Genomic DNA, 576,716 nt, shown 5'->3' with positions numbered 1-576,716 from the left:
AGACGGCTATGCACAGAAAATGGCTGGAATTTTTACGATGTATTCCGAGGATCCCGATGTTGAATAACCTTGAAAATTTTCTCTATATCTTCATCCGTTTCCGAGAAACATCGATTCAATGTTAACCTGCCAGTACCCGAAAAATGCAAACGTGAAAACCTGTGTGACGTGAAAACGTAGTTTATAAAGTGAAGTAGCGCTTGGAAATATGCTATAAGTGTCTTCATTATCATCTGGGAACCCCATGCTGCAGTACTGAAGAAAATACAATTTATTTTTTTTTTGCGTGTAAAATCCGGTCTGAGGTGTAAACTTAGTTTTGCGTTTTTTCAGTTTCACGTAAGTAAACTATCGAAATTTACCGACCAATGCACTTCTTTTCATATGAGTTAAATGCATTTTTGCAGTAGGGAAAAGTAGGGAACCAGCCGCAGAATTCTCCCATCAGAGCATTAAAAATGCGAATAGGTTCCTGTTTATTTAAAAGACTCTGATGAAAAGAGAGGTACCAGATGCCGTATACTGCCTTCCAAAATTTTGCCGTATGAACATATTAACGCTTTTTTATGCTGAAGGAGAAGGAGACAATGCCAGTGGGAAAGAGACGGAGAAGTAATAAATACTGGAAGATAGTACAGTGGTTGAGTTACAGTAAAAGCTAACGACATAATGGGCAGTGGACAGTGACAGAACAGTGCTAGGAAAAAGATGATGGGGACACGAGAAAGTGCCTGGGGCGGTGGGGTGGGGGGGTGGGGTGGGGGGAGGGTGGGGGAGAGAGAAGGTGTGAGAGTGTGAAAGCCAATGATAATGAGAGACATAGTATATGTCAATGTCAATGAGACAGTAACATCGATATAATTACAATGAGATGGGCTGAATGAATGAGCGAGAAACGGTACCTGGAAGCGGATGGGTGTGACCAACTAGTGGGTGTGAGTGAGTTACAGTTATGGGCGCTTGTGGGAATCTTAGTTGAGTAGAATTTTAAAAGAAGCGCGAATTCGCAAGACAAAACTTTGGGCAAATTTTTAAAGTTGCTGAGGCAGGTATAATGACGCAGATGGTACACCCTTTTCAATCGGAGACTCAAATAAACAGAAACAAATTCTGTTTTTTTGTGCTCCGATAGGAGCATTCTTCCGCTAGTAATTCATCGATCGTGTTAGTCACGGAAAAAAGCAACAATTTAGATATAGGACAGAAATACATCCAATCTCTTCACCAGGGAGAGAGAAATTATGTTTGAAGAATTATTAGTGTTCGCTCTTTTATTCTCCCTCCACCCACCAATGTAATTGTTACTGTAAGCAAATCACGGTGGTAAAAAATAAAAAAAATGCACAAGAAACAAGTAAAGAGGTTTCTACATAGTAGCTTGGTTCCATTTTAATATTTTTTGCACAATTACTGATTGTAAGTTCCACATCTTCAACGTCAAAAGGGAAGATAGAGATTGAAGAACGGTGATGGTTATGATGCTAATATGTATTCAGACACGAAGCTGCTCGCGTGTGTGATACGTAACCCAAATGGAAGCGAAGCCGATAGAGTCCGCCGAACAACTCGAGATAATCTCATGAAGGAGGGAGGTACGGTTGATATGAACAGCCCGTAGCTCCAGAATGTATCGTTGACTCTTATAAGCTCCTGTGATGTCTCTTCATTTAGAAGAACTTACTTTTTCCTACAGCTACACTGCACAACAGAATTAAAGGACCATTTTCTCATTCAAATTTCTTCGAATGGTTTTGAATAGTCCCCAGTGGTACCAACCTGCACACGAGACTAAAAATTGCAGTCGTGCTGCCTTCAAAGGAATCAGATCACGGCCGGCCGGTGTGGCCGTGCGATTCTAGGCGCTTAAGTTTGGAACCGCGTGACCGCTACGGTCCCAGGTTCGAATCCTGCCTCGGGCATGGATGTGTGTGATGTCCTTAGGTTAGTTAGGTTTAAGTAGTTCTAAGTTCTAGGGGACTGATGACCTCAGATGTTGAGTCTCATAGTGCTCAGAGCCATTTGAACCATTTGATCAGATCACGTTTAATGGGGATGGTCGGCTGCCCTCCAAAGACATCAGATAGCCCTTCATGGGATGCAGCCCCACAATGTCCTCAGAGAAGGGTGAAAATTCCGAGAGAGTCAGCAGTGTCAAAAGGTGTCGTCTTCCTGTTGCTTGTCTAACTGCGCACTGTCGTTTTCCGTCGCGAAATGTGTGGGAGTCAACGTACCAGGGAAACTGGTAGCTTCGTTAACCGTTTATGTCACTTCCAGCTCCAGTTTCGTGTCGATTCTGAGCCACGGTGTGTCTGGAATGTTTTCTCGGCAGTCCATAATGTAACTGTGTGATTTCATTGTCGGGCGTAGCGGAACTGACCTGCACCGCAGAGACCTCAAAACAAAGGGTAAAATGTGGGGAAAGGGGGATGTGAAGATCTTCCCCTACTGTGTTACGTCCAAGGTGATGCTTGGCACAATTGTAGTGAAGTGTGGTGCCAATGTGGTATCATTAATCCACCTACTCGCCACATGAACTCTTGAGTAGTGGGTTTTTCTTTCGCGTGTGTCAACACCTTGCTGTTTTCATCGTCGTTGAGGCCGAGAGTGACGTCACTGGCCATCCCGCTTTTGCACCGTTAGAGAGGACCGTCGAAGGCACATTTTAGTCAAATTTCAAACGTATATGTCACAATGGCTGGGAATTACGGAGTTTAAAAATAATGATCCTTTAATTCTGTTACGTAGTGTAGTTTTATGTCATCGTACCAAATCAGGTTGCTTCGGTCACATACTGACATATATTTTACAGTTTGTACTGTTTTCAGCGGTAGGACGCCTGTCGTGTGGACGGATAATAACGGGTGTATCCAAATTTATGCACAGTTCCTTACATTAATTTATGTTGAAAGTCAGCTGCCTGAACTGGCAACAAACTTAGGTTATCAGCAAGTCTTTCCAAATTTCACGACAATTTTTTTTTCCACAAACAACAGCAATATCATCGAACTCATGGAGCATCTGGCGTTTTCCACCGCGTCGTGTATTTTGTGAACAGTGACGGCCTTGTAACAACCCTCACCCATCTTTTCTAAAATCTCTTCATTTCGCTTCATCAATACAATTAATACTTAAGATCTTTCGGCAGCGCCACATATCACAGAATTCAGGTTTGCGTTCTAGATTTAGAGTGTCCATGTTTCATTTCTGTACACTTGTTTTGCTTGCCTCATGAGGATTCGAAGTATTCTTCACTTCACCAGTGCTCAGTTTCAGATGTAGTCCGTGTAGACGATCTTTGACGAACTCTAAGTAACACCCAAGAATGAAGGGAAGGTTGATAGGACATGGGTTAAGAGATAAAGGGAGTAACTTCCCTGGTTGTAGAGGGATCTGTAGAGGGTAGAAACAGTAGCGAACACAGAGAATAGAATACATCGAATAAACAGTTGAGACCTAGATGTGTAAGTGTTATTCTGAGATGTTGGCACAAGAGAGGAATTCGTGGCGGGCCGCATCTAAACTGTCAGAGGAGTGCTCGGGGTGACAGCACCAAGATACTACATCTGAAGATGGGCGTATAGGAGCCGGGAACCAGTCGTATTCTAAATAAAAGAACCTCACAACTGTAGCGGCATTTTAAACCCCTGGTATAATGCTCAGCTGCGGATATTTCTCCAACAGGATTGTTTCTAGTAAAAAGAATCATTAAGATACATGACACCACAAAAACTGTAGATCTGTGCAGTTTAATTAAAGAGATGCTAAGTCGGAAAGAAAGTGCACTGAACTCTCGCTAATGTAGCCCCCAGTAGTCCGGTCCCTCAATACTCCTGCCGACATCTAGCCTCTTGGCGCTCAAGCACAAATGACACCCAGGGCAATGAAATATCCTGCACAACAACGTTAAACAACGCTATACATATTTGAAATTGTGGCTTTCTTTGCAGTTTAGTAACATGGTTTCTAAAAGAAAACACGTTACGTTAGGTCTTATGCAGAAACTCGAAATTGTAAATGAGTCGAAAGGAGGTTCTTCGCAGGTAGCTATCGCTGCTGAGTACAGTGTTGCACGAGCAACTATTTATGACACAAAGGAAGAAGATGTTATTCAACAGTGTTGTTGTTGTTGTTGTGGTCTTCAATCCTGAGACTGGTTTGATGCAGCTCTCCATGCTACTCTATCCTGTGCAAGCTTCTTCATCTCCCAATACCTACTGCAGCCTACATCCTTCTGAATCTATTTAGTGTATTCATCTCTTGGTCTCCCTCTACGATTTTTACCCGCCACACTGCCCTCCAGTACTAAATTGGTGATCCCTTGATGCCTCAGAACATGTCCTACCAACCGATCCCTTCTTCTAGTCAAGTTGTGCCGCAAACTCCTCTTCTCCCCTATCCTATTCAATACCTCCTCATTAGTTATGTGATCTACCCATCTAATCTTCAGCATTCTTCTGTAGCACCACATTTCGAAAGCTTCTTTTCTCATTCAACATTTCTCTGGAGTACATTATACAACAACTACGAAAGTGCAGTACCTATACTACTGCTTGTAAAGCAGTTTGCGTGATAAAGCATGCTGATCTCGCGTATCTTCACTGTGACAAGTAAAAATTCGGGATGTGTTTCATAGTGCGTTATACTACAGCATACGACGGAACGACTAAGTTTTCTATGAATACGAATATTTATTGGTGTTTAATAAAGTACAATCCCTATGAGTAAAATAAATTTCAGACACTCTCAATAATCCGGCAGTTCCGCTAATCCGGAGGCTATATGTGCAAGGAATGGTCGGACTAGCTATAGTCTAGTGTATACATTACTTTGAGACATCCTGTATTCGTGCTTGACTCTCGGCTTTCTTGTCTAATCTTTGAACGTGATGATGGCGCTATTGCTTTTCTGCAATGTGTGTGTGTGTGTGTGTGTGTGTGTGTGTGTGTGTGTGTGTGTGTGAAGGTGAAGGTTTGGGAGCCAGAGTAGGCGTCCGGCCGGCAGCGGCTGCACAGAAATCGATGCTGGCGTCTGCGGCTGCGGCTGCGGCTGCGGCTGCGGCGTCTGTGGCAGCACCGCTGGCCATTGAATCTCCGCGCCAAAGTAACGGCCACCGTACTAGCACGACATTCTGTCAGAACAGCTTACGTTCTTTCGCTGACATGAAGACCGCTCAACGTTGCGCTAAATACTCATTTGTTAGCGGCCCAAGTGAGAGATCTAATCACCTCCTTTAGCTCTAGCAAAGAAGGTGTGAAATATCGTTAGAAATATAAATGGTTCAAATGGCTCTGAGTACTATGGGACTTAACATCTGAGGTCATCAGTCCCCTAGAACTTGGAACTACTTAAAACTAACCAACCTAAGGACATCACACACATGGATGCCTGAGGCAGGACCGTAGCGGTCGAGCGGTTCCAGACTGAAGCGCCTAGAACCGGTCGGCCACAACGGCCGGCTTAGAAATATAATTCAATAGGCGTGTCACTTCTGGAACTATCCGATTCTATTTCTGTCAATTCCACGATGATTATGGTTCATCTGCCACTAACCACTCAGTTCTAATACATCACAAACTTATGGTCTGACAAATGGAACGCATGGCAAAATCATAACATGCCTTGCATCACACAAAAACCACCTGGTTTTGACCTACCACGAAAAACGTGGTCCACTCTAAATAGGATTAGAACTCGTCATGGCAGATGTGCTTATTCCCTGTATAAATGGGGTAAAATACTATGCCCTCAGTGTGACTGCGGAGAAAGTCAGACCATCAGCCACATTGTTGAAGAGTGTTCCAGAAGAGCCTATAATGGGAGCCCCGACGACTTCCTGGTCGCAACTCCAGAGTCGATAGATTATATTAATCGACTTGACGTTTGTTTGTAATCCTTAAACTTTGTTATATTAGTAATGTTTGTTTGCAATTATTAACGTTTGTTATATTAGTGATTTATCTGTTTCTTTCTTATGTGTCTGTGTTGCCATATGACAAATAAATAAATCAAAGAAAGCGAAGTGAATCACACAATGTCGGAAAACCGACAAATAAATTCGAAGCATTTGAGGATTGGTCAGACAGAATGATGCTCAACATTACAATTGGATTCATAAAAGATGAAGAGGGGCTCCACAGAATTTGTGAGGAAAGGAATATACGGAAGACTTTAACTACAAAAATGAACAGGGTGATTAAACACGTATTAGCCCTTTTGGTAATAACTTCCATGATACTACAGGGGACAATGTTGGAGTGTGACACACAAACACACGCTCATTGTTAATGTTTGTCGATTCAAGGTAGAAGCTAATTTACGACATTGTAGTCAACGTTCGTAAATTGGACGAAATCATTATGTAAATATGTCTTGTCTACGACTGTATGAAAAAATCCTTCTGGCAGAACGCGATTTCCGCCAGTTCTCTATGCTGGTTTGCAGCTCGTTGTCTGTGCCATAACGCTGTCCTCGTAGCTAGTGCTTCATGTGAGCAAACAGATGTAAGTCAGAGGGAGTCAAATTCGGGGTGTATGGTGGGTAATCATGCTGCTGGATAGTCTTTGTTGCAGGTGCAAGCAGGTTGTCATGAAGAAGGACAATGCCAAACAATAATATTTCACCTCACTTGTTCTGAATTGTCCTTAGCAGGTGATTTTCTCCAATCGCCTGGTCCACTCGCTGAACAAAAACAGTAGCTGACATTCCCTTCCTTCCTTTACCACATGCCTCATGAAAGCCTGTACGTGGTACTTCATAGTCCTGTACCACTGCCGCACGGCCGGCCAGTGTGGCTGAGCGCTTCTAGGCGCTTGAGTCTGGAACCGCGCGACCGCAGGTTCGAATTCTGCCTCGGGCATGGATGTGTCTGATGTCCTTATGTTAGGTGGGTTTAAGTAGTTCTAAGTTCTAGGGGACTGATGACCTCAGATGTTAAGTCCCATAGTGCTCAGAGCCATTTTGAACCATTGCCGCACTTTGCTGTCACGCGTGACAGATATGTTGTGTGGGCTGCATGAAATCAGGTGGAACCCTTCAACGTGAAGAAATGAAATAACAGCACACAAGTCGCTCTTGGTGGGAAGCACCTTTAAGTGCTTACTGTGTGCTCAGGACGGAAAAAAAGTGGTGTGAGGCAATTGGCAGAGGCACTGTGGAACACATGTGCACAAAACTTCATCGGATTTTCACTCTAGTTTTAATTTCGTGACCTATCAGACCTTGAAAAAATTGTCGCCGTAATTATATGTACATTTTGACTTGAACATAAGGATATTCATTAATCTCACGACTGGAAGCGGTTAAGGAAGATGTTAAGACATAATCAAAAGTAATCCAATTGTATTATGTATGCACTACATTATCGTATTTCTTTAATGCCAGCAGGTGCGTCTGAAGATGAAGCTAGAAGCATCGAAACCGATTCAGCAAAGTTGCAGTGTGAGCCAAGTTCACTCATATTCTCACATATTATTCAGTGGTTAACATCAGAACCTCTTTTAGGGCGTTTGTGGGACGATGATATTGCGCGTAGAGTGGTTGCAACGCCAGAAGATTGTAGGGTGCTGCAGGTTGACCTGTAGATGAGGCATTGGTGTAGAGACTGGCAGTTTATTCTGAACAGCCGAAAAATGAATGCGACATCCTCAAGGATTCTGTTCAGTGGGACCAGGGTATAATATGCGCGGGGTTGTAGAGGTAGTAATTCATTTAACACGGCCATCGGTGATCAGATGGTGCTCAGGGTGCATTTATGTGCACCGCTTTCTTTTTGTCTCTGCGGGCAGTAACTGTACAAAGTTTTATGAGTTGAACAGTGTTTGCGACATTCATTCTAGGTTGCAATTGTTGCCTACTGAGGAGTACATATTGCTATTGAACAGCTTCAGCCCTTCGAACGGTTACATTGTGGGCCTCGGGGAAACTGGGTGGATGTACGGACGGGCTGTGGTTTACTTTGGGCACAATATACCTGTGTGGGGTCGCTGCTTTCAAGATAAATCTGTGGAACATTCTCACACCTGCAGATCAGGTTCTCGACGTCCCGTAGTACAAATACGTGTCGAGATCGATGCACTGTGTAAGCAGCAGTGGCCGGCCGTACGTCATCCAGGGACATAATCCGGAAACGTTGCAGCTTCTGTGTCGTCAGGGTAATTGAGAAACGTCTGTTTGTAGCAGGATGAAGATCACGTGTGCCTCTGGCCGGGATACCACTAATATCCTGACGCCGCCATGCACGGCTGCTCTGGTATCGTGAGTGTCGACTGGAAAGTGGAATGGCGCTCTGTTGCCAAAAGTGATGAGAGTAGGCTCTGTCTGTACGCGAGTGACGCCCGTTTACTTGTATGGCGTAGACCTGGTACCCCGCCTATTCCAAAGTGTATATGCCAACGACACATGGGTACCATCTCAAGCTTCAGCGAGTATGGGGGCCATCAGTTTCTGTACGGTAAAGTAATCAGTGGTCGCTGCATTGTACAAGTGGTTATCCCCGCCCTATTGTCATTTCTTACACAGGAAGGTGGTGTGCTTTTTCAGCAAGACAATGCGTGTCCACATACGACTTCTGCGATGCGATATGCTCTTCGTGGTGTACAACAACCGCCCTGAGATCACAAGACGTGTCGCCAATTAAACACTTATGGGACACGATTAAGCGTGAATTTACTCGTTCTTCTGAGCCTGCAAGAAATATTGTCGAATTGCAACAAAAGGCGCAAGATACTTGACAGAACGTATCGTAGGATGCCATTCGGCAACTTTATGATCGCCTGCAAGCAAGAATACAAGCTTGCGCTGCCATCAGAGAGGACACGTTGTCTATTGATTCATTAGGTACCATTTACTGTTATATGTGTATTTCATGTTGTCTACATTTTTTATCATATAGTCCTGCAATAATGAACTACCTGTCACCTCGTTGTCAAAGAAACGACATTGTCCTTGAGAGTGCTGCATTCTTTTTCCGGTAGGGTAGATGTAACGTGTTGCACATAAGTAGGCTAACAGATGCCAACGGCTTTGTCGCAGTGGCAATACCGGTTCCCGTCAGATCACCGAAGTTAAGCGCTGTCGGGCTGGGCTAGCACTTGGATGAGTGATCATCCGGTCTGCCGAGCGCTGCCAGCGGAGTGTACTCAGCCCTTGTGAGGTAAAACTGAGTAGCTACTTGACTGAGAAGTAGCGGCTCCGGTCTCGGCAACTGGCATACAGCCGGGAGAGCGGTGTGCTGACCACAAGCCCATCCATATCCGCATCCAGTGACGCCTGTGGGCTGAGGATGGTTCAAATGGCTCTGAGCACTATGGGACTCAACTGCTGTGGTCATAAGTCCCCTAGAACTTAGAACTACTTAAACCTAACTAACCTAAGGACAGCACACAACACCCAGCCATCACGAGGCAGAGAAAATCCCTGACCCCGCCGGGAATCGAACCCGGGAACCCGGGCGTGGGAAGGCTGAGGATGACACGGCGGCCGGTCGGTAGCGTTGGGCCTTCATGGTCTGTTCGAGAGGAGGTTAAGAGACACATAAAAGTTCCATTACGTTAATGGTGATAAACCACTGGAAACAGGAGCAAACTGCGGCCCGTGCGACGCGCGCATCCCGAATCTAGTATTCGTGCGGGCCGCGGTTCTCGGTCGTATTTTATAACAGGCTAATATACATCTAGCAAGTAACAGCTAAATATGGGAACGTCAGCTAACGTTAAGGACGAAAACTGAAAACGTTGCATGACGGAGATACAGCGATCTGTATTCCTTGTTAAATTTTTTAATAACACTGTATGTTTTAAAGATTATTGAGCTCTCACATCAAGGCAGTATCCCATTTATTTCTGTAGATTTTGAGTTGCACTTAGCAACAATGTTGTTATGTCTAACAGTGTACTTACGCATAGTTTCGGAAGTAATCTTGCTAACGTGCACTGTTTTACGCTTTGATGTTTTTAAAACAGTACGTTTTATAAAGATTGTTAAATTCACATAAACTGAAGGCAGTTTTCTGTTTATTTTCATAAATCTGAAGATGTCAGTCACCCGAAAGTGGTCATCAGCATACTGCAATTTTATGTAATATATAAGAAACTGTCAGCCTCGAGTGCGGTAATGAAACCAACCTTTACCTAGGTTTCAGTCCAAATAATTGAGCCCTCTTCAGAAGATATACTTGAATCTATAATTTGTCTAAGAGGGCATGGTCTAGAAATAAAACTAAAAAAGCCTGAATAGGCGTAGTCACATTTTAAAAATGAGGTACAGAAGTACTAAGTCAGCACCAAGACTTAACTTAGTACTTGTGTACCAATTTTTTAAAATGTGACTACGTCTATTCAGGCTGTTTTAGTTTTATTTCTAGACCATGCCCTCTTAGACAAATTATAGATTCAGGTTTATCTTCTGAAGAGGGCTCAATTATTTGGACTGAAACCTAGGTAAAGGTTGGTTTCATTCACGCAATCGAGGCTGACAGTTTCTTATACCTGTATATTAGATTATCACGATTGGTGACTGGGCTGCAATGTAGAAATAATTTCATGTTTTATTGCGATCAAGGCTACTAACAATTTTGAGCCAAAACCTTCTTAAGACTGTAATTTTCCTGTCATGTAAGAAACAAAAATACTTACAGAGACCCTAATGTTTTAAGATATACTTAATTTTAATTTGACGTTGGTGAATTTGGCCGTGTACTGATCAGCAGCAATGGTATAAATGTTGAGACGGAAGTAAAATGGTTCCGTGAATGTGCACTACACAGACGGTTGTCTTCAGATTAGATGCATTTTTGTAACAGGGAGTAGGAAATTAAATCAAGGCTGTTGTAATACAACGCAATGAGCAGAAGAAAAATTGTATTCCCAGCTTGCAGTAGACATTAGTAATCGTGTCTCGTATTACATGATATGTGTAAATCTAAGTACAGCTACTGTTATTAATCAATTAAACATCCGCTAACATAGACGAAACATTTGGTCAAGCAATTACAGTGTCACGAAATTGGGGTTACTGAGGATGACAGCATCTTTAACAGAACAGTCGAATGGCGCTGATTTTTAACGACCACTACTTGAGGGGTCGGCGGGCAACTTACCAAGCCCTTACTGTAGATTCTTGCAGACTCATAAAATACTAATTTATGTAGATTATCAATTAATAATAAGATCGGTACACATACGGCCCGAAGTGCCGAAGTGAATGTTTGCTCTCGAGCAAAAACGTTTAACGACCACTGGTCCAGAGTCACCTGAAGTGGAATCACCACCTAAAACTAGTTGTGGGCACAGCACATGGTGCAATGAGATTCAGCGGTAGACGCTTCAGGAAATGGAGTTAATGTGCGAAACAAGTAGCTTACAAATACAGTCTCATCCGAATGGATCGTGAATATTGCTTTTCATTTAGAGCCTAATGAGGTTGGATTAACAACAGGTGCAGAGAAGACACATTGAAGAGGGGCGCGTTTTGTCACAAGATCGTTAAGTAAGCTACTGGGCGATATGGAAACACTCAACAACCGAGTTCCAGGCAATAAGAGAGGAGTTGAACATAGCGTACGTTCCAGTGAGCGTCAGAAACATGTTACTTTCCACTAAATACAACCTACGAAACCACCGCCATGAGAAAATCGAGAAGTTAGAGCTCGTACTGGGGTTTACGAACAGTCGGTCTTTCCAAGCACCTTTCACGAATGGAACAAGAGAGAGGGGAGATGACAGAGAGTAACAGAAATACACCCCTCCATATCGTTAGGCTTGCCGAGCATAGCTGTAGGCGTAGAGTCACATGATTGAGGATAGATTATTTAACATGGTGACCGCAGGGCGAAATCTGATCCAACTGAACTCATTGTACTGTTGGATGGCGGCAGACGCAGCTGTGAGCGGTCCGTCAGAAATACATCTAGGAGCGTATCAAAGACAGCAGGCGCCTCGGAACTCGGAAGTGGGTCAGAAATGCCGCCTGGCTCAGCAATGGCGCCAGCATAGAGCACGTAGGAAGGTCACTGGCGCGGGGGCCGGCGCTGACTGCTGCGCCATCTCTTCGCCGGACGCTCAACTCCATTCACCGACGTAAAGCCAGAGGACTCTGGTGGCGGCGAATAGGGAGCCTACAATTGGTATTTCCAACACTGTTACGTCATACTATTCGTCTTCCATCGCAACGGTGTACAACGGTGCTGCCGATTTAGCAACTTCTAATAAGAGACTGTCTACTGACGTGTCTAAATTGCTTAGGTAAGTCTTTCAATATAGATGTGTGCGGCGTGGTGAACTGCAATGGGGAGGTAACTATGAGAATGGGTAACATTCTACGAGACGGAGTGTGGTACGTCAGAAAATTAAATGTGGTAGACAAACTACAAAAAATGAAAAGGGAGATGCAAGGGCTTAATCCGGATATTGTGAGAGGCAGTGGAATATAAATGGAAATCAGATAAGGATTTTTAGTCAGAGAAATACAGGAAAAAATGAACAGCAGCAGAAAATAGTGTAACGGAAGTTTTACTGACGGAACGATTTTAACAACCGTAGGCTTTTAATGCACCATACTTATAAATTGCATTACTAGCCAGTATCAGCCTTATGCAATTTTCAAACGAGTTATACTGCTAATGTTTTTCTTTCTCCTTTCTTTCTTTAGTCGTCAGTCTTCTGACTGATATTATGTGGTCTTATCTTTTCTTAAGTCATAAGTCTTCTGACTGGTTCGATGTGGCTCACTATGATTTCCTCTTCTGCGCCAAACTTTTCATCTCAGAGTAGATCTTGCAGACCACGCACTCAATTATTTGCTAGATGTAAATTATTTGCTAGATGTACTCCAATCTCTGTCACTCTGTCATCCTCTCCAGTTTTTACTCTCTATAGCTCCCTCTAGTACGATGGAAATTATTCCCTGATATCTTAACACATTTCCTATCATCCTGTCACTTCTTCTTGTAGGTGTGTTCCATATTTTTTTCTTAACAATCCTGTGCAGTGTCTCTTTATTCCTTAACTTATCAGTATACTTAATTTTCGATGTTCTTCTATAGCACTGCATCTTAAACACTTCGATTTTCTTTCGCCCCTGTTTTCCCACAGACAGTGTTTCACTGTTATACAATGCTGAGCTCCAAATATGCATTCTAGAAAATTTATTCGCCTAACTAAGGCGTGTGATGATTTGCACAACGAAACTCTGTCTCGAAATCTGGCAGAAAACCCAAAAAGATTGTGGTCGTATGTAGCGTACACCAGTGGCAAGACGCAGTCAATACTTTCGCTGAGCGATCACAATGGTGATGTCATTGATGACAGTGCCATTAGAGCTGAGTTACTAAATACATTTTTCCGAAATTTCTTCACAAAAGAAGACGAAGTCAATATATTCCAGAATTCGAGTCAAGAACAACTGCCAACATGAGTAACTTGCAAGTTGACTTCCTCGATGTAGCGCAGTAGCTTAAAACACTTCAGGGAAGGCCACCGCTTCAGGTTGTAAACCAGTCATGTTCCTTTCAGAGTATGTTTATAAATAGCTTCATACTTAGCAATCATATACAATAGCACACTCGTAGAAAGATCTGTCCCGAAAGACTGGCAAGTTCCACAAGTCACAGAAATACACAAGAAAGGAAATGGGGCTAACTCATATCACTAATGTCGATATGCAGTGGGATTTTGGAACATATACTGTGCTCGAACATTATTAATCACCTCTAAGAAAATGATTTATTGACAAATAGACAAGTATCATTCTTGTGAAACAAAACTGGCTCCTTATTCTCACGAAGTAATGAGTGCTATCAATAGGGGATGTCAAATTAATTTCATATTTTTAGTTTTCCAGAATTATTTTGACACCTTTCTTCACAAGAGATTTCTAATCGAATTGCATGCCTACGGAGTATAGCCTCCGTTGTGGACTGGATTCGTGGTTTCCTGTCAGACAGGTCACAGTTCGTAAGCAATTGACGGACAGCCATCGAGTAAAACAGAGGTAATATCTGGCGTTTCCCACGCAAGTGCTACAGGCCCTCCATTTTTCCTGATCTATACTGACGAGCCAACGAAACTGGTATAGGCATGTGTATTCAGATACAGAGATACATAAACAGGCAGAATACGGCGCTGCGGTCGGCAACGTCTACATAAGACAACGAGTGTCTGGCGTAGATGTTAGATGGGTTACTGCTGCTACAATGGCGGGCTATCAACATTTGAGTGAGTTGGATCATGATGTTATACTCGGCGCACGAGCGATGGGACACAGCATCCTCGAGGTGGCGATGAAGTGGGGATTTTCCCGTACGACCATTTCACGAGTGTATCGTGAATATCAGGAATGCAGTAAAACATTAAATCTCGGACGTCGCCGCGGACAGAAAAAGATCCTGCAAGAACGGGACCAACGGCGACTGAAGAGACGCGTTCAGGGTGACAGAAGTGCAACCCTTCCGCAAATTGCTGCAGATTTCAAAGCTGGGCCATCAACAAATGTCAGCGTGGGAACCATTCAAAGAAACATCATCGATATGGGCTTTTGGAGCCGAGGGCCCACTCGTGTACCCTTGATGACTGCACGACACAAAGATTTACGCCTCGGCTGGGCGCGTCAACACCGACATTGGAGTGCTGATGACTAGAAACATGTTGCCTGGTCGTTCGAGGCTCATTTCAACTTGTATTATCGAGCGGATGGACGTGTACGTGTATGGAGACAACCTCATGATTCAATGGACCCTACATGTCAGCAGGGGACCGTTCAAGCTGGTGGAGGCTCTGTAACGGTGTGGGGCGTGTGCAATTGGAGTAATGTGGGACCCTTGGTACGGCTAGATATGATTCTGATAGGTGACACCTACGTAAGCATCCTGTCTAATCGCCTGCATCCATTCATGTCCATTGTGCATTCCGACGGTCGTGGGCAATTTCAGCAGGACAATGAACCCCACACAGGGTGGCTCCCGGAACACTCTTCTGAGTTTGAACACTTTCGTTGTCTACCAGACTCTCCAGACATGAACATTATTCAGCATATCCTGGATTCCTTCCAACGTCCTTTTCAGAAGAGATCTCCACCATCTCGTACTCATACGGATTTATGGACAGCCCTGCAGGATTCATGGTGTCAATTCCCTTCAGGATTACTTCAGACGTTATTCGAGACCTTGCCACGTCGTTTTGCAGTACTTCTGTGTGCCCGCTGAGGTCCTACATGATGTTAGGCAGGTGTATCAGTTTGTTTGGTTCTTGACAGTATATAAACGATTTATGAGACAATCTGAGCAGCTTCCTTAGACTGTTTGCAGATGATGCTACCGTTTACCGTCTTTCAAAGTGATCAGATGATCAAAACGAATTGCAAAGTGATTTAGACAAGATATCCGTATGGCGTAAGAACTGGAAGTTGACTGTAAGTAATGAATAGTATGATGTCATCGACATGAGTACTAAAAGGAATCCGCAAAATTTCGGTTACACGAAAAATCACACAGATCTAAAGGCTGTTTACTCAACGAAATACTTAGGTATTACAGTAATAAATATCTTAAATTAGAACGACCACATAGACAATGTTGTGAGGAAAGCAATATAATGACTGCGATTTATTGGTAGAATAGTTACGGAATGTAATAAGTCTACAAAAGTGACAGTTTACTTTTCGCTTGTCTGTCCTCTTCTGGGGCAGTGCTGTGTGGTGTGGATTCCGTATGAGATAGAATTGACGGAGGACATCGGGAAAGTTCAAAGAAGAGCAGCTCGCTTTGTATTATCGAAGTAAGGGAGTGAGTGCCACGGATATGATACACGAAATGTGATGGCAGTCATTTAAACAAAGGCGTTTTTCGTTGCGACAGGACCTTCTCATGAAACTTCAATCACCAGCTTTCTCCTCAGAGCATGAAAATATTTTGTTAGCACCCACCTGCATAGGAAGAAACGATTATCATAATAAAATAAGAGAAATCAGAGCTAACACGGAAAGATTTACGTATTCGTTTCCCCCGCGCGCTGTTCGAGTGTTGAACGATAGAGAAGTAACCTAAAGGTTCTTCGATGAACCCTGCGCCAGGTACTTGTGAATTGCAGAGGATCCATGTAGATGTAAATGTAGATTTAAATACTGGTAGACTTACCTTGGCCAGGAATTCCCTTTTTGTCAATGCTAGTCTGGTTTTTGTAACCTCAATGCTCCGTTCATCATGGGTTATTTTGCTGCCTAGGTAGCAGAATTCCTCAGCTTCATCTACTTCGTGATCACCATTTCTGATATTAAGTTTCTCGGTATTATCATTTCTTCTACGTCTCATTTCTTTCTTCTTTCTTTGATTTACTCCCATTCCACGTTCTGTTCTCACTAGACTGTCCGTACTATTCAACAGATCCTGCAATACTTCTTCAGTTTCACTGACGACAGCATTGTCATGAGCGAGTCTTATCATTGATATCCTTTGAGCTTGAATTTTAATCCCACGGGACGTGTTGCGGCCAGGCGATTTGGGGAGGTTGGCAGCAGCTGATGCCATGAGCTGCCGCAGTCGATCTATTAGCTCGTAGGGGTCGTCATAATATATATACTTCAGGATTCTATTGTTCACTGCTTTATGCTCAATGTCAATACCGTTACCGTTGCTGCTGCTGCTGCTGTGGTTTTCTCTATCAAGTAATGGTTTTATAATGGTTTTATATTCCTTGTTGCTCAAGCTTTTTGCGATCTTATGTAGATCAGTCAAGTGTAGTATCTCATGGTACGTTTCCATATCATTAACTGAATAATTTATAGGATTTTTCGTATTTTTTACGAAAATAAGATTCGTTAAGTCAAGTGTTCTCTCAAACCGCCAATCACCAATTTGTATTGCGTCATCAGTTAAGTTGTAGGATGCATGGCCAAGATGTACGGTCTTCCCTCGCTAACGCCAAATGTTCTATCTATCTGACCAGGGGTGTGTCGGGTAATGAATTCGTCAATATATTAAAAAACTAAAAACCTGCCTCGATTGCGAAAAAGCACCTAGTGTTTAGTGTTAATCCAGGTTTCGACGTAGATAACTAAACCTTCTTCAGAACAACAATAAAACCCACAAGTGCCTAAAAGACCTTTGTCAATGACTAAAAGAACACCATAGCTATACATTTATAAACGAAAAGGAAAAGGAAAACACAAACAGTACGTATGTACAAAGTCAAAGCACTACTTAACTTAATGGTGTACGCTCCACCTCACACCGGCCTATGTTCAATCGGCCAGTTTATGTCGGGTCATGGCCCATCGAACATAGGCCGGTGTGAGGTGGAGCGGCCTATGTTCGATGGGCCATGACCCGACATAAACTGGCCGATCGAACATAGGCCGGTGTGAGGTGGAGCGTACACCATTAAGTTAAGTATTGGTTCAAATGGCTTTGAGCACTATGGGACTTAACATCTGTGGTCATCAGTCCCCTAGAACTTAGAACTACTTAAACCTAACTAACCTAAGGACACCACACACATCCATGCCCGAGGCAGGATTCGAACCTGCGACCGTAGCAGTCGCGCGGCTCTGGACTGAGCGCCTAGAACCGCTAGACCACCGCGGCCGGCTAAGTTAAGTATTGCTTTGACTTTGTACATATGTACTGTTTGTGTTTTCGTTTTTCTTTTCAATTATAAATGTATAGCTATGGTGTTCTTTTATTCATTGACAAAGGTCTTTTTAGGCACTTGTGGGTTTTATTGTTGTTCTGAAGAAGGTGCAGTTATCTACGCCGAAACCTGGGTTAACACTTAACACTAGGTGCTTTTTTCGCAATCGAGGCGGGTTTTTAGTTTTTTAATATATTAACCAACGATTGCTGACGCGCTGCGATGTTGAAGGTTCTTGAATTCGTCGATGGCAACACCATCGTTATCGTGTGTTTTTGTATTTTGCTGAGAGCTGCCTGAGAGATCCAGTAACCGGCTTAAAGTATCTCTTAGTGTTTGCTGTCGATCCATATACCCTAACCTTAGCAACTGTAATTTCTCTCGAACCGCTTTCCGCGCTTGAATCACTTTCTACTTCGTTGGCATCGTGGTGTATACTGATCGGACATCTCCGAAGCAAGAGGCTTTATATATCCGCTCTTCTTCTTCCTCTTACTATGTGCCTGGTCCCCCTTCTCAACAACAAGGAATTCTACGTCTATTTTCCCCTTCATAGCTTTACCCTTTTGAGTTACGTTGGTTACTTTCTTACCGACTTCATTAATTAACTCATTTAACACATTCACCATTCTCAGAAGAGTCCGTTAATAAGACTCTAGTTCCCTGCGCATACCTCCAACTTCATGCACAATAGCCTGAATTTTCACATCCATCTACAGGCGAATGTTCTGTCTGTGTACACCCTTTCTCTCGGGTTGATAACTGGACATGCGCGCGAATTTGTCCACAGTGCAGCGTATACTGATGTACTAACTTCTCTTACCAGGTTATATATATATATATATATATATATATACAGAAGATCTTGAAAGTTTCGCCTGTACCTACCATCATGAAGGCTTTTTGTTTTATCAGTAAAGAAAAACTCATACTGCGAATGATTCCAGTAATGAGTACACATCTTTGCAAAACCATTGAACGACATGTCAGTTCCTACATGTGCCTCGTAAAAGTGTTTTAAATTCAGATTGTCTTGTTTAAAGGCTATAATGAAGTTTGCGTTATCCCTAACAACCTATCGGCCGTGGTGGCCGTGCGGTTCTAGGCGCTGCAGTCCGGAACCGCAGGACTGCTACGGTCGCAGGTTCGGATCCTGCCTCGGGCATGGATGTGTGGGACGTCCTTAGGTTAGTTATGTTTAAGTAGTTCTAAGCTCTAGGGGACTGATGACGTAAGATGTTAAGTCCCATAGAGCTCAGAGCCATTTGAACCATTTTGAACCCAACATACTGTTTCGGGATGATGGAATATGTTTGGCTTAGATAAAATACACCAGCACCCATATGACGACCGAAACAGAAATATTTTCGAATTTGGTCATGATTTTCCACAGCAACATCGTCAAATATGAAGACGGTGTTCGGTTTTGCTTTTCAGATGGAGGGATATCACCGCTTTCACTGAATGTTGTGTATGTAACACCCTTTACACCGAACAATATCTCCTGGAATAGCTGATACGTGGGCTGAAACAGTGTTTTTGAGTATACACAAACTTGTTCAAATCGGACTCCACTACATGTGTTAGCAGTGCCATGAGGACATTAGTCTTGCCACAATTGGATGGACCTACAATAATTGCTCATATATTATTGGGAAGGAGAATTCCGTTCTTCTTCAGGTCTTCTTATGCATCTTCACAGAGCCAGTCACCGGTAGCAAAGTCCTTGTGATGAGGATGTTCCACCCACCCTACCAAGATACTAACTACGCCAGGTATCGACAAGTAGTTGGCACATATAGAGAAATACACTTACAGGGACGGTAATAGTATGTGTAGCCACTATATCTCCATCACTTAACTGACTGAGCTATATTGGCTACACAGAGTAATCAGCTATATATATATTTTACCCATGAAGAGCAATTTGATCATTCATTTCGTCAGTGACTGTTGAGGAGATGTTTGGGGTAACTGTCTCCTGCTGCTACTGCTGCATCATTATAGGTGTAGCACTGAAAATAATGATATTAATGAGTGTAATACTTGGACTATAATGAGAACGGTTTAAATGAAACACAAACACAGTTTGAGATTATATATATGTACATTATTTATTTAGATATCATACATTTGATGTAATATTTCAAAAAAATTATCAGACTTTTTCTTAATATTCTTCTTTCCACTTGTACAGTATTTCCCAAACAAAGCTATTTGTTATGAACGCTTCACAGTACTCGGGTTTTCCACACACACACATTTAATCTGTTTCTCTTTTGGTTCAGCATTCATGTGCAAACAAAGGTACTGCTCCAAATCATCTGTATGTACACTACACACATGTAGGAAGTTTACAACATCATTGTATGCAGAGTCTATGCTTGGCAACCAACGATTCAATCTTTCCAATGCAAGACATAGTGCAACATCAAGACCATATAAGTTCATAACTAAGGCGTGTCGTAGGTAAACACACTTGTTACCCTATTTCACACATAGTGCACAGTCATTGTACACTGTTCTAATAGGTAGTGTCATACCAGTAAGGTGAATGTCGGGGTGGGGGGGGGGGGGGAGATGAGTTGGATAATACTCTGATTGATGTTTCGCTCTGCATGACATATTATGTCCCAGTGGAACTTAGAAACTGGCACTTTAACACCATTTGATGCATTTTCAATTTCAATTCTAACTTTCAAACCCCAGTCATGATGTGCTTCTATACCTATGTTTTCACATTTTGTCCCACTGGGAGTTAAATTGTGTGTAGAAATGAAAAGCATGGTTACACACAATGCCTTCTTGTCCACTGCATCTGCACTCTGTGCCTGCACCAGCACAGGTATGTTCTGCTGGGACGGGTCGTATGTTGATGACCAGTGCTGTCCTCCATCTTGTTGTTGTTTAGGACCACCAGCAGTGTTCGACGTGTTAGGAGGAGAGCGTGTGTCCTTAGTACACAAATCAATGAGTGGGACAAACGATAACACCACCTTGTCCTGCTCCAGCAATTGGGCTATATGTACTACAGGATCCCATGTAGTCGCTACAGGTTCAGACATACTTCACGTTGATGCTGCCACAGATCCAGAGGTCGGTGTAGGTCTCAACAAGATGGCTGCTGAGGTTGCTGCAGGTACAGGGGCAGCAGAGGTCGACACGTCGGCGCTCGACCCTGCAGGCTTGCACGTGTCGTGGGCTACTGCTGAACAATGAGGAGGAAGTATTACATATGGTCCAAGATGCAAAAACAACTAATAACGATGATAATGCTAACCACAGAGAAAGATGTGATATGGATACTTACTTTTCAACTTTTTCCTGTTCTGCAGGGCTGTGCTGGATTGCAACTGCTGTTGACGCTTCATGGTTCTTCTGCTGCTGTTGCTGCTGCTGCTGCTGGCTGAATGAGTGAGACTGAGGACCCAGAGCTGCTGAGCCTGCCCTATACACCTCCAATGATGTTACCAGATACCACCATCCTACTCTCTGAAGTCTAACACATGACTGGATTAAGGGTTGCTATTGGTTCCCGTCATTTTTTCCCACGGACCGCCATCTTGGATTATGTCACAGAAGGGATGACAGCGCCCTCTGATGGTGGTACTGTGTACTAGGTCAGTTGGACTCTAGACCTCATGGTGAACACACTGGATGGAGTTACTGCCTCAAATTGTTTAAATAAACACTGCATGCAAAATAAAGACTTATGTCCATCCTATCCAGCAGCCCAGCACAGGCTGAGTCCTTTCCCCACCAATCCCTAGGAAGAGGTAGTGGTTGGATGACTTAGATTAGTGGAGGTAGCCCAAGTGACCTTTTTTGCCGCCATTTTCTTAGGTTAGTGCACGTAGCCCAAGCGACCACCAGGGGAGGGGAGGGGGGAGGGTAGGAGTTTAGGTTAGTGGAAGCAGCCCAAATGATATATTTTCCCTCGAAAATTTGAACCTCCCCCATGACATCATTGCGACATCTCCATATCTACCACTTCCATCTTACATCCGCCATCTTATATAAATTTGGCAACAACGCAGAGTGGGGCCGCACTGCCCTTGTCCTACTACTACCACCAAAACCTCCGAATTCTTCTACCCATATCTTTAAAGTGGCACAGTGAGCATAATTTCAGGTAGCATTTTCTGGCTCCAAAATGTATATAGCTAAGGTGAGTGTGCCAGATGATCTCGTTCACAAGTTCATATGGAATGCCAACACACCACGGCGCTCCTTCCCCTTCACTGCAAAAGACCAAGATTCCCATCTCCAGTAGATAGTATTGCCTGAACTTAGTTTCCGTCCAGTCCTTTAACTTCTGCTTGGGGGCAAGTAAAGCTGGGTCCTTGTCTTGTTCTCTGCTGATGTCCTTAGGTTAGTGGTGACAGAATTCTCAAATGCCACCTTTTTAATGTAATACAGGCTGTAGCCTTCTTCTTCTAGTGGCTTTGCGCTACTTCTTTAAAAGTCACACAGGTGAACGTGACAGCGTATCCACTAATATTTTCCACCTGTGGTAAGTGCATAATTGTAACATCGTACTGCTGTACCACGAATGCCCATCTTTTAAGTCCCTTATTGCAGAGCTTCGCCGTGAGTAACAACTCCAAGGCTTTGTGATCGGTGAAGACTCTGTGATACATGGTGCCATTGGCGCCAGTCGCTTCTCTGTATTCATCCAAGATCTCTGCGATCGAATCTGTATCACGTGGCCGTGGTTTTTGTGTTTGGTCGCTTTCGGCTATTTAAGCGCACGGCGCTGTGGGGAGAGGGCTGGTTTTGGTTAGTTGGTTTTCTATCACATGGGCAGTACAGCTGCGCTCGTTAGTGCAGTTGGCGAGTGTGTACTGCGTCTAATAAGAGGGCGATGGTGTCGTCTGTGCTGCTAAACGATGTGAACATGTGAAAGTGGCTTTGGAATGTGTCAGCCTGCAACCGGATACACTACAGAATCAAATGGTGGGAATTATTCAGGTTCTTGAAGTGCTGCTGTATATATGTATATCGAATTTCGTGCTGCTTGCTGTTAACGGCTCTTCCAGTATTTGGACGCCCTTTTTATCTGTTTCGTATTGAGCGCCGGCGCACAACTTACTGAACAGGTGTTGCCTGTGTGCATGAGGTTTACCGGTTTACCTGTTTGGACGCACTTGAGATACGGGCAAGGAGTGTATATCTAAGTGCGTGTCTGTGCACTCCGAAATAACCAAAGGTTCGATTTTCTGGCTGTCTGCTGGTATTTAGGTAATGTGTTCAGAGGTAAACAAGGAGCGGTTTAATAATGAAAAATTTATTGTGTGCTAGAGTCCTGTCGTACTGTAATTATTGAGCGTGTGTCTACAGAATATATTTATTATAATTAATCGGCTCTGGGGTTTGTTATGAGTTAAGTTACGAGGGCGTGATTTAACACTGTGACCAGCTTCTTATATATTTGAAGATATTATCACTTCCTGCTCTGACAGTAATAACCTGTCTGCACATATTATTAATGACAAAGTAGTGCAGATATTTAAATGACTTGTGAGTCCCTTGTGACCGTATTACTGTTTTGAAATGTTTCTAGTGTTTTAGGGATTGTGTTATTCTGGATACTGCCCAGTTGCTGCGTGGTTTTATGTTGTTGTTTCAGTGGTACAATCAGCAGTGCGCGTCGTCCGTTGTAGCTGGTCGTTTAACTCTGATGTGCCATTACTTGTCATTGAAATTTTGTAATGCCTGAAAGATACCTTTCATTCTACTGGATTTTTAATATCTCATTAATTATGAATTGTTTCTGCTGTTATATCTTAAAAGGTGTCCTGCTTCTGCGGAAGTATTTCTCAGTAAACCATTTATTGTTTGTATGGTTCTTAAGATTTGTGTATGGGAGTTTTAAAGTTATTTATTGTTTGTTATGGGCTTTGACGGCCGTACACATTTTGTCTGTTTAGTAATGTTACGAATTCTAGGGCAATTATGTATATTATTCTGAGGAAGCAGCAGTTTGCTGTTGTCATGCAACTGTTGAATAAAACCTGTTGGAAACTACAAGCCAGAGTTTGTGTCTGATTGGTAATTATTGCCTTGTCTTTATTGAGCTGAAGTATGGTTGAGCGTGTATCCCACATCTCACTCTTGTTGTTTTTCCATACAAGAAAAATCGAAGTTTTTCGAGGCCAAAGACGATCCCCAAAAGCTCCCAACTCGGTTACTGAGTTGTTTCCCTCACATTTATCGAGTAAACGGCTTCCAAAAGCGATGGTCTCATGCACTATGTTTTTCCCCTTGATGATGCCTCTGGAAGATCACTACACCAAGCCCAGAGAATGAGATTTCCATAGCCATGCAGAATTCCTGCACCTTATCAGGGTGCGACAGAATCGGTGCATTAACCAGCGTGGTTTTGAGGGTCTGGAATTCATCTTCCGCCACATCTTCTTTGTCCTGCAGCGCCTTCTTGCCAGGGGGCTGGAGTAATCGTTGTGTAGCTAGTTTCTTCACGTGAATGAATCACTTATAGAAATTTATGGAATTAAGAAAGCCAACGAGTTGCTTCTAAGTTGTTGGCGTTGCAAATTTCGCTATTGCCTCGATCTTGTCTGTCTGGTGAGATGCCTTCTGCGATGATGATGAGGCCGAGGAATTTTACTCGTGAGGTCCCAATGCATGATTTCGTGATGGTGGGAGTTACGCCGCGTTCCTTGAAGGTATGCAGTATTTCCCTTATGATGAGTTTGTGTCCTCTCCACGTCGGTTCCACAACCAAGAGATCGTTTGAATGGTAACATCTACGAAAGCGACGAACGCAGCGTAATTCCTGAAGTCTGGATGAAGTGTAATGTACCAGAAACTAGACCACAACTCGAGGGACGAATATACTGTTACGCCATGGAAGTTTTGTAGGAGTTCCTTCATCTCCTCGGGGCGATCTGTCTCTGGTTCTATGATCGTATTAATTTGGCGTGAATCCACCATCAAATGGGTACAGCCGTTGAACTTTTCTACTCCTGCGAGGAGCTTGTTGTATGTGGAAGTTGCAGGTTCAGTGATGTCATCTAGCATGCTCTTCATCTCTAAGAAAACTTGGTCACGGCAGGCCAGTGAAATCTCGTAAAGTGACACGAAGAATTTTGTGTGCTCGCACATTCGGGATGCGTATTCGAAATTACGGATTTATGCTGTTTTAGGCAGAAATGTATCTGCGTTTTCAAGTAATATTTCTTCCAGATCCTCCTTGTCATTCGCTGGAATGTCTCCTAAATTCTCTAAAATATTATCAGTAGCATAGCGCACCTCCCATCGAATTTCTTCATCTTCTTGAGCGGTGCGACTGCGCTCATGACGACAAGATTGGTTTTCCATCTTCCTCCCGTTTTGTGGTGTAATTTAGGTTGAGGCATTCGGCGAGAATTTGCGCGCGTATCGCGTGATGAGCAAATGTAATTTTCCCGACATCTTTTGGCAGTGTAAGCTCTCCTCGTCTCATGTACAATTCGGCCTGATGTTAGTCCAACAAATCCACGCCGAACATTATTTCAATTTCCAGTGGAGGGGGACCATAAAGTTCTCTTCCAAGGTGTGCCCTTGGCAGATGAACGTTAACCGGGTTTGTGTCGGCACCTCCGTTTGCTTTTTTCTCAGTGTACCAGTGATTTTCGTATTCTTAAGCGTGAGTGCTGTCCATGACTGATTCGCATCTCTTGTACGCAGATTCCGATACTGGCGTAACGTGGCTTCCACTGTCCACAATCTCGGCCAGATTGATGTCTGTGGTGACGTGAAGAATAGGCTGTAGATGCAGTCGTGTCATGACTTATTTTTCCTCACGCAAAAGCTCTTTTGTGTCTCCATATTCTGTCATGTTATGTGCTCGTTCTGATAGTTCCTCCGGCCTCGTTTAGAGCTGTGGCCACAGCGGCCGAGCGTCATTTTCTACTTACATTTCTGTTACGTTTCGGGTTGTGTGGTCTAATCTGGATATTAAGATATTGTTGATTGTTTTGCTGACACTGACTATTGTCCTCCCAGTCGTTTCTTTGCTGCTGTGGTTCTCCAATATCCCGCTGGTACTGGTTTGGATTTCGGGATTTCGTTGTTCTCTCCAGTTTCCGTTTTGCCGTTCGTTGTTATATTGATGTAATTGCCTCGTCTACCTCTGTTCCCCCACGGTGACTGGTTATTCCCTTTATAGCTCGAGTTGTTGTTTCCCTGTGACCGATAATTCCCCCCATTTCGTCTGCATCATTCCTTTCTGACGAGTCTTGCTAACTGCTGTCATTCTTTCTGTCCCTGTCTTGCGTTTTGTATTTCTTTGACATAGTATAATTCATGTCGCGATCCCTCGAATGATTCAGTAGAATCGTTGCACCGACCGATAAGGAGTTGTTGGTAGTGCAGAGATAATTCGACGTAACAGTGCTTCATAATTTCCTTGGGACTACACGGCTGGTCCAAAAACCGACTCAAAGAACTTCACCGGACAACGGAATCCTATGGCTTCTAGGTCTTTGCCCAGCATAATATCCTCTTTGAATCTTTCTCGCGTATCCTGCAACCAACATGAGTTAAGGAACGCGTCCTTCAACTCTTTATAAGGGCGACAGCACCAAGCAACACTGCGCATAAGTTACGCGATCGACTCCTCTAAAAATTCACAGATAAATTCCAGCTTGTATTTCAGTGACCATGATTCCGGTAGCACTTTATGGTATTGAGCTATCCAACTTTTTGAATGTAATGTGTTCTTATTCTCTTTGTGCACAATGACATTTTGAACCGATATGAAATGTTTGTGGTCGAATGGATCGACATTTACTGCGAACGAAGTTTCCCTCTTTTCTGCAGCATGCGTCTCCACAAATCGGTGTCCAAACTATCGCACTGCGCTGTTAGGGGTTCCTCTTGTGCCGTCGGATTGACGGAGTAACGTTCCCGTCCACCAAAGCCGTACACAATTGTGTCCAGGTTCTGTTTCTGCCGTACATGGCATCACAGACGGCGTGTGCTCTGTCGTGCGCCGTGTGGCGGCTGGCGTGCTCTCCTGCGGCATTCGCCTTTGTGCGGGTGATGTAGCCGCATATTGTGTATCGAAACGTCATAATACATGCTCTTCTCTCCTACCGTGGTCACGAAGGAGTGCAGCCGTAGCAAACTGTGGCTCTAATTGCACAACTCGCTCGTGTGCTTGCTGGACGTCTTTTGCTAGCTTTTTTTGCTGTGAGGTTATCTGGGTCTCCGCATCCCGTTAATTTTCTCTTCCGTTTCCTGGTCGATCCTTTTTCCCCGTTTTTGGAACATGCCAAGAACCTTTCTGGTTCTGCACATTTTGGTGTTGGCCTGTTTTACGTGTTCTTTAGCTAACAACGTGTCCTTGCGTGCATCTTGGGCTAGTAATGTTGCCGCCCTGACATCGCTTTTTGCCTCGTTCGCGACCTATCGCGCCTCTACCAATATTTTCTTGACGCTTTCTACCTCTTCTTTAACATCCGCGACTTCATTCTTAATCTGTTCTACACTTCCAACAACCTGTTCAGCTACTATCCGTATCTTGTTTGTCTCCTTAGTGATAAATTCCCTCATCTCCTTCGTAGCTATCTTCTCATCATGCTGCCTCTTTCTCTCTGTTTCTTGCATCTTCTTCTCCGCTTCATGTCTCTTCCGCTCCGCTTCTTGCACGAATCGCATAAGGGCCTCAAACTTAGAGCCTCCGCTAATACCTCCAGGACAAGACGAAGACGGTTCCATCGCTCCGCCTCGCCGTGCCTGCAGATACTACATGGCGCTCTGCTGCGGTTTCGCCTTCTCTCTGGTTGTCTTACTGAATTACCACGTCATAATCAGAAATTTCTGTGTTCGATATATCCGCAAGGTCAGCTACTACATTCGACCGAAAATTCTCCGCAACTTTATCTTGATCAATGCTACCGGTCTGACATTGATCCATTTGTGGGAAGATACGAATATTCTCACCACTTGGAGCAAGCGTGCCTTGCTTCTAGTGAGTTTCCTACTCCCGAAAGGTTCCAATTGCTCCTCATCGCAATGACACACAATTCTACCCGATAATTTTCTCTAGTGGGCCACTAATTCTAAATTCCTGACAACGCATATCAAATGAAATCAGTCCTAATTTACGATGATATACATGAGCCTCAAATAAGCTACCATCCCACACGTTACACAACGCCATTCAGAAACAATCAACAAGTGACACACAAATCACAACAACAAATGAACAAATGTACAAAAAAACGACTCACACAAATTTACAAATCATCAATCTGTTTAAAGCCAGCTATTCTTATGGTTTCGCGAAACTAATTTACTTTGTGCACCAATACATTTTAACAGAGGAAAACAGAAGCCATCTAGCGGCAATTGCATCTGACAGTCACAGAAGGCGCCACCAGTTCAGGACCCTAGGTAACAGTCGCCAAATTGACACACTGCACGAGTTTGCGGTTTGATTTGAAACGCTACAAGCAACTGTAAGGATAAACCTGACAGCAATCACTTTAACTTGCAGCGCTTCCACGTGTCTACCTGACCATGTGTCTACTAAATTGATTCTGCTCTCTGGCGGTTGCTAGCCTGCGTTGGAGGTTATCACTTTTATCATAATCTTAAATAAAGTTCGAATGCTGAAATAATTTAATTATATGGTGGCCCTGTCGTTACTGTAGACAATTACTGATGGATGCTTAACATATCAACATATAAAAAAATTGCAAAAGTTTATTGATCATAAAATAAGACAAACAACACAAGTTAAGCGAGTTGACAAATAAGTCATGAACTGTTGGCAACAAAATTTGAAACAACAAATAATTAGCACTCCATTGGGTGGCTTTTTCATGGCAAAGACTTAGGTTTATTTGTTTAATCTCTTTACTCTGGCTCAAAACGTGGATAACACTATCTGAAATTATTTAACGCTGAATGATTTTGATGAGTTTATTCTACACAGAAGTTATACTAAGTTGGTGCAGCTGAGAATAAGTGGCGAGACTATGATTCTGTTTGCCCTAACAAGCCGGAGCAGCAATACTACACCCTTTTCTTGATGCATAGCACTGTTGCAGGTGATGGTCATGGTGCAAGCGTCTGCAGAGTAACGATGTGTGGCGCCTTTAATTAGTTATCACAAGCATGAAATATGTGTTATAAGTCGTGGGATGGCGATCTGTTAGATAACTGTCTGATGGAGCCCTGAAATCTTGGCAGATTCCAGCGTGTGACACTGCAGTTCACTGGGAATTTGACTCATTCGTATGGTAGTGTGCACAAGGAGATCAAACGTCAAGGTGGCCGACCTGATACAAATAATATTGTCCTTAGCACAGCGAGTTGTCGGAGGGGACTGAGGTTTAAACTGTTACTACAGCTAAGACTTCACCACATGCTCCCAGTCAAGACAAGGTTCAGGATGAATGCCACAAGAGCAACCCACTCATAACAAAAGTCTGCGCCAGTATCTCCTCTCTAGAATGGAGTCTGAATCAGAAGGCCCCATTTCTCTACTCCTCCCTTTCCATAAAATCTCAGTTAACTAGAAAAATAGCACCTGTGCAACCATCCCCACAAGGGTTTTGTGCCAATCACAAGACTCGACGAGCGCCATGGCTTCCCCCTCGGTCGTCTGCCCTACCCTCCGGCCTATCTTAACCAAGGTTAATAACATTCTTTTCCCTTCTGGAGAAGCAGCTGATCACTGATTCGTAAATTCCCCACAGGAGGAGTGGACGTTACGCTCCTGAATTGATTGTCCTGTAGCCACTATAGGCTGTGGATTTTGAGTTTCTGTTCAGACCTAAAGTGAACAACATGTTTACCAAAGATATTGTAATCTGGACAGGTGAACGTTACAGCATTCCAAGCAGGCGCCTCAGCTAAACTAAGAGTTTTTGTGTCCCAAAATAGACCATGTCAGAGCTGCCATAAATTTTGCATTCCGTCCTAAAATTCTTCGGAAGACCTGAGGCTTCCAAAAAATTCGGCAGACAGAGAGACCACACTACCTGACAGCTCCACCGATAGTGTCCGTTTCAAGATAAACGTGGAAACTCGAAGATTTTGTGGCCATCGTGTCTTACACAATGGGGATTTAAGACACTTTCGAAATGTCTTGCCCGGGCCACCCACTTCTCTCCTGCATCCCCGTGACTGCCGCAGTCAGAACAGGTAGATCCAGGTAGGCAGTTTTTCGCCTCTTTGGTCGAAAACACTGCCCCCACACTGGTGTGTGAAGTTCTTGGGAAATGCGTTCTGTCCTCAGTAAGCACTCTGAGATGTTCCTTTCGCTAATGGCTACACATGGCTTCCAAGCCCCAAATGTCGTCTGCAAGATTTACTGTAAAATAAACAAACAGCTTGCTTGTTCTCAGCTCCAGGAAATACTATTCAAAGGGGAGCTACCATAAAGGTCCTACATGCATTAGCAATGTACATGCTCCTATCAGTGCCTGCTCACATTGATAACTCCTGGGGTCTCACAAAAATGATTCCTAAGGCGTGATAATGACATTAAAGTGTAGCCTTGGATATGAAAATAATTGAGAGAGTGACGTGTCCTCTCTCAATATCCTTAGTGTTACCTTGGAAGCATTTGAGATAAAAGTTTGTAATCCTTATCACCATGCTTTGGCCAATAAAGTTGTAAATGTTCTCAGCTGTTTCTAAATACAAGGCAGCTTCTTGATTAGCCTCTTATCCTCTACAGCGCCTTTAAGGATAAAATTTAATTTGTGACTCGTTTGTTTTTTGCACACCATTTTCTGTGCCACTCATGACTGATGGTCAGTCATAGCCTTGCCCAAAACATTTGCTCACATTTAGTCTCTTTCATTCCGTACTTTCAGTTAACTGATTTTCGTACTCAATGCTGACAGATCTTTGACCTGGGTAAAGATGGTAATAGATTCATATATCTTTAGGACAGAATGATTTCAAAAACAATATTTCATTATTTTAAAATAGTGAAAGGCTTCTTTTGTCCGATTTTATTACTTTTCCACTTTTCCCTTACATTTTAATTTTTTTTCTTTTTCTTCCCACACACACCTTTTCTCTTTGGCATTGTTCCTGTCATCATAGTATAGCTATGCCCCTGCTGCTATCACTGTATAGTTGCCTCAATTGTGAGGTGATTATTTTTTACATTTCGTCTTACAGTGTAACAACACCAACTGAAGTCAAAATTTAAAGGGAAAAAAGCACCCCTACAAGATATCAGCACCAGAAATAGATTCCACGCGAAAATTTGGGACACAGTTCTGGCAGTTACGAACTTTTAATCATGCTTGAGCAAAAGTTGTCACTCACTCCACCCCTCAGCAGCTGTCTGATGCCTGAGACTGAAATGACGTTCCATGTCAACGTTTTTATATTTAAATTTAATGTCTAACATTGGTTTGTTTACCATATAACTTTCGTTTGTTTGACGTCTTACATTTCTTTAATGTTCGTTTTCTTGTTGTTCAATTTTTTATTGCCACATTCTTTTAATGTTTGTCTAATGTTGTTTTAACATTTAGTAGGTTATTTTTTCGTTTTATCTTCATTTCGAATTTAATAAATATAATTTTCATATATATAATTTTAATTAGATTAACTATTTGGTATACACAATTTGAATTAGATTAAATAGAAAAATTAATTATTCCTAAAACTGTAGTTCCCTGGCAAAAAGATGTAGAAGTTATTATAACAAAAGAAATTATAGGAAAAGAATGATGTTATTATTTAATTATTTAGGATATAATATTTACCATATTTATTGTGCAGAAGATGGAAATTTAATTTGTCCTTGGCATACATTCGGAAATTATTCTATTAAAACGTTTTAGAATGTTTGGTTGAAACAAATTAAAGTTATCCATGACTAATATTTTAATATTTGAAAGAAAGTAATGTAATTATTGCAGAAAAATTTAAAACAAGGTAGAAAAATAAATACAAAAATTTTACAAATTTATAATAATATAAAAATTAAACACCATAAACCATTCTTTCTTGATGTTTATTTGGAGTTTTTAATTTTATCTAATTTAACTTTTATCATTTAGATTAGTTTTCTTATCTTCCATTTCTATTTCCAACCAATAATTACAACAATAACAACTTATTAAATTATCGGATTTAAAAATATATCTCTCCTCCCCAAAATAAGTTACAACAAAAATATTGGAAATGATTAAATATAATCCTTCTTCTAAAGTTTTTAATTTTTACAATTTTAATTTGTACTTTCTCAGGTATTTCTCCCACTTTTATGTTTTCTAATGTTTCTTTGTTCTTGTCTTTGTTCAACAAATTCAAAATAATTTAGTGTATTGATGTAAGCTGTTCTTGGAAAAAAAATTCCCTCAAATGTAATACCATCTGGATTTATTTCCATAAATGTTGTCTGCCTGCTTAGCTGGGTGGTAACATGCTTGCCTCCCATGGAAGCAGGCCCATGTTCACTTCCCAGCTGAGTTGGAGCTTTTCTCAAGTCATCGACTGGGTGTTGTGTTGCCCTCATCATCATTTCATCTTCATCACTGGCCCAATATGGCATCTAATGAAATAAGACTTGCACTTGGTGGCTGAACTTCCCTGTTTGGGGCCTCACAGCCAACAATGCCATATGCTACTTTCCATTTCCATAAATAGTTCTTCTTTAAAACCATAAAAAATTATATTTCTTGTCTAAGAGTTGTATATTGAATACAAATAAATCTTTCTTTTCTTGATCTGTATAAATTTATTTTTATTTGGACCTTTAACAATATAAATAGATTTTATTCCGTTTTGTCTCCTAAATCGCAAATATATGCAAACTTATTTTTGTCATTTACAACTAAAGCGTAAATTTTATAAATTTCATTTGCTGGCAAATCCGTCCACTTCCATTTAAAATAATTTTTTATTTTCCTTCTGTTTATTTTATTAATTGTTCTTTATCTAAAATATTTTTGTACTATCTTTCAATGCCAAAGTTTGTTTCAAATATTCTACTTTTGTTTGTTGTATGTTTATATTTTCTAATTCTTGCTTCCTTTTATTCATAGATTGTAAATATGTCGTAAAAATTGGTTTAATTTCTTTAATAGGGTATGGGTTAAGTTTACTAGTAATATTTATTCTTTTTTGAGACACAAATTTGAAAATATTTAAGTTTTTTTAAGACTAATTCTTCTATATTTATATTTTTGGGTATGGAAGAAAATAAGGAGCCGGATATAGAAAAATATGTTTCTGTAGATTTTATAAAATATGTTTGGATTACAGAAATTATATCCTCTGTTTCTTCTAAAATTTCTACATAATTAATAGGTAATAAATTAAAACTAAAGGAATATAAAACACACATAATTAATTTTCCCTTTGTTATTTATTTTCTGTTAATTTTATTTGTATTCTTGTTAATTTTTTAGTATGTTTACTGGTCCAATAAACATATTGTAAAAACAAGACAACAAGTATTTTCTAGACAGTTTGTTAATTTTGCCCATATTTTAGAAATAGAAATGGAATAGAAATGACCTTCTTCCAAATATTTTCTCCTGTTTTTTATCAATTCTAAACAATATTTTAATGGTTCAAAAACTTGGTATACTTTGAAAACTTTGTAAGCATAATTATAAATTATTGTTTCTAATCTTGTAATTCAATGATTTTTAGCTAAAACAGAAGAAAACGTTCCTCTTGATGTTTTATCTGGGCAGTTTAAAAAATATGTAATATGGTTATCTAAATTTTATTTAGACATGGACTTGTTATTTGGCAAATAAATTTATTTTAAATTTTTATTCTACAATTTGAATTTATCCAAGTTAAGCGACCTTTTCCAACAGAATACTTGTTACTAACTGTTGTGATATATTTTTCTCTATATTTCCTCCTTGCAAATTAAAATTAAAATTATTTGTTAATCATTTAATCATTTCTCCTTTCTTAAAATTTCCTCCAAAATCTTGTGTTATTTCTGAATCTAAGAGATATTTATCTTCTTCTTTAAGTTCTGTTAAACTTTCTGGTAATCCCTTCAATAATGTATCTAATTTATCACCTGCTAATTCTGTTTCATAAGGAAAGGCAATAGGATTTTTGTGTTTTTCTTCAATTATGTTTAGATCTTTATTAATAATTCATTTCACCCCATAAATTGTTTTCTCATTAGAATATGATGAACAAAGAATTTTTGCTTTATCTCCATCTCTGGTTAAATCAAATTTAGATAACCTAGTTCTTAAAAAACTATTAATACTTACATATGCTGATTGTTTTTACAAGAAATTTTTCATTCTTCATTTCTCCTTTGCAGTCTTTAAAATGTTAGTTTAACAACCATTCTATTATCCCAAAAAGGTTCTGTTATTGTATTAAATTCTTTTAAGTGTTTTTCTCCATTTGTATAGATAATATCTCCAATATCTGTAATGAGATTATTATTATTTAAATTTTCTGTAAGTAACCTTAATCCTAATCTTTGTTGGTCAGTTTTACTTCATTTCTCAAAAGTCCTGTTATGAAATATTTTTCGTTTGTAGCACACATTTTAATTTCAGCTCCCATTTATAGAGGAAAATTGGTATCCAGAATTAGAAAAGGTAAAAAAATAGAAAAATTAAAAAGTAGCTAACACTTGGTATCTAAAAGTTAAGTGAAGAGATTGTCTTACCTATCTGGTTTTATTGTTATTTTTGTTGGGGTTCGACAAAAGATCTAGAAGATTCAGTTCTTCGTTGAACTACAGAAATATTTCCACAGTTCCTAAAGAAGGAAAAATTGTTGTAAAAGGTATGGAACTTCATTTCCTTTTGTTAAATATGAACCAGAATATTCACTTGACTTAGAACAACAAAGATTGAAAAATCCAAACATTCCAATTTCCTTCTTTGAACTTCAAAAAATTGAATTTGCCGGATTAGAAGGAAAAAGAAATTTTGACTTTGATGTATTATTATTATTACTATAATTCTACAAAATTTGATTTGTGTTACTTAATTTTCGATGTTTTTCAAACTAATCAATAAAATAATCAGTTAATTGATTCTTCTTCATCTGACAATTTTAAATTCCAAAGTATCTATGCTAAAAATCGAAGAAATGAATTTTCCCACAGGAGTTGATTCACCAAAGAACTTCTTAAAAGCTTACAATTCTTTTAGAGACTTTTAAAAGAATAACCCATTTAGATAATGATATAAATGTAAGTCCATTTAATTTTATTCGAAATTATCTATTCTATATAATAAATATATCCAGAAGAATGAATGTTTGAACTATAACAACAATGCTGTTATATGTATTCCTTGATGAAAATATTCCAAATGATACAATTGCTTATGATATTATGTATGGTAAAAAGAAGTTCACTTATTATTCACAACACAGAAATGAAAATTTATGATTATATAAATGAATGAAAATTACAAAAAACTAAAGAAATTTTAATTTAATGTTTTCTTTTCCTTTTGAAATATTTTTGGAAAACTAGAGAGGATAAAAACTGAAAACCTATGTTCGACAAAGATTAAAAAGGTTTTAATTTTTTATTCCTTAATTTTTTTCTATATAAATAAATATCTCTGTGAATGGCAGCATTGAAAATCTATTAACTGAACTGAACAATTATAGTAATGGTTGCTCAAAAGTGTTCCGTAATTTATCAGAACTTAAAAAACATAATTCTTATAATAATTCAGGGAGTGTAAATGTTACCAGCTAAATTTGGTAAAAAAAATTTACTACTTTTAGATGACATATATAAAATTACTATTCCATTCCAACATACTAAAATCTTTACAAATAATGGCAATAAACTAAATAAAATTATTCGATTGCAATTTATTTATCATAGTAAAAGGACAAATAAAGGTTATCCAATTCGTGTTATTAATTTGAATAAATTTTAAAATGTTTGTATTTTCCTTTACTATAATTTTCTAAGTTCTTAAATAGTTCAAATTTATTTGCATTTTACTTTTTGTAGTTTTTATGTGGGATCTGTTTGGGGAATACTACAAAATTAGGTTCTTGGGTTGCAACTCAGGAATTTTATCTCGAAAATGCTCTTTGGTCCAGAACTCTGATCAATATACTACTCTCGCTGATGGAGACAATGTAGTGTCAGATTCATCTGAACAGCAACAGCAGCAGAATGAAGTCAGCACACAGACGCACTCCATGATGTTGAAGCAGAAATAAAGTGAGCATGTAAAATTGCTTCCAGACATCGAATGTCCACTACATCCATCCTGGGAACCACTAATCAGCATGTAGACGAGCTCTCTGAGTCAGTGCCCAACATATCAGCGCAGGACATGGAACTGTTTTCAGACTTTCAGTTCCACTATACCCAATGCCTGCACCACTCATCTAGCCTCAACTAAGTCGATTCAGAAAGCTGTTTTTCAGAACTGCTTACCTGCTGCCCATCTGTGGATCGAAGTGTATTAATGTTGTTTTAGCACCTGACGTTGACTTCGAAGTTATTGTAGAAATAGAGACTATCCAGTGAGCTAAACAGATGCAGTTCAGTGAAACGAAGTCAGATAAACTTTGCAGCAAATTGAAACATCCAAGTGTTACGAATCTGTACTGTGCAATATAGACCCACACGGAGGGACTCATTTTGTGGTGAAAGTATGTTAAACCGCTCTTCAATGATATTGTCAAGTATGTATAGGAATACAGAGTTCATGAAATGGAGGAGAAATTAGATGTGCTTGTATGTGTGCCGTACTTACTCCTATAAATAGAAATTCCATTAGCCTGTGATGCACAAAGTTATGCAAAATAATGCACTGTTCCAATATCTACTGAAAAATCAGGTCTAAGCTGAACGATTCTGAAAAATTTTCCTTTTGTTGCATAATATTAAATATAAATAGACGAAAAAATTGCTTTGGAAATTTTGAATAACATATTTCTCTCTTCCCCCATTCCCGCTGTAATTAGTACCCATTGCTTCACGATATGCTGAGTAGAAATTATCAAGGGCCTGCCATGTACTGAAATAGTATTTTTTATTTTATTTCATTTATCTGAGGGTTACACCCAGGATTGGTATAAGCTGAATAGATTCTTTGAAGAAGGTACTCTTGCATTGTAGTAAATGCTTCAGTAATCAATGTAGTTCATTGAATGTTGATACAATCATTTTAACGTATAACTTCTCACTATCCCTACTCAGCTCTTGATATAGGAGTGAAATACCTCGATCCTTCCTTTTCAAATTAATTGGATGAATGCAGTTTCTCCCTCTCTTTGCGCAATGGTAAACTGAAACACATTCTAGCATTTGCTCACTTGCATTTCCCTTTGAGGGGGGCTGGGAAAGAAGAAAATGAAGGGAACTGCCGTGCTGTGAAGCGCACAACAGGAATCGAATAAATGGGAAACCGCCACGACGGCGTGCCTTGTATACGGTGACGTTTAGATCGCTACTAGACATGTGTATAGGGACTGAGGTGCGTCTTCTCTGAGCCGCAGCTAAAGTAGGAATATGCCGTCTAATCACATAACTACCCTTATGATTTTGTTTCGTCGGTCGATGATTCAAGCGTAACTATTTTCGGGCATAACTGATAACTGAAACGCTATTTATTATTGCTTTCTAAAAAGCGAATACGATCAATGTTTTCAACTCCTTTTTCGATACCTCTCCTTCATAGGAATTTAGTTATTGAAACTGAACCTTACGTTGATGAAAACAGAACTTCGTATTTTTACTGTTAGAACTGGAATGGGAGAGCAATGTGATCTTAAGGAATCGCAAAAAAGCAGGTCACATATTCAGTGGTGGGGAACTCTTACTATGCAGTTGCCTAATATATTTCACTTACCTGCACGTGTTCATATGGAAAGTTTAATTTTCAAGAAATTTTTTATCATGTAGATTGAAGCAGGAATGTCATTTCGCATTCATTCCTGTATAAGGGGCATCGACCAGCTGTGTTCATAGAATTTTAAGAATAATATGCAACGCTGTATCGCATAGATAAGATATATGAATTGCACATGAACAAGGAAGCTCCCATCAGTTAGTAGAATAAGCATATTATCAGTGCCTATTGATGATACATTTATTCCTATGACAATTTCATCCTCTCCAAGTAGCTGTATAATATACTTCAACTTGATGAGTGCGTTTCATTTGGACACAGTATAGTCTATAAACATTTTTTTTCTTTTTTGCTACTTGAGCGGAAGACAGCTGGAGGGTGTCTTGTTATGCGTTGGAGGTCAAATGTTTTCAAACAAGAAGTAAATTACATGGAAGGTTTCAGGAATTTTATGTTTCATTTAAAAACCAAAGTTTGGAAACACACTTAACCACTTCGGGTCTGAAAGTCTCAAAAAACATTTCATCCTACAGTCCCTGCTTCTAGAAAGACCGCCAAACACAGTTAGAGGTAATGTCAAGTCGCCGAACGTGTGACACCCCATCTAGAATGGCAAAGAGAGTGTTATGGGCCGTGCCATGCTGTGATACGAATCTGTATAAATTTAGGTGGAATAGCTCTGCGGAACAACTTTAGCCTACAACTTCAGTAATCTATCGGTTCTTCTGTTGGACTTTGATGGAATATCTGAAACAGATTAGTTCTAACTGGTTTAAATATCTATGTTCCCAGTCAGTGGGAAATATTAGAGCCAACCAACAGGCCACAGCAGGGACACCGACGAGCTCGCCCACAGACGCACGAACAATCTGCCAACACTCCCTCACACTGTGCCTCCGGTATATGACCTATCGGACACAAGACCGATAACAAACCTAACTGTTGCAGGTTGCAGGACGCTGAACGAGGACTCTGTACCAGCACCCAGCGCCAGCCGCCGAGCAGCACAAACGCACAACGTCAAGGTATCGACATGCATGATACCCACTACTAACAAAGCCTATCCTTACACAACCTATCGCAGGCAGCAAGACAACCGCTACTGCTCTTGCCGCCCGACCTAACTTTCGCAGAGGTTTTTTTCCCTTGGCTCTTGCTTTGGCACTTTTTTTCCTCTGCCCTTCAAACCGCTACCCTTCGTCAGATTTCGACCAATCTATCTCCAGATGAGCGCGTATTAATGGTTAATCCTAACCAGACGTACGCAGACATCGCAGTACCCACATCCTGCGACACCTCACTTTAGTGAATACTAACCCTTATGCAGAGATGGCAGTAGACCTTTTGTGTTGGCCATCATGCCGGTGTGGGCGTGGAGGGGCTCCACCTCTATTAAAAAAAAAAAAAAAAATCAGTGCGAAAACTGATGTAAATGTTGCTGGTAGTCAAGAAACGTTCAGCTTATGACGTTATTGTCACATCTCACTATGCGATATTAATTTATTTTCTCCCGGTATTTCCTGAGTATTTTAGTGAGAAAAAATGGAGCTTCGCAGGGTAGCATTGCGCCTTCCACGCCGAGGTTTTGTGTCACCGGAAATCTCTCTACTCTCCCTTTTGTGAACAGAAGGCAATCTGTGATTCTCATTAGGTGAAAAGAGCCTCACTGGAGAATACGGGCAATTTTTGCAGAAGTCGGGTAGCGACCCACTCCACAGCTCTTGAGTGATGGACTGGAACCTGCACCTCAATGTGGTCAGTAAATGCCGCGGCCACCCTACATTCTCCAGAGAATAGTTGAGCGTGACATATTTGCAGTTCTGCGTGAATATCAAAGAGCAAGATATCGGAGAACCATCCGACCAGCTTGGGAGAGCCAACTTCGTTTTGGGTTCAGCCAGTAGAATTGGCCCAAACGGCTGACCAATCGTAAAGACATGACTTCGGCCCAGTACCAACTTTGTGTTTAAAAAATGGGTGCCGTGTACACAAAAGGAGGAAAGTTACGTGTGCTTTCCTTTGCTTTTTTCATGAATTTAGCAACAATTATAGCCTGTCAATTGGTAGGAGCACACAGTCGTTGCAAGTAAGAGCGGGAATCAACGGCTGGCCGGCCGCGGTGGTCTCGCGGTTCTAGGCGCGCAGTCCGGAACCGCGCGACTGCTACGGTCGCAGGTTCGAATCCTGCCTCGGGCATGGATGTGTGTGATGTCCTTCGGTTAGTTAGGTTTAAGTAGTTCTAAGTTCTAGGGGACTGATGACCACAGCCGTTGAGTCCCATAGTGCTCAGAGCCATTTTTTGAATCAACGGCTGGCGACTTTCTGGAGATGTACGTTTGAAAGCATTGCATCTTAACGGGCGTCTGGTGCTGTTCGTCACACTTCGCTGTTCTTGAGGAAATTTAAATTCGCAGTCTGGGGTAGAGAGCTCGATATTCTGAGAAGCTCTTACTTGTTTGTTTGGACTAAGCATCTTATGTTGCCGATCTGTTTTATTGTCAACTGTAATTTTGGATTGTTTAACTTTGAATTCACGAGCTGCACAAATAAGGATGTTGGTGCATGCGATCTTCTAGGTAACTTTAGCACCTCCCACAGTGTTAGCGAAATTTAAATCAACTCTGCATGTACCAGGAGTTTATTTGCTCTGTATGCTTCAAGAAATTAACAAATAATTGACAGAGAGCACAGTTATGTGAATATTTAATTAAATTGACCAATTTTAATTAAATATTCACATAACTGTGCTCTCTGTCAATTTTTTGTTAATTTCTTGAAGAATACAGAGCAAATAAACTCTTGGTATATGCAGAGTTGATTTAAATTTCGAGACCTTTTAAATTGTCCTACAACTTTTCCTGTTTAGTCGACCCATTAACAATTAATACAACCTGTTGTGTACCCTGCAGGTTATCTTCAGTGTGTCGTCATTGTCGTTGTGCACAGTGTCCAAGTATAAGAATGGTTTCCTTATTATTTTGTGAAAGGAACGAACATTGCACTCGCTCGTCCGGTATCCGTAAGATTTAGTTTTACTCGTTAGTCTGTGACAACAAGGGACGTTGTACTCGCTCGTATTGTATCACTACGAATTGGTTTTGTTAACTGGGGAGAGTTGAGGAAACTCCACTAGATGTATAAGGTGATCGAGGGCTAGCATTAGTTCACAATTCAACTAACGGACATTCAAGCTATATTCTCTCTCGTAAAATAAACAAGAATTATTTTGCATACCACAACTGTGTACCAGAATTGTGACGAACATATCCTAGCAGAAACGCTCTGTCCACATATTGGATGGGGAAACGAACGCTGCTACGCTTCAAGCGGCAAACAGCGCAGAGTGGCGGGGCGAACGTGACGAGCTGCGTTATCTGGCAGCGAGCGGTGCGGCTGATTAGATTGAAAAGCGATTATCCGGCCAGCCGGAGCCGCTGATAATTTCCCCCTCTGATTAAAAGCGAGGACGTAATATCCGCTTCGCGAGAGTGCTTCACACCGAGGCTCCAGTTGATTCGCAGCTGCGAGAAGAAATAGCGCACATCGCAGGCGCGGTGATTAAAAAAAAATTGGTCCAGCAGTCCCTTCCGACATCCAGTTTCTACAGTCATTGGGACTGTAACGTATCAATGCTCTTTCATTTCAGTTCAGAAACACGTAATGTAAATCGCGTCATGCTTCTAAGGGGAAACAAATAGCAATATGTGTGCTCTTGCCAGTTTGTGGTAGCGGGACAAGCAAGCGGTGCAGTCAACCGAGCGGCCTCAAATGAAGTACGATGGGTGTCCAGTGACTAATTCAACTCTTTCTTTTTCTCGGCCAATTTTGGCTTTAAAAAAGCCAATTTGTTGTGGGACATCGTTTTTCGTTGCGACGGGATCTTATCATGAAATTTCAATCTCCAGTTTTCTCCTCCGATTGCGAAAACATTCTGTTGGCACTCACCTACTTAGGGAAAAATGCTCATCATGATAAAATAAGAGAAATCAGGGCTCGCACAGAAAAAATTAAGTGCTCGTTTTTCCCGCGTGCCGTTCGAGAGTGGAACGGTGGAGAGACAGCTTGAAGGTGGTTCATTGAACCCTCTGCCAGGCACTTTAATGTGAATAGCAGAGTTATCACGTACATGTAGATGTAGATCTTGGGATATTGCCACTTCTGTCCCTATAGTTTCATGAAGTGGCGTCACTATACGTAGCCTTCAAAATACCGTCTGTGACGGAGGTGCGTTCCAAACAGAACGCTGTGATTGTCTTTTGACCGAAGATAAGAGCATTGTAGATATTCATAGACTCTGGCAGAATATCTACGGAGACCCGGCAATGAACAATAGCACGGCGAGTCGGTGGGCGAGGCGTCTGCTATCATCGCTACAAGCTTGCAAAAACGTGTCCCGCGTGGAGACTGGTCGAGCACGGTAGTGACTCCTGCACGGTTGGAACTTGGGGACACTCTCATTCGAGATGATCGACGGATCACTATCAAACACTGCGCTGCACAACTGGACTCTGTTGGTAATTTGACGCACTCACCCACCAGTTGGGGCACTCAGAGGTTTGTGCCCTGTGCATTTCACGCAACGAAGGGCCATCTGTGAGGGAATTGCATGCTCGCTACGATGCTGATGGTGACAATTTTTTGTCGAACATCGTCACAAGCCATGAAACATGGGTTCATCACTTCGAACCAGAAATAACACAGCAATCCATGGAGAGGCGCCACCCACCTCTCCTCTGAAGGAAAAGTTCAGGGCCGCACCTTCCGGCTGTAAACTCGTGGCGACGGGGTTAATCTGTTTAATGCTCCCTCATGATGCAAGGATCAACTGTGAAGTATATTATGCTGCCCTCAGGAAAGTGAAGAAACGATTTCAGCATGTTCGTCGCTACAAAAATACTAATGAACTTGTGCCTCTCCATGACAATGCAAGACTCACACAAGTCTGCCCTCCCGAGAGGCGCTCAAGAAACTTCAGTGGACTGTTGCCCTTCAACCACCTTACGGCCCGGATCTCGCACCATCTCTCTGGCTCAATGAAGGAGGCACTCATCGGGAAACAATACGTGGATGAAGGAGAGGAAGACGTTGTCTCCGCCGGCCGCGGTGGTCTAGCGGTTCTAGGCTCTCAGTCCGCAACCGCAGGTTCGAATCCTGCCTCGGGCATGGATGTGTGTGATGTCCTTAGGTTAGTTAGGTTTAAGTAGTTCTAAGTTCTAGGGGACTGATGACCACAGATGTTAAGTCCCATAGTGCTCAGAGCCATTTGAACCATTCTGACGTTGTCTCCGACGTCGACCAGTAGAGTGCTACCACGTGGGCGTAAAGGCCCTCTCAGTAAGGTGGCTTAAGGCCGTCTCATTGCACGTGAATTACGCTGAAAAATAAGGTTTTGCAAAAACGATGGGGAATAATATGGTGTATTTAAATCCTCAATGAAAGCAACCTACTTTACTACGTTACTTACTGAAAGCACCTCGTACATTTGGAGCTAGCCATACGTAAAATCAATATGGCTGGGCGAGAATACGTTTGTCACACTATTTTAAATATGTGATCTTATTAAGGATTTTATTAATGTGTGTCAAAGAAATATTATGCTTTGTATTTTAAAGTTGTAAGTCTTCTTTGTGCTCAAATCTATGTATAGTTTTTGGAGTTGTGAGACTGTAATAATCTCGGGAACACACTGTATTAGAATAATTTAAAAAATGCTGCGAAGGGTTTCGCGGACGGGAAAGCTCCGTTTCTAGGCGCGGAGTTCTAGTGTGGGAACGGTTCATGAAAAAACGTTCCGAAGACTCGGCTGGTGCTCCCTGAAACTTAATCCGAATTCGACATATGAACTATCAGAACAAAAGCGATTTGAGTGAGGTAAGTATGTAAGTAGGTTGTCTGGGACTGAAAATCACTGACTGTGCTGTGTGCAATCTGTGGCTGGTTTGCATTGTTGGAATATTTGCTACTGTAGTGTTGGGCAGTTGGATGTGAACAGCACATAGCGTTGTGCAGTTGGAGGTGAGCCGCCAGCGGTGGTGGATGTGGGGAGAGAGATGGCAGAGTTTTGAGAGCGGACGATCTGGACGTGTGTCCGTCAGAAAAAGGAAATTTGTAATACTGGATGTTATGAACTGATATATATATATATATATATATATATATATATATATATATATATATATATATATATATATATATATTACGACTTTTGAACACTATTAAGGTAAATACATTGTTTTTCCTCCATCAAACTCTTTCATTTGCTAACTATGCCTATCAGTAGTTAGTGGCTTCAGTAGTTAGAATCTTTTATTTAGTTGGCAGTATTGGCGCTCGCTGTATTGCAGTAGTTCGAGTAACGAAGATTTTTGTGAGGTAAGTGATTCATGAAAGGTATAAGTTATTGTTAGTCATGGCCATTCTTTTGTAGGGATTATTGAAAGTCAGATTGCGTTGCGCTAAAAATATTGTGTATCAGTTTAGTGATGATCAGAATAAGTAAAGAGAGAAATGTCTGAGTACGTTCAGTTTTGCTCAGCTGTTTGGAAATCAAATAACGTAGAGGTTTACCAGCACTCTAATTTATAATTTCCAAAGGGGACGTTTCAAGCATTTGGAACACTGCAGCGGGAAAGCACGAGCACTTATAGAAAGTCATTTCTACAAAAGCCTTGTATTGCCAGCATTTAGAAGCGAACGCAAACGGTTATGCCACACTAAGGAAAGTGTTTAACGTGAACACATTGTGTTTCACACCAGGAGCTAAAGAAAGAGTAGGCGAGTTAAACAATGTGCACTACTGGCCATTAAAATTGCTGCACCACGAAGATGACGTGCTACAGAAGCGAAATTTAACCGACAGGAAGAAAATGCTGTGATATGCAAATGATCAGCTTTTCAGAGCATTCACACAAGATTGGCGCCGGTGACGACACCTACAACGTGCTGACATGAGGAAAGTTTCCAACCGATTTCTCATACACAAACAGCACTTGACCGGCGTTGCCTGGTGACACGTTGTTGTGATGCCTCGTGTAAGGAGGAGAAATGCGTACCATCACGTTCCCGACTTTGATAATGGTCGGATTGTTACCTATCGCGATTACGGTTTATCGTATCGCGACATTGCTGCTCGGGTTAGTCGAGATCCAATGACGGTACTTTGAACAGTGGATGTTACATTTCAGATGTGTTACGACCCGTGGCTCTACCCTTCATTCGATCTCTGCGAAACCCTACATTTCAGCAGGATAACGCACGACCGCAAGTTGCAGGTCCTGTACGGGCCTTTCTGGATACAGAAAATGTTCGACTGCTGCCCTAGCCAGCACAATCTCCAGATCTCTCACCAATTGAAAACGTCTGGTCAATGGTGGCCGAGCAACTGGCTCGTTACAATACGGCAGTCACTACTCTTAATGAACTGCGGTATCGTGTTGAAGCTGAATGGACAACTGTACCTTTACACGCCATTCAAGCTCTGTTTGACTCAATGCCCAGACGTATCAAGGCCGTTATTACGGCCAGAGGTGGTTGTTCTGGATAGTGATTTTTCAGGATCTATGCATCCAAATTGCGTGAAAATGTAATCACATGTTAGTTCTAATATAATATTTGTGTCCATTGAATACCCGTTTATCATCTGCATTTCTTCTTGGTGTATCAATTTTAATGGCCAGTAATGTACTTTATGTTAGTATGCTGAACTTCCTGCTCTCAATAACGTTAGTGACGGGATGTAAATATGCTTCTCAGCTGCCGTACATCGCAAATAATCATTTTCCTTTTCTTAGGTTTCGGCGGTCATGTCAGAAGATATCACCCTTGTAGCACGTTTGTAGCGCTTATATTATGAAGAGATGAAAAGGATTGAAATTAATTTGTTGTCTTGCCTGATACTATTTCCCCTTTAGGAGACAAAATAAATATCTGCAAACCTTTTGTCCGTTGATGAGGAAACATCTGACTCTTGTCTTGCTGAAGTTATTTCTGTTGTCAGAATAAGCCATATAATAAGAAAGGGGAAAGCTACAAACAAGTGCCAGCAAAGCAGTTTTTTCAAGGAATAAATTGATCATCAAGAACAGATAAAAAGCGAGGTAACTTTGGTTACAGCATGGGACGACATCAATTCACAATTCCGGATTGCTCGTCGGTAAACCGGTCTTCCGTAGGAAATATAAATAATACAATAAAAATAATAAATCAATAAATAAGCGGCGGTGCAGTCCCTAGAGAACCCAATTTAGTGAAACGAGTTGAGCTGTCAGAAGTAACTATCAAGAGAGGCCGTGTTTGGCCGTGAGAAATATATGATAGGACACAAAGGGCGCCAAGCACCCGAGTTCTCGTGTGGAAGCAGTTCGCATTGAAAGCTGCGTGCTGATGACGGCGGGCGAAGGTGGTGCATGTACGCTCTCGTGGCGCGATCAACTACTGACGTGAATGTTCGGCACACAGTAAAAGTGCTTATGAGTTTAGCTGTTTGTGTAGCAAAATAATCGATGATGTCCGATGTAGAGAGAATAGGAAATGCTGACTGACGATAGTAAGTAAAGCACTTCCGGAATTGAGGAGTTTCGTAACATTAATTATAAATTTAAATATAGGAATGTCTTTTATTAAGGTATTTGTCTGGAGTGTTGCCTTATATGGAAGTGAATCGTCCACGTTGAGCAGTGGAGACGAGAAGAGAATAGAACAACTTGAAATGAGGTGCTGTAGAGAAATGCTAAAGATTAGGTAGGTAGATCGAATAACAAATGGAGAGGTACTGAACAGAATTGGGCTGAGAAGAAACTTGAGGCAAAACTTGACTAAAAGAAGGGATAGACCGATGGGACACATCCTGAGCCATGAAGAAGTAGTCAATTTGGTAATGGAAAGAGGTGTAGAAAGAGCATGGGGGTACAACATGTAGAGAGAGAGCTAGGCAAGAATACAATAAGCAGGTTCAGGTGAATGTAATTTGCAGTAGTTATCCAGAGATGAAGAGGATTGCACAGGATAGAACAGCACGGAGATATACATCAAGCCGGTCTTAGGACTGAAGACTACAACAGCAAACAAAATGCTGTTATCTAAGGAGCATGCGGATCGATAGTATACTGCAAATTTTACTCAGTACGGGTTTGTGGTCCAAGAACTGTTTCAGAATTTTACAATGAAATACTTACATTTTATTATTATTATTATTAACTGAAAAGCGCACAATGTGCAAACAAAAATTGCAAATTACAAATGAGTAGTTATTCCAGAGCCAGTTTTATAATTGAGGTTTTCCTCATTTTGCAGTTTTGACCGTGGTATCTCTCACAATGTTTCTTACGCAAATCATAAATACAGTGTTCGTTCGGCTGGTGAAATCTCTTGTATTGGCAGAGTTTATGGTGAAATCCATATGTGGTGTAACGCGTTACTACGTATCGTAGCTTGTAGTTTGCTTGTTTCCATCAGTCCACCATTATGGCGTCTGTGGAGTAGAAATCGGGCCAGATGGCTCTGCACTTCTCAGTGGGGATTTGACGTGCTTTCTCGTAGGGCATGGTATTTGGCAGCCAAAACTGCATTTTGATGTCGTCGATGAAATGAAGTAGCTTTCCTTCGTTAATACATATGTTAGCCTTGACGGTACTGACTTCCCAATGCCTAGAATCCTTTTAACGTAGCGAGCTTTGAATTTTTCTAATGTTACCAGGTCGCTTAGGGTGGGTTTTACCCATATGATGCTGACGTCATAGGTAGCAATTGGGAAAAAGGCTCTCTTGAATAGTAACATTGCTGTATCCAGTGATATTTGCTGAGGCTGTTGGATGTGGTAGATGTCTTTTATTGCTGCGGCCGCTCTTACTTGGACATGGTTACTGAAGGATGACAAGGTGGTTTTGCAGGGTGACTCCAAGATACTTTTGTGCGCCCTAAAACACTAATCATCATCATCATCCAAGATACTTGAATTTTGGTACTACCTCTAAAGGTTTATTGCACAGTGTCATTGTATTTCTGGGAGCGTGTTTCCCTCCTTTCCTAAAAGTCATTTGTTTGGTTTTGCTGTGGTTTATTTGCAATCAATTTCTTTCCGCCCACGATGTAAGCCTGATGAGGACCTCTTGGAACTCTGCTAGATTTTCTGAGCCTTTGCCATGGCGTCCGCATAGAGAAAAAGTGATGCTGAGGTGTCTCCGATAATGTCTGTGATGTCTGTGGTCATGATGTTGAATAATGCTGGGCTAATTGGATCTCCTTGTAGAACTCCTTTTGTCTGGATTATGTTCGTGGATATTGCTATGCTGTCTGACATTCGGATATTGTTGTATCTGAGCATATTTCAGACTGTGATTGCCATCGAGTGTCTGGCTCCTATCAGATGACTGAGTTTTTGGACTAGCGTCGCTCTGTCGATGAGTTCAAAGGCTTTGCGGTAGTCCACGATGACTACAAAGAATTTCTTTCTTGGATGTTTGAGTGTATCTTGTGCTTGCTCCATTAGGTAGCTTACGGCATGCAGGGTGCTTCTTCCTTTTCGGAAGCCGAATTAATTCTCCGTTTTTTGTGAGTCTATCATTTTTATGAGTCTGTTTGTTAAGAGTTTCATGAATATCTTGAAGAGTGTATTTTCGAGTGCTATACCTCGATATGAGTCAGGATCGCAGGGGTCTCCTTTCTCTTTGAACATCAGTTTTATTACTGATGATCTCCATTGCTCTGGTATTTTCCCGGAGTGGATGCATTCGTTGAATAGTTCTACCTAGTAGTTTTGCATGACGTGAAATGATTCCTTTAGGTGTTCGATATAGATGCTGTCTGAGTCTGGGGCCTTTCCGTTTTTTGCAGTTGTTATTGTCTCTAGTATTTCCTGTTTCGTTATGGGGGTGTGATTTGCCGTCGTTGTATCTGGAGTTAGTCCAGAAGCTGTTGACCTAATTTGATGGTTGAGGATGTTTTTGAAGTGGCTTTCCCACGATTCCATTAAGACAATATTTGTTAGTGGGACTTTTAGTTTCCTGAGCGCTATGAATGGGTCAATTTGGGCGCTTGTTACGCGTCTCTTGGCGTCTTCTTCAATATATTCTGTTCTCGTCTTCTTCATTAGTGTCTTATATTTCCTTCTTTGCTGGGCGTATTGGAATAGATCATTTGGGTGATTTGCATCCTTCGCTCGATGTAGTGCTAGCAAGGTTTTTTCCGTTGGTTATAGCAGTCCTTATTGAACCATGTTTGAGATTTTCTTTCTTTCTTTTGAGTTTGGCAGGCTTATAAGTTCTCGTGCATATTTCTACTGCTTTAGTTAATTCGTGTTGTTGTTTTAACACTCTTGCTTTGTCTATTTCTTCGTTGTTGTGTCCAAATTTCTCCATATCAGTTTCCTAGATATTTTCTTCTTTGGCTGTATGGGCGCTTGTTCTCGGCGAGCCGGACGAAGTCGCCGAGCGGGTCTAGGCGCTTCAGACCGGAACCGCGCGACCGTTACGGTCGCAGGTTCAAATCCTGCCTCGGGCATGGATGTGTGTGATGTCCCTAGGTTAGTTAGGTTTATAGTTCTAAGTTCTAGGGGACTGATGACCTCAGATGTTAAGTGCCATAGTGCTCAGAGCCATTTGAACCATTTTTTGTTCTTGGTGAGTGATATCAAAGTTCGTTGAGATTGGTAGACGCTTTGTAATCGGAGCCATGGCCGAGTTCCATAGTGGGATTTGGTTAAAAGACATGATGTCTGTTCCTCTTTAGAAGACTAGGTCTATGATGCTGGTTCCATTCGGGGCAATGTAAGTTTTCAGGCTGGGATGGTTAATCAGAGAGTATCCAGCTTCTAGTGTCTCCGTAATCAGTTCCGTTTTTATGGTTGGTTTATCTATCCTAGCGTTGACGTCCCCTGCGAGAATTGCTCTGTCACCTGTTTCGTTTGTGATAGCGCTTCTGTAATTCTTTCAGTTATGTCTTCTGTTGAAATGAGTGGTTGTGCGTACATGCCGATGATTGATAGTTGGTTAGTCTTTACGATGATTGCGTTTTCTTCTTTTATTATTTGTTTTATTGATCCTATGCTCGGTTTGAAAAAAATTGAGGCCCTCCTGCTGGTCTTCCTGCAGTCTGACGGCCGAATGAGTGGATTCCGTAATATCCTTGTATGTTGTGTTCCTCTGTTAGGAAAGTTTCTGTCAGTACGATGGCGTCATAGCTTCTTAGCGTTTCTATTGGGAAGAAAGGCAGGACGTTCTTCAAACCTTCGATGTTCAATACCTGAATACTTGTGAGTTTATTGTAATTCTCCCCCTTCGGCGTAGCGCGTCCTCCGAAAACAGAAACGTCTTACGACTATTCCAGAACTCTAGTCGCTGTGTATGTTTGAGGAATTCGAATGGGAATCCAATTTTGAAGGCCTTTTTCTCCCTAGTGTGTGTTGTTCTCCACATTGGACATTGTCTTTAACTCCATTTCCCTCTAAATACTGTTTAACCTTTTCTGCTGTGGCGTTTCCCCTCAAGTTGCCTAGATGAAGCCAGGCTACTTTGCTTGCAGCCTGCAGGTCGTCTTCTACTACCCTCTTCCCCTGATGGATTGATTATTTCTCTTTTTAGTTACCAGTTTCCATTCTCGTTCTCTTTGGTAATTACAGTATCATATTCCTCCTCGTCTTATCTGTGTGTAGGCCTCTTCAGGATCCAGCTTATTTTATCCTCTATAATTGTACTTAGCTTGTTAGTTATGAAGTCCATTATCAATCCCATGTTTCCTTGCATATATGACAGCTCCTTGTTTTTACTGTTCACGTTTTCGTTTTGTTGTGTGCGCGATTTTCTTATTATGTCAACCATAAACCAATTTCCGTGGAACATCCGACTGATTTGCTGTCTCCTGATAGTGAAACTACGAGTATTTTTTAAGACATTATGACATATCGAATCTAGATTACGTAAATTTAACTATAGTCAAAATCAACTTTTTAAACATGCATTGCATCAGAATCATCTGGTATATCTGTTACATCCAAGCTTTCAACCATTTCTGAATATAACATAGCAAAATGAAAGTATGGCAGGTGTGCATCATTGCCCAGCTGTCGAGGCTATTAAAATCGCTTTACGTATTGTAAGATGTATTAGTGTTTTATCATGATCAGATATGGACCTTTTGTTCAGACTAGATTATTATTATGAACGACACCACCTTCAGTGTTTCATTTAACAAACTGAATTCACTCATTGTCTGTAATGAGCTGTAATTCTGCTTTATTGGTTTTCAGTAGAGCGTAAAAATACAGCATACTTACTGTTTACCTTGCACCGTAAGTATCTTTTTTTATCTTTAGACTATTTCTACGTCACATCTATAAATTGTGTGGCTAAATCACTTCATTATTAACAGTGCAAGCTGCAGCCTATTCTTTCGGACACCACATATGCTGCTGCGGAAAACCTCCAATGATCGCTTCTCAAAACAGCTATGTAAAACGAGTAGCGTAAGAAGCAAAGGCTTTGTGACTGACGCAGAATTATTTGTTTCTTCATTTTAATTAACAGCCGCAATCCTCACAACATACTCCATAGCGGATGAAATTTATATTGGAACATTACTGTAAAACTTTTATTTCTCCCCATTTGTTTATTGCTATCGAAGAAACATGCTCCAGGTTTGTTTTATCTTCTTCATTCCTGTTTGCCTCCGTTCGTTCACATATGTTTGTGAGTAGATATTAGGCACCATAGATGCTCGGGCGGCGAACACTATCGTATTGTAAAACTAGGATTACATTTTACAGTGTAGCCGACAATGTGCATCTCTGTGATGCCTAGGACTGAGACTTGACTTCTTAACTTAATTCCTTTGGCCCCTATGGGGGCATATGGCATCCAGGAGAACTCGCCATCCGTCTGTCTTTGGCCATTTGCCTCAATTCTGCCCAGGTCTTGCCAACTCTTTTTGCTTCCGCTTACATTGTCCTCTTCCATGTGCCCCTAGGTCTTCCTCTCTTCCTTGTTCCCTGGCGATTCCATTGCAATGCTTTTTTCTCCATCTCCATCTGGTTTTCTCAATGTGTCCCAATCACTCCCATTTTCTCTGTCGTATGTAGTCTACTGTAGGCATCTGGTTCATTATTCACCAGAGCTCCTTATTACATATATTTTATTGGCACCGGGTATTCATGATGCGTCGGAGACACCTATTTATGAAACTTCGTAAATGGGATATTATCTTTTTATCCATTTTTCAGCTTTCACTGGCATACAGAATGACAGTCTTCAAATTTGTATTAAAATGAGGATTTTGATTTTGTACCTGATATTTCTATTTTTCCAAATTGTATACAATTCTATGGAGGCAGCATTTGCCTTTTTAATGTGATTTTTCACGTCATCTCAAGCTCCACCATCTTCCATCACTATACTACCCAGATATAGGAATGAGTTGACAGTCTCCACCCTCAGCTCCCCTATTAACAGTGGCACTTCCATATTCCCTGAATTTACTCTTATTTCCTTTGTTTTGCCTATATTTATCTCGAGGCCAGCAGTCTCTGCTTCTTCTTTCAGCAATAATTTAGCTTGCATATCAGTCAGCCTTTGAGCTAATAAACTATACCGTCTGCAAAGTCCAAATTTTCCAGACGTTCATGGATGCCCCATTGGATTCCTGGTCTCCTGCCTGCTGTGACTCATAACTGAGTCTAGAACAAGCAGAAAAAGTGTTGGTGACAGGTACTGGGACGACAGTGATTATTATGTTTCATGTCAAAATGGTTCAAATGGCTCTGAGCACTATGGGACTTAACAACAGAGGTCATCAGTCGTCCCCTAGAACTTAGAACTACTTAAAGCTAACTGACCTAAGGACATCACACACATCCATGCCCGAGGCAGGATTCGAACCTGAGACCGTAGCGGTCGCGCGGTTCCAGACTGTAGCGCCTAGAACCGCTCGACCACTTCGGCTGGCTGTTTCATGTCACCTTGCTTAAATAATTAATTATAATGTGACAAATTTACGATGCCTCCTCAAGACTAATTCAGATCCTTTTATGTTGCAATAACTATTCTTACGCAACAGCAGCAGATAGCTACAGCGTCCAAAGGAAATGTCGTTTCATATGACATGTGGTGGCGTTTGCAAGATGGGCGAGTGTAGGATGTGGGTTGAATGAAAGAGATGCTGTTATCTCGGGCGACTGAAAGTCGTACATTGATAGAAAAGACTGAGTTTATTGTAGTTTGGGGTTTACAAAGGGATCCTCCAAGAAGGATGCAGTTATACAGTATGTCAGTCATAGTGGTAACAGGGATGGATGGCCAACAGTCAAAACATGTTAAAAAGAAAGAGTGAAGTTTCAGGGGCGAAGCTGAATAACAAACAGAGGAACAGACTCTTGTTACAAGAAAGCAGTGACCGGAGCGCTGGTCCGTCTGCCATGGTTGAGAGCTACAGCACAAGAGACGCGCCACCAGAAAGCAGGAAGCGGTCTGCCCCGTAGGAGGCGCCAGACACAAGAGCGCAGCTAACGAGTCTCTCCCAGCAGGCAGGAACGGGAGGCAGTCACGTGGTCTCCCTCCTACGCTTCCTGGTTGGTTATTCAGAAAATGCTGGACTACGCTGCTTCTTAGTACGGCCTCTATACTGCCCTTGGACTTCGGTCCTTCAATTCAGCATACATCTGGCACACCTGCAGATAGGACTCGGCAGTGATTGTAATATGTTAACGAGATAGAAAGACAGCAATAGTATTAATTTGTAGGTATCCACGATGCGACTGACAATTGGGGCTGTGCAAGTGATGCAGTCTATTCTTTTGGTTACACAACTAAACACCCTTTTATCAGCTTGATATGACGCTGGGAAAGTGGTTAACGGAGAATTAGAACCACCAAAGCATCAGCTCAGTGGGCGTGCATTTGGAGACAGTACAGAATGGGTCACGAGTAGTTATACCCACACACACCCACACACTGGTCTGTCTTCATGGTGTGAAATAGACCTGAAAGTTGGGGCCCGCACGGTGAAGAAAAAGGCTCTTCAAGGACTGAGAATGATGGTGGGAGACGTAGCCCCCTCCAATAAGCAGTTCCATTACATCTCGTCTTCAAGGCGCTCAGCGGTTGTACATGCACGTATCCAAAAATACACCACAGCCAGTCATCACGGCTAAATAGTGAGTTATTGTTAGTAAAATACACTACTGGCCCTTAAAATTGGTACACCAAGAACAAATGCAGATGATAAACGGGTATTCATTGGACAAATATATTATACTAGAACTGACATGTGATTACATTTTCAAGTAATTTGGGTGCATAGATCCTGAGAAATCAGTACCCAGAACAACCACCTCTGGCCGTAATAACGGCCTTGATACGCCTGGGGGGCAGGTACAACTGCCCATGCAGCTTCAACACGATACCACAGTTAATCAAGAGTTCAGGAGTAGTGACTGGCGTATTGTGACGAGCCAGTTGCTCGGCCACCATTGATCAGTCGTTATCAGTTGGTGAGAGATCTGGAGAATGTGCTGGCCAGGGCAGCAGTCGAAAATTTTCTGTATCCAGAAAGGCTCGTACACGACCTGCAACATGCAGTCGTGCATTATACTGCTGAAATGTAGGGTTTCGCAGGGATCGAATGAAGGGTAGAGCCACGGGTCGTAACACATCTGAAATGTAGCGTCCATTGCTCAAAGTGCCGTCAGTGCGAGCAAGAGGTGACCGAGACGTGTGTAACGCCGGAAATGCATATCCTCCTATTTCCATCTATTGTACTATTATTTTTTTTCCTTGTTTTGTTACCTCAAGATATGACATTTCTGTCTCTTTATATATTGTAATTGTTTTACTGTTTGTATGTATATATATATTTATGCACTCATGTCGATGTATAATTGGTTTGTTTCGTAAATATTATTTGTATTTTTACGCTGCGTCTTGCCTAGGGAAAACTGCTATCGAACGATTACATCGATGGGTCGTGTGAAGAATCAAAGTGTGTAGGATCTTTGGTAGTGTTAACTCTGCCGCGTGGAGCGCGGGCAGAGAGAGTCTGGCGGGAGTAGCGAGTGGAGCAGGTGTGTTGTGTGACGCTCCCGCGAGTTGCCGCGCTTTCGGGGTTTGGCAGCATGTAATTGCGCTCGACTCGCGATGATAGTTTCTGACATGGTGTCGCGGACGGGAAGCATTAGCTGGCGCACACCAAGAGCCCGTTTCGCCTGGTGACCGTGTCGAGAAGAAGGCGCGCCAACATCCAGCTTCTGCAACAGCGACGGCCGACAATGAGTGACTGTCGCCACCTCCTCGATCGACGGCTTCAAACCTTCAATCAACCAACAAGGAAGACTAAAAGCACGTAAAGTTTCAGAACTGTATGGCAGACCTCAGCTTTTCAAATTGTTCCATTTGCCTCGCAAAATTACAGCAACTTAGCATGAACCTTTGTTGCTCATTGTCCCAATTGCATTGCCAAGCAGGGTCCCTTCCTTTTCCGAAATGAGCCCGAGGGTCGTTGAAATTCAAACGCCAGCATCATTCGATTTCACTGCTTTAATTTCAAAGTTCAGCTGGCTACAATATTTAGATTGCACAAGCACAAATTAAGAGTGCGAGTTTTGTTACCGTATTTTAGTTACCTGTGACTGCAGCTCAGCTTGGTACGTACTAAATTTTACTATTGTTAATTGTTCAGAATCATTTAATTCAAGTTCAAAGTTAATTCTCTTATTTCTAAATTGTGTAGATTCAAGTAGCTTTTGAAATGATTGTTGAGGTAGTCCAAGACTAACCTTATTTTACTGAATGTCGATGTGCTTCAGAAAGAAAGCTCACTATTAACTTCAGTCACTAAATTAACTTTCGATTTTCCAGTTTTATTAATTCTTTTGCTAAATTAAGTCAGAGTGTGGCGAGATTTATTACTTCTGACAAACTTTCAGTTTTCACACTACACGTGTCAACCTTCAGTTGCCACGCTTCTAGTGCTAATTATATGTGTAGTTACCTTTCTTTTTCAGTTACTATAGTAATTGTCCTTAGGACTGGCGACCGTAATTTCCCCCAAATCTCAAATATCTAATTACCGCTAGTTGATTGTTAACGTAACGGCCGCACATTTACTTTCTTCATTAACTTTACCCCTTTTCAAAATTAATTTCCACCAGTTTCATTTGCATTTTTCCTTTCATTTAGATGTAACCCTTTCCTCCCTCTTTACCGACAGATTAACTTCGGTGACGATTGCTTTTTTCCCAAATTTCCATTAGGTACACGCGGTTTAATTTTTCACTGTCATTAAGGTCGATAAGTGAGGGGGAGGTTACACGTGGCGACCTGGTGACAGGACAATCTTCGGATTGAGGTTGTTCTGGACGCGAATTTTGTATGTTGCAAATCTCGTAACGAAGTACTGGTTACGTACAGGCCGTTACGTCAGCGAGAATAAGTAGTGGGAGTAATCCTAATTATATTTGAGATTTGGCATTTATATTGAAAATTATTAAAATGAGTGAAGGCAACAATTACCAAAATTTGGTAGACTTGGATACGGAACAATCGGTCGAACAGTGGGAAACGCGCACCGCGGTACCCATTGTTCAGGGGCAGGCGGCGAACATGAAAGACGCGACCGCCGAAACGCAACTAAGAGCAGAAATGGAATTCCAGACTTTAGAAAATGTTTCGGAATCGGAAGTGAAAATCAAATCTGAATCCCTTGATGACGAATACGGGGGGAAAATTAAAGAGGAAGCCGCTGCGGAAGTAAAACCGGTAGTTTCCGGGAATTTAACTGATTTATTGAATGATTTGATTAACGAAATCAAGAGTCAATCGGCCAAGCAAGAAGATCACGCTGCCAAGCAAGAAGCTCAGTCTGAAAAATTTGAACGGATGCTAGACAATCAGAACAAAGCTATTAACGTTGTTATCAACAATGTTGGAGTTGTTAACACAAAAGTTGATAAAATCAAAGAAGATATTGTTGTAATTAATACCGAAATCGGTAATCTTAAACAGGAAATGATAGGCGTTCAGGCGGAAATTGCGAGCATAAATACTCGTTTTAATTCCGAAATTAGCAGAATCGAGAAAAGTGTAGGAGAATCAGTTGCTCCGATCATCGAGAATAAGGTGACGGAACAAATTCAATTAGTGAAAAAGGAGGATCAAAAGAAGGTGGAAACTTTAAAGGCTTTAGTATCCGAAGTAGATACCAAAGTGACGAAGCAGGCTAATACCTGCGAAGAGAAAAGAAGGGAAGTAGAAACGCTTGCGACAACCACTTGCTAAGTAATTACGAGAGTGTCGGAATTAGAAAAGAAACTTGACGAAAAACAGAACTATGTGCCAATCTATGCACATAGTTCGGAATTGTTGACGAAAGAGGAGCGGTTCGACCCCTTGAAAAAAGGCGGTATACACGCGACGGATTTCATTAAGAATTGTGAAAGAGTTTTACCCAGATCATGGACTGATGAGAGAAAAATTAATGCGATTATTGATGTGTTGGCTGGTGATGCCAAGCGTTGGGGCTTAAACCTCAACATTACGGACCTGACTTTTGACGAATTTAAAAATTTGTTTCTGGCTGAATACTGGTCAGAGCAAAAACAGCAAAGTGTCTGGCGCGAATTTGTCGTATCGAGGCCTTTCGATGCGAATTCGCGCGGTTCGATGAAGGAGTTTTGTGAGGGCTGGATCCGCAAGTTGGAATATTTGCGTGACCGCCGCTCGGAATCCGAAATAGTCTGGGAACTCTACAAGAAGCTTCCAGATGATACAAAACGATACGTAGGAAGCAATTACAGGACAATCAATGATTTCCTGGAAAGAGTGGAGGACGAGGACAATTGGCGCAATAATCGCGACAGTGGCAGAGGCCGTGGTAACAACAACGGGTACCACAGCAACCACAACAACGATAACCACGGGAATAATGCATACCGCAACCATGGCAGCAATAACAATAATGGTTCGGACCGTAATAACAATCGGTACAATGCAAATAATAACAGGAATGACGGAAACCAGTATCATACTAACGTGATACGGGCTTCACAGAATAGTAATAACGCCAGAGGGTGTGATCAGCCGCCTCAGCAGCATCCGGGGAGCGTATCTGCTGGGACGAGACAGGGAAACCATTAGCCGCGCCGGTGAGGGGCCGACCAGGCGTGGAGAAATTTTGGCGGCCCAGTAACAGGAGAAAACCCAGGTGTCGTCGTTATGAAAATTCCGTGTGGAATAATCAACGGCGGGAGAGTGTGCTAGTGTTAGGAGAAAGGAGTGCGCCCACAAGTAGTAGATCAACTGTATACACGGCAGTAGAAAATACATTCACTGTCAGTGAGAACAATTTAAGTAGTGTTCCGGAAATCGATTATAAAGGGGCAGCTGTAATACCCACAGCGGAACTGGAGATTGAGTTTAAGAATGATTCGCAATTGTTGAGAGAAGATCAGATGTCGGATAACACGTCCGTCATTGAGCGAGGGGATGCAGAGAGGGATGAGGTCTGGTTAAGGCAGTTCGGTCGCTTATACGACGAACTAAGAGATTATAGGGGCCTTGTACGGGAGAAGCATTTATGGAGAGCGCGGGCAGAATTTGCCGCGTCTCGTCCCACAGGAAGATAGTATTTGTGAAGTGATGGAAAGTTCTGGCCCTAACCGGCAGACTTTACCAGAAATAGTTGGTGTTAATGGGGAGCACGAGCAAGATTCGTCGTGTTTCGTCCCGCAGGAGTTAGATGTTGAAGTAGTAACGGAAAGTTCTGGCCCTAACCGGCAGACTTTACCGAAAGTTATAGTGATAGAAGTAGCCGACCCATCCGACGCAAACCTCCAGTTTAAACGTTGCGAGAGTATTAAGGAGAAAGATTGCGAAAATTTTAGTGATAGCCGGACACGATTGGTAGAAAACCACGTAGATTACAGTGTGTATGAGGCTAGAGCTGACATTATACAGTCAGATGATAGCAGTGTGGGTTGCGCAGATCGAGAGGAAGTAATTTCAGATGCTACTGTGCACATTACTCCAGGTAGATTGGCAGATGAGATCAATCTGACCAAAGTGGAATCAACGAAGGTGACAATTAGTGAATTGATAGCAAAGCAACACTCACTAGTTGACGAGTTACAGGAAAAGGTTTCGGTATTGGAGGCGAAGCTAGAGACTAAGCCTCAGGACAAACGTGTTGAAATTAAAACTGTAAGTGAACAGAGGCTGAAAAAGCCGCCAGATAAACCGGATTTAGGATCAAAGCCGGATGGTTTTTTCTGGAATGACCTGGATATAGACGAGGATTTACTGTGGGAAAATAAAGAAACAGTCGAGGACAATTGTAGACAGATAGTAGTGTCTGTTAATATGCACGACCTACAACTAAACGTGTTGATTGACACCGGTGCAGAATTGAGTGCTGTGTCTGGGAAAATATTTCAGTTACTGAAAGACAAACCTGGTATCGTAGCTATGCCAGTAACAGGAGTGAAAATTATCGGTGCTACTGGGAAGGCCAGTAAACCGGTCACAAAACAGATTTTTGTCAACTTCGAGATATGTGGGGCACGATTTGAACAAGAGTTTGTCGTCGTGCCAGACTTAACTACGGAAGTAATTATTGGGTTAGATTGGCTATTAAAGTACTGTGCAGTGATTAATTGCGAAAGCAAAACTTTGACATGTACGTCACAAGATAAAACAATAGTAGTTAGTTTTGACGAGGCAGGAGACGGTGTGCATAGGCAATACCAGCCTATACACATTGTTAACTGGCCGGATGACATTGACGTAGGAATGGGTTTGAACTGCCGTAACATGAGGGATTTCGGCATTGACAATAATGTAGAAAGTGAATTGGAAAGTATTGTAGACGGTGTGTCAAACGTAACACACGAACAAAGACGAGGCCGACTTTCCCGTACCTATTGCCATCTCAACCATAGGGCATGGGGCAAATATGAAGCAGAATTTAAGAGAATTATGAACACCTTGAGACATGAATCGACGGGATTTTCTCCAGAGGAAATCCTGTTGGATGACAGAAGTAAAAGTTTAGTGGAAGAGATAATCAAATTCCCTCCACGGATTAACATTAGTATTGGTGTGAAAAAAGATCGTTTGCGAGAAGTAATGAAGCTAAAAGCCGATGCTCGCATGCGTCGTCATGACGCTAAAGTGCGTTTTGCTAAGTTTGCAATCGGAGACTTAGTACTTGTAAAAGCTCATGAGAAATCGAGCGAGATAGACAATGAAATCTCTAAATTTAAGTTTGTTTATAATGGACCATATAAAGTCATTGGTATACCTCACACAAATGCTTATTGCTTAGAGTATCCAAGCTCTGGAAAGCTATTAGGTATACGAAACATTGTAGACCTGAAATTGTACCAACCAAGGATTGATTAGTACCACAGATAGGGTAATTTGTACAGTATGTAGATATAGAGTGTAAGATTTAAGGATTTGCCATGTGGCGATGCTTTTGCCTGACCTAGAGGTCATTAAAGAAGTTGTAATTAATAAGTAATTTATGTTGATTAAATGATTTAAGAGTTACTGAATATTAATCAATTTAAAAATCCAAGCTGCTAGTTTAAGTTTTCAGCTGAGTCACAGTAGATTAAGCAATGTAAATATGATTTTGTCAATAGCTGTAAGATTTCATAAATATGTGATTTATTAGTCATTGCCGATGTACTTAGACGCTGTTTTAAGTTTCAGGCTAGTACATGCGTGTGATGATGGACAGTGCTGAGTTATCCACTGTGATAGTGTTTATGGACTCCTTGAGATTACTCGGGAGTGAGTTTTTCCGAAAGAATTCAGTGAAACGTACGTTCTGGAAATGCCGTTACACAGGCGAGTGAGATCAAGCGTGCCGCACAGGCGGGAGCAACAATACTGGCGAGGCGGTGCCGCTGTCGGCTCTTGTGCCGCTGTCGGCATTCTTTGTACTTGCGAGTACGGAAGGCGGAATTGTTTTTCTTCCCGATGATGTGAAAGAATTCTGCTGTCAATATTTATGTTTTTTGTCGATCTGCTGTATATTATTTTCTTGTTTAGCGTTAAGTGGACTCTCATGGCAAGCGTATTAATTACGAAAAGGTTATATAAAATGTGTATTCTATGTAATTAATAATTAATTAGCGTATTTTGATCTACCTGTTTTTATGACCATGTACTCTGATTAATTTTGTAAATAGTATTCCATTTCATGATAGTGTTACGGATTTTGACGATTTTGGAATAGCTAAACCATTTTCTATATCTTCTATGAATTTCAATATGTTGTCAACCTGTTTTATTTTGTGCAAGATGACAGAGTGGAATAAGATTAGGAGTGTCTCCACTCAATTATTATGGTCTAAAAATTGATTTATGATTAATTAGACGAATGCTAAATTTTGTTGATGTTTTGAGCATATGCATTTCCGCTGTTTCTTTTTTGGGACATTTTCTGAGTCTGTTTACGTTACACGAACATCCTCAGACAATGTGGGGCACGTGTAACGCCGGAAATGCATATCCTCCTATTTCCATCTATTGTACTATTATTTTTTTTCCTTGTTTTGTTACCTCAAGATATGACATTTCTGTCTCTTTATATATTGTAATTGTTTTACTGTTTGTATGTATATATATATTTATGCACTCATGTCGATGTATAATTGGTTTGTTTCGTAAATATTATTTGTATTTTTACGCTGCGTCTTGCCTAGGGAAAACTGCTATCGAACGATTACATCGATGGGTCGTGTGAAGAATCAAAGTGTGTAGGATCTTTGGTAGTGTTAACTCTGCCGCGTGGAGCGCGGGCAGAGAGAGTCTGGCGGGAGTAGCGAGTGGAGCAGGTGTGTTGTGTGACGCTCCCGCGAGTTGCCGCGCTTTCGGGGTTTGGCAGCATGTAATTGCGCTCGACTCGCGATGATAGTTTCTGACATGGTGTCGCGGACGGGAAGCATTAGCTGGCGCACACCAAGAGCCCGTTTCGCCTGGTGACCGTGTCGAGAAGAAGGCGCGCCAACATCCAGCTTCTGCAACAGCGACGGCCGACAATGAGTGACTGTCGCCACCTCCTCGATCGACGGCTTCAAACCTTCAATCAACCAACAAGGAAGACTAAAAGCACGTAAAGTTTCAGAACTGTATGGCAGACCTCAGCTTTTCAAATTGTTCCATTTGCCTCGCAAAATTACAGCAACTTAGCATGAACCTTTGTTGCTCATTGTCCCAATTGCATTGCCAAGCAGGGTCCCTTCCTTTTCCGAAATGAGCCCGAGGGTCGTTGAAATTCAAACGCCAGCATCATTCGATTTCACTGCTTTAATTTCAAAGTTCAGCTGGTTACAATATTTAGATTGCACAAGCACAAATTAAGAGTGCGAGTTTTGTTACCGTATTTTAGTTACCTGTGACTGCAGCTCAGCTTGGTACATACTAAATTTTACTATTGTTAATTGTTCAGAATCATTTAATTCAAGTTCAAAGTTAATTCTCTTATTTCTAAATTGTGTAGATTCAAGTAGCTTTTGAAATGATTGTTGAGGTAGTCCAAGACTAACCTTATTTTACTGAATGTCGATGTGCTTCAGAAAGAAAGCTAACTATTAACTTCAGTCACTAAATTAACTTTCGATTTTCCAGTTTTATTAATTCTTTTGCTAAATTAAGTCAGCAAATTAGCAAAAGAATTAATAAAACTGGAAAATCGAAAGTTAATTTAGTGACTGAAGTTACACAGTTGCTAAATTAAGTCAGCCACCCCATGAACCATGGACCTTGCCGTTGGTGGGGAGGCTTGCGTGCCTCAGCGATACAGATAGCCGTACCGTAGGTGCAACCACAACGGAGGGGTATCTGTTGAGAGGCCAGACAAACGTGTGGTTCCTGAAGAGGGGCAGCAGCCTTTTCGGTAGTTGCAAGGGCAACAGTCTGGATGATTGACTGAGCTGGCCTTGTAACAATAACCAAAACGGCATTGCTGTGCCGGTACTGCGAACTGCTGAAAGCAAGGGGAAACTATAGCCGTAATTTTTCCCGAGGGCATGCAGCTTTACTGTATGATTACATGATGATGGCGTCCTCTTGGGTAAAATATTCCGGAGGTAAAATAGTCCCCCATTCGGATCTCCGGGCGGGGACTACTCAAGAGGATGTCGTTATCAGGAGAAAGAAAACTGGCGTTCTACGGATCGGAGCGTGGAATGTCAGATCCCTTAATCGGGCAGGTAGGTTAGAAAATTTAAAAAGGGAAATGGATAGGTTGAAGTTAGATATAGTGGGAATTAGTGAAGTTCGGTGGCAGGAGGAACAAGACTTCTGGTCAGGTGACTACAGGGTTATAAACACAAAATCAAATAGGGGTAATGCAGGAGTAGGTTTAATAATGAATAGGGAAATAGGAATGCGGGTAAGCTACTACAAACAGCATAGTGAACGCATTATTGTGGCCAAGATAGATACGAAGCCCACACCTACTACAGTAGTACAAGTTTATATGCCAACTAGCTCTGCAGATGACGAAGAAATTGAAGAAATGTATGATGAAATAAAAGAAATTATTCAGACTGTGAAGGGAGACGAAAATTTAATAGTCATGGGTGACTGGAATTCGAGTGTAGGAAAAGGGAGAGAAGGAAACATAGTAGGTGAATATGGATTGGGGGACAGAAATGAAAGAGGAAGCCGCCTGGTAGAATTTTGCACAGAGCACAACATAATCATAACTAACACTTGGTTTAAGAATCATGAAAGAAGGTTGTATACATGGAAGAACCCTGGAGATACTAAAAGGTATCAGATAGATTATATAATGGGAAGACAGAGATTTAGGAACCAGGTTTTAAATTGTAAGACATTTCCAGGGGCAGATGTGGACTCTGACCAAAATCTATTGGTTATGACCTGTAGACTAAAACTGAAGAAACTGCAAAAAGGTGGGAATTTAAGGAGATGGGACCTGGATAAACTAAAAGAACCAGAGGTTGTACAGAGATTCAGGGAGAGCATAAGGGAGCAATTGACAGGAATGGGGGAAATAAATACAGTATAAGAAGAATGGGTAGCTTTGAGGGATGAAGTAGTGAAGGCAGCAGAGGATCAAGTAGGTAAAAAGACGAGGGCTAGTAGAAATCCTTGGGTAACAGAAGAAATATTGAATTTAATTGATGAAAGGAGAAAATATAAAAATGCAGTAAGTGAAACAGGCAAAAAGGAATACAAACGTCTCAAAAATGAGATCGACAGGAAGTGCAAAATGGCTAAGCAGGGATGGCTAGAGGACAAATGTAAGGATGTAGAGGCCTATCTCACTAGGGGTAAGATAGATACCGCCTACAGGAAAATTAAAGAGACCTTTGGAGATAAGAGAACGACTTGTATGAATATCAAGAGCTCAGATGGAAACCCAGTTCTAAGCAAAGAAGGGAAAGCAGAAAGGTGGAAGGAGTATATAGAGGGCCTATACAAGGGCGATGTACTTGAGGACAATATTATGGAAATGGAAGAGGATGTAGATGAAGATGAAATGGGAGATATGATACTGCGTGAAGAGTTTGACAGAGCACTGAAAGACCTGAGTCGAAACAAAGCCCCCGGAGTAGACAATATTCCATTGGAACTACTGACGGCCGTGGGAGAGCCAGTCCTGACAAAACTCTACCATCTGGTGAGGAAGATGTATGAGACAGGCGAAATACCCTCAGACTTCAAGAAGAATATAATAATTCCAATCCCAAAGAAAGCAGGTGTTGACAGATGTGAAAATTACCGAACTATCAGCTTAATAAGTCACAGCTGCAAAATACTAACACAAATTCTTTACAGACGAATGGAAAAACTAGTAGAAGCCAACCTCGGGGAAGATCAGTTTGGATTCCGTAGAAACACTGGAACACGTGAGGCAATACTGACCTTACGACTTATCTTAGAAGAAAGATTAAGGAAAGGCAAACCTACGTTTCTAGCATTTGTAGACTTAGAGAAAGCTTTTGACAATGTTGACTGGAATACTCTCTTTCAAATTCTAAAGGTGGCAGGGGTAAAATACAGGGAGCGAAAAGCTATTTACAATTTGTACAGAAACCAGATGGCAGTTATAAGAGTCGAGGGACATGAAAGGGAAGCAGTGGTTGGGAAGGGAGTAAGACAGGGTTGTAGCCTCTCCCCGATGTTGTTCAATCTGTATATTGAGCAAGCAGTAAAGGAAACAAAAGGAAAATTCGGAGTAGGTTTTAAAATTCATGGAGAAGAAATAAAAACTTTGAGGTTCGCCGATGACATTGTAATTCTGTCAGAGACAGCAAAGGACTTGGAAGAGCAGTTGAATGGAATGGACAGTGTCTTGAAAGGAAGATATAAGATGAACATCAACAAAAGCAAAACAAGGATAATGGAATGTAGTCGAATTAAGTCGGGTGATGCTGAGGGAATTAGATTAGGAAATGAGATACTTAAAGTAGTAAAGGAGTTTTGCTATTTGGGGAGCAAAATAACTGATGATGGTCGAAGTAGAGAGGATATAAAATGTAGGCTGGCAATGGCAAGGAAAGCGTTTCTGAAGAAGAGAAATTTGTTAACATCCAGTATTGATTTAAGTGTCAGGAAGTCATTTCTGAAAGTATTTGTATGGAGTGTAGCCATGTATGGAAGTGAAACATGGACGATAAATAGTTTGGACAAGAAGAGAATAGAAGCTTTCGAAATGTGGTGCTACAGAAGAATGCTGAAGATTAGATGGGTAGATCACATAACTAATGAGGAAGTATTGAATAGGATTGGGGAGAAGAGACGTTTGTGGCGCAACTTGACCAGAAGAAGGGATCGGTTGGTAGGACATGTTCTGAGGCATCAAGGGATCACCAATTTAGTATTGGAGGGCAGCGTGGAGGGTAAAAATCGTAGAGGGAGACCAAGAGATGAATACACTAAGCAGATTCAGAAGGATGTAGGTTGCAGTAGGTACTGGGAGATGAAAAAGCTTGCACAGGATAGAGTAGCATGGAGAGCTGCATCAAACCAGTCTCAGGACTGAAGACCACAACAACAACAACAAATTAAGTCAGAGTGTAGCGAGATTTATTACTTCTGACAAACTTTCAGTTTTCACGCTACACGTGTCAACCTTCAGTTGCCACGCTTCTAGTGCTAATTATATGTGTAGTTACCTTTCTTTTTCAGTTACTATAGTAATTGTCCTTAGGACTGGCGACCGTAATTTCCCCCAAATCTCAAATATCTAATTACCGCTAGTTGATTGTTAACGTAACGGCCGCACATTTACTTTCTTCATTAACTTTACCCCTTTTCAAAATTAATTTCCACCAGTTTCATTTGCATTTTTCCTTTCATTTAGATGTAACCCTTTCCTCCCTCTTTACCGACAGATTAACTTCGGTGATGATTGCTTTTTTCCCAAATTTCCATTAGGTACACGCGGTTTAATTTTTCACTGTCATTAAGGTCGATAAGTGAGGGGGAGGTTACACGTGTAACTAATGGTACCCCATACCATCACGGCGGGTGAATACACGCTTCCAATTTACGTTCACCGCGATGTCGCCAAACACGGATGCGACCATCTCCTTACACGAGGCATCACAGCAACGTTTCACCAGGCAACGCCGGTCAACTGCTGTTTGTGTATGAGAAATCGGTTGGAAACTTTCCTCATGTCAGCACGTTGTAGGTGTCGCCACCGGCGCCAACCTTGTGTGAATACTCTGAAAAGCTAATCATTTGCATATCACAGCATCTTCTTCCTGTCGGTTAAATTGCGCGTCTCTAGCACGTCATCTTCGTGGTGTAACAATTTTAATGGCCAGTAGTGTAAGTAAAATACATATGATCTAAGAGGGATGAACAGTTTAAGTTAGAATAAAATTAATTATTAAGATTTCGCTAGATTGTATCACACAGGTGTACTGTACACCCTCTGAAACCGAGAGCAGACATTATTCCCCATTTACCTCGCCGTCTGCCAATGTATTTATATATTATTTATATATTAATCTCAGTCAGCCGTTACGAAAACAGCTTTGTGTGGCTTTTTCTCGCTAGTGTGGAGACGTTTGTGTTCTCAGGAGATGACGGGAGGCAGAGAAATCTTTGGGTGGCAAAACTTTCACTCTTCCGGTTGAAAATTATGCTACGCGCTATCCTCAGTTACGCTGGTCAAGAAAAATAGACCCTGTCCTCGGTAGTCTGCTGTTTTCTTAGAATAACGAGGATACAAAAGAGAGAGGCAATGTCTTCCTCTCCTTATGTTAGACGATCGTCTCATGCTGTTAGCATCGTCGTACACTCACTACGTGAACACACACAGAATATCTACGTGACAGCCATGTTGCACCTCGCATGTCACCTTACTTACAGTCGAAGGCGCATCAGCGAACGCTTGATATCTTTTGATAAAGTTTTGTTATAAACGCCACATTGGTTCGCGCAGTCTACCTTGATTTCTAGAGGAAAGACGACTTTTGGGTTCCACAGATGTAAAAGCAACACGTGGGAACGGCCAGATAACGTGGAGCACGGACTCTTACCTCTTTATCGCAATCAGCACTCTCTTCTCTGGCCTTTAGCCAGTCCCAAGGCAGAATGACTAATTGGAATATGGTTACACGTCATTTAAAATTGTGTTTCTTTAATAGGTTTGTGTTTCGGCTTTATCTATTTGTAGTTAGTTTAGTGAATATATCAGTACCGCGTAATGCTGATACTGTGTGGTAATCTTTGGATATTATGAAATATACCGTCCTTTTGTTTTGATATAATTTGACTGTTGTGCTGCGGCCACCGTTGTTTATCTATGTTCCTTATCCAATGGAGCGGTTTGTGATTTGCAGAGATGTTACGTGCTACATGTATGAAATGACGTCTGCAGCTAAGAGCAGAAGTTGTGTCCATTTCAGCTAGACAGACTAGCATGATGCCGGATTGGTCAGCTCGTCTGAAGTGGAGCAAAACTGTGCTCATGCCTCATTCTGTAACACCTGACGTGGACGGAATCCCGTAGCAAAAGACAAAATAATGGACCCTATTGCCAATTGTTAGATAGAATAGTATTATTAACAGTCTTCGTTTACGTACACTGCTCAAAATAAACATTTTGATGTTGTGATCTTCAGCCTGAAGACAGTTTGATGCACCATTCCATCTAGTCAATCCTGCAGAAGTCTTTCCATCTCCTTATAACTACTGCAACTTGCACCATTCCGAATCTGCTTACTGTATTCATCTCTTGGTCTCTGAGATTTTTATTCTTAACACTTCCTTTCACTACTAAAATGATGCTTCCTAGATGTCTCAGAATGAGTCCTAGCAACCGTTTCCTTCTTCCAAACAGGCTGCAACAGGAATTTATTTTCTCTCCGGTACTATTCAGTACCTCCTCATTAGTTATGTGATCTATCGGTCTTACCTTCAGCAGTCTTCTGTAGCACAACATTTCAAAAGCTTCTATTCTCTTCTTGTCTAAACGGTTTATCGTCCATGTTTCACTTCCATACATGGCTACTCTTCATACAAATAGTTTCAGAACAGACTTCCTAACACTTAAATCTATATCCGAGGTTAAGAAATATTTCTTCTTCAGAGACGTTTCTCTTGCCATTGCCACTCTACATTTTTATCCTATCTATTTCGGCCATCATCAGTTATTTCGCTGCCCAAACAGCGAAACTTATCTACTTCTTCAAGTGTCTCGTTGCTTAATCTAATTTCCTCTCACTCACCTGATTTAATTCGACTAAATTTCCTGCCCTTCTCTATCTCATGAACCATGGACCTCGCCGTTGGCGGAGAGCCTTGCGTGCCTCGGCGATACAGATAGCCGTATCATATATGCAACAACAATGTAGAGGTATCTGTTGATAGGCCCGATAAACGTGTGGTTCCTGAAGAGGGGCAGCAGCTTTTCAGTAGTTGCAGGGACAACAGTCTGAATGATTGACTGATCTGGGCTTGTAACATTAATCTAAACGGCCTTGCTGTCCTGGTACTGTGAACGGCTGAGAGCAACGGGAAACTACAGCCGTAATTTTTCCCGAGAGCATGCAGCTCTACTGTGTAGTTACATGATGATGACGTTCTTCTGGGTGAAATATTCTAGAGGTAAAAGTCCCCCATTCGGATAACCGAGCGGGGACTTCTCAGGAGGACGTTGTTATTAGGAGAAACAAAACTGGCTTTCTACAGATCGGAGCATGAACTGTCAGATTCCTTAATCAGGCAGGTAGTTTAGCAAATTTAGAAAGGAAAATGGATAGGTTAAAGTTAGATATAGTGGGAATTAGTGAAGTTCCGTGGCAGGAAGATCAGGATATATGGCCAAGTTAACACAGGGTGTCGCGCAAGGCTCCCAGGACCGACAGTAGACCCGAGTTAGCGTTCGAGTGTGGATTCGTCGAGCGTTATATCCGGAGCGATATTGGGATGCGGATCCACAATATGCCATGCACGGGGTAGGGTTTGAAGATGGATCCGCCACGCACTATGTACGAAGCGGTGTTGGGATGCAGATCCACAATATACCATATCCGAGTTAGCGTTCGAGTGTGGATCAGCCGCGGACTATATATCCGGACCGATGTTCGGAGGCGGATCCACAACACGTCACATCTGGGGTAGGGTTCGCAGGTAGCCCAACAACTCGTTACTTCCGAACACGTATTCTACGTTCAAAGTTTGGTCCACCAGCGGGGAGAGGGGGGAGGGGACGACTGGGTCCTGGGAGCCTTCCACGACACATGTATATACACAGACATACAGAAAACAGAGTAAACGCTCTCCAAATGTGGAGGTTACTACTAGAGACAATCGAGCGCAGTTGGACGCTGCTGCTATGTGTTTATCTGTTTCCTCGTAAGAGGTAACCCCCCACCCCTCCCCGTTACTGCCGATCATTTTATATAGGGCTGATGCAGGCATAGTATAATTTTCGAACCGTGATCGGATGTGAACAGTGAACTTTATACATCTCCAGAAAGCTATATTGTGCTCGTATCACGCAGAACAAATGTTTTAAGGAAGTAGTTTTTTACGTTTTACGGTTCGATAACATAGTTTATCACAGAGAAACCGGGAAGAAGGATGTATGTCATGCGCTTGAAATATATTTCTTACATTGGAATATTAACAGCGCTACATTCCATATGACTGATAGGTTGGAAACGCAAGCGATCTAACATTATAGTCCCTTTTAAGTGCAGAACGTTGTAGCCTTTGGAGTGCATGTGTTTATGTTCTCTCTTACCAGTACCTTCCAGGTACTGATCCTGGACTCTGGAATATTCCATTAAAATTGATAGCTTGGTTGATTTACATAAAAATGCTTCAAACTCCATCCGTCTGGAGCTACATCGCGCATAAAAATCATCCGTTTCTTGTTCTTCTTAACTGTCTGCTATCACATCACGACACTTTCAAATCTGCTACTATACATCGATGAGAGTGTTAACCTCCTCGACATGGGCACACCTCGAGAAATCTTGTGCATTGGATGGGTGAGGACTTGGCAAGCTCCATTCATTCACAAGTCGTGGAATGTAGCGGTCCACTTCTTTTCGGTTGCAGATTAAATCGGTAACGGTGCTACAGGTTGGGTTGGTCAATGACAGTATGACGGGGGACTTTCACTCTCTAATTTTACACTCAGACACATCGCAAGTTAAGCACTATGTTCGAGGTGTTAGAAACAAGTAGAGCGCTGTCTGATATACTTTGATGGTGTATGTGTTCGAGAATTAACAATGAATGCACGTACTGCACAGTCATCTATCCGCATTCGCAATGATACTCGCAAAGTGGAGAAGGGGTGGTTTAGCTATGATACTGAAATTGGGAAACATGCTATCCCATCATTGGTCGGTGTTGAAATTACTGTAAAATTGCTAAAATTGTTCGCACTATCAACTTTGATGCTTATTATTAGAGTACATCTATGGTGTCTTTTCCATCCCATCCGTCCACTGGCACGCTATTCGTTACCAAATAATGATTGAATGACATCGCTTGGTTGAGCTGGAGAAAGAATTTTGGTGAAGGGACAGCAGCTTCTGGGGTGGATAGCACCGAAACAGTGATCACGTACATGACTGAAATGTGATGATTCAGTCGTTATGGAACGTAGAGTCATCAGCTATTCGGTCACTATGACAGATGAGTTTAAATGTAGAGCTCATGGATCACCTTCGGACTGTAGTTTGGAAACTCTCCACAACATGACCAAACTCTTCCAGTTTCCTTGTGTTGTAACTGTCTTTTATTTAAAATTATTCAGTGCGTGTGGCGTGTTATCGTAGCTGCAGTAACAATATGGTTTACGCTGTGCAACATCTAGTTTTCTGTGAGAGGGTGGGTCAGAACGTCTTAATGTCAGTTTAGAACCAGACACAGACCTCGAAGTCATGGTAGAAAAACAAAATGCATGGCAGTGTACAAAGTGTGCTACAGCAAAATGGCTCTGAGCACTGTGGGACTTAACATCTGTGGTCATCAGTCCCTCAGAACTTGGAACTACTTAAACCTAACTAACCTAAGGACATCACACACATCCATGTCCGAGGCAGGATTCGAACCTGCAACCATAGCGGTCACGTGGTTCCAGACTGAAGCGCCTAGAACCGCATGGCCACACTGGCCGGCTTATGCTACAGCTCAAAAAAATAGTGTTTCGAACAATGAGACAGAGCCACAGGGGTGTCTCTTGCGATTTACAGTATAGTCCATGGGGTACTATCATCTTACTACAGTACAGGTGATGAAACTTTAAACTGGCCTCTGCAGTGGATCACTACCTGTATATTTAATAGGATTGTGTCTCATACCGGCAGCAGCAGCAGCAGCAGCAGTTTGGCGGGTGAATTCAGTGACGGACGAGCCATGTTAGGATTGCTAGGAGGAATGCACCCTGTGCTATTCTGGGAAGTATTGCGAGATCGCTCTCTCTGCGCTGGACTCCTGCCGCAGCTATCTGAGTTCTATATCAGATGAAGTTCGTGGAGCTTTTATAGTTCGTAATTTTTCTCTGTTGGATGGTACAGAATAATGAGAATAATGATGATATCATTTTGGGCTGTTAGATGTGAATGGACGCAGATCTGCTTCAGACTGTAGTATCTGTATCTGGTTTGGAGACGCACCACAATGCACGCATTTCAGTTGAATGGTCAAAACACGGTCCTGTTGCACTAGCTCAGGTCATTCTGTTTCTACACGGGTTGTAGATGGTGGTGGATATAGCTTTCTTGGACTTCTACTCAGTTCCGATTTACATTGGAGCAATCACATGTGCAAAACTACAGGGACAGTAGCATAGAGTCTGAGGGGTAGTTGCAAGGTGCATAGGGGCTACCTAAAACCATGTTGGAATTTTACTGTAGCAAATAGGTTCCAGAAAGGTGGCTTGTTTCGAGATATGAGAGTGCCAGAAATGTGACTCACTAGTGACTGTAATCATTAGAGGACTTCTCCATAGGATCTAACACAGGTTTGTGGTTGAATGGAAAGACTTGATTCCAAATCATAGACATTTCTAGCAGATAGCATAACACTAGAGATTTGAAAAGCTAGTGTACATTTCTTATGACCTCAATCAGCACACCATCTACTAATGTTTGTGATCTTTCTCAATCAGTCATCGCCTATAACTCAGTGGATATAGCGCAGAACCTCTGACATAGTATTGAGACAGAATACGATACAAATACTGGAGAAATATCTAGTGGCGGCGGCGTGAGGGGGTTGCAAATTGCAGTTTCATACCACGCTCCTTAGCCGAATCACTTTCAAAATTCGGTAACTTCATTACGAGGGTGCACCGCTGGCTACATGTAACTGCACTGCTGGTCTGATAATATATACTCTGGCGATCACTGTCTATATTCAGCGTCACGATATTTGTCTGGAAAAAATACGTCATTTGTAGGTAATGCCATACATGGATTTATAAAGCCAGTATAGCTTTAAACATGGATACTTGTGTGCACATGTAGAACCAAGACCGCTTCTGACAGTAACAAACAGTAGTTGTTGGGATTGGGTTTTTTAACATCTGGCAGTTTGTAAGACAATTAAACCTCTTTTTCTAAGACAGTTGCACTTGAAAGAAAAACTTATGAGACATGCACATCCATTGCTGATTTTCGGTATGTATTAATTCGTATCGCCAGCAATCAGTTATTGACCAAGTATTATACTTAGTAGTAGGGGATGTGTGATAGGTTTGCCTTGAGCATCAGGCCAATGAAGTATGTTTTTGTGTTCACACATGTGCAAAGGAAATGACTATGTCCATTCGTAAGGAAGTACTGTGATAGCAAAGGGCAGAGTATGTCAAGTCATAAGACTGGTACTGATATTTCTGTTTCCAGAGTCACAGCCGTCAACAGGGTATATTCCTGATACTTCGCTCATTGTCAAATTTCATTCAACTGAGACCATTATTGTAACATTTATTGTATGTACAGGGATAAATATATATGTCACTGGTTTCTTAGGATGATGATTTTAGCTGTGCGCGCCTGGCGTGCGGTGCTGGTGACCTATACAGGGATGATTCACGTTTCTCTTTATCGGTAGGAGCTGTCTGAATGGAGAAGCCTGTTGGAGTGTAGGAATGTAGACAACTTAACCAGGTTGTCCACTAGACGACCGAATAGCGAACTAATACTTAGTATGTATGTGTTGGATAGATTTCGTGACCGTGTGGAAATTTGAGAAGATTCAATATGGAAGTGTGTTTTCCCTGGTCCATTATTCCGAACCATGTAAATTGTCCAGTTGACTGCTTCTTCACATTTTGCATCTTTATTTAGTTGAGAGAACATTGAAGGTGGTGTATGCATCTAGCAAGTGGAAGACACTTTAGATGGTTCTCTAGACATGAGAAACACATTATTTGACTTTGTAAATTATAGGGATGATTTGTAATCTGTTACATCACCGACACTGGCATTAGCAAATGGATATCAGTTTACTCTGATTTTCTTTTGTCGTTTTTTTTCATGTAAAGGTCTTCACAGATGGGTTATGTTTCTAGTTACTCTATGCTTTACAGCACTCTCCACTAAGCTAAAGTTTTGGGTTTCTAGAGAAATATTTCCTAGTCTATATCTTCGGAATTATGTTGCATGAGCGATCGGTAAGATACTGCTGTGTGCTTGATATTGAGAAGTACCATGAAAATTGTGTGATATTCTAGCAAACAATGCGAAAATACGTGTGTTCTTGTAATCTCAGAGTCTGGAGATGGGTGTAGAAAAGCGAGCAAGCAAGGAAGCAGGTTCAGATCAAAAACAGTAATGCATTTGTGTCAAGGGGAAACGAGCCCGAATTTGTAGAACAGTTCTGAGAGTGACTTCGGTCCACTGAGGATGTTGTGGTCACATGTGGATGACTTGTGACCATCAGCTGTGGAAAAGTATCTGGTGCTGTGAGGAGTATGTACGGTGCTGTCTGTCTTCGTGGTATATGTGTGAATGATGTAAGATGGGTGGTTTTGTTTGGCGCAGGATACGAACTGTATGTTTACTACACTGACATGGTACACGATGATATAGTGCTGGGTTGGAGATCGGTTTCATACTCTAATATTGAAGCTCCTGTCCTCAGTGGGAGAGCAGTCTAATTGAGTAAGAGTCTTTCCGTATTTGACGATATGTAGGGGCACTTCCCAGGGTTTAATTGTCAGTGCAATATGGCGATCTGTGTAAAACAGTTTTTTTACCACTGAAAGCCTCATCTGCAGAAAGAAAGAAAAGGTGGACAGTGCTTCCACACTGGCTGCATCAGTAATTTGGAGGGTAAATTCGATAAGAGCTAATCATAATGCTCAATTCATTCACATCACATCCTTTGTGCTCGGATATAGGAGTCTCTACATAGCAGTGAGAATGTTTGCGTATGTTGAAAGCAGGAAGGGTAACATATGATGGATGTGGTGGCACATTAGGATCACGAGGAAGAACGCATTCGGCAATATTCTGAGTTACACTCCTGGAAATGGAAAAAAGAACACATTGACACCGGTGTGTCAGACCCACCATACTTGCTCTGGACACTGCGAGAGGGCTGTACAAGCAATGATCACACGCACGGCACAGCGGACACACCAGGAACCGCGGTGTTGGCCGTCGAATGGCGCTAGCTGCGCAGCATTTGTGCACCGCCGCCGTCAGTGTCAGCCAGTTTGCCGTGGCATACGGAGCTCCATCGCAGTCTTTAACACTGGTAGCATGCCGCGATAGCATGGATATGAACCGTACGTGCAGTTGACGGACTTTGAGCGAGGGCGTATAGTGGGCATGTGGGAGGCCGGGTGGACTTACTGTCGAATTGCTCAACACGTGGGGAGTGAGGTCTACACAGTACATCGATGTTGTCGCCAGTGGTCGGCGGAAGGTGCACGTGCCCGTCGACCTGGGACCGGACCGCAGCGACGCACGGATGCACGCCAAGACCGTAGGATCCTACGCAGTGCCGTAGGGGACCACACCGCTACTTCCCAGCAAATTAGGGACACTGTTGCTCCTGGGGTATCGGCGAGGACCATTCGCAACCGTCTCCATGAAGCTGGGCTACAGTCCTGCACACCGTTAGGCCATCTTCCGCTCACGCCCCAACATCGTGCAGCCCGCCTCCAGTGGTGTCACGACAGGCGTGAATGGAGGGACGAATGGAGACGTGTCGTCTTCAGCGATGAGAGTCGCATCTGCCTTGGTGCCAATGATGGTCGTATGCGTGTTTGGCGCCGTGCAGGTGAGCGCCACAATCAGGACTGCATACGACCGAGGCACACAGGGCCAACACCCGGCATCATGGTGTGGGGAGCGATCTCCTACACTGGCCGTACACCACTGGTGATCGTCGAGGGGACACTGAATAGTGCACGGTACATCCAAACCGTCATCGAACCCATCGTTCTACCATTCCTAGACCGGCAAGGGAACATGCTGTTTCAACAGGACAATGCACGTCCGCATGTATCCCGTGCCACCCAACGTGCTCTAGAAGGTGTAAGTCAACTACCCTGGCCAGCAAGATCTCCGGATCTGTCCCCCATTGAGCATGTTTGGGACTGGATGAAGTGTCGTCTCACGCAGTCTGCACGTCCAGCACGAACGCTGGTCCAACTGAGGCGCCAGGTGGAAATGGCATGGCAAGCCGTTCCACAGGACTACATCCAGCATCTCTACGATCGTCTCCATGGGAGAATAGCAGCCTGCATTGCTGCGAAAGGTGGATATACACTGTACTAGTGCCGACATTGTGCATGCTCTATTGCCTGTGTGTATGTGCCTGTGGTTCTGCAGTGTGATCATGTGATGTATCTGACCCCAGGAATGTGTCAATAAAGTTTCCCCTTCCTGGGACAATGAATTCACGGTGTTCTTATTTCAATTTCCAGGAGTGTATTTTTGTAAACAGGTTATATTAGGGCAAGAATTTACATGCATACAAGCTGAGACATCAAGAAAGTGAACATTAATTATTTCTGGGACACTATACAACATCCGAGAGGTCGACTTGGCTCTTATTTTACACAGCCATGTGATGTCAGAACACTGAGAACCTTTTAGATGGTTTCGGGGCGAGGTGTCAGTCATGCTGGAGCAGGTAAGCATGGCTAGACACAACTCATGTGTTCTGTTAGGATTGCTAGGAAGAAAGCAGCCTGTGCTATTCTGGAACAGATTTCTATAGTGTGATCTGTGACATCAGTATCCATAGGTACAGCGTCATCAATGGCAAACACCTATGCTCCCCGGAGGCGTTTCGCATTTGGGATCAGTGTGAGCCCTGGAGTTCTGTGGTGAGAAGCGCAGGGGTGTGTGCTGTACCTCACATATTCGGTGAGGACGTGATGGCGGAGGAGGAGAAACTGTGGAATCGGGCTGCTGCGAGCAGCCTGGTTGCTGCAGCCCTAACCCGCTAACCTGAGGGAGGGCAGCCCATGGATGCCAGAGCGATGCTGTGGCAGCTGTGGCTGGGGTGGGCTCGGGGCCGGGGGCAGCAGCGGTGGCGACGGTGGCGGCTGCGTCGGCGTCGGGCGTCTAGTAGTAGGATGAGTGTTTTTATTGGTGATCTTTTGTTTAAACTGTATTCCATAAATTTCACTGACCAATAGGATGCTTCGAATTAAAAACAACTACCCCATACATGTGAAAAATATGGATTTAATTAATTTACTTAATTTTTTTATACCTTTGTGGTGTTAGCAGTACAATAGTTAAGGGGAGGGTGTGTGTGAGTGGGTGACATTGAGCAGAACAGCAGGTTAAGTGCACAACACTAGGTTAATTTGCATAATTTCTATGTAAAACGCAGTACAAAAGTTTAAGAGGGTGGGTGACAAAGACGAATGCGCCAGAAATGGCGTTCAAAAGCATGTGAAATTCAAAAAGCGTACCAGAAAATGGTGGGAGCTCATAACTAATTACTTAATTTGGTACCAATGGTGATAGAATAGTTTAAGGAAATGGGTGTGATATGGAAAATGACTTAACAGAACAATAGGTTAAGTGCCAACAATGGGCCAAACATTAGGTTAAGACACCTGGAGTACATTGCCAAACATTCAAGTATGGAGCGGAGCGTGGGAAGAATTATTGTTTAAATGCCTCTGTGTGTGCTGTAATTAATGTACTCTGATCCTTAAGATCCTATGGGAGCGATATGTAGTGTATTCCTAGTGTCATCATTTAAAACTTTATTAGTATATTTTCCCGGGATAGTGTACGTCAGGCTTCAAGAGTCCGTCAGCTCAGTTCTTTCAACATATCAGCGACACCCTCCCACAGGTCAAACAAACCTGTGTCCATTCGTGCTGCCCTTCTCTGTGTACGTTCAAAATCACCTGCTAGTCCTATCTGGTATGGGTCCCACACACTTGCCCAGTATTCCAGGATGGGTAGGACGAGTAATTTATAAGCAATGTCCTTTGTAGATTGATTGCATTTCCCCAGTATTCTATCAAGAAACCGCGACTGAGCCTATGTGATCGTTCCACTTCATGTTCCTACTAAGTGCTACGTCGAAGTGTTAGTATTAGTTTACAGATTCCAGCTGTGGCTCACTAATATTATTTTATTTGGTACTTTGGTTTTCGATGGAGTGCACAATTTTAATATTTGAACATTTAAAGCAAGCTGCCAGTCATACACCATTTTGAAATCTTATCAAGGTCTGACTGACCATTTCTACAGTTCCGTTCAGACTGTATTTCATGTAGACAAGTTCATCTGCTCCATGTAATTACTTCTTACAAGACCTACATGTTTCCAAACAGCAGAGAATGATGAGCAAGAGAAATCCAACCCCCACAAACAGATTTTTTTTTATAAATACTATATACTAGGTGAGTTTGACTCCAGATCCCATGGCGACCACACTGTTTCCTGCCATTTCCCCCCACCCTAGATCGCCATCTTGGATTATGTCATGGAACAGTTGACAGCGCCCTCTGGTGCCAGTAATGTGTACTAGGCATTTGGACTCAGGACCTCATGACGACAATCTGGATGGCGGTAGTGCCTTAAATTTTTTAAATAAAGACTGGTGCATGCATAATAAAGACTTATGTCCAGGACAGGTTGGGTCCTCTCCCAGCCATTTCCTAGGAAGAGATGGAGTTGGCGGTTAGGTGACTTAGATTAGTGGAGGTGGCCCAATTGCCCTTTCTTTCTTGTGTTATCCAAGGATTTCTACTAGGCTTTGTCTTTCTACCTATTATATCCTCTCCTTGCCTTTATATTTCATCTCTCAAAGCTATGCACTCACCTTCTACCATATTCCTTTCCCCTGTTCTAGTGAATAGTTGCCTAATACTCCCTCTGAAACTCTCAACAACATCTGGTTCTTTCAACTTGTACAGTTCTCATCTTAATTTCCTACCTTTCTGCAGTTTTTTCAGTTTTAGTCTACAACTCATAACCAATAAACTGTTGTCAGAGTCCACATCCACATCCCCTGGAAATGTCTTACAATAAGATCCGATACTGAAGTCTCCGACTTACCATTATACAATCAATCTGAAGCCTTCTGGTGGTTCCAGGTCTCTTTCATGATCCTTAAACCAAGTGTTAACGATGATTAAATTATGCTCTCTGAAAAATTCTACCAGTGGCTTCCTCTTTGATTCCTTTTCCCAATTCCGTATTCACATACAATGTTTCTTTCCCTTCCTTCTTGTATTATCGAATTCCAGACCCCTTTCACAATTAAATTTTCGTCTCTGTTAACTAAATGAATAATTTCATTTATCTCAACATATATTTCTTCATTCTCTTCATCATCTACAGAGCTAGTTGGCATATAAACTTGTAGTACTGTTTTACTATTTTCTTACTCATTATTAAAACTACTCCTACGCTAACCCTACTTGGTTTTATATTTGTAACCCTGATCATATGGCATGTTCCTGGTGCCGCCGAACTTCCCTCTGTATCCAACTTCAAACTATTGAAAGGTCTCTGTTGGATTCCTTTCATGTTTAATTTCTTAAATCTGTTGTCATTTATGGAGTAAATTCCTCTCCTAAATTTACTGTGGCGTTTCTGACTATCTGGGAGGAGACTGAGTAGTGGAACGTGTTACTTTTACACATAAACAAGAACGATCTGTCACACTACTACACTTTAAAACACAGTTTATATGTAATTCATGTCACACAGTCTCATAGGGAACCTACATCCGCTTTCTTTTATATACTGTATATGATAAGATACTGTCATCCCCCTTCCCTTCTGTGTGAGAGTATGAATGAGCAAATGTATTTGTAGTTGCATGCTTGAGGGTACAGACAAGCCTGTCTGCTAGAGAACAGTAGGACCAACGTCGGAACAGGTAGCTACGCTTCCTAAAAGCAAAGAGGTTTCTATCCTTAGTATGGTTCTGTCCGTCCGTTGTCATGTTGGTATAGGAAGCCGCCCCTCTGGCCACTTCCGTTTGTCTTTGTGAGCCACCCTCAGGAAGCACGCTCGGCAGTAGCGCAGTTGCTGTGGGACCGTGGCGAGCGTCTGAAGTGGTAAGATCTCCGGCTAAGCGCGTGTCTGTTAAGTCCGTAGGACAATGGATTTCTTAAGTTCAGCCTAACTGAAAACTTAATACCTTGATTTCAGATTTAGCTCTAAAATATCTAATGCTATCTTAAATTGCAGCGGAGTGTAATTCTCGTGTGAAGTTCAGATTATTTTGCGGTAGTTGCTTTGTCATTACTTTGTGAGTAAAGTGGAACCACGTGTTGATCAGTAACTCTAACTAAGTTCATCAGTCTTAAATGTGAATGCTTGTGTGATTATATCGTCTCGTCTTGACAATATTTTACAATATAGCAACTTTTCTTTATGCTTTTCTTTATGTTCAACCCACGTGGAGTGTACTTTGCGAGACCAGTACCACGTGCTTATATAACTGTTTGACCCATCAGGTTAATAGTAAGACGTTAGTAACCAGTTCAAGGTTTTTCTTTTGTTAATTGCTTTTCGATCGAATTTATTTTAATTATCAAAATTACTGTGGAGTTATACACTTTCTGTAAACCAAGTTGACCACGTGGAGCATGTGATGTAATCATCAAAGTAGCCTTCAACTATTCTTTTTGGGAAGATTTCACAAAGAGTTAATATGAATTTAGTATACCAGTGTGTGGTAATTACATGACGGACAGGATTGTGTTACGAACGTAATTTCTTTGGGTGAAAACTGAATCTGTTGGTTGTGGTTAATTTCTTCTTGCTTATGTTTCAACGTTCTTTGGGTGTTGTTTTGTGAATGCAGGGTTGTATGCAGTCTCCCAATCTTGGCTCCATATTTGATGTGTTCCGTAAGATTAAAATCTCACATTTTTACAATCCTTAAACAAGGCACCAGCTCAGTTATAACTCACGTATAATATGCTGAAATTTCAATGAACAATCTTAAAATAAATTTCCAAATATAAACTGATTTTTTTCTTTTTATTTAAATTCTCCTTTATATATATATATATATATATATATATATATATATATATATATATATATATATATATTACCGGTTGTTGTATGACTGTAAAAGATTATAATCAATGTTAGTCTGATTGGTAATGTGGTAAACCTAGACTAGTTACCTGGTGAAACAGTTGCGCAGTAATGCACGGTTAACTTCTCCCCAGACAGCTCACAGCTTTTAACCCGCTTTTATTCTACTATTAGCACCCGATTTCAGCATAGCAAATTCATGTAGCAATATTACACTATTCATTTCCATTTTTAAATTTTATAACCTATCCATCCGATGAAGGGATGTAACAATGCCCGCTCCGTTCCGTAGAACACCAGTTTTGTTTCTTCTGATGACGATATGACGACATCCTCCTGAGTAGTAACCTCCCGGAGATCCGCATGGGGCACGATTTTACCGCTGGAATTTTTCACCCAATCAAGTACTATCATAATTCAACCATACAGTAGAGCTACCTGTCCTCCGGAAAAATTTTGGCTGTAGTTCCCTTTACTTTCATACATTCGCAGTACCAGCACAGCAAGGCCGTTTTGATTTACGTTACGAGACCAGATCAGTCAGTCATCCAGACTGTTGCCCCTGCAACTAATGTAAAGGTTGCTGCCCTTTTCAGGAACAACACGTTTGTCTGGCCTCTCAACAGACACAGCTCCGTTGTGGTTGCACCTATTTGTATCGCTGAGGCACGCAAGTTACCCCACCAACTGCATGGTCCATGTTTCATGTCAGGCACATTTTGATATAACTGCTGATACAGTGTTATGAATGCAACGCACTGCTTACAGGGCGTACCGTAGGTGTGAAGTTATTGCAGAAGGATTCAATATATTCATCAAGCAAATTTAATCGACATAACTCTAAAATCCAGATACATTTCTGGGTATAAACATTTAGTAATGGTCACTTACGTTTTCTCTAAATAAGCAGGGTTACTGCTCTAAGCCACGCATAAAATTGAGCATAGCAATATGGAACCCATACGTGTGTGTGTGTGTGTTGTAAGGTTGCCAATTTAAGGTGCTGTTATGCTCCCATCTCCTGCATCTCTCTCCTCTACTGAACTATATTTCTCTGTTGGGTGTAGTCACATGTGTTTGTTATATGTGAAGGAATTTAAATGTAACACATTATTTCCACAATCAGATTAATGGTTCGTGTTGAGCTGCCATTCTGTGCGTGAAATCTCTGTCGTATCACGAGATGGATGTACGAAAGGAGTTCAAAGAGTAAGTTACACATGATTATGGCAGGTCAAGTAACTCTTATTGAACGCTGTACCACATGTTAAAGTGACACAGATACAAGAAGCTATTTTTCAGCAATGTAACCAGTCTTTGGAAACGGAGGTCAACCGTGTATCAACTGTTGAATTCCTCCAAGACAGAAACCTGCTCCTTGGTGACGGAGCAAGTTGAGAAACACTGTGACCGGCCGCTGGGGTCGAGTGGTTCTAGGCGCTTCAGTCCGGCACCGCGCGGCTGCTAAGATCGCAGGGTCGAATCCTGTCTCGGGCATGGATGAGTGTGATGTCCTTGGGTTAAGTTAGGTTTAGGTAGTTCTAAGTCTAGGGGACTGATGACCTCAGATGTTGTCCCATAGTGCTTATAGCCATTTGAACCAGAAACGCTGTGTGAACGACAACATTGTTGAAAAATCTTTCATTCCGGATGTTCTTTAAACTTACCGAAAAGATGGAAATCGCGTTGTGCAAGACCTGATCTTCCTGTTCAACATCTGTATGTGTGGCCTGGGTCCAATCATTATTGGTACTATTTTGCCACGGCTGGACGGGATATTGCATTTGGTCCATATACCGACAGAACGTCACTGTGAATCTGTGTGCAATTTAGATGTTTTGCACACAATAATCGTAATGTTCCGCGTACTTCAACTTTAGAGTATTTTTTCAACTGCCGGGCCATTTCAATCGGACACTATTATACATCTGTTATCCACATCGCAGCAGAATTACTGTACGTGTAGGAACATGTCGTCTCTCTTCTGGCAACGCACTACGTTTGTTGTCGATTGTTGTGGAAAGGTCTTAACGTGGAATGACATCTGTAACCCACTTTCTGAAGTCTCCATGTATGTTGTTGAAGGTGTTGCTCACTGATAAACTGCTTCTAATTGCTGAATAGTTAATAGTAATAGTGAATAGTAGTTAAGCAAACTTGGTTAGTATCAAATCGAAATTGTTCATATGCCTGTTGATCTCTAACCTGTGATGCTGGGTAGCCATACAAATATGCACTCGCAGTCTGTATGGTACTGACTCGAAAAAGTTAAACACAAAATGCAGCTGCTTACTTTGAGGCGTTGCTTTGAGAATGCACTTTGGATTTCATATGATAGATGATTATTAATACAACGAAGGTTAGGTCCTTCACATCGTATTGTCGTCAAAGACCGAGTTAGAACAATGTCTTTTATGGAAAAGGGAGAGGAAAAATGCAGCTCTCAGAACTGTGTAGACTTCCCATTGTTCTACTGAGGTGTTTAAAAGGTAAAATTTCCTTGCGTTGGCTGTCTTTTTTTTTATTTTAAAAATACGCGGTCTATTTCATTGTTAAGGGTTACGTAATTTCGCTCCCTTGGGTAGTATCAGTCTACAGCACAAACCAGATTAAGGTTTATTTACAGCATGGTTTAATCCGCACAGCAGTAAGCAAAAATGCAAGCGATGGAGTAACTCATGGTTTTTCAGCACAACTATTGTAGATTATGGGACAATTGTCGCAGATGTGACATTTAACTGATCCTTGCGATATCGCTGTGTTGGTCTTCAGTGGGCGTAGCTTGCTTCCGCACCTTCCCGCACCATGAAGAGAACTTTTAACAAATGGTAGAATTGTTGCCAGGCTATGTTGTGACACAAAATATTTGATAAGGCGAAAGCATCCACGTCTGACAATCGTATTGACAGAATAAAAAACCACTTGAGTTGCGAATAACTGTTAGTTATTGAACGACCGTTATCGAAGCCTAGAAACTTCATTTTCAGCTGCCACAAAATAATTATGGGAACATAAATCTGTGGGGGTCGGGCCAGTCAGCCGCGGGATGTCATACCCACGTCGAACAAAGGCACGGGAGCGTAGTGCCAACAACCGCGGCGCCGGCCTCGACAGGACAAGGTTCAAATGGTTCAAATGGCTCTCAGCACTATGGGACTTAACATCAGAGGTCATCAGTCCCCTAGAACTTAGAACTACTTAAACCTAACTAACCTAAGGACATCACACACATCCATGCCCGAGGCAGGATTCGAACCTGCGACTGTAGCGGTCGCGTGGTTCCAGACTGAAGCGCCTAGCACCGCTCGGCCGCTCCGGCCGGCAGCACTACAGCGAAGTGAATATATTGTAAGACTGAAAACACGAAAGAAGACGATCAGTGCAACTCTTTTATTAGATCAGAAGCAGTTCGAGGTACGGAGTTCAATGGAGGCGGTGGTAAGGAATTCGGGGCAAGAGGCTAGGCATGGGACGGATGCGGCGCTGGTGCTGACGCAGGCGAGCCTGCGGCGGGTTGCGGTCGGTCACCTCGCCGTCCACCAGGAAGCACGTCACCACCGCCTCCGTCTCGTCCACCAGCGACAGCTGCACCGTCAGGTTCACCTGCAACACAGCCGCGCACGCCGGGATAACCACAACAAGCAAGCTACAGCCGTGCAGTCACATCTTCGTTGTAATTAGATGGCGGGCGATGTGTGGTGAGTGGTGGGTGTACATTTGATGTGCGGTGGGTGCACAATAGGCAACGCAAGTGTTCACCTCATGATTTCTATCATTTTGTCATATACATCGTTGTGGTACAGACAGAAAGTAAGTATAATATGCACAGAACATCACTACTGTTGTTCTTTTCTGTACCAGTATTTGAGGAGGACATCCCTGCTTCCTTCTGACAAACATGCCCTGGCGTTACGAGATGCTACTACTACTACTGTGGCCGTATGGGTGGAATGCATGAGGGTGTCAGCAAATTTTCGGAGCAGTCTAGGGTCGTATTGGTAAGGACTACTACTACTAGTAGTAGTATCTAATTTTGGGATGAAGACAGCAAGAATGAGAAGAGAGGGAAGTAATAAACTGAGGTCAATTCTATGGCGCTCAGGAAAAAGTGTGTACATCTTAGGAACTGTCAAAATGGTGTTAAACGGACCACGAAGCAAACAAACTAGTCATTTTCATTTGAGTAATGAAAGAAACGTGTATCGTACGTAGTAGGCTTCCAGAGGCATTTAGCAACAGATATCCATGCATACGTCACGCTATTTCCATACATTACGGGCCGGTGTTTGTCAGTGCAGAGGATTTCGTCATCAAGTGCAGACTAGCTGCATTTGGTGACCAACCCGATGCGAGTCCACTCTCAAGCTCCTCAGACCATGGGAACACGATTGTCGGTTTACGAGTTACCTGCTAGAAGATACCATCGCTGCTACCGCACTAGTGCTTTTCTAAAGGGCGAGGTCGGTGGGGCATGTGGGTGGAGTGGGGGGGGGGGGGGAGAGGGGGGCACTTGAGCCACAGCTAGTGGCACTCGGAGGTGGGAGTGGCTCGAGACGGAGGAGAGTGAGTCATCTCCTCCGCTGTCACAGAGGAGACATCTCCAGGAAGTGAGTGCCGTGACTGGAAAACTGCGGCGTCACTGGCAGTCAGCGCGGGGCAGACTGATCTGCGGTGGCGGTTGAGGTTGCTGACGCGGGCTACACTTGGACGTGTTGACAGCTGAGTGAGTGATGCGGAAGCAACAACGCTGGCCACGACGCTTGCGGCTGACGACCAGTAGCGAGTCGGCGTACCAGTATTAGGATATTGGCCCAACTCGTCTCAAATTTGCGTAGCAGGCCAAAGTTGTCGCACTGACCGCCGTTGCAGCTGCGGGGTTAACACGTCGACAAGGTCAGTTCGCGTGCAGTCGTGACTAGAAGCCTTCTTCTTGATGGTACACCTAGGAGCTGTCTACGGAGTATTACTAACAGTAAGTGTTGAGTGTTGGCTCTGTTGGACACAAACAAACCGGTGGAGCAACTGCCGTCTTTCCTCAGAGGAAGACCATTCCAATGGAGATGGAGTAAGGCGTTTCCGCATTTCAAGAGGAGCGCTACCTATGTGCTTTAGTACATGATGGCTGCATCTCGGTACTTAAGTGATCCAGTAGAGTGTACAGTGCAGAGTACAAACTCTGCTTTCAGTGTTTTGGTTAACAAGCGACATTATGCATCGAAGTACATAGTTATGGTGCGACGTGTTATGATTCCTTTGTGATGGCATGTTGGGAGTGTGATCTGTTCCCCATTAACATTTTGTTAATTACACAGCAGATACGCGACTGATGTGTACATCTTATTCTAAAGCAAGTGATCTTATCTTATGACGCCATGGGTGTGAATGACTTCGTTCATGCCATTTGTCACAAAGAAAGATACCTAGCTAGCTTGCTGTTTGAGAATGATCCATTTACACGCTTTATTGTGTAGGCGATTGTATTGAGGTATACGCGTAGGTAGTCCTGTAGATACCAGGTAGTATCTTGTTGTGGTGAGTGGATGGTGATGGTAGTAGCTGTAGACAATATTTAACTGGGTGCTATGTGTATGATCTTAAGTCTGAGAATTGTCTCAGTGTCCTGTAGTTAGCTGCAGAAGAATTATTTATTGTCTGTTCCTGTCTTTGGCCAAGGACCATTTACAGTACTTATTATTGGTGTTGGCCGACTTTCTCTGCTGCGTCCTGTTCCATTATATTACGTTTCATTGTGTTGTAAGTATTTTAATTGATATGCTCCCGTTTGAGCCATGCTTTCAAGAGATATAGCCTATTGAAATGCACATTATGTTCTGTTTAATTGTTGTTCTGTTGCCAATAAAATTTTATGTTTAATAAATTACTTGTTAAAATGAGCCCACGGGGCAAAAGCCCCAGCTCGAACCCCACTCCATCCAAATTCCACGCTACAAGAGCTTCTTATAACTTTGACCCTCTACATCTACATCTACGTGACTACACTACCATTCACAATTAAGTTTCTAGCATAAAGTTCATCGAGTCATCTTCAAGTTACTTCTCTATCGTTCCAAAGATTTCTGGAAATCTAAAAATATGGAACCAATTTGACATCCCCTATCGGTAGCACTCGTTACTTTGTGTGCATAAACAGCTAATTATGTTTCACAAGAACGATACTTTCTGAACCCCTGTTGGCTCTTTGCCAATAAATCATTTTCTTCTAAGTAATTCATAATGTTCGAACATAGTATACGTTCGAAAATCCTCCGGCAGATCGACGCTAGTGACACGAGTCTGTAATTCAGAGGATTACTTCTAATTCCATTCCTGAGAACTGGTGAGACCTGCGCAACTTTTCGGTATTTAGATATATATCTTTTGACGTTCGAACTGTTGTATATTTGTGCTAAGTGTAGAGCTATTGTACCGGCATACTCTGAAAGGAACATAACTGGCATACAATCTGGACTGGCGGCCTTGCCTTTATAAAGTGATTTAAGCTGCTTCGCAATATCGAGGACATCTACATCTTCTCATCTTAACAGTCGTTCTTCATTCGAATTGTGGAATGTATACTTCGTCCCTTTGGTGAAGAAATTTTGGAAAACCGTATTTGATAACTTCGCTTTAGTGGCATTGTCATCTGTAACATTACCATTGCTGTTGTGCCGTGAAGGTTTTCATTGTGTCTTGTTGCTGGTGTAATTTACATACGACTAGAATCTCATTAGACTTTCTGTCAGATTTCGAGACAGTTCTTTTGTGGAAACTACTAAAAGCATTTCGCATTGAAGCCTGCGCTAAATTCCTAGCTTCAATAAAGAATGGCCAGTCTTGGATATTTTGAGCGCTTTTGAATTTAGCGTGCTTCTTTCATTGCTTCTCTTTTAATATGTACTTTATTATATCTGTACATTTCGAAAATGATATGTAAAATTATTTATATCAGCCATAGGTCCACATCCACAGATTTGTTCTAGGGACCATGTCATAAGCTTTTGCCAAGTCTACATGGACAATGTGTCTCTCTAACTGCACTGCTATGGATTGCTCCAACAGCTGTTTATAATAAAGAGTTTGCCTGTGCAGGACTTGTTCTGTATAAACGAACTCCGGTCTTCCCCATCATGGTGACCAACATTCTGCCTTATTTTGTTGTACATAATTTTGCCAAATAAGCGGGTCGTTGTGCCTCTCTAATAATTATTCTCTCTTCCAATCTCCCTCTTGCGTAACGAAACCATATACGATTTTAAATTATGATGGTATTTCAATCTGCCGACAACAGTTGTTCAAAAAGAGTATTATTCTCTTCCTCAAAGAGTGTTCTCCAGTTGTCAATAACTTCACCGGCATATTTACGGGACCAGATGATAGGTCGTTTTTCATTTTAGCCACTGTGATGTTCACCTAATTTATCGTGCTGGTCATATTACGAACTGGTTCTTTAGTCCCACCTTCTTCCTCTTCTGTGAACTGACGTCTGTCTTCAATTAGAAAATCAATATAATGCTCTTTACATTCCTTTAAAAGAACTAAATTGTCCACTGCTACGTTTACTAGTATTTTCTTCATACCTGAATTGTCCTTTACACTCCTGTAGTTAATGATCCACCGAGAGAACGCTAAATCTGACTGAATTTCCGTTCTTTTGTGATTTAATTGTGTTCCTAAACTTATGAATCACTGTCTGATAATATTGGCTGTGTTGAGGTCATTTAGTTGATAACCATTTTTATATGAGTGTATTCTTCATTTCGCAAACCAGCTTCTCATGATTTACCATACCTGTTCATTCTGACATCGAAGTAAAAATTTTCTTAACCTAGTAAAAATGAAATAGTTACCAGAGAGAAGGAAATGTACAAAGATAAACCTTATTATCTGGGACATATTACAAGTACTTAACAATTGTCCATTTAAGTAGATTTTCTAAAACACAGCCAGTTTATTATTCATTTCTTCTTCAGGCGTATATGGACGACGGCGTTTCACTTCTGGTCAAACACAACACAGTGTGCATACAAGCATGTGGGTGTGCAGTTCATAAACAACTGGACACAATATTTTAATAAATACACTTCCCAGATTATGTGCATATTGACGTTCATGTTCCACCTGCCTCTCTTTAAGACGACATGAATGATGTACAGAATTAAATCTTGCCCTGAGTCGCATTTGGCCCATATATCTTACTTTTTACATCACCGGTTCCAAGGATATAAGGCCACAGATACACGTGCTGTGTATATTGTTAGCTAGCAGTAAACTGCGTCGTGGGTTCAATAAAATCTGGATAACGGTAGATAAGAGATGGTCGTGAAAGCTCGACCAAGAATTAATTGGCTTTCGAGTTGTGAAGCCACAACTAATTTTCTTGGCACAGTTGAATAAAATAAAGACGCCATCACGGTTCATGCAAGAGCCTCACGGAAGCAGCCCAGAGTGATGCCGGCCAAGTGAAGCTACATCAGGAGCGGCCTTCTGATGCAACAAGCACTGTCGCCACTGCGGCGAGCACTCACCACATAGCGTGGCTCAGCAGAGGGACCAGATCCGTAGTATCATCGAGGCAGCAGAATCGCGGAGCCACTGTGGTGTGGATGAAGTAACTGCTCCACGCCTGAGACATGACTCTGCTGTGGCTTACACGATGGGAAACGATGCCTTGGCAAAAAAGGAGACCTGAAAACCATATGAATGCTCCTCATTTATAGACAGAAGTATACAGTCCAGCAGGTACCAGCTTCGAGAGCAGGTCGAGAACGATCTTCCAGTCGACGTAAGTCGGCAAACTGCCTCCACCATACTGTGCCGTTACTAGCTGCGCCTCTGCTGTTTGCACTGAGTCTAATGCTGCCGACTTCGAGCCCTCCAACTGGTGAGCCACCTGTAAGCTTACTTCAGCCGCTGCTGACCTCGTACTCTGATGGTCTACATTTCAAGCTCGGGCCACACAGCCGATCAGTTGTCATCGCCTGTGCGGGCAAGCTCCTGGCTGTCCGCCTCCGCTTGTGTGGGCAGGCACTGTACCTGAGACCCTCCACCTCACGTAGGGCCCATGGCGCGATTCTGCGCGCCCCGGGGCGCCCTGTACCGAACCGTGGGGCTGCCTCTAGTCTGTGTGGCTGCCGTCATGGGTTGCCGGATTCAGCATCCTCGTCTTGTTGCCGCCGCCATCATTTCACCAGTCGAGAGACGCCTTAGGCTGCCAGTGACAACAAGCCGCTCGGTAACCACAGCACCTTCTCGGTGACTATCTGCAGCTTACGACGTAGGGCGTTGGATTCTCTGAGCATCGTCAAGACATTTGTACATTGCTGAGTGATAAATGATTGTTCTGACAATGCTGTTTTCATGACGAAACGTCGGCAACGGCCAGGCATCCATTCGCCATTCCACTATGCCCACGGTGGTTAGCTTCTGGCTTCGTGACTTCTGACAACCCAGTTCATCGAGAGAGGTGGCACAGTGGTTAGCACACTGGACTGGCATTCGGGAGGACGCCGGTTCAAACCCGTGTCCGGCCATCTTGATTTAGTTTTTTCGTGATTTCCCTAAATCGCCTGAGGCAAGTGTCTGCATGGTTCCTTTGAAAGGGCACGACCGACTTCCTTCCCCACCCTTCTCTTATTCGATGGGATCGACGACCTCGCTGTTTGGTCCCTTCATCCCAAATCAACCAAACAACAACCCAGTTTCACCACCCACCGTAGAAGCCAATCACCCCCGGCCTTTGCAGAGTTTCTGCACAACAAAATGGTGTTTGCGTTTGGATGGAGAAACATTGTACACCTCGGATTTAACTGAAAATCTAATGCGACAATGCACTAGAGCTGGATATCTTCCTACTTGTATGGCTAAACACTTAGTGTATTAAACTGCGAGACCGGGAGGTGCAGCAGATTGTGGGCAAATTGACAAAATGAGTGAAAGACTATTGGAATCGCACACCAGGCTGTACACGGCTATTGGGCAAGTGTCACACCAACTGTGGTATATCCTTAACTGATTCCTTTTCTCCGTCTCAAAGGTTCAATACACAAACATACACTGCAAACAGAAACCCTATGCGAAGTTGTTAGGTTAAAAGACGATATAGTGACAGGAATGTCTCCAGAGCAAAGAAATATAGTAATGACCAGAAATCCCAGACGGGTGAGCCGTCGTCTCTTTGAGCCAGCTACGACAGCTGGAACTAGTGTAACACAACAATGTTGGTGTGGAAACGGTACGCACCTTGGGGTACATCTCGAGGATGTTGATGACGAGCGAGTAGACGGCGGTCTGCCCGGCCTGCAGCGGGCAGCTGCCGCTCACCAGCGACTGGCAGGCGTCCTGCTGCGGCAGCTGGTAGTTGACCTCGACGCCGCCGATGTTGGCCAGCACGTCCGGCCGTAGCGAGGTGGCCGGCCGCTCTGCAACAGCCAGGCGACGCTAGGCGCTTCCTGCCTCCACTACGTTAACTGTGGTCAGGGTGAGAGGAGGCTCTGCCTGAACATCTCTGTTCTGCTCCGATACCTCATATCTTTAACTACATATCCCACGCCCTTCTTTACGGTATAGTGTACACAGTCTCTTTGCGTCAGTAATCCAGTCACGATACAATCCCAACTTGCCAACATATTTATTAGAAATACGCACGAAAGATTTCACGCCCTGTTTGCCTCATGGACTAGAAGGGGAACTCGCAAATCTTATATCCACTGTTGTGCAAAACCTAATGACGTTAGCAACTTCCATATGATGTGTCACTGCCGAGTAATATTGCTCAATGAAACTTGGATCACACATAGAAAGAAACACTACAGCATAGTACCGAAGGTAACTAAAAGAAATACGCAGTAAGACGAACAGAAGTGACACTTTCATTCAAACACAACAATTACACGTAAGTCACCGAGATTTACAATGGTTGCGTGGTCATCACGGATGGTAATCATGCTCTGTAACATGCTCTCGTGGAGGCCACAGTGTTGATATGAAGTTATTGTGGTGGGGCGTTTCATTCCTCCACCAGCGTGATTGACAGCTACTGGATAGTCCTCGGAACATCACGACGTGCCACAATTTGTCTCCCCAACGCATCCCACAAGTACTCGGTGTAATTTTAACCAGGGGAATGGGCAGGCAAGTCCATTTACCAAATATCCTCCCACTCAGAGAGCTCCTGTACCTGCGTTTTTCCACGCGGTAGCTCAAACTCATCCAGGGCCTAATAACTGTTGAAAAGATGCTCATGGGGAAGGAGTACAGTGTCACAGTAACACTGAGTGTCCCATGTTCAAAGATGTTGACATCCCTCAAATATTATGCCTATCCACACCAGAACACCAACCATCAAAACGATCATGATCGATAATGTCTAAGGGCGCATTACGTGTTCCTACCTCTTGCCGTATGAGGCTACGTCCAACATTCTCGAAAATGATCGTTTCGTGTAGAGTACTTCTAAGGTGTGGTTTGGTTTTGCTTATTCTAGAATTGAGAACAACTGTGTAAGGTGAAATGACAAGTTTAATATCGCAATTTTTCTCACAAAATTACAGCTTTCACACAGTTTTCAACTCGACAACATAAAAAAAGCAATGGATAATGCATCTTGCCAACATCAAAAAGTGAAATAATTTTATACATAACAATGTAAAATATTAACTCTCTGAAAGAACATTAATCCCAACCACAATATTATGCAAGTTTAATTGGAAGTTTCTTTACATTAACCCTAAGCTCAATAATATTGAATTTAATTGGATGTTTCTTTACAAAACTGCTCCTACACATATGTTATGATGTTGGTCAGCACTACGAAAATCGTCCAATTCCGGTTCAAAGTTCGGTACTATTTAGGATGACAATCAAGTCTATGGTGGATGGTTAGTTATGTGACAAATTTGAGCGCAAGATTACCCAAGGCCACTCGAGTTTACAGTGGACGCAAACTGGTGAACCAACAAAGTTTACCCCTCTGCATGTGGTATATACCTTAAGCTGCGACGTGCTGCTGACTGCAGTGCCGTTCTCTCCCACTTAAATTCCTATAAAATTAATCTCGCCTTCATTGAACTTTCCAGCAGAAACTTTCCCTATGTTTCTCGATATGCGAGAAAACATGCACACAGCCCTAGTCTTATTATGTGGCATTATACACGCGCATGGTTGGAGCAGCGTGCATATTGTAGTGCCCTCTCAGTTCTCGCAAGAGCAATTAACTAATTTGACTGGTTCGTTTCTCCACAGTTGGAGCTAAACGTTGCTACAGCTAATTTCTATCTGACGTGCAGCCGCTGTCAATGCAGTGCCCACACAAATTTCTTCTCTGCATCATAAGGAGCGTTAAGCGCTCCATTTTTCACTTGACGCCAGTTTAGAGAAGAGTCCCCTAAAAATTTCTCTCTTGTCCTACTCATGACAGAACTGCCTCACTCCACTTGAGTTCCTTTTTCACGTCACATCTTTTTGACCACAAGGAGCATACCTCTTATTTTGTAAAAACTCTCTCTACCAATCGCAATGTCCCTTCTATCTATCTGCGTCGAAACTTCAGTATTTTTCTCGTTCCTAGTGCGTTTTGGTGCCAATCAGATGTTTTGTGGCCATTCTAGATGCCTAACATACATTGACCTTTCCATGTGTCACACCCGCTGGCCAAAATGCGTCACTGGATTTTGTTTGTACCCCGTTGGAATTCCGAAACGCAGCTTTCTAAAGCTGACCTTCCTCTTGCCACCCCTTTAAGTGGTTTCCGTCGTAACTCCCGCAGTGTAGCTTCGCTACCCCATTGTGGGGCTGGCTTTTCAAAACTAAAAGCGACTCGTGTTCCCTGTTCCACCTTCCGCTCAAAGACATGCATTGTGTAGGAACGGTGTGTTAATTATCGTCGATTGGCTGTAATCCCTTTTTTCATTACACACCGATAGACAAATGTTCTCATAACCACGAATTATGTTAGGTGTCATCTTCACCTTCTCGTTGCGATGCGTGAAGGCCTCATGTAAGGTGCAAATCTGAGCATTTATTCTGCCACCTTAATACTGATTCACTGGTCAATGTTATTGTCACATAGTGTTCCTTCTGTAACTGCATCACCTCAGGGGTGCATTAGCCCCTGACTTTGAATGCGGGACCGCATCGAACAGCGCAGGCAGAAGAGCTCTTGGTACGAGAGGATAATGGCAAATGGACTTGCCTGCCTGTTCCCTCGGCTTAAATACTGTGTCACATGTAGGATGCATTGTGGAGACGTACCACAGCACGTCTACAAGCACCAACGACCACCAACTCGTCGTCAGCCACACTGAGGGAGGAATGGACTACCCTACTACAGGAACTCCTTGTCAACCTTGCAACCAGCATGGGAGCACGTTGCAGAGCAGGCATTACCATCTGTGGACGTCACACACCTCATTAAGAACAATCTCTTGCCTTTTCTACTCGTAATGTCCAGGAAACAGTCGTAAACCGCAGAGAGTTCAGTGCAATTACTGTCTTTAAATACAAGTGTTATTTCTGTTCGTCTCATTGCGTATTTATTTCAGTTATCTTCCTTAGTATACTGTAGCACATTTTTGTATGTATGGTCCAAGTTTCATCGAGATTTGTTACTTGGCACTGACGTATCATTAAGGTCAGAGGCGATGTTACATGGTACTGGCGTGCTGTCTCCTGGGAGGATGCCGAAGGATGACTAATCTTTTGATCGTTGTGTTTCTTTATGCAATTCCCAGGGGAAGAAAGAAAAATTACAGATTTTTAACATGGCAGTATTAATTTCGGATATGAGGGTTTTGAGGACTGTGACGTTTAGAGAACAATACATGAAGTAGATATATGAAGGATGAGCCTGTATTTGCTGTCCAATGATATGGCGACAGATTCAGAGAGGGGGATGATATCATCTACGCAGAAGATACCATGTCAAACAGGTCTCCTGGGGGTGGCCGTTGGCCGCTATACCAAATAAATACACAATCCTGCAACTGGATCGGCATCATGATCGAAGCACCCGAACGGCGATCCTCGAGTATGGGAGTTTCCTTACTTTCTCGTCCTGCACTTTAATTCGAATTCTGATTGTGTATGTTGTGTTTAAGACGACTTTGACATTGCTCGTTGGTCCTCATTTGAGCGCACTTCACTTGTAGCCGTAACATTCCTGCTGCATTCCCAGTTGTTGGATTATCGTCTATATAATTTTCACAGGAATATCCATCACTACCTTTCAATGTAAATACTGTATAGCTACGTTTTCCTCATCAAACTACCCGCTGACTATCAAAAGCTACTGGTGCAAATATTATATCGCTGATGCGAGTCCTTCGTCAAGTGTTTGTCTTTAGCGGAGCGAAAGTTTTTAGCAATGAGTATTCATCCTTCAGGTTTTAGTCTTCGTACGAACAATATGCAAAATTCGATTGTTCCCATCGTCGCACATCGTAAGTTACAAATAGAAATATCTGTTGTGTTGAGGTATTGTCTCAAGAACGACATGTTATGTAGTGAATAAAACTTTAATTAGTCTTTGAAAGTGGAATTGTTGCTTTGGAACACGTTGGACTTGTTTAAGTAATAAAAATATTATGACTGTAGATGGTGTGCTCAAAAATGTTCAGATATGTGTGAAATCTTATGGGACTTAACTGCTAAGGTCATCAGTCCATAAGCTTGAGAGGTGGCATGAGCCCCCTCTCATATTTCTATCTTACTCTGAGTAATTCGATTTTCCTCTCTAATTGCATGCGGTGAAAAGTTGCTATTCCTTTACACGCGGACTTCCCACGCAGCGTCTCTCATCACCTGGGTGGTCCGGTGACAGGCGGGTTCTGCTGATCTTGAAAGGGTTAAGCCGACGGGTGTGAGGGAGTCGAGTGGATGCTTTCCAGATGCCGACATTATCATAAGAGGGGCTAGAGATTCCGTTACTTTGCAGAAACTTAGTGAAAACACTTTCTGGCGGGTTACCAGCGAGGTGTGGGAATGACTTGTGTTCCCAGGCAGTCTTGGCAGGCAAATTCCCGCGTTTTCTGCAAAACAGTAACCGAGATTGGCTTGCTCAGGGCATAGCTCAGTGACGTAGCAAAATCGACGCAGAAATTGGCGCCAAGAATCTCCATTGGTGGAATGGTAGTGCTTCGGCAATAGAGTGGAATTTTCCGCCGGTTTTCGAGTTGCTGATTGGAACGTTTAACCACAGCCACTGTCGTGGGGGCGGGAATGTTCTGTGTTCGGCTTGTACGGGTGCTCTTGAGGGGTCGGCTCTCGCCTTTCGGTCAGAGTAGGTTACAAGACTGAGCTCTCGCTGCTCTGGACAGCCTGCCTTCCGTTGGCTGTCTAATATACTTTCATTTATTTGTAACTGTTTGATGAAGTTGCTGAAGTTCCGACTTCAACGTAACTTTCCGAGTACAGTTGGCAATTGAGAGTTCTGCGTACAAGCGGCCTATGTTGTCCGTCTTGAGCAGTTTTGGGTAAAGTCGACTGTATCGCAGTTACTGTGTGACTTCACTTGTTAAAATCAATCACTGTACCGTCAGTGATTGTGTGGCGAGCCATCTTCGTCTCCCCCAGAGGTGCTATTGATAGGAAGTCTTTAGTCTGGAACAACCTGACCAGGATAATTCGTTTCTGGCTATACTCGTGACATTATCATCACCACGACGGGACGTCGAAGCAACCAGCCATTGCTTCTGGTACGCCAGATCGTGTCCTTCCAGTTAAGAAGACAGCTTGGTAATGTATGTCTGCAGCACCGGTAGATTTGGTAATTTTGCTCTGTTATAACCAGAGCTCATCAGAGCGCACCTGTTCCCATCTTTTCTTACGTGGTTCTGTCTTGGGTGTTCATTATCTGAGTTCTCACTACCGTAACAGCAATTAATGTTGGGTTGGCTGGGTGTTTCTCTTAAGACTGGAGTTGAAAGGAATTGGCTCCACATACCACTTGGTCATAAACGTCACAAGCTAGTTTGCGGACAACTTCACCTTCACAGCATTTATTTGAGCGTCCAATTTGACGTATTGTAAATGTTTTATGTGTTGTGTTTATTATTTTGAGTTTAGTCATAATAAATAAAATTGTTATTTTGGACAGAACTTTCATTCTGTAGATCGGTAGAGCAACCCTTTCATTTGTCACTACGTTAATGGAACTTATTTATCAAATTAAATTATTCCAGGTGCCAAACTCTTTCCTACCCCACTTGCAGGGTCGATTAGAGTCAGTTCGCGTCTCTTCTCAATCCATGTGCAACAGCAAAAGTTGGAGTTAGAAAAGGGGGGGCTTAGAGCATCATTTCCATATGAAGATTCTAGAAGAATTTAGTGTTAAATACACTGCTATCCCCGGCTCCTCGCAACCTTACACACTACTTAACCTAAATTATCCTAAGGACAAACACACATCCATGCCCGAGGGAGGACTCGAACCTCCGGCGGGACCAGCCGCACAGTCCATGACTGCAGCGCCTGAGACCGCTGGGCTAATCCCGCGCGGCGAGACGGTGTGCTGCATAACCCAATAATAACTTAGCTTGAGAATGTGAGTCACTTGTCCATATCCTATATATGCATACACACTTTACAAACCATTCTACGCTGCATCACAGAGTATATTACTCTCCTATGTTAGTCACTCTGTGCCCAATGAACGTTGCGTTTACTTGTACAATGTTCGTTGAAGATTACTACAAATACAAAATATCTTCCCTCGTAAAACGCTACCTATCAGGAGACTGTGATTGCACAGTACTGTTGCGTTCTTTGTTGACATAATGGCTGCTGCATCTTTCATATACTGTACCTGTGACAAAGGTGATGTTCCCCGACATGCTCTCGCCCCTGTAGAACACGCAGGGCGGCACGTCACAGTCCAGGATATCTACCGACACTGGCGGCGTTCCCGTCTCACCTGCAACAGGAATGGAAAGTGTCAGTATAGCTTCCTCCAAAATGCTAAGCATCCTTCAGTACCAGAGAAAAAAACGAGATTAACTGGTGAATGTTTTAGTTTGTTTTTTCAAGTGGTTCCGACAACAGCGATTAAGCGATGTACTTTTGAATTATTCGTTTAGTCATAATGAACCGTTTCGAGTCACACTCGGGCATTGGCTATGCCAGTATACGAATGAAACTAGAGCACCGTCTCGAATGTGACAATAGGATTTTTGATCACCACAGATGTCAAAGCATGTTTTGGAGTGTACTCCCATGCTGACCAGAAGACCTGATAAGGAATCCTTCCGGTAGACGGTTCCATTGCTCCACCAGTGCAGTTGAGAATCGATAGATGGTCGTTGGTTCATGAGCATATGCTGCAATACCTGTCCACAATGCATTCCACGCGTGCTCAGTGTGATTTAAGTCTTTGGAACGGACAGGCCAGTCCATTCGCTGCATATCCTCTCGTTCCAAGAGCCCCTCCATCTGTGCTGTCCGATGCGGTCGCGCATCCATAACACTGAAGTCAAAGGTGAATGGACCCGGAAAAGACGCGAATGGGGTAGGAGTGCAGTGTCACAGTAACGTTGACCGGTAAATGTACTTTGTCAAAACATACTGTGTACGACATTATTGCCATACAACCTTATGTCTCCCGATAACTTAGTACCGGGACTCCAAACCGATCGTGTTCGACAATGCTGGATGTAGCCTCATACGGAGAGAGGTTGGAGCACATAATGCACTCAGGAACAGACCCTTGTAGTTGAAACTAAGTAGCTGAAAGTTAGTAAACATCGTTTTCGCGTATATGAAGTATAAAACAAACACGTCTATACATAAAATGAAACGTCCCGACTGACTGACTATATGACTCCTCGTCGCCCAGCCCAAACCACTAAGCACAGAAACTTGAAATTGCAAACTCTCTATTGAGGCAGTTCTGAAGCTAAAACTACGCAAATTGGTATTTGGTTCCTCAGTCAGAAATAAAATAAATACCTGTCTCATCATTTTCGGAAATTCAACCACAAAGGGAGTAAAATAGTGGGTGAATTTGCTAGATTAACTTTTGTCGTGAATCTGGATGAGGAATTGCATGCCGACCTCCAAGTGAGGGCTTTTCTCTTCACACTATTGGGGAAACCAGTTTGACGAGTGCAAGCTGCTGGTGCTGCAGCTCGTGTGTATGCTGCACGGTACCCTCAAAGTCGCAATTCCGATAAGAATTTTTTTCGTCGCCTTCAGGAAATCGATAATCTTCGTCCCCAGGTAATGGACAGAGGTCGTCCAGGGACTAGTCGTACTCCACAAACAGAGAACACGATTTTTAAACCGTTCACCAATCACCTCGGTGAAGTATCCGTGATATTGCAAAGCAGTTACGGGTGTCTCAAAGACTTATTGTTGAAGTGTTGTAGACGAAGACCACCTTCGATGAGTACAGTTTCGTGAATGGTTTTTGTGCCAACTGGAAGACAACGGACATGTTATCAATAACTTGACATAGACTGACGAATCTAGCTTCACTCGTGACGGTATTTTCATCCTCCGCAACAGCCATTTTTGGCCGTTGGGAACACAACCCACCACTCAGCCATGAACGTGGCACGCTTTGGCACAAACCTGTGGGCTAGAATCGTGGGTGGAGTGCTTTTGGGTCCTTACCTACTGCCAGACAAGTTGAATGCGCATCATTATCATACGCTTTGTTGCAATACGTTGCCTGACGCATCAGAAAACGTTCAGCTTGGTGTTCGAAGCTATGGTTTCAGCATGATGGTGCTTTAGAATGAATGTGCGTAAGTATACAGGGTGAGTCACCTAACATTACCGCTGGATATATTTCGTAAACCACATCAAATACTGACGAATGGATTCCACAGACCGAACGTGAGGAGAGGGGCTAGTGTAATTGCTTAATACAAACCATAAAAAAATGCACGGAAGTATGTTTTTTAACACAAACCTACGTTTTTTTAAATGGAACCCCGTTAGTTTTGTTAGCACATGTGAACATATAAACAAATACGTAATCAGTGCCGTTTGTTGCTTTGTAAAATATTAATTACATCCGGAGATATTGTAACCTAAAGTTGACGCTTGAGTACCACTCCTCCGCTGTTCTATCGTGTGTATCGGAGAGCACCGAATTACGTAGGTATCCAAAGGGAACGGTGATGGACCTTAGGTACAGAAGAGACTGGAACAGCACATTACGTCCACATGCTAACACCTTTTTATTGGTCTTTTTCACTGACGCACATGTACATTACCATGAGGGGTGAGGTACACGTTCGACGGGCGTTTCATAGGACGTAGAGGACGCATAAATTGGCCAGCCCATTCTCCTGATCTTACACCTCTGGACTTCTTTCTGTGGGGTACGTTAAAGAAGAATGTGTACCGTGATGTGCCTACAACTCCAGAGGATATGAAACAACGTATTGCGGCAGCCTGCGGCGACATTACACCAGATGTACTGCGGCGTGTACGACATTCATTACGCCAGAGATTGCAATTGTGTGCAGCAAATGATGGCCACCACATTGAACATCTATTGGCCTGGCATGTCGGGACACACTCTATTCCACTCCGTAATTGAAAACGGAAACCACGTGTGTACGTGTACCTCACCCCTCATGGTAATGTACATGTGCGTCAGTGAAAAAGACCAATAAAAAGGTGTTAGCATGTGGACGTAATGTGCTGTTCCAGTCTCTTCTGTACCTAAGGTCCATCACCGTTCCCTTTGGATACCTACGTAATTCGGTGCTCTCCGATACACACGACCGAACAGCGGAGGAGTGGTACTCAAGCGTCAACTTTAGGTTACAATATCTCCGGATGTAATTAACATTTTACAAAGCAACAAACGGCACTGATTACGTATTTGTTTATATGTTCACATGTGCTAACAAAACTAACGGGGTTCCATTTAAAAAAACGTAGGTTTGTGTTAAAAAACATACTTCCGTGCATTTTTTTGTGGTTTGTATTAAGCAATTACACTAGCCCCTCTCCTCACGTTCGGTCTGTGGAATCGATTCGTCAGTATTTGATGTGGTTTACGAAATATATCCAGCGGTAACGTTAGGTGACTCACCCTGTATAAATGAAGCGTTTCCAGGGAAGTGGATTGGTCTTTGAGGTCCAATGTTCTGTTGTCCATGTTCCCTGGATCTTAATCAACTAGATTTTTATTCGTGCAGAGACTTAAAGGAAAAAAAAATTATAGTACTCCACCCACAGATGTACACAACCTAACAGCTCGTGGGATGTAGTTGTGCCGCGTAGGGTCCAGCAAGGTATAATCCAGCGAGTAGCGAAGTGTTTGCGGATGCGAGGTGACTCTGAACATCTTCCCTAAAGTGAACGCTGCTCGTAGTCGTAAGTACCGGCTCTCTGAAGACAAGCCTGGATGTCAAACGTACAGGATGGAATTACCGTGCGTAGTGTGATGTGCAATCTAGTGCAGCTTACGATTCTGCTGTATCCAACATTATTTTATGGTGGCTTTGTTTGTTTCATGGACGAAACAAAATGGTCGTTTCCGTCTGTAAGAAATTCGTGTTATGTCTTAATGTTTAAATAAAGATAACAAACACAAAGAAATATACAAGATAGCGTATTACGAAGGTGTAGATTGGATATAGTTTTTATGTTTTAACTGAATATAAAAAGGTTGGCGCGAACGCGATTCGAACATCGGCGTTCTCCACGGCATTTTCACCTCACGGAGCTAACTGGACAGCTCCAGCATAGTGCAGAGCTCATGCAGCACACAGTTACAGCGTTGCCAGAGCTTCGTTTTTTAAATCACATTTCTATTAAAACTGTTGGCGGGACTAGGTTTTGCTGGATACACTTTTGTCTTGAATTTGGATAAAAACTGCTTGCCGACCGTAGATTGGGGCACTTCTTCTTCATACAGTATATGACACTCCTTTTTGGGAAGTGAGTTTCACGATTGCACGCCAGGGAAATACTGGTATTTAGTTCAAAAATTGGTAACCAGTAGGAAAGTGTGACTACAGCTTCAAGCAAATAATTTTTTCTTGCCCTCCCCCTACATATGATTTCTTGCTCAAGCGCTGATAGCTGGTATAGGTACAAACACAGGTAATGAACACTTGTATTACTACGCTAAGGACACAAGGTGAACTCTGCCTAAGTATTTCAGTCGAGGCGTATGATTCACCAGCAAATCCCTCCTGCGACCAATGGGTTTCTTCCTAATTCTTCTCTTGTCCCCTTACCCAATACGTATTTTACAGTCATTAAGAGTGAAGCTACAGTCGAAGTATTCATCATCAGGAGTATCTTTGCACGCTAAACAATATTACATTGGATGCAATGCTTTTTTTCCGAAGACTACGCCTAATGGTAACAGTATACTGAATATGCTGCCTTATCATTCATTAAAATTAAGTGGCTGTATTGAACGGGAGATGGTACGGGAGTTTGTGGATTTGCCACTGTCTGAAGACTCCACACGAACGAAGGGTGACTCCTGTTCTGCTCTGTGTGTGTGACTCTCTAGGACCACAACTCTGCACAGATCAGTATTTAACTGCTCTTCTCTTCTCCTGATGGGAGGGGTCTTTGGTGCTCAGACAGATTAAATCATAGAAATAATTAATGCAATAATACTGAGTGGCACAAATGATGAAGGTTTTTTTAATATAAGAAAATTTGATAATATCAAATATTCACGTAATGTTCTTGAAGATATAATTCTGGAACAAAGAATTTTATCAGAGACCATCGGAAACAAGCGAAAAAGAAAAATTTAAATAACTCTACTAAATATATATATATATATATATATATATATATATATATATATATATATATATGTGTATGTATATATATAGACGTAAACTAAGAAATGAAGAGTTACCTATGTCTCGTTGTGAGAAGTACTGTGGAGAGAGAACTGCCGAAAGCAGCAAAAGTGGCACCACGTCTTTTAAACATTTCGTGAAATTGAAAGTTCGGCAGGCAAAGTTCGCACCACACTGCAGGCCGAACAGCAGTGACTGGACAGACGTAGGAAGAAGTAAGAAATACACACAGGACAACTTCTGTCGGAATGAAAATTAAAACTCCACCCAGTAGTATGCTAAAGTGTTCTGATGTTCCTTCAGGGAACTTGTTGGTGTGAACTGAAAGAAGAAAGCTCAGAAGACGGCCAACTACCGTTTCGACTACTGAAACTACCCTTATTATTGCTGATCACCCCTCCGACTACAGCCAACTAATTCTCTGACTGTTGACGACTCCATCTCAGATTAACACCAGCTACTTCTATGACACTTATACGCAAAATTTTCAGTCTGTATCGCACTTTCTTTCTTCTAATTACCTGTTTCGACCGTTTGACATCATCACTCCAATAAGTTAATCAATCAATACAACGTATTACGTCAAATACACCCAGTATAAGTACATATAGCCGGTACGACTAAGTACAATTTGACGTAATACGTTGTACTGATCTTTTAAAATTTTCGATATGGTGATGACAGTCTGCCGAAATGCGTAAGTAGATGAAACAGAGTAAGATCTAGCCCGAGAGTTTTGTGTAAAAATGCACCACGGTCGCCGACCTCTACAAAGCCGTCTTGTGTTACATTATTCACTTCTCTGACAAATGGCGACTTATCTGACTACTGTTGACCACTTCTCTTACTGCGGCTTACTACTCGTTTGACTACATCTGACTATTATTCAACTACAGGTGACTACTTCCGTGCATGATGCTGCCTGCTTCTCTGACCGCTGATAACTACATCTCCGCTTCCTAATGACTGCATCTCTGACTACTGCCCACTACTACCACTGACTACTTCTCGGACTACTTTCAGTCTACTAAAAGCTACTTCGACTTCTGGTAGTTACAGTGACTACAACCGATTACTTCTTTGACAACACTCGACTGCTTCTCTAATTCCGAGTACTTCTATGACTAATATCGACTACAGCTACTACTGTTGGTACAACAACAGACATTTCCCGTCATTAGAGGGAACTGCTTCGGCCTCCTACTCCGCAGAATGCACAGAGATCCAAGGTCCTTCCATAATGGGGGTCTGTGGATACTGTTAAGATGTAGTCAGAAGCTGATAATCGCAACATCTGCGCTTTTTGCATCCACTCACCTCATCTCGGTGGCTTCGTCACGGCACTGCCAATAAGAAGACCACAACCACAACAGAGGGTTCATCTCATCAATATGCTTCGCTCTACGCTTTGCTGCTAAGATTCTCCCTGAAGCCACATGTTACACTATGCGTAACTACAAAGAACTCGCAGCAGGATGTCATCATACAGCCAAACAAAAATCTCTTAGATTATTAATCTCACTAGTGAGTATAATTGTTTCTATGTATTGCGAACACATAGAAAGAAGGATCCTTTATTGTATGATTATATGATAGCGGAACAAACACTGGTACAGTTACTTCTGTAAAATACCTGGGAGTATGCGTACGGAACGATTTGAAGTGGAATGATCATATAAAATTAATTGTTGCTAAGGCGGGTGCCAGTTTGAGATTCATTGGCAGAGTCCTTAGAAAATGTAGTCCATCAACAAAGGAGATGGCTTACAAAACACTCGTTCGACCTATACTTGAGTATTGCTCATCAGTGTGGGATCCGTACCAGGTCAGGTTGACAGAGGAGATAGAGAAGATTCAAAGAATAGCGGCGCGTTTCGTCACAGGGTTATTTGGTAAGCGTGATAGCGTTACGGAGATTTTTAGCAAACTCAAGTGGCAGACTCTGCAAGAGAGGCGCTCTGCATCGCGGTGAAGCTTGCTGTCCAGGTTTCGAGAGGGTGCGTTTCTGGATGAGGTATCGAATGTATTGCTTCCCCCTACTTATACCTCCCGAGGAGATCACGTATGTAAAATCAGAGAGATTCGAGCGTGCACGGAGGCTTTCCGGTAGTCGTCCTTCCCGCGAACCATATGCGACTGGAACAGGAAAGGGAGGTAATGACAGTGGTATGTAAAGTGCCCTCCGCCACACACCATTGGGTGGCTTGTGGAGTATAAATGTAGATGTAGATGTAGATGTTCAAGTTATAATAATCAATTCCAAGTAAATTTACATCTAATTAAAGGGGAACGTCGTCGTTTACATGCTTTTAGCCTAAATCAAGCTTCCTCGTGTCTGACAAGTAATTTCTTTTCCGGTACCTAAATTAAATAGTTACTGCTTACTTAGGAGTAACTACGTTTCGATTGGAATCCTATTTACTGATTAACTACACACTCCTCAGAACTGGACTGTGATATCATAAATACTGTAAATGCGGGAGCACTTTAACGTAAGACGAGTCATTTTCTTACAATCACCATTTTAATAGCGACATCCGTCATGATACAGCTAACCGTGGAAAACGGAACTAGATAATCGTGTAGTCCCTTGTACATTCCCTTAAACAACGTGATCGACGTCGAAAATACGTGCGTTCATCCCACAGAAGATTAAAGTATGCCCCGAATGAACAAGCAAAGAACTTGTACGACTAAAAATGTGGCTCCGTTTGTGACTCGTTGCTTTGCAGAGGAAGCTGAGTCTGTTTCACATATTGCAGCGTGTATCTGAGATGCAGGCCCTCTTCTTCAGTATCTGATACTTGATACAACTACCGGAAACTACTAATACCGTGTCAGTAGAAACAGTAAAATTAGCAACACTGCACTTGAGGTGGCTTGGTGCGCGCAGCTGTGTACACAAAGGAGGGATGCACGTGTCCCGACGTCAGACATACTCACATGTTTGCACTGTGGTGGCCGATGCGGTGCTCACCAGCAGAAGCAGGCGGAAGACAGTCCAGGCAGCAGCGGCACGCATCTTGCTCTATTGCTCAACTTCGCTTGTGTCCACCCGTTTAAAGCTGAGATAAGTGGACCCTGTTATCAAGAAACGCACTGATAGAGCCGTCCTTTTCTGTCTTGCGCAATATTTGTCGTCAAATCAACGTGCTCTTCACCTGCAAATCTTCCTGAGGGGTCAGGTGACACCTGGCCCGGTTGAAAGAACACTGTGAGAGGTCCTCGCTAGGGTGACAGCGGAAATCTCCACGATAATGAAGGCGGAGAGATTGGATTTCGATATGGTGGCAAGTGTGACCGAAAATTTAATTTCTGAAATTAACTCGTCCAGTCTCAACCACTTGTTTCCTGTTTATACACACGACCCTGTAATTCCAATTACACGGTTCAGTCACATTAATGTGACCACATGTCAAAAGCTCGAATAACTACCTTTTGCGTCCGTCCCTGGTAGTTGAGTGGTCACCTAACGGCTCGGGTTCGATTCCCGGCTGGGTCGGACATTTTCTCCGCTCAGCAACTGGGCCGTAGAGTCTACCAATTTTTTCCAAATATCAGGGAACGTCTGAAGATGAATCATCTAAACCCAAGTAGGGGCATGGTTCACTTTCTCTCGGGTCATGGCCCGTACCCCATGTACCTCCACCGCATGGGATAACTGCACATGTGGCGTAAATGGATCACCAGAACACATGGTTTTTCACTGCCCATTACACATCGAAGACATAACACCTGCACAACTACAAATACAAACGGAGGACGACATAAATACAGCCATCAGGAATAAAGACATATGGGAGGAGATTAACCGGATGACAAACGAAGTATCCCAGATACTGCTCAAATCCTTTAAGCAATCAAGGCTGTACCACAGATTGCGACCAGAGACACAAAACACACGGGAAACGGAACCGTGGGAGACTACCAGCTCTGATTAAGAGAATGATACAGATGTTGGGGAAAACACAGATTCGAAAAACAGCAACAATATGACACTCACTCAAACTCAATGACGACTCTCAACACCAAGAATCCTGCCTAGCTAAGCACCAACCCAACACAGTCAATTACGAATAACGCTTTAAACGTGCGATGCGGACAGGGAATGGATGGCTTGAAGTACATTCCGAGCCCTCCATCCCCAGTTGGCTAGACGGGGAGAGTCAGACCCCTTTTCCCGGACACCTCCAAAACCTCTCCACTACCCTCACAAATCCACAAATCAAACTCACATTTCAAAGTCTCATTAGGTTAAGTATAGCAGATAATTTAGATTAAGAATTCCCTGCATGATTTTCTTTAATTTGTTCCCTTTCTTTATTTTAAACTATTTTTCGTAAAACATACCGAGATTAAATTCCAAATTGTGTCTAAACTGTTAAAGCTTGTACATAAAAATGTGATATCACTCAACAATAAAAGATAAAGGTGAACAAAGCGGAAACTGGTCCGCCTCCACGCGGCAGGGACGGGCAACATCGAGGGTGGCCGGAAGCTAACAAACTTGCGGCCACTCACGATGGCTAAGAGACCAGAAAACCTTGTTGGGTATATCACAAAAGTATTTTTTGTGGTAAAAAAAAGGACCAGCCATATACCCACAGGCGGATGGTCACCCACCTGGTTTAATCTAAAAAAAAGGTTCTTATCATCATCATTTCATCCCCATCGACACGCAAGTCGCCCAAGTACCGTCAACTCGAAAGACTTTCACCAGGCGAACGGTCTGCCCGACGGGAGGCCCTAGCCACACGACATTATACCACCTTTTGCAGCAAGGACGTGTAGGAAGAAAGTCAGTGAGGTTCTGGAAGACACGGACATGGATGTAGAGTCATGTTGACTCCAGTACAGTGGACAGTCCTGCTAGGTTTCTACGTTGAGGATCCATAGCGAGACCAGCCCGATGGAAGTGATCCCACAGATTCTCGATTGTTTTAAATCCGGGGAGTTTGGGGCCTAGGGAGTACGGTAAACTCACTTTCCTGCTCTTAGAACCACGCACGTACACTGCGAGCTGTGTGACGTTGCATTGTCTTGGCCGTAGGTGCCATTGTGCTGAGTAAAAAACAAACTGCTTGTAGCGGAGAATGCTTGTGACCCATTGTGCCTCCCAGAATGATGAAATCACCCAGACAGTGCAGAGAAAACAAACCCCAGTCGATAGCGCTCCCTCTTATAGTGCTTATTAATATACGCTACTGGCCATTAAAATTGCTACACCACGACGATGACGTGTTACAGACGTGAAATTTAACTGACAGGAAGAAGATGCTGCGATATGCAAATGATTAGCTTTTCACAGCATTCACACAAGGTTAGCGCCGGTGGCGGCATCTAAAACATACTGACATGAGGAAAGTTTCCAACCGATTTCTCATACACAGGCAGCAGTTGACCGGCGTTGCCTGGTGAAACGTTGTTGTGGTGCGTCGTATAAGGAGGAGAAATACGTACCATCACGTTTCCGACTTTGATAAGGGTCGCATTGTAGCCTATCCGATTGCCGTTTATCGTATCGCGACATTGCTGCTCGCGTTGGTCGAGATCCAATGACTGTTAGCAGAATATGGAATCGGTGGGTTCAGGAGGGTAATACGGAACGCTGTGCTGGACTCCAACGGCCTCGTATCAATAGCAGTCGAGATGACAGGCATCTTATCCTCATGGCTGTAACGGATCGTACAACCACGTCTCGATCCCTGAGTCAGCAGATGGGGACGTCTGCAAGACAACAACCATCTGCACTAACAGTTCGACGACGTTTGCAGCAGTATGGACTATCAGCTCGGAGACCATGACTGCGGTTACCCTTGACGCTGCATCACACAGGAGCGCCTGCGATGGTGTACTCAACGACGAACCTGGGTGCACGAATGGGAAAACGTAATTTTCTCGGATGAATCCAGGTTCTGTTTACAGCATCATGATGGTCGCATCCGTGTTTGGCGACATTGCGGTGAACGCACATTGGAAGCGTATATTCGTCATCGCTATACTGGCGTATGACCCGGCGTGATAGTATGGGGTGCCATTGGTTACATGTCTCGGTCACCTCTTGTTCGCATTGACGGCACTTTGAACAGTGGACGTTACATTTCAGATGTATTACGGGCAGAACAGACGTGTAACTGTTGAGGAACTGACCACCCAGATGAACCAATACCAATAGTGTCTCTTCAAAGACTGTTCAGCGAATGTTCCTCCGTATGTGCTTCCACAGCAGACGCCTGGTTCATGCATCCGTACTGATTGCTGTTCATCGGCTGCACAGGTTGGAATTTACACCCCAGTATTGCAACTGGACATACACTGCGTGGTGACAGCTGGGCTTTTCAGATGAGTCACGTTTCATGCTTCACTGGACAGATGGCCGGTAGTGCGTATGGCCCTGCAACAACCGTTATAAGGGGTTAGTATAGAGGAGGGAGAGGTATGATACGAGAAATGTTTTCGTGGCATCCTTTGAGTGATTCCATCATTCGGAAAGGCAGAATGGGAACCATTTCCACCCATACATGCAGTTTGTTTCACCCTCGGCACGATGGAATCTACCAGCAGGACAATGCAAAGTGTCACACAGCTCACAGTGTACGTACGTTTTTTGAACAGCATGATCATGAGTTAACCGTACTCCTCTGGCTCCAAAATCCCCGGATTTAAACCCATTGGAGAATATGTGGGACCAGCTCGATTGGGGTGTTCACGACGTGGATACACAGCTGAGAAACCTGGTGCAGCTGGAGTCCGCATAGCTCCATACTCCTCTCGGTACCTTCCAGAACCTTATTAACTCTCTTCCTGCACGTACGCACAGTAAAACGTGGCTTTTCAGGATTCTGGGAGCTGATCACATTAATGTGACTGGACCATATATTAAAGAGGACCAGCCTGCAATAGTGAAAGCGGCTGGGAATAGTCTTGGTAAGGTCTGAGCTTATGGTATAGTTGGTGACTTGGACAGGCTTACTACACAAACTCACACCACTGATGTTCACTTTGTACAACTGTTTCGGGGTTACCATCAACCACATCTCGATATTGCTGTGACAGGAGTTAATATAGGACTTGAGAGGGCGCAGATGGCCACTGGCAAGGCAGATGAGTGGGCGTATAGGACAGATCATACTAGACACAGCAAAGTCATGCAGGAGATAACCCTGCTCCAGGAAGCTTCCTCTAACCTGGAAGATAGTTTGATACATGAGGAACGCAGATCAGGAGGTGGAGCAAGCTTATTTCATTAAAAGTTTAGAGAAATCATAGGTAAAGTAGATGCATTGCTAACAGACCTTGACTCTGACATTATTTGTATCTCACAGCATCATTTACGTAGCGAAGAAACACTAAGACATCGGTTGTATGGGAAAATCCTACCTTATTTCTGTGCAAGAGTTTTCTTGCGGAAGGGAGGAGTGGCCATTTATGCAAAATCTACTGTCTTGTTCAAAAGAGTTGATATGTCAAAACATTGTTAAGACCAAATATATGTGAGGTTGAATTTTCAAGGAAAAAATTTTTATTATAAGCCTCTATACCGTTTTATCTCAAAAATCGGCTCTGTGCTAGGCTTGGTTCGTAAGAAAGACATGGGGGTGATTTTTTGTGAGGATCTGAATATAAACTTTCTAAGGTGGAGATTATAGTATTCAATAAGAGTTCAGGGGAACAGCAGCCGATCGTAGACAACAAGTTCATAAATTATTCTCTAATTGATGGGCACAGTGTGAGTAAAATTAGTAAGGGAATGTGAGTTAATTATGCAAAGATACTAATTCCGAAAAGAAAAAGGCAGAGTCATATCCAAAAGCAGTAGAAATATGAGACCGCTTGGAATGCAGATATTTAAAGATCATCTTAAAGGGATAACTTGGTAAGAACAAACGACTTGTACGACAATTATGAGAAGTCCTCGATCAATACCAAAGTCTCCTTCGGCACTACTAGCACGATCACGGCAGCCTGCGACCTCTCCCATCGCGCGGTTTCTCTCCACCGCAGGCTCCGTCCGACCACTTCTCAACAACTGTTCGCTCGCTACTACTCGCAATAATACGAGGGTAATCTCAAAAGTAAGGTCTCCTATTTTTTTATAAGTACATAGACCTGTTTATTTCTACAACTGTTTACATCAGTTTACAGCTTGAACACTTTTCGACATAATCACCATTTCCGTCGGTGCATTTTTGTAGACGCTGTGGCAGTTTCTGTATGCCCACGTCGTACCAGGTGGCCGTCATGCTGTTCAGAAAGTTATGAACCTTTTCTTTCACCTCGTCGTCGGAGCTGAATCGTTTACCGGCCAAATGTTCTTTTAACCTAGGGAACAGGTGATAGTCACTGGGCGCCAAGTCTGCACTATAGGGTGAGTGGGTGATTATGTTCCACTAAAACTGTTGCAGGAGAGCAACGGTTTGACGAGCGATGTGTGGGCGAGCGTTGTCATGGAGAATGTGTACGCCCTTGCTCAACATTCGTCTTCTCCGTTTCTGAATTGCCCGTTTGAGTTTTTCAGTCTCACAGTACCTGTCAGCGTTAATTAATGCTTTGCTCAACCTTCAACACTGTCTCCTCAGAAGTTGGTCTCCCGCTCCTTTGTGCGTCGTGAATTTCGGTCCGACCAGCTGAAAACTCTCTACACCACTTACGAACATTTTTGACGTCAATGTACGACTCACCATACACTTCCGTCAATTAGCGATGGATTTCAATTGGGGCAGTGCCCTTTGCGTTGAAAAACCGAATAACTGCGAGCAATTCGCACTTGACGGTAATATCCAACGGGAGCTCCATTCTCAAAGGGTGCCAAGCCAAGACTGAGCGCCTCAGCTCGGCGTGCGCATGTTGACACACAACGCGTGAAGCACTCTTCATAACAGTGTGACCAACTGCCACACAAACAGAGTTCTGTACTTATAAAAAAAGAAGGGACCTTAATTTGGGAATTACCTTCGTAATATATCAGACTCAGAGTTTGTGTGTGCACACGACAGCAGAATCATTGGTGAACTCTGCAAAACAATTTTAACGTCCAATTTTCAAGCCGAATCAAAATTCTGTTGCTACAGAAGGCTGTGTAGAGCTTTGAGCGCTGGTGTTCCGATACAGCAACATCACATGCAGCTTCAGGATATAAGCACTGGTGAAATGGAATCAGTTATTGCTTCATTAAAGAGTAAAGACTCTTGGGCATGACGGAATTTCAAGTAATGTTATGAAGATCACTGCGTCACACAATAATTCTCTGCTCTGTCACCTGTGTAGCGTATCTGTTAGGTGTGGTCAGTCTCCTGAAAGACTAAGGTACTGGTTCGTGACAACACTTTATAAAAAGAGTGAAGGATATAAAGTTGACAATCACTGACTATTTCCTTTGCTGCCAGCGTCTTCAACGTTTTTGAGAAAACAATGTGCAGGAGAACAGTGGCGCATCTCAGGACACATAATTCGCTATCAGATTCTCTCAGTTTTCCCTCAGAAAGGAAATATCCACGGAATATGCTCTTTATTCTTTTAAATGTGAAAATCTAGCAGGGTTAGGCGATAGCATGAGGACGGTAGGTATTATCTTTGATTTAAGAAAAGCGTTTAACTGTGTGTCGATACTATAGTTTTGCATAAGTATAACGTTATGAGATAAAGGAAAAAATCCAACAATGGTTCATTTAATATCTGGAAAGTACGAAGCAGGATGTTGTGCTTCAGTGTAAACGAACCGGGAAGAAATCTGAATCTTACTGCAGTTATGTTAAGTGGAGGAGGAAGGGGGGGCACTGTCAGAGGGTTATTTTCTCAGATCGTCGATTTTCTTGATATACAGGGTTATTACAAATGATTGAAGCGATTTCACAGCTCTACAATAACTTTATTATTTGAGATATTTTCACAATGCTTTGCACACACATACAAAAACTCAAAAAGTTTTTTTTAGGTATTCACAAATGTTCGATATGTGCCCCTTTAGTGATTCGGCAGACATCAAGCCAATAATCAAGTTCCTCCCACACTCGGCGCAGCATTTTGGTGAATTGCGAATTTGCTGCACGAATGCGTGAGGATTCTCTACCGCCCAGATTCGCACATTGTGTCTGTTCACTTCACCATTAAGAAAAAATGTTGCTTCATCACTGAAAACAAGTTTCGCACTGAACGCATCCTCTTCCATGAGCTGTTGCAACCGCGCCGAAAATTCAAAGCGTTTGACTTTGTCATCGGGTGTCAGGGCTTGTAGCAATTGTAAACGGTAAGGCTTCTGCTTTAACCTTTTCCGTAAGATTTTCCAAACCGTCGGGTGTGGTAAGTGTAGCTACCTGCTTGCTTTATTCGTCGACTTCCGCGGGTTACGCGTGAAACTTGCCCGCACGCGTTCAACCGTTTCTTCGCTCACTGCAGGCCGACCCGTTGATTTCCCCTTACAGAGGCATCCAGAAGCTTTAAACTGCGCATACCATCGCCGAATGGAGTTAGCAGTTGGTGGATCTTTGTTGAACTTCGTCCTGAAGTGACGTTGCACTGTTATGACTGACTGATGTGAGTGCATTTCAAGCACGACATACGCTTTCTCGGCTCCTGTCGCCATTTTGTCTCACTGCGCTCTCGAGCGCTCTGGCGGCAGAAACCTGAAGTGCGGCTTCAGCCGAACAAAACTTTATGAGTTTTTCTACGTATCTGTAGTGTGTCGTGACCATATGTCAATGAATGGAGCTACAGTGAATTTATGAAATCGCTTCAATCATTTGTAATAGCCCTGTGTATCAATGATCAGATGACACCAGTGTCATAGTGAAATATAAATGATGTTGTAATGTGTTTGTATAAAAATAAGAAGGTTTGATACTGAGAACTAAAACTGAACTGAAATGAGCTAGTTCCCTGTTCTTCGTGTGTGTCTTTATTATGATCTTGAACAATGAATGTGTGTAATTACGTAAATAATATCTCATAAAAAGTCTCCAAATGTGTGAAACTGTATAACTGGGTAGCAATTAACTTTCACCAAAAATAATTAGAAAATGGAAAACTGTATCCTAAAAATGTTATTGTGTGAGATTCTGTATTGTGCAAAGCAGTGAGCAATACTACAATAGGTGACGTCACAGTGCGTGACCTGCTGTTCCAACAAGCAAAGCTAACAGAATTAAAGTTCTACATAAAATTATAAATCGAGTTTTGAAAGCATGACTGCCCAAGATGCTTCTGTGAAAAATGCCTTACGACTTTAAGTACGCAAACTGACTAAACAGAATTCAAACCATTAAACGAGACACACTTGAATGTAGCCTGCTCTGTAAGAATGAAAATGTTTGTATAAGAACTGAAACCTGAACTGCACTTTACCTAAGTTGAACCTAATAGCAATTTTGAAATTCAAGTGTTACAAATACAAATGGCACGGGTTCTACTTATTTTAATGTTCATGTCCTCTTTTTCCTTCTTTTACGATGCGTATCTGCATCCATATCTACAAACCATTCAGAAATTCACACTGAAGTACCTGGCAGAGAGTTCTTCGAACACTTCTGTATCGTTCCAGTCTCGGACAGCGCTTGAGGAGGAAGAACACCTAAACCTTTAGGTGCGAGCACTAATTTCTCTTATTTTTTCTACGATGATTGTTTACACAGTTTTGCAATATTCATGTACCTTCGACGGTGGAGTAACGACAATGATATACATATTTATCAAGGAATATTGCCCGCACACAATTCTCTCGCCACTGCAGAGAGAAGAGATGTAGGTATTAGTGTCAGTGGTGTTGAGAAACAGCTGCAATTGCTAATATCACCAAAACTTCAGCACCCGATGAAATCTCTATTGGAGTCTTTACCATATTTCCGTCGGAGTTAGTTCAATTTTAACCGTAATCTATCATATATCCCTCGAGCAAAAAATGTGCGCAGAGATTCGAAGAAAGCGCAAGTCACACCCAGCTATAAGAAGCGTATAAGATGTGAGCAACAAAACTAACTTCCAATTTCCTTGAGATTCATTCGTTGTAGGATCTTGGAACATATTCTGAGCTGAAATCTAATGAATTAGCTCCTCCATGCCAAACAACATGGATTCCGAAAACATAGACCAAGTGGAACTCAACTCGCGGTTTCTTCAAATGACGTCCTGAAAGCCCTGAATCACAGCAGTCGAGTAGATGTAAAACATTTGACTCAGTAGCACATCTACGCTTAAAATCAAAATTACGATCGTATTGGATACCACGAGGATTGAGGATGTTTTGTAAGGTATGACACAGTAAGTTATCTTCGGTGGAGTTGGGAATGTATAAGAATTAACTTCGAATATGACCCAGGTAGGTATGTTGGGACCATTATTGCTAATGTTCTTTAGTAATGACACTGCAGCCAACATTTTAGTGACCTTAGACTTTTCACAGACGACGTAGTAATCCATAATTTGGTTCTATCTGAAAAAAGCTGTACAAATATTCAGTTAGACCTTAATTAGATTTCAAAGTGGTGAAAATATTGACAAACTGCTTAAGATGTTAGAAACGTAAAATTGTGCACTACACAAAACGAAAACGTGCTATCCCATGACTAAAATACCAACGAGAGACAATTGGTATCGGTCAACTAATACAAATACCTGTGCGTTACAGTTTTTAGGGATATGAAATGGAATGATTACATAGGCTCGGTGGTCGGTACAGCAGGTGGCAGACTTCGGTTCCTGCATGCAAAACACTGGTGTGACGAATCTTAGAATATTTCTCATGTGTGTGGGATCCGTACCAGATAGCACTAAGAGGGGATACTCAAGGAAAAACAGAAGGACAACACTAATGATTTCAGATTTTTTGACTAGTGGGGGAGTGTCACGAATATGCTGAAGGAACTGAACTGACAGACTCTTGAAGATGAAAACAAATTATCAGGAGAAAGCCTAGTTATTAAGTTTCAAGAACTAGCTTTGAATGATGAGCCTAGGAATATACTGGAAACCCCTACGTATCGGTCGCGTAGGGATCGCGAGGACAAGTTCAGACTGATTACAACATCCACTGAGCCGTTTAAGCGCTCCGTACGAGCATGGCACGTTACGAAACCTTAATAACTGGTACAATAGGAAATATCCTCTACTATGCACGTCACAGTGGTTTGAACAGTGTAGATGTAGATGTAGAATGATTGCAACAAACATAATTGTTTTCATATTTTAAGTCACAGCTGGAGATCGACAAAACGTAGCGTTAGGACTGGACAAGAAGCTACGGACAGCTCAAGTCAATTGTACAGGATGAAGCAGAACTCCAAGGACAAAATTTTGAAGTTTTTTGTGAAATATCGTCTGAGTATTTTGGTACAGGGACCCGTGGTCTCCGGTGGCGCGGTAAGCAGTAGTAACGTAATTATGAGTTAATCGGCTTTGTTACCAGAATTATTTTTGTTTCTATGAAAATACTTTCACAACAGTGACTAAGGCCTTAATATGCAATCGCCAAAACATAACAACACGAAAGGATCCGGTTATTTTTGGGCGCCTATGTAAGAGATGCAAAAATGCAGTTATCTGACTGTCGTCGCTGCGGGAACAGCTGAGCATATCGTCGTCGTGCCGCTTTTCCATGGCATTCATTGAGCCCATAGACGAGGGGCGATTTTTCGTGGGTAAACCTGTTCATACTGCCGTGCATTACTGTTAATGTGCAACTAACACTGCTGAAAAAGCAACTCGACACTGGACCGAGTAGAACTGAACGTAAACTTGTGGAAAAAGAGTAAAGTGGGCCCGACTGTTGTTTAACAGTAAGTACCATGTGTGAATGAAACAAGTTTGTTACAACAGATGTCACCGCATACCGCCGGCCGCAGTGCCCGAGCGATTCTAGGCGCTTCAGTCTGGAACCGCGCGACCGCTACCGTCGCAGATTCGAATCCTGCCTCGCGCATGGATGTATGTGATGTCCTTAGATTAGTTAGGTTTAAGTAGTTCTAAGTTCTAGGGGACTGATGACCTCAGATGTTAAGTCCTATAGTGCTCAGAGCCATATGAACCATCACCGCATAGCCTTGACATTTTCACTGTTGTGCAGGTATTTTCGATGCAATACCGATACAAGGGCTAAGGTATCAAACGAATTGTAACTAATCTGCAAAGAACCACAGGAGGCCACAGGCCCCTCATGTCAAAATACGCCGGAAATGTCCCTGGGGCTAACTCAGAAATTTTGTAGACACACAAAATAGCGTGTTGTGTATATTACACGTACCATTGCTGATCCACAGGTATATACTACAATTCATTTTGAAATATGGTTTGTTGGTTATAAAAGATACAATTTTCGAAATCCGTGTTTTTAATTAAGTTTTAATGTATTTTCTGAAGATATGGTGGTAAATATTTTTTCTGGGTGCAAATTTCACTGGGTGCAGGTTTTATTGGGTGCTGCTTACAAGCCACCTGACAACGGAAACTCGACACTGCTCAAAAAGTGGTGAACATTAAAATACAGGACAGCAGCAAATCAGCTAAAGAAAGAAGTCTCGTGCAGTGCAATGCAAGGATGTGCATATAGGCTGAGCAGTTTATTCGCACTTATCGAGTGATGTAGAAGAGACGAACATTCAAAAACTGCACTGAAACTCTGATTCGTTAATAGCTGCAGTAATATTGTAGTGGCACCACCATTTAGGATAGGGAAAGTTAGTTTTGTGCAACATTCTGAGCACACAAGTTACAGCCAGGCGCGAGCCGTTTGACAGTAAGTTATGCTGACCAGCAGTTGCGTAGTACGTAGAATGGAGGCCATAGGGCCATCGAAATGCTGAAAAGAGTAAATGCAGCGGTTCAAACGGTTCAAATGGCTCTGAGCACTATGGGACTCAACATCTTAGGTCATAAGTCCCCCAAAACTTAGAACTACTTAAACCTAACTAACCTAAGGACATCACACACACCCATGCCCGAGGCAGGATTCGAACCTGCGACCGTAGCAGTCCCGCGGTTCCGGACTGCAGCGCCAGAACCGCTAGACCACCACGGCCGCCAAAATGCAGCGGTTTGCATGGCACAGGTTACAGGCAGAAGGGGCCCATTGGTGCAATTTAGATGTTATGAGTATGTGACTCGGAGTGGCGCGTTAGGAAAACAGAGGTGCACAGCCACATATAAATAGGTGCGGGGTTCTAACGAACTTCATTCAAGTGTGGCAGCTCTCCTGGACAGCGGGGCACGTCACAGCACCAGCTACACGCAGCAGCAGATGGGGCACAAGCAGTCCAGTCCACGGCGGGTCGCTGGTTCGACCCCATGCCAGCCATCAGCGGGCCACTCCATGGCAGTCATCTTGGTTCCCACACCCACTGGAGATATGCAGGCCGAGGGCTGCAGATTCGGACACATGATCGCAGGCGCTCATAGTCACCACATTCTCAGCCATGCCGGTGAGAAAGATGCAGCTAGCTGCCTGTCACTCACACTGAGCGGTGCTGAGTGGGCAGGGACGCAGACCGCTGAGTTGACTGTCGGCACCCTGACGCCGCAACTCCGCTGGTGTGCAAGGCTCGACACGTCATTGCATTGCACGGGCCATTAGGGTACTTCCTCAGCATTACGAGGCCCTGTGATGCAGACCGAGGTGTACGAGGGCACTGTGGTTGGAAACAATAAATCATTTGAAAAGCTTGGACGAGTCTTAATACGGTGCCTTCTACCTCTTCCCGCTACATTTGGTCATCCTGATACATTCGGTGGCAGAAGCTGCCACTACATTTGGTGTCAGAATAGTGGATGTCATCTGTCCAGTACGATATTCGAGCTCTCTGCCCGCATTTTGATCAGTTTTCTTTTGAGTATTGGACGTTTTCTTTCTTGTTTGTGTTTTGAGTATGGCCTGCCACGAGCCACATAGTAGATGTTTTGCGTAGGCATATTATTTTTTTGTCAGAATAAGTGTTAGTGTATTTGGGGCAGTAAGATTTATTATTTTTGTGGCATTTAATTACTTTTTTATTGGTTTGATTATGATGTTACTGAGTATGATGATACTGAGGTGTAGGGAATCATATTATTCTAGTACTTAAATGTTTTGTTTCGGGACTAACTGGGAACGAAAATGACACAATGGCAGAGTCAGGGACGCGAGGTGTGTTGGAACCAAAAGTGGTACGGATTTTGATGGAAAAGGTAGCACAATTGATAGCAGACAATACGCAGTTGAGGAGTGAATTAACATCTAGAAGTGAGCGGGAAACTGCATCGGAGCAGACGTTGTTGTCTAGGATGCCACAGCAGGAGACTAATCCAGCTGCCGCGAATTTGATTATTCCGTTCTCTGGCACATCTGGGGATGTGTGTTCATTTGTGGAGGACTTGGAAATTTCATCTATGATGAATGGTTGGTCTGATGAGCAGTTGTTACATGCAGCCAAGAATAGATTAAGGGGTGAAGCAAAATCATATATAAGGTGTTCTGAGGCCTCAAGGAAGGCAGGACCGTTTAAGCAGTTAAAGGAAGGCCTTTAGAAAGGTACAAAAAACAGAATAGCGCTCGGTACTTTAGAGAAAAGTTAAGTACAATGTCAAAGAGACAGGGGGAGACGGTAGAGAAATTTGCGGACAGAATAAGAGAAATTAACGAGTATATTTACAAGTTGGGTCAGAGCGATGAGGCGAATGGTGTTCTGTTCCAGGAGGCCGAGCAAAGGGCACTTGGTGTATTTTTGAGGGGGTTACCAGCGCATATATCAGGGAACGTGCGTGAAGGGACTCCGAAAGATTTGTATTCGGCCATTTAGCTGGAAATTCAATGTGAGGAAACAGACGTGGCAAAAGGGGCATGCGAGAGGCAAACAGTCTTTGCAGTGGGTGTGAAATGTTATAAGTGTGGTCGTACGGGACATGTGCAGAGGCAGTGTACCCAGTCACCGAGGTATAAAGGAAGGGGTGGATATCGGCAGTGGGGATGATGGAGAAGTGGAGATAGGAGAGGTGGACAATCGTTAAACGGTAGAGGGGGCCCAAGACTCACCTAGGGGAGCTCCCATTTAATTTTAATGCCACGAATACGTACGCAGAGGTGGAACGTTTAGTGGTATGATCCATAGAAACTAAAAAGTTTAAGATTTTGTTGGACACAGGGGCGCAAGTGTCAGTGGCTACTAGGAATATAATGGGACGACGGAACCTAGACCCACCACGTTATAGGTTGCGTGGAGTGGAGGATAAGGAAGTCACACCTTTGGGGTCGGTGACAGTTGACTTTCGAATAGAGAAAGTCCGATTTAATGCATGCTTGGAGGTGTACCATGAGTAAGCGACGGCTACAGATTTCTTGCAACAACATCATGCCAAAATTGACCTTGGAAAACGAACTGTAGAACTTGGTGGAATGTTATTTCAGATAGGGAAAACTGTTGTCGATGCAGAGCTGTTGCGAGGGGCGTTCAACGCAATGAACAAACCAACTGAACCGCGTACATTAGCATTAAGGCTTAATTAGCATGAGTGTGTGTCTTGTGGCACCGGGAAGTCGCTTTGGGTAAGTGTGGAGTCAAGTCTACCTGTGAGTACAGTATGTGTTATTGAACCATTGCAGGATAATGAAGTTTTGGGTCCATTGGGTTGTTTTGTGAAACGTAGTAGTAACCAAGATACATACATGTGTCTGAAACTATCTGTGACGTTAGGACTAATGTTTCTTCTTGCTTGTGCTTTTTTGTATTTCAAATTTTTTTTCATTTCTATCGTCGACGAGATGGCGCGGAAATGGTTGCAGCGATATCGTGTTTGTTTTCAAACAATATTTCAGACGTTGTTGAATCAACTGAAAGGATGGCTCCAAAACGTTCTGCATTTTCCTACGGCAGTACTTACAAAATAAAATCGTTTGATTACAACTAACAGGTATTATAACAAACCATAAATCTTCTACATCAGTCTTTAAGTCCATTTCGCATTTCAGGAAGAGGAGGAGGTTAGTGTGACAACGAGGCCGAGACGGAACAGAAGATCGGAGTAGGAAGAGATGGTAAAGGAAATCGGCCGCGCCCTTTAAAATGAACCATCCAAGCATTTATATGAAGCGATTTAGGGACGTCAAGGACAATAAAAGTCGAGTGACTGAACCGTCGTCCTCCCAAATGCGAGCTCAGTGTGCTAGCCATTGCGTCACCTTGCTCGGTCATTTCGCATTTCAATACGAACGCTATCGTTAGCTGGATTCAATTCTATTTTACATCGTGGCACATCCATGTGACGTGTTTCTCACACCCAGCGATGCAATGTGAAGGCTGGGTGTCACTATGCACTATTAGTGAAATAATAATTTCCATTTCAGCATTGGAATGCGTGTTAAATATTAATTCATTTATGTACAAAAGGTACTTACAGTAGAACAGAAGGAGGGAGAGATTCACAGTACTCAGATGGATACTGACTCTGCTCATATGGGGCAAAAAATCTAAATTGTTTTCGTGATATCTGCGGAGAATTTGATGCACAGAAGTGTTCAGCATTTTATGACGTATGGTCCCACATTAAATCGTATTCGGCATGACAAAGCGATCAAATCCTTCCTCAGTTTTCGAGCGCAGCTACTGATCACTGGAACGTAGGTATCCTGCCCTAAATGACGTCTGATCTGTAGTGATTTCGACAGTATCATTATCAGATTATAGGCGTTTGTTATTTCAGTTGTTGCACGCTTCCAGGTGTGCACGATTGCTAGCACACCTGACAGATATTTTTTTACGAATTATCTGAGTCACACATTCACACCTGCCGCGGTCGCTGTGACACAGAGCGATTGTGAGTCGCCTTATCAGTTAAACCTGCGAACATTCGGAAGGCATCCGGAGTATCGTTTCGTAATCGGGACACCTGCAGCTGACTTTATCTGCGCCGCCAGAGGCGCGCCCGTGGCAGAGCCCTGAGGAACATGCCGGCGGCCGTCGCTCTTGTGCTATGCTGCCTCGTGGCCGCAGCTGCTGCTACGCCCTACAGTAACTGTGAGTAGAAATACCTGCAGTTTTCACAGTCATGATTTGCACCACATTGATAGGTTACTCCTACTGTATATCACTCGTAAGTGTACAATATAGCAAATTTTTGAAGAATTTACTTCCTGGGGTCATGTCTATAGGGATGGTCATTGGAGTTGCAACGTTACAGAGGATAGCAAATAATGCCCTTATAGTCCAACACAGTAAAGTGGAAAGAATGCATGAGTAAACTTGTAGATGAGAATGGAGTAACCGGAATGGAAATTTATTCCACAAAGCTGCCTTCTTCCACAGCAATAATGACTCTAAACTGGCTAGACACCACATCAAACTGAGTTTGGATATCAGACAATGCAAGTAAACCATTACATTCTGCTTCAACTCTGGGCTAGAGTTCATCATTCGTAGCAGCTGGCGACCGGCAACCCCTGACCATAAAGGGTGTTAGGGGCATAAGGTGCAGATACTTCTACTGATGTTCGAGGCCAGTCTACTGAACAACATTACATCAGTATTTACTTCATTTACAGACTAATATTTATAGTTATTAGGAGTGGTATGTTTTTAGGTTGGTCGGTACCTCCAAGTATATGTGGCACATGCAAGCCCTTAACATTTATTTTATCCTGGCAGCAGGTCAGGTATTGAAGTGTGAGCACGAGGAAGCAAAACGGGTAGCCTATACTGTCAGACATAGATGACTTCACCACACAATTAAGACTGTCGAGAAAACATCAAGTGGTAAATTATGTGATACGTTTGCGCGAAGACTGGTCGCCATGCTGATCGTGGTGCTGTTGACATCGTCACACTATCCATATGGATACTTTTCTTGTAGAAAATAGCCCATTTCCTGACCCGTGGTAGGTGACACTGACTGACAAGCCCACACAGCTGATCTACTAAATTAATCTATGCTCTCAGTCGCTAGTCGCTTTGGGGGAGGGGCGTTGAGGTCCTACACGTATGTCGAATATTCCCCTCCTGAACGCATCGATACCATATTTTCATGACAGACATGTAATCCTGACCAATGCAATCACTAATATCGCACAACTATAAACAGCAGTCTCGACAGGTCATGATAGTGACGCTGTCAAATTCCGACAAGCAATGGTGGAAGCGCCTCCTCATTACACGAGACATGACACGATCTTCTCACAAACAACCAACACTCAAATGCTGTTTCTGAATCAGCAACTTTTAGCGTAATAGTACATACAAAATGTGGGTGGCGTTACCACCGCCTGTTTCATGAAGTTCTGAAGAGATGCTAATAGTCTGCGTATCCAAGGATGTAGTACGTTTCGTGCCAGTTTGACTTTCGTTGCTTGGCACCTTCACGGTGTTGCAACTGTTACAAAAAAAAAAAATGGTTCAAATTGCTCTGAGCACTATGGGACTCAACTTCTGAGGTCATCAGTCCTCTAGAACTAAGAACTACTTAAACCTAACTAACCTAAGGACATCAAACACATCAATGCCCGAGGCAGGATTCGAACCTTCGACCGTAGCGGTCGCGCGGTTCCAGACCGTAGCGCCTAGAACCGTTCGGCCACCCTGGCCGGCGCAACTGTTACAGCCGGGAGTGAAACAGAGAATGTTACTCCTCCACTGGAGAGCAGCCAGCGCCGTCCTGTACCTATGTGCGAACCTTTTTACTGTCTTCAGATTCTGCTCCTAAGATAAGTGTTTTCTGTAGTGTGATTTCGTATTTAAGACATTTTTGTATGACCCTCCATGTTTTGGTCCCATTTCTTGGAGCACGGTGGTTTCTTTCTGAGTGCACCATCCGTTGAAGTAACTGGGAGACTTCAGACAATAGACGATTTTATTCAGAGATGTAGTTCAGCTGCTTCAGAATATTTCAACAAAGATAAAAGTATACCAATGACCTGAGCCTATGTCACTTCTGACGATGACAGTTTAAACTGTTGATACTCGTAAAGTTAATCTAATAAAGGTTTTCTTGTGCAGCTCATGACTGACTTTTTATCTTTGTTGACTTCAGTCAATAGTTAATCACATTACACAACCTTCGATCGTCTGTTGCTGTTGTGGAAATAGCTCTATATAGAAGTCGAATTTTTTGATAAAGTCTCAACAATCAGAGTTTAAGTTTTTTTATGAGACACGTAAATATCAATATCTGTCTCATAGAATAAGCCATTTACATCTTCCATAGTATTCCCTACGATTACGACCTTTAAAATTAAAGAAAAAGGAAAAGACATGTGATCTTTACGTTCAGTAGGAGTAATAGATCATCGCACCTAAAAATGAAGATGCCAGTAGCTATAAAAATATAGGTCTGCATATCACATCACATTAGCCATGACATAAATTTACATGTATAACGTAAATTATTGTCAAAATGCAGGCTTGTGGCGGAATATAATAATATTCAAAGCTTGAGACTGTGTAATCCAGCTAATTTAATTTAAGAGCAAATCTTGGGGGCTTATTGTGATAAAAATAGGTTTTCTAAGTAATCCAATTTTTGAGAAAATAACTTCAAGTATATTGTATTCTGCGAAACGTCCAGTAGAAAATAAAGGATAACGACGAGCTTCCAAATGCCACCTGTAGCCCTAAAAAAACTGTCCCATAAAAAATGCCAAGAGTGATTCAAGCACCGACACATTCATTCCAAAACCAATACAACCTTGTGCTGCTTGCTGACAAAAAATAACCATAATATGACGTTAACAGATGTAACTCAATAAACAACTGAATTGTATCTAATACTACAACAAACAGGACTGGAAAAGAAAAAAGTAATCCTGCTAACACACAGATAATAGATACAGGTAGTGTAACTAAAAATTCCAAGCAATTAGTACTTGCCTATATCGCTATTTTTCCAATTTTATAATTACGTTACAAGTATTCTTCCCGAAGAAGAGGCATAACACCAGCCACAAGTTTTACTATCATTATAGCGTCATAAAAGTAGAATACAATTGTCGTTCATGACACATGAGAATGCATTGCCTATATGGCTATTTTTCTAATATTACAATTAAATTACAAATTTTCTTCCCGAAGAAGAGAGGAAACACTTGCCACAAATTTCACTGTCACTACAGCATCATAAAAGTAAAATACAATTGTCTTTCATGGCACGTGAGCGTCATAAAAATAAAATAGAGTTGTCGTTCGTGGCCTGTGAGAATATATAGCCGACATTATTAACATTCGTTTGCGGTTTGGCATAATTCCAGTCACCTTATAGAGGCGATAGTTGTTGCCTCATTCGATAGAGTTAATGTTGAAGATATTGTTTTCGTGCTATCACAATTCTCAGAAATAATTGAAAGGAAAATAGGCTAATAAATTCCTGAAACTTCCAAAGAAATCAAATTTAATTACAGATGCGGTAGAGTATAATACCACAACAGCAGCGATTGCCATTGTTAGGGCATTCAATAATAACTACTTTGTGACAGATATCCTCCTCCGCCTGTCCCAAAAATTAACCTAAAATACTATCAGCTAAGCTAAACTAGAGGTGTCACCTGACTTACACTGTCTGTATCTGAGTAATGATGGGAAAACAACATACAAGGACACGCACGGTTACACAAGCTGTGTAAGGTAGACTGTACCAAAATTAACCATGAGCATAAGAACTCAAAATCTGAAGTATATATGTCTTCTAACTCCCTGGAAATGTCACAGTTCCGGTTCAGCAAACTGCATAAACGTTTGTAAACATTCATCAAAAATATGCTGTTGGTTATTAATCTTTTTAAGTTTTAATTTCTTCAGGCATGTGTCTCTGAGGCCCAGTAATGCAATATGTTATGATACTTAATGAATAATAGATGAATGTATGTCATTTATCGTTGCTATAGATGATTTACAGGACATATCAGTTCTAATCATAAAATTTGTCAGTTTGATTCAAATAGATTTGTGTCTCCTCAGCCTCGTAGGAATAAATTCGGTCTTGAAGATAAAAATTCGGAAGGCTCTAGATATATAAGACTAAATACTATTAACAGATCTTCGTTGAACCATGTCAGTGTATTGTCACGTAGAAGAAGATGAATGTCGAACACTAACTTCACTTAACGAACGTTTATTCAGCACTTGCACATACAAGAGAGCGGAGCGAACTGCCTCCGGCCAGAACACATAAGGTAAATATACAGTTACAGAATATTCCAGTACAATGAGTCTTGCTATTTGTGGATACTACTAGAATGTCCTCCAATCGAATACAGAAATTAAAGTTTTTCAGTTCAGGTGAGTGTTGAACTCACAACCTTCCATGCAACAGTCTAGCATCATAACCGCTACACCACAGTTACGGTGCTACCCAGCTTCTTCTGTGACATTGCTCCCTCGTTAAGAGAACAGCGTCTCGGTGTTACGTTCTCCTAGTCCGGGAACGAGTCATCGCTCCTGCATACTCCGACTTCCGGTGATTGATGTTCGGCCTGGCGGTGATCTTAGAACTTCCTTTGCCGCTACGCTCTTCGTCACCTTTCCGCTTGTTGCCTGTCGCTGGAGCTTCGAATTTACCCTTGGTTGCAGGATCCTTATAGGGCTTCATTCGAAGGACCGTATCTCTCATCTTTCGTTGTCTTGTGTCGGGGTCGAAATCTTCAGCTTCATAAGTAACATCAGACAACTGTCTGACAACCTTATAAGGTCCAACGTAGCGCCTGAGGAGCTTCTGAGAGAGACAAACTTCCCGAACAGGAGTGAAGATCCAGGCGAGGTCAGCAGGCTGGTCGACAACAGGGTGGCGATCGTTTTCTTGAGCCTGCAGCGTGCGGAGTCGAGCGAACTGCCGAGTTTCCCCAGCTCGGGTTAACACCTGGCCGATGTAGTCGTCATCCACATCATTAGGATGTAACGGAAACACGGTGTCCATCGTCGTAGTCGCTTCACGCCCATGCACCAGGAAAAATGGCGTAAATCCTGTGTTGCCTTGTTTGGCGGCGTTGTAGGCAAATGTCACGAAAGGTAGCATCTCATCACAGTTGCTCTGCTCAACACCGACGAACATTGATAGCATGTCGGCCAACGTCTTATTAAGGCGTTCAGTAAGCCCGTTAGTTTGCTGGTGTTAGCCGACGGTTAGGGGGCGGGGGCACCGTGTTTTAATACAATGTCTTCCATGACGAATTTGGCTACCTCGAACGCTTCGGCTGTTTTCACTGCTTTTGTAATGGCATAGCGTGTCAGATAATCAGTGCAAACAATAATCCTTCTATTGCCAGTAGCAGACGTTGAAAATCGTCCGAGGAGGTCAATGTTAACGCGCTGGAAAAGCGTGTCGTCTGGTGGAATTGGTATGAGTCGGCCAGGTAGTTTCTGAGGAGCTGCATTTCTCCTCTGTCGCTCTCGACAATGCGAATCATAGTGACGAACACTCCTAAATAAACCCGGCCACAAATATCTCTTTCGGATCCTGTCCTGTTGTTGTTGTTGTGGTCTTCAGTCCTGAGACTGGTTTGATGCAGCTCTCCATGCTACTCTATCCTGTGCAAGCTTTTTCATCTCCCAGTACCTACTGCAACCTACATCCTTCTGAATCTGCTTAGTGTATTCATCTCTTGGTCGCCCTCTACGATTTTTACCCTCCACGCTGCCCTCCAATACTAAATTGGTGATCCCTTGATGCCTCAGAACATGTCCTACCAACCGATCCCTTCTTCTGGTCAAGTTGCGCCACAAACTTCTCTTCTCCCCAATCCTATTCAATACTTCCTCATTAGTTATGTGATCTACCCATCTAATCTTCAGCATTCTTCTGTAGCACCACATTTCGAAAGCTTCTATTCTCTTCTTGTCCAAACTATTTATCGTCCATGTTTCACTTCCATACATGGCTACACTCCATACAAATACTTTCAGAAATGATTTCCTGACACTTAAATCAATACTGGATGTTAACAAATTTCTCTTCTTCAGAAACGCTTTCCTTGCCATTGCCAGCCTACATTTTATATCCTCTCTACTTCGACCATCATCAGTTATTTTGCTCCCCAAATAGCAAAACTCCTTTACTACTTTAAGTGCCTCATTTCCTAATCTAATTCCCTCAGCATCACCCGACTTAATTAGACTACATTCCATTATCCTTGTTTTGCTTTTGTTGATGTTCATCTTATATCTTCCTTTCAAGACACTGTCCATTCCATTCAACTGCTCTTCCAAGTCCTTTGCTGTCTCTGACAGAATTACAATGTCATCGGCGAACCTCAAAGTTTTTATTTCTTCTCCATGAATTTTAATACCTACTCCGAATTTTTCTTTTGTTTCCTTTACTGCTTGCTCAATATACAGATTGAACAACATCGGGGAGAGGCTACAACCCTGTCTTACTCCCTTCCCAACCACTGCTTCCCTTTCATGTCCCTCGACTCTTATAACTGCCATCTGGTTTCTGTACAAATTGTAAATAGCTTTTCGCTCCCTGTATTTTACCCCTGCCACCTTTAGAATTTGAAAGAGAGTATTCCAGTCAACATTGTCAAAAGCTTTCTCTAAGTCTACAAATGCTAGAAACGTAGGTTTGCCTTTCCTTAATCTTTCTTCCAAGATAAGTCGTAAGGTCAGTATTGCCTCACGTGTTCCAGTGTTTCTACGGAATCCAAACTGATCTTCCCCGAGGTTGGCTTCTACTAGTTTTTCCATTCGTCTGTAAAGAATTCGTGTTAGTATTTTGCAGCTGTGACTTATTAAGCTGATAGTTCGGTAATTTTCACATCTGTCAACACCTGCTTTCTTTGGGATTGGAATTATTATATTCTTCTTGAAGTCTGAGGGTATTTCGCCTGTCTCATACATCTTCCTCACCAGATGGTAGAGTTTTGTCAGGACTGGCTCTCCCACGGCCGTCAGTAGTTCCAATGGAATATTGTCTACTCCGGGGGCTTTGTTTCGACTCAGGTCTTTCAGTGCTCTGTCAAACTCTTCACGCAGTATCATATCTCCCATTTCATCTTCATCTACATCCTCTTCCATTTCCATAATATTGTCCTCAAGTACATCGCCCTTGTATAGACCCTCTATATACTCCTTCCACCTTTCTGCTTTCCCTTCTTTGCTTAGAACTGGGTTTCCATCTGAGCTCTTGATATTCATACAAGTCGTTCTCTTATCTCCAAAGGTCTCTTTAATTTTCCTGTAGGCGGTATCTATCTTACCCTTAGTGAGATAGGCCTCTACATCCTTACATTTGTCCTCTAGCCATCCCTGCTTAGCCATTTTGCACTTCCTGTCGATCTCATTTTTGAGACGTTTGTATTCCTTTTTGCCTGTTTCACTTACTGCATTTTTATATTTTCTCCTTTCATCAATTAAATTCAATATTTCTTCTGTTACCCAAGGATTTCTACTAGCCCTCGTCTTTTTACCTACTTGATCCTCTGCTGCCTTCACTACTTCATCCCTCAAAGCTACCCATTCTTCTTCTACTGTATTTATTTACCCCATTCCTGTCAATTGCTCCCTTATGCTCTCCCTGAATCTCTGTACAACCTCTGGTTCTTTTAGTTTATCCAGGTCCCATCTCCTTAAATTCCCACCTTTTTGCAGTTTCTTCAGTTTTAGTCTACAGGTCATAACCAATAGACTGTGGTCAGAGTCCACATCTGCCCCTGTAAATGTCTTACAATTTAAAACCTGGTTCCTAAATCTCTGTCTTACCATTATATAATCTATCTGATACCTTTTAGTATCTCCAGGGTTCTTCCATGTATACAACCTTCTTTCATGATTCTTAAACCAAGTGTTATGTTTTAATAATTCCTAAATGTCCGACCTCAGGTGTGTCATGGAATTTCTGTTGAACATCCAAGCGCATGTGTTCAGGAATCACTGATAACCACCTCTTTCCAAACTAATCCATTAACTACCTTAAATTGTCCTTTCACATCCTCGGAACGATTTAAGGCAAGATGTCTTGGCGTCCTTCCCCTGCTCAGCAGAGAGATCCTGGAGTACAGCGAGACATTCACTATCTTCATCATAGTCTTGATGGTCTTTCACAGGGTTTCTTGAGAGACAGTCGGCGTCTTGGTGTTTTCTTCCACTTTTGTACACAACGGTAATGCCGTATTCTTGAAGTCGTCCTGCTGGATGCTTAAGACACGTAGACCAACAAAGTGAATGATGGTCTGTAACAACTTTGAATGGCCTTCCATAGAGATACTGTCGAAATTTGCACCTGGCCGCCGGCCGGAGTGGCAGGTTCGAATTCTGCCTCGCGCATGGATGTGTGTGATGTCCTTAGGTTAGTTAGGTTTAAGTGGTTCTAAGTTCTAGGGGACTGATGACCTCAGCTGTTAAGTCCCATAGTGCTCAGAGCCATTTGAACCATTTTTTTTTTTTTTTGCACATGGCCCAAATCAAGGCAAGACATTCTCTTTCTATAGTTGAGTAGTTTCTATCGGCTTTTGTAAGCGTCCTAGAAGCATAGGCTATAACCTTCTCTTTTCCATCCCAAATTTGCACCAGAACACCACCGATCCCATACCCTCTGGCATCCGTGTGTAGTTCTGTAGGTGCTCTCTCATCATACAGACCAAGTAAAGGGTCAGAAGTCAGAGCTTTCCGCAGCACATCGACAGAATCTTGTTGACCACCACCGGAGATAAATTTATCATCAGCTTTTAACAACTCTTGGAGTGGCCTGGCTTTGATACAAAAGTCTTTCATAAAGCGGCGGTAATAATAATATAATCCGAGGAAGCTTCTCACACCTCTAATACTTTTAGGAATAGGAAATTCCGTTAAAGATCTCACCTTTTCGGTGTCTGCCCGCACACCTTCGTTTGATACAAGGTGTCCAAGTATTTTGATTTCTTTTGCTCCAAAGAAACACTTTCTCGGGTTAAGTTTGAGTCTATCTTGTTGGAGACACTTAAGAACGGCCCTCAGTCTTTTTATGTGTTCATAAAATGTCTCAGAGAACACTTTAATGTCATCTAAATAACAAAGACACATCGTCTGCTTCAGGTGACTTAGAAGATTATTCATCATCCGTTCAAAAGTTGCTGCTGCATTACACAAAGCAAACGGCATTACCTTAAACTCATACAGTTTCTCAGCGATGATGAATGCAGTTTTCTCACGATCAGTCTCATCTACTTCGATTTGCCAGTATTCCGAACACATGTCCATGGTTGAGAAAAACGTTGTCCCCTTCAATCTAGTGGAAGAAGGTAAACGTCCTTTTCAGTTATCTTACTAAGCTTCCTGTAATCAACACAAAAGCGCCAAATGCCATTCTTCATCCTGACGAGAACCACTGGTGGCGACCATGGGCTCTGTGGAGGCTGAATGATGTCATTCTTCATCATTTTCTCTATCTCGTCGGGAAGTATTCGACGTTACGTTGCTGACACGCGGTATGCTCTCTGGCTTATTGGTTGATGGTCTCCAGTGATAATCCGGTGCTTCACTGTCGATTTGTCTAATGTGCTCTTCACCTGTGGTTTGAAGCATTCAGCGAACTCTTGAAGAATGGAAAGTAGCTTCTTCTAAAAAATGGTTCAAATGACTCTGAGCACTATGGGACCTAACTTCTGAGGTCATCAGCCCCCTCGACCTTGAACTACTTAAACCTAACTTAGCTAAGGACATCACACACATCCATGCGTTAGGCAGGATTCGAACCCGCGACCGTAGCGGTCGCGCGGTTCCAGACTGTAGCGCCAGAACCACTCGGCCACCAGCGGCCGGCAATTTCGCCAACAGACTGGCATGGGAGGTTTCTATGACGCTCAGCTGTTCTGTAATTAACTGCCCAGCGTTTTCTACTCACATGCGCCTTGGAAGGATCTGCGGTTCTCGGAGACAGTTAACCATCCACAGTTCACCGAATCCGTTCTTAAACGAGACGACAGAGGCTGGGATGACTAAGTTATACTTCAGTGGTTTGCTTCTCTTACATTCCACTACAAGATCCATGGGTTGATGCGTGGCATGACACATGACAGTTACTTTTCAAGCGCTGACTGCAGGAATAATCACTTCTTCCAGCACACGTAGTCTCCACGCACTCGGACGCGCATCTTCCTGTCCACAGTATCTCGTCTCGTCTAGCATAATCTTCGAGCGACCACAATTTACAATTGCCTGAGAAGGTTTCAAAAAGTCCCATCCGAGAATGACGTCATGACTACACTCTTGTAAGACGATGAATTCTAAAGTTAGACCAACAACAATGACCTGTACGTTCAGTAAACGAATGCACGGCTCCATCAAGCGCTAACTGTAGCAGTCTGGATGGAAAAATACTACACGAGCAAGACAGAACCCCTCACCTACGTGCACATCAGCCGAGTCCTATCAGATACATGAGGACGGGGTAAAGTCATGGCACAGCGATATGCACATACACAGATGGTGGTAGTATCGCTTACAAAACGTATAAAAGGGCAGTTCATTGGCGGAGCTGTCAGTTGTACTCAGGTGATTCACGTGAAAAGGCTTCCGAGGTGATCATTGTCGCACGACGGGAATTAACAGACTTTGAACGTGGAATGTTAATTGGAGAAATCGTTGTGGAATTCAATACTCCGAGATCTACAGTGTCAAAAATTCAAGGCTTTACTTCTCACCGCGAAGAGTATAGTGGCGGGCGGTTTTCGCTTCACGGCTGAAAGTAGGGGCGTTTGCGTGGAATTGTCAGTGCTAATAGACAAGAAACACTGCGTGAAATAATCGCAGAAATCATGTGGGACGTACGACGAACGTATCCGTTTGGATGGTGCAGGAAATTTGACTTCAATGGGCCCTGGCAGCAACGACCGACGCGAGTGCCATTGCTAATAGCGCCTCTCCTGGGGTCGTGGCCATATCGGTTGCACCCTAGAAGACTGTAAAACCGTGGCCTGGTCAGATGAGTCCCAATTTAGTTGGTAAGACCTGATGGTAGGGTTCGTGTGTGGCGCAGACCTCACGATGTCATGGACCCAAGTTGTGAACAGGGCACTGTGCTAACTTGTGGTGGCTTCATAATGGTGTGGGCTGTGTTTACATAGAATGGACTGGGAGCCCTGGTACAACTGAACGTATCATTGATTGGAAATGGTTATGTTCGGTTACTTGGAGGCCATTTGCAACCATTGATGCATTTTAAGTTCCCAAATAACGACGGTATTTTTATAGATGACAGTGCGCATTGTCACCGGTCCACATCTCCACGCGATTGGCTTGAAGAACATACTGGACAATTCGAGAGAATGATTTAGCCACCGCCGGCCGGTGTGGCCGTGCCGTTCTAGGCGCTTCAGTCTGGAACCGCGAGACCGCTACGGTCGCAGGTTCGAATCCTGCCTCGGGCATGGATGTGTGTGCTGTCCTTAGGTTAGTTAGGTTTAAGTAGTTCTAAGTTCTAGGGGACTGATGACCTCAGATGTTAAGTCCCATAGTGCTCAGAGCCATTTGAACCATTTTGATTTAGCCACCAATCGAACGATTATAGGAGATAATACAGAGATCAGTTCGTGCACAAAATTCTGCACAGGCAACAATTTCGTAATTATGGACGACTATAGAGGCAACATGGTTCAGTATTTCTGGAGGAAACTTCTAACGACTTGTGGAGCCCATGCCATGTCGAGTTGCTGCAGGACGCCAGGCAAAAGAAGGTCCCACACGACATTACAAGGTATCGTACGTCACCTGCTGTATTCAGTCGCATTATGCAGGACTTTAAGGGTGTAAGATATGTACAGAAGGGAACGGTTTGAACAACGTACGAAGAACAAGATTAAATCAAACTTAAGGAATCAGAAACTACCGAAGATAATTAAAAACTACAAAACCAACGTATATGACACACTGAGCAGTCTCTGTTTTGTTTATTAATATCGCACGAGCCATTTCAAAATCTCATCTTCACGTGCATTTCGAGTACCGCATCTGAGTTGATAGGCGTTGGGTCGGTTTTCTTTACAATGCTGGGCTTAATTCCGAAACTTGAGTGAACCATCAAACTGAAGCAGCTGACTTCCTGAACCTGTTCGTACTTGTGGCTACATAACCGACTCATGCGTGATACTGTGCCTGTCTTACTTTTGGCAGGCACGGACGGCGAGCCGGCTATTCTCTCGTTGGACGTCCAGGGATGCGATGAGTCCCCCTGCCCAGTCGTCGCCGGCACCGAGATCATCGCCGACGTCCTGTTTGCAGTAGGTGAGTCAGAGTGGGTAGCCACAGCATCCTTCAGGCTGCAAAACACGTGTCTCTTGCATTTCACGCCTATATTAGTATTTGTAGGACTGTGTCCCGTTGTATCGAGAGTATTAGAAGTGCCATATGCTACGTTAAACTATGAGCTACGTGCAAATATATTCACTTACATCATTCTAACGTTTTTCGAATGGAATCATCACATAAGCGGCTGTTAAAATGTTTATTGCGAATGCAGCATCGTCATTTTAGTACATTCAAGCATACTGAAAGCAAACACTGTCGGCAAATAAAATACACTGGATGCAAAAAGTAAAGAAAGAGAAATTTAAAACCGAAAACATAAGGCTACTTACGAGATAGGCTGAAACCTGCTTTACAGTGTTAAGTAGTGACACGATGAAACATACTTCCCAACTAAGTCCAAATACGTACAGTGGTAGAGGTACACCAGCGCTTCCACGTAACAGGTGAGCATGAACTGTGTGGTGAGGACCGTAAGAGCACTCAGCCTGCATACAAACAGAAACTGAATCCATAACATACACCGCAATGAACCGCTCGTGTAGCCAATGTGGAGTCTCGGTTACAAGAACGGTAAAATGACAAGGATGTACACATACAGAAAGTGAGCTTGAGAGTACAATATCTTATGGTCTGTAGATGTGTCCCCATGAAGAACGAATGTGGTCGGTGTACATATGTTAATGTAAAAGGAATAAAACAAGTTAAACCGTGGACGCAAATCAAAAGTAGGTAACACCTACATACACCGCAACTGATACGTCATATGATAAAAAAGAAGTGAGTTACCTACTCATCGGTAACGACAACTTTAAAAATGAGGCGGTTCAAGAACCCAAAATTAAAAGTAAAGATGCACTCCAGATACTAATGTCTTTGTACTCTGAAACTCACACGGTGTATGTCTTTAAAGCTTTTGCGGCTGTTATTATCCAGCCACCTCGTTGGTTACACGAGTAAATTAATTTCTGTTTGTATTGCTGTAGCAGTGTTTGTTTTTGTACAAACTGATTGCTGTTAATGTGCTTGCCACGTGCCCCGTGCTCGCATGGTTTACGGAAGCGCTGGTTCACCTATTCAACATACGTATTTGGATTCAAACTGTTGGGAACTGTGTTCTAGCATTTCTTAACGTTGTAGGGTGGGTTATAAAATGCCAACTTCTCTTATGTTTTCAGTTTTAAAGTTTGTTACTTTATTTTTATATGTGATAAACTTAATTTGGTCACAATCAGGACTGTAGTCCATTTCAACATATTTACAAGTAAAGTTTGTTGAATTTTTTTATGTTCAACTTCATGGTTTTCGTTATGATTCTTCTAAACTTTTTATCTTTCCCTATACCTGACTAGGTACTGCATTATGAATTTTTGGAACATTGTCCTTAGGAACACAGCGTTTGCTTTCAGTATGCATGAAAATGAAAAACGTCGAAATTTCAATCGCAATAAACATTTTTAACAGCCATATGAGGAGTGACCACAGTCAATAATCATTTTATGGTTTCGGGCCCAGTTCTCATCAAAATTCTCGATTAACGCGTTTGTTTAGTTGGCTGGAATCCGTCACTAAATGTCATAATCGTTTAATCACATTTTAGAACCTACATAATTTATAAAACGTTACTTGCAGGAGCATACACTACTATTAAGACATAGCTATCAAAAAAAATGAATATCTAAGCTTTATGTAATCCATACATATTATAAAAATACACTCCTGGAAATGGAAAAAAGAACACATTGACACCGGTGTGTCAGACCCACCATACTTGCTCCGGACACTGCGAGAGGGCTGTACAAGCAATGATCACACGCACGGCACAGCGGACACGCCAGGAACCGCGGTGTTGGCCGTCGAATGGCGCTAGCTGCGCAGCATTTGTGCACCGCCGCCGTCAGTGTCAGCCAGTTTGCCGTGGCATACGGAGCTCCATCGCAGTCTTTAACACTGGTAGCATGCCGCGACAGCGTGGACGTGAACCGTATGTGCAGTTGACGGACTTTGAGCGAGGGCGTATAGTGGGCATGCGGGAGGCCGGGTGGACGTACCGCCGAATTGCTCAACACGTGGGGCGTGAGGTCTCCACAGTACATCGATGTTGTCGCCAGTGGTCGGCGGAAGGTGCACGTGCCCGTCGACCTGGGACCGGACCGCAGCGACGCACGGATGCACGCCAAGACCGTAGGGTCCTACGCAGTGCCGTAGGGGACCGCACCGCCACTTCCCAGCAAATTAGGGACACTGTTGCTCCTGGGGTATCGGCGAGGACCATTCGCAACCGTCTCCATGAAGCTGGGCTACGGTCCCGCACACCGTTAGGCCGTCTTCCGCTCACGCCCCAACGTCGTGCAGCCCGCCTCCAGTGGTGCCGCGACAGGCGTGAATGGAGGGACGAATGGAGACGTGTCGTCTTCAGCGATGAGAGTCGCTTCTGCCTTGGTGCCAATGATGGTCGTATGCGTGTTTGGCGCCGTGCAGGTGAGCGCCACAATCAGGACTGCATACGACCGAGGCACACAGGGCCAACACCCGGCATCATGGTGTGGGGAGCGATCTCCTACACTGGCCGTACACCACTGGTGATCGTCGAGGGGACACTGAATAGTGCACGGTACATCCAAACCGTCATCGAACCCATCGTTCTACCATTCCTAGACCGGCAAGGGAACTTGCTGTTCCAACAGGACAATGCACGTCCGCATGTATCCCGTGCCACCCAACGTGCTCTAGAAGGTGTAAGTCAACTACCCTGGCCAGCAAGATCTCCGGATCTGTCCCCCATTGAGCATGTTTGGGACTGGATGAAGCGTCGTCTCACGCGGTCTGCACGTCCAGCACGAACGCTGGTCCAGCTGAGGCGCCAGGTGGAAATGGCATGGCAAGCCGTTCCACAGGACTACATCCAGCATCTCTACGATCGTCTCCATGGGAGAATAGCAGCCTGCATTGCTGCGAAAGGTGGATATACACTGTACTAGTGCCGACATTGTGCATGCTCTGTTGCCTGTGTCTATGTGCCTGTGGTTCTGTCAGTGTGATCATGTGATGTATCTGACCCCAGGAATGTGTCAATAAAGTTTCCCCTTCCTGGGACAATGAATTCACGGTGTTCTTATTTCAATTTCCAGGAGTGTATATGTATGTATGTATGTTCCACATATCCTCACAAGTCAATGATCCGATTTCAACGAAACTTGGTACACATATCCCTTAATATCAGGTAATAATCGCTGTTCAGCAAACATGCGGTCATAAACAACGAGCCCCGTGAAAAACTGCCACATCATGCATGACGTTTAAATTTATTACTTCTGGGCTATTAAATGTATTTTAAATCAATTTCGCAGATAGTATTAACGTATTCCGTTAAATTCACATACAAAATTATATCATGCTACCGGACATATTTCAGGAGATATGATTTCGCAAACATTGAGATGCGTGAAAGAGTGCCGCAGTGTAAATGACTTTAAAATTTATTACTTCTTTGCTACTAACTTTGTTCGCGACGCATTCGGACACAGTGTCCACATATGCAGCTGAAAGTACCTAGAAAATAATGTCATTGTACGACACATAGTACAAGTGAAGCTGAAACGGCTGAAGGCGCAAAAATGTTCGTCGATAGAGCTACGAAGAAGCGTTGTCAAAAAAACGTTTACAAAATGATGCTGTAGACACGCGAAGAAGCTGGGCCAGCTATAGAAACTGTTTCATAATTTCAGAAATGTTTTCACGAATATATGGAAATGAAAGTTTTTCGAGATTACATTACGAACACAGTTCAGATTTTGTTTTCGTTTCTAGTTTAAAATAAAAATAAGATCACACTAAGTAATTTGAGAACCAGAAGTGCTAGCTCAATTGTGCGTCTATAATTGGAAAGCGATGAATTTTACCCATCTCGAAGACCGTCTACTTGTTGTAGCAACATAAAATTAAGATATTTCAACTGTTCAAAGATTCGTACTTTATGCAAATGCTACAAATCTCGATAATTCGTAGAATATTTGATTTAAACATACTGTATTTAGCGTCAATTTGTTCAGAAATTAATGGTGTATTTTTGGTACAATTACTGTGTGTATTTACTGTGATAGATAAAACAAAAAGTTAGGTAGGTAGTAGAAGACAGATTGATTTTAGACAGAAGAAAAAGAAATAAATACTTGGACAGACGAAGTGTGTGCATATCTTAAACACTCGAATTAATGACATGTCACCACCTCTCGCTTTAGATATGCACCGGGGCCACTGCAGAATTTAAGATTTCTAAACGTGATCCGATGCGGCCCATTATCTCGTCGTGCCAACAGTTTCATATTTCTTATTCATACAAACAAAATGTTTCATCGATTAAAATTTTCGTGGTGAACAGTTTTTTTATTTGCTTTGTCTAAAAGGCAGTACGATTCTGTTAGCCTGTCGCGTAGTTAATGTTTATATGAAAAGTTTTCACTGGGACATTACTGCAACCGGAAACACAGTGAAACATTCGGCCTTTCCGTCGGGGAAGAGCAAGTCAGTACACTAAAATACATTTCAACTCACACACGCCAGAAAATACTGATGTACGCCGTTGATAGGAAGTATTCAGACATTTCGATGCTTTGATTTGTGGAAAGAATCCAATGAGAAAGGTGGAAATTGCAAACTGTGAAAACTAATTTGCTACTGTGACCAAACATGACAGACCAACGATAGTAAACAACGTTTAATAACTATACCTCCTTCATCAAAAATTCTGCTGAGAATGATCTGTAGACTACTACTGTCAAAAGCTGAGAAGTAATGTACTACAAATGCAGCAGAGGTGTAAGAGATGCAAGTGGACTGTTAAACGAATAATTGCGGAAGGATACCTAGAAAACCGTAGGCAAGTTTGTGCAGCTTTTGTATACTTGGTTAAATCCTTCCATAGAGTTAGGTCGACTAAACCTTCAGGTATCCAGAAGCAGGCTAGAGTTAACAGTAAAGAAATGAGACTAATAAGTAATTCACATATGACACAATAAATAAAAGTCAGAAGATGATATGACATGACAGAATGAATTAAAACTAATGGAGGCATTAAAGACGACTGTGGCCTTTGACCCACTCTGTTTAATATACAATGTGTCCCATTTGTCTTGATCACCCTAAATAATGTTTTGTCCGGAAGCAAAATTAAAAATGTATTAAGCAAATGGAAAAGAATTTAGCATAAAATGACAGTCTGGAGAGCGGTCATGATGTGCACAGTTTTTATTTGGTTGTTTTGATCGCAGAGTTTTTTTAATAAAATTTTCGTTTTTGGCTGTCTTTAGAATGAACTATAAATGTCAAAGAAAGTCAGTTACTGCCTACTACATTAAGAAATTAAAAACATGTTACAGTAGTTATAACAAAAACACGGTACATCACTCATTCTGTTGCATTGCAACAAGTCAAAAGATGTAAAAACAATAGGAGTCAAAAGTGCCATGCAAGCCTCAACCAGCCATATATAGGGTGCAAAGTGATCCTAGAAGTCTTTGATGCATGAATGACGCACAAACACTCATACAATGGAACTCAAAGGAAGTTCATTAAGATATTTTAGCTGTTTGTAAAAAAGTGGGATTTTAAAAAACTGATTAATCGTATGAAAATGTGTTCATCTTCTGACAGTTTAAAGCTGCTCTTAATTTAACACAATGTTCAGAGAATAAAAGCCGATTATAGAAGTCAGGCTAAAGTTGTACGCATTGTGATGGCTCCAAAATTAGTCTTATAGAGGAAGAAAACTGAATAAAACGCGAGAATCTACATATTGTCCTGTTTCTCGTATTCCATTTTATGTTTTGAGTCTAAAAGTAAGCAATAATAATGAAAACGTATCAGGGACTGGAGTAAAGTTTGTCATAACTACGATTATTTGTTTGTGATTTCTTAATGGAGTACGTAGTTAATAACTTTCGTTTATTTTAGATTGTGAAGACGGATATCATGTAGCCGAAACCAGTAATAGTATTAAAAAAGCTTTGCGATCAACGCAATGAAACAAAAATTATATCGAGAGACAAATGTTGATTGTGTTGAGACAGCAACCAACCACAAATTTATTTTTAGTTCCTGTATTCAAAATGTACCGTTACCGGTTTCGAATCATTACGATTCAACTTCAGACGGTTTTCATGCTTTCATTAGAACATGTGGTGCGTTTTTTACAGATTAATTGTCAAAAAATATAAATAATACATAATTATAAGCAGGCCACACAGATGGTTGCGATATAGATTTGCACTGGATGTGACTTACGTGAACTGTCGGTTTGGAGTGTTTGTTTTCATAGTTTTCGTCCAACAGATGTGAATACATTCCCACTGCATTCTTATTGATGCACATGTAAATTTTTCTCCCTGAATACTTTATATTTGTCACAGAATAGATTTCTAACGTGCACCACATGTTTTGATACGTACAAAGTGCTTACAAACATATGAGTGTTAAAGATGCTATGATATATCGTAACATTATAAAGATGTACCATGTTTGGAAAAAGATCATATATTCACTTATGCAACTGACATGCCTTTTACACTAGTATAGAGAGACAATGATTTTGTGAGTTTTAGAGCGAATTCTGTTACATTAATTATAAAGATGTTCCATGTACTGTATATGTAAGACAGTACATTCTTTATTTACATTTAGCATCATGAGAATTGTAGTAACATATAAATTTCCTACTTGATCTTCAGATAGGTGTAGGAATATTATTTGCTTTGGAGGATGCAAAATAATTTTTGGAAGTTTTTCAGGAAAGGGGTGTTACCTAACTCGGTTTGTTCATTAACGATGTAGTCTGGGTGCTGTTTTTGTATGTGTGTATTTCTATTTCTTCTAATATATTCATAGTTTCTCCTTTTTCTGTTAGATGTAAAATTTTTAAGTTGTTCTCAATGTTTCTCACTGAATGGTTTTCTTCAGCAGTATTGGCTGCAAATTCAGATTTGTTCAAGTTGCCAAGCTTTAAAGCATCAATGTGTTCTTTGTATCTAACTTCAAAACTTCTGTCTGTCTGTTCAATCTAGAATTTTGGGCATGTATCGCATTTGAGTTTGCATATTCCTGATTTACCGTTGGGACTCTTCGAGGTATTTACATCATGGATTACTTTCTGTAGTAATTTACTGTTTGTGGAAAAGCTGATTGTGATATTTTTCTTTTTAAATAAGTTTGCTATTTATTGTTACTGCTATTATCATTATTAGTAGCTGCAGTAGTACAAGTAATGCCAGTGTTAAGTTTGTTGGTTCATAGTCCCTATAATTTATTTCACCGTCACTGCAGACACTCAGATCATCTTAATACTAGTTGTTATGCTAAAGCTGTTATTTTCTTTAGTAACTGTGGTGTAATATATACTGTTATTGTGAAACCCTGGTCCTATGTAAGAGAGGGTCTGATGACCCTAATCAGATCAAGTAAAAACGTTATTGTAAATACTGTTCTGGAAAGGGACATTGTGCATAAATAATTTAGCTACACTATTGGCCGTTAAAATTGCAGCACCTTGAAGGTGGCATGTAACAAATGTTAAATTGGCATGAAATGTACTACATGCTTGGATATGAAAATGATTAGCATTTCTACGCAACCGCTTGAAGTAGTAGGAGTAACGTCATCTGCATCTTGTATGAGAGGAAAGACTTCGGAGCGGGTTGGTCAATCAGACACCCCACTTGAATGCTGGTCGTTTTTGAGATGATCGTGCTATTACTCTTGTATGGAGGACGTCTATCAGCACGTGCCCGAATTTGGCAGCGGCAGGATCGTGGCCTACCGAGACTGCGGTTAATCGTCTCGCGATGTTGGTCGGGAGCCCACCACTGACATGCAAATACGAAATAGATAGGTTCAGAAAGAACATACTAAACGCCATACAGGATCTCAACGGCTCCAGGTGAGTAGCGGCCAATGGAACAGGGCACAAATATTCGTATAACCACGTCACGTGTCTTTAGGTTGGAAGGGGGCTTGTCTGCTGCAAGGACAGTGCGACGGCGTCTGTAGCACCGTAGACTGTCTGCACCGTCGAGGGTCTCGCTTGGGGTGGCAGTAGAGGGAAGCACGACAACACTGGACGGAGGAGTAGCACCACGCCGTGTTTTCAGACGCGTCCTGGTTCTGCGTACAGCATTCCAGTGGACGTATTCGCATGTGGAGGCTCCAAGGGAAACGTACGTTGTGAGACAGCTTCCGTAGTCGCCCTACAGGACCATCACGTGGTATTATGGTATGAGGCACCATTGGGTTCTGAACATACTCACCTCTAGTTCGCGTAGTCCGTATTTTGGGCAGCTGGTGGCTGAGTTCTATCTTCGAGGTCACTGTAACGTGTTCTTCAACAACATAGCAAAGCACTAGACAATGCTCGTGCTGTGTAGACCTACCTCGATGTAGGGGGCGTTCGGCTGCTGTCCTCGCCACATCTTTCACTCACTGATAACATTCGGTCACAGGATTCCGAGAGACTGACACATCAGAATTCAGTCACTAAGATTATCCAACTCTGGTTTAGAGTTGAAACAGCGTGCAATTACCTACCAGTGTCTGCCATCCAAGCTTAGTTTGACTCGATGCCTGAGCGGATTAGAACAATTTTGCACTATGTATAACATTCTACAAATTAAATCAAGCCGACTTGCTACTACACTGTACAAATACAATAAGTAAAATTTTATTTATTGCTTTCTATTTTGGTACAGCAACTTTAATGTAGGAAAAGAACAAACTCATTCTAAACTGTTAATAGTTGTGATTGAATAACAGTCTATGTAATTCTCATTACAAGTAACTAGCATGTAATAATAACTGAAGCAACAGAATATGTTTGGAGAATAGTACGAGCTGAAGTAGCCTAATAAAAACAGAGATTCTATCATTTTAGGACAATCTATACTGGTATGGAGAATATATGTTACCAGAGTTTGAATGTTTTATAAGAAAGTAACTTCGTATCTACACTACTGGCAGTTAAAATTGCTACACCAAGAAGAAATGCAGATGATAAACGGGTATTCATTGGACAAATATATTATACTAGAACTGACATGTGGTTGTATTTTCACGCAATTTTGGTGCATAGATCCCGAGAAATCAGTACCCAAAACAACCACCTCTAGCCGTAATAACAGCCTTGATGCGTCTGGGCGTTGAGTCAAACAGAGCTTGGATGGCGTGTACAGGTACAGCTGCCCATGCAGCTTCAACACGATACCACAGTTCATCAAGAGTAGTGACTGGCGTATTGTGACGAGCCAGTTGCTCGACCACCACTGACCAGACGTTTTCAATTGGTGAGATTTCTGGAGAATGTGCTGGCCAGGGCAGCAGTCGAACATTTTCTGTATCCACAAAGGCCCGTACAGGACCTGCAACATGCGGTGGTGCATTATCCCGCTAAAATGTAGGGTTTCGTAGGGATCGAATGAAGGGTAGAGCCACAAGTCGTAACCCATCTCAAATGTAACGTCCACTGTTCAAAGTGCCGTCAATGCGAACAAGAGGTGACCGAGACATGTAACCAATGGCACCCCATACTATCACGCCGGGTGATACGCCAGTATAGCTATGACGAATACACGCTTCCAATGAGCGTTCACCGCGATGTCGCCAAACACGGATGCGACCATCATGATGCTGTAAACAGAACCTGGATTCATCCGAGAAAATTACGTTTTCCCATTCGTGCACCCAGGTTCGTCGTTGAGTACACCATCGCAGACGCTCCTGTGTGTGATGCAGCGTCAAGGGTAACCGCAGCCATGGTCTCCGAGCTGATAGTCCATACTGCTGCAAACGTCGTCGAACTGTACGTGCAGATGGTTGTTGTCTTGCAGACGTCCCCATCTGCTGACTCAGGGATCGAGACGTGGTTGTACGATCCGTTACAGCCATGAGGATAAGATGCTTGTCATCTCGACTGCTATTGATACGAGGCCGTTGGAGTCCAGCACAGCGTTCCGTATTACCCTCCTGATCCCACCGATTCCATATTCTGCGAACAGTCATTGGATCGCGACCAACGCGAGCAGCAATGTCGCGATACGATAAACCGCAATCGCGATAGCCTACAATACGACCTTTACCAAAGTCGGAAACGCGATAGTACGCATTTCTCCTCCTTACACGAGTCATCACAACAACCTCTCACCAGGCAACGCCGGTTAACTGCTGTTTGTCTATGAGGAATCGATTGGAAACTTTCCTCATGTCAGCACGTTGTAGATGTCGCCACCGGCGCCAACGTTGTGTGAATGCTCTGAAAACCTAATCATTTGCTTATCACAGCATCTTCTTCCTGTCGGTTAACGATTGCGTCTGTAGAGCGTCATCTTCGTGATGTAGTAATTTTAGTGGTCAGTAGTGTAGTGTGCAGACTTCCGTTGACGTAAGTGAGCCCCTGAGGTTAGGTAGCCCAGACTTTTATCGTGTCTGTGTGTGCAGAGAAGGCCACGGAGTCGGTGTCGCCGCTGGTGGAGGCGGTGGTGTTCGGCGCCACGATAAGGTACGAAGTGCCGGAGACGGACGGCTGCAAGTCGCTGGTGCAGGCCGAGTGTCCGCTGGAGCACGGCGAGCACGTGACCTACCGCCTGCAGATGACGCTGCCCAAAGGATTGCCTGGGGTACGAACGCAGCTCGCCGTGTAAAGGGCCCCCTCCGATAACCGCTAAGTGATGTATTTGTGCTTGGTCGTCTTGCGTACTTGCGCCTTCACAATGCCTTCTGCCCATATATCAATGATATCATATTTCTGCTAACTTCAAACCCAATACATCATTACTACGAACCGTAGTAATACTTCACCCAGTGTTTAATAGCAAAGATGTCATCAGCACGCATTGTAGACTGCTAAGGTATTTGGATTAGCCTTGTGGTCGACAAACCTCTGGCGATTAATAACTGACACAGTTCACACAGCAGTTAATTGTCTGTCCATCTCTCACTGAACCTGACACTGCTCTAAACCCGTCTACGATTATCCACCACAGTACGCCTGGTAAACAATAATCTACAGTATGTGAATAACTGTTTTCTCTCACTCTCACAAGTTATTGTTCTTTAACTTGCAGTTGCCTAATGTGACGAGATTATGTAAGTTGTTTGCAATATCATTCGTTTTAGCGATAGTCTTATGACGGGGTACTGAGGGACAATGTTCTCTATCAATTGCCTTGCGTTTTACGGAGTTATTCTTAGTATCGAAGGTTTCGCTAATTTAAGAACGAAACTGTATGCAAAGATTGAGGTCTGCTCAAGAAGACCGAGTACATGTACGTACTTGGCAGCTTTATTATTCCTGTGAGTCGGTTGCCACATCATGTTATCCTTAGATAAAAGGAAAAGTCAACCATCTTGGTGTGGGTCCTGTTAATTTTCCTTTGTGTGTTTTTAAATTTAACTGTCTCTGTGTAGAGGAGGTGCGCTAAAAGACGTCTGTTTGCACCAACGAGTGAGTATAACATCTTTGTACCTGTTTTAAGGGTTTAGTATATTCTTCAGTGACTTTTTCGTAGAGGTAGGTCACACATGCTCCGCTGTGGGTAGCAATCAGAATTTGGCGTTTTTCGTGAACGTTTGCCTTAACCACTTTCCCTGCTATCCATGCATGCTCCGCAGACTGACCGGAACTTCGACATCTCACGCTGTCAATATCCGTATTTCGTAGTCCACTAAATCTATCACCTAATGCACGCGACATTACTTGGCTTCTCGCAACAGTGAGAATGACACGACGAAGACCCGAGACCAAAGTGTTATCGTTGTGCGCCCGCCTAGAATTTAATATTTACGTGCATGCCTGCAAGAACAAGCACTTCTGACGATTCACAACCGTATGAAATACTTTGAAATCAATGTGCTATCTGCGGATTTCTTGACTTCAGCTTTGTTAAGTATAGGGCTACTACGCAATAGTGACATGCAAATTTCCACCATACGGGACTCGAACACAGGTTTCCCACTTACTGCGAGCGATCGCCTCAACCACATTGGCTATCCGTGCACGCTACTCGAATGCCCGAAATTTCCAAGTAACGTTACGAGGCTCAGATGATGAATTTAGTGGACTACGAAATGAGGATGTTGACAGCGTGTCGTATTGAATTTTGGGTCCGTCTGCGCAGTGTGCATGGATAGCGCTTGCTCGCGATATGTGGGAAATCTGGGTTCGAGTCCCTGTCTGGGACAAGTTTTCATATGTCACTACTGACTGCTAGATCTATACCTAATATATCTGAAGTCAAGAAATTCGCATGCAGCGGATTAATTTCGAAATATTTTTAAGTTTTCCGTTATATTTAATTTTTAAATTTCCCACAGTAAACTTTATTTAATTTTTATTCTTCTGCCATTTGTCAACTTGGATTTTTAAGTTTTCCATCTGCCCCATCTTAATGGCATCACAGCGCTGCAGCACCGAGTAGTATCGGAAATTTGAACTGTAGGTAGAATCGCCATAGATAGACTACTAAAATTGTTTAGTATTCATAACGAGATAAGAATTAACTAACTTTCAGATGCGTAGAACGTTGTGTCCTAAAGTTCGTGGTAAATCCCGAAAAGAGGAAGTATCCTTTCATATTAGTGAAATCTTTAACTTTAATGAGATCAACCTACCTATTAGTCTTTGGTTCAGTTTAGTGTTTTGTTGTTATTTTTTTATGTATCTCTACAGCCAGAAGAAAATTTTATAAAAATTATCGTCTTGAATTTTCACGACACAGTTAACAAACATAACTATGAACGTTTCTCACTCTACAATCATGTGTGACCCACGTTTTTCCAAGATATTTGGCGTAAACACTTGAATGGTCGGCACACCCCGAATTCGTCCAATGGGATTGTTATTAGCACTAATTACTGGGCAGATATGTGTAGCAGCTTTTGAAATGTGGTGCTATAGAAGAATGCTTAAGATTAGATGGATAGATCATGTAACTAATGAGAAGGCACTGAAAAGAACCGCGGAGAAAAAAATTTGTGGCATAATTGACTAGAAGAAGGGATCGAGTAACAGGACACATTCTGAGACATCAAGAGATCACCAACTGAATTCTGGAGGGAAATATGGTAGGTGAAAGTTATGAAGGAAGACCAATAAATGAATACAGTAAGAAGGTTCAAAAGGATTTATGTTGCAGTAGTTATTCGGAGATGAACAGGTTTGCACCGGATAGAGTAGCGTCGAGAGATGCATCAAACAACACTTCGGACTGATGGCCACAACAATAACCTGTGAAAAATTCGCAACTACTGAGCAGCTGGAGATCAGCTGTTATCCACGAACCTAGTTACGAGTCTGAAACAAATAACAGCAAAACAAGTGGATGTTTGTTATAACAATACTAATATCTAAAACTGTAGCTCATAGTCGCGTATTTCGTTATAAGTCCATAATGGACAAAAGTAATATTATATTATTGTCCTGATAGAACAGTGATGGACTCGGAGCATTTTTTTTTTTTTTTTCATTTTACAGTCTCACATCTTCCTCTGCATTAATCGTAGAATTAGACTGATTTCCTTCTTTATGTACAACTTACGTACTAGGAAATAAGGATTCCTAAAAGAACACAATCGCTGTTCTGACCTAGCACTTAAAAGTACCTGACATTTTCATAATTTAGCTGTAGCTATGAGCAGAGTGTGTGCTGTTCCTAGCAGTATAGAAATCATAATAGTCGAACCCTTATTATTCTTACTCCGAAGAAATTAGAGAAAGATAATTAGATGCTAATTATTTAGTAATTTTTGAGACATTATTGAGTCGTTACAGATATGCACACGGGTGGTCCAGATGCTTGTTCGCTGCTCACAATAATCAACAAAGGAGTTCGAATCCTGATCCGACACACAAGTACAGTTTGTTGCAACGATTATGTGAAATTTTACGTTGCTTTGTAGTGAGAATAATACAATAGTTTCCTGAAAACGGTTTAGTTTCGCACTAAGAGAACGCTCATAGCAAGGAGATAATACCCAGGTTACCATTATTTTTCTGAGAAAACATGAAAGTATGAAAGTAGAAGGCAACATATACGACGTTTGTTCGTGACTCCGTCGAAAAATCTTTGTTTTCTTTTTTTTCCAGTTGACTCTCCCCGTCCGTTTAACACTGAAAGATGATAATGCAGAGCCGATGGCATGTTTCCAGATTAGTGTCAAGGTTGTTACGAGCAGCGCTTAATGGTATGATGTGTGTTCTGTTTTTATTTTATTTTTATTCTGCATCTTTTGATACTACTGATTCAGCAGTGATGCGTACAAAATATTTATACAATAAATTATCTGTTGTGGTTTAGTCGTTAAAACTTGTTGCGAACATAAACGAGCAACAAAACCAGTATTTGTAATCATTCACATTGTTACAGGTATGGCCGTACAGTCAACATAACGAAGAAGATAAGCGATCTCAACATTAGAAAACGTTCTGTCACAGCTTCGTTGCTGCCAATTCTATGACATCGGAAGCATGTAGATAGTGTATTTGTATTATTCATTGTATTTATACCTAACTGTACTACTGAAATAGTTTTTAACTTAATAGTCCCACAAAAAAGCTCACTTTTTCGTAAATAAAATATTCTAAATATTCTGAAAATTTAAGTAATTAATCAAAGAAGTCCCCTTTTATGACTAAAGGAGATAGTCTAAATGTATCTAATAAGTTCATTGTACTTCAAATAAATTTGTATTTCCCTTACGTCTACTGAATGTAGTCATAACACTCAATTATAATAGTACTGAAGTAATATACAGTGATCGCAAAGACAGAGTAATTGTACAGATCAGCATGAAAGTCATAGAATGAGATGCTGAGTTTTGTATTCAGGGCAGCTGAAGACAACTGGATGGACAGCGAAATAAGGAAACGTGAAAGTAAACATGAACAAGGGTACTTTTGAGAACCTAAAGAGTTTCCGAAGCCAAGCATACGATGTGTATGTAACTGAACAGAGTGTGCTAACAAGTTGTATTTGATGTTGTCGCTGCGTATCTAACCCATTCACAATCTTATGATCCCAAAAATAACTAAGCTACTGTCGTACAGGTGAGACGAAGAGTGGCCTACAAAATTAGTTGCCTCTACTGTACACGTGGAGTTGACTACAAACTGCCACAAAGTGCTCCAATGAAATTCTTCAGTCAGCGATATCACTGAAACGTTCATACAATAGGTTCCTGAACTATTCACACCAAGTAATGTTCCTTTAACACGAATTTTCAGTTTTAACAAATAGTACGCATATTCTCAAACTGAATACGCTCAAATTATCTCTTCATACAGGACCAAGTATGGAGTTGATTGCTTCAGATATTCGCAGATTAGGCGTGGCAAATCAAAGTCTCATTTAAACACGTAATAATGTTCTGTTAAGTCGCAAGTAAAGTGGAAACGTGCCAAGCTCGATCCACAGTTCATCACTCGATGCACCTGCATGAACTCTCCAATATAGTTCAAACATTCCTTATTACACATCGTAATATCGAACAAGTCGAATGCCTTATCTTCACATATTTTGTTATGTCTGCACGCTCCCGACGTGAACTCTGCAGAAATTAACAAATGCAAAACGGTCGAGGAAATCTTTCGAAAAATCGATTGTGCGGACTCGAAATTTTTCTACGTGTTGTTAACTGATTACCGCAAGATATATGCAAGGGATTCGACTCAGCTCCAGAACTGCACGTCCAAAACTCGTCCAAACATTGCCTAAAGAACTGCCTCCTCATAAATAAGCGCTGGTCCTGCAACACGCCCTCATGCACATCCTCTGTACACAGGATATTTAACTGTCTTCTAGCAGCTTCCAGTCATTTCACAAAATTAATGCTAATTCAGCTACGCATAAACTAAAAACACTGTTGTAAACATTCTTGCATACTGATGTAAACGGTAACTCACAGTAACTTTACTATAACGGAGCTCCAAATATTAATTACGAGAGTAAGTCAATTATTATCAGCAAAGAAATTATAAAATTTTATTGTAATCAAACAGGAAACTTACAAGAACATCATTTGTCGACATAGTCTCCTTGCGTTTCTACGCACTTGGCCCACCATTGTACAAGCTTCCTGATGCTCTCATAAAAGAAGGTTCTCGGTTAAGCTGCAAGCCAGGAATGCAGCGCTTCATTCAATGCTTCGTCCGAAGCAAATCGACGGCCTCTTTGCCTATTTGAGTGAACCAAACAAGTGATAGTCAGAAGGGGCAAGATCAGGACTACATAGAGGATGATCCAGTACTTCAAATTTGAGTTTCTGGAACGTTCCAGCAGTGTGGGCAGCAGTATGCGGACGGGCATTGTCGTGCAACAACACAACACCTTTTGACAGCAATCCTCGGCGTTTGCTTCAAACTGCAGGCTTTAGCCTGACAGTAAGCATCTCACTGTAACATACACTGTTTATTGTTGTGCCCCTTTCCCCATAATGTTCCGGTACTGGAACTTGTGCGTCCCAAGATACCGTAAGCATCAGTTTTCCTGCGGACCGTTGGGCCTTGAACTTTTTCTTGCATGACGAATTTTGATGTTTCCATTCCGTACTCTGCCGTTTACTCTCCGGCTCGTAATGATGAATCCATGTTTCGTCACCATTAATGATCCTGTCTAAGAAGTTGTCCCCTTCATTACCATAGTGATCTAAATGTTTTTTGCAGATGTCCAAGCGCGTTTGTTTATGCAACTGTGTGAGTTGTTTTGGGACCCATCTTGCACAAACTTTATGAAACCCAAGTCTGTTGTGGCTGATTTCGTAGGCAGAATCGTGACTAATTTGCAGACGATATGCCACTTCGTGAATAGTTAATCGTCTGTATAAGAGAATCGTTTCACGTGAACCCTCGATGGTTTCTTCATTTGTGGTGGTAAACGGTCGTCTGGCTCCTTCATCGTGCATAACATTTGTGCGAAAATTTCGGAATTTTTCAATCCATTAGTAGACACTCCGTTGTGGAAAAGCACTTATCCTGTACTGTACCGAAAGTCTTAGATGAATTACGGCCCCTGATACGCAATCCGACCACAAAAAACGGATCTTCTTTGGTGCAAATAGTCAGCGGAGCAGCCATGATTAACAGCACGGCAGCGATATCGATAACAACAAATATACAAAGCATGCGTCACAAACGTAAAACGACAGTACTACCAAAATAAACAAAAATACAACTAAATTGCGGATAATAATTGACTTAGCCTCGTAATTTATGCTGCTCTGGTCCATTAACATTAACAGGGAAAGCAGCTAAAATTTTTGTCAGGATGACGACTATAATACGATATCTCTATGTGTTTCTGGTTTTATCTCGTTTGCTGCTGTTTTTAATTCATCCATTAGCTAAATTAGGAAAATAATCATATGATCAAAAAACAGACCACAGAGGAATCATAACAAGCACTAACTCTCAGTGATATATCTTGATCACTGCTACCATCTGCATTGTGTAGCAATGTTAATTATGGAAATAGTTACTAACTTGAATATTTATTTGTATGTTTAATTGCTAAATTGTTGTAATTAAGATGCTTGTCTAACTGACATTTGACAGAGCTTCTTAACAGCTATATTTGAGTGTATTTATAACTGTAATTTTCATGTTTTTGAGTATATATTTTTCTCTTATTCTTTCGAACCTGTACATCTTCTAGAATACTTTTTGTAGAAAGAGGGCTTTATTTACACAAAAACTATCGAAAGTTATCTTTGAAATGGCTCTAGTGGTATTTTACCGTGAATTATTCTCTGACCCTTCCATTTCGTCAATCATTGAATTTCCATCAGTTTGTCTTCCGCGCTGCGATTTTCTCCTTTGACATGCGGTACACCCCAGCTGAAGGTCGCGCTGCCCGTCGAGTTTCGATGTTTTGCGGTACGCCAGCGACGGAAAGGCGACAGTTTTGACCAGTCAGTATTGGTTTTCTGCGGTTCTTGGAGGAACTTAGATTGACCTAGTTTCTTCAAACCTCTTGCATATTTTCCTCATACCCTACTTCGTAGCGCCTCCACCCAAACTTTTTGCTGTTTATGCGTAAGTATAACCTTCTTCACATTGTGATATTGCCTCGCTCCTCTTACTTGGTGACTAATTAACATGTTTCGATACAGGAGACATTGTCTTCAATAGTGTGTTACGTCTCAACTCTGATCACGTCACAACACCACTGTAATGCTCGCTACTGCTCTTACAAGCCTAAATCCCATCGCACCCCTCTGAGATTTAGTGGTAAAATGGCCCAATGGACAGCCCGTCATAAACTGACCACAAATAAAACATGAAAATAGGAAGAAGGTGTACTGAACTGCAAAAAAAAAAAAAGAAGCAAAATAGAAACAGTGAACGGTACAAGCTCAAGATGTGCAAGATCTAGCGAATGTCTGCCGCCGTGGTGTCGTGGTTGTGCGGAACTGTGTTGGACTGCGAAGCGCCAGACCCGTGTTCAAATCTCCTTCGTATCCAATTTCTTTTTTTTCTTTTTTTCACAAAATTATGAACTTTCCGTCCGGTCATTGACGTGTCTGTTCTCCTTCTGTAGTCTCGGCAACTGTCGCACCATACATCTGTTACAGAATATGAGTCGTGTGATAAGAACACACTATTGTCGCAAGTAAATGTGACGAATAATGTGAGCAGGTGAGATACCGCATAGACCTCTTATAGAAATGGGAGCAACAAATAAAAGGGTGTGAAATATATTACAACATAGAAATTCAAAGGTCTAAACGTCCTAAACGGATCACAAGAGTCATAACACATAACATGTGGCAAATAGGACGTCGTGCTTCTGGAAGTCAATTCCTTACATTCTGCTGTTCCAAACGAACAAACGGATGTTTGGACGTTTCGCCACGGCATAGACGCAGATCTGAATGCAGCGAGCAGACATGCCAATCACCGGACAGACTGCTCATAATTTTCTGAATATACATATATATATATATATATATATATATATATATATATATATATATATATATATATATATACTACTGGCCATTAGAATTGCTACACCAAGAAGAAATGCAGAGGATAAACGGGTATTCATTGGACAGATATATTATACTAGAACTGACATGTGATTACATTTTCACGCAATTTGGGTGCACAGATCTTGAGAAATCGGTACCCACAACAACCACCTTTGGCCGTAATAACGGCCTTGATACGCCTGGGCATTGAGTCAAACAGATCAAACTGAGCTTGAATGGCGTGTACAGGTACAGCTGCCCATGCAGCTTCAACGCGATACCACAGTTCATCAAGAGTAGTGACTGGCGTATTGTGAAGAGGCAGCTGCTCGGCCACCACTCACCAGACGTTTTCAATTGGTGACAGATCTAGAGACTGTGCTGGCAAGGGCAGCAGTCGAACATTTTCTGTGTCCAGAAAGGCCCGTACAGGACCTGTAACATGCGGTGGTGTATTATCCCGCTAAAATGTAGGGTTTCGTAGGGATCGAATAAAGGGTAGAGCCACAAGTCGTAACCCATCTGAAATGTAACGTCCACTGTTCAAAGTGCCGTCAGTGCGAACAAGAGGTGACCGAGACATGTAACCAATGGCACCCCATATCATCACGTCGGGTGATACGCCAGTATGGCCATGACGAATACACGCTTCCAATGTGCGTTCACCGCGATGTCGCCAAACACGGATGCGACCATCATGACTCATCCTAAAAAATGACGTTTTGCCGTTCGTGCACCCTGGTTTGTCGTTGAGTACACCATCGCAGGCGCTCCTGTCTGTGATGCAAGCGACAAGGGTAACCGTAGCCATGGTCTCCGAGCTGATAGTCCATGCTGCTGCAAAAGTCGTCGAACTGTTCACGCAGATGGTTGTTGTCTTGCAAACGACCCCATCTGTTGACTCAGGGATCGAGACGTGGCTGCTCGATCCGTTACAGCCATGCGGATAAGATGTCTGTCATCTCGACTGCTACTGATACAAGGCCGTTGGGATCTAGCATGGAGTTCCGTATTACCCTCCTGAATCCATCGATTCCATATTCTGCTAACAGTCATTGGATCTCGACCAACGCGAGCAGCAATGTCGCGATACGATAAACCGCAATCGCGATAGGCTACAATGCGACCTTTATTAAAGTCGGAAACGTGATGATGGTACGCATTTCTCCTCCTTACACGAGGCATCACAACAACGTTTCACCAGGCAACGCCGGTCAACTGCTGTTTGTGTATGAGAAATCGGTTGGAAACTTTCTTCAAGTCAGCACGTTGTAGGTGTCGCCAGCGGCGCCAACCTTGTGTGAATGGTCTGAAAAGCTAAACGTTTGCATATCACAGCATCTTCTTCCTGTCGATTAAATTTCGCGTCTGTAGCACGTCATCTTCGTGGTGTAGCAATTTTAATGATGGAGCACGAGGGAGATTTGATCACGGATCTCCCCTTTCGGAGTCCAACAACGCTAACAAATCACTGCAACGCCGTGGCTGTTTATAATCACTCGATGTTGCATATCTTGAGTGTGGACCGTTCACTGATTTTATTTTCCTTCTTTTTTCACAGTGCAGTACACTCCCTTCCTGTTTTCATGCTTGATTTGTGTTCAGTTTTTGACGGGCTGTCCACTGGGGCATCTCCCCTCTAAACTACTTCCACATTGTAGAGTCAGCCAGGGGGTGTGCTTATCAGTCCTTAAAAAAAGGAAGGGGAAAACCAAAAGATTACTGACGAAGTAAGTAGTCTATATCAAATCGTAGGAATGACCTCCCCAGTCAGAATTAAGATCCAGTTGGTAGTTGAAACATTCGTTGTAAATTTCAGTAGGGTAAAACCATATCATGGTATAGACCGTGCCTTACCACAAATTTGGGTACCAGTGCCACAGCAGAGAAGGAATCCAAGGAAGGTTAAGAGGAATGCGCCACCCAACACTTTTGCTGTGCACAAGCATCATATACACTGAGGTTATGAAACTATTAGATCATAATTACGTATTGTTAAGTATATTTTCCTTATTGTTTTCATTTTTTGTACTTTTACATTCATACTATACTATGTGTTAGGGGTAAACATGCAAGTCATTCACTCGTGTGGGCACTCTTTTTGAAAATGGGATGGAATTGATGGAGGTTCCTTTCCCGCAGCTTATATGCTATCTTAGACAGCTCAAAGAATAATTGTAGACTTGACGCAGGACAATGTCACAGGGAATTGCAAGAATGTATGCCACATTTTCAAAAATCCAGTGCCTTTACTTAGTCTTTGCACCGTAGGCCGTAATCATCAACTGTTATGAAGATGGAAAACCTAGGGGTATAGAAAGAATGGAACTTCAGAACAGCGGTGTATTGATAAATGGCACAACTTGTGATGTAGCCGAGGCTAACTATCGGTTACGCTCAATCATTACCGGTATGGCCATGATATAGTTATCAATGCCGGTGTTGTACTAGCCAGAAAAGCGTTTGAATATGCTAGCTACCCAAAATCTAACCGTTCTTAACGCCACTCTGAATCTGGAACTCCTACTCTCCAGAGATAACGTAATTGCATCAGAAAAGCAGCGTATTCGTATGGAACAGATGTCCGAACACATCCTACATTTCCAGGAAAAACGACGTCAGACGATCATAATTATAAGTGTATCTCCCACTAGCATTGCCATGTTTCTTGTGGTAACTTGTGTACGCTACTTACACTTGATATGTAAAGCTGCCAATCCTTTATACCTACGTTTGCACCAGATCCCCACAGAATGGCTTTACACCGTAATAAAGGAACTGAAGCCGATTGTACCAATAACTGTTATTAAATTATAGCAAGTAGAAAGAGACAGATCTCGACAATTCTGGAGAGTAAAACGTAGATTTAAACGGGAACAAGTAACGTAACTGATTTTCGTGAGTTGTTAACTGGGATTCCTCGGTATAAACTAGTGTCAATGTAATCTAAGTAAACTGCAATCGTTATTGGTACAAAGAAAGTCTGAAGTGGGACACACTTGCAGATAGGCGGCGCGCTAAACAGAAGGGGCTGCTCACTAAATACCGAAATCCGATCTTCAACGAGGATGTAGAGCATATATGTGTAGGTTAGAGTCATAACTCACATTCTCCAAAATAATGAAAATTGAGATGCTGACATATTCTCATAAAGCTTTACACATAGAACATAATTCACGAAGCAGTTATTCACATTTGGCACAAGATCGTTGCTAAACTTCATGGTTAGTTTCAAAAGTCTCATGATCCGCGGGACCTTGTGAGTTTTGTCCCGTACCTCATCTTGACCAATCAGCGATTAGCTCACTCTTCGCCATTTTCTTGTGTAGTAGTAAGTATTGATGCCAGTGTAGTGTGTTTTCTGTTCTGTTCAGCTATTTTGGGGAATATAACTCAATATAATGGTTGGAATAAAACTTATTTGAGACAAAAGTCATGGAAGAAAACGTTTTAGAAAGAGGAAGGCCAAGGAAACGTTCACAGCATCCAGAAATGTGGAAAAGTCAGGAAGCCAAACGAATGAGGTCAGAATATCCTGTTTTCCTCATTGTTTTCAAATTAAATTGATTCTTGTTATTGGCTTGATTTGTTCCTCCGCGTAGAATGTATAGGACTCTTTCTTTGGAACTTAACAGTGAAGAATCGCAAACTCAATATTTTAAGTCCATTTTTGAAAAATAAAAAGAACCTCACAGTGGAGTTTGTTCTATCATTATAGGGACAAACGTTCAGTGCTGCTCCAGTATCCGACATGGTAGCAACACCGTGGAGGAGCATTTAATTGCTGTTCACTTTCTATGAACGATATTAAAAACTTTCATGATTTGTTTTATAAAACATCGGAAAGAGATTATCAGAATCAGTTCATATTGAAGTATGTGGAAATTCGCAACGTCATCAGACATCGACCTAGTTGATTATTAAACTGAAGAATTGTGGACAGAAGACATTTATTTTATGAAATTGCAAACAGTATTCCAAACTAGAGAATATGTTTTGTAAACTAACACAAGCAAAGTCCATAAAAGATGATTAATTGGTATATATCACGAATAACATCGGAATGTAATATTAAATATACACCGTAGAAGAGAAAGTGGCTTGCAGTCGGAACCAAAAAGTGTTGCATATCGAGTCGCAACACAATAGTTCCCGCGAAACCAACATCGTCCAAACAGCTTAGTACCAAAACTCACAAGACCCAAAATGGGGATTGTCAAAAGTTATATGTTCCATAGCTCATTAACGAAACTCACATGATCCTTAATATAAACTTAAATAATTGTAATTTCTCAATAAGCAAACATAATCTGAAATATACATAATGATTTATAGCCATTGTTCCTGCACATACTGATGTCAACATATGGAACATGCGCACGACGCATGTAAAACATATTTTTAGTCATTTGTGAAAATTTATGTTTTTGGAGCATGTGAGTTATGCTTCTAACCTACTCAATTATATTATTACCACCAACTTTCAAATCGCTCAATGATCACCATTCGAAGACAATGAAAATAAGAGCTCGTACTGAGGCGTTCAGACAGTCGTTTTTCCCTCGCGCGATCCGCCAGTGGAACAGAGGGGTGGGGGGAATATGAATTTGGCGCGAATTGTGCCCTCCGCCACACAGCGCTTGGTAGCTAGCGGAGTATATATGTAGAAGTAATATTCGGGACGAATTTCTTGAATAAGGGAGAATTGTTGCACAGCAAATTCAATTTCCCAGTAATTTTTAAAGTTATTACTTGGCGTAGGTGGCAGAGAATCAGATCCGTCTCACAGCGTGTCTGGGGCACGCAGAACCTGCGTTACTGCAGACGAGAGGCGGCGCTCGTATAACGAGTATATTGTCACATGGATCCGAGCCGTAGTCAACAAGTGCAAGTAGCGCAGCATGACGGCACCGAATGCGTCATTCTGCGAGCCTTGCCCTACAGAGACATAACATGCAACATCCGAGCTGCCTGCTACACAGCTTACTAGCACGACCGGAAATTGCGAAGGCAAGGAAAAATGACAATAACTGAGACACCACAGCGGGGAAAAGTCCGCTCACATCTCCGGATAATAACGTTAAGGCTAGCTTAAATACGACCATTTCTGAAGCTCAGTCCTAGTGTTTGATCACTCAGTCTACAACGCTGATTCTGACGGATTGACAGTCTCGCTATGTACGGGATAACCCGACTGGCGAATCATGATGTGCTCCATGCTGCCGAGAGAAGACTTTGCCTCCGAGACCACAACCAGCCGACTGTAATGACACCTACCCACAACAAGCTGCCACTGCTGTCTGGTCACCACTGTGATTGAAGAAGATGTGGGCAAACCCGGGCCTTCCCTTGCAGAAAGGCTGTACCGAGTGACTGCGCCGGCCGTGGGGGCCGAGTGGTTCTAGGCGCTTCAGTCCGGAACCGCGCTGCTGCTACGGTCGCAGGTTCGAATCCTGCCTCGGGCATGAATGTGTGTGATGTCCTTAGGTTAGTTAGGTTTAAGTAATTCTAAGTTCTAGGGGACTCATGACCTCAGATGTTAAGTCCCATAGTGCTCAGAGCCATTTGAACCATTTTCGAGTGACTGCAAAACTACCGCCTACAGCCTGCTGGGCGTGACCCCAGAGCACCTCACTGCACGTAAAACTACCTCTCTGACTGTATGTTGTGTTGCTGACACGGTCCTGGGCTTCCACTTCCGCTGTCTGTGATTTTTTATCGACATTCGCTTAAGCGCACATTCCTGTTCAAGATTGTTAGGGAAGGCAACACTAGCTGCTAGTGACTCTTGTACTGGCCACTGCATCGCATCGCTGCTGGATCCTGACATGCACCACAGGTGCAGCATGCAGGACTCCTATGTCTGCTTTCCTTGTCGCAGTCGAGCGGACGAATAAGCACACCTACTGCGGCGCTGAAGAAGACAAACTGTACCGTGAAACCACTGATAACAGAGATGTTTCACTGGCGCCTTAGAGCATATGACAGCCATCCACACCAGCTCAAGATTTCAGTCTCCTACACTAGTAGCATCACCATCTCACCTACTCAACTTCCACATCCACTAAAATTCCTGACCCAAAGGGTGACTGCTACAATATATATATATATATATATATATATATATATATATATATATATATAGGGAATCAAAAAATTCGTAATTTGGATTTTACATGAATTTTTGTAACATATTCTTCCTTTGATAATGGCCACAGAGGCCTTGATAGGCTTATAAATACAGTCCATTTGAATAAAAGTAGCTTTACTTAATATCTTAAGTTAAATTTTCTAGAGCTGTACTTGAGTCCCCTGCCATTTCATTAATCTAAAATTCCTTTATACATTTACCAACAAAAGTTGGGAGGACCAGCAGCAATGTTAGTGATAGCTTTTTTGTAGATACATTGAGATCATTAAATTGTTGTGAAAATTCTGTGGGCGCTGTCTTTCACTTGGTGATATTGAACTGTTTACGTGCATGATACAAATAAAAAGAACATGAAAACTATAAGGACAATAAACGAAAAATTAAATGAGGAATTAATCATGTATTTGCAAATAATGGACTGGTAAGATGTACACAACATATTTAGTGCTCAAAAAACATATAACGTGACATGTAATAACTGTACCTAGCATCAAGAAACACGAATGGTGACAAGATCACAAATTGTGTTGTAAAATTACCCGCAAAATCGTCAAAGCATCAAGATAACGCATTCTGAAGAAATAATAAATTCCTCCAGCAACACAGCATGTACTATTTGAAGTATAGGAAGCATTAAGACAAGAAAAAACAAATCAGGAGAATTGAAGAAATTTCTTTACAGGTAAACAGTGAGTGCTCTAACTCAAAATTACAGACTTTTTTACGTGATCTCTTAGATTTTGTCGACGTGACCTACTAATGGTGTTCTTTCACGTACACTGTAAGTTTCTGTTTTCATTATATTCGCAATACAGCGAATGATTTATAATTGAACTCTGTCATAGTAGATAGTGGATGATTTTCAAGAAAAGTATTCCAAGACTACATTATTAATATTAAACTAAACACCAAAAACCTCCAAAACAAGTTTTCAATGTAATCTCTTAAAAATTGTTCTAATTGTTATGATAAAAAAGTGGTAGTTGCATAATGGTAAGAGTTAAGTTGCTTGTTTTGAAAAAAAATGCGCTGTCAAGTATCAACAAAATTTCATAAATAAGATATGTCAAGTACATGCAATACGATTTTTTTATTTACATAAGTTATTGTTATAAATACATTTATACTAACAATATATATTTAAAATGGTAAATTCTACCAAAAATTTTATGCTTAAAATTTGTCAATAGATATTTAACATTGGTTACCAGTAAACTGCGTGCAATTAAAATGAGTTCGCACTGACTTACCGATGTTTACTCGCCGGGCGAATCATGGTGCTGTACCACAAAACTTCTCAAAAATACAAATTTAAAAGGTCCAAATTGTTTCAGTTTTTGATACTAAGATTTGAATTTATAATTATATCAATAATAAAGTTTGACAGTCCCAAAAATTAATCTGTGATTCAGCAGAAAACGAAATTATTCTTACAAGATACCCTACTACTCCATATAAACAATGTTAACCAAGGCCCTTAGCATCTCGGTCATCACCTTGTCACGTAAATTGACATAAACAGTGTTAAGGGACACAGCTTAACATTCTTTATTTCCTTAAAGACTCACCTGTATTTCCTTTGTTAGTAACAATTTTTTAGTCTCATTTCCTTACAGGAACATGTTCAAGATTTTCATCTTAGTTACTCACATCATACTCGGATTTATACAAATCGTCCTTCAAAAGAATTTTCCTGGCATGAACGCATTACTGCTACTAGCAGACGTGTTTTTGGCATTTACCACTGTTTACGTGCACACTTTTTGACAAAGTTACAATTAGAAAAATCTGACATTCGAGAGAAAGCTGTCATTTTACAGCTTATCGTGGTATTACAGCTAATATGAATAAAGCACATGACTTACCATGTTTTGCATGCGATAACTATGTTTATCATCGACTGTTCCTTTTCATTGTTTACAGCTTAGGTCTTCATTTGTATGTTAATTAGGTTATTTTGAGATATATTATGTTATTTGTCTTTTTATAAATGTTATTTTGTAGACTGAATTAGACATACTGTTCACAAAGAGAGAGATGAAATACTAGTAAAAATTTACTGAGACGTTTCACTATCGCTAATAGTTCCAAAAATTTTCGTCAACATCGCGTACCGTAGAATTTATACAGACTTAGTACAGGAAAACATTCAAACAGGGCAGACAGGAGAACTGGCATCATAGATGATATCACTGAACCATAAATTATTACAATTGGAACTGCATTTTTATAGAGCTGAAGTTTATGTATGGTTCTATGAAACATGACTTCATTATATCATAACTAAACTTTTCCGGAACAGTAAGTAAAGCAGGTCCACGGTTTTCAACATATCTATACTATGTCAACCTTAGTGTATCATTTCTGTTACAGTTATGTACATAACAAAAGATAGAATGCGAACCAAACACAGTAGTTTACTAAAATCGTCCAGTTTGAGCTATCTGTTGCTTATTATGTACATACATGAGCAGTCAGTTGAACTGTCAGAGAATGCAAAATTTGTCCTTTTCTCAGATTATACTTCTGCAACCACCATGAAGGATGGACTTTTCCAAGGAGGAGTGGCACGCATGCCTCGACGATACTGGTAGCTGTACCTTAGGTGCAACCACAAAGGAGGCATATCTGTGGAGGGACCAGAACTCATATGTAATTTCTGAAGAGGGTAGTAGTCTTTTCAGAGGTTGCAGTAACAACAGACTGGATTACTGACTGATGTGGCCTTGGAAAATAAACGAAGAGGGCCTCATTGATCTGGTACTGTGAACAGCTGAAAGCGAGGGGATACTACAGTCGTGATTTTCTTCCCGATGGCGTGTGTCACTGCTGTATGATTTTGTGGTGATGGTATCCTCGTCGGTAAAATATTCCGGAACTAAAATAATAGCTTATTCGGATCCTCCAGCGGGTCTACTCGGGAAGCGGAAATCATCAGGAAAAACAATACTGCCAGTCTACGGGCCAGAGCATTTAATGTTAGACCCCTTAATGTGGTAGGTGGGTTAGAGAATTTAAAAGAGGGAATTGATAGCATGAAGTTAGATATAGTGGAAAGTAGTGAAGTGGATGGATGGAATGATAGATTAAAAATTGTTGGGTGCTTAATAGCATAGTGATGAGAGCCCTTTCTCGAGGTTATTGTACTAGCGCAGGAGTAGTTAACTTGTTAAAACGAGAAGAAAAGCCCATAAATTAGACTGTATTGGGAAAGTAAAGTTTCAAAGCATTTTAAAAAAGAGTTTTTACATCTCCGAAGTTAGTCGTTCGTCTAGCTAACGACATAAGAAATATGAAACCATCTTGCATTCTGACTCTCAGGTTTAATCAAGATTAACTATGGTTGTGTTTTCAGAGTTAGTGGTCTTGGCATATTCCACAACAGGTCCAAGACATTCTTAGTAAAAGAACAGGATGTCCTCATAACTCCGGAAGTGGGCCACTTTCGATTCTGGTGGAGGTATAGTTGCTGAGAAAAGAAGTGTGAAACCTGTCTCATATCTCATCCGCAATTTAAGAAAGGGAAAACACAGTGGTCTACGTAAAACGCTTTATCCTTCCTAACAAACATCGAACCTGTCCTGATACTCTGACAAAATTGCTGCATGTCTCTACTAACACTATATTATTTCAGTTTGTACTTTTGGAAGATATTATGAGGCAAAGAGTTTCAACTTCATTGTTACTAGTTGTTTCCTGTGATCCTCATTTTATTTTCTATTATTAATGCGACTGAAACGGAAATAGAGCCATTTTTCCAGAAAAGTCTAAGCGTAACATCCTGCGTTTTATAAACCATGTTGCTCCAGTGAGTGACAACACAATATTATACTTTCTCTTAGTTTTTCACCGGAAATTATTTACAACATTCCTTCGCTCAAAGAATCACATATTGCTCAGACAGTTATTATGGAAGCTAAATACTCACTTATAACTGTCGCCCGCATCTCGTGGTCGTGCGGTAGCGTTCTCGCTTCCCACGCCCGGGTTCCCGGGTTCGATTCCGGGCGGGGTCAGGGATTTTCTCTGCCTCTTGATGGCTGGGTGTTGTGTGCTGTCCTTAGGTTAGTTAGGTTTAAGTAGTTCTAAGTTCTAGGTGACTGATGCCCATAGATGTTAAGTCCCATAGTGCTCAGAGCCACTTATAACTGTCCATATTGCTTGTTTTCTGTAATACTGTTTGGCTACATGAAATCATTTGGAGATTGCGCAAAAATAAACATTACGATGTATGTAGCTAACATGAGAAGCAAAATTACGAGACTATTCCGAACAGCTCTTCCAAGACCTTGCTGTCTCTGACACATTTAAAATGAAATCAGCAAATCTAAGTTTTTATCCTTTCTCCCTAAATTTAAATTCGCATTCTAAATGTTCCTTAGTTTCCTTTATTGCTTGCTCAATGTACAGATTAGTTAACATCGGAGATAAGCTACAAGCCTGCCTCACTTTCTTCTCAACCACTTATTCCATTCTGTATCTTCCCACTCTTACGACAGCAGTCTGGTTCCTGTACAATATTTGAATAGCCTTTTGCTTCCTGTGTTCTACCCCTGTTACTTTCAGAATTTTAAAGAATATATTCCAGTGAACACAGTCAAAAGCTTTCTCTAAGTTTCCCCATGCTATTAACGAAGTTTGCCTTAATTTAATCTATCTTCAAAGATAAATCTTATGGTCAGTACTGCTCGTGTGTTCCTACATTTTTCCGGAACCAAAACTGATCTCCTCTCATGGCCGGTCTCTGTCAGTTCCTCCATTCTTCTGTAATTAGTTCTTGTCATTATTTTGCAACCTTAACTTATCAATTGATGAAACTGGGATTGGAATTTCTGCACTATTCTTGAAGTCTGAGGTTATTCCCGCTATCTGACACCAGGTGGAACAATTGTGTCATGGCTGGGTCAACCAAGTATCTCAGCAATTCTGAGGGAACGTCGTCTGCTCTGGCGGACTTAGTTCATTTTAGGTCATTAAGTGCTCTGTTAAATTGTTCTCAGAGTATGAAATTTCCCACAACATCTTCATTTACTTCCTCCTCTCTTTCTGCGATATTGAGTTTATTTCAGTTATATATTCCTCTACGTACCGATTCGTTTCTTAGACTTTCCTTCTTTCATATTTATTTTAAGATTCAAACAGGCTCTCCTTTCTTATCCAAATGTCATTTGGCTTTCTTCGCCTGCTTTTGGATAATAATTTCTACTAAGCCTTGGTTTTTACCCCTTTGAACCTCAACTGCCTTCACACCTCATTTCTCATAGCTACCCAATTCTTTCCTCTCCTTCAGTTAAATGCTTAACGCTCCTTCTGAACCCTGAGCACCCTCCGATTCCTTCAATTTATCTAGGATTAGTCTACTTAATTTCCCACGATTTTGCAACAAGTCGTTGTTAGTATAGTCGTCAGTCTAGAGACTGGTTTTATATAGCTCTCCATGCTAGTAAGTCCTGTACAGGTCTCTGCATCTCTGCAACTACAACACACATGCGCTTGTATCTGACCAGTCTTTTCAGTCGTTTGTCTCCCTCTACAGATTTTACTCCCCACACTTCCTTTCATTAGTATTTTGACAATTACTTGCTGTCTTATCAACAGATTCCTTCTTTTAATCAAGTTGTGCCATAAATTCCACTTTTCCCAATTCGATTCAGCACTTCCTTGTTTCTTTTTAGATCTATCCCATCTAATCTTCAGCATTATTCTATGATACCACATTTCATGAGCTGCTTTTGTCTTGTCAGAACTGCTTATCGTCCGTGTTTCACTTCTGTACAAGGTTACCGCCATACAAACAGCTTCACAAAAAAATTCCCAACGTATAAATTTGCAAAAGATGGTAAGAAATTCCTCGTTTTAAGAAATGCTGTTATTACGAGTACTATTCCCAATCTGCATTTTATGTCTTACAAAATATCAGTTATTTTGTTCCCTAAACAGCAAAATTCATCATCTACTTTCAGTGTCATATTTTATAATCACATTCCCTCATCATCGCCTGTCTTTAATTGGAGTACATTCCATTACCTTTTTTCTACGTTCGTTGTTGTTCATCTTATAATCCCTTTTTAAGACAGCATCCATCCTTTCAACTGTTCGTCCAGGTCCTTAGCTGTCTCTGATAGAACTGCAATATCATACCAAAATATCAAAGTTTTTATTTCTTCTCTCTGAACTTGAATTCCCTTTCCAAATCATTTCCTGGTTTCCTTCACAGATTGCTCAACTTACAGACTGAATAACCTCTGATGTAGCCTACAACCCTGCCTCTTTTCTTTCTCAGTTGCGGTTTCTCTTTCATGTTCTTCGATTTCTATAGCTACATTGTGGTCTCTGTACAAGTTGTAAATAGCATTCTGCTCCCTGTATTTAATCGCTGCAACTTTCAAAATTTCAAAGAGTGTCCTCCGATCAATGTTGTTTCTAAAGACTTCTCTAAATCTCCAAATGCTGCAAACGGAAGTTTGTCTATCTTCAATCCAGTCGTAGGGTCTGTACTGCCCTTCATGCATCCACATTTCTGCGGAACCGAAATTAGTCTTCCTCTACGGTCACTCAATTTTCCATTGTTCTAAAACTAATTCGTGCCAGTATTTTGCAGCTTTTATTTATTAAGGTGATGGTTCGGTGGTATGCACACCTGTCAGCACCTGCTTTCTTTGGAGTTGGAATTATTACATCCCTCTAGAAAAATGAAGGTATTTCACCTGTTTCACATACGTATCTTGTAGGCCAGGTTGAGTGGTTTTACCATGGTAGCTCTCGTAAGGATCCCAATAATACTCAGGGAAATTCGTGTGGTCCAGGAACCTTCTTTACCTAGATCGTTGTGTGCTCTGTCAAATTCTTCTTGCAGTTTCTTATCTCCCATGTCATTTTCATCTACTTCCTCTACCATTTAAACAATTTTGTTTCAAGTCAGTCTTTCTTGTAGTGCCTCTTCGCATATTTCTTCCAGATTCGAGCTTTCCCTTCTTTGCTTATTACTGGCTTATCATCTGAGCTCTTGAGACTCATGCAGTTGCTTATCTTGTCGCCAAAGGTCTCTGTAATATTCGTATAAACAACATCCATTTTTCCCCTAGTTATGTATGCTTCTGCAGCCTTTAATCTATCCTCTAGCCAGTCCTGCTTAACCATTTTGCACTTCCTGACAATGCTTTCTTAGGCGTCTGTATTCCGTCGGTTTCATTTTTTGCATATTTTTTATTTGCCCATACATTTGAGCGTAGTGAAAACAGGACTAGATAGAATTTATGCAATGGATTCTTGTCCTAATTTTCATAGGCAAAGAAGAGCGACAAATGGACAAGTGGGGTGTAAAAGTGAAGAACGTATGGTCTAGTTTTGCAAGTAAGAAGTGTTTTAAATGCCCGAAAATATTCAGAGTAATTAAGAAAAATGTAGTTACTGATCTCAGGTAATTTTGTCGAATTTTCACCGCCAAACGGATAGTAGGAAATGGACAAATGGGGTATGAACTGACCAACATGAAGTATAATTTAGCAAAAAGAGATTTAATTTGTTAATTAGTAATTTGAGGGGATATTGAAATATTTCACGAACAGCTGCTGCTGCTTATGTAAATTTGTAAACTGCCAAGAAGTTCATCTCTTGGAGGCCTAGGTGTTTTGCGCATAGGAAGTTACATTAGTACGATATTTAACTGTTGACAAAGATTTGAGCGGAGCGAAAACAAGATTCCCTAGAAATTACACAAGGGATCTTGCAAAAACTGAAATTTCTCTGCTTTTTCTTGATCTACACTCCTGGAAATGGAAAAAAGAACACATTGACACCGGTGTGTCAGACCCACCATACTTGCTCCGGACACTGCGAGAGGGCTGTACAAGCAATGATCACACGCACGGCACAGCGGACACACCAGGAACCGAGGTGTTGGCCGTCGAATGACTCTAGCTGCGCAGCATTTGTGCACCGCCGCCGTCAGTGTCAGCCAGTTTGCCGTGGCATACGGAGCTCCATCGCAGTCTTTAACACTGGTAGCATGCCGCGACAGCGTGGACGTGAACTGTATGTGCAGTTGACGGACTTTGAGCGAGGGCGTATAGTGGGCATGCGGGAGGCCGGGTGGACGTACCGCCGAATTGCTCAACACGTGGGGCGTGAGGTCTCCACAGTACATCGATGTTGTCGCCAGTGGTCGGCGGAAGGTGCACGTGCCCGTCGACCTGGGACCGGACCGCAGCGACGCAAGGATGCACGCCAAGACCGTAGGATCCTACGCAGTGCCGTACGGGACCGCACCGCCACTTCCCAGCAAATTAGGGACACTGTTGCTCCTGGGGTATCGGCAAGGACCATTCGCAACCGTCTCTATGAAGCTGGGCTACGGTCCCGCACACCGTTAGGCCGTCTTCCGCTCACGCCCCAACATCGTGCAGCCCGCCTCCAGTGGTGTCGCGACAGGCGTGAATGGAGGGACGAATGGAGACGTGTCGTCTTCAGCGATGAGAGTCGCTTCTGCCTTGGTGCCAATGATGGTCGTATGCGTGTTTGGCGCCGTGCAGGTGAGCGCCACAATCAGGACTGCATACGACCGAGGCACACAGGGCCAACACCCGGCATCATGGTGTGGGGAGCGATCTCCTACACTGGCCGTACACCTCTGGTGATCGTCGAGGGGACACTGAATAGTGCACGGTACATCCAAACCGTCATCGAACCCATCGTTCTACCATTCCTAGACCGGCAAGGGAACTTGCTGTTCCAACAGGAGAATGCACGTCCGCATGTATCCCGTGCCACCAAACGTGCTCTAGAAGGTGTAAGTCAACTACCCTGGCCAGCAAGATCTCCGGAACTGTCCCCCATTGAGCATGTTTGGGACTGGATGAAGCGTCGTCTCACGCGGTCTGCACGTCCAGCACGAACGCTGGTCCAACTGAGGCGCCAGGTGGAAATGGCATGGCAAGCCGTTCCACAGGACTACATCCAGCATCTCTACGATCGTCTCCATGGGAGAATAGCAGCCTGCATTGCTGCGAAAGGTGGATATACACTGTACTAGTGCCGACATTGTGCATGCTCTGTTGCCTGTGTCTATGTGCCTGTGGTTCTGTCAGTATGATCATGTGATGTGTCTGACCCCAGGAATGTGTCAATAAAGTTTCCCCTTCCTGGGACAATGAATTCACGGTGTTCTTATTTCAATTTCCAGGAGTGTATATACTCTTTATAATAATAGAACTTAGATCGACATTTAAACACATTATATTTCATACTTTCTGAACAAAACACGAAAATACAAGAAATTGAAAAATACTACCCCTCGTTTGGTAGATGGTTTCTTGGCAATTCCAGCAACCAGTGGGAAACAGAATACTGATACTATTCTGGCGCCATTAGCCTGGATCGAAAAATATGTTTTTTTCCTGTTAGCACAAGCTGCTTCCACTCTCAAATTTTTTGCTCCCAAATCACAAACCACAGCTACAATACGTAGTGCAATTCCTTCTGTTACTTTTATTATTCTTTTTAAGAACTCGCTATCGTTGTAACGTAGTATATGTTATATACTGGTTGCCAGATGTAGTCAACTGATCTATCGCAGTAGAAAATATAATTTGTTTGACTATCAACCTTTAATAGAAAGTGAGCACTTCATAGGTCTTCAACAGTTCTCCTTTACCTATAATTATGCTCTGTCTTCCATGTTTGAAGCTCCGAACGGCAGTGGAAAGATACTTCTGACTCCTCAAATACGAGTAATTGTATGCTTTCGAAGAATCCAACACATATTGTGCGCTAAACTTGACGCCAATTTTATCGGTAATTAATGTCATGCAAAATATTGTCATGCCAAATACTGTTTAACATGTTCCAGAGAAGACGTGGCACTCGGTACCTATTAGGGTACATGGTCTTCCAATGAACGATCACTGGCAGTTCGTTGGCAGATACAACGAAACGTTGTCAGCCTGCTACAAAAGAAATCGCCGATTATGAATGGATATCTGCGAAATCTTACATCTCCATAAAACAAAATATCGCTTAAAGTAACATCATCGTTGTTTTTCAACTAGTGAAACGTATCTGTTGTGAAGCAGTACTCACTCCTGAGAGTTGGACGAACTGTTGTAGAACAAACAGGGAAGATGAGAGTGTGTAATCTACCTGCACTTTTCCATATGTTAACAATCGACCGTGATTCAAACGTATGTAATTATCGGATAAAGTACGAAAACCGAAAAATATGAACCGACATAATACAGACTAGTGTACTACTGACTGCTGACCGTTATAACGATAAAGGAATATAATGTGTTGATAACGAACAGAAACAAAACTGTACAATTATGGTGATTAACTTTGATTAGTTTTCTGAAGTTTTTGTGAATTATGAAACTGAAATACAGTGAAACTGTAGTTATTAAATGAAATACTACGGTCACCAGTCCGTTTAGAGGCAATAGTCATGAAACTGTCTGTGTTAATTGAAAGTGAACGTACGTAACCATTAATGAAAGTACGTCGGTGACAATAGTCATTAAGTATACGGGAGCTTAGCTAAATCAGCAAGTGATTAGAAGATTTTTCATAATTAATCATCATTACATTGAACACTTTAAAAATCATCAAAAACCAAAACCGACTTACTAAATGCAGAAGATGATGCGATAATGATTACGAAACTTATCTCAGAATAATGTTCACTGGTACCGTGTTTTCCTAAACATCTCTTCCTAATGATTAAAGTTCGTTATCAGGAAGTATAAAAGTTAAACACAATAAAGGTCGCAGTCAGCAGCAGTTAGATGAGGCAACAGCGGAAGTACAAATGCAGAGAGCAAACAGAAGAGCAATAAATACATACAACTGAATAAAACAGTTGATTCAGAGTATAAACTTTTGTTACAGTTTGCCATAATTATTTAGTTACTTAACGAACTTTGCTCTCAAAAAGACAATGAATATAGTTAAAATATAAAAGTGACGTAATATTTTTCACTCAACTAGTAAAGTTAATCTTCTCATTGGAAGAGCAAAATTTCAGTTTTACTTTTTATCACATTGTATGGAGAAGTCTATTTCTCTTTTAATAACATGACGCTCGGTTATTATAGTGGTAGAAAAAGGATCCTACTGTTGGTAGGCTATTAATAATGTAGGAAAACCATTAACACAGGCTAAGTATTGAATTTTCTCTCTCTCTCTCTCTCTCTCTCTCTCACACACACACACACACACACACACACACACTACGTTATTTAATAAAATGATTCTACGACACTGGAAAATCTTATACATTTCTAAGGTCTGAAATGGTACAGCCGTAGGTAATTTCTAAGATCACTTGCAAGCGATATATATCGAATGCGTGATTGTCACGGCGTCACATATCGATTCTGTTTACAGCATTGACAATAACAACGACAAAAGATGAACGATATCAACTTTGTTTACAGCGCTCACAACAACAACGACAAAAGATGAACATCCCCCAGCGATGGAATTAAATTCAATTTAACTTATCTTATTCGTTACCCAGAATTTCATCCTGGACAGTTTCACCTGTCTAGTTTTTAATGTATCAAAATATGTGTGAAATCGGCAGTGTATTTTCTTTAACCCAGTCAGACACTAAAATAACAGTTTGCTGCAACGTTATTTTACATGTATCGAATAACATGTTTTTTCCAATAGTAGATTTTTTGCAAGATTTGGTACAATATGACTGCAATGGGAAGTCAGCATTGCTCATTGTTGTGCCCAGTTTCACACATTTCTTTCTCTGAAAATCCATGCAGTTCCTACATTTGTGATTCGGCAATACGTAACTGTAAACAACTTAACACAGCGCGCAGTCTCGGCATTAACTCCCTCAGTGTGAGAGTAGTACACGTCGACACTGCACCGGCTTCACTCATCTCCTAGCAGACTCCTGACATTAGGTGTTCAGTTGTCAACGACACCCAATCAGAAACAGTCGCGAAATTCTCGCATTTTTTTTGTAACCGCCACTGCAGCGCTGCCAAGCGTCTTTCATGTATAAACACACTTAAAAACGCTTTTTTATCGCATATGTCGAATGTAGAAGCATGTTCAAACCGCGAATGAGGATTTCGCATTTAATTGTGTCTCTTTGAATTGTAGAAGCAGTATTAAATATCTATAAGATTGTAAAAAAACGTGTCTAGTTTTTAACGTATCAAGATGTGTTTGAAATCGGCAAAAAACTTTTGAAACGAATTACAATCTACGCAAAGCATCATAATTCAGAAACTTCGTCCAAGCCCACGGTATACTCGTTATCAATTCCTGTGAACTCTAACAGATCAGGTCACTTTTCACTTCCCATATCAAACGATTTCGACTCTGCTACTGTGAATCATGTGTACTGATATTACATTGTACTATTTTATTTTACATGTTGACATTAACAGGATACTGGCTATTACTTTAATTACATTTTCCTTCTCGTATTGGAAAATTTACCGACGCGTTCAGTATCTTCCGCTTGGTAAAGCGATGCTAACGCTCCAAGCGTGACTGTTTGTTGTAATCGATCAAGGGTATACACAAAATCCGCCGCATTGACAGTCGCGCGTTCTAAATAGACTCACTGAAAAAACTCACAACACCGAAAAATAATTAATGTAGACTAATGAAATTTCGGGAATACACTTGTCTAGGTAACATGCTTAAAGTTATTAACATTACTAGATCACAGGTTAATGCAAGCGCGAGAAAAGCCATTGCAGATGTGAAATTCTGGCACATTAATAACCGCCAGAATATTGTATTCAAGCATGTAAATGTGCATACATTGTGTTATACAGGTGACGGAGGATGAAGTTCCATTCCAGTTGCACTTGGTCGGTCAGTACAGGGACGGTTAAACTGTTTATGGATGACACTACAGTTGTCGTCCGATGATGTTCCACATGTGTTCGATTTGACACAGATCTGGTGATCGCGCAGACCGCTCTGTACAGCGCGTTGGTTGCAACCCCGATATGTGGGCGAGCGTTACCCTGTTGAAAAACACTTCCTAGGATCTAAGAATTTTTAGCATATTGCAGCCCCGTCAGCAAATGAGATAGTCTAATACTTTGAAGAATCAGCCTCAGTTGCGCAAATTTTCTGGTCTTTACCAGGTTCCGGCTAAATTAATCTAGCCTTCTTCAGAAGCGTAAAACTACTACAACATGACAGAGTAAGGCGTAGTCAACATTATAGTAATTTTATGCTTCTGAAGAAGGCTAGATTACTTTAGCCGAAACCTGGTAAAGTCTAAAAATTTGTCCAACTGAGGCTGATTCTTCAAAATGTTACTTCCGAGAATGCTGTTCATGAAAGGCAGGACAACAGCTTGAATCACCAGAATGAATTACAATTTTGCAGTCAGAGTGCGTGTGATAACCACGACAGTGCTCCTGCTGCCATACGAAATCTGACCCCAGACCGTAACTCCAGATGTAGGTCCAGCGTGTTTAGCACGCAGATAAGTTGAACGCAGGCCCTCAATCGGCCCCCCTTCTAATTAACACACCACCATCAACGGCACCAAGACAGAAACAGCTGTCATCAGGAAACACAACAGACATCCACCCTGCTCTCCACTTTCTTTTAAGTCATTCGTCCTCTCATTGGTTTGATGCAGCCCGCCACGAATTCCTCTCCTCTGACAACATGTTCATCTCGTAGTAGCGCTTGCAGTCTACATCCTCAGTTATTTGCTTGAGGTATTCCACTCTCTGTCTTCCTTTACAGTTGTCATTCTCTACAGCTTCCTCTAGTACCATGGAAGTTATTCCCTGATGTCTTAACAAGTGTCCTACCATTCTGTCCGTTTTTCTTATCAGTGTTTTCCATATATTCCTTTCCTCTCCGATACTGCGGAGAACCTTCTCATTCCTTACTGTATCAGTCCACTTAATTATCAACATTCGTATGTAGCACCACACCTCAAATGCTTCGATTCTCTTCTGTTCCACAGTTCGTGTTTCACTACCATACAATGCTGTGCTCCAAATATACGAGTACATTCTCAGAAATTTCTTCCTCAGATTAGGAGCTACGTTTAATTCTAGGAGATTTCTGTTGGCGAGGTGCGCCATTTTTGCCGGTGCGAGTCGGCTTTTTAAGTTTTCCTTGCTCCATCTATCATGGGTTATTTTGCTACCTAGGTAGCAAAGTTCCTTAACTTCATCTGCTTCGTGATAATTAATCCATATTTTTCCAGAATGAGATTTTCACCTTGCAGCGGAGTGTGCGCTGACATGAAACTTCCTGGCAGATTAAAACTGTGTGGCGGACCGAGACTCGAAATCGGGACCTTGGTCTTTCGCGGGCAAGTGCTCGCACAGTTTTAATCTACCAGAAAGCTTCATATCAGCGCACACTCCGTTGCAGAGTGAAAATCTCATTCTGGAAACATCCCCCAGGCTGTGGCTAAACCATGTCTCTGCAATATCCTTTCTTCCAGGAGTGCTAGTTCTGCAAGGTTCGCAGGAGAGCTTCTGTGAAGTTCTGAGGTAGGAGACGAGATACTGGCGGAAGTGAAGCTGTGAGGACGGGGTGTGAGTCGTGCTTGGGTAGCTCAGATTTTAGAGCACATGCTCGCATAAGGCAAAGGTCCCGAGTTCGAGTCTCGGCCCGGCACACAGTTTTAATCTGCCAGGAAGTTTCATTAACCCAGATGTCAGGTTTGTCGCTGTTCTCATTTCTGCTAGTTTTTATGACTTGTGGCTTTCTTCGATTTGCTCTCGATCCATATTTCATTAGCATGTTCGTTCCATTCAGCAGATCTTATAATTCTTCACTTTCACTGGGGATAGCAATGTGGTTAGCAATCTTATCACTGATATTCTTTTACCTTGGACTCTGATTCCACTGTTGAATTTTTATTTAAATTTCCGACGTTGCTTCCTCGAAGTATAGGTTCAACAGAGGGAGTGAAAGGCTACATCCATGTCTTATATCCCTTTTAATCCTGGCACTTGACTCTTCATGGACCACTCTCGTTGTTCCCTCTAGGTTCTTGTACATATTGTATATTACCCGTCTTTCCATATAGCTTATCCTACTGCCGCGCTCTTTGTCAAAGAAACCACCCCGGCATTTGCCGGAAACGATTTAGGAAAATCAAGAACAACCTAAATCAGGATGGCTGGACGCAGTTTGGAACAGCCGTCTCCCCGTTTACTAGTGCCGTGTGTCATCCACTGCGCCACCTCGTTCGATCGTGGCGCTGCTGGCGGTACTCTTAAGCGACTGGTGCGAAATTTAAACAAACATCATCTTTAAGATGTAGAAACACGCCCACCGACTTTCGTTTATGTGGCACAATTCCTTCTTGGTACTGCAATTTCTTTTTTCCGTCAACGTATATCGCTTTTAAGTTGTCTTGTAAATTACTCCGTCTTACACTGAGCTGGTGCTGTTGGCGCGACGAAATTATTTTACGACAACATATATTTAGGACAGACTCTTCTTCCAGTTATGGGCAAATTTTAATATACTTCGCCACGCGGCACTTGCTTGTCAGAGATGCTAGTACCATTCAAACTATATCTTTTGTTACTACACAATGCAAAGTCAGTGACGTGGCCAGTGTTTCTACTTACATCTTTTACAACATTGTTTTCAATATGCTAATTTAGACTTTCTCGGCAAATCTTGATGATGAGGTTCTCTCAGGTTATCAGCCGAGCAAAGCCGTCGTTCTGCGTCAATGTTTCAACATATTTCGTACTTGTCATCTTCAGGCGAAGTGTCGGATTTTCTGACGCTGACGCTGCATTGGCGAGCTTTCCTTGCTCGGCAAGTTGAGCAATTTAAGCATAAAAATTCTGTTCCCGCTGTTCCTTTGGGAAAGAAAAGGAAACAACCTTACCTATTCGAATTTTCCTTGGGTGATGTGGTGATGATATCCTTTGTCTGCTGCGAGAAAATCATTGTTGCAGCAGGTCAGGCCAACGTGTTGTTGGCCCGTGGTGTGGTTGGTGGCCCAGGCCGGTTACGGGATAGCCCCGCCTTCTCATAACAAGATCTCGCTATGATGCTCCATCTGTCCCGCAGGGGTGGAATGTCTGTGCCCTCGTGCAGCTGGTGAGTGTATTCCTTCGGGATACGTAGAACGGGCTTCAGAGCTCGATTCTGGGTCCTTTGCAGCGTTGCGTTGAGCGAATCTGCAGCCTTCCCCCACACCACAGGTGCGTATTCCAACACTGGTCGGACCAGTGTTAGGTACAGCGTGACGCCGTGTTGCGCCGGCAGTGTCGACTGCGTGTTCAGCGGCGGGTAGAGAACACGAAGGCGCCCTGTGGTTCTGCTTCTGACGTCTCGGATATGAGGCGCCCAGGAATGTCTTTATCTAGGGTGACAGCTAGGTACTTCACCGTCTTGCTCCATGGGCTAGGATTTCGACGGGAGGGAGATCTGGCAGCAGCATTCTCAGGGTGAAGATCACTACCTGGCTCTTCGCTGCGTTGAATTTCAGCCGCCATTTCGTTGACCACGAACCAAGGTTGCACCGCGCGAGTTGGCGTTGTATCGTGTGCGCGTTCGTGCTACAGGTGTGTAGAGCTGTGTCATCGGCGTAGAGTACCAATTCGATGCGCGCCATCCGCGGTATGTCGGCAGTGCATAGTGAGTATACCAATGGGCCGAGGACCTACCCCTCCGTCACCCAAGCACGTATCTGTTAGTCCGTGAACTTACCGTGGTAGGCCTTGACGTGGAACGTTTGCTCCGCTAGGTAGGATCGGAGGAGGACTGTGTGCGACGTTGGTATCCCGGGTATAAAGAGTTTGTACATGAAGCCGCCGTGCCAGGCGGTATCGAAGGCTCTGAACATATTCAGGAACACTGTGCTCTCATCTCCGGCTCTACCGTTCTCAGAAGGCAGTAAGACCTCTACGAAAACCGAACTCCTCGTCTGGAATAACAACCTCTTGGGTGACGTGTTCTGTCAGTCTTTTCGCGTGCAGCATCTCGAAAATTTTCGAGAGGGGCGGTAGTAGACTGATGGGTCGGCAGCTGGTTACCTGGTGTGGATTTTTGCCAGCCTTCGGGATGGCCACAACTTCCACTTTTTTCCATGCTGCCGGGTAGCAGCCTGTGCTAAGTAGGTCGTTGAACAAGTCAGATAAATGCTGGTGTGCTTCTCGTGGGACTATCTTCAGCAGCTGGATGTTTATTCCGTTGCTGCCTCGTGCTTTCCTGGTTTTCAGGGAACGAAGTTGCACCGCGACTTCTCCTCTGCAATCTGCTCGAATATGTCTTCTTCATTCCTAGCTGCTAGGAAGATCGCGAGTTCCTCGTCGATCTGATGGCTGCATGCCTCGTCCACGACGTCGACCACGTTTGCACCAAATGCTTCGACCAGCACGCTGTCTTTTGCCTCTGGCTCACAGAAGTATTCGTTGTCGACGTGTAGCGGTGGTACACGCTCTCGGCACCGCAGGAGGTTCTGCACGATTTCCCAGCCGCTGCCGTCGTCTGGGTTGAGCGTGGATACTAAGTCAGCCATTCTCTGTTCCTGTGTTCTTCCACTGCTGCCCTTATCTCCCGTTGCAAGCGGTTGGCGAGTGGATTGCCAGTCACGGGACGGTAGGTTCTTCTCGGTGACAGCTGCCAGGATGTGTGGTGGTAACTGCTGCGAGAAGTCTCGTGGTCGCTACGGTCGTCTCGGGATCGCTGCGTTTGCTGCTGGCAGTATCCTTCGGTTGAGGAAAGTTAAGGCTGGGTCGGCCCCGATTACTTCGGGATTAGCCGCGCCTCCTAGAGGCTGTAATATTTCCGCTTGGAAACACTCACAGTCCAAGTTTCTGTAACTTGGGAGCTGGTCTGGAAGGGAGCAGCCGATCTACATCTACATCTACATCCATACTCCGCAAGCCACCTGACGGTGTGTGGCGGAGGGTACCTTTAGTACCTCTATCGGTTCTCCCTTCTATTCCAGTCTCGTATTGTTCGTGGAAAGAAGGATTGTCGGTATGCCTCTGTGTGGGCTCTAATCTCTCTGATTTTATCCTCATGGTCTCTTCGCGAGATATACGTAGGAGGGAGCAATATACTGCTTGACTCCTCGTTGAAGGTATGTTCTCGAAACTTCAACAAAAGCCCGTACCGAGCTACTGAGCGTCTCTCCTGCAGAGTCTTCCACTGGAGTTTATCTATCATCTCCGTAACGCTTTCGCGATTACTAAATGATGCTGTAACGAAGCGCGCTGCTCTTCATTGGATCCTCTCCATCTCGCCTATCAACCCTATCTGGTACGGATGCCACACTGCTGAGCAGTATTCAAGCAGTGGGCGAACAAGCGTACTGTAACCTACTTCCTTTGTTTTCGGATTGCATTTCCTTAGGATCCATCTCATAAATCAGTGGGACATGGTCGGATGATAGGACGTTCCGCCTTTCGGCGTACGTGAATTGTCCGATACCCTTCAGTAATGCAAAGTCAATCACATCAGGTTGCCCCGGGCGGGGAAGTACGTGTGGTCAAACGTCCCCAGGCAGACTGCGCCGTTTCGATGAGCAACGCGGGAGAGTCGGCGTCCTGTGTCGTTGGTGAGGTGAGAGTTCCATTCAGGTTTTTTTTTTTTTTTTTTTTTTTTTTGCATTGAAATCCCCCGCAATCAAAAGTCGTCCCTCCAGTGAAGCAGAAAATTGAAATCTGCCTCGTACATCGGTCTATCGGGCTGCAGATATACCGACACGAAGAGAATATTCCCGGCGGTGGTGTTGACGGCCACATCCATGGCCTCCAACAAGGCAAGCTCCTGTAGGTGGATTCGATGATGTCACAGCAACCTCTGTTGCAGTACCGTGCTTGTGGGTGGCTCTGTCGGCAGCAGAAGTAGTTCGCTGCTCGAACGTTCGTCCCGTGTATGAATAATGTTTCCTGCACTAGACAGACGTCAACTTCCTCGTCCCATAGGAATTGGCGAAATTCGCCCTGCTGGAGAGACGGTCCGTTCGCACTGAACGTGCATATGGTCAAACCGTGGATACGGGCATTATCCATGTCTTTTGACTTTGACGGCGTTGGCCTGGAGGGCCGCCGTTGATGCTTCGTCGAATGCTGGAATTCGGCGCATGAGCTGGCTGAGACCCTGTAGGAGCATACTGAGGTTGCTGGCGTCCGTTCCGGCGGCAACGACGTTCTTCATCGCTGGAGTGCTGTCCGTTGGCTGCTGCGTGTGCTCTGCACGCTGCGAGTTGGCGCGGTGCTCCGTCTGCCCTCCTCCTGCAGCCTATTTCGCGGATGGCGCTTTCCCCCTGGCAGCGTCTGCAAAGCTCCGTCCCGGCTGGACACGTCTGGTGGCTGTCTTGCGGTGGAAACCATTGCGGCCCCTGTAGCTTGCCACGTGTGCCTCGCCACAGGTGCAGCAAGTCGGCGGGTCTTCCTTCTTCTTGTTGCACTCTCTGGTCTAGTAGGTCCGGCGCACTTCGCGCAGCGGGCTGGCATGAGACAGTATCGCCCCACAAGGTCTATGCCTTGGCAGCAGTAGCACTGGACTCTCCTACTTTTTGTACGAAGGGGCTCAAGCTTCACCGAAAAGTCCGCGACCTTACCCACCTTGAAAATTTTTCTAGTTTCGATATTGTCGACTAGGACAACCAGTAACAGAGCTCTGTTCTTGTGTGTCGTAGGTGACTTCATCAGGCCGGCGTAGTGGCCTAGACTTGCGAGCTGCTGCTGCAGGAACTCCGATTCCAGCTTGATTGGAAGGTGGTGGAAGACCACCCTTCAGTTGCTTTTACGGTCCGGCATTATGGCTGAAGCAATACTATTTTGCCTCTTCCACTAGCTTCATGAGCTTTCGGTAATCACCGGCACTCTCCGGCTGGACCTTGCACAGGTCGGAGCCTTCTTTGGGAACACCGTGGGGCTTGGCGACGTAGTGTCTCTTCTCGCGGAAAGGCGCGTAGCCTTCTGATCACCGGAGCGCTGGTGGGCGAGGCGGTTTCCTAAGCTGTGACAGCGTCGTCCCGTCCCCTTCCGCTCTTCACCTGGAGTCTACAGAAACAGCTGAGAGTATGGCAAACAGTGCATCGGCCAGACGCCGCGATATATACCGGAGCGCTGCTCAGAACACGTAAGGCGTTCGCCTAGGCCAAACTGAGAAATCCGCAGTGATAGAACACAGTCTCAAGGAAGACCATATGTTTGATTTCGAACGAACAAAGCTGCTGTGCAGGGTAAACGGGTTCTGGGATTCAGACTTCCAAGAGGTTGTGGAGATACGATTCCACGATAACCTTGACAACTGAGATAGCCATTTCCAACTTTGCACCACATGGGATGCAGCGACCATTAAAAATAAAAAAATGAAAAAAAAACGACAAGAACGCTCGATTGCGAAACCGGCGAAGACAGCGGGTGGAATGGACAGGTCTCACCAGGACTCGACGCCCGCACCCGCCAGTACGCAGGGAGTCCCCATCTCTACCAGCCGCGATTCCTCCCCACCATGCGCCGCGACGCTTCTTCCGAAGGCGCACTCTTGGCGCTGCCGACGCAGACGAGGCAGAGGAGCCTGCGGTACAGTGACTATAAAGAACGAGACAGGACACGAACCTGACACTTCACTTGAAGAGGACAAGTAGGAAACTTCAAATGTTGCCGCAGAACGACGGCTTGACTTGGCTGATAACCCGAAAAGACTTCATCATGTTTTCAATAATTTGCAGGAAAGTTCTTTCACAATATTACCATTAATTAGCATTAACAAGAAAACAATGAAAATATATACAATTATGATGTAAGAATAACAGTGGAAAATACAAAAATAAATACAGGACCAAGTGTGAATTACTGTCTTGCAGCGTTCCAAGTGGGGCAGAAGTGCTCCCAATTGGGAAATGGGGAATATTTGGGACGGGATTTATAGTTCAGGCACTCTCCAGCGACTCAGAAAAGCTTCCCAATACACTTGATCTAAAATGGAGACGTCTAGATCATTGTTGCCCATCGTCCCAGACAGTCTTGAGAGCATAGCGGGCTGGTCGTTAGATAGTTACTTCTTCCAGAGATCATATTCACGACTTTCTGATGGCAACTCAATGAACACAGAAGACACACACACACACACACACACACACACACACACACATATATATATATATATATATATATATATATATATATATATATATATATATATATATATATATATACGCATACACACACAAATGGCCCTCTCGAGTATCGTCAATCACATTTTCTTCTCTTTCAACTGCTCTACTGTCCAAAATAAAATCAACAAACGAAAATTTTGCAAGGTTGCTTTTATTTTTCCACAAAACAGTATAAACAGGCGATAGTACAGTACAATGTAAAGAATACTGCACATAAACAATTCCAACATGCATAACGATGGACAAAAATATTCTTCGTTTTTTCGAACTTAGCGGATTTGCACATCCATCCCGGCAACTGGTTAATATGCCTAGTATTGATGGTGACGATCTCTGGCAGCAGTACAGGCCTAACAATGACGAAGCATGCTGTGAATGATGTCATCAATCTCGTGTTGAGGCAGTAACACCCATTCTTCCTGTAGAGCTGCTGGCAACTCTTGGAGAATGGTTGGTGGGTTCTGACGTGATTCAACCCGTATCCCCAGTGCATCCCAGACATGCTCTACGGGGCTCAAGTCGAGAGAACGAGCAGGTCACGCCATGAGTACAATATCTTCCGTTCCCAAGAAAAATCAACCGCCTGTTCTCTATGAGGTCGAGCATTGTTGTCCATCAACACTCGAAGTCTGGGTCCATAGCACTTCGCAACAACCGCACATGAGGTTCCAAGATCTCGTCACGATACCTGACAGAAGTTAAACCTTGTCGATTCACACATACAATTCCATGAAGAGGTGTTCGAGTGGTCAACATAAAATGGCTCTCAGCACTATGGGACTTAACTTCTAAGGTCATCAGTCCCCTAGAACTTAGAACTACTTAAACCTAACTAACGTAAGGACATCACACACATCCATGCCCGAGGCAGGATTCGAACCTGCGACCGTAGAGTGGTCAACATAATCCCTTACCACCCCATTAGGAACTTTCCTCGTTATCAGTCTCTCTCTACAACATTTGGGTCTCGAAATCATGTTCCACGTTCCCTCTAGATGCGAATTCGTCAAGAATCACTCTCCAGACAGAATCGGGACTCCTCTGTGAAAAGAACGTTCGTCCACTGTTCAGCCGTCCAGGTGGCATGTTTACGACTCCACTCCAGACTTTCCCTTCTGTAAAGACGGGTCAGAGGTATACATACAGCAGGTCTCCGACAGTAAAGGTCATTCTACCGAAGCCTTCTGTGCACCGTTTGCCTCTATGTAACACATCCAGTGGATGCTGCGAGGCCAGATACCAGTTACCATGCAGTACTAAGGCGGTGATGTCATGGCCTTACTGCGAAATAGCGGTCCTCTCTTTCTGATTTCACACGTGGTCGGCCCTGCTCTTCTGCTCTTCTGGATACAGTTTCCGTGTCTATAAACTATCGGCACATCCGAGAAATAACATAACGATTCACGTTAATCCATCGGACCACATCGACTGTCCTGCTTCCATCCTTCCTATTGCGCTCCAATGCAGAGAGTCTGATAGGCATCTTCTCTGTGCCATAATACACCGTCTATGACTGTGTACACAGCGGTTGTGGATGTGGGACTATCCGGCAAACACTACCCTGTTTGACAGGTGCCATGACGTCATTGCTGGCCTGATTGTCCGATGACTGGAATGGTATCTTACGTGCAGAACAAGATCGTACGTATATCTTTTGACAATCCGTATGATTATATCGTGAATTAGACACAGGACGGGAAAATAGCAGTTTGTTACTTTAATTTTGAACACCAGTATAATTGCACTTTGGAGTCTTCACGTGCCCATTTGATAGAGCGCTCCCATGTTAACATAATTTGATATTCGTTGTATCGATATATGTTAACAAGGACACTGAAACAGAAATAATAAACAATAGGCCGGCCGGAGTGGCCGAGCGGTTCTAGGCGCTACACTCTGGAACCGCGCGACTGCTACGGTCGCAGGTTCGAATCCTGCCCCGGGCATGGATGTGTGTGATGTCCTTAGTTTAGTTAGGTTTAAGTAGTTCTAAGTTCTAGGGGACTTATGACCTCAGGTGTTAAGTCCCATAGTGCTCAGAGCCATTTTGTTAGGTCTGGTTATCAGGAATTTTGTCCCAACATCTCCCTGCTTCCCTCCCGTAAAATTCTGACCAAAATACATAGACGGAAAAAAATCGCAGCACCAAGAAAGAGCTATGCGACATAAAATAAAATTGTTAGGGTGTTTCTACATCCGAAAGATGATGTCTATTCAAATTTCGCACTAGTCTCTTAAGAGTGGCTTTAGTAGCTCCACTATGAAGATGCAAATCGGATTTGCTGCAAAAGAACGTTGTAACTGTCGTGAACGTTAGTTAGATTGAGATTGGTCGTGGTAAGTTTATGTAGTCAAGAATGCCTTTAGGGCGACCAAGACGTCATTATCAGTACTTCACTGAGTTTGAACGAGGTCGTGTAACAGGTGGATGTACCTTGTGTGATATTGTAGAAAGACTTGGCCAGTACCCAGAGGGAAGACCATTTTGTTCAGCTACCGCCCTAAGGCATCGTACTGCATCTGCAGCGGGAATTTGAGCTGCAGTTGGCACCACAGCGGCACAATTAACCTTCTCAAATCGGTTACATCAAAGACAGCTCCAAACCAGACGCCCTGTATTGTGCATTCCACAGACCTCAAATCACCGCCATTTGCGACATCGTCGGCGGTGTCAAGCGAGAGCCCATTGGAGGGCAGGTTGGAGGCCTGTTGTGTTTTCTGATGAAAGCTGTTTCTGCCCCGGTACCAGTGATGGTGGTGTGTTCTGCAGATGGAGGCTAGTTGAGCGCGTGCAACTAACGTATCAGTGTGCTAGACATACTGGAACTAAACCCGGAGTTAGGGTCTGTGGTGCGATTTCGTATGACAGCAGGAGCATCTCATGGTTATCCCACGCTCCCTGACTGCAAATCTGTACGTCAGTCTAGTGATTCGAGCTATTGTGTTGCCATTCATGAACAGCAGTCCAGGGGTTGTTTTCCAACAGGGTAAGACTTGCCCACATACTGCTGTTGTAACCCGACAAGCTCTAAAGAGTGTCGACACATTGCCTCGGCTTGCTCGATCACCAGACCTGTCTCCAATCGAGCACATATGGGACGCCATCGGACGATAGCTCCTGCGTCATCCACAATCAGTATTAACCGTCCCTGTATTGTCAGATCGATTCAACAGGCGTGGAACTCCATCCGACAAAGTGACATCCGGCGCATGTGCAACTCAATGTATGCACGTTTACATGCTTGTATTCAACATTCTGGCGGTTACACGGGTTATTAATGTACCAGTATTTCACGTTTGCAGTGGCCTATCTTGTGCTTACATTAACCTCCGACCTTACAATGTTTATCACTTAAATATGTCACATAGGCAAATGTATTCCTTAAATTTCTTTTTGAATGTTCCGATTTTTTCGGGCAGTTTCATTATTTGGCCATTTAAATTCGAATAGCCCGCACTTCGGTCGACCCTCAGCCGTACGTTAGCGACTTAAGTTATTTTTGCGGGCATACCAAAAATACAATGAACTAAATGGACTGTCCGGCTGATCCCGGCGGAGGTTCGAGTCCTCCCTTGAACATGGGTGTGTGTGTTTGTCCTTAGGATAATTTAGGTTAAATAGTGTGTAAGCTTAGTGGTTCAAAATGGTTCAAATGGCTCTGAGCACTATGGGACTTAACATCTAAGGTCATCAGTCCCCTAGAACTTAGAACTACTTAAACCTAACCAACCTAAGGACATCACACACATCCATGCCCGAGGCAGGATTCGAACCTGCGACCGTAGCGGTCGCGCGGTTCCAGACTGAAGCGCCTAGAACCACTCGGCCACACCGGCCGGTTAAGCTTAGTGACTGATGACCTTAGCAGTTAAGTCCCATAAGATTTCACACACATTTGAACAAAATGAAAATGAGACCCCGTAGTGGAGAGTGAGGCAGGAGACAAATCGACCAGGCACTTCGACTGGTTACCGGAGAGGCAAAGGTTTGTTTTTCTTATATATATATATATATATATATATATATATATATATATATATATATATATATACTGGTAGCAGTTACTTCTGTAAAATATCTGGGAGTATGCGATTTGAAGTGGAATGATCATATAAGATTAATTGTTGGTAAGGCGGGTGCCAGGTTGAGATTCATTTGAACGTAATCGGTAACGTGCGCAAGTATTCGGAACCGAATTGGCCACATTTTTGTTTCTACCAGCGGCAGCGTTATTGGAACGTGGGGTCAACAGGCGGGGCAAGTGTCGTGTGTGCGGCTTATTTGCGTGGGAGGCGATTGGCTGAGTGGCGGCAGTGGAGGCGCGCGAGCCGCGGCAGGTGAGGCGCCGCGCCGGCTTCCTGCGTGGCGGCTGAGGCGACCAGACGACACACAGCACACGACACGCGGCGCACGGCAGCAGCCACGAGCTGCGACGCCCCGACCACACCACACGCAGCTGAGGGCGCCGGCGCGCTGCTACCTGCTGCCACACCCCGCCTGCCGCTGCCTGGCTGCCCGCGACCGCGCGCTGGAGGTAATCGCTAATTACTTTCATCTGTGGGACACAATGTCTTAACCTGAGCAAATGGAAGCGAACACAGACGAATCAACATTCACTGAAGATTTCGCTAGGGTTGCTTATCATTCACTTGTATCGGTAAATGTGCGTTTTCAGTGGAGGGAATAAAAGGGAACATCGGAGGATAAGAATCTATATGTGCAAATTCTGTGAAGGCCACGTTTTTTTTTCTTTTCTTTTCTTTTCTTTTCTTTTTTTTTTTAAATAAGGTAGCTGTTAACAGCTGTGAAATATTTGAAGAAATGCATCTCTCAGCCATCAGTTGTACAAATAACCCTTCATTCTCTACGGCAGTGGTTCCCAACAGGTGGTACGCGGACCCCCATGGGGTCCAAGAAGCTTTTAGAATAAAAAATATATTAAATATATTTCGTATGATAACAGATTTTTTGTTATGGCCGTTCAATATTTTTTCAATAATGAATATGTCAATGTTTTTTCTAAGTACCAAAAATAGAAAACGTATAAAAAGACTCTAAATTTGGCTTTTTTAGTGATATGACAAGGTACCAATCATGCTCGATGAGGGGGTCCTCGAGAAAATTTGGTTGGGAACCCCTGCTCTACGGGTTTCGGTTCAATAACCATCTTTACAGGAGGAAAAGCTCTGCAATAATGAGTCACGAATACATTGTCTTCAAATCAACTCCAATCATGTGGTCCATTTTTCTGAACAGCGTCCTTACATTTCTGTAATTTTTCTTTTCTTTATCAAATTTTAGTTTTGTGTGCATGTTTTGAAGATAACCTGAAATAGGCGTCCGCGAGGGAGAACAACCTGAGGCACTTCTCCCTCCCAAGAATCTGGGTACGGGCTTTCCTACGTTACAGAATTCTTAGGAATGTGCAGCAATGATTCCTGCTACTCTTTCAAACTGCAGATTTAAGAGTGTTATGTGTGGCAGAAAATAGCCACTGTCCACGGTAAATTGTGACGACTCTGCGATGTGGGCCGGCCGTTGTGGCCGAGCGGTTCTAGGCGCTTCAGTCTGGAACCGCGCGATCGCTCCGGTCGCAGGTTCGAATCCTGCCTCGGGCGTGGATGTGTGTGATGTCCTCAGGTTAGTCAGCTTTAAGTAGTTCTAAGTTATAGGGGACTTATGACTTCAGATGTTAAGTCCCATAGTGCTCAGAGCCACTTTAACCATTTGAACCTTGATGTGGCGTCGGATTCAACAGATGCAGTTGCTGTGGTTAAATCTTTCATTCGTTATTACATCTTTGGATGACCCGTTCCAGTCCAGATGTATCACTTCTCTTCCCCACCGCTTAAACGGTACATACGAAAACGGCCATAAAAGAAAACTAGAAGAAATGTTTTTTTCTGAAAACCGAAAAACGGTTCCGCACGTTTCTTCTCTTCAGTTGAAATTTTCATCACATATACTCCGCATATGTTTTGCTTTTGTTGGTTTACGTTTGACACCAATTCCTACTCACGTTGCAAATAATAGATTTTAAGCTATATTTCTTGATGTTCATGGTTGATTTGTAAAATTTCCTTAAGAATCAAATATACAGAAAATATTCCCAAACCACTAGAATTAACTTGGGAGTACAAGTGCTGTATATTATTATCGGGTAGTTTCAATTTTTCCAACAAATAATGTATGAGATGTAAATGCTATTGCTTCCACTAATGCAATAAATCCATGAGAAATGTGGCTCCATGTTAGTAAGGTCGTAGAAAAATTTCACTTTGTTTAAAACCAGAAAACGATTTTAAAATTTACGTGAAAAATAGTCAACCTGCACATTTTATGCAGTTTTGTGTTGTAAAATTACGCGGAACTGTTAAATTTATTGTTCCAAGACTCCAACTTCTGTTTTCCTTCCTTTGGTTTACCGCTTTATGGCTCTTGTCGTTCACTTCTCCTTTTAAATACCCGTATGATTAAAAATTACAAGAAGACAGTTCTGGTAAACGAGGCGGCCACAAATCTTTGCTTACTGTCAGTTTTTCCGTGAAGGGCTTCACAAATACTGGACAGCGATTGACGACACGTGTGACACGTAGCTCCAACTGCCGAGAAAAAACAGTAATGTCTGTACGGTTCCTTTACAGAGGACAGTATTTCTCGAAAATTTGGAGATAACAGTCTGCATCGACTACGATATCAAATACCATCGTGCCATTAATCTCCTACCACAAACCGCGCGCCCAGTTCCATTTTTCATTTTTCTTTATTTTTTTCAAAGAGGAATTCATTACATAATCTGAAGGTTGTCGGTGGACCAGTAGCAGTTAGTCTGCCTATCCCCATGACCACGACGGTGAGAAGCCAAGCTTCAGCACTCGTAAAATATGGCGTCGAGACAAGTTCGCTATCCACAATATTTTTAAGTAACCACTAGTAGTATTGAAACCGTTTTCACCTACCTCTGGAAGTATGGCTTCAGGTTTAAGGACTTAATTACAGAATGACGGGATGTAAGTACTTCGCCTGTCCTCTGTAGCGGAGTTATTTCAAGGGTCTTCTTACATGAACCAGTTTTAGTTTAACCGTCAACTATACGCACCCCTTCATTCACGGAATACAAGGTAAGAACTCAGAGGAGGACGAAAATACATTCATATCATTTTCAAAGCAACATCTGAAACTACTAAAAATTAAGCAAGCTCATCACGTATCAATCAAGCGGGAAATCGCAACTTGCTTGGGGAGTGGGCCCACTTTCGTCTTGCATACACTGTATTTCTTCATTTTTTATTAACCTTTTAACAATTCTTGCCATGTTCATTTATCATCCCGACCTCCGGTAAATGTTGGCCGCTTTTTGTGGCAAGACTGCTAATCCCTGCAGACCACCAGTATACGTAACCCACACCGTATGTCACTCTGCAAGCGGACAGATTGGGAGAGAACTGTTTGTCCACGTACACACCATAGCTTGTCGTGCATTATTCTCAGCTATCTCTAAGCGAGATGTGTACACGAAGGAGGCCGGGCAAATGGTTTCTTGATAACGACGTCTCCTACATATAAGAACTATTAACTAACTAAATCGCAAATTTCTTGTATTTCTATTGGTGATGATCGGTCTCTGTTATCATAACCATCATCTGTCCACAGTTAATTTACCACACGAGGAACCGGTTACCGGAGCCACGCCATGTCACCAAAAGATAGCTGTCACTAACTGCTGTTGATGTTTATGATAATCGAAACCACTCATCATATCAAAATCAGATTAAGTTCCAATATATTACCAAAATTTCTTAACGTCTCCTTTCTACCAACGATTCCAATTTACGTCTGTTAAGCATTTCCGTCATAATTTAGTATGGACTGCACTGACGTGTTACAAGCCTAACTGTGCCTCACTGAATTTTTTCGGCGTTGGTTATCAGAACCATTTTATCCCGGAGTGTGACTATTCCCTTTCTATTGCAGTTGTGGTATGAGGTCGTCATCACAGGGTGGTAATGATTTTCTTTTATCAGATGTTCTGCAAAAATGGAGTGGGTACTTCACTCTTCAGCGACCTTATACGTTCTTAGCACCTGACATTAAAATTTCTTGCCGTCAGCTCAATAAATTTGAATTGTTGCTACTACATTTTAATTCATATATTCACAAACTATTCTATTTTTCTTCCTGTTCTATCAAACTTATTAATTTCTTTCGTATTGTGCTATTTGTCCTGAAGGATACGTTTGTTTCGTGTTTTTGACGATGTTACTAATTTTTTATGTGCATTGCTTGTGATATGTATGGCGTGCCATTTTCTGTCTGTGCTGGCAGACGAGCTTCCTGCTGTGAGTGTGCATTATCTGTTGCTTATATGTATTGGTGTACCTGAATAATTTTTATTTTTAGTGTCTGCTGTTTGTATCCTCATTGTAGTGCTGTTGTGTAGGCGGTATATGGTCTTGCTGTTGTAACCATTTTTTTGTCCTGTTTCCATGATCATGTTAAGCTTTTCTTATTTGCTTAGTGCTCTGCATAGTCTATATACCACGTACACCACATATCTGATGGCTCCATTTGTTAAGATTGTTAGTGGATTTATGTCTGTGCAGTAACTCCCCACCCCAACCGGATAATGTGGAATTATAGATATGTTTCTCTTACATATCGGCACACAATATCGTAATACTATGGGTAGAAAACAAGCATTACCAACACCTCTGCTTCAGTATGTAAAGAAGAGGGTTGTATGTTGCTACAATATGGCAACGACAGACTGTTAACGAACGAATCTCCGTACAAAATAGAATTGCCGATAACTGATGTGTTTTTACGTTGTGATTGGTTAACAGAAAATAAAGTTGTTTTTAGGGCAATAAAGCTTATTTATCTGAACAACGTTTTCCAGTACATAGTGACATTAAATGTTTTCAGTTTACTTTTAGCAACACATATCAGTTCAACATCAGTGGTGAGTTACGTACAAAGTTTACGAGCTCAGCCTCAGCATAGTAGAGTACCCGTCAATGAACGTTAATGAATACAAAAAATAGTGCGCGTTATACAAGTGGTGGACACACTATCGGAGGATGCGCTGACCAAGAAATGTAGTTTGTTTCGTACACGATTCTCTGCATTACCGGTTGTTAAGTTGTCGATACGATAATGTTGGGAAAATCAGTGTTATTGAAGATAGTATAGTAAAATCCTGATTTTAAGAGATAAGAATGCATCGCAAAACAAACGTGGAAACATTTTGTACCGCTTCTCCAAAACACCGCGACTAGAAAAACTCTATCCTTTCAGGCCGGGAAAACGGATGATCCACCACTGTCGGCGCCGCTACTGTTTTCAAACAATAGAAGCATTACTGCTAATTAAAATCACCTTTGTCGGGTCCTGAACTAAAATCAACTTCTTTATTGACACATGATAAGAGACAGTTTGCTATCAAGTAACGAAAAAGTTGATGAAGCTACAAAATTTCAACTTTCTTTAATTTTTTATTTATTTATTTTTTTTTTACGCGATGCAGCTCCAAAATTTCTCCTAATTGTGGAAAGTGAACTAAATCGTTAATCGAACCTACGTTCGATGAAGAAATGTTTTTGCTTATTATACTACACCAAAGCGGACTGTGTCTTCTCTAAGTGGTGTGCATTTTTCGCTAAGACAAGTTCGAGTAAAGGTTCTCATCTAAATGTTGGAGCCCTGGTAACCTCCTAGTTTTCGAAGTGGAAGCATGCCTTTCAATATTTAAACTTCCATGCGAGCAACACTTATCATAAGGCTGCAGTAATCGATGGTGACCGTTTTACTCACACGATGATGAGCAAAACAAAAGGTGTAAAACATTGTCTGGACCAAGGCTGGGTGGCGCAGGAGGAAAAAAATAGAAAACTTATCGTCCCTAGCATCGAGGCGGTGATTCGCCATGGACGTCAGGAAATTAAATCAAGGGGTCACGAGGACATCGGGCCTGTTGAAGTCAATATACAAGAGAACAAGAACATAAGTAACTTACGATCCATTCTAAAATATAGCGCGAGAGGTGACGGAAACCTGCGAGCAAGTTTGGCAGAAACTGGTAAGCGTGACAAGTACATTAGTGCACCAATCCAAAATCAGATCATCAGTTGCAGCAATAAACAACTCCTGCGAAATATTGTTCAGTGCATTAATGATGCCAAAGGTTTCACGGGTCTTCTGCATTAACCTGATGATATTGCTGGAATAGAGCTACTCTTCCTTTGTGCCAGTTACATTTCCCCGGATCCCAAGATTCGTGGAATTTTTTCCGGTGTACGATGTGACTGGCAAAGAATTAGATGTAAGGTAAAACTGGATGTTTCGTTTTTACGGGGAAACGGCTATAACGATGCTACATCCATGTTGGGAAAAACCCGTAGAGCTCAGGCATTCATATACAGCAGGAGTACCCTTTAGCTGTATATTCTCACTGTGCAGCTCATTATTTCAATTTGGAAGTCGCCGACACATGCAACATTACACTTACGAGGAATTCATGAGGAATAATGGAAATGACGCGTAATTTCTTTGAGTCACCTAAGAGAAGGCAAATATTAAATTATGCCCTTGAATCATTAACCGATGTTCGAGTAAGGACTTTGAAACATACCACATTTAGTAAATGGATTGAGCGTCTTCGCAGTGCACAAGACTTGTGTTGTTTCGGCTATAGTAAAGATTCAAGAATTTGACAACAAGACCACATCTCACGATGCTATGATTCTATTAGTCATCACCAAGGGAGATTTTGTCGTCTGCTCGGTTATACGTTCTGTACAGTTTGCGCTGGGTGAGTCCATCTGCCGTCAGCTTCAACGCCAAGATATGGATTTTGCAGAGTCAATCAACATAGCCTGGAATCTCAAAAGGGAATTGCTGGCAATGGCAGAAAACGTTGCTTTCAGCTGGGTTTTCTTAGAAGCCAAGGAACTGGCTTTGGTCAGTGGAGCTGAAATGATGCAACCACGCATTTCCACAAAGCAAGCACATCGTGCAAATCAGGCTAAAGTGCCTGTGCTCATACCCTTCCTGGATGCCTTCATTAGTTCATTACAGGATCGATTCTTGACACACTGCGAACTTTTTAACAGTTTTCTCTTCTACCACAAAAAATTGAAGACATAAGTATCATTGATGGAGTCACGAAAGTCAGTTCATTTTGTCTGTCTACGACTGTCAGATCTATCCTAATATGTTTCGGTCTCTACAGCTCCCGGCAGCACTACCAGTGACAGCGACCACGAATTAGCCCAGTTTCTCCACCCTGAAGAGAATCAAGACGTGCCTAAGGAACAGAACCAGAGAGGCACATCTGATTGGGCTCTCCATTATGAAACTCAGCCAGAAGAAAGGCTGACGACCAAACTGTGATAAGTGCTATGGCAAAACAAAGAGACCTCCGTTTTCCTTTTCTGTTTTAAAGTCCTAGTAAATGGTTCAATCATCTGTTCTACTGTGTATTTAAGTACCAGAAATAGGCAGACTATATACTCTTCAAAGTAAATTAACAAGAGATTATAAAAGCAGGCATAAAATTCTCTTAGCAGCTGGATCCTGTTTTATTAACATTATTGAAACCTCGTAACCTTATAAAATTGATCTCATGATGTAATTCCTGACCTCAATAAACCGTTTTCGTAATGTTATTAGTGTTTCAACTAAACAAATTTAAAGCAATGACGCACCTTATTTTTATAGTTTTGCACATTAAAGTAGTATGAATTAATAAAATTAATTTTCAGTTTCAGCTATTGTAAAATGAAAGGTATAGCCCCCCACCAAAACAAAATTGTAAAGACGTCACTGGTCTTGTGTATTTTCATGCCTGTAGCTACTTCTATTCTGAAAATACTGAAGCTGTGTTTTTGGATTTTGTGATTTTGACGTTGTAAAAGATGAGATTTTTCTTATTCACACGACAAACATAATTAATGTGTTAGAAATGTTGGAAATTATAAACAAAACACACAAAATGAACTCCCATAAACTGAAACAAATTCAGTTTATTTGCCAGTACTGGACAGTAACAGAACTAATCGCGCGAAATGAGCACCCAAAATTATTTCAGTGGGGCCCATAGTTTAATGTCAGACAACAAATCCAGAGATGTGCGAGCGACCTTCATATTTCATATTCCATACAAATTATTTCAGTGGGGCCCTTAGTTTAATGTCAGACAAGAAATCCAAAGATATGCGTGCGATCTTCGTATCTCATATTTCATATGAAGATCGCTTGCTCATCTTTGGTTTTTTAGGCTGACATTAAACTCAATGAAATAATTTTGGGTGTAGATTCTGCGGAGTCTTGGAAACATTATACTTTTCATTGTTTTCGTCTATAGGGGACAAAGAGTATGAGAACTTTTAAGTACTCAACAATAAACTGTTTTAAGGAACGTTCTTGAAGCTATATAGTCACATACATGTTAAGTCATATCAGGAGATTGAAAGTTTTGTAAACCAGCTGGAAGCTGAACACTGGGTATGGCCATACCCAATGTAAAAGAATTTGTTTTTGAGTGCTAAAAATTTGCTTTTACAATTTTAATTTTGGATTCATTATCATGACCAAGGATTCAGTTCCGTACACAGTTGTATGTGGTGCAAGTGCCATAACCATCAACACAATGACCATTGCAGGACGGGAACGTGAATCCTCACAATAGTGCTGTGCGAGTGCATAAAGTTCTGCCGGGTCTGCTTGAAATTCTCTCTCTTTTCCCACATTTAAAGCTACTTGTTAACCCACCACAAGCAGGTTTGTGGGAGCCTAGCCTTCAATACTGAGTATGACTGATACGACGTAGAAAGTCCAAAGTGGAAAAATATGTGTGTAAAGCTAAAAATAGTGGGAACATTTTTTACAACAAATGCATAGTTTTAACAATTTACACAATTACCCCTAATTTATGGGCATATATGAAGTAGGATCCACAATTTCTTTCCACGCGCTGTATGAGACTGTAATAATAGAGAATTGTGAAGACGGTTCAATGAACCCTCTGCCAGGAAATTAAATGTGATTTGCAGAGTATCCATGTAGATGGAGATGTAGATGTAGATGAAATAACGATTTCTATTCATATGTGGGAGGATGTTGCTTCTAATCACTATCCGGTCACCCAGAATTAGTTCTTGCATGATTTCCCAAAATCGATAAATGCTGGGATGGGTCCTTTAAAAGGGCACTGACGATTTCCTACCCAACTTTTCAAATTCGAACTATTCCTTGTCACAGACGGGTCGTTAACCCATGATTCTGCTAGTTGATTAGTTCCAAGTTCCGTAGATCATATGCACAATGACCACTTCTATTGGAAGATTATCAACGAGTCTTATAACTATATATTTCACTGTTTCCTGTATCAAAGTCAGTTTTAGTTAGAAGGGAAGATCATTTTTCCTGTAGCATAACACTTATGAATATTTGTGTCAATATCAGATACCAATATATTGATGACAATAAATGTTGTCTCTGAATAAATCTACTGTGAAACTGTGGCTAATATTTCCTATTGTTTAAACACGTGTCTCTAAGAGGCACGAGTGTGACGCTGAAAAATAATTCTAAATCATTTCTTTTATGCTATGAACATGTTTTGCTTATGTGTGGAGTTCCCCAGAAAATTATGCCATAGGACGTAAATCAAAATAGGCTAAATATTTTAGCTTTCCGATTTCTTTGCCTCCAAAGTTCGTAATTACTCTTGTGGCAAAAGCAGCTGAAGCTAAAAGTTTTTGCCGATCACCTATATGGTTTTTCCCCTTTGTGTTTTCATCAGTATGCATACCCAAGAATTGGCTGGTACACTAGATTAGCAAGAGGAGTGGTACTTTTGATAGTACAAAACAAAGTTTTAAGTAGCACATTTGTGCAAAAATAGTCCATAACTTTAACAAAACCATCATTTATTTGTTTTTAGTATGGATATTTCTTTACTCGATTTGATAATAACACTTGTATCGCCTACCAAAACGACTGATTCTGTTTCCTGGGTAAAAGAAAAACGATAGGAACTGTAGAAATCCCATGAAATAGCCCTGGGATGATGTGGTGTCCGCGTTTGTACTATTCGAACATCATGTTTTTGCATCCTCTTCCGTAAACAGGAAGTGAATGAGGCACATACATAATAGAATGTTGTGACTGACGCAATCAGATCGCTTCGAGAAGTGGCAGGAAACCCCAACTGGTGCTATTTTATCATATGAAAATTTTACTTGCATTCTGTGAGTGAACAAATAGTTGCCTCAGTACACAAGCTCTCATGAAATCGAAACAGTGATTTACTATGTGTTCCGTTAGCATACAAGAAGGTTACAGCCCTGCAGCATATTACCTTCACGAAAGGTTTCGAAAAAAGATGTGAGGAGTGAGGCAGGCCGGTAGATATTGATCTCAGTGGAGCCACTTTTCCTATAAAGAGGGATAACAAAATGGCTCTGAGCACTATGCGACTTAGCTTCTGAGATCATCAGTCGCCTAGAACTTAGAACTAATTAAACCTAACTAACCTAAGGACATCACACACATCCACGCCCGAGGCAGGATTCGAACCTGCGACCGTAGCGGTCGCTCGGCTCCAGACTGCAGCGCCTAGAACCGCACGGCCACTCCGGCCGGCGAGGCATAACAGTGGCACGTTTTAACTTGTATCGGTAATACGTACTACACACGCGACTGAGTGGCAGACTTGTTGTATCTTACTGCAGCTGTCATCACCGCCATTTAAACTTGTAAAGTTGAGGGCCATTATGATTGTCCGTATTTCGGATGGAGATGGGTGAGAAACTTTCATTTGACTATATTTTCCCTGCATTGCTTCTTCTTTTTTCCTAGTTTCCTCTTCATTTTCTTTCAGAACATCTATATCTATCTGTAATTTTCCGGATCCCGGTCCAGCTACTACCGGGTCTAGGTGCTGACGAGTCCTCTCCATTTGGCTCCGTCCTCCCACCACTTTCCTTCCTCCACTTTTTGCCAGGTCACACCTCTCCTTTCCACAGATATTCTCACTTCCATTTTCCACCGTGTTCTTGGGCGTGCTCTAGATCTTTTTCCATCCATCTTCAGTTTTATTGTTTGGTGGAAATTGCCTCCCTTCTGTAACCTCCTATTAATTTCATTGGTTATTCTTCCATTCCTAAATATTTCACTCCCTAAATAAGTGATACTTTCTACCACTTCAAGGGGTTCTCCATTCAAGGTAATATTTCCGTTCATCCCTTTCTCTCTTCTAAATACCATTACTTCACTCTTATCTTTATTTATTTTTAATCCATACCTTTTCATTATTTCCTTCCACGCATCAAGTTGTAACTGTACATCTACCTCTTTATCACTCCATATTACCTTTCAGAACGTAATTATTAAAAATATATCCCCACTTGAAATGCATTTTATCATGCTCCCATCAACTGTAATATAAGTAGTGCCGTTTCTTCCGACGTCTATCTTTTAACAATGTTCCGTATTGATTTCATTTTATTAATTTATCTATATTAATTTCCAAAGAAACAGAGAGTACTGCGCGATAGTTGGAAAACATTATGTAGAGAAATGCTCAATGAAACACGTTTGGTTGCTAAAAGGGCAATGCTTGAAGCCTTCAACGACTACGTTACCAGACTCTTATCCAAAGACTTCTCAAAAACGCAAAGAAATTCTGGTCATGAGTAGAGGCTGCCAGAGGCACCAAAGTTAGTGCCCAGCCACTGCGGTATGACACAGGGACTCCAATAAAGAAGATCAGATCAAAGTGGAAGTGATGAACTCTGTTTTCAAACTTCCTTTGCAAAGGAATATCCAGGAGTACTGCCCCTGTATAAGTATCGTTTCACTACTCAAATGAATGATATGCATACGAGTGTCAGTGGCATTGGCAGATAGCTAGAACTGAACAAAGCCCTAGAGCCCAATAGACTGTCTACCAGATAGTGTATCCTATACAGAATTTGCGTTTGAGTTATCTACTATTTTCTCAATAAGTCTCAAACGAAAAATTATACCAAAAATTAGGAGTATGTGAGGTATAAAAACTTCTACAATAACGATAGCAGAGGAGATCACAAAACTCCTGGTCGCTTCTTTGACCTCCATCTGTGGTATAATATTAGAAAATAATATCTCGGGCAGAACGACCCCATCCACCCCAGTCAACATGAATTCCAAAAACATCCGCAATTCGAAACCAAACTCGCGCTTTTTTAACATTACAATCTGGAAACTGTGGACGTACATTTCTTCACTTCCGAAAAGTATTTGACCCAGTTTCAGTCCAATGCATACTAACGAAAGTATATCACATAGCGTATCAAAAGATTGAAGCGAGGACGTCTTAGAAGATAGGACGCAGCATGTTTTCTTGGATGAAGAGTCATCAGTGGATGTAAAAATAACATCACTCGTGCCCCAGGGAACTGAGTTGCGACTTTTGCTGTTCATGTTGTACGTTAGTTACCTGATATACAATATTAATAGTAAGCTAAAACTTTTCACAGATGATTCTGTTATCTACAGTGATGAACAGTCCGAAAGAAATTGCACAGATATTCAGATATTGATAATATTTCTAAGTGTTGCAAATTTCGTGCAGCTGGCTTTAAATGTTCAGAAATGTAAAATTGGGCACTACGCAATACCTCAAATCGTGGTATCCAAAACTACAATATAAAAGAGACACAGCTGGACACATTCAACTAATACAAATACTTGAATGTAACAGTTCGCGGCAATATGAAGTTGTAAGTAAACTAGAATATGGACATCGGTGGTAGGTAGGATACTTGGAAAATACCCCAAATATGCCGCGAAATCTACTTACAGTGCGTCAAAAACCAGGTTTAAGTGAGGAATCTAGGAACATTCTTCAGCCCCCTACCTATCACTGTCTGGACAAAGTTACCCAAATTCCAGCTCGCATACAGGTATACAAGCAATCATTCTTCGAACTTTCCAGGAGTGGGAAGAATCCGTAATAAGCTGTACAGTGGAATGTCCCCTCTTCCATGCACGTTGCAGTGCTTTGTAGAGAATATATGTAGATGTAGAAGTACGTAAAGGTAGATGAAGATCTCTCAGTCTCTTACCACACTGCACCGTTCTCACAACATTTTAAAAATGTTATAGTACAATTTGTAATAAGAAAATACTTTGTGAGCCTAACTTGTTCTGGCTATTTTGTGTATTTCCATTTTCCGTCCTGAAGATAGTCTAATGACACATAGACCATGGTCCACGTTTTCAAAAAAGATTACAAACTTATTAAGAAAACTATGTTGAATTTATGGTTGGCAATAGGCTCATTGTAAACTTAACTTCAGCCAATATTTTTCTTAACCTTTCCTTGAAACCCTCATTACTTTGCTATTACTCACAGTCATTATTTTCTTTCTGTTTCTGGGCTGAACATGGAGCTAAGTTCTGTAAGGTGCGTGAATACATTACCCAAAAGTGTGCTACTGTCTTGAGCTATTCTTGTGTGGAAGTTTTTCTCTGAAACTAAATTGTAAGCGCCTAGTAGCATATTTAAATAACTTTTCCTGTCAGATTCTTTCAAAAGCTTTTCACTGAAGTCACTGAAAATTGACAATCCCTTCTTTATGTCTGGGAGATAGCACAGTAAGACATCAACATTTTTCGTTGAAATTGCCCACTTACCCAGTGGTGACCGGTAACAATAACAACAACTTTAACAAGTGTTGCATTAATTCACAAGCAGATACTTCTATATCATGATCTACACAAAAATTAATTGTTCACATATTTTTTCAGTTCGCAGTCACTTTTTCTATGACAGTGACAACTCTTACATTACCTGTTATAGACCTACACTAGGGTGACGTCGTGTCGGACCTCCTTGTGCCCGATGTGGTGCAGCAATTCGACGTGGCCTGGACTCAACATGCCGTTGGAAGTCCCCTGCATAAATACGGAGCCGTGCTGCCCGTTACTGTCAATAATTGCAAAAGTGTTGCCGATGCAAGATTTTGTGCATGAATTGATCTCTCGATTATGTCCCATACATGTTCTATGGGATTCATGTCGGGCGATCTGGGTCGCCTAATCACTCACTAGAACTGTCCAGAACATTCTTCAAACCAATCGCGAACATCTGTGGCCCCACGACATGGTGCGTTGTCATCCACAAAAATTCCATTGTTGTTTGCGAACATGAAGTCCATAAAATGTTCAAATGTGTGTGAAATCTTATGGGACTTAACTGCTAAGGTCATCAGTCCCTAAGCTTACGCACTACTTAACCTAAATTATCCTAAGGACGAACACACACACACCCATGCCCGAGGGAGGACTCGAACCTCCACCGGGACCAGCCGCACAGTCCATGACTGCAGCGCCTTAGACCGCTCGTCTAATCACGCGCGGCATGAAGTCCATAAAAGGCTGCAAATGGTCTACGGCTAGCCGGAAACACGTTTCCAACAAATGATCGTTTCAGCTGGACAAGAGGACCGAGTCCATTCCATGTAAACACAGCCCACAACATTATGGAGCCACCACCAGCTTTCACAGTGCCTTATTGATAACTCAGGTTCATGGCTTCGTGGGGTCTGCGCTACACCCACATCCTACCACCAGTTCTTACCAACTGAAATCGGAGCTCCCACTGTTTTACAGTCGTCTAGCGTCCAAGCCATATGGTCACGAGCCTAAGAGAGGCACTGCAGGCGATGTCGTTCTCTCAGAAGTGGTTCGTCTGATGCCATAGTCCATTAACGTCAAATTTCGCCACACTGTCTTAAAAGATACGATATTCGTACGCCCCACGTTGATTTCTGCGGTTATTTCACGCAGCTTTGCTTGTCTGTTGGCATTGACAACTCTACACAAACGCCGCTGGTCTCGGTCGTTAAGTGAAGACCGTCGGCTACCGTGGTGAGAGGTAATCCCTGAAATCTGGTATTCTCGGCACACTCTTGACTCTGTGAATCGCTGAATATTGAATTCCCTAATGATTTCGGAAATGGAATGTCCCAAGTGTCTATCTCAAACAACCATTCCGCTTTCAAAGTCCTTTAGTTGCCGTCGTGCGGCCACAAACACATCGGAAAAGTTTTCACATAAATTACTTGAGTACAAATGACAGTGCCCTTTTATACCCTGTGTACGTGATACTACCGCCATCTGCATGTACGCATACCGCTATCCCATGACTTTTGTCGCCTTATTTTATGTTAGTGTACATCTAATTTGCAACCACTTGCTTCACAGTTTGCTAGCTTTTGGTTATATGCTGCCCAAACAAACTAGGTGTAGCACTTTCCTTCGCACACCTGAGATCTTCCAAACAAACTAACAACTCGTTTACTCTCTTTTTAGTCTCCTTTATACTGAGACTAAGCATGTTAATTTCCCGTATCCCTCTACTCTTATGTGATAAAGTGAAAGTTTCAACCAATTTAATTTTCGTTAATATCTTCTGACTGAGTTTTGCAGTTGACGGAAAATGTCTTCCTTCTCTCTTCTGCCAGTGATGAGACTTAATGCGAGCACTTTTGCTTATGTTATTCGAAACGGATAAAGATAATAATTAAAAAGCGGGTATTCGATAAATGTTAGTGAACGTGGAATAATCCTTAAGGTGCATCGTAATAAGTAGGGTGTGTTTCGATAGCCTAGTGGTTATCTGGCAAAGCCTGCGGTTTGTCACCAACGACATACAGTAGTTTTTCCGTCAGTTAAGGCTCTTTCCAAGCCTGTCAATGATTTCTTAATGTAGAAAAACGATAGATCAGTTCAAAAGTCGGAGGAATGCAATAGCATATCTTTTCCAATAGGACCATGTCTACCGAAAATCTACTATGTTCAAATCAACCTGCGGATTGTAACCAGTTTTACTTTAATACTTCGTGTAACACAAAGAGTTAGGTAGAAGCTTCCACTCGTTGCTTAGAAGAAACGGAAATGAGTGGGTTTTCAGCGTTCAGAGGACAAGAAACAGATCAAATGGTCGTGTTGATTAAGCAGGACCAATTAAGTAGTATATACAAAGGAAACTACACAAGTCTTGGCGAACAAATAAATTTCCCCGCAATGAGGAAAACAACGAAGACAAACATTTCATTTAAAGGACAGAAGTATACAAATGTGACCAGACCTTCAAAGATTATAAGGTACTTTGAAACCATTGCTTTGTAGAAGAACAAGATTAAGCTCACTTCCCGGACAGGAAGTTGAGTAAAATGAAGCGTTAATTTCAAGTATCAGTCAAGCAACGCCGCGATCTCCTTGAAATATTTAACTGGTCCGTACTGTGCTAATATCCACTATTTTTTATTTGAAATTTGTCTAGAAATTACAGAGTACTTCAGTCCGTAATAGATTTTTTACAAGAAATTACTTTAGTTGCCTCGGTACAAAGAAGAATTGTACCCGATAAGAAAGCACAGTCAACTGCGAATGACATATTCTTTAGGGGGATAAATTCTATGTCGTTGAATGTGAACGTGTACGCATAATACACATGAAAAAAAGTTGTCGTTCTATAAAGGATTTTGCTCACCAAGTATCAACTTGCAGAAAATCCGCAACTGTAGTGTTCACTCGTCTACTGTACTATTGTACACGCCACGCCAAGGAGTAAGACGCTTTATCGGAAGTTGCTGTAATCAAGAGCTGTCGTGGTGTTTAGTATGTAGGATGTCTTTCACGACCACCTTAAATAGCTATCCACAACAAAGTTTGATAGAACTAAATAGTATTTATCTTCAATTTATACCGGCGGAAAACTAACAGAAAACGTGAGTACAAATTTTAAAAATCTCGCAGGTAAAATCTATGTGTGATTATCGCTACCAGTTCGTAGTTTCATAGTTCTGGTGACTCTTTTAACATCAGCAATGTAAAACAACCAGTGAAAACCTGAGAGACGGCATATAACGATCGTTCCAGTATATAGGACACTCCATTTACATAAAAAACTTTGGCCAGTTACCTTCTGTCTCGATGTGGAACAGTGTAAAGTACAGTGTGATGTGTACAGAAATACCATATCTTCAGAGATCTAGTATTCTTGAAAAATGACAGTTTTTTATCTCCCGCCTAGATAATCATCCGAAAATCAGGGCCCCCTGAATTAAGTCTGGTGAAAGCATTCTACCACGAAAATAAGAAAATGAGCTTCTCACATCAATATAGGAAATCGAAAAATCTAAAACCTTGCAATGGGTTACAGAATATCTGAAGTCACAGAAATTAAACAGATACACCTTGAACGATACAAGTTAATATCACATTATTGTAGGCATAATATGAGGAAAGAGGGAATGGCTATATACACAAAAAATCTCAGGCCACACACATCGGTGAATACTGCACTGAACAGTTATTTGAGTGCTGTACTGCAATAACAGACCTCGAAGCACACACAATTGCAGTTCTGTCGCTCTATTGGCCTCAGACACGGAGGGTTTGAAACTTCACTAATCAAGTGGAAGGTACAACTAAGACTTAATAGAAATGACTGGGAAGTGATCGTATGGTGAGATTTCAAAATGGATTTCATCTCGGATTGTTCCGATCGAGGGCGCCTAGAGTTGATGTCTAGCTGAAACAACCTCCACAGTAACATTTCCAACAAGAATAGAAGGATATAGTGGGACAGCGATGGATAATTTATTTTTAAATCCAATCGTCTTTAATTAAATAGATGTGAATCCCATAATAAATGGTTCATCTGATCATGATCGTGAAATGAAGCAATAAAACATCCCCAGCAATCAAGTTTAAGTATGAAAGCAAAAGTCAAATTTCATAGAATTGTGAATGTTGACTCAGTTACACAACTCAGAAAGAATTAACAGGATAAGGAATGCAAAGACTTTTACCAAGGACACACACTAAGGGAGAAATTTCATTCTCTCCTAAAAATATTGTTGTACCATTATTAATACAGTTGTTCTTTACAATAGGTCAGGAACATATACAGTGGAAGTCTGGAAGAGGATGGCTAACACCTGTGATCAATGTGTCTTTACTACGAACAGAGTATTTCATTTAATACAAAGAACTAGCTCAAATCAAGAATTAAAAATGGAGTACAAGCACTATTTCAAAATTCTTCTGAATGTCAACAAAAAGACAACTACCATATACTATGCACACACAAAAAATCGAAGAACAAGGCAAGGAATATTTAGAGCATTATTAGGCTTGGAACGAATGAACTCAGCAAGGTAAACGATACTGAATTCTCAGATAATACCAGTGGTATGAAATTCAAATCACTGCCGACTTAACTCGACGAATTCTTCCTAACAGTAAATAGGCAATAAATACATCATCATCATTATCAGACATCAGTTGCGCCAACTCATCTGTTAGAGAGATCACAAAAATCATTAGGTCGCTAAAAGGTAATAACTACTCTGGCCACTATCGTATCTCATCCAAAGTACTAAAATCTTGTTTTGTGTTGTTAGTACCACATGAAAAACAAGTAGGCCCCAGAAATAACTACATACAGAAAGGGAGACAGGCAGATGGCCTCTAACATTAGGCCGATCTACGTGCCTCCCGCTTTTTCAAAATTTTTTGTAAAAGTAGCTTACAACAAAACAGCGAACTGAATTTCTGAGAAAAACTTCTTAATATCAGCTTAGTTTGAGTTCCAAAAGTCTATTCTTCCGAGAAGACAAGGTATGAAGTAAGTTCTAGTGGAGCTGAACAATAAAAATAACACTGTTGGTATTTTCTGTGATCATGCCAAGACCTTTTGATTGTATGGATATACAACCTTGTTAGGAAAACGAAATGGTATCGCACTTAATGCCTACCCCTTAGATGCGTAGAAAAGAAAACTGTGAGTCACACTGGCAAATAATACGACAGGAATAAGATTAAAGTACATAAATGATTTACCGCGGATATTGGAAAGCTCTTCAAAATTACGATTTCCGCTGATGATGCAGTCTATTTTTAAGAGGTCCAAACACATCCACACAAACACAGCCAGGAGAATAGTGGAGTACGCGTGCGTCTGGGTCACAGACAACAGCTCAACACTTGATCTTACAAAAACTCATCTTACGTAGCTCCAAAGAAATGAAGCTCATTTTTCAAGTTCTAGAAGTAGAGGCCAAAGGTAGTGCAGTGGATGAGGCTCCTTGTGTAAAGTTAATGGGTATGAACTGAGTTGGCACCTGCGTGTGTTAAGTTAACCAAAAAGCTCAGTTCTGCCTGCCCCCGACTCGGGAATCTCCCATGCTGGGTTAACCTGCGAAAACGATTGCTGCCATACGCTGCATACGTTCACTCATTTCTGTCCCATGGCATAATCTTCTGAAGGATTTTAGTTAAAGTGAAAAATGTATTAATTATACAGAAGAGTAGAATAAGAAAATTGTGTAAAGATGATAACCAAAAATCTTGCTGTATCCTCTACAGAGTCCAGGAAAATTCTTCCACCTACATGCCAATTAATATATCCCATAACGGTATTTGTGACTAATAACAAAAGCAAATTCAGGATGAATTCAATAATTCACAACCATAAACGAGGTACAGAAGTGTACATAGATAGCTAATAACACTCTGTGTAAATACAGATAAATATTTTCAAGTGTTAGGTGAAAACAGCTACTGATTAATGTAAGAGGAGAAGCAGTGGCATTTTTCAGAGGTGGGATATTTCTCCTGAAATGCTTATACAGGGCGTATGAAACATACGTACACACAATTTTAGAGCGATAAACAAAATATCACAGGTGCACTCTTCACCCTCTAGTGGTCAATAAAAGTTTTGACGCTAGTAATGCACAGAAACGGTGTTCGTATTACTCCGTGATGAATATTGTTTTAGAGATGTTGATGAAAATGTCGTCTGTTTACATTAATGCACAACTAGCACGTGCGCTAAAGATTGTTTAACGTGCTCCGAACAACCAAGTGATAGAAGAATAATGGGTGCAGCTACAGCCAAACGGGAAACCATCTCTTCTGGGGCATCTGTCTGTATCTCGTACATCAAACGCTCCATCCCCTCACAAAAAGAAACTGATAGATGCGAGTTCGGGAGAAAGTGGTGACCACGGTACTGAACATCTCTCCCACCAGTTGCTCGTGTGGCAGAGGTCGTACACACGTGGACAGGGAAATGATCATGCAGCTATATGGGAGAAAACTAAAAACAAGGATCGAGGTTCTCACTGATGAAACTGAATTAGAGGCTATAAAGTGAATAAAAATTCAATACGCCGCTCTTCCCTTTACTTGGGTGCAGGCTAACCTATGTAAAAGATTAGGGGTTTACAAAATCTAATGCGGCACGTGAAGTAAATGTAATACTGAGCTAATTTGGCTGGTATCTTGTGAGAGACAACCTCAGGCAGACAGAGCAATACCTCGACGTTCAGCAAAAATTTACATGATAACGAACATAAAATCAACACAACAACTTCACCCTAAACAATTCTTCATAAACTACCTAAAATTATAACTATGTATTTACTGGAAGAATCTGAAGTACACAAACACCTAAAAATCATCCAAATGGCTTATTAAACTAACATACAGACTTGAGAAATAACTTAACAGTCATTATTGTTGCTAGTAATAAAAGGTAACAGACGAGGCGTTGCCCTCAAGTTAACCGTTCTGCCCCCTCTAACCCATTAGCATATCAGCCTTCATATTAGGTCTCTATCTCAGTACACTGATGCTGCTATTAATTACGTGGTTCCGAACATCATTACACGGCGCAGAACGAATCAACTATTAGTTTAATCATAAGCCGGTGCTCGTTATACGTAGTATCTTGGAACATACTTTTATTAATCGAGTAGAAATATGAACTTATATAAACAGTCAATTTTATACCGACTTATATTGCATCAAGAATGATGTTGCGTGTACTGTTACACAAAGGTATTTACGCAAACGACCAAAATATGTTGCACATTGTACTGCGTTGATATAGCTTTCATTTATGGAAACACATGCAAAGCGTGGTACCATTTATTGCAACAATAAGTCAGCTGTAGTGAACTGATTTGTTAATTGACTTAGGAATACAACCACTCATGAAATGTAACTGTGGATACTGAAGCAGGTGTATTCCGATTTTGTGGTTAGGCCATGATCATTATGTTTTATTATTCCCATCTTCTACGTGACAACGAAGGAATCTCACGCGCACCCGAATGTGTGTTTTCATTCACAATGTTTCTGTGTCAAATATAAGTAATGTATTTTAGTAAATTACCGGAAATAATGTGATTTACATTATTTTTACCGATGCAACACACATAGCCGTTTCTTACCATTCATTTTGAGAATCCTGACGTTACTTCTATACGTGTCATATATTTCCTGAAGTTGTGGCATGTGCTGAAGCACAATGTGAGTAATGTGTAATTTTGCTATGTTACTGTCTTGGGTATGGCAATGTCTAACCGCAGTTCCGCATGTATATTCTGAGTTTGCAGTTTCACGGTACTCCGCTTGAGAATGGCCATATGACCGAAATTACAATAGCGGATTTTATGACTAAATAATTTTATAATCAATGGGGACCATAATGTTCTTTAAAAAATATCTGTTACCTCTACTGGTGGCTAACTTAGGCAAAAGAGTACTTAGTCGGCATGTTGGACGAAAAGTTAGCCTGGAAGCTAACAATATGTAAGAAAACTACGCCTTAGATTTTCTGGGAAAATCACCAATAATTCGTGCCGTACGGAGAAGGGACAATCGAAGGCTCGCTAAGGAAATACCTACCGGTATGTACTTTGAATTTTTCTCGTTAATGGTTGACTTGTTGACTTCACATGGCAGCAAGGTCTCAGTCTGGATGTCAGCCTACGAAGCACGGTGTCTGAAAATGTTCACCAGAACAGGATTTCCAGGAGCAAAAGATTAAGAACGACAGTTTATAATCTCCCAACAGAAGTGAGTTAAAATTTTAATTTCTTTACAGGATCTCCAGCAACAAAAGCATGAGACACCGTTGATTATTAATCTGCAACCTAGGTGCTGTGATGTTAATTGTGAGTAATACGCTATTGCGTCGGTCTTATTCTGTTTCTCAGTTTTACAGTTATCATCCATAACAAAAGACGACACTGCACTAGGTAAGTACTCATCATAGACTGACAGAGAGTACAAACAAGTCACACAACTCGCCGAGGAAACAAGAGGGAGACCTTTTAAATAGTGGTTGCTGGTAATTTCAATATGGATTTATTAAAAAGCTCCGTCAGTGAACAATTATTGCAGTCAGTAACACAATCATTCAATTTGGTTCCTACTGTGAACTTTGCAACTAGGATATGTAAATGCCCTGAGACTGCTATTGATAACGTTTGTAAACAAATCTAGAGCGCAAAGTCATATCACAAAACCAATTGCAAATGGGCTATCTGATCACGATATGCAGCATCTTGTATTAAATGTTAAAACTTATCAGAATAAAAAATCTATTAAGTCTGAGTATAGGAGGGTAATAAATAAGTCAAAAATGGAAAAATTCAGGAAATTGCTCTAAAACATGAACTGGATAGATGGAAAATACATGGCATTCATTAATATAGTTAACTTCAGAAAATTGTTTTCCCCCAAAGGTAGCTGAAATCACATAGAAGTCAAAAAAAACATGGATTACCCAAGGAATAAAGATATCATATGGGACAAAAAGGACACTCCATCTACCAGCTAGGAAGATATCTGATGTTAGCATTTTAATGGATTACAAAGAATACTGCAAAATGTTGAAGCAAGTAATGGATAAATCGAAGCAGTTTTAGCTCTAAAAATAAATGAGACTTTGGTAACAAATGCACGTAGTGCTGGAAACCTCTTAAACAAGTATTTCATTTCTGTTACTGACAGCTTGGGGTTGTTAGGTTCGGTGAACATTGCAATGAAGTATCTGAGACCAGTCTTTAAAAATAACTTTAGTAAAATGGAAATGACACTCACGTCACCCAAAGAAGTAGCATCCATCGGTATGATAATCAGCATTGGCGGCCGAAGACTTCCGGCATAAGAAGTCAGCCTCATTCTGCCAACGGCCTTGTCAAAGAGGGCGGAGGAGCGGATAGAGGTTCAGGTCACTCTCTTGTCCTAGGGGTGGGAAATTGCCCCTAAAGGAGGAAGATTCAGCAATGATCAACGACATGGGGATGCAGAAGGCAATGGAAACCACTGCATTAAAGACACGTAACGTGTATCCACAGGACATGTGGCCTGTATTTGAAGAAGTGTCATGATAATCTCTCCATTGGCAAAAGATTCCGGAATAGTCCCCCATTCGGATCTCCGGGAGGGGACTGCCAAGGGGGAGGTTACCATGAGAAAAAGACTGAATAATCTACGAAAGGATAACGTTCTACGAGTCGGGGCGTGGAATGTCAGAAGCTTGAACGTGGTAGGGAAACTAGAAAATCTGAAAAGGGAAATGCAAAGGCTCAATCTAGATATAGTAGGGGTCAGTGAAGTGAAGTGGAAGGAAGACAAGGATTTCTGGTCAGATGAGTATCGGGTAATATCAACAGCAGCAGAAAATGGTATAACAGGTGTAGGATTCGTTATGAATAGGAAGGTAGGGCAGAGGGTGTGTTACTGTGAACAGTTCAGTGACCGGGTTGTTCTAATCAGAATCGACAGCAGACCAACACCGACAACGATAGTTCAGGTATACATGCCGACGTCGCAAGCTGAAGATGAACAGATAGAGAAAGTGTATGAGGATATTGAAAGGGTAATGCAGTATGTAAAGGGGGACGAAAATCTAATAGTCATGGGCGACTGGAATGCAGTTGTAGGGGAAGGAGTAGAAGAAAAGGTTACAGGAGAATATGGGCTTGGGACAAGGAATGAAAGAGGAGAAAGACTAATTGAGTTCTGTAACAAGTTTCAGCTAGTAATAGCAAATACCCTGTTCAAGAATCACAAGAGGAGGAGGTATACTTGGAAAAGGCCGGGAGATACGGGAAGATTTCAATTAGATTACATCATGGTCAGACAGAGATTCCGAAATCAGCTACTGGATTGAAAGGCGTACCCAGGAGCAGATATAGACTCATATCACAATATAGTAGTGATGGAGAGTAGGCTGAAGTTCAAGACATTAGTCAGGAAGAATCAATACGCAAAGAAGTGGGATACGGAAGTACTAAGGAATGACGAGATACGTTTGAAGTTCTCTAACGCTATAGATACAGCAATAAGGAATAGCGCAGTAGGCAGTACAGTTGAAGAGGAATGGACATCTCCAAAAAGGGCCATCACGGAAGTTGGGAAGGAAAACATAGGTACAAAGAAGGTAGCTGCGAAGAAACCATGGGTAACAGAAGAAATACTTCAGTTGATTGATGAAAGGAGGAAGTACAAACATGTTCCGGGAAAATCAGGAATACAGAAGTACAAGTCGCTGAGGAATGAAATAAATAGGAAGTGCAGGGAAGCTAAGACGAAATGGCTGCAGGAAAAATGTGAAGACATCGAAAAAGATATGATTGTCGGAGGCAGACTCAGCATACAGGAAAGTCAAAACAACCTTTGGTGACATTAAAAGCAACGGTGGTAACATTAAGAGTGCAACGGGAATTCCACTGTTAAATGCAGAGGAGAGAGCAGATAGGTGGAAAGAATACATTGAAAGCCTCTTTGAGGGGGAAGATTTGTCTGATGTGACAGAAGAAGAAACAGGAGTCGATTTAGAAGAGATAGGGGATCCAGTATTAGAATCGGAATTTAAAAGAGCTTTGGAGGACTTACGGTCAAATACGGCAGAAGGGATAGATAACATTCCATCAGAATTTTTAAAATCATTGGGGGAAGTGGCAAGAAAACGACTATTCACGTTGGTGTGTAGAATATATGAGTCTGGCGATATACCAACTGACTTTCGGAAAAGCATCATCCACATAATTCCGAAGACGACAAAAGCTGACAAGTGCTAGAATTATCACACAATCATATTAACAGCACATGCATCGAAGCTGCTTACAAGAATAATATACAGAAGAATGGAAAAGAAAATTGAGAATGCGCTAGGTGACGATCAGTTTGGCTTTAGGAAAAGTAAAGGGACGAAAGAGGCAATTCTGACGTTACGACTAATAATGGAGGCAAGGCTAAAGAAAAATCAAGACACTTTCATAGGATTTGTCGACCTGGAAAAAGCGTTCGACAATATAAAATGGTGCAAGCTGTTCGAGATTCTGAAAAAAGTAGGGGTAAGCTATAGGGAGAGACGCGTCATATAAAATATGTACAACAACCAAGAGGGAATAATAAGAGTGGATGATCAAGAACGAAGTGCTCGTATTAAGAAGGGTGTAAGACAAGGCTGTAGCCTTTCGCCCCTACTCTTCAATCTGTACATCGAGGAAGCAATGATGGAAATAAAAGAAAGGTTCAGGAGTGGAATTAAAATACAAGGTGAAAGGATATCAATGATACGATTCGCTGATGACATTGCTATCCTGAGTGAAAGTGAAGAAGAATTAAATGATCTGCTGAACGGAATGAACAGTCTAATGAGTTCACAGTATGGTTTGAGAGTAAATCGAAAAAAGACGAAGGTAATGAGAAGTAGTAGAATGAAAACAGCGAGAAACTTAACATCCTGATTGATGGTCACGGAGTCAATGAAGTTAAGGAATTCTGATACCTAGGCAGTAAAATAACCAATGACGGGCGGAGCAAGGAGGACATCAAAAGCAGACTCGGTATGGCAAAAAAGGCATTTCTGGCCAATAGAAGTCTACTAATATCAAATACCGGCCTTAATTTCAGGAAGAAATTTCTGAGGATGTACGTCTGGAGTACAGCATTGTATGGTAGTGAAACATGGACTGCGGGAAAACCGGAACAGAAGAGAATCGAAGCATTTGAGATGTGGTGCTATAGACGAATGTTGAAAATTAGGTGGATTGATAAGGTAAGGAATGAGGAGGTTCTACGCAGAATCGGAGAGGAAAGGAATATGTGGAAAACACTGATAAGGAGAAGGGACAGGATGATGGGACATCTGCTAAGACATGAGGGAATGACTTCCATGGTACTAGAGGGAGCTGTAGAGGGCAAAAACTGTAGAGGAAGACAGAGATTGGAATACGTCAAGCAAATAATTGAAGACGTAGGTTGCAAGTGCTACTCTGAGATGAAGAGGTTAGCACAGGAAAGGAATTCGTGGCGGGCCGCATCAAACCAGTCAGTAGACTGATGACCAATAAGAAAGAAAAAAAAAACATATCAACGAAGTTAATCAAAGAGTGCTCATACAAGTTGATTTCTATCTTAAGTTATTTGTGTAATCAACCTTTTATCAGCGGAACATTTCCAGACTAGCTAAAATATGCTGAAGTTAAGCTTCTTTACAGGAAGGGGGATAAAGAGATACCATCAAACTATCGACCAATTTCACTTTTTCTGGCCTTCTCAAAAATATTTGAAAAGGCTGTGTTCAAACGGCTCCTTAAGCATCTCATTGCAAATAACATATTGTCCAAGTCACAGTTTGGTATAGAGAAAGCTATTTACACTTACAGTGAGAATGTACTCAATTCTTTAGATAATAAATTAGAGGCTACTGGTATTTCTGTGACCTGTCAAAAGCCTTTGACTGTGTGAACCACACCATTGTCTTAAATAAATTAGAATATTTTCGCGTCATCGGCAGTGGTGCGACATGGTTTGAGTCCTATCTTTCTAACAGGAAACAAAGGGTGTCGTTGCGAATACCTGTCAGTAAGCCGACAGTCTTCATCTGATTGGGAATTAATTGCATGTGGTGTTCCTCATCTTGAGTCCATTGCTTTTTCTTGTGTGCATTAATGACCTCTCCTCTGTTACATTCGAAGATGCTAAGCTTTTCTTTTTTTTTTCAGATGATGCAAACATTGCAATAAGTAGCAAGTCAGGTTCAGATTAAGAAATAGCTCCTAATCAAACTTCTCTGACATTAATAAGTAGTTTAAAGCTAATTCACTGTCATTAAACTTTGAAAAGACCCACTATACGCAGTTCAGAACTTATAAGACATTTCCTTCCAGCATGTGTATAACATATGAAGACATGCAGATCCAAGAGCTTGACAGTGTTAAATGTTTCTCATTACAACTCGATAATAAATTCAGTTGAGAAGGGCACACCACACAATTGCTTAAGTGGTCCGCAGCTCGTGGTCGTGCGGTAGCGTTCTCGCTTCCCGCGCCCGGGTTCCGGGGTACGATTCCCGGCGGGGTTTGGGATTTTCTCTGCCTCGTGATAACTGGGTGTTGTGTGATGTCCTTATGTTAATTGGGTTTAAGTAGTTCTAAGTTCTAGGGGACTGATGACCATAGATGTTAAGTCCCATAGTGCTCAGAGCCATTTGAACCAATTGCTTAAGTGCCTAAGCAAGTCTGTATTTGCAATTAGAATGATGACAGATGTAGGAGACATACATATAAAAAAAATTTGCAGACTTTGCTTACTTTCATTGTATTATATCACACGGGATCATATTCTGAGGTAACTCATCAAACCGAGCAAAAGTTTTTATCGTGCAAAAGCGTATGATAGAACCATCTGTGGTGTAAATTCAAGAACATCATGTACAAACCTGTTCGAGAAACTTTGTATTCTAACCACTGCTTCTCAGTATATTTATTCCTTAATGAAATTTGTTGCAAGTAATATATCTCTACTTTCAACCAATAGCTCAATACATAGTATCAGTACTAGGAATAAGAACAATCTACATAAAAACCTAAAATCGCTTACCTTGGTCCAAAAAGGGGTCCAATATTCAGGAAAACACATTTTCAATAAACTGCCAGCAATCATAAAAGACTTGGTTTCAGATAAAGCACAGTTTAAACAGAGTTTGAAAGACTTTGTGATAGGCAACTCCTTAACAGAGACTGTTAGGCCAGCTCAAGTAAATACGTCTGTTAGATTTCAGTTTTGACTGTACATGGTCACAGCAGTCAAGATAAGGTATTTTGTGTTTGATAAATTTATTAACAGTGCATAACAATGTTTCTTTCTGACAGAATATTAAATCTGTAAATATTAGCTGTTCAAGTTTAGTGTATTGTACTCACCTATTTTGAAAATCTCCTAACAAACGATCAGGGTAGCTGGTATTATATTGAAATGTTTTATCGGTTTTATGTTATACTTTCTGACGTGTTCCACATCCACGTGGATCGCCTCAGATTCTCGGTCTATGGTACGAAAACTGAATTTAATTTAATCTTTCCTCAGTATTACAGCATGTGCGACGAATAGCCACGAAAGTGGGTTACAACGTTCGGCTTCACATTAGTGACAAACTGCGGACTCTGGAATCAAATGTTCAAATGTGTGTGAAACCTTATGGGACTTAACGGCTAAGGTCATCAGTCCCTAAGCTTACACACAACTTAACCTAAATTATCCTAAGGACAAACACACACACCCATGCCCGAGGGAGGACTCGAACCTTCGCTGGGACCAGCCGCACAGTCCATGACTGTAGCGCCTATGACCGCTCGGCTAATCCCGCGCGGTGATTCTGCAATCCCTGGCACCGTTATGTGCATTGTGGGACAATCAGAACATGATCGGCCTTTTCTAAAATTATTTTGTACCTATAACATAAGTGCTCCTACTATTGGTATTAATATATTGTTGATAATTTCAGCACAAAGTTTGTAGCAGGAATTTAACAGACTTATTCCCCTATGATTTGAACATTATGATCTAACGCCTTTCTTGAAAACAGGACACACCAAAACTTCATTCCATTCATCTGGGATATATCCGCTGAGCCAGAAAGCATTCATAAAATTCGAAAGTATATGCATTACTTGATCGGATGGATGTTTCATCAGCTCCATGTTTATACTGTTAGTGCTGGGCGAATTTTTGTTTTTTGTTTCTTGGATCACATTTTGCAGTTCTTCCATTGCTGTCAAATCTACAGAGTCACTGGTATTGGTGTCTATTTCTGGTACTTCTTTATCAGTCCACAAACATTTAAAGTATCTTAACCATTCCTTTTCAAATATTTTATTTACTTGTATCTCGTCCTTGTTTATTCAAGCGTTCCATAAAAAATGGTTCAAATGACTCTGAGTACTATGGGACTTAACTTCTGAGGTCATCAGTCCCCTAGAACTTAGAACTACTTAAACCTAACTAACCTAAGGACATCACACACATCCATGCCCGAGGCAGGATTCGAACCAGCGACCGTAGCGGTCACGCGGTTCCAAACTGAAGCGCTTAGAACCGCACGGCCACACCGGCCGGCAAAGCGTTCCATAATTTTGTATTCTTTGAATTGTCCTCCATGAATATCATGTTCTATATCACTTACGTATCGATTCCAACTTCCAAGATTAATTTTTCGTACTTCGTTTTTGCTAAAGCAGATTCAGTTCTATAATTCTCTCTCTAATTCATATTACTAGGCAATGACAAGTAATTTTTAGAATACTTCTTATTCGTCATTCTTAACGCTTCAGCGGCTGCTTGCGTTACAGCTGCGCTAGTAGTATTCCATTCTCCATTTGTGTTGTTACTTAACTGCTTACACTTGTCGTCATTTCTCGTTTAGTCTCTTTTGACATAATAGTTTGATGTTATATTCCTGGAGCAGGTGCACGCAATAAGTTCTTACATCCGATTGGATGTTTATGCGAGGTCTCTTACATCTTTTTATAAAAGTTAGGCCTATGCCATATCTTAGTAAAAAGTGGTCTGATGATACATCCAAGGTTCTGAAAAGTCTTGTACCATTTATTCTTGCACATGCCTTTCTACTCGCGAGAATATACCTATTACTGAAACTGTTCCTTTAGGTACATATGTAAGTATATAGATGTCACGATGTTCAGAAAAGCTGTTTGTTGTTGCTAATTGATTTTGTGTAGCAAACTCTGTTACCTTCATGTTCAGCGTATTTTGACCCCTTGTACGTATTATATCCTTAACAGGTCTCTTACCCACTTGGACGTTTACTTTTCCCATGATAAGTACATATATAATCATTCTTATTTATTTTTTACATAGCCCGTACTGTGACAGCCCTTAAAATTCATTAGTATTTTCAGCTGTTCCTTCCTCCGGTGCATACAAAGACTATATGGAGACGTATGCGCTCTCAGCTTTAAGACGTATTACTTCATTTATAAAAATGGTTCAAATGGCTCTAAGTACTATGGGACTTAACATCTGAGGTCATCAGTCCCCTAGACTTAGAACTACTTAAACCTAAGTAACCTAAGGACATCACACACATCCATGCCCGAGGCAGGATTCGAACCTGCGACCGCAGCAGCAGCGCGGTTTCGGAGTGAAGCGCCTAGAACCGCTCTGCCGCAGCGGCCGGCACTTCAGTTATAGAAGTGTACGAATATGTTCTGTTCTTTAACGCTTTCTGCAACCAGATGGAAACTTCAGCAGCAGCTCTTTGTCCTTGTAATACTGTGAAATAGATCATCATATAATTCTGAAATTCGATCGTTCCCTGCAATTTCTGTTTCTTTTTAGTAATGCCAGCATACTGATTTTTGCCTTGCCTCGTTCTTGTTCCAATTCTGTTTCTCTATTTTTAGTCTTTTTAATGTGTCAGACGTCCTACATTCTATGTTGCTATTTTAAACGTTTCTGATGTATGTGATGTATCCTTACTGTTTACCGTAATTCTTTCATGCCTCAGCATATCATATAATTATATCCGGAGAGAAATTTTGCTCGGATTTTTAGTAGTTCAAGAGTCACCCGGCCGCCTGCCAAAAGCTGTGCAGGGTAATGACAGTGGCGGGACCACTACCTTTAAGCTTACGTCCCAGCTGATTTTATGTCAGACTTGCTGTGTCCTATACGGGTTGCCTCGTCTACGGCTTGGAAATCTCTCCTCCTGTCGTGCTAGTTTTGGTCGGCCCGGATATTTTGTTTCTCCAGTGTCCGTCATATCTGGTGACGATCCCCTATCTGCTACCTGGGGAGGCGCCCGATGGGAGACTAACCACCCCACAGCGGCCCAGAACAGTTGACGGCATCTGGAGCGTGTGTGGGCTCCGGAAGCGTGCTAGGCCTGTCAGAGAGCTGTGGTAGGACGCCGTGGTCGTGTTGCGCGTGTGGGCAGGAAGCGGCCGCCAGCTAAGCCGCAGGTGGCGTCTGCTGCAGCCGCGCCGGCAAACAGACACAGCTGCGGACGGGTGCCGCTCTCAAAGGCTGCTAATTGTCTCGCGGAAGTCGACCAGCGCCAAACACGGCACACCTTGACACGCGCCCCAGGGCACGCCGCCACGCTATTCTAAGAGCAGTCACACTCACCCCGTGCTGTATTCACTACAGAAAACTGTACTGTGAAATCAGGTTGGTTTTATTAGGATTCCAATACGACATATTATTTCCCACTCTTTTGGCTGCAGAACCCTATTTCTCAACAAAATCTCCGTTCAGTGCGACGGATTTACGCCACCTTACTGGGAGTGCCTGTGTGCCCGCACGGTACCACTCCACTGGTCGACGCCGGAGTCAACGTCTCACTGCATCAATAACATCCCCATTATCCACGTATACTGCTTCCCGCGGATTGCGTCCTTCATTGAGCCAAACACATGGATGTCGGAAAGTGCGAGATCTGTGATGTAGGGTGTTCGATTAAGAATAGTCCGTTGAAGTTTTGTGAACTCTCTAGGAGCGACAGACTTGTGTGAAACCTTGCGTTATCAAGGAGAAGGAGAAGTTCGCTCGCATTTTTATGGCAACAAACACGCTGAAGCCTTTTCTTCACTTGCCTGGGGGTAGCACAACACATTCAGAGCTGATTTTTGCACCATGAGGAAGAACATCAAACAGAACAATCCCTTCAGAGTCCTAGAAGACCGTCGCTATCACTGAGGGTGCGGCTTTGAACTTTTTCTTCGGAAGGGAGGTGGTGTGGTGCCACTCCGTGGATTGCCGTTTAGTTGCCGGTTCGAAATGATGAAGTCATGTTTCATCGCCTGTGACGATGTTCGACAAAAAAGGGTTACGATCAGCTTCGTAACGAGCAAGCAGTTCCGCGCAGATAGTCCTCCGTTGTTCATTATAGTCGTCTGAATGGCGGCGAGGAATCCAGCGGGTATATACCTCTGAGTACCCCAACTGGTGAACGAATTTATCAGCACCACCAGCAAACTTCCAGTTGTGCAGCGAAGTGTTTGTGATCCGTTCATCAGCTCGAATGAGAGTGCGCGCACTTGTCAACATTGCAGCAGCCACAGCTGTGTGAGGCCGGCCGGCGCTCGGGAGATCGGACAGGCTTGCGCGCCTTTGTTGCGTTGACGACAGCGTCTCGCCCAAAGACTCACCGTGCTTTTGTTCACTGCCAGGTCGCTGTAGTGATTCTGCAAGCGCTTGGTTTCCCGCAACAGAAACTGAATGACATCTCTCTACTTGGAACGCACCTCCGTTACAGACGCCATTTTGAAGGCTAGTGTAGCACCGCCACCTGTCAGAGCGTCAAGAAACTATAGCGACTGAAGCGGGAATATTCCACGATGTCCCATGACAAATTCCGCATTTTTTTAACCTCAGTTGGCCGAGGATAAAATGTGTTGCATATTTTATTCAATGCCCCTCGCAATTCGACGTATCACATAAGCTCACGCTGGCTGTACCCTCATATGGCGCGAGGTGGGGACGGAACGTTTCCAACAAGATTCGGTTGTCGAGCTGTTATGGTGTGAGGAGGCATAACGATTTTGGCCGTATCGAGCTCCATATCTTTGAACACTTACCGTTAGGCTTTATTGTGATACAGTGTTCCTTCCACTTGTACATCTCTCCAGGGGTGCATTCGGCACTGACTTCATTTTTATCGATGACAACACGCGACCGCATCCGACAGCGCACATCGAGGAGCTCTTGGAACGACAGCTTATTCGGCGAATGGACTGGACTGCCCGTTCCTCCGAATTAAATCCCATCGAACACGTTTGGGATGCATTGGGCACACTTATTGTAGCACATACACATGAACCAACGACCATCCAGCTGTTATGAACCGCAGTACTGGAGGAATGGAACGCCCTAGCACAAGAACTCCTTGCCAACCTAGTGGCCAACATAGGAACACATTGCCGAGTGTGCACTGCCACCCGTGGTCATCACACACCCTATTAATAACCAAGTCCTCTGCCTTTTACAATGTCCAGCTGACCATCATGAATCATGTTTGCTTCAGTGTGGTTATTGTCTTTGAATAAACGAGTCATTTCAGTTCATCTCATTACGTTTTCTTTTTTCATTTATCTTCTGTACCATACTGTGGCAGTTCTTTCTATGTAAAGCCAAGTTTCGTCGAGGTGGTTTACATGACCGTGACGCATCATGTGAAAGTCACTATTGTCCTTAAGCTTTATACACGAGTGTACACTGAGGTAACGTCATGGGTTAGTAATATGCACATATCCACATGACGGTAGCATCGCATACACAGATATAAAATGGCAGTGCATTGGCGGAGATGTTATTTGAACTCAGGTAATACATGTGAAAAGGTTTACGTTTTGGAAATCGTTAGGGAATTCAATATTCCGAGACCCGCTGTGTCAAGAGTGTGCCGAGAATACCACCATGGACAAACTTTTGGCGTACGGCTTTCACTTAATGACCGAGACCAGCGGCGTTTGCGTAGAGTTGTCGGGGCTAACAAACAAACAACGCTACGTGAACTAGCTGCAGAAGTCAGCGAGTGGCGTACAACTAACGTATGAGTCAGGACAGTGCAACGAAATTTGGCATTCATCGGCTATGGCAGCAGACGACTGACGCGAGTGCCTTTACAAACAGCACGACATCGCCTGCAGCGCCTCTGCTGGGCTCGTGACCATATGGGTTCGACCCTAGACGACTGGAAAACTGAGGCCTGGTCACAAGAGCTCCGATTGCAGCCGGTAGGAGCTGATGATAAAGTTCGACTGTGGTGCAGATTCCACGAAGTCATGGACCAAAGTTATCAACTAGGCACTGTGCAAGCTGGTAGCGCCTCCATAATGGCGTGGGCTGTGTTTACATGGGATGGACTGGGTCCTGTGGTCCAACTGAACCGGTAATTGACTGGAAATGGTTGTTCATGGACTTCATGCAGCGAAAGTACGGTGGAAATTATATGGATGACAGTGCGTCATGTCAAAACATTTCAGACAATTCGAGAGAATGATATGGCCACCGAGATCGCCCGACATGAATCCTGTCGAACACTTGTAGGACATAATCGAGAGGTCAGTTCGTGCACAAAATGCTGCAGCGGCAACAATTTGCCAGTTATTGACGGCTATAGGACAGTACGGCTCAATATTTCTGCAGGGGACCTCCAATGACTTGTTGAATCCACGCTCTGTCGAGCTGCTGCACTACACCAGGCAAAAAGAGGTCCGACGCGACATTAGGAGATGCTATCCCACGTCTTCTGTCACTTCAGAGTAGATTAGTAGCACATCGGGAGTGTAGATTTGTAGACAAAATTTTACATTGTTTGTGGCACTAATAAAGTGCCAGATAATCAGTGGCAGTTCCAGTGGCAACGCTCGGGATGCTCGAGGTACCACGTTAACCTCTTTCGAGCTTTATGTCGATGTCGGATCTCAGACCTGCAGATTTTCATCTGTGGTGGAACATAAAAGCATTGTGTGCTGTTCCTGCTGCTCATCTTCTCGAGAAGACTTAAGTGAAGCGCCCACCGCAGTCATGCATGTTGTATAGGTGGTGTGTGACGCACGCGGCTTCACTGCAGTGTGCAGTCACGCCATAGATGGTAAAGGGAAATGTTATCGGCAGAGAAGAATACAATGTTCTGACAAGTGTCGCTAGCACTTCTTTGGGCCACAGAACAAGATTAAGTAGACGACCGAGACATTATAGCTAAACTGTATAAAAAAAGCATTTTGCAGTTCCATAGGACGTGTGTAGTCTTAAACTGAGGGGAAGAAGGGAAGGACAAAATAAGCTTTACAAAACTAATCTAATTTCATTCTGAAATTAAAAAAAAATCAGTAACCAAAATATAGGCAATCCGCTCGAAAGTCCACTACTTTGCGCACCTATGAAATCAAAATCTGCTGCTGGTTAATAATTGTCATGTCACTCTATCCTGCACATTCTAGCATGCTTGGATACTCCTCGGCGTACTGTAGACAAGGTGGTGCACAGCCCTTAAATTACCCTCCATAGGAATAGGACATGTTCAACAACTGTGCGTGGCACTTTCACAAAACATGGCGGCTCACCTTCCTGCTGAGAAAATACATGCCTGAGAAATTCTTTGGCACCTGACCGCATTCACGTTCTTCTACGATGATAATCATGGGTTAGTTATTTCCAGAAGTTGTCGGTGTAGAGAACCAGACATCATAGATCGAAGTTCCATTCCAAGTGTTTCCTTGTGATGCAAATCCCTTCCACGAGCATCTTCGATTGACTCCTCAGTATTGCGAGACCAAGGTAACTCCTGGAAATTGTTGATCTTCTAACGAACGAGAGGCATGATTGTAGATGTCTTGCTTTTGCGCCACAAATGGCTATTCCCATCGGTTCTGTCCGCTCTTCCACTTATTTCCCTTCTCAGCATCGTGCTTCCTCCTGGCAGTATCTCCAGTTGCTCTTGTTTACATCACTGCCTCCTGAAACGTTCTACTCAAGTGACAGAAAACATATGTGTTATGCTACAGAAAAAGCATTCAACTTGTACTGCAAAGTTTTTTGCAGAAACATCTAGCAGAATACCTCGGTGTTTTTCGACAAAAGGAGGGCACACCTTGTAAGGTGGCTATAATTCGCATCTTACACGCACTCATCCACATACTTTGCCGTGAACTACAACCACAATTAGATATCATTTGATAGGTTGTACATCGTATATACGAATATTTAAAGGAGACTGACATTGTCACGTACGCCTTGTAAATAATAGTTAACGCTTATTGCTTGCATGAAAAGTGACAAGAGTGTCTTTACTATAAAAACGGCGTAATGAATCATTTCCTATACTAGTAGAGGTTGGAACGCCAGTGGGGGTGAAACGGCAGACAGAACTCAATCTCTGCGTGGAAGGCCCGCACAGGTGTTGGTCCACCTGAAACACAGGAAGTAGCTTGACGGACGTCGTGGCACCTGAGTTCTGGAGCACAATGGGGTGACGGCCGGCCGCTATTGTAGTAGGGCTGGAAGGATAATACTTCCGAACTTTGCAAATCTTGGACGCAGGCACAGACAAAGTACTCTGTGACGCAGGTGAGAGGAACTAAGAAGCGGCACCTCGGAAACCACGCAGGCTGGGTTATCTCCAAGGATTTTTACTCAGAAGCGCACCATTGTGCGAGTACAGGTTTTTCCTCTCAAACTTTCCGCGCTGGACGACAAAAGACTAAAATATGGTTGGTCGGGGTTCGGAAGAATCTGTAGAGAGGGAGAATATTCCGTGGTTTCTGGAATATGATTCGTTTTCGGAATTACGATGGTGGGGAGATGAGTCTTGCTGGGAAGCCAGCGCTGGGAGACGTGGTCTTCCGTTGTGAGCGCGCGTGTGTGCCGGTTGCTCGATATCAGCTTTTGTTGGTACAGACGGACTTGCTGTCTTTGCTCTCAGTAGAGTTTATAATTAGAACAGTTAGGAACTGTGCTGTTGCGAACCTATACGGTTCTGGACTTCACCTCCGGGTTGGAAGTCGTCGTTGAGTACGCAGTGTTCAGTAATTGAGAGCACTTCCTCTGCCTATACTTACGTTGAGACGTTATCTGAACTCCGTCCTTGTGGTTCGGAGTTCGCGTTTCTCGTGTGTAGAACACAGAGAGGTGAAGACAGATTAGAGTATATTGGTCAGAGGACCGCCTTCTGCCGTCTTAGTGTCTGAAAGAGTTTATTTGTGGCTGGAGTTCTTCCATCGTAGCAGGCGAGTACGAGAAGTATCACTTCGACGCACAGTACGCAGTACATACTGTGACATCGCAGATTACTTCGACTTAATAGGGCTATAAAAGCTAAACAGCTGTGATCACGTTAGTTTATTTCCACTGAGGATCCACACCACCGTAGATCATGTTTCAAAGTAGTGTCTTCTAGTGTTTGGTACGTTGGGCAATTGATCAGTAATTTTACTTAGGAAATGTAAACTTTGTAATACGAAGTTTTTTTTAAATCTACAATAAATATGTAAGCAGGAACAACGTTTATTATTTAGTAGTATTTGTTGCCATCATCATTCATTTATGTTTATATTGTAAGATATAGAATTAAGAGATCCTAAGATCTGCTTCAGCGGATAGTCAGACAGGGCCAAATCATCATTTTAGCGTTTATTATTCTCCGTTGCGCACATTCATTTTACACCCGCCTGGAACAGCATCTTGGAACCTAACATAATGCAGACAGATAGTGCCCTGTATGAATGTTCATCCGACGTCGGCGAACAAGTTGGAAATCCTAATTACGCCGCAGTGGTCTCTCGTACAGCGTTTCACGCACACAAAATTATTCTCCGAATTAAGAGCCTATTCGTACGGTGTTGAAAATTATTTCAGTTAAAATCAATAAAATAAAAAAAAAATAGCGAGCATATTCGAGAGAAACAGACCAAATTACATTTGTCATTGTGATACATTTATTTCGGTCTGAATCAATCAGTCTGATGTATTACTCTGAGTTATACGTTGCGCGTTTTCTTGTTGACATGAGGAGCACTAGTTTCTTTGATTAAACGTGCGTGTCCCGTTTTAAGTGCTGAATCTGTCCTTATTTGCGATTTTAAGAAAATGAGTGGTTTCGGTAGCCACATTACGCCGTGTTTCCAGTTATACCATGAAGTAGCCAGGCACTCCCCATCTTCGGTTTGCACTGTGTAGTTGCATACTTTGACTTCTCCAGCCCGAGTATCGTTTTAGTATATCAGTTTCAAGAAACCTAGTACGCACTACAACCATGTTTTGGATGTTCTAGTTCTTCTTACTGCATTTTCCGAACTTGCTAAGAAAAACGGAAGAGTGTATCCACCATAACCATTCACACTGTTTTATAGTTTTGTTATCACTCAAACATGTTTCAGCACTTTATCTTGTAACCTCAGTGGTATTTTTTGATTATTTGTTTTCTGAAAAATTATTATTACATGTGTTTGTAGTATCTCGAACTGGCTTGTTTGTGTGTTACAAGATGAAAAATTTGTCTTTCAATTTTTGCGAAAGGTATTTTTGTTATATTGATGTTGTGATATGTTAGCGTTTGTGTGAATTAGCATTTTGGTCATTTTCTTTGCTGAGTTTTCTGTTTGATTTCTATTACTGTATGTTCTCACCCTATGCAATAATTAATGAAAAATGGCAGACATTTTATAGGCTTTACTAGTTCTATATCCTGTTTTATAATTCAATATTCAATGCTTTTATTAAGCAGAATACAGCGACTAGATTTTTCCACTTTACACACCTGATTTGAGTTTCATATTTTGTCTGTTATAATGTAGATGACATGTTACGTACAGTTAAAGCTACATGGCTAGGAATTATTTTATAGTACAAACATACTTCGTTCAATTATTTAGATGATCAGTTTTACGCCACGTCATGCAGTTTCTTCGAAGTTATTTAACATGGTTGTAGTGCGTACTAGGTTTCTTGAAACTGATATACTAAAACGATACTCGGGCTGGAGAAGTCAAAGTATTTATTTGGACCACTTTTTTCACTTTGTGATAGATGGCGTTGTCATACTCACAAACGTATAAGTACGTGGTATCACGTAACATTCCGCCAGTGCGGACGGTGTTTGCTTCGTGATACATTACCCGTGTTAAAATGGGCCGTTTGCCAATTGCGGAAAAGGTCGATATTATGTTGATGTATGTCTATTGTGATCAAAATGGCCAAAGGGCGTGTGCTATGTATGCTGCTCGGTGTCCTGGTCGACGTCAACCACGACCTGCAACAAGTTATGATGCCCAGCACATCAGTAGCAGACAAACTGCGCGAGAATCGGGAATCTCAAAAACGTCGGCGTTGAGAATGCTACATCAACATCGATTGCACCCGTACCATATCTCTATACAACAGGAATTGCATGGAGACGACTTTGAACGTCGTGTACAGTTCTGCCACTGGGCACAAGAGAAATTACGGGAGGATGACAGATTTTTTGCACGCGTTCTATTTAGCGATGAAGCGTCATTCACCAACAGCGGTAACGTAAACCAGCATAATGTGCACTACTGTTCAACGGAACATCCACTGTGGCTGCGACAAGTGGAGCATCAGCGACCTTGGCGGGCTAATGTGTGGTGTGGCATTATGAGAGGAAGGATAATTGGCCCCCATTTTATCGATGGCAATCTAAATGGTGCAATGTATGCTAATTTCCTACGTAATGTTCTACCGCTATTACTACAAGATGTTTCACTGCATGACAGAATGCGATGTACTTCCAACATGATGGATGACCGGCGCATAGCTCGCGTGAGGTTGAAGCGGTATTGAATAGTAATTTCATGACAGGTGGATTGTTCGTCGAAGCATGGCCCGCACGTTCACCGGATCTGACGTCCCTGGATTTCTTTCTGTGGGGGAAGTTGAAGGATATTTACTATCGTGATCCACCGACAACACCCGACAACATGCGTCAGCGCATTGTCAATGCATGTGTGAACATCGCGGAAGGCGAACTACTCGCTGTTGAGAGGAATGTCGTTACACGTATTGCCAAATGCATTGAGGTTGACGGACATCATTTTGAGCATTTATTGCAAGCCCCAGAAAGCATGGTGCCGACAACACACATGAATGCATATGCAGGGCCTCCAAGGCCCTGCCTTAATTTAAAATTTTTGCCTCTTTTCATATAATCATTTTTTGGAGTTAAATTTATTTCTGTCAAATTTATTTTCATATTGAAAGATTCCTAAGATACAGTAACAGGATCTGGTGGGCTTGATTGACATTTTATTAATTTTTTTAAAAAAACTCTAAGAGTGAATTTTATTAGTTACATCCATTTACATACAACATATACAAATAATTTTATTAATTCACTTAAAAGTTGCAGTTTACATTTTATAACATTTATTACAACCAATTTCTTCAGTTAAAACATGCTCATTATTCACAATATTATGTAATATTTTGACAAAAAGTTATTATTCATTGTTCATATAAAATTGCATTTTTCTTAGTTTTCAACACGTGACAAACAAGAAACAAAAAGAACGCCACTATGTTCCTTACAAATATTGGTTTCACACTTAATGCATGTCATAGGACTTTTCCTGTGTTTATTATATGGACAATAATTGCATCTTCTTCTTTTTCCTGAAACAGGTATTTGGTTCGGCAATATGACATCTTTTTGAACACCACATCTTTGCATGGCATCAGCGATTTTCTTTGGAAGATTAGGGATCTGAATACGAAGTTCCATTAGTGGTCTTACCATTTCCTCTGCTAAATCTCTTAGGAACAAACGCCTTTTATCACTTCTTCCACTATGGTATGTCAGATATTGGACGGAAAATAAAATTTCATTGTTCATTGCTGCGACGTCCATCATATTAATCCATAATGCAAATAGCCATCTTCTTGTTTGTCTCTTGCATGTGTAATAACGAATTTTCTGGTCCATTTGATCTACTCCACCCTTCGTGGAGTTATAGAACTTTATTATATCTGGTTTCTTTTTTGCATGAGTTTCATCAATGTTTCTGTCGTGATGTATAGTGCTAATGAGAACTACAGACTTTTTAGTTTTGGGAACATAACTCACCATTGTAATGTCACCTCTAAATGCAAACAAAGAGGAATCAATCGCTCTTGAGGCAGATGGTTTCATCTCATTAGGAATTTCTGGTTTATTTTGTTTGATTGTTTACACCACTGTAATTTGCTTCTGAAGCATCTCTTCTGCCAGCTGCATACTAGTAAAGAAGTTGTCAACAGTAATATTTTTTGATGATCCTTCAACGCTTTTAGCAACATCTTTCACCACATTCAATCCAAGATTTTTCTGAATAGGTTCATCGGGCTTTCTTCCCATGCAAACAGTTCCGTCTAAAGCATACGCAGATGTAGCATAACATAACCAAAATAGTTTTATTCCATACTTGGCTGGTTTAGAGGGCATATACTGGGTGAAGCTGCATCTTCCACGGAATGGGACTAGCTGTTCGTCAACTGTGAGTGAATCATTGGGAATCATTCTATTTCTACACTTGTCAAGAAATAGTTCTCATACATAGCGAACAGCTGCAAGTTTGTCATCTGCAAATCGAGCTTCACTGGTAAGCCTGTCATCAAATCTAATCATTTGCAGATCGAGCTTCACGGGTACGCCTGTCATCAAATCTAATCATTCTCCTTATATCCTCGAATCTATTTACTGACATGGTGGCCTTATATATAGGATTTGCCTTTTGATCCAAGACTAATTCTCTAATAAGGACATCCCAACTCTTCTCAACACCAGAAGGCAGTAAAAGGCTAAGAAAACCTTTCCATTTCAGCAAGTGAAACGTTTTTCCACGTTTTACCACGCAAAGCAGCCACTCTTCTGCCTTCAATAATTGTGCAGTTGATGATTTCCTCTAGTATTTCCTTGGAGATGAAATAGTCCCAGGCATCTTAGGTTTACAGGTTTTCAAACCACAGGCTGGTCTAGGTGCCTTCTTTACGACATTATGGACAGGCGTACGAGAAGTTGCAGGAGGATCTAATTTCCAAATCGTTCCACTCCGACTAATGTATGTGTGGTCTTCTATACCTTTTTGTGGTGGTTCTTTATTATCAGACTCTGATGAAGTAATATTATCGGAAGGACTGTCATCTGCCTCAATATTCACATCTGCAGGTTCATTGGCTGATTCTTCACTACTTGCATCTTCAAAAATATTTGCTTCCTCGCAAGAATCATCTTCTTCAAACCACTGAGCCACAACACTTTCAAAATTAGCTGCATTTGCAAGTACAGACTCTCTTGCTTTGCGTGTCGAAGCCATAGCAAAAGGCGTGTCTCGTGAACAGCAGCTTGTGCAGTATTAAACGAGTCATACTCGTAACAATATGGGTCTTGCAACAACAAACAAACTACAGTAACAATGAGGCTGACAAGAGCAGCATAGGATAACAATACTATGCAATAATAAAACATTTGATAGCAAAAACATCAATAATAAACCGACATCGCCAATATGTGAAAGTAGTGTGTATTATTTTTAGTTATACTATTACTATTACAGCTACTGCTGCTGTTGGCACTCCTGTTGCTGGAAATACCACTACAGTTATTGTTGAATTAATAACTGCTCCCAAACAAATGTTGAAGACGATGTAGACTAAAGAACATTTATAAATGTGTGAGGGCCTCTGAAGCCCTGCTTATGCATTCACAGTGTATGGGTAAACGTATTAAATTATCCAAAAATTTAAAAAGGTATCTAGTTCAGACTTGATAGGAGGAATGTCACAGTGGTAGTGAAAGAGTACTGGAAGGCAGTTTGAAATCAAACAAAAAGTTTCAGAATTTTTTTAAAAATGAAGACATGCAAGGGCCTCGGAGGCCCCGTATATGCATCCTAGGGTTAATGTGGTATTTACAGGTAATCACGCTGTAACAGCATGAATTCTCAGAAATGGTAAGTTCACAAAGGTATATGTATCACATTGGAACAACCGAAATAAAATGTTCAAACGTACCTACGATCTGTATTTTTATTTAAAAAACCTACCTGTTACCAACTGTTGGTCTAAAATTGTGAGCCATATGTTTGTGTCTATTACAGCGCCATCTACCACAAAGCGAAAAAAGTGGTCCAAATAAAACATTCATATTTCTTTGCGTACTACGCGAATATGTAATAAAAATGGGGGTTCCTATTTAAAAACAACGCAGTTGATATCCGTTTGACCTATGGCAGCGCCACCTAGCGGGCCAACCATAGCGCCATCTGGTTTCCCCCTTCAAGCTAGACAAATTTCGTTCTTGGTCGTTTCTTCGTTTGACGCTTATTTCGTGAGATATTTGGCCCGGTCACAATCAATCGACCAATATATATATATATATATATATATATATATATATATATATATATATATATATATTCATGGTTGTGTTTTGAAATTTGTTGAAGAACTTCGAAGAAACTACATGTCCTGGCGTAAAACTAATAATCTTTTCCATATTTTACTTCTTCTTCTTTACTGTACTTGCTAATGCCAACTGAGCAGGCACTTCAGCTTATCCTGGACTATATTTTACTGTTTTTTTACTACCTAAACATGTTTCAGAATTTCATGTGCCACTATCAGCGATATATTTTGTTTTTATTTACTCTTTAGATAAATTATCACATCTTAATGTCTTGTGTTCATTAAATGAATGTTTGGATAAAATGTTTTTAAACGTACAAAGGTGCGATTATTAAGTGTTAAATATTTTACGTTAATTTACATACAGTATACAGTGAAGACTATGTCACTGAGTTGAGGTGTTATACATAGTTAGAGTATTCTTAAACATTTAAAGCTATGGTACTGAATTTAGATTGCTTCACATGACGCTATTAAATGTGTATGCTGGTTGCTTTATATCTACCATGCAACATGTCATGCACAAACAGAAATATGTTTTCTATTTTTCCGTTATGTGTTCATTTCAGACTGAAAATCGATACACATCGCGTTACTTAGCATGTCACTTAGGGATTTCAAAGTGTTACTGCTGTTTGAAACCAGCTTGACAACGTTTGCTTGTTTATTTGTTTGTTTGTGTGTGTGTGTGTGTGTGTGTGTGTGTGTGTGTGTGTGTGTGAGAGAGAGAGAGAGAGAGAGAGAGAGAGAGAGAGAGTATGCATGTCTGAGTGACAGATGTATATATAGAGAGAATAGAGATGGAGGAAGAGGCAGTTAGAGTGAGTGGTATGGAAGATGAGGTGGAGAATTTAATATAGAAGGTAACCATATGCTGTACAGTTCGTCTTTTGTGGCAAATAGCGTTTTATTGCGCCATGATATGCGTCCTTTAGAACTTACCTCTCTTATTTTACTTTTCTTTGGAAGGGATAATTCCCTTCTTTTGATAATTTCGGATACAAGCCGTTCCCTGTTTTAAGAAGTCTAACCGATCACAAAGTAAATACACCTTTCACAAAACCAGTGATTAATTTAACAGACATAAACTTCTCTGAACAAGGAAGGAGCCTGTTTGAAAAGATACTAAACTTAACATAGACTCAGCGGTGCACCACTAAACAACGAAGAAGTCCATAACAGGAACTGAATACATCATAAGCAACACGAAAGACTGAACACACCTCAATTCAGTCCAAACCGAACCACAGAAATAGTCGCTGAAGAAAGAAAAATATAATCACAGAGAACAAAACCATCATAAGAACAAAACACAGAGACAACTAAACAAAAAAACCTACAAAAGACCGCACAAAAACTAAAGCAGGGTACACCATTATCACAAATTCTGACAAAGCCTACATAGTTGCAATCATGAAAGAGGAGTACATTGACAAAACAATAAAATTCATCCAGAAGAACAATACAGAACTAGCAAATGATCCTACAAACAGATACCAAAGAAACTTACAGAAAACTCTGAAAATCACAGAGATGATTTTCACGGACACACAGATAGAAAGAATTGCAGACACACAGATAGAAAGAATTGCATGGCAAAATTCCAAGCTCCCCAATCTGAAATAATTACTTAAAATTCAAAAACAAAAAATTCACAGGAGACCTACGATCAACTTTACCAGTGCATTTACCTACTATTTAGCCAAGCTAAGACGCACATTGCTACAGAAAATATATAAATACGGGAAACGCATCTGTGACAAACATACAAGAAATATCAGATATTCTCAAGCTCATCACAGTACAAAACAGTCAATAAGAAGGAGTGTTTTTGGAATCCACAGTCAGTAACCTCCTAGTTGACGTATTCATGAATCATATGGAAAATCAAATCTTTGACAAAACTGGAAAACCGAAGCAGTACAACATAAAGTATTAGTACAGATACACAGATGATACAATCTGTCTGTTAGTTGAAGTATATACTCTTACAAAAGAACTTCATGATGATATAATCGCTATCCTTCCACAAACAGTTCATCGTTCAGCCACTGACGAATCACTTAATTTCTTAGACCTCACCAGTCACAAGAGGAAAAACATACGTGAATTGACAATATACTAGAAGCCCATAACTACTAGCAAAAGTATCCAAAACCAGTCGACTCACTCTGTAACACATATAGAAGCCACTTTTACGTATTTTCTACACAGACTGAATAGAACACATATGAACAAACATGCCTACACAATAGAATCAAATCACAGCAAAACAGACTACATAGAATGCTGGCTATAATGGATAGACAGTAGATGCAATAAACAATAAACACAGAAATAGAAGCTTCATAAATAGGAAACACTTACACAGACAGATAAAATACAACACACAACAACAAATCAGCAGACTGTAAGCAACACATGGTACATAATGATAAACATGTCACATACGAGGTGTGCAAAGTACTGAAGAGACAAGGACTCAGAATATTATACTGAACTAACACCACAATGCAGAACAGATATGGAAGACAAACCACCGAAACTGATACACTAATGAATAAACCAACATGGTATCTACCATTTAATTTGTAATTGCTGTCACTCTGTATATGTGGGCCAGACATGTAGCGATTTTAGAACCAGATGTACAGAAAGTCTCAGAGCATTAAAAAGTACTAGCTCCCACACAATATTTGCTGAGCATTGTACAGAGAACAAAGAGACTGTAAGAGTTCGTCAAACTATCAAAAACGAAAAATTTGCAGTAGAAGAGGATTATCACATCCAAAGAGCAGTAGCCCAAGAGAAGAAAGTAATAAATGAACATATATCACGGTGCAGTGAAAGACTATTTGCCACATTGGAAGAACTACAAATAACTTCAATTCAAAAAAGTGTATGGCTACACTCTAAATTAAATTCTCAAACCCATCCACCATACCACTCACTCCACCAGCTTCTGAATCTCTCTCTCTCTCTCTCTCTCTCTCTCTCTCTCTCTCTCTCTCTCTCTCGCTATTCCTCCCTCCTTCTTACTGTCTCACGCGCACTCACACACGCATGCACAGGAGCTGAACATATTAAATGTTAACAACACTTTGGAATCGTGCACAAGTCACCAGACAAATAGTAAACGGAATAAATGAACATTAAATAGGTATAATAACACATGAAATGGCGGCAGAAACTCTTGTACTTCACTGATTAATTACATCAAAAGCTTGTATAACAGCAATAAACGACAGTAAAAGTAGTAAGTGGTTTAATCTGTCTCTAGAGAGCAGGGTGTCCAGTGTGTATGTTGGAAGGTGGAGATGGGCGTGATACATCAGGAGGTATGGTATTTCGTCTACCAGGGCACGGCTGCAGTGGAGTGGTGGGTATTATCGATTGACAGACTGACGAGGAAACAATTTTGATTGAACAAGTTTTTATTCCACAAAATATACAGCAGTGGACACAGAGCTGGAAATATGGTCAATGGCTTACATGATGTCAGTGGCCACAGCTATCAAAGGGTGCCAGTGTCAATAGTAGCCTGACAGAAGGACAGTGTGCTGTGTGTTCCTTCAGCCAATTATGGCCGTTGGTAAGGTGTTGCTATCAGCACAGTGGCACAGCTACTGATTCACGAGAGGTGCCATGTGAAGCATCGCAGATGGATAGCACATAGACTGAGATAGCTGCTCAGCATGATATGTACTGGTTAGACAGGATCACACTGTAACCCCCAGCATGGATGATGTTGACCATGTGTGCTCACAGTGGATCCACCATGAAGATAGCCATCACAGATGCTAGACACCCAAGGGGTGGACTGATGGCGTGAAGGCACCAAGTCAGCAGCGTCCAGACTCAGCACAGGCAGTGGCCTGCAGCTACTGACAACAGGATTTGATGGCTGCCGCAAGCTAATTCCTCTCAGATGGCAGATGGGTACATAACTCTGTTTGTGACTAGCGGTTGGCGATGGCTGCGTAACTGATAACACCTGTCTGAATTTGCCAATTTTAAGGGTGATTCAGGGGGAATATCACATAGTTTGTAAGGTGATTCCCCATATGAAAATAAAACGAAAAAATCCTATGCACATGTGCCTGATTTTAGTTCATTACAGAACTAGAGTGAGTACACATATCCCTGAATGATTATGAAGACAAGTGTGAATATTGCTTACCGAAATGCTGTGTATTCGTTATGGTGGGGCAGAATAACCGTGATGCAGGTAACAGTGCCAGTGATGCGAGCGACAAGTTCTTCACGTGTGTCCACCTTCGTAGCATACACATCCTCCTTCAAAGAGACCGATAAACAGAAGTCTAATGGGATTATAACGGGTGGCAGGGACAAAGAATCCAGTGAAATTTTTTTAAGTGCATTATCTGAAAACTACCTTGAGCAGTTAAACAGAGAACCGACTCGTGGCGATAACATATTAAACCTTCTGGTGACAAACAGACCCGAACTATTTGAAACAGTTAACGCAGAACAGGGAATCTGCGATCATAAAGCGGTTACTGCATTGATGATTTCAGCCGTAAATAGAATATCAAAAAAGATAGGAAGATTTTTCTGTTTAGCGAAAGTGACAAAAAACAGATTTCATAGTACTTGACGGCTCAACACAAAAATTTTGTCTCAAGTACAGATAGTGTTGAGGGTCAGTGGACAAAGTTCAAAACCATCGTGCAATATGCATTAGATGAGTATGTGCCAAGCAAGATCGTAAGAAATGGAAGACAGCAACCGTGGTACAACAACCTAGTTAGAAAACTGCTGCGGAAGCAAAGGGAACTTCACAGAAACCATAAACATAGCCAAAGCCTTGCAGACAAAAAAAAAAAAAAATGCGAAGCGAAATGTAGTGTTAGGAGGGCTATGCGACAGGCGCTCAATGAATTCGAAAGTAAAGTTCTATGTACTGACTTCGCAGAAAATCCGAAGAAATTTTGGTCATATGTCAAAGCGGTAGGTGGACCAAAACAAAATATCCAGACACTCTGTGACCAAAATGGTACTGAAACAGAGGATGACAGACTAAAGGCCGAAATACTAAATGTCTTTTTCCAAAGATGTTTCACAGACGAAGACTGCACAGTAGTTCCTTCTTTAGATTGTCGCACAGATGACAAAATGGCAGACATCGAAATAGACGACAGAGGTATAGAGAAACAATTAAAATCGCTCAAAAGAGGAAAGGCCGCTGGACCTCATGGGATACCACTTCGATTTTACACAGAGTGCGTGAAGGAACTTGCCCCCGTTCTTGCAGCGGTGTACCGTAGGTCTCTAGAAGAGCGTAGCGTTTCAAACGATTGGAAAAGGGCACAGGTCATCCCCGTTTTCAAGAAGGGACGTCGAACAGATCTGCAGAATTAATGACCTATATCTCTAACGTCGATCAGTTGTAGAAATTTGGAACACGTATTATGTTCGAGTATAATGACTTTTCTGGAGACTAGAAATCTACTCTGTAGGGATCAGCATGGGCTTCGAAAAAGATGATAGTGTGACACCCAGCTCGCGCTATTCGTCCACGAGACTCAGAGGGCCATAGACACGGGTTCACAGGTAGATGCCGTGTTTCTTGACTTCCGCAAGGCGTTCGATACAGTTCCCCACAGTCGTTTAATGAACAAAATAAGAGCATATGGACTATCAGACCAATTGTGTGATTGGATTGAAGAGTTCCTAGATAACAGAACGCAACATGTCATTCTCAATGGAGAGAAGTCTTCCGAAGTAAGAGTGATTTCAGGTGTGCCGCAGGGGAGTGTCGTAGGACCGTTGCTATTCACAATATACATAAATGACCTTGTGGATAACATCGGAAGTTCACTGAGGCTTTTTGCGGATGATGCTGTGGTATATTGAGAGGTTGTAACAATGGAAAATTGTACGGAAATGCAGAAGGATCTGCAACGAGTTGAGGCATGCTGCAGGGAATGGCAATTGAATCTCAATGTAGACAAGTGTAAAGTGCTGCGAATACATAGAAAGAAAGATTCTTTGTCATTTAGGTACAATATAGCAGGTCGGCAACTGGAAGCAGTTAATTCAGTGAATTATCTGGGAGTGCGTATTAGGAGTGATTTAAAATGGATTGATCATATAAAGTTGATCGTCGGTAAAGCGGATGCCAGGCTGAGATTCATCGGAAGAATCCTAAGGAAATGCAATCCGAAAACAAAGGAAGTAGGTTACAGTACACTTGTTCGCCCACTGCTTGAATATTGCTCACCAGTGTGGGATCCGTACCAGATAGTGCTGATAGAAGAGATAGAGAAGATCCAACGGAGAGCAGTGCGCTTCATTACAGGATCATTTAGTAATCGCGAAAGCATTACGGAGATGATGGATAAACTCCAGTGGAAGACTCTGCAGGAGAGGCGCTCAGTAGCTCGGTACGGGCTTTTGTTGAAGTTTCGAGAACATACCTTCACCGAGGAGTCGAGCAGTATATTGCTCCCTCCTATGTATATCTCGCGAAGAGACCATGAGGATAAAATCAGAGAAATTAGAGCCCACACAGAGGCATACCGACAGTCTTTCTTTCCACGAACAATACGAGACTGGAATAGAAGGGAGAACCGATAGAGGTACTCATAGTAGCCTCCGCCACACACCGTCAGGTGGCTTGCGGAGTATGGATGTAGATGTAGATTAGGTCAGGAGATCTGACAGGACAGTTAATGGGTCAGTCATGACTAATAGGCCACTGAGGAAATGTGTTATTTGTCTCGTAAAGTGAACTGGTGATCCATCATGTTGTGGTATGTATGCCGTCATTACTCTATTATCACATCTTCCTAAAGTGCAGGTAGGTGTTATATCAGGAAATGTGCATACGCTGTGGCTGTTATGCGATTTAGCAGGAACACAGGTCCTGTTAGGTGGTCATCAATCATACCACACCAGATGTTCACTGAGAATCTAACTTGGAATCTTGTTTCTCTAGTGGCGTGTGGGTTCTCGACCGCTGACGTATGAGAATTGAATGTGTTCATGATATCAATGCATGTAAATGTAGCCTCATCTGTAAATGAAGTGTATTTAACAATGCCACTATGTACAGCCACAAAATTGTTACCTGCTTACTGAGTCACCTGGATGCAGACGTTGCACACACTGCACATGGCATGGGTGCAAGCCCTCGAACTGTAACATAAGTGACACTAGCGTTTGTGGAATATCAAGCAGACATCTAATGTGCCGTGTACTGGTGGTGGGACTTCATTGTATCGTTGTAATGATGTCTTCCCCTTCCACAACTGACTGGATGGCCACATATTCTGATATTATGTGTACACTGGGCGCTGTTCCAGATTCATGTAATGTTTGGAAAACCCTGGTACAGAGGATTCTCTCGTCAGGAAAACTCTTTGGTAATCTGTCACAGCCGCACAAGCACTGCCATTACAGTACACGAACAACGTGTCTGCAAATTCTGCATGGTTGAACATATTGTATGTGGCATGTTGGTATTCATGGACACAATGTAATTGCTCAATTATACAACACTCACACACAACACACACGACTTCACGATTGCTCACCGCCTTGTTACTTATGCGTGGTACCTTCCACATAATGTAGTATCCCTGGTTCAGTCGCTAGAACCATTCATTAGACCAGCCAAATTGTAGCGTAACACTCCTTTCCTCTTTCGGAAATCTAGTCCTCTGGATTTTCATCCATTTACGTTTCTGGGAACATCAGGCAACGCGTATCACGGTTTGACATAAATTTACAACATTCTATTATTCTGATTAGTATAGTTCAGCATGAACCACATTTGTCAGTGGCTGCTTATTAATTAATTACTATTTTCTAATATTTACCCAGTCTGCTGGCAATTGATGCACTGGGTGCTCAAGTGGTTGGGCTGTTTTCCACCAAAAGTAGACACATATCGCACAAAGTAGAGTCAGAACCACGAGGTATCAGAAATTGAGACACTCGTTACCAGGACTTTACTTCATTTGTTCATCAAAGTATTGCTGCACGTGCTGGAGCGTCTACCCCATGGTAATGCGCCCTTTTTGCATTGGTATCAGCCCGCCCAGTGAATTGAGGTCAGTTTTCAATGTGTTGTTTAGGTAGGTTAGGTTCTGGGCAGAAAGTATGTTCAGTGTTTTATCTACCTGGCACAACAATGGCTGTGTCACATTCGTGGAAGTGTTCCCTGTAATAGTAGCTGTGAGACGAAAAACTGCTCCACACATGTCATAAGTTGTGTCATTAACAAACAACCCCCCACCTTGTAGCTCTAGTTGTGCCATTAATCAGTAATCTATCACTTTTTAGTTCTGGTCTCATCTTTTCTTAGGTCACCCTCAGTCTTAGTGTGATAACCATTTTGGATCTAAATATGTAATAGATCTAATGCATGCAAGACCTTTGCAAGTAAGGGTGCAGTGCTTGGATATCCCGTGGGCATCCTCATACTCATGCTTTCCCTAAAACCTGTTGTACCCCACTTACCTCTGTCTCGACCGCTTGGGTCAGTCTTATCGTACTTCAGAATGACAAAGTTTGTCTGCCAACATTAAAACATAACTTCCCCTTCCGTTAGAGATCAACGGCTTCTCTTGCGTCTTGTGTTCTTATCTGTCTCTACTTCTCTAGAGTTCCACGTTTTATTGGACAGGCTATAAAGCATTCGTAACATGCATTGATACCTCAGTCTGGAAATTGAACTAGTGCATGGAGTTGGCCTTTTTCGCTACTAATCCCTACTGTTGCCATGTGACATTATAAAGACAAACTCTGTTCATTTGGTTTAACTATGTGTTTAATTTCTGCTATTGATTTGTCCTGGACCTGTCGTAGGTCAGCAAGGAATTATTCAGGGCAACAATTTAAGACTCAAATGGTTCAAATGGCTCTGAGCACTTTGAGACTCAACTGCTGAGGTCATTAGTCCCCTAGAACTTAGAACTAGTTAAACCTAACTAACCTAAGGACGTCACAAACATCCATGCCCGAGGCAGGATTCGAACCTGCGACCGTAGCGGTCTTGCGGTTCCAGACTGCAGCGCCGTTAACCGCACGGCCACTTCGGCCGGCAACTTAAGACTCAATTTGCTATGTACTTCATGGTGTTTGGCCTCCTGCAATGCTGTTACCTCTACTATAGAATCCCCTATGCTATCAGCTAGCGACTGTAGGTGTCTTGCGAAAGCTACTCTAATATCTTAGCAGATCTACCTGCGCCTGTATCACATTCAGATCGTGATTCACCTTGCCTGTGGTTACTTTCAAATACCCCATCGACTCTATTGTTAGTTCTCACAACGTCTGAGTGTTATTCAGCGTGCACTGTTCCAAGTTTGTTAGATGTGTGATACTCTACTCCAGCATAACTTTTTTCATGCTGACCAATTGTCTCATTTGTCCCAACATATTATTTAGTTCTTCGATATCGTCAGTATCAACATCCTTGACATAATGCTCCCATAGTCGCTCTCATGAGAGGCGTCATCCTTAGTACTTTTCTCACAATTCGCCAAACACTCCTTTTCTTTTGGCCACAAGATGTGCTTTGGCAGCATCTCTTTCAGTCTCCATACTTTGTTCCTCATTTCCTACATCGGTCAACTTCAGCATCCAGTCCTGGCTGTTTAGGATGACTTCCTTTAGCCTAGAGAACAGTCCCCTCCTTCTAGTTGCTTATTCTCCAATGCATCTACTACTTCTCTACTGAAGAGATGCAGAAATGCCAGAATTAAGACATGCAGCATGGTTGTCCTTAGTGACAGCGACCCCAGGAGGAAGGAAATCACAATCACTCCCCAGCCATTCCTGAAAAAACCTGTTGCCCGTGACTCATTTCTACAAACCAGAAATGATAAAAATCTTACTTTTACGCAAGCACACTCTGCCTTACCCCATTCCTTACACAACTGCTACAATACCTAATGGAGCGCCATTAAAAGGATGCATTTGACTCATGTGAACAATTGTTACCATATTGCCAACTGCAATTCAGTGTTTACCCATGATGACACTTCCACAGCTCCTTATGGCCCCTGTTGTCATGCAACAAATTTCTTTGTCCTACTCTTCAGTTCATACAGGCTAGTTAACATCACCCAATGGTCAACCCTGTACTCTGGCAGTTTACCACTAAGCCATCCCATTTTCTCCCGACGTTCCAGTGCCTTAGTATTCGCTTTCTGCGCTCGCCTCCACACAGCCTTTAATGTTCTAGTAAAGTCCCATACGAGTTCTTCATTTTTTCCTAACTTCAGTCTAATAACCTCAGATAGTGACGGAATTTTCCTTTTATCTACTATCTCATATTATGAGAAACCAACACTATCGTGCATCTTTGAACTATATGCAGCCATGAAATTCTACAGGTAATCATCCCAGTCTCTACACTTCCTATTCACACAATAGCTTAGAATCTTCCTAATTGTTCACTGAATGCATTCAGTCCTCCAATTATCAATGGAATAGTTCTTAGTTTTCGGATACATAGAGGATGTCAAAGCTGTTTCATTAAGTCTGACACGAAGCTGGTGCCCTAATCAGTAGTTATCGTTTCAGGGAAGCCAAACTACAAAAGTCAGTTGTTTTCCAACTGTACTTGATTGCTGAGTAGGAATGGTGAGCTTTGGAACATATGGCAAAGAATGACCTACAACGGTCAGGCCATAGTTGTTAGCTATTGGCATCTGACTAAACAGACCTAAGATTTCCATCCCAAACATTTAGTATCGTGTGGTAGCATTTGGTAATAACTGACGTTTTTTCATGGTAAATGATAACAGCCAAACAGTTACAGTACAAAGATTTATTGAAATCCTTGACCATGTTTTCGGCATATCTAAATATACCTTCATCAGAAGGTATAGAAAAAGAAATATCTTTAGTAAAATCAATAGCTATTAACAATGGATACGACCCTATGTTAACTGACCAAATCGTTAGGGGAAAAAAAGCTGTAAAATGTACAACCTTAGGAGATAACAGGGTGATAAAGAGTGAGGGTAATGACTTTATTTCTATTCCATTTTTGAGGAACGGATCAAACAAGATAAGGAGACTTCTACGGAATCAATACGGTTACACAGTTGCCTTTTCCGTAAATAGTAGCTTAAAACAAAGAGTGATTCATACTATTGGGGCACGGGAAGAACTTGGCATTAAATCTGGAGTTTAAAAAATTACTTGTAACGACTGCCCCAGCTATTACGTTGGATAGACAGGTAGACCCATTAAAGTAAGATATAAAGAACACATGCTAGATAAAAATGGAGAAAACGTGTGCAATTCCACGTTTGCTGAACATCTATTGCTCTTACAGCATACGCCACGTAAACTGGATGACGTAGAATTGCTACACGAAGTGAGTAAGGGTTAAAAACTGGACCTGTTCAAGGTATTAGAAATTTTCAAATATCTATCTCAAAAAGATGGATTTATTCTTAACGAACAGGTGCAGCTTAGAAACAAAATTTTTTTGGATAGTTTCAAACCCTTCTTGCTGTAACGTAATATAGTCTGGCTGACTAGAAGCTAGTTTTCTTATCTGTTGATGCTGGTGAGATGCTCCTTTCCTGTCTTGTTGGGATTTTACGTATTTTTGATGATTGTTGCTTGCGGTTTTCGGCGTTTAGATGCGGTTTAAAAGATTATGTTATGTTTTTTATTCATGACGACAGATGGGTTGGATTTACAACAACATTTTGTTCGTTTTCTTTAGTATGTATTCTAGTCTTTCATTTGCGCTAGATTCTCGCGCATAACACTAGTGCCCTCTCTCGTTAGATGTGTTCCTTAGCGCAAGCTTTACCTGCTTGACACTAGGACACATGTAAATAGGTGTTCATATTTTCTATTGTATGTAAGCGTTTTAAATAGTTCTGATGTGCTTTATTTATTAAGACAGAGGGTTTGAATTAGCACAACGTATAAAATTTTGACGCGCATGAGTCTGTATCCCTGGGTTTTAATGTGCGCGAGTGTCTCGCGCATACCACAAGTGCCCTCCCTCGGAGAAACTGTCTGCCCTAGTGCTTCCACACCCTCTCCACGCTAGTTCACAGGCTAAGTACTGATAATAAGCCGCGTTCGCATCGACCATCTCTTCATAATTATGCTGTACAGATGGAGGTGATATTTTAATTTTAACTACTGACGACGCGCTTTGGCACTGTTATTTTATGTATCTCCAGTACAGATTTTAGTAAGTGACTAAAAGTTTTTTGTACTTGTAATTACTTTGGTAATTTTCATGGTTACTTAAATCTATAAGTGTTTTTTTTTCTTCTATCACAGTTATGTAGCTAAGTTTTTTGATAATGAAGGTGTCTTCCTCATCAGGTGTATTTTTGCTTCAGATGAAGGTATATTTAGATATACCTAAACCGTGCTCAAGGATTTCAATAAATCTTAATCCTGCAACTGTTTGGCTGTTAGCATTCACCGTGAAGATTTTCGCCCGCATCTCGTGGTCGTGCGGTAGCGTTCTCGCTTCCCACGCCCGGGTTCCCGGGTTCGATTCCCGGCGGGGTCAGGGATTTTCTCTGCCTCGTGATGGCTGGGTGTTGTGTGCTGTCCTTAGGTTAGTTAGGTTTAAGTAGTTCTAAGTTCTAGGGGACTTATGACCACAGCAGTTGAGTCCCATAGTGCTCAGAGCCATTTTTTTTTTTTGAAGATTTTCAACAGTTGCTGCTTCAGCCATGTTTAAAATTTTGAAATATCTGAAGTGGTAGTTGTTGATGATTCAAGTCTGCATTTTGTGCACATGGCTCACAATTCCTCACATACTGGTCCATATGCTGTTACATGCCTTCCGCCAATAACGCTTGGCTACCCTATGATTCATTGTCCTGTGTCATCCATGCCCAGGTACTACCTGGTCATGCGCTTCTTTCAACACTTCGTCTTAAACAGCTGCAGGCACTATAACCCGTGGTCCAAGGCTTGTTAGTCTACATAACAAATCAGTGTGAACAGTGAACTGTAGTTGTATCTTGAATATCTCCTAGTCTGCATCATCACATTGTGCCTTGTGCCACAGAGTTTCTTAGTTATGCAGTCATCATTAGCCGTTCCTAACAAGGAGAGGTCTGCGTCCTTCTGCTGTTGACGAGCAACCAGCAAGCTACCACTGACAGAATCTGTCATCAATAGTTGCAGGCTGTTGTCTGTGCTGACTGTGGAAGGTGCTCACTTTGCGCCTTCAAAATGTTTCAAATGGCTCTGAGCACTATGGGACTTAACATCTATGGTCATCAGTCCCCTAGAACTTAGAACTACTTAAACCTAACTAACCTAAGGACATCACACAACACCCAGTCATCACGAGGCAGAGAAAATCCCTGACCCCGCCGGGAATCGAACCCGGAAACCCGGGCGTGGGAAGCTTTGCGCCTTCACACCCTTGGGACACCCACTGGGTGACTACCGTCTGCTGACAGCCACTTTCGTGGAGACAATAGTCTTCTGTCTGGGCCATCTAGTCGGCCAGCTGTCAGCCCCTAAGCAAGCAAGCACTGTCGCTGTACATCATTCCGTGTGGGGATAGGTTGACGCTATCCGCCATCTGGCACATACCACAGACGTCATCCGTGCTGAGTGCCACAGTCTGATCCTATCGGGTCCAACACACTTACAATGAGCAATGGGGGGCTGGCCAGCTACCCCAAGACACGCAGTGTCCATCTGCTGTGCACCACGCAGCAGCGCTTCTGAGTTAGCGCTGTGCCTTTCTGGTAGGCTAATGCTGGCACAGGCAGACTGCTTTCCCAGCTCTGTCTCCACTGCTAAAACTGTTATGGAGCGAAAGAGTAATTCAACCAACATTGTTTGTATGGCGGTCTGCCACCACATCACTGCAGCCGTGCCCTGGAAGGTGAACTGCCAAACATCCTGGCGTCTCACACCCAGCTTCACCTGCAATGGTAGAGGCTCCACACCCGATAATCTGCACGGCATAAATAAGGAAGCAAAATCACAACACCACAAAAATACTTCACACGTAAATAACGTGATATACAAGGTGAGTCATTTAAGACCTAAAACCCCTTATTTCGTGAACGGTTACACATATCGAAACGCGGCTTCTGGTAAATCTTAGAGCGTCGAGAGCCACGTATGTTTTTGTTTGATTCATGTTTTTAGCGCTTGTATCAATGGAGATATTGAAGCAAGTTCGTTTTCTTGAATGGAACCGTACACTTTTTATAACTGCATTCGATGTCTAGTGACAAAATAATTACAGTGATATAGCGTTATTTTTGATACTGAAACTTTTCCCAAAAAGTGCGAGAAATGTCTTAGAATGTGAGCTCACCGTGGCCGGAAACGGCATTTGGGTGCAAACACTACCGTAAGGAAGGTCTGCACTTCGAGAAAAAAGCCTTAATCCTCCTTGACCCAACTTACGACCTAGATGCGGGTTCATCTACGAATTTTTTATATGGAAACACAATCTAACGTGTCACAAAGTGCTTAGTAAAAGTGTGTCACATTTGTGTATCCTCACAGATTTGCGTGAGCTGAAACAGAGAGATCTACTGTATTAAATATTTAAATGTTTGAAGGAAGATTTTACCTACTTTTTCATATATGTGGCTTTTGTGCTCTAAATTATATCATATGGACTAGATTCGTTGAACTAAACATTTTACTAAAAATGCTTTAGTGACCACCTCAGTGCTCTAACATTCGCCGAAAACCGCGTTTCCATATGTGTAACTGTTCACAAAATAAAAGGGGTGTTACATCTTACGTGACTCATCCTGTATAGCGATTATGTCTAAAATCAATCAAAAACAAAAAAATTGAATCGGTTCTTTTTTGCTGATGACAAGCTGTGGAATTTATGGCGGATTTGAAGTTACTAACACTAAATTAATAGTGTTATGTTTGATATGTCAACAAATCTATTATTACATTATTTCCAAATTTAGTATACTGGACTCTTGCTTAAACCTGATAACTGCTCCTTTGCACATATAAAAATACCTTTGTGCCGATATCTCATATAAACCACGTGAGAGATTAACATGGAATAACGAGAAATAAAGAAACAACACCCCTAAGGAATAGTACATAAAGTGCTGAAATATTTTTGGGTGATAACAAAGCTTTGTGCAACGGTTTCTATAAGATGGCATTTCTCTGTAGCCTACACACAACATGCATTAATTGCAGGTGTAGTCAGAACTGTTGAACATGTTCGTTGACTTTCAGTAAATCTATTACAAACGTCAGTTACTAAAGTTTTTACGAGAAAAATTAAACTTTAGTACCAAACAGTGTAAGTACTCCTCTTGATCCGCCAGGTTAGCCAAGAGCGCTAATGCGCTGCTTCCTGGACTCGGGTAGGCGCGCCGGCCCCGGGATCGAATCCTCCCGGCGGCTTAACGACGGAGGCCGGTGTGCCGGCCAACCTGGATGGGGTTTTTAGGTGGTTTTCCACATCCCACTAGATAAATACTGGGCTGGTCTCCACGTCCCGCCTCAGTTGCATGGCTCGCAGACATCTGAACACATTCGCACTATTCCATAGATTACACTAGACACAGACATTTGGGGTACACTAATTCCGTCCTGGGGGGGGGGGGGGGGGGGGTTACGGTGTGGCGACAGGACGGGCATCTGGCCACCCCTTAAATTAACCTTGCCAAATCCGATTAACCATGCCGACCCGACGTCATTGCGGGAAAAGGCACAAGCAAAAGAAAAAGAAAGAAAGAAACTGTAAGTACTCCTGTTGCTAATGGTTGGCTGGTTGGTTTGGGGGAGGAGACCAAACAGCGAGGTCATCGGTCTCGTGCTGATACTTGCTCGTCTTACTCGATCGTCTCTCGGCAGGAAGCCGCCTGACTGACGGATGTTTTGCTGCAGCAGTGCCGGCGAGCCCGCCATGTCCGCCGACTCGGACAGCGGCGGCTACGAGAGGTGCTCGGCGGACGGCGGCGGCCGCGTGCTGGCCATCCGCGCTCCGGCCGCGGTCCGCGCGTGCGCGCTGTCGCCCCCCGGCGCGGACCCCGTGCGCATCACGGCCGTCCCCAACGTCGCCTGGCGGCCGCAAGTCGCCTCGCAGATGGAGAGAGGTCAGTCAGGCAGCATACCGGCTGTGCTGTGGGCTGCTGGGTGCGCTCCTGTCTTCCTTCACTCTCAGTCATCACCGCCGAATCACCGGAGTATTTTAGCGCAGCTCAATGTACGAGGGTTATTCGGAAAGTAAGGAACGATCGGTCGCGAAATCGAAAATAAGGTGAAAACCTCATGAAGCTTTTCACAGATGTGTTGGGCACTGTGTCTCGTACGTCCGTCGATCGCATCATGTCGCTCTTTTCAGTTCTGAGTTCACAGTGAGAACGTAAAGATGGCTAGAAATTAGCGTCTCCCGCCAAGTAAACTACTGGCCATTTAAATTCCTAGACCACGCAGGTGATGTGCTACAGACGCGAAATTTAACCAACTGGAAGAAGATACTGTGATATGCAAATGACTAGCTTTTCAGAGCATTCACACTAGGTTCGCGCCGGTGGCGACACCTACAACGTGCTGGCATGAGGAAAGTTTCCAACCGATTTCTAATACACAAACAGCAGTTGACCAGAGTTGCCTGGTGAAACGTTGTTGTGATGCCTCGTGTAAGGAGGAGAAATGCGTACCATCACGTTTCCGACTTTGATAAAGGTAGGATTGTAGCCTATCGCGAATGCAGTTTATCGTATCGTGACATTGCTGCTGGCGTTGGTCGAGATCCAATGACTGTTAGCAGAATATGGAATCGGTGGGTTCAGGAGGGTAATACGGAACGCCCTGCTGGATCCCAACGGCCTCGTATCACTAGCAGTCGAGATGACAGGCATATTATCCGCATGGTTGTAACGGATCGTGCAGCCACGTCTCGATCCCTGAGTCAACAGATGGGGACGTTTGCTAGACAACCACCATCTGCACGAACAGTTCGACGACGTTTGCAGCAGCATGGACTATTAGCTCGGAGACCATGGCTGTGGTTACCCTTGTCGCTGCGTCACAGAAAGGAGCACCTGCGATGGTGTGCTCAACGACGAACCTAGGTGCACGAATGCCAAAACATAATTTTTTCGGATGAATCCAGGTTCTGTTCACAGCATCATGATGGTCGCATCCTTGTTTGGCGACATCGCAGTGAACGCACATTAGAAGCGTGTATTCGTCATCACCATACTGGCGTATCACCCGGCGGAATGGCGTGGGGTGCCATTGGTTACACGTCTCGGTCACTTCTTGTTCGCATTGACGGCACTTTGAACAGTGGACGTTACATTTCAGATGTGTTACGACCCGTGGCTCTATCCTTCATTCGATTCCTGCGAAACCCTACATTTCAGCAGGATAATGCACGACCGCATGTTGCAGGTCCTGTATGGGCTTTTCTGGATACAGGAAATGTTCGACTGCTGCCCTGGCCAGCACATTCTCCAGAGCCGGCAGGTGTGGTCGTGCGGTTCTAGGCGCTTCCGTCTGGAACCGCCTGACCGCTATGGTTGCAGGTTCGAAACCTGCCTCGGGCATGGATGTATGTGATGTCCTTAGGTTAGTTAGGTTTAAGTAGTTCTAAGTTCTAGGGGACTGATGACTACAGATGTTAAGTCCCATAGTGCTCAGAGCCATTTGAACCATTTTTGAACAATCTCCAGATCTTTCACCAATTGAAAACGTCTGGTGAGTGGTGGTCGAGCAGCTGGCTCGTCACAATACGCCAGTCACTACTCTTGATGAACTGTGGTATCGTGTTGAAGCTGCATGGGCAGCTGTACCTGTACATGCCATCCAAGCTCTGTTTGACTCAATGCCCAGGCGTATCAAGGCCATTATTACGGCCAGAGATAGTTGTTCTGGGTACTGATTCCTCAGGATCTATGCATCCAAATTGTGTGAGAATGTAATCACATGTCAGTTCTAGTATAATATATTTGTCCAATGAATACCCGTTTATCATCTGAATTTCTTCTTGGCGTAGCAATTTTATTGGCCAGTAGTGTATGAGGGCCTGGCAAAAGATTTCGCCTGAAGCTATGTAATCCTCATAACATAACTGTCATGCAGTTTGTTCTACACGACAGTTCTCGGCCGCACTCGGCAGGGGCAATGAAGATGCCCCTGCAGCGTTTTCGATGGGAAGTGTTTGATCACCCACAATACAGCCAGCAATTGGCCACCCCTGAGGTTCAGCTCAGCTAAAATGAAATTCTTGCTATGAAGACAATATTTTGACACAGACAACGAACTGTAGTCCAGAGTAGAAAGTTGTCGAACAACACTGGCGGCTGTCTTATATTATGAGGGAATTGAAAAGCTGGTACGACGCTACGACAGATGCATAAGTCTGTGCAGTGACTGCGTTGAGAAGTATCTGGAAGCTGTAGCTATCCATTGCAAAATAAAACGGTTTTGATTTTCACTGTGGTTTCCATTTCGCGACCTATCGTTCCTTACTTTCTGAACAGCCCTCATAGATACATTGATCAACCGAAACATTATGACCACCGACCTACTATCGATCTAAACCCGTTTAGGCGATAGCAGCGTTATCTGGCTAGGAATGACTGCCAGTCAGACACACGCACGGTGCATATAGTCCCAGTCAGCGTGCTGTCCGCGTGTAGAACTGGGAAGGCGCACGACATATCTGAGTTTGACGGGTGGCATATTGTGATGGCCTGGAGGATCGGTGCGAATATTACGGAAACTGCACGATGTTTCGGGTGCTCGAGGAGTGCTATGGTGAGTATCTTCAACAGGTGATGAAGCCAACGTTAAAACACGTACAGAAGTCGTGGGATTTGGCGGCCACCGCTCATTATAGATGTCGGACGTCGTAGGCTGGGGAGACTACTAAAGCCCTGACAGACGGCGAACTGTGACGGAACTACCACCAGACTCCAATGCTGGACAGGGTACAAGTGTGTCCCGACACACGGTGCACCCAACACTCCTAACGACGGATCTCTGCAGCCGACGACCCATGCATGTGCCAATGTTAACACCACGACATCGGCAACTACAACTGAAAATGGCATGTGACCATCCGCACTGGACGTTGCCGCATTAGAAGAGCGTTTCATGATCTGATGCATCCCGACATCTTCTTCATGATGGGAGAGCACGAATCCGTCATCTTCCAGGGGAACAGCTCCTTGGTACCTGCACTGCAGGGTGGAGACAAGCTGGCGGCGGCTCCATTATACTCTGGGGAACATTCAAGTCGCCATCTGTGGATCCCGTGGAGGTCGTGAAAGGCACTGTGATGGCCAAGGATTATCATACACTGGTTTCAGTCCACATACACCCCTTCATGACGAACCTGTTTCCCGACAGCAGTGGAATTTTTCAGTAAGATAACACTCCATGTCACAAGGCCAGGAGTATGGTGGAGTGGTTCGAGGAACACAGTGGCGAATTTCAGTTGTTCTGCTCCCCCCGCCCCCCCCCCCCCCCAATTTGCCAGATCTGAACCCAGTCGAACAAATCTGGGAGGTGACTGCACGTGTCGTCAGAGCTCATCGCTACTCTCCCCTGAATTTATGAGAATTAGGTGATTTCCGTGCTCAGATATGGTGTCTACTCAGTCCAGCGACCTACCAAGGCCTCACAGTCTCCACGCCACGACCTGTCGCCGCTTTTGATCGTGCCAAAGGTGGACATACCGGCTGTTAGGTAAGTAGTGATAATGTTCTGACTGATCAATGTATGAGTCAGCAGAGCACGGGTAGAGGGGAGATGTTATGAATAATGTTTGTATTTACGTTGGATGGAACTTACGGAGAGTGATTTAACATTATTAGATGTTTAATATTATTTTACAAAATAAACTGATTCCATAAAAAACTGCACAGCCACAAACAGCCCTATGTACTATCATCTTATGTAGCAAGTACATCAGCCAGATATGATGAAAGACTCGTCCCTGTAGACATCCGTAACGCACTGAAGATACACTAGTGGAAATGTTACAGATATATCGACGCTGGCATCAAAAACGCATCAAGAATCTTGAAAGGCCTTTCATGGAAACTAGAAATTCTATTTACCGTTTTCTGCACAGTTTACAAATGTTTTGGGCACCAGAATTAATGTCTCACCCATCTGGAACACCCGTGAACAAACTACAAATGTAAATTGTGATCATAATGTATTTCTGGAAGTATAAAGGTTTAAATATATTTTTTTGGCATCAACAATTTAAATCTAGGGACAATCACAATCCACTGGCAGTAAAACCGCGTGATTTTCTTGTCAGTCGGACCATGGCGATTAACAGTTTGAATGTTGCCACTACGCGTAAGGTAGATATAGCTACTAATCAGTGCAGCAGCTGCTTTCTATTTAGACTCCCACGAGTACCTTCTGTTACAAACAGTTTGTCTTCTGCCCAGCGATGAGCTGCAGGAGGTCTTCCTGGAAATCCTTGTTAGCTGTTTGTAGACTCATAGACTGGCATACCTAATTCCTACCTCATCAGCGTGGACACAGAAAACATCTGTTCCTGGATAAATACTGTGGAAGAGCTTAACTGCAACAAAGACTTAAGTTGGTTGGAACCTAGCTGTTTGTTGGCAGAATATTTCTGTGGGAGCTAATCATTGAAGCAGTATAGCTCTTGGGTTCCAGCGCATTTTACTTTCATTTGTGACGCCATTTGAGCAGGTCTGGCAACGGCCTTGCCGTAGCGGATACACTGGTTCCCGTGAGATCACCGAAGTTAAGCACTGTCGGGCATGGTCGGCACTTGGATGGTTGACCATCCAGGCCGCCATGCGCTGTTGCCGTTTCTCGGGGTGCACTCGGCCTCATGATGCCAATTGAGGAGCTACTCGACCGAATAGTAGCGGCTTTAGTCAAGAATACCATAATAACGACCGGGAGAGCAGTGTACTGACCCCACACCCCTCTTATCCGCATCTTCCACTGAGGATGAAACGGCGGTCGGATGGTCCCGGTAGGTGACTCGTGGCCTGAAGACGGGGCGCTTTTGTTATGTGAGCAGGTCACTGCCCTACCCATGACGTCACAAGCCAAGCCCCTTATTTATGATGTCATCATCACACGTCAGAAGCCACGCATCCTTTCAGTGACGTCACGTTGGTGGGAAATTTAAAAAAAAGTTGCAAGATGGCGCTCTCAGGAAAGTATTTTTTAATTTTTTAACACCCTTTGAAGACGAAACATGAGTCACAGTGCTTAAAAACAGAAGGTGGTGGTTGTTGTAAATCATTTTTAAATCTTTTAAGATCCTTGAAAAGTGAAACAGCCGATCAAAGTGCTTAAAAATGCAACATGGCAGTGGAGGGAACTTCTTAAAAATCATTAGCATCGATTAAGAACTAAACAATCAATCACAGTGCTGTATTTTTTACCTAAAATGAAAGAGACAATTAGTATGTAGCCCACTATATTCAATAGTATCCAATTATACACCAGTATTTCAACATCAAATATTACGTAAGATTCACCTGAAAGGGCACCATGTTCAAAAAAGTACCTGATTGGTCTGACCTCTTTTATTAAAACTTCATTAGCGCGCGCACACACACACACACACACACACACACACACACCTGAATTTTGCTATATGTTCATGTGTATTCTCTCTAACAGTATTTCCAACGTGAAAATTACGTAAGCACCTAAGACTCTGTCTCGTCAGTAAATTAACCTGTGTATTATACTTTGTGTCACTCTGTAATGGTAACTTGCATAACGCATCTAAATTATAATACTTTACAGAAGGGGATGGAAAGGAAAATTTAACTAAGAAAAAATACTCTTAATGCAGATGTTATTACAACCAATTACTAAATGCAGCTGTAGTAGTAGTAGCAGTAGTGAATATTGGACCTACATTTTTGTTACTCAATGATGCCTGCACAGAGGACACCAGCAACAGCAGCGGCAGCGTCAGTGACTTACTGTCTGACAGCAGCTATTTCGTTTTTATAGCTATTTCTTCTGCTCAGTGATCAAGTCAATACTTTTGCAACCTCCAGAGATGCCATATATCACCAAACTGACAAGGCAATACAGGTTGCTTCTCGCCCAAGGAGCAAAACATTTAGTCGGCGGTTCAGGCTTGCCGACGTCTGCCAAAGAATCATGCATGTTATATTTCACTGAGCTGAGAGTCAAATGTATTGGCGAGCCGCCCAATAAACTAAAATGCTTTATAGAAACAAGAACCATAATTTTGTCACTCATCAGTTATGATAGCCTGCAGCCATAACGTTAGTACTATGATAGTTGATTATGTCAAATAATGTAGCGTTATTAACAGCTTGCCGACTCGTCCGGGGCGGTAACCTCTGCATGTACATCTCACTTTCTTCTTAAGACAGACTGGGGATAAAAATTGAGCCCAGTTCCATGGGAACTTGATCCAAAAGCTTACATTTCAAATACTCTTCTACTAACTAGGGCAGTACTTCATACTGACGTCCGTGACGATTCCTAAACTAGCATTTACAGTCATCTTGCAAACGGCTCGTTTACAGACACGCCTTACTGGAAATTGTTTTACTTTTACTTTCGTATACTTTCATTCGTGTCAGTTTGCACTATTAATTACGATACACGCTGTGTATAGATAACATGTAATCACCGTTTACAAAGCGTAACCATTATACAGCAAACTGCCACCTATAACTTGCTATGAAGAAGTCATACCTCAGCTGAGTGGGTCGTTTATGGGGAATATCTTTTGATTGCGCCTGCAAGTAACGAAAATTGAAAACACTTGCTTGATGTTCTGCAACTATTATCTAGTTCACAACTTCGGAAGCTCCGTGAGGCTTTTGGTGGAAAAAGCTGTTACCCTTAGAAAGGCAGTAACGGCAGGAGACTGCAAAGAAATACAAAAAAACCTACAATGGATCGACGATTAGTGCAGATACTGAGAGACGACCGTGCACGTGAATAAATAAGTGTTGCACATCAATCGGTGGGATGGTCTACACAACATTACTTCATACACGCAGCTGTCATATTGCCATCTGTCTAAAACTGCCGTAAACAAAGCTATTAATCCCTGTTGCATAACCAAGTTAAGAATTTGCTTTCGATATATGTGATGAACATGGCATAGAACCTGAACAAATAATTCAAGTGTATTTCGCTTGACAAGTGACAAGTGTCACAGCTCAAATGGCGTATTTTTTTATGTTACAGGATAAGAAAATAGTGTCACTTTTATTTTATGGGTATTATACTGTAATTTATCGTATTACTAAATCTCTGTATCATTAAATTTTGTTGTGGCGACACTGAAAAATGGCTTCCTAATATGTGACAGTGTATGCACTCTCGAAAATGAATTTGGAGTTATGACATGCAGCAAATTTGCGATTTATCACACTCTGAAATATTTTTCCGGGATGAAATCCTTCCGTTTTTATTTTCTGATGCGACGTTCTTCATCCTCGTTCACATGCAAAATGAAATATTGTTCATACACAATCATTCTCCACGTCATAGGTACTACTGGTACAGCTTCCTATTGTAAGTAGTTTTGAATAAGATTTGTGAGTTAGAGATCTGTGTAATCACAAGAAATCACTTGTATTATCATATATAAATCTCACATGTAGTTGAAAACTGCTTGAAATATATGTAAAGTAACGGATTGACTGGCAGCACACTCCAAAAGCTATCTAGACAGCACTTGTTTTGCAAGTTTATAGCCAGGCAGTCACATACGTTGGCCATATGGTTTTAACGATTTGCAACAATTTTCCTAGATGTTTAACAACACATATAGCTTCTTGTATTTGTTTGATAACAATAATTAGAGCTTGGTGGTACTTATGCATGGAAACTATTTTTTCTCTTTTGACACATTTCGATTCTCATCGTTGCTGTTACCAATAAACAAATGTGAAAAATAAAGACATGAAATTTTATAGTTTATCTCCTACAACAAAAAGTAAACAAACAGCGTTTACAAAGGTCATGTAACAATCCTAGTTCGATGTCGGCGGCATGCCCAGGACACTAAGATCGCTCTATAGATATTGCTAGTGCGTGATCACAGTGGACACTACTAATTTGCTATATCAGCACTGCAGCATCACTACCCAGCCTTCAGTGAAAGTCGTAAGAATTTGTAAGAAACCCCCACGGTGCACTGTGTTAGCTACCGCTGTCCAGTGAGCACAGTGACTGACTTGAAGATTACAGCAGCTGATACACAAAAGCATTGCGAGGCAGGTTAGCTGCGCTCTGTAAAACGTACACCACGCAGTGATAACAGCCGGAGAGGGTAGGACAGTGTAAGCACACCAGGGCTAGAACCATGTTATGAGCTACGTGAATGGGTGCTGGGAAATAGTGCAATATATGCACCACAGAGCAGGTATGATTAATTGTGAATTTAGGGACAGATTCATTCGAATTCCAGCAGTACTAAAACGACTCCAGGGACACCCCAGACAACAAAATGGGTATCACCAGCTGCAGCGACGTGTTCGAGACCAGGTTTCAGCAGCCGCCCCTCGCACTAAGCCCACCCTGTGCCGAAGTGCAGCAGACCTGCGTCTGCGCCAGCCGACACCGGCTTTCTGCAGGGAGACAGTGGGCCTTGTCCCTTACATGGTAGGCTTCCCTGTCATTGCAGAAGAAGTGAGCCACAGCAGAGGTGGCTGTGAATGGGCGTTCAACCAGATGGTAGATGGCAGTGCGCCACTGACGTCAGGGCCTTGATGTGCTCATAGGCAGCCAATTTGTTGCCCAGCCTCATTCCAGCATTGCAGGCTGCACATACTGTCCCACTGGGCAGAGGCCAGCCATCTGCTGACCATTGCCAGTCCATTGCGCCTGAGTCCTTCACATTCTCGGTATAGAAATGTCCCACCACTCCGCCCCCCCCCCAGCCCCCCCACCATGGGCCACAACAGAGTGGTGACAGAGGTCGTACCCTCCCTCAACAGAGAGGGAGTCAGTAGCTCAGACGTCGCCTCCAGTGGACAGCAGAGGGTGTGCCACGTCTGCTGTGAAACATACGAGATCCGACTACAGTATCTTCAATGTCGGTAGAGTGAAACTGTTATTTCTGTTCTCTGGCAGATATGAGGTCAATATTAAGAGTTCTCGTAACAGCAACGTTACCTCTGTGAAGTCAGATGAACTGGCGGATGAATCCCAATTAAGTGTCAACTGTAAGGATTAATGATCAGAACCTGTATGACGTCCAAAGTGTCACTGACTTGAGCAGAGTTATCGTAACCGCAAAGTTATTTCTGTGAGGCCAGAACAACTGGCGGATGACTCCCAATTTAGTGTCAACTGTAAGGATTAATGATCAGAACCTGTATGACGTCCAAAGTGTCACTGACTTGAGCAGAGTTATCGTAACAGCAAAGTTATTTCTGTGAGAACAGAAGAACTGGCGGAGGACTCCCAATTTACTGTCAACTGTAAGAATTAATGATTAGAACCTGTATGACGTCCATAGTGTCAGTGACTTGAGCAGAGTTATCGTAACAGCAAAGTTACTTCTGTGAGGCCAGAAGAACTGGTGGAGGACTCCCAATTTAGTGTCAACTGTAAGGATTAATGATCAGAACCTGTATGACGTCCATAGTGTCACTGACTTGAGCAGACTTATCGTAACAGCAAAGTTACTTCTGTGAGGCCAGAAGAACTGGTGGATGACTCCCAATTTAGTGTCAACTGTAAGGATTAATGATCAGAACCTGTATGACGTCCAAAGTGTCACTGACTTGAGCAGAGTTATCGTAACAGGAAAGTTACTTCTGTGACGCCAGAAGAACTGGCGGATGACTCCCAATTTAGTGTCAACTGTAAGGATTTATGATCAGAACCTGTATAACGTCCATAGTGTCACTGACTTGAGCAGAGTTATCGTAACAGCAAAGTTACTTCTGTGAGGCCAGAAGAACTGGCGGATGACTACCAATTTAGTGTCAAATGTAAGGTTTAATGATCAGAACCTGTATGACGTCCATAGTGTCACTGACTTGAGCAGAGTTATCGTAACAGCAAAGTTACTTCTGTGAGCCCAGAAGAACTGGCGGATGACTCCCAATTTAGTGTCAACTGTAAGGATTAATGATCAGAACCTGTATGACGTCCATGGTGTCACTGACTTGAGCAGAGTTATCGTAACAGCAAAGTTACTGCTGTGAGGCCAGAAGAACTGGCGGATGACTCCCAATTTAGTGTCAACTGTAAGGATTAATGATCAGAACCTGTATGACGTCCATGGTGTCACTGACTTGAGCAGAGTTATCGTAACAGCAAAGTTACTTCTGTGAGGCCAGAGGAACTGGCGGATGACTCCCAATTTAGTGTCAACTGTAAGGATTAATGATCAGAACCTGTATGACGTCCATAGTGTCAGTGACTTGAGCAGAGTTATCGTAACAGCAAAATTACTTCTGTGAGGCCAGAAGAACTGGCGGATGACTCCCAATTTAGTGTCAACTGTAAGGATTTATGATCAGAACCTGTATAACGTCCATAGTGTCACTGACTTGAGCAGAGTTATCGTAACAGCAAAGTTACTTCTGTGAGGCCAGAAGAACTGGCGCATGACTCCCGATTTAGTGTCAACTGTAAGTATTAATGATCTGAACCTGTATGACGTCCATAGTGTCACGGACTTGAGCAAAGTTATCGTAACAGCAAAGTTACTTCTGTGAGGCCAGAAGAACTGGCGGATGACTACCAATTTAGTGTCAAATGTAAGGTTTAATGATCAGAACCTGTTTGACGTCCATAGTGTCACTGACTTGAGCAGAGTTATCGTAACAGCAAAGTTACTTCTGTGAGGCCAGAAGAACTGGCGGATGACTCCCAATTTAGTGTCAACTGTAAGGATTAATGATCAGAACCTGTATGACGTCCATGGTGTCACTAACTTGAGCAGAGTTATCGTAACAGCAAAGTTACTTCTGTGAGGCCAGAAGAACTGGCGGATGACTCCCAATTTAGTGTCAACTGTAAGGATTAATGATCAGAACCTGTATGACGTCCATAGTGTCACTGACTTGAGCAGAGTTATCGTAACAGCAAAGTTACTTCTGTGAGGCCAGAAGAACTGGCGGATGACTCCCAATTTAGTGTCAACTGTAAGGATTAATGATCAGAACCTGTATGACGTCCATAGTGTCACTGACTTGAGCAGAGTTATCGTAACAGCAAAGTTACTTCTGTGAGGCCAGAGGAACTGATGGATGACTCCCAATTTAGTGTCAACTGTAAGGATTAATGATCAGAACCTGTATGACGTCCATAGTGTCACTGACTTGAGCAGAGTTATCGTAACAGCAAATATACTTCTGTGAGGCCAGAGGAACTGATGGGTGACTCCCAATTTAGTGTCAACTGTAAGGATTAATGATCAGAACCTGAATGACGTCCATGGTGTCACTAACTTGAGCAGAGTTATCGTAACAGCAAAGTTACTTCTGTGAGGCCAGAAGAACTGGTGGAGGACTCCCAATTTAGTGTCAACTGTAAGGATTAATGATCAGAACCTGTATGACGTCCATAGTGTCACTGACTTGAGCAGAGTTATCGTAACAGCAAAGTTACTTCTGTGAGGCCAGAAGAACCGGCGGATGACTCCCAATTTAGTGTCAACTGTAAGGATTAATGATCAGAACCTGTACGACGTCCATGGTGTCACTAACTTGAGCAGAGTTACTTCTGTGTGGCCAGAAGAACTGGCGGATGACTCCCAATTTAGTGTCAACTGTAAGGATTAATGATCAGAACCTGTACGACGTCCATAGTGTCACTGACTTGGGCAGAGTTATCGTAACAGCAAAGTTACTTCTGTGAGGCCAGAAGAACTGGTGGATGACTCCCAATTTAGTATTAACTGTAAGGATTAATGATCAGGACCTGTATGACGTCCATAGTGTCACGGACTTGGGCAGTCTGTTCCTTGTGCTGAGTCTGTGGTAGTTACGTGCTTTATGGGACATGTTTGTCCCCTTATCGCAGGACGATGCAGGGAGTCCAGAGGCCACATGATTAGACATAAGGAATAAATACGGTGGTGTTGTCGATTAAGGATTGTTCTGTTCTTGCTATTGTTGGATTTGTAAAATATGAGTATGGGTTGGGGAAGGGCAACACCAGGAATACAAAGTGTCGCAGGTCCAAAAGCTGTGCAATCGTTATTGAATGAAGTAGCACGGTTAAGAGCAGAAAATACATTTGCGAATAATGAACTGACAACGAGAAATGTGAAGGCAGGACCGTTAAGATCACAAAGTCTAGGAGTAGAGCCAGCTCCTGCGAACCTTTTACTCATTTTTCTGACAGCTCATCTGAGAATGTGTTCTCGTTTGTGGAGGATCTCCTGTGATTTGCTGAGATATGGTGTTGATCGCAGAAGCAATTGTTGCAAATAGCGAGATTACACTTTTCAGGAGAAGAAAAGTTCTTTACATACTGCACTGTGGCACTAAACGAGAGAGAGACTTTCAGGGAGTTGAAATAAGGATTATTGCAAAGGTATAAAAACATTATAGTACACAGTTCTTCCATGGACAGTTAAGAGGTCTATACAGCCTTACAGGGGTTTTCAGTCCGGATTAGAAAAACTAATGCGTGTGCATATGAATTGATGCAGCATGATGAGGTGAACAAGATGTTGTTACAGGAAGCCTAGCAAAGGGCACTCGGTGCTTTCCTGAGGGGTTTAGCCCCAGAGATATCTAGGGTGGTGCAGACTAGGGCGCCTAGAGTTCTCTATTCAGCAGTCAGGCTAGCGATGGAATATGAAGAAACTGACTTGGCATCAGGAGTAAGAGATACAGGAAATACATTTGCAGCGAATGTAAAATATTTCAATTGTAAGTGTATGGGACGTGTGCAGAGTCAGTGCTGTCGGCTACTGAAGAACGGGGGTGGTATGAACCATCAGCAGTATAATGAGAATAATAATAGGGGTTGTCTAGGTGGAAATAAGCACTCGTTAAACTCTAAAGGAAACCCAAGAACCGCCGAAAGGTGTTCTCAGTAAAAACGACCGCAGGAAATACGAATGCAGAGGGAGACTGTGCTGTCGTTGGTATAGTAGGGAAGGAAAGGTGAAAGTTTGTGTTGGATACAGTGGCACATGTATCAGTGAATTTGACAGATTTAGTTGGTAGGAAGCAATGGGGCACATCACATTATAATTTGTTTGGGACAGGGAATAACGATGTATGGCTATTGAGATCGATAATGATGAATTTTCAATTGGAGGCAAACAAGTTTCGGCAGTGTGTACAAATGATTAGACTTTCTGTATCAGGATCATGCCATAAACGGCCTTCGACGACATGTAGAATTTAGTCGGAAGACATTCCGGCTAGAGGAAGCTTTTGGCAATGTTGATCAGTCACATGGACTGTGTGTCGTAGCAGGCCATCCACTTGAACTGCAAGCTTTACATTAAAGCTTAATTCGCTTGATAGTGTTTTTATTGGCACAAGGAAGTCGTTCTGGGTGAGCGTCGTGCCTGTCTTACAAGTTAGTATGTTATGTAACGCGGAACCGCTGGAGGGCAGTGATGTACTGGATGCAGCATGCTGTCAAATGAGACAAAGTGTTGTACTTGTACAAGAAAAGGACTATTACGATGTGGCCCTGCAGTCACGTTGCAACCAGGAAGGCGAGCGAAGGCTGAGGGTGAGTTGCCCAGTACACACACAGAGACGTCAGTGAGGCAGCGTTACCTGCAAATACATTGCTATCAAATAGACTTCACAAAGTTTTTAGCTTCTTCAGAACTACAGAGCGGCCGGGTGTGGGACACACATGCCGCAAAGGAAAGCTGATGTCTCATCAGCGTGTCGTGACGTTCCTACTGCAAATCACTGACAACGATGAGCGTGGAGTGGGCATTGGCAGCAGGCAAAGCAGCTGTGGCCCACCTGAGGCAGTCTGGTGACCCCTCTCCGCTCCTACCACAGCATTCTCGATGATCACCATGTGCTGGGCTCAGGTGGAGTCTGCTGACAGTGGGCCAGGATTCTGGTTGTCATGCAAAGAGATCTCCCTCAAACACTGTGTACTGACAAAGACTCGGTCGCAGGTTCGAATCCTGCCTCGGGCATGGATGTGTGTGAGGTCCTTAGGTTAGTTAGGTTTAAGTAGTTCTAAGTTCTAGGGGACTAATGACCTCAGATGTCAAGTCCCATACTGCTCAGAGCCATTTGAACAATTTGACAAAGACTCCAGCAGATGTTCATGAGTCAGTAAGGAGGCCGCACAAATGCACTTCAGCTGGTTGATTTGAAGAAGACAACTTGCAGATAATCTGCAATGACCCAGTGAAGTAGGAGGGCTGGGCGTCTGTCGGTCTTATCATCTGTGATGATCCTCTAGGCAGTTGTGGCAGTCCACAGCTTTGGCATGCGTCAGGTCTGGCTGTGCTGCTGTTGAAGTCAGCTAGCAGGTAGCAGGTTGAGCAGCCAATGTGTGGACTGCCGATGAGTTCTTGGTAGTGCGCTATCTCGTAAAAACAATAGAATACTATTATGCATTGTTTGCGTTCACTTTGTGTTACAGTCACAGGCGCTGTGTAGTGAAAACGATTATCTGTAATTATGTGTTACTTTATCCCACCGTTCTTCCTCAGTTCCTGTTTCAGTGCTGTTTAGGTTCTAGATGACTGAATTCTTAAATTTGTCTTTAACCAAATACAATAAACCTCATTATTTGAGGTATTTCAGTTAACTTAAAACTTCTGATGTGGAAGACCACGCAACTCACAACAAAATAATCATATGTCAATAAACGGTTATTTCTTTGTTGACCACTGAAAATGCCTGAAACGATTAGGGGAACATACTTGGTTAAAAACAATAATAATAATTCAGTTGAAAAGACGCGCAAGAGCTATCATTATCCATAATACGAACAGACCATCTAAAGCTTTCTTATGTTGTGTACTGCATCTTGTTATTTTATTGTGGCGCTTGTGTGATGTGTGTTTAGGAAAAAATGTTGTAGACGTCGTTAGCCACCATCAGACTCTTGTAATTGTAAGAACGACAGTTACTGATAGTCTTAAAATTTGAGTTAGCTAAGCATGTAGAGTAAGCTTCTGAACTAACTAACAAATACGTCAAAAATTAGCTCACTTCTGTATTATTTTTCGAAATTAATCTAGTATTCAGACCACGCAAAGTAGACAGTACTCGGATCTCTTCAGCTACGTATTCTTGAATATCATATACATTACCTCTTCCATTTGTACCTATGCTTAGCTGTCGCCAAAACGGACTACCATTTACGTGCTGCTTCACATAGCAGTTATAAGTTACAGTTATTTGCGAGCATACAAGAAAGAAAATACTCATTGTTTCATTACAACGCGACTTCTTCTTACTTCACCATATCAGACCTGAATTTTTTCTGCAGGAAGGAAAATTTTTCTTTATGCTCTAATGCTCATAGGTGATTTTTTAATGATTTTAAAAGCATGTATTTACAAATATACGTATCCGTTTTCAATACATACTTTGACTATTTGGCTTCTTTTTATGTAGTAATATAAATAATTTTGAAATATTTGCTGCTGTAATAAGTAAACTGATAATTCAATAATTACCATGCAAAATAACAATAATAATATTCAGTTATACAGTGGAGTATAACTAACCCACATCTTTCGTGACTTCTGGCGGTCACAAGCCGCTGCGCACTGTTACATTCACTTGCTGACATTTTTATTGTGATGCTCAACAGGTAGGAGAACTTGTGCATGATGAAAGGGTTGAAGATTCACAGATGCGCACGTGAGGTTTCCATTGAGGAGAAGTGTTTCTGTTACAGCTAATATACACAATTGTAGCCAGACGGTTTAAAACGAATAATGAATTGCGTTCCACTCTTTCTGCACTAGCACTTCCCTTTTGGTTTGTAAGTACAGATCTCACTGAACGTTGTGTAAAGAGGTCTAAACCATTCAGAGACGTTAGAATTGTATCTCGTCAGTACAACCGTGTCTAGCTTTACTAAAGGGGAAACTTAGACAAGTAGTATTTGATACACTCCTGGAAATGGAAAAAAGAACACATTGACACCGGTGTGTCAGACCCACCATACTTGCTCCGGACACTGAGAGAGGGCTGTACAAGCAATGATCACACGCACGGCACAGCGGACACACCAGGAACCGCGGTGTTGGCCGTCGAATGGCGCTAGCTGCGCAGCATTTGTGCACCGCCGCCGTCAGTGTCAGCCAGTTTGCCGTGGCATACGGAGCTCCATCGCAGTCTTTAACACTGGTAGCATGCCGCGACAGCGTGGACGTGAACCGTATGTGCAGTTGACGGACTTTGAGCGAGGCCGTATAGTGGGCATGCGGGAGGCCGGGTGGACGTACCGCCGAATTGCTCAACACGTGGGGCGTGAGGTCTCCACAGTACATCGATGTTGTCGCCAGTGGTCGGCGGAAGGTGCACGTGCCCGTCGACCTGGGACCGGACCGCAGCGACGCACGGATGCACGCCAAGACCGTAGGATCCTACGCAGTACCGTAGGGGACCGCACCGCCAATTCCCAGCAAATTAGGGACACTGTTGCTCCTGGGGTAACGGCGAGGACCATTCGCAACCGTCTCCATGAAGCTGGGCTACGGTCCCGCACACCGTTAGGCCGTCTTCCGCTCACGCCCCAACATCGTGCAGCCCGCCTCCAGTGGTGTCGCGACAGGCGTGAATGGAGGGACGAATGGAGACGTGTCGTCTTCAGCGATGAGAGTCGCTTCTGCCTTGGTGCCAATGATGGTCGTATGCGTGTTTGGCGCCGTGCAGGTGAGCGCCACAATCAGGACTGCATACGACCGAGGCACACAGGGCCAACAACCGGCATCATGGTGTGGGGAGCGATCTCCTACACTGGCCGTACACCACTGGTGATCGTCGAGGGGACACTGAATAGTGCACGGTACATCCAAACCGTCATCGAACCAATCGTTCTACCATTCCTAGACCGGCAAGGGAACTTGCTGTTCCAACAGGACAATGCACGTCCGCATGTATCCCGTGCCACCCAACGTTCTCTAGAAGGTGTAAGTCAACTACCCTGGCCAGCAAGATCTCCGGATCTGTCCCCCATTGAGCATGTTTGGGACTGGATGAAGCGTCGTCTCACGCGGTCTGCACGTCCAGCACGAACGCTGGTCCAACTGAGGCGCCAGGTGGAAATGGCATGGCAAGCCGTTCCACAGGACTACATCCAGCATCCCTACGATCGTCTCCATGGGAGAATAGCAGCCTGCATTGCTGTGAAAGGTGGATATACACTGTACTAGTGCCGACATTGTGCATGCTCTGTTGCCTGTGTCTATGTGCCTGTGGTTCTGTCAGTGTGATCATGTGATGTATCTGACCCCAGGAATGTGTCAATAAAGTTTCCCCTTCCTGGGACAATGAATTCACGGTGTTCTTATTTCAATTTCCAGGAGTGTAGCTTTTGACACTGCCGTCTTCGAAATCACCAATAATATTCAAAGAAAAGTTTCTGAAGTTAAATTTTCACGTAATTTGTAACAGGTAGAGTCCAATAAAAAATCCTATAAATATGCTCTCTAAAAATGTTGCCATAATTTTTACTGTCTTTCATTTGTTTCATTATTGAAGTTAAATAATGTCTTGAGCATGCTGTTTGAATTGTGTTTTTTATATCTAATAATTCAGTTACAGAAGAACAATCATTTTCTCTGTTTAATTTCATGTACTGTTCCTAATGTCGGTGCATTTCTAGTAGACTTCGTTATGATGGTTGTGACATTATCAAAAGGAGTTCTTTTTGATTTATCAGCATCAGACTGGAGTTCACAACAAGAATACGAGTGAATCTAATATCGGGTCCTGTGGTGTGCCGTTAGTGATTTGTACCTGTTCGGCAGTTGAATCCTTACCTAAAGTGATGGAGCTGCCTAACATGATTTTCTACTTCCTATTACTTAATTATGGAGTAAAGAAACCATGAAATAATTCTTCAGTATCGGAAATTTCACTCTCACCATATAAATGATGTTTTATCCAGCCAGATACCTTAGACAATAGAGAACTTCCAATTGGTGACATTTCATCTTTTGAATATTTGGTTTTGTGTTCGTTGAATTGCTAGAATGCACGTACAGGAGAAATGCCCTTCTGAAATAAAAGTTACCTGTTACTCAGAATCTAATTGTTAAAGCTGTACTTAATTGTTATTGAGTACATTACTTTTTCAAAAATTTCAAAGAAAATAATCAATGATCTGTAGGAGCTGCCTTACCTCCAGTATACAGAGATCTAACAGTGTCATACTTTAAATTTTCTGGAAACATAGCCTCTGACAATGATACGTAATGTGTACTACTGAGTATAACAGATACGCCAGATTAATCTGTTTTAATATTTTATTTGAAAAATTACGAATCTTTGCTTTTAAGAAAGCACTTTAGAAGTTGGGCAGACATAAAAACGAATACATCAGTTTTTTACGTTGCAAGTGTTCCAAAATATTGGAAATATTCACTACATTCGTGCTGTCGTGAATTAGTCTGCCACTGCCTACAATAGCTGAGTCATTCTGTTCCTTTGAAAGCATAATCATTCCCTACCTTTTGCGTAGGCACGTAGTATGGCAGTATGTGTCGCGATTTTGTTTGTACACGTTGCACATAAACGTAATTCAACTGTTACTCTGGTTTGTGACATAGTTTTCCTTACGCTGTTATTCAGAGTAACCATGTAGTGTGTCTTTAGTTCAAATGAATCTACTAAAACGCAGTGTAGAAACAAAAATATATTTTTAACATTTTATTGACAGCAGAAATAAATCTAAACGTGATGTTTTTTGACGACGATCTTCTTTAAGGGGGTCTGTAAACTCTTACCACTGAGAGAAACATTGAGCGCAGTATGATACTCCTATTGGAAGATCAGTAAATATAATGTACATACAGCTCACGAGATGGGTACATCAGACGCACGAATACGACACATATTAAACCAAAATTCGCTATGAGGGAGTTTTATGGTAAATATGTGACAAATTTGTTGACTGTTGAGCAAAATCAATTGCGAAAATTAATTTCGCAGAAAAGAAAAACTCAGATGATATGTTACTGCGAATAAGACAGGGTCACCACCTGACGCCGGAGATGCAACAACAGTCAGAGCCTTGGGTATAAATGAGGTCGGTTATACCTGCTGGATAGGTTTTGGCCAGTGTTTACCGGGGTACTTTTTATTGATTATCGTGCATAATAATTTACGAATAATATGCAAATGTCCTGGACTAAGTTTTGGCGAAGGCGAAAGATTTATAGTACACAAGAAAAAAGCCGTATTTCACGCCCACAAGAAATCTTCCCACAAAAGTGAGAATAATGAGGGATTTGAACAATACATCGTTAGAAGAACCAACGTATTCACCATATTTGGCACCCTTTCATTTCTGTCTGTACCCACATATGACTGAATAAATCTTGGACGAAGTACATTACCCAGAATATTGTACTTAACTAACGGGTTCCTAGGCCCACAACTTCTCATTCTGCCTTTTCACATTGTTGTAGATTACAAGAAGTCTGCATGTGATAGAGAGAGAACGCGCATGCGCGACATGAACCGAGCCTTCGACCTGCTACGGGAGCGACTGCCAACGTGCAAGCCGCAGGGCAAGAAACTCTCCAAGATAGAATCCCTCAGGTACGTGGCAGCAAGCACACAATGCAGCGTCAACACGTGAGTTTGTTGGATAAAATATTTTTAGGTATTAGATCCCGCCCGGATAGCCGCACGCGTTAGCATCCACTTCCGGGATTCAGGGAGTCACGCCGGCCCCGGATCGAATCCGAACGGCCCATTAACGACGAGAGGCGGCGTGCCGGTCAGCCTGGACGTGGGTCTTAGGTGGTTTCCCACATTCGTCTAGGTGAATATCTGGCTGGTACCCACGTCCCGCCTCAGTTACATTTTAAAAGCATCCGCACAGTTTCACATCAGATAACACTAGACGCAGAGTTGGAGTAAACAAACTCCGTCCCAGAGGAGGAGGTGGCGGGTGGAGGGGTGGTGGGGAGGGGGTGGGAGGAGAAGGAGTGGTGAGAGTTAGTTAGTTAGTTAGTTACGTGTTCCAATGATCAATAGCACGGAAAACCGTTATGATGTGGAACATGTCAAATGTACAAGAAACGCGCACAGGAAACAAATTTTTTTTCTTTTTCTTTTTTTTTACATTATAGTGTTATACCTAAATATTTCTATTATCTATCCCATTCCCTTAAATGGCACAAAATGCATATATTATATCTCCAGATTTATTTACTCATATTCAAGAATTCATCTATGGCATAGAAGGAACTGTCAAGGAGGTATGATTTCAATTTTTTTTTGAAACTATTACTGCTGTCTGTCAGACGTTTTATATCATCTGGTAATTTACCAAAAAGTTTTATAGCAGCATATTTTACCCCCTTCTGTGCCAAAGATAGGTTAAGTAAAGGATAGTGTACCTCTTTCTTTTTTCTAGTATTGTAATCATGAATGTCGCTGTTGATTTTAAACTGGTCCATATTGTTGAAAAAAAATTTCATTACTGAGTAAATGTACTATGAATCAGTTGTAAGAATTCCTAACCTTTTGAAGACATGCCTACAAGATGTGCGACTGTGAACCCCACACATTATTCTAACTACTTTCTTTTGAGCAGTGAATACCTTTTGCCTAAGTGTTGAGTTGCCCCAGAATATTATTCCGTATGACATCAGAGAGTGGAAGTATGCAAAGTATGTTAACTTACTAATTTCTACATCCTCAAAATTGGCAATTATTCTGATTGCAATAGTTGCTGAACCTAGTCGCTTTAGGAGATCCAAAATATGACTTTTCCTATTAAGATTCTCATCTATATGTACACCCAAAAACTTAGTATGCTCTACTGTGGCTACTGACTTCTTTTGATGTGTTATGTTTATTGAAGGAATTATACTGTTTGCAGCAGAAAATTGGATGTACTGTGTTTTTTTTTTTTTCAAAGTTCATAGCAAGCTCATTCGCAGAAAACCAATTAATAATTTTTCCAAAGACCTTATTTGTATCATTTTCTATTGGACTGTCTTTTACTGGATTAATAATTATGCTTGTATCATCAGCAAACAGTGTCAGTTCAGCATCTTGTTTCACGTAAGAAGGGAGGTCATTCACATATATCAAGAAGAGGAGGGGGACCCATTATCGAACCTTGTGGAACACCTAATGTAATTTCACCCCTGTTAGATGAAGTGGCAAACTCATTTGAATCAGTTGAAGCTTATAAAGAGACTTTTTGCTTCCTGTTCTGTAGATATGACTTAAACCACTCATATGCTGTTCCATTTATACCATAGAATTGTAATTTCTCTAACATAATGTCATGGTTCACACAATCAAATCCTTTGGATAAGTCACAGAATATTCCTACTGGTGACATTTTACTATTTAAAGACTCTATTATGTGGACAGTGAAATTTTATATTGCTGTCTCAGTGGAACAGCATTTCTGAAAATCGAACTGTGATTTACTAAGTATCCCATTACTGTTGAGATGGCTAACCACTCTTGAGTACATTACTTTCTCAAAGATTTTAGAAAATTCTGTAAGCATGGATACTGTCCGGTAATTATTGACATCTGTGGTCCCCCTTTTTGTAGCGAGGCCTGACAATGGCATTTTTAACCTGTCTGGAAAAATACCCTGAGTCAGTGATGCATTACATATGTGACTCAAAACATCAGCTGTAACTGCTCCACATCTTTTAATAACTTTTTAGAGATGTTATCTACTCCAACAGAACATTTATTTTTCAAAGATTTAATAATTTTCCTTAGTTCACAAGATGTTGTTAGATGAAACTTAATCTGACTAAAATTTTTCAAAACTGACTCTTCTATTTACTGCCTGGCTTTTTCTTTTGAACTATTCTCACCAATTTTTTCTCCTACACTTAAAAAATGATTGTTAAATACATTGGCTACCTGTGTATTGTTGGTTAAGATGGTCTCATTCTCTTTAACAGTAATACTACCTACCCCAGTGGTTACTTTTCCTGTTTCTCTTCTAACAACATTCCATACTGATTTGATTTTATTGCTGGAGATGTTAATTTCTTCTCTTACATACATATTTCTTGATTTCCTTAAACTTTTCTCAGTATGTTACATTAATTTTTATAGTGTGAAACTACTTCTGGATTTTTACTAGTTCTTGCTGTCTCATACACTTTTCTTTTTATTTTTGAAGACACTTTAGTACCTGTAATAATCCAAAGTTTATTTGAAGAGTTTGTGGTGTAACATTTAGTAATTTTCTTTGGAAATCAGCGTTCAAAAAGGGATATAAATTTATCAAGAAATATGCTACATTTATCATTAGCATTTGACTCGTTATATACATCTACCCAGTTTACATTTCCTAAACTTTCTCTGAAGTGATCTATAGATACCGGGTTGAGCACCCTCACAGTTTTACTTAATGGTTTCTGAAGTGTACGCCCTGTTAGGTTTTGTAAGTTAATCAGTTGTGCCTCATGGTCAGATAATCCATTTACCACAGGGAAAGCATGTGCCTGTTCTACATCCTCTTGCTGTACAAATACATTATCTATTAGAGTACTACTGTCCTAAGCTATACGTGTAGGGAAATTGATCACTGACTCTAAGTTATATGTTGTTAACAAAACTTCTAGTTCACTTTTCCTATCAGAATTGCTTAGAAAGTTAATACTGAAATCACCACAGATTCATAACTTCTTCTTTTTGCCTGACAGACAGCATAATAGAGAGTCAAACTTTTTAATGAATAGCTCCCAATCTCCTAGTGGAGACCTGTACACTGTTGCTAATATCAACACAACATTATCTAGCTGAAGTTCACATGCACAAACCTCAAAGTGCTGATCAACATAAAATTTGCTTACTTCGACAGTTCTGTATTTATACCCTTGTTTTATGAAAATGGCAACTCCTCGATTATCCATACTAGATCTACAAGTGAAGATGCTAAATTACACCCATTTATACTGACATTTTCCATCCCCACAGTTACATGGGCTCAGACAGACAAAGTATATCAATCTCATTCTTATATTTGATATCATCTAAACACATTATCAGCTCATCTACTTTATATTTTATTCCCCAAATATTTTGGTGAAGTAAGTTGATACTACCCTTAGCTTTATCCCTATTTGCTGTGCATGAAGTTTCTTTTCTTCTATTGTCCTTGGTTGTTGTCTGTCTGGAATTTGGCTTTAACCTAAAAAACCTGTCTGCCTGGTCCCAATGACCACAGGAATCACCCCTTGTGTGACTGTGGCCCACCTTACAGTAATTGCTAATAGAGAAGCTAATTTACCTTTCCCCTTCCTATTAAGGTGCAGGTCATGTGTAGTGTAACCCCACCTACCAATAGCATCAATTGGAACAACACTCATGTGAGACATTGCCGGTGTCTGGAGCATCCCGCTCAGCTCAGTGTTAACACGCCTTACAGCAGTGTTTACCCAGAGCTGATCATGGCGCTGAAAGACCTCCACAAACCCCACATTCGTGCACCCAGTTTCTGCTCCTATTTTATCCAGGTCACTCCTAATACAGCCAGGCTGTTTCCTGCTCCCCCACCTATAATTACCTGATCTTCCTTCTCAAAGTCCCTGCATAGCTGACCTAAGTATTCTGTCATCTGACTAAGGCTAGCACTTGATTTCACAAAACTTGTGACCTGGTCTCTGTCCCTAATTTCTCCTGAAGCTGTTGGCCCACACCCCTCCCATGACTGCTACCTATAAGCCAAATTCTTCTTTTCCTATTCTGGTTTGAACCCGACATGTCATTTTTCTTTAAGCTAGTATTCTGCTTCAACCTACATTCAACTACATCTGAGGTAGAGGTCTTTCCAGCAGCTTTCACAGAATCCAGTTCAGTCGCCCTGAAGAGCACCGTTGCAAAGAGGGCCAAAGCGTTGGTTCTATAATTGTTTTTAATTTTTCAAAAAGACACGGTTCAGCACACAAAAGGAATTTACTCAGACAGAGCCCAGCCAAGGAAGCCTGTGGACTTGTAGTAGGAACTGATGATCTACAGGTAGGTGTCATAAGTGGGATGTGATGGCCAGATATTAACGGTTTAACATTCCGTGGAAGACGAGATGATTAGAGGCTGTGTACTTGTTCGGATTTGGAATGCTGTTTAAACGATTCAGAGAAAGATACAGAAAATCGATATCTGGATGCTTGGATAGTGATTTAAATGTGACTGCAGAACCTATCTCAGTATATGTGAGATGTTGCTAGCGACAGTCAGGTGCGAATTACAGAGCAGAAAAATTTCCAAATTAACTACGTTCAATGAATCAAAATATCCACGGGTATGCTGCCGGTCTATAGTGTCCAACGGGCACAATATTTCGGCGATCATACATGTCGCCATCATCAGGTGAACTGACGGACTGAGCTCCTGCGAACGTGCCGGCACGGAGATCCGTACGCTATGCCCGCTCAGAGGGAACTGGGTTCGGTCGCGGCGGCGGTCGATTTAAATACCCTCCGCCCGCGGCGCGCTCCCTCCGCCGTCCGCTCCCCGCGCCACGGTCGCGCGGTGGAACAGATTGCGACGGCGTCTGAGATGACGTCGGTGTGATGGCTCTGTCCGCCGTGGCCGTCACAACTATACGTTTGCTCGATTTACTCTTGATTAACCCGATCGCTGGTTCCCAAGCCTTGCTAAGACTATAGCCACAGTCACGGTTTATGAAGTCGTCATTGGTGCGAATTTCGATGGCCTCTCTAACAACGCTGTCCCAGTATCTCGACGTCTGTACCAGAATCCTCGTGCGGTCGTACATTGACACGGAATCTGGTACACGCCGGCCTTCCTCAAACCCAGGTCATCTTTGGCGCTCCCCACCAGTGCACGAGTTTTATTTGGAGGACAAAACACAGTTCCGACCCGGTGTTTCTTCAGAATGCGGGCGATTTTCCCCGAGAGTGCGCCTGTGTATGGAATAAATGCAGTGCCTACCTCTTCCCTTGTGACTTCATCCATCTCAACAGGTTGTGCTGCAGTGGTTGGGCGGAGAGCACGTTGAATCTGCCACTCTGAGTACCCATTTTTTCGAAATACAGTTCTCAGATGTTCCAATTCCTGGGGTAGACTCTCTGCGTCAGAGATAGTGCGCGCCCTATGTACTAGAGTTTTAAGTACCCCATTCCTCTGTGAAGGGTGGTGGCAGCTGTCTGCGTGAAAATACAGATCAGTGTGCGTAGTCTTCCGATACACCCCATGACCTAGGGTGCCGTCAGCCCTTCTCTTGACCAAGACGTCAAGGAAAGGTAATTTACCCTCCGTTACAGTCTCCATAGTGAATTCGATGTTGGGGTGTATGGAGTTTAGATGTGTAAGGAAGTCAAGGAGTTTATCCATACCATGTGGCCAGATGACGAACGTGTCGTCCACGTAACGGAAAAAGCAAGTAGGTTTCCATACGGATGACGACAGGGCTTCCTCCTCGAAGTTCTCCATGTACAAATTCGCTACCACCGGTGAGAGTGGGCTACCCATGGCGACTCCCTCCGTTTGTTCGTAGTATTCTCCATTAAAAAGAAAATACGTGGAAGTCAAGACATGGCTAAAAAGTTCAGTGGTCTTCTCGCCGGCGTGTACCAGATTCCGCGTCAATGTGGCAAGTCATATATTGGTCAGACGATGCGTACCGTCGAGGATCGATGCCGTGAACACCATAGGCACACTCGACTGATGTATCCGAGCAAGTAGGCGGTCGCTGAACATTGTTTGTCGGAAAATCACGCCATGGAGTATGACCGCACGAGGATTCTGGTACGGACGTCGAGATACTGGGACAGTGTTGTTAGAGAGGCCATCGAAATTCGCACCAATGACGACCTCATAAACCGTGACTGTGGCTATAATCTTAGCAAGGCTTGGGAACCAGCGATCGGGTTAATCAAGAGTAAATCGAGCAAACGTATAGTTGTGACGGCCACGGCGGACAGAGCCATCACACCGACGTCATCTCAGACGCCGTCGCAATCTGTTCCACCGCGCGACCGTGGCGCGGGGAGCGGACGGCGGAGGGAGCGCGCCGCGGGCGGAGGGTATTTAAATCGACCGCCGCCGCGACCGAACCCAGTTCCCTCTGAGCAGGTATAGCGTACGGATCTCCGTGCCGGCACGTTCACAGGAGCTCAGTCCGTCAGTTCACCTGATGATGGCGACATGTATGATCGCCGAAATATTGTGCCCGTTGGACACTACAGACCGGCAGCATACCCGTGGATATTTTGATTATCAAATACGCCGGGAGAAACTCAAGAATCACATGTTCAATGAAGTTCTTTCCAAATTGCAGTTCCACTCACTATGGCCAGTGTTGAAAGTACGCATGGAGAATACTTCCTCTTTTAATATGTTTAGTGTCTGTAATATAGTAGAATAGCCTTTAGGCTCTGTCTTGCTCCATGCGAACCTAGTAAGATTTCCGGTTAGTCTCCTGTTCGAAGTGCCATAGTGGTAAAAGAAAAGCACTTGAATTACATCCACGAGGAACGGTGTTCACATTATTACTCAGTAAAAGAATTAGTGTGGGATCCCCAAATTAGAGACAGTATTTGTTCTCGCTCGAGATTTCTCGAGCAGACGTCTGTAGTCCTGCCCCCTCTAAAAGTTCATGTGAAACAACTGTACCGTGAAGCATCTTACGAGACGAATTGGACCTCACTCAAGATACTTTTATACGGCTTGTTTTCAATTCACGGTTCCTTCCAAGGACTTTAAAGGCAGCACATACGCTGTTCATTCGATATTAATGTGCATTGGGAGCTGAGAATAAAATGTGACAGATTTCCCTAGTCAATTTATTTCATAGTGATATGCAAACCCGCCGCGAGCAGATTTCTAGGACAAAAATGTAGGGAAGCACCGAGAAAATGGGATATGAAGTACTTCTTTAGGGAGATAGATGATTTGATACATGCTGACTAGAAACGTTTTATTGAACGGTAAATTGAAATCCATTTGCGATAAAGTAATAAAAGCACGCGTACAAATAAACGTTTACAAGGCAGGGTACGCTCAACATGACGTCAGAGTACTGAATGCCCACCACGTATTAAACATAGATTCGCAGCATTATACTACTCGTATTCACAACTTTGTAACCTGTACTTGAAGCAAGCTTACATTACAGTTGGGAAGCACCAAGCAGAAGGCATTTAAATGGATATTTCAGAGTAAGAATTAATCCCCAGTCTACATGAATACAGCATGTACTCGAAATGTGAGCCACCTATCAGAAACGTGGATCCATTGCATTGCACGTCCGTTCACCATAAGTGAGATGTATGAGTTTTCAGATTCTCGTTGTCGCACCCTAAGGCACCCTTAGAGCAGAAAACTACACTGGGGTGACAAAATTTATGGGATAGCGATATGCACATATGCAGATGGCGGAAGGATCGCGTACACAAGGTGTAACAGGGCAGTGCATTGGCGGAGCTATCATTGTGCTTAGATGATTCATGTGGAAAGGTGTCCGACGTGATTACGGCCGCACGACAGTAATTAAGAGACTTTGAACGCGCGATGGTAGTCGGGGCTAGACGCATGGGGCATTCTACTTCGGAAAAATCGTTTGGAAATTCAGTATTCCGAGATCTGCAGTGTCAAGAGTGTGCGGAGAATACCAAATTTCAGGCATTACCTCTCACCACGTAGAATGCAGAGGTCGACACCCTTCACTTAACGACCGAAAGCAGTGGCGTTTGCATGGAGTTCTCAGTGTTAACAGACAGGCAACACTGCGTGAAATAACTGCAGAAGTCAATGTGGGACGCGGACTAACGTAACCTTTAGGACAGTGCAGTGAAATCTGGCGTGAACGGGCTATGCCGGCAGACGGCCGACGCGAGTGCCTTTGCTAAAAGCACGACATCACATGAGGAGCCTCTCCCTGGCTCGTGACCGTATCGGCTCGACGCTGGACAACTGGAAAACCGTGGCCTGGTTAGATGAGTCCATATTTCAGTTTGTAAGAGCTGATGATGGGTTCGATTGTCCGCAGACCCCACTAAAAATGGGTCTGAGCACCATGTGACTCAACATCTGAGGTCATCAGTCCCCTAGAACTTAGAACTACTTAAACCTAACTAACCTAAGAACATGACACACATCCGTGCCCGAGGCAAGATTCGAACCTGCGACCGTAGCAGTCGCGCGGTTCCACACCCCCACGAAAACATGGACCCAAGTTGCCAAAAAGGCACTGTACAAGCTGGTGGTGTGTCCGTAATGGTGTGGACAGTGAACCGAACACTGAGTGGAAATGGTTATGTTCGGCTATTTGGAGACTTCTACTGCCATTCATTCACTTAATGTTCCCAAACAACGATGGAGCTTTTGTGGATGGCAATGCACCATGTCAACAGGTCACAACTGTGATCGGTTCGAAGAACATTCTGGACAATTCAAGCGAATGATTTTCCCACCCTGCTCGTCCGACATGGGACATAATCGAGAGGTCAGTTCGTGCACAAAATCCTACACTGCCAACACTTCCGTAGTTACGGGACGTCCATAGAGGCAGCACATCTCAACATTTTTGCGTGGGGATTTCGGCGACTTGTTGAGTCCATGCCACGTCGATTTGCTGCACTACCCCGCGCACAATCAGGTCCGACACGATATTGGGAGGTATCCCACGACTTTTGTCTCCTCAGTGTCTGATGTCGAAATTCAGTCCATGCCAACGAACAGTATTCTTCCCATCGCTTGATACCATAGAAAGAAATATTAAATGAGAATTTTGTTCGCAGATAAATTCTCAGGACTCAGGATAGGGGCACCAACCGGACCATCAACAGAAAATACGAAAGGTACGTTAAAATATTCAAGACAGCATTCAGTTCGCATTCCATCTAAAAATTAATGTAAAATCTGCTTTTACATACAAGTTCAACACGTTCATAGGATGATTTTATTCCTGGTTTACAAGCGCCGTCAGCGCAGAAACTACTGTGGGATCTTGAACTAAGAACTGTAAACAACATGTCTGCATTAGAGCAGCCAGTTGCGAGCAGACAGTGTTAATTAATGGGCGTGCGGCCGTAATGTCAACGTTGTGCGTCACGAATCGCAGTGGAGCAACATCTCTGTTCCAGTGTCCAAGAGTCTCCAGAATGTTTTCAAGACGGAAAAAGTGTAAGCAAAATTTCTCCCGTACACTTTGACTCCAGAACAAAAACAATGACGCATGGACAGCTGCCGCAACTAGAGTGAAATACAAAACGCAGACATTACAGTTGCGTAAAAATATCATCACGGGTGACGAGCCTTGTTATCAATGCAACCTAACACAATACGACAAAGTGCAGAAATTCATACAAAGGGTCAACGCTTTGACGACATAACCGATATTCAAGCCAATGTGACACGCGTGTCGAACACATTCCGAAGAAGCACTTTTCTAACAGTTCCGCACAGCTGTGTGAACATTTTGTGCCTTACACTCCAGTGAGGCGTGAGTACGTGTAACACATGAAGCATTAAAACCATCATTCCAGGTTTTCTACAGTTTTTATTATTCCAACTTTAAAAGCTTTTTTGGACAGACGGGGTATATGAGATCTCTTACTGCAGTTTTGCTCGCTGCCTCCTAATATAAAGCGTATGCTATCTGCAACACCAGGCTGGATTATCAAGCCCTTTTGCTGTTTCACGGTACAGAATCGTGGTTAACAAATGAAGAGACTTAGTGTCTACGGTGCCGTGTTGTTCAGTAAAAGGATTCATCAATATTTGTCTGTATGCTTTCCGTTGCTTTATCAGAAGTGGTTTCATACCTATCTTTCAATGAAACCGTTCTTTTCAAGTGATTTTTTCATGCACTGAAATATTTACAAGTTTTACTTATTTCTCTCCTTTCAATTATAATAAATACAGTGCTGCCCAGAGGTTGCAAAAATTGGCTAGATATACTTTAGAGCTATATAACAGCCTAACTGTATAGGAAGACTTTTACAACTTTTGTGAAAAATAGCATAGGAATTTTACTTTGATTCGAGGATAGAAAGTGTTTTGTTGCGGACACCAAGCCTGTCTGCTGGAGATGTGTGCGCTGCTGTATAAGGCTGAGCGGCGATGACGAACAAACATAGCGTGTTTGGAGTAGGCACGACATGACGCGGACGGTCAACTCTTATTTCGGCCTGACAGATGTCATCGGGTTCTCCTAAAATACTGCGAAGAAGATAGACATACCTTCAATTACAAAACCAATTCCAAATGAGGCTGCCCTCTGCCCAGTACCAACAGCGCCTGCAATTTTTTCTCCTACACTTAAAAAATGATTGTTAAATACATTGGCTACCTGTGTATTGTTGGTTAAGATGGTCTCATTCTCTTTAACAGTAATACTACCTACCCCAGTGGTTACTTTTCCTGTTTCTCTTCTAACAACATTCCATACTGATTTGATTTTATTGCTGGAGATGTTAATTTCTTCTCTTACATACATATTTCTTGATTTCCTTAAACTTTTCTCAGTATGTTACATTAATTTTTATAGTGTGAAACTACTTCTGGATTTTTACTAGTTCTTGCTGTCTCATACACTTTTCTTTTTATTTTTGAAGACACTTTAGTACCTGTAATAATCCAAAGTTTATTTGAAGAGTTTGTGGTGTAACATTTAGTACATTGACACGGAATCTGGTACACGCCGGCCTTCCTCAAACCCAGGTCATCTTTGGCGCTCCCCACCAGTGCACGAGTTTTATTTGGAGGACAAAACACAGTTCCGACCCGGTGTTTCTTCAGAATGCGGGCGATTTTCCCCGAGAGTGCGCCTGTGTATGGAATAAATGCAGTGCCTACCTCTTCCCTTGTGACTTCATCCATCTCAACAGGTTGTGCTGCAGTGGTTGGGCGGAGAGCACGTTGAATCTGCCACTCTGAGTACCCATTTTTTCGAAATACAGTTCTCAGATGTTCCAATTCCTGGGGTAGACTCTCTGCGTCAGAGATAGTGCGCGCCCTATGTACTAGAGTTTTAAGTACCCCATTCCTCTGTGAAGGGTGGTGGCAGCTGTCTGCGTGAAAATACAGATCAGTGTGCGTAGTCTTCCGATACACCCCATGACCTAGGGTGCCGTCAGCCCTTCTCTTGACCAAGACGTCAAGGAAAGGTAATTTACCCTCCGTTACAGTCTCCATAGTGAATTCGATGTTGGGGTGTATGGAGTTTAGATGTGTAAGGAAGTCAAGGAGTTTATCCATACCATGTGGCCAGATGACGAACGTGTCGTCCACGTAACGGAAAAAGCAAGTAGGTTTCCATACGGATGACGACAGGGCTTCCTCCTCGAAGTTCTCCATGTACAAATTCGCTACCACCGGTGAGAGTGGGCTACCCATGGCGACTCCCTCCGTTTGTTCGTAGTATTCTCCATTAAAAAGAAAATACGTGGAAGTCAAGACATGGCTAAAAAGTTCAGTGGTCTTCTCGCCGGCGTGTACCAGATTCCGCGTCAATGTGGCAAGTCATATATTGGTCAGACGATGCGTACCGTCGAGGATCGATGCCGTGAACACCATAGGCACACTCGACTGATGTATCCGAGCAAGTAGGCGGTCGCTGAACATTGTTTGTCGGAAAATCACGCCATGGAGTATGACCGCACGAGGATTCTGGTACGGACGTCGAGATACTGGGACAGCGTTGTTAGAGAGGCCATCGAAATTCGCACCAATGACGACTTCATAAACCGTGACTGTGGCTATAGTCTTAGCAAGGCTTGGGAACCAGCGATCGGGTTAATCAAGAGTAAATCGAGCAAACGTATAGTTGTGACGGCCACGGCGGACAGAGCCATCACACCGACGTCATCTCAGACGCCGTCGCAATCTGTTCCACCGCGCGACCGTGGCGCGGGGAGCGGACGGCGGAGGGAGCGCGCCGCGGGCGGAGGGTATTTAAATCGACCGCCGCCGCGACCGAACCCAGTTCCCTCTGAGCAGGTATAGCGTACGGATCTCCGTGCCGGCACGTTCACAGGAGCTCAGTCCGTCAGTTCACCTGATGATGGCGACATGTATGATCGCCGAAATATTGTGCCCGTTGGACACTACAGACCGGCAGCATACCCGTGGATATTTTGATTATCAAATACGCCGGGAGAAACTCAAGAATCACATGTTCAATGAAGTTCTTTCCAAATTGCAGTTCCACTCACTATGGCCAGTGTTGAAAGTACGCATGGAGAATACTTCCTCTTTTAATATGTTTAGTGTCTGTAATATAGTAGAATAGCCTTTAGGCTCTGTCTTGCTCCATGCGAACCTAGTAAGATTTCCGGTTAGTCTCCTGTTCGAAGTGCCATAGTGGTAAAAGAAAAGCACTTGAATTACATCCACGAGGAACGGTGTTCACATTATTACTCAGTAAAAGAATTAGTGTGGGATCCCCAAATTAGAGACAGTATTTGTTCTCGCTCGAGATTTCTCGAGCAGACGTCTGTAGTCCTGCCCCCTCTAAAAGTTCATGTGAAACAACTGTACCGTGAAGCATCTTACGAGACGAATTGGACCTCACTCAAGATACTTTTATACGGCTTGTTTTCAATTCACGGTTCCTTCCAAGGACTTTAAAGGCAGCACATACGCTGTTCATTCGATATTAATGTGCATTGGGAGCTGAGAATAAAATGTGACAGATTTCCCTAGTCAATTTATTTCATAGTGATATGCAAACCCGCCGCGAGCAGATTTCTAGGACAAAAATGTAGGGAAGCACCGAGAAAATGGGATATGAAGTACTTCTTTAGGGAGATAGATGATTTGATACATGCTGACTAGAAACGTTTTATTGAACGGTAAATTGAAATCCATTTGCGATAAAGTAATAAAAGCACGCGTACAAATAAACGTTTACAAGGCAGGGTACGCTCAACATGACGTCAGAGTACTGAATGCCCACCACGTATTAAACATAGATTCGCAGCATTATACTACTCGTATTCACAACTTTGTAACCTGTACTTGAAGCAAGCTTACATTACAGTTGGGAAGCACCAAGCAGAAGGCATTTAAATGGATATTTCAGAGTAAGAATTAATCCCCAGTCTACATGAATACAGCATGTACTCGAAATGTGAGCCACCTATCAGAAACGTGGATCCATTGCATTGCACGTCCGTTCACCATAAGTGAGATGTATGAGTTTTCAGATTCTCGTTGTCGCACCCTAAGGCACCCTTAGAGCAGAAAACTACACTGGGGTGACAAAATTTATGGGATAGCGATATGCACATATGCAGATGGCGGAAGGATCGCGTACACAAGGTGTAACAGGGCAGTGCATTGGCGGAGCTATCATTGTGCTTAGATGATTCATGTGGAAAGGTGTCCGACGTGATTACGGCCGCACGACAGTAATTAAGAGACTTTGAACGCGCGATGGTAGTCGGGGCTAGACGCATGGGGCATTCTACTTCGGAAAAATCGTTTGGAAATTCAGTATTCCGAGATCTGCAGTGTCAAGAGTGTGCGGAGAATACCAAATTTCAGGCATTACCTCTCACCACGTAGAATGCAGAGGTCGACACCCTTCACTTAACGACCGAAAGCAGTGGCGTTTGCATGGAGTTCTCAGTGTTAACAGACAGGCAACACTGCGTGAAATAACTGCAGAAGTCAATGTGGGACGCGGACTAACGTAACCTTTAGGACAGTGCAGTGAAATCTGGCGTGAACGGGCTATGCCGGCAGACGGCCGACGCGAGTGCCTTTGCTAAAAGCACGACATCACATGAGGAGCCTCTCCCTGGCTCGTGACTGTATCGGCTCGACGCTGGACAACTGGAAAACCGTGGCCTGGTTAGATGAGTCCATATTTCAGTTTGTAAGAGCTGATGATGGGTTCGATTGTCCGCAGACCCCACTAAAAATGGGTCTGAGCACCATGTGACTCAACATCTGAGGTCATCAGTCCCCTAGAACTTAGAACTACTTAAACCTAACTAACCTAAGAACATGACACACATCCGTGCCCGAGGCAAGATTCGAACCTGCGACCGTAGCAGTCGCGCGGTTCCACACCCCCACGAAAACATGGACCCAAGTTGCCAAAAAGGCACTGTACAAGCTGGTGGTGTGTCCGTAATGGTGTGGACAGTGAACCGAACACTGAGTGGAAATGGTTATGTTCGGCTATTTGGAGACTTCTACTGCCATTCATTCACTTAATGTTCCCAAACAACGATGGAGCTTTTGTGGATGGCAATGCACCATGTCAACAGGTCACAACTGTGATCGGTTCGAAGAACATTCTGGACAATTCAAGCGAATGATTTTCCCACCCTGCTCGTCCGACATGGGACATAATCGAGAGGTCAGTTCGTGCACAAAATCCTACACTGCCAACACTTCCGTAGTTACGGGACGTCCATAGAGGCAGCACATCTCAACATTTTTGCGTGGGGATTTCGGCGACTTGTTGAGTCCATGCCACGTCGATTTGCTGCACTACCCCGCGCACAATCAGGTCCGACACGATATTGGGAGGTATCCCACGACTTTTGTCTCCTCAGTGTCTGATGTCGAAATTCAGTCCATGCCAACGAACAGTATTCTTCCCATCGCTTGATACCATAGAAAGAAATATTAAATGAGAATTTTGTTCGCAGATAAATTCTCAGGACTCAGGATAGGGGCACCAACCGGACCATCAACAGAAAATACGAAAGGTACGTTAAAATATTCAAGACAGCATTCAGTTCGCATTCCATCTAAAAATTAATGTAAAATCTGCTTTTACATACAAGTTCAACACGTTCATAGGATGATTTTATTCCTGGTTTACAAGCGCCGTCAGCGCAGAAACTACTGTGGGATCTTGAACTAAGAACTGTAAACAACATGTCTGCATTAGAGCAGCCAGTTGCGAGCAGACAGTGTTAATTAATGGGCGTGCGGCCGTAATGTCAACGTTGTGCGTCACGAATCGCAGTGGAGCAACATCTCTGTTCCAGTGTCCAAGAGTCTCCAGAATGTTTTCAAGACGGAAAAAGTGTAAGCAAAATTTCTCCCGTACACTTTGACTCCAGAACAAAAACAATGACGCATGGACAGCTGCCGCAACTAGAGTGAAATACAAAACGCAGACATTACAGTTGCGTAAAAATATCATCACGGGTGACGAGCCTTGTTATCAATGCAACCTAACACAATACGACAAAGTGCAGAAATTCATACAAAGGGTCAACGCTTTGACGACATAACCGATATTCAAGCCAATGTGACACGCGTGTCGAACACATTCCGAAGAAGCACTTTTCTAACAGTTCCGCACAGCTGTGTGAACATTTTGTGCCTTACACTCCAGTGAGGCGTGAGTACGTGTAACACATGAAGCATTAAAACCATCATTCCAGGTTTTCTACAGTTTTTATTATTCCAACTTTAAAAGCTTTTTTGGACAGACGGGGTATATGAGATCTCTTACTGCAGTTTTGCTCGCTGCCTCCTAATATAAAGCGTATGCTATCTGCAACACCAGGCTGGATTATCAAGCCCTTTTGCTGTTTCACGGTACAGAATCGTGGTTAACAAATGAAGAGACTTAGTGTCTACGGTGCCGTGTTGTTCAGTAAAAGGATTCATCAATATTTGTCTGTATGCTTTCCGTTGCTTTATCAGAAGTGGTTTCATACCTATCTTTCAATGAAACCGTTCTTTTCAAGTGATTTTTTCATGCACTGAAATATTTACAAGTTTTACTTATTTCTCTCCTTTCAATTATAATAAATACAGTGCTGCCCAGAGGTTGCAAAAATTGGCTAGATATACTTTAGAGCTATATAACAGCCTAACTGTATAGGAAGACTTTTACAACTTTTGTGAAAAATAGCATAGGAATTTTACTTTGATTCGAGGATAGAAAGTGTTTTGTTGCGGACACCAAGCCTGTCTGCTGGAGATGTGTGCGCTGCTGTATAAGGCTGAGCGGCGATGACGAACAAACATAGCGTGTTTGGAGTAGGCACGACATGACGCGGACGGTCAACTCTTATTTCGGCCTGACAGATGTCATCGGGTTCTCCTAAAATACTGCGAAGAAGATAGACATACCTTCAATTACAAAACCAATTCCAAATGAGGCTGCCCTCTGCCCAGTACCAACAGCGCCTGCAAAGTACACTGTTCCTTGAGAATTGCAACAAGAAAGTGCTAACGATTCAGACTTTGATTACAAGAAATACGCCATTTTCTGAAAAATAACGAAAAACCGTGAGAACCTAGATTAAAAAGAGTAAACACCATGTCAGGTATCTACAACTTGTTTGGCTGTGTAATGTGTTAGTAAACGTTTCGTACTCTTTCCCTTCGATGAAGAAACTTGCATCTTTCTATTCTCTGGTGTATACTTAGAACCAAATATACACGACTAAGATTGGTATGTAACGAAATGCCGTTAATCTCAAAAAGAAGAAAGCACGCGCTGTGATAAAATTCCAGCTGAGACTGTTATGGCATTATGAAATAGGGCAATAGCTACAATAAACAGCTTCGCCAATAGAATATATTGACGAGGGCATTTGGCGTGAACATCTAGTTAAAACATTTCTAGTTCCCTTAATAAAGAAATATAACACCAAAAAATGCAAAGATTAACGAATGTTTACCATAAGTAGTTTTTTTCTCGGAAAGTTGAAAAGAAAAACTGAAGATAATGTGGTAGTGGGTCGCTTTGGCTTGATGAGAGAAACAGGAACACGAGATGGTATTAAATGTTTGATGCTAGGACAAAAAACCCTAGATGGTTACAGGAATACGGACATAAATTATGTTAATTGGGAAAAAGCGTTTGACAGAGCGGACTGGGGCATCTTTTTGAAGAACTTAAAGGATGATGGTGTGGACTGGAAGGACAATAACCATATAAACTAGCTCTATGCAAGACAGATAGTGATAGCAGGCATTAGCACCAAGTAAGCAGGGCGACAAGTACTGGAAGTTGTTTGCCACCAACGCTTTTCATTATTTATGCTGAACAACTAATAAAAAAAGCATTAGGAAAAGCAAGAGGCATAGTAGTATATGGAGAAATGATAAAGACAATTAAGTATGCATGAAGTCAGAAAGTGTGGGTTGAATCAGAGGAAGAACTACAATTATAAAGCAAAGGGTGGTAAAAACCAGAAAAACCAATGATTATAAGTATGGGAAAGAACAAAGTGGTGAGAATCAACCAATACTATGTCCACCCACATTAATTTGACCACACTTCAGAAGTCTGAATAACCGTTGTTGCAGTGGGGACCACTGCGAGATATGCAGGAATGGAGTCAATGAGGTTCTAAAAGCTACCAACAGAGATTTCTAGCCATACCGACTCCAGTGCTGTGGCCAGCTGCCGTAGGTTTCTCAGTTGAGGATCCATGGAGCGAGCAGCCTGATCGAGGTGGTCCACAGGCTTCCTGTCGCCATCCCAGTAGCAAGATGACGTGCAAATTTTAGTCTTCGTCGTTAATGAATAGCAGTCAGCGTGGCTGCGTGAACAGGGCGCCTGCTGCAGAGGCCCACATGAAAAAAAGTTTACCGAATGCTCGTTGAGGAGACACTTTTGGTAGCTCCTCGGTTCATCTGGCAGTCAGCTTCTCAACAGTTGCATACCTGTTCGGCAGTACACAACTCTTCAACCACCATTCACTTCTGTCGTCTAAGGTCTATGGTGAACCACATTTGTCTTGGCGCCAGTTTTGGATAGCACCATTTCGCTGTGCTCGGTATACTTTAACCCTAGCGGCAGCCGAATAGTTTACAAACTTACCAGTTTCGGAAATGCTTCACCTTTGCCCTGAAAGGCAATGTTCGTGTACCTTTGGATGTCAGATAAATTGCTCTGTTTCTACATTGCAACAGTGACTGCACAGAAACTTCCTGGCAGGTTAAAACTGTGTGCCGGACCGAGACTCAAACTCGGGACCTTTGACTTTCGCGCGCAAGTGCTCTACCAACTGAGCTACCCAAGCACGACTCACACCCCGTCCTCACAGCTTCACTTCTGCCACTACCTCGTCTCCTACCTTCCAAACTTTACAGAAGCTCTCCTGCGAACCTTGCAGAACTAGCACTCCTGAAAGAAAGGATATTGCGGAGACATGGCAAAGGTCTCGAGTTCGAGTGTCGGTCTGGCACACAGTTTTAATCTGCCAGGAAGTTTCATATCAGCGCACACTCCGCTGCAGAGTGAAAATCTAATTCTGAATGGCTGCACTTTTTCCGCGTCCTTCCAACATGCTTTATATGGCCTCCACAGCTAGTGCTGCAACCTACCGTCTGTGAATGGTTGTTTCACCTTGATTTCGACCATAGGTATTGGTCACATCAATGTGACTGGGCCGTGTATGAAGGTTCCATCAAAATATCATTGGAAGGGAAGACCTCGGAACAATCAAATTTTTTGAAGTGTTTAGGAAATTTGGTCATTGAAGCAAAGATTGCAAGGAAAAGAGGGAGAGGAGGAGAAGACTAGGTGTGCTGGGTGACACTGAACAGCAGATTAAGAAAGGAGCAGAGAGTGTGCAGATACATAGAACTGAACAGCTATCTTAGATGTGGTTTGACAAGTCACTGGATCAGAAGAATAATTTGTTCTGCCGGCAGGAGTGGCCGAGCGGTTCTAGGCGCTACAGTCTGGAACCGCGCGACCGCTACGGTCACAGGTTCGAATCCTGCCTCGTTGATGGATGTGTGTGATGTCCATAGGTTAGTTAGGTTTAAGTAGTTCTAAGTTCTAGGGGACTGATGACCTCAGAAGTTAAGTGCCATAGTGCTCAGAGCCATTTGAACCATTTAATTTATTCTATAAAAGGGAGTGGCGTTGTGAGTGTGTTCTCTGGTGTGTGTCAGGCTGGCGATCCGCTACATCCGGCACCTGCAGGCGCTGCTGGAGGAACCGCTGCCGCCGCCAGAGCCCGCGGGCCTCAGCTTGGGGGTGGGCCTGGGCCTGTCGCCACAGCCCGCCCCCGCCACCGCCCCCGCTCCCATCGGCTGCTACTGTCCGGACCCCTCGTGCCAGCCGCCCCCGCACGCCTTCGGCTACGGCTACTACCTGCCCTCGGAGATGGCTGCCCTCCACCAGCCCACCGTCGACTACTCGTTCCTGCAGCACTACTGATCGCCGCCACCTGACCGAGCGGACAAAGACAGGACCTAATGCCAGTAGAGCTCGGATTCCATCCCCCCTCCCCGTCACCTTATCTCTCTCGTTGCTACTACTAGTCGTCAGCGTTTCATAAAACCCATATATTCCACACGCAAAGGTTATGGAAGATTTTGTGACAATTTCATCCATAGTTAAATATGGAACAGATTCGTATCTAAATGTTTTGTGACTAGTGAGTGTTTAGTATTTTTAAGATATACGACGCATCAGTGACCGCAACTGGCTCTATCTACCATATGAACAGTCTTCACTAACTATCAATTCCTTTGTTGCTTTGCCTTACGATACACTGTCATTTCTAGAGTTTATTATCACAGGATACGAGTTATAATTTATCGTTTAAAGTTGTGAGTCTGTTCTCATAACTCTAATGCTTTCAGAGTCCGTCCTCAGACGCATTCCACAACTTTTCTTTTTTATTTCAGTCGTACAAGGAAGACTATAGCTGGCAGACCTAAGAAAAGACTTACAACGATGAGATTACGCGGCCTAAGGCCCAACTGATCATGAATTACGACAAGCCCAACGAAGGTTACAGCAGCGGAATAGAGTATGATCCAGCAGAACTACCTAGGAAACTTCAACTTGCGATGAGTGGTTTCATCTGTTAAAATATATAAGAAAACCATACCGCTCGGACAAAAATTAGTTTCCTCTTATGTCAAAACAGATAACAGGTACTTACGTTGCACCATTTTGTTTGACCCCCGTACAGTATTTAATGCGTTTGTTTTACGACATAGTAGGAAATATTTTCCACAGCCCCACAGTAATTTCAGAGAAAATGTTAATTCATCAGCTAGACACACTTCTCATTTATGTTTCCACCGGATAACAAGCCTTATTGGTTTACGCTTTACTTAGGAGTTGCAAATAAAAATCTAATCATTCGTATTTACGGTAACGCCGATTCGGGAACAGAAACCATATGGGATGTAATAGCTGCCATAAAATAGAAATCTATTTGTAATTCTTATTTCCTTTTATAATTTGTTTTCCTTTTATATTCCACACGTAACTAGTCAGACAGTTGATATATACCTTATAGGTGCCAACCAACCATTACATATAGATTACCATTGCACATATACATTGCCCTTATGTTGCGATAATGGTGTTTACATGAAGCATCTGAAATAGATGGACCACTGATATACGGTAGTATAACTCTAGTCAGAGGGCAAACGCATACGTACAGCATAACCGGGATCGCTAGCGTATAATTTTATCGACTGACAACGACGTTGTTATAATAAGGGGAAGCTGCGGTTCTCATTCAGCACTGGAACTTCAGTGTTGCATCTAACGACTGAGAACGCCCCAGATCGAACCCATAAGCTGCTAGTAAACTTTGCATAGAGTTATTTTCTACAGAATTACCTCTTCACAGCAACGGATATATTTCTTTTCCATTTCACATTAGATTCGTGGGTGGCACAATGCTTAGATATTCCTACAAGTGGCTATCCAAAAATGCATGAAACTAGTCACTTTACAGGTGTGTGCAGTCGAAAGAGGAATTTGTTTGCGTAGTAATAATTTGTCCATAAGTATTTATACCTTGCAGTGATTCTTGTTCTTGTAGAATATAATCACTAGTCTTAACTACCAATGTGGTTCTGAAAATGCAGAAGCACTTACAATAAACATGCAATACATGTACTTCAGTTTACTTACGTAAGTTATCAACTCAAAATAAAATATATTGCAACATAAAATTGTTTTCTACTGTGCTTACATATCGCTTCATACATAATTAGGAGAGTAAGAGGCATCCGTCGAAGAGTAAGTATAATGTTCAATTTTTTCAGCACTTCATCTGAACTCTCTGGTTGCACCGAAGTGAGGGAAAAAAAATATAACCCAGTAAATTTTCTAAATAGTTTACGCACACATCTCAATGAGGAATCGCTCTACAGGCTTTGATTGCGTCACCGCTGATCTCCCGTTCATATTTTTACATTTTATACCCAATCTATATCTTGACACACAGTTTATTTGAATACTTAGGTGTATACGGTAGTTCCGAGTGAAAAGCCAAACGCTTGCAACAAAATTTTACTTTTACTGGGTTTCGATAACGCCTATGGGTGTCTTCACTAGAAAATCCACAAGTACATGTTGATTTTCTGGAGAAGACACTCATAGTCGGTGTCGAAAGACAGTGAAAGTAAAATATTGTTGCAGCAATTGACTGTTTTATATTTATGATATTCTTGTACTTTAGCCGCCTCACAGCCATGTTTGAAGTCGCTGTACATACACTGAAATAATCACTATTACTGTACACAGGACTGTGATTACACGTTCTCTTGGATATTTTCAGTATAAAACAGATGTTACAAAACATTTTTTTATTGTGCACTTAATAGATATTTCACCGAAAATTCTTTAGTAGCAATGTATGAACATGTCGTTTGTTATATGAAAGAGTTAAAACCGTGTAGCGTATAGCTGACTTCCTGTTCGAGCAGTGGGAACGTAGATATCTGTGTGTTCTGCATTTATATACACTGACTTCGGCTATCCGGAAACCACGTATATGGTTCACAAATAAATAAAAAAGTTTATATCTCTCGATCAGTGCCCTCAGACAGTCACGGAGTACTGCAGGTAGCCTACCTCGGAGCCTTACCATAGCCACTGGAACAGTTGTCTCCAGACACACAGTCTACAGACGACTGAACAGACATAGTTTATTCGCCCGGAGACCTGCAAGGTGCATTCCACTGACCCCTGGTCACAGGAGAGCCCGTAAAGCCTGGTGTCAAGAACACAATACATGGTCATTGGAACAGTGGTCCCAGGTTATGTTCACGGACTAGTCCAGGTATAGTCTGAACAGTGATTCTCGCCGGGTTTTCATCTGACGTGAAGCAGGAACAAGATATCAACCCCTTAATGTCAATGAAAGGGACCTATGTGGAGGTCGTGATTTGATGGTGTGGGGTGGGATTATGATTGGTGCACGTACGCCTCCGCATGTCATTGACAGATTTGCACCAGTATGTCCTCCTTTTCAGAGGTGCAGTGGGTCCCACCTTCCTCCTGATGGATAATAACGCACGACCCCATCGAGCTGCCATCATGGAGGAGTACCTTGAAACAGAAGATATCAGGCGAATGGAGTGGCCCGCCTGTTCTCCAGACCTAAACCCCATCGAGCACGTCTGGGATGCTCTCGGTCGAGGTATCGCTGCACGTCTTCAAACCCCTACGACACTTCAGGAGCTCCGACAGGCACTGGTGCAAGAATGGCAGGCTATAACCCAGCAGATGCTCGACCACCTGATCCAGAATATGCCAACGCGTTGTGCGGCCTGTGCAGGTATACATATCCCATATTGATGTCGGGGTACATCCGCAGGAAACAGTGGCGTTTTGTAGCACATGTGTTTCGGGACGGTTTTCTCAACTTATCACCAATATCGTGGACTTACAGATCTGTGTCGTGTGTGTTCCCTATGTGCCTATGCTATTAGCGCCAGTTTTGTGTAGCGCCACGTTGTGTGGCACCACATTCTGCAATAATTTATGAGCATGAGTGTAGTTCCAAATATCTTTGGTATTTCTACGATCAGGAATGGAGTATAACGTATTGCTTCAACTTCCCAGATGTTCTGGAAGCACTTCACAGAACTGTTCAAAATTGTTTCGAGTGTTCAAAGAAAGGGAAAATGGTAACATGATAGTGAAAATAATGTCATATCTACGAGAAAGGAGACAGACGGAATCGGAAACTGCTGTTGACTCTTCGGCTCCTATTGAAAGCTCCTCTGACGAAAGCCAGACAACACGGAGGAACTACACAAAGACTCCAAAGTGATGAAGTTGAGACAGATGCTGGCAGAGACGACGTGGCCTGTTTCTCACGGCGCGCCTTGTGGAAGTGGAAGAGACAGCCGCGGCGAGTGTGCCCGCGGTAACTCGCGGCTGGCGGCTGTTACCCAGTTCCACGCTTCGGCTGTAGGAAAACGTCTCGCGTTTTGTGTCTTGGAAAGGTTTGCCGTTGAGGGAACTGAGGAACCACGGCTATCACATGCAGGCTGCTGGTCTGACGTGGAGAGGAGAGGCCTGCCTCAGGTCGTGAGCAGCAGTGGAACTGCAGACAGACGATGGCGCCTACGTGGCGACCCTTCATGTTTAAGAAAAAATTATAAGAATAAACGCTCGCGGAAGCAATTTCCAAATAAATAAACATCTATTTCGCTCCGCAAATGAAAGTAAGAGGTTGCAACAAAGCATTTCAGGGTCCAGCTGTTTCTGAAATGACGGTAGTTACGCTGTGTTTATTTTATACATATGTTTCTCTAGTTGTGCTGCTCAGGAACACAGAAGTGTTTGTCATAAAATCCCGTAAGACGCAAGAAGCCGTTTTAACATATTCTTCCACTTTTGGTAACACAGCTGACGCGAATGTCGATGCTTGTCACAGGGTCATGCGTCAGTCATGGTTGTAAACATTGATCCGTGTCCAAGTCTGCCGCTGTGTAATGTGGAAAGAAACGATACTGTGACATAAAACAGTATTTTTTTAAGAATTATGATTATAAGCTTGCAGGAATAAAATGTAACTAGTCCTAAGTCGTGGAAATCACGTACAATCTGCAAAAGCCGGGAAATATGCTCTGTACGCCTCTTAACGATAACAAAGGCTAATACGACTTCACTGACACAGCCAGTGCCGCTGCGAATCCAAATTCCTAAGAATGCTCGAATCAACAAGATGAAAGATATTAGCAGACGTAGACAAAGAGAAAATAAGGCATAAAATAATGATCGTATGGTAACGAAAAGGTGCAGCGGGTTAAGAGGCGCAGACGGAAAAGACCCATTTCAGTAGTTAGTAAGACTCGGTAACATTGTGTAACCAGAAAGCGTATGGAAAAGAAATTTCGTACAGGAGGTTATGAGTAAAGAACAAGAATGATGATGAGCGATAACGGGATGTTACTGAATAGGAAATGTGATGATGGTGGTAATACGGTTGGGGTAGTCGGACAACAAGGTCCCAGCACCCCGAAGAGTAAATACACGGCGCACCCGAATACAGGGACACGATACATGCTAAGTGCCACCAAGCGAAATGTGTGCCTGGCGTAATAATGGGTGGTCTTCGAACTAAATCCTGCCATGAATCGGGTACGTTCAAAAGTGTTGAACGATAAGAACTTCGGACAGCAACAAGAATAAAGCAGTTGATTGGATATCAATGTACACATGCATACCGTCATCCTTTTTCAATAATTCATTTTGCATTCACTAATATCAAGCTGTCAATGCCCCTTGCAAACTTGTTTCCCATCTTTCTGAAGGGGAATGCTTTGAAACATTTCGCAAAACTTTCCGGTAAATATGCCAAAGTCGAAAGGTAAGGGTGTTCGGAATCGGCTGTTGCAGTATACAATCCGTATGGCTCCCATGCTCCATGCCCCTTGTTACCAAGAAGCCTAAAACAGAACACATACCTATCTTATGAAATGACATATAGTAAATCAATTTGACGATGGAGGCTGAAACCTCCGAGAAGCGTAGTGAAAATAAAAACATCGTGACTAACGGAACTACGTGCCAAATTCCAGCACAACAGAAGGAACTTGGAAAAACTATTTCAAATGTGCCTACATACTGTTGTTTAGAATACTAGTTTTTGTGACAGCAAATAGACAGTCAGAAGGCGTGGTAGAACCGACAGAGCCCGGCGCGAGAGCTCGAGTTGGCGGAGTTCGCACCACAGTAGTTGATTCTGGTAGCCTTGCCTATCAATTTTCGCACATTTCTCCCACATTTTTATGAAAAGTTCGATCGCAAATGTTAACGTTTTATCACTCATTTTCAAGAGCTTCCGAACGCTGTTAAAAAGTGCGTCATCCCAATTTTAATTTTTTTTTCTGTTTGTCGGTGGATATAAGAGTTACGAGTGGTCTGAAAAACTGAGTAGTGGAAATAAGAAAGATATAGTAGTTGATAAGGAATAACTAAAAGTGATTGTTAACGGCAGTGATGTAAACCTCTCGGTGCCCAAAGAATCAAAATAAATGTTGATATAGAATTGGATCCCCCGGTCGCAAGTGTCAGTAGTACAGTTAAGAAGCTTATTTGACATTTGAACCACAGTGTAACGGAAGTAATGCAAGAAAACTTCGTAAACACTACATTCGTTGCAGAATTGCTGTTTTGATGCAAAGAAGAGACTTCGTTGGTGCTAGGAGCACAAGAAATAGCCTCCCGACGAATGTAAACGTACAGATTTTTAAAAACGTACTCCATCAATCTTCGAGGTATTCTAGAGACAGTCTCGAGAGACAGACTGAGGACAGAAATCCGAGTCCGGAAACGTCAGCCAAAGACTTACATAGCGTCGACGTTAGAGAGGAAAATCTACCGCTAGGCCATGCCTTCGGCAGAAAATATGAGTTGTAACGCTGACGACTTCATGTCGAATTCATTGCAGTGGACCCGACAATGTTAATTACGTCACATTGCGTCTGACGCATCGACAGCCATCCCGACAATACTTCAGAGACTGCTACGAGTAGTGATGGCAGAGACGTCAGCGTTAAAACTCACATTCACTGCCGAAGGGGTGGCCTATTTAGGTACACTTTTCCACCCTAATTACGTGCATCTCTGCGTGGTATTATTTGACGAAAACATCTCTTTTATTTCCTCAACAGGGGTGAAAGTCTTACGTCAGTCAACCTGTATCTGATAGTTTAGTGAGCCACACTCACCAACCGAGATTACCAAACACTGGATGAATCGAAGGAAAGTCACAGTAGCAGAAGGACGTGAACAATATTGATCTCGAAGAAAGTTATTTACATGACGCATAGTACACCAGAATCGGAAAGGAATGCACGACCAGTGATTTTGTCGACGATAGAGAGTCTGTGTGGCGTTGCAGTTTCGGGCGCTGCAGAGCTGTGAGCGCGTAGTCAGAAGGGCGGGGGCGGCAGCGGGCTGTGGAGCGGCCGGGCGCCCGGGGCCGGCGGCTGCAGCACGTTGGGCGGCGGCGGCAGCGGCTGCAGCGGCGGCAGCCCCCGGCCGCGCACCTTCAGCGTGTGCTGCGGCAGCTGCGCCAGCGCCTCGGCCCGCGGGTGCTTCCGCGGCCGCTGCTGCTGCCGCCCCTCGCAGCCCAGAGTCAGCGTGGCCGACGAGCGCGAGTCGATCTCCACCACGTCCTGCCCGCCCTCGGGGCACAGCTCGCTGTCCACCTCCCTGCAGGCAAAGGAACGACGACGCCTTAGCGGTGATTTGACTGGAGTGCAGTACCTCATCGTTCGACATTGTATCGTCAACATGCAAGAGCTGGAATAAGGGCTGAAACAAAACCCATCACCGTACAGGATCATCCATTATTGCATAAGTAACCAAAATACAGTACTGGCCATTAAAATTGCTACACCAAGAAGAAATGCAAATGATAAACGAGGATTCATTGGACAAATATATTATACTAGAACTAACACATGATTACATTTTCACGCAATTTGGGTGCATAGATCCTGAGATATCAGTACCCAGAACAACCACCTCTGGCCGTAATAACGGCCTTGATACGCCTGGGCATTGAGTCAAACAGAGCTTGGATGGCGTGTACAGGTACAGCTGCCCATGCAGCTTCAACACGATACCACAGCTCATCAAGATTAGTGACTGGCGTATTGTGACGAGCCAGATGCTCGACCACCATTGACCAGACGTTTTCAATTGGTGAGAGATATGGAGAATGTGCTGGCCAGGGAAGCAATCGAACACTTTCTGTATCCAGAATGGCCCGTACAGGACCTGTAACATGCGGTTCGTGCATTATCCTGCTGAAATGTAGGCTTTCACAGGGATCGAATGGAGGGTAGAGCCACGAGTCGTAACACGTCTGAAATGTAACGTCCACTGTTCAAAGTGCCGTCAATGCGAGCAAGAGGTGACAGAGACGTGGAACCAATGGCACCCCATACCATCACGCCGAGTGATACGCCAGTATGGCGATGACGAATTCACGCTTCAAATGTGCGTTCACCGCGATGTCGCCAAACACGCATGCGACCATCGTGATGCTGTAAACAGAACCTGGGTTCATCCGAAAAAATGACGTTTTGCCATTCGTGCACCCAGGTTCGTCGTTGAGTACACCATCGCAGGCGCTCCTGTCTGTGATTCAGCGTCAAAGGTAACCGCAGCCATGGTCTCCGAGCTGATAGTCGATGCTACTGCAAACGTCGTAGAACTGTTCGTGCAGATGTTTGTTGTCTTACAAACGTCCCCATCTGTTGATTCAGGGATCGAGACGTGGCTGCACGATCCGTTACAGCTATGCCGATAAGATGCCTGTCATCTCGACTGCTAGTGATACGAGGCCGTTGGGATCCAGCACGGCGTTCCGTATTACCCTCCTGAACCCACCGATTCCATATTCTGCTAACAGTCATTGGATCTCGACCAACGCGAGCAGCAATGTCGCAATACGATATACCGCAATCGTGATGGGCTACAATCCGACCTTTATCAAAGTCGGAAACGCGATGTTACGCGTTTCGCCTCCTTACACGAGGCATCACAACAACGTTTCACCAGGCAACGCCGGTCAACTGCTGTTTGTGTACGAGAAATCGGTTGGAAACTTTCCTCATGTCAGCACGTTTTAGGTGTCGCCACCGGCGCAAACCTTGTGTGAATGCTCTGAAAAGCTAATCATTTGCGTATCACAGCATCTTCTTCCTGTCGGTTAAATTTCGCGTCTGTAGCACGTCATCTTCGTGGTGTAGCAATTTTAATGGCCAGTAGTGTATCAGTATTGGACAGATACTTGGAACACGCGTTACCGTGTTCTACACATTTGAACCTGTAGTAAATGCAAATATCTGCACATTTAGAATCAATATGGGCTAGATGTTCGTGATTAATCCAAAATCCATATGTTGCCAAGGTTTTTATCCCTCCCCCTAATTATCTCCACCAAAACACCGCCCCCTCCCCTGTACCTCTTCCACATGTCCACCTTCCTTTTCATCATCCAATCATAGCGCAGTATTAAAATGAAAAAAGTCGAAGATGATACAAACAGACGATTTGTGTTTTATACCCTATTCATCACCTCTTACCAATCAATCAGAGCATAGAATTAGAAAATAGTCCATTTGTGCTAGTGGGAATTGAAAGCCCACTCCCTCTCCCCTCCCGTTCCCTCACCCTATCAGCAACCAGTCATTAGCGTTAAAAAAATCGAAGATGACGAAAATAGACCGTTATTGTACTTTACACGCTTCTTCCTTCTAGTCAGTCAGAGAGTAGTATGCAGGAAAAAATTATGTAACCTCAACTACTAATGCCAAGACATGTGCCATTTCTTTGAAATGTATTCATGATTCCTGAAAGATATTTACATACCTATGTATTTGATCAAAGTAATATTATTATTATAGTGAATCATAAAGATGGTGTCAACTTATAATATTTTCTTTGAACACAAACACACACACACATACACACACACACACACACACACACACACACACACACACACACATACACTGTGTACTGTTCCACCTCCATTACCTCTCTTCCAATAAGAGTCTAATATTAAAATGAAAGAGCCAATTACAATGTACCTCCATTTGTGCTCAAAAATATCTGAAAGACCACAATTAATCATCAAAATAAAGTATGTTAAACGCTTCTCTCTCTTTCCCCCCAGTCAGAGCCATTTACAGTGCAGCCCCATCTGGCTGTGTTCAAATATCCATCTCCTCACTTCCAGTCAGAGCCTATTAATGAAATGAAAAAGCCAGTTGCAATGTGTCCCTGTCTTGCCTGTGCTTCGACGTGTACAAGATGTTTATCAATAAATACGTCAAACTATATGAATTATTTAAAAAAGTAACTGACTATGTTTTCATTAGTGACTTCCAAAAAATCGTTTATGGACTCGCTCATCAGTTGCACTGGTAAATTTCATTCAAAGTTATGGAGTATTGGTATGAGTATATAACATACATTCTATAAATAATTAAAAACCGAAGTTTGCTTATAAAATGTATCTAATGAAGTAGTTAAATGTAGCTGTCGAATATGAGTTTTATTTTAAAACCTATTCTGCAGGCCCTCAAAAATTCGAAATAGAATCAGATCCTGTTTTATGTCCTAGTGATTTACTGTCACCAACAGAAGGCTGCACTTTTAAAAGCCCAATGTCCATTATTTGTATCACGAGTTTCTTATAGTCACCAACAGATGTATGCAGCAATAAAAACCTTAAAAGTTCGGACTATGTACAACACTTGATGTAAGACACAACAAAGAGTTAAATTAATTATTTTCCATATATATGATGTTTGTAAAATGTCAAAATATTCTTTCCAAATTTAAAATGGATGCAAAAATATGTCTGTAACACAAAAAAAGGACGGTGTCAAAGTCAAGTACCATAATGTTAATTTCCATATATACATATAGTCGTCAAATTAGTTGCTAAAACATCATTATCAACTCTAAATCAAGGTCTCTGATGCTACTTCCATGCCTAAATAGTTATAAATAGCAGTTGACATTAGAAGTTAGACCTAAGGAATCGATGTCATAAGACTAACCTGACCAATACTATAACTGCAGAAAATGCGTTAAATTGGAACGTATTTTTAGGAGGGGTAATGATAATGCATAACTGCAAAAGTATAGTCAATAATACACAGTCACAGTCGATGATACTGATTGACAATAATTGATTTTATTATAAGTTACTCAGGCCTACTGGACATTATGCGCAATAACAACATTCGATTATGTTTGCAATCATAACTACGTTGCCAAAGCTTTCTAAATGGTTTATACACAGAATCAACTAATTAATAACACCATCCTCTAAGAAAAATACGTGGTACACACATAACAATCTAAAGATAAACAAATGCTATTTTAGGAAGAAAGGAAGGAGGTATGCAGGTTTACGATTTCAGAAGGAAAGAATATGTCTGATTGTAGGAAGGACTAATGGGTTTTATTGTAATATATAACTTAGGCTGCTGGACGACATGCTTTCTTTATACACGCTGAGGAGACGAGCAAATGCAGTAACGAAAGTTGTGACATCTCCAAAGAGGACAGAGTCGACATCTTGAGAAAAAAAATCATAAGTAATTTATTATTTATCATTAGCGTAAGGTACCACACTTGCAAGCTCTACAGAACTTCAAACTAAATATTTCCCCTTACAAGTTGTCAGCATAACTTATTAAAACACAAGCAGCTTGCATGCTTACCATAATATGCAAGATCTCAACGAAGATTTGAACAAAATAAAGTTTTATCATATGTAAAATTTCTCACACCGTGAAAGCACGAAGGAGCTTCATATAAAATATTTCACACCCAATATTGTCTGTATTACTTATTAAATTACACAAAACACTAAATTTATCTAGAGCACTGCTGCAGATCTAACTTACAGTTTCTAGTGACACAATAGTAATTTCAGATCCAGTGACTGACTTGCATCTGATGTTAGAGCACTATTTATGACCCGATAAAACATAAAGCACAACAGTTATTTTACAAAGTGTCCACCATTCCCCCTGGTGTCACCATTCCCCTCCTATGTGTCCACCCTTCCCCTCTTAAGAGTACAACATATCTCCTAGGTTTCTATCAGCCATTAACACCTAACATGTAATGCCTAATGCATAATGCCTTAAATATTTCTGCAGCTAAAATCGTTTGTATTACTTATTAAAATACATACAATGTTAAATTCGTCAAGATGAATATTGCAGATATAACTTACAGCTTCTAGTGACACAGCACTATTAAAGATCCAGTAGCTGACAACGACCTTGTGTTAGAATACTGTTTAAGATACCTAAGTGTCCACCATTCCCCCTAAGTTTCCACCCAGCAACAGCTGACGCCTAACACCCGATGCCTAACACAGTTACTTGACAGGGTGTCCGCCATTGCCCCAGGTGTCCAATATTCCCCTCATAGGTGTCTACGATATACCTCCAAGATGTCACCTAGGTATCCACCAAGTAACATCTCATGGCTAACACTTACAAGATAATGCCTGATGGCTAAAACCTAATGGCTAATGCGTAACACCTGACAGCTACTGCCTAATGGCGGTCTAACACCTATCAGCTAATGCTCAATGGCTAATGCCTTATGGTTAACACCTAATACGAAATGGCAAACGCTTAGTGCTTAGTACTGCAAACTTCTCTTTAGAATGAAAGTAGCACAAAAATCACTCACATATGCTGATGAGGATTAATAGTACCACAAACCAGTCGCTAAAGTAACAGTATGTACAGTGGATGTCAACTATAGGTGGAGGCAAATAAGAATATTTTTCAGACATTTTAGAATATTCTGACACTTGACAAGCATCATAGATGTTACTTGTTATTTGCAACAATTTAAGCATGGAAATAGCATTGGTGTACTTACTTTAGGAGTTGTCAGTCGTGTTAAAGACACTTAATTGACGGCTGTGTGTGAAAGCAGAAAGTAATATTACGATACTGAACAGAAACATTTCACTTTCTTTTGATTGCAGAAATTTTTGTAACCATTTTCGATTTGGAAGGACTGTTGTGACATTTGACAAGCATCACTGATGTGGAAAATAATTAATTTTAGCCACTGCTGTGTCATAAACGAAAAACTGCACAGAGGTGGAACTTTTAACATTTCTCACCAGACATCTGTTGGTACAAGTAAATAACTCGTGGCACAAAGATCAAACATATAACTTCACTAAAATTCAGACATCTGTTAGTGACAGTGAGAAACTTGGACACAAAATAGCAGATGACTTTATTTGGCATTTTCCTGGGTTTGCAGAATAGTATTTAGAGTAAAGCTCTTGTTCAACAACTATGTGTTACTAATTTGTTAATTATATTCTACAAACAAATGTTGGTTTTTGTTTATTTATAGAGAATAGCTATGAATGAAATTTACCAAAGTCATTGGTGAGCCAATTCATAAACAACTCTTTGGGAGTCGGCAATGACATAGTTCGTCATTTTTTCGTAATTCAGATATTTTGACGTATTTTTTGATAAATATCTCAAAAACTTTTGAGTATAGTGCTACACACTAGTTGCCTTTTCATTTCAGAACTAGACTGTGAATGGAGATGGGTGGGGGTGGTGGAACACAACACGTGTGTGTATGTGTGTGTGTATGTGTGTGTGTGTGTGTGTGTGTGAGTCATTTAAGTAAATAATGCATATTTTGACCTTTGAATCATTTTAATATTACACGAGAGGTATATTTATCTGCACAGCCTTCTTTCAGTTCCACACAAAATATTGTCAACTGACGATATTTGTGTGATTGATAATAATAATATTTACACTGATTAAATGCAGATCTATGTAAATATTTTTTTGGAAAAAAAGGAATATCTTTCGAGCATGTAATGCATAACTTCGGTTTTGTAGTTAGACTAATTAATTTTTTCTTCTACATCTGGTATGTTATTTTAATACCAGTCTCCGATTGATTGGAAGGAGGATGGGGTTGAGGATGAAGCAGAATATTGGACTATTTCCATAATCTACAATTTTTAATACTGCATTTTTATTAGTTGGCGATAAGGGAAGGGGGAGGGGGTTTCTAATTCTCCACTAGTATAACTAGGCTATTTTCTAATACTATGCTCCAGTTGTCCTGTTGGCTGAAAAGAGGAGATGGAGGAGGTATATAGCACAAATTATCTGTTTCCTTCATCCTCAATTATTTTTCATTTTTATACTAGGCTATGATTGGCTGGACATAAGGACAAAAAATGGAGAGGTTAAAAGGAGGAGAGGGATTTAATTTTCCAGTAAGACAAATGAGATATTTCCATCATCTTGGACTTTTTTTGGTTGTTCTATATTTAACACTGTGTTTTGATTTGGCAATGATAAGTTGGGGTAGGGGGAAAGGGGGCATGGCTTCCCACAGATAATAATGATGATGTCACTGATATGGATGATGGCGCCGCTAGGTCTTTTACTTCATTATACCTGGGTTGCCCATGTAAAAAATTGTGTGTCATTGAGTTTGTACCCTTAATATTCCTGTGATTTCTCTAAATTACTTCAACCACATGCTGCGATGGTTCCTACAATAAGACCACAGCTGACTACCAGTCCCATCCTTGTCAAAGTAAACCGTGAGCCATTAATTAAACATCACTGACAAGCCAGTACCATCAGGCGTTCATGTTTTGTCTACGAACCCACATGCCTGTGCAAGGAAAAAAGTATTTTAGTAAGCTATTTCAGCATGTGAGGATCCAATATTTACCTATGTCGATAAATTTATCATACTTCCTGACTGTGGTCATAAATGTATCCATATGCTTCATAACAGAGTGCATATTACGTCACTGGTTAACCGAGTCCAGTATTCCAGAGTAATCGCTGCCCAATGACAATCCTTTCAGTTGTAGTGATTGTTGTTGTTTGCCAAAAGAGTGTAGTGTGGTAGTCAGTGCAAGATAGACAGTGGAATTCAGACAGTCAGCGGTCTGGCATTGCTTGGAAGTATGTATTTGCTAATCTACTTCTGGTATTATTCTTTGCACTCCGTTCTGATTGCTTTTAAGCTTTCGTGTGAAACGATCGATGTCGTATAGTGGCATGCGGAATATTGCTAAAACCAAGTGTATTTAAAAGTGTTCGAAATGTGTTATGATTTCGGTAATAAACCATACAGTCTGTGCTCCCCTAAAATTACTGTTCTTAATCGAACCCATCGTCATGTGCCTCTTCAAACTATCAGTAAATGAAATAAGTAAATAGTTAACATCTTGGACTGAAGAGAGGCAGCGTCGTTTGTAATATTCCACATCAAGCAGTCGTGTTACAAGACTTCGTAAATATACTTTATAAATTTATATTGAAATGATTTGTATTAAAGCCCAATAAACCATAATTGCAAATCTTTTTGTTTTTTTTATTTTTTTCTTCGTGGCTTATTTGAGTATGAACCAACAAGTGTTTCTTATCACCGATTAATATTTTCAATATTTAAACGAGTGGTTTTACCCTTTATACCATACTTTTACTATTTCCTATAAAAACTATGTAAATAGGATAAAACTAACTATCCAAGCATGCTCACAAATTAGGTATTTGGGATTGGTACGATTTAATAACGTGTTTGATGACAATGTTATCTTGTATATTTAAATTCTTTGCCTCAGTATGAATGTGGCCCAGTTTCCACCTTTGTACATCGATATGGCTCATATTTTCCCAATGAGATGTGGAAACTTTCCCAGTTCCGCTCTGGACCTCACAGATGGCCCTTGAACTTACGGCAAATACTGTAAATCCAATTCTCAGAACTCTTACTAAAATTGGTGAAAGCTCTGAGTGGTCCTTCAACTTGAAACATGTTGCCACTGGGGCAGTGAGTGTAAGTCACTATACTGTAAGTCGAGTTTTAGTGGTTACCTGATTCTGTTATATACTGTAATATCCAAAGATCTGGAAATGCCCACACCTGTCAAGGAATCAGTCAAAATACTCATAAATCAAATAATGCACAGTCTGTGAGTGTATGTTAATTATATTAATTTTTATCATACACACATACATGCCAACTACAGGGTCATATGCCAATGAAACTGATGAAACGAATGATCATATAAATGAACTCTTGAAATAAATCAAAGCAGGTGAAAATTTAATTACAATTGGAGACCGTAATGTGGTCGTACGCGAAATGAAGGAACAAAGAATAATAGGTAATTTTATTTATGACAAGTGAAAGGAGAGGTGTGAAAGCTTAAGAATTTTGCATGGTGGGCTCGAGTTAGTCATTTCGAATACTCTTTTAGAGAACCACTTGAAAAAATATTGTAAATGGAAGATTCCAGGGGTTCGTACAAAATAACATATTGGGTACATTTTAGTAGAATAAGGTCTTAGAATTCAAGGTAAGAGATACAAGAGTTATCCAGATGCTGAAGTTGACAGTGACCATTAGTACTAATGAAATGTCGATTTTAATTTAAGAAATTAAGCAGAAAGCAACTGAGAAGTTGGAGCTCAGAGAAAGTTGAAGGAACTGCATATTCAGTGCCATAACAGCAAATGACAGAGTAAATAACATATAAAGTAGTTACTGGTGTAAAACACCGATGGAAGATAGTTAAAATTGGTGCAAATGCAGCAAAAAGAATAGTAATAGCAACGAAAAAGAGAAAAGAAAGATCATCTTAGACAATACTTGAGATGCTGAAGTTAATTCTAGTACAAAAGACAAAAATGTAAAATTATAGGAAATGAACAGCAAAAATAAAAGTCACTCAGAAATTACAATATCTGGAAATCAATAAAAGGTAAAAAAAATGGAGGAACGATATCATTAGACAGATACAAAACTAAAACAGGATAGATGCTGCACACTGATTAACAATCTCTTTAAGGAACACAGAGTAAGGAGAACAATTATTACATCTGAACAGGTTAATCTGATAATTGAAACAGAAACTAAGGCGATAAGATGGACTTGGAGGAACATTAAAGGAAAAATTAAGACAACTGAAAGGAGGACACAGTGCAAGAAGGTGACACAGGAAAAACAACACATCTTTCTGAAATTGAAAAAGCTTCCCACGAACTCTAGTGGAACTAATGCCTAGGTCTGGATGGAAAACTAGCGAAGCCCTTGTGCACATCAGACTGAAGGGCGAAGCAGGAACTGTACAAATTCGTGATCGAAACTTCTGTAGCTGGGGAAGTTCCATTATATTCTGAAAAGAGTAAGATTGTTGCATTTCCGAAGAAAGCAAGTGCAGATGTGAAAATTACCGCCCACACAGCCTAGTGTTACATTCACCAAAAGTACCCACAAAAGTACTCCATCGAATAGGAAAACTGAAAGTAGATTAAGAAAGGAACAATTTGATTTTAGGAGAGGTGATGCATTAGAGAGACTGTGCTTGGTAATTAGTAACCGAGGGTAGACTTAAGAAAAACAGGAGGAGATTCTAGGAGGCTTTTGATGATGTGAACTGGGATAAAACGTTTTCATTTTTCAGGGAGAGTGGTATCAACTACAGAACTAGAAGGGGAGACCACCCTCTCTCTTTGAAGCACACTGCAGTAGCTATCATGATAGAATGATACAAGAGGCAAAAATCAGAAAAAAGTTGCCCATCGTCAACACTGATGTTTATTTTGTGTATAGAAGAGGAAATGAGGAAGATCGAGGGCTGTCTCAATGTAGGAGTTATTTTGACATGAACATGAATAACATACGATGTGTTGAACGACGTGTCAGTAATCATTAAAAGTGGACAGGAATGAAATTGAGTACTTAATGAAATGGAACACGTGCTGATAGCTGCAAATGCACACAAATAAAAATAAATAGAAAAAAATCAAACAGTGCAACATATTTAACATGCTGGATTGCTAAATGTTAAATTTTTGCGAGAGTTTCTTGAGGAGAATTTTTCCACATTTGGAGTAGAATGGATTAAGTAGGACGATGTAAGAAAGACATACTATACTAGTAATAATTCAAAAAGACAAAGGACCTTTCTTAAAAAGAAACAGCGACTAAGAAATAGCTACTAGCATCCAAAATATAAACCTTGTGAAGAAAAAAATTCGTGAAGAGGTATGTTTGGAGAATAGCTGTGTTTGATTCAAAAGGTAGAAAAATGGGGAAAAATACAGCACAAATGTGATTAAGCTTTTTGAAAAAGTGATTGGTTGATCACCTAGGGAACGAAGATTTGCTTGAAGTAGTAAACAAGAAAAAAAGTCTAACAAAATGCGTAATGAACTGAAGAAGTGCTGCCGGCCGGTGTGGACGTGCGGTTCTAAGCGCTTCAGTCTGGAACCGCGTGACCGCTACGGTCGCAGGTTCGAATCCTGCCTCGGGCTTGGATGTGTGTGATGTCCTTAGGTTAGTTAGGTTTAAGTAGTTCTAAGTTCTAGGGGACTGATGACCACAGATGTTAAGTCCCATGGTGCTTAGAGCCATTTTGAAGAAGTGCTAAAAGTATAGATACAAGTATACAAGGCGGATCGTTGGTGATATAGACTCAAACCGTTCTGATGAAACGAAGAGGATATTGTGGCTGCACCACGAGTTGTCCACAGTCAGTATTATTACAGGAAAGTGACCTGTAAACTTCGGTAATACATAGCGAAATCCTGGGGACAACCATTAGCTGTCTCATTGTCAGTGTGGTAAGTGAACCAAAGTTTGTAGTTCAGGCTATAGATCGACACCTGTTGTAAGGCCCACAAGCAACTGCAACTACTGCAGTGCATTAAGTGTAACTGGTGGACCACACCATCCGCATGTTAGCAACATGCACTACATCTGTGCATTCTGTGATTTTGCAACTCTGCGCGAGAGGCAGCTGGTGCGTGAGAGCCGTGTGACCATATGCTCAAAGTATACTGCTGTGTCTTTTGGCAAGGTAGCATCGGTCATCTTCGCAACTTCTAGCAGGCTATGCAAAGTCTATTTTCCCTCTCTCGCATGAAGCCCACATAAATCGCCGCTTGCCTGCAATGCTCTGAGAGGGGAATGGGAGACTGTATCAAACAAGCTTTAGGTCGATATACAAAGCACCTCATTAGCAGTACTGATGGCCAAAATTTTATACAACCTTTCTGCTGTGTCATTGTATCTATTACTCTTATTTACAGAATGTAAGAAACCTATGTCAAAAAAATGAGAGTGTATGGGGAGATAAAAAGAAACGCTTGTCTTATTTGACAAAAATGTCACAGCAACACCGTTTCTCCACTAGGGTTTCTGGAAATTTTGACACTAGAGATGGGGCTGAAATTGCCACGAGATGAATACTGTTAGCTGTTCCTGAAAATGTCACCATTTACATTAATGCACAGCCAGCATCATTATGCTCAAATCAGCTAGGTGTTTGATGGACGATGGAGGCATCTTCATTTGTGAAACATCATTAGCATATACATGCCAGATGTGCGTTAATTTAAAATAATATCACCTTACAGTTTCATTACCAAATGGCGTCATTTGTAATACACTGTTACCTTCTATGTTTGTACATAAGGCTCTTTACACATTATGTTAGCTGGTGTGACAGTGCCTGCACCTCGATGTTGTTAGGGTTGTTATGCTTCAACAGTGGTACTGTCCTTCTGAATTTTACTTTTACAGTCTCAGAAAGGTAATGAATATTAGAGACTGTGTAAAAGAAAGAGTCACAGAGGGACTCCCACAAGATTCAATTGTGGATCTAAATATATTCCTTATACGTATATGTGAATGACCTACCACTTACCATACAACAAGCAAAACTGGTACTTCTTCTACTTTATACAAGTGTTATAATAAATCGTATTAAAGAGAAAGCAGCAGAAGAGTTAGTAAATTATATATTCGAAAGAATTATTGAGTGTCTGTCTGAAAATTGACCCTCCCTAAATTTTTTTTACAAAACAGGACGTTCAGTTGTGTACAATAAATAGGACACATTAACAATTAATGTAGCACGTGAGCAGGAGTCTGTAAGTAGAGTAGAATGCTCCACATTTTTTGGTGTACATATTGATGACAACTTGATCTGGAGAAGCATATTATTGAGCTTCTCAAACGATTAAGTTTGGCTACTTTTGCTCTACATATAATTGCTAATCTCGTAAAGGAACATATCAACTTTCTGATATATTTTGCATACTTCACAAAAATGTCCTAAGAATAATTTTCTGGGGTAACTCGTCACTTAGAAAGAGAGTGTTGATTACACAAAAGTGAGCAGTAAGAATAACATGTGGTGATCTGCCAGGGACGTCATGCAGGTACTTCTTCAAGAAGCTAGGCATTTTAACTGCGTCGTCACAATTCATATTTCCGCCAATGAAATTCGTCACAAATAATCCATCACAATTTGAGAAGATCAATGACGTACATCCTACGACACTAGAGAGAAAAATTATCTATATTACCCATTTTTAAAGCTGTCATTGTCTCAGAGAGGAGTTCAATAAGCAGTAACAAAAATTTTTAACCATTTGCCCAGAAACATAAAATGTCTGCCAGATAGCTAAGCAAGTTTTAAAATCTAATTTAAAATCATTTCTTAATTTGTGAATGAATTTTCTCATTTTGAGAAGAGCGAAGAGGCGATCTTTTTTATTTTCTAAAAATATTCAACACCCTAGATAGCATAAATATTTCCCTATTTGAGACAACCAGTATCGACAGTCTTTGCTGTCATCTTCAGGTTCTTATCAAATTCCATATACATTGAATACGTCTCATAACATGAGTTAAGACCTAATAATTGAGATAAAAGTTTTAGTTTGGCATTACAAAAAAACGTAAGTGAAACTGTACATCACATAACTTAAAAACCTTTTTCTTACGAAACGTCTTCAATTTATGTTGGACCTCACGTCAAGTTATCTTGCGAATAAAAATCAGCACATTATAAAATGTATATCATAGCTAAAATATTTTAAAACATAAAGCACCTTGTGAAAATGGTCTTATCCATATATAAACAGCTCAAAGATGCTTGTTACATCACAAATACACAGTACGCAGTAGCACATCTGTTTACACACGCTGGACATATTTTAAACAACGAAAATCTACTTCAAAAGGCGTATAAGGTACAATTGACACATAGTATTGCAAAGAAAACATTTGCATAGCGTATTACAACCACTAGATGGCTCTTTACATCGCTACCATGTAGCAGACCGTAAATAAATCTATTTTTACATTTAAAATGAACTACGTTTGTGAGTGACGTTGAAGAATACTGACGATTACAAAGCTGTATTTGTGAGATTTAAAAATATGTTTCAATTGTATGTAAACTATAGTTTTGTAATCGTTACTATTTTTAAAGACCACTCACTAGCCTTGTTAATTTTAAGTGTGAAAAGAGAATTATTTATTGTCTATTACATGATCCCGACGTAAGAGCCATCTAGTGGCTGTAACATGCTATACAGCCGGCCGGAGTGGTCGAGCGGTTCTAGGCGCTGCAGTCTGTAACCGCACGACCACTACGGTCGCAGGTTCGAATCCTGCCTCGGGCATGGATGTTCGTGATGTCCTTAGGTTAGTTAGGTTTAAGTAGTTCTAAGTTCTAGGGGACTGATGACCTCAGAAGTTAAGTCCCATAGTGCTCAGAGCCAGCCATGCTACACAAATGTTATCTTTTCGATACTATCTGTCAGTTCTACCTTATACGCCGTTTAAAGTGGATTTTCAGTGTTTAAGATATATCCAGCTTATGTAAACAGATGTGCTCCTATGTACTTTTTCTTTTTATCTATCAAGGATCTGTGAGTGGCCATTTACACCAGGTATCACAAACCTTTTATGATGTGCTGATTTTTATCCACATGACAACTTGACGTGAGGTCCAACGTAAAATAAACACGTTTCATAACAAAAAAAATTTTTAAGGTACGTAAATGTGCAATTCCACTTCCGTTTTTGTAACGCCATACTAAAACTTTTATCTCAAATATCAGGTCTTAACTCATGTTGTGAGACATATTCCATGCATATACACACTGTTACAGGCAATAAGACATCCCTGGGGATGTGAAGCAGCTGAATGGGTAGAAAATAAATAAATCGCCAGGTCTTGATGGGATTCCAATTCGGTTTTACAGAGAGTACTCTACTGCATTGGCTCCTTACTTAGCTTGCATTTATCGCGAATCTCTTGCCCAACGTAAAGTCCCGAGCGACTGGAAAAAAGCCCAGGTGGCGCCTGTATATATAAGGGTAGAAGGACGGATCCTCAAAACTACAGACCAATATCCTTAACATCGGTTTGTTGCAGGATTCTTGAACATATTCTCAATTCGAATATAATGACTTTCCTTGAGACAGAGAAGTTGCTGTCCATGCATCAGCACGGCTTTAGAAAGCATCGCTCCTGCGAAACGCAACTCGCCCTTTCTTCACATGATATCTTGCGAACCATGGATGAAGGGTTTCAGACGGATGCCGTGTTCCTTGACTTCCGGAAGGCGTTTGACTCCTAACTAAGGTACGAGCATATGGGATTGGTTCCCAAGTATGTGAGTGGCTCGAAGACTTCTTAAGTAATAGAACCCAGTACGTTGTCCTCGATGGTGAGTGTTCATCGGAGATGAGGGTATCATCTGGAGTGCCCCAGGGAAGTGTGGTGGGTCCGCTGTTGTTTTCTATCTACATAAATGATCTTTTGGATAGGGTGGATAGCAATGTGTGGCTGTTTGCTGATGATGCTGTGGTGTACGGGAAGGTGTCGTCGTTGAATGACTGTAGGAGGATACAAGATGACTTGGACAGGATTTGTGATTGGTGTAAAGAATGGCAGCTAACTCTAAATATAGATAAATGTAAATTAATGCAGATTAATAGGAAAAAGAATCCCGTAATGTTTGAATACTCCATTAGTAGTGTAGCGCTTGACACGGCCACGTCGATCAAATATTTGGGCGTAGCATTGCAGAGCGACATGAAGTGGGACAAGCGCGTAATGGCAGTTGTGGGGAAGGCGGATAGTCGTCTTCGGTTCATGGGTAGAATTATGGGAAGATGTGGTTCATCTGTAAAGGAGACCGCTTATAAAACACTAATACGACCTATTCTTGAGTACTGCTCGAGCGTTTGGGATCCCTATGAGGTCGGATTGAGGGAGAACATAGATACAATTCAGAGGCGGGCTGCTAGATTTGTCACTGGTAGGTTTGATCACGCGAGAGTTACGGAAATGCTTCGGGAAATCGGGTGGGAGTCTTTAGAGGAAAGGAGGCGTTCCTTTCGTGAATCGCTACTGCGGAAATCTAGAGAACCAGCATTTGAGGCTGACTGCAGTACAATTTTACTGCCGCCAACTTATATTTCGCGGAAAGACCACAAAGATAAGATAAGAGAGATTAGGGCTCGTACAGAGGCACATAGGCAGTCATTTTTCCCTCGCTCTGTTTGGGAGTGGAACAGGGAGAGAAGATGCTAGTTGTGGTACAAGGTACCCTCCGCCACGCACCATATGGCGGATTGCGGAGTATGTATGTAGATGTAGATGTAGATGAAAAGCAAAATCTGTCGAAACCGGTTGTCTTAAAGAAACATTTATGCGATCTAGACTGTTGAAAGTAATTTGTTTGTACATTTGTTGAAGGTAACGCGTCACAGACGAAAACAGCATTGTAAAGTAAAGCTAACGATTGTGCTTCGGTTATTATGAAGAGAGAACCACGTGTGGAACGAACGGGCGGCTAGGGCGCCGGACTGCGGCTGTTACTCACCGCAGGGGGTGCGGGAAGGTGCGCACGACGATGCGCGCCACGGACAGCGGGTCGGCGCAGCGAAAGAAGCAGGGGATGAGGCGGCGCAGCGGCGACCGGTCGACGCTCTCCCAGCGCAGCGCCGCCGACAGCACGCGCTGCCCCGTGAAGTTGCGCGCCCAGCCGACCAGCAGCAGCGGCTGCCGCGGCGGCACCTCGCGCGGGCCCGTCGTCGCCGCCGCCGTCGCCACGCGCCGCAGCGGGTTCGGCAGGCGGATGCCCACCAAGGGCAGCGGGCCCGTCAGGCTGCGGCACCACACAGCCACAGCTGCTGCATATCCGTCTTCACTGCAGTCGCGATTACACTGTAGTTATTCTACGAGTAATCTTCACTCCGGGCACTGATATATCTGGTGATGCTCTCCACAATATACTGTGCAAGTATCTTCTTCTACTGCAACCTATAGCCACTTTAAACCACGAGAGACGATCAATGAGTAATGCAACGCACACACATACACATACACACACACACACACACACACACACACACACACACACACATATACCGGGTGATCAAAAAGTCAGTATAAATTTGAAAACTGAATAAATCACTGAATAATGTAGACAGAGAGGTACAAATCGACACACATGCTTGCAATGACATGGGGTTTTATTAGAACCAAAACAAAGTTCACAAAATATCCGACAGATGGCGCTTCATCTGATTCATCTGATCAGAATAGCAATAATTAGCATAACAAAGTAAGACAAAGCAAAGATGATGTTCTTTACAGGAAATGCTCAATATGTCCACCATCATTCCTCAACAATAGCTGCAGTCAAGGGATAATGTTGTGAACAGCACTGTAAAGCATGTCCGGTGTTATGGTGAGGCATTGGCGTCGGATGTTGTCTTTCAGCATCCCTAGAGATGTCGGTCGATCACGATACTCTTCAGGTAACCCCAAAGCCAATAATCGCTCGGACTGAGGTCTGGGGACCTGGAAGGCCAAGCATGACGAAAGTGGCGGCTGAGCACACGATCATCACCAAACGACACGCACAAGAGATCTTTCACGCGTCTAGCAATATTAGCAATATGGGGTGGAGCGCCATCCTGCGCAAACATCGTACGTTCCAGCAGGTGTTTATCAGCCAGGCTGGGGATGATGCGATTCTGTAACATAGCGGCATACCTCTCACCCGTCACGGTAGCAGTTACAAAACCGGAATCACGCATTTTCTCGAAGAAAAAAGGCCCGATAACGGTAGATGTGGTAAACCCAACCCATACCATGACTTTCTCGTCGTGCAATGGAGTTTCCACGACAGTTCTAGGATTTTCGGTAGCCCAAATTCTGCAGTTGTGGGCGTTGGCAGACGCTCGGAGCGTAAAATGAGCTTCGTCGGTCCACAAAACGTTACTCAGCCAATCGTTATCTTCCGCCAACTTCTGAAACGCCCACACCGCAAATACCCTCCGCTTCAGTAAATCGCCAGGTAACGGTTCATGATGCCGATGGATTTTGTACGGATAGCATCGAAGGGTACGCCTAAGTGCCATCCAAACAGTCTCCATTTCTTCCTGAACTGTCTCAGCAGCATTACGCCTTGTGCTCCGTCGGCCACTACGGGGTCTATCGTCTAAACAACCCGTGGCTTCGAACTTCGAAATCATTCTCGCTGCAACTGCATTTGTCAACGGACCTTTACCGGTTCGAATCCCCTTCACATGGCGATAGGACCGTAACGCTGAATTAGCACATTCCCCATTCTGATAATACAGCTCACTAAAAGCGCCTTTTCAGGTAACGTCAACATGTTGCGACTGCTAGCGCATCTGATTCTCTCTCTCATTACAGCTCCTTTTATACACCATTGTCATGCTCAGTCACTAACGTTTTGCTGTCCAGCGCCATCTGTCGGACATTTTCTGAACTTTGTTCTTTTTTGGTTCTAATAAAACCTCATGTCATTCCAAGCATGTGTGTCAATTTTTACCTCTCTGTCTACATTATTCCGTGGTTTATTAAGTTTTCAAATTTATACTGACTCTTTTGATCACCCGGTATATACCTATATAGATGGTCTGTGTAAAGGAAACAGACACGAGGACAATATTATGGATAAAAGAGGAAGTAAAAAGAGATTAGATGGGAGATTTAATACGATGAGAAGAATTTGAGAGAACACTGAAAGATTCAAATGAAAACAAAGCCCCCTGGAGCACATGACATTCTCTCAGAAATATTGAGATCCGTGGGACAGCCAGTCGAGAAGAAACTTTTTCACATGGTGTGCAAGATATGTGAGACAAGGGAAATACCCTCGGACTTCAAAAAGAACTGAATAATTCTATTTGCAAAGCAGACAGGTGCTGACAAGTATGAATACTACTGTATCATACGTTTTGAATAAACGGACACAAATTATCTGCAGAAGAATTTAAAACAGTTAGGAGACTGAGTTATGGAGAATTGTAGGAGCACGTGAGGATATATCAGCCCGATACCTTATCTTAGAAGAAATGTTTTGCAGATTTACAGAAACTTTTTACAATGTTGATTGGACTACACACTTTAAAATTTTGATTGCAGTAGTGATGAAATGTGGGAGTGGAAGTTAGTAACAACTTCTGTATAAACCATACTGCAGCTTTTAGAGTTGAAGGGCATGGAATGGAAGCAATATTTAAGAATGGAGTGTGACAGGATGTCTCCAATGTTATCAAATCTGAACACTGAGAAGGAAGTAAAGAAAACTAAGGAAAAGTTTGGAAAGCGGTTTGAAGATATGGAGAAGAAATTAAAAAAAATTGAAGGACTGTTGTTGACATTCTGAATATGTCAGGGATGGCAGTTTTAATTTTAAATAACATGCATGTTATGTTGACATTCTGAATATGTCAGGGATGGCAGTTTTAATTTTTAGATAACATGCATGTTATGTAGAGCAAAATTTGTAGAATGCATGCGGAGGTGAAAGAGAGGGCCTCATGGCTTTTATCTCGCCAGGTTAAAAAATCAAGAAACAAATAAGTGACCCAAGGAAGTTATCAAACCAAATGGATAGTATCATGAAAAGAGATTGTAAGAGGAACATCAACAAAAGTACAAGAAGGGTAGTGGAATCTAGTCGAGTTAAACCACACAATGCTGAGGAACTAGATTAGGAAATTAAATATTAAATGTAGATTAGTTTAGCTGTTTGAGCAGAAAGATAATTAAAAATTGCCAGTGTAGAAAGGATATAAAATACAAACAGGAAATAGCAAGAAAAGCGTTTCCGAAAAAAAGTGGGATCTGTTAACACGTAATACATATTTAAGTATTAGGAAGTCTTTTCTGAAAGTATTTATCTATAGTGTTGCCTTGTAATGAAGTGAAATGTTAATGATGAGCTGTTCAGTCTTGGTTTTCCCGCAAGTTTTTACCTTCTACATTTTCCTCTAGGGCCATGGAAGTTATTACCTGGCATTTTAACTCAAGTCCTATCAGCCTGTCCCTTCTTTTTCCCTACTTCAACAATTATGCAGGAAAACCTCATTTTTCTTTATCTAATCATTCAACCTAACTTTCAACAATCTTCTCTAACACCACATCTTAGACACTTCGATTCTCTTCTATCCTCTTTTTCTCATGGCTCATGATTCACTACCATATAATTCTGTGCTCCCAAGGTATGTTCCCAGAAATTTCTGCTTCAAATTAAGGTAGATGTTCCATATTAGCAGAATCCTTTTGGTCATAAATGCTCTCCTTGCCCATGTTAATCTACTTTTTATGTCATATTTGCATGTTTTATTTTGATGTGCGATTTAAAACTTCCCTCGTACATATTGTACCACAAAATTTCGGGAGAGCTGTCGGATGTTTGTAACTTCTTGCCACAATATTTAGGCGCAGTCTTCTGGCCATCTTCAGGCGATACTGGCGAAAACGCACTGAGCTCAGGTATTTAGAATCGGTAGCGAGACTGTCTACGTTGTCTTGGAACTCGGTGGATGGTGTGACATGGTCCAAAGCAAACTGGAGCTACGAGGAGGCCAATAGATGCTGGAGGAAGTTCCTACTCGAAGATCCGTTATTAATTTGACGGGGAAACCTATAAATGACACGACTGCGTCTGTGTTGGCAAGAGCCCTCAATTTTGCTCCCACACCTGTTTCACCACCATTACTGGACTTCGTCAGTACCATCGAAGAAGCTGTGCGTCGTCTTGCTACATATGAAGCTGAGGAAGTGCGCCGGGAGTCTTGTCGTGTGTTGACAAGAGCTACACCGCCGAAGAACAACATCTCGCCTATGGAAAAGGCAGCCCTCTGGAACTTGCAAGCAGACCCGGATACAGTGGTACTTAAATCGAACAAAGGTAATGCTACTGTTTTAATGCTACAGGAGGACTATATTAATAAGATTAATACTTTCTTAAGCGACTCAACGTATCACAAAATCGATAAGGATCATAATATCCGAGTGTTGAGGAAAACAGCAGAACGTCTGACTAACAGTTTCCTTACCTAAGGAGGTAATTAAGAAACTGAAATCAAATAGTTCAGTTGCACCTAGGCTATATGGATTGCCGAAGATCCACAAGGATAACGTGCCATTACGTCCAATACTGGAGCAGCCGCCTACGAGTTAGCAAAGTATTTGCCGTCTTCGTTCAAACCAGTGGTAGGAAAGTGTTCACATCACATAAAAAATTCTAGTGATTTCATCAGCAGACTTAAGTTATTGCAGCTGCAAAGTTACGACTTGTTGGTCAATTTTGATGCAATTTCACTTTTTACAAATGTACCTCTTGTGGACTCACTACATCTCATTGGCAGTAGGTTTGGAGCTGACATTACAGCGCTGTTTGAGCGCACCCTCTTCTCTACACATTTTTTATTTAAGAACGAGCTTTATAAGCAATCAGACGGTGTTGTCATGGGTAGTCCTTTGTCTCCCCTGGTGGCCAATCTTTTTATGGAAGATTTTGATGTGCCAGCACACGCCTCTGCCACTTTTAAATCAACAGTATTTTGGCAATATGTTGATGATACTTTTATAGTTTGGCCTCATGGTTGGGATCGTCTGCGAGAGTTCCTACAACATCTGAACTCCACACACGAAAACATAAAATTTACTATGGAGTTGGAGAAGGAGGGTAGCCTGCCGTTTTTGGACGTTTTGGTTGGACGTCAGAGCCATGGTATACTCGGTCGTTCAGTAATACAAAGCCCACTCACACAGACCTTTACTTGCAAGCCGCTAGTTGCCACCATCCGGCACAAACGATGGGTGTTTTGAAGACATTGATTCACCGAGCCCACGTCATCTCTGACACCGATAGTTTGCAAACGGAACTGGAGCACCTGCAGACTGTATTTCTGAAGAATGAGTATTCATTCCAGCGAGTGGGGAGAGCAAACCTGTAAACGACGGAGCAAATAAGAGGCCTTTAAAACGACTGCCTATTTACCATATATTGGTTTCAGCACAGATAGGCAGAATACTAAGAAAATATAAAGTAAAGCAATCTTTCGCCTTCCTGCAAAAATTTCGTCGCCGTTGGGATCTATTAAAGACGACCTAGAGCTGCAGCAGGCAGATGTTTACAGGATTCCGTGTAGATGCGGCAAATCTTACATAGCGAAAACGACGTGTACTGTGCAGGATCGCATTGTAGAACACTAGCGGCATATTCGCCTTCTTCAGCCTTGTATGTCTGCCATCGCTGAACATTGTATTTCCACTGGTCATGTCATGAATTACAGTGAGACAAAAATTGTGGCCCATACGTCTAATGTTTCGAGTTCTATTGTTAATGAATCCATGGAAATACGACTGTCTGACAATGAGTCACTTATTAATCGAGACGCCGGTTTTCAGTTGAGTTTGGCATGCAATCAAGTCGTTGAAAAACTTCGTGTCCTCCGTAGCCGACGTAGTTCTGTGATGGAACCGCGGGAAGACAGTCAAATTGATATCGATGCGGCGAGTTTTCACCACGGAGGGCGCGCGGCGCAGCACAATCGAACGCGCACAAGTAGCGCATGCGCAGTGCCAAGTGAACTCACCACGCATGTGCCGTCGGGGCCTTAAATACCAGAGCTCAGTGCGTTTTTGCCAGTACAGCCCGAAAATGGCCAGAAGACTCTGCGCCGAAATATTGTGGCAGGAATTTACAAACATCCGGCAGTTCTAACAATATTTTATTTTGCTTACATGGCGGCAAAATTCTTAATTTCATGTGCTTTTTGGACACAATTACAGTTTATAGCTAATCTCATTTCTGCTGCTTCTCTCTAGTTTCATCTTCCTTTGGTTTACTCTCAATCCACATTTTGCACTCACTAGGACTGTTCATTCCGTTCAACAGGTCTTCCAATACTTCTTCACAGGCCGGCGATACTTGCTCAAAATCTGATCAGTTTTGTGTGTCAAGGCATTATAATTGAAGTGTTCTATTATTGTGTGCTTCCATGATATATCATCAATGTTGCAGTGTCTGTTAAATTCTGTACCCAATTTTTTGAGGTTAGTGATGTGTGTTTCAGTCTGGAATTAATTACTATCCTTTGGATAAGCAGCATGTGCATCGAGCAACCTGTTTGTCTTGCATACAGCTGAAGAGTCACCCTTGACACTGTGTCACATTGGTGCTGTGAGAGAGTGGGCTGAGCACACACGTGAACACATGTGCGTTACTGGGGCAGAGTTCGAGAAGTGACAGACAAAGGGAAGTAAATTGCTCTGCAACCAAGAATGGGAAGCTTTTTCCAAGCTGGTACACACAGGAGCTGTGTGCAGGAACTTTCACCGTGAGTGTGGGTTGTGGGTGCTGTGTCTAAGAGTGGTCTTAGTGTCCTATGGTTAGTTAAAGAAGTTATAATTATTGTTTTTGCTGTCCATTGCCAAGGACCATATACTGTAATTATTATTGTTGTTGCCCAATTCTGTGTACTGTGGCAAAAATTATCTTAATTTTGATCCACTGATTTTTTTCATTTTTTTGAAGAAATTTTAATTGTTTCTTTCTCGGTTGAGTTCTGCTTTCAAGAACGGTACTGGGCTACAAATTAAGTTCTATTGTAAAGAAGATTTTCTGTTCAATAAAATAAGCTTTTAATTTATCTGACATCTGCACGACACCCAGCCTGAGCCCCACTTCATCCAAATCCTGTGCTACAGTTAGTGACAGAACATGGTTGCTTAATTGTGCAGTAGGTCGAATTAACTATACTGTGTCAGTGAGGAAGTGAGGAGATTGGCATATTATCTGTTGCCACCATGCATGAACGAATTGAAGTGTCTAATATAAGGAAGATGTTGCAACAAGGAGTTATTTGCCATTCTGAACCACCTTATTTATCTCCCGTATTTATTGTTCCTAAACTGCCTGGAAAATCGAAACCCATAGTTCATTAGGGAGAACTTAATAACTAGGTAGTCCACTGCATCATTCTGTTGTCGGCCTTGCGTACCGGTTTTGAATGGTTAGCAGATGCCTTTTTTTATCTCATTGGTTCAACTAGACATACTACCAATTCCACTGGATGAAGAATCGAAACGTGCCACAACATTTGCCTCCAAGTAGAGTTTGTTACAGTTTAATAGCATGTCTTTGGAGTCGCCATTGGCACAATGTTGTTACTGCTGCTCTTTGATATGTTGCTTCTGAAATCAAGTTCAAATTCATGTTCTACCATTATGCGCACGATGAGGTGATTTTTAGAAAAAATTGGCAGGAGCATATGGAATACTTGAGGAAAGTGTTCACAACCTTTAGAAAGATAAAATGTACAGGCAAACCTAAAATGATGAGGGTGGGCTCCCTCACATGTCGTTTCTATGGTACGTTGTGTCACTGAGGGGAAATCAGAACAGATCTTGAATGTACGAAAGCCATGAGAGAATACCCACTGATGAGAAATTCTAAGGAAATAGTAATATTTGTAATATTTGTTGGGATGGTTATTGTTTTTAGGAAGTTCCTACCGAATTTCGCGTAATTGAACAGGCAATCGAATGAGTTATGGAAAAAGGCTGCAAATACAGCGTTCAAGGGCTTGAAGGAGGCCTTGGTATGTGTCCCTGTGTTATCAGTGCCAGGCTTTGATGAAAAATTTGCCATGGAAACTGATTCTCAGTGGCTGTTGTGACTCGTGTACTACTTCAAATGTACCCAGGAAGAAATGGGATCGAGCACGTCCTTGCAGACGGCTTGAGCCACATGCTTCACCGGCAAACAGGTCAGGGTAGTAAAATACAGAGAGTGAATCATATTTTGTGGGAATTACTGCATTATTTAATAAAGCTGCCAAGGATTAGGAAGAGGATGAGTCTTTGAGAGCAATTAAACAGAAAGAGGAGAAGTGATTAAGCTACATTCTGTAAGGAATGGTATCCTGATTGAAATACCTGGTGTAGTACTCAGCCCAGGACAGTGGTACCTACGCGAGTTGTGCCTATGTTACTTGCCTATTTTTATCAATTTCCAGTGGCATGGCGCTTTTCAAAACATGTACCATAATACACAAAGAGATCACATGGAAGAGTATGGATGGAAATATTAGGACTGTGTCCTGAAAGTGCAAAACCTGTTCTATTAGCAAGTTGACACGCGATATTAAACATTAGACATTGGCTTCTTAACCTGTAGAACGTCAGATGGATAAGTTTTATATCGATTTTGTGGATCAGTTTCCCAGATCACAGGAGGAACAAGTCGCTCTGGTTTGTGTGGATGCCTTTTCGAGGTTTTCTTGGTTGTTTCCTACTAGATCGTCGGCCACACAATTTCAAATGTACTGGTTGAAGAGAGTTTTTGATACCTTTGCTCCTTTCCGAGTCTTACTTTCTGATCATGCCATGGTATTTGCCTGCAAAACTTTCAAGGAGTTGGTCTGTGATTGGGAATCAGGCATTCTGTTACGGTACTGTCACCCAAACCCTCTTTCGCGGAGAGAGTAAGCCATAACTTAAAGACAGCCTTGACTGCTTATCACCGCTCCAGCCACTCTAAGAGGAACACTACTTATGTGTTGTACTGAGCGACGTCCACAACTTGGTGGTTAAATGATCCAGTGGACTGTACAGTGCAGAATACAAGTGATGCAATGGGTGTATTGATTAACAAGTAATTTTACGTACAGAAAATGAATGGTTATAGTGCCACATATTACGGTTCTTGAGTGATGGCACACTGAGCATGTGAATGTGTTCTCTAAAGGTGACAGTCATTTTAATTTTGTTAATTACCGATCATGAATGTGATTCGTTTCTATGTTTTATTGTAAAGAAGGTGATGTTGTTTCTATTACATTGTGAAGGTCATTGATTTGGTTTATGCCATTTCCACGAAGGAGGTTATCTTGTTACTTCGCTCTGTGATATGTTTTATGATGCAGGAGATTGAACTGAGAAATGAGTATTCTTATGTAGTCCTATTGGTAGGTGATAGAAGTGTGTCATACTGACTAGTCGGTGATGGAAGTAGCTGTAGAACAATATTTAGCTGTATGTAATGTGGGCGATCTATATTACGTCTGAGAGTTGTCTTCATTTTCTTGCTTAATTTCAGAAGCTATAATTCTTTTCTTTCCTCACTGTGGACAGGGACCATGTATTGTAATAATTATTGTTGTTTCATTATAATGTGCTGGAGCAAAGTTGTTTTTAATTCTGTTTAGTTACATTGAAGTCTTTGTAATAATTATTCTCGTATTTGAGCCCTGCTTTCAAGAAATATACTACACTGAAAATTAGGTTCTTTTTAATTGTTAGTGTTTGATTGTCAAGGAGATCTTACATGTAATAAATTAGTTGTTAAACTGAGCCTACGCCTGCAGAACCAGTAATCGAGTCATGTGATATTAGAAGCAACATTACACATGTACATATTGTTTACTGACGGTGAGATTGGATCTGAATCATTTTCTGGCCGATGCAACGAGATGGCTGAAATAAACAAAGTGGAGCTCGGTAGCGGAAAGTGACGAGAGCCGGGGTAGCAGCAGTCAGCAGTCTCCAGTTCCCAGCTCGTTAAGAGCCCGCAGTGTGTTTAAGCAAGCGAGCAAAACGGCGAGAGAATATCAGCACCGATATGTGAATAATTAAAATGTTCACAAAAACAGTAAAAATATTTACTGTCTAGCTACAGAAATTCTGATTACACTGTTGAACTTGCAGTAAAAGGATGAGTCCAATAAAGTGTTCACTACTCACGCAATACCAATATCAGGGATGTTATAAATGCATGTACAGGGTGCATCACCTAAAACTTGCACCGCAAATATTGCGCAAGTGGAAAGTGCTATTGAAGTGTGGTTTTCCCAGAATGGATTGGTAGTCAGGGGCTCGTATTGTTAGCCAATCAACAGACTGTAATAGTAGTTAGAAAGTGCATTTTTTGTGCAAACATACAGTTTTTTAAGTGGAGCAATACCTATAGACATTAACAAACGAAAAATATATCAAACTATAATGCCGGCGGTGTTTTTTGCAGGATTCTAGTGCGAGTCGTTTACGAGATATCGTATTTTGAGAAGTTCTCATACTGACACTTGTACAATGCCTGTGGTAGCATACACTAAAGAGCAACACAGGAGCATAGACTAGTTATGTGAATTCTGACCAGTAGCGAGACAATTGACAAACAGAGTTTTTGTTCAAAAAGAACAGCAGAAATACACTCTTCATGCCTGATATGGAATGAGCACTGCACACCTGCTAGGATTTCAGCAAAGATATCTGAGAAGGCTGCAGTAACACGTATTTGCATATCATTGCATGTAGCTGGTAAGTACTTGCAGATAGCGTCTTTCAGCTTTCCCCACAGAGAAAAGTCTACGGCGCCAAACCTGTGTGCGCCAAATCTGGGAAATGGGATAGCCAACGTACACATCCTCCGAATCCAGTCCAACAATTTGGAAACAATTCGTGAAGACATGCTGTAGCACTCTGTGCACTATAAGGTGGACAGCCATCATGTTGCTACCACAGGTTCCTCCTAGTTTGCACTTGACTGCCTTCCAGCATCTGCGGAATATGGTCTGTTAGAAAGTTGCAATACTTGTGCGCGTTTAGGGCCTATGAGCTGATGGTTCACTATCCCACACAACACATTTACACTCCATGGACGCTGATGTTCGTCCTGTTGAAGACAACGTGGATTATTAACAGGATAATAGTGCATGTTTCGGTAGTCTACTTGGCCATGATTGGTAAATGTGGCTTCTTCACTAAACAAGATTCATGATACATCTGGAGCATCCTGTCTTAATGCCCATTCTCATTAATCGTTCCCATGCAGCTCTTGATGAAGAGAAACGTCACAGGAATGGAACCTATTTCGATGGAGAATGCCGACTTATGCCACGTTATCATGCAATTGCGTGGAAGTTAACGTGTGGATCAACTGCAATAGTAGCAAGAACATTAATTTCCCTCTCTCCTGTCACCTCTTGTCTCCTTCTGTTACGTTGTCTAGGTGTTACACTACCACTTTCACATAACTGGTTGAAGAGGTTGATAACTGTCGAGATGGTTGATGTATATTGGAATATCTTGCCATGTAAATTATACAAGAAAAAAATACATTCTTCCTGCTCTCTCCATACATCATCATGAGCACGTCGGCTTTTTCTGCATTGGTAAATCCTATTGGCCACTCATGACATACTGTTTGGACTGTCACACACTAACTGATTAGCAAGTCACACCGCACTCAAGGAACACACAAGCACACTGCAAGCAAACGTAACAACATTGTACCTAGCATCTATGTAGGTAGAATGGCACAAACAGGTGTCAGTGTGGAAACTTTTCAAAATACGATAACTAGTAAATGACTCACGCAATAAACACAACTGATATTCTGATTTACCCTACATTTCGTCTGTTAACACCAGTAGGCACTGCTCCATTTAAAAAAGTGTATTTTTCCATAAAAATACACCTTTTAAGAATTATTAAAATCTGTTGACTGGTTAACAATATGAGCCTCTTACGACCAATCCAGTTTATGAAAAGCACTCATCAATAGCACTTTCTGTCTCTGCAGTATTTGTGGTGCAAGTTTTAGGTGATCCATCTTGTATACATAAATTGTTTGGAGTAAAATTATTCACAATTACACACATTTTCATAAGCAAACTACATGCCTTCTAAAAGAGAATGACGACAGATACAGAATGACCCAAAGTGAGATATTTTTCAAGAAAAGGGGAATTGGTTATAAATAAAATATCATATAAGTGTTAAGGAGTACCGAAAAAGGAAGTTCTCGACAGCTACACGAAAGGATAGCGTCTACTTACATTATTGACGCTATTAGCTTTTATTGTTTGCCTTCTAATAAGTAAATTTGGTAACATGATGAAGTAAGAATGTTAGTTGAACAGTGATGTACTGCAGGGGGATGACGTAGTAAGTTGCGAGCATCACTAGGTTTCGATTTGTAGTATCAAAAAATTATCTAAAATGTATTTTCAGCTATGTATAAATTTAGTATGTATATTAAAGGAATGCAAAAGAATTATATAATATATCTTATTTGTCTAATGTGACATATGTTTAAATATCTTAAATAATTTCAGTGGAGCTTTAGAAGTTAAGAGCTGACATTCGTACAGTGATAGTGTTGGGACAACGTTGAGGGTGGAGCGAACAGAGCATGTTAGAGGTTTCTCCGTGGCTCTCTTTGGTCTGGGTAACAGCTCATGTAGCCTAAAAGCTGCTTACGATAACGCCATGTGCTCATAGGTGGACTTAGTCATCTCATTGTAACAGTTTGTAATTGTATATGTGTCGGTGAACACATCTTAACATTTCTGTCTCATATTTCTTCAACATATATCTATAACGGCAAACTACAATAGGCATGACAGAAATACCTTAAATAGTCATTCCAACAGCTGTAGGTTTGTTGTAATCTATCTCACTCAACAGCAATTGCATTTTCCATAAATACGACACTGCTTTGGAAACTGATTTTTCAGATTTAAAGCACGAACGCCACATCAACCCTCCCATTTTGTTAGTAGCTTCACATGTCTAATTTTTCAAAACTTTTGCATACTTTTACCAAAACATCATTATTCACTAATTTCAGATCATTGTTTTCAGTTCCTTGTAGACCTTGCAGAATCTCCACAGAGGGAAAATCGGCAACAATTCAGATCTAAGTAGATTCCTACTCATCCAAAATTAAAACATTTTATTCTTTAGCCGCAGAAACAAATGTTCTTTATTTGTTTTAATTAACCTAATCTGAGCCTATATAGTCCCTCGAACTTTTGGTAGATATCAACTCTTAGTCCTGATAATGGGCTAATTGTGATTAATTTTCCCAAAGCTGTAACACTCCCCTATAAAAACTGGAAAGAACCGCTCAGTACTACTTGCTCGTGCGTGGATATGGACTTAAACATTCTTGCAACATTTCTGTAAATTCTGTAAAGTTGTCGATCAATGTTAATCACTAACTCCCGACTATAGTAATGTGAAACGTTAACTGTGCCACAAGAGCCTATGACTCATCTGATATACCTCAAATGCACCATCTGACACTTAAATTTCACAAGGTCCAAACAACTACAGGTATTCTTTATTTACAAAGGCCTGAGATGTAGACAGACAGACAGACACTTGACTCAAGAGTAAGCTTTCTCACCTTTTACTACTCCTCTCCAAACCCCCTTTCTCCTTTTAACAGTGTTACTCTGAATAACGCTGCCTCCTCTGAGGACTCTACAGTTATTTCTAATTTAATAGTATGGACAAATAACAAGTCATCTTTTAGGAGTTTTCCACACACGAACCACTACATTCAGCGACTACTGGCTGTGTTAGGGAAAATTAATTCATTAGAAACAGTCTGGCATATAAAGTAGAATGGCGCTCACAGAAACACCTCCCGACGCTGGCTGGCTCTTGTGTACCTGTATTTATCAGACGAAATCATGAGTGCACTTCCCTGCCTTCAGTTTGGGTATGAAATGAAATGAAATCCCATGCTTCTTTACAGAGCATAGGGGAACGATGCGGGAGACCCGCACCGCTTTACTAGGCAAGGTCCTAGTGGAGGTGGGTTGCCATTGCCTTCCTCCGACCGTGATGGGGATGAATGATGATGATGAAGACAACACAACAACACCCAGTCATCTCGAGGCAGGAAAAATTCCTGACCCCGCCGGGAATCGAGAACGCTACCGCGAGACCACGAGCAGCGGACATTGTTTGGGTATATTGAAAATATTTCAAATACCTACCTAAAATACTATCCGAATCGGTTGATTACTCGTCCTAGCCCTCCTTTCAACAGATTTGGAAATGATAAACTGATCTTCACCTTCGTGAGGCGACAGTTTGAGGGATGTCCTTTATAATCTCCCGTCTCCCATATACTCTGTTTCTATGTAGCGTTCTCTCGAGCACTTTCTTTGCAATTATACGTGTGACACACTGATTGACTTCTGCATATCAACAGCTGATCGGTTGCACAAATGTATCTGTCTGAGGTCTTTGACGCGAGAGTAACTTTAACTTGTCTCTAGTGAGGTCATGGTCCTCACATGTGGCTCGCTTGTCTTGAAGGAAAATGAGATGTTTTGCTTCAGTCTGTTCTGCTAGGGTTACTCTGTAGTGAAGGTGTGGTTTGCTCGTATGTGATGAGCGTGGTTTCATTAACATCTGCTGAGACAAAGGGAGGAAGCCATGGATAAAACCGCAGTGGGTTTGTATTGGCTAAGTAATAATAACAAGCACATACGGCTGTCCTATAAGCAACTTCTCCGCAACACCTACCGAGTTGTATTGGAATAGTGTGCTGCTCATCCAAGGTTATCGCATGAGCAGCAGAATGACACTTGCGGTTACGATCAATGTGAGGCAATTCCGTCATGTATACGCATTGTTTCTGATTCGTGATCTGGTTTACCAAGCTGGTATTTCATTCACCAAAAGCGTTTGTATCTTACATGATTTTTCACATCTACTTTATGGAGTAAGTCTTTGCATTACGATGCTGAGGGCACTAGATAAATCGTGCAACATTAGTCTCTTTACTTTCTGTAAAATTCTTGTGCTTTTTGGGATCATCAGACTTTATAATATCGGTATCCGCAGCTGAAGGTATGCATCCTTAAAAAATAAACGGCAAACAGCTGTAATATGATCCTTTAATAGTATTACCGGTTTCACATCGTTACAGTTGTATCTATAGGTAAATCTAAGTAAAGAATAATAGGACATGACGGAATGAAGAATTATAAAATATTATAAAATTATTTTGAAAATTTAGAATGACAGTAATCCAGGGAGAAAAGTATACCACATACAAAGGACATAAATGACAGAAGAAAATCTAAATATAGTAGTAGATTGAGTTATTTTCAGTCTTTACAGACCAAAGTAGAGCCAATTGGACGTCCCATCATTCATAGTCAAGTTGCAATAATTCGTCACAATAGTGACGACAGTCAAAACAGGGGAAAACCAGGAAAAAGGGGAGCTTATGGCTGGGGGCGATGGACTGTTCTCACCAACATACATCAGACCCATACCGTCAAGACCTTAAAATAACAGGTCTTATTCTGCATCTTTTTATTGTTACTTTCTTCATTCTGCTTTTATTCTACTGCCCCCTATTGGTGTTCTCCAAAATGTCCTGTCTTTTATCACGATTTGTGTTTAACTTCGGTTTCAACCATAAGTCCCATCTTTTTTCTGGTTTTACAATTTTATAGTGCCTTTTACAGCTGATTTAGTTCTATGGCCATCTTCTTCATTCCGCCTGTTTTAACTTTTGACTTTCGTCACTGGTGTGATGTATTATTGCAGGCAGACTGGGAATGATGGAACTTTCAATGCACTCAACTTTTGCCTGTAATCTTCTGAAAATAAGTCGGCTACATTATTCAAATTTGCTTCTGTCAGGTACTTTCTTTGTGCATGATGCTGTATTCTTCGTCGCAGATTAATGCTATTCCAAAACATTTTTATAAAATTTATTTTTATTTTCATTCTTAATTTCCTCATATGCTAATCTTTTTCATTTAGATGTACCTGAAGATGTAACTCTAACCTTGTGAAAGCCATAGTGCTATTAAAGGATCATAAAACAGCTGCTTGTAGTTTATTTATGTCAATTTTCAAATCAACCGTATCGTGTCACAATACAGTGAAAGCCTACGTACAAAAATTGCTCCTGCTGTAACGATCAAAGTGGCAATATGGCCGATTTAACAACAGTAAATAGACCACACAGGATAGACATCGGAGAACTTCACCTGCAGCATGCTGTAGGTTTGTAAATTTACACTGAAGTTAAAAGAAAATATCATTTTCTTATTGCTGCTCCGTTCCTTTCTAGTAAATGTGAATGAAGTGTGCCTCTTCAAGATGGCAGTAACGAAAAACAACGAGACTTGGGGCAGAGGTAATTACAGAAATATTCTCGTGCTTTGATTCCATCTATAGTTCAATTAGAACCACTTATGCTTCAAGCAATGAATTCAGATATCAAGAATTTCATTCAGCATCAGCATCAGTGTTCTGCCTAAAGGCAGGTTTTCAAATGGTAGTTGTCCAGGCTGTCCGGTCTTCTACCGTCCTCTTCATGTCTGCATAATTTCCTCTTCCCTTTATGTAGTCTATCATCTTGTATCTCCTTCTTCCTCTCAGTCTTCTCCCACAAACCAATCCTTCCAAAGCATCTACTAGCAATCACTCCCTTCTCGATGAATGTCCCAACCAGTTCTTTTTCCTTTCTCTTGCAACCTTCAGCAGACATCTTCTCTCACCAACCCTTTCCAATACTCTTTCATTACTCACTCTTTCCATCCAGCTTATTCTCTCCATTCTCCGCCACATCCACATCTCAAATGCTTCTAACCTTTTTTCATCCTCTCGTCTCAGTTTCCATGTTTCTGCCCCATATAGTGCCACACTCCAGACAAAACATTTTCCAAGCCTTTTCCTTAGTCCTTTATCTAATTTGTCACATAAGAGTCTCCTCTTTCTGTTGAATGCCTCCTTCGCTATGGCAATTCGAGTTTTCACCTCCTGGCGACGTCTCAAGTCTGCAGTTATTGTGCTTCCGAGATATTTAAATTCACTTACTTGGCTAATAGTAGATTGTCCTATTTTAATATTGGACAGTCTGCGTCTTGTACTGATGACCATACTCTTTGCTTTTGCTGTGTTTATTTGCATCCCATATTCCACACAAGCTTCATTCAGATCTTTGAGCATGTTATTAACTGTCCGCTCACTTTCTGCCACTAATACCATGTCATCAGCAAATCTTATACATTCTATTCTCTTTCCACCAATACGTATTCCCCTCTTCCCATCTAAGCTTTTCGCAATAATCTCTTCAAGGTATACGTTAAACAACAGTGGGGAAAGGCAACAACCTTGTCTAATACCTCGTCCGATGCTGCTTCCTTCTGATATTTCATTTCCAATCCTTATCCTTACTTTCTGGTGTAAATATAGATAATGTATCAGTCGTCTCTCTTTCCAACCTACTCCTTTCCTCTTCAAGATATCCATCAGCTTGTTCCACTGAACTCTGTCAGAAGCCTTTTCTAAATCCATAAAAACAGCAAAGATTTCTCTACCCTTTTCCACATATCTTTCCCCTATAGTTCTTAGCAGGCCAATAGCATCTCTTTTTCCTTTTCTAAATCCGAACTGCTCCTGTGCAATCCCTCTATCCAGCTTGCCATATAACCTTCTATTCAACACTCTCAGCAAGACTTTAGCTGCATGAGAAATTAGAATGATGGTCCGATGTACTTCACATTTTTTAGTGTTTATCTTTTTCTCTATTGGTATCATAACTGTTGCAGCGAAGTCATCAGGCCATTCCCCTTTGTCATATCTCGTTACAGAGGTAGACTATTTACTTTCTTGCCTTGTTTCCCAGAATTTCATTAGCATCAGTGAATTACTTTCCGATTTCGATAGTTTCTGGGAAGCAGATGTCCGTCGTCCCTTTATTATGTTCAGTAACTATGTCGCATTACTATGTCACAATCAAAAGATCATTTCAGATGCCAAAAGAATTTCTGTTGCATTACATATGCAAGTCTGTGACGAATCACTCTTGAGGACAGTAAGGGCGCTTAATAATATTATTTCCTTTGGGCTTTATTGACTTTGTGTAGAGAACATCGTTAATCATGGCAACTGAACTTTGGAGCTTCAATGTGTACTAGCGAAGTCACATCAAATTTAACAGACACCACACAACGAGCACATACGCCTGCAGTGCAACGTGAGAACAGCGCAGGGTTGAGGAGCACGTCGTTGACCGCATGGCCGATCTACAGTCGAGTAGTACGTCTGGAATGACTCTCACAAGTAACCAAACCACCAAACTGTATCGAGTGGTATTTACAACAGAATCATGGAGCAACAATGCGAGGATTAGGATAAAACTTTACTCTTCTAGCATATGCGATTGACATTTCTTTGTTAAGAGTTCTTGTTACATGTTGAAAACCAAATATCCAACCTTAAGGTTCGTTGCACACCACTTCTATAGCACTCCGTCTTCAGGCCACAAGTGGCGCACCGGGACCATCCGACCGCCGTATCATCCTCAGTTGAGGATGTGGATAGGAGGGGCGTCTGGTTAGCACACCGCTCTCCCGATCGTTTTGATGGTTTTCTTTGACCGGAGCCGCTACTATTCGGTCGAGTAGCTCCTCAGTTAGCATCACGAGGCTGTTTGCACCCCGAAAAATGGCAACGGCGCATGGCGGCTGGATGGTCACCCATCCAAGTGCCGGCCACGCCCGACAGCGCTTAACTTCGGTGATCTCATGGAAACCGGTGTATCCACTGCGGCAAGGCCGTTGCCACACCACTTCTATAGCAGCTCTGAAAACGAACGGCTAGTTGCGGCTGAGGGTGCGGCTGGCCTTGGCAGGACTGTTGCTTGCAGGAGACGCAGTGGCCTCCGCAAATGTTGTCCCATTCACTGCCTGGAATCAGTCTGTCCTCTGGAACAGCATTCTAAAAAAGTGTTTCCACTGTGTCGAAACATTAAGAGGCAACGAAATAAACCATGATATACGTATACCCGTAAACTTGATAATATTCACACGAACAGAAACGGAATTAGGAAATGAAACCACTTAACTCACCGAGCAGCAGCGTTTAACACCTTGAGATAGTTACCAACTGTAGTGAGTGACAGATTGCTCTGCACTCTAGAACATTTTTACATGTACAGCAACGTAAATTCCTCTGCACATGTCACTGTAACACCGGGTTGTTGTTGTTGTGTTCAGTCTTGAGGCTGGTTTGATGCAGCTCTCCATGCTACTCTATCCTCTGCAAGCTTCTTCATCTCCCAGAACCTACTGCAACCTACATCCTTCTGAATCTGTTTAGTGTATTCATCTCTTGGTCTCCCTCTACGATTTTTACCCTCCACGCTGCCCTCCAGTGCTAAATATGAGATCCCTTGATGCCTCAGAACATGTCCTACCAACCCGTCCCTTCTTCTTGTCAAGTTGTGCCACAAACTCCTCTTCTACCCAGTTTTATTCAATACCTCCTCATTAGTTACGTGATCTACCCATCTAATCTTTAACATTCTTCTGTAGCACCACATTTCGAAAGCTTCTATTCTATTCATGTCCAAACTATTTATCGTCAATGTTTCACTTCCATACATGGCTACACTCCATACAAATAATTTCAGGAACGACTTCCTTTCACTTAAATTTATACTCGATGTTAACAAATTTCTCTTCTTCAGAAACGCTTTCCTTGCCATTGCCAGTCTACATTTTATATCCTCTCTACTCCGACCATCATCAGTTATTTTGCTCCCCAAATAGCAAAACTTCTTTACTACTTTAAGTGTCTCATTTCCTAATCTAATTCCCTCAGCATCACCCGACTTAATTCGACTACATTCCATCATCCTCGTTTTGCTTTTGTTGATGTTCATCTTACATCCTCCTTTCAAGACACTGTCCATTCCGTTCAACTGCTCTTCCAAGTCCATTTCTGTCTCTGACAGAATTACAATGTCATCGGCGAACCTCAAAGTTTTTATTTCTTCTCCATGGATTTTAATACCTACTCCGAATTTTTCTTTTGTTTCCTTTACTGCTTGCTCAATATACAGATTGAATAACATCGGGGAGAGGCTACAACCCTGTCTCACTCCCTTCCCAACCACTGCTTCCCTTTCATGCTCCTCGACTCTTATAACTGCCATCTGGTTTCTGTACAAATTATAAATAGCCTTTCGCTCCTTGTATTTTACCCCTGCCACTTTTAGAATTTGAAAGAGAGTATTCGAATCAACGTTATCGAAAGCTTTCTCTAAGTCTACAAATGCTAGAAACATAGGTTTGCCTTTCTTTAATCTTTCTTCTAAGATAGTTATAATTAGTAATTATAATTAAACTTTAACTATTTAACACATTATAACACGGAAACTAATTACTGTACGAGTACCAAACTTGGCAGCATTAATGTCCAGAGTATGGGTACATGATATCCATGCGTCACAGTGCCATCGTCCACTTGCAACTATGGCCTCCAGGTGCCGTGATCAGTCATCGTGATGCACAGTCTCACAGGCCTAAGCAGTCGCAGTGCGCTTGTTGACGTGTCGACATGAGCTTGGACAGAAGGTGGCTGGCTCTGAGCACTATGGGACTCAACTGCTGAGGTCATTAGTCCCCTAGAACTTAGAACTAGTTAAACCTAACTAACCTAAGGACATCACAAACATCCATGCCCGAGGCAGGATTCGAACCTGCGACCGGAGCGGTCTTGCGGTTCCAGACTGCAGCGCCTTTAACCGCACGGCCACTTCGGCCGGCTTGGACAGAAGGAGCAGCGCACTATTGGTGAAGCTCTGTTATCAAAACAACAGTAATGCTGCAGCTGCACTTCGAGAATATCGCCACCTGAAAGGATTACGGAAAGGTCCTCTTTCTCCACCTGCTGTGCGGAGCATGATGAAGTTCAAATCAACTGGAGAACTGGGCGTCGCTCCGGGAAGAGGCCGACGACCGGTTACACCACAGGTGGTTGATGAAATCACTATTGCTATGGCAGACAATACTGCGCGCAATTCCCGATCGTCAGACAGTGCGCGTGTTCTATCACGACGAGCATCCCGTTGTCCAATGTACGGAAGATGCTTCGAACCATTCTCAAATGGTACCCATACAAGATCCACATCGTACAGCAGCTTACACCACATTACGCACAACGACATGTTGACTTCTCTCTCCACTTTCTCGCAAGGACTGAACCATCCTAAGGACAGACGAAGCACATTTTCTGTGACGGCTGAGGTGAACATAGAAAATTGCCGAGTGTTGGGATCTTCACCTTATTTTCATCATTGGCCCATCCTTTTTTGAACAGGGTGGAACTCAAGGACCAAAGACGTGAAGTGTGACTGGCCGGTATTACTGCCGTATGCTTCACCAGTATGTAATATCCGTCCTACAGAGGAAAGACCCATTAAACTCAAACAATTTTCACGCAAGATGGGGCCCCGCTGCACGTTTCTATTGAAGTTCACCTGCTTGTCCGATACACGTTTGGAAACTATGGAATTATCAGCCGATCGTTTTAAAATGCTTGGTCCACACGATCACCTGATCTCACTCCCTGTGACAGTTGCTGGTTGTTGGGCTAACTGAAGAACCGAGTTTACCAGGGGAACATTCACACGTGTGCTGATCTGAAGCGCAGCGTATCAAGAGACGTAGCCAGCATACCAACGGATATGCTTCGTTCTGCTGAAACGACTCTTTCAGACTCTTCTTGAAACTGATGAGCGCCATATTGAGCCCATTTTGAAGCAGTAATGGAACTGGTATATAATGGTATGATGTACCGTAGCAGCACATTAAAAGTGTTTCAACTGAATCGATTCTGCATTATTTCTCTTCCCATGTACTTGACATTAATGCCACCAAGGCTGTTACTCGTCTGGTAATTAGTTTCCGTGTTGTAACGTGTTAAATAGGGAAAGTTTAATTATAACCACCCGGTATTTAAGGAAAAGATATTTAAGGAAATTCAAACAGGCGTAACACTGTTTTCGACAAAGCCATAGCTGTAGGAAAGGCTGTTTTAGATATTTCCAAGGCACTTGTTGGAGATTTGCATTATGGGCATCTATTGTAGAAATTTGAGACAATAAACGTTAAAACATGTTACACCGACACAGAAAACATTATATGTCATGTAATTACCTCATAAATTAATGATGTCATTAAAGTGATGTGCATAGGATTTTTGACACTGTGTCGATCCTGAAAATAATATTTCATACGTCTATAGTAACAGAACGGATATACTGAAAGATTAATGTTTGGGTGACATTACAGAATTCATTGTTCAGCAAACAAAAATCATCCACCCCAAAGAAACAAAGTGAGTAATGCACAAAGCAAAAGACGTTGCATTTACTGATTGTTATGTCGGTTCTTGGTTGAATATTTTATACATTATGAATAAAACATAATATGGCGTAATATTCTACAATATTTATTATTTGTTACAAGAACCGGTTTTCCGCAGTTACATCATCAGGTACAAAGATAAGAATGTGGTGCAGAGAAATTTTGTTGGATCAAAGATTTTGAACTAGTACATGTACAGAGTATCTTTCTTTCCAGAGATAAAAAATGTAATGTTAGAATTAGGAATAAAATAAGAGGGATTATTTAAGTGTAAATGTTATTTAAGATTATTTAACTGAAATAAAACATGTGACAAAGTAACTAATTAACTATAGACAAATTACAACAGTTGTACAGAGAAGAAAATAATTCAACAGAAGCTTTGGTGACATGTTATGAAGATGTGTCTGACAAAATAATCTTGTCTAAATAGGTCCTAAGCTACAAACAGATTAGACATAACAGTCATATTAAGCATGTGAGTGAAGCAGCTGTGATTATATGAAGTAAAATTTTTTAACACAAGAGAAAAATTATAGTACCTGAAATAAAGAAAACTGAGCTTTTGAGTAAGATGAGCAATTTACAACAGGGCCTGGATGGGATTATGAGTAGTATCAGCTGTTAGAATTGCCAAGTACTGTTTGGTCATTCAGTGCTAAGCCTGGGTCGATAGAGACATGTTTATTAATTTCCATTATTTCTAGACAGCTCTTCCTTCCTTTATGTATGTGATATAATACTACATGCTTCACCTTGTAAATATGGCCCTCTTTAAATAGATGGTCTGCAAAAGTAGTCTCCTTTTCTAAGATTCCAACTTCTTGTTCCTTCCAGCGGATACATACTGCCCTGCCACACTGGCCAATATAGAATTCGGCACAATTGCAAGTAATTTTATATATTGCACTCTTTAAGAAAGCTGGTGCGCTGTCTTTACCATTAGGAAAAAAGTGTCCAACAGTGTTGGGCACATAAAATGATATTTTTACATTCCTGGATTAAAGCATTCTGTCTGCACCCAGTGAGACTTTTCCTAGGTATGGAATTGAGCACCATTTATTGTATTCTTGAGGTACTGGATCAAGGACACGGTATAGAAGAGAGTACACCTGTTGTTTCTGCTTTTTGTGCACTATGTAATCCACTAAGGTAGGAGGATAGCCACTGTTTAATGCTGTTGGTCTGATTGTATTTAATTCCATTTGGAAGTTGTCTTCATTTATGGGGATAGTTATTAGGCGATGTATAATAGAATGAAAGGCAGCATGTTTAAGGGTGACTGGGTGTTGAGAATTGGCCAGTATTACTATATCTGTGGTGGTAGGTTTCCTGGTGATCTTGAAAGTATGAATATGGTCATTGATGCCTATGGTTGGATTTAGATAATTTATGTAGTTACCCCCAAACTCTATTGTGAATTTTGTACTGTTGTCTTCAGAATTTAGTTGCTTGAGGAAGTTTTTTTTTAAATTGTCTGGTGCTTCATGTCCATGAGCACAACTCATCATCTACACATCGAAAACAGTATCAAACCTTGGAAGAAAGTGTATTATTTTCCAAAAACTGTGTTTCATGATTTCAACAAGGACTGGACTGAGGACGGGATCCCATAGTTAGGCCATCCAACTATTTGTATATCTTGTCACTGAAACGGAAATAATTATATATTAGACAATTTTCTGTATCTAACTTTATGTCATCTGTGATACCTGTGTTACCTCCTGATTTATCTAGTAAGTGTGTGAGAATGTTAGGCACTCCTGAACAGGTATATTAGTGAATAAGTTGCTAACATCAAAAGAACCAGCTTGGTACTAGCGGTATTTGCATATCTTTTAACTTGTTCACTGAGACAACTGAATTAAGGATACAATGACTAGGTTTGAACTTGGTTTTGGTCTTGATAAGGTCATTTAACACTCTAGCTAATTTGTAACGTGGTGCTGAGACTTAAGATACCAAAGGACGCATTAGGGAGTTAGAGGGCCATAAAGTCTGGGTGCTAGAGGATTTATAATTGTGGGGAAGTAGGTGTCGGAGTCTGATATTATATTTTTCACAGTTTGATAACACTATTAACTTTATCGTTATAGGGTTGTTTGGGGTCTTACTGTATCTGATGGAAGTTTGTTAAAAAAAATGGTTCAAATGGCTCTGAGCACTATGGGATTTAACTGCTGAGGTCATCAGTCCCATAAAACTTAGAACTACTTGAACCTAACTAACCTAAGGACATCTCACACATCCATGTCCGAGGCGGGATTCGAACCTGCGACCGTAGCGGTCGCGTGGTTCCAGACTGTAGCGCCTAGAACCGCTCGGCCACTACAGCCGGCTGGAAGTTTGTGGCATTTAGGAAATCTTCCACTTTGTTGCCATAGTCACGTTTGTTCACTAAGACAACAGCATTTCCTTTGTCTGATCGGACTGCTAAAACATCACTGTCAATCATTTTCTTCTTGAAAATGTTTACTACTTGTTGCTCTTTAGGTAGTGGGGCATTAGAAACGAGGTTGCGAGTAGATACTTCCAGTTCATGGCTACGAGATGATTAGTGGAGATGTCCTCACCTAATGCACATTCTAAGTATATTTTTATTATTTCCAGTTGTTTTTCGCAGACTTTTTGTGGCGGAGCATATTTGGAGCCTGTACTCAGTATACTGAGTTCTTCGTCCGAAAGATTATTTACACGATCTAAAAACTTTAACTTCTGAATTGTTTTTGAAAATTGTTTAACACTGAATGGTTTACTAATGGCCGAAACACGTATGTGCGTTAATTTCAGGTGTGTACATATGTGATCACGAATGTTGTACCACGATTTCATTTCTTCTTTGGCCCATGTTTTTTGTGCGTCGTCTACTGTCTTTTTAGAAGCAGTAGTCTTCCATTTTAGTCTTACATACGCACATCTACTGCTTTTTCTGTTGAAATTAGACTGAAACGGACGGGGAGTAAGATTTTCTTTCTTACGGAGGGAAGTTTCTTATTGTCGCGACGGGACACTGTCGTGCGGAACTACAGCAGGACAAAGATTTTGTCAGCCGTAATTCAGAAATACCTGAAGCTGAGAGTTGGTGAACTGAACTACTAGTGTTTGCTGACTAGGGAAGTCCTGTTTTTACTATTAATTCTGTCAAGTTTAGTGTTCTTTGCAGTTCCCTTAATTCTTGAACACACACTTTCTCTACATCCATTATGCAATATTATATTCATATTTGTTGTGATGTGACAGTAACTGTACAATAAATAAGTCAATCCATTTACATATTTTCTGATCAAACCAACGTGAAGTGCATGGCAAAGGATACTTCCCATTGTGCCACTTATTAGGGCCTCTGTCTATTTCATTCGAGTACGGGGCTGCGACAAAACAGACTTATTAGATGCATCTGGTTCCGCTGAAATTAGTTTGCTCTTATCCTTCCAGCCCCTATGGGAGTGACAGGGGTGTTGTAGTATATTCTTTAATACCTTACTTAGAGTTTGTTCTTGAAAGTTTTTAAGTAGGCTTCCCCGAAAAAGCTGGCGGATATCTTTTGGTGTCTTCCCCTTCAGGTTTTTCAGCATTCCGATGACACTGCGCCATGGGTCGAACAAACCTGTGACCAACCGTGCTGCCATTCTTTGTATAAGTGCAGTATCCCTTGTTAGCGCTGTCTGATACGGTTTACCCACGTTTGAGAAGTATTCTAGGATGGTTCACCCAAGTGTTTTCTAAGCAATCTGCTTTGTACAATAACTGCAGTTTGCCAGTATCCTACTAATGAACTGCCGCATCCATCAGCTTTAGATAAGGTTGAGCCGATGTGATCTTTCCATTTTATATACCCACAAGTTGTTACTCGCAGGTATTTATATGAACTGACTGATTCCACTTGTGACTCATCCATTTGTTCTCTGTATGGACTTAACATAACACAGCCAGCAGTAATATTTGATGGAGTTATAGAGGAACGGTAACTAACATAAAGTGGCACACCAAAGTGGTTACGAAATGTCCTATGTGCCGTAACGATTCATTCTACGATACTGACCATTAAAATTACTACACCAAGAAGAAATGCAGATGATAAACGGGTATTCATTGGACAAATATATTATACTAGAACTGACATGTCATTACATTTTCACGCGATTTGGGTGCACAGATTCTGAGAAATCAGTACCCAGAACAACCACCTCCGCCCGTAATAACGGCCTTGATACGCCTGGGCATTGAGTCAAACTGAGCTTGCATGGCGTGTACAGGTACATCTGACCATGCAGCTTCAACACGATAACACAGTTCATCAGGAGTAGTGACTGGGGTATTGTGACGAGCCAGTTGCTCGGCCACCATTGACCAGACGTTGGGGAGAGATCTGGAGAATGTGCTGGCCAGGGCAGCAGTCGAACATTTTCTGTATCCAGAAAGTGCAACATGCGGTCGTGAATTATCCTGCTGAAATGTAGGGTCTCGCAGCGATCGAATGAAGGGTAGAGCCACGTGTCGTAACACATCTGAAATGTAACGTACACTGTTAAAAGTGTCGTCAATGTGAACAAGCGGTGCCCGAGACTTGGAACCAATGGCACCCCATACCATCACGTCGGTTGATACGCCAGTATGGCGATGACGAATACACGCTTCCAATATCCGTTCACCGCGATGTTGCCAAACACAGAACCTGTAAACAGAACCTGGATTCATCCGAAAAAATGACGTTTTGCCATTCGTGCACCCAGGTTCGTCGTTGAGTACACCATCGCGGGCGCTCCAGTCTGTGAAGCAGCGTCATGGGTAACCGCAGCCATGGTCTCCGGGCTGACAGTCCACGCTGCTGCAAACGTCGTCGAACTGTTCGTGCAGATGGTTGTTGTCTTGCAAACGTCCTCATCTGTTGACTCAGAGATCGAGACGTGGCTGCACGAACCGTTACAGCCATGCGGGTAAGATGCCTGTCATCTCGACTGCTAGTGATACGAGGCCGTTGGGATCCAGCACGGCTTTCCGTATTACCCTCCTGAGCCCATCGATTCCATATTCTGCTAACAGTCATTGGATCTCGACCAACGCGAGCAGCAATGTCGCGATACGATAAACCGCAACTGCGATAGGCTACAATCCTACCTTTATCAAAGTCGGAAACGTGATGGTACGCATTTCTCCTCCTCACACGAGGCATCACAACAACGTTTCACCAGGCAACGCGGGTCAACTGCTGTTTGTGTATGAGAAATCGGTTGGAAACTTTCCTCATGCCAGCACGTCGTAGGTATGACTATCGGCGCCAACCTTGTGTGAATGCTTTGAAAAGCTAACCATTTGCGTATCACAGCATCTTCTTCCTGTCGGTTAAATTTCGCGTCTGTAGCGCGTCATCTTCGTGGTGTAGCAATTTTAATGGCCAGCAGTGTATTATCTAATTTATCGGTTCTCAATAATGAGTGCTGAAACTATAGTTTCACTGTGATAGCTGTAGTAGCCAATATTTATATGCTTCAACAATATTTACACTCTCAGTCTTACTGTTATAGCTTTAGCAAAAACATGATCACCACTTGAATAGAAAAGAAGAAGGGGTGGTAAGCTTCGGGACCTTCGCTGCCACCTCCTCCCCTTACCGTAGCATCTTAATGACTACTGATGACCATGCTGTAGTGTATCACGATCTAAGGAGGAATACCCACATTACACTGCAAAAGCACTTACCGCATTCACACGAATCATACACACATGTAACTTAGCACGCTGAGGAGAGAAACCAGTCAACCAGAGTGTCTCACGAACATGCACAAAACGATCACAATGAGTCGGCAAGCAAGATACTGACTCATCATTCTCAGTGAGAGGGAGTTCCTTGACGAGGCCGCTAGTACCACGGAGCTCCACGGAGAGGTGGCCCCAGTGCGACGTGTTGTGCATGTCCTCCGGGAAGATCCTCACGGCGTACGGGTGTTCTGCACAACAAGAAGACGCTTGGATGAGCGAATGCGTATTTCGCCACTGGTAGCAGTTACTTCTGTAAAATATCTGGGAGTATGCGTACGGAACGATTTGAAGTGGAACGATCACATACAATTAATTGTTGGTAAGACGGGTGCCAGGTTGAGATTCATTGGAAGAGTCCTTCGAAAATGTAGTCCATCAACAAAGAGGGTGGCTTACAAAACACTCGTTCGACCTATACTTGAGTATTGCTCATCATTGTAGGATCCGTACCAGGTCGGGTTGACAGAGAAGATCCAAAGAAGAGCGGCGCGTTTCGTCACAGGGTTATTTGGTAAGCGTGATAGCGTTACGGAGATGTTTAGCATACTCAAGTGGTAGACTCTGCAAGAGAGGCGCTCTGCATCGTGGTGTAGCTTGCTGTCCGGGTTTCGTGAGGGTGCGTTTCTGGATGAAGTACCGAATATATTGCTTCCCCCTACTTATACCTCCCGAGGAGATCACGAATGTAAAATTAGAGAGATTCGAGCGCGCACGAAGGCTTTCCGCCAGTCTTTCTTCCCGCGAACAATACGCGACTGGAACAGGAAAGGGAGGTAATGATAGTGGCACGTAAAGTGCCCTCCGCCACACACCGTTGGGTGGCTTGCGAAGTATAAATGTAGATGTAGACGACATCAAAGTAACACCAACGAGAAGAACGAAACCGTAGCCCGATTTCCGAGGAAGTTTGCTCAGCGGAAGAGACTTCATAATATCCCTAGATACGCGATACTGAGGAAAACTTTGTGATCCGTGTTCGAAACCCTATTATTAATTATACTTCTGTTTTTCATTTAGCTACCGGTGTATATAGACGATTACTCCTCGAATATTTCCTTTTGTATATTAAAATAACGGTGTCCTTGTATGCCTGGTGCATGAATTTTGAAAAGAAGAAAAGAAACAATAAATCCTTGAGACAATTACTTGAAAGTGTTTTCGGGGAAATTCCTGTAGTAAATTTTGATATATAGTCAATCCCAAGCGCCAATTTTCACTGAAGTTATCCGCCGTGCGTGGATTACCGCGAAATCATTGCCAACGCGTGAGATCTTCACCAGTGTTGATGTCATTTGTTTCACGAGTAAGATTCATACGAAGAAATGTCACTGGGGCAAACCTGCCTTCACGTGATACTCAGGGGGTGTTCGGAATTTCTGTGTTTCGATGTTTTTCCGATCGGTATCAAATGGTTCAAATGATTCAAATGGCTCTGAGCACTATGGGACTTAACATCTGTGGTCTTCAGTCCCCTAGAACTTAGAACTACTTAAACCTAACTAACCTATGGACATCACACACATCCATGCCCGAGGCAGGATTCTAACCTGCGACCGTAGCGGTCACGCGGTTCCAGACTAAAGCGCCTAGAACCGCACGGCCACACCAGCCGGCCGATCGGTATCATTCAAGGGAATGGACTAAATCTTCCTATGGAATAAATGAAGGAATAAAATATAAGAACTAATATAAGAATTGAGATAATAAGGAAATATAAGAACAAGAGAGTTTAAAAAAATTATAACCCTAGAAAATATTATACACACATATCTTACATATTAAATGCGTGACACTTATTGTGAAGCCCAGTCGTAATTTTACAGTTTAAATAACGCCCTTCTATCCCCTAACTTGATGAGAAACTTTCGTGTAATAAACTTCTATGGCCATGAGAAAATAAATGAAACAAAAATAATCTGTTTTCGAACACGGGTTGCAAAACTGAGCTGGCCACTGCGGTGCCATTGGGCCTGAGATTACTGCAAGCTAAGCCGTATCTGAATTACGTCGAAAACTATGGGGTTCGTTTTTTCACAAACGGTTGAGTATCTGCGGATAAGTCGAAACATGTGTTCACTTATTTTAACTTTTCTTGCACTGAGCGAAGTTTGTGGGGAGTCGGATTGTGGCACTTGCGCGTTCTTCTCGTAAGTGTTTCTCTCTGACTTCATGTGAGATTCTTAAGTAACTGATTAGGGAAGTAGCGTGTTACAGTGAACATGAAACAAAACAACTGAGTGGTATCTTGTGCGAGCAGAGTTTAAGAGCCTATTGCAATATGCTGATACCGTCACAACGGATCTATACGTGGAAGGAAGGAAGACTGGATTTAACGTCCCGTCGACATCTATGGAGACGGAGCACAAGCTCGGATTGCGTCAACGATAGGGAAGGAAATCGGCAGTGCCCTTTCAAAAGAACCCTCTCGGCGTTTGCCTGGAGCGATTGACGATAATCACGGAAAACTTAAATCTGGATGGCCAAACGCGGGTTTGAACCTTCATCCTCTGGAATGCGAGTCCAATGTGCTATCACTGCACTACCTCGATAAGTATCTGTACATCGCGTTTCATGAATAGCGAAGTCTCCCAAGTAAGAAAACAAGCTTGACGGACTTCAACATATTGTACAATATTTTCTAATAATCTTTGGTTTTTCCCTACAACTCGTTAAGTCACCCAATTCAGTTGCCGGAAGAAGACGACAGCGTATCGCCTCCAATAGGACCATGTCCACTAAAGCTGATGACAGCTTTACCTAACGTCAAGGTATAAAAATTTTGTTTTCATGTTCACAATGTTTAGAGAGCTATATTTAGCAAATGTGAGATCACTCCACTCAAAAGTTTTTCTGTAATTAGTCGAACAACTTAACATAAAATTTTTACACTGTCTTGTCTTCAGATAGAAAGTTAAAAATAGGTCCAAACACGTAATTTTAAAGGCTGAAGAAGATCCTAATATTAAAGCTGCCTTTGTACACAGATACATAGAGTTATTGTAAATTTTGTCAAAAAGTCATTGAAACTCTCAGATTATGAAGCGTTTCAAGAAAGCCACGATCATTTGAAATAGCAGAGTGGATACAAATGTTTAGTTAGGAATAAGTAAAAAATTGAAAGACCATGTCTAAAAATCAGTAGGTATAGGAATTTTCCATGCAAGCAAAGTAGTGGCTTATTTAAAAATTGAGTCTGAAAATTCCAATGGAACGGGAACCGGCAGACGTGGTGTACCTGTACATACAAACAAATAATTACAGTTTCAGAAAAACTGGATAATTCGTCTCAGAGAAAGAGCTTCACAAATCAAGAAAGTCAGTAACGTGTTGGTCCATCTCTGGCCCTTATCGACAGCGTTGTTGGATATACTTATATGGATATGGTGTCTGTTCTTTCGGACATGTCCGAAAGAACAGACACCATTGTTGACCTGCAGCCGTCTAGAACGAAATTAGAATTATATTAATACCTTCAGCTGTTGACAGCCGTTGATATATATATCAACGAGGACAGGTGAAAATATGTGCCCTGACCGGGACTCGCCAATAACAATAACATTAAAATCGGCTGAACGCAACCAATCACCATGTTTAATGTTTTGAAATAGAAATTCCGGTGCAAATTTCGTGTACAGTACTCAGCAGTTCGGAGGGCATTCTCAAACACAGAAAGTATACACTGTCTATACGAGTGGCAGGAGCTCCTGCTTATACGGCAGACGCTCTATCCATCTGAGCCACCGAGGGCACAGTGGATAATGCGACTGCAGGGACTATCTCGCGCACGCCTCCCGCGAGACCCACATTCTCACCTTGTATCTCCACACACTACATTCGTAGTGCCCCAGATCCGGTCCAATTGGCGGGTTAGAGCGTCAAAACTCCGAGTCTGTTGGAGGGTCCTGCCTATAATACTACAAACGTCCTAAATTTGGGAGAGATCGGCAGCCCTGATGTTCAAGGAAGGATTTTAAATGCCAAGCCGAATAACTGCTTGCCTAAGGGTCGCAGATGGACCGACACATTACTGATTTGCTTAGTTTGTGAAGCTTTAGAATGAATCATCACATTTTTCTAAAACTGTGATGATTTGTTTCTCTGTACATATACATCACATCTTCCGATTTCTGTCCCACACGGATGATTCCTTTGTGGTGGTTCGTTTATTTATTTTTTTCTCGTAGAGTGTTCACTGTCCGATAGACCTCGTTCGATCCAGAGAGAAGAAGCTACGATTGAACAGCTTAACTAGCCAATCGTTATCGCTAAACAGGAGTGAGAAGCGCGTTCTCATCCCTGGCCAATTTTGGTGTAGCTTTCTTGATGTCAGAAATCATTGACACACCTAAAAACAACAGTAAATGAAACTTGAAACTTCCTGGCAATAAGTTTATTTTCAGAGTCTTTATATTTTTCTGTCATTTTTCCGTAATTTGCGGAAATCACTTTTATTTTTGTTGTCTATCTAGCTGTGCCATGCAGTTGTAAGCGCAGTAATTATGTCGTCCAGCACTTATAGAGGACTTATAGACGTCATGATTGTTTCTCCAGCTGACTCATCTTTTTGTCTTTTGTCCTCGCACTCGGGACAACTTGCATCATCACAGACGGTTATGAAATACTCAGAAAGATCCAGGCGAGGACTTTTAATAAAGATTTGGGCATCTTTCATGATAGTGAACAGTTCTTGTTAGATGCAGATCTATTCGCGAAGGGTAGAAGCGCAATTTTGCAACATTGGTTACACATTGCATCGCTAATTTCCATCAGTAATAATGAGGCAGGAAATCGCCAACGATATTCTTGCACCCAAAACCATCTCACATGTCTACAATAGCATGCTCTTTTTTTGACAAGGCTGTTGTTGTTGTTGTTGTTGTAGTCTTCAGTCCTGAGACTGGTTTGATGCAGCTCTCCATGCTACTCTATCCTGTGCAAGCTTCTTCATCTCCCAGTACCTACTGACAAGGCTATGTGTGACAATGTGTTTAAGTCTGTCTGCATGTGCATACTCCTCGAGCAACATCTCGGAGAGAACACTCTAGTCGTGGGAGACCGTTTGTTCTGCGAATCAACGTCTGTACATTAAAATACCGTTCATCACCGAGAATTTCATAATAATTTTCTCAAAGTTTCTTCGCCAATAACAATAACATTAAAATCGACTGAACGAAACCAATCACCATGTTTAATGAAGTAGAAATTTCGGTGCAAATTTCGTGTACAGTACTCAACAGTTCGGAGGGCATTCTCAAACACAGAAAGTATACACTGTCTATACGAGTGGCGTTAGTACTTTCGCACACGTCCGAGAGAACTCACCAGTCATATAGACACACACTGACGAGAAAAGAATTGCAACACCAAAAGGAAATTCAAATGGTTCAAATGGCTCTGAGCACTAAGGGACTTAACATCTGAGGTCATCAATCCCCTAGAACTTGGAACTACTTAAACCTAACTAACCTAAGGACATCATACACATCCATGCGCGAGGCAGGATTCGAACCTGCGACCGTAGCGGTCGCGCGGTTCCAGACTGAAGCGCCCAGCCGGCGCAAAAGGTATTAATGTAGAATAATGAAATTTCAGGAATATATTTGTCTAGGTAAAATATGTAAGAGATTGACACTGCAAGGGTCTCGGCGGAGGTTCGAGTCCTCCCTCGGGCATGGGTGTGTGTGTTTGTCCTTAGGATAATTTGGGTTAAGTAATGTGTAAGCTTAGGGACTGATGACCTTAGCAGTTAAGTCCCATAAGATTTCACACACTTTCCTTTTTTTTCTGTCATTGCAAGCTTACAGGTTAATGTAAGCGCGGGATAAGCCATTGCAAGTGTAAAATGCTGGTACATTAACCGGTGTAACTGCCAGAATATTGAATGCAAGCATGAAAACGTGCATGCATTGTCCGCCCCGATAGCTGAGTGGTCAGTGCAACGAACTGTTACGCTAAGGGGCTCGTGTTCGATTACCGGCTAGCTCAGTGATTTTTCTCCGATCAGGGATTGGGTGTTGTGTTGTCTTCATCATCCCCATCATCTCATCCTCATCGACTCGCAAGTCGCCGAAGTGGCGTCGACTCAAAAGACTTGCACCAGGCGACCGGTCTACCCAACGGGAGGCTTTACCCACGCGACATTTCCATTTCCGCGCATGCATTGTGTTGTACATGTGCCGGATATCAGTTTATGTTATGGACTTCCATGCCTCGCACTTGCTCGGTCAGTGCACGGACGTTTAATACTGTTTGTGGGTGACGCTGAAGTTGTCGTCCGGTGATGTCCCATATGTTCTCTACTGAAGATAAGTCTGGTAATCGAGCAGGCCAAGGCAACATGTCGACACTCTTAGAGCATGTTGGGTTACAATAGCGGTATATGGACGAGCGTAATCCTGTTGGAGAACAAACCCTGGAATGCTGTTTATGGATGGCAGCACAGAAGGTCGAATCACCAGACTGACGAACAGATTTGCAGGCAGGGTGCATGGGATAACGATGAGAATAGTCTTGCTGTCATACGAAATCGCACGTCAGACCATAACTCCAGGTGTAGGTCCCGTGTGTCTAGCACGCAGACAAATTGGTTGCAGGCCCTCAACTTAATCCCCTTCTAACCAACACACGGCCACCACCGTCACCGAGGCACAACCAGCTTTCATCAGAAAACACAACAGACCTTCTTCCTCCCCTCTAACGAACTGTCACTTGACACCACTGTAGTCGAAAATGACAGTGATTCAGGATCAGTGAAATGCACGCTACAGGGCAGTCCTCGAAGTAACCGATTTGAAACAGTTCGTTGTATCACTGTGGTGCCACCTGCTACTCAAAGTGCTGCTGCAGATGCAGTATGCAGCGCCAGAGCCATAGGCTGCACACAATGGTCTTCCCTCTCAGTAGTTCGGAGCACAGTCTTCTTGTGACCGTACATTCTCGAAACCACCGCTGCCAGCAATCATGTACATCGGCTACATTCCTGCCAAGTCCTTCTGAAGTATTGCAGAAGGAACGTCCAGTTTTTCGCAGCTATATTACGCGAACTCGATCAAACTCAGTGAGGTGTTGATAATTGCTTCTTTGTCGCCTAAACACCGGAATGGCGGAGATGTCAAAACGGGTCCTGTAATACTTTTTTCTTCGATGTCGTATCCAATTTTTGTACATCGTTCATGAAATCATTTGACTTTTCCTCATTTTTTTCTTCTCATTGTAATGGTTTATTACTATGCACAAAATATCTATATTTTCTTGGTTGTTTCGTTCGATAAGACTAGACCGGTGGAAGAGATCACTTTGATACCGCGGTAATTTGTCTCCTGAATATCCGTAAATAGTCCAACAATGAAGCAGCAACAATCAACAATAATACAGAGGTGTTGCTGCTCACTTTTGTGCCTTGATACGAGCACATTCCAATCTTCCACAGTTTATTGTGTCATTCAGGTAATATTCTTTGTCCATGAAAATCTTTTAGAACACGTCAGCATGGACTTTCTGATGAAGAAACGTTACGTCTCTTAGAGAATTCCGACGCTGAATCGTAATTTGACTTTATTGATGAAAATGGGGATCTTATACGAGACATGTGAAGACGAAGACATTATGAACGAGAAGGGATTGGCGAAGGAGGATTCAGATGCTGATCTACTTATCTAGGTCAATCATCATCTCGTCCATTACAGCAGGTCCAGCTGAATGCCTTTCCAATGATGGTCAATGGGAATGGAACCAAGTGGGAGAACGCCAATTTTTCATCTTCTAGAAGGAAAACAACTGTGCAAATTCTAAAGGAAAGAGGAGGTCCCACTACTTGCGCTTTCCAACGAGTTGGTGACTCTGTCATCAGTGCTTTCCATCTTATTTTTGACGAAGCAGTGTTATTCTCATGAAAATACACTCCTGGAAATTGAAATAAGAACACCGTGAATTCATTGTCCCAGGAAGGGGAAACTTTATTGACACATTCCTGGGGTCAGATACATCACATGATCACACTGATAGAACCACAGGCACATAGACACAGGCAACAGAGCATGCACAATGTCGGCACTAGTACAGTGTATATCCACCTTTCGCAGCAATGCAGGCTGCTATTCTCCCATGGAGACGATCGTAGAGATGCTGGATGTAGTCCTGTGGAACGGCTTGCCATGCCATTTCCACCTGGCGCCTCAGTGGGACCAGCATTCTTGCTGGACGTGCAGACCGCGTGAGACGACGCTTCATCCAGTCCCAAACATGCTCAATGGGGGACAGATCAGGAGATCTTGCTGGCCAGGGTAGTTGACTTACACCTTCTAGAGCACGTTGGGTGGCACGGGATACATGCGGACGTGCATTGTCCTGTTGGAACAGCAAGTTCCCTTGCCGGTCTAGGAATGGTAGAACGATGGGTTCGATGACGGTTTGGATGTACCGTGCACTATTCAGTGTCCCCTCGACGATCACCAGTGGTGTACGGCCAGTGTAGGAGATCGCTCCCCACACCATGATGCCGGGTGTTGGCCCTGTGTGCCTCGGTCGTATGCAGTCCTGATTGTGGCGCTCACCTGCACGGCGCCAAACACGCATACGACCATCATTGGCACCAAGGCAGAAGCGACTCTCATCGCTGAAGACGACACGTCTCCATTCGTCCCTCCATTCACGCCTGTCGCGACACCACTGGAGGCAGGCTGCACGATGTTGGGGCGTGAGCGGAAGACGGCCTAACGGTGTGCGGGACCGTAGCCCAGCTTCATGAAGACGGTTGCGAATGGTCCTCGCCGATACCCCAGGAGCAACAGTGTCCCTAATTTTCTGGGAAGTGGCGGTGCGGTCCCCTACGGCACTGCGTAGGATCCTACGGTCTTGGCGTGCATCCGTGCGTCGCTGCGGTCCGGTCCCAGGTCGACGGGCACGTGCACCTTCCGCCGACCACTGGCGACAACATCGATGTACTGTGGAGACCTCACGCCCCACGTGTTGAGCAATTCGGCGGTACGTCCACCCGGCCTCCCGCATGCCCACTATACGCCCTCGCTCAAAGTCCGTCAACTTCACATACGGTTCACGTCCACGCTGTCGCGGCATGCTACCAGTGTTAAAGACTGCGATGGAGCTCCGTATGCCACGGCAAACTGGCCGACACTGACGGCGGCGGTGCACAAATGCTGCGCAGCTAGCGCCATTCGACTGCCAACACCGCGGTTCCTGGTGTGTCCGCTGTGCCGTGCGTGTGATCATTGCTTGTACAGCCCTCTCGCAGTGTCCGGAGCAAGTATGGTGGGTCTGACACACCGGTGTCAATGTGTTCTTTTTTCCATTTCCAGGAGTGTATACACAAAATGAGATGCTCCATAAGTACCAAAATCAATGATTGGACTGTGTCACTTGAGGAATTGGAAAAACTGATAGCCATTATACGTGCTCAGGATCTCATTTGTCCAAAACGTACATCTGCAAATGAACTTTGTTCGCATTCCTTGGCGCCTGCTATATTTGAGGACGATATGCCAAGGGTCAGACTTCAGAAGCTTCTCAAATTTCTCCGTTTCGATGAAAAATCAACTAAAGCTGAACACCTACCAGCCAATAAATTCACTTCTGTACCTAAAAAGTCTCCGGGCGGGGACTACTCAAGAGGATGTCGTCATCAGGAGAAAGAAAACTGGCGTTCTACGGATCGGAGCGTGGAATGTCAGGTCCCTTAATAGGGCAGGTAGGTTAGAAAATTTGAAAAGGGAAATGGATAGGTTAAAGTTAGATATAGTGGGAATTAGTGAAGTTCGGTGGCAGGAGGAACAAGACTTCTGGTCAGGTGACTACAGGGTTATAAACACAAAGTCAAATAGGGATAATGCAGGAGTAGGTTTAATAATGAATAGGAAAATAGGAACGCGGGTAAGCTACTACAAACAGCTTAGTGAATAAATTATTGTGGCCAAGATAGATACGAAGCCCACACCTACTACAGTAGTACAAGTTTATATGCCAATTAGTTCTGCAGATGACGAAGAAATTGAAGAAATGCATGATGAAATAAAATAATTTATTCAGATAGTGAAGGGAGACGAAAATTTAATAGTCATGGATGACTGGAATTCGAGTGTAGGAAAAGGGAGAGAAGGAAACGTAGTAGGTGAATATGGATTGGGGCTAAGAAATGAAAGAGGAAGCCGCCTAGTAGAATTTTGCACAGAGCACAACTTAATCATAGCTAACACTTGGTTTAAGAATCATGATAGAAGGTTGTATACATGGAAGAACCCTGGAGATACTAAAAGGTATCAGATAGATTATATAATGGTAAGACAGAGATTTAGGAACCAGGTTTTAAATTGTAAGACATTTCCAGGGGCAGATGCGGACTCTGACCACAATCTATTGGTTATGACCTGTAGATTAAAACTGAAGAAACTGCAAAAAGGTGGGAATTTAAGGAGATGGGACATGAACTGAAAGAACCAGAGGTTCTACAGAGTTTCAGGGAGAGCATAAGGTAACAATTGACAGGAATGGGGGAAAGAAATACAGTAGAAGAAGAATGGGTAGCTTTGAGGGATGAAGTAGTGAAGGCAGCAGAGGATCAAGTAGGTAAAAAGACGAGGGCTAGTAGAAATCCTTGGGTAACAGAAGAAATATTGAATTTAATTGATGAAAGGAGAAAATATAAAAATGCAGTAAATGAAGCAGGCAAAAAGGAATACAAACGTCTCAAAAATGAGATCGACAGGAAGTGCAAAATGGCTAAGCAGGGATGGCTAGAGGTCAAATGTAAGGATGTAGAGACTTATCTCACCAGGGGTAAGATAGATACTGCCTACAGGAAAATTAAAGAGACCTTTGGAGAAAAGAGAGTCACTTGTATGAATATCAAGAGCTCAGATGGAAACCCAGTTCTAAGCAAAGAAGGGAAAGCAGAAAGGTGGAAGGAGTATATAGAGGGTTTATACAAGGGCGATGTACTTGAGGACAATATTATGGAAATGGAAGAGGATGTAGATGAAGATGAAATGGGAGATACGATACTGCGTGAAGAGTTTGACAGAGCACTGAAAGACCTGAGTCGAAACAAGGCCCCCGGAGTAGACAACAATCCATTGGAACTACTGACGGCCTTGGGAGAGCCAGTCCTGACAAAACTCTACCATCTGGTGAGCAAGATGTATGAAACAGGCGAAATACCCTCAGACTTCAAGAAGAATATAATAATTCCAATCCCAAAGAAAGCAGGTGTTGACAGATGTGAGAATTACCGAACAATCAGTTTAATAAGCCACAGCTGCAAAATACTAACACGAATTCTTTACAGACGAATGGAAAAACTAGTAGAAGCCAACCTCGGGGAAGATCAGTTTGGATTCCGTAGAAATACTGGAACACGTGAGGCAATACTGACCTTACGACTTATCTTAGAAGAAAGATTAAGAAAAGGCAAACCTACGTTTCTAGCATTTGTAGACTTAGAGAAAGCTTTTGACAATGTTGACTGGAATACTCTCTTTCAAATTCTAAAGGCGGCAGGGGTAAAATACAGGGAGCGAAAGGCTATTTACAATTTGTACAGAAACCAGATGGCAGTTATAAGAGTCGAGAGACATGAAAGGGAAGCAGTGGTTGGGAAGGGAATAAGACAGGGTTGTAGCCTCTCCCCGATGTTATTCAATCTGTGTATTGAGCAAACAGTAAGGGAAACAAAAGAAAAATTCGGAGTAGGTATTAAAATCCATGGAGAAGAAATAAAAAATTTGAGGTTCGCCGATGACATTGTAAGTCTGTCAGAGACAGCAAAGGACTTGGAAGAGCAGTTGAACGGAATGGATGGTGTCTTGAAGGGAGGATATAAGATGAACATCAACAAAAGCAAAACGAGGATAATAGAATGTAGTCGAATTAAGTCGGGTGATGTTGAGGGTATTAGATTAGGAAATGAGACACTTAAAGTAGTAAAGGAGTTTTGCTATTTGGGGAGCAAAATAACTGATGATCGTCGAAGTAGAGAGGATATAAAATGTAGACTGGCAATGGCAAGGAAAGCGTTTCTGAAGAAGAGAAATTTGTTAACATCGAGTATAGATTTCAGTGTCAGGAAGTCATTTCTGAAAGTATTTGTATGGAGTGTAGCCATGTATGGAAGTGAAACATGGACGGTAAATAGTTTGGACAAGAAGAGAATAGAAGCTTTCGAAATGTGGTGCTACAGAAGAATGCTGAAGATTAGATGGTTAGATCACATAACTAATGAGGAGGTACTGAACAGGATTGGGGAGAAGAGGAGTTTGTGGCACAACTTGACCAGAAGAAGGGATCGGTTGGTAGGACATGTTCTGAGGCATCAAGGGATCACCAATTTAGTATTGGAGGGCAGCGTGGAGGGTAAAAATCGTAGGGGGAGACCAAGAGATGAATACACTAAGCAGATTCAGAAGGATGTAGGTTGCAGTAGGTTCTGGGAGATGACGAAGCTTGCACAGGATAGAGTAGTATGGAGAGCTGCATCAAAACAGTCTCAGCACTGAAGACCACAACAACAACCTAAAAGATCGGGAAAGTTCACGGGAAGCATTATTTGCTATTACCAAACCGGAGAAAATATGGTCATAGACTAGCAACTATTACCTAGAAAACAAGATACAGGTTCATTCAAAACTTGGCCAATGTATCTTATCTCAAATTTTGGATTTCTGTTTATGTGGCGACAAAGTACATTACTGGCCATTAAAATTGCTACAACAAGAAGAAATGCGGATGATAAATGGCTATTCATTGGACAAATATATTATACTAGAACTGACATGTGATTACATTTTCACGCGATTTGGGTGCATAGATCCCGAGAAATCAGTGCTCACAACACCCACCTTTGGCCGCAATAACGGCCTCGATACGCCTGGGCATTGACTCAAACAGAACTTGGATGGCGTGTACAGGTACAGCTGGCCATGCAGCTTCAACGCGATACCAAAGTTCATCAAGAGTAGTCACAGGCGTATTGAGACGAGCCAGTTGCTCGGCCACCATTGATCAGACGTTTACAATTGGTGAGAGATCTGGAGAATGTGCTGGCAGGGCAGCAGTCGAACATTTTCTATATCCAGAAAGGCCCGTACAGGACCTGCAACATGCGGTCGTGCATTATCCTGAGGAAATGTAGGGTCTCGCAGCGATCGAATGAAGGGTAGAGCCACGTGTCGTAACACATCTGAAATGTAACGTCCACTATTCAAAGTGCCGTCAATGCCAACAAGAGGTGACTGAGACGTGTAACCAATGGCACTCCATACCATCACGCCGGGTGATACGCCAGTATGGCGATGACGAATACACGCTTCCAATGTGCGTTCACCGCGATGTCGCCAAACACGGTTGTGACCATCATGATGCTGTAAACAGAACCTGCATTCATCCGAAAAAATTACGTTTTGCCATTCGTGCACTTAGGTTCGTCGTTGAGTACACCATCGTAGGCTCTCCTGTCTGTGATGCAGCGTCAAGGGTAACCGCAGCCATGGTCTCCGAACTGATAGTCCATGCTGCTGCAAACGTCGTCGAACTGTTCGTGCAGATGGTTGTTGTCTTGCAAACGTCCTCATCTGTTGACTGAGGGATCGAGACGTGTGTGCACGATCCGTTACAGCCATGCGGATAAGACGCCTGTCACCTCAATTACTAGTGATACGAGGCCGTTGGGATCCAGCACGGCTTTCCGTATTACCCTCCTGAACCCACCGATTCCATATTCTGCTAACAGTCATTGGATCTCGACCAACGCGAGGAGCAAAGTCGCTATACGATAAACCGCAATTGCGATAGGCTACAATCCGACATTTATCAAGTCGGAAGCGTGATTGTACGCGTTTCTCCTCCTTACACGAGGCGTCACAACAACGTTTCACCAGGCAACGCCGGTCAATTGCTGTTTGTGTAGGAGAAATCGGTTGGAAACTTCCCTCATGTCAGCACGTTTTAGGTGTCGCCACCGACACCAACCTCGTGTGAATGCTCTGAAACGCTAATCATTTGCATATCACAGCATCTTCTTCCTGTCGGTTAAATTTTGCGTCTGTAGCACGTCATCTTCGTGGTGCAGCAATTTTAATGGCCAGTAGTGTATATATCTAATGCTTTCCCGTACCTCAGGAGAGAGGACACGCACAGAGAGAAGTAACTAATCAAACGTTACGTGTCCCTCTTCTAAATGGACGAAACGTGATGACAGACATCTTCTTCACCTGTCTTCAACTTGCTAAGAAACTTAAAGAAAAGAAAACTTCATTAGCTGGTACGATGAACAAGATCCGTCATGAAATCCTTGATGAGGTAAAAAGCCACTAGCTGAAATACACTCCACCACTGTCTTGCCCCAGGCTAGCAACATAGATCGCACGATGACTGTTTACCAAAGAAACAAGAATAAAAATGTCATTCTTCTCAATACACCGTATGTTTAAGTAGCAATTAGGACACAAAAAAGACGAAACTGAAAAAATAACAAAATGCTTCAAATGGCTCTTAGAACTATGGGACTTAACTTCTGAGGCCATCAGTCCCCTATAACTTAGAACTACTTAAACCTAACTAACCTAAGGACATTACACACATCCATGCCCAAGGCAGGATTCGAACCTGCGACCGTAGCGGTCCCGCGGTTCCAAATTGTAGCGCCTAGAACCGCTTGGCAACTCTGGCCGGCATAAAAAAAAAAATTGTATAAGGATTTATAAAAAAGCTTCCGTTCGAAGACTACACCAATTCGTTGCCTAAATGTCTGTGCTTATATACCCGCATCGTTGTCGCGCCGGGTTGTGTAGAATGTGTAGCGATACCCTCAAACGGTAACCTTTTCATCGTCCCTTATATAATGCAACAATGTACGGACTGGGCGTCGTTGATCAAATGAACCTTAAATATACATCACAAGGGTGCAATGTAGGAAATGGCCGATGCATATTTTCTACAACATCTTGAACATGGCAATATACACGTTGTTCATCTACCAAATATTAACTAACAATAAAATGGAAAGGAAGAAGTTTATACTTCAGGTGGTGAATGAACTAAAAGGAACAAAAGAGCAGTAAGAAAAACAGACTAAAGAAGGAAAAATGGGACTAAAATCGTCTAGAAACTGGAAGTAGTGGCCAGTCAACCGCTGCAAAGACAACAATACCAGCGAAAATTTTGAAAAGTGTCATAAAGCCCTGAGCGGATAATGAGTGCATAAAGCCCATATCACCTGTGCTGTTAGGCTGCAGCAGATTTTAATGTGTAAAAAGTACAAAAAGCCCTGAATAGAACACACTCGAGTATAACATCGACCACATATATTATATATGCTACGTTGTCAACGTCTGTCATTCATGGGGCTTGGGAGGACATACATACCGTTACTTATGTGAAAGTCTACATTTTAGGTTATCTGTTTCCTAGACCAAGAAAACTCTACAGGACATTTTTTATTGAAATAAGCAATGTATTAATTACTGTGTTAAATAATTGTTGTTGTAACTCACAAAAAGATAGGAATTAATATACATTAAAATAAATTGTGTTAAAGGGAGTGAGACAGGGTTGTAGCCTCTCCCCGATGTTATTCAATATGTATACTGAGCAAGCAGTAAAGGAAACAAAAGAAAAATTCGGAGTAGGTATTAAAATCCATGGAGAAGAAATAAAAACTTTGAGGTTCGCCGATAACGTTGTAATTCTGTCAGAGACAGCAAAGGGCTCGGAAGAGCAGTTGAACGGAATGTACAGTGCCTTGAAAGGAGGATATAAGATTAACATCAACAAAAACAAAACGAGGATAATGGAATGTAGTCGAATTAAGTCGAGTGATGCTGAGGGAATTAGATTAGGAAGTGAGACACTTAAAGTAGTAAAGGAGTTTTGCTATTTGGGGAGCAAAATAACTGATGGTGGTCGAAGTAGAGAGGATATAAATGTAGACTGGCAATGGCAAGGAAAGCGTTTCTGAAGAAGAGAAATTTGTAAACATCAAGTATAGATTTAGGTGGCAGGAAGTCGTTTCTAAAAGTATTTGTGTGGAGTGTAGCCATGTATGGTAGTGAAACATGGACGATATATAGTTTGGACAAGAATAGAATAGAAGCTTTCGAAAAGTGGTGCTACAGAAGAATGCTGAAGATTAGATGGGTAGATCACATAACTAATGAGGAGGTATTGAATAGAATTGGGGAGAAGAGGAGTTTGTGGCACAACTTGACTAGAAGAACGGATCGGTTGGTAGGTCACGTTCCGAGGCATCAAGGAATCACGAATTTAGTATTGGAGGGCAGCGTGGAGGGTGGAAATCGATAGGGAGACCAAGAGATGAATACACTGGGCACATTCAGAAGGATGTGGGTTGCAGTAGGTACTGGGAGATGAAGAAGCTTGCGCAGGATAGAGTAGCATGGAGAGCTGCATCAAAAACCAGTCTCAGGACTGAAGACCACAACAACAACAACAAAGCAAAACTGATTTGCACATGCCACTGGTGCTAAATTGGAACAGACGTCATCTTTCAAATGTAGAAGCACGCCTACCAACTTTCGTTTATGTCGTAGACTTCCATCTTGGTGCTGCAATTTTTTCCGTCAGTGTATAAGCTCTGTGTAGGGTAATATGATCATTCAGTGCAGACATCGTGCGGGACTCTGCGTGATGCAATGAGCAAATAGAGGAACAAGGGCCAAGGGACGCTACTTTGATAGCGTGCTGCAGATGGGAATGTGGGTGGAGTGGGGAGATATGCTTTGGTAGTCCGTGCAATTTGGTATAACCACTGTGCCGAGGGGGCCTAGATGGTTAACCCATCTGCTTACTTGGAAGGAAACCCTGGTTCGCATCAAAGATGTGGCAAAAATTTTTGTCTATCACCAATGAATTCTTTCATGGTTCGAATGCGGCAGACATCGAAATTTCTGTTTTCTGAACATACAGAAAGTATATATTACGGATTACGGTCACCAGCTACAGTCATCCATGTTGCTTCTGTATGTTTTCTATTGGCGATAACACAACTAGCGTTAGGTCATCATCTCGGTCTTTTCTTATCTCTTGGAGTACACGTCTCTACATGTGTTCTCCACATCCAGTTATTTTTATTACTATGACAGCTACCTGTCTCTTCTACTTCAGTTGAATACGTCATCCGCTTGGTTCTCCCATGTCTCCCAACATTCATCTCATCATTGCTGACTAGCTAACCCTTAGTTTTTAATAGCTTTCAGCATAATTTTCCATGCCAGGTTGCCAAATGCAAACATGACTACACAGAGCGATTGTAAACTTTCGTTTCAAATACTTTAGAAACTTGGTTTTGAAAACTGTATGTAGTTTACTAAAAAGCACTACGGTTCATTATAACCATTCTATTTTTTTCTCTACTGTCCTGAATACTCCCACTGGTTCTGCAACTTCATTGTTAATTTGAACAATTTTGGTTTTGATATATTGATTAAGCATCATTTTCAGACTTCTTCTAACTGATTTTGGGCCTTCCTTCTGATTTACTATACTAAGGTTTTTTCAAATGTTATAAGTTTATCGGGGCGGGAAACAAACAGGAAAATACCGACAGAAAAAGAAGTTAGTTTAGATTTTCATGGATGTAAGCTTCGTCTTTGCAACTAAATGAATGGCACTTTGTTTTTAGTCCTATACGTTTCGCTTCTTTTATGAAACTACTGGTGCTCTGATCTTCGTTGAATCTGACAGACGCCATCTCTCTGACATTAGCATCACTACTATCACTTGTTGATGCTGGATCAGCCAAACTGATGAGCGGTAGTGATAACTTCTTGAGCCGCCAGTTACCCTCTTTCCTTTGTTATAAGCTATACAACTCTCAAATTGTAGAAGAAATCGTTTAAACTTGCTATTAGAGGGAAGTTTGGTTCCAATTATTGGAATGGAGATGTAGGCAACAATAAATGTAAAAATATTTCCTTCGTTTGTTTTAATAACTGCGATATTCACCAAGAACATCATCTTTGGTTGGAAAGATTTTTTATTGTTCGCTAAATTTATTTTGTAACTTCTGCGTTCTTTAATATTGTGTGCTCTGTTTAATTATTTTCCAAATAGTGGAGAAGTGAGGTGTAACCAACCAAATCGTGATACAACATTAAACAATACAGGTTGACTAAATGGTGCCTTTAGATATCTAGACAATTGTTCAGTTGCGACCTGTTGTACATCCCTTGCCGTCGTCACATTTAGAGAAACGTGGTCAAAGAAGTTTATACACATTCCATCACAAAAAAAATCACCACGAATGGGACGAAAATCGGTAGATGTGGTGTACATGTACACAAAAGCAAATGCTTATAATTTCAGAAGGAATTTGATGATTTATTCAAGAACACTAACTTCACAAATTGAACAAGTCAATATCACGTTGGTTCACCTCTGGCGCTTATGCAAGTAGTTATTCGGCTTGGCATTTATTGACAGGGTACTCGAATGTCTTCCTGAGAGATGTCGTGCCAAATTCTGTCTAACTGACGCATTAGGCCGTCAAAATCACGAGCTGGTTTGAAGGACCTGCCCATAATGTTCCAAACGTTCTCAATTGGAGAGAAATCTGGCTACCTAGTTGGCAAACGTAGAATTCGGCAAGCACAAAAACAAGCAGTAGAAGCTCTCGTCGTGTGCTGAAATTTAAGCTCAGGATGGCTTGACGTAAAAGGCAACGAAACGGCTCGTTCAATATCGTCGACGTATCGCTGTGCTGTAAGGGTGCTGCGGGTGGCAGTCAAAGGGCACCGCTCTGAAATGAAATGACACGCTGAACGATCACTCCTGGCTTTTGGGTAGTAGGGCGGGCGACAATCGTGTTGGAATCATACCGCTGTCTGGGTCTTCTCCAGACACGTCTTCGCTAGTGACAGGGGCTCAGTTCGAAACGAGAATCGTCACTGAAGACAATTCCCCTCCAGTCACTGAGATTCCAGGCCGAATGTTCCCGACACCACTGCAGACGGGCTTGTTAGTGTAGAGAGGAGAATACTAATCGGTGTGAGGGCACCGTGGGCTGAGCCCCATTTCTGTGAGCCGCCTATTAATGGTGCTTGTGGTCTCTGAAGCACCAGGTGCACTTCAGATCGATTGCTCGGTCCTCACGTTATGTCGTCTCTCCAGGTCGATAGCTTCCTTCTCGACTCTGTGTTCGTCCACAGTTTACCCATTCTTGCCAACATCGTCGAATAGTGGCATTGTTCCTATTCAAACGTCGAGTGATAGGCCAATTACTACAGCCGGCTTATTTGTGCCAAACTACACGTCCCCTCTCAAATGCTGACATCTGCGTACATTGAAATTACAATGGAATGAATACCCTTAGCTGCATACAGGCGTGATATAAGTCAAAGGGGACAGCTGAAAATGTGTGCCCCGACCGGGACTCGAACCCGGAATCTCCTACTTACATAGCAGACGCTCTATCCATCTGAGCCACCGAGGACACAGAGGACAGTGCGACTGCAGGGACTTATCTCTGGCACGCCTCCCGTGAGACCCACATTCGCAACTTATTGTCCGGCATTATATTCATAGTTCCCCTGCCCATTATACTCACTACTTGCTGCTTTACTGCCGATTCCCGTAAGAGTTCGGGCACTATTTGTGCATCCGCACAGAAGAAAATGGTCAAACGGCCGGTGAATATATATATGAAGATGGTATCTGCGTACATTGCTTACGCGCCTGTCTACGACTCATATTTACTGTCCAGCTGAGTACACGGAACGCTATTCATAGAAACTTAATGCACAAGAATCGAAATATCCCCTGTTTAGCATCCTTGCCAGCTGTGCGGTGAAACTGCGTTGGAGCATCAGACATTCAACCACACACTTGCGAGTGTATTTGGTAGCAATGCAGTGTCTTAAAATCTGTATCTATATTCATATATACCCTGCAAACCACTGTGAAGTGAATGGCAGAGGATGCTTCCCATTGTACCAGTTGTTAGAGTTTCTGTGCAGCTTGAGGAACGATTGCTTACAACTTCTGTTCTATGCGTGCTCTAATTAGTCCAGTCTCGTCAGTTTTGTCTTCACGAGCTTTACTGTAGCAGTGGCTAGGAGGATACTGTACATTTCTCACTTAAAGATGTTTATTGGGACTTCTTTGTATACGTTCAGTATCCCCTGTTATGTCCATTTGGTACGGGTCACACACACCTGAATAATATTCTACGGCGGGCCAAACAAGTAGACTCTAAGCAGTCTTCTTCGTAGACTGATCGTATTTTCCTTGTATCCTACAAATGAACCGAAGACTGTCACCTAGTTACGACTGAGTTTAGGTGATCATTCCATTTCACATCCCTACAAACTGTTACACACAGGTATTTGTATGAGTTGAACGATTCTAAATGTGATTCACTGATGCTGTAGTCATACAACGCTACATTTTTACATTTGGAGAAATTACACAATTCCACATTTGTAACTCCTTGTAGAAAATTTTCTACAGAGCATTTTCTGTCAACACCAACTAACTTAATGAAGATCCTTCAACATGGAAAGATGATCCTGATTACGAAAGCGGGACTTAAAAATAACAGAAGATACTTATTGTAAACGATGTTGAGGAGAATAAGCATTAACAATATTCTCACAAAAGGTAAAACCAAGGTACAATTTGTTTTACATATCCAAGTGCTTCTAAATTCCCTTTTAGAAGAAACTCATGTTTAATATCTTTTGGCGCAACTTATGTTTCGATTCCGCAGGAGTTGCAAATAAAAACCACGAACATTATTTTAAAAAAATTTTTCATGTTTCTTGGAAATTTCTGAAAAATACTTTTTGGAATTTTTTGTTCAAGGTTTTGGGACTTTTATTCAGATTTTTTGTCGCCTTCATGCAACACCATAAATCTGTCTTTAGAAAACAAAAAAGAAAGTGGCAAAGAGTATGCCACCTTTTGAAAGTAACTAACGCCAAGGAATATGGCTTAGGAGCTGTCCGATTGAGCAGAAGTTGTGCTCAGCTTGTTTTTTCTTACTTGGAACAAGATAGGGGGAAGGATGTAACAAAATCTTATCCTTCGAAGAAGTTCTCATGGCGACTTAAACAATCTGAAAATATGTATTGAGCTAATTAGGAAAGGTCTTCTTTCTTTTTTCCAACAGAAATGATCAACGTCTTCCAGATTTTTGTTCCACTCTGAACGCCTGGCATTTATGGACAATTTGGGTGAATTCGTCTGTGTTATTATTTATGTTTTTCTGCATTATTTGTTTGTTGCAGATCCTTCGTACATTCTTGATTCAGTATCGCTTTTTTGTGCGGAGGGCAAGAATTTTGGAGAGTTACATATCGTCTTATTCAACTGTCATTGTCCTTCTTGTTTATGTACCCAAAGAACAGCAGTCTTCTTTTCCTAATTATCGGCTGTATCCTTCTGCTCCGTTTCGAAAACGGACTCAGTACCGCGTGCACACCGACCCACCTGCAATGTTTCCCAAAGCATAATTGAAAAGAATTGAACAAGTATTTAATCTCTCCTGAAACGAGTTTTGTTCTGGAATTGTTCGGATATTTCAGTCGACAGTACTACTTTCTAGGTGTGCTTCTCAGAATCTCTTGTACCAGGTTGTTGGATCAGTGGCCCACTCTTAACTCTTCCCGAATATTAAAGAATAGTGCCCATCAAGTGAGTCATATAGTTCTTTAAAATTAAAATAAAAAATATTATCATATAGCCCTACACTCTGGACTGCCTTGTATGCTTCGATGTATTCAAATTAAAAATCTGTTCTAGACAGAAACAATGTTTTCTTGAACCACCCCCCTATTGGCAAAAATCGGTTTACGAGGTGATTCTAAATAGGAAAGCAAAAATGGCTTAGGCACATAACACGACCTGGACTATCTAAAGTGTCGCAGTTCCCAGTTCTGGAGAGGGCAACATCCACAGAATTTCGTCATATCTGGTTATAACATAAGATGTAAATAGATGATGATGTTATTCATTCGCTTTCGCTTAATATGACGACAAATTTTGGCGGGAAACCAGGAAGTTTGAATATATAGCGCCATTCTATAGCCGCTGCTGAGACAACGTTCGATTTATCATCAAAACAGGAATTTCAGGATATCGTCTTTCGTCTCAGAGTTGTACTACAGATTGGATAACAAAATTTCTGTCTGGACGAGTATTATTACAGGGCTGCAAACTAAAAGATAAAAATGAAAAAAAGATTGGTGGCACGCGCACGTTTTTCGAATTGATTTAATAATCACTTCTAAGCTCTACACAGGTATATTAATGCTAAATTTTATGGATGCGCGTAAGACTACTAATACTATCAATATTATGAAAAGGATAGCTGCTTTTCATCATATAGAGGAGATGCTTAGTAGCAGATAGGCACAACAAAAAGACTATTAGAAAATAAGCTTTCGGCCAACAAGACCTTCATTGGAAATAAGCAACAAACACACACACACTCACGCAAATGCATCACACACACACACTCACGCAAACGCATCACACACTCTCTCTCTCTCTCTCTCTCTCTCTCTCTCACACACACACACACACACACACACACACACACACACTTGACCAGTCTGTGGCTACTGGTCTGGCGTCAGCAACCAGGGACTGCTGTCATGTGTGTATGAGTTTGCTTTGCCTGTGTGTGTGTGTGTGTGTGTGTGTGTGTGTGTGTGTGTGTGTGCGTGTGTGTTTAGTCTATTTCCGACGAAGGCCTTGTTGGCCGAAAGCATAATAGTATTCACATTATTCAACATTGAATTTTCCATTATTTTACTATACTATGTAAGCCTACTACTAGATACTCTGAAATAATAGAACGTCAACGTAAATGGAAAAATATCACAGCTCTTCGTCCGCCAAGCGACAATGTCCTGGGACGCACTGAAAACCTCTCAGCAGTGTGTTGCACGGTGCAGGTATGCGACATTGTAGATAACACACTGTCACATTTCTGGATTTGATTGTTCAGCAATGACTCTTCCTTGTTACTGTTTGAGAAGAGTAGAGACTATCTCACTACATGGTTTATACCGTTTCTTTCTATTTATTCTCCCAATTATCCGTAACAATATAAACGCAGCAGCAGCCTTCGCTGATCAATGCAGTACAGGATACATTGAGAAATGAAGAAAGATTCGACCTCAGAATTTAAACGTGTCCCCAAAAACAGTTTACAATAAATCAGTGGCAAAGATCACGTTTTTAAAGATACATCAGATACATTGAACGCGAGAAGTGCTGCGAGTGAAGCCAGTGCAGCATCAATGTCACTGAGGCCCCAATACATGGATTTGGTATACATACGGCAGAAGGGCGGCTCGTTTGCGGTCGTCAGGAAGAAGCTTGAGTTCCGGGAGAAGCCCTCAGCTGGCATGAACTTGTCCGCATCCATTCCCATGACAGCACATCGCTCCATGTTGTTGCCACATGAAATACACTGGCCCTGCAACAGGAGAATCGCGTCTTCCGGTAGGTTTACTTCCTCTGTCATTCATACATGCCTACACTGACGGGGAAAAAATCGCAACACCAAAAATAACTAATACAGAGTAATGAAATTTCTGGAATGCATTTGTACAAGTAACGTATTTAAGTGATTAACATTGCAAGGCCACAGGTTAATGTAAGTGTGAGATAAGACATTGCATATGTGAACTTCTGGTACAATAATAACCAGTGTAATCGCCACAGTGTTGTATGCACGCATGCCAACATGTATATATTGAAACTTCCTCGCAGATTAAAATTGTGTGTCAGACCGAGACTCGATCTCGGGTAGGAGACGAGGTACTGGCGGAAGTAAAATTGTGAGGAGGGGTCGTGAGTCACGCTTGGGTAGCTCAGCTGATAGAGCATTTCCCGCGAAAGGCAAAGGTCCCGAATTCGTGTCTCAGTTCGGCACACAATTTTAATCTGCCAGAAAGCTTCAAAATCAGTGCACACTCCGCTGCAGAGTGAAAATTTCATTCTGATGTATGCATTGAGTTGTACTGATGCCGTATGTCAGTTTGTGGGATGGAGTTTCATGACTGTTGCACTTGGCTGGTCGATATATGGACGGCTAATACTGTTTGTGGATGCTGCTGGAATTGTCGTCCTATGATGTCCCGTATGTACTCGATTGGAGACAGATTTGGTGATCGAGCAGACCAAAGCAACATGTCGATACTCTGTAGAGCATGCTGAGTTACAACAGCGGTATGCGGGCGAGGGCTATCCTGTTGGAAATCACCGCCTGAAATACTGTTCATGAATGGCAGGACAACAGCTCGAATCATCAGACTGACGTACGGATTTGCACTTAAGGTGCGTGGGATAACCACGAGAGTGCTCCTGCTGTCATATGAGTTTACACCCCAGATAATAACTCCACGTGTAGGTCCAATGTTGGTTATAGGCCCTCAACTGGCCTCCTTCTGACAAACACACAGCCGTCACTGGCACGGAGGTAGAAGCAGCTTTCATCAGAAAAAACAATAGACTTCCACCCTCTCACTTGACACACTGAAGACGAAAATGGTGGTGGTTTGCGGTCAGTGGAATGCAAGCTACAGGGCGTGTGGCTCGGAGCTTTGGGACAGTTCGTTGTGTCACTGTGGTGCCAATGTCTGTTCACATTACTGCTGCAAATACAGTACAATCCACCAGGACCATACGCCGAACAAGATGGGCTCCCCTCACGACGGTGCCACGTGGCCGTCCGGACCCCGGTCTTCTTGCGATAGTACTTTCTCCTGATCACCGCTGCCAGCAGCCACTTATAGTGATTATATTCCTGCCAAGTTTTCCTGCAATAACGAAGAAAGAATATCCAGTTTCTCGTAGCCCTATTACACAACCTCGTTCAAACTCAGTGAGGTGTTGATAATGGTATCTCTGTCATTTTGAAGGCATTCTTGACTACTGTCAGCTCGTCACGTCCAGTCTCAAATGGAACTAATGCTCACGACCGTTACAGCGTGTATTTGAAGCAAACCTGATGCGCATCCTCATCGTGGCACTACTAGCTAGGTTAATCGAGTTATGAAACAAAGTATCTGCTCAAGCACAAATGCAACACTTTTATTGTAGTTATTTACTGTGCAAGTAAAATTTTGTAAATAAAAGTTCAATGGCTTACCAGTAAGGATCTCTGTGTCCGAGCAAACCTGTCCTATGATTAAACCTCTATCAGCGAATCGCAAATGTATCCGCAAACGGGCTGTTTGCGAGATAATTTCGGCAGTGTGGCTACGAACCGCCAACGACTTCAGTATGAAAGATTGCTCTAACTAGAGGGTGTCTGGGAAGTAGGGATGAATATTAAAATGCTATAAAGCATGCAAAACTTATTGAAAATGTAATTTTTTTTACAATCACATTAAGTAACTTCTCCCGTTTATATATGAAAAAGTATATCTTCCATATGACCACACAAGGCCGCGCGGCAACGAGAAATGCTTTCATTGAAGTTCTCGATGATGATTTCATAAACATCCGGTGGGACGCCAGTTATAACACTCTCAATTTCATCCTTCATTTGGTGATATGTGGTTTGTTCACGTACACTTTTGATTTCACAAATCCCCACAAAAAAAGGTCGCAAGGCGTAAGATCGCATGATCTGACAGACTATTCCTGGTTGCCAGGTAAAGACATAATTTTTTAAGGAATCTTTTCATTGAGCAGAGCAATCAATTCATGGGATATGTGACTGTTAGTCCCCATTGTTTATAAGCATCCATTATATATATATATATATATATATATATATATATATATATATACAACTATTTAAGGCCCTGGATAAGGATGACCCCATGTATCAAGTGAAAAAATTAATGGATGCTTGTAAACAATGGGAAATAAGAGTCATCGCAGATAAAACAGGATTGTCCTTGGAAATAGGCAAGGTGAGAACTTGGACTTTGAAGGTCTGGTCGGGGAAGAAATATGTAAGTATTCAAGTACCTGGGTTCACTAATTGACAAGACTAGCCAGTGTGACGTGGACGTATCCCAGAGGATAAGTCAAGAGTGGGTAGCTATTTGATTATTAAATGGTGTCTTTCAGAGTCGTCACATATGCAGACGAACAAACATAGTAGCGCTACTTGCTGCGGTTGAAACCATTGTAAAATAGGCTCAGTGTTTGACACTGAATGCGAGGCAAAGGGGGGAATTGTCCAAATGGACGGGTTATGGTGGAGCACGAGAGCGAACCACTTGGATCGACTGAGGAGTGGATATTTAAGAATGATGATGGATGCGGTGGAGCCAGTCAGAGATAGGAGCAGTGAGATAGTTTGGAGAGGATATGTCCGATGGGTGAAGGGACGATGGCCACGGTGTTTGTTCAACTGGTCTCCCGCAGGGAGAATGAGCCATGGGAGACAGCGATCAATGTTGAGGGAAACTATAGTTAAAGTCGTGAAAAGGAGAAGTCTATTTGAGAAAGACTGGCAAGGTAAAAGTTTGTGGCATCTGAGAACAGGCTGGTGCTGATAGGTGGAAACGGCCGATAAGGTGAAAGTAAGTAAGTATCTGAGATGTAAATTTTTCTATTAGTTGTCATCTAATAGGACTCACGTTTCACACGATCACCTCTGGTTCTCATGACCGATTAAAATTATGTGGTGCAAGGGCCAGAGGCTGTACTCTATCTTCAAGGTTTCAGTGACGTTATCTTTCAACAAGATAACGCAAGATCACATGTTACCCGAGCTCTCTTGATCTTACTTGACCGAGGATGTTCTCCTGATAGCATGACCAGTATGTTTCCCAGATCTCTCACCCACTGAATACATCTGTTCACCTTTTATCGAGAGACTGGTAAGCCATCACCCACCAGCCACTGAAATTGATTAACTCTGGCAATGTATGACGTGCTGGTACTCGTCATCCAGTCTGAGTTGTAGTCGATGAGCAGTCACGATAGAGCCGTTGTTGCTGCCATAAGAGACAGCTCCGTGTTCTAAATTTCGCTTTCTGGACACTACCAAATTACCTATAAATTTAATTATCTATTCTTCCTACTATACTGAATATGCACTATAGTAAAATTTCGTTCCTTTCTATCCTTCGCGGTGTTGCAGTTTTTACGGATAGCAGTCTGTGAGTTTCATACAGGGGCCTGGAAACAAATCAGTCGACAGCTATAAACAACGAGTAACTTCAGATTTGCAGTTGGTCTGCCCAGAAGTGAAACGTACAACACTCCCGTGTTGATACGGCTGAAAAACCGGAACAACGAACTACACAGTCTGTTCATGACCTACTAGATGATTTGAGTGTGTTTGAGAGGGCTCTTAACTCACTGCAGGAGAGAGCGGAGTATCGCATTCAAATGCCAAGACGACACGTCGAAAATCTTTAACAGGAATTAGTGTACAATAAAGTGCTGGAGCAGTGCGTATTTCCTGTTAAGGTCGACCGTGGGTGAGCCCAATTAGAATGGTGACGTAATCGAAAAGTTCAAATTTCAAACACATTTCTACTAACTAGTGTATTATTCCACAAAGAATTCAGTGGCAGATCGTAACCACACATTCAGAGTTATATCTCAAACGGATCGTTCACGCATCTGTATTTATCGAGAATTTTTTGTTTCTATTTTCGCAAATTTTCTCTCCTGTCTGTTTTTGCAATGAAATACGACACATCTTGTGTATTGGCTGCCTGAGATAACATGGCCATTCCTGCCACAGTCATATCTCCGAGACCAACGAAAATGACACAACGTCGAGGCCACGATTTGCAGACTGAAGGGTGGTAGGCCAACACAGAAACACGGCACACGAGAACGGGAACCATAGCGCCCGTAACAGTCCTTGTGGACAAATGTCTTGAATACTATGCTTCTGAATGGGTGTCGTGTGCATCTGGCACAGCAGTGATGTCTTAGGATAGCAATACGGCACAGTGAATATATGTAGATAATGCTAACACCAGGCTGGTTCATTGGCAGATCACAGGCTGGCCACAGTAAGCGCAACCTGTATCTAACTCTGTACCCTACAAACCAATGTGGAGTTTATGGCAAGCCATGCTTCCCATTTTACAGTCGTAATCACGGACACTAGAATACACGGTAGGGGTCACGTGCAGGCGGGCTGCGAGTTGTGACGTCACCATAAATTCTCTCGCCACGCCGCATTGCGCTGAAGTTTGTAGGCACACAGGGCTCACATAATCCAAAAATGGCTCTGAGCACTACGGGACTTAACATCTGAGGTCATCAGTGCCGTACAACTTAGAACTACTTAAACCTAACTCACCTAAGGACTTCACACACATCCATGCCCGAGGCAGGATTCGAACCTGCGACAGTAGTGGTCGCGCGGTTCCAGACTGAATCGCCTAGAACCGCCCGGCCACAACGGCCGGCTCGCACATATTTAACTCATACGTACATATGAATGTTTTCGACATTTCCCATGTTTTACTGTACTATTATTATTGTTATTATTATTAAGTTTTGCATCAGTTAGACTATATTCTTCTGTGATCGGTGAAATGCTAGTGTAAAGTTTCCGAACGACGTCAATGTCTTTCACCATCTCGGAGGGCACTGCATTATTTCTGGGGGAAGAGACTCACACAGTTTTATACTACATACAACTATAGTAAGGAGAAACGTCCTACAATACACTCTAACTGTATTAATAGGTTTCCTTTTCCTATTGTGGGAAGTTATGCGCTATTACTGTTTTCTTTCTTTTTTTTTTAGTTCTTCCTTTCGTTCACTTTCAGTTCGCTTACTACCTTTGCATTTTTTTTCTTGTTGATAACTTTCATACTGATGAAATTTCGTGTCCTTTCGAAACACATTACAGCAAAGTCCTGCATTCCTGGATAATTCTCATTTATTATGTCCTTTAACATTGAAAAGAAACTTTTGGGTTAGGTCAATGTATTACCATGGGATTGTTGAAATTCCCTTTCCACTTTCAAAGCAAATTCCATAAATCTTTCAGTTTGTTTCATTAAAGATCCGCTTTAAATTGTTTGAAACCAGTTCTTTCCTGAAAAATTTACGCGATCAATCGGTTTACCGTACAAATATGCTACTTCGGGATGTTTGCAATTAACCCTATTAGCAACATAACCTGCAGTCATTTTTGACTGCTCAACATTTTCCTTGAAATATGGAACATTTTCCCCTTCGTATTTGGCGCAGTTCTCAAAATTTTCTCGGACCTCTCAAATGGACTCTTAAACTTCCTTGTTGTCTCATCTACTTTCCTGTAGACAATAAGTGTCTTGATGCTCAGAAGATAATGGTTCTATACTCGTAGTTCGAGTTTGCGCCAATATATTAGTAGTTAAGGCATCATACTCTTTCCCATTCTTTGATGTACTACCTGACTGGATTTCGCTCGCATTACGGCTCAAAATCAAAGCTTAATTCTTTTGGTGGCACGCAAAGAGTGGTCACAGATAGGCAACGTAAAGATGCAGCCTTTCCAGTGTCTTCACGTGACGGTTAGTACACATTGCTTTCACAAGCACTTTTGTTGATGTCATTAAAAAGGCCCTGAATAACTTTCTGAACACGTTTTAATTTCAGTAACTCAGCGCTACATCGAAAGACGGTGCGTTAAATCTGCATTTTTATACCTAAGGTCTTTTATTTCTGTTTCCATAATTTCTAATTATTGACGTGAGCACGCAATGTCGCCTCACAGCAGTGTTTGTTTTCACCGTTAAAGTCTCATCTAGTACCAATTCCTTCATTAGTTGATAGTATATTTACCTGTCAAATATCTTCACCTTTACAGTAGCTTCGTTTTTGTCCCTATTTCCTTCTCTCATTATTACGCTCATTACTGCGCTAGAGGATTGTAGGTTTAGAGCTGCAGCAGCGTCAGTCTTCAACTTCGACAGTTCACTTTTCAAATCAGTTTCATAATCGGAATCAGTAAAATGCATTGAGCAGACATGAACATTTTCAACTGAAAACGAATCTGCACGTTTACATTTATCCATTTTCGTTTCGATTCATTGTTATTAGGAAATATATGAAACTTAATTCCTGACTTACTTAGTTGTCTGCTCTGTTTAGCACAACTGGTGACCGCGCACCCAGCCATTGTTTTTCACTTAAAAACTTACTCTAAAAAATCCATGAGTAAATTGATAATTACAGCGTAAATCTGTATTCAATCACCAGTTACTAACAAAAATTCACACTGCCGTAAACAACCTTGCTGTCGCTAGTGAACCAATTATAACACAAAATGTTGTGGCAATTGCGGGCTATAGAGCTCTGGTTGGGTTCACTCTGAAGTAAGCGTGTATTCCAGTATCTATGGTCGTAATAAACAAAGAGAAATCAAAGCTCACATGCACATATTTACTTATTCGTTCTTTCCACGTGCTATTCGAGAGTGGAAAGGTCGAGAAATGGCATGAAAGTGGTTCTGTGAATCTTCTGCCAAGACCTGCATGTAAACTGCATAATAGTAATTTAAATGTTGTCGATGTAGGTGCTTTTATTTACCATATTCCACTTTCTTGAGGACATAAACGGACCATTACGTATAGAATAACATTTACGTGAAACCTGATGATAATCTATTTCTTTTTCTTCTATTCTGAACATTTCCTTATCTTTATTTCTTTTTGCTATTATCGCTCTAACATTCAGATGGCTATCTACACGCTACTCTACAGGAAATTTTCCTTTGACATTCTTTCCGCTCTCAGTTGCGTGTTCCTTTACTTTGACAGAAAATGAGACATCGATTTTCGTTATTTCAAACTGTTTCGACTGACTTTACTGTTCTCTTTACACCTATGACACTAGTCTAAAATAAACACATACACAGCCATTTCACTGCTGTCGGAATACATCTCGTTTTTCTGTACGCTTCGTACCAGATCGGCTACGCTGCCAATTCCAGCAAAATCCTGCTGCCTCCAAATAGCACAGCAAAAGACCAGAGCGCATGACACATCTTTCAATTATTCTTCTAATTCCTCTTACGTACGCTTCTGGGCATCTCCCCACTCTTCCCCTATTGGTTCAAGTTATCGTATAGATATCAGGCTTCCTTTTGTTTACGGACCTCACAAGTCTCTGCTGTGGTGTCTGTTGGCTACAGTTAAGCCTAGCTTTTCCTGAGATAGGATCATATAGAAATTTAGTGTATCAAAGTGGTCTTTTACTGTACGTCGTAAACAGTTTTACCTCTTACAGCCTGCTTAGCACTCCATGCAATATCACCAAGTAATGGACATTACCATTGCACATGAACTGCAATGACAATTTCACCACAGTCACACCTGATCGTTGCCCTTTTATCAATTGTTTTCAAATATATAATGTGTGTCCCATGCCCGGAAACGTAGTGAACCGGTCCCATACTTGGCTCAAAATGTGTTATCTGAAGTCTCTCGTGTACATAAGGAAGAAACAGAAGCATTTTGCATCCTGTGCCTGAGGAACTCCATCTCTGCTGCCATTCCTCAAATACTAAATTCTTTGTTACTCACGGATTTGATGCTGGTTCCCCAGAGCTTCGCGCGTTCTTCCGTATTATTTTTTGTTCAGTCAACAAATGGAAACATTTTTCTGATTTGTATTTCCTAGGAGCACTTGTTGTTGTTGTTGTGGTCTTCAGTCCTGAGACTGGTTTGATGCAGCTCTCCATGCTACTCTATCCTGTGCAAGCTTTTTCATCTCCCAGTACCTACTGCAACCTACATCCTTCTGAATCTGCTTAGTGTATTCATCTCTTGGTCTCCCTCTACGATTTTTACCCTCCACGCTGCCCTCCAATACTAAATTGGTGATCCCTTGATGCCTCAGAACATGTCCTACCAACCGATCCCTTCTTCTGGTCAAGTTGTGCCACAAACTTCTCTTCTCCCCAATCCTATTCAATACTTCCTCATTAGTTATGTGATCTACCCATCTAATCTTCAGCATTCTTCTGTATCACCACATTTCGAAAGCTTCTATTCTCTTCTTGTCCAAACTATTTATCGTCCATGTTTCACTTCCATACATGGCTACACTCCATACAAATACTTTCAGAAATGACTTCCTGACACTTAAATCAATACTGGATGTTAACAAATTTCTCTTCTTCAGAAACGCTTTCCTTGCCATTGCCAGCCTACATTTTATATCCTCTCTACTTCGACCATCATCAGTTATTTTGCTCCCCAAATAGCAAAACTCCTTTACTACTTCAAGTGCCTCATTTCCTAATCTAATTCCCTCAGCATCACCCGACTTAATTAGACTACATTCCATTATCCTTGTTTTGCTTTTGTTGATGTTCATCTTATATCCTCCTTTCAAGACACTGTCCATTCCATTCAACTGCTCTTCCAAGTCCTTTGCTGTCTCTGACAGAATTACAATGTCATCGGCGAACCTCAAAGTTTTTATTTCTTCTCCATGAATTTTAATACCTACCCCGAATTTTTCTTTTGTTTCCTTTACTGCTTGCTCAATATACAGATTGAACAACATCGGGGAGAGGCTACAACCCTGTCTTACTCCCTTCCCAACCACTGCTTCCCTTTCATGTCCCTCGACTCTTATAACTGCCATCTGGTTTCTGTACAAATTGTAAACAGCCTTTCGCTCCCTGTATTTTACCCCTGCCACCTTCAGAATTTGAAAGAGAGTATTCCAGTCAACATTGTCAAAAGCTTTCTCTAAGTCTACAAATGCTAGAAACGTAGGTTTGCCTTTCCTTAATCTTTCTTCTAAGATAAGTCGTAAGGTCAGTATTGCCTCACGTGTTCCAGTGTTTCTACGGAATCCAAACTGATCTTCCCCGAGGTTGGCTTCTGCTAGTTTTTCCATTCGTCTGTAAAGAATTCGTGTTAGTATTTTGCAGCTGTGACTTATTAAGCTGATAGTTCGGTAATTTTCACATCTGTCAACACCTGCTTTCTTTGGGATTGGAATTATTATATTCTTCTTGAAGTCTGAGGGTATTTCGCCTGTTTCATACATCTTGCTCACCAGATGGTAGAGTTTTGTCAGGACTGGCTCTCCCACGGCCGTCAGTAGTTCCAATGGAATGTTGTCTACTCCGGGGGCCGTGTTTCGACTCAGGTCTTTCAGTGCCCTGTCAAACTCTTCACGCAGTATCGTATCTCCCATTTCATCTTCATCTACATCCTCTTCCATTTCCATAATATTGTCCTCAAGTACATCGCCCTTGTATAGACCCTCTATATACTCCTTCCACCTTTCTGCTTTCCCTTCTTTGCTTAGAACTGGGTTTCCATCTGAGCTCTTGATATTCATACAAGTCGTTCTCTTATCTCCAAAGGTCTCTTTAATTTTCCTGTAGACGGTATCTATCTTACCCCTAGTGAGATAGGCCTCTACATCTTTACATTTGTCCTCTAGCCATCCCTGCTTAGCCATTTTGCACTTCCTGTCGATCTCATTTTTGAGACGTTTGTATTCCTTTTTGCCTGTTTCACTTACTGCATTTTTATATTTTCTCCTCTCATCAATTAAATTCAATATTTCTTCTGTTACCCATGGATTTCTGCTAGCCCTCGTCTTTTTACCTACTTGATCCTCTGCTGCCCTCACTACTTCATCCCTCAAAGCTACCCATTCTTCTTCTACTGTATTTATTTCCCCCATTCCTGTCAATTACTCCCTTATGCTCTCCCTGAATCTCTGAACAACCTCTGGTTCTTTTAGTTTATCCAGGTCCCGTCTCCTTAAATTCCCACCTTTTTGCAGTTTCTTCAGTTTTAATCTACAGGTCATAACCAATAGATTGTGGTCAGAGTCCACATCTGCCCCTGGAAATGTCTTACAATTTAAAACCTGGTTCCTAAATCTCTGTCTTACCATTATATAATCTATCTGATACCTTTTAGTACCTCCAGGGTTCTTCCATGTATACAACCTTCTTTTATGATTCTTAAACCAAGTGTTAGTTATGATTATGTTGTGCTCTGTGCAAAATTCTACCAGGCGGCTTCCTCTTTCATTTCTGTCCCCCAATCCATATTCACCTACTATGTTTCCTTCTCTCCCTTTTCCTACACTCGAATTCCAGTCACCCATGACTATTAAATTTTCGTCTCCCTTCACAATCTGAATAATTCCTTTTATTTCATCATACATTTCTTCAATTTCTTCGTCATCTGCAGAGCTAGTTGGCATATAAACTTGTACTACTGTAGTAGGTGTGGGCTTCGTATCTATCTTGGCCACAATAATGCGTTCACTATGCTGTTTGTAGTAGCTTACCCGCATTCCTATTTTCCTATTCATTATTAAACCTACTCCTGCATTACCCTTTTTTGATTTAGTGTTTATAACCCTGTAGTCACCTGACCAGAAGTCTTGTTCCTCCTGCCACCGAACTTCACTAATTCCCACTATATCTAACTTCAACCTATCCATTTTCCTTTTTAAATTTTCTAACCTACCTGCCCGATTAAGGGATCTGACATTCCACGCTCCGATCCGTAGAACGCCAGTTTTCTTTCTCCTGATAACGACATCCTCTTGAGTAGTCCCCGCCCGGAGATCCGAATGGGGGACTATTTTACCTCCGGAATATTTTACCCAAGATTACGCCATCATCATGTAATCATACAGTAAAGCTGCATGCCCTCGGGAAAAATTACGGCTGTAGTTTCCCCTTGCTTTCAGCCGTTCGCAGTACCAGCACAGCAAGGCCGTTTTGGTTATTGTTACAAGGCCAGATCAGTCAATCATCCAGACTATTGCCCTTGCAACTACTGAAAAGGCTGCTGCCCCTCTTCAGGAACCACACGTTTGTCTGGCCTCTCAACAGATACCCCTCCGTTGTGGTTGCACCTACGGTACGGCTATCTGTATCGCTGAGGCACGCAAGCCTCCCCACCAACGGCAAGGTCCATGGTTCATGGGGGGGGGGGGGGGGGAGGAGCACTAGCCTATTAATATAGTTGGTACGTCTGTAGATGTACTACTGAAGGCTCTATTGCTTCTTGGCAGAATTCCCTGATATACTTCTCTCAAAAGAAGATTGACAATGTGTTAAACGACGATCAGTTCGGCTTGAGGAAAGGTAAAGGCACCAGAGGAGCAGTTATGACACTGCGGTTGATAACGGAAGCAAGACTAAAGAAAATTCAAGACACGTTCATAGGATTTGTCAACCTCGAAAAAGCGTTCGGCAATTTCAAATAGTGCAAGATGTTCGAAATTCTGAGAAAAATAGGGATAGCTATAGATAAGTCGGGTAATACATAATATATACACGAACTAATAGGAAATAATATGCACAAGAATCAATAGGGCACAATAAGAGTGGATGACCAAGCACGATGTACTCGGATTAAAAAGGGTATAATCTAAAGATCGAATAACCATTGACGGAAATAAAACGAAAATTCGAGAGTGAGATTAAATTTCAAAGTCAAAGGATATCAATGACAAGATTCTCTGACAACATTGCTGTACTGAGTGAAACAGAAGAAGAATTATAGGATCTGCCGAATAAAATGGACTGTCTAATGAGTACAAAATATCAACTGAGGACAAAACGAAGAAAGACGAAAGTAATGAGAAGTAGCAGATATGAACAGCGAGAAACTTAACATCTCGTTTAGTGATCACAAAGAAGACGAAGTTAAGGGATTCTGCTACCTGTTGTCGTGGTCTTCAATCCAGAGACTGGTTTGATGCAGCTCTCTATACTACTCTATTCTCTATCCTCTTCATCTTCCAATAACTACTGCAATCTACATCCCTCTGAATCTGCTTACTGTATTCCTCTCCTGGTCTCCCTCTACGATTTTTACCCTCCACGCTGCCGTTCAATACTAAATTGGTGATCCCTTGATGCCTCAGAACGTGTCCAACCAACTGATCCCCTCTTCTAGTCAACTTGTGCCACAAATTCCTCTTCTTCTCAATTCTATTCAGTACCTCCTCATTACTTACGTGATCTACCCGTCTAACCTTCTGAATTCTTCTGTAACACCACATTTCAAAATCTTCTATTCTCTTTTTGTCTAAACTAGTTATCGTCCATGTTTCACTTCCGTACATGGCTACAGTCCATACAAATACTTTCAGAAAAGACTTCCTGACACTTAAATCTATAGTCGATGTTAACAAATTTCTCTTCTTCAGAAAAGCTTTCCTCGCCGTAGTCAGTCTACATTTTATATCCTCCCTACTTCGACAGTCATCAGTTATTTTCCTTCCCAAATAGCAAAACTCGTTTACTACTTTAAGTGTCTCATTTCCTAATCTAATTCCCTCAGCATCGCCTGATTTAATTCGACTACATTCCATTATCCTGGTTTTGCTTTTGTTGATGTTCATCTTATATCCTCCTTTCAAGACACTGTCCATTCCGTTCAACTGCTCTTCCACGTCCTTTGCTGTCTCTGACAGAATTGCAATGTCGTCGGCAAATCTCAAAGTTTTGATATCTTCTCCATGGATTTTAATTCCTACTCCGAATTTTTCTATTGTTTCATTTACTACTTGCTCAATATGCAGATTGAATAACTTCGGCGATAGGCTACAACACTGTCTCACTCCCATATCAACCACTGTTTCCCTTTCATGCCCCTCGACTCTTTTTAATTGCCATCTGGCATCTGTGTAAATTGTACATAGCCTTTAGCTCCCTGTATTTTACCCCTGCCACTTCCAGAATTTGAAGGAGAGTATTCCAGTCAATATGGGCAAAAGCTTTTCTAAATCTACAAATGCTGGAATCGTAGGTTTGCCTTTCCTTAACCTATCTTCTAAGATAAGTCGCAGGATCAGTATTGCCTCACGTGTTCCCACATTTTTACGGAATTCTATCTAATCTTCCCCGAGGTCGGCTTCTACCAATTTTTACCCTTCGCCTGCAACGAATTCGTGTTAGTATTTGGCAGCTGTTACTTATTACCCTGATAGTTGGGTAATTTTCACATCTGTCAGTACCTACATTCTTTGGGATTGGAATTCTTATATTCTTCTTGAAGTCTGAGGGTATTTTTTGTCTACTCCAGGGGCCTTGTTTCGACTTAGGTCTTTCAATGCTCTGTCAAATTCTTCACGCAGTATCATATCACCTATTTCATCTTCATCTATGTCCTCTTCCATTTACATAATATTGCCCTCAAGTATATCTCCCATGTATATATCTTCTACTTACTCCTTCCACCTTTCTGCTTTCACTCCTTTGCTTGGGACAGGGTTTCCATCTGAGCTCTTGATATTCATACAGGTGGCTCTCTTTCCTCCAAAGGTCTCTTTAATTTTCCTGCAGGCAGTATCTAATCTTACCCCTAGTGATACAAGCTTCTACATCCTTACATTTCTTCTCTAGGCATCCCTGCTCAGCCATTTTGTACTTCCTGTCGATCTCATTTTGGAGACATTTGTATTCCTTTTCGCCTGCTCCATTTACTACTTTTTTATATTTTCTCCTTTCGTCAATTAAATTCAATATCTCTTCTGCTACCCATGGATTTCTACTAGCCCTTGTCTTTTTACCTACTTGATCCTCTGCTGCCTTCACTATTTCATCTCTCAAAGCCACCCATTATTCTTCTACTATATCTCTTGCCACTTTTCTTTTCAATCGTTACCTAATGCTCTTCCTGAAACTCTCTACAGCCTCTGGTTCTTTCAGTTTATCCAGGTCCCATCTCCTTGAATTCCTATCTTTTGCAGTTCCCAGTTTTGCAGTAACCCATGATTGACGGAGCAAGGAGGACATTTAAAAGCAGACTAGCGCTAGCAGAAGGGCATACCTATCCAAGAAAAATCTACTAGTACTGATCTAGACCTCAACTGTAGAAAGAAATTTTTGAGAATGTGAGTTTGACACACAGCTGTGTATGGTAGCGAAACATGGGCTGTGGGAAAACCGGAACAGAAGAGAATCGAAGACTGTGAGATGTGGTGCTACAGAAGAATGTTGAAAATTAGGTGGACTGATAAGGTAAGGAACGAGGAGGTTCTCCGCAGAATCTGAGAGTAAAGGTATACATGGAAAACATAGACAAGAAGAAGGGACAGGGTGAACGACATCTGTTAAGACATCACGGAATAACTTCCGTGGTATTAAAGGGAGCTGTTGAGGGTAAAAACTGTGGAGGAAGACATAGGTTGGAATATATCCAGAAAATAATTGAGGACGTAGATTGCAAGTGATACTCTGAGATGAAGAGGTTGACACAAGAGAGGCATTCGTGGCGGGACCACATCAGACCAGTCAGAAGACTGATGACTCAAAAAGAACTTTCTTCTCACTTCCTAGTCAGTATGCCTAACACTGACACCGCAGCGCACGCCTGCGTTTAGTACAGACTCGTGGAGAAGTGAAATTTCTCTTCGGAACAGACAATATCTCATTTGCCCCATATTAATAATTTTATACATTACCCGACTACCTCTCCTTGCTACTTATTCCGTGTTGACACTGAGTGTCTAACAAGTCTCAGTAAGTATTGATCGTTTTCTAATTTATCCAGAAGTGAGTCTAAGTCAACATCCTAGAATTCAGGGCCGCGAACAGATCACCGAGTGCATCTTTTCGTAATATGTTTGCTAACTGTTGATGTGAAACTTCACAGTGTCACGCATCGGTCTCTGCAGTAACTCAGTAGACAATAGTATAACATTATAGTGTAACCCGTTCTCCTAAGAATGAAGGATGCTGTAAGTTATCAAATGCCCTAAACATCAAGATAAGTCTATGAGCTATTTAATTTTTGTCTCTACCGTTTATACCAATTTTCTCACCTCATTAATTGCGTGCTCCATATTTTCAGCTGCCCTGGAACCATACTGAGCATTATCTAATCCCGTCAGAATACTGAGACATTTTAATCTACAGATTACCAATTTTTACAAAATATTACGAATAACATTTCTTACAGACAGGCTGGTATGATTAGGGGAGTATGGAATCTTCAACTCCTCAATTTTTTTTATAATGCCTGCTTCTGCTGTCTTCCAGCATTCTGAAAAACGCCCCTGTATTATGCATCCAATGAATACTCTGCTCATATAAGGAACTACTTAATGACTTACAGAGTGTACCACCACCTCTGATTTGCAACTGAAACGATGAGCTATTTTTTTTTTTTTTTTCCTTTCAATATGATTTCAACCACCTCTATACTCGTACGCGGTATATGGCGGCTGTATTGTCATAAGGCTCTTGGAGCTCCTCTCTGTTTTTCATAATATTCTTTGTCGTCCTTTTCGTCACCATCTTGAGGAAGAACCTGAACGAGAACTTCCGCAAACATCTTCCAGTTTTTTGTCATCTGACCTTCAGTCTGGGTTATGGATAGCAGAGTCACATATCTCATTTTCTCAGGTATAAATTTATAGGGCGTGCCCAGGTCTCCACGAATAAATCACTCCCTGTTTCTTGGAGAAATGCGTGGTACACAACGTTCTGTCTGAAAAAATATTTCTTCAGAACCGGTTTAGATCATTGATCATCTTCACAGTTGAAAAATATTGTGTCAACTTCACATATCATACATGATATTTCACCAGAAAATATACCATAGCTGACTTGCAAACGTCAGAGAATGGTGCTTCAGACCATAACACCGACTTGAGCCAGCAGAAAAAATTGAAAGCATGAAACCATGTTACAGCAATAAGTGCAGAGTACCATTGCTCAGGCAAGTTGTGTACCATGCATTTCTTCAAGTATATCGATGATCTTGACAATCGCATAATTTTTTTTTCACTCCCGGTTGGTTTGTATCACATATCTCAGATATATACCTTTCTTTTAGTTGCCTCTATTGCATGTCATGTCTAAACTCTCGGCCATTTCGTTGGTATATTTTTCTTGCCTTCCGAACCCGTCTTCTAAGCTTAGAAAGTTGCTAGAATCTGTGACGAACAAAAGGAAACATTATGACCTTTAGTTAAAAAGGGAATGGTGACGTTTCTACAAAAGTCTGCAACCAATTGCTGACATCCAGCTCCAAACTGTGACAGATGTTTGGCCACACCTGTATCTCTGCTATGCATATTTACGGTCTAATCTCGCTCCATTTTGATGATATACATGGGCAGAGCTATTTGGGCAAGGGAAAATGCCTTCTCATTCGTCGTCCATATCTTACTTCCTGGTAGAGCCGACGACGTATGGTAAACCTGCTAACGCTTAGCTGAAAGATGTTCCTGATCTATGCGCTGATCCTGAAAGGCGATCATCACTGCAACTGAGTATTCTCCTGTGTTCATCCTCCGTGGTTGTCCGGAGACCTCTATCAGGTTCACACAGCTGTGACATATCGCCTTGACAGAAAGAAGAACCTACGGACAAGACAACAAGAAACGAAGTGTAACAGAGCCTAGAGAGCATTCGTATGCCACAGAAGTCAAATTCACTCTCGACTAAGTGATCTGAAAACAGTAAACAAAGATTTTAATCGCGATTTGACTGAAATATTAAGTGCAATCTCAATAGTTAATATTGCTTAGGGCCATTCAGTTACAACTAGGATCAGTTTTTAAATATTTCAGCGAAATTCATAGGTCTAGTGAAGACAACTGTGGATTTTACTATACTCATATTAAACATCGAGTGTTTCCGAGATGGGATCAATTTTTATCATTCAATTAATTGTTTCAGCTGTCAGTTTAGAACTGTATAATACACTTCAGTATGAGCAGAAATATTTCATAAATAATTTACATTTAAGCATTATTTCGAATATCGTCGCTATGTACTTTGTCTTGCAATATCGTATTTATTAATAATGATACACTTCTCACAGATTAAAAATAAAGGTCGTGTTCCTGCGACTATTATAGGTTTTTAAGAAAATAAGTTGCCTGGCGTGCCACAACGTCAGCGTACCAAAAGTGCCAGGACTGCACAATGGTTAAAGTGGTAGTTTTGTAACGCTGTAGGTAGCGGTTTAGAATCCTCCACATTTCAAGATTTTAATTCATTGGAAAGAATTAATTTAGGGGGACAACGTCTATTGAAGCGTCCAAAGTATTCGTAATAACGTGTATTGTCGTTGTTGTGTCTTCAGTCGAAAGACTGGTTTGATACAGATATCCATGCTGCTGGATACTGTGCATGCCCCTTCATCTCACAGTAATTACTGCAAGTCACATCCTTCTGAAGCTGCTTACCGTATTCATCTCTTGGTCTCCCTCTATAATTTTTACGCTCCACATCTCTCTCCAATATAAAAATGGCGACCTCTTGATGTCTCAGAAAGTGTCCTATCAACAAATTCCTTCTTTTATTTACGTTGTACCACAAACTTTTTTCACCCTAATTCTTTTCAGAACCTCATTTTTAGTTACAAGATCTACCTACTTAATTTTCGGCATCCTTCTGTAGCACCACATTTCAAAACTCTTTATTCTCTTCTAGTCTGAATTGTTTATCGTCCAACTTTCACTTCCATTCTTGGATACATTCCATATAAATACCGTCAATAAAACCTTCATAAAACTTACACCTATATTCGATGTTAACGTATTTCTCTTCTTCAGAAACACATTTTACATCCTCCCTACTTGGCCATCATCAGTAATAATACTATCCAAATAGCAAACTCATCTACTACTTTTAGTGTTTCATTTTATAATCTTATTCCCTCAGAATCGTCTAATTTAATTCGACTACTTTCCATTATCCTTGTTTTGCTTCTTTTGAAGTTCGTTTTATTTCCTCCTTTCAAGACACTGTGTATTCCATTCAGTTGTTATTTCTAGTCCTTTATTGTCTGTGACACAATGATACTGTCATCGGCAAACCTCAAATTCTTTATTTCTTCTATCTGAACTTTAATTTCTTCTCCAAGTTTTCTTTGCTTTCCTTTACTGCTTGCTCTGTGTGCAGACTGAATAACATCTTAGATGGACTATAACCCCACCTCACTCCCTTCTCAACAACTGCATCCTTTTCATGTCCCTGGACACTTACAACTGCCTTCTGGTTTTTGCATAAGCTATAAACAGCCTTTCGGTCCCCGTATTTTACCCCTCCATTTTCAAAAATGTCAATCCAGTCAACACTGTCAGAAGCTTTCCCTAAGTCTCCAAATGCTATCTTCTAAGATAAATCGTATGGTCAGTATTGCCTCGCATGCTCATACATTTCTCTGGAATCCAAACTGATCTTCCAAGAGGTCGGCTTCTACCAGTTTTTCCATTCGTGTTAGTACTTTGCCACCATGACTTACGAGTATTATACTGATAGTTCGGTAACATTCACACCTGTCAGCACGTGCTTTCTATGGTACTGGAATTATTATATTCTTCTGAAAATCTGAAGGTATTTCACCTGTCTCTTATTATTTGCACACCTAGTGGAATAACTTTGTCAGGGCTGGCCGTCCCAAGACTATCAGTGGTTGTGACGGAATGTCGACTACTCCAGGGGCCTTGTATCGACTTAGGCCTTTCACTGCTCTGTGCAATTCATCTCGTAGTATCATAATTTATGTCCCATCTCATCTCTTACCTTTCTATAATATTGGCTTCAAGTTCATTTCCCTTGTTTAATCACTCTGTATATTCCGTCACCCTTTCGCCTTTCCCCCCTTTGTGTAGTACAGGGCCGGCCGCGGTGGTCTAGCGGTTCTAGGCGCTCAGTCCGGAACCGCGCGACTGCTACGGTTGCAGGTTCGAATCCTGCCTCGGGCATGGATGTGTGTGATGTCCTTAGGTTAGTTAGGTTTAAGTAGTTCTAAGTTCTAGGGGACTGATGACCACAGATGTTAAGTCCCATAGTGCTCAGAGCCATTTCAACCATTTTTGTAGTACAGGTTTTCCATCTGAGTTCTTGATACTCATACAACTGTTTCCCTATTCTCTACCTGTTTAATTTTCCTGTAGGTGGTATCTATCTTTCGCCTAGTGAGATATACTTCTAAATCCTTACATTTGTCCACTGGCCATTCCTGCTTAGTCATTTTGCACTTCCTGTCATCACATTTTATAAACGATTGTGTTCTCTTTCATCCGCTTCATTTGTTGCATTTTTATATTTTCTTCTCTCATCTATTAAACTGATTATCTCCTTTGATATCCAAGAATTTTTCTTAGGCTTTGTCGGTCTCCCCAAGTGATCCTCCGCTTCGTTCACGATTTCACCTGTCAAAGTAACCCATTCCTCTTCCACTGTATTCCCACTTGAAACTTTGAAAATCTTGGTGCAGGACTGGAATTAGAGTTCACATTACTCCTTTCACAGAATTTTATCCTCTCGAGACTATACAGTTCCTTAATTTTGTTGCTTTCAAAAAAATGGTTCAAAATGGTTCAAATGGCTGTAAGCACTATGGGACTTAACATCTGAGGTCATCAGTCCCCTAGACTTAGAACTACTTAAATCTAACTAACCTAAGGACATCACACACATCCATGCCCGAGGCAGAATTTGAACCTGCGACCGTAACAGCAGCGCAGTTCCAGACTGAAGCCCCTAGAACCGCTAGGCCACAGCGGCCAGATTGGTGCTTTCGCCAAGACGGCACAGTCCTCTACGTCTCCAAGAAAGGCATGTATCTGGGGTTGAAAACTTGGTGGTTCTACTCAAAAATATTCATAGTTTCATTTCAAGCTCTAGCATGTGCGCACTGAACTACTGGTGAAAAATGTGTTGTCAACAATAACGATAGATTCCAGTTTCAACTCTCAGCCAGACAATAAACTGTGCATCACATCATTTCATGTTCGAATTTTTAATCCGATCATTTGAAGCTCAAATAAGCTACTCCCAGCTACCGTTGAAAAAGAATTCGAAAGTTACCGTCTTTTGGTGTGCAGCCAACAAAGGCGACATGTATGTGTATGTGTTTGTGTGTGTGGGCGGGGAACTCGATTGCCAGTCAGCACAGAACTTTCCATCACAGCATGCCTCTAGTGATGAACAGGGATTCGATAGTTAACGTCTCTTCGTGACGATATGTATGAGACTGGACTCGCAGTCAGCGCATCAACTTCCTGTCGCATTATTTTTTGTCAGACATGCCTACATCTCTCTAATGATGAAAGAAAATCGGTGTTTGTCTATGCCTCCTTAGAAAACAACGGCTATAGGTGCCGGATTTGAATCCTTGCCAAGAAAAATAAATTTTGTCGTCTTTTTAACATAAAGATTCTCGCCACTGGTGAAAAATTCAAGTTATAACATTTGGCTGTGCTTAGTTAACAATCCAATTAGGTGTACGGATTGAATCCCCAACGTCACGCTATTTCAAGTTTATACACGCTCATACTTCGTTTCTTGTGAATGAAAAGAAATTCAACATTTTCCCTGGTTACTTGGCGACTTGACACGGGCAGTAGTAGCCGGATAAAAGTCCTAATCCACCAGAAAAAAGACAGACTTACCAGAAATTAGCATGTTGAGTCTCGGTCAGGCACAAAAGCTGCACTTAGCAATTGTTATAGGCGTTGAGTAAGAATTCATTTCAGAACAAAATGACATCTCATTTAAAGTCCTAAGATTTGCGCAAGAAGCTCCTCATGAAAACCTCAGATATTTAGTGTCACTTTGTGCTAGATAACAAGCACAATAGGTTACTTGAACTCCGCATAGATCTAGGTGTCATCCTGAGTGAAATCCCTTATTCATAAAATAGTATTTACTTTTTACTAAGGAATATTGAAGGATCCATGTGGCAGAATTACAGATATTAATTTTCTTAGAAAATAATAAGTGTGGTAATACTTTTGAAATGGTACCTGTTGTAATAGCGTAGATTTTGCAAGCGTTAAGGAGTGTCCCGTCCAAAATAATGTATTTCCTAATATCGGAAATATTGTGGTATTAATTTATACATGAGTTGATTGTCATAAAGAGCAGTGTTCTGTATTGTTTCTTGTGTATAACCATTTTGTATGGGCGAACGCAAAGAGATTAGATGATCTGCAAGCAAGCTAAGTTACGTGGGCTTCATGCAAGTCAGGCGGAACGCAAATTCAGGTCGTTGGGATAATTTGTGTGTGTGTGTGTGTGTGTGTGTGTGTGTGTGTGTGTGTGTGTGCGTGTGTGCGTGCGTGCGTGTGTGCGTGTGTGAGACTGTTATTGTGTGTAGATCTGGCGACGTTCGGTTTGCTAGAAGCCTCCAGATGCGCACACGTCCATCGTGATGCTGCAAGCAGAACGACGTCTCGTCTGAGAACACCACGTATTGCCCCTCGTTTGAGCGTGTCGTCACTGGCCCACGAAATTCGGTTCCCCCCTGTCTACGCCCGCGTCAAGAGTAGCCGCACTGAACGTGCTTATACGAGTCTTACTGCAAACAAACCCATTTTATGACTCAAGGCACGTCGTGAGATGATCCAAAACATTTAAAGGCCGTGTGTAAAATTTTAAAACGTGTCCTACGGAATGTTTACATGAAATGCATTCGCAATGCGAATATGGAAAACCATCAGCTGTACAATGGAATGACAATGAAAATTTTATGATTGACCGGGACTCGAACCTGAATTTTCCACGAGCTGTCGTCTTACCATTTGGCTATCCGAGCAAGCTCCACAGCCTGCTCGCGATAAGCGGGAGATTCGGCTTCGAGTCCCAGTCTGGCACAAATTTTCATTGCTGTCATTCCAATATACAGACGATGGTCGTCCATAGTCGCATTGTGAATGCATTTAATTTATTTCATAACGGCTGTCGCCGCCGCAGTGTCTGTTCGTTCGAACATGTTTCGATGTCAAAGGAGCATTGCAAAATGTTATATAGACTGATCAGCCAGAACATAATGACCACCGACCTACTATCGATATAAACTCGTCCAGACGACAGCAGCGTCGCCTGGCGAGGAATGACTGCTAGTCAGACACGCGCACGGTGCATGTAGTATCAGCGAGCGCGCGGTCCGTGTGTAGGATGGGCAAGGCGCGCGGCGCGATCTGTCTGAGTTTGATCGAGGACAGATTATGAGAGTATGATGACCCGGAGACTCGGCACGAGCATTCCGCAAACTGCACAAATTGTCGGCTGTTCGGCGAGTGCTGTGGTGAGAGTCTTTAACAGGCGGCGAAATCAAGGTGAAACCGCGTCCAGGCGTCGTGGAGTTTGGCAACCACCCCTCACTACAGATGTCGGACGCCATAGGCTGGGTAGACTGGTAAAACTAGATAGGCGGCAGAGTACGAGTGTGTCAGAACACACAGTGCACCGAACACTCCTAACGATGGACCTCCGCAGGTGACGATCCATGTAGGTGCCATGTCAACACCACAACATTGCAACTACGACTGAAATGAGCACGTGACCATCGTCACTGATCGTTGTCACAGTGGCAGAGCGTTGTTGCACGATCTGATAAATCCCGATACCTTCTTCATCTTGCCGATGGTAGGGCGCGATCTGTCGTCTTCCAGGGGAACAGCTCTTTGATACCTCTGCTGCAGGACGGGGACGAGCTGGCGGCAGCTTCATTATGCTCTGGGGACCATTCATGTGGGCGTCCATGAGTCCTGTTGCGACCGTACGGTTTGTATGGGAATGTGCGTATGGTGTGGATGACGAAATAAAATACAATCTCTCTCCTCAACTCACCGAAAATCAAAGTTCTAAACGGTTCACAAGTTCTACATCAACTCGGAGACCCCAAGTGCTACCGCACGAAAATACTTACCCACACATGACAGTGTTTTGGGCTAACACTTCAGTAAATGTGGCTGAACTTACAAGTTTGTCTACGCTTCCTCTACTGGGCGCCAACTCACACACGCAACTCGAAAACTAACAAGTCCATGAGATGCCGAAAAATTTTCTATGTCCGGAAGTAGGAACTCTGAATAAGCCATATACGGGAACCAGCGACTATTTCACCGCTCATCAGAGAAAACGTTCTCCTAAGACAGACTAAGACAGCCTGACCGTCTCTAATAGCGTCCAAACGCAGACACCCTCCAAATCTTCGCTGCTCACCAGGGAACTTCAGTGGGACACCACTGAAGTCAGTTAAACTACTGAATGTGAAAATTGCTTCTTATTTTTAACTTTTTATACATATGTGATGCATCAAATAACTAGGAAATTTTCCGAGAAATATTGTGCTGTTATCGGTTTTCTTTTATCAACCATAATTCATTCATAAACGATAATTTCTATGGTTTTCCTCTGTTTTTGAATTTATATTTGTAAATATTGACAAATAATTTACACTATACGTTAGATAATTCCCTATGTATCTACTGTTTACAGTACAGCCGCTGCTTTTAATGTTTCTCTATTTATTTGGTAAGAAAAGCTGTTTTTACTTGCGTGAAATCCACTTTTCGGCCTCTCATTAAAATCTGTGATACTGTCGGTACGTCGACTATTACAGTCGCCTAATGCGTTGATGAGCTATTCACCTCATGAATTATTTATAACATTTAGCTTACAATAACTTATAAACTAATGCGGATATCGATGGCGCGTCTTCACAAGCGTAATCGTCCATCTCTTCCGCTTCAGATGAGCCTAGTGGCTCTTCAGTGACACATATGTCTCAATATTTTTTTTTAAATTTTGGGGCAAGTTTTAATTTTGCACCGCGCGCGGAAAGCGGCCATGAGAAACAAGCAGCCATTCTGCTGCCCAACGGACGGGTTTTCCCGGCCTGGGGGTCACTTTAGCGTTCTGTGGAAGTCCAGAGACAACGCCATCTGTGGAGCATAATGTGAGACTGACCTCCCACGTGCTGCTGTCAAGCTGATTTCAGGTGTCAACACGAATATGACCCGATGTTAGCCGTCGTTTTTCCGTCCGCGGTCGCGTGTTTGTGATTGAAGTCTGTGATTGAATTAGTGTCTCCTCTCTTTACAATAGGCTGTCGTGTTACACAATGGAGCTCGTGCAAGGCAGCATGACGGCCAAGAAGTATCGTACACTGGTTGCAGACCACTTATACCCCCTTCACGACGATCATGTTTCCAAACGGCAGCGGCATTTTTCAACAAGATAATGCGTCATGTCACAAGGCAAGGAGCATGAAGGAGTGATTAGAGAAACACAGTGGCAAGTTCCAAATGATGTGCTACCCCCCCCCCCCCCCTGCAACTCGCCATATCTGAACACGATCAAACAAACACATCTGGGATGTGACTGAACGTGACGTCATGACTCATTGCCCCCTCCCTGGAATTTGTGATAATTAGGTGACTTGTGTGTGCAGATGTGGTGCCAACTTCCTCCTGCTACCACGACGCATCGCCGCTGTTATCCGCGCCAAAGATGGACATACCAGTTGCTAGGTAGGTGGTCATAATGTTCTGGTTGATCAATGTATACCGAGAGTTAAGTTTCAGTCAGATGTCCTCCACATTGTGTGTGTTGTGTATTGAAGCAGGGGTGTGGTAGAGTAGTCACGGTGAACGCGTACGTGGAGACAGTGTTGCGCAACAATCGCCGACATAGTGTAACTGAGGCGGAATAAGGGGAACCAGCCCGGATTCGTGAGGTTGATGGAAACCTCCTTAGAAACTGTCCACAGGCTGGCCGGCACACCGGACCTCGACACAAATCCGCCGGGCGGTTTCGTGCCGGGGACTGGCATGCTTTCCAGCTCGGGAAGCAGCGCGTTAGACCGCGCAGCTAGCCTGGTCGCCGTCCTCCACATGCTGGTTTATTATTTCGTAGTGAATTGGGTTCCTCAAAGAGGATTTCAAAACATTTACAGACTGAGCTACACACCGTTTAGAAAAGCAGATGCCTTTATTATTATGTAATTGAATTTAAGGTTATTGATCGCCTTCACGTCGATGTCAGTACGCCTATGGAAATAATGAAAAGTGCGAGTGTTCGTTTATATTTTAAGTTACCGCTTTGTGATCTTCATTTCGGAGTAGTCTGCGAACCCCCGCTTATTATGACTCTTTTTATCTGTAGATTGTTTTACTAAAAACCAGGATTTGGCAGCTCCGATCTCGTAAGGCTTTTAATGTGCCTTTAAATACAACACAGATAAGTATCTTTTTACATTAGGCCTTCTGGATAACGAATAACAAGCCTTTTTTCAATTCATACATATATACATTGTTGATACCAACTTCTGGTCAGGGATATTCCTTGCCAGCGTGACTGGCGCAGAAGACTCTTTGCCGCCTTTGACTACTTTGCCCGTCAAGAATCCAAGTTTGCCTTCAACTCTCTTGGAACGGCACGGACACCAGGTGGAATACCTGACGCAAATAATAAAATACACAAAACAGGACTTGTCTCCTAATAAATCTTCCTACATAATAATTAACACTCCATATTCTGAACGATTGTTCTGGGTAATAAAACTACATATAATTCTACTATTCTTCGGACATGTCCGACAGAACAGACACCATCTTCATATATATATAAAGCTCACCGGTCATTTGACCATCTTCTTCTGTGCGAATGCACGAATAGTGCCCGAACTCTTACGGGAATCGGCAAAAAGCCGCGAGTAATGAGTATGATAGGCAGGGGCACTATGAATATAGTGCAGGACAGTAAGTTGGGAATGTGGGTCTCACGGGAGGCGTACCAGAGATAGGTCCCTGCAGTCGCACTATCCTCTGTGTCCTTGGTGGGCACGGTAACTCGGAGTGTTCGGTGAGAGGGTTACCTGCCCTCCGTAATAAAAAAAAAAAAAAAAGAAAAACTGAGTTAATGGATCAACGACGAACTGAATCGGATGTCCTGCGACGTCCGCCACGAGCAGATGTAACGAACGAAAACGAACAAAATGAGATAAAAAAAATGGATAGAGCGTCTGCCATGTAAGCAGGTAATCCCGGGTCGGGGCACACATTTTCAACTGTCCTCGTTGACTTATATCAACAGCGGTATGCAGCTATGTGTATTCATTTCATTGTAATTTCTTCTTACTGTATTTATCTCTTGGTCTCCCTCAACAATTAATACCTCCGACACTTCCCTCCAATTCTTTGTTGTTTCCTCATGTCAGAGAATGTGTTCTATCAATCGATCCCTTCTTTTAGTCAAGGTTTGCCACAAATTTCTTGTCACCCCAGTTCTATTCAATACCTCCTCATTAGTTACGTGACCTACCCAAGTAATCTTCAGCATTCTTCTGTTGCACCATATTTCGAAAGCTTCTATTCTCTTCTTGTCTAAACTGTTTATCGTCCACGTTTCACTTCAATACAAGGCTACACTCCGAACAAATACCTTAATCAAAGACTTCCGAACATCTAAGTCAATATTCGATGTTAACAAATTTCTCTTCTTCAGAAACGCTTTTCTTGCCATTGCCAGTCTATATTTCATATGCTACTTCGGTCATCGTTAGATATTTTGGTGCCCAAATAGCAAAACCTAGCTACTACCTAAAGTGTCTAGTTTGCTAATCTAATTCCCTCAGCATCACCCAGTTTAATTCCACTATATTCTATTATCCATGTCTTGCTTTTGTTGATATTCACCATATATCTTCCATTCAAGGCACTGTCCATTCCGTTAAACTGCTCTTCCAAGTCGTTTGCAGTCTCTGACAGAATTACGATGTCATCGGCAAATCTCAAGGTTTTTATTTATTTTCCTTGGACTTTAATTCCCACTCCAAATTTTTGTTTGGTTTTCTTTACTGCTTGCTCAGCGTACAGATTGAATAACATCAGTGATAGGCTACAACCCTGTCTCACTACTTTCTCAACCACTGCTCCCTCTCATGACCGTCAACTCTTACAACTTCCATCTCGTTTCTGTACAAGTTGCCTTTCGCTCCCTGTATTTTACCCCTGCTACCTCCAGAATCTGAAAGAGTGAATTCCAGTCATCATTCACAAAAGCTTTCTGTAGGCCTACAAATACATAAAAGTAGATATGTCTGTCCTTAACCTATCTTCTAAGATAAGTCGTAGGGTCAGTATTGCCTCACATGTTCCTACATTTCACCGGAACCCACGTTCATGTTCCCCGAGATCGGCTTCTACCAGTTTGTCCACTCTTCTGCAAGGAACTCGTGTCAATATTTTGCAATCATGACTTATTAAACTGATAGTTCAGTAATTTTGACACTTGTCAGTAACTGCTTTTTGTCGAGTCGAATTATAACATTCTTATTAAGCCATCGCTGAATCTGCAAGGCTATCAGTAATATGTCTACTCCTAGGATCTTGTTTTGACACACATCTTTCAGGGCTCTGTCAAATTCTTCTCGCAGGACCAGATCTCTCATTTCATCTGCATCTACATCCACTTCCCTTTCTATAACATAGCCTTCAGATTTATCTCCCTTGTATAGACCCACTATATACTTCTTCCACCTTCTAGCTTTCCCTTCTTTGCTTAGGACTAATTTTCCATCTCAGCTCTTGGTATTCGTATAGCTGCCGCTCTTTTCTCTCAAATGTCTCTTTCATTTTCCTGTACTCGGTATCTATCTCTCCCCTAGACAAATATAGTTCTAAATCCTTGCATTTGTTCTCTAGCCATTCCTGCTTAGCCATTTTCTACCTCCTGTCAATCACATTTTTTAAACGTTTCTATTCCCTTTCACTTGCTTCATTGGCTGAATTTTTATATTTTCTCCCTTCATCAGTTGAATTTAATATATCTTGTATGATCCAAGGATTTCTACTGCCTTTATCTTTTTACCTATTTGATCCTCTGTTACCTTCACCATTTTATCTCCTAAAACTGCCCATTCGCCTTCTGCTGTATTCCTTTCTTGAGTTCTAGTCAAATGTTGCATAATGCTGTCTCTGGAACCCTCAATAACCACTCGTTCTTTCAACTTATCCAGATCCCAGCTCCTTAATTTCCTACTTTTTGCAATTTCTTCAGTTTTAATCTGCAGTTCATAACCAATAAATTGTGGTCAGAGCCCACATTTGCTCCTGGAAATGTCTTACAGTTTAAAATCTGTTTCCTAAAGCTCTGTCTTACCACTATATAATCAATCTGAAACCTTCCAGTGTCTCCAGGTCTCATCCATGTATGCAACCTTCTTTTACGATTCATAGACCAAGTGTTAGCGATGATTAAATTATGCACTGTGCAAAATTCTATTAGGCGGCTTCCTCTTTCATTTGAGTCTATATTCACCTACTATATTTCCTTCTCTTCCTTTTCCTACTATCGAATTCCAGTCCCCAGTCACAATTAAATTTTCGTCTCCTTAAGTATCAGAATAATTTCTTTTATCCCATCATTGTTGTTGTTGTTGTTGTGGTCTTCAGTCCTGAGACTGGTTTGATGCAGCTCTCCTTGCTACTCTATCCTGTGCAAGCTTCTTCATCTCCCAGTGCCTACTGCAACCTACATCCTTCTGAATCTGTTTAGTGTATTCATCTATCGGTCTCCCTCTACGATTTTTACCCTCCACGCTGCCCTCCAATACTAAATTGGTGATCCCTTGATGCCTCAGAACATGTCCTACCAACCGATCCCTTCTTCTAGTTAAGTTGTGCCACAAACTTCTCTTCTCCCCAATCCTATTCAATACCTCCTCATTAGTTACGTGATCTACCCACCTTATCTTCAGCATTCTTCTGTAGCACCACATTTCGAAAGCTTCTATTCTCCTCTTGTCCAAACTAGTTATCGTCCATGTTTCACTTCCATACATGGCTACACTCCATACAAATACTTTCAGAAACGACTTCCTGACACTTAAATCAATACTGGATGTTAACAAATTTCTCTTCTTCAGAAACGATTTCCTTGCCATTGTCAGTCTACATTTTATATCCTCTCTACTTCGACCATCATCAGTTATTTTACTCCCTAAATAGCAAAACTCCTTTACTACTTTAAGTGTCTCATTTCCTAATCTAATTCCCTCAGCATCATCCGATTTAATTTGACTACATTCCATTATCCTCCTTTTGCTTTTGTTGATGTTCATCTTATATCCTCCTTTCAAGACACTGTCCATTCCGTTCAACTGCTCTTCCAAGTCCTTTGCTGTCTCTGACAGAATTACAATGTCATCGGCGAACCTCAAAGTTTTTACTTCTTCTCCATGAATTTTAATACCTACTCCGAATTTTTCTTTTGTTTCCTTTACTGCTTGCTCAATATACAGATTGAATAACATCGGGGAGAGGCTACAACCTTGTCTCACTCCTTTCCCGACCACTGCTTCTCTTTCATGCCCCTCGACTCTTATAACTGCCATCTGCTTTCTGTACAAATTGTAAATAGCCTTTCGCTCCCTGTATTTTATACCTGCCACCTTCAGAATTTGAAAGAGAGTATTCCAGTTAACATTGTCAAAAGCTTTCTCTAAGTCTACAAATGCTAGAAACGTAGGTTTGCCTTTTCTTAATCTTTCTTCTAAGATAAGTCGTAAGGTTAGTATTTCCTCACATTTCTTAAATATCTAGCTCTACCTGTATGAGTACGAATAATAACAGACATATAGAGCCCTTTATAGGACGATTATTATGGACTGTATTTATAAACGACCTAGTGGAAGAAGCTTCATGAGGTTGTTCGTGTATGATGCTCTTACATAAAAGAAAGACGCCAGAGAAGTGTAATGAAATGCAGGAACACCTGCAGATCGATGCTGGGAGAAGGGGTCTACAGTTGATCCTCTGCACAAATAAATGTAACATTTTGCACATAAATTGTTGGAAATACCTAAAGGAGGGCGCTTACAAAGCTCTCACAGATCGATGTTCGAATATTGCTCGTCAGCATAACACACATACCAATCAGGATTGATAGAAGAAGCAGAGAAAAGCCAAAGGAGAGCAACACGCTACGTGACAGGTTCGTTTAGTAAGCTCGAAAACTTCACGAAAATCCTCATCGAACTCCACTGATAGACGCTAGAAGAGAGGTGTTGTGCTTTACGTTGTGCTCTACTGTTAAAATTCCGTGACCGTGTTTTCCTTGAGGAGTCAACAAAAACATTGCTTCCCTCAATGTATATTTCGCAAAAGGCCCTAGAGGTAAAATTACAAAGTTTCGTGCTGAAGCGAAGGGTTATCAACAATCTTTAATCATGTATACTATTTGTGACTAGACCAGGAAACACGGAAAGTGACAGTGATGCACAAGATACCCCCCGCCGCACTGTATAAGGTGGTTTTCTGAGTGTAGACGTAGAAGTAGTAGACTTTTAGGTTTGTCTTTTGTTTGCTGGTTCGTACCTTTTCTTCAAGGAAAGCAGTAGCCAAACGCCGCGTAGCGTGCATTCCAATGGCCCTAAACCGCCGTCATTTGCCACTTTAGGGGTGTCAAGCGAACCTCGTTGGAGGGCAGAATGGAGGTCTGTTGTGTTTTCTAATGAAAGCTGGTTCTGCCTCTGTGGCAGTGATGGCCGTGTGTTGTTTAGAAGAGGGCAAGCTGTGTGCTACACACACTGAACCTACACCTGGAGTTCCGATCTGAGATGCCATTTCGTGTAACAGCAGGAGCACTCTCTTGGTTATCCCACGCACCCTGGCTGAAAATTTGTACGTCAGTCTAGTGATTCGACCTGTTCTGCCAGTAATGGACAGCATTCCATCCGGTATTTTTCAACAGGATAACGATCGCCCACACACCGCTGTTGTAACACAACATGCTTCACAGTGGTGACATGTTGCCTCGGACTGCTTGACCACCAGATCTGTCTCCAGTCGAGCACATATGGGGCATCATCGGACGGCAACTCCAGAAACATGCACAACCATCATTAACCGTCCCTGTATTGAACGATCAAGTGCAACAGGCATGAAACTCCATCCCACAAACTGAAATACAGCACCTGCACAACACAATGAATACACGTTTTCCCAATGAAAATCTGAGGTACATATTTTTTATGCTCAAACTTTTCATTTCATCATGCGCAAATACTGACAAGCGTTTGGCATCACTATGAAAATATCAGAAAGTGAATGTAACAGTGCGCGGCACCTCGTGACCACCAGAACACATAGCTGTTGTTGGTTCGCTGTATTGCATTGTGTAACTGAATATTTTTATTTTGCGTGTTAATTGTTGAATAATCATTTTACTATTTATTACAATGGAGAATATTACATAATTAGTTATTTTAGTCCATAAAATGAAGCAAGTGTACAAAGTACGTTTTGAAAAGGGGATCACATTTTTATAAATCTTGCGTCTAGAATCATTAAAAAAACCACCTAAGAACATTACCAAATAAATAAGTTTTTCGTTTTCAATAAAATATTCTGGCCTGAAATGGTTAACCTGTAGTCTTGCAATGTTAATCTCTTAAATACACTACTGGCCATTAAAATTGATACACCAAGAAGAAATGCAGATGATAAACGGGTATTCATTGGACAAATATATTACACTAGAACTGTCATGTGATTACATTTTCACGCAATTTCGGTGCATAGATCCTGAGAAATCAGTACCCAGGACAACCACCTCTGGCCTTGATACGACTAAGCATTGAGTCAAACAGAGCTTGGATGGCGTGTACAGGTACAGCTGCCCATGCAGCTTCAACAAGATACCACAGTTCATCAAGAGTAGTGACTGACGTATTGTGACGAGCCAGTTGCTCGGACATCATTGACCAGACGTTTTCAGTTGGTGAGAAATCTGGAGAATGTGTTGGCCAGGGCAGCAGTCTAACATTTTCTGTATCCAGAAAGGCCCTTACAGGACCAGTAACATGCGGTCGTGCATTATCCTGCTGAAATGTAGGGTTTCGCAGGGATCGAATGAAGGGTTCAAATGGTTCAAATGGCTCTGAGCACTATGGGACTTAACATCTGTGGTCATCAGTCCCCTAGAACTTAGAACTACTTAAACCTAACTAACCTAAGGAGATCACACGCATCCATGCCCGAGGCAGGATTCGAACCTGCGATCGTAGCAGTCGCGCGGCTCCGGACTGAGCGCCTAGAACCGGTAGACCACCGTGGCGGGCGAATGAAGGGTAGACCCAAGGGTCGTAACACATCTGAAATGTAACGTCCACTGTTCAAAGTGCCGTCAATGCGAACAAGAAATGAGCGAGACGTGTAACCAATGGCACCCCATACCATCACGCCGGGTGATACGCCAGTATGGCGATGACGAATACACGCTACCAATGTGCGTTCACAGCGATGTTGCCAAACACGGATGTGACCATCATGATGCTGTAAACAGAACCTGGATGCATCGGAAAAAATGATGTTTTGCCATTCGTGCACCCAGGTTCGTCGTCGTGTACACCACCGCAGGCGCTCCTGTCTGTGATGCAGCGCCAAGGGCAACCGCAGCCATGGTCTCCGAGCTGATAGTCCGTGCTGCTGCAAACGTGGTCGAACTGTTCGTGCAGATGGTGGTTGTCTTGCAAACGTCCCTATCTGTTGACTCAGGGATCGAGACGTGGCTGCACGATCCGTTACAGGTATGCGGATAAGATGCCTTTCATCTCGACTGCTTATGATACGAGGCCGTTGGGATCCAGCACGGCGTTCCGTATTACCCCCCTGAACCCACCGATTCCAAATTCTGCTAACAGTCATTGGATCTCGACCAACGCGAGCAGCAATCTCGCGATACGAAAAACCGCAATCGCTATCAAAGTCGGAAACGTGATGGTACGCATTTCTCCTCCTGACACGAGACATCACAACAACGTTTTACCAGGCCACGCCGGTCAACTGCTGTTTGTGTAAGAGAAATCGGTTGGAAAGTTTCCTCATGTCAACACGTTGTAGGTGTCGCCACCGGCGCGAACCTTGTGCGAATGCTCTGAAAAGCTAATCATTTGCATATCACAGCAAATTCTTCCTGTCGGTTAAATTTCGCGTCTGTTGCACGTTATCTTCGTGGTGTAGCAATTTTAATGGTCAGTAGTGTATGTTACCTTGACAAATGGATTCCCGAAATTTCATTGCTGTACATTATCTTTTTTAAGTGTCGTGATTTTTTTTTTCTGTCAGCGTATTCGGGTGTAGGAAGAGCAGCTCACCAAGTGCAAAGCCATGTAGGAGGCGCAGCGGAAGGCGAGGAAGCGGCAGTGCGAGTTGATGGACTCGGTGAAGAGGCTGGGCGCGCGCGAGTGCGAGCACACGGTGAAGTCGGCGGCGGCCGACACGACACCCCGGACGCCTTTCCTGAGCGCCGCCTCCGGCACCTTCCACAGCTCGCAGCCCGGCTGGTAGCGGCCCGCGTTCGGGAAGAAGTCCAGGTGGCCCACCGGCTGCCGCATGCCCAGACCTGTGGCAGGCAGCACGCAGTCGCAGCGGATTAATGACGAGGCTGCCACGTGCATCACCGGGCAACTGTTAACAAATGGCTCTGAGCACTATGGGACTTAACTGCTGAGGTCATCAGTCTCCTAGAACTTAGAACTACTTAAACCTAACTAACCTAAGGACATCAGACACATCCATGCCAGAAAGGATTTGAAACTGCGACCGTAGCGTTCCCTCGGTTCCAGACTGTAGCGCCTAGAACCGCTCGGCCACTGTTATCACTTTCACCACTTAATCGCTCCTATTGTAATATTCAGTGTTAGTCTGTCCTGCGCAAGCCTCTTCATCCTTGCATGGCAGCTGCCACCAACATCCATTCATACTTGCTTACTGTATTCAAACCTTTGTCTCCACGATAACTCCCGCCCCCCCCCCCCCCTCTCCCACTTGTTTCCACTATCAAACTGACAGTTCCTTGGTAGAGTACGTGCAGAATATAGTGGCCAATGCACCAAAGTGCTGAGCGAATTCATTCGTTTGTTCAGAAGAGGAGGCCGACATTGTTTGCTGGCTTTCGATGGTCGGCGACGACTGCGTCGGGACGAACGTCCTGCAGTATTTCTCAAACGATTTTACAGAAAGTATTAGATACAGGAAATTCATTTTTGCGTTGCTTAAAGATTCATATATCAGCTTCATAACGACGTGGCCTTCATTTCGTTAGTGGGGTGTGGTATTTGCATTTAGGTAAGACATTTAGCGAAATTCCAAAAAGTTTGCAATGAAAAATTAAGGTTGCTATGATATTGCATTTGGTGTACATTACATGATATGAAATTTAGTTTTCCTTTCGACTTCAGTGGATGTTTCTGTCACTAATCTCGAGAAAATTGAACTGATGTAGCATACTCATTTGCGATAGCACGCGCCAGCGAAACGGTTCAAATGGCTCTGAGCACTATGGGACTTAACTTCTGAACTCATCATTCCCCTATAACTTCGAACTACTTAAACCTAACTAATCTAAGGACATCACACACATCCATACCCGAGGCAGGATTCGAACCTGCGACCGTAGCGGTAGCGCGGTTGCAGACTGTAGCGCCTAGAAGCACTCGGCCATCCCGCCGGCCGCGCCACCAATACGGCCAGAATGAGATATCAACAGCATTCCTTATATTTCATAAACGGTTTGAGATACCGAAATGTGATATTGACAAATGACAGGACGCTAAGAGGAGAGTATTTTTCCAGGTGGTTGTTATGTAAAACTTCATTACCTGCCGCATTATTCCACTAACGTCAGATTTTTTTTTTTTTTTTTCAATGAAATAATGTAATTTTTACGGGCCATCGATAGCTGTTGAAACGAGAAACGCTGTCGGTTTTGAAACAACATAAATGGAAATATTGGCACGTTTATTTTTGTATAGAGAATGTGTTTTCTCATAAGCTATTGACCTTACATTTGCTCAGTTCCTCACTTAATTAACTTAATAAACCACTATTTCAGAATTTTCTCGCAGTTGCGTCTCCAAAAAATGTTCGTGACGTGATATTCTGTAAACTCCGCTGCGTTTTGACAAAGGAAGCGTATTTTAACATGACAACAAAAGAAATATAGATTTTAGTCAAAATTTGCCACCCATGACGCTTCTCTGAAAAATATAAACAGTTAACAAGCAACATGAAAACAAATTTCTGGTTTTTAGATACTAACGAAAGCAGAGATAACAGTAGATCTTGCTGAATGGTCACCATGCAGGTGTCTGCGTGGAGGGACTGCACTTAACATTTACAAGAAGTGTGATCATAGGTTTTAGTTTAGACCGGCACTTCCACTTCGGCGCTCGGCATTTCCCTGACAGAGCCGCTCTTGCCACACGTGCCGTGCTGATTGCGCATCTACCGGTCACGTTATTCTCCGTGCACGTCACCTCCCGACCTGTTCTATCAACCAATTCTTTCCCCTAGTGAGTATGCGTCGCAAATTTCTTCTCTCTCACAATTTCATTCAGTACCTCATTATTACCTATATGATACACTCATCTAATCTCCAGTGTTCTTCTGTAACACCACATTTCAAAAGCTTACATTCTCTTCTTCTCTGAACTGTTTGCCTCCCACTTTCCATTTCTGCATAAGGCTACACTTCAGACAAATATTTTAGTAAAAGGTTTCCTGACATATAAGTTTGTATTCAATGTCAACAAATTCGTCTCTTTCGGAAACGTTTTTCTTACTACTGCCGATGTGAATTCTACGTGCTCTCTATTTCTGTCACCGTTACCTTTATTTTACTGACCGAACAGCGAGACCTGTCTCATTGCTTAACGTTATTCCCTCAAAATCGCCTCATTTAATGCGGCAACATGCCATTATCGTTGTTTAACTCTCGTTGATGTTCATCTTAAAAACTCTTTCAAGACACTATCCCCCCCATTCATCTGATTTTCGAATTTCTTTGCCATCCTTGTGTAATGACATAGTAAATTCGACCTTATTGTACATAATTTCTTTTCTCTTGCTCAGTTTATTGCACAGTTCACCTTAAAACATCTAATTACTGGATGATCAAAAAGTCAGTATAAATTTGAAACCTTAATAAATCACGGAATAATGTAGATAGAGAGTTAAAAATTGACACACATGCTTGTAATGACATGGGGTTTTATTACAACCAAAAAAATTGCTAGCCGCGTGAAAGATCTCTTGCGCGCGTCGTTTGGTGATGATCGTGTGCTCAGCCGCCACTTTCGTCATGCTTGGCCTCCCAGGTCCTCAGACCTCAGTCCGTGCGATTATTGGCTTTGGGGTCACCTGAAACCACAAGTGTATCGTGATCGACCGACATCTCTTGGGATGCTGAAAGTCAACATCCGACGCCAATGCCTCACCATAACTCCGGACATGCTTTACAGTGCTGTTCACAAAATTATTCCTCGACTACAGCTATTGTTGAGGAATGATGGTGGACATGTTGAGCATTTCCTGTAAAGAACATCATGTTTGCTTTGTCTTATTTTGTTATGCTAATTATTGCTATTCTGATCGGATGAAGCACCATCTGTCGAACATTTTGTGAACTTTTGTATTTTTATGGTTGTAATAAAACCCCATGTCATTCCAAGCATGTGTCAATTTGTACCTCTCTATCTACATTATTCCGTGATTTATTCAGTTTTCAAATTTATACCGACTTTTTGATCACCCAGTACATGCCAAATGCCAAATGTATAAAAGTAACCTCCAGTTCCAGCTGTCTTGTGCAGTTTTTGTATTGCCTGTGCATAATTTTTATTTTATTTTTACTTTTCAGTGATATGTTTTCACTTGTTATGTTAAAGACTTAAAATGCTAAGGAAATATTGGGAAGTATAATATGACAGACAATACTTTTTGTTTCTAAGTATTTTGTTAATGTTTGAGAGAGAACTACACTATGTATCGAAAATACTACATTATTTGTTATGAGCAACAGGACGACCAGGCAATGAGTAGCTGAGAGGACTGTGAACAACAGTGATGTGTAAGATTCAGTGTCTGATCACAAGTATACGGACACCAGTTAGCAGATGATACTATGGTGTCTATCCACCTTCGCCTTTATGATGATTTGTTGTCTGCTGGGGACACTGTAATGAGGTGTCAGTCTCTGGAGGAATAACAGCACATTCGTCCTCAAGAGCCGAAATTGGGAAAGGTATTGAGCTCAGCCCATAGGCGTTCCACTGGTTTCAAGTCAGAACTGTTGGCAGGTCAGTCCATTTCAGCAGTGTTATTGCCCACAAACCGTTACCTCACAGATGCTGCTTTATGACAAGGTGCTCTCTCATGCTGATGCACTCTGTCACATATCCTAACTTTCCCTCTAGTGTATGTAATACACAATGCTATAAAATGTCTTGATATCGTTCTGCATTTAGCCTTTTCGTAAGTGCAATAATGGGACAACACACCAACCACGCAAAACACCCCTTGACTGTAACATATCATCCTCCATGTTTCACAGTTAGGAGTACACATGATGGCTAGTAACGTTCTCCAGGTTCATTCGTGAGTTCATGCATGGCGCACACGGGGCCCCGAGCTATTGCAGCCCAGTCTTCCTCCCTCGGCTGCATTTCCTTCACTGTACCCCTCCCTCCTCATCCTCATTACTTCCCCGCTGCTCCCTCCTTCCTCTCTCTCGGTTTTCTTATTTACGTCGACCTGGCTATCCATCTCGTTCCCTGTATTTCTGACGGTTTTTTCTTTCATCCTTTCTGGCGTTTTTGGTCCTCCTTTGGGTCTGACCTCCACTTCTAAATTTTCTACGTTCATCGAAAACTATTTCGTGAAAAACTTCTTTCCTAGCGTCTACAGCGTCGATTTCTCTCCCCTTCTTCCTTCCGCTCTTTCTTCCTCGCCGGAGACCCCCTCTACCCCGCTAGGTTACCAGTACGTGTAGCCAGTCCTTGTGGTGGGGTTGTTATGAAACCATCCCCCTGACAACACAGGGAGTGCACTACTGGTACCTGAGCTGTTGTCTCCTCAAGTATGCCAAGGAGTGGTTGCCTGTCGTTCTGGAGCTTGGAAACTCTCGGAAATGGCTGCTGTGCCAGAGAGCCCTTGCTGTGGCTGGGTGGCGCTCATGGGGGGAGCCACTGATAAGAGAGGATGGTATCAGGGCGGATGCTTGGAGCATGAGGCGTATCAAGCTGCAAAAATCTGGCCTTAGAGTAGTAGCAGGTCATTGAATGATGCTTCTCATGACTCTGCAGCCTTCCTTTTCCTGGTTAAACCCTAGGAGGAGAGCCAGGCTCGCCGTCTTGGGATGAAACACTTTTCCCAATACCTGATCCGTACTAGGACAAATGGGGACACATTTTCCAATAAAAACCTGTTGTTTTTTGTGGAGAATATCGAGGACAAGTTTGTTGAAGTAGTCTGTCATTAGGATGTGGTCAGGCTCCCTGTTGATCAAAGCCTCTTCTGCTGCCCAGTCTGCATCTCTTTGTGCTTGTGATCGTCGTAGCGATGCCACAGTTTCTATTACTCCTCACAAGTCTCGTAATGCCGTCCAGGGAGTGATTTTTCATAGGGACCTCATCCTGCAAACTGATTAGGAACTCTTGGCTAATCTAGAGCGATGCAGCGTGCATTTTGTTCGAGGGGGCAGAAGGGTCATAAAGACAACCATACTCATACTAGTGCCTTTTTCTGACTTTCGAGGGGACACCCTCCCAGAGAAGGCCAAGGTTACACTGAGGCTCGTCAAAAATATGACCGATTCCACCCTGTGTCGATATTTTGCCTCTGTTGTATCCTTTCCCCTCCTACCTCTTCCATACCCCTGCCCCATTCCCTTCTCCTCTCCCCCCCCCCCCCTGCGGTTCCAATGCCCTCTCCTCTGGGTGCCGCTCCCCCTCCATGGCCGAAACAGTGCCCCCTTCTTTGGCATCTCCACTGATAGGGCACCCCCCAGGACCCTTCCAACTCCCCAGTAGCCCTCAGGCCAGAGGCCTGCTACTACAATTCGGCCACTGGACACACTGTCTGTGTGCCCCAAGCTCACCTGCTCTCTTTCAGTTCCGGATCTTGCAGAAGCCTGCTCTCCCAGTGTGCTCTGCCCTCCTCAACCTGGAAAAGAGTAGGTCCCAGGACAAGGCCTTGCCAGTGCCCCCAGAGGAGCCATCTCCCCCTTGCAACTTGAGTCTGACGTCTTATTTATGAGCATCACCCCATCCTCATCGGTGATGACCACTTACACAGTGATATGACCTCCCCTCAGCTTCCTTACGTCTAAGAGGAACATTCGCCACATGATAATCCACTCTGTTTTCTGTATTGCTCATCATCAAATCACTCCCTTGATGACATCTCCAACGTTTCGCAACTATCGAGCATTCTGTCACAACCATTCCGGCCCCAAAATAGCAACTGTAGGGGTCTGCACTTTGGTTCGCACCAATGTCATTAGTGACTGGAACCCCCTCCGTACCAACCTTGAAGCAACAGCGGTACGAGCGTGTACGACCCCTGCGATCACCATCTGCAGTGTCTATGTCCGTCCAGGTAGGCCATTTTCTGATGTTGACCTGCCTACCTTACTACAGCAACACCCGCCCCCGTACCTCTTCCTTGGGACTTCAATGCACACCACCTCGTGTGGAGAATGCCACTGTCAAAGTGGTAGAGGTCTTCTAATTGACCGACTTATTACATACTTTGATTTGTGACTCCTCAACGATGGTTCGCCTACCCACTTCAGTGCCGATCATGCCATATTTTCTGCTATCGTCTTACGATATCCACCCTGCTCTTGTGGCTTCCCTATGTTGGTCAACCCATGATCATAATTGTGTCAGTGATCACTTTATGCTGATTCTATCGTTCCTCCGCCGTCGCGAAGCAGATGGACCCCCACATTAGGCAATTCTCCAGAGCCAGTTCGCCTTATACATGTCTGCTGTGTACTTCAGCACGTCTCTCTCAGATTGCGTTGATGCCGTTGTACAAGACGACTCTTGACACTATTCTCCATGCTGATGGCACTGCTATCCCCCTATCTACAGGTTCCCCTCGTTGTCGATTGGCACTGTGGTGGACGAAGGACACAGCAGACACTATCCAGGAACAGCCGACAGCTGCTGCAACGATTCAAACGACACCCTTCACAGACCAACCTTACACTTTTAAGCATTACTGTGCTAAGACATGCAACGTTATTAACCAGAGAAAAAGGAATGCTGGGAGCGCTCTGTTTCCTCCCTGAGGACGTAAGCCTCTTCATCGCAGGATTGGTCCAAGCTGCATAGCCTTCTGCGCTGCCAGCGACAATCAACTGCCCAGGGTCTTATCCTACAGAGTGCTCTGTATAGTGATCCATCGGTCCTTGCAGAACACCTCAAAACACACTTTGTGGCAGCATCGGAGTACTCTTCATATCCTGTTATCCCCCCATCTGTTTCAACTGGCACCAAGCTGGAGCCTGTAATGAACCCTTCACCGAATGGGAGTTCTTGCAGGCTCTTACCTCTTCACGTGACACTGCCCAGGCTGGATTCTATCCACAACAAGATAATTGAACACTTCGACGTTACCCAGAGGCAACATCTACTCATAGTCTTCAATCACATTTGGCTCATAGGTACTTCCCCTCGCATTACCGAGACAGCATCGTTATTCTCATCCTTAAGCCCAGGAAAACCCAAGGTCTTTGGACAGCTACTCATAGATTGGCCTGACCATACTTTGTAGACTGCTCGAGAGGATAGTTAGAGTCAGATTATAGTGGGTACTCGAATCTCAGGGCCTTTAGTCCCCTTATTGGAGGGAAGGACGATTTACAACTGACCATTTACTCAGACTGGAAAGAGCAATCCAACAGGCTTTTGCTAAGCGCCGACACCATATCGCGGTCTTCTTTGACCTACATAAGGCATACGACATGGCTTAGCACTGTCACATTTCAGTTACCCTCCATGACTGGGACTTTCACGGCACCCTTTCAATTTTTGTCTGCGAGTTCTTATCTCACCGGCTCTTCCAGGTTTGAGTTTTCACTTCACTCAGCATCTCTCAGATCCAAAAGAACGGCAATCCACAGGGTTCCGTGTTAACTGTTACACTCTTATCATCGCCATCAACAGGATTGTAACCTCTGTTGGGCCTCTGGTTAACCCAGCGTCCTATGTCGACGATGTTTGCACCTGTTGCAGATGCCACTCGGTAGCTTCTGCCAAGGCACCATCCAAACGGCCTCTGCATGGGCCCTTTGCCATGGCTTCCAGTTTTTTCCCTCCAAAACGAAGGTTACGCATTTTTGTCGTTGACCCACAGTACACTCGAATCCAGAACCTTGTTTATGCAACCAGCTCCTAGACGTCACAGCGTAGTTTCTATTCGTGGGCCTTATTTTTGATAAAAATATGATGTGGGTGCCCCATATTCGCCACATGAAGACTACCTGCATGCAGAATCTCTCCTCTCTACCTCCTTGCCCACGTATCTTGGGGTGCAGACCACGTTTCTCTTCTCCATCTTTACCGCACTCTGGTTTTGTCCAGACTACATTATGGTTGTCAGGTTTATGGCATGGCAGCTTCTTCCACTCTGAAACTACCTGGCTCTGTTCATCATTGTGGGGAGCATCTGGCTATCAGTCCTGCTGACAGTCTCCTCGCAGAAGAGAGGATTTCTGTTCTACAAATAGGATGGACCAATTTCTGGTTTTTTAAGCAATCGCCATTCGATGGTTACCTGACTGTCCCATGTATTCCACCCTCTTTGCAAACGAGGGATATCTTCCTCCTGACACCCACCCTCAGGTGGGATTGTGGTTGGAAATGCATCTCGCTTCCCTCTGTTGGTATTTCCGACTCCACTTATTGGGAAGTGCCCCATGTATTTCTACCTGTTCCCATCTTGGATGGTGTCTTGACCTCGGATTAGGACCGACCTATTCCAGCGTCCTAAAATCTCTGCTGCCCTATGATATTCCAGAATCTTGTACGTTGCAACCTTCAAGAGTTGCAGGGGCCTACCACCTTCTATGCTGATGGTTGTAAAACAAGAGATAGGATGGGATACACTTTTACGTCTCCTGCTGGTATGGAACACCATTTACTGCTGGGATCATGTAGTGTGTTCACAGCAGAGCTGCTAGCCATTAAGAGGGCCGCCCTCCATTTTGTTACTCAGGCCTCCCTCCATGGTGTTTTAATATGTATTGACTCAATGAGCAGGCTGCAGGCTATAGACTGATCCTATTCTCGTCACCTTTTGGTCTCTGCTATCCATGATCTTCTCTGTGCCCATGTCTGTGTAGCCCGCTCATTTGTCTTTGTTTGGGTCCTAAGTCATGAGGCCATCTCAGGGAATGAACTGGCTAACGGTTTGCCTAGAGAGGTAGTTACTTACCCCCGCCCTCCTCCCCCCCCCCCCCCAATTCTCTTTCGTGATTCCAGGTGCAGATATGGAGCAACACATCAGATCTCTCTTTGCCCAAAAGTGGAATGATGTCTGATGCAGGACTGCTCTCAGTAATTAACTCCTCACAATCAAGGAGATTACCACAGTTTCGCACTCTGCCTTCTCCTCCTCTTAGGTGGACTCCACTATCTTATGCTGTCTACACATTGGTCATGCTAGGCTCAGCCATTGTTTTCTCTTGCGTAACGATCCACCCCACAGTGTTGTTGTTGAGCCAGACTGATGGTACATTATATATTTGTGGAATGTCCCTTCTTTTGGCCCTTTGAACTAAGTATAGCTTTCCAGATACCTTGTTTTAATATCAGTAGATTATTCATGGATGACTGAACTGGTCTTCAGTTTCCTTTATCATAGTGGTTTTTATTTTCAGTTACGAGGTTTTGCTTTCCTCCTGGAGCAGGGGGAACATAATTTTGGGGGGAATGACGAAATTTGGCGGGAATTTAAAAAGTTATTGGAATTTCTTTGTCCCAGGGCTGTGCTGTCGTCCCACCACACTCCCTCCAACATAAATGGGAGGTAAATGTAAAATGGCGGTTCCATTCCCGGGAATCTAAACCTGTCCCTTCTGGACAGAAAGCCCAAGGGCACCTCACAACACATGCAAACTGCCCAGATGCATGAGAGGAAGGTTAGGTTAGTGTACGTTATTTATTTTGATTGGGAAACTGAAGGAACGATCGGTCATAATTACATAATTAATCACAAAGGTCAATTCTAATTACAACTCTCTGCATAGTGCTACACAAGGAGTGCCTAAAATCGCAATACAGCTGAAAAATTGACTATGTTATAGAACTGGTGTGTGGTTGGTCCCAGTGGAGGTTCGAGTCCTCCCTCGGGCATGGGTGTTTGTGTTTGTCCTTTGGATAATTTAGATTAACTAGTGTGTAAGCTCAGGGACTGATGACCTTAGCAGTTAAGTCCCATAAAATTTCACATTTGAACACTTTTTTTTTAACAGAACTGGTGTTATCCTGCTGGGAAAAATTTCGCAGTACTACTTGAAACTAGTTGTAGATGTACTCAAACTCTACCCTTCACCAACTAGCTTGCTGTACAAAGGCTACAGTGGAAGGTACTACTGTATCTTCATTTTTTGGGGGGGGGAGGGCGGGGGGGGGGAATAAGTTCAACTGACAAGATGCTGGTGTTGGAGTGAGAAGAGTTTAATAAGAGTATTCCTTAAGTATTAAGGACAATAATCAATGCATTTATCAGACTTAAACCATTCTCTACAGTGTTCTGTAAGATAATGCAGGGGGGGGGGGATAGTCGAGAGATGCGGTGCTTGGACGAAATTACAATATTATCCTACATATAGGCAAAAGTACCTAACATCAGACCAGGACTTCTTTGTGCGATGGGAAAGCTACCAGAGCTGTAGTGATGCTGCTACATCTGCCGTGGCTACTGATCGTAGTGCTTACTCCCTCGTAAGAAGTTGCTGCTTCTTTGTGTGCATTTTTGTGCAGCAGGTGGTGCAGCATTGGTACCTCAATGTATCAGCTATCGAAAATATTCATGTCGGTTTTCCTCGCTCTATTTCCTAGTGAAACATAGCTACATCCATCAAAACCAATACTACTAACAATAATAGGCACGACTGACGTAGGAAGTGTGATTGGGGGTACGTACATTTGTGACTTAAAAATATGTATAAAATCCATTAATTTTCTAAGATACAGAACAGCAGTCTCCTGACTTCGTTATGATTGGTTTCTAAGCAGCTCAAGCGGCAGACAGACACTGACGATGACTCCTTGGACACCAGAATAATATAGAAGGAAGTAGTTTTACCACTTTAAAGTTTATCACTGTAGTGATTGAGAATGGAAACTTACAGGATGGTTGTATGCCTGATGTTGGACAAATATATCCTGCGTTAGAGTATTAAGAGCGTTGCATTCTGCATGACTAATATTTCGGAAACCATGTTGCTTTAACAATATAGCATTTTTAGGTGCAGAACTGCGTAGCCATAGGCACGTGTTTTTATGCTCTATGATCATTTCACTCATCCTGGTACCATCCTGGTACTGACTTCAGACATTGGAATAATAATTCAGATTTGATAGCTTAGTTGATTTACATGAAATGTTTCAAGCTCAATCCGCCTGGAGCTCCATTATGTATAGACCACACTTTTCTTCTTAAACATCACCGCAACACTCTCACGTCTAATATACACCTATAAGAGGTGCTACTCTCCTTGAAATGCACACATCTGAAGAGGTATTGTGCATTTGGATGGGTGCTGTAGGTAAGATTGGTACAGAATCGTCTTCACTGAACAGCAGTTATGGACACAGCTCGCCCTGTTGCTTCACGAGATGTGGAATGTAGTGGGTGTAAGATGTTCATATTTCTGGTCAGTAGCAGATTAAATTGGAGACCGTGTTTCACAGACGATTGGTCAAGGACAATGTGTGAGGCATCTGTCAATCTCCAACTTAATCCTATGAATACAAGAACACTCTGTGACACCCATCCACATGGGGGAAGATGGCCAGTCGTAATCGTAAATTTTGCACTATGACCGATGTGCTGGAAATATGTAGATAATCTAATTGCATCAGTATAGGGCGATGTTTGGAATACTTTGTCATATATAGCCTAATGGTCGCACTGCACGGTCATCTATCTGCATTTTCAATCTAGTATGTGGTGTATGCATGACCAAATGGATGTCCTGCACAGTCATCTATCTGCATTCATAATCTAGTAAATGGTACTTGCAAAATAGTGGAGGTGTGATTTAGCGATGAGAAATTGGGAAGGAATCTGCTGTGTCATTGTCTAACCTTGAAATTATGGAACAACCCGTAAATTTGCTAGAATTGATCGCATTATCAACAGCTGTGCACATTACAGTACAATGTCCCATATCAATGGTGTCTTTCCCACTCCATCTGTCCACTGGTATGATGTTGATTACAACATAACGATTGACTGACACTACTTAGTTGAGATGGAGAGAGCCTTGGCAGAACACCAGATATCTGCTACTTGTCACTGTGGAGCAAAGGATTAAATATAGAAGTCACACCTTCAGATAGGTGTTTGGAAGCATTCCTAAAATCTGCAGGTTCGTCCTACTTGTATATGGTGTGATGCTCTTCACATGTTTATTTTCCACCAATGCAATAACAGTACCTCATTTTATTTCTACTTCACGCATGTTGCGAACAGCACCTCCCGACGATGAACAACACAGGAACAGTAATCATGTACGTGACTGCAAAATGAAGATACAATGCTCTTTGAAACAGAACACCAAGCCATCCCCTACCCTTCATTGTGGAAGAAGAGATTAACTGTATAGGACAGGTCATCATCTTCAGATAGCTATTGGAAACGCTCAGCAATGCCGCAAACTCTTCTAATTTCCATATGTTGCTATGTCTTCCATATTTTTTTCAATGAGAAACATCGCCTCTGTGCTTTATTTCCACCGACCTGTGTGTTGTGCGAGCTCCATAGTTAACACCATGCAATGTTCAGCTTTCTGTGAGAGCCAAAGGATCGAAATTTGTTAATGCCAGAGTAGCACCTGACACAGATCTCTTAGACATGGTTGAAAAACAAATTGTATGGTGGTGTGCAAAGCTGTAGTCATACACTGCTTGGATGTATTGCAGCCAAAAGACAATGTATTGAGCTGCTTATGAAGGAATAATACAGGAACCTTCTCTTATGATTGATAGTCTGTTGGATATGGTCACACTCCAGTAGAGTCGACACAGGTCTGTACAAGTGACTTGGACCACTGGCCACCTGCTTCAATGGAGTGATAAGTGTATATGTAACATGCTCGATGTCAACATGCAGACGGTATTTGGTTTTCGATACATCGTAAGTGAGAGACACGGTGAAATCTTACAGAAGGTTCAATTACAAGGATGCATATAGTCCTCTCAAAACTACACTGATTTTGCTCACATACCTAATAGAAATTGCCTCTATCTATCCTCATGCAGCCATAACTGTTTTTATTATTATCGTCATGATTGCATGTTTTAAAAAATGGTGTTACTGCAAGCCTTCTGTTATTTCATACTTCATAACCTCTAATTATAAAGAAAACACCACTTGAATTATAGCTCATTGTGGAACCTCGGAATGATAGTGTTTTTCCCAACATGTGAGTAGATTTCGTGAAACAGGTTGTGATGGTCAAATTTCTTACAAAACTAGAATACAAGAATCTGCTGCTATTGCAATGGATTGTCTGATGTATGATATAAACTTTAGATACATGTCTGTAGAGGGATTTATGGAGACAAAACATCAAATGTAGACATGTAGCCAGTATTTGCTTTCGATGTACCAGAAGAGGGAGATGTGGTAAAATCTTATAGGAGATTCTATTACAAGACAGGCTCTCACGATTTGTTTCATAAACGCCAGTGGGACCTGTCATAGTGTACAAAACAGGAACGTAATCTTGAGTTACAGCTTGTCGTTTCCGAATGCAAAATGATTTTGTTTTTCCCGACATGTGAGCAAATGGCGTGAAAGGCTGTATTCAGATATGTTATTTCATGTGTCTTAAATGTCTTTAATACACATGTGGATGACAGGTCATTTACCGACATTGATTTGAACGCGAGAGATGCTCTGAGGCCATACAATTTGTCTATCAGGCTGGAAGACATTGCTTAACATAGATGTTTTTTTCTTTAAAGTTTAAATTTTCGCTTTTTCTTTACTCCAATGAAAGGTTTGAAATAATGAGGACATTCTGCTGTGAACGGTAGTTTTCACAGAAAAATAGTGGAAGTTTTTCCCGGTGTTATGCAGGGTGGATATGTATAGGCCTCTGCAATCTGGTCATCTGTAATCGCTGGCAGTGTTTTCACATTCAGAACAGTTGGTACTTGCGGAGGGCAGTGTGGAGGACAGCCCAGTATATGCTTGTGAGTGTGTATGTCTGTGTGTTTGTGTGTATGCGTGTGTGTGAGGCGGGTGTGCTTGTAGTCACTGGAGGCAACAGTGCTTCGGTCAGGGGGTGGCATGTGGGGTGGTGTTGCTACATTTTTGACGAACAAACAAGTTGAACGTGGGGTGACCCTCATTTATCTCATACCGTTTTGTTGGATTTACATCCTTTTGTGTTGGCAAAGGGCTGACGCTTGGACTGATACTTCAAGACAGGTTGGATGTCACTCGTCTAACAGCAGGAAGGGCGGTTGGCCGCAGCTGACTGAAGACTACTTCCAGATTTGCTAGCTTGTGGGCTGTGGCCAGCAGAGATGGTGGAGGCAGCTGCCTATTCACCAGGCAGCGGACGTTCGAAAAAAGCCATCTGGGAGTTCTCTGCAATATCGTTGTTGTTTCAGGGGGTCCAGTCTTTCCGAGAAACGCATTTAATAGGTTGCATGAAGCAACATGTTCTTGTCTTTTGCCTACATGTGGCCGATTTCTGTAGACTGGAGACAGTATATCAATGCCACCAGAAGAATCCCTTTGTGGACCATCAGCGGCAAGAGAAAACAGGCCTCTATCCGTACCTACGGTGAGGAGAGGGAAGGATGAGGGGTGGTAATAGGGAGTGTAAGATTGCCTTTGCGATGGTTAGTTCATGACCATCATCAAGGAGGACACAGGTGCAACTATCACTCCTCTGCTATCTTCTGGGGTCGGTTTTTGCGGTCGTTTTGTTATTACGATGATTTTTCCCAATCCCCAGCACATGTGTTGCATTATGACTTGTTGACTGCGAGTGCTGGTTTCTCTTTTCAAGACAATTTCGATGTGCAATAAGAACAGTGAAGCATTTTCCATCAGCTGTGGTAGCATGTATTGGCCTCGATTACCTGGGCTGAAGGGTGACTGTCGAGCAGGCGTCTGTAGCGAACTCGAATGTCAAACAGCGATAGATACAGTCCTCGGCTGTATGCTTACAGGTAATACACTTATTAAACTCCTCTCTGTCCAACACCAGCCTCTCATCAGTTAAACACGTTTCCCACAAAAATATTAAGGATACTACCTTCCACTTCAGCCATTTTCCAGCGAGTTTGTAGATGAAAGGTAGAGTCTGAGATAATCTTCCAGTAGTTTCGAGTGGTCTTGTGAAATTTTTTCCCAGCAGGATAACGCCAGTTGTATGACATCATCGTTTTTCAGCTGTATTGCGATTTTAGGCACTCTTTGTGTAGCACTATGCATACAGTTGTGTAATCAGGCACGATCTTTAAGATTAATTACATAATTACAACCAATCTTTACTTCAGTTTCCCAACCAAAATAGATAAAGTGCACTAACTTAACCTTTCTCTCGTGGATTTGGACATTTTCCTTGTGTTGAGGGATGTACTTAGGCTTTTCATCTAGAATTACCAGGGTTCGAGTCCCAGAAACGGCATCGCCATTTTTAGTTTCCCATCAGTTTTTGTGGGAGGGGTGGGGTGGGACATCAGTACAGCCCTCGGGCAAAGAAATTCCAAACATTTTTGAAATTCCCACAATTTTTAGAAATTGCAATCAAAATGTATCATTCCACCAAAATTCGAAATTCCCAACAATAGGGTAGGTGTTGGAAGGGGAGGGTGTGGGATGGGAATGGGGGAGGGAGTGGGGACCCAAGTGCTAACTGGGGAAAACACATGACGACATCTGGTGGTGGACGTGGAAGTAGGTCAGGGAGATGGGGGTGGGGGTAATTAATTGATCGATTTAATTAATTTGAATATGACTCTGATATTAAAAGTGTTCTACACCACCATATCCCTACAACTGCCATTTAGTCTCATAACCCTCTTAATCATTCAATCAATCAGTCTTTCACCAAACGCAAACCCCTGCCACGGGGTGTAGCATGATTTTTCACTCCAAGTCCCTCATTTCTAGTTATCCACTATCCAGTGGCGTCGCTCTTTACACCACCTTTAGCATCACTAAATATTTACTACAGAAATGTATGCTCGACCGCAGTACCCATTCTTTTTAACTCCCTACGCATAGTCTTTATGGTAGCTGGACCACTGGTAACAGCTTGGAACTCACGAGAAATTCCTCCCGCTGATTCCATGTGACATACAGTAACCATCCTCTGCAGTGCTTCACAGTCCCTGTCTGTCAGCACAAGATGTCTTCTACATCTTGGTTTAGCTGTGGCTGTTCCTTCGTATTTCCACTTAGCAATCGCATCACTGAAATGTCCCGATGAGCTTGTTAATCTGGTGGTGATAACAACTAGTCCACGTTCGAGATCACTGAGCACTACTCACCGACCCATTCTGATGTTACTGTTCCTCCTCTGACAACATAATAATCCCTGCCTTCTATTTTACTGGCTGGTTCACCTCTACATCTAGTGGTCAATTCCGCATCTCGTAGGAGGATTTACAGATACTTTTGACCAGATAGTGTACATGGATCGTCATTAATAAAGCGGCAACATGTTGAGAGGAAGAGGAAGCTGTTTAATGCCGTGAAGCTATAGCCGAAAAATTTTATCAGACCCGTTGGGATAGATACAGAGAGAGGAAAAAGCCAGTCCGTCGCTAAAATTACGTCATCTATTTTGACAATGCTTATGTCCAGCTACACAGATAAGTGCAACGAACATTAAGTGCAGAGTGAAATTTTCACTCTGCAGCGGAGTGTGCGCTGATATGAAACTTCCTGGCAGATTAAAACTGGGTGTCGGGCAGAAGCTCGAACTCTGGACCTTTGCCTTTTGCGGCAAGTGCTCTACCAACTGAGCTATCCAAGCACGACTCACGCCCCCTCTTCACAGTTTTAATTCCTCCAGTACCTCGTCTCCTACCTTCCAAACTTCGCAGAAGCACTCCTGCATATCTCGCAGAACTAGCACTCCTGGAAGAAAGGATATTGCGGAGACATGGCTTAGCCACAGCCTAGGGGATGTTTCCAGAATGAAATTTTCACTCTGCAGCGGAATGTGCGCTGATACTCCTTTCTTCCAGGAGTGCTAGTTCTGCAAGGTATGCAGGAGAGCTTCTGCGAAGTTTGGAAGGTAGGAGACAAGGTACTGGCGGAATTAAAGCCGTGAGGAGGGGGCGTGAGTCGTGCTTGGGTAGCTCAGTTGGTAGAGCACTTGCCCGCAAAAGGCGAAGGTCGTGAGTTCGAGTTTCGGACCGGCACACAGTTTTAATCTGCCAGGAAGTTTCAGTAAGTGCAGATCTTGAGATTTCTTGAACTATTTGAATTTTCAATGTAAACTGCTGCAAGTGATGAAAGCATGATTCAAAGTTTTGCAGTGAACACATAGTGCATAGTGGGGCGATCCAAAAGCCAAGATCGCTTAAATACTGTTTACTGTTTATGATGCGGCCATGGTGTACAGTTTGTATACAAAAATTTAAAAAAGCAAGGATAAGAAGGAAACGCCATCTAACAATAGTAGGGGTAAAAAGTATGTTTCAATGACATAGTAAGGGCTGGTTTCTGACAAAATAGACCGACAGTTTCGTAAGTCCGGCGAGGTCCTGGCATTTAGCACGAAAAATAGTTTGCGCTCGAAACTTATGCATACGATTGAAGACAGCACTGATGCATTTAGAAACACAGAGCTATACACATTACAATGTGGCGGGTGTGAAGGCTTTTATGTGGGGCAAACAGGGAGATCGTTTTTTAAGCATTTAAGCAGTTAAAAAAGGAAATATTTTTGAACCAAGAATCGAACATCCTTTTATTTCTTCTTCAAACCTTATTCATGTAACTTCTTCCCTTTCAAATGAATCAATATGAAAGAACATATACTTAACAATGGAAATATTTAAAGTAAACAAACTGAAGTTCTTTATCCATTAGAATTATTTGGTGGATTTTTGAAAGACTCTAAAGAAATTATGTTCGAAGGTGATTTAACTATTATTTTTACTTGTAGTTCAAGAAAAGATCAGGAAGATTCTATTCTTCATTGGACTACAGAAAATGATAAGTCTACTCTTCCAAAGGAAGGTAAAATACTTGAAAAAAGTATGCAAATTCGTGTTCCTGTTGTTAAATATGAACCAGAGTAGTCACTTAAATTAGAACAAGAAAGACTCAACAATCCAAAAATTCCAATTTCCTTATTCAAACTTCAAACAATTGAATTTAATCGTTAACTGGAGAAAAGAAATTTAGAACTAATATGACAAATTATTATAATTCTACATAATTTGATATATCTTATTTTATCTTGTTCTCCAAACTAATAGAAAAAAATAACACAGACCAACAAAAAATATTTTTTAAAAACTTTTTTTTACTTTGATAGCTGATCTTTATAGACTTTTATGATCTGAATCCAAATCTAGCATTAGTTTTTTTGTATCACCCACAGTTTTTGAGCAATATGCTTATTATTATTATTATTATTAAATAGTATAAAAATCATATGCTATATGGTAAATGAGGAAATTAATGAAATGCTTTGTTACAACATAAGCATGTTTGTATTTACAGTAAGCTACTTAAAAGAGTGATATGTGTGAATAGAGGTTTCACTTATCAGCTGGAATAGGTTTGTATTTTCTTTCTCTTTTTCTTTGAAGCTTCCTGTGTAGCTTTTTGTGTGATGAGTCACTTGCTGAACTTCTCGGTGAAGTGACCAACAGTAGTCCCCCATCATGTTGGTGTTCCAACGGCCTTGGTTGCGTTTGTCCTTCACCTTAATATCCTGGTGAAAACGCTCTCCATGCTCCTTGCTAGCAACTCCAATATTGCCCGGGAAGTAATCAAGGTGACTGTTCGGAAAGTGAACTTTCAGGCTCATTAAACATTCTAAAGTTTTGAACTTCTTTAACATTGTAGCTATAATAGAAACATATTCTGGGTCTTTCTCATGTCCTAAGACCTTTGTTACGACTTGCTTGAATGATACCCGTGCTTCTTTCTCATTTAAGGTCATTGTGGATTCAAAGTTAAAATCAAACATAAATTTTCTGAAAGGTCTGGAAACTTTTGGCAGAGATACTTAAAACATGGTCCATCTTTAGGCAAAGCCTTTACAAACTGTTTCAGTAGGCCCAACTTTATATGTAGAGGTGGTAGGAATACGTTTTTTGGATCTGCGAGGTTTTTGCATAGAATTTTCTTCTCACCAGGTTTTAAAGACTCCCTCACAGGCCAGTTCGTTCTACACCAGTGTTGATCCCTAGCCCTACTGTCCCATTCACACAAGAAACATGGAAATTTGGTAAATCCACCTTGCTGACCAAGGAGCATGCATGATACTTTTAGATTGCTGCCATATATCATCCCACTATGAGCAGAATACCCTATTTTATTTAATACTATTTCGAGGTTTTCATAGTTTTTTTCACATGTACAGAATGTCTAACAGGTATAGATGCATACATGTTACCACTGTGTAATAAAACAGCCTTTAAACTAGTTTTCGATGAATCAATAAACTGTCTCCAGTCTTCCTTTTTGCCTTTTTGTATTCAATACCAAACTCATTCATCAGACCAGGAATGTCTGAGCACTACACTAAATCACCTTCTTGTTGAAAAAACTTGGAAAAAAGCTGTTCTCTCTTTCTATACAACTGCCAATAATTTCTTTTCTTCTGATCTAGAGCCAAGCAATTCAGCTTTTTCTTTTGTTATGCCTAGATCCCTAACCAAATCGTTAAGCTCAGACTGAGTAAACAATTTGGGCTCTAGACTTTTTGTATTACAATGGAATTCATTATCATCTGGTTCATCTAAATCAGATTGTACATCAGAAAACACGTCAGTTGGAATAAAATTTAAATCATCTCGAGATTCAGGAACTGGGAAATCTACACCATGTGCTTCTAGGCAGATGGCAGATGAAAGGTTTGGGTAGCTTATTACCTTCTTGTTTTTCGAATTATGACCTGTAATATCAACACTGCAAAAGTAGCAATCATCAGAATTATTTCTTGGTTCCCTATGTATCATAGGAACAGCAAATCTAAAGGCTTTTTTCTCCTTTTTAGAGCATTTTCTCAGATCTTCAACACACAAATAACATACGTCGTGTACCATCCAAGATTTACCTCGATCACCAAGGTTAGATCCAAAGTATGATAGATAAACCTTTTTCACAAAGTCTGTAATGTTTGTTTGGTGATTTTTAATCACAAATACAACAAAAATTGTCAGCAGAGGTTTTACAACTACGATCAGACATTGTACTGAGCACATGTTCAGGAAACGTGAAAGTGAGGTTAGGTTGACACCATCTGTTAACATAAAAATAGAATCGTCCTTTTCTTTTCCAGCAAATATTTTCCAGCAGTGCTACCAATGGCATCTATATTCATTACATCTCCCTTTAAAATTATTTGAACTGTATAAAAGCTGTTAAACTCTTTAAAAAAATCGCTAAATTTAATAAATTTAACTGTAAAATGTGAAGAAATGTTGGGTGATACAGTTTTCAAGTATCACATTTGGATTTCCCACCCTAAAAGCATAAGATTTAGGCATTTTCCAAAAAACGTTTTTCCACTGTTGGCCTGTGAAATCAATTATTTGATTCCTCTTTATTGGATCATGTTAAATTACAAAATATCTATGTTAAAAATGGAAGAAATGAAGTTTCTCCACAAGAATTATGGAGTTTTGATCCACCAAACAATATTTCAAAGCTTATGAATCCCCTAGAGATTTTAAAAGAATAACTCCATTAAATAATAATGTAAATGTAAGGCCATTCAATTTAATCAAAATTAAAAATTCTATGTAATTAATTTCACTAGAAGAATGAATGTTTTAACTACTCAAAAAGCAGCAATTAAATTATGTGCACTGTTTAACAAGAATATTCCAAATGATACTATTGCATTTTTTTATTATGTATATGTAAAGATAATTTAACTTATGATTCACAGCATAGAATGCTTACTGAAAATTTTGATTAATTAAAAAAATTAAAGAACTTTTAACTTCTTGTTTTCATTTCCTTATAAAATATTTTCGAAAAACTAGAGAAGATAAAAACTAAAAACTTAAACTCTCAAAAATTAAAATGTTCCACTCTTTGTATGTTTTAATTTTTTTCATTCTTAAATTTTTTTTTACAAGTAAAAATTTTCCGTGAATGGTAGCACTGAAAATCTGTTAAATGTACATATATATTATATTAATGGTTGTTCAGAAGTGTTCACTAAGTTATCAAAACTTAAAACAATATAAATGTTATCTAATTTCAAAAGTTGAACTTTTACCTACTAGATTTGGGGATAAAATTTTATTACTTTGTGATGAAAAATATAAAATTACTCTTCCAGATCATTATACTATCATCATCATCATCATCATCATTGAAGACCGATTATGCCTTTCAGCGTTCTGTCTGGAGCATAGCCCCCCTTATAAAATTCCTCCATGATCCCCTATTCAGTGCTAACATTGGTGCCTCTTCTGATGTTAAACCTATTACTTCAAAATCATTCTTAACTGAATCTCCAAAGGTCTGAGGCACCTTGCTCTGATTGTTGCCAGCATCATATTTAAGGTACCAGGGAAGCAGGTTGCTAGCCTTACTTGCCCCGAGTCCCATTGGGTTTTACCCCTAACGGCTGAGGGACTAACCGGTGGATTTGGTAGTCTTTGCCGTATGAGCACAAAGGTGACCACGACTCAGAATATGTCCGAGATGCCTAGCCTTATTCTAAAGTAACTGGTATCCCGACTTTCGGGACCACTTACTTGGCCACTCATACGTTGCCCGTGGTTCATGGATTAGGACATGACTACAGGAGCCCACACCATGAACCACAATTACACTATACTAAAATCTTTAAAATGATGTTGATAAATTAGATAAACTTGTAAATTTACATTTTGTGTATTGAGGTAAAGAAGTAAATAAAGCTCGACCTACTCATCTTATCGAATTTGAATAAATTTAAAAAACTTTGATGTTTTCTTTTCATTAAACTAAGATTTCCTCTACTATAATTTCCAAAGTTTTTTAATTAGCTGTGCTTTGTTTGCCATTTTTGTTTCAATTGTATTTATGTGAAATTTAGTTTATTAATACAAGCAAATCCGATTTTTTGTTTGGGGAAACTCCAAAATTAAATTCTTGGTTAGAATCCTGCTAATTTAGATTTTTTGGTACGGGCAAATGAGATTTTTTGGGACTCGCTTCTCAAGTGGGTTAGACTTGAAAATTTTAACTGTGAAATTAGATTCGTGGTCGGCATTCTGGAAATTTGACTCATAAATACTCTTTGTTCCAAAACTCTCTTAGACACACTACTCCAGTGTGGCCTGTCTACAATATTAATATATGTTAAACAATGTAATGCTACCAAAGTTTGTGGATGTAGACTCATCAGAAAATATCTGTTAGAAGGTAGAGACTTTGTTATTTATACTGATCATGCCCCTCTAACATAGAATGAGACAGCAATGTCAATCCAATTATGTTATCTACAATATATTTCATAGTTTACAACAGATTTGCGACATATTTCTCCTAAAGCAAATGTTGTGGCCGATAGCTGTTCAAGGCTTCAAGGAATGGTTCCAATTAACTATGAACAGATAGCCCAAGCACAAGAAAATGATGAAGAGCTTCATCAACTGCAATCTGGCAACAATACTTCGCTTGAATTAAAATACTATTTGACTCAGACAGGAATGCAATTGTGGTGTGATGTCTCGACTTAGAGTATTCGACCTTATATTCATGAAAAATTCCGTTATGCTATTTTTCATCCTTATCATAATTTGGTTCATCCAGGTATGTGGACAACTGTAAAAATGATTACATCAAGATGTGTCTGGGTGAATATGAAAAAGAACATTGCAAAATGGTCATGAGCATGTAATGCTTGTCAAAAAACAAGATATCACGACATGTGCATTCACCAATTGGACACTTTCCCGACACGGATGAACGTTTTAAAATAATTCATCTGGATTTGATAGGGCCAATGCCTCCTTCTGATGAATATACGTATTGCTTAATATGCACCGATAGAGTTACAAATTGGGCAGAGGTAATACCACTTCGGGATATACAAGCAGAAGCTGTAGCTCAAGCTTTCTTCAATTGCTGGATTACTAGATTGGCACACCTTATCAAATAGTAGCCGATCGTGGAAGACAATTTAATTCAGACCTGTTCCAAGCACCATCAAAATATGTGGTTCTAATCAAACTCAGACCATTGCATATCACTCTCAATCCAAACGAAAAATAGGAAGATATCATTGCACACTTAAAGCAGCAATCCGTTCACATTCAACTACAAAATGGACTCAAACAATACCTGTAATCCTTCTTGGTCTTCGTTGCTCAATCAGAGAAAACACAAATGCTACGATAGCAGAAATGGTTTATGGTTCACCCATCAGGATACCTGGTGATTTTTTTCAAGAAGTCGTAACAAAAAGTGATACACACTTACCCCAATTTGTTTCACAGCTAAAACAATATATGAACTAGCTGAAACCTGTGCAAATAACTCACAAAGTAAAACGGACACCATTTGTACACAAGGACCTCAGCACGTCAACATACGTATTTGTAAGGGTTGATAGAGTTAAAAAGTCGTTAGAACCTCCATATGAAGGCCCATACGAAGTTGTGGAAAGAACACCAAAATTCTCAAAATTAAAGACCAAGTAAAAAACATTTCCACCGATTGAAACCTGCATATTTGCTGAACGAAGACGTTAGATTGCCGGAAGATACCCCAGTTTCACCACCACCCCAACCTGAAGATAAAAAACCACAAACATCAAGAACGGGTCGCGTAATTAGACTTCCCGCAAGACTAGTGGACGTGGTACAGTGAATTGTGACCGTCTTACTGAGAAGGGGGTGATGTGGGAGCAGGTTACTCTTCCATATAGTGTTTTGGTGTGTTAGTGAGTGTTTTGACATCAATAAGGTTGGCTTCAGAACTATATGTTCTGTCATATCACAAGAGACAAAAGAAGATTGTTTTTGAGAGTTGTAAAATTTATCGTTGCCTAAGCAACACGCCGATTCACGTCTTATAAAATGTTATAGCACAGAAGTTTTAAGTTCTTATTTGTGTGTTTACCTATGTTAGACACCACCGACACTCTCATATGTCTTCCTGTCTTATGTCCGCTTCTTTCCTGTTTTCTTCTCGTTGGGCGTTTGCCGAAATTTCTGTTTTCTGATTTTTTTGCCGTGCCCATGTCTTATGAGGAGATGTTCAGTCTCTTGGGGTCTTCCATAGTTTCCTTTACCCATTTCGTTTTCACTGTATTAGTTCTCACTATTTAAAAATTTTCTTGGTAAATCTATTTTCGTCCAGCTTATGTACGTGTCTGTAGAACTTTGCCGTTGTTTTCCTGATGTTGAAGAAACATGCACCATCTTGTGAAACGACCTCTGTAGCTCCAAAGATTTGGTGGAAGGACAATTATTATTATCTTAACGCTTTAGTGATGGTTCAGAATTGCGTTCACGTAAGCTACCATGTTTGCTAGGCATACATCATTCGTAAAGGATATTTTTACCAGTGGTTTATGACCGCCGCAAAACTTTGTAACCTACTGACTCTGTCCCCATTGCAAATTTTCTTACAGAAAATTAACGGGGAACGATGCCAGAGCAGGTAGGAACATGTGTGATAATTTCTCGCCAAAATGAGTGCTATGGTGACATTGCAAATAAGTCAACGTTCAGATTATGTAGAACTGTGACCAGCATAATTTCAAACAACGGAGCCGACTAACTCAGTTACCTTCTCCTTGATTAGCTTTTAAGATGTACCTTCTTGCTCGAATGTTAATTACTGTTTTCTTTCATTACTTGTTGTCTTCTTTGTCTAACGGCCTCCTTTTCCGCAGATACAGTTGTACAAGTTGTATGGGTCAACAACGTCTTTTGTGACTCTAATAAAAGTATTTCGTTCTCTTTTAAACCACCTTCAGAGGTTACTGTACCCAAACGTGTTTGATTATACTTTTAAAGCATTTTCAATGGTCAGTATAACAATAATACAGCGACCACTGAGAATGCTTTAAAACAAAGCGAAACACTTTCAGTGTTAACATTTCTTAAAACGGGACGCTTGTTCCCGTTACTTTTGGCCCCTTAATCTAAAACCATGTAACTCATTTTGATTATCCTCTTACTTTTTAGTATGTTGACCTAGTCACGTTGATACAGAGATAAAAATAGTATTCTCGAAGACGAAAGTGGTGACAAGCTACTTTAAATCACATGGTGTAGAACTACGTATAAAGGTAAATGTAATTTCGACTGTTTTACTGAAAGAGAGATAAAGAAGGTTTCGCAGTTTCTCACCGTTGCCGAGGATGGACTGCGAGTCAGTGTGGATAACGTCTACGAAGTCGGCGTCGCTGGGGTCCAGCCGTACGAACTCTGGCATGTACGTGTAGGACGGATCTGCCGGGTCCAGACCTGAAACCACGCCACGCACCGCTCAGGTCGCTCCCAGAGGTCTTTACTCACTTAAATCACGAAGAAACGGGGCTACATGTGAAACACTTGGAAGACTTAATATACGACACGTGCTTCATAACTGCATGGTAGCAATGCCGTACAGTTCGTTGTATTTTATCTGATTGTTAGCGAGGTTAGTCTTAGTGAATAAATCATTATCGTAAGTGTTAAGTATAATGCAAAACGGGAGAGGTGTGTCTATAGGTCAAGACATTTCCTACAAAAAGGCAATTCTAAGAAGTAATCTTAGTTTTTAAAAGTATATGCTACGAGGGTTGCCCTGAAAGTAATGCACTGAATTTTTTTCTTCAACAGTTCCTTATTGAACATAATGGGAATTACACAAACGAAAGAATGGTGTTTTATCTGCACACCCTATTTTTCCACGTAATCTCCGTCACGTTCTACGGCCTTCCTCCAGCGCGAGACAAGGGTATCTATGCCCTTCGTTACCAATCATTGTCCCGGTGATGGATCCAATGCTTCACTGTGTCAATCACCTCCTCATCGTCCTCAAAATGTCTTCCACGAATGGCATCCTTTAAAGGCGAATGACAACATCAGCTCGCTGCAACATGTTAGGTGTGACAGCCGTGGGTGGTCTCCTTGACCGCTACAAATCGTGGAGCTCCGCCGAACCGCCTTCTGATGACCTGTCATTCCGTGCCCAGCGAGTAAACTGTACTTCTTCCAACAGCAGATGCTCCATAGACTTTGCACAAGCGTTTATGAATATTCCCCACAGTTTATTTCTATGCAGAGAGAAAGTCAATGACGGCACATTGATTGTAACGTGCGTCACGTACAGACGCCGTTTTGTCCTGCAGCTACGCTTATCTGTCGGAAGTGACGGGAACTTGGCGCGCTCACTCAAGGAGACTTGAAATAATACATACCTAACGTTTAGCATTCGTAGCATTGTTTTCAGCTGAGAAAAAAATTAAGGTGCATTACTTTCTGGGCAACCCTCGTACCATTTCACTGTTGACTATATTACTGTCATTTCATACCTAATCCAAGTTACAAATAATAAATATCCTAGAATGCAGCGCCCAGACGGCGGGAGAACGGACGCTGTACTTGAACCACGCGCGGTGCGCGGACCGCACCGACTCATAGGAAGCGCCTGAGGGAGCAACGGAACAGGGATTGTCCTATATATACATGGCGCCGGCGCACCGCCGGTCAGTACATCAGTGCACCTGATAATGACAACGTGGTCTATGGCCGAAATATTGTGTCCTATGCACACTCATACCAGGCTGTTCACCCGAGATTTATTTCGTCATAAAATACGCCTGGAGAAACTGAAGAATCACAAAGAAAGTCTTGTTGCTCTGCGCTTGAATACCCCATTATGTTTAATATCTCCCACTGGTGTTGCCACTAATTACCTACAGTTGTGGAAATTGCTGCCTTTGTCGTATAGAAATGAAATACGTTAACAATCTACAGTAATTACGAAAAAGAGTCTAGACAAGCTAGTGGTACGGACGATAGAAGGCGAGGTTGTGAGCTATCAACTTTGGTGTTTTACTTCTGCGACAAATTGCCAATGGAAGGAAGTGAAACATCTGTGTGCAGGCGGTCGCTCAGAATAGACACAGGCATTCAGAGTAAACTTCATGATTCCAAGGCCAACGTCCAAACAGAAATGTGACGGGACTGCTTAAAGAACAAATGTGCAGCGACAGGAAACACATCTCACCCAACGTCATGTCTTTTTTCCATAGATAAATTGACTGACTGGGATGGAAACGTAAGCGAGCCAATAAAACACAAGCACACTTGTGACAGACTTGATGGATCTACAAAAGGACGAAACGCTTCTGCACTGGGTTTGTTGGCAACTTCTATCTTTGGGTTCTATTATGACACTCCTGCTCCATCCTTCTAGTTGTACAAATCCGCTTGAGTCATAATTCGAGAGAGAGCGCTACGAGCTGTACATTAGTGATGGGTGTTTATGACAATACCAGATCCAGTGCTGCCTCCCGAACCAAAGCGCATACCCCAAAAACGCATACCGACACGAAATGCCTGCCATGTGACTTGCGCATGTATCAACGCCGTTACGAATGCCACCTAATGCCCAATAGTTTATTGCAAAAATGTACATAAGTAGAAATCAGGTTCTCAATTTTCTGAGTTTTTCACATAGCCATAAAGGTATATCACGGAGATATAGCAATAGTGAGATCAAGAGAACACTGAACCGTAATTTCATTAAACACTACTTTATACTCAGAAGGTTTTATGTTCGTAAATTTCCTGTAAGGCGTTAGTCTGTAACTGTAGTATTTGACAGAGTTAACAATAATTAAATTAACATGTTATCTTCTTTGTTTTTCGCCCCTTTTTCCACAGTCGCATTATTAAAAGTTATGTAGGTTACACCATATTCTGCGACTGTAGTAAGTCTTACTAAGACCAAAAGCGTTTCGCTTTATCCTAAAGCATATTTAGTGGTCAGGATTTTTTTGTTTCTTACATCATTCTTCACGTTCTTCTACACATTGTGGTAGATTTTAGAAGATAGTAGTTTGACTGACATGAAATATCTTCACAACAAATAAACCTGAATATATTTAATATTAGTGGAAGTCCTGCGTGATACAATCTACCATACTAGTGTAGAAAAGCGTGAAGAATCAGATAAGAAACAAAGAAACCTAACCACTGAAGATGCTTTAGAATAAAGCAGAAGGCATTTGGTCTTAATATGACTTTTATTACAGTCGCAGAAGACGGTATAATCTATACAACTTGTAATAAAACTGTGGTCTATTGTCAACGATTCGATGAAAATAAAATTAATTTGTAAGTATGGGCCACATGTCATAATTTGAAAGTGTGTTATAAGGGCGTTCTATTTAGTTTGACCAGAAGCAATACAAAAAAAGTATCACACAAACGTTTAGCTACCAGAGGCGTGACTGACTGTCTTGTAACTTTATTCGTTACGAAGATTTGAATAGCAGCACGCATTTTTTAAAATATCTATAAACAGTTTTCATTTGGTAATCCACTTCCTCTTCTCAAGGCCTGCTCAAAAACGTCTAATGATTTCACACAAAACAACGGCATTAATAAGAAACAGAAACTGGGATCTACCTCGTATATTACCACTAAATAGCACTGTAATCCACTGTGAGCACGAAAAGGTGTATAACATTCAAAGGTAGTCAAAGTGGTGACAATGGGCAGGAATCAACTGGTCCACGTGTTGGACGAAGAAACAGTGTTCTACAGTAGTGTGGCTATAACGAATCTCGCCCATTATGACCTACGCAGTTGAGTTGCCTGTACAGAAGGGCAGTGGCAATGACCGTAAACACGAGATGTCATGACGCCATGTCCTCTCCACTCCCCCTTTCCCCTCTCCATACTCCTTTCACCCTCTCCCCATGTCACCAGCCAATCACGACATATTACCAAAACAAAACAATCAATCAAAAATCCAAGATGGTGAAAACAGTCCAATTGTGCTAGTGTGGAAATAAAAAAAAACACACACATTATGCTACCTCCCTTCCACATCTTCATTCAGAGTGCAGTAATAAAGTGAAACAACCAATGAAAATTACAAGATGGTGGATCAGTTTAACTATACTAAACTGAAACTACTCCAGCCAATCACAGATTAGTAATAAACTGATGGATAAAATAACAAATTCACGTAGCAAGAGTTTTGACACAAACAAATAACACACACACACACACACACACACATATATATATATATATATATATATATATATATATATATATATATATATATATATATATATATATATATAGTAACTGATATGTATATTTTTATGGCATATTCAAATATGTATACCCCAAAAAATTACATGCACATGCATGCAGGTGAAATTGCACATACACATGCACACATGTGCTCATGCATATTTGAGCACACACACATTCCTGACTCTTGTGCTATGTTCAAACTTATTTCCTGTAATAGTAGGCCAGTGTCAAAAAATGCATAAACTCTTGAAATTCTGTCTTGTCAGTAAATTTCGTCTTTCTCTGTTTTAAATCCATTAATTTCTTCATCAAATTTTATTTTTATTTTACGTGACTGAGGCATCAGTGTTATAATATATTACAGAGTGATTGGATGGAAAGACTTGTACAAAAATAGGCTAGATATAAAATTCGTTACATATTTCTTTTACATTTTCATATTACATCAACATTGTAACATATTACAGTGGAAATGACACGAAAAAAAAGTTCTCATACATAACATCTCATCCTGAAATTGAGTATTCCACTTCATTATTTTCTATGTCCATTGTTCCAAACTTCAAGCAATTATCGATGCTTCCTATTCAGCAGATAATTTTTCATTTCCATGTGAATTACTGCCTACCACTTTCAAATCTAGCAAGAAAACTAATACCAATTCATTTGGGTTACTCCAGTAAATATCTTCTGGTGACTTGTTGGACAGCATCTTCCAACTCTGAGTGTCATCTTCGTCATCATAACTATCCTCTTGCTCTTCATCATCATCATTGTCATTTTCCTAACTGTAATGTGTGTCATATTCATTATCATCTTCCATCATAATCACCATTTTTTCTCCAACGCTCCATCTTCTGGTTTTACAAATACATTGGCTTTAGCATCATCACCTTGGTCTGTCTTCTTCTTCTTTTAGAAGTGCTGTCGTAATCTCTGAGAAATTAGTCTGACTGGAAGTTGAAGTGCATGTTTCTGGATCTACATCTTCTTCTTCTCTTAAAAGAGCGGAGAAGACTTTCATATCTGAATTAAGCACAACTGTATTAGAGTCTGAAATTGTGTTCTCACCCAAGCCAACATATATTTCATCATCTCTCAATAACAACACACCAATTTTATTCAATGCAGATGCATATACTTGTAGACTCTGCTGCGATTTACTATCCTGTAGAGGAAAGATCTTGGCTTGTGATCATTGGTAGCCTCTATAGATTTACTGAAATCAAGATCTCAGGTTGGGAACTCTTTTCAGGAGGTTTAATTTCAAACAATAGGTTGTGTAACCCTCTCGTTCTTGGGTATCTTACATTGTGATTTATTAAGTTATGTCTACTGACATCTACCAGTGAACCACCAGTCATAATCCACCGCATTACATTCATCTTCTTCCTGTCCATTTTCTGCTTTCATAAATAAATAATTTTCTTTGGCTTCATCTTGGTCTGTCTTCTCCTTTGGGAATTGCTGCTCCAGTCTCTGTACAAGTCAAGAAATGTTGTTGAATATATTTTCTAGTACATAGACAGCTGCAGCTTGCCTTTATTACAGCAAAGCCAGTTGCTGCGGATATTTCGTCGGGATTTCAACACCTGTCTTTCAAGACTACTCTTTTGTCCAATTGAATTGACAGATACGTTAACAAGCATAGTGCTCAATCATATCTGAACTGATTGTAAGAAAATGTCTCACTTTATACTATTACTCTCATCATTACGCATTATGCATTTTGGCTATGCATTAGGAGGTACATAGTAGGTATTAGGCATCGGGCATTCAGCATTCAGAACACCACTCAGCCTTTGGTTCGGATCTAGAATCGCTGGATCCATATTCGAGTGAGGGCGTCACTTTTAGTATAGTGACCTCAATGAACCTGAAACCTGGTAATGTCACAGGATGTCAATGACCTATAAAGTTGACTTTATCAAGGCAGTGCATGATTTTAAAACTTCAAAATGTAGGTAGGAGTAAGAGTGCTTCAACAAAGGACAATGCATGACCTTGCGCCAAAAATATCTCAACTTATCCCAAAAATTGGAGACAGGCAAATATCACAAATTGTATTTCATGCTTGTGGTGATACATCATAGAACATAGAAGTTTTCAAGCAATAAATTGCTTCTGCCATCAACCTTATTTGAAGGTGCCCCTGGAATACAATATTGTGAGAGAGATCGCATTTAATTCAGAAAATTCAATACAACTCTCTCTCTCTCTCTCTCTCTCTCTCTCTCTCTCTCTCTCTCTCTCTTGGGCCATTAATGATATGTCGGGATATCAAGACTCAGCGAATCTAAGCTTTGTTATAAAAGCTCGTATTTTGATAACAGAAGACTTTCATATATTTAACGTCCACTGAGATCTTTCTTCACACGCATAGAGGAAGGAATTCCCTTCACTTCCCTATTTCCCAGAATTCCCTCTGTCTGACGTCAATGACACACCGTCATTATGCTCTTGGTCAATTCTGCCACTGGTGTGCATATTCGGCCCCTACACCCCTCTAACAATTTTAGTTTTTATAATTCGGTAATATGAGCAGCAATATTTGTTCACTGTATGTGCACATGTCTAGGTCTCATGTGTTCAATTAACAAGACACTTATGTTGAGAGAAGAAGACTTTAAATAGTCCATTTGTTGTAAACATCTATCAGAGAAATGTATTCACAGCTTTCACCATAAAAAATTGAAAGTCATGGTAATGAAAAGTGCATCACTGCTTACAAGAGGACATTGTTCAACAAATAACGGCAGTGCAACAGAATGGTAAGAAGATTCATTACCTGACTGGCTTCGCCAACACAATGTACTGCATTTGCTAGAATTCTATACCCTCTTTAAAATTTCTATCCAGTCTCCCAAAACGCAAGAAGCGGTTCAGAGTTGCACTGGAAATACCTGTCAAAAAGTATTCCTGCATCATCAATTATTATTTCTATTATTACCTGTGTATGTCGCTATAGTTAGGGCTTTGTTATTACTACAGAGCTATCAGTACTACTATTGCATGAAGTTTATTTCTGCTGCCAAGCAATCTGGACGAATACAGCATTACAAAGAATGGCTTTTACTATAATTCTCAGTTGTAAATAAATGCATCCTACATAACTGGTTTTTATTTTCAATTCCACCAATCAATAACAGCATACACACACACACACATAGTTTATAAATTGCTGCAGCTCAGTCTTGTAGTTGTCAGCTGTTCCACATTAACACAGAAAGTGTCCACCTTGATCACGTACACACACAGAGCCATAGGTTTGAGCGCTGCAGGGTAAATGGATATAATACAAACACAACTGTTGCTGTGTTAATGAAATTAAAATACCAAACATGAGAGGGTTAGTGTGTGGATATTTTTCATAAGAAATAATTTTGTTGTTGTTCCATTTACACAATCCTGTAGTGAGAAGCAGAGTTGAAGAAGACAATGTAAGATACTTTGATAGCATAAAATAATGATGTCATAGTATAGTCTGAAAAATGTTAGTCAATTGGTACCAACTGCAGAAACTGGTACAATTGATTATCAATTGGAACACCAAGTCCAGAAGTTGTTAAAATTGGCAGGATAGAGCAAAATGCGGGTGTAACAACCAAATAAATTTGCCAAATGTGTATCTTCTTGTTGTGTAAATATTTCCATTCGTGCAGATTTGAATTTGTGTTAAAATATTCGTGTGCTGAACATTGATAATTGTCAGAGACAGACCGAACAGCCACCTACAGGGTGTTACAAAAAGGTACGGCCAAACTTTCAGGAAACATTCCTCACACACAAATAAAGAATAGATGTTATGTGGACATGTGTCCGGAAACGCTTAATTTCCATGTTAGAGCTCATTTTAGTTTCGTGAGTATGTACTGACTCGATCCACCGCCACTTGGCCCAATTGAAGGAAGGTAGTGTTGACTTCGGTGCTTGTGTTGACATGCGACTCATTGCTCTACAGTACTAGCATCAAGCACGTCAGTACGTAGCATCAACAGGTTAGTGTTCGTCACGAACGTGGTTTTGCAGTCAGTGCAATGTTTACAAATGCGGAGTTGGCAGATGCCCATTTGACGTATGGATTAGCACGGGGCAATAGCCGTAGCGCGGTACGTTTGTATCGAGGCAGATTTCCAGAACGAAGGTGTCCCGACAGGAAGACGTTCGAAGCAATTGATCGGCGTCTTAGGGAGCACCGAACATTCCAGCCAATGACTCGCGACTGGGGAAGACCTAGAACGACGAGGATACCTGCAATGGACGAGGCAATTCTTCGTGCAGTTGACGATAACCCTAATGTCAGCGTCAGAGAATTTGCTACTGTACAAGGTAACGTTGACCACGTCACTGTATGGAGAGTGCTACGGGAGAACCAGTTGTTTCCGTACCATGTACAGCGTGCGCAGGCACTATCAGCAGCTGATTGGCCTCCACGGGTACACTTCTGCGAATGGTTCATCCAACAATGTGTCATTCCTCATTTAAGTGCAAATGTTCTCTTTACGGATGAGGCTTCATTCCAACGTGATCAAATTGTAAATTTTCACAGTCAGCATGTGTGGGCTGACGAGAATCCGCACGCAATTGTGCAATCACGTCATGGACACAGATTTTCTGTGAACGTTTGGGCAGGCATTGTTGGTGAAGTCTTGATTGGGCCCCATGTCCTTCCACCTACGCTCAATGGAGCACGTTATCATGATTTCATACGGGGTACTCTACCTGTGCTGCTAGAACATGTGCCTTTACAAGTACGACACAACATGTGGTTCATGCACGATGGAGTTCCTGCGCATTTCAGTCGAAGTGTTCGTACGCTTCTCAACAACAGATTCGGTGACCGATGGATTGGTAGAGGCGGACCAATTCCATGGCCTCCACGCTCTCCTGACCTCAACCCTCTTGGCTTTCATTTATGGGGGCATTTGAAAGCTCTTGTCTACGCAACCCCGGTACCAAATGTAGAGGCTCTTCGTTCTCGTATTGTGGACGGCTGTGATACAATACGCCATTCTCCAGGGCTGCATCAGCGCATCAGGGATTCCATGCGATGGAGGGTGGATGCATGTATCCTCGCTAACGGAGGACATTTTGAACATTTCCTGTAACAAAGTGTTTGAAGTCACGCTGGTACGTTCTGTTGCTGTGTGTTTCCATTCCATGATTAATGTGATTTGAAGAGAAATAATAAAATGAGCTCCAACATAGAAAGTAAGCGTTTCCGGACACATGTCCACATAACATATTTTCTTTCTTTGTGTGTGAGGGATTTTTCCTGAAAGTTTGGCCGTACCTTTTTGTAACACCCTGTATATGTTATAGTATCACTTTGTAAAGCTTTTGTTCAACGTATATGTCCATCAGGCAGCTCACGTTTTTGACTAAGTACTTTTGCAAGCCAGAAGTTTTCAGGACATGTTGTAGACGAGTATTCTGTCTACTGCCACGTGTAAACCAATGCCAATGCCACTGCGCAAGTGTTATATTTAGAGGAAGGGGAAAACTGTTTTTCACCTCAATACCGTCAAGTACGGATACTACAGAAAGTGATGTTAGCATGTTCAAATGTCTTCTTTGACAAGATTGACCAACCTTAAAAGAGCCAGTGGCTGCCTTTAACGCGATTAGGGGCACCACCTCCAGTACAAAGAAAGACAAAGTTTTACCAAAGAATCGATGTGACGTACCTGCCTGATGCAAGACAGCCACCATGTGAGCATTCATAATGCTGCATGTTTGTACGTAAGCTGCTCTGACCAGTCTAGTTACCAGACTGGCGCTCCTACAGCCAGTGGCTGACCTTTTATGCTTAATTAAATACTCGTCACTGCAACGTCGCAAGGAAGCTGCATGCCGGCCACGGTGGTCTCGCGGTTCTAGGCGCGCAGTCCGGAACCGCGCGACTGCTACGGTCGCAGGTTCGAATCCTGCCTCGGGCATGGATGTGTGTGATGTCCTTAGGTTAGTTAGGTTTAAGTAGTTCTAAGTTCTAGGGGACTGATGACCACAGCTGTTAAGTCCCATAGTGCTTAGAGCCATTTGAACCAAAGGAAGCTGTACGACGTACTGCAGTAGTCCACTGGTCCAACTCTGACAAGTGCTTCGGAAGCCAGCACTCGCCAGCGGTACGTGGCTATGACCGGTATCTAGTTCAGTACACGCGTCCAGCAGGCAACGTTTCTCACTGACACCGCTTCTCGCTGTCAGACACAGTTGCGCATTGTGCCAGATGTGAAGCGTGAAAAGCAGCAAGACTTCACAGCACTCAAAAGCCGCCTAGAATACTCAAAACCTGAAATCTGTAACACTAATGGTATTGTACCATTTACTATAAAAAGGGAGTTTGACCAACCAAGCATAAACCAATGTCATGAATCAATGGAAGCACACAAAGTACTGCTCTTACGCAAGTTAACAACGAGCTCTGTATTTAGTATCAAGTATAAAAGCCTTGTTCATTAGACCAAAACCTATATATTTACAGCTATCCATAGACCCTTCAATCAGTTTGAGACCTCTCAAACGGTGACCATGTTGAAGCTATAGCAGCAAGACAATCATCATGTTTTAGGAGGACCGGAAAGTAACGTCACTTTTTTACATTAAATTCAAACACATAAAATGTTAAGTAGTTTTTATTTTTAGTCAATGATGCGATCACCCTCGTTATTAGCAACCTTTTTCCATCAAGTGAGCAAATTTTCAACAGTAAAAATCATACCATTTTTGAGAAAGAATATCTAGAGATTGAATTTTGGACATCATCCATATTTCCAGTTTTTTCACCGCTTAGAAAATATTGTAGCGACTGGAATAAATGGAAATACGACAGCAGAATATCGGGCGAGTGTGGTGGCTGACGAAATACCTTGCACCCCACTTCATTAATTTTTTCCAAAGTTCGTCTTGCAAATTACCGTCTTCCATTATCGTGTTTAGTTAATTATTTACGTTTCACAGATCCATAAAAAGATCACTTAAATTTTTAACATTCCACCTTACACATTCGTAATTTTACGTATAGATTATAAATAACTGCTTTAACATATGATATTCAGTTGGATTACGATGATAAATAACTTTATTTATTGCATCAGAGGTTTTATTCTTTGTATCATTCTTCTGAGCTTTTTTAGTAGAACACTAGCACCAGTACAATAACGTCTTACCTATCGACAGTCGTTAGACACTTTTCAATTAAAGATTGATTTCCTCGGTCCAGTTTTTCACAGTAAAGATGTGCATTTACAGACTGTCCAGCTTTCAGCCCTTCTAAATGAATGATTCCCCAAATACTCCACCAAATACCCTTTTGACGTGTAAGTCTGGCTTAGTAGTGCTTCGTGGTGAATCATGCAGAGAGAGCTACTGTCTTTTGCGTTTTGGAGTATCATAGAGTCCCATTTTTCGTCTCCAATGTTCCAGCGATCAAAAAAAGTTTCTGCAGTGTGCCGCTGAAGCAATAAGTTGCATGTGGTGAATCGGTTAGCTTTTTTGTCTGTATCAACCTGCTGCATATTTTCTTGCATGGTCGATCAAGGTTAGTTACGAGTGTTTGACTGTTACTCGATTGTCGGACACGGGTTTGCTTCCAACCTTAATATTGTATTGTCCAAAGTTGTTGTTCTTCCTGGTAAGTACGAGTGGAAAGATGAAAATTGCCAGATTCAAACGTAGAAAACCACCTTTGACACTTACAAACGTCTAATGCATTTGGACAAACATCACAATTAATGTATTCGGTAGTAATTGTTGTGTTAATACCCTTTCGGACTTAAAAAAGTGTACCCCTTCTGGTACTTACCTGTTCATTTCACCATAAATAGCAAACAAAAATCCAGATTTAATTATTTACGAGTAAACGAATAACTCTAACCTTAAAATATCTTTGACATGACTCTGAAGTATACAATGAGCTGATTAATGACAAACTAATGTCGACATATGCTGAAACGACAATACTTCCTGGTTCCCGTAGAAGTAAGTTTTAGTACCGATGATGGATAAAAAGAATCTGTCGATCATGCATAACATGGTTAACTAACGATTTGATCTTCTTTCTCCTCACAGACGAGGCGCCACCATTGCAGCAGCAGCGGCCGCGCTACACGGAAATGATGTTATTTAACCACGCTCACAGTTTAACAAAAACTGTACTAAATGTGTCAGTGTGAGTATAAGATGGATCGTGAATTCTACCCTACGTTGTCCGAAAACTCGCGATTTAGCGACGCCCTGGAGAAGTGTACAGCGTGTATTAGACTGTAGTCTCGGTACCAATGTATGATTGAATAAATGGTCTCTAGCATGGAAACCATGCATTTTCGGACAGAAGTTCATTAGACCTTTTGTTTTGTGTATCCCTATAGTCTGTACACGGTGGAAAAAATCACCCGTACTCAGAAAATATAAACCTCGAATCATGACATGAGTGTTAACAAGTACGTCATAAGTGGCAGTGGTATTTTCAATAAACTGCCAGTTGAATATCGTATCCCTGGTTACAATTATTGTGGACCTCGAACGGAGATGAAAAAGCATCCAGTTTGCAGCAATAAAGGATTTAAGATATTAGACAATGCCTGCTAGGAGCATGATATTGCCTATACCACAAATAAAGAATATCATGCATGCTGCAGCTCGAATAATTGCTGATAAAGCGAAGCAAAGACGCAGGAGAAAGGACGCAGGCATAGGAAAACGCATTACAGAAAAGCAGTTCATAGTGGAAGCAGAACATAATAACATGTGAGAATTACGAGTGGAACTCCACACAATGGCATCACTCAGTATAAAAACTCCAGTTCAGTATGACAACTGGATCGATTGTTAGGAAAATTTCTCCCACAAACCTATGGCTTCGATGGCCTTTAATTATAACAAGAAGATAAGAATTCGCGTTCAACAACAAGATGAGGTAACACATCCAAGCAACATTTCCTGCCTTTGGGAGGAAAATTTGTCCTCACAAAGAAGGACGGAAGCACTCTGCTAACGCCAAAATTACAGCTCAATTTAATGAATTCATCTTTCTGGTTCAAGCAATATGATACAAAATTTATACTCGTAGTATCGAGCTCAACCACATACGAAATGTTGGAATCACATCAACTCTCAAGTCATATATTTCTGCATCAACTTCGGACCTGAATGCATTAGAAAACGCAGGATGATTCATAGGTTATTCGACAGATGACTGCTTTAGTGCCTGTATCTCGCACAAAATGTTAATGGGTTACTTTGAGGATAATAAGTAGTTCATTATGAATGCCAGACAGTAACTGATTCTAGTACAATGTGCTACAGACAATAACTCATGCGTTCAAGGAGCGTCATAAGAAAGGACTAAAACTGTGCTGGATAAATTGGTATTGAAAGTACCCAATATGTCAGTATAGATTAAACTCATCTGAAACTTCTGCATGTGCTGAGTGAGAACTTCACAAGTATCCCAGTCTTTCAGTGACATCAAGACAATCAAGAGTGATTAAGACATCTGTTCATCTGTTGTTGTTGTTGTTGTTGTTGTCTTCAGTCCTGAGACTGGTTTGATGCAGCTTTCCATGCTACTCTATCCTGTGCAAGCTTCTTCATCTCCCAGTACTTACTGCAACCTACATCCTTCTGAATCTGCTTAGTGTATTCTTCTCTAGGTCTCCCTCTACGATTTTTAACCTCCACACTGCCCTCCAATGCTAAATTTGTGATCCCTTGATGCCTCAGAACATGTCATACCAACCGGACCCTTCTTCCCTATTCGATACCTCCTCATTAGTTATGTGATCTACCCATCTAATCTTCAGCATTCTTCTGTAGCACCACATTTCGAAAGCTCCTATTCTCTTCTTGTCCAAACTATTTATCGTCCATATTTCACTTCCATACATGGCTACAGTCCATACAAATACTTTCAGAAACGACTTCCTGACGCATGAATCTATACTTGATGTTAACAAATTTCTCTTCTTCAGGAACGCTTTCCTTGCCATTGCCAGTCTACATTTTATATCCTCTCTACTTCGACAATCATCAGTTATTTTGCTCCCCAAATAGCAAAACTCCTTTACTACTTTGTCTCATTTCCTAATCTAATTCCCTCAGCATCACCCGACTTAATTCGACTACATTCCAATATCCTCGTTTTGCTTTTGTTGATGTTCATCTTATATCCTCATTTCAAGACGCTGTCTATTGCGTTCAACTGCTCTTCCAAGTCCTTTGCAGTCTCTGACAGAATTACAATGTCATAGGCGAACCTCAACGTTTTTATTTCTTCTCCATGGACTTTAATACCTACTCCGAATTTTTCTTTTGTTTCTTTTACTGCTTGTTCAATATACAGATTGAATAACATCGGGGACAGGCTACAACCCTGTCTCACTCCCTTCCCAACCGCTGCTTCCCTTTCATGCCCCTCGACTCTTATAACTTCCATCTGGTTTCAGCACAAATTGTAAATAGCCTTTCACTCCCTGTATTTTACCCCTGCCACCTTTAGAATTTGAAAGAGAGTATTCCAGTCAACATTGTCAAAAGCTTTCTCTAAGTCTAAAAATGCTAGAAATGTAGGTTTGCCTTTCCTTAATCTATTTTCTAAGATAAGTCGTAGGGTCAGTATTGCCTCACGTGTTCCAACATTTCTGCGGAATCCAAACTGATCTTCGCCGACATTTCTGCGGGATCCAAACTGATCTTCGCCGAGGTCGGCTTCTACCAGTTTTTCCATTCGTCTGTAAAGAATTCGCGTAACTATTTTGCAGCTGTGACTTATTAAACTGATAGTTCGCTAATTTTCACATCTGTCAACACCTGCTTTCTTTGGGATTGGAATTATTATATTTTTTCTTGAAGTCTGAGGGTATTTCGCCTGTCTCATACATCTTGCTCACCAGATGGTAGAGTTTTGTCAGGACTGGCTCTCCCAAGGCCGTCAGTAGTTTTAATGGAATGTTGTCTACTCCCGGGGCCTTGTTTCGACTCAGGTGTTTCAGTGCTCTGTCAAACTCCTCACGCAGTATCGTATCTCCCATTTCATCTTCATCTACATCCTCTTCAATTTCCATAATATTGTCCTCAAGTACATCGCCCTTGTATAGACCCTCTATAGACTCCTTCCACCTTTCTGCTTTCCCTTCTTTGCTTAGAACTGGGTTTCCATCTGAGCTCTTGGTATTCATACAAGTTGCTCTCTTTTTCTCCAAAGGTCTCTTTGACTTTCCTGTAGGCAGTATCTATCTTACCCCTAGTGAGATAAGCCTCTACAGCCTTACATTTGTCCTCTAGCCATCCCTGCTTACCCATTTTGCACTTCCTGTCGATCTCATTTTTTAGACGTTTGTATTCCATTTTGCCTGCTTCATTTACGGCGTTTTTATATTTTCTCCTTTCATCAATTAAATTCAATATTTCTTCTGTTACCCAAGGATTGCTACTAGCCCTCATCTTTTTATCTACTTGATCCTCTGCTGCCTTCACTACTTCATCCCTCCGAGCTACCCATTCTTCTTCTACTGTATTTCTTTCCCCCATTCCTGTCAGTTGTTCCCTTATGCTCTCCCTGAAACTCTGTACAACGACTGGTTTCTTTCAGTTCATGTCCCATCTCCTTAAATTCCCACCTTTTTGTAGTTTCTTCAGTTTTAATCTACAGTTCAGAACCAATAGATTGTGGTCAGAGTCCACATCTGCCCCTGGAAATGTCTTACAATTTAAAACCTGGTTCCTAAATCTCTGTCTTACCATTATGTAATCTATCTGATACCCGTCAGTATCTCCAGGCTTCTTCCATGTATACAACCTTCTTTCATGATTCTTGAACCAAATGTTAGCCATGATTAAGTTATGCTCTGTGCAAAATCCACCAGATGGCTTCCTCTTTGATTTCTCTCCCCCAATCCATATTCACCCACTATGTTTCCTTCTCTCCCTTTTCCTATTCTCGAATTCCAATCACCCATTACTATTAAATTTTCGTCTCCCTTCACTACCTGAATAATTTCTTTTATTTCATCATACATTTCATTAATTTCTTCATCATCTGCAGAGCTAGTTGGCATATAAACTTGTACTACTGCAGTAGGCATGGGCTTCGTCTCTATCTTGGCCACAATAATGCATTCATTATGCTGTTGGTAGTAGCTTACCCGTACTCCTATTTTTTTATTCATTATTAAACCTACTCCTGCCCTACTCCTATTTGATCTTGTATTTATAACCCTGTATTCACCTGACCAAAAGTCTTGTTCTTCCTGCCACCAAACTTCGCTGATTCCTAATATGTCTAATTTCAACCTATCCATTTTCCTTTTTAAATTTTCTAACCTACCTGCCTGATTAAGGGATCTGACATTCCACGCTCCGATCCGCAGAACGCCAGTTTTCTTTCTCCTGATAACGACGTCCTCTTGAGTAGTCCCCGCCTGGAGATCCGAATGGGGGACTATTTTACCTCCGGAATATTTTACCCAAGAGGACGCCATCATCATTTAACCATACAGTAAAGCTGCATGCCCTCTGTTCATCTAGAAATATCTTAAAAAATTATTGTGCCACCGCAAAAAGACGGCAGGGAAAATTCGAGCTTATTTGAGAGCTGTAAATTAACCAATTCTATGGCATAATTCGATAACTTACAGCATGACTGGGACAGTAACAATTTCAGTCTACTGCAAGATACGTACACAGGATTTCGCTCTTCTTATTACAAGGTCGATGAATTTGGTTGGACGCTCAGCACTAACAAGCTTACAGAATGAGCACCTATAGTGGTAACCGACTGCTCCAAGCAAAACGAGATGATGAAATCTGGAACTGTAGGCATTATTGAATATGAATCAACACGATTGCCCCATAAACTACTCATTTCTCACAGGACTTGTACAACCTGTTGCATAAATTTACAAGTGTTGCACCACGCCCACCACATCTCACAAAGACGTCTCAGGGTGCAAACATCATTGTGGATATGCAAGAGTATTACGTATAGGTATTAAAAAAGTATTCCGCTATCTTTGATTCACCCAGATCGTTTAGTACAGTACAGTGCGCTACTATTCATTGAACTATTGCATAGCTTAGTAGCTATCATCATGTAAAGCTCTGAGATGATGAGGGAGCATCACATGAAAATATTGTGATACTGCCCTGAAACTATGTTCATAGAGACACCATTGTTTATGTCAAAGGCTGTGAAAAAGTGTTATGGTTGCATGATCTCTTCAAGAGTGCATCAATAAAGAATTCTGAGGAGTATAACCGCTCAATCATTCAAAGACACATGCAAATGTACTGGTACATCAGCAGTCATAAGCATCCTTCAGAAAATGTACAAATACTTTTAAGTTGGATTATCAATAAATAAACTCTATTTAAAAAACCTTTGTATTTATATATTAACTTCATATTCCCACCACACCACTTACAGGTTACAGGTAAGAATTTAATATATGTTGCCTATGCTACTCATGAAGAATTGGACAAAGGAAATGGAAGGAGACCACAGCAGACTGCTGCCATATTCCAATAAAGGCCTCTCTGAGTTCAATAAAATACAAATCATTTAATATGTGAATTCTTGAGCTCTTTTCTCTAGCCTCCATGCCCAGCACCAGCAGGCATGCACTCGTAGTGTGTATGTGCTGCTAGCTGTTGATACTGTGAAAAGACACTTTCATGCAGCTATCAATAATGCATATACTGTGGAAATGCATGTGTATTCTCAGTAATGTGAGTGGTGTGGTGTTTAAACTCTCAAAAAAATTACGGTTTTGTTGCTTGTGGCTGGTTGGCTGCTTCAATACCACGAAACACAATGTGCAGTCTCACACTGTGGTGTGCAAAACTATTGAAGGACTTTTCTGTGGGGAACAGCCTCTCAGGACTTGTTGAGATGGTGAAATATGAAATTGAGGAAATTTTGGAGCAAATGCTGGTGCTGGATGTAAATAAGTTGGTCTAATCAATACCTCTACATTTCAGACTGAGCATAATTGACAACTGCATTGTGAATATGAAGCATCAGTTTGGCAGTGCTAGTGGTGATGGCATGGGTAAGCACCCTCATTTGTCAGATGACCTTGACATACCGTAAAAACTGTTTGATGATCAAAGCATGCCTTTCCTCATCAATAATTTACAGGCCTGTTAAAAGACATGTTTATATATTTGTGTATGTGTGTTATGAATAATTTTTTTAAAGTTGTCTAGGTAATCTAAATATCCTTAAATATGTTTGTGGGCGGGATAACAGCATGTCGTCACTGCACCTTCATGATGTAATCATGGCCACCACAGGCCATGACGCCATTTTCTAGTCATATCTCAAGGGTTTTCGGTCAGAGTGTATGCCAGCAAATGTGTCCTATCGACAATGAGCTGTTACAACCATAGGCCATGATACTATTTTCCAGTCAAATCTCATGGTGGACGGTGCCCATCATTGAGGAACAAATGTTTGAGTGTTATTATTACTACTTTTATCAACAGTACTAAGGATTTCTGCTTACATAGAATGCTTATGATGTGTCCTTCTTTTTAGATGTACTTGATAACAAGGTAGCCACAGATATGTGTGCTTTATTGAGTGAAAGAACATCAGAATATACATGTAGTATGCCAAATGATGAAGATAAGAAGTGGCTAAAATCACTTATTGATGGTGGTGAGCCTGATTGTGCAAATAATGATACTGAATGTCACACATAGTTATAGAGTTTAATACTTAAGAAAAGTTGTTTCATATAAAGTAATTGAGTGAATTTTTTAACACGAATTAATTTAAAAATATATTACTGTCATCCACAGCAAATACAATGATTCGATATATAAAGTAATGCTAAATACAATATTTATATAATCTCTTGCATCACTTAATGGAGATTCGCAGTTTCAGGACCTTGTCCAGTTGCACCTAATTTTCGATACAAAATATCTAGCTGGGTTTTGTCAGACAAGAATACAATCACAGTGTATTCTGATAAAAGAAAAATAGAAATTCTTCTACTTGCAATTGTAAAACGTGAGGTATTTGGGTGGTGGTGGAAGTACAATACGCACTGTAAGACTCCCAGCATTGGAGAAGTGAGAAAGATATCCAATCTCGAGCGCAAGACACAGCAGCACCGAATGTGGAGTGGCACTGCTGGCCCACCTGAAGGACAATAAGGCATATCTACCATCAAGATTCACGGCTCTCAGCAAAGATGAATTTGACTTTCTCAGCAGTAGAAGCACGTGCATGATATACCATGGAAGAATGAACAACATAGACACATTTGATTATGAAAATAGTGATATGACCAAACGTTTGTGCATGCTTCTAAACTGTGTAAAAATATATTCTGAATCATAAGGTATGACATAGTGAGAGTATTTTTGTAGTATAGAAGAAATGAAACAATTTAAACTCTGAATATTCCTTCTTGTACGTAAATTTTCACAGTTGTGTATCTGACTTTCTTGGAATAAAATAAATTTTATACCTCGAGTATTTTTGTGTTAGATTTTTTGTTTCCTTCCCCATTATCTCTGTTATATATTACAAAGATAGAGTTGGAATTTGCTGACGATTAAGCGTACAGTATTTGATATAGAATGCACTAACTAAGAGATATTAGAGTATTCTGTCAAAAAAATTGTTAGGATGTACTAACAGAGAGAGAGAGAGAAATGAAATGTGACATAAACATTGTTTCAGAGAGATGAAATGTACTGATTTGGTAAGTAATACAGATGTGGAAATATAGTAATTCTTGCAAATGTGTATGTGTGTTTGTGTGTTTGTGTGTGTGTGTGGGTGGGTGGGTGGGTGGGTGGCGAATATCTATGCCATTTAACATGAACTTGTCACTTTCACGCATTATTTTACTATTATGTTGTGACTGAATGGCTTGAGAGGCAGAGGGGAAGGGGAAATGGGGCGTAGCTTGTCTCTTCTTTAACTTCTGATGCTGGCTCAATTGGATTAGTTCCATCACCTTGCATTTTTCATTGATTGTTTCATTTAATCACGACACTCTCATTACCTGAAGAGTGGTAGGGGAGGGGAGGGAGTGTGGCTTGTGTTTTTAATTTTCACACTAGCACAGTTGGATTAGTTCCACCATATTGGATTTTTGATGAGTTGTTTCATTTTTAAACTATGCTATGGAGAGGGGATGAGAGGGCTTGGATGAGGTGAGGTGGGAGGAGAGAGTTGGTGTGGAGGGCACATGGCTTCATGAAGTTATGCATTCAAGGTCATTGCCCTCCCTCTATGGCTAGAAAATCCCAGTGCATAGGTCAAAGTGGGCCAGAATGCCCATAGGCGCACTTACTATTTACGTTCCTAGATTTTTCTGGAGTTTTTGGAATATCTCGATAAACAATATCTTTTTTGCAGCGCCAAGGATCATTCAATTTGGCGGATACCATTGTTTGAGAACGTGTGCACACAAGGCGTTATATAGTGGACATTCATCTTGTTAATAACATGTAAGCATTCTGGTTCTTAGCAGCACTTCATCCACAAGACATAGAAAAATTCGTGGAGAAAGTTGGCATAGGTGACCACTGATGAAATAAGGGCCAATGTTTATAGTACCAAGCATCCTACACCAGACATTAACTCTCCTTGATTCTGCAAGTCATTTCCATGTAATTCATGGTGTAAGTGTACATGTTAATTACGGAATTCCTGATGTATTAGATTGCGGCTTGCACTGGTCTTAGGAATGCCAATCTCGGGTTTAAGTTGTCAGCATCTCAGGAGAGGATTCATTGCAACAGTATCAACAGCAGTAACTTCTGCGGCTTCCTCTGAGCACGTTCTGCATCGAAGCTTCTCATTTCCCGCACGAGAAAATGTCCATTGGGAAAGTGGGTTCTTACCAGGACACTGCTCTCTGTACAGTTCCTCTTTCTGAGTAGCATTACGTTTATCTTCAACCACAACAAAACAAAAGTAATAATGATGCAGTTCTTAATAAAGGGCTGCCTTTACTGTACACAACATACTTTTTAAAAGTGCAGTATTGTGCTACTTGAACCTTACATTCTGCACAGATGAGTGGCGTTTCTACCTTCTCTTCCTTGGTTTACAATGTACTCACGCAAACATTCAACTGATGACGGTTGACTGAATGACCAATGTGCCTTGTGTTTCCATTTTTTTCATTGTCAGCTACAGAAAGTGGACGAGTATGTTACTCCGAGTAACTACACATGTGTGCTATTATGGGAGAGTCAAAATCAACTTTGTGTTATATTTTTTTTAATGTCGTGTTTACATGAATGGTACACGTTGTGCTAAGTCTTTCTGCAGGTCTCGAGGAACGGAAGCAGATTTCTGAATAAAAATATAGGGTGCTATTTAAAAACGATGTACTGTTGCTCATGTCTACTTAACGAACAAAGTTACAAGAAAGGCAATCAAGCTACTTTAGCTTGATGTTTTTTTCTTCCTTCTTCTGAACAAATAGTTATTTGGGGTGCCAAGGTAAATGCGACATCTTGTATATCTATTTATAGTACAGGATTTTAAAATTCTGAAGCCTGCCAAATGATATACTAGTTGCATAACAAAAAAGTGATTAGCAGCTTTGTGGTCGTTATACCTAAAAATGTCTCTCACGAAACCTTTGAAGCACAGCTTAAATAAGATTTTGTGAAACTGAAAGCAGTTTAAATGTATTTTGCAAAATAGTGTTGGTAGTTCGAGAACAAATGAAGTATGAAATGATGAGGTATCGCAAATAATAGGCTATGAAAGAAGTTTGTGGAAAATCCTTGTTACAAGAAGGGGCAGGGTTGTGGAACATGTTCTGTATTATCCAGGAGTAATTAACTTTACGACAGAAGGAGCAATACAAAGGAAAACTGTGATTGCAGATAAATACTTTAAGAAATAACTAAATAGGTAACGGGGGATGTAGGACGCATTTGCCATGTACGGATGAATACGTCTGCACCAGCTACGTGAGATGGAGAGTACAGCCAAGTTTAAAAAACGGGGGATCCGCATATTCATAAATTAAAAGTTAATGCGTAACATATTTCTCACGTAGTAGGCACTAATTTACAACACATTCTCTGGTAGCTGTCTGTAAATTAGCTCACAAGTGGTCAGAACTGCATTTTGTTTAGAGTTGATGTAGCACGACTAATTCACGCTGAACCTGACTTAACAGTAATTCTGAAAACGAGGCTGAAATATAAAATTGGGAAATGAATTTGCATCTCAGCTCCCTCCCTCTCCTTACTCTTGCATCAACTGAATAAATACTCATTACCATAAATGAAAACCGTGCATGGAGCAAGAGAGCATCTTTAGACAAAATGAACGATGAATCTAACGGACATGTTGCCAAAAACTACACACACAAAAGTACACATTGTAAGCTTATTTAGAGAAATCTAAACAAACATTTATGTGCAATATTGGTGCAATATTGGTGTAATATTGAGTCATGTGTAACATCTGCAGCCCCCGCCCCCATGAAGCAAGGACCTTGAGCTGGTGGGGGTGGCTTGCGTGTCTGAGCAATACAGATAGCCGTATCTGCAGCCTTTGCAGTAGTTGCAGGGCAAGAGTCTGGAAGATTAACTGATCTGTCGTTCTAAAATTAAAAAAAAAAAACGGCCTTGCTGTGCTTGTACTGCACATGGCTGAAAGCAAAGGGAAACTATAGCCGTAATTGTTCCCGAAGGCATGCAGCTCTACTGTATGGTTAAATGATGATGGCGTCTACTTGGGTAAAATATTCCGGAGGTGAAACAGTCCTCCCATTCGGATCTCCGCGCGCGAACTGCTCGGAAAGATGTCATCAGGAGGAAAGAAAACTGGTGTTCCACAGATCGGACCGTGGAATGTTAGATCCCTTACTCGAATGGATAGATATAGTAGGGATTGGTGGAGTTTCGTGGCGGGAGTAACAGGACTTCGGGTCAAGTGAATACGGGGTTATAAATACCAAACGATTAGGGATAATTGAAGGGTGGTTTTAATAATGAATAAGAAAATAGGAGTGCGGATTTGCTACAATGAACAGAATAGTAAACACCTTATGCTAAACAACGTGGACATGAAGCCTACACGCATACAAATTTGTATGCCATCTAGCTCCGCAGATGACGAAGAGATTGAAGAAACGTATGATAAAAGAAATTATTGAGATAGTTAAGGGAAACGAAAATTTAATTGTGATTTAGGACTGGAATTCAATAATACGAAAATCAACAGAAGAAAAATTGTAGGTGGTTATGGACTGGAGGAAAGGAATGAAATAGGAAGCTGCGTGGTAGAATTCGCACAGAGCATAATTCAGTCAATGCTAACACTTGGTTTAAGAATCATGAAAGAAAGTTGCATACATGGAAGAGACCTGGAGACACCTGAAGTTTTCAGATTGATTATATAACGGTAAGACAGAAACTTTGAACCAGGTTTCAAACTATAAAACATGTTCCAGGGGCAGATGTGGACTCTGGCCACTATTTACTGGTTGAGAACTGTAGATTGAAACTGAAGAAAGCTGCAAAAAGGTAGGAAATTAAGGAATGGAACGTGGATAACTCTAAAGACCCAGAGGTTGCTGAGAGTTTCAGAGGGAGCAATAGACACGGTTGACTAGAACAGGGGAAAAATACGGTAGAAGGCAATTAGGTAACTTTGAGACATGCAATAGTGAAGGCAGCAGTATTGCGGGGACTCATTTACTTGTGGTCGGATGGCAGACGAAGCTGTGAAGAGGTTATAATCTGTTTAGTGCTCGATACAGCAATCCTCCTCCCTTGTTGCTCGACCGGAATCTCGACTGCTATTGAGCTTGCCCTCACATCCCAACACCAGGCCACTGTCTTATCCCAATGCCTCTGGATATTGCAGGCTTCGATCACCTGGCCAAATGTAGACCAATAGTGAGACCTCTTTCAAAATCTGTCAGGTGCTGATAATGCTTTCTCACAAACGTATGCGTTACCTCTGTGTCCTTCACAGTAATCACTCAAAATCTGACACTGTTTTCGCCCCTTATATAACCTACCACACCTTGTAACAACACTAAACACGAACAATACTAATGCAATCTGGTGGCCATTCCACTATCACAGAGAACTTCAACTCAAATCACTTACATACTCATGGATGGTGTATAGGTGTACAAAGTTACACTGACGTCCAACCACGTCTTCTTCGTGATTAACTTTTTTGTTAGACAGTGTGTTTTACAAAACCAAACTTGCAAACACGTTTGGTCCCGCACCACAGACGATGTTTCGGTCCAATAAGAGTAAACAAGTGTGGTGAAATGAATAGGCATTTTGTAATTACATTGGCAGATCAAAAATACTCAAAGTAAAATAATTACCAGCTGAAGGTCACGATAATAAACGCTAAGTTAATAGTTGAAAGAAATGAAGGAATCTGTCGAGGAAAGCTCCTAAGAGACGAAGGGAGTGACTCGTTTGTCATTTCCTGAGATACGAAGGATAGATAACCTGGCATTCTAAGGAGGAGGACAGGGGAAAATCGTTAAGTGATGTAAGCGAATTACTAGGATTTGGAGAGTTTTCTCAGAGCACCGAAAACTAGAAGCCATCAAACTAAAGTTTATTTGGATTATAACAATTAATACCAGATACGTATTAGAAAGGACTATGACTGTGATTTGTGTAAAGAGCTACCTTGAGATATTTTGGTAGGTTCCGTCACCGAAACACATCATTTCTGCTGATGGCTTACAGCCATGACGAATGTCACACTAAGTTGTTGCGTCACTTTGGAAACATAGGAGAACGCTGAGTGGTTGTTAGGGATTGAGGATCTAACCACGTTGCTCAACAGACAGAATATGGAAGAAACATGAGCACTCGGGATAGCTTCGATTACAAGGCATAGTGACTTGGAGGAAAAAGACCGTCAGCTATGACTGAAGGCTGAAAGCAAGCAAACTCGTGAGAAAGCCTGACCTGTGATGCGGCCGACGCCGGGCACGTGCTGGCCCACGTAGCCGCACGTGTGGGCGCCCAGAGAGTGGCCCACCAGGTGCACGTCAGACCCCCGCAGGCCGCACTTCACCTGCCAACACAAACACACAGCTGCACATTCCCAAATATCCACCCTACTGGTACCACCCGGCTGCCTTCGCCTATGAAAACATCGAAAAGCAAATATGGGCAACATGCGTGCCTTGAGAATAATTCCAGTTACTCTCACGGGATCACGTGTTTCACCAACTCACAACCAGACTGGTATCTTCCTAACCTCGACCTCGGGCTATGCTGTACATCAGCCTCTCACCACAAAAAAATTGTACTCAAAAACCCAAACAAATATTGCTCGTGTTGTGTTCTATAACTGGTTGCGCACATATGAAGTCATATGGTAGAACAGTATTATTCCACGAGCCGGAGCCGACGTCGAGTATCGGTAGGTTCTCAACTCACTCCTCGGTTCTCCTACGTATAGCTGACCCGCCGGACCGGTTACTAGGTCTGAGGAAGCCAATCGCCTACTGCCTCGAGAAACAGCGCGCTACGTAACGTACCGTGCTGTTCAAAGCGACCTTTAGTTTTTAATCATCGGCAAATGTTCAACTTGAGTACAAATTAACGTAAACTCACACTTTCATCGATATTTTATTTTTCTTCTCCACCCTGCGCACTTCTGTTCTATTCTCGGTACGCGCTACACCCAACGAACATGTAATCAGTGTGACGTATTACGGTCTTCGTTTTTGTTCTAATGTTTACCTTCACTGTTCCTTTCCCTATCAAATAGCTATTTCAATATCGTTTCAGAATATCAAATCAACCCGCCACTTCTTTTGACGATAGCTTTCAGAAATTCCATTTCACATCTGTTCCGTGCAACACCTCAACATTTAAACTTACATTTTCCTCCTCGAATATTTTTCAGATGCTTCCAAATAACTTTCGCTGGCTTTAAACCAGTTTAATTCAATATTCCACGACACATTTAGCGTAATATAAACATGACATTCATAATCATTTGGTTAGCGTCAGTTTAAAACAGACCTTCATGAAAATTCTATACAGTCTGTTTTTTGCAACACAAGGACTTTAACTGAAATTTCAGTACATCCGTACTATTATCATTGGACCGTTATTTTCATTCCATATCTGAATGTATTAAAAGTGTAACCTTGATGGTTAAGCATTTCATTTTTACTATTGCAGTTTTGTTTTTGAACTAGTTGTAAAGCTGGTAAACAAAATCACACTAATAACGATACATTTAGGACTACTTTTTTCATTCATCATCAACAGCTGTTCGATATTCACTGGTGTAAAAACGCGCTCTCCAGATTAATCCGTGAATAATGTCATTTTCTAAGGTCATCAATCTACGTTTCATTACATCGCCGCCTTACTCTTTACATATCTCTTTGAATCTGGCAACGTACTGCATTGGTGGATACATCATCCATTCGTCTAGTTAATTTCCAACTAATGTCCACAGCATTTTTCAATGCTGTTACGTCTTCTGCTGAAGTCGATTCCCTAATTTTCATCTTCACTGTTCGGTTCTCCATAACTCGCTTGCTGAAGCTAATGTTAATCTTATCCTATTCTCTTTTCTACCTTTCAATCGCCTAGCTGCAATCTGGTTGCAGTCTTAAATTGTTTCCAATGCTTGCTTTCCTACTTCACTCGCCATTTTTGCGTGTCTCATAGGTTCTCAGCTAGTAAGAGGATAGCACAACCGAGCGTTTAGTTGAAACATGAGGCGAAACGTGTACCTTGTAGAAGTTGGTACATAGTACAGATTTCCCTGCAACCGTTAAAATAGTCTTAATAGTAGTAATAGCCCACTTGAGCTTTCACTCTCATTCTTTCCTCGTTGTTTCGTATTTCTGCACCCATGGGCACATCAACATAATAGTCGAAAATAGCCTTAAACACTCGACTCACAGTCGTGAGGACAGATGTTAAAATTCCAGTCCAGCTACCTCGGCTTCGTTTTTCCAGGCATACCTAAATATTACAGGCGAATTACACTTCTTATTGCTCCCTATGTACTGATCTCACACTAATAGTCACCATGTTGACCAGACAGTAAAATCCAAATCACCTCTTCCTGCAAGAGTTTGGAATGTTGACCGGAATCATACGTAGACTTCTTAAATTGTTTTCAACGCTTGCTTCCCACTTAGCTTTCTACAACTACTGCACTGACTTTATCAGATACTGGCCATTTCCACACACCTTCTCCCACATATACATTCGACACATATACTGAATATCCTTCCACCCCTTTTCCCTCCATCTATCTGTCCACCCCATCCCCCAACCTATAACCCTCTGTCTCCTCCTCCCCACTCTCTCTGTCTCTTCATCTCCTCCTCCCCTCTCTTTGTCCAATACCTCCACCCCTCTCTCTGACCATATCTTCCCTCTGACCACCTCGTCCTTCCCCTGTCTGCTTCCTTCTCTGCCTCCCCCTCTTCCTTTTCCACTTGCCCATTACCCCTCTACACCTTCCATTTGACTCATGCAATCCCCCTCCCCCTCTCTCTCTGTTGATTTCCTACTCGCCCTCACCCTGTCCATCCTCCCCTATGTCAATCTCAACCCGTCTGCAACCATGCTCATTGTCATATGGAGTCCCTGCAATATGTTCAATAAAGCAGACCAGTATTACTCCCACTACATGGCTGACGTACAGGGAAGACTACTCATCAGGGGCTTGAGAATCATTTATTTTCCTGTCATACAAAGCTGGTAGAGAAAATAGGCCGATACTACTCCAAAACGCATGTCACGTGGGGCAGCCTATATGCCAGAGGCTTGAAAAATGCGTTTCTGCCATATCTCCGCTCATTTTGGACCTAGGAGATTATAAAACATATAATGTTCCTGTGCCAAATCTGGTTGAAATCGATCCAGGGATTTGGGAGGAGATACCAGACATACAAACATACAGTCTGCTTTACGCAGATCACAATGTAATAATCGTATTTAACAGTGTGCGTGAGTGACTCTATTCTCATCGGAATTCAGAATATTATGATACCCTTTATATTCTCAAAGGTCCTTTGTGCCCACTGATAGCATTACAGTTTTTGTTATTTTTCCTTCCATCACGATGAGAAACACAGTGTCTCTTCAGTGTTTCTGTTGTTATATCAGTTAAATATCTATGCATATGAGACATGAAATAAATTTTTAAGGGACTGTCACATAACTTTTTTCTTCCAGTGTAAGGACAATGACTGTCTGAAAACCTGATGGAACCTCCACCTTGTAATATCTCTTTATACCCTTGAATGACGTTAACAAAATTTCTATCTTCATACTCGCAGAATCCATGCGCAAAATAGTTTCATACAATAGCTATGCCATGAGCGCATAGTTATTACTCTCTCATATTTATTACTCTCTCTGGTGGTTGTTGTTAGAAAAAAGCTTCCGAGATTGTCTTCATGCCGATTAGCCTGAGCTTTGTTTTTGACGAACTGTAATCTGATTATTGAGATTTATGACAGAAGATAACTGATACGAACTGTACGATTAAAAGGGAAATATATATATATATATATATATATATATATATATATATATATATATATATATATATATATATATACACACCTGGAAATGGAAAAAAGAACACATTGACACCGGTGTGTCAGACCCACCATACTTGCTCCGGACACTGCGAGAGGGCTGTACAAGCAATGATCACATGCACGGCACAGCGGACACACCAGGAACCGCGGTGTTGGCCGTCGAATGGCGCTAGCTGCGCAGCATTTGTGCACCGCCGCCGTCAGTGTCAGCCAGTTTGCCGTGGCATACGGAGCTCCATCGCAGTCTTTAACACTGGTAGCATGCCGCGACAGCGTGGACGTAAACCGTATGTGCAGTTGACGGACTTTGAGCGAGGGCGTATAGTGGGCATGCGGGAGGCCGGGTGGACGTACCGCCGAATTGCTCAACACGTGGGGCGTGAGGTCTCCACAGTACATCGATGTTGTCGCCAGTGGTCGGCGGAAGGTGCACGTGCCCGTCGACCTGGGACCAGACCGCAGCGACGCACGGATGCACGCCAAGACCGTAGGATCCTACGCAGTGCCGTAGGGGACCGCACCGCCACTTCCCAGCAAATTAGGGACACTGTTGCTCCTGGGGTATCGGCGAGGACCATTCGCAACCGTCTCCATGAAGCTGGGCTACGGTCCCGCACACCGTTAGGCCGTCTTCCGCTCACGCCCCAACATCGTGCAGCCCGCCTCCAGTGGTGTCGCAACAGGCGTGAATGGAGGGACGAATGGAGACGTGTCGTCTTCAGCGATGAGAGTCGCTTCTGCCTTGGTGCCAATGATGGTCGTATGCGTGTTTGGCGCCGTGCAGGTGAGCGCCACAATCAGGACTGCATACGACCGAGGCACACAGGGCCAACACCCGGCATCATGGTGTGGGGAGCGATCTCCTACACTGGCCGTACACCACTGGTGATCGTCGAGGGGACACTGAATAGTGCACGGTACATCCAAACCGTCATCGAACCCATCGTTCTACCATTCCTAGACCGGCAAGGGAACTTGCTGTTCCAACAGGACAATGCACGTCCGCATGTATCCCGTGCCACCCAACGTGCTCTAGAAGGTGTAAGTCAACTACCCTGGCCAGCAAGATCTCCGGATCTGTCCCCCATTGAGCATGTTTGGGACTGGATGAAGCGTCGTCTCACGCGGTCTGCACGTCCAGCACGAACGCTGGTCCAACTGAGGCGCCAGGTGGAAATGGCATGGCAAGCCGTTCCACAGGACTACATCCAGCATCTCTACGATCGTCTCCATGGGAGAATAGCAGCCTGCATTGCTGCGAAAGGTGGATATACACTGTACTAGTGCCGACATTGTGCATGCTCTGTTGCCTGTGTCTATGTGCCTGTGGTTCTGTCAGTGTGATCATGTGATGTATCTGACCCCAGGAATGTGTCAATAAAGTTTCCCCTTCCTGGGACAATGAATTCACGGTGTTCTTATTTCAATTTCCAGGAGTGTATATTGCTCCTTTATACAAAAGGTGTGTGTTTGACATTTGAGAATTAATGATATTCATCGATATATTGCATGGTTGTTAATCAGAAGGGAACTTCCGAAAGACTGGATACGAACCTGCATTTAATAATCCAAGAGCTCCATTACTTTTTCGGAAGGTTAAACTTCATCAAAGCCAAATATCCGCTTGATCTGAGGTTTCCCGACTGATTATACAACGCTCCCAAAATTACGAGGCATTTTATTTGTACAGATTGGCAGACTGCCGCAAAGCACGAGCCTGCAGAGAAGAAGAATCATCGCCTGATTTCATTCTAACAAGTAAATTTCTGAATCATTTGAGTGAATGAGCTATGACTGTGTTTCATATTATGAATGACTGATTGCTTGAACGAATTGAGAGCTAAATAATCACGTAGATAGGAGGAAAAATTACAGTGGTGACCGTGACAGGACTCTCTTGGATTGTTATATAATATATGTACTTTTTTGTTTCATGAAAACCAACGAGAACGAGAGATAACTAATCTGAAGAGAGATTCGGTGCCCTTAGTAAAAGATTGCTGATACCAAGAAGCGATTTCAACTATTGGACAACACCAAGACTACAGAACAAGGCCAGAGAAATCTAATTTTTTTATCCTGTAGTTAAAATAGTTTGAAATCGATTTAGAAACAACTTTTTTCCAGATAGTAGTTAGATTGTAGAACTGTATATTGTGTGATTTTCATACCTGGACATTGAACTGTATACCATCTGTGAGGTAATTTGAAAGTTAAGTGTGTCTACGACAGTAAATTTGAAACTGTATATAGTGACTAGAACCTGATATTGACAATTATTTAATGGTATTGACTAGAGCGGCATTTAAAATTTCATTGAATCAGCAACGAGAAGTGCAACAGCCTTCAGCTGTTTGCACAGAAGCAGAGGCCACAGATTGCAATTCTGAGACTGTTGTGGCTAGCAGTAGCAATGTAAATAATCCCGCTGGTTCAGAAAACATTCATACAACAGCTGATCAGAGGGTTGTTGACACATTAGTTGTTATTATGCAACAGTTGTCTCTATTAGCCGAAGGCCAAGCGGAGGTAAAACGAGACTTATCCGTTATACAAAATGAACTCCAAAATCAATTAGCCGAAAATCAAATCAATTACAAAATCAATTAAGAGCAACCTTTACCGAATTAGACCAGAGATTAAATACCCAGACACAGGAAATAAAAGAACAGGCAGAAAGGACCGAACAGAATCTTATTGCTCAAATTGAGCAGGTCCGTCAACAATGCCAACAAAACAATAGTAAATTAAAAGCGGAACTAACCGAATATGTATCCGTCAAAATTGACACGATACAAAAACAAGTAGAATTGTTTCCTCAAGTAATACAAGCTCAAGAAGACATACAGTGTTCCGTAGCTATTATACCAGAAATTACAGAATCCCAAGATAATCTAAAGAAGCAATTTGTCGAAGTGAAGGATAAACAGACGACAGTGGACCATAGAATGAATGTACTTGCGGGAAAGTTTTCAGAAATGACATTAGAGCGGCCAAATTTTCCTTCGGAAACGATAGAAGAAACTGTGAAAGTAGCCTCACAGCCAATTTCGGAGAGTTCCGAGGAGAATTTTTTCAACAAAGGGTTAAAGGAAGTTCGTGAACAACTTGGCGAAGAATTCTAGCGTTGGAAAGAAAATGTAGATAGATCACTAAATCTCTCGCAGGAGGATTTAGAAACAGCGAGAAGTAGGAAACAAAATTCTCAATCTGCGCGGTAAATTCCGTCCACGTCAAGATCCGATGTAGACAGAACTGGAACGTCACAAGTTAGATTCGATATAACGGATAGCCACAGGGAAAAGTACGAACAGGATGATTTTTGGAATCGCAGTACCGTTGAGGAGAAGATGATTAAACAGAGACAATTTCAAATCTTTAACCCTGACAAAAAGAATGTTCATCCTGTAGTCTTTATTCGAAGTTTCAGAGGTCTATTTCCACGATCTTGGACAGAATGGCAAAAGATTAGTTTTGTATCTGGATACATACAAGGATCAGGAGCATTGTGGGCATCCGAACAAACATCTTCTTGTAAATGTTACAAAGAATTTGAGCAGGCTTTTCTAGCAAAACATTGGTCTGCTGGAATACAAGAAAGACTTAGGGAGGAAGTATTATACCCTGAGCCTTTCTCATTTTCTAGAGGATCTCTAAAGAGATATTTTGAGAAATACATTAATAAATCTTTGTATTGGGTTGTACCGATTCCTTTGCCGGATATACTTAGAATACTCAAGTCCAGACTACCCACCAGTATAAGGAATCAGCTGTTATACATAAATGATAAGGTTATACACTCATTTATGACTACGCTTGATTATATTGATATAATTGAGGAGGACAATAAAAGGGCAAGAGAAATGTCATATCAAAGAAGAGCAATAGAAGCGAATCCGAGCTGCAACTCGAATGGGAATGGCAGTAATTTTAGCAGTAACAATAATCATAACCAACTACACTCTCTGAGGAGACTTAGAAATGGGCAAAATGCAAACAATAATTATTACCATAATGGAAACTTAAGTAATGGTGCAGAGATGGGCTATTTTAGGAACAATAGGAATTTTAATCCATATAATCCAATGTATGGCAACACAGGACAATTCTACCAACACTAGCAGAACAACAACAATAATTACACGAATCAAGCAAGACAATATAGACCGAATTCACCACAACAACCGATAATCACTGAAGTAGCTGAAGAGACAAATACCAATCGGACCAACAATCAGTCAAACTAAACATGACCACATCGTGCCTTGGGGGAGCGGTCAGGGGATCTGTTAGGGGCGAAACAGTAAAATTACAATTGTTAAGATATAATGATGGTGAGCTGTTGACTGAAGAGTTAACAAAGGATTTAATAACGTGTCATAATGACAGATCGAGTGTTCCGGTATCGGAAGTATTTATTGAAATAGAGGAAGTTCCAACGAATGTGATATTAGACACCGCCGATTCCACCAATGTCATCTCAGGTGCTCTTTTTAGGAGAATTATTAGGAAGAAGAAGGTACCAATTTTGCTGGTACAGAACTGCAAAATCATCGGAGCTGTTGGAGCACGCTCTCCCGATGTCAAAATGCAAACAAAACTAGAGATTAAAATGGAAATGTAGCGATAAAATGCACGTTCCTTGTAGTGGAGAAGTTATTAGTGGACTGTATTCTTGGTATTGGGAGTATGCAGGAGTACAATTGTCAGATTGATTTTTTGGAAGGAATAGTTAAATTTAGATTAAATGGAGAAGAGATAGCACTGGATTTAAATAGAATGGAAACGGTGCATGAGAAATATTGTCGCGGTGCCATAATTCAATTAATTGACTCTACAAACGGTCGTTGGAAGGAGCTTTCAAAGGGTTTGATACAACAGAAGGACTTTAACCAAACAACAATGATAAAACTAGTGAATCAAATCACCTTACCGGAGAACAACGGTAGCTGCTTCATTATTTGTTAGAGGCATATGAAGAGATTTTTTATGAGAAACCAGGAATTATTAAAGGGTATATTTGTCACCTACAAGTGAAGCCACATCAGACTTACTGTTACACGCACTATCCGATCCCCTGGCGTTTAAAACAATCTGGTCAAAGGGAGATAAATAGAATGTTAGAATGGAACTTGATTGAGCCATCAACTAGTCCATATTGTTCTCCGCTCTTAGTCGTTCCAAAACCTGGAGGCAATGTAAGATTAGTTCTGGATGCGAGAGAGATTAATAAAATAATATGGAGAAAAGGTTTTATTGAGGCGACTCATCCATTCCTCGAAACTGATGAAGAACATAAAGAAATGGAATCTTATTTATACCAGACCATATGTTATTGTAAATTACCAAATCCTGGATCATACTTGTTGGCATATCCCGAATCGGAAAGAATAAAGGGATTATTCCCGCATAATGATATTAAGAAATTTTTTGAAGGATCGTAGATCTGTGATACCAAATATGGAGAAGAATTTAGAGTGGAATTTGACTATGAGTCGAATGTGTATATAAATATCAAGATGTTTATGTTGTCTAGAGGGCAAGAGACAGTGAGATTGCTCCTGTGATAGGTTAAGAGACGGTGAGATTACTCCTGTGATAGGTTAAGAGACAGTGAGATTACTCCTGTGATAGTTTAGCACAAAATTTTAAGATAGGTAGAAGAATTTTTTAGTTACTAGGGTTTGTAAGTGTGGACTATGAGCAGAAGCCATAGTGATATACAATGAAAGTGCATATACATTTCCTCAAGACATGGCACTTATGTGAGAATTGCGTGTGAAACTTGAACAGTGCGGGATATGTAGGTAAATACGCTGTGTGTATGATGTGCGCTGTTCGCGCGAGAAAACAAATGAACTGTGAAATGAAGCAACAGTCGATAATGTCACTGCTGCAAACAATTCAAGAAACTCTCTGGTTGCGCGAGAGAAAATTATTATAAATTTTAGATTTTTCATTATTCTTTCTCTACCAGGAGAATTAATTTAAGAATATTAATTAACATTTTAAGAATAGCAGTTTGGGTGTTTCATATTATGGACATAATTTGTGAAATATATCTCCATTAATGTTCATGAGAGAATGAAGAAGATTTTGCGAGTGGATGATTTGTTAAATGAGCATATGTCATCATTAATGATATTTATTTGCAGGTGGATCTATAAATCAATTAATTATAAGAATAATGAAAATTTTTCAGAGAATTTTTTTCTAGAAATTTTTCCTCTTGTGGAGTCAGTGTCATATGCCTATGTTTAAAATTTTTCATCAGGTGTAAACTTAAATTTTATCCATAATTTCGCAATTGAAAGCAAACCTCGGACAAATTCAATGCTCTACGTCCACCTGCACTATAACAAAACGAAGATTAGATTTTTAGAAAAATTTTGAGAGGAATACATTCGATGTGAGCTACAACAAAATTTAAATGCCCACAGTCTATGTAATGCAGTTGTAATGCAAAACAACTTTGGTATTGAGGACTACAAAAAAAAAAAATTCGCGATTGTCAGGACTAATGGATGTTCCAGTCTAGTACAGATGGAAGAATATAATAATCCACTCCGATTTTGAGTTTAACGATGAAATATGGACTTCGTTGCCTTAATCCACTCTCTTCCAGGGATTTATTCAGTCAGAACCTTTTCTTATTCCACTTTAAACCTGTTCCATGTTCACGTCCCTGATCATCTGTTCCTGAGATCATCTTGCTGTTTCTACGGCACATTACCAGCTTCTGTCCTGTACCATAAGCCATCGCCTGTCCTCTGTACCGCCTCCACAAATTTTTTTGAGCAATATTGTAAATTTTTTTTTGGCTATGAGGCACTTTTCCTTCAATCTAATCTATGGAGCTTCTATATATTTCAAAATTACTGGATTTAGGCTTTCCTAACTTCTTTAATACCTGAGCTGGGGTCTATTCTTCCGGGTTTTCCAGAGTTTCCCTGTGAAGGCCAGTTCCCAAATGGGTAGACCTTTTTCGTAATTACACCAATCTACATATTCCCTGGTTATATACTCAGGATGTGGATATACCCCAGTACATGTAAAAGCTACAGCTTAGGTATTCTTGTAACTTACTGTCTTAACATGATACCCATATAGTAAAATTCTATTAATTCAAAATATTCCTCTTTTGAATAAACAACCCAACAAATTTTTCCTGTTAGCTCGCAAAGTGTATTATCATTAACTTTGCTCGCTGCGAGGGGCAATTGTAATATCCCTTTATATTCGACGAATTATTCTGATACAGTTCCACCCTTGAATGACGTTTACAAAATTTCTGTCTTCATACTCGCAGAATCCATGCGCAAAATAGTTTCATACAATGGCTATGCCATGAGCGCATAATTATTCTTTGTAGTACTCTCTCTGGTGGTTGTTGTTAGAAAAAAGCTTCCGAGATTGTCTTCGTGCCGATTAGCCTGAGTTTTGTTTTTGACGAACTGTAATCTGATTATTGAGATTTATGACAGAAGATAACTGATACGAACTGTACGATTAAAAGGGAAATATATATATATATATATATATATATATATATATATATATATATATATATATATATATTGCTCCTTTATACAAGGTGTGTATTTGACATACGAACCTGCATTTAATAATCCAAGAGCTCCATTGCTTCTTCAGGAGGTTAAACTTCATCAAAGCCAAATATCCGCTTGATCTGAGGTTTCCCGACTGATTATACAACGCTCCCAAAATTACGAGGCATTTTATTTGTACAGATTGGCAGACTACCGCAAAGCACGAGCCTGCAGAGAAGAAGAATCATCGCCTTATTTCATTCTAACAAGTAAAATTTCTGAATCATTTGAGTGAATGAGCTATGACTGTGTTTCATATTATGAATGACTGATTGCTTGAACGAATTGAGAGCTACATAATCACGTATATTTTTAGATCACCTAAAACCTTGCTAAATAAAAGTTTTCTTTTCTAAAACCACTGTCGAATTATCTCCTGCAAACTTTTCTACACTGTATACTCGTAGAATTTTGAACGTAACTTTGTGTCACCAGCATCTTCAACATCAACTGGTTTCTCTCTCCGTCTCAAGGCATTGTTTTGACGCTAATGCTGTTGTGAACTACATATCTGTAAGTGTGTACAGTCAACGTACTACTGCAATCTGCAACCAAAATGTCATAAAACGGCCCAGTTAACGGAGTTCGCGTAGACGACTTATCTTTAATGAAAGGCTGTCGCCTTGACTGCTTTGGCTATCTGATTATGCTTTTCATTTGACCCAAATTCTCAACTTATTGCATACTACTTAGTACTGTCCCTGTCCATTTTCCTTCTTTGCTCGTAGTATTTCCTGTATTCGGCCAAGACGTTTGGACGCTATCGCGCGTCTATACTGACGATATCATAGCAGTCAAGGTTGCAGACATACTACATATGGTGGTCAGAAAAATGCCGCAAAGCTTGTAGGATGTTGTGGGGAATGTTGTGCTGAAAAACAATTGTTAAGAAAAAATTCGTTAAGTAGGGTTGTTATCGACTTCATGATCATCGACGTTAGCCAGTCAGGCCATTGTGCATGCAAAGTCAAGTGACCCACCAGATACAATTAGTCTCAGTTTTTCTCATAGCATAGAGGATGCTACATGAGACTGTTCAGCCTTTGGCGTGGGTTCGATTGTTTGTTCAGATTTAGGAAACAAAACAAAGAACACGTTTGGGGATACTGTCTCTGGAGGACCGCTTGAACTTGCACATACATCGGCCTCATTCTTCTAACTCCAGTGCCAGATAACAAGGAAACGGTGCAACTTGCCAAATTATTTTCTTGCTCAGGACAACCTACCCTGCAAAACCCTTACAAGCTTTACAGACTGTATCTGACCACCCTCTATATATGTCATGTGTTCTGTCACACATGTCCTCCTGAACTGTCAACGGTAGTATTGCAAAGCCACCACCACCCCACTCTGCACTGTTGCCATATTCATTCCAGACGGAATGGGGCACCACTCCACTCTTCATGGTTATCAGATTTTAAATCCTCCCCTTAACCTACTGTTCTGTTCCATGTTACACCTTTTCTTAGCTTTAACATATTGTTCAGTTCTTACCCCACTCTACATTTCCAAATTTATAATCCCACTTAGCCTACTGGTCAGTTAAGTGGCTCTACATGTCACCACCTCACCCTCTTGGAAATTCCCAGCCTTCTCCCTCCCAGAAATCCTGAACAAGTTTTGATATCAAATTAATTGACTAATTATTTAAATTTATCGAAAATTAGTGGGAAATAGCTCTTCTGGTTTACAACATCATGGATTTTCCTTGCACAGTTATGTCAAAATCCTTACTGCCTGCGTTGGGATTGGGTCCCACAATGCTTCAGTTCTTCAGCTCTTCTGGAAATATTGACACACGTTTGATTAATATAAATGTCTCATCTAACTGAATGCAGTGTATGGAATACTGTTCATTTAAATAATTTGTGGAAATCAAGGTAGTGTGAGGAATATTTAAACAATTTGTAGCATTATTTTTTCTGATCCACGAAGAATCCTGTCAACATAAAACACTAGTCATTTTCATTTATTTCTGCAAATACAATACTTGCACCGCAAGTGGGTCATGCCACACCACGTGCTTCAAAACTGTAGTCAAGCTACACACCAAAGAGCCATTCACTGGGCTCCACCAAACAAAAGTAGCGTGTACTGACATCTCATTGATACCAGACTCACTTCCTACTTCTGCCCCCCCCCCCCTCTCTCTCTCCCCCCTTCCCTCCCTCTCCCATCCATCCTCGTCCCTATCCCCTGTCACCCATCATGCATACGTGGTGATTATTGTTGGTGCATATCTCTGTTCTCACTCTTCAGTTGCTATGGAACAAAGGCATTCCAGAAGAATTAGGTAGCTTCTGTCATGTGCTACCAGAAACCACAATAATCTCTCCTTTGCGCTGGACAAAGTAGGGGATACCTGGGAAAACGCCAGATCTTCGGAATGCGTTGGGCTGCAGATGTTTTGGAAAGAGTTCCCTTACTCTGTCAAACTGATTGACTAATTAATTAAAATCTTTTTAAAGCACTGTGGAACTGGTGACATTCGATGATGAGTCAAGTATCGGAAATACTTCCTCCTGACGACACTGGTGCTGGAAATATCAATTTCCCACATAATTCTATATCCTCCCTACGACTGAATATGATCTTTTATTTAAAATCTTCTATACCCCTTACAGCTATGGATGCAATGAATTCACAAATGGTTCAAATGGCTCTGAGCACTATGGGACTTAACATCTGAGGTCATGAGTCCCCTAGAACATAGAACAACTTAAACCTAACTAACCTAAGGACATCACACACATCCATGCCCGAGGCAGGATTCGAACCTGCGAGCGTAGCGGTCGCGCGGTTCCAGACTGTAGCGCCTAGAACCGCTCGGCTACCCCAGCCAGCATGTATTCACAGTTTTCCATGTCAAATCTATACACCTATAAATCTATACATCCACCCACATCATTTTCTGTACACATGCCAGATCACTGACCACAGTAATTTCATGTTCCAACAAGATAACAATTCCAACTATCATTTACATGTGTAGCATCTGGAAAAGCTGTAGTATGTCCACACTCACATCACCTGTACTCAGGCCTCAGACCACTGAAGCTTTGCACTTGACATACACGTTTCAAGCCGTCATCTAACAGGTGGCCAAACCGCACAATAACCCTGGGTTCGGTGTGGGGTGGCGGTGGGGTGGGTGGACTGCTGTGGCCTGTCGTGGGGTTGTAAACCACTGAGAGCTACGGTGGGACGAAGCCTTTCTGTTGGTTCTAGGTCCCCAGTTCAATACACAAGACACAAGCTTTCCGTCCGACCCAAATTCTGAACTTAACATACATCATCAAGTAGCCTCTCTGTCCATTTCCCTCATTTGCTCGCAGCATTTCCTGTACTACTGCAAGAGGTTCGCAACCTTGTGTGCATTTGCACTGAAGATATTTGCATTATATCTGCATGTACATACATACTCTGCAAGCCACCATACACTGCATCGTGAATGGCACCCTGTACCACTAGTAGGCATGCAGAAGCTGTCAGACTTACAGATATACTACACTCGTGTAGTGTCTGTTCTGTAGGACATGTCATGATACTAAAGTGAGTGTTTCTCGTGAACGTCACGCTGTTATTTACTAAATACTTTTAAAGGATAAGTAAGTGAGTTTTTGTAGTGATAGTGAATGTAAATATGTGACCCTTCTTTACAGATTCCAGCCTAGTATGAAAGCAGTACTTTTCAGCAGTTAGACCTAATTCCTTTATGGTCCAGTTGCGCATACAGTTGACCAGAATCTGAGAATTTTAAACTGTTACTCACACTTATCCATTATGAGAAATACAAATGTCTTGCATGTAGATTGTAGTGATCTTCCAATACTTCTCGGCATGCACCTTACACAAAGCATTGGTGCTTTCTGGGTGAGTGTGACAGCATTGGCAGAAAAAGATGCTGTTAAGGGAAAAAATGGTCTCTTCGCTAAGGATTGCGGCATGGATAGAAGAATAAGATGAACGATTCTTTTGTTCACCCCACTGTTCTTTTGTTGACCCAGCTGCTAATTAAACTGGGTCTCGTCAAAAACTTTGTGAAAACAATGGGCAAAACTACACGTGGATGTATGAACTTGCGAGAGAATTTGGCAAGGATCAGAGAAGCAAATATGAAGGGAGAAACATTTCTAGGACTAAAAATTATGGATTTAATGTGTAATGAATATTTTATGTATTTGTTAAGTCATATTTAAAGAATGGCATAACTATATTTGAAAAGTGTTTGCAAGAACCTTTTAGGCAACCACAAGGCAGAGAACTATCGGGATATTTTGCAAAAACTATTGAGATCATACTATCTTATGGGATGTAGTGCGTCATTTAAAATGCATTTCTATATGATCATTTGGACCCATTACCAGGTACGCTTGGCGTCTTTACTGACGAACATATAGAACGAGTTCGCCAGGGAATTTCTCAAATGGAAGAATGTGATCAAGGCAAGTGCAATACTACACTGTAGTCCGACTACCGCTGGTCCTGAGGAAGCGAATGTCCTGAGGCAAACAGTGGCATGAATTCGCTAAGAAAATATTTTGAGGTATGATTCTTTACTTTCCCCTACTCCTGTTTTGCTCATTCCCTTGATTCGTTTGTAAACTGATGTCTTAAAAAAATGTATTCTTGCGTTATCGTGTCATTTTTCCAGATATCAGTAAATAGGCTTTATAGCATTGACAAAAACCATTATTACATTAAAACTGAAGCCGATACAAAAATTAGATTTGGATTCAGTGGCACATTATTTTTCCAGAAATGGTGCATATTATTCCTATAACCAAGGAAAGATTTACAGGGCTATTACAAATGATTGAAGCGATTTCATAAATTCACTGTAGCTCCATTCATTGACATATGGTCACGACACACTACAGATACGTAGAAAAACTCGAAGTTTTGTTCGGCTTAAGCCGCACTTCAGGTTTCTGCCGCCAGAGCGCTCGAGAGCGCAGTGAGACAAAATGGCGACAGGAGCCGAGAAAGCGTATGTCGTGCTTGAAATGCACTCACATCAGCCAGTCATAACAGTGCAACGACACTTCAGGACGAAGTTCAACAAAGATCCACCAATTGCTAACTCCATTCGGCGATGGAATGCGCAGTTTAAAGCTTCTGGGTGCCTCTGTAAGGGGAAATTAACGGGTCGGCCTGCAGTGAGCGAAGAAACGGTTGAACGCGTGCGGGCAAGTTTCACGCGTAGCCCGCGGAAGTCGACGAATAAAGCAAGGAGGGAGCTAAATGTACCACAGCCGACGGTTTGGAAAATCTTACGGAAAAGTCTAAAGCAGAAGCCTTACCGTTTACAATTGCTACAAGCCCTGACACCCGATGACAAAGTCAAACGCTTTGAATTTTTGGCGCGGTTGCAACAGCTCATGGAAGAGGATGCGTTCAGTGCGAAACTCGTTTTCAGTGATGAAGCAACATTTTTTCTTAATGGTGAAGTGAACAGACACAATGTGCGAATCTGGGCGGTAGAGAATCCTCACGCATTCGTGCAGCAAATTCGCAATTCACCAAAAGTTAACGTGTTTTGTGCAATCTCACGGATTAAAGTTTACAGCCCCTTTTTCTTCTGCAAGGAAAACGTTACAGGACACGTGTATCTGGACATACTGGAAAATTGGCTCATGCCACAACTGGAGACCGACAGCGCCGACTTCATCTTTCAACAGGATGGTGCTCCACCACACTTCCATCGTGATGTTCGGCATTTCCTAAACAGGAGATTGGAAAACCGATGGAACGGTCGTGGTGGAGATCATGATCAGCAATTCATGTCATGGCCTCCACGCTCTCCCGGCTTAACCCCATGCGATTTCTATCTGTGAGGTTATGTGAAAGATTGAGTGTTTAAACCTCCTCTACCAAGAAACGTGCCAGAACTGCGAGCTCGCATCAACGATGCTTTCGAACTCATTGATGGGGACATGCTGCGCCGAGTGTGGGAGAAACTTGATTATCGGCTTGATGTCTGCCGAATCACTAAAGGGGCACATATCGAACATTTGTGAATGCCTAAAAAAACTTGTTGAGTTTTTGTATGTGTGTGCAAAGCATTGTGAAAATATCTCAAATAATAAAGTTATTGTAGAGCTGTGAAATCGCTTCAATCATTTGTAATAACCCTGTATTTTTGTTGGCCAGTGTGTTTCCACTTTGCAGTGGAATATGTACTGTTCTGAAACTTCCTCACAGGTTAAAACAATGTGTTAGAACTGGAGTGATATCTCATCAGGTTATGGCGCAGACCTTCTACGATGTTTCGAAGGTAGGAGGGAGGCACTGGCGGAAGTTGTGAAGGCGGCTGGTGAGTCGTGATTCCATAGCTCAGTCGGTAGAGCATTTGCTCGCAGAAGACAAAGTATCCAGGTTCGAGTCCTGTCGGCAAGTAATTTTAATCTGCCAGGAAGTTTCAGATGTTTCGCGTTCCAGTCTTGGTTAACATAAAGGTGCAAGTATTTCCGAGCAGAAAGAGTACTGAAGGCTATGGCTGACCGCGAGGTGGTTGATCAGGGCGGCTATCTCGAGCGCCACGACGCGGATGTCCTGCGTCGCCTGGAAGTAGTTGACCTCGCCGTCCCACTGCACGATGAACACGTTGCACGGCTCGCGCTTCAGGAACTCCACCGCCATCTCCTGCGGAAAGAAATAGCAGTCAGCAGCTGTCAGTTTCACTACTCGTCATTCTTTCTCAGTTCATTACACATTGCTAACATAGGGGATGCAACGGCGAAGACGGAAAGTACTAAAGCTTTCGTTATCAACCACAAAAATATTGTCTTCTCGTCTTTTCTGTTGAGAACTAACACTTTATCATGGCTTCTTTGAATATTGACAGATCACGATCTGAAACTAAGTTGAACCACTAGCGTAAGTGAGAATTTGTGTAGGCTTAGATCCAAGAGGGGCAGGAAATGGACGAATAAGCCTTGTTGTTGTTGTGGTCTTCAGTCCTGAGACTGGTTTGATGCAGCTCTCCATGCTACTCTATCCCGTGCAAGCTTCATCATCTCCCAGTACCTACTGCAACCTACATCCCTCTGAATCTCCTTAGTGTATTCATCTCTTGGTCTCCCTCAACGACTTTTACCCTCCACGCTGCCCTCCAATACTAAATTGGTGATCCCTCGATTTCTCAGAACATGTCCTACCAACCAGTCCCTTCTTCTAGCCAAGTTGTGCCACAAGCTCCTCTTCTCCCCAATTCTATTCAATACCTCCCCATTAGTTATGTGATCTACCCATCTAATCTTTAGCATTCTTCTGTAGCACCACATTTCGAAAGCTTCTATTCTCTTCTTGTCCAAACTATTTATCGTCCATGTTTCACTTCCATACATGGTTACACTCCATACAAATACTTTCAGGAACGACTTCCTGCGCTTAAATCTATACTCGATGTTAACAAATTTCCCTTTTTCAGAAACGCTTTCCTTGCCATTGCCAATCTACATTTTATATCCTCTCTACTTCGACCAGCATCAGTTATTTTGCTCCCCAAATAGCAAAACTCCATTATTACTTTAAGTGTCTCATTTCCTAATCTAATTCCCTCAGCATCACCCGACTTAATTCGACTACATTCCATTATCCTCGTTTTGCTTTTGTTGATGTTCATCTTGTATCCTCCTTTCAAGACGCTGTCCATTCCGTTCAACTGCTCTTCCAAGTCCTTTGCTGTCTCTGACAGAATTTCAATGTCATCGGCGAACCTCAAAGTTTTTATTTCTTCTCCATGGATTTTAATACCTACTCCTAACTTTTCTTTTGTTTCCTTTACTGCTTGCTCAATATACACATTGAATAACATCGGAGAGAGGCTACAGCCCTCCCTTACTTCCTTCCCAACCACTGCTTCCTTTTCGTGCCCCTCGACTCTTATAACTTCCATCTGGTTTCTTTACAAATAGTAAACAGCCTTTCGCTCCCTGTATTTTACCCCTGCCACCTTTAGAATTTGAAAGAGAGTATTCCAGTCAACATTATCAAAAGCTTTCTCTAAGTCTACAAATGCTAGAAACGTAGGTTTGCCTTTCCTTAATCTATTTTCTAAGATAAGTCGTAACGTCAGTATTGCCTCACGTGTTCCAACATTTCTACGGAATCCAAACTGATCTTCCCCGAGGTCGGCTTCTACCAGTTTTTCCATTCGACTGTAAAGAATTCGCATAATTATTTTGCAGCTGTGGCTTATTAAACTGATTGTCCGGTAATTTTCACATCTGTCAACGCCTCCTTTCTTTGGGTTTGGAATTACTATATTCTTCTTGAAGTCTGAGGGTATATCGCCTGTCTCATACATCTTGCTCACCGGATGGTAGATTTTTGTCAGGACTGGCTCTCCCAAGGCCGTCAGTAGTTCTAATGGAATGTTGTCTACTCGCGGGGCCTTGTTTCGACTCAGATCTTTCAGTGCTCTGTCAAACTCTTCATGCAGTATCGTATCTCCCATTTCATCTTAACCTACATCCTCTTCCATTTCCAGAATATTGTCCCCAAGTACATCGCCCTTGTATAGACCCTCTATATACTCCTTCCACCTTTCTGCTTTCCCTTCTGCTTAGAACTGGGTTTCTATCTGAGCTCTTGATATTCATACAAGTGGCTCTCTTTGCTCCAAAGGTCTCTTTAACTTTCCTGTTGGCAGTATCTATCTTACCCCTAGTGAGATAAGCCTCTACATCCTTACATTTGTCCTCTAGCCATCCCTGCTTACCCATTTTGCACTTCCTGTCGATCTCATTTTTGAGACGTTTGTATTCCTTTTTGCCTGCTTCATGTACTGCATTTTTATATCTCCTTGTTTCATCAATTAAATTCAATATTTCTTCTGTTACCCAAGGATTTTTACGAGCCTTCGTCTTTTTTCCTTCTTGATCCTCTGCTGCCTTCACTACTTCATCCCTCAGAGCTACCCATTCTTCTTCTACTGTATTTCTTTCTCCCATTCCTTTCTGCCTGAAAGTCTGCACAACCTCTGGTTTAGTCAGCTTATCCAGGTCCCATCTCCTTAAATTTCCACCTTTTTGCAGTTTCTTCAGTATTAATCTACAGTTCATAACCAATTGATTGTGGTCAGAGTCCACATCTGCCCCTGGAAATGTCTTACAATTTAAAACCTGGTTCCTAAATCTCTGTCCTGCCATTATATATTCTATCTGATACCTTCTAGTATCTCCGGATTCTTCCATGTGTACTGTCTTCTTTTATGATTCTTGAACCAAGTGTTAGCTATGATTAAATTATGCTCTGTGCAAAATTCTATCAGACGGCTTCCTCTTTCATTTCTTACCCCTAATCCATATTCACCTACTATGTTTCCTTCTCTCCCTTTTCCTACTCTCGAATTTCAGTCACCCATGACTATTAAATTTTCGTCTCCCTTCACTACCTCAATAATTTCTTTTATCTCATCATACATTTCATTAATTTCTTCATCATCTGCAGAGCTAGTTGGCATATAAACGTGTACTACTGTAGTAGGCATGGTCTTCGTCTCCATCTTGGCCACAATAATGCGTTCATTATGCTGTTGGTAGTAGCTTACCCGTACTCCTATTTTTTTATTCATTATTAAACCTACTCCTGCATTACCCCTATTTGATTTTGTATTTATAACCCTGTATTCACCTGACCAAAAGTCTTGTTCTCCTATCACCGAACTTCACTAATTCCCACTATATCTAACTTTAACCTATCCATTTCCCTTTTTAAATTTTCTAACCTACCTGGCCGATTAAGGGATCTGACATTCCACGCTCCGATCCGTAGAACACCAGTTTTCTTTCTCCTGATAACAACGTCCTCTTGAGTAGTCCCCGCCCGGACATCCGAATGGGGGAGAATAACCCTTACGAATCTAAAATAAACAGCTTTGGAGTGAATAGTGTGTTGCTCCACTCCATGTGGCATAGCATGCACGGATCCTCCGTGCTATACTTTCCATGAGGTGTCTGATATGCTGCCTGCCCCATTCTTCGATGGTGACCTTGTTGCGTTCATCGAGTATGTGAGGAGTCTTCCTGTGACAATGCACTGCAGCTTTCAACTGGTCCAAAGAATACTCAGCAAGGTTAATTTTAGTAGTTCCATTTCGATGAATCCTGCCTCGTGCTAGAAAGTGGGTACAGTCTGATCGTAAATTATCGCATAGAAAGACTAACCATCGACGAAATGTGGACTGTAGCTTTGGACTGTAACTTGGAAGATCCTATCTCGATACTGCAGAGCCCTCAAATAATCATCGATATTGATGAGAGTCGTCTGCCATCTGCACATAATATCAGAGAAAAACATGAAAGAACCAGAATGGGAATGAGATTTTCACTCTGCAGCGGTGTGCGCTGATATGAAACTTACTGGCAGATTAAAACCGTATGCCGGGCTGAGACTCGAACACGGGACCTTTGCCTTTCACAGGCAAGTGCTCTGCCAACTGAGTTACTCAAGCACTACTCACGACTCCTCCTCACAGCTTTTCTGCCAGTACCTCGCTCCCTACCTTCCAAACTTCACAGAAGCTCTTCTGCGAACCTTGCAGAACTAGCACTCCTGGAAGAAGGTAGGAAGCGAGGTACTGGCAGAATTGAAGCTGTGAGGTCCAGCCATAAGTGGTGCTTGGGTAGCTCAGTTGGCAGAGTACTTGCCCGCGAAAGGCAAAGGTCCCGAGTTCGAGTCTCGATCTGGCCCACAGTTTTAATCTGCCAGGAAGTTTCATGAAAGAACCATCTCCCACCCGAATCCATAGACTGTTGGCCTGACACTTTCATTGCTACTTGGCCCACTCAACAATCTTCTACAACAATCAACATGCATCTGAAAGATCTTGCCCCTATCAATGAAGGCAATCCTGCACCGTTAATATGGTTCCATTCCAGGTGTTTCCTTGCCCAACTACTTCATTTATCATGGTGCTCGGGGATTTGTACTTTTGTTCATAGTGGTCGCCTACAAGCCAAAAAGGTCCTGTGGAGATGGATCCATACTGTCAAAGTCAACACATCCCTCACAGCTCAGATGCAGCAGTGAAATCACACTTCTAGTTAATAAGTTAATTAATTAAAATGATGAAGGAGAGAAATAACCTGGTGCAATAATGTGTAGAATTTTATTAGAGTAAGTTTGATGAAAACAGCATCGTCACGCACGTTGTAGATCATGGGATATTTCAGTTTTAATGAAGAACTGCAGTTATAATTCTGGGGGCCGTGCAGAGGCAGGTAGCTACCACAGTCGAATTGGTAGGGCTGGAGGACGCCCAAGGACGACACGTCATCATGGCAGGCTTCAGAGCGCGGTTAAGGAAAGTTTTGAAGAAGGATACAAAAACGCACAAACTGAAAGGAAGACAGTTCCCGAGGACAGATATCACTTGGAGTTCAGAAGATGGACGAGTCCAAGGAATGGACGACTGCGGAAAGAAAATACTCCAGCAATAAAACGCGTTTTCATAAGAATAATACTGAAGCGAATTTTTTATCAAAGATAGTTCCTAAAGTGCTACCACTGGAGGAACCGATTTAGGACTCTACAATTTTGGCAGAAAAGTAATTGATATAGTGTCTTGTCTGATGTAGATTCGAAAGTTAAAAGTATGACTGACAGACGATTGTGTTGAGTAGAGCATGTCGATATAAGCGAGATCAGACCCATATCAGATGAGAGTCCAACTTAGTTACATCATAAGCTTTGTATCTGTTTATTTCTTGTTAAATGAACAATGGCATACATTCACGTAGACAGTGCTTTTAATAGATGTGCTGGTGACAATATCTACAAACCTAGATGGTTGTGGTTTAACTGAACAACTCTAATCGCGCGTCATACATCATCAGACAATCAACTGTCAGTAAGTGAGATGCAGCTAATTATTCATTTGTATACTGGTTCGATACTGCTCTATATTGTCGACAATGGCCACGCAGTCAAGACTGGAGGGATTAGCGTAGATTGTGTTCTGGACAAATCGTCTGCCTTATTGCCAGCAGATTCCAAAACTATCCTCATGCGTCGTGTTTATGTCCCTCGTGGCAGAGCAGCAAAGTGATGGTAATGTTATGAGCGAGTAGGATTTCGACACCGTTCCTCACAAGCGTCTTCTAATCAAACAGCGTGCCTATGGAGTATCGCCTCAGTTGTGCGACTTGATTCGTGATTTCCTGTCAGAAAGGTCACAGTTCGTAGTAATAGACGGAAAGTCATCGAGTAAAACAGAAGTAGTATCCGGCGTTCCCCAAGGAAGTGTTATAGGCCCTCAATTGTTCCTGAACTATATTAAAGACACAGGAGACAATCTGAGTAGCCGTCTTAGATTGTTTGCAGATTATGCTATCATTTACCGTCTTTTAAAGTTATCAGATGATCAAAACGACTTGCAAAATGATTTAGATAAGATATCTGTATGGTGCGAAAAGTGGCAATTGACCCTGAATAAAGAAAAGTGCGAAGTTATTCACATGAGTACTAAAAGAAATCAGCAAAATTTCGATTACGCAATATGTCACACAAATCTTAGAGCTGTAAATTCAACTAAATACTTAGGGATTACAATTACAAATAACCTAAATTGGAACGATCACATAGATATTATTGTGGGTAGAGCAAACCAAAGACTGCGATTCACTGACAGAACACTTAGAAGGTGCAACACTACGTTTGTCCGCCCTATACTGGAGTACTGCTGTGTGGTGTGGGATCCACATCAGGTGGGACGGACGGATGACATCGAAAAACTACAAAGAAGTGCAGCTCGTTTTGTATTATAGCGAAATAGGGGAGATACGTGAATTGGAGTGGCAATCATTAAAACAAGGCGTTTTTCGTTGGGACGGGATCTTCTCATGAAATTTCAATCACCAGTTTTCTCCTCCGATTGCGAAAACATTCTGTTGGCACCCACCTACATAGGGAGAAATGATCATCACGATAAAGTAAGAGAAATCAGGGCTCGCACGGAAAAATTTAAGTGCTCGTTTTTCCCGCGTGCCGTTCGAGAGTGGAACGGTAGAGAGAGAGCATGAAGGTGTTTATTGAACCCTCTGCCAGGCACTTTATTGTGAATAGCAGAGTAATCACGAAGATGTAGATGTAGCTAAATTCGGTAGGCTATAGTTGTTACGTCAGTAGGAATTAGTTTCTGTCTCGTAACCTCCCTAAATTCTGCTGAGTGCTAGTGTCTACTTTGCATTAATGCTGTAAATTCTGTACATCAAGTTAACTGGAAGACAAAGGGCCTTGGCAATGTGATGAATGTTATCATATTAAGTTGTTTTTGTAGTTAGGAAGGTTCAGTTAGGAAGGTTCAGTTAGGTGCACAGACGGGTGTAGGGCTTAACTGCTGCTGCATCATAAGTAAGGACAAACGAGGGACGCGGTATCTAGTGGTAGGTCTGTACTGAGAAAAAATCCTGGTCAGCTGTTAGATCACTGTTTACCGCCACACGCAGGTTGTTCCATATTGTCTTGCAGAAGTGACGTGGAACTCCTTGAGTGCGAGGTCGCAGAGGGCCAAAGATGTTTATGGCATTCGACGCCGCACATATTGTCAACCATGCAAGAGCAATATTGGCTGCCAACGCAAAAGGGGGCGGGACTGGGAGGGGGGGAGGGTATTGAAGGGTGAGTACAGCGTGAGGCTACCGAGAGTAGTTGAGTTGCTTAGTCGACGTGTAACTCACAACAGTGTTACAGTGCTAGAAGTGCTGATACAAAGCAGAGCAATGACAACAATAAACAAAACACACACTGCATTATATCTACAACTTTCCGAAGTTGAAATTTCGTCAGAAGGGAACCCGAGGAATTTCGCAGAGTGAGAGAGAAGTGGCAGATGAAATATTAGCGTTTCTGCAAGATGAGTCAGTGGAAAGTGGGGTGTCCTACACGCTCAACTGTACGGGCAATGTACCTGAAGACTACAATGCTGATGATACGTACTTAACAAGTGAAAGTGATACTGAAACAGGTTTCGAGTCATGTAGTTCATCGTATCGGAAAGGGAGCCACAATTCGCATCTCCAGTGAAACGTAGTGAAGGATAATCATTGTCCAGGGGCCAGCCGGTGTGGCCGAGCGGCTCTAGGCGCTACAGTCTGGAACCGCGCGACCACTACGGTCGCAGGTTCGAATCCCGCCTCGGGTATGGAGGTGTGTGATGTCCTTAGGTTAGTTCGGTTTAAGTAGTTCTAAGTTCTAGGGGACTGATGACCACAGCAGTTAAGTCCCATAGTGCTCAGAGCCATTTGAACCATTGTCCAGGGAACGGGTACTAAACATAATTATGTTCATGAAAGATCATCTGGAGTATAAACAAAACACAGTTATGAACAGATTTAGAAGAAGTCTGCACCAATATGACCATGTAGTGCTTAAGGAAAACTATGAATATTGAAGGGACGACCAGGCGCTCTTGTTACAGAAACTGGTGTTTGCGCATTTCGAGGATTGTCTATACAATTTGCAGGATGTGCTTGATAGTTAAGCACATCAAACTGCGCACAGCATATATTACGATGACGTCAAGGGAAGTCGTGGATGGTTGCATAACTTCAAACAGTGCTACAGAATTGGAAGACATAAGATAACGAAATTTCAAAGAAAGCATCATCTTGACGATGCTCAACAAACTGCGGAATCGGCTAGAAAATTTGCACATGAGATAAACTAACTCATTACATCGTTCAGTAAGGAATTTGTTTCCAACTCCGACCAATCAGGATTTAAAGATGAAATGCAAATGAAAGGAAATTAGGGGTATCAAGAGAGGTGTATCAAAATCAAGTAACATCTGTACCTTACCACACGCGTATAGAATTACGCCATCTGTTAATCTGCATAGCAAATTAGCTGCAAAGCTATTTCTTGTGCAATGAGAAGTTGGGGGTGCTCTGTCCCCTACGATTCCTTCTCGTGTGCGTGATCCAGCAAAGGCAACAGGGAATATTTACGTCGTAGCAAGCAAGAGTGCGAAAACGGGCGTAAGAGAACTACAACTATGGTATGAGCACTGCTCTTCACCAATAAGTGGTAAAAATAACTTGCTCTTGCTTGATTCCTAGGCTACGTATAAAAATTGTACTCCTTTCGATCAAATTATCCCTCTTCAAAAGCGTGTAACATTGCAGTTCATACCATCTGGACCATTGGACAAATTCAGCCTCTGTATGTTTCTTCTGTGGCTATAAAATTCTGCATCCACACCTCACAGAATATCCAGTTTCGCATTCGGTTGCATGCCATCACATTCCATGAGTTCCCATCACCCCCGTACACCAATATCATTCTACATGCACTCTTTAAGTGTGTATACCTAACTGAACATCCTGCACTGTTTGTAACTCCCAAGGGCTCCGCCTACGATCTTGATGGTGCGAACATTTCTCATCACTGTGGCGCGTCCTTTTTCATTCGGTGTTCAGGGTGCAAGTTAATGGTTTGATTTGAACATTTCTTGAATGTTGACGATTTACATTTTGCTAAGTGTAATACATAGATGGTTAATCTCTGCACCTTCCGGACACATTTTTCGTCGCCCTACTGACGCACATCGTGAGTCATTAGCAGCTAATATTTTTCCTGTCATAACTGTTATAACAAAACTTTCAGATGACCCCTACTAAAGCCTGAGCCTGCGACCTCGGACCCAAAGGGTTCCTTTTGAGTGTTTGGCTGGTCCTGCCTCTTAGTGTAAAATGATGGATTTAAACTGCCAGAACGAAGCATCCGAGGAGGTTTGTGCAAGGCTAGTTTTATTTTTATTAGTCTCAAATTGGTAAACCGTAACAAACTGAGAGGAAATCAACCATGTTTCATGGTAGGCTTCTAAAAGGCAGCGCGCAGTTGTACTGAATTCTCTTTAGACTGCGTACAAATCATAAGTTCTAGATAGCGGTCATCAGTCGGTGTCGTTAGTCACGGACAACCGCTGTGAGTGTACTCCTATTCGGAGGGTAATTACCAGTGCGGACAATCCTTCTTGCCGTCAAATGACAATGCGTGATATATGTATGCTTGAAACGACACTTCGAAGGATGTTGGTTGATTGAACAGTGGACGCGAGTTACGTTGGTCCGTTTATTATGGAGACAAAGCGCGATCTGTTCAACTGCTTTGAGAATGTAGATCTAATTTTACATCCATTACAGACGTGGTTCTGCGTAGTTATTAAAAGAGATGTTGAGAAAGTTTACAATAAAAAACACAAGCAATGCATTTCATAAGTGTTATGTAAAACTCTTACAGTAGTTTATAACGTGTAGCTATACTGTAGCCATTACGCAGCCATAATGCAGCCGTAACGTAATTCTACCCACGCATAGAGAAAATACACTACTGGCCATTAAAATTGCCACACCAAGGAGATGACGTGCTATTGATGCGAAATTTAACCGACAGGAAGAAGATGCTGTGATATGCAAATGATCAGCTTTTCAGAGCATTCCCACAACGTTGGCGTCGGTGGCAACACCTACAAAGTGCTGACATGAGGAAAGTTTCCAGCCGATTTCTCATACACAAACAGCAACTGACCGGTGTTGCCTGGTGAAACGTTGTTGTGATGCCTCGTGTAAAGAGGAGAAATGCGTATCATCACGTTTCCGACTTTGATAAAGGTTACCCTTGACGCTGCATCACAAACAGGAGCGCCTGCGGTGGTGTACTCAACGACGAACCTGGGTACACGAATGGCAAAACGTCATTTTTTCGGAAGAAGCCAGGTTCTGTTTATAGCATCATGATGCTCGCATCCGTGTTTGGTGACATCGCGGTGAACGCACATTGGAAGCGTGTATTCGTCATCGCCATACTGGCGTATCATCCGGAGTGATGGTATGGGGTGCCATTGGTTACACGTCTCGGTCACCTCTTGTTAGCATTGAGGCACTTTGAACAGTGGACGTTACATTTCAGATGTGTTACGACCCGTGGCTCTACACTTCATTCGATCGCTGCGAAACCCTATATTTCAGCAGGATAATGCACGACCGTATGTTACAGGTCCTGTATGGGCCTTTCTGGATACAGAGAATGTTCCACTGCCGCCCTGGCCAGCACATTCTCCAGATCTCTCACCAATTGAAAACGTCTTGTCAATGGTGGCCGAGCAACTGGCTCGTCACAATACGCCAGTCACTATTCTTGATGAACTGTGGTACCGTGTTGAAGTTGCAAGGGCGGCTGTACCTGTACACGCCATCCAAGCTCTGTTTGACTCAAAGCCCAGGCGTATCAAGGCCGTTATTACGGCCAGAGGTGGTTGTTCTGGGTACTGATTTCTCAGGATATATGCACCCAAATCGCGTGAAAATGTAATCAAATGGCAGTTCAAGTATAATATATTTGTCCAATGAATACCCGTTTATCATCTGCATTTCTTCTTGGTGTAGCAATTTTAATGACCAGTAGTGTATTATGGTTATGACACTGAGTTTCATAATGCTCTTAAGATAGGCCGTCATCACGCTCTTTTACACTGTTATAGCAACGTTCAAACCATAGTTTCATCTAATAGTAATGTCGTGGTGCTTGAACTCTGCAGCTTTGCATCTGCACGACGTATACACGGACCCTCTCTGCACACTAAAGACTATTGCAACGTAATCGGCGACTAAACTAAAACCGCGGCGCAAATACCGAGTTGCACTTAACAGTGTGAGCACATAATTTGAAATGTTCAAAGAAGGATAAGGCTACGAGGGAACGACAGTAAAATTACGGTAGACTGTTATATTCTGCCTAAGTTTTAAAACAGGCACACTCTGCTGCTGAGTGAAAGGCTCATTATGAAAGCAGTAGTGTAGTCTTAATATTCAGTGAGGTCTATAAATGGCTGTTTCTCAAGTGAAGGTGGTACCCGGGAACCAATACAGAGCGCAAAAGAACGGGTGTATTACAAGGATAGGAAGACTCAGAGGGCGGCAAGAAACCAGGTAGAAGCAGATGGCCACACAAACAGCGATCGTGGTCGCTCACCTTCATCCAGGTGGAGAGGGCGCCCCTCCAGCCGTGCACGATTATCCTGGTGGGCAGCGAGCCGTCCACGTTCTCGTACAGCGCCTCTGGCGATGCCCAGTTAATCTCCAGCTTGGACTTCTCCTCTGTCTTGGCCGTCGTAGTGGGAGCGGCCGTTGCGCCGTTTCTTTCTGCAGGCGGATTCAGTAGTAGCGGCCAGACTCGGACACCCTGTGTATTGAACGACCAACGTACTTGCTTCAAACTTCCATCATTTCAGCCAACTGCACAAGATGAATCAGCACAACAGGGACTTTACATTTCATGAAATGTATAACTGCGAATACGGCACATTTTATTGGAAACAAATGAAAATCTGTGCCGTATCGGGACTCGAATACGCTCTACCCGCTTTACGCGGGCGGTCGTGTTAACCACATCATCCGAGCACGCTTCACGGGCAGACACAACCTAACACACGTCGCTGTGCCTGCTACCCACAGTGTTAGAGCTGTTATGTGATTCTCGCACAGCGAGAGATTTATTTAGTTGCGGTTTTTTTCCATCAGTGTACTTCAGTGCAGTGTCTGTATTTGACAGTGTCTAACTTTTCTTCGGACATGCATGCATGTCGGAAGATACAGATACTTCAGGCAAACTGCGAAATAATTATTTTCAAAGGGCACGGATGAATTCCTTCCTCATCCTTCTGTAACATGGGCTTGTGCCCCGACTCTAAATACCGCGTTGTCGACGCACGTTAAACACGGCTCATTTTTATTTTGTGACTCCACTGCTAAGCTCTCTTCATCGAGTATTTCGCGAACTCTGTGCCTTCTTGTTGTAAAGTGCCATGAGAGCATCCAAGTATCTACACTTACATTCACGGTTCATATCACTGGGCTCTTATACCACTGTCAGTCAGTACCTTCCCTGTCCCACTCGCAAATGGAGCTAGGAAAAAGAATCTGTCAATAAGCTCCCGTACGAAATCTTGACTGCTCGCGTCTTCGGAGTCCTTGCAGGATACGTCTCTTAGTGACAGTAGGATCGTTTTGTAGTCTGTGACAAGTGCCAGTTCTCCAAACTTTCCTAACAGTGTTTCGAGAAAAGAACGTCTTCTTCTCTCCTAGGAATCCTATTTGAATTCACGCGACGTTTCCGTAATACTAGCATATTAAGAACGGGAAAGGAAGATTAGGATCTAACGTCTCGTCGACATCAAGTTCATCAGACATGCAGAAAAAGTTGAAGTAATTCAAGGATGGGGAAGGAAATCGATCGTGCGTTTGCAAAGGAGCCATCCCAATGCCTGGAGCGATTTAGGGAACTCACGGAAAACCTAATCAGTGTGGCTGGACACGGATTTGAATCGTCGTCCTTCCTAATGCGAGTCCAGTGTGCAAAATAATGTCATTTCACTACAGTACTACACTGTCGTGCAAAGCAGTTAATCGAATGCTATGTACTGGCATGTACATGATCGGGAGTAGGATACATTCATATCATAATTCTGTTCATGTAGGAGACAAGTCTTAATTTTTGGACTCTGAGGAGGCCAACCGTCCACAGTAGAAAGAGGTATGGGACATCTGGTCACATGGAATTGCAGACAGAGTCCCGACCTATGGTTGGTGGTTTTCTCTTTTCATGGCGGGTCTCAGCGGCCAGAGCGATGGGCGTTTGTTATTTTTACAATGGCTGGGGGTAACTTTCACATGAAAGCCTCATGTTTTGGGCAGGAGGACGTCAGCTCAGCGTCACAGCTGTGGTAGTTTGGGGTATCCAGCAGAGTGGCGCGACATGTCTCATCCCAATTATCACATTCCATTGGTATCCGTCGCCAGAAAGCTTCCCTCACGAAGTCCTGTCGGAGTCTATGATTGGCTGCTTGACTGCTACGCTAGAAAACGTTTGTATACAACGTTGCGAATTGGGGAAAAGGAATGGTCTTGACGCCTAGGTTGATGGAGTGCGATATTGAACATCTGGGCGAATTTGTTATAGGGCAATAACTGATGAAAGTTTCGTTTATTGACGACGAATGGCTGAGTTCTGCCACAGTGGAGCGGTCACTCTCTGGCCGCCATAGGACTCGGTCATGTCTTTGCCGCAGAGTAATTTCATTCACGGTTTCACTTGTCCAGCCCACCTAAAGACACTTAGCTTTTTCTGGAGCTCACCCTTTGACCAGTCTCCAAGCCGAAGCCCATCTCCGTGCAGCAGAGTCGACTTCGAGTAGCAGTCATCATCAACACCCCACCTTTCTCCGTACTGTCGAGAATATACGCAGGTCCAACCTGTAGGGTTTTAGTTGATTTTTCAGCCCTCAAAATTCGAAACGAGGTTTCCCAGCAACCTTAGAATCACTTTCCCCCCTTAGGTGATATCATGATACAGCATCCGGTTAGCCACTTGTTTATCGATATTGTACATTTTCGTGTTCTCTTTGCTTCCCCTTTTCGTAGTAGAGATTCACACTAGATTCCGTACTTTGTCGTTTGTACTAGTTCTTGCAACCACTTCTATCAAGTAAGAACTGTTTACACATTAGGTTTATGTTAATATATATGAGTGTTCCTTCTACAAATTCATCAGAAAGAATTTATTAGAAACCTGTCCCATCATCATCTCTGGACGAGAACTTTGATTAATTAATTTAATGAATAAATTGTATGAGAGGCTAGCCACCCACATAGGATTTATATCAAGGCCATTATAAGATTTCTTTACACAACTTGATGCAATCTTTTCTGATCGTGATGTCTTTTTAAATAGTTGGATGAGATAAGAGTAGTTTTTAATCTTTTTGGTCAAATTCTTTACTTGACGACAAAAATGGCTTTTGTCTCCCTCGACCCATGCCAAAAATGCTGTTTTTTTTTCTAAACGCTTGGCCATTTGGAGCTCCCACTTCTCTCACTACACTTCTGTCCAAGCCCTGCATGTACCATAAACAAGGACAAAGTTGGTGATGACGAGTAGAAGCGTCCAGGAACGTCCAGAAATAGGAGATAGTTATTCTTTTTCATCTCCATCGTGGGATTATGGCAAAACAGTTCTATTTCTACCCAAATACGAGTAAACCGCTACTGCGCGGCTTGTCCCGGCGAAGGTTCGAGTCCTCCCTCGGGCATAGGTGTGTGTGTTTGTCCTTAGGATAATTTAGGTTAAGTAGTGTGTAAGCGTAAGGACTGATGACCTTAGCAGTTAAGTCCCATAAGATTAAAAAAAAAAGTAAACCGCTACATACCGTTATCAAAATAATCGAGTAATGAGAGGAAATGAAAACACAAGATCTCTTTGTTCAGAATCGAAATACATTTCTATACTTAAAAGAGTTACTTGCAGCTGTTATTTTCACACCCGGTGCATTTTATAGGTTGACCTTACCAATGAGAAGTGGATCATGTATGTTGTATTTTATTGCAGCCTTTCGGGCAATCTCCAGACATACGACGCCCTCAAGAAGAAATTGGAAACTGGAAGAAATTTTATGCTTTTATTTTTACTATTTCTCTTGGCAGGTAGAGAAAAAATGACGATAGTGCCGCGTAACGATATCGAAGACAGTCACTTAATGGTAGATAAAATTAAATCTATTTCACAGGAGTGAACAAGATCGTGTGAATTCACCGGGAGCGAGGTCCTTTGAAATGTGGAGATCGTCTTGGAGCATGTGGGGGGAGGGGGAGGTATTCGAGGGATCGAACAGATTAACTCGTATGTTCATAGAGTGGTTCATATCTTTTTGACACCACACAGGCAGGTTGCATGTCGGATATCTTAGTAAATGTCTAGTATATGTGACTATAATGTGCTATATACAGGGTAATTTTTGTGTTATTACAGATGATAAGGAAAGCGAGAAGGTAAAACGCCATACAGGCAGTCTTCATTTCTCTTTTACCTCTAATGATAGGCATTAAAGGCTAATACAGATTAACGTTGTCTAGGAATCAGCCATATTCTCCGAAAGCAAAATGTCGCTCTTTCCAAAACACAGAGCAGTTTAAAACTCATCCAGTGACTTCGTCGTAGAGTATCGTGATCATGAACATACGCCAACATTTCTTCTCTTCTTACCGGCTAAGTACCGACGATGACAGTTTTTTTTACCACAAAGATTCGTTCCAGCTTGACCTGAGTCCAACGCCGACGCATATGCGTAATTTTAAAAAATCGACCAGTTAGGTGGGTTTTGAGGTATTGAGAAGTACGTTTGATCTTATGGAAGTTTCGAATGGGGCTTAGCATGGAATGGGCATCTTGAATGATCTAACAAAGCTGCATAATCTTTACTGGATAGTAGTTCCAATAGGCCATAATTAAATTTTCTTGGCGAAGAAGAGTTAGTGACTCAGGAAGTGTTAATACTTATTGTGGAAACTAAAGAGAAGGAATTGAAGCTTGATGTGTTGGTTGATAATGAAAACGAGATGTCAGCCATTTCAGTGCAGTTTTATGAACAGTTATTAGGAGTAGCAACATGTGTTACATAAAAATTACAAATATTATTGGCATCTACTTAGATTTTGAATAAAAATCATCAGCAGTGCTGGCTGAACGCTTCCATTATGAGTGAACTTCATTCCGCCAGAGTCCTTATCAAGGGAAGTGGAGCAGTGGATAGAGATTCAGGGCACCCATTTGCTCTTGTAGTGTGAAACTGCCTCTAAAGGTGGAAGAATCAACAATGATCAACGCCATGATGATACAAGCCATGAAAACTACTGTAGTAAATATGCCTAATATGTACTCAAGAGGAATTGTGGCCTGCAGTTGAAGAAGTATCACTGTGCTACCGCCAATGGGAAATGTCTTCCATTCGAATCTCTGGGAGGGTAGTATAAAGGAAGTGGGTGGGTTCTGAGATTATCGCAGAGCAATCGACATAACCCTGTGAATGTGAGACTGACTTGAACCAGGTGAGCTTACCAATAAACAGATTACTCCCCATGAGATTCCATGAACACAGTTACAGATGGTGCACAATTAATTAAGCAGGGATGGCCCTAAAATACATGAAACATGAATGCTGTAACTCACAGTGATGATAAAGATACAGAATTAATAAACAAGCCTACTGACCAAAAGAGTGGTAACTATAAAGGCCTATTTATTTTAATTCCCTGTAGACTTCAAATTGAGCACAAAGTTCACAAATAATAGAGGACAATTACGTTAATGAAATATTAATATTAGTTACAAGTGAATTAAAATATCTGCACCTTGGAAAAGATTGGATAATGATTCTCAGGTGAATTTGGTGAGACAGCTAACTTTCTGGAAGCTGCATACTGGTTGCCTATTTGCCAACTGTTAATCAGTAAGGAAGGAAAAAACTCCAAAAGAATCACACATTCACCTACCATATTGACTGAATGCATAAATCAATCTGAAGTCTTCGCTTACCTCCTACTGTTCAGTTTGCGATCACTGCTGTTGCTCACCATACTTAGCGTTACCGATGCCTGAGAATGGCTCCTGTAGTGATGTAGAACTCTCACTCATTTGACCTGCATTGAAAGCTGCGGTCTCTCAGAGCCCAGGATACAGATCCCATTCTCTGCTGAAGCATCCCCTGTCAAGTCTCAGATCAAAGTTGTTCCAGCAAGAAACAGAATTTTTATTCTTTATTTGTGTGAGCCTTGTGCATTACTTTGATTACCAGTGACAATTATTGCCAACAACAAAATACATTCTAATAAAACAGCAGACTCCCTTCTACAATCAGTTTTAATGTAATTTACCAAAGGTGGGCGTTTTTAGGGCTGGAGTTCAGAAACAGGCAACCTCTAGGCTCCCACCATCTGTACTATCTCTCGTTGTTGTTGTTGTTGTGGTCATCAGTCCTGCGACTGGTTTCATGCAGCTCTCCATGCTACTCTATCCTGTGCAAGCTTCTTCATCTCCCAGTATCTACTGCAACCTACATCCTTCTCAATCTGTTTAGTGTAGTCATCTCTTGGTCTCCCTCTACGATTTTTACCCTCCACGCTGCCCTCCAATACTAAATTGGTGATCCCTTGATGCCTCAGAGCATGTCGTACCACCCAATCCCTCCTTCTAGTCAAGTTGTGCCACAAACTTCTCTTCTCCCCAATCCTATTCAATACCTCCTCATTAGTTATGTAATCTACCCACCTAATCTTCAGCATTCTTCTGTAGCACCACATTTCAAAAGCTTCTATTCTCTTCTTGTCCAAACTAGTTATCGTCCATGTTTCACTTCCATACATGGCTACGCACCATACAAATACTTTCAGAAACGACTTCCTGACACTTAAATCTATACTCAATGTTAACAAATTTCTCTTGTTCAGAAACGCTTTCCTTGCCATTGCCAGTCTACATTTGATATCCTCTCTATTTCGACAATCATCAGTTATTTTGCTCCCCAAATAGCAAAACTCCTTTACTACTTTAAGTGTCTCATTTCCCAATCTAATTCCCTCAGCATCACCTGACTTAATTCGACTACATTCCATTATCCTCGTTTTGCTTTTGTTGATGTTCATCTTATACCCTCCATTCATGACACTGTCCATTCCGCTCAACTGCTCTCCCAAGTTCTTTGCTGTCTCTGAGAGAATTACAATATCATCGGCGCCCCTCAAAGTTTTTATCTCTTCTCCATGGATTTTAATATCTACTCCGAATTTTTCTTTTGTTTCTTTCACTGCTTGCTCAATATACAGATTGAATAATACTGGGGATAGGCTACAACCCTGTCTCACTCCCTTCCCAACCACTGATTCTCCTTCATGCCCCTCGACTCTTATAACTGTCATCTGGTTTCTGTACAAATTGTAAATAGCCTTTCGCTCCCTGTATTTTACCGCTACCACCTTTAGAATTTGAAAGAGAGTATTCCAGTCAACATTGTCAAAAGCTTTCTCTAAATCTACAAATGCTATAAACGTAGGTTCGCCTTCCCTTAATCTAGCTTCTAAGATAAGTCATAGGTTCAATATTGCCTCCCGTGTTTCAACATTTCTATGGAATCGGAACTGATCTTCCCCGAGGTAGGCTTCTACCAGTTTTTCCATTCGTTTGTAGAGAATTCGCGTTAGTATTTTGCATCCATGACTTATTAATCTGATTGTTCGGTAATTTTCACATCTGACAGCACCCGCTCTCTTTGGGATTGGAATTATTATATTCTTCTTGAAGTCTGAGGGTATTTCATCTGTCTCATACATCTTGCTCACCAGATGGTAGAGTTTTGTCAGGACTGGCTCTCCCAAGGCCGTCAGCAGTTCTAATGGAATGTTGTCTACTCCCAGGGCCTTGTTTCGACTCAGGTCTTTCAGTGCTCTGTCAAACTCTTCATGCAGTATCGTATCTCCCATTTCATCTTCATTTACATCCTCTTCCATTTCCATAATATTGTCCTCATGTACACTGCCCTTGTATAGACCCTCTATATACTCCCTCCACCTTTCTACTTTCCCTTCTTTGCTTAGAACTGGGTTTCCATCTGAGCTCTTGATATTCATATAAGTGGTTCTTTTTTTCTCCAAAGGTCTCTTTAATTTTCCTGTTGGCAGTATCTATCTTACCCCTTGTGAGATAAGCCTTTACATCCTTACATTTGTCCTCCAGCCATCCCTGCTTACCCATTTTGCACTTCCTGTCGATCTCATTTTTGAGACGTTTGTATTCCTTTTTGCCTGCTTCATTTACTGCATTTTTATATTTTCTCCTTTCATCAATTTAATTCAGTATTTCTTCTGTTACCCAAGGATTTATACTAGCCCTCGTTTTTTTACCTACTTGATCCTCTGCTGCCTTCACTACTTCATCTCTCAAAGCTACACATTCTTCTTCTACTGTATTTCTCTCCCCCATTCCTGTCAATTGTTCCCTTATGCTCTCCCTGAAACTCTGTACATCCTCTGGTTCTTTCAGTTTATCCAGGCCCCATCTCCTTAAATTCCCACCTTTTACCAGTTTCTTCAGTTTTAATTTACAGTTCATAACCAATACATTGTGATCAGGGTCCACATCTGCCCCTGTAAACGTCTTACAATTTAAAACCTGGTTCCTAAATCCCTGTCTTACCATTATGTAATCTATCTGAAGCCTGTCAGTATTCCAGGCTTCTTCCATGTATACAACCTTCTTTTATGATTCTTGAGCCTAGTGTTAGCTATGATTAAGTTGTGCTCTGTGCAAAATTCTATCAGGCGGCTTCCTCTTTCATTTCTTAGCCCCAATCTATATTCACCTACTATGTTTACTTCTCTCCCTTTTCCTACTACCGAATTCCCGTCACCCATGACTGTTAAATTTTCGTCTCCCTTCAATATCTGAATAATTTCTTTTATCTCATCATACATTTCTTCAGTTTCTTCGTTATCTGTAGAGCTAGTTGGCATATAAACTTGTACTACTGTAGTTGATGTGGGCTTCGTGGATATCTTGGCCACAATAATGCGTTTACTATGCTGTTTGTAGTAGCTTACCTGCACTCCTATTGTTTTATTCATTATTAAACCTACTCCTGCATTACCCCTATTTGATTTTGTATTTATAACCCTGTATTCGCCTGACCAGAAGTCTTGTTCCTCCTGCCAGCGAACTTCACTAATTCTTATTATATCTAACTTTATCCTATCCATTTCTCTTTTTAAATTTTCTAACCTACCTGGTCGATTAAGGGATCAGTCATTCCATGCTCCGATCTGTAGAACGACAGTTTTCTTTCTCCTGATAACGACGTCCTCCTGAGTAGTCCCCGCCCGGAGATCCGAATGGGAGACTATTTTACCTCTGGAATATTTTACCCATCTCAGCCAAAAGGCCTTCTCCATCTATGCATAAGCGAATTCTGTTCTCTTACTCCAGAAATTATCTATGTTAGCCAATGGTAGCTGCTCCTACTATTTCTTAGCAGAGTCAGTTACAATTCATTTAGTTTGTCACCAGTTTGAAGGCTGCGAGTGCCATGCTCCCAAGCACAGGAGAGCTGGATGGTCTCTTCTCACCCCATGTTGGAAAGCTTATCTCTGAACCAAACCATGCCCAGAGGTTCTCAGAACACAGGCTTCCTGCAGATCACAGTGCATCATGATATAGCATACCAGTAGTAAAATTCAGCAGGTTCTGGCTCACCATTTTAAATAAAACTTTCCCAATAGTAAAATTTGGCAGGTTCTGATATCCCTTTTAAAGAAACCTTACCCAGAACCTGCTGAATTTTACTGCTACTGTACATTTTAATCACACCTGAATCTACTTTTTCATTCAAAAATTGTATTAAACTCGATTTTTTCTGAAAAGACCAACATAAGAAAAAACTTAATTTTTCTGAGAAAAATGATATAAGAAAATAAATTAAAACTGTTTTTATATGTTCTATTCCTTACTCAAAATTTTCCTAATTCTTTCTTCTTTATCAGACATTAGATTTTTTATGAATAGTCATGTTTTTAGTATACTTTTACCTTCCAATCTACCACATTCAGACATAAGTTTTATTTTCTTGTATTTATTTTTAAATTCCTTATAAACACCATAGTATCAATCTATCCAACGTTGGTCTACATAATATTGATTAATATTCTTTTTATTCAGATGGTCACCAGACTGATTTAGGTGTTTGTTATTGTCCATTTAAAGATTGTAATATTTTAATAGGAAAAAATAAAACTCTTAAACAATTTCACAGAGTGAGTTCCAAATCATGAAATTAATTATCATTATTTTTAAGTTTCCTCATTCCTTTACATTTCAATTTAATATTCCACTCTCCAAAAAATTGAGGATCCCAAGTACTAATTATTTTAAATATCTTTCAGATAAAATATTTTATATCAATTATCAAGTTCCAAACATATATTTTCTCCATATCTGGTAGGTAAATATTTTTAAAACCAACAATATTGTATAAAGCAGTTACTTGTAGCTCACTAATCTTTTTAAACAAATCAGTATTTTTAACATTGTTCAGCTGTTACAGAAATGTTTTCATTTATGTTGAAAATGTTTTATTGGTGGTTTTACAATGTGTGATGCCCATATGGCAATGTATGTGTGCTATTTTCCAGAACAAATTGTCAATTATCATAATGACTCAATGCTTTCTTGTTTACCTCCACTGTGTAGATGTCATGTTTTTCACTTCAAATCAAATTCATCATTCTGTATTTTGTTAAACAAACAAGCTTTGTAATCTTCTAAGTTTGTTCTGTTATTAACAACACATTTCTTCACCCATTTTAATTTTCAACCACTTTGTCACCAACTTTACAATCAAACATTTTTCATCTCAAGCTACAGTATTCATCCACTATTTTTCTATTACATTCATCTTTCATTTTTCCTAAAACTTTCTAGTTTACTGATGGAACACCATAAATATTATCTGTTGGATAATCGCTCATATCAAAGTAACCAATCATTGATTTCATGTCTTATTGAAATCTTCAGTTTCCAAATTATATTTATAACTGTCCATATCGTACTAACACAAATCAATTTTCTTTTCCATATTTTGGTTACATTATTCTGTAGTGAAAATCACACATCAGTTGTTTTGATAAATTCAGTATACTCATACCAATGTAGGTGGGTTTATTAAATGTGATTTTTGTCTTATTTATCGATGGCAATCAGATATTCATTAAATATAATTCTTGCTTAAAAGTTTGGCTTTGCTATTAATTTATCACAGTTTAATCTGTCTGGTACTAATTCTACGAGGGCCGTTCAGAAAGTAACCTCCGGTTGATTTAAAAAAATACACCAAGTTAAATAAAAATATTTTAATATATACATCTTACAACTACATCTTTGCACTATTTTTCTACATAGTCTCCATAGCGATTGAGGCACTTATCGTATCTCTTCACAAGCTTTGAAATTCCTTCTGCATAAAAATCACCCGCTTGTGCCTGGAGCCAGCCTGTGACCTTATCTTTGAGCTCTTCGTCGTCATCAAACCGCTGTGACCCGAGCCATTTCTTCAAATGCATGAAGAGGTGATAATCACTTGGCGCCAGGTCTGGGCTGTAAGGTGGATGGTTGATAACGTCCCACTTGAAGGACTCAAGAAGGGCCGTTGTTCTGCGAGCAGAGTGAGGACGGGCGTTATCGTGCAAAAAAACGATACCGGAAGTCAGCATACCACGGCGTTTGTTCTGTATAGCCCGTCGTAGCTTTTTTATTGTTTCACAGTACACATCTTGATTAATGGTCGTACCACGTTCAATGAATTCAACCAACAACACCCCTTTGGCATCCCAAAACACCGTTGCCATCAGTTTTCTGGCAGAAAAATCTTGCGAGGCTTTTCTTGGTTTGGTAGGCGAATTTGAATGTGCCCACATCTTTGATTGTTCTTTTGTCTCAGGGTTCACGTACTTAATCCAGGTTTCGTCACCGGTCACGATTCTGTTTAACAATGGTTCTCCTTCGTCCTCATAACGTGACAGAAAGTCTAATGCAGAGGCCATTCTTTGAGTTTTGTGGTGGTCGGTAAGAATTTTGGGCACCCATCGTGCACAGAACTTACGGTAACCCAATCTTGCTGTCACTATCTCGTACAAGAGAGTCTTAGAAATCTGTGGAAAACCAGTAGACAACTCCGACATTGAGAAACGTCGATTTTCACGAACTTTTGCATCAACTGTCTGAACGAGTTCGTCAGTCACCAATGATGGTCTACCACTCCTCTCTTCATCATGAACGTTTTCTCGTCCACTTTTAAATAAACGTACCCATTCACGGACAACTCCTTCACTCATAACTCTTGGTCCGTACACGGTACAAAGCTCACGATGAATAGCTGCTGCAGAATATCCTTTGGCTGTAAAAAACCTTATGACAGCACGCACTTCACATTTGGAGGGGTTTTCTATTGCAGCACACATTTCAAACTGCCACAAAAACTAAACTAGCGCAGGTACGACGTTCACTCGACCACGGCTTGATGCCGACTGACCTGTTGAGTGCGTGAACGCACAGATGGCGTCGCTACTCCCCCCACAACCCGCACTGTGACCAATCGGAGGTTACTTTCTGAACCGCCCTCGTATATCCACTCTATTTCTAGTGCTTTCCATTGTCTTCCCAAAGACTGAATTATTCATAAGTACATAGAAATCTTTATCAAAATCATTCTTCAATATCATCCTCATTTCTGGAATGAGGTCTATATACTTCAGACTGCTTAAATTTTATGAATCTGTGTATTTTTGTCACCTTCATTCATAGAGATAAATACTGTTTCATATATCTGTAGTGGACAACATATTTATGTCTGTCATTCAAAGTAGTCATTAACTTACTTTCTTTAATTCCTGGTACAATTTTATTTTCAGGAGTGTGTGGAAAATTTTTATGTAAATCATGTGCTTCTTTTGAGAACTTGAAATCAACTTCAAAAATTTAACCAAATCGAGAAGGGTCAGAAATTGCACTTATTTTTCTAGAATCAAAGGAATTGTATTCAGATCCGCCATATGGTAAATATTTTCTCATATTGTAACCATATAAATTGTTTGCATCTTGCTTTCTTTCTTTACATAATTAATCTTTCATATATTTATTAGATGGTTTGACATATAGTTTACAGTAATGTGATATACCACCTCAAATTCTTTTTCAATCACAAGAATCATATTGTAATCATGTAATAATTCTAGTAGTCGTTCATTCATTTTTAACATTGCAAATCATAAGCTTTTCTGCAAGTTTTTCTAAAATTTGCAAACACATAAGGCAATAACAACAAATCAGTTTTAAGATACAGACCATGATATTCACGAAGATTTTTGATATTAAATTTTTCCTCATCTAATTTTGCATTTTTATAATCTTCATCACTTATTTCACAGTTGTTCAGTTTACTGTAAAATTCTTATTTTGCTTTTAGCTGTGTCTCTTCAAATTTCTGCCAAGAATCATATGGATACACACCTTTTATTTTCACTAGATTGAATAAATCTCCTGGAAAATGTGATCTAATGTTTTTCATTTCATCTCTTCTCAAATTTGATGAAAGTTTGTCAGGTGAAGAAGCCATCAGTCTAAATGTGTCGATAAATCTCATCTTCATATTTTATGTCTTCATACCAAAACTGGTGTATCTATCTTCATTATTAGCTTTTACGTCTACATCTTTTTTATCATAACCACGTTCTTTTACAAACAGATGTGGATCATACCTAAGAGATTATGAAAATACATTGGTAAAAATTCAGATGTGTCAATTTTAGATTACAATTATTACAAAAAGGATTTATACATTTTCCAATCAAATGATGGTGCTAATGAATCTTCTTTACTTTTCTGTGACTAATGATATATGCATAGATATAATTTTTTGATCTTTCACATCTTGTGTTTCTTGAAATGAATCTTTTATATCAATCTAGGTTCAGTCATAAAATTTTAAGTTTCTTCACTTAACTGAGCAGCTGTTTCAAGATTGTATGTGTATTCAAATAACATTAAAGCTTCTGTGAATGCATTAGCACCCACTTGGGTCAGTTTTGTATCACCATAAATACTTAGGTAACCAAAACCATACAAAAATATGAATAAATATTTTCAGCAGACATTGATAACACAGACAATAGTAGTAGAAGTATCATTATTCATACACACTTAAAATATTGTGAGATTAATCTAAACCCAAGAGTCAATGATATTTATTAATGAACCTGTGCCTTCATCTGATCTATATGTATATTTATTAAAGAAATAAATAATCTAGTAAACAGTTTTTCATTGAATTGGGTCAGTCATTGATCTCATAAACAGCGAGCTCTCATATAATAATAAGCAAGTGTTAATTATTATTCTTGAACAATAATACATATTTTTATGGTAATAAGGTTCCTGAACTTCTAGTATATCCCTGTACTCGAGATGCCATAAAACTCTACATTGAAGAATAGTATTTTAAAACATCTGAATATTTCAACAGTGGTAAATTAACATTACCCAAATATGTGCTAAATTCAACAAAATTTACTAATGAACCCAGTTTCTGTTCTTTAATTATGAGTTCCAAATTTTTGTGGAAAATTTTCAATATTGGATTTATGAAGAAGTTTAACCATCAATTGGAAAACGGAGAATATAAATGAAAACTGAGGCAACATAAGCAGAAAATTTAAATAAAATCAAAGGTAAACATACAGAGAACTTAATTGAAATAATTAATAATGCTTTAGATGTGATACAAGAAAGAACCAGAGAAACAATTACTTTAGTATGTCGTGTTGTTCCTCAAACAGTTCATGAAAATTTGAGACCAACATTCTTTCTTTTAAAATTATTTGATGAAAACTACGAATATAATTATTATGTCATTACAGCACAAAAAAATTACAAAAACAGACAGAATTAAAGATAGATGTCCTCATTATACAGAAATGTAACACTTAATTATAATCCTAACTCAGTAAATTTATACCAAAGAATTAAGAATTGGTATAACTATATTAATAATCTGAAGGATGATGTAACGAATTTTCATCACAACTGGGATTACATTCTCTAAATAAAACTTAAAAAACGAAGATAAAATTAATGAACCTGAAATGAAGATAAATTTATTCGGTTATGTAATTGATTTTACTGCAATGAAAAGTAAAATGGAAATACATTGCTTAAATTTAAAATGGGGATAAATCGATCAAGTCTGAAACAGACATATAATTAATAAACTTGAAATGAAGACTGAGTTTACACTATTTTAATAAGTTTTCTGCATTTTTGGACAAGCAACTCTTCCTTTTATTCATTCATCAACACATTCCTTATGAAAAATATGATCAGAGTTGTTTTTATGTAATGACGATTGTAGGTACTTAAGCATGTTGAACATTCAATTCATTCTGACGAATCTACTACTTCATAAGGTTTTAATACTTCTTGTAAGAATGATTCTGATAGTTCTTAATAATTAAAACACATTCCCTATTAAATTTATTTTTAAATTCTTTCATAAAATCTTTGGACAATACTTCATCAGCTGATATACCATCACAGTTTAATTTATTTTGAAATTCTGTTAGAAAATATTCAGATACTTGAAAAGCTGACTTGCCATCCAAGTTTAATTTGTTTTGAAATTCGCCCACAAATTCATTAGACAGTTTTTGTCCATCTGATATTTCTTCCAAACTCCATTTATCTCGAAGTTCACCTATAAAATGTTCACATAATTTTTGATTATGTGATATACATATACCCAATCTAATTAAATATTTGGATTAATTTTTTCTTCCTGATATATACACAAGTTTTCAGATAAATATTTTATTCTTGATATATTTTCCCAATTAAATTTATCTGGAATTTCTCTTATAAAATCATCAGATAATTTACAACTTTATGATATGTATTATCAATATAATTTATTTTAGGGATCACAAAAATCCCAACAGGTGACTTCTGGTTACTCAGAGCATTTTATATTTCATTAGTGAAAGTATATATAGCATTTTCCATTGAAAAACCTTTCAGGAAACCAAACTGACATTTTGTTAAACCTTTATTTTTACAAAGGTGTGAAGCTACTCTACAATACATTACTTTTTCAAGAATTTAGGATAAGGCAGTCAGAAAAGAGATTGGGCAGTAATTGCTGACATCAAACATATCCCCTTCTTTATGCAGTGGTTTAACAATGGATTACTTCAGTCTATCTGGGAAAATACCCAGCTTTGGAGGGCTATTACTTATATTATCCCGCTGGAAATGCCATCAATTCCATGTGAGCTTTTATTTCGAGCAAGTTTATTTCTTCCTATCTTTATTTCCTTTCTTTTCCAAAAATTTTTCAACAAGTTATATATCCAGATATCTTGTTTTCTGTAATTCACACTCATAAAAATTTCCTTTTACTTCTTCATCATTTAGATCTTTTAATTTGTACATGATTGGGCTAGAATGAATTCATATACATTTATTGAGATTTTCCTCTATACAAAGGTTTTTCTTCAAGACAAAAAATACCCAGAAATTATTACATTTTTTACAAATTTCTATCAACGAGTTGGCAGTGCGTCCATTTCCAAAAAGTCCTTTAAGTTCACTGATTCTAACTGTATCATCTCTTTAAAAAATTTCGATTTTTCATTATGTACGACAGGAGTTGGCTTTTAATTCTTGTCATTAACTTCTATTGGTTTCATTTTTACAGTTATATCTTTTGTGTTATTACATTCATCAACTAATTTCTAAATCATGACTATCCATTTATAATTTCCTTGTAAGCCAAATTTCTTCCACGTGTTTTCTTTAAATGCTCTGTTAAATCTTTCTATACTAGACACTTTTAATTTAGTAAAAGTTGAACAGTGATATATATTATATATTTTCATTAATTCTTGAAAGTCTTTATTATAAAATTCTTTACTGTCATCTGTTTCTAAATTTATCAGTGTTCTTGACTTGAATGTTTTTTCAAAAGACTCAACTATGTTCATACCTGTTTACCAGTCAAGTCCAAGCATATTTTGAAAAAAAAAATCGAGTGCGAATTTATAACTTACATTTATTTTTGAATACCATAATCCATTACGACTAAATGGGCTTGCTATAAATTGTATATATAAAGAGAGACAAGATGTCCTGCTTTAAAATATTTTCCTCATATGTTTATGTACTTCATTAATAATTTTCTCATGAATATTAACACAGCAATTGCTAAAATCATCTAAAGGCTGTGTACCATCACCTACAAATTTTTTTCAACGAATTTACCCTTTTTACTCTTACAAATCGTACAAAGACTTTCAGTTCTCTGTCTTCGACTTTCAGCTGCTACTCTGCGAAGGTTACCTGTTTCAGTCAATTTATTACACTTTACCCAGATAAATAAAAATTTAAAAAGATTTAACTTATTGTTTCATTCTGTACTGATCATTTGATTTAAAATAAGTTCACCAAATATGAGTAATTCACCTGAAATAGGTACACTTTTAACAGACTGATTTACAGTTATAAATATTTTATCTTTCGTTTTCATTTCCACTAATAGTTATTGTGCTAGTTGGAATTAAAGTTTCCAGCCATCAACATAATGTCTTTTTATCTCTATTTTAAAATCAGTAGGTGATAAATCACCATGTCTATTGCCCACAAATAAAATAATTCTCTTGTTTTTCTTTCTTGCATTCAAATGAATATTTCAATATTTCATCACACCTACCAAAACGAAAATTCAGTTAATGTTTATCACACATTCTTTTCTGAAGATTACTAAACTAACTTAGATACAGTGTTACATTTGCCTTTGAGAAGTAATATGAAAAAGCTTTCTATATTTCCTTTTTTGTAAAGTAATTAGCTACATTAATTTTATTAAGTTGATTAATGTTTTCATGTGATGTGACTTACTTATGAAATTGTGTAAGAAAACTTAAGTATTCAGGTTTTGTAACATATTCCTTTTCCAAATTCTGTTTTTAACTGCATCATAACCATTTATAAAACCTTTTAAATTTACTACACTTCTACCTTTAAAATCAATATATCCTTTAGTTACTTTAAAAAGCCTCATAATTCTTTATGAAACTATTTTCTTATATTTTATGTTTTTGATCTATTTTTGCTTCTGTTTCATTTAAGTTTTTTCCAACATTCATACCCTCTATAAGCTGATGTAATTTATTTCCAAATATGTCCAATTGTTAAATTTGAAATATCGTTAAAGTTGCAATTAACTGATGACAGTTTTAAAACAAATAAATATAAATGACCACAAATTACTTCATTAAACATTTGAATCTGCTATTCATTATAATAGAACTCACTTGAACCAAGAAATTTAACCAGTTCCTCAGGAATATTTCCACCAACTGAATCAAATACATTTTTTATAGTAACAAATACATTGAGTATCAACATGTTCAGATGTATCTAAATTTACTTGTACTATTCTAGATTCAGTTTTTTTTGGTTTATCAATTAATTTATCAATCATGGATACACTGCAATATTATTTGATTCTTAATTCCTTAGCAAGTTTTCATATCAAAATTTCTTAATGATTTGGGTAGAAATCAATTATTTTTGTCATTTTTTTTTACTTTCTGGAAGCCAGCGCCGGTTCAAGCATTCGTCAGACTATGTCCATCGTCTTTATTTTCCATTACTAAATTGTGTCTGTTTTGTTCTTCCAATTTGTTATAAGCTTTTTTCTTGTTTGTAATTGCATATGCGATGGCTGCAGATCCACCAGCAAGTGAACCAGTAGTTGGCATATGTGGTAATGCATGCAGTAGTAATGATAAAAGCCATACTTCATATTCTGTTAATCTGGAACCTTATTTCTTTTTTGCTAGATATTTAATAATGTTCTTTACAGTGGGCTTATCTAAAGGTATGATTAAATTACCAACTCTTTTTGGCATTTTCTGTGTCTTTCTTTTTTGTGCATCAGTTAAAAAGTTATCAATACTACTTAATTTTTCATATTTTAATTTAACTTTAATTGATTCAAATTTTGTTTTGCCATTAGGCAGCAAACATAGTCAGTGCTGAAGTTAGTCAGTTATATAGCCCAAAATTATTAATATATTTATAAATTCCATTCAGTTTCATTGACATCTAAACCCAGTCCTAATTTTCGTTTTCCATATATTGTGACTCTAACTGCAGTTGCCACCAATTTTTCATGAAGTGAAGCACCTTCAGAAAACATTATTTCTTTTGCAGTCAACTGAAGTTCTCTACCTGCTTCCTGTCTTTTTTCTAAAACTTTATTATTCTGTTGGCAATATCATGTTTTTTACAAGCTTCAGCTAACAGATTATTTTCTTTATCCAGATAATATTCCTTCTAATCTTGTTGTAGGACCACAGTAGTTATAAGCAGGAAGATGTATTTCAAATGACAATTTGTAATCAAAATATTTCAAATTTCTTTCACATCCTTCACTTTTCCGAAATTCATAAGTAAAATCATTAAAAAATTTTATCATGTGTGGAATTCTTTTTGGATTGTTGATGATCAAATCACTAAATTTATTTGCCAACATAAGTGTTATTCCAGCTTTTCATTATGATAGGTTTTATTTCCACATAATTCTTTACCATCAATTACTCAAAATCTGTCAATTAACTGATGGCCATCATCTACCCAAACATATTTGATAGTTTTTCCTTAATATTGTTTATTATATATTGACCCATTTTTTCATCTGCATCAGCTGCATTTTCTATTCAAAAGTCTGGGTAATAGTCATCAAAAATTTCCATTATCAAACCTTCATATTTTTTACTTCTACTTTATTTTATTTTATTTGGATTATTGTGTGGATAATAATGCCCCTGAATGGTATAGTGTATCTCCATAATTAGATAAATCACCACCACCAAATTTTTAACCCATATCATCTATAGCAATATGTTGTTAGTGAAAATATTCATCAACTGATCTGTAACTTCATACTGTTTATAGCCAGTAGTTAACTTATCATTATTGAATGTACATATTTAAACTGACCAACAGGTGATAATCCAAAAGTTATATCTCCACAATGGTTGATATACTTTAACATTGTTTCGCTTATATTTATTTTTTAACATCACTCTCCAGTATTTTTTTAACTGCATGCTGAGATTAAGCTATATTTTTTTCTCTCCTTCATATTTATTTAATCCAGCTTGTGTTTTCGATTCATTTAATGTATAGTCATACTTACCAATATCATCTTTGGACCAATCGTGTAGTTGTGTAACTGGTGATAAATCTACAAAATATTTTGTGTAATGATAGGCTTTATTTGTTTCTCAACTTCTCTTTATGTTTCAATATCTTTCAGAACATTATCACCAAAATCTTCGATGCCCTGTTTTACTTGTTTTGATTGTGTCCATAACAAGTTGATCTTCTTTGATACATTTTTCATAGTATTTTCCTTTTTGATTTTTTCATGTTTTAAACTCTTCCTTTAATTGTTCCTTTGCTCTTCCATTTCGTCTGGCTTTTTTAACAACCTCTGTGTTATATTTCACAAACATTTATTGAAGATAAAAAACAGTAATCAATTACATTTTAGTTTCTTTTAATGTTCAATGTTCAATGATTATGTTAAGTGTTCTTGTTTAACCTTTATGTTGTTAGAAGATCAAGAGTAACTATTCATTATCCCTGTGTTGTTATGAAATCCTGTATTTTATTTCTGAACTTGGATTCATTTGGTTTCCTAGTCATGTCTATTGTAAAAAAAGAAACTGACAATTCCAATATATACTACAAATTTTTTTAAAAAACGTCGAATTCAAAAACACCTCCAACAACCTCACAATAAATATGATAAATTTGCGTCAGCTTGTCTAAAAATATTTAACAAATTAAGATTATATCTGACTAATTGTTTTAGTATTTTCTGATAAGTCTGAGATTTATGTCGACCTCTAGTAAAATATTTTCTAACTTTATCTTGACTTCAGTAATGCAGTTGTCAATAACTATAACTGAATTATTTTGAGATTGGTCTATTGTAATAATTTCATCATTACTTTCAATAAAAGTAGCAATTTATCTTATCTTCAATTTTTTACATCTTTTTATCAATTCTGTGTGTTTTGGTAGGCCTAATCTTTTGGAGTAAACATAGAGATTATTTATATGATCCCATTTTAGTCATTATGGCGTCAGAATATAATTATCAATCATTAACTTCGTTTTTCCATAACCACTTGGTCTTATGCTTGGGCATTGAATAGAATTAGCTAAAAGTTTACTGTGTTTACTTTTTGATTTCTTTTCTGGAATTCTTATTTTCGTTTCCCAATCAGGTTTGATTTAATTTCAGTTGAGTGGTAAGTCATCTGCTCTCAAAAAAGGAATTGCTGCACCTATATGACAAAGTTATAATAAGGTTACATTAGTTGGTTTTTATATGGCTTTTTAGCTCCAAATAAAACATTGAAAAATAATAAATTGTATTGTGATGGAGGAAAGATCGAAATTCCTGTGGGGTCAATGTAGTTTGAAAACTTGTAAAAAATTATTCATGCAAAAAAAAACCTAATATAGACATTAAAGCTGACGAAATTGTAAATAGAGTGAACATTGAGAGTGATGTTAAATTATACATAGATAAAAGGGTAGTATTGGACAAATTTCAGGTTTTAGTGGTCAAATTCTTGCATCCAATATAGAGACCATTGCTAAAATTGTTCCTAAAATCATTGCATTTGAGTTAATTAATATAAATTTTAATCTAGTTAATAGGATATTTGTAACATACTGCTCATTTGCATTGAGAAACTTATATTATTTTTTCATTCAAGCCTAATGTTGAATTTGGTGGACCAATAATTCATCATCCAAATTATACTGTACATATTACAATTTTTTATCCTATTCCAAATTTAGAAACTGCGCTCACTGATGAAAATGGCAATTTGATTCACTGTACTGGTGTTTGATTAACATTTTTATAGAAATATTTTAGTCAGAGATTAACGTTTTAGACTAAAGTCAGCTAATTGGTGATGCAAAAATCTGCTTTCGCTATGGCATAATACAATTTATTCCTTAATAAATCATGAACAAAATGGAGAGTTATCAGTTTTACTCATTCCGTGTGAATGAAGAAAGTAAAAATAATTTAAATGTACCCAAGAAGTATACAGTAATTAACACAAATATTCATGATGGATGGTGACACCCTAACCACGCCTAATTACACATGAGCTTCAATATTACTGGAGCTGATGGTACAGATTATCGAGCATACATGGAAAGTCAAATAAAAAATTGAATGACAATTATGTGGCAGAACTGTTTGATTTTATAACCATAAAGAAAGGTAATTATATTTTATCTAGAATTGAGGATCCTTTTATTTCTTCATCAGTTCTGTTGAATTTCACTTCCTCTGTTACTTATAAGATATGTATGAAAGGTCATATCCTTACTAATGGAAAAACAAAGAACAAGACAGCTGAAGCACTTTACCCACTTGGAATACTTGATGGATTTCTTAAACATTTTAGGGAAATTACATGCAAAGATAATTAGACTGTAATTTTTACTTGGACTACAAGTACTGGAGATGTAATTTGGCAATGGTCTGATGTCAAAGAAGCTGAAGTTGAAATAAAAGACATTCTTCCAAAAAAAAGGTAAAATGGTTGTAGAATCTATGGAAATTCGCGTACAGTGGACATGCCGTGTTAAAAACTATCTTTCATTAAGCCATCTATTCACATGCCAACCAGTCAGCCAAACCCCTCTGTTATGCTGGTCTGCCCTAACATGTTCACATTTGTGGTGCACAATTTTATAGCAGTCTGGATGTATTGACTCCACCAGTGCATTACTAACTGCTAGAACTGACCTCTACCTGCTACTCCACGCTCTGACCTTTTCCCTTCTGTTTTGGTACAGCGAAAACAGCCATGCTACTGGGTGCAGGTAGGGTCCACCATGCAATCACAGAGTGCCAGTGTGCTCACACACAGACAACTCAGTGAACCACTCTGGTGGGAACAAGGGGGAGGGGGGGGATTAGGCCAAATAGTCAACCTGAGAATGTGCAGCTTTACTCAACAACTTTCCATCATTTAGAACGCAAAAACAGAGGATGCCTTCCGGCAGAACTCAGCCAACATGCAATATACTGGGCCCAGTGGTTTCTACCTGGCTTCTCCTCATTCCCACCAAAGCAGCACGTGTGTTTTGAAATGGATTGTGGCCCCCTAATGACCCGACACTGGATCTCTCCCCTCTTCTGTTAACCTCTGCCCAACATGCATTCAATAGGATTCCTAGTTATCAATTTAAATAATCCTCTGGAATAATAAACTAATGTCAAATTTTAGTAGATGTAAATGGTAATCACTGGTATTAACTTTAACCATATTTGTACCCTCATGTCTAGCTGTAATTAATTTAAATTAGGTGAGTTTATGAATTTAACGAATTCTCATTACAGTAAGTGGCGGTTTTGACAGAAACTATAGTGTAACAATGACCTTGAGATAAATATTGAAAAATTACAAAACAGTAATGTTTACGAGTTGTTGTTGTGGTTACTGTGGTCTTTGGTCCTGAGACTGGTTTGATGCAGCTCTCCATGCCACTCTATCCTGTGCAATCTTGTTCATCTCCCAGTACCTACTGCAGCCTACATCCTTCTGAATCTGCTTAGTGTATTCACCTCTTGGTCTCCCTTTTCGCTTTTTACCCTCCATGCAGACCTCCAATACTAAATTGGTGATCCCTCGATATCTCAGAACATGTCCTACTAGCCGATCCCTTCTTCTAGTCAAGTTGTGCGACAAGCTCCTTTTCTCACCAATTCTATATAATACCTCCTCATTAGTTATGTGATCTACCCATCTAATCTTCAACATTCTTCATTAGCACCACATTTCGAAAGCTTCTATTCTCTACTTGTCTAAACTATTTATCGTCCACGTTTCACTTCCATACATGGCTACACTCCATACAAATACTTTCAGAAACGACTTCCTAACATTTAAAACTATACTCGATGTTAACAAATTTTTCTTCTTGAGAAACGCTTTCCTTGCCATTGCCAGTCTACATTTTATATCCTCTCTACTTCGACCATCTTCAGCTATTTTGCTCCCCAAATAGCAAAACTCCTTTACTACTTTAAGTGTCTCATTTCCTAATCTAATTCCCTCAGCATCACCCGACTTAATTCGACTACATTCCATTATCCTCGTTTTGCTTTTGTTGATGTTCATCTTATACTGTCCTTCCTCCTTTCAAGACACTGTCCATTCTGTTCAACTGCTCTTCCAAGTCCTTTGCTGTCTCTGACAGAATTACAATGTCATCGGCGAACCTCAAAGTTTTTATTTCTTCTCCATGGATTTTAATACCTACTCCGAACTTTTCTTTTGTTTCCTTTACTGCTTGCTCAATATACAGATTGAATAACATCGGGGATAGGCAACAACCCTTTCTCACTCCCTTCCCAACCACTGCTACCCTTTCATACCCCTCGACTCTTATAACTGGCATCTGGTTTCTGTACAAATTGTAAATAGCCTTTCGTTCCCTGTATTTTACCCCTGCCACCTTCAGAATTTGAAAGAGAGTATTCCAATCAACATTGTCAAAAGCTTTCTCTAAGTCTACAAATGCTAGAAATGTAGGTTTGCCTTTCCTTAATCTAGCTTCTAAGATAATTCGTAGAGTCAGTATTGCCTCACGTGTTCCAACATTTCTACGGAATCCAAACTCATCTTCCCCGAGGTCGGCCTCTATCAGTTTTTCCATTCGTCTGTAAAGAATTCGTGTTAGTATTATAGTGGCTTATTAAACTGATAGTTCGGTAATTTTCACATCTGTCAACACCTGCTTTCTTTGGGATTGGAATTATCATATTTTTCTTGAAGTATGAGGGTATTTCGCCTGTCTCATACATCTTGCTTACCAGATGGTAGAGTTTTGTCAGGACTGGCTCTCCCAAGGCTGTCAGTAGTTCTAATGGAATGTTGTCTACTCTCCTTTATTTTTACGAGAGGGAGCAAGAACTTTCAACGGATGTGTGTGTACATAAACACTATTTGAGCGTGAAGCTGATTAACAGGAATGGATGGCGAACACAAATAGTAAGGTACAGAGGTCAAATTTCAGGTCAATGAAGTTCTCGTAAACCTCTGAGTTTCCAATCTGCTACCTACAGGTGGATCGCCAGCCCACCACTGTGCTGTAGATCCCTTGACTGCTCAGGCATACCAGGGTAACACAATGATCTGGGATTGTGAAACAAGAATGCCACAGTCTCTGAGACTAAACGTTCACAAGGGCGGGCAGTGTCACAAAATGCGGAACTGGCACACTCACTATCCCACTTCAGTAACATATGTTGACAAAAGCGAATAATACTGTATTTTATATTTTGATTAACCTCTGTAAGGCCAATGAACTGATTCCTCACATTCTTTCCTGATGTGTCACTCCACTGAACGAGACTGCATTCATGCGATGTCCATCCTCCCTAAATGAAAGACAGGATGCTAAAGAGTCTTCAATATGCAGTGTAAGTCTGCGATCGTGAGGATTGATTTCAGGCGACTGCGTCATCGTTAGCGATGATCTTTTATTGGTACAATAATAAATATAATGATCGAATTGGATTCATATTCAGTTGCTGTTTAGTTTGCCTTTTAAAAGCTCTTGTAATGAGACGCTGTTCATCGTATTCTGGTGTTTCAACTACGGTTGAAACTTTATTAAGTAAAAGTTGTTATTTATCTAGAGAAAGCACGATCTTAGGACATACAATCAAGACAGTTATGCTCATTTTAGTTATATACTGCCACAGTAGTGCTCAAAATGGACAGAAAGCTGCACTTCTGCACAATATTGTATGAGTGTGAATAGTATCATTGTATTGATTTGTAACATCGTTTTTGCGAAAGCGAGTATGAAGTCTCATAAAAATCAGTACTAACTAAAAAACACCACATTTGTCTTTGTACTGTTTCGTAAGGACTTTGGAATGTATGAAACAGAATAGTATACAATATATAGCTTACTGTCTCGTAAATTACTGATATTTACTGGAGAACACCATTTTTTTTAAAAAACAAAAAATGGCTAGATGTGATCTTTTGCAGAAATATGTCGTGTATGCAGTCAACAAAGTAAAGTTGTCCTTCACTACTCTCCGTCTGAACAGGCCTCAGAATGCGCAACAGTACCGACCGAACGCCGTGTTATCCTCAGCCGATCGGCATTACTGGATGTGAATATGGAGCGGCATATAGTCAGCACATCGCTCTCCCTGCCGCTGGTTGTGAATGGAACCACTACTTCTCAATAAAATACCTCCTCAACTGGTCTCACGAGGGCTGAGTGCACCCCACTTGACAAAAACGAGTGGTAGACCCGGATGGTCACCCATCCAAGTACTAGCGAAGCCCAACAGTGCTTAACTTCGGTGATCTGATGGGAACTGGTGTTACCACTCCAGCAGGCCACTGACGCTCTGCTTCACTATGATTCCAGGCAAATCAAAGAATGTGGATTGTATTAAAGTGAAATGGAATACTTACATTATTTAACACATAAAATAAGACAACACAACTGTAGCTGAAAGGAAAATCGAACAGACGTGATGAAACAAGTCAAACGCAATAAAACAGTTTCCCAACACAGAAGAAATCATTTCCACAATTTTTATATCTGAACCACAAATGGCAAGTCTTAAAAGCACATTCGCTTTTGATTCCAAAGTAATTACATTCACAAAAATATTCGTGTATAAGGAAATCGAGCGAAACATAAGATGTGAGAATTTGTAGACACCATACAGAATTGTTATCTGTCAAGAAAAAAGCCAATAATAATAAGAACAAACAGCATGAATATATGTTTTTCATGCATGAAACTTGTGTTTATATTACCTTGCTGTAAGCAGAGTAAGCAGCAGTATACCATACTCTAAAGTAATTCCTCATGGTTGAGTTGCAGCTGATGGCACTGAATAAGTGAGATTCGGCTGTTTTCACACTCATAATTTAGAACACTTTATTTGGAGTGAACTATTGTGATTTTTATTGCATTTTTTAATTGTCACGCAGAAGTACAGCAGAGAGAATGAAGAAATGTTTACCGTCATTAACCAACAGTAATCTCAAAAGACAGATCTATCTAAAATAATGATCGATGTTATACTCTTTTAAGATGCACGAGACTGAATTTAGACAAACAATGAAACGGATTTCGAAATTATGATCTGTTAAGAAACCAAAAGACTAATCGACAGATATTGACTAACAAATGCCAAAATTATTTTCTTGTTCTATAGATGCTATTTGAAATATAAAAACACACAGCATACATTGTTTGGAGATAGGAACTACAGTAATTTTATCCCCATTGATATAAGAACACACTGAACAAGTAACATTTTATAATGAATTCAGTGAGGATACGACAATATTTCGATTTGATTCTTCAATTTCTCCCGGCATATTTTTTGCTCGAACAGTCAGGTGCGCACCTGACAATAACGACATGTCTGATGGCCGAAATATTGTGCCCTTTGGACACTATGAACTGGCATATACCCGTGGACTGTTCAACCAATATTTCGATTGATTGCTGAAATTAATACATCACACAGAGACTGTGTCTGGAGACATCAGTGGGGGGGAACCCACCAGGGTCAGCAAATGCAAAAGTAGTCCAAATCTAACCTTTTATATATTTTGCGAATCGAGAATGTTAATAGAAACTATTTTATTGCACTAATTAATCGTCTGAAGTTGACTGAATAATTAAACTTACTCAGTACACTGGTAAACGTGATTAGAAAATACTGACAAACATGTTACATTAAATGAACAATTCACGTTTTAACATCGAATTTCGTCAATTTAGTTTGGTGACATCTTTCAACATAATTTGTGCATATATTGAGATGTTTACTAGCTGATACGTGACTTCTCGCGGCACTTAGAATCGGCTTTTGAGACCAGGTTACGATCGCTCCTTCAAGTAACTCTTCATTTGCCCCTATGGGGATAGTCAAGTTGACCGCTGACCTCAGAGGGGACGAAATCCTTAATGATTGCAACAACTCAGTTTTCCGAATTTTCCCTGCAGAAAGAGAAAATAGGAACAGAAAGATATTAGCGTGTCATATCTTGCGGGTCTTATTTCCTCAGAGTTATCATTGCCAAACCATCGTTGCTTGGAACAGTTACACTTTTTCAAAAAATCGCGCTAATATCTTTTCTTTTCATTCGAATACACATCGCCACTAATTTGCTGCAGCGCAATTTCACCTCCAAAGACGAAGCACTCACTTGTCGGTTCCCACATGGTCCATTTGGTGGTACAGTTATCAAGTGATGCAACCCAGAGTAAGGTTTGACCATCTGCGAATTCTTTATTGCTTTCCCAACATTTGGAGTTTAAAAAAAGTGCTCATTACGTAGGTGCAAAGGTGTCACAAGTTGCACATGAAGCAAGCATTAGGACAGACACAGAAGGCATTGGAGGCGTGCTTCGCAGCAGTATGTACCTGCTCTGTCAGATGCCGGGTGTAGAGGGTGATGGTAGCGTTGACCTCTCCCCGCGGCCTTGGTGTCGGGTTGAAGACGCGGTAGCGGGGGTGGTACCAATCCCGCGTCGTCGTCACCCTACCCAGCTGCTCGTAGTGAATCGTCTCTGGAACTGCACAAACAGCACGACTACAGGACAATCACGTATTTGTGAATGTAGTTCACAGTGTCATGTCTTGGTCCCAAATTGCCTATGTAGAACAGTGTGGAACACCTATCAACAGTCTTGGAAGACAGAATTAACTTGTTCACATATGTCTATTATTTATGTGTGCTAACATTGTGTTCCTCCATTAACGGAAATAGTTCTTCCTGGACATGAGCTGCTTTTGTGGTAGAGCTCCTTATCCTCCAGACATTTCATAGTGATGGAGCTTTCAATATAGTCTAGGATCCTGTAACAGCAGACATCCATTCTATTACTTTATCGTAAATGGGGGTGACCTTACATCATGTGCTCACAAGACAAAGTTCTGCACACAGAATACAATAAGTGCAACCCTTAAATGGCTTTATCATCATAGTAGCAACCACGACATTCTAAGGTACACATATGAGACAAAATATACTGACCTCCCACTTTACAGTGTGTTGGTTTACCTACAATGCAACAGTGACTTTGTGTGGCGTGGAATCGATAAATTCTTGCTAGTTGGCCTTTTGTGCTCTTACCCAATATTTATTTAAGCCAAATTTTTGATCTAATTTCTTATGTTAAAGTTTATAATTTATAGTCTACTTTATATTATTTAGAATAATTTATGACCCATATAAGTAGTGGAAATCAGTATAAAGGCATCGATACTGGCAGGAAAATCAACATTGTTGGTGGGAATAATGAAATACATCTTGGGTGAACAGCCTGGTATGAGTGTGCATAGGATACAATATTTCGGCAGTCGACCACGTTGCCATCATCAGGTGCGCTGATGAACTGACCAAGGATGGGCCAGCGCCATGTATATATAGGACAGTCCCCCTCCCACTCCTCCCTCGGCCACTTCCTATGAGTCGGTGCGGTCCTCGCCCCATGTGCGGTCCAGGTACAGTGTCCGTTCTCCCACCATCTGGGCGCTGCGTCCTAGGTCTTCTCATTCAGGAGGGTCTGCTGGCACCACTCTCGTTATTCTTCCCTCCTCAGTCGAAATCGATACACTCTGGCAAATATCCTTTTTCTTCTTAATCTGGGTGATCGCGGGTTCCCACGCCTTGCTAGGGATGTAACTGCTGTCACGATTTAGTTGTGGCTCCCTTACTCTGATCTCTATGGCTTCTTTGATGACACAGTCCCAGTATTTAGAAGTCTGTGACAGGACCTTGGTTTTCTCATAATCCATGCTGTGGAGTTTCAACAGGCAATGCTCAGCGATTGCCGACTTACTGGGCTGTTACAGTTTAGTGTGCCATTGATGTTCTCGGCATCAGTCCTCAATGGTACGAATGGTCTGCCCTATGTATATACTACCACATTGGCAAAGTATCTGATAAACCCCTGATTTACGTAGGCCAAGGTTGTCCTTGACACTACCAAGAAGGCTCTTCATTTTGCTTGGAGGACGGAAGATGGTTTTCACTTGGTGTTTACATAAAATGCGTCCAATTTTTCTGGATAAGGCCCCACAAAACGGAATAATAGCCAAGGCTGTCTCCTCCTGATATTCATCCTGAATTTCTGCCGGTGCTGCAGGTGTGGGATGTAGAGCGTTCCGAATTTGCCCTTCCATGTAACCTTTCCTCCGAAACACAGTCTTCAGATGGTCCAATTCCTGTTGGAGACTGTCCCTTTTGGAGATGGTGTGAGCTCTGTGTACAAGAGTTTTGAGCACGCCATTCTTTTGTGGCGGGTGGTGGCAGCTATCCACATGTAGGTAAAAAGTGGTGTGCATCTTATTCCTATACACACTGTGGGCCAAAGTGCCGTCAGCTCGTCTTCTAATCTAAGCTTGGTTGGAATAGCTTGCATAGTGTATAAGCAAAAGTATGAGATCCAGTGTACTGACAAATGCAGTCAAATGGTAAAGCATTTGATGTCAGCAGTACACTATATAATTATACATCAACGGTTCAGGTAGGATAGGGTGGAACTAGATATAAAGGCAGTTGGCTCTGTGTGGTGTTAGTGTGTGTGTACATAGTTTTACTGCAGACAGAAAACACACTTCTAGTCACCTTTAGTATCAATGCCAAGTGGAAAGCAGTAATCATTTGATGAAAAAACAAAAATTTGTGCTTAATTGGAAATGAAGCACACTAAATGTCAAATCGCCAAGAAGCTGAACCTTTCAATACAGTGATTGATAATGTTGTTAGACCGTGTGCACAATATGGGCAGAACAGAAAATATGGACAATGTAGAAAATTATCTGAGGTATCAAAAAGATTACTTCTGCACAAAGCAAGAACCACATACTGCTATTCTATTCAGTTTGGTGCTGATTTACCATTTCGAGACACTACAAGCTGAGGGTTCCAGTTAATTATCATTTATTCTAGAGAAGCTGCATGGTCATCAGTGGTATCTGTTCTTTCAAGAACAGTTACTATCTTCATATATAGTTAAACGGCTACATGGCCATTGACCTTCATCTGTGTGAATATACACAGGTTGCCCGAACTCTTATGGGAATCATCACCTTAGTGGGTGCGAGTAATGAGTGGATGGGCAAAGTATCTATTAGGAACATTACATATGTAGATTGTGGATAGTTGGGAATGTGGGGCTCATGGGAAGTGTGCAAGAGTTAAGTCCCTGATATCGCATTACTCATCTTTGTCCTCATTGGCTTAGATGGATAGATCGTCTCCTATATAAGCAGGAGTTTCTGGGTTCGTGTCCTGGTCGGGGCACACATTTTCAGCTATCCCCATCAAGGTATGTCAACAACAACTGTGGCAGCTAAGAATTTCAATTAATTATCACTTAACCTAGAGAAGCTGCACAGTCATCAATAGTATCAGTCCTTCTGAGAACTGTTACTATCTTCATATTTACTTAAAGCAAAGATGTGGAAGGACTTTGCTGTTCATGGAAACTATAAATGGATTGACTTACTTTCGAAATTAGTGAGATGAATTTGTAGCACTCAACCTTCAACTATAAAAATGGACCCAAAAGACGAAAATAAAGAAACTGAATAAATCTTACTGAAACTTGCTTTGGTATCTAATTTGTTAGACACTGAATCAAAGTACAAAATTATGATAAAGTAAAAACAAGAAAAAATTGTTAAAGGCATGGGTTTCAATAATTTACAAAATAGTTGGGTAAATAAAACAAAAGCAATTTTTTAAAATGTAAGAAAGAAATATTATACATAAATGGAGTTCATTATTCAAAACCTAAATGTTTGATACTGAATATTATTTTCATAATGTGTATTTTTTCATTAAAGAAGATAGAGTATATTTGATGTTCAAATAAAGGTTAACAAAAATGTTGTAATGTCAAAATTATTTGAACATTTAATATTGAGTTCCTCGAATCACATAACGAGATGAGCGAATTATGTTTATTAGATACACATAAAAATGCTTATGAATATTATTACAAATTTAATTATGAAAATAATACTTGGAAAATTAGTTTTATATTCTAAGAACGTTTGTAAATTTATATCCAAGGTCAATTGTTCTCATGAGTAATTACCTAAAATATTGAAATAATTTAGATGGTAATCAAATATTAAATTTTTTTCATTACATTATAGAAATTTATTGAATTTGGTAGAAAATTCTTAAAAATTCTTTACAGTTTGGTTGCCTATTTTCGATTATACCAATTTGATATTGTAAATTATTAATTGTGTTTGAATAACATATTAATCAAAATTATAATTATTATCATGTCATCTTAAAATAACAAAAGTTGATCTTAAACTTCCATCATTTAACTGAGAAACAACATGTAGTAATAATGTATCTATTTCTTCATTCATTTGGATTTTATTTCTGAGGCATTTTAATTGTTACATAGAAATTTTCCATTGGTATCTCATCCACTTCAGTCCTTAGTCACACATAATACATTTAAATTTTGTAGACATCTACTACTTCTTTTCTAATCTTATATTCTGCAAGTTTACGACTTGCTGGTAAAACTTCTTCATAAACCCAATCATGAAAATTTTCCCTCAAAGCCATTACGGATTTAATAACTAAGGAATATAAACCAGGTTCATTCATTAAATTTATATCCGATTGTAAGTGTAACTACTGCATCCAGTTTGATTCTTTATATTTTTCTATATTTTTACTTTTAACATTATCACATAAGACTTTTCTAGAATTCGAATATTCCAAACTGTCATAAACGTTTTTTACTTCAAACCATTGTTTTTTCACCAATAATTATTTAAAAGTTTCTATTATTACAAAAGAGTTTATAATTATTGAGATCCACATGGGATTCCATTTATATATAAAAAAATTTATTTTGTTTCTACTTTTAATTTTCAGTAAATGTTTTCCTTATAAATGGAGAGCCAAAATTAAGTGATTTGTCCACTATGCAATGAAGAAAAACAAATTTATAAAGGAAATAAAATAATAATAAATAATTTACCCTCAGAATCAGGTTTTATGGATTGTCAAAGAAAGAAACTAGGAGAACTTCTTCGTAACTGGTATATTAAAACATTTATTTGTGAAAAATCCGGAAAGGAATATATTCATAACTGTGATCATTCAGAAAATGAGAAATTAGCTTTAATATATAAAAAAGATACGGAAAGAGATTATCTAAAACTTAAAGATTTTTGTGGAAAATGTGTTTGTAAATTTTACTTACCAAGACATCAAAACTAATTGTATCACGAAAAAACATTTAGGAATAAATAGTTTTTATTTTTTATTTAATCTTTTAAGCAGCTGTTAAATTCTTTATTAAAAAATTTCTATCATTTTTTATTTTATTTAGATTTAATTTATAAACATCATATGTTAAGGTATTAATTCCATCTTGTACGCATTTATCATCATCAGAACATAAAACAATTTTATTACGTTCAGCTGTATATACTTTGTGTTTAACTGATCTAATTTAATTCATTTTTCTATTTTGTTTTATTTTGTCAGTCAAACATTTTTATAATCATCTAAAGTAATTTCATTTCCCAGACCTGATTTCTTAAATCCTTTACATTTTTTCTCTTCTTTTTTACCAGCTTTATAAGCATACATTTTTTATCTTAAAATAATGTTTTCTGACATAACTTATCACAATTTTGATCTCTCATTTTTCCTAAAGCATTCTAATTTACTAGCAGAAGCTAATAAATATTATCTTTTGGGTAATCACTTGTATCAAATTCGTTTAACATTGATTTCATATCTTTATAGAAGTCGTCTGTTGTTATATCATAAATGAAAGAATCAGTATCCAGATAACATAAATCAATATTTTTATCATATTTTGCTTTCACAACATCATAGTGAAAATCATACATTGTTTTTCTCAAACATCAAATATAATCATTCCAATGTAGTTTTGTTTATTGCACATTATTTAATTTTTTCATTCTAGCTGTTACTAAATTTTCAGTAAATAGAGAACTATGTTCATAATTTGGCTGAGATATATGATGTGTATATTTTTCAGGTTCTTCTACGATTTTAATATTTTATATATTGAATTTACAAATACGCAAATAATCATTAAGTTGTAGATCTTTTTTAAAAAACTTTAGCCACCTTCGTTCATCTTTTCTGTATTAAAGTCAATGTGTTTCTGCAACCATCCTCATTGTTCAAATGATAACATTCTATGAATTTTTAATTCAAGATATTTTAATTCAAAATTTCAATATTGTTTTTTAATTTTATAATGTAATTAATATTTTTCTTTATTGTTTAAAGTTGTCAATAATTTATTTCCTTCTTCTGATGGAAAAGTTAAATCTTCATGTAAATCGTAATGTTCTTGGATATTCTAAATCAAGTTCGAAAATATAAGCATATTTATAATCGTCTGGGATTTTAAGTATAGTTCTTTGGCATTAGATCATTTTAGATCCATGCACCCAAATTTTTCAAATGGTAAAAAATTGAGACATTGGCCAACAATACAAATTATTTGTATCTTTTCATGCAATGTAATTTGGTCGTTTTGTTGGCTTAAGAGTTTTCATATATCTGGTATTTGGTATTGCAGATTTTTTACTCCATTGAGAAATTCCACCTCAAATTCTTTTATTAAGAAATAAAATAATACCTAATCTTGGAAGAAATCTAATCCAACTTATGACACTTTTTACATGGAATCCCAAGCTAGTCGTCAAAAAGATAAAATATCACATTGGGCCAAGTTTATAAGATATAATACATGTACCTATGAAATTTTCGAATATATCTGCTAAAATTAAAAGATCAGATTTATTATATAATCTTGTATACTCATGTAAATTTTTAATATTGAATATTTCCAAACTAATTTTGTTCTCTTATAATCTTCATAAGAAATATTATCTATATTAAGTCTAGAATTAAAACATTTTAAGGTAATTTAGTTTCTTGTAATTTTTCTTCTGAATTCATATATTCACAAGAATAAACTACAATTTCAATTATTAAATATAATTTTTCAACTTAAATTTTTTGCTGTTTCTCTAAATTGTCCTAATATACAACTAGAAGATAATGTGTCATTACTTGAAGCCATAAATTTAAATGTATCTCACAATCTTCGTATTAATCCATCTTCAAATGTTTACTAACTGCATCAAAAATTTTTATTAACAATTGCTAATTCTTAAATAAACAGATGAACATCCTAATTTGTTAAATTGTGAATATAAACTGGAATAAATTTAGGATTTTGGTAATTAATATTGCAATCTTCATGTGCAGCTTCTCGATATTTTCCTGTTAAATGACAATGATCTCTTACTTTATTTTCTCTTCATTCAAATTATGTTTTACAATTAGCAGAAGTTTCTGAATTTTTATAATGAATTATATCTTCTATAGTCGATTTCATTCGAACATTTCTTTTACATAGTCTAGCGATGTCTCTTGATTGTTCTTTTAACATTTGAATGAATCTTTGTACTGCATCTTTAATTTAGAATTTTCCATTAGAATATTTAACATAATAACTGAATGAAATTGGTAAATGTTTTTGTTATTTGTTAATCTAATTTTTGTAATTTGATGACAGTTTTGAATATCTTTTAATAGACATTCGATATCTATGTAAAATACAAAATGAACCCATTAACAAATGATTATAACTTTTAAGTTCGATTTTTTATTTGAAAATGGCTACCATTTTTACTTTTTTACGTTTTCGTCAACCGATTTCATGAATGTCCAATTTTTCTTGTGAATAAACATACCTTACACTCCGATTACAAGAATAATTTATGTCCATTTTTAGTTGTTTGTATGCAAATGAAACTAGAAAGAGTTTTTATCCAACAATCACATTAATTATTTTCATTTTGAATTAGAAGAAAATTAACATTAGTTTATTTCATGCATGGTGAACAGGATATATAATTAGAACCTCATATGCAACACATCAACTGAAATATTTGATTTCTTCTCAAATTTTGGAATATCTTATGCATTATTTTTACAAATTACTAGAACTTTCTACATCGCCTTCTACAGGTTATAATGCTGATTTTATTGAATGAAGGAAACAGTTTTGACTGTAGGTTTTCACATTAACTACATCTTTTTCAACTTTAATTACTTTTGGTAAATCAATGTAAGAAGAACCAAGAATTATTGTATCCATTAACATTCAATTCTAAATTATCTATATAAAATAAAGACCAATCAGATATTTTCTTTCAATCTCTTCCATTTCAGTTAATAGTTTATTTGCTTTTTTCTGATCAATTAGTTTTTTCATTAAACGTGATTAGATCTTTTAAAGTTAAATTCTTATATTTCCTCTTGTCTTTTAAAAACACTATAATATTTCATGTCAACTTTAATTAACATATTGAATTAAAATATTATTTAATTTGATGATTGTTTCTGCATTAATTTGCTCAGAAAGCTCTTGTGCTTCTACAATATTATCAGTATTGTTAATTCTACAAGTTATAATTCTTGATGCACAAGCAGAATCTTTATTATAAATTTGTTTAGTTGATTTGAAAAAGCTTCATCATATAGAAACCTGAGAATTAATTGTTGTTTTTTAAAATGAGAATAATTTTTTTAATTTTTCATTTTACAGGTTTGATGGCGTTCTTTTAAAGATTTTTTTTACTGAAATCAATATCGTTATTAATTTTGCCATCAGATTTTTGATAAGATCGATTAATGCACTTATCTTAATTCAGCATAATATTTTGTTTTTTTCACACTACAGATTTGATACAGTTCTTATACAGATTTTTTACTCAATTCATTATCTTTATCTTTGTTATTTATATTACCAACAGGTTTTACAATCAGATCAGTTACCTGGCTTTTTCTAAGCTTATAATAATGCTTCAATTTTTTGGTTTTTGCCATTTATCAAATTTCTTTTAAAGTATTAGATTTTAGTTCACACTTTGTTATTTCTTTACTCATTTCTTTCCTGTTAATATAATCAATAAATTCAAACACATCTTTTCTCTTACATTTAAGTAACCATTTTATTAATTTTCTAAATCTTTACAACTAAGTCCATTGTCTCCTTTGCATAAATTTCCTAAGCTATTAAATAGCTCACCTTTCTTCATCATTTTTTCCATTGCTTTTGTAGAGAAGGAAATTTGATTTTTTATTTTACTAAAATGTTTACTATTAGTGTACATTTTATGATTTTAGTTTGGAGGTTCTTACTAATAAAGAATGAAATTAATTAGATTTGGAAATTTTTACATTCAGAATGGACAAATGAGATTTTTTGCCTGCAGGAAGCTGTGAAATTAGACTCTTGGTTATATTCCAGATTCATTGTATTCATTGGTAAATATAATATTTTCTTCATTACCTTTATTATAAATATTCAAAATTTTGATATTTCTGTTTTTTAAATTAAGATTTCATTTGCTATGATTTTCTATTTTTTTTAAAATATCTCAGCTTTGTTCACCATTTTTGTTGGCAGCACATAACTACTTAAGGGCTATAATTTATGGCCTGCCTTACCTTAATCAGTGTAATTTATGACCTATATATATATATATATATATATATATATATATATGTCACTATTAAAACACAGCATCCTCTAGATTTACATCACACTTATCTTAATTTATGACTCAATATGGCCACCAGAGAATCCACATTAGTGAACCGAGATTGGCTAATATGAAGGCAGAATGTATCATGGAGTCTGGTGGATGCCCAGCTGAAACACATTGTTGAAGAACACACAGTTTGTTTCAGACGTTGCTGCAATAGCATTCAGTGATCACTCTGAAACTTAGTCTGAGAAAGTGCTGATTGTGCCACTTGAAGCAGAATCATTTCATTTCTCTGTGAGTAGAGGAACAAATTGGTGCCTACCCATGGAGTTTTAGGAATTCTGAAGTACTCACTTACGGCCGTGCACTTGAGTCAAGTGTTTGCTACTGGAAATTGTGCAAGCAGTTAATCTTGACTGATGAATGGACTCTGTACTTGAGGAACATCGAACGTAGGAGTCTGCTGATGCAACCACACGTTATGTAGATAAATTCGCATCTGCACATCATTCTTCCTCTCCACAACGACCGCAGCCTTCTACAGACCGACACAGCTGATGTGCTCTCCACTCGACTGTTTATGGTGATATACATGCCATGGCTTGAGTAATAGGGACTGTGATGCTAAATGTATTTGGTTCCACTAGACTGTTCTCTGAGCTCTCTGTTGTCAGTGACAATCAGGCTGGAGGTTTCTACTAACAAAGAGACTAGACAATATCACCCATTTAAGTGCTACTTCCATGAAAATGAGAGCTCGATTTTGTATAGAAGATCAGTGTTGTGCCAATCTTAAACTTAGTCTGACCTGTAGAATTAATTCAATGTTGTAATTGTACAAAGTCTATTTTGCAATTAAGTTGATTTTTGGTAATAAATATCTTGATAGCATCTCACTATTCTTATTTAATTAGGATTAGTTTTTGGCCCACTGATCTTGAATAGGTTACTTATGAACATTAATCAACTGTTACAGAGAAACAATATGCAAGAATGCCTCTCCCACAGAATGCTCCAAGGATGTGTGCATCTGTGCTGTGCTGACTCACACTGGCCACTCAGGGAACCATTTACATTGTTGCCACCTCTCGTTTGTTGTCTCTGGTTGACTCCAAGTTCTGATGTGAAATGACAAATACCGATGCCAGCTGCCCCCTCTGTGCTCACTACAACTGCTGCCATGTATCTGTGGGAGGCAGCGAGCCATACCATCGCCATCAGTCCCTCGAATTTCCGAATACAGCACACGCACCTGGTTATGCAAATTATTCCCCCTATCACTCCTGGAGCAGATAACACAGCCCAAGGCAGCATGTGGATTAAACAACATTCACAGGAAGTGGCCACCTGCCTTAAGTGGCCCTCACATGCTCCATATTTATTGCGATATTCTGAGAATACGGAATAATATTGACCATCTGAGTGAAGTACTGACAGTTTGTGCAATGTACTGAAGAACACTTCAGAGATTTAAAAATATTGATGTGCACTCAATATGTTGTGCAATACATTGTAGCATGTAAGAGTGATACTGTACAACAGTGCAACACACAGCAGTCCCTGCTACGATTTGGTGATCTTTGGACATGTTAACAACTGATACAACAATGTCGTGTGAATATGAATACATCAAGAGAGATAGGTGATAGGATTCATCTTTCCAAGTACATTCACATGACTAGTTTGATTACACATTCCAGTTATTCAGTAATTAGTTATAGAAACATTCGACAAAATTGTTTAACTGTAGAGAAATAATGCTGCAACTGCTTCATTGTTTGCTATGGAGCCTTGAATTATTTGTTGCAGAAATACATAACAGCACGTCCTACTGATCCTCTACAAGAATGTATCTTCTTACTCTTTTCACATTTAAACACTGGAGAACCAAAGAAACTGGTACACTTGCCCAATATCGTGTAGGGCCCCTGCTAGTACACAGAACTGCCACAACACAACATGTCGTGAACTCAGTTAATGTCTGAAATAGTTCTGGAGGGAATCGACAACATCAGTACTGCAGGGCTGTCCTAAATCCGAAAGATTACGAAGGCATGCTCAATAACGTTCATGCCTGGGGAGTTTGGCTGCAATCGTAAGTGTTTAAACTCAGAAGAGTGTTCCTGGAGCCACTCTGTAGCAATTCTGGACGTGTGGAGTGTCGCATTGTCGTGTTGGAATTTCATAAGTCCGTCGAAATGCACAATGGACATTAATGGATGCAGGTCATCAGACAGGATGCTTACGTATGTGTCACCATTCAGAGACGTATCTAGACATATCAGGGGTCTCATATCACTCCAGCTGTACACACCACACACCATAACAGAGCCTCCACCAGCTTGAACTGTCCCCTGCTGACATGCAGGCTCCATGGATTCATGAGGAGGTCTCCAGACCCGTACACGTCCATCTGCTCGATACAATTTGAAATCAGAATCGTCTGCCCAAGCAACATGTTTCCAGTCATCAACAGTCCAATGTAGGTGTTGATGGGCCCAGGTGAGGTGTAAAGCTTTGTATCGTGAAGTCATCAAGGGTACACGAGTGGGCCTTTGGCTCCAAAAGCCTGTATTGATAATGCTCATACTTGTTGATGGCGCAGCATTGAAATCTACAGCAATGTGTGGAAAAGTTGAACTTCTGTCACGTTGAATGATTCTCTGCAGCTGTTGGTCCCATGCTTGCAAGATTTTTTTTCCAGCTGCAGCAGTGTCAGAGATTTGATGTTTTACCGGATTCCTGATATTCACAGTACACTCATGAAATGGTCATATAGGAAAATCCCCACTTCTTCACTACCTCAGAGATTCTGTGTCCCATTGCTCATGCACTGACTACAACACCATGTTCAAACTCACTTAAGTCTTGATAACCGCCATTGTGATCCAACAATTGCACCAGACACTTTTTGTCTTATAACAGCGCTGCCTGCCACAGCGCCACATTCTGTCTGTTTACATACCTCTGTATTTGAATGCACATGCCTATACCAATTTCTTTCGCGCTTCAATGTATATTGCTTCCAACATTTTGGAAAGTGAAATCCGATGAGTATAAAAACAATATCTTTTATGTGTATATACTGTGTAACAAAGTTTAGCAACTCGTTGAAAGATTTCTCAGTATCCATAAAAAAAACTTCTGATAGTCATCTGGCTCTACTGTAAGTTTTCGTAGCATGTTAATATAGCTGTGTACACAACATCTCCCAAGTCACTTTTTTGTCCATCGCTGCTTCCACTTCCTTTTATTTTGCAGTATGTAGCGAATAAGCGATTTCAGTTTGCAGTACAACGATTTTAATGATGATGTGTTCACTATGAAGGCAGAGTTATAACTAATGTGACTCAGGGATAAATATTGCTCAATTTTATTGTGTTGCCCTTGGCCTTGCAGTTTCATGCCGTATATTGGAAAGATATTGTTGCACAACAAATATCGAGCATGTGATGATCCTTTTTCATTTAAACATACTTTAATAATTTTATAACTGATCTTTTACCCATCAGAGATATTTCCAAGACGAAGATGTTGTCAACATTATACCACCATGATGTATTGACCATTAGCATAGTTCTCCTGTATAAGTACTTTCTCTTCATAAATAAAATCGGTATAATCATGTATATTCAAACACAGAGATATGTAAACAGGCAGAATACGGCTCTACGGACGGCAACGCCTGTATAAGACAACAAGTGCCTGGTGCAGATGTTAGATCAGTTACTGCTGCTACAATGACAGGTTTTCAAGATTTAAGCGAGTTTGAACGTGGCTTTACAGTCTGCGCACAAGCGATGTGACACAGCACCTTTGAGGCAGTGATGAAGTGGAGAATTTCCGGTACGACCATTTCACAATTGTACCACTAATATCTGGAATCTGGTAGAACATCAAATTTCCAACATCGTTGTGACCGGAAAAAGATCCTGGAAGAACAGGGCCAATGGCAACGCCATGAATCCATGGAGCCTGCATGTCAAAAATGGTTCAAATGGCTCTGAGCACTATACAAATTAACTTCTGAGGTCTTCAGTCGCCTAGAACTTAGAACTAATTGTTTGTTGTTGTTATTGTTGTTGTTGTTGTTGTTGTTGTGGTCTTCAGTCCTGAGACTGGTTTGATGCACCTCTCCATGCTACTCTATCCTGTGCAAGCTTCTTCATATCCCAGTACTTACTGCAACCTACATCCTTCTGAATCTGCTTAGTGTATTCATCTCTTCGTCTCCCTCTACGATTTTTACCCTCCACGCTGCCCTCCAATACTAAATTGGTGATCCCTTGATGCCTCAGAACATGTCCTACCAACCGATCCCTTCTTCTAGTCAAGTTGTGCCACAAACTTCTCTTCTCCCCAATCCTATTCAATACTTCCTCATTAGTTATGTGATCTACCCACCTAATCTTCAACATTCTTCTGTAGCACCACGTTTCGAAAGCTTCTATTCTCTTCTTGTCCAAACTATTTATCGTCCATGTTTCACTTCCATACGTGGCTACACTCCATACAAATACTTTCAGAAAAGACTTCCTGACACTTAAATCTATATTCGATGTTAACAAATTTCTCTTCTTCAGAAACGCTTTCCTTGCCATTGCCAGTCTACATTTGATATCCTCTCTACTTCGACCAGCATCAGTTATTTTGCTCCACAATTAGCAAACCTCCTTTACCACTTTAAGTGCCTCATTTCCTAATCTAATTCCCTCAGCATCACCTGATTTAATTCGACTACATTCCATTATCATCGTTTTGCTTTTGTTGATATTCATCTTATATCCCCCTTTCAAGACATTGTCCATTCCATTCCACTATTCTTCCAGGTCCTTTGCTGTCTCCGACAGAACTACAGTGTCATCGGCGAACCTCAGAGTTTTTATTTCTTCTCCATGCATTTTAATACCTACTCCGAATTTTTCTTTTGTTTCCTTCACTGCTTGCTCAATATATAGATTGAATAACATCAGGGAGAGGCTACAACCCTGTCTCACTCCCTTCCCAACCACAGCTTCCATTTGATGTCCCTCCACTCTTATAATTGCCATCTGCCTTCTGTACAAATTGTAACTACCTTTTAGCTCTCTGTATTTTACCCCTGCCACCTTCAGAATTTGAAAGAGAGTATTCCAGTCAACATTGTCAAAAGCTTTCTCTAAGTCTACAACTGCTAGAAACGTAGGTTTGCCTTTCCTTAATCTAGCTTCTAAGATAATTCGTAGGGTCAGTATTGCCTCACGTGTTCCGATATTTCTACGGAATTCAAACTGATCTTCCCCAAGGTCGGCTTCTACTAGTTTTTCCAATCGTCTGTAAGGAATTCGCGTTAGTATTCTGCAGCTGTTAGTTCGGTAATTTTCACATCTATCAACACCTGCTTTTGGGATTGGAATTATTATATTCGTCTTGAAGTCTGAGAGTATTTCGCCTGTCTCATACATCTTCCCCACAAGATGGTAGAGTTTTGTCAGGACTGGCTCTCCCAAGGCTTTCAGTAGTTCTAATGGAATGTTGTCTACTCCTGGGGCCTTGTTTCGACTCAGGTCTTTCAGTGCTCTGTCAAACTCTTCACGCATTATCATATCTCCCATTTCATCTTCATCTACATCCTCTTCCATGTCCATAATATTGTCCTCAATTACATTGCCCTTGTATAGACCCTCTTATGTACTCCTTCCACCTTTCTGCTTTCCCTTCTTTGCTTAGAACTGGGTTTCCATCTGAGCTCTTGATATTCATACAAGTGGCTCTCTTTTCTCCAAAGATCTCCTTAATTTTCCTGTAGGCAATATCTATCTTACCCCTAGTGTGATAAGCCTCTACATCTTTACATTTGTCCTCTAGCCATCCCTGCTTAGCCATTTTGCACTTCCTGTCGATCTCTTATTTGAGACGTTTGCATTCCTTTTTACCTGCTTCACTTACTGCATTTTTGTATTTTCTCCTTTCATCAATTAAGTTCAGTATTTCTTCTGTTACCTAAGGATTTCTACTAGCCCATCTCTATTTACCTACTTGATCCTCTGCTGCCTTCATTACTTCGCCCCTCAAAGCTACCCATTCTTCTTCTACTGTATTCTTTCTCCCATTCTTGTCAATTGTTCCCTTATGGTCTCCCTGAAGCACTGTACAACCTCTGGTTTAGTCAGTTTATCCAGGTCCCATCTCCTTAAATTCCCACCTTTTTGTAGTTTCTTCGGTTTTAATCTACACTTCAGAACCAATAGATTGTGGTCAGAGTCCACATCTGCCCCTGGAAATGTCTTATAATTTAAAACCTGGTTCCTAAATCTCTGTCTTACCATTATATAATCTATCTGATACCTGTCAGTATCTCCAGGCTTCTTCCATGTATACAACCTTCTTTTATTATTATTGAACCAGGTGTTAACTATGATTAAGTTGTGATCTGTGCAAAATTCTACCAGGCGGCTTCCTCTTTCATTTCTTACCCCCAATCCATATTCACTTACTACGTTTCCTTCTCTCCCTTTTCCTACTGACGAAGTCCAGTCACCATGACTCGCGAGAGAAATCACAAAAAAAATGGCTCTGAGCACTATGGGACTCAACTGCTGTGGTCATAAGTCCCCTAGAACTTAGAACTACTTAAACCTAACTAACCTAAGGACATCACACACATCCATGCCCGAGGCAGGATTCGAACCTGCGACCGCAGCGGTCGTGCGGTTCCAGACTGTAGCGCCTTTAACCGCTCGGCCACTCCGGCCGGCCAGAGAAATCACAGCAAAAGAATCATGCACAGAACACATCTCAATATGGTAGTTACTTGGGCATTCGTAAGTGTATCAAGCTCCCCATCAAGATCTAGGAAATACCTAAAATTAGAGGCTCAGAATACCGGAATATCGATTCATGTTTAAGGCGTGCAGGAACGCAAGTCAAATGAGCAGAATGAGCATTTAGTCGTTGGCCCTTTCTATTTCTCAAAATTTGCCAGTGATCATAAGATGCATGTAAATATGTTCTTATTCTCCGATGAGAAAAATAAGGAGAAAGGTAATTATCATTATGTTTGCATCTTAGGCATGTCCCACCTTCTCGCCTCACAGGTGAATAAACATAAGGGTAAAGAGTATATTTGCTTAAGGTGTCTCAGCGCCTTATCCTCAGACGTGTTATTACCAAAGCTTCTAGTAGATTTCACTGCCAAGGACCCAGTACATATTTCTATGCCTACTGAGGAAAGCAAACTCATAAAGTTTAAAAATGCTCTTCATCAGGAGCAATGTCCGTTTGCGGTGTATGCCGACTTTGAATGCCTCCTCGCTCCCGTGACCTGCTATGAAGGAGACCCTACAGTTTAAAATTTTACCTTTACAGAAATACATGTACCATATGCGGCAACGATCCAAATTGTATAATCCTATGATTCAAGTCTAACCGATACAATTCTTATGTCATTGATTATCCTGCGCTTTGGCTGGTCATTGAGCTCGAAACCTTTCATGGCAGGTAGATAAACTTTACAGCGACAACGTTCCCATGGTCAAATCGAAGAATAATGAAGATTCGTACAACACTGAGGTTTTCTGTCCTAGTTTTTGAGCTGCCATTAGACAGAAAAACGAAAACTCCTAGTAGGGACTATTGTCATCTTATGAGGTAGTTCCGTGGAGCAGCTCACAACGCATGCAATGTGAAGAACCAGTTACCAAGGCATATATCGATTTTCTTGCATAATTTAATTGTGTATGATGCTCACTTTCTTGTTCAGCACTTGGCTAATTTTGGCATGGAGAAAGTGTCCTACCTTAGAGCGTTGAGAAATACATTTCGTTCTACAAACGAATGATGCCGAGAATTACGCTTCGCTTGCTTAACACGCTACGTTTTATGTAGACACCTCTCCAGAAGCTCGTAGAAACTCTACCTTGGGAGGATATACACATTACTCGAGCTGCATTTCCCAATGAGGAAAAATTTCAACTTGTGACTAGGAACAGGGTGTTCCCACAGGAATATCTGGATAGTAGGGCAAAACTCAACGAAAACAGGCTACTCAACTGCATTCTCCAGCAACCTAATAGTCAGAGCAGAGAATGATGAGCGAGAAAACTCCAACTCACGCAAACTGACTTTTTTATAAATACGCAGTATACCCTTGAATTTCCCCTCGTGAGATCCTTCCTTTCCACTGCGGATCCGCCAATTTCCAGGTAGAGGCGGGGAGGTGGCAAGGGAAGGGGGAGAAGGGGGGTGGGAATGGCGTGGCGCAGAGGGGGGATAAATGTTCTGAAAAATTCTTTAAAGAAATAGATAAACTATATTCCATACACTGCCTAGAATCCCATAAATTGTTTAAATAAACAATATTCCACATGTTGTCTAAATTGTTTAAACAGTATTCCATACACATCAATCGATTTCCAGAGAAATTCTTTAACTAAATAAATAAACTATATTCCATACACTGCCATAAATAATTAAACAATATTCTATACTTTGTCTAAATTGCTTAAACAATATTTCATACACTGCAATCGAATTCCCTCCAAATGACCGATCAACTGAGTCTTTTTCCCACCAATTTCCAGGAGGGAGGGTAGGAGGGGAGGGGGTTTACCAGAGGGGGGAGAGGTTAATTAATTGATCAATTTGATTAAGTAGTCAATCAAAATGGTAAGAGTGAGAGGTCTATTCCAATAACTCAGACCTGAAAGTGTACCTGTAGCAGTCAGGGGGAGGGGATAGGTTGGATGTTTCCTGAGGGGTTGGGGGGAGGGGGTGAGGTAACAACAGGTTAAGGACCTGTCAATCAAAAGGAAGGATCTTTTTAGCATAACAATAGATTAAGGACCTGTCCAAAGGAGAACAATAGGTTAATGACCTGTCAATCAAGGAGAACAATATTTTAGACCTGGACTTCATACCTGCCCCTGATGTAGGCAACCCACAATGTGGGGCTCAGGTCCTTGTTGCCCTAATACTTGTTCTATCTGTTCTTCTAGAAGAGCTACCACTGAATAAGCGACAATGTATATAGTTCCACCATGATCGCTGGACAGCTCACTCTTCTCCTTTTGCAACGCAAATGGTGAGTGAAAAGTTTCCATTTGATAGGACGTAATGCTGCAGTACAATGACTGACCAGGTTCCTTACTTGACTCCCCTTTCTTTCCATGGCAAGCAATGAAAGATGCAGTGTACCATGAATCCCCAACTGTACAGACGAAATTTGCCGTCGAAACTTAACAGCATATCATCCATTTTGCTTTCATCTGTTCAACTGTCTCTCAAACAGCGATATCATATGTGCCTTGCAGTTGATGGAAAAGAATTTGAGCACATACTTAAGTATAAAACTACGTTTCGATCACAAAGTATTTATTTTGTGGGTGGTATGTCATCAATCATTCTGAATAAACCGTTTAGAGTGTATTTCGTCTAATTAAAATTTCAAGTAGTATTTATAGAAAACTGTGTCCGACTGAAAGTGGTTTACTTTAAAAAGCATTCAGGTATTTCCAGGCAAAGACAGGTCAGATATTATTTTGTTTTTCAAATGTAAAAAATTCAGTACAGTAGCTTCTTTTTTCCCTTGAATAGGGTTATTTATTATTACAAAGTATGAATGACCGACGTCTCTGTTCCAGATTTGACAAGTAAAAAGCAACAGGAAGTGTTTAAATGAAAAACTACCTGACTAAACTGTAGCTGTTTCCACAAAAACCTGGAAACTAACACACATTTGAAACAGTTTTCTAAGCCCCATCTGATGTATCAGAAGCTAGCGTAAGCTGTAGTCCTATACAAACAAATAGTAGCTAACTCTGTATCTTAGGTTGTGTATTAAATGGAGTTTTATCTTAGTGGTGTAGGCCTGTCTTGCTGCATATAAGGACGCAGCCTCGCACGAGAGCTCTGCTTGGCGGTGTTTACAACTCAACAGTCAACGCTGTCCACATTGCTACCCACTTTCAGCACATTTCTCTGATTCTTTTGCGAAGAGTTTAAACCTCAACGATAACAGCCAGTATATCACTGTACTCGTCTTTTCAAGCGCTTTCAGATTCATTTAAAAAGTATATCATTCTATTTTAAAAAAACTATACCTGCGCCCATATCTCTATTAATACAAAAGTTTAGGGATTTTATTACATACCAAAGAACATGCTCCTTAGCTTACGATCATTTGCTGAAAATTTCGTTTCGAAACATGGAACTGTTCATGTAATAAAAGGGGTATTACATCTTAAGTGACTCATCCTGCAAATGCTCTATCTCTGTGAAAGATGTTTATTTACACAAATATATATTTAAACAGTGCTAGAATAAAGTATAAAGATGTAGTGTCATCTCCCATTTATATTGTACAGGAGTCATGTGCTTCCATCATTTAGTGTTATGTTTGGGTGTACTGAGGCCGGTAGAGTTCATGAACCTGATTATATGGGTATGTTTACACTGGACCTACCCAGAATTATAAGACTCCGTGAGAAACTTAATAGTGGTCCTATTGAATCTTTATATCGGCAGTGTGATAGCTATTAAACTGTTTTATCTTTGTTTTAAACTTTATTACGCGAAGCAAACTGGGTGTGTTTTAAAATTAATGGTTTCATTGCACCAGTCTCGCCTGGTTCTTTATGTTCAGATGGATGCAGACTTTTTCAGCTGTAAAAATAATTTTCATTGCACCCACTGGCCAACGGATTTGGCGAGGTACCAGTGATAACCAATAACATAATCAGATGTGTAACACAGATTTTACTATGTTCCATGAAGACAGTGCATTGTATAGGAGCTTAATTTAGTAATAATGCATTGTATAGGAGCTTAATTTAGTAATAACTATACATTGTTTAGTGTAGCACCTACAGACCAGTATCTACATACCAGAATTAGTTTGCACCACACTATTTTCCTTTAATATGTTAATGCACACTACAGAGATATTTTAAAAGTTCAGAGAGATTTATAGGTTTAATGCAAGCATTTTTAATGTTTTCCACATGCTGTTTGAGAGCGGAATGGTCGATATGACTAGCTTTGGTATCGGATTTTGGCCAGGATAGCGTATATCTCATCGCAAATGGGCAGCGTGAACGTATGCATTGTAAAATTGCTATACTTCAAAATCAAATGCAACAAAGGGATTTTGTATATGAATTATGTGAAGTTGATACTGCATAGCCACATGAGAATTTGTAGGAATGAGGAACTAGACAAATATGCATGTTATAACAATGGAAGCTCTACATGGCTTGCCCAAACTATGTTAGTGTCTATATGAGCACTGTAACAAGAATCAAATGCATAACATCTGCATTCCACTGTACAGAGCGTGTCAGAGAGTACATTCTTCATTTAGCCCTCATCTCTGTTCCATTCGTGGAAGGTGCATGGAAAATATGGTTGTCAGTAAAACCTCATATTAGTTCTAATTTCTCATCGTTGTCATTTCGAGAGACAGGTGTGAAAGGAAGCAATTTGTTGCGTGGAACGTTCTTCTCGGATTTTTTATTCCATAGTAAACCTCTCTGTGATGCACGCCACGTCTCTTGTAGCTCTTACCACAGGAGTGTGTTGTTTATGGTAGCAGGTAGATCCTTCAAGATCCCTGTCCATACCTTCCACGACATAACTGGTGGAGTCCCTTAAGAAAAGCATATAATACTGTGTGTCCCACCTCATGCATAATAGCTTTGTTTGCTTTGACAATTTTCAGTCTTTTCGTACGTATCTGCATTAATTTTCCTTACTTCTATGGACAAAATTATTTAATGACTCGTTCTACCTCTGCGACATCCCACTCGGCATTTCCCAAGAGAGTTTTCAGCTGTTATGGTTCTTATAGCGCTGTACAAAGCCTTCCATTAGTTGTTAAAATTATAGGTTCATTCCTTAACACCTAACAAATGTATTTGCTTCCTCTGTCAAACGCAGCTTGATAATGTGAAATAATTACTCATGTGTCCAGAAATTCAGCCAGGTGGCTACCAATAGGTCATCTACAAATGATAGCACATCCTTCCTTATCCAGAAAAGGGGTAACCAAATTGCCGGCAGCTGAACGTAATAAAGGAGCTGTGGAACTGGATGGAACCCTATCCTCTTCCATAGCAACTAGCTGCCTGTGCATCTCTGCGTTATCCTTCTCTAAATGCGCTTGCAGCTGCTTCACTGCTACGCCCCACTCAATCAGTAACACAGTACGATTCTATCATCTGCACATCTGCAGCTACAAGACTACTCTACAGATCACACTTAAGTGCCTGGCAGAGGGTTCCTTGAACCTTTCTCTACTGTTCGACTCTCTAACAGTGGATTGGAAAAATGAACACTTAAATCTCGCCTTAAGAGCTCTTATTTCTCTTATTATATAACCATGATCGTTTTTCCCTATGTGTGTTGGCGACAATAAAATGTTTTCGCAGTGAAATTTCATAAAAAGATCTCGGCACAACGAGAAACGCCTTCGTTTTGATGACTCACGTATCATATCCATGACATTCTCTCCCATGAAACAAAACTAGCTCCCATTCTTTGCTCTTTTTAGATGTCCTCCATCAGTCCAATCTGGTATGGATTCCCCCATCAAGACCAGATAAGCTTAGTGCAGCCAGCCTCTTTTGTAGACCTGTTGCATCTTCTAAGTGTTCTGCCAATAAAACCACAGCCCTCAATAAAAGTGCCAGCATGTGATTCATGTATATTTTATAACTACTATATAACAAATAAACTACTACAGTAGTGCCACATGATTTTTGTACTACCCGAAATATTGTATATTTTGATGAACAATAGTGAAGAAAACTTTATTTTGACACAAGATCAAATTTCCTTTGGTCATGGTCAGAGAGCTCCCTTCACACTTGCATGTTATGATAAGCACCTTGTATTGTATTTCTTTGCATACTGTTACTCGATACCCCAAAACACCTACTTAGTGAGTAAATTTAGCAGTGTATAAGTATTACAGTAACACTTACATTCTAGTCTGACAGCTATATTGCATCGTCGCACAATAAACCAATGTATACTGCAAAATCCCAATATATTTGAAACATTTTGGTGACTGTGATCCCTAACAGGAATCACTGACTGACTGGCAAAGTGTTCTCAGATGACACGATCTATATCCTGGAAATTCAAAATAGTAGCTTTTTCCACTACTGCAAACTGCTGTGAGCTATCTGGGTTGGGGAAGGGCGGGGGGTATATAAACTCAACACTTCACCCATCTACTTTGCTGTCAAAATGATGTTGCCCTTCATAAGTACATTTTATTTTCCCACTTGTGGATTGTAACGCATCAGCGTTGCAATAGCGCCAGACATTGAGCTTGCTGGCGTAACTGAATCAGAGAATGTGCAACAATGTAGAAATATTCCTTTCAATCAAACAGAGTGGAGATACTTGCGCAAAAGTCTTTCATAAATTGGAAGTCAAATTACCACCAAATACAACCCACAAGAAGTCAACATCAACGTTTTTCATCATCAGTAGCAGTGCCAGCATCACAAGCAGTGACGTTACTACATCAATAGGAACAGTGTTTGATGGTGCAGTATGAAACTACTTGTCGAGAGACTATACATGGTACATATTTTTAAAAAAATATAGTGTTACAGACACATGCAGAGTATATGATACAGTGCATTCTGCCATAGATAAAATATACCAATTAACTGATAGTGTTAAAAATGTGTTCAGTGACATGCTGGAATGTATAACACCACAAAAGGTTACATAAAGGTGTTCTGACTTAAAGTAAGAGTACAGCTGTATTCAGTATTAACAGTGATATGTGGTACAGAGATCAATCTGAGCTTGTTGAGAATTGCTGTTAAACAAAAAAGTTATAGTAGTAGAGTCAATATGTGATTCGTGTTTATTCTTTTTAGTGATATTGAACATTTAAGGTACAAAATTAGTGCTACATGTGTTTTTTGTACTTGAAGTATTATATATTGTGTTGCATAATACAATTTTTCTTTTTGAACTCTGGATTAAGTGTTTCCTCTCACGATCAGAGACTTGTAATCGTAATTGCATGTTATGAGAAGCAACATGCATTTGTTTTGTAGACATAGCATACTCCATACACCAAAACACCTACTGAGGGAGGAAGCTCAAATGTATGACCACCTTCCATTCTTATTTGCAGTAAATGCAAATATGTTGTTTGCCTATGGTGTACGACATTTTTCCAGACACTGCGTTTAAAGTAATTTGTAAGCCTTGCTTCCACATTTACAAGGGCCTGCTCTTTTCCCAGCTGCAGTTTATATTCTTCCATGGTGGCAATTGAGTGCATCATACATTCCAGTTCTCGTCTTTTGACTTGTCTCGTACATTTCCAGCTTCCTTTTTTGTACACGTGACACATTAACTGTACTTAGAGGAGTAAATTGTTTAGTAGGGAATGGTATGACTGTTTTGGGTTCTTTTTTTGAAGACTTGTGGAATAACATTTTTTGTGGGAGCCAATCCTAGCTCTGTAATATGCATATTTGATGGTATCACTGAGAATGATATACTGGATTCTCAAAAATATGTTTCCCCAGCTTAAACATAACTCTTCTGTACAATACTTATAGCGCCTTTGTTAGAGTCTGTGTTATCAATCTCCATATAGTTTATAGATAAATAATGAAAACTGTAGGCAGACAGAACATAGTTTACTAACTTTTCTCGTTCTTGATGACCGGAAGTTTTACTTATATGCCAGTGTACTACTGTGATTTCTTATTACTCCAGTAGACAAGTTACAGAGCAATGTTAAAAACAACACATCAGATGTTTTGTAAGCTTTCTGATCATTTACACCACACATAAATCATTGGCACAGAGTGCCGTGAAGCATATTTTAAATACTGTACATGCATTGTCATCTCCCTGTTATACGAGGGCTATCCACAAAGTACATTACGTTTTGGAATTAAAAATAAATAAAGTATTGGAAATTTTTTTTATTATATACAGATAAAAGCCACACTTAAATACTACTTTTCTACATAGTTGCCATTTAAATTAAGGCACTTATCGTAGCGAAGGATGAGCTTGGAAATTCCTTAGTCGTAAAATTCGGCCACCTGCGCCTTCAACCATGTGGTTACCTCTTCTTTTGGATTTCCTGGAAAGAGGCACTACAATAAACTATCAAAGGTATTGCCAAACTCTGCACAACCTCAGAAGAGCAATACAAAACAAGAAGCGCAGGGGAAAGTTGGGCTCAAAGATCTTGCTGATTCACGACAACGCCCGGGCCCACACGGCAAATGCCACTCGTGAAGTTCTCGAATCTTTTAAGTTGGAGTTGTTTCCTCATCCGCCGTACAATCCCGACCTGGCACCGAGCGACTTCCACTTATTCCCAGCAATGAAGAAGTGGTTGGCTATGCAGCGTTTTGATGACGACGCACAGCTTCAAGAAGAGGTAACCACGTGATTGAAGGCGCAGGCGGCCGAATTTTACGACGAAGGCATTTCCAAGCTCGTCCTTCGCTACGATAAGTGCCTTAATTTAAATGGCAACTATGTAGAAAAGTAGTATTTAAGTGTGGCTTTCATCCGTATATAATTAAAAAAATTTCCAATACTTTATTTATTTTTAGTTCCAAAACGTAATGTACTTTGTGGATAGCAGTCGTATTTAGAGCTAACATGAGTCTCACTACTGCCTTTGCAGATTCCTATTATGTCCCTTGGCTACCGTTTTTTGTAAGTGTTGCTTGGCACTTTCCAATATGCTTGAATTATGTTAGGACGGTGAACTATACTCACATCGCAAAACACTTATTAACAGATCATTCAGAATTGTGTACTGCAGGTGTAAATATCTTAACAATAGTACTCTGTGGGAAATAAAATGGTTTTAGCCTTATGGAAGACTGTCTATATCGAGAAAGGCTGATATTTTGCAGACCTGTGTCTGACAGTTTTATGTTTTGACAGTAAGTTCATGACTTTTAAGTGTTGGTAAAAAAAAAATTTCTTTATTGCCTCTGAGCACTATGCGACTTAACTTCTGAGGTCATCAGTCGCCTAGAACTTACAACTAATTAAACCTAATTAACCTAAGGACATGACACACATCCATGCCTGAGGCAGTATTCGAACCTGCAACCGTAACAGTCGCTCAGCTCCAGACTGTAGCGCCTAGAACCGCACGGCCACTCCAGCCAGCTAAAGTGTTGGTCAAGTTTTTTAGTAAACAGTGTTAAGATCATGGTGTAATCACAGTCATCAAATTAAATGTTAACCTATCTGGGTATTATCTGTTGCGATGTAGAATGTTGATGTGCTTATATCACTTTAACAAAAAATAACAATACCTTGGGGCATATACTCGTATAATTTACTTTGTTTTGCTAGCTCTAATGTAGAATTTGTGACTGTGCTCCTCTAACACATGTAAACTAGACACAATACTTCTGAAAAAGACTGTTTTTCGTCTGCATCTGTCATGTCCAAAGTATTATGTTATCTAATTATTACCAGAACATTTACAAGATGTACAAATTGTTACTGCGTAGAGTCAAGCGCGGCACGCCAGTCGGAAACGAGAGAGCAGAGAAGGCTGTGAAGACGCCAGCCAGCTGCACGCTGACCGACCCCTCTCCAGGACGACAACGCGACAGCAGCGGCCTCTAAGAGAAGAGGACATAAGCTCCGCGCCGACTAGACACGGCCAGTTGAACAGCAGCGTCAAGATTAGGCACTTCAAGACCAGCGACTTAGGAATTGGATATACTGAAGAACATTGTTTATTTTGGCTGTCGCCCTCTGCTTGCGACACATCTCCTTAGTACAAAGTTAAGAACTGTCATGTATGCATCTTGTAATAAAACTCATTAACACTACTTGCTTGAATTGTTGTCTAGCGATCTGAGAAGCAGGTTTCTTAGATACCCCATCTTTGACAACTAGACAGAATTCAACACAAATCTATTAAAGATTTCTTACACTAAGCCCACCAGTAACCAAGAGCACTTCGGGTTTTAAATTTGCTTTTGATTTCCTGCATTTTAAGTCGATTCATCTGGGAACTAATGTTTATAAACACATTTTTTTGCGTGTCCTCTAATATACTCGGTGGTCCACTGATCGTGACCGGGCCAAATATCTCACGAAATAAGCGTCAAACGAACAAACTACAAAGAACGAAACTTGTTACAGCGTGATTACCTGTAAATACCACATAATGCAGAAATAAATGCTCAAAATTGTGTCCGTCAACCTCAATGCATTTGGCAATACGTGTAATGACATTCTTCTCAACAGCGAGTAGTTCGCCTTCCGTAATGTTCGCACATGCGTTGACAATGCACTGACGTATGTTGTCAGGCGTTGCCGGTGGATTACGATAGCAAATATCCTTCAACTTTCCCCACAGGAAGAAATCCGAGGACGTCAGAGCCGGTGAACGTGCGGGCCATGGTATGGTGCTTCGACGACCAATCCACCTGTCATGAAATATGCTATTGAATACCGCTTCAACCGCACGCGAGCTATGTGCCGGACATCCATAAAAAAAAATGGTTCAAATGGCTCTGAGCACTATGGGACTCAACTGCTGCGGTCATTAGTCCCCTAGAACTTAGAACTAGTTAAACCTAACTAACCTAAGACATCACAAACATCCATGCCCGAGGCAGGATTCGAACCTGCGACCGTAGCGGTCTTGCGGTTCCAGACTGCAGCGCCTTTAACCGCACGGCCACATCGGCCGGTGGACATCCATCATTTTGGAAGTACATCGCCATTCTGTCATGCAATGAAACATCTTGTAGTACATCGGCAGAACATTACGTAGGAAATTAGCGTACATTGCACCATTTAGATTGCCATCGATAAAATGGGGGCCAATTATACTTCCTCCCATAATACCGCACCATACATGAACCCGCCAAGGTCGCTGATGTTCCACTTGTCGCAGCCATCGTGGATTTTTCGTTGCCCAATAGTGTATATTATGCCGGTTTACGTTACCGCTGTTGGTGAATGACGTTTCGTCGCTAAATAGAACACGTGCAAAAAATCTGTCATCGTCCCGTAATTTCTCTTGCGCCCAGTGGCAGAACTGTACACGACGTTCAAAGTCGTCGCCATGCAATTCCTGGTGCATAGAAATATGGTACGGGTGCAATCGATGTTGATGTAGCATTCTCAACACCGACGTTTTTGAGATTCCCGATTCTCGCGCAGTTTGTCTGTTACTGATGTGCGGATTAGCCGCGACAGCAGCTAAAACACCTACTTGGGCATCATCATTTGCTGCAGGTCGTGGTTGACGGTTCACATATGCCTGAACACTTCCTGTTTCCTTAAATAACGTAACTATCCGGCGAGCTGTCCGGACACTTGGGTGATGTCGTCCAGGATACCGAGCAGCGTACATAGCACACGCCCGTTGGGCATTTTGATCACAAGAGCCATACATCAACACGATATCGACCTTGCCCGCAATTGGTAAACGGTCCATTTTAACACGGGTAATGTATCATGAATCAAATACCGTCAGCACTGGCGGAATGTTACGTGATACCATGTACTTATACGTTTATGACTATTACAGCACCATCTATCATAAAGCGAAAAAAATGGTCCAACTAAAACATTCATATTTGTTTACGTACTACACGAATATGTAATAAAAATGGAGGTTCCTATTTTTAAAAACGCATTTGATATCCGTTTGACCTATGGCAGCGCCATCTAGCGGGCCAACAATAGCGCCATCTGGTTTCCGCCTTCAAGCTAGACAAGTTTGTAGCTTTTTCGTTTGGCGCTTATTTCGTGAGATATTTGGCCCGGTCACGATCAATGGACCACCCTGTAGTAAAAGCCGCTGGCCCGTAATTTTGGGCAAGGTACACCAATGTCAGCAAAGTAGATGGTGAACAGATGGGTTTATATACCCCCAGCCCTTCCCCAATTGCTGTCGACCAATCATGATAGACCACATAAGTCTGGAGTGCTGGGGAGTGCTACTGTTTAGAATTTCCTGTATGTGGGTCCTGTCATCTGAGAATATTTTGTCGGTCAGTCAGCGATTCCTATATGGGATCACAATCATCGGAAACGCTGCTAATAGATTGGGATTTTAAAATATGCATTGCTTTATTGTGCAGTGATGCAATATACAGCCTGAGTGACGTAAGACGTAACACCCCCTTTATTCCGGGGCCACACCCCCTTTATTCCGGGGCCGATTACACGTATCGGCATGCGGTTTTCTGCGAATCATAGCGGACTATGGGGCACATACGTTGGTACATGCACAATAATCACAACGTTTATGTTGACCGATATAATGAGTCAAGTACATGTTTTTTAAATGGACCGCTTTACTTTTTTTACCATCATTCGAACGCTCTGAAAAAGACGCGTATAGTGAAGTAACGCATGTTGCTATTGTGATTCAAACTTCGCTTAAAAGAGGGCGGATGAGGATTTACCTACGTAACGTAGGCCGTTCATACTGCATAGAGCACGGCAACTCGGCCTGCGTGTCGCGCGAGACGTGTTTACGGTCTGCAGCCGCTTCCGACCGCCTCGACCTTCAATCGCACAATATTTCCCAGCGTCTTTTAAGCGAAGTTTGAATCACAATAGCAACATGCGTTACATCACTATACGCATCTTTTCCAGAGCGTTCGAATGATGGTAAAAAAGTATAGCGTCCCATTTAAAAAAACATGTACTTGCCTCATTATCTCGGTCAATATAAACGTTGTGATTATTGCGCATGTACCAAAGTGTGTGTCCTATAGTTGTCTGTGATTCGCCGAACACCGCTTGTCGGTACGTGCAATCACCAACGGAATAATGGGGGTGTTACGTTTTACGCGACTCACCCTGTATATCTAAAAATGGTTCTGAACACTATGGGACTTAACATCTGAGGTCATCAGTCCCCTAGAACCTAGAACTAATTAAACTTAAATAACCTAAGGACATCACACACATCCATGCCCGAGGCAGGATTCGAACCTGCGACCGTAGCGGTCGCTCGGTCCCAGACTGTAGCGCCTAGAACCGCACGGCCACTCCGGCCGGCAATTTTCTTTATTATTTTTTACAAAATTATGTAATATTTCGAGTGCAAAACACATGTGGCGCTACTGCTACAATTTATTTATTCTATGGCAGTAATAAAATACACATAATCAAATACTGACATTACTGATAGACTCAGGTTACGTGATTGATTGATTATGGCGTAACCACGAAGCAGGCACAAGCGCAGATAACACAGAGATGCATAGGAAGCTAGTTGCTACGGCAGAGTATGGAGCTCATCCAGTTTCACAGCTCCTTTATTAGATTCAGCTGCCACCACTTTCGTTGCCCCTTTTTTTGGTAAGTAAACAGAGAATGTGTTATCATTTACAGGCGAAGTAGTGGTGTCTGCAAGCCAGGTTTTATGGACTGATGAATGATTATTGCAGATGACCAAGCTGCATTTGACAAAGGCAGAAAAGATATTTGATAAGTATCATGAGGGGTTAAGGAATACACTTGCATCCGGTCAACTAAAGGACGGGTTCGTTCAGCGCTATAAGAAACGGTACTCAATACTCTTCTGGGAACAATGGAGGGAGTATCACAGATGCAAAACGAATCAGTAGAAAGTTCTGTCGACAGAATAGGGACAATGAATACAAATACAAATGAGATGACTGAAAATGATGAAGCAAACAAAATTGTTCTCCCGGAGTTAGGTCATACAGTAGAAGAGACTTTTCTAAGGGCACTGCCACCCAATATGTCAAAGAGGGTATGGACAGGAACCTTCAAGGACCTGGCTGCTGCCATTCGATTAGCTTTAGAGCTTGAGGAAGTAGACATAGTATCAGGAGTATAGTACAAAAGAGAAGTACTATCTGGTGATGTCAGGTATTATAGATGTGAATATCTGAGTCAAATCCAGGAAAAATGTCCTCAAGTACAGTTGGACACCTGCAGCACGATTGCAGGAACGTAGAATAAAATGTGTAGTGTAAATAATCGAGCGTTAAATACCAGTAGGAACTATATACGAGTATCCACACATGAGCATTCTCAGTGAGATTCAGAGCTGCGAAAACGTATATAGAGGCGGAGTGTTGCTTTGTAGATGCTGTAAATGGTAAAAAGCAATCATCATTTTAGCTGGCGTGCTAACGTTATGAAAAATGCTAACAAATAAACTCCTGTGGTGGTCGCGACATAACAGGTATTGTGCATCATGGAGAGGTTTACTGTCAAATAAAAACTTCGACAGAGTACATTCTACGAAATACACTACTTCTTATCACACCTGTCTCTCGAAATGAACACGATGAGAAACTAAAACTAATACAAGGTTTACAGACTATCATACCTTCCACGCATCTATCGTGAATGGAGTAGGTATGAGGACTAAGTGATGCATGTGCTCTCCAACAAACACCATAATGTGTAATGTGGATGTACAAATTTCATTTTTGGTAAGTCCTCTTAGAGACACTAACACCATCTGGGAAAGCTGTTGAAACGTCCCCTTTGAACAATTATACATGACTGTCCTTAAAATGACACACAATATTTTTTAGCGCAACGCAATCTGACTTTCAAAAATCCCTACAAAAGAATGGCCATGTCTAACATTAACCTGTACCTTTCACAAATCACTTACCTCACAAAAATCTCCGTTACTCGAACTACTGCAATACAGCGAGCACCACTACTGCCAGCTAAATAAAAGATTCTAACTATGGAAGGCACTAACTACTGATAGGCATAGTTAGCAAATGAAAGATTTTAATAGAGAACAAACAATGTATTTACCTTAATAGTCATAACATATATAGCAGTTCATGACATCCAGTCTTACAAATTTCAAAACTCCGCCATCTCTCTCCCCACATCCACCACTGCTGGCGGCTCACCTCCAACTGCGCAACGCTACGCGCTGTTAACATCCAGCTGCCCAACACTACAATGGCAGACAACAATGCAAACTAGCCACAGACTGCACACAGCACAGCCAGTGATTTTCATACATAGCGCTACGTGGCGTTACCAATAAGAAAACCTAAACAGCCTACTTACACTGTATGTAGCTTCCAGTGTTAAAATACGCGCATTTCTTTAGTTGCTGCAAATGATATGCTACAGGAATTCAAGTGTGGCTGTGAAGGCACTAAAGTTGTACGTGTATTCATTTTGTTGCATGTGTTATTAATGTTTAGAAACCGTACAGTGGATAAGTTTTGAAATTAGATCTACCACCATGTGTAAGCACACAGCCCGTGAGGGGAGAGATACACACTATCCTATCCAAAATATACTGGGCTGACAAAAATCATGGAACAGCGCTATGGACGTCTATAGATGGCAGTAGTATCCCATATATAAGGTATAAAAGGGCAGTACAAAGGCAGAGTTATCGCTTGTACTCAGGTGACTCACGTGAAATTGTTTCCGAGGTGATTATGGCAGCATGACAGAAATTAGCGGACTTTGAACACGGGATGGCAGTTGGAGCTACGTGCATGAGACATTCCATTTCGGAAATCTTTAGGGACTTCAATATTCCGAGATGCACAGTGTCAAAGACTCTGCCGAGAATGCCAAATTTCGGGCGTTGCCTCTCACCATAGACAATGTAGCGGCCGTTGGCCTTCACTTAACGACCGAGAGCAGCGGCGTTTGCATAGAGTTGTCAGCGATAACAGACAGGCAACTCTGCATGAAATAACAGCAGAAATCAATGTGGGAAATACGACGATAGTGCGGCTAAATTTGCCGTTAATGGCCTATTGCACCAGATGAGCGACGCGAGTGCCTTTGCTAACAGCACATGGTAGCCAGCAGCGCTTTCCCTGGGCTCGTGACCGTATCAGTTGGGCCCTAGACGACCAGACACTCTAACACAGGGAACCCCAGAACCAAAAACCCAGAGAAGGCGTAGGCGAACACGTGGAAACAGGAGCGGGAACACGCGCGCACCACAACAGAATACCCAGCGACAACAAAACAATGACACACAGACACACAGTCAGCAAGCCAGCAACACCAGCACACACACTACTCCTCCCCCCACCACATCTAATACACAGGCACCACAAAATGTTCCACACAACAACAACACAAGCGCCAGCCCATCCATAACGCCAACACCCGCACCAGCGGCCGCTAACACAACAACTGAGCCACAGGCCGACACACACAACGCCAACACAACATCTGGGGGTTTATTGGAAACACTATTCCCCCGTCACACGACCACCCAGATCCTTCACAAGATCTGGGCGGCCGTCGCCACACTCCTCACACAGCTCACGACTGCCCAACCCGGGCAGTACTGGGCTGCCATACAAACAGCATTCACCACACTGTTTACACACATACATGGATAACACACCACACCCCGCCCCCATCGCAAACAACCAGACACTGACACAGATCCTGTTCCGGAATGCAGACGGGATCAATAACAAAAGGGCGGAATTCGCCGCGTTCATGGAGCGTAAGGGTATCCTTATCACACTGCTGAGCGAAACTAAGCTCAAACCACGCAACCAACTAAACTTCACCGGCTACTGCGTCTATCGTACCGACCGACCGGACGGCTCCGGTCACGGCGGAACAGCCATCATCATACACAAAGACATAGAACACACAAACATAGTGCTCCCTGAACTCGAAAAACTAGAGGCAACCGCCGTCAGGGTCATGTTCAACGGAGCCTACACTACACTGGTGTCAGTATACAACAACCCTAAAAACATCAAAACACGCGACATCAGCACAATACTCAACATATCACCGCGCGTAATAGCCGCTGGAGATCTTAACGCAAAACACCCGGACTGGAACTCACGAATACGAAACTCCAACGGCAAGAAACTATACGAACATGCACTAGGACGAAACTACATCACACTAGCGCCGACCGAACCGACGCACATTCCCTACCGGAGGGGACACAGGCCAGACGTGCTAGACATGGCCCTCATCAAGGGCATAACAACGACACTCAACGTTTCCGTTGAAAACGATCCGCCCTCAAATCACCAACCCGTTATACTGTACATTGAAGAAACACTGCAGAACATGGAACAACGCAGGATGTTAGACTACAGGCGCGCGAATTGGACCCAGTTCAAGGAAACGCTTGACAGTCGCATCCCACCAACCCACGCGATTAACGAGACAGCCCAAATTGACGAGGCAGTCGAAACCCTCACCGGCGCCGTCCAGGACGCAATAGCCAACACCATACCAATCCGCACGCCACAACAACACAGTGCTGCCATGCCCCAGGAAATCCTGGGCCTAATCTCAATGAGGAACCGCCTCAGGAGACACTGGCAGCGTACCAGGCGCCAGCACTTCAAACGGCACATTAACAGGCTCCAGGGTATAATCCGGGAAAAAATACAAACATTCAAGACACAACAGTGGGACCAGAAACTCGAAGGGCTAGACACCACGCGGCCTGGCGTGTGGCAGCTAGCCCGACACTTCACCAGGGAGAAACTGTACACCCCCACGTTACAAGGGCCAGATGGACCAGCATATTCTGCGGAAGAAAAAGCGGAACTGATGGCCCTCACACTCGCAGCATCATTCACACCGAACCTGGATCCCTCAGACCCAGCATTCACACTTGATACGGACCAGGAGGTCACACGCATCTTGGCCCAACCAGCGCGCAACAACATCCGACAAGCTAGTACAGCAGAAATCAAATGGGCCATCATGCATACCACCGCTAGGAAGGCCCCTGGTCACGATGGCATTCAAAACCGTGTCCTCCAGGAGTTCACGGACAAAGCTGTAGACTACCTAGCACACATTACGAATGCCATACTCAAACACCAACACTTCCCCGCCTTTTGGAAGACGGCCAAGGTCCTGATGTTCAGGAAGCCGGGGAAAGACCACTCCCTCCCACAAAATTACCGACCCATCAGTCTGCTGAGCGCGCTCAGCAAGATCGTTGAGAAGGTAATATTAAAACGACTCACCAGGCACTGCATCACAAACGACACCCTGAGACCGGAGCAATTCGGTTTCAGGAATCACCACTCAACAACACAACAACTCCTCCGCGTCGTTGAATACATAACACACGGATACAACACAAGCAAGGCAACTGGGGCGGTGTTCCTGGACATCGAAAAGGCTTTCGATCGTCTATGGCACAACGGCCTAATACGCAAACTCAGTGACGCAGGGTTCCCCGACGGGCTCGTACGTCTCATACACTCATATCTCACGGACAGGAGTTTCAACACTGACGTGCAGGGCAAACAATCGACACGACATGGTATACAGGCAGGAGTACCCCAAGGAAGTATCCTAGGGCCCTTACTGTTTAACCTCTACATCAACGACCTCCCAGCTACACATAACACGACGGTAGCAATCTACGCGGATGACACTGCCATCCTTGCGCAAGATTGGAAGCCGTCTAACATTAACTCACGACTACAGACCGCACTCAGAACGGCGGAGCCTTGGCTGGTGAAATGGCGTGTTAGAGTAAACGTCGACAAGTGCGAGGCCGTTCTGTTCACTAGAAGACCGAAGCAACTGCGCAAACATCAGCACTGCAACCCAATAACACTACACACACGCCCAATACGTTTCCGCGAGAAGGTCAAATACCTCGGTGTCTGGCTGGACAGGAAACTACTCTGGGGGGACCACATTCAACACGTGACCAACAAAGCTAACGCGAGGCTCAAACAACTCTACCCTATGCTTAACAGGCGTAGCACACTAAACAGGAGGGTGTCTAGGTCCATGTACATGACACTTATTAGACCCCTGATGACGTACGCAGCCCCTGTCTGGGGATACGCTGCGCCAACTCGCCTGCGCCGTCTGCAGCTCATACAGAATAAAGTACTCAAAATCATAAGCAACGCTCGCGCTACACACGCATCGCGGACCTTCACCGGGAATACCGGCTAGATACTATCTTGCAGGTATTCCAAAAACTCTCCACACGACTGTACAATAACACGAGACACTCGCGCAACCCGTTTATCCTTTCTCTGGGTAACTACGACCACAACCATAGATGGAAGCATAACAGACCAAAGACATTACTGGCTAGGAACTGAACATCTATAGTCTATAGAACGCTAACACGACAGTACTGGCGAGCCCCTGCAACACAGTTATTACTGGAAACCCAGATGTGCGACTAGCCGAAAAACAGGCAACCGCAGGGAAACCGTACTGTACACAGCACGCAAACCAGCCACACACACCCCCCTACACAGTCCGTGAGCCGATCTATGACCGATCGCCCACTAATCCACAACGACCTTGAACTGTTGCAGGGACGCAGCAACTGCAGCAAGCGCCGCAACAAGCTCCAACAACGACAAAGGTAACGATGCACGATACCTCGAACTAACACAACCACACCTTGCATGCACTGTCGCAGATAGCAAGCCGCTACTGCCCTTACTACCCGTCCTACTGTCGCAGAGGTTTTTTTCCCTTGGCGCTGGCCTTGGCACTTTTTTTCCTCTGCTCTTACAACCGCTACCCTTCGATCGCTTTCGACCACTTCTATCTCCTGATGGACCATGTTAATGAGTAGTCTTACCCAGACGCATGGATAACATCACAGCCTGCATCCTGTGACGCCTTGATTCAAAACTAACATGCATACGGAGGTGACAGTAGAACTTTTGTGTTGGTCACCACGTTGGTGCGGGCGTGGAGGGGCCCCATCCTTGTGAAAAAAAAAGGACCAGAAAACCGCCGCCTGGTCTGATGAGTCCCGATTGCTGTTCGACAGAGCAGATGATAGTGTTGGAGCGCGGCGCAGACCTCACGAAGCCATGGACCCAAATCGTCAAAAGGCACTGTGGTAGCGGCGGTGGCTCCATAATGGTGTGGGCTGTGTTTACGTGGAATGTAATGGCGTCCTCTTGGGTAAAATATTCCAGAGGTAAAATAGGGCGTCGTTATCAAGAGAAACAAAACTGTTGTTCTACTGATCGGAGCGTGCAAGGTCAGATCGCTTAATTGGGCAGGTAGGTTAGAAAACTTAAAAAGAGAAATGGATAGGTTAAAATTAGATATAGAAGGAATTACTTAAGTTCGCTGGCAGAAGGAATAAGACTTCTGGTCAGCTGAATACAGGAGTATAAATACAAAATCAAATAGGGATAATGCAGGAGTAGGTTCAATAATAAATTTAAAAAAAAAATAGGAACGCAGATAAGCTACTACGAACAGCAAAGTAAACCCATTATTGTAGCCAAGATAGACACGAAGCCCACGCCTACCACAGTAGTTAAACGTTTGTATGCCAACTACCTCCGCACATGGTAAAGAGATTGAACAAAAAATGGTTAAAATGGCTCTGAGCACTATGGGACTTAACATCTGAGGTCATCAGTCCCCTAGAACTTAGGACTACTTAAACTTAACTAACCTAAGTACATACCACACATCCATGCCCGAGGCACGATTCCAGACTGTAGCGCCCAGAACCGCTCAGCCACACCGGCCGGCCAGAGATTGAACAAATGTATGATGAGATAAAAGAAATTATTCAGAGAGACGAAAATTTAATAGTCATGGGGACAGAAATTCGATAGTAGGAAAAGGAGGATAAGGAAAAGTAGTAGGTGAATATGGACTAGGGAGAAGGAATGAAATCGAAGCCGCCTGGTAGAATTTTGCGCAGAGCATAACTTAATCATCGCTAACACTTGGTTTAAGAATCAAGAAAGAAGGTTGACTACGTGGAACAGACCTCGAGACACCGGAAGTTTTCAGATTGATTGTAAAAGGGTACGACAGAGATTTAGGAACCAGGTTTTAAATTGTAAGACATTTCCAGGGACAGATGTGGGCCATGACCACAATTTATTGGATATGAACTATAGATTAAAACTTAAGAAACTGTAGAAAGGTAGGAATTAAAGGAGATGGGACGTGGATAAACTGAAAGAACTAGAGGTTGTAGAGAGTTTCAGAGGGAGCATTAGGGAACGATTGACAAGAACAGGGGAAAGTAATACAATAGAAGAAGAATGGGCAGCTTTGAGATATGAAATAGTGAAGGCAGCAGAGGACCAAGTAAGCAAAAAGACGATGGCTAGTAGAAATCCTTGGATAACACAAGAGATATTGAATTTAACTGATAAAAGGAGAAAATATAAAAATTCAGTAAACCAAGCAGGCGAAAAGGAATACAAACGTCACAAAAATGAGATCGACAGGAGGTACAAAATGGCTAAGCGGGAATGGCTAGAGGGCAAATGTAAGGATGTAGAAGCATATGTCACTACGGATAAGATAGATGCCGCCTAAAGAAATATTCAAGAGACCTTTGGATAAAAGAAAACTACCTGTATGAATATCAAGAGCTCAGATGGTAAACCAGTCCTAAGTAACGAAGGGAAAACCGAAAGGTGGAAGGACTATATAGAGGGTCTATACAAGAGCGTTGTACTTGACGACAATATTATGGAAATGAAAGAGGACGTAGACGAAGATAAGATGGGAGATATGGTAGTGCGTGAAGAATTTGACAGAGCACTGAAAGACTTAAGTCAAAAAAAGGCCCCGGGAGTAGACAATATTCCATTAGAATTACTGGTAGTCTTGGGAGAGCCATCTCTGACAAGACTCTACCATCTGGTGAGCAAGACGTATGAGACAGGTGACATACTTTCAGACTTCAAGAAGAATATAATAATTCCAATTCCAAAGAAAGCAAGTGTTGACAGGTGTGACAATTACCGAATTATCAGTTTATTAAGTCATGGTTGCAAAATATTAACACTAATTCTTTACAGACGAATGGAAAAACTAGTAGAAGCCGACCTCGGGGAAGATGAGTTTGGATTCCGTAGAAACGTAGGAACGCGCGAGGCGGTACTAGCCCTATGACCTATCTTAAAAGCTAGGTTAAGGACAGGCAAACCTACGTCTATAGCATATGTAGAATTAGAGAAAGCTTTTGACAATGTTGACTGGAATACTCTCTTTCAAATTCTGAGGGTGGCAGGGGTAAAATATAGGGAGCAAAAGGTTGTATAAAATTTGTACAGATACCAAATTGCAGTTCTAAGAGCTGAGGGGCATGAAAGGGAAGCAGTGGTTGAGAAGTGAGTGAGACAGGGTTGTAGCCTATCCCCGATGTTATTAATGTGTATACTGAGCAAGCAGTGAAGGAAACAAAAAAATCGGAGTAAGAATTAAAATCCATGGAGAAGAAATAAAAACTTTGAGGTTTGGCGATGACATTGTAATTCTGCCAGAGACAGCAAAGGACTTGGAAGAACAGCTGAACGGAATGGACAATGTCTTAAAAGGACGATATAAGATGAACATCAACAAAAGCAAAACGATGATAATGGAATGTAGTCGAATTAAATCAGGTGATGCTAAGGGAATTAGATTAGGAAATGAGGCACTTAAAGTAGCAGATGAGTTTTGCCATTTGGGCAGGAAAATAACTGAGGATGGCAGAAGCAGAGAGGATATAAAATGTAGACTGGCGATGGCAAGAAAACCGTTTCTGGCGAAGATAAATTTCTTAACATCAAGTATGGATTTAAGTGTCACGAAGTCTTTTCTGAAAGTATTTGTATGGATTGTAGCCATGCATGGATGTGAAACATGTACGATAAACAGTTTAGACACGAAGAGAATAAAAGCTTTTGAAATTTTGTGCCACAGAAGAATGCTGAAGATAAGGTAGGTAGATCACATAACTGATGAGGAGACTCTGAATAGAATTGGGGAGAAGAGGAGTTTGTGGTACAACTTGACTAGAAGAAGGTATCGGTTGTTAGGACACGTTTTGAGGCATCAATGGATCACCAATTGAGTACTCGAGGAAAGCGTGGAGGGTAAAAATTGGAGAGGGAGACCAAGAGATGACTACACTAGGAAGATGTAGGTTGCAGTAGTTACTCGGAGATGAGGAGGCTTGCACAGGATAGAGTGCATGGAAAGGTGCATCAAACCGGTCTTTGGACTAAAGGCCTCAATAACAACTACAACTTGTAGATGTCTGGAAGTGAAAAACTGGTACGTAATAAGGCAACATCTCACACTGGCGTGCAACTAAAATACATAGTAACCGATGGCGCAGCAACATAGGTGTACAGCAGGTAGCCATCAGACGTCACTCCAGGGAGGAAGAATCACCCAGGGAATTTCAAACTAATGATCGCTCAAGTTGCTGTTTGGAAGGAGGTGTCCCATGACTTTTGTCAAGCAGTATATAATGTCAAAGTCATAGCCATCATTCCTCTCTCGAATAGCTCGGGAGGAAAGTTTACAAAGAGTGTACCAATCCCCTTAACCTTTTTATACTCAAAAATGGCTCTTCATTGTGTGTTATCACATCGCAGGAAGATACTGATATAAGAAGTAATGCAGGTCTGCAGATGCTATACTAAGAACTTCATGATCACTACTAACTTATGTTCCCATACCACGCACTGTAGACAAGAGAATATACTCTTCATGGAATGGAGTAAATATCTGCGTTAAGCAACTGATACTATTTGGTATTTCGCCAGGTCTGTTGGCCGGTGGATGCATTAAAAATTATTCTTACAGCTAAAAACAATCTTGATGCATTTGTGCATAAAGAATTGGGTGAAATTGGTGCTGTGTGTTACAGCTAGTTGTAAAACACATGCAAGCTGCTTTTCGTAATAACTTTTAAAACAAAGATAAAAGCAACAGAAGACGCAACAGACTGTCGATATAAATATTCGGTAGAACCACTGACAGTTTCGCAAGGTGTCTGAGAGTGTGGACACGTCCAATATAAACTACTAACATTTACAGATTTCATTAACCGGCCTCAGCACCGCAAACGTAACAAGAAATGAGGTACGCAAACTCCGTCGAATAGGATTATACTACAATATAGTGGGAGATGACATCACACATTTATACTTTAACAGCGGAATGGTAAGTCATCTAGAATCCCATATACATACATATATACCTCACAGAGATAGATCACACATTAAAAAAGAGTATGCAACTATTCCACACAAGTTTTGTCCTATTTGTGTAGAACTCTACACAAGAAAACTTTGCTAAGGTTAGAATGTTGAAGTTCTAGAATGATGTCTCATTCTCAGAAATACTCCAGACAGATAAGAGGTCAGTTATAAAATTGTTAGAGTGTGTTTAAGTGTAAAACTGGTGGCTGCTTCCTGCATATGGTGGTAAAGTCAAATACTGACTCAGCCTGTCTCACCTGTTCTAGGAGTTATGAGGGGAGCATAATTTGTTGATTGATAGAGGTGGATGCAGAGCTGTTGGGAAGTGGGGGACAGGTGGCTAGGGGTGTGGCTCGCATGCATGCCTCAGATGCTTGGTGGCAGTTGTGGTGTGCACAGTGGAGGCCGTGGCCTCACTGTTAAAGTCATTCCACACTCGGACACTGAGTCAGACAGACGCGACGGGGGAAAGACGGCAGTGGCAGCAATGGTGGCGACACAAAGTATTGCCTATATGGCTGGCAACGATACAGTTAAGATGACCTCACTAATTGAGCAGACCAAGGTAGTGACATTCTAGTATTTTGCTTCTTTTAAATAAACATGTAATCGTTCCTGTCCTATCTGTGGTGGTGGTAACAGAATAAGTAGGATTTGGGCTGGACAACAGAACAAGTAGGATCTGGGCTGGACATCATTGAAAGAAAGGCGTTTTTCGCTGCGACGGAATCTTCTCACAAAATTCCAATCACCAACTTTCTCCTCCAAATGCGAAAATATTTTGTTGACACCGACCTACAAAGGAAGAAACGATCACCACGATAAAATAAGTGAAATCAGAGTTCGTACGGAAAGATATGGGCGTTCGTTCTTTCGGCGCGCTATACGACATTGGAATAATAGAGAATTATGAGGGTAGTTCGATGAACCCTCTGCCAGGCACTTAAGTGTGATTTGCAGAGTGTAGATGTAGATTAGATGTAGATGAGTGTGGGAAATTGTATAAATATGGAAGCAAGGGATCTCAATGTAATTTATTTATGTACCTCCACGCCGGCCGGAGTGGCCGTGCGGTTCTAGGCGCGACCGTCTGGAGCCGAGCGACCGCTACGGTCACAGGTTCGAATCCTGCCTCGGGCATGGATGTGTGTGATGCCCTTAGGTTAGTTAGGTTTAATTAGTTCTAAGTTCTAGGTGACTGATGACCTCAGAAGTTAAGTCGCATAGTGCTCAGAGCCATTTGCACCATTTTGTACATCCACAGTGTAATTTTAACGGTACCTTATGTGACATGCTGTGTGTTTCTTAATGTATACAGAGCTAGAGAAACATTCTTGCGTAAATAGATTCGGATTTCTGTAGTTTTCTGCCATTTTTTGTCACACAACCACTATAGTGTAGCGATGGACTTAACCTGGACAGTCTGATAGTGAGGTCAAAGTGAGTCGGCCATACTGTGTCATAAATTGTACTAAGCAAGGTAAGGCCAGTCATAAATTATAAGCATTAAGATAATAAATTAGGACACATTTTTCGCTGGATAAAATCACAAGATACATACTGAGAAAGGAGGGACAGAAGGGGGAGACAGAGGGGAAGAGGGATGAGGAACTAAGGACGACAGGTGGTGTTTGTTTACATCAGAGTCATAAATCATTCTGGCAGGAACTGCTCTGATCGCACAGAGCTGGAACCCGACAGGACCCCAGATGCACAGGGCTATAATAAGTGATTCATTAATTTTGAAATTTATATATTTTCCAAAATATTACAAGTACAAATATGACTGATGCATGAACAAAGCCGTAAACCTACCGAGTTTGCATCATGCCCACCAGTTGGCACTACCAGTGCAGTGGCTGGACAAAATGAAATGTCTCTGAGCACTATTGGACTTAACAGCTGTGGTCATCAGTCCCCTAGAACTTAGAACTACTTAAACCTAACTAACCTAAGGACATCACACACATCCATGCCCGAGGCAGGATTCGAACCTGCGACCGAAGCAGTCGCGCGGTTCCAGACTGCGCGCCTAGAACCGCGAGACCACCGCGGCCGGCGCTGGACAAAATGGCTAAAAGGAAGAAAAGATTTTTTGCATTGGAATACGGCAGATTTTTATCTATTACAACAATACAGTGTACTTTCAGAAGGTATTTTTGAAAAGAAACGCCATGCAAACAGACCGTTGTGCACTGGTATTGACAATTTAGTAGTATTGACAGTTTAGGGACACTGATTGTCTTTTTAAACGGAAACGTTTCCGTCGACCAAGTGTGCTAGATGCAATCATAAAGAGGGTGAGGGATAGTTTGATATGTCGTCCAAAAAATCCACAAATTTGGAACATTGTAGCGAACTGTGTGGAATATTTCGCGACTACGCTTACATTTCAGACCGTACCGTTTGTAGCTCGTGCAAAAATTAAAACCGGAATATTATGCCAGCACCTTCAATTTGGCATCACAATGCAAGAAGTACTTGAGGATGAGCTTCTCGTTTCCAAGGTGATATTCATCAACGAAGCAACATTCCATTTATCTGGAAAGGTTAATCGCCACAATGTGAGAATGTGCAGCACTGAAAATCCCCAAGCAATCGTGGCGCATGAAAGAATATCACCAAAGGTTATGTTTTCTGTGCAGCGTCATAGACGAAGGCGTTTTTCTTCTGTGAGAAGACTATGATGTATACCTCGTACATTGACATGTTGCAGTTGTGGTTGTTTCCACTGACGACTGCTGAATGTGTAAATAAGTGATTCTTAGAAAAATAAAATTGTGTGTTTGATTGTGCAACTCACAGTAACTGTTTACGGCCCCATCCACAATCCTACAATCGTAACCTTATCCTGTGCGCTCTATGAGTACCTGTCAACCAGGTTTCACCCGAGACTTTCGTCACCTCAGTATAATGGCTATAATTATTAGCCTGAAAAAGATCTAAATACTGATGCAATGTTGTTCAGTATATCATCTTCAGTCACCAATGGAAATGTCTGCACTTACATGCATTACATCTTGAATAGGACTTACAGTTAGTTAGTTTAAGCTCATTCTCAATGGTCTCCAACACAAATTTTGTTTCGTAGTACACGTGTATAGGAAATATGTGATAATAATTGCAAACACATTTCTGTACGACACATTTCGCTATTAGTTTCCTACTGTTAAAAACAACTTCTTGGCGCCGAAATGATCACAAACGTTTTAGCTATTTTCGTTATATTTACGATTTTGTCTGATCCTTTCTTGACATCTGTCTTGGTATACACTGATGAGCCAAAACATTAATACTGCTACCCACCTTGAGGTTGAATGCCTCTTGGTGGTGTTGCGGACACGTAACGCAGTAAGGAAATAGTGTAAGTGGAAGAGAGACGAATGGGCCGTCCCTATAGCGAAGAAACGAGTCGGAAATGAGGAAATCCAGTGATACAGGGTGAAGCAGAAGAAATGCATGTTTTTCACTATTGAATGACTGAAACTCGGTTTGATAAAAATAATAAAAACAAGTATTAAATGATAGATTTTTTAATGCAGTTTTGAAATATACATACTTTAATTAGGTTCGAAAAATAATGTCTTGGAGATGACGTCCTTATATCGAGATACAGATTTGGATCCTCTCCCGAAAGTTATGTACGCCTCTCTCCAACATTTCATTCGGCACGGCTTCAATTTCCTGGCGAATGGAATTCTTCAGGTCATCGACTGTGCGAAGCTTGTTCATGCAGACTTTTGATTTTAAATATTCCCATAAAAAGAAGTCGCATATCGACAAATCGGGTGAGCGAGGGGCCAATAAATATCACCATATCTCGAAATAACATGTCCTGGGAACATCTGTCGAACCACTTCCATGGATGCTCTCGCGTTGTGATCTGTGGCATCATCCTGCTGAAACCATATTTCTCCCACGTTCACTTGACGCCTTTCAAGTTCTGGACGAAGAAAGTTGGTTAACATTTTAACGTAGCGCACTGATGACACAGTAACTGCAGTACCTTCCTCTTCAAAAAAAATAGGGTCCAGCAATCTCCATCTTTGAAATGCAGCACCACACTGTTACTTTTAAACTGTGGAGAGGTCTTTGGTGTAATTCATGTGGGTTCTACAGCGTCCAATACCGACAATTTTGAACATTGACTTAACCGTCTACATTAAAATGTGCTTCATCACTCATGAAAACTGTATCATCTGCATCTTCCGTAAAAATTTCGTCCATTACGCGACAAAACTCTCGGCGCTGCACAAACTCCCCTTCACTAAGCTGCTGGACGATCATTATCTTGTATGGGTGAAACTCAAGATCATCATGTAAGATGCGGTGAAGCGAACGACGGGACATAGCCAGTGCTACAGCCTGTCTTCTAGCCGATCGTTTCGGACTAGCAAGACCTGCCATTCTCACTCGGTCTACATTTTCCGGAGTACACACTAAACGGGGAAGACCAGGTGGTTTCTTTTCCATCACAAATCCAGTACTTCTAAACGCTGCAAGCCATCAGAGTACAGTATTTCGATCACGCACTGTACCTCGTCCAACTCTAAAATTTTGCACTGTGACTACGGAATCATTGTTTCTAAAGTACTGCTCGACAACGAACACACGATGCTCTACGCTCCAACGCTCCATAGCAACTGAAACTGCATTGTATGGGCAGTCTGCCAAGATTCATTCAAGGTCAATACCCACTCTCGTCGCCGCGTACTAGCGGTTCAAAAAACATGCGTTTCCTCTGCTACACCCTGTGTAAGCGGTTCTGAGAAAGCATACTTTGCTGTGGCGCTGCGGCTGGAAACGAGACTGAAACGGAGAAGCTGTTCGCCTGTTGGTGTACTACTATCGAGAGCACCTATGGAAAGTCGTTGAAGTATAGTGAAATAACAAGTAGGCCATACGGTGTTGGACGACCACGACTCATCACAAAACATAGAGGTCGGAGGATTCCCCACTATATAGGCCAAGGTTGGCAGCAATCTGTGGCAGAGCTGACGGCAGAGTGAAATGCTGGAGCAGGCTTATATGTTTCGGAGCATGCGTTTAAAGGCCATTGTTGAACATGGAGCTCCACATCATACGATCCCCACGTGTTCCTGTGTTGGCCCAATGACATCGTCAGTTATGATTGCAGTGGGCACAGCAGACCGAGTTTCCACCGTGGATCAGTAGAAATGTGTCGCCTGTCGAATGAATCGCATTTTTTGTTACACCAGGTCAACGGTTGGGCTATCCAGGCGAATGGCAGCACGTAATATGTGCCACGACATAGATGCAGGCCGATGAGGGCAGAATTAGGCTATGGGGGCACTGAGTCAGGCTTCCATGGTATCTGTGGGGGTATTGAAGGAATCATGAGAGCAGTGAACTACGTGAAACTCATTGTGGACCACCTGTATCGCTTCATGTTCGAAGTCTGCCCCTACGACGACGCCATCTTCCAGCAGGATAACTGCCGCGTTGCAAGGTCAGAATGGTGCTACAGTGGATTGAGGAGCGTTATGCTGAACTCACATCGATGTCTTGGCCACCAAATGTGCCTGATGTGAATCCACTGGAACACATATCGGGCGCCAACGGCGTGCCCGTAAACCACCATCCCGTAATTTGCGGGAATTTCTTCACGCACTTGTAGAATTCATAAAAAGCATAATATCTGTTGTTCTCTCAAAATTTTAGATGGCATGGCGACTGAGGCCAAATGTTTCTAAAACCGAGGTAAGACAGTTCCACCTCTCTAATCGCCTTTCATCAGCAAAGATCAGTCCACAGCTCGGCCCTCTGGCACAATCAGATACAACGACAGCCCAAAATACCTGGGAGCCACTGTGGACAGAACTTTAACATACAAAATACACCTTCCAAATTGGCCAAGAAGATACCAATACGAGTGAACCTTGTGAGAAAGTTGGCAGGCAGTACATGAGGAGCAACCACATCAGTCTTCCGAGGAGCATCCCTTGCTGTGGTATACTCTGTAGCAGAATACTGTGCACCAGTTTGGCTCCGAAGCGCCCACGTAGTGAAAGTAGACGTCCAAACGAACTCAGTTATGAGAGTAATTAGTGGTACAGTCCGGTCTACACCTACTTGCTGGTTACCTTTGCTTTCAAACATCTGTCTACCAAACCTCCGTCGAAAGGCTGCTCTTTACAACCTCTGCCAGCAAGTTTCTAAAAACAACTCTATCCCTCTTCATGACGATTTGCTATCACTGCCCAGGAAACGCCTGAAATCTAGAACACCAGCATATGAAATGGGAGTCCAAATGCGATCCACAGGATTCGACCAGGACGCAGAGTGAAAACGTGAGTGGCAAGCTACAAGAACCCGAAACCACGAACTTGTAGACAATCCGACAGTTACAGTTCCAGGCATCCACCAACCAAGGGAGGTGTGGGTGCAGTTAAACAGATATCGGGCTGAAGAGGGTAGTTGCCAATACAACATGCACAAGTGGGGCTTTTCAAGTGACAGTGTGTGTGACTGTGGTGACACCCAAACAATGAGCCCAATTGTGAATGAATGTCCAGTCAGACGCTTCCCTGTTGGTACTGAGAAGCTCCATCAAGCATCCCAGGAGGCACTCCGCTGGATCGAGTCCATCAACATCCGAGTGTAGTCTGAGCCGTTTTAAAACATGTGTACTGTATATAATTTCACATGTTCATTTATATATATTTCTTTGTTTTGCTAAATGTATATTACTGTAATTGAAACATTCGATAATAATAATAATAATAATAATAATAATAATAATATCTGTTGTACTGTGTTTGAAAAGTGGGGCAACACGGTATTAAACAGGTAATCATGTTTTGATTCATCGGTGTACATCTGTAGTTAGATGTCTAGTAGAGTCCACGATGTCTTATTGTAGACATTTGTGTAATGGGCAGTAGTGAACTTTGAGCCGGGCTTTTAAATTTCTAATCTAATCTGGTCCAGATCTCGGTGAGATAATAGAAAGGGACCAGTAGGAGTGGACACAGATGTGGGAGGGAGCTTACTGGGAGCGTCGAAGCGCGCCGCGACAGCCTGCGTGGCGGGCAGCAGCGCGAGCGCCGGCAGGAGCAGGCAGACGGCCGGCAGCGCGCAGGGCGGCAGCCACACGGTCCGACACGGCAGCCACGCTCCGCACCCGCTGCTGGGCGCCGCGCGGCTCCAGCGGGCTGGCGTCGCCTGGAACCAGAAACAACGCCCCCTCCCTCAGCTCTCCCGTTTCTTTTGTGTTTACTGTCTTCCTCAAACCTGTATACACGCATCTGTCGTACATCGACATCTGCAAAGTGTGTGGCAGAACGTGTGTATTGTACGAGGGCTGTCCAGGAAGTAAGTTACGATCGGTCGCGAAATGGAAACGACTATGAAAATCCGATAAAGCTTTGCAAAGATGTGTTGGGCAGTGTCTCTAGTATGACTCTAGGTAGACTTATGTCGCTCTTTTCATTCCTGAGCTCTTAGTGAGCGCGTAAAGATGTTATAGAAAATAGTGTATCCCGCCAAGTACGAGGATCTGGTGAGAATTTTCCCCTGAAGCTATGCAACCAACATTACATAACTGTCGTGCAGTTTCTCCTTCAAGACAATTCTCAGCCTCATTCTGCAGGGGCAATGAAGATGTTCCTGCATCGTTTCAATTGGAAATGTTTGGTTACCCGCAAAACAGCCTGTAATTGTCTCCCTCTGAGTTTCATCTCTGCTCAAACGAACCGCTGGCTATGAAGACAACATTTTGGCACAGACAACGAGCTTTAGGCCAGCGTAGAGAATTGGCGGAAAGCACTGGCGGCTGCCTTCTATGATGAGGGTATTGAAAAGTTGGTACAAAGCTGCGACGAATGTCTGAGTCAGAACGGCGACTACGTAGAGAAGTAGCTGAAAGGTGTAGCTAACTGTTACAAATGAAACATTTCTGATTTTCACTGTGATTTTCATTTCGCGATCAATCGTAACTTACTTTCTGGACAGTCCTCGTATTACTGTCATTTCACAATGCGGGAAAAAAGATCGGTATGAACCCAATATTTCCTAATTTTGACGTCTTCGACATTACGCTGTATTTTTTGTTTTTTTTCCTTTATTCAGTTTCGATTCCCCCCGAAGGGGGCGGGCTGGCAGCCGCTCTTCAGCCTACAGAATTTGTTTTAAAAAGATGAAGATAATAAATAATAAAAGCAGGCGATAAATTCGGTGACTTAAATGGTAAAATGGCGAAAAATCGTGGAACTTAAAACATAAAACAAATGGGTGATGATGCTAATCGAATACATATGAAGCAGACAGGTAAAATAATAGACAGAATTAAAAAACACGGCGACAGTCTGGTTTCTGTTCGCAAGTGATATAAAATTCACACCTAGCTTACGTTAGGAGCTGAAGAGTTTCATGGACCACGACCTTACATCCCGGAAGGTTTACCAGAAGATAGAGCATGATTCCTGTTCACAACACTTTGGAAAGACGAACAACACGGAACATTCACTTGAACGCTGCGCTAAAAAGTTGGCACAAATATGACATACCACAGCCGAGGGCAGACGGGGGGAAGCTGGACAGATGAAAGAAAAGGGGGGGGGGAAGAGAGGAAAAGCGAAGTGGGGGGAGGGGGGGAAAGGAGCCGATGGAGGACGAGTACCCATAAGAAAGGGGGGGGGTTGAGCAGAAGCGACAGAGAGTGGGGAAAGAAGGCAGAGGAGGGGAATATAAAAGGACTTGGGGGGGGGGGGAGAAGAGAGGCAGAGAGAGATTAGGTGGGGAGAAAACAGGATGGAAGGGGGGGGAGGAGGGAGCCCAGGGAAAGGACAGAGGAAAGGACAGAGGGGCAAGTGAGGATCAGAGTTGATAGGAGGGATAAATGGAGGGAGAGAGGGCATCATCCAGGAGGGGGAGTTGACAGAAGCCACCTTGGGAAATGAGATGAAGGGTGTAGAGATGGAAGGTAGGTAGGACACAACAGTGAAGGAGTGGCAGAGGGCGGGGATTGGAGAGGAAAGGAGCAACAAGGGGGTGCGGGGGATCAAGGCGGCGGGAGGTGTAGAGTATGCAGATATTTTCGAGGAAATGGAGCAGATGGGGAAAGGAATGAAGTTGTAGAGAATCCGCATGGGGGACTACGCTGTATGTATGCCTGAGTATATATATCTTTACAAGTTTTCGAACGTAGGCTCTCGCAATTTTGTGAGTAAGGCTCTCCAGTTTGAACATCGCCGATATGTTAGCGTCTCCTACTGCAATTTGTTGATCATTTCTGTGACGCTTTCAAGTTCTTTCAGACATATCCGAAAGAACAGACACGACATATATACAGTGCCGCAAAAAATTAGTACACCTGCAAAGGCGACGTCAATTTTGATCCGATGACGCCTTATGCCAGCTGGTGGATGGTAGGTGTACTGATAATGCTTTTAAAGTCGTCCACCAAAAGATAGCTAACAGAGCGCCATCTGTGTCTACTCTTTAATAGTGAATGCTCACAGCCAGAAGTCTCAGTGTGGGCAGACGTGTGAAGCAAGCAGGCAGCCATGCCATGGACATGCACTCGTGTTTCCTGTAGGTAACTGAGTGAGTATGAAAAGGGTCAAATTTTGGCCTTCCGAGTGGCGGGATGGTTCTTTCGGAGAATGCCACACATGTTGGACGTGCTGCGTCAGTTGTGCAACCATGACAGTGTCAGTGGTCCCGTGAACACTCTCATACCCATAGAAGATGATCTGGACGTGCACGCAGCACAGACACACGCCAGGATCGTCGCATCATAAGGACAGTAGTCGCAGATCGTACAGCTGTCACAGCACATGAAACTTCTTTATTTAAATGTGTGTTTCAGTACTTAAACTGCAGAATGACTGAGAAGATGAAACTTCTACATTATTTGATTCTGAAACAGCCGAGTACAACTGAACTTACTGAGCCTACTTTCTCTTTACTTTTTCTTATCTTTACCCACAATGTTCTAGCGCAACACAATCTGACTGCTCAAAAAAAAATTACAACCTGGCTCAAATAATTAATTCAATAAATGGCCCTGACTAAAAATAAATCTTCACAGTAACCTATACATATCATTTCATAAGCAGCCCACTTACATAGCCCCCATGCTCCCCAGAAAAAATATACTAATTATTTTGGACAGTGGCCAGGATCAATGTAAGTGGGCTGCTTCTGTGTCGGCAGCGCTGTGCATCGTTTTGCATTGGATCTCTGGCTGCGCTTTCTTTGTAAGAGACTCTGTGGCTGATTGGACTCGTTGTTGGAAGTTAATCGCCAGTAGTGTTGGGCAGTTGAAGTTAGTCGCCAGCAGTGATGGAAGTACTGTTGGGCAGTTGGAGGTGAACAGCCAGCAGTAATGGATGTTAGATGTGAGAAGTTAGCATTGATGGAGAGCAGAAGTCTGAAGCGTTAGCGTAAGCTAACGATCTGTACATGTTCGACATGGAGATTGAATATTATTCATGATTATATACCTTTGTACTAGATGTCAATGACGATTTATAATCGTGTTAGAACAGGATGTCATATTATTAAGGTAAAAAAATACATTATTTGGTTTGCAACAAAATCTTTCCTTTGCTAACCACATGCCTATTAGTAGTTAGTGGCTTTAGTAGTTAGAATCTTTTATTTAGCTGCTGGCAGTATTGACGCTAGCTGTATTGCAGTAGTTCGCATTATGAAAATTTTTTGAGGTAAGTACTTAATGAAATGTATAGGTTATTGTTAAGATATCTTTTTAGTCAGGGTCATTCTTTTGAATTAATTATTTGAAGTCAGGTTGAATTTTTTTTTTTTTTTTTTTTTTTTTTTTGAGCTGTCAGATTGCGTTGCGCTAGAATATTGTGGGTCAGTGTTGACATCGTAAGAAAAAGTAAAGAGAAAGTAGGCTCAGTACGTTCGGTTTTACTCAGCTGTTTCAGAATTAATTAATGTAGAAGTTTCATCTTCTCAGTCATTCTGCAATTTAAGTTCTGTCTCACACATTTAAATAAAGAAGTTTCACACAGATAAGACGGCTTGTGAGCCCGGACTTGTCAGCACTAACTGTTGCAAACCGGTTATTAGCAGTTGTACTATATTCATACACACCTCTAGCCCATCTTCCACTCATGCCACATCATCGACGTACACGACTGGATTGGTGCCGCCAGAGAACCACTTTTAAGATGGAATGGCGCGCTGTGGTCTTCAGCGATAAAGCAGATTCTGCCTGCACGCAAATAATGACCGCTTGAGCCCACGACATAGATCTGGTGAGCGCCGTAGAGTACATTCGTCCAAGACACCCCAGCCCCCCCCCCCCCCCCCAGGCTTTATGGTCTGGGATACAATTCTTGTATCTAGAGCTGACGCTAACCAGAGTTCGTTACGTGCAGAATGTTGTTAACCGATTCTTTTGCCATTCTTGCAAAAGGAAGGTGACGGGTTGCTCCAACAGGATAATGCTCGCCCACATACTGACTGTGAAACACACACGTGCTCTGAAAGACGTGCAGGAACTCCCTGGGCAGCACTATCTCTGAACTTGTATCCAGTAGAGCACATGTGGGATATGATGGGACGAGAAGTGGCTCTTGTGATTCATCAGCCAACAACTCTTACACACCTATGTGAATAGGTCGAGCAGGCTTGGCATAACGTATCCCAAAACAGTATTCGCCATCTGCGCCTGCACTGATATCCATGGCGGTTGCATCACATACTAATATGGGTGTTTCAGCATGGGTGATACCGGGTACCTCAGGACCACTTGTGCTATTTATCTGTGAATGTAATCATTTCCTGTGCTCTATGTGCAACAATAAATCTTGAGCAAATTGGAAACCTCTAATAGGGTGTATTAATGTTTTCCTGTTGTGTATAATTGTGAAAATAGCAGGTGATCCCTTCAGTGCAGATGCTCACCAAGCTCGAACTCTTACGGGAACCAGGGAGACGCCACAGGTAATGGGGCTAATATGCAGGGGCACTAGTTCAGCAGTGTGAGGGATAATCTGAGTACTCGGGTCTGACAGGAGGCGTGCTAAACTAGTCTGTGCAATTGTCGTGACCACTGTGTCAACATGGTGTAGTGGTCAGCACATCTGCCTAGTAAGCAGGAGACACGGGTGCAGCTGTTTTGTGACTTCATCATATCTCTTGCTTCATGATAGACTGGTAGGGGCTAGAGCCCTCCATCTGCATGGCGAAGCTGCATGAGCGGCTCTCGTTCGCCGTCACTCGTTCTTCGCGCAGCTCAGTTCCACTCAGCTGGCAGCTACCGCACTCGCTTTCATACACGCGAGCACTCGCAAAGTGTCACGCGACAGGTGCGTGCCTCTACCACACTGCTGAGGAAATACGGCGGATGACGACAGCACGACACTGCGTGAGGTGTACTGTCGACTGCGGGAAGCACATCGCACCTATGCACTCTGCGGCTTCACAACCTATATGCAAGATGGCGCAGCTGCATGAGATTTAGGTGACTGATCACGCCGAGTAAGTGGCTGTCATTACACGGGGTAGTATTCATCATCTGACGTAGCGTCTGCTGACCTATACGAAGTTTGTGCACCCCGTTTCACCCTATCTCTAGTGCACCGAAGCCGAATGAACAGCACACAATTAGCCGTGTGTGCGCTTGCACTTCTTTAGTAAAGGCCCTAGGCTGGCGAACAGACCTCAAGGATTCGTCGAACAAACGCTTCGTGAGTTACCATATTCACGTGCAAATTGTACTTCCTTGGAATTCTTCCAGTAAATATGAGTCTGACATCACTCTAGCTAGGTTAATGTGGCCATTTCATTTTAAATCGCGACGGACTGAAGCTTCTAATTCACAAAAACTCATAACTGATTGATTCATTTACTATACAAGAGACAGAGGGTCGCAAGCCTTTTTGTAGATAATATTGAGGAGAGAACGCTTGAATCATCTGCCGTTAAACTAAATATATTTTGGAGGTATGTGGACGACATTTTCATAGTGTGATCTCATGGAGAAGATAAATTGACGGAGTTTCTTCGCCACTTCAACTCCATTCATAACAATATTCGGTTCAGCATGGAAACAGAGAAATATGGTTGTCTGCTTTTCTTGGATGTGTTGGTTAGGCAGTAGAATGAAGGCTCTCTGGAGCATCCAGTTTATTGTATGCCCACTCTTACTGATTTATATTTGCAAGCGCCAAGATGTCATCACGGGCCGCAAAGTATGAGAGTGCTTAAGACTCTGGCACACAGAGCTCACATTTGTCTCAGATCTAGACAGTTTATCTAAAGAGTTCGCCCACCTAAGGATAGTGTTTTGAAGTAATTGATATTCCACCCAGCCAATTAACAGAGCACTGAAAGTTAAAATCAAGAATCAAGAAATGGATAAACAGGAGAACACACCGACAAAATCTTTAGCTTTTCTTCCTTTTGTGGACAACAATTCGTTTAAAATAGCAAGAATCCTCTGTAAATTTCAAGTGAAAGTTTTTTCCGTCCACCATCTAAAATTTCAGACCTTTTGATATCGGTGAAGGACGACTTGTTATTGCGGAAGACCGGAATTTGCAAAATATCTTGTCAGTGTTGTACGGCCTACATAGGACAGACCACACGCACTGTGCAAGAAAGCTGCAGTGAACATCAACGTTACATTCGCCTTTTCCAGCCAATCAAGTCTGCTACTTTCGAACACTGTATTTCCACTGGACATTCAATGGAGCATGGTAGAACTGTGACTCTGAGCACAGCTACATCTTTTCGGGAGTCCATTATTAAAAAGTTCGTTTAAATATCCCTGGCTGAAAATGTGATGATCCGTGATGGAGGCTACCAGTTGGACTGTGCGTGGAACGCAGTGATCTCTATACTAACTGGATGTTGAACTTCAGCTCTGTGATCGTGCCACCCATAGATTCACATATTTCGTTTCTTGACAAACTACAACATGGCTGCTAGAAAAGCTACTAAAACAAGAAAAGAAAATACATTTCGATTCCGCTCCCACAACAGCCTATTACATTACATGTTGACATGAAGTTCAAAACAAGAAATCAGGTTGCAGTTCTTTGTCACGTACAGACCGATGGAAATTTGTTTGCCAAATTACAACATGATGGATGAAGCAAAGCCGCAGTTCTATACTCAGACCAGACTTCTACATCCAGGTTGTTTAGGGGTCACTGGTAGAACCCCATCTTCTCCACGACTTGTTCTAATCGAAGACTACAGTGGGCGCCAATGCCCGTGTTGAGTAGTTACGCAGAGTACAGCAGAGCTCCGCGGTTTCACCAGCGAGGGCGCAGCCGCCCTGAAGTGTGTCTGTCGACCTGAATTTTGACGGATGCGCGAAGTACTCGAAGCGCGCTGTAGAGGGTGGAACGGAGCAACTCTTCGTCAGTCTTCGATGGCTCACCTGAAGATGACTGGCAGGTGCCCAGTCGAAATATCGTGCAATGAACTAAACGACGACCAGCTACAAGCTCGAAATTTGTCTGAACATTCAGTTAGTAAGGAAAATTTTAAAATTCACAAGTAAACTAATGTTACCAGCAAAGATATAGAAAATCGGGACTGACTGACCCAAGCACTTACAATACAATTTAAGAAAATAATAGAATACGAATGAAATGTGGTGCGCTGATAGGCTAAATAACTCTCAAACATGTGACAAAATGTGACGCTTGTAGGCAATGAGGCAATGATAATAGGTAAACATCTCTTTCATATTCTACTATGTTCTTAAATGTATTGTAAGCGCCCGGACCAGTCAGTCCAGAATTTCTATATCTTTGATGATAACGTAAGTTTACTTGCTTATACAGTACACCGATGGCCCCTCCAGATTTCCGGCGGGCCGCTCCGCTCAGCTGCTTGGTGGTCCCATCGTGAGGCCGCCAGGTGTTGGACAGTGTGAGTAAAGGTGTTTGCTCTCGGTTTCTGTTTCCCTTGTCCCATCCGCTCAGACTTTAGATTTTTAGGTCAGTTTGATTATTAAAGCCTCCGCTTTCTTCAGGTTATGCCAATATGCGTTGGTTTGGAGCTCATGAGCTGGCTGATCTTACAGCATATTATGCATTGCCAAATACAACAAGTAAGTCGCCTTGTTTCGGTAGTCTACTGTTTTGGTTTTTACACATATGTTGATTTATATTTCTTCCCTCCTCTGCTTTGCATGTTAGAGTTTCATACAGCTTTTAAAATCCCAAAAACGGTCGTGGTCTTACTAAATAATTGGTATAACTGAAGTAGATTTTTCTACATTAATCATTCTCTCTCAGTTGCGGACGTCCTACATGCCAAATTCTGTGCAATTAAGTGTCGTGCAGAGCAGCCAAGAGTTATTATAACCTTCTCAGCTTGCGGAAGAAGATGCTTAAAATCTCTGATGGGATAACATTCAAGAAAATTTGTCTAGAAAATAACGTCTTTTCTAATTTTATGAAACAACTGTTCTATAAGAAACATGCTCACATGCCACGTTATATACAGAATTTGATAAAAACAGCAACTGTGAAAGAAATTAGACAATCGTACGTAAAGAAGGACTCTCTTAATAAGAAAATGTATAGTGCGCATTTACAAGTAGCTAAAGAGCTTGACTGTTTTTATTTGACCATGAGAACACCCATGAGCGGAAGTTAAGAAAATTGAGCCTAAGAATTGACAGAACAGAATCAGTTGATGCACCCATGTGTAGTCCCCGTTCCCATAATAAACTGGATTGATTTCAGTTGTGACTTGTTGAATAAGGACCTGTCATACAATACGCACTCCAGTTTTGATTATAAACCTGCAGCATCTCTAGTGGCTTATACTACTGCTGCCCACGACCAATCGAGTGTGATGCTTCGAACAAAAATTACTACCTTTAAACTAAAGAAGGCTAGTGACAATGAATTTTCTAAATAGTACACACAGGTTAGTGGTAGCATGAGAACACAAAGGCCATACGCTGCCAAAAAGAGCAGCAGATAGTTCGGAAAGTCATTAAGAAACTCAAAGATAACCTGGCTCTTATCATACCAGCTGACCAAGGCTGCACATCTGTTATTGTTAATGAGACTGATTACATATAAACAGCCCGTGGGTTTCTTGATAGTAGCAATACACTAGCATGCCCCCTTGATCAAAGGTCTCAATTCGCAGCTGAAACTAAAAATTACTCAGGAACATACAGAAAGTTTTGACCTCATTTTAAAAAAGACATTACTACCAATGATTCCGAAAACTACGGCCCTAAGAGGTTCACTTAAGATGCATATACCAAATTCTCCTCTAAAAGCGAAAGTGAACGCCACTGACTCTCCGGATTATTGGCTACCTAAAGAGTTTGAATAGGTTTTGCTGCACATTAGTTTCCTACCACATACACTGTAAAAAAACATGGGTGAGCTCGTTCTTGGTTGTTCTTACGAGTGACGCACATATAGGTAGCAACTAAGGAAGTTGTCCCCACATCGGAAAGAACCTAGAAGAGCATGCTACTGTTGCCTGCAAAGTTATTGACAAATTCATAAACTAGTGTTGAGCCATAATTATTCCCAGTAACAATATAGGTAAGCTGAAGTGCTGGCTATGAGCTCCCCTTTAGCGCGCATAATCGCCAATATTTTCGTTAGCCATCTAGGGCGTCAGCCCTTTTCGTCCACACGAATCACTCGCAAAACGTAATGTGTTACTGACGCTATGCTGACGATTTACTTCTCTTGTACAATGGCAATGGTCCCCTACCCCCCCCCCCCCCCCCCGCCCTGTGTCCGACAGTTTCACCAAGATCCAAGATCTAAATACCATGCATCCGAATATGCAATTTGCACTCAAACACCACAACAATTTTACTTTTCCATATTCGGATCTCCTTGTTACCTTATAAGACAATAAAATTATGTAGGGCATTTATTGGAAGGAAACAACTGCTAAAAGTACCATTCGCAGTTCATCCAACCACCCACACAAATATGTTGCAGCGAGCCAACCAAATACCACTCAGCACACAAGACTATGAAGAAGAAATGAAAATTATTAGATACATAACACAAGTAAACTATACTCTACGCAAACAGTAGACATGCTTATGCAACAGATACGGCAGTAAGAGGCAATATAATAAGAATCACAGGACCACCCGCACACCTATCGTTAAGGATTTGGCATGGAACGTATAATGTAAAATACCATAAACAGGAGTTATTTCTGACAAAGTGGGCAAATAGTTTTTTTAAAAAAGGCTGGTATAACTCCTGCGTTTTATATGCCACCCCAAGTGGGCCTACAGTTTAGATAGGACGAAACCCATAACCACAAACCACATGCACGGTCAGGTAACTGTCAGATTGATTGTGACGACTGTCAAGGCCTTTGTGCTAGACAAATAGGGTGTACTTTCGTAATTCGGTTCAAAGAACACCAGGACTTAAGGAATTCGAGAGCTACCTAACTAATTACCTACAAGCAGAAAAGGTACCTGACACAGACAATAACTTTAAGTATCCTCCATGTACAGCCGAAATGCCGAGTCCTTAACTTAACTGGAGGAAATTGAAATTTTACGCGGTTTGAATCAGAATCCACTACATAAACTAAATGACCAAACCACATTGAAACATACGGATTTATTGAGAAACTAAAAGTTTCTAAAATAATGTGTCACCTTTTTAGCCTATTCCTCTAAACCTACCCACTTATTCATTGTTCAGCATGAATCATTTCTCCATATTAGTGTTATTTCGTCTAATAAAGGGCGCTCAGCCTGATCATGTTAATCTGTCATTCGGCCCCTAGCGTCGCTATACTCACATTTTAGAATTTTTATGATGGTTTTCACTACTTTTTATACATTTTTAGACACCACTTGAGACCATAATTTATCCTATATATATGATGGCTAACTTGGTGTAGTGCATCCTGCCATTACTCTTTAACACAGATTTCACTGTATAATCCCCTCTTCACTCATTTGGCCTACCTTCTATTGCCCTGTTGCCTATTATCGCATATATTTTTACAAGTCTGTAAGGACCAGGGTTTTTGCTCCCACTCGTTTAATGCGTCCCTCTTAGCCACCTTTCCATACCTTTATTGCTTTGCGTAATACATGGCGCCCAGTATGATATTTTTGTTTGTTATTTCGCTGATTACATTCTATACCCACATGTTAGATTTGTGATGGTGTTTGTATATTTTATTTTCGTCACTTGAACCCATGATATACCATACACGTGACAATTCACTTTACATGGTCTGTATTACCATTAATTTTTATCACTGTTGTTACTGTTATTATCCTTTGTCCATTCATTTTACCTTATTGCCTAAAAACGTCACATTTTGTCACATGTTTGAGAGTTATTTAGCCTATCGACATGCCACAGCTCATTCATATTCCATTATGTTCTTAAATGAAGTACTATAAGCGCATGGACCAGTTAGCCCAGATTTTCTACATCTTCGCTGGTAACATCAGTTTACTTGCTTGTACATCGTTGGCACCTCCGCTGTACCACGCCTCCAGGTCTCCGGCGTCGCCCTCCACTCAGTCATGGTTGTCGTTCTTACTGTGCGGCTGCCCAGCAACGGACAGTGTGAGTACAGTGTTTGTTCTCGGTTTCTGTTTCCTTTGTCCCATCCACCTGTATATTACAATTTTAGGTCAGTTTGATTATTAGGCTATCCGCTTTTCTCTAGTTCCGCCAACATGTGGTGATTTGGAACTATTGCTCTGACTGGCCCATGTTACCAAATACAATAAGTAAGTCGCATTGTTTCGGTAGTCTGCTGCTTTGGTTTTTACACATATGTTGCATTATATTTCTTCCCACCTCTCCTTTGTATGTTACAGTTTCATACACCTGAAGATAGGATTTTAAAATCCTGTAAATGGTCGTGTTTTGAATGAATAATTAGCACAACTAAGAGGATCTCTCTAAATAACTATGTTTCTCTTACTGACTTCCAAATATTGCTTTAAGAACTGCATCGCCAGTCACACTGGTAAATTTTATTTGAAGCTATAACTAATTCATTACGTAATATTGGAACAAGTAGATAGTATGTTTCTCTACACATAAATTAAAAACTAACATTTGCTTATAAAATATAAATAACAAATTAGTAATTCATACTTGTTGAAAATGAGTTTTACTTTAAATACTATCCCACAAACTCTAAAAACTGAAAAGTTCACTTTCACGTCTTCCTTGCTCCTATCACCAGCAGATGGCTGCACTGTAGAGAACAAATGCTGTCGCCACCAGTAGATTGTTGCACTGTTGAATTAAGGATGTTCGATGTATGTGCCATACATTCATACTACCGCCAATAGATTCCCACGCAGTTAAATAACGCAACAAAGTGGTAAATTAATTGATTTTCAGATCTAAAATCTCGAAAAATTTTCAAATGTCTGCGCAATAAGTCAGCAGCACGAAAAGTGCGATGTTTTAATTAGCTAGTTAAGGGGAAATTCGATCTTTATACCAGGTTTTCCTACAAATTTTGCACAGTTAAAAAGACAACAAAGTCGTAAATTAATTATTTTCCACATCTAAGACGTTGAAAAATTCTAAACTTCTACAAAATACGTCAGCAGCGTGAAAGATGCAATGTTTACATAGCTGAATCAGGTTAATACAAGTAAAATTCTGTAGGACTCAAATCAATTAATGTGATATCACAAAGGTACAAAAACATCTGAAAAGTAAAAGGACTGCGAGTTAATTTCCACACATACACATATTTGCCAAATTATTGTCCAGAATTTTAAAGTAAGTGCCCACTCCTCGGCGGCCTTAACCAAAGGCTATCAGGCATCACGCTGTGGTACGTCACCTTTCGCTATAGGGCATACGCTGACGACCTGCTACTGCTGGTTCGTTCCAATGATGAAGTTCGAAGCGTACTAAGCTGGATCGAGCGATACGCACAGGACGCAGGCAGTCTTCTGTACATCAACAAGTTGGCGGCGTTGGATATTGGGTGTGGTCTCAGATCGGAAGCCCTCACTCCCTTCCAACCAGTTTCTGATCTGCGATATTTGAGAGTCACGTTCACGAAGGATGTACACAAAATAGCTGCAGCAAACTATCAACGGTTACTACAGATTATACGCGCGATGGTGCGCCAGAACCTGCTCCAGGACTTGAATCAACTACAACTTGTTGAATACTTGAACCTATACGTTGCATCAAAACTCAACCATGTGGCACAAGTCCTCCCGCTACCGATGCAGATAGGTCGCCGGCTTCAGGTGGCCTTCAATTACTACATATCCGCAGGTACGATATGACACTCTTACCCTCCCATTGCACAAGGGGGGGGGGAGGGGGGAGGGGGACTGGGATTGGTCAACGCCAGGGCAAGAGCAGCGGCCCTTTTCGTGAGCAACATGTGGAAACGATGGAAAAGTCAATATCCTTCTCTCACGGGTCGTTTACTACACGTTCTGACGCCAGTCTCTCACGTCCTGCCGGTGTTGGTTGCGCATGTCGCCCCACAGCTCTCCCATGTGTCGACCTTCATTCTTGAATACAACTGTGTAAGCTCGAACCTCCCCGCCACACGTCCACCAAAGGGGAAAGATTTTTATACCAACCTTCTGCGAGCTGTTCCACATAATGTGGTGGAAACTAAGTACCCTGCGGTTCATTAGCCAAGAGTGTGGAAATAGGTACACCACAACTTTCTGTCGACCCACCCCCCCTCCCAACACTCAGATGGGGTGTGCCAAGCTGCAGTTCATGTAACAAAATAAGGGGGTAGCGTCTTTGATTACTAATCAAAACGTCCTCGGTCCCGGGATCGAACCGCGCCACTGCTTAAATTCTGATTAATAATTAGCATTGGCTGCCAAAAACTTCCGGTATAAGAACCTCATTCTGCCAACGGCCTTGTCAAAGAGGGCGACGGAGTAGACAGAGGTTCTGGACGCTCTCTTGTCCTAGCGGTGGGAAACTGCCCCTAGAGGAGGAAGAATCAGCAATGATCAATGGCATGAGGATGCAGAAGGTAATGGAGACCACTACAATAAAGACATGTAACGTGTATCCACAGCACATGTGGTCTGTAATTGAAAAGTGTCACGATTACATCTCCATTAGCAAAAAATTCCTGAATAGTTCCCCATTCGTATCTCCGTGAGGGGACTGCCAAGGGGGAGGTGGCCATGAGAAAAAGATTGGATTTGAATCATCAACGAAAGGATAACGTACTACGAGTCGGGGCGTGGCATGTCAGAAGCTTGAATGTGGTAGGGAAACTAGAAAATCTGAAAAGGGAAATACAAAGGCTCAGTCTAGATACAGTAGGGGTCAGTAAAGTGAAGTGGAAAGAAGACAAGGATTTGTGGTCAGATGAGTATAGGGTAATATCAAAAGCAGCAGAAAATGGCACAACAGGAGTAGGATTCGTTATGAATAGGAAGGTAGGGCAGATAGTGTGTTACTGTGAACAGTTCGGTGATAGGGTTGTTCTTATCAAAGTCGACAGAAAACCAACACCGACAACAATAGATCAGGTACATATGCAGACGTCGCAAGCTGAAGAGGAAGAGGTAGATAAAGTATATGAGGATATTGAAGGGGTAATATAGTATGTAAAGGGAGACGAAAATCTAATAGTCGTGGGGGACTGAAATGCAGTAGTAGGGGAAGGAGTAGAAGAAAAGGTTACAGGAGAATATGGGCTTGGGACAAGGAATGAGAGACGAGCAAGACTAATTGAGTTCTGTAACAAATTTCGGGCTTTTGACAATTTTGACTGTAATACTCTCCTTCAAATTCTGACAGGGGTCAAATAATACATGGAGCGAAAGGCTATTTACAATTTGTACAGAAACCAGATGGCAGTTATAAGAGTCGAGGGGCATGAGAGGGACACATTGGTTGGGAAGCGAGTGAGTTATTCAGTCTGTATATTGAGCAACCAGTAAAGAAAACAAAAGAAAAATTTTGAGTAGGAATTAAAATCCATGGAGAAGAAATAAAAACTTTGACGTTTGCCGATGACGTTGTACTTTTGTCAGAGACAGCAAAGGACCTGGAAGAGCAGTTGAACGGAATGGACAGTGTCTTGAAAGGAGGATCTATGATGAACATCAACAAAAGCAAAACGAGGATAATGGAATGTAGTCGAATTAAATCGGGGGATGCTGCGGGGATTAGATTAGGAAATGAGACACTTAAATTAGTAGACGAGTTTTGCTATTTGGGGAGCAAAATAACTGATGATGGTCGAAGTAGAGAGGACATAAAATGTAGACTGGCAATGGCAAGAAAAGCGTTTCTGAAGAAGAGAAATTTGTTAACATCGAGTGTAGATTTAAGTGTCAGGAAGACTTTTCTGAAAGTATTTGTATGGAGCGTAGCCCTGTATGGAAGTGAAATATGGACAATAAATAGCTTACACAAGAAGAGCATGGAAGCTTTCGAAATATGGTGCTACAGAAGAACGCTGAAGATTAGATGGGTATATCACATAACTAATGAGGAAGTACTGAATAGAATTGGGGAGAAGAGCAATTTGTGGCACAACTTGACTAGAAGAAGGGATCGATTGGTAGGACATGTTCTGAGACATCGAGGGACCATCACAGTAGTTGGAAAGAAAAACATAGGTACAAAGAAGGTAACTGCCAAGAAACCATGGGTAACAGAAGAAAAATTTAAGTTGATCTGGGAAACTCAGAAGTACAGAAGTCGCTGAGAAATGAAGCAAATAGGAAGTGCAGGGAAGCTAAAACTAAATGGCTACATGAAAAATGTGAAGAAATCGAAAGAGAAATGATTGTTTGAAGGACAGAAGCAAGAAATACGCCGGGAGAAACTGAAGAATCACAACATGTTGTATTGTCTTTGTCCTTCTTGCAATGCTGCTTGAGAACATTTTTTAAATGCAGGAATATGTGAAGATGTGTTGTGATTTACAACAAGATTAGGCCCAGTTGGTTGCATTCCATCTGTCTATTTGCCTGCTTAGATAGTTTTTTTTTTTTTTTTTTTTTTTTTTTTTTTTTTTTTTTTTTTTTTTTTTTTGCAGCTATAAGTCTGATCAAGGCAGTTTTCTGACACCGAATTTTTAGACTTACATCCTCAAATGTTATCTGTTACTAGGCGTTGAAATTTATCACTGGCATACTTACTTTAGAATTTGAGGCATTAATTTGGCAAATATGTGTATATGTGGAAACTAACTCGTACTTTCTTTTACATTGCAGATGTGTTTTTGCATCTTTGTGACATAACATTACATTTTACATGTATTAACGTCAAATAGCTATGCAAAAATTGCATATTGAGTGGTGCTGACGTATTTTGCAGACATTTTAAAATATTTCAACTTCTTAGATGCGGACAACCATTAATTTATGACTAAATAGCGTTTTTCAGCTGTGCAGCAATCTATTGGTGGCAGTGCAAAATCGTGATACATAGATCGGATTTCATTGATAGGCCTATTACAAAGCATAAATCTGCTGGTGGCGCTAAGCGTTCGTTCTCTACAGCGCAGCCGTCTGCTGGTGATAGGAGCTAGCAGGATGTGAAAGTGGACTTGTTTTTATTTGCGTTTTCAGGGTTTGTGGAACAGTATTTAATGTAAAACTCATTCACTACTTATATTTTATAAGCAAATATTGGTTTTTAATTGAAGGGCTCGGAGCAAGATAGTGCTGTACCACACTTTCGTGTTTCTGAGAAAAATACTTTTTTAATCTTCAAAAAATTCCATAAATCAGATGTTCGAAATTTACTTTAAGTGCCTTTAATAATGTAGGCTTATGTCAGTTATTACATGTTTTCAGTTTGTATCATGTCATGTATGTCTTAAAAACCGTGCATAAATTGTAATTAAATGAAGGCATGCATGAACAATGGTAATTTAGCACGTTCTTGCATCAGAACTTGGCACAATATGTCAATAAAGAATGACATTTATTAATTATTAACTATTACATACTAAATATTTGGCAGTATATAATAAAGGTATGTTTTTATGTGATATATGAAACAAATGTCGAGCAAATGAAAATATTCTTTCTCGATGATAAGCACAGATTGTTCAGTCAACATCAAGAGGGCAGTAATAATCATCACCACTTTCTATACGCCCCATCTCTTTGCACTTCATACTATAATAAAATTAACGGTGCACTGGTTGGATGAACTCGAGTATATCTTGCATACCCTTGAACTTCTTTGACTCAACTGGAATTGGTTCCCTGTACTTCTGAATGAGTTCAACATCTGCTGGCTCTCCTCGCTTCGCATTTGTGACTGGGGCTGCTTCACCACGCGCAGAAAATTTCACATACACTGTTCCCAGTGTTTCACTCAGGAATTTGAAACTGTAAACGTTGGTGCACTTAAGAGGTATTTTGACACCAGCAGTTGTTCTCTACCGTAATTTGTTCAAAAAGCAGTCAGTTACATTAAAAATATCTTCTTTCTCCATAGTGGTGACTTTGAATAGTTTCTTCTTGCAGATTTTCAAAATAATATGATCCACTCATTAGTGGTATACACATTTCCGCAGTGAGCCTTCTGGAGCTTCTTGATTCTAGAAAAATCCCTGTCTGAAGGCAGAAAAGTGTGGCCTGGGATAAGAATGCAGTACCCACAGAATCAAATTGACCACTGGTCACTACATGCCAGAAACTTATAATGTTCCAATTCTTGTTCTGCCCCATCCATTTCTCTGAGAACACATATTTTCCTTGCTGATTCGTAAGTACTTCATAACACAGCTAACAATTTCGTCACTACCTCGTTTCGCCACTGTCTCATTCCACAGGAACATGTACTCCTCCTCTTTAGCACAGTCATGGACAACGCAGTTACAAGTCCACAATTAGCGTATGTAGAGCGCCGGTCAAAATGTCAGCGTGGGAGTAGGAAGCGTTTTCTGAAGATCCATGATTATCACATGTGAATCAGCTTTTCCCTTCGCTTCTTCAGCGAAGATTCTTCATTCCCTCCATGCCGAGTAAATTGGCTTTGTGTTCGTCTTCGAGCTTTCTAAGTACAAGGTAGTTTAATATTACTGGCATTATCTTTTGCTATGGTTAACTTTTCACGCGAATTGCAGGTATCCAGCTGGGGGATCCTAAATCCAGTGTTGAACTCAGTACAAAATATACGTCTGTATTCATGGCAATGACAATTTCAAGACCACTTTCATTGCACCGTGATACACAATAGTCTGTGTAAAGATACTGTATGGTTAAGTCATAGTTCAGATAAACTTTATTTGGGTTTTGGTATTTTGGAATAAGGCATATATGGGTCCTAATACTCTCCACACGCTGGTCAGAGTACTTATTTGGCCTGTTTGAATGGTTTCCTCTACCATAACTTTGCACAAAACCAGTTATTACCATTTTTTGAATATTTCGAAGACGTCATCTGTTATTGCGTAACCCAGGCAAAGACAAAAACTGATCATAACGAATATCTACACGTTTTCCCGAAACATTTACTGAATACGAATATGCAAAGCTTCTTCTAGATTCATCAGCATGTTTATGCATTTTTACGTACTTCCTCAAAATTGCGTTTGCCTTAATGCAAGAAAACGAGTACTTATTTTATGTGTTGAAATCAGACATATTCCAAAAAAAATTAAAAATTATGGAAGCTTCATCTACTCTTAATATCCAGCACTGCCTTTTGCTTTTACAGTTAGGTCCCAGGTCCTATGCCAAATACTTTTTTTGTACTGTCTCTGACTTATGGAGAACCTTCGTTTCATCTTACTTGCCTCTTCATTTTTGGGTACTATTTGGACTTCTGTTTGTCCAGAGAGCTTTCTTAATCTTCATAGGTGTTGTGATAGTTGGTCTAATGGTAGTTTCATACTCTTCCTCAAAATTAACATCACCACTTTGATTATTTCTATAAAAAGGACAAAAATATAGGTTAAATGGTACAAAATGACAGTCTTAAATTTTATTATATTTCATGAAGATTTTGTGTCAATTTACTCAGTACGTAAAACAGACTGTCAACAATCTGCACACGGTTGTTATTGTTGCATAGCAGTTAAACCTTGACTTTGAGAGATTATAAATACATTGCACAAAATTTCGGCAGTATAGCGCTATGCCCACTGCAGATTACTATGCTACTTATTCAAGGGGTACGAGGTCTATGTTTAACCTAGCACGCCGTATAAGCTTAATATACAAATATGCGCCTTCTAAGATACTAAATACATTACCTACACGTTCCATAAAGGTCAGATAAATTATTTCGTTTATAGCACACAATGCAACTTTAACTGGGCAAATATTTCAGCAATGCAGTGTCACGCCACAAATCAAAGAAAATATAATACGTATCCCATATGACTCTTTCTCAGAATATTCTTCTTCAGATGTGCAAGAAATGTATTCATCTTCAGAATCTGAGAGAAAAGATTCTTAATCACTAGAGTTCCTGTAATACGCGTATGAAGCTTTTTCCGCACTGATATCTTTCCACTGCTACAATCAGGCGACACCATCTTGTGAAACTGGTGGCTTTTTCTTACTCTTGCTGAAATATTCAGTGTGATCTCTTTGAGGCAATAAGAAGCTTGATTACCTGTGTTGCTAACTGTAGCCTATCATGACAAACTAACAGAGATATTGGATGGTGCTACACTTAGCGATAATAAGGAATCTACCAACTCAGTTAACTGGAACATATGGCATAGCACATCTCGCTCTGAGCCCTTCAATTGTCTTTTGAGAAACGTGCTACGCACTCATTCCAATAGTCCATGACAAAAGACTTATAGCTTCAAATAAAAATTACCAATATGACTGATGAGCCAATCCGAAAACGAAATTTTGGAATTCAGTAATGCAAGCGTAGTTTACCAATTTTTCGGCTATTCAGACACTTTGTTGTATTTGGTTGCCGAGCGGGGCAGTCTTCGCTTGGGGCAAGGCGTGCTCCATGCAAAATCTGCAGAATTGCAGGGGAGCCCTCCCCTTCTCTGCCCTCGTTGACCTTGGCGTATCTGGTTCCCAGTATGGCTTTAGAGATAAGAAATGCTGATGCTGCTGTTAGCGAAATATGACACGTACAATTGTCTCAGCTTTAATATGACGCCACTAACCGCTGATGCTGACTTCAACACTTTTCTGTCCAGAGCTGGCTGTTCTCTTCTACTCAGGTAAACCACATAATTTAGTTAGAGTCAGTTTAAAATTACGGTCAGGACAGGTAAATCGTTCACAGTCATGCGTTGCATTTCAAGATCAGTATCAAGTTCAGTTTAAGTAAAGCAGAGATTACATTACGTTTCTTGCCAGACAGTCTCATTCTTAGAAAGCAGTATTACATTTGCATGTGTATCATTTAGTGTTCGGAATTTTTTTTTTTTTTTTTTGGTCAGGTTGCTTATATAGGATCACAGGGAATGTTTTGGGAAACACTTTTGGATTTTACTCTCTCAAAATTCGTTTTGTAATTTCATGCTGAAAGTTTTTTGATTGCATTTCATTTTTGTTAAGAATCGGCATTATGCCTTGCAAAACTGTATCCTTCTGTTGCCAGTAGTGTAGAACCTGAATTTGTTAGGCCACAATAGAGGCCAGTACAGGACCTGCAGCATATGGTCGCGCATTATCCTGCTGAAATGTAGGGTTTCGCAGGGATAGAATGAAGGGTAGAGCCACGGGTCGTAACACATCTGAAATGTAACGTCCACTGTTCAAAGTGCCGGCAATGCGAACAACAGGTGACCGAGACGTGTAACCAATGGCACCCCATACCATCATGCCGGGTGATAGGCCAGTGGCGATGACGAATACACGCTTCCAATGTGCGTTCACCTCGATGTAGCCAAACACGGATGCTACCAACGTGATGCTGTAAACAGAACCTGGATTAATCCGAAAAAATGACGGTTTGCCATTCGTGCACCCAAGTTTGTCGTTGAGTACACCATCGCAGGCGCTCCTGTATGTCATGCAGCGTCAAGGGTAACCGTAGCCACGGTCTCCGAGCTGATAGTCCATGCTGCTGCAAACGTCGTTTAACTGTTCGTGCAGATGGTTGTTGTCTTGCAAACGTCCCCATCTGTTGACTCAGGGATCGAGACGTGGCTGCACGATCCGTTACACCCATGCGGATAAGAAGCCTGTCATCTCGACTGCTAGTGATACGAGGCCGTTGGGATTCAGCACGGCGTTGTGTATTACCCTCCTGAACCCACCTAATCCATATTCCGCTAACAGTCATTGGATCACGACCAACGCGAGCACCATTGTCGCAGTACGATAAACCGCAGTCGCGATAGGCTACAATCCGACCTTTATCAAAGTGGGAAACGTGATGGTATGCATTTCACCTCCTTACACGAGGCATCACAACAACGTTTCACCAGGCAACGCCGGTCAACTGCTGTTTGTGTATGAGAAATCGGTTGGAAACTTTCCTCATGTCAGCATGTTGTAGATGTCGCCACCGGCGCCAACCTTTTTTGAATACTCTGAAAAGCTAATCATTTGCATATCACAGCAGCTTATTCCTGTCGGTTAAATTTCACGTCTGCAGCACGTCATCTTCGTGGTGTAGCAATTTTAATGGCGAGTAGTGTATTTAGGTTTTCTAGTTGTTTGTGGTGTTGATGGTTGTGAAGAAATAAGATGGGTGAAATGTGTAGAAGTTAATGAGTAAGATATGGTACTGTGAGATTTACAGAAGAAATATGAAAATGAAATAAAGACGTTATTTTACAGGTGTTGAATGTGTATGAAACTAAATGTATAAAAGGGAGAGGTGACATGATAAATGATGAGATATATGATAAACGTAAGTGAAAATGAAAGTATAAGAGCTAATGGTATAAGAAGTAATATGTTTACAATGAGAAAAATATAAGAAGAAGTAAGGAAGGAAATGGGGATTTTTGTAAGGTTAGTGCACTGAAAGAAGATGCTTGTTTTTTGCTGCTACCTTTACCCAAGTCCTCTTTTATTTGCATTCTGCCTCTATTTCAACAAAACTGATAGATGTGGAACAACAAAACAGGTCATTTATAACATTATTTAATTTTTATTGTTTGGAGTACCATATTTATCTTTTTGGCATCCTCTTTGTTAGCGCAGAATGATATTTTAGGATTTTTCTTGTGACTGACAGATGACTAATGACTTTCCAAGCAGCTTATTCTTTGAATGCATTCCAAAAACTTATCATTAGTTTGTCCAACCACTGTTGTTTCCCATCCTCATATGTGTTTGTAGTTCATTTGTTTCCTTTCCTCAAGTTCCCAAATATGTATTGTTCCAACACTTTCTACCGATTTCATTCGTGATTATAAACTGTTCAGAATCCCGATGTATCATGGTGTCATGTGTGTGTGACAAATGTGTGATGTATTTTTACTTTCCACCATGAGCAGAATAGTGTCCTTTATTTATATTGTTGTATAGGTTCCATATTAAAAATGTCTCTGAGCACTATGGGACTTAATTGCTGAGGTCATTAGTCCCCTAGAACTTAGAACTACTTAAACCTAACTAACCTACGGACGTCACATACATCCATGCCCGAGGCAGGATTCGAACCTGCGACCGTAGCGGTCGCGCTGTTCCAGACTGCAGCGCCTAGAACCGCTCGTCCACCCCGGCCGGCAGGTTCCGTATTAACGTAAGTCTTTTGCTTTACTCATATATCTATCGATTATGTCATATCTTATGTAACCAAACTTCTAATTTCATTACTACTGTGTTACGTTGTGGAAGTGTAATAAATTTACCTTAACGTCATAGTCATTCTACTCATACTTTGCTTACACATTCTTTGTAAGTTTTCCTTTTCCTCCCTTTTACGGACTTTTATGTGAGTATTTGTTGTTTACTCCTTGCTGTTTGAAAGTAGTATCCTGGAAAATTGTAATTGGTGTAGAGGGATGGGGTAATGTAAGTTTTTTCATTTACTTCTGGAGTGCAGTGAATGTGATGTGAGCTCTGTACTTTCATTCGATGTGTCATTCTTCATATCTATATTCTGGACCTTTTTCAAACAGTAGTTTACAATAGTCGATATGTTGCGATGCAGAGGTTCTGAGTACAACCATTGTGCTCTTTTGTTATCAGTAGCATTGTCGTTGTGAGTAGCACTCTGTGAGAAGTATGTGAGTGAGTCAGGTGTTGGTCATACTGCTGAGTAGTCTGGAAACAGTTTGCATAGCATAGGCATGAAGATACAGAGGATGTTGAATTTTGGAAATTCAAAAGTAATATGAGAAGTGTGGGGGTTATCAGGTAATGTTGTTGCTGTACTGCTTGTTTGCGTGTAATTTATGATGTGTTTGAAAAACGGAAGGGTTTAGAAGACTATTTTTCCCTTTATAGGTTCAGTTTAGTTAATGTTATTGTCGAGATGAGCTTAAGTAAAATTATCTGTCCATATAGCTTGAACTCAGAGTTACAGATTTACCACTGTTCTATCATTTCAGTAATTAATTTCATGGCAAGATAGTATCTTTAATAAGGAGTAATTTTTGTAAAGACGGTTGTAATTGTTAAAGAAGGTATCAGAGTTTCAGTATAAACTAATCAGCCAGAAGATTATGACCGCTACTGCTATCGATATAAACCCGTTCAGGCAATAGAAACCACACCTGACGATGAATAATTGCTAGTCATCCTCTCGCACGGTGCGTGTAGTATCAGCAAACATGCCTTCCATGTGTAGAATCTGAGTCTGACCGAAGGCAGACTGTAATGGCTCAGAGGCTCGGGAAGCCTGCACGACTTGTCAGCTGTTCGAGGAATGCTGCGGCGAGTGTCCTCAACCCGTGGCGAAATCAAAGTGAAACCACGCCCAGACATCGGGCTGGGTGGCCAACCCTCATTATACACTGGTGTCCAAAATTAAAGTAACAAACGGAAATTTTCCAAGGCTGCGTTTATTTTGCCACAAAACGGTATAAACAGGTGATAGTAAAGTAGAAACAATCTAAAAAATACAAAACGTAATCAAGTGCAACACGCATAATGTTAGACAAAAATGTTCTTCGTTTTTTGTTTCAACTTAACGGATTTTCTCACATTCTGACAAGTGGTTAATGTGCTCAGTATGGGGTGTGACCACCTCTCGCACCAATACAGGCCTGACAACGACGCGACATGCTGTGAATTATGTCATCAATTTCATGTTGTGGTAATAACGCTCATTCTTCCTGCAGAGCTGCTCACAAGTCTTGGTGGATGCTGGCGTGATGCAGCCCGTCTCCTAGTCCACGTCAGATATGCTCTACGGGATTCAGATCGGGTGAGCGAGCAGGCCACGTCATGTGTGCAATATCTTCCATTTCATAAAGAACATCAACCACTCGTGCTCTATGAGATCGAGCATTGTCGTCCATCAATACGAAGTCTGGGTGCACAACACCTCGCAACAACTGCGCATGAGATCCCAAAATCTCCTCATGGTACCTGACAGCAGTTAAATCTTACTGATTCACCGGTGCAATTTCCTGAAGAGGTGTTCGAATGGTTAACATAATCCCTACGTACACTATTAGGGATCCTGCTCGATATCGGTCTCTTTCCACAATGTTTGGGTCCCGAAATCGTGTTTCATGTGCCTTCATGATCTCCAGACCAAATCGGAACTCATCTGTGAAAAGGACATTGGCCCACTATTCGACCGTCCGGGTGGCATGTTGACGGCTCCAGTCTAGATGTTCACTTCTGAGAAGACATGCCAGAGGTAAACAGACAGCTGGTCTTCAACAATAAAGGTCACTCTGAGGAAGCCTTTTGTATACCGTTTGCCTCGATACAAGTCCAGCGGATGCTGCGAGGTCAGATGCCTGTTAAAGTGCAGTAGTAAGGCTGTATGGTCGTGCCCTTACAGCCAAATAACATTCCACTCTTTCTGATATCGCACGTTGTCGGCCCTGTGGTGGACTCCAAGATACAGTTTCGGTCTCTATAAACTGTCACCTCATCCGAGAAACAACAGAACGATTCATTTTAAGCCCTCAGGCCACATCAGTTTGCGACTTTCCTGCTTCCATTCTTCCTACAGCCTTCTACGGCAGCGAGTCCGTAGGCGTCTTCCCTGTGCCATACTGCACCGTCTGTGACTGTGTACGCAGCGATTATGAGTGTGGGACTACCCTGCAAACACTGACGCGCTCGGTAGGCTCCCTGACGTCACTGCTGCCGTGTTTTTCCCGTTAATCGGAATGCTACCTCCCGTGTAGAACACGACAGCAACAACATCTGTTGACAGACTGTATAATTCTATTGTGAATTAGACACAGGACGGGAAAGTTTGTTGTTTTAATTTTGGATACCAGTGTAGATGTCGGACGCCGTAGGCTGGGCGGACTGGTAAAATAGGACAGGCAGCGAACAGTGACGGAATTAACATCAGAATTCAATGCTGGGCAGAGTACAAGTGTTTCTGAACACACAGTGCACCAAACACTCCTAACAATGGGCCTTTGCAGTTGATGGGCCACGCATGAACCAATGTTAACGCAACGACATTGGCAACAACGACTGAAATGGGCACGTGACCATTGGCACTGGACTTTAGCTCAGTGGCAGAGCTTTGCATGGACTGACGCACCCCGATGCCCTTCAGCATGCCGAAGGGAGAGCATCGAATTTTTCGTCTTCCAGGGAACAGCTTCTTCACAACTGTACAGTAGGGCGGAGACAAGCTGGCGGCGGTTCTAAAAGGGTTGTCCAGAAAGTAAGTTCCGATCGGTCGCGAAATGGAAACCACTGAGGAAATCAAGTAAAGCTTTGCACAAATGTGTTGGGCAGTGTCTCTCGTGTGCCCGTCGATCGTGCCGCGTCGCTCTTTTCAGTTTTGAATGAACAGTGAGCACGTAAAGATGTGTACGGAATAGCGTCACCCGCCAAGTATGAGGGCCTGGTTAGAGATTTCGCCTGTGTCATGCAGCCCACATAACACAACTGTCGAGCAGTTCCTTCTTCAAGCCAATTCTCGGCCGCACATTGCAGGTGCAATGAAGACGCTCCTGCAGAGTTTCCGATGAGAAGTGTTTGATTACCCACAATACAGTCCGTAATTGTCTCCCCCTGAGTCTCATCTCTGCTCATAAGAACCGCTGGCTATGAAGACAAAAGTTTTCCACAGACAACCAGCTGCATAGCAGTGTAGATAACTGGCAGAAAGCACAGGCGGGTGCTTTCTATGACGAGGATATTGGGAAGTTGATACAACACTACGACAAAATTCGAAGTTGGAGCGGCGACTATGTAGAGAAGTATGTGGAAGGTGTACCTAACTGTTGCAAATAAAACGTTTCTGGTTTTCACTGTGGTTTCCATTTTGCGACCGATCGTAACTTACTTTCTGGATAACCCTCATTTTATGCTCCGGGGAACATTCACGTGGGCATCCATGGGTCCACTGGAGCTCGTGCAACGCACCATGACGGCCAAGGAGTATCGTAACTGGTTGCGCACTATTTACGCCCATTCAAGACGATCATGTTTCCCGACGGCAGTGACATTTTTCAACAAAATAATGCGCAATGTCACAAGGCCAGGGGTGTGATGGAGTGGTTCGAGAAACACAGTGGCGAGTTCTAGTTGATGTGCTGGCCCCCAACTCTCCAAATCTGAACCCGATCGATCACACCTGGAATGTGATTGAATGTGGCGTCAGAGCTCATGAAATTACGGAAATTAGGTGACTTGTGTGTGCAAGTGTGGAGCCAGCTCCCTCCAGCGACCTACGAAGGCCTCATCGCTTCCATTCCACGACGTGTCGCCGCTGTTATCCGTGTCAAAGGTGTACATACCGGCTGTTAGGTAGGTAGACATGATTTTCCTGTTGATTAGTGTAAGTTTTGGATGCTCTCAATCATTTAGCAAATGCCAGCGACTCATCATGAATTTTATTTTCTGAGAATGTGTGTCGCCGCATTGCACTATGCGGAACACAGTGATTCAAGCATGATCTGCTTAGAATAGATGCACGACCTTCCATTGAACCTGAGCAAGTCTTTTATTTGCGTGTTTCGCTGCTATGCTATATTTTTATGCTCACCACTTCAAGCGGCACCGAGTTTCCGTTGCCACAGGCAAGCCGTATAAATTAGAGGCAGTTTAGAATTACAGCCAGAATAGTTAAATTATTCACAGAAATTCGTTGCACTTCAAAATTAATATCGGCTTCAGGTAGGTAGAGTTGAGTTTAAATTATATTTCTTCTCAGTGGCTGGTCTGCAGAGACAGGTCGAGGATATAGAATCAGTGCGTAGTGGGAATGTCCGTGTTACTGATAAGTCGCATATATGTGCAGTATTTAATAATCACTTTTTGAATATAGCAGGTGAACTAAATAGAAACCTAGTCCCAACAGGGAACCATATAGCGCTCTTAGAAAAAAGTGTTCCGAGACTGTTACCTCAAATCCTCCTCCATGATACTGACAAGAGGGAGATTGAGTTAATAATTAAATCACTAAAGACCAAGAACTCTCATGGATATGACGGGGTATCTAGCAGAATACTGAAGTATTGTTCTACGTATGTTAGCCCAGTACTTAGCCATATCTGTAACTTTTCCTTTAGGAGTGGTCGGTTTCCTGGCCGATTAAAGTACTCGGTAGTGAAGCCACTTTATAAAAAGGGAGACAGGGATAACGCTGACAATTTTAGACCTATTTCTATGCCATCGGTGTTTGCTAAAGTTATCGAGAAGGTTGTATGTACAAGGTTACTGGAGCATTTAAATTCACATAATTTGCTGTCAAATGTACAGTTTGGTTTTAGAAATGGTTTAACAACTGAAAATGATATATTCTCTTTTCTCTGTGAGGTTTTGGACGGATTAAATAAAAGGTTGCAAACACTAGGTGTTTTCTTTGATTTAACGAAGGTTTTTGACTGTGTTGACCACAAAATATTACTGCAGAAGTTGGACCATTATGGAGTAAGAGGAGTAGCTTACAATTGGTTCGCCTCTTACTTTAAGAACAGAAAGCAGAAGGTAATTCTCCGCAATATTGAGAGTGGTAGTGATGTTCAGTCCCAATGGGGCACTGTTAAGTGGGGTGTTCCCCAAGGGTCGGTGCTGGGGCCAGTGCTGTGCCTTCTAGTATTACAGGTGAGTCAAAAATCTTTCTGTTTGCTGATGACAGCAGCTTGGTAGTGAAGGATCTTGTGTGTAATATTGAAACAGTATCAAATAATGTAGTTCATGAAATAAGTTCATGGCTTGTGGAAAATAATTTGATGCTAAATCACAGTAAGACTCAGTTTTTACAGTTTATAACTCACAATTCAACAAGAACCGATATTTTGATCAGACAGAATGGGCATATTATAAGCGAGACAGAACAGTTCAAGTTCCTAGGCGTTCGGATAGATAGTAAGTTGTTGTGGAAAGCCCATGTCCAGGAGCTTGTTCAGAAACCAAATGCTGCTTTATTTACCATTAGAACATTATCTAAAATTAGTGACAGTTCAACACGAAAAGTAGTCCGCATATTTTCATTCGCTTATGTCGTATGGTATTATTTTTTGGGGTAATTCTTCTGATTCAAAAAGGGTATTTTTGGCTCAAAAACGGGCTGTTCGAGCTATATGTGGTGTAAGTTCGAGAACCTCTTGTCGTCCCCTATTCAATAGTCTAGGAATTCTGACATTGCCCTCACAGTATATAGTTTCTTTAATGTCGTTTGTTGTTAGCAATATTAGCCTATTCCCAAGAGTTAGCAGCTTTCACTCAGTTAATACTAGGCAGAAATCAAATTTGCATGTGGAATGCACTTCCTTGACTCTTGTGCAGATAGGAGCGCAGTATTCTGCTGCATCCATTTTCAATAAGCTACCACAATAACTCAAAAATCTTAGCAGTAGCCCAAACTCTTTTAGGTCTAAACTGAAGAGTTTCCTCATAGCTCACTCCTTCTATTCTGTCGAGGAGCTCCTGGAAGACCTAAAAAATTAAGCAAATTCCAGTGTTACATTGCTGATTTTCTTTATTTAAACTTACGACTTGTCGCCTGAATTACGACTTGTCGCCTGAATATGTTTTTTTATATTTCATTTTATCTGTTTCTACTATCGTGTTATAATTTCGTGTATTGACTCGTTCCATGACCATGGAGACTTCTCCTTAATTTGGACCCACGGAACAATAAATAAATAAATAAAGAGTCTTATTCTTACATAGTAGTGTTACATTTGCGTGTGTATCACATAGAGTTTGGAAATTTGCTAAGTTGGTTGCCGATGGGAAACATTTTTAGTTATTTACTATTTGAAAATTTGTTTTGTAATTTCATGAAGCATTCTTATTCTGTTAGTTTTGCATGTTGAAACTGCAAGTCACGTGCAGTGACGTCACATGTTGTAGCAACGTACATTGCTCTGGACTATACAGAATTTCACAGGATAGTTTCTTTAGCATATTTTAGGTTTTCTGATTATTTTGATAAAGTTTTATTCAAATACAATTACAGAATTTCAGATACTTTGGCGACTCATTTTCTTATATAGTGTGTTGTTCAGCATTACAGTACAGACACACACGAAGTTAAAGATAGGAAAGCAGTTCAGTACAGTATACTTACAGTTCATAATATTCGCTATATTACTTATTTTTGTCCAGAAAAGTTACAATGTGTACAAATCTTGCAACTGTGCGGCCCTTTTAACTTGACGCCTAAACCGGCCGCTATTAATTGTGATCCCTCACGTGGTACATAATTCTTGTAGTTGCGGCGTCTCTGGCGCCCAAAGCGGAAACTCGTGTCGCTTGGGCCTTGAACCGACCCTGATTTCATGCGCCACTGCCACTTCCCTCTCCTGTTCAAGAGGCGAAGTTTGCGCTGGAAGAACGGCAGTTGCTAACACTCCACGTGAGTTCGAAACTTTCTAATTTAACATTCATTGTCTTATTGCAAGATACACTGACGGAAGAAGAATCGCAGTAGTAAAAAATAAATAACGTTGAGTAATGAAAGTTCGGTAATACGTTTGTGTGGATAACAAATTTAAGTGCTTACCAATGAAAGACCACACGTTAATGTAAGTGCGAGATAAGCCATTGGAAATGCTGGTACATTAATAACCGGTGTAGCCGCCAGAATGTTAAATGCAAGTATGCAAACATGCACGCATTGTATTGTGCAGGTGACGGATGTCAGTTTGTGGGATAGAGTTCCAAGCTTGTTCCAGTTGGTCAATATAGGGATGGTTAATGCTGGTTGTGGAGATGGTGGAGTTGCCGTTCGGTGATGTATCGTATTTCCTCGATTAAAGACAATCTGGCGATCGAGCAAGCAACATGTCGACACTCGGTAGAGCATGTTGGATTACAACAGCTATATGTTGGCCAGCGTTATCTTGTTGGAAAATACCCAGTGGAATGCTGTTCATGAATGGCAACACAACAGGTCAAATCACCAGACTGAGGTACAAATTTGATGTCAGAGTGCTTTAGATAGTCGCGAGAGAGCTCCTGTTTTCACACAAAATCGCACCCCAGTCCATTACTCCAGGCATAGGTCCAGTGTGTCTAGAATGCAGACAGGATGGTCACAGGGCATCAAATGACCACTTTCTATCCAACACACTGGCATCACTGGCACCGAGGCAGAACTAGCCTTCATCAGGAAACACAACAGTCCTGCACCCTGCGGTCCAATAAGCTCTCGCTTTACACCACCAAAGTCGTAAATGGAGGTAATTTGCGGTCAGTGGAAAGCACGCTACGGGACGCCTGGCTCGGAACTATCCTGTATGTCACCGATCTGTAGAAGTTCGTTGTCCGCATGTGGTACCAACTGATGATCAAATTTATGCTGCAGATGCACTGCTATGCACTTAACACGATGATCTTCCCTCTCGGTAGGGCCACGTGACCGCCTGGAAACGGCCTCCTTGAAACCGTACATTCCCGTGACCACCGTTGCCAGCAATCATGTAAAGTGGCTTCATTCCAGTCAAGTGTTTCTGAAGTATCGCAGAAGGAACATTCAGCTTCTCCTAGTCCTATTACAGGACTTCGTTCAACTCAGTGAGATGCTGATAATGACGTTTTTGTCGCCTTAAAGGCATTCTTGACTCAAATCAGCTCACCACGTCCAATCTCAAATGTAACAAACGCTCACGACACAGAGAAACTAATTACTGTACGAGTACCAAACCTGGTAGCATTAATGTCCTGAGTATGAGGTGCATGATTTCCATGTGTCACAGCGCCACTGTGCAGTTCTAACTACGGCCACCAGGCGCCGTGATCAGTCATCATGATTCACCTGACCAGTCGCAATGCACTTGTTGACGTGTTAACCTGAGCCTGAACGAAAGGAGCAGGGCATTATTGGTGAAGCTCTATTATCAAAACTACCGCAATGCTGCAGCTACGCTTCCAGAATATCGCCAGCTGAAAGGATTATGGAAGGGTCCTCTTTCTCCAACTGCTGCGCGGAGCATGATGAAGAAGTTCGAATCAACTGGAGAAGTGGGCGTCGCTCCAGGAAGAGGCCGATGACCGGTTGCACCACAATGGTTGATTAAATCGGTGATGCTATGGCAGGCAATGCTGCAGGCAACTCCCGATCGTCAGACAGTGCGCATGTTGTGTCACGACATTTGAATATCCCGTGTTCTAATGTGCGGAAGGTGCTTCGAACCTTTCTCAAATGGTATCCGTACAAGATCCATATTGTACACAGCTTGCACGACAGGACGCACAACGACGTTTTGACTTCGCCCTCCATTTTCACACAAGGATTGAAGTTGACGAGGGCCGGCCCTGGACCATCCTATGGACAGACGAAGCTCATTTTTCTCTGACGGGTGAGGTGAACAACAGAATTGCCGGTCACTGTGCATGAAGTTCCTCTGTATGGTGAACGTATCACCGTATCGTGTATCTTCACGGCTACGTTCATCATCCGTCCATTCTT

General features: G+C 41.5%; 4 protein-coding genes and 1 pseudogene across 5 annotated transcripts; 2 read left to right on the top strand and 3 right to left on the bottom strand.

The window, feature by feature from the left end:
• Nucleotides 1-83,830: 83,830 nt before the first annotated feature.
• On the bottom strand, nucleotides 83,831-105,221 carry LOC126425716 (NPC intracellular cholesterol transporter 2-like). The gene is made up of 4 exons (XM_050088317.1): nucleotides 105,143-105,221; nucleotides 97,216-97,323; nucleotides 90,657-90,835; nucleotides 83,831-84,020 (listed from the first exon to the last, which is right to left on the bottom strand). Exons 1-4 carry the CDS (start codon nucleotides 105,219-105,221, stop codon nucleotides 83,841-83,843), a joined length of 546 nt encoding a protein of 181 aa, XP_049944274.1. The 3' UTR covers nucleotides 83,831-83,840.
• Nucleotides 105,222-121,058: 15,837 nt separating this feature from the next.
• Nucleotides 121,059-147,979, top strand: LOC126458030 (NPC intracellular cholesterol transporter 2-like). The gene is made up of 5 exons (XM_050094822.1): nucleotides 121,059-121,167; nucleotides 133,216-133,326; nucleotides 143,824-144,002; nucleotides 147,470-147,567; nucleotides 147,750-147,979. Exons 1-4 carry the CDS (start codon nucleotides 121,098-121,100, stop codon nucleotides 147,563-147,565), a joined length of 456 nt encoding a protein of 151 aa, XP_049950779.1. The 5' UTR covers nucleotides 121,059-121,097; the 3' UTR covers nucleotides 147,566-147,567; nucleotides 147,750-147,979.
• Nucleotides 147,980-184,016: 36,037 nt separating this feature from the next.
• Nucleotides 184,017-283,667, top strand: LOC126480738 (mesoderm posterior protein 1). 2 transcript variants are annotated; one of them, XM_050104021.1, is made up of 4 exons: nucleotides 184,017-184,153; nucleotides 242,560-242,768; nucleotides 262,247-262,379; nucleotides 281,634-283,667. In XM_050104021.1, the coding sequence occupies exons 2-4, from the start codon at nucleotides 242,579-242,581 to the stop codon at nucleotides 281,899-281,901; spliced, it is 591 nt and encodes a 196-aa protein (XP_049959978.1). In that variant the 5' UTR covers nucleotides 184,017-184,153; nucleotides 242,560-242,578; the 3' UTR covers nucleotides 281,902-283,667. The 2 variants fall into 2 exon arrangements, with proteins under 2 accessions (XP_049959978.1, XP_049959969.1); XM_050104012.1 differs by having other exon boundaries at nucleotides 184,025-184,153; nucleotides 242,527-242,768.
• A 21,548-nt stretch (nucleotides 283,668-305,215) lies between these two features.
• LOC126425550 (pancreatic triacylglycerol lipase-like) lies at nucleotides 305,216-544,979 on the bottom strand. Its single transcript, XM_050088316.1, has 10 exons — nucleotides 544,851-544,979; nucleotides 497,708-497,859; nucleotides 469,732-469,941; nucleotides 458,257-458,397; nucleotides 440,520-440,628; nucleotides 415,662-415,778; nucleotides 390,219-390,466; nucleotides 356,719-356,857; nucleotides 333,473-333,599; nucleotides 305,216-305,504 (listed from the first exon to the last, which is right to left on the bottom strand). Exons 3-10 carry the CDS (start codon nucleotides 469,735-469,737, stop codon nucleotides 305,216-305,218), a joined length of 1,176 nt encoding a protein of 391 aa, XP_049944273.1. The 5' UTR covers nucleotides 469,738-469,941; nucleotides 497,708-497,859; nucleotides 544,851-544,979.
• Nucleotides 323,946-324,062, bottom strand: LOC126425010 (5S ribosomal RNA; annotated as a pseudogene).
• Nucleotides 544,980-576,716: the final 31,737 nt, after the last annotated feature.

The sequence above is a fragment of the Schistocerca serialis genome, chromosome 1 (genome assembly GCF_023864345.2).
Source record: "Schistocerca serialis cubense isolate TAMUIC-IGC-003099 chromosome 1, iqSchSeri2.2, whole genome shotgun sequence".
NCBI classification, from domain to species: Eukaryota; Metazoa; Arthropoda; class Insecta; order Orthoptera; family Acrididae; genus Schistocerca; species Schistocerca serialis.
This window is presented reverse-complemented; position numbering and strand designations above follow the sequence as displayed.

Coding starts and splice junctions, on each gene's coding strand:
- LOC126425716 (XM_050088317.1), bottom strand. CDS start 105,221: ATGCGTGCCGCTGCTGCCTGGACTGTCTTCCGCCTGCTTCTGCTGGTG. Junction 97,324..105,142: donor GGCCACCACAGTGCAAACAT/GTGAGTATGTCT, acceptor TTCCTGTTGCAG/GTGAGACGGGAACGCCGCCA. Junction 84,021..90,656: donor TCCTCGAGATGTACCCCAAG/GTGCGTACCGTT, acceptor GCTGTGTTGCAG/GTGAACCTGACGGTGCAGCT.
- LOC126458030 (XM_050094822.1), top strand. CDS start 121,098: ATGCCGGCGGCCGTCGCTCTTGTGCTATGCTGCCTCGTGGCCGCAGCT. Junction 121,168..133,215: donor TGCTACGCCCTACAGTAACT/GTGAGTAGAAAT, acceptor TACTTTTGGCAG/GCACGGACGGCGAGCCGGCT. Junction 144,003..147,469: donor TGCCCAAAGGATTGCCTGGG/GTACGAACGCAG, acceptor TTTTTTTTCCAG/TTGACTCTCCCCGTCCGTTT.
- LOC126480738 (XM_050104012.1), top strand. CDS start 242,546: ATGTTTTGCTGCAGCAGTGCCGGCGAGCCCGCCATGTCCGCCGACTCG. Junction 242,769..262,246: donor CGCCTCGCAGATGGAGAGAG/GTCAGTCAGGCA, acceptor ACATTGTTGTAG/ATTACAAGAAGTCTGCATGT. Junction 262,380..281,633: donor TCCAAGATAGAATCCCTCAG/GTACGTGGCAGC, acceptor GGTGTGTGTCAG/GCTGGCGATCCGCTACATCC.
- LOC126425550 (XM_050088316.1), bottom strand. Junction 440,629..458,256: donor CCCTGATCAACCACCTCGCG/GTCAGCCATAGC, acceptor TTGTGTTGGCAG/GTGAAGTGCGGCCTGCGGGG. Junction 305,505..333,472: donor CCTCTCACTGAGAATGATGA/GTCAGTATCTTG, acceptor GTGGTGCCGCAG/CCTGACGGGCCCGCTGCCCT.